This window comes from Squalius cephalus (genome assembly GCF_949319135.1).
Source record: "Squalius cephalus genome assembly, chromosome: 15".
Taxonomy (NCBI): domain Eukaryota; kingdom Metazoa; phylum Chordata; class Actinopteri; order Cypriniformes; family Leuciscidae; genus Squalius; species Squalius cephalus.
In genome coordinates, this window is record NC_137136.1 from 16,776,299 (window position 1) to 17,294,024 (window position 517,726).

At 37.8% G+C, this 517,726-nt stretch overlaps 22 protein-coding genes and 2 long non-coding RNA genes across 43 annotated transcripts; 14 read left to right on the forward strand and 10 right to left on the reverse strand.

The window, feature by feature from the left end:
* Positions 1 to 2,964: 2,964 nt before the first annotated feature.
* Positions 2,965 to 5,274, forward strand: LOC307173095. Its single transcript, XR_013823806.1, has 2 exons — positions 2,965 to 4,718; positions 4,785 to 5,274. It is a non-coding gene; the product is annotated as an uncharacterized lncRNA (long non-coding RNA).
* A 571-nt stretch (positions 5,275 to 5,845) lies between these two features.
* Positions 5,846 to 9,043, reverse strand: LOC307173094 (uncharacterized protein; the record flags this gene model as incomplete). The annotated part of the gene is made up of 1 exon (XM_079895900.1): positions 5,846 to 9,043. The coding sequence occupies one exon, from the start codon at positions 9,041 to 9,043 to the stop codon at positions 7,310 to 7,312; it is 1,734 nt and encodes a 577-aa protein (XP_079752026.1). The 3' UTR covers positions 5,846 to 7,309.
* A 19,706-nt stretch (positions 9,044 to 28,749) lies between these two features.
* fpr1 (formyl peptide receptor 1) lies at positions 28,750 to 31,405 on the reverse strand. The gene is made up of 2 exons (XM_079893797.1): positions 31,290 to 31,405; positions 28,750 to 30,452 (listed from the first exon to the last, which is right to left on the reverse strand). The coding sequence occupies exon 2, from the start codon at positions 30,437 to 30,439 to the stop codon at positions 29,321 to 29,323; it is 1,119 nt and encodes a 372-aa protein (XP_079749923.1). The 5' UTR covers positions 30,440 to 30,452; positions 31,290 to 31,405; the 3' UTR covers positions 28,750 to 29,320.
* Positions 31,406 to 60,461: 29,056 nt separating this feature from the next.
* has1 (hyaluronan synthase 1) lies at positions 60,462 to 63,746 on the forward strand. Its single transcript, XM_079893827.1, has 4 exons — positions 60,462 to 61,154; positions 61,278 to 61,503; positions 61,940 to 62,072; positions 62,248 to 63,746. Exons 1-4 carry the CDS (start codon positions 60,471 to 60,473, stop codon positions 62,921 to 62,923), a joined length of 1,719 nt encoding a protein of 572 aa, XP_079749953.1. The 5' UTR covers positions 60,462 to 60,470; the 3' UTR covers positions 62,924 to 63,746.
* Positions 63,747 to 79,162: 15,416 nt separating this feature from the next.
* Positions 79,163 to 125,043, reverse strand: spaca6 (sperm acrosome associated 6). 4 transcript variants are annotated; one of them, XM_079893922.1, is made up of 14 exons: positions 124,940 to 125,043; positions 124,742 to 124,838; positions 121,366 to 122,312; positions 111,859 to 111,962; positions 109,241 to 109,454; positions 106,355 to 106,464; positions 88,823 to 88,909; positions 88,077 to 88,148; positions 87,763 to 87,786; positions 82,803 to 82,880; positions 82,188 to 82,288; positions 81,468 to 81,624; positions 81,189 to 81,369; positions 79,163 to 79,715 (listed from the first exon to the last, which is right to left on the reverse strand). In XM_079893922.1, the coding sequence occupies exons 5-14, from the start codon at positions 109,363 to 109,365 to the stop codon at positions 79,616 to 79,618; spliced, it is 1,035 nt and encodes a 344-aa protein (XP_079750048.1). In that variant the 5' UTR covers positions 109,366 to 109,454; positions 111,859 to 111,962; positions 121,366 to 122,312; positions 124,742 to 124,838; positions 124,940 to 125,043; the 3' UTR covers positions 79,163 to 79,615. The 4 variants fall into 4 exon arrangements, with proteins under 4 accessions (XP_079750048.1, XP_079750049.1, XP_079750051.1 ...); XM_079893923.1 differs by having other exon boundaries at positions 121,366 to 121,678; positions 122,190 to 122,312; positions 124,742 to 125,043; XM_079893925.1 differs by lacking the exons at positions 106,355 to 106,464; positions 109,241 to 109,454; positions 111,859 to 111,962; positions 124,742 to 124,838; positions 124,940 to 125,043 and having other exon boundaries at positions 121,366 to 121,372.
* Positions 125,044 to 129,098: 4,055 nt separating this feature from the next.
* LOC307172931 (maternal B9.15 protein) lies at positions 129,099 to 135,606 on the forward strand. Its single transcript, XM_079895692.1, has 5 exons — positions 129,099 to 129,219; positions 132,513 to 132,693; positions 133,519 to 133,656; positions 134,388 to 134,670; positions 134,918 to 135,606. The coding sequence occupies exons 2-5, from the start codon at positions 132,521 to 132,523 to the stop codon at positions 135,110 to 135,112; spliced, it is 789 nt and encodes a 262-aa protein (XP_079751818.1). The 5' UTR covers positions 129,099 to 129,219; positions 132,513 to 132,520; the 3' UTR covers positions 135,113 to 135,606.
* A 3,890-nt stretch (positions 135,607 to 139,496) lies between these two features.
* kcnn4 (potassium intermediate/small conductance calcium-activated channel, subfamily N, member 4) lies at positions 139,497 to 163,505 on the forward strand. Its single transcript, XM_079894619.1, has 9 exons — positions 139,497 to 140,039; positions 143,459 to 143,554; positions 147,547 to 148,001; positions 148,343 to 148,478; positions 152,954 to 153,064; positions 155,285 to 155,406; positions 159,355 to 159,424; positions 159,767 to 159,933; positions 161,883 to 163,505. The coding sequence occupies exons 1-9, from the start codon at positions 139,755 to 139,757 to the stop codon at positions 161,884 to 161,886; spliced, it is 1,446 nt and encodes a 481-aa protein (XP_079750745.1). The 5' UTR covers positions 139,497 to 139,754; the 3' UTR covers positions 161,887 to 163,505.
* On the reverse strand, positions 163,492 to 167,757 carry LOC307172322 (uncharacterized protein). Of its 3 annotated transcripts, none has more exons than XM_079894615.1 (4): positions 167,684 to 167,742; positions 167,336 to 167,544; positions 167,126 to 167,241; positions 163,492 to 166,117 (listed from the first exon to the last, which is right to left on the reverse strand). In XM_079894615.1, the coding sequence occupies exons 3-4, from the start codon at positions 167,213 to 167,215 to the stop codon at positions 163,763 to 163,765; spliced, it is 2,445 nt and encodes an 814-aa protein (XP_079750741.1). In that variant the 5' UTR covers positions 167,216 to 167,241; positions 167,336 to 167,544; positions 167,684 to 167,742; the 3' UTR covers positions 163,492 to 163,762. The 3 variants fall into 3 exon arrangements, with proteins under 3 accessions (XP_079750741.1, XP_079750742.1, XP_079750743.1); XM_079894616.1 differs by having other exon boundaries at positions 167,668 to 167,739; XM_079894617.1 differs by lacking the exon at positions 167,336 to 167,544 and having other exon boundaries at positions 167,684 to 167,757.
* Positions 167,758 to 167,847: 90 nt separating this feature from the next.
* On the reverse strand, positions 167,848 to 174,565 carry smg9 (SMG9 nonsense mediated mRNA decay factor). Its single transcript, XM_079894618.1, has 13 exons — positions 174,113 to 174,565; positions 173,657 to 173,737; positions 173,325 to 173,553; positions 171,999 to 172,096; positions 171,766 to 171,878; positions 171,548 to 171,659; positions 171,381 to 171,476; positions 171,038 to 171,123; positions 170,347 to 170,453; positions 170,096 to 170,203; positions 169,882 to 170,007; positions 168,765 to 168,906; positions 167,848 to 168,622 (listed from the first exon to the last, which is right to left on the reverse strand). Exons 1-13 carry the CDS (start codon positions 174,254 to 174,256, stop codon positions 168,544 to 168,546), a joined length of 1,521 nt encoding a protein of 506 aa, XP_079750744.1. The 5' UTR covers positions 174,257 to 174,565; the 3' UTR covers positions 167,848 to 168,543.
* Positions 174,566 to 176,842: 2,277 nt separating this feature from the next.
* On the forward strand, positions 176,843 to 177,575 carry LOC307172681 (uncharacterized protein; the record flags this gene model as incomplete). The annotated part of the gene is made up of 3 exons (XM_079895231.1): positions 176,843 to 176,963; positions 177,134 to 177,244; positions 177,364 to 177,575. 3 exons carry the CDS (start codon positions 176,843 to 176,845, stop codon positions 177,573 to 177,575), a joined length of 444 nt encoding a protein of 147 aa, XP_079751357.1.
* Positions 177,576 to 179,232: 1,657 nt separating this feature from the next.
* On the forward strand, positions 179,233 to 181,611 carry negaly6 (neuromast-expressed gpi-anchored lymphocyte antigen 6). The gene is made up of 5 exons (XM_079895855.1): positions 179,233 to 179,320; positions 179,572 to 179,685; positions 179,774 to 179,926; positions 180,047 to 180,157; positions 181,249 to 181,611. The coding sequence occupies exons 1-5, from the start codon at positions 179,272 to 179,274 to the stop codon at positions 181,461 to 181,463; spliced, it is 642 nt and encodes a 213-aa protein (XP_079751981.1). The 5' UTR covers positions 179,233 to 179,271; the 3' UTR covers positions 181,464 to 181,611.
* A 967-nt stretch (positions 181,612 to 182,578) lies between these two features.
* ywhabl (tyrosine 3-monooxygenase/tryptophan 5-monooxygenase activation protein, beta polypeptide like) lies at positions 182,579 to 196,589 on the reverse strand. The gene is made up of 6 exons (XM_079893624.1): positions 196,082 to 196,589; positions 193,816 to 194,121; positions 188,277 to 188,400; positions 184,618 to 184,781; positions 184,395 to 184,490; positions 182,579 to 183,662 (listed from the first exon to the last, which is right to left on the reverse strand). The coding sequence occupies exons 2-6, from the start codon at positions 194,107 to 194,109 to the stop codon at positions 183,603 to 183,605; spliced, it is 738 nt and encodes a 245-aa protein (XP_079749750.1). The 5' UTR covers positions 194,110 to 194,121; positions 196,082 to 196,589; the 3' UTR covers positions 182,579 to 183,602.
* On the forward strand, positions 192,391 to 428,799 carry rps19 (ribosomal protein S19). 2 transcript variants are annotated; one of them, XM_079893626.1, is made up of 6 exons: positions 192,391 to 192,395; positions 424,847 to 424,925; positions 425,055 to 425,155; positions 427,339 to 427,522; positions 427,885 to 427,939; positions 428,742 to 428,799. In XM_079893626.1, the coding sequence occupies exons 2-6, from the start codon at positions 424,849 to 424,851 to the stop codon at positions 428,766 to 428,768; spliced, it is 444 nt and encodes a 147-aa protein (XP_079749752.1). In that variant the 5' UTR covers positions 192,391 to 192,395; positions 424,847 to 424,848; the 3' UTR covers positions 428,769 to 428,799. The 2 variants fall into 2 exon arrangements, with proteins under 2 accessions (XP_079749752.1, XP_079749751.1); XM_079893625.1 differs by lacking the exon at positions 192,391 to 192,395 and adding an exon at positions 424,109 to 424,179 and having other exon boundaries at positions 424,849 to 424,925.
* Positions 203,582 to 207,913, forward strand: LOC307173002 (serum paraoxonase/arylesterase 2-like). The gene is made up of 9 exons (XM_079895789.1): positions 203,582 to 203,724; positions 203,921 to 203,991; positions 204,226 to 204,281; positions 204,489 to 204,654; positions 205,628 to 205,754; positions 205,841 to 206,041; positions 206,145 to 206,226; positions 206,398 to 206,526; positions 206,648 to 207,913. Exons 1-9 carry the CDS (start codon positions 203,648 to 203,650, stop codon positions 206,807 to 206,809), a joined length of 1,071 nt encoding a protein of 356 aa, XP_079751915.1. The 5' UTR covers positions 203,582 to 203,647; the 3' UTR covers positions 206,810 to 207,913.
* On the reverse strand, positions 207,796 to 214,818 carry LOC307173003 (engulfment and cell motility protein 1). Of its 3 annotated transcripts, XM_079895791.1 has the most exons (9): positions 214,680 to 214,815; positions 214,010 to 214,080; positions 213,689 to 213,727; positions 210,921 to 211,057; positions 210,645 to 210,757; positions 209,993 to 210,100; positions 209,704 to 209,783; positions 208,565 to 208,642; positions 207,796 to 208,340 (listed from the first exon to the last, which is right to left on the reverse strand). In XM_079895791.1, the coding sequence occupies exons 3-9, from the start codon at positions 213,692 to 213,694 to the stop codon at positions 208,128 to 208,130; spliced, it is 735 nt and encodes a 244-aa protein (XP_079751917.1). In that variant the 5' UTR covers positions 213,695 to 213,727; positions 214,010 to 214,080; positions 214,680 to 214,815; the 3' UTR covers positions 207,796 to 208,127. The 3 variants fall into 3 exon arrangements, with proteins under 3 accessions (XP_079751917.1, XP_079751918.1, XP_079751916.1); XM_079895792.1 differs by lacking the exon at positions 214,010 to 214,080 and having other exon boundaries at positions 214,680 to 214,818; XM_079895790.1 differs by lacking the exons at positions 213,689 to 213,727; positions 214,010 to 214,080; positions 214,680 to 214,815 and adding an exon at positions 212,679 to 212,903.
* Positions 209,570 to 229,841, forward strand: fxyd6l (FXYD domain containing ion transport regulator 6 like). Of its 6 annotated transcripts, none has more exons than XM_079895794.1 (10): positions 209,570 to 209,651; positions 223,820 to 223,876; positions 224,105 to 224,131; positions 225,651 to 225,674; positions 226,120 to 226,143; positions 227,919 to 227,993; positions 228,593 to 228,626; positions 229,115 to 229,146; positions 229,220 to 229,256; positions 229,352 to 229,841. In XM_079895794.1, the coding sequence occupies exons 2-9, from the start codon at positions 223,825 to 223,827 to the stop codon at positions 229,228 to 229,230; spliced, it is 279 nt and encodes a 92-aa protein (XP_079751920.1). In that variant the 5' UTR covers positions 209,570 to 209,651; positions 223,820 to 223,824; the 3' UTR covers positions 229,231 to 229,256; positions 229,352 to 229,841. The 6 variants fall into 6 exon arrangements, with proteins under 6 accessions (XP_079751920.1, XP_079751923.1, XP_079751919.1 ...); XM_079895793.1 differs by lacking the exon at positions 209,570 to 209,651 and adding an exon at positions 222,097 to 222,555; XM_079895797.1 differs by lacking the exon at positions 224,105 to 224,131 and having other exon boundaries at positions 229,352 to 229,824.
* Positions 230,567 to 234,370, forward strand: fxyd7 (FXYD domain containing ion transport regulator 7). Of its 2 annotated transcripts, XM_079895800.1 has the most exons (7): positions 230,567 to 230,922; positions 231,004 to 231,066; positions 232,249 to 232,287; positions 232,604 to 232,678; positions 233,039 to 233,066; positions 233,642 to 233,682; positions 233,776 to 234,370. In XM_079895800.1, exons 2-7 carry the CDS (start codon positions 231,051 to 231,053, stop codon positions 233,793 to 233,795), a joined length of 219 nt encoding a protein of 72 aa, XP_079751926.1. In that variant the 5' UTR covers positions 230,567 to 230,922; positions 231,004 to 231,050; the 3' UTR covers positions 233,796 to 234,370. The 2 variants fall into 2 exon arrangements, with proteins under 2 accessions (XP_079751926.1, XP_079751925.1); XM_079895799.1 differs by having other exon boundaries at positions 230,567 to 231,066.
* nfkbid (nuclear factor of kappa light polypeptide gene enhancer in B-cells inhibitor, delta) lies at positions 235,034 to 247,334 on the reverse strand. Of its 2 annotated transcripts, none has more exons than XM_079895285.1 (12): positions 247,188 to 247,334; positions 243,014 to 243,150; positions 242,896 to 242,926; positions 242,574 to 242,797; positions 242,236 to 242,468; positions 241,004 to 241,109; positions 240,077 to 240,223; positions 239,953 to 240,004; positions 239,723 to 239,871; positions 238,898 to 239,014; positions 236,791 to 236,955; positions 235,034 to 236,603 (listed from the first exon to the last, which is right to left on the reverse strand). In XM_079895285.1, the coding sequence occupies exons 1-12, from the start codon at positions 247,201 to 247,203 to the stop codon at positions 236,532 to 236,534; spliced, it is 1,449 nt and encodes a 482-aa protein (XP_079751411.1). In that variant the 5' UTR covers positions 247,204 to 247,334; the 3' UTR covers positions 235,034 to 236,531. The 2 variants fall into 2 exon arrangements, with proteins under 2 accessions (XP_079751411.1, XP_079751412.1); XM_079895286.1 differs by lacking the exon at positions 247,188 to 247,334 and adding an exon at positions 244,805 to 244,968.
* On the forward strand, positions 251,662 to 257,124 carry LOC307171962 (uncharacterized protein). Its single transcript, XM_079893926.1, has 3 exons — positions 251,662 to 251,868; positions 252,337 to 252,580; positions 253,382 to 257,124. Exons 1-3 carry the CDS (start codon positions 251,848 to 251,850, stop codon positions 254,755 to 254,757), a joined length of 1,641 nt encoding a protein of 546 aa, XP_079750052.1. The 5' UTR covers positions 251,662 to 251,847; the 3' UTR covers positions 254,758 to 257,124.
* Positions 258,063 to 267,482, forward strand: LOC307171785 (vascular endothelial growth factor receptor 3). The gene is made up of 7 exons (XM_079893623.1): positions 258,063 to 258,392; positions 260,033 to 260,154; positions 261,716 to 261,926; positions 262,865 to 263,019; positions 265,066 to 265,210; positions 266,312 to 266,453; positions 266,746 to 267,482. Exons 1-7 carry the CDS (start codon positions 258,335 to 258,337, stop codon positions 266,831 to 266,833), a joined length of 921 nt encoding a protein of 306 aa, XP_079749749.1. The 5' UTR covers positions 258,063 to 258,334; the 3' UTR covers positions 266,834 to 267,482.
* cadm4 (cell adhesion molecule 4) lies at positions 271,997 to 414,232 on the forward strand. Of its 4 annotated transcripts, none has more exons than XM_079893619.1 (9): positions 271,997 to 272,259; positions 381,240 to 381,386; positions 385,543 to 385,830; positions 388,573 to 388,734; positions 389,977 to 390,067; positions 397,577 to 397,749; positions 402,768 to 402,845; positions 408,281 to 408,409; positions 412,693 to 414,232. In XM_079893619.1, the coding sequence occupies exons 1-9, from the start codon at positions 272,184 to 272,186 to the stop codon at positions 412,800 to 412,802; spliced, it is 1,254 nt and encodes a 417-aa protein (XP_079749745.1). In that variant the 5' UTR covers positions 271,997 to 272,183; the 3' UTR covers positions 412,803 to 414,232. The 4 variants fall into 4 exon arrangements, with proteins under 4 accessions (XP_079749745.1, XP_079749747.1, XP_079749746.1 ...); XM_079893618.1 differs by lacking the exon at positions 271,997 to 272,259 and adding an exon at positions 370,840 to 371,050; XM_079893621.1 differs by lacking the exon at positions 402,768 to 402,845 and having other exon boundaries at positions 271,999 to 272,259.
* Positions 417,333 to 418,669, reverse strand: LOC307172682 (adenosine receptor A1; the record flags this gene model as incomplete). The annotated part of the gene is made up of 2 exons (XM_079895232.1): positions 417,333 to 418,140; positions 418,329 to 418,669. 2 exons carry the CDS (start codon positions 418,667 to 418,669, stop codon positions 417,333 to 417,335), a joined length of 1,149 nt encoding a protein of 382 aa, XP_079751358.1.
* A 4,739-nt stretch (positions 428,800 to 433,538) lies between the features above and the next one.
* LOC307172843 lies at positions 433,539 to 435,592 on the reverse strand. Its single transcript, XR_013823774.1, has 3 exons — positions 435,419 to 435,592; positions 435,259 to 435,326; positions 433,539 to 433,599 (listed from the first exon to the last, which is right to left on the reverse strand). It is a non-coding gene; the product is annotated as an uncharacterized lncRNA (long non-coding RNA).
* A 14,189-nt stretch (positions 435,593 to 449,781) lies between these two features.
* Positions 449,782 to 503,903, forward strand: bcam (basal cell adhesion molecule (Lutheran blood group)). 2 transcript variants are annotated; one of them, XM_079893616.1, is made up of 17 exons: positions 449,782 to 450,078; positions 489,470 to 489,597; positions 490,116 to 490,329; positions 492,763 to 492,839; positions 492,997 to 493,093; positions 493,750 to 493,932; positions 494,021 to 494,145; positions 494,228 to 494,372; positions 495,397 to 495,512; positions 497,747 to 497,888; positions 500,044 to 500,168; positions 500,281 to 500,422; positions 501,430 to 501,468; positions 501,977 to 501,997; positions 502,272 to 502,413; positions 502,502 to 502,601; positions 502,705 to 503,864. In XM_079893616.1, the coding sequence occupies exons 1-16, from the start codon at positions 450,015 to 450,017 to the stop codon at positions 502,596 to 502,598; spliced, it is 1,857 nt and encodes a 618-aa protein (XP_079749742.1). In that variant the 5' UTR covers positions 449,782 to 450,014; the 3' UTR covers positions 502,599 to 502,601; positions 502,705 to 503,864. The 2 variants fall into 2 exon arrangements, with proteins under 2 accessions (XP_079749742.1, XP_079749743.1); XM_079893617.1 differs by lacking the exon at positions 501,977 to 501,997 and having other exon boundaries at positions 502,705 to 503,903.
* Positions 503,904 to 517,726: the final 13,823 nt, after the last annotated feature.

A 517,726-nucleotide genomic window follows, 5' to 3' on the forward strand; every position in this document is an offset into this window, starting at 1 on the left:
TGGTTGGTTAATCTACATTAGGAGCTCTTTTTTCCTAACAAGTTTTTCCAGAAACTTAAGAACCAGGGCTTAGGCAATTCTGTCTCCAGTTGGATACTGGAATTCCTAACAAGCAGATCCTCTCTATCTTAATGTTTTAGCCCTGGTCTATACTTATATGCCTCCTTGTACACCTGTACAGCTACCCTGGAAATCCAGAGTTCTCACGAGAGCACAATTTGAATTTGCTCAGCGAGTCACTCTGGCATTGAGTAATGATGCTCATTAACTATGCCATTGTAGCCTAGCTGCACCAATCACGTCATCGGTGTATCTGATATAGGCGGGCCAGAGGCGAGCTAAACAGATGAGACAGCACTGCGACGTGTGAATGACATGTATTTTTGTGATTGGTCGTAATGTTATCCAATTGCGTGCAGTGAGATTTTCAAATGCATGCTTGGTGCCGCCCCTCGATCAGATGGTTCAGGATGCTCTACTTGAATCTTACTTATCTGATCTGCCCCCAGAAAACTGTAGCCATTCTAAAACATGTACACCAATTCCTGCACTTTCTAAAGAGTCTGAAAGAAATATGTCATGATAAAGGAGTTCCTCATGAACCACAGCACCATATAAAATATCCTCACTTGAAGTATGACTTTGTTACAATAGAAAAAACACAACTTGGTATTGTCTGATGAACTATGTCTATGGTATCATATGGTCATATCTAGTGTTTTATCTATTATCACCAATCTCTCTCAGACTACTCAATGGACAAGATAAGCTAGTAATATTGTCAGCAATGGACACTGTTGTTTTCTAAACTGCTTCAAGTCTCTAATTCCAATTACACCTGGAATTAAGGTTTTGGTCAACCTGATCACAAGTGGACAGCATTATATGTTTTGAGATTGTCCACTTTCAACTACATTTGGAGGACAAAAATGCATTTGACCAAACTGCTGACCAAAGTGGACATGGCAACACTGAAATAGAGTGCTCTGCGACGAAGCCTTCCAAACATAAAACATGACACCTCTGTCAAATTGTAGAACACAAGTCTTTGGTCACCTATATTACTTTGGTCAAAAATAGCAGGTACCAAACAAATGAGAAGCTAGAACATTGCTACGGTTACCAAGGTGTCGATCAACGTTTGTTTTCTCCTTAGGTATACCCTTACATCAAAGAGTTTATGCAACCAGGCCCAGGTATAAATGACCAGCAGCCATATCACCCTGTAGCCCAAGACTGGTTGCCCACTGAAGCTAAGCAGGGCTGAGCCTGGTTAGTACCTGGATGGGAGACCTCCTGAGAAAAACCAGGTTGCTGCTGGAAGAGGTGTTAGTGAGGCCAGCAGGGGGTGCTCACCCTGTGGTCTGTGTGGGTCCTAATGCCCCAGTGTAGTGACGGGGACACTATACTGCCAAAAGAGCACCGTGCTTCGGATGAGACGTTAAACCGAGGTCCTGACTCTCTGTGGTCATTAAAAATCCCAGGATGTCCTTCGAAAAAGAGTAGGGGTGTAACCCCGGCATCCTGGCCAAATTTGCCCCTTGGCCCCTGTCCATCATGGCCTCCTAATCATCCCCATATACTGATTGGCTTCATCACTGTCTCCTCTCCACCAGTAAGCTGGTGTGTGGTGGGCGTTCTGGCGCAATATGGCTGCCGTCGCATCATCCAAGTGGATGCTGCACATTGGTGGTGGTTGAGGAGATTCCCCCATCTATGTAAAGCGCTTTGAGGTCTCAGAAAAAGCGCTATATAAATGTAACGAATTATTATTATTATTATTATAAATGGTAATGTGTCTTATTTGAAAACTTGTCATCAGATTGACAAAAATCCATATTAATACCAAGTGTAAACGGGGCCTCTGATTTCAAAGTGTGGCACTCATTGCTTGCCACCTCAGGACAGTCCAGCCTTTTAAATAATTTCTGGGTGTTTCATCTTTGTAAACATGGTAGCAGGTGTGTCAGATGAAATGGGTCATTTACCCATGACCATTAGCTTATTTCTGCTTAAAATGTAGCATTTCTAATTGCCCATTACAATGCTGGTGTCATGTATAGACACAGTATGCCAGCATTTTTATTTCTGTGGTAGTTCCAACATATCATCTGCCATAGTTTCATAGTTTAAAAACATGGATTGAGACCTGTATTCTGTTCTTATGTGAATGCCCCCAAACACATCTGATTAGTGTATGGTAGACATAAACCTAAATTGAACCCACACCACTGGCTGAACTGAGATTTGACAACAAAGCAAGATTGAAGGACCACATGTAACAGGAGTAATATTTAGTTGTGTAAAACAGAATCTGTAGCATGCTGTTGATTACCACAGAAAAAAAAATATTTTGGCTTCTTTTTTAGTTAATAAAAACAAATGCAAAATCCATATACAATTTAAAATATTAGTTTACATTTTTTGTAGTCAAAATTCAAATGGTATAAATTACATTACATAATATCATGTTATACAAGCAAACATAAGCAGTTTTTTAATTTTGATGTTGTGCTGGCCAAATGACAGTCGAGTCAGACTTGACATCTTGCGTTGTGAATGTAGCATCAACGGTTCTCAGTTGTATAATGGTTTAAGCCATGGTTTAAAACTTATTCCACGGGCAAACATGTTTGTAAGAGTAATAACAGGGATTACAAGACAAAGCGTGTAGTATTCCACTGTTCATAGAACCACAACATTTTTATTTACTTTTATTAAGAGATGTAAACAAATTTTTAAAAAGTACTACTCATTTTTCAAACAATGAATACTGAGTGCATCTTTAACTCTTCATGATAATTTAAATTAATTTTAAATTGTAACAAAATTTAAGATCTTTAAGGGCAAGCAGAATTTGTGTATTTAGCATAACCAAAGTCAAAGAAAGGAACAATATTTGTATGCATAAAAACAATGAATAATTTTGATATATGAAAAATAAATTCAACAATTACAAGGCCTTAGAGGGGGGAAACATAATTATCTTTATTTAAACAAGTGAAACTAAACTTGCAGAAAATTGGTTACTGATGTATGAGAATAGTAAAAATGTTATACAAAAAAAATTATATTTAAGGTTTCCTCTTGTGTAGAGACTTGGGCTGTTTCTCAATATACGTTCTTAAGAGGTCTTGCGTCCTTGTGTTCCCGTATTACATCAACAACCACCGTCGAAGTCCCATTTTTAAGAACGCAAGTACAGAGAACACATGAAAGTACCCGGATGTGTTCTTGATATCTAGGATGCATTAAAAGCAGACTTGAGAGAATCTAACCGTTAGAAATCCCAGAAGACACTGCAGGCAGTCGTCGTACGGAAACCTGTAAGCTTTAAACTTCTCGTTCTCACTGAAGAGATTCCCACAGCAAACTCACAAATACGTGACAGCTTGTGAAAGTTAACATTTGTTTGTTTCTTTTTAATTTTAATAATGTGATAAAGACCTGAAGAAAGCCGACAGAATTTTTATTGGCATATTAAAAAAATATCTTAACATTGACAAAGGATTGGTAAAATTAAACACACATTTATTTTCACAAATACACGCGGGTAAATGTCTATAATAATATGAAATAAATGTTTTAATAGGTTATGACACTCTTCTGTGATGTTATGTTGTATTTTTGTGCATTGGCTGCTACTTATAATATGCTGGGACAGTCAGTTGAGCAACAAGATCACAGCACATCTCAATTCTCACAAATATGCGTTCTCTGTCCTCGCGTCCTTCAGAGTTCGTTCTTTCAAGGTCGCCTGGCAAGATCAGTCTCTCCATGAGAACGCAAGTCCGTTCTTTGCTTTCTTGGAATTGAGAAACAGCCTTTGACTCCAGTGTGGTGTGGGGTGGCTTGGCTTGGCTTATTAAAATCTAGACTATTAATTATAAAAAGTATAGCTAAAATACATATTTCCCTAACTGCACCAGAAGTATGCTCTTAAAAAAAACTATTAGCAAAGACTGTTTGAATGACATGAGTAATTCCAGATTTAAAAACTTCTGCTTTGTTCTAAATGTTCAAAGTATTTTTTTTTAATTCAGACACCATGGGTTCTTATACAGGTCCCTTTGGTTCATGCATGCACATAGCGTCAATGCCCATTTTGAAAAAGAATTCAAAGAGCACATCCAAAAATTGGAAAAAGCAAAAGAGAATTTGATGACATTTTTATAAACAACAAATGCAACATACAAAGAAAAAAGTATTCAGTACATCCGAGAAGTCTATAGAATGCTTCTAACCCTATAAAAGTACAACACACGAAGACTAAAAAAAAGTGTAAATTACCATTTAAGTATGAGCATTCTGACAATGCTGACATACATTATATATCTTCATTATTGACACACTTTTAATGAACAGGTTTGGCATTTCTCCGGGTATTCCAGTGTCTTAAAGTGCCCCTATTATGCTATTTTAAAGTTTCCTAATGTTGTTTTGGAGTCTCATTCAACAGGTTTACAACAGGTCAAAAAACTGTTTCATTTTCTCATAATATACATTTGCACATCAACACATTTTCAATGATTCTCAAACGACTCGTGAGATGAATCAATCTCTCTAAATCCATCCCTTTTCGCGAGCTACTCTGCTCTGATTGGCCAGACAGCTCAGTCTGTTGTGATTGGTTTATCGCGTACAGCGCGCGTCGAAAACAAAAACGCCCATTGCCATAACGTCAGCTCTACTTGCCCTGAGGCTTCTTACCATAGACAGTAAAAGAAATAGACACAGCGACTCCATTGGATTCAACAGAGAAAAATGAAGTCAATTACATACAGTAAAAGAAATGGACACAGCGACCACATTGGATTCAACGGAGAAAAGTGAAGTCAATTAGAAGCACTCGCTTCCTGATGGCTAACCGTACTGCGCAGACTCAAACTGAGCTTGACGACGTAGATGTGACGTGAGCAACCTGTCTGTCTTCTAGTAGCTGAGCCAAGAGAAATGTGAATCATTCCCTTCCGAAACGTGCAGAGACGGAGAGTGTGAGTAGGAGGTGTCCATGAGCTAGGAGCAGGAGAAACTTTTGCAAAGTATTCTGATTAATTATTTTGTCATTTTGCCTCCACGTCCCCCCGATTGCCCGCGAGCTTCTCCTCCTGTCCATACGGTAATTTCTCTACTGTGCGACAGAGTCGCGTGGTTATGACGCAATCGTTCGCCTATTTTTACAAAAACTGCTTCTACGGGGCCATAACGTAAGATACAGGGTAATGGAGCCTTTTATACATTTTCGTGTTTCTTTAGAAATAAATAATGGACAAATGGAGTCTTTAAACGCCTCAGATGTAAAGTTATTCGCTGTCAAAATGACGCTAAAATGAATGGGAGTCAATGGAATGCTAACAGCAGGTGATGGTCTGCTAATCAATGGCGTCCCCCGGGGAAGCTTCAGTTTTTTCTGAAAGATTACCCCCTTGCTTCTTACACCGTAAACTAATCACAGTTAAGAACAATGACGTCGATTTGACCATATCAATCCGACCGCGAGTGAATTGATGTAACATTGAAAGAACTAGTCATTCAACCCAAACCTCCATCGCAGGGACGACTCGAGCAGGACGTTTCTCAGTGATACACTACTCAGTTTGAGGGACATTATGAGATGTTTAAACTGTTTAGGCTGATTTATACTTCTGCATCGGACCTACGCCGGAGCCTCTACGCTGTAGGCTACGCGTTAATTTTCATTTATAGTTTTGTGTCTTTGTTCGCGTTGACCCAAGGGAGGGGTTCTAGCAGACCAATCACAGCGCTTGTGTCCGTGTGGAACTGACGCGTTGTTACATTTTTGCAGAGGTGCACGTCAGGGTACGCGTGCTACACAGCCTATGACATAGCTATAACGTGAGTTCGACGCAGAAGAATAAATTGGGCTTTATTCCTCACCATCAACAAACCAATTATTTTACTCCTACTTATTTATTTACCGAGTATGTTTCTAATTTATTGCGGTGAACATGTAGAAACTGTATAAATAACAGTGCATACATTTGCCGAGCTCTACGTTGGTAAAACAAATCTTGCTCCTTGCTTAATCTTTCCTCAAAGTAGTGAGAACGACAGACAATCTGCATTAATAGAGTTTTAGGTAATAGTGGCCCAGTTAGCAGGAGATATAAATATAATATATATTTATGCACAATATAAAACTCAAAACTAAGTATTTTGAACACCATCTTTCAAGAGCAAGCGGTTTACGAATCCTACACTGAACTCCGAGATTTGAGAAGCAGTCGTCAGTAAAATAAAGGGAACAAAGCAACAGTTTAGGATTATACTGCTGTGGTATTGTGGTAAAGATGAATTTTGACCACTGATTCTTCACATGCTCATCCTTAGGCAGTGAAAAGAACTGGCTTAACCTTCACATTGTAGAGCACAGCATCTTCTCAACATGCTATCCCGTATTCACTGGAATCAGCTGCAGGTTTGAGGGGGTTCAAGTTTTCCCTGGTGTCTGCGCACGCTCAATATGCTAATGTTTCGTCTTGACATCACAACGAAATGGCTTATGACTCGTTTGAAAAACTATTCATTTCATTGACTCAAGAGTCGACTCTTACTTTTGAAAGACAACTTTATATATGGTGCACTTTCAGATTTAAAACTTTGCAGGATGTTTTCATTCACTTAGAGCTATGTTACACACTACATGAAAGGTCATTTTCAAAAATCCATAATAGGGGCACTTTAATATCAGAATCTTAATACCATACTATTCAATGCTTTTCTACAGAATGCTGTGCTTCCAACTTTTCCAGAAGTACAGTGCCGGCTTGCATGAAGACCGTAATGCCTTTGTGGTAAATCAGAACAGAAAGACATCTTCCAGCATCAGTCCCTTACCTCTGATGCTCATTCATTTAATTTCAAAAGCATGACAAAAAACATTAATCTCTGCTTTTGGTGCTGTATCAGCCTCCACACTCTTTTGGGAGGGAACATTGCTGAAGAGACTTGCTCCAGAAACAAGAGCATCAAGGAGGTCAGCCAATGACATTAAACAAAAGGGTTCTAAATCCATTTCAGGTGTTCGGGGTTAGGTCTGAGATTTGTGCATGTCATTCACATTCTTCAACACCTGAATCAGTAGACCAACGCTTTGTGCAGAGTCATTGCCCTGCTGGAATAGAAAAGAGTCCTCGCTATTGAAACAAAACTGAAAGCACACAATACTCTACTATAGAATATCACTTTATAGTTGAGAATTAAGATGTCTACACTGATGTTACTGGAATAGCCAAACCTGTTAATTAAGAAGAGGGTGTCCATATACTTTTGACCATTTTGTACATCTCTAAGTCTGAGAACATTCAGTAGACTCATTCATTATTTCCGATGACATAACATTATCAGCATTTTTATCAGGCTTTTCAGCATCAGCATCTTCCTGTTGATTTTCGGAATCAACTACATTGGTCTCTGGAGCTTTTGTGCCATCATTCTCAGAGTCTCCTTTATGATGATTCTCAAGATGGCTATGTAAAGCAGAGAGGAATGTGAAGCGGCTTGGACAGAGAGGGCAACTGAGCAATACCTTGCAGGGACTTCGCTTGTGGAAATACACATGCCGCTTATAAACACTAAGTAGCCCAAAGACTCTACAACATTCTTTGCATTTGTACTTCATCCTTGGTGTGTAAGTTCTCGTATATCGAGAACCAAATAACCGGTCATCTGCCTTGGACTCGGGCTGATTTTCTTCTTCAAGATCCTCTTGTTCACTATCACTTTTTGTTTGTGTTAAAGCTTTTGCAGGTTCCTGTTCACCGCTTTTAACCTCATGTTCTGTCTTTGACTCCCCAGGAGCCTTAGGTTGAAGCGCTGAACTATGGTACATGGCCACATGCCTTGTGACATCACATCTTTGTGGAAAGTGTCTTCCACAATAAACACAGGCATGCAGAGTACCCTTATGGTACCGCATATGACGAGAGAGACTGCTTGAGTGCACAAACACACGATGGCAAAGTTTACAGGAGAATATTTTACCACTAAAATTGGCTCTGCTCATTCCTCTATGTCTTCCTCTCAAGCTTGGTCTTAGCGGCTGCTTTTGCTGTTTTGCAACCATTTGTTGCATTACACCATGGTACTGCGGTTTCGTTTTAGCTGGTAAATCTGAGTCCTTCAGCTCAACCTCATCTGGATGCTGTATTTTATGATGTTCTCTTAAATCTGAAATTTGGTTGAAATGTTCTCCACACAGGCCACAACGACATGGCTCATTAACAGAATCACTGCCATTTTTCTTACTTTCTTCTTCCCCAAGTGATTCCTGTTTTTGCGTTGCTTCAGTGGTTGGCTTGTTGACACGAGAATGACCGTTTAGGTGGCTTTGCAAGTCAGACAGCCAAAAGAAGCGTAAGCCACAGATTTTGCACGGATAAGACCTGTCCATGCTATTTTCTTGATCTTCCTCTGATCTACTAGTCTTGGAACCAATAGATCCATGCCACTGTTTTTGGTGTGACAGTAAAGTCTCTTGTCTTAAGAATCGCTTTCCACAGTGTCCACAGCTGTAAAAGCGTTCATGAGCATGGTTTTGAAGATGGCTCTGCAAACTCTCCCTGTCATTAAACACCTTGCAGCACAGGGTGCATTTGAGCCCCTGCTCAAGAGCACGGTACTGCTGATGCAGTTGTAAGCTTTTGGGGGTTTTGAACACTTGTCCACATCTTTCACATTTAAACTGAGCATACTGCTTCTCTGGCATCTTGGATGAAGTCAAGGCTTCTTGATTAGGGGGTTGGCACCATAATGACTTGGTTGAAGGTTTTCCAAACAAGAAAGTGAAGTTAGATAACACAGATCGATCAACCACAGTAAGCATTCCGTTTTCATGGAGAGCAACCTCAATGGATGCGTTGATACAACTACCATTACTTATGCTTAAACCATCAGAGGAAAATAAGCCATTAAGTCCATGAATGGCCATGTGTTCAACTAGTTTAGGGTACTGACTAAACCCTTCGCCACACTCTGTGCAGATGAAGGCATCTCCTCCACCAAAGTCCATTGAGTACGCCATCCTGACAAAGCCAAATGTAGATTCTTTTGACTAATAAATTTCAATGGTTTACGAAACTGGGAACATGATTATGCGAGATGTTTAAAAAATATAACTTGGACTATTGGAAATATATTCCAGGAAATAAAATTAGTTAAACATCCAATCAAAAAACAAACAAACAAAAAAAAAAAACTTCACAGCATCTCTAAAATGGCAACTCTGACTTCATTAAAACAGAAAATTGCATAAAGGATTCAAAATCAATCCTTAAAAGTCTTTGTCATATCAATCATCATCAATTCCCAAATTCTGTAGGAAAATGTGGTCTTTGAGCATAATGCAATGATGTAAACCTCATTAGATATGGCCTGCCTTGTTTCAGGTGCTGGCGAGCAATTCAGATATTGCCATCTGGAAAAAAAGAAAAGAGAGGAAAAGTAAGACAAATAAATGTAGTTGCAATTGATGTTTCTTTAAGATATTGAAATAGTGAAAATGTAAAAAAATCAAATAAAATAAAAATTCCAACTTTTAAATAATCCATTGAGACTTAACACCTACATGCCCTAAATCAGGGTTCACCAATCTCGGTCCTGGAGGGCCGCTGTCCTGCAGAGTTTAGCTCCAACCCCAATTAAACACACCTGAACCAGCCAATCAAGGTCTCACTAGGCATACTAGAAACTTTCAAACAGGTGTGTTGGAGCTGGTTGGAGCTAAACTCTGCAGGACAGCGGCCCTCCAGGACCGAGATTGGTGAACCCTGCCCTAAATGAACCATATGTACAACCATTGTGGTATTTGTGTTGGGGATTGGTATGGAAATAGATTTCCCAAATTGTTGTGAATCTAGACTCTCAATTAAGATTACTTTTAGTACATTTCAGTTATAATTAGGGATGTCCCGATCCGATCACGTGATCGGAAATCGGGCCCGATCACGTGTTTTCAGACTCGATCGGAATCGGACGTTACCTTCCGATCAGGACTCGGATATATATGTATATATATTCTCATTATTTTTTAACACATCTATAGTTATGCGGTGGCACAGAGTTACGCCGGTTTCACACTGCACGCGTTAGCAGACTGTAAGCAGCGCAGGAGCAGTTCATATGGTGAGCAGGGCAGGGGCAGGACACGCGCGTTTTGCTTTCACACTGGCAGCTTTTGTCACGCGCGGCTGAACCGCGGGTTGTGTAGGGCAGGCTACAGACAGAGTAGGCTACTCTATAATGGATAAGTTGGCATTGCTTTTTTCGTTTTCAAATACATTTAAGAATAAAGACTTGTCAAGAAGCTTATTTTATTAATAATTTCATATAACTTTTTGTTCATCTTTGTTTTTATTGTCATGGCAACAAGTTTGTTTTTGGACATTTGTTTTCTTTTTAAATTGCTGTTGGTCATTTGATTGACTGTTTAAAACACAATAGATATCATCAATGCACTTTTTGGATAAAACTGCGGTGTATTTTGGCCATGATCAATGTATTGTCACTTTAATTCAGCAAAAGCGGCGCAGCAAAAATAGACTCGGCGCCGAAACGATAGCGGCACTCCTGCTCTGCTCTGCTACGCACTGCCGCGCCGCCTCTGCGTGCGGTGTGAATGCTCTAAAGCCTGGTTTAATCTGTTAACATGGGCGGCGAAAAAAATACGCACTGCACGCTCTGCTAACAGTGCAGTGTGAAACCGGTGTAAGAGTTAGGAGTGCAGTTCCTAAAAGCACATTACTGGCTTTGCAAACACTGTAGCACTTTTATTTTTTATTTGTTTACATGCCTGCCGGGTATTTTAAGTTGAGGTGCTATTTGTTTATATATTAGACTTTTTTATATTTACTGTTGCACTAAAGTCCAAAAGTGAAGAATTTATGTATTACTTGATTGTTCAAGCTACCTCACAGAAGTGCTCTGTTTGTTAACAGAGTTGTTGAATGTTAAAATAAGGTGAATTAAATAAAAAATAAGGAACATCCTGGATCTGTTTTTTCGCTCTTCTTTATTCTTTTTTTTTTTTAATGTATTAAGTATCGGATCGGGACTCGGTATCGGCAGATACTCAAAATCAAATGACTCGGACTCGGACTCGAGGGCAAAAAAACCTGATCGGGACATCCCTAGTTATAATATTCATTTTACTTACGAAAGAAACTCTCTCTCAGATAATACTGTAAATTATGCAGATAAACTTTTAACTTGGCACATTACAAAATGTTAATTTTATAAATGAATAACAGGGCCCAAAGTGTTCCATTGCCATTTATATAACAAATAATATATATTAACACTAACAATCAAAAACCAAGGCTCCTTAAACACTTCATGTATTCCCCTGAAAAAGTAAACTGTTTCTTTCAAAATAGTGAAAGTAACAATTTCTATAAGAACAGAGAGCAGGAGAAGTTCAACAATTATTTTAGCAATACAAATATGAAACAGAAGTGTCGTTTCAACTAAAGTCATTTGTTTATATGGTTGAATTTGATCATAAAGTTAAGCAGCAAAAACAGTGGTAAATAAAGAGATTAAATTTGTATTGTTTAAAGGAACACCACCGTTTTTTCATATTAAACTGTGTTATTCCCTTAACTAAGACGAGTTGATACATACCTCTCTCATCTCAGTACGTGCACTCAATCGCTCTGGCGTGCGGCGACACTTTGATAGCACTTAGCTTAGCCCAGTTCATTCATTAGGATCCAAACAGAGATGAAGCTAGAAGCGACCAACACTTCCACATTTTCCCTATTTAAATACAGTTAGCCTACACGACCAAGTATGGTGACACAAAATAAAACGTGGCGCTTTTCTAAGCGGGTAAAAAGGATAACTATAATGTATGGCGGAATAGCACTTGGGAGCACTTTGACTTGGCGCAGTAATATCATCACTCCTGAAAAATCCTCTCCCACTCACTTCTGTCATTAGAAACAACGTGACTTTTTACTGCGCCAAGTCGAAGTGCTCCCAAGTGCTATTCCGCCATACATTATAGTTATCCTTTTTACCCGCTTAGAAAAGCGCCACGTTTTATTTTGTCTCACCATACTTGGTCGTGTAACTACTCGTGTAACTGTATTTAAATAGGGAAAACGTGGAGGTGTTTGGTCGCTTCTAGCTTCATCTCTGTTTGGATCCTAATGAATGAACTGGGCTAAGCTAAGTGCTATCAAAGTGTCGCCGCACGCCAGAGCGATTGAGTGCACGCACTGAGACGAGAGAGGTATGTATCAACTCGTCTTAGTTAAGGGAATAACAGTTTAATATGAAAAAACGGTGGAGTGTTCCTTTAACATTTAAATATCACAGATTTGCATAGTTATACACTATTTTTTTTAAATAGGGCTTATTCACCTTCTTTCCTACATTTAGATAGGTGGGCAAATGCTTAATGAATGGAATCCTTTGTTGCCAGCTAGCATGTCCTGAGTAAAAGTGATACATTTTAAAAAAAACACCTAATTACTTCTTGTGGCCTGCGTATTCACAACGAGTACAAATAGCGATTCAGATTAACACTAGGCGATTTCCTAGGCAGATATTGACTTGGGACTATATTAGGGTGAAGCACAGGCGAAGCACTGCTACTTGGACGCAGAGATACAGTGAGGAAAATAAGTATTTGAACACCCTGCTATTTTGCAAGTTCTCCCACTTAGAAATCATGGAGGGGTCTGAAATTGTCATCGTAGGTGCATGTCCACTGTGAGAGACAATCAAAAAAAAAAAATCCAGAAATCACAATGTATGATTTTTTAACTATTTATTTGTATGATACAGCTGCAAATAAGTATTTGAACACCTGAGAAAATCAATGTTAATATTTGGTACAGTAGCCTTTGTTTGCAGTTACAGAGGTCAAACGTTTCCTTTAGTTTTTCACCAGGTTTGCACACACTGCAGGAGGGATTTTGGCCCACTCCTCCACACAGATCTTCTCTAGATCAGTCAGGTTTCTGGGCTGTCGCTGAGAAACATGGAGTTTGAGCTCCCTCCAAAGATTCTCTATTGGGTTTAGGTCTGGAGACTGGCTAGGCCACGCCAGAACCTTGATATGCTTCTTACAGAGCCACTCCTTGGTTATCCTGGCTGTGTGCTTCGGGTCATTGTCATGTTGGAAGACCCAGCCTCGACCCATCTTCAATGCTCTAACTGAGGGAAGGAGGTTGTTCCCCAAAATCTCGCAATACATGGCCCCGGTCATCCTCTCCTTAATACAGTGCAGTCGCCCTGTCCCATGTGCAGAAAAACACCCCCAAAGCATGATGCTACCACCCCCATGCTTCACAGTAGGGATGGTGTTCTAGGGATGGTACTCATCATTCTTCTTCCTCCAAACACGTTTAGTGGAATTATGACCAAAAAGTTCTATTTTGGTCTCATCTGACCACATGACTTTCTCCCATGACTCCTCTGGATCATCCAAATGGTCATTGGCAAACTTAAGACGGGCCTTGACGTGCTGGTTTAAGCAGGGGAACCTTCCGTGCCATGCATGATTTTAAACCATGACGTCTTAGTGTATTACCAACAGTAACCTTGGAAACGGTGGTTCCAGCTCTTTTCAGGTCATTGACCAGCTCCTCCCGTGTAGTTCTGGGCTGATTTCTCACCTTTCTTAGGATCATTGAGACCCCACGAGGTGAGATCTTGCATGGAGCCCGAGGGAGAATGACAGTCATGTTTAGCTTCTTCCATTTTCTAATGATTGCTCCAACAGTGGACCTTTTTTCACCAAGCTGCTTGGCAATTTCCCCGTAGCCCTTTCCAGCCTTGTGGAGGTGTACAATTTTGTCTCTAGTGTCTTTGGACAGCTCTTTGGTCTTGGCCATGTTAGTAGTTGGATTCTTACTGATTGTATGGGGTGGACAGGTGTCTTTATGCAGCTAACGACCTCAAACAGGTGCATCTAATTTAGGATAATAAATGGAGTGGCGGTGGACATTTTAAAGGCAGACTAACAGGTCTTTGAGGGTCAGAATTCTAGCTGATAGACAGGTGTTCAAATACTTATTTGGAGCTGTATCATACAAATAAATAGTTAAATCATATATTGTGATTTCTGGATTTTTTTTTTTTTTAGATTATGTCTCTCACAGTAGATATGCACCTACGATGACAATTTCAGACCCCTCCATGATTTCCAAGTGGGAGAACTTGCAAAATAGCAGGGTGTTCAAATACTTATTTTCCTCACTGTATCACGCAACACATGAAATCCCACGACTTCCGTCAACATACCGGCATGAATAGTAGCTGGCTATTTTTCCTACAGTACATGAATGGCGATGAACATGGCTGATTTTGTGAGAGACGAAGAGGGTGACTTCTCAGACAGTCAAGATCCAGAACCATACCTCTATGAACCAGAGTTTTCAGAAGATCAGCTGCTTGCTTTGGAAATAGAATGACAGGAGGAGGAGGAGGAGGTTGCGATTGCTCAACAGCCTGAGGACGTGAGGATGAGAGCCAACACGAACTGGTGGTGTGAATGTGGGGGAATATGCCAATCTATGCCGACTGAAATAGAGTGTCTGTGCTGTGGCGAGTGGGACAAGGTACTGCCATCGATGACCAGGCTCAACGCGTCAGATCAAGATGAGCGTGCCCGCAGTTGTGTCACAGCTACCGAGGATTTCACGGCGTTGATCCATCCTGCAGTACTCGATTTTCTTTTCCGGTGTGATAAAGTGAACTGGAAAAAACACCCCACGCCGATTGGACCAAATGGACAGCTGTCCACAGAGTAAGTGATTATTTTAAACATGACGCATGTATAGATCAACCCATATTATACCTGTATTCACAAGTTGTGGGATTTCATGTGTTGCGTGATATCTCTGCGCCCAAGTAGCAGTGCTTCGCCTGTGCTTCCCCCTAATATAAGCCGCTTTCCGACCGGAGGAACCTTTTCACAGTTCCTAGAACTATTGGCTAAAGTACCCGGATGTTGGCGTGTTCGCACCGCAGGAACTAGGAACGATTTTAGTTCTAGGAACTCCATTTGTAGGAACTAATTTAGGTCCTACTTCAGAGTAGGGTCTAAACCAGCACTATAGGAACTACCCGTGACGTTAGTGTACGCTGATTGACCGAACGCACGCGGAACACCAGCACCCGCCATTTTTAAAACAGCTAGAATGTAAACACACAGATTATAGCCTATATATTTACTCCATAAACTAACTATACAAAGTTTAAACATGGAAAACAGTGATAGATGGGTCTCTAAACCTTTATGCTGAAGAGAAAATCCAACGCAACTTTGAGGGGACCAAGCCAAACATGATTATGTTTATCTGCCCAGATAGCAACACTGGACATCAACCACACGGCATAGGCTAATAACCTTTTTTCATATACTGTCTACTTTCTATAACAGTTCTATCTGATAGAAGTCGGCTATAGTCCCAAGTCAATATCTGCCTAGGAAATCGCCTAGTGTTAATCTGCATCGCTGTTTGTACTCGTTGTGAATACGTAGGCCACAAGAAGTAATTAGGTGGGGTAATTTTTTTTTTTTTTTTGATCACTTTTACTCAGGACATGCTAGCTGGCAACAAAGGATTCCATTCATTAAGCTAAGCTCGCGCCGACCCTGTCAAACTAAAACAATCCATGGACTGAGACAAAAATGCATTTGCCCACCTATCTAAATGTAGGAAAGAAGGTGAATAAGCCCTATTTCAAAAAAACGGTGGAGTGTTCCTTTAAGGAATATTGATTCTGTTACTTGCAAATGAGATCAGTAAACAGCAGAAATTAGTTGCAGAAATCAACTAATGTCTATGTTTATGAAATATATTCAGTATATTTCACAAAGATTGTAATATAAATATATTGTAATATAAATTGTTGAATCAAACTCTTACATACTGTGCAATTAATATATAATAAAACAAAACTTTAAATTAATCACGATTGTGTTAATCTTTTAACCTTATTTTTTCATTTACTAAGGAATTTAATGCAAATTCAACAAGATGTAAAAGATGATAAATGCTTAAGCAAAACGTGTAACGCGATTTATAAAACTATATTTTCATTAAAAAGCGCGCGCATCACCCGTAGATCTTAAACAGCCTATCGGATGTTTTGATAAATCAGCATGCTACCATTGACAAGCAAACAACCAATGAGATCTAAACAGCCAGATTGCGTTGCCACATTGACATCCCAATATCTCTTGCAGTTTATGTTTATCTGCCCAGATAGCAACACTGGACATCAACCACACGGCATAGGCTAATAACCTTTTTTCATATACTGTCTACTTTCTATAACAGTTCTATCTGATAAGATATTAAACAGTTCTGTTAGACAGATCGCTAACTAATAAACACAGAGAATGCGAGCATTGTTTGCTCTGGCACTCTCAGCGCCGCCAAAATAAAGGTCCGTCGCGCAGTCAAAATAAACGTCACCGTGCTTGCGTCACTCCCTTACCCCTCCTACCAGTTCCTATGGCCACTTGGCCAGTGCGAACGCAAACAGCAAAACCGAGTTTGGGCGAGAGTAGTTCTTAGAACTGTTTAGAAGTGGACAGTTCCTAGAACTAAGTTCCTGTAACTACTTGGTCGGAAAGCGGCTTTAGGCTACTCAAAGCCTCATAAAAAATAACTAGTAACTTACATACAACTTCTGCACCAGTCTACTGATTTTTGTTGAGAAAGATAAGCATGTTATGATCTGGGGTCAGACGCGAGCACAACCTGATGACCATCAGTCCAGCCGCCGAAAACACCCGGTCTGAGGGGACTGACGTTGCTGTGATGCACAGGTACCTCCGCGCTGAACGAAGTTGTTTTTTTAAATCAAAATGGTCCCACGCCACACTTCGCCGTGACCTCTTCCTGATTCTTCTTTTGAAATTAAAACAGAAACTCGCAGGTAACTGAGTATTGCGTCAAATATTGCCCCTGGGTGGTAAAATGTTTAATTGCTGCCACACAGTGAAATTCATTTAATTGCTTCAAGACTCACACTACGCTACGCAACTTGCATTAGTTTAATTGATAATAAATTAACGTGATCGACGAAATTCTTAATGATCAATTATCGATCATTGATTAATCATGCCCATCCCTAGTTTGTATTGTCTTAGGGGTGTAACGATACACGTATTCGTATAGAACCGTTCGGTACGAGGCTTTCGGTTCAGTATGCATTACAAACCGGTGCGACCAAAATTGCCGTTGCCCAAATGTAATGAAAGCGGAACGAAACTGCGCTACTCATTATTTTGTGCTTCACAGACCATTTATCAGTTTGGACCAATGCCAGAGCAGCGTGTGCCGATCTTGATCAAGCGCCACTGTTACTTCACAGCGCTAAGAGATCCAGTAAAGAATGCATTTGAATTTGCCACTGAAGTAATAACATCGCTGCGAGATCTAGTGAGAATTTCTCTGTTATTAACGGATCAAACAGCGCTGATGTGGAAACCAGGGCCCGTATCCCTAAAGAATTTTTGTGCAAAAAGTGGCTCCTAGCGGCCAAATTCTAAGAAAATTCTCAGAGTCATGACGTTTTCTTAGAATTTCCCCTAAAAGTGACACGAAAATCCCAGTTAATATAAAAGCTATTCCTCAAGATTCCTAGCGCTTAAAAGGGCTCCTAAGGCGAGATCTGCTAAGAGCAGGGAAGAGGACTTTTAGTGGCTTAGGAGTTCCCCTAAGCAGCTGCACAAAATGGCCAACAGAGGAGGCAGGAGAGATGTCCTGCAAACACTGGATGACAGGGAATTATTGAGATGCTACAGATTGGATCGTGCAGGAATCATGTTTGTTATTTTATTTTTTAACAAGCCTTCATAAATAGACCAGCCAGCAATCACAGACATTGATAAAAGCTGAGCCGTGTTACCCTCGTTAAGACCACACTGAGTTGTAACGTTGCAATTTCTACTTCATTAAGGACAGCCCCTTGAGATAGGCCATCTTGTTTTCAATGGGGTCCATATGGGAGTGAAAGTACAAAATATGCCAGCTAGGATATTAATATGAGCAAATAAGACACGAATCATTATTTGAACAGGGTGTAATGAGCTTAAGTTTTCACATATTTTAGATTCTAATGTTAGGCTATAACCCCTACAGCTTACTATTCATTTTCCAGATATTTTCTTGAATGTGAAATATTATTTACAATTACAGTCTGCATAAGATTAGAGTGTATAATTATGTTTATTGATTTGAGGGTACATCCTTTGCTCATTATCACCAAAAGTTCATTTTCATCAAACTTGTAGGATCAACCAATCACGGCTTTTGAAATGATGACTCATACCTAGCAACGGGGTCAACCACACCTCCTCACTAAGATAGGATTTTCCATCCATTCCTTGCTCAGAGTTCACTGAAAATGTTCTGGAATCACTTCTAAGCTAAAACTCCTGGCAAGGAATTTTTAGGTTAAGTTAGGAGCTCTCTGAGAGGATTCTCAGAATCTTTAGGGATACGGGCCCAGGAGAAACATTGTGCCATGAATGAACCAGTTGTAGGCTTTAAGTCCACAGATCAGCAACATTCACTAGGGTTGTGCCGGTAAACTTGGCAACCGCACCACCGCGGTTGTAAAGCGCCATCGTGGTGGCCAAGTATCACTGGCGGTGGTACGCCAAAACACATTTTTTGTATGTGAATGCTGTTTTACATGAATATTATGACACTAGTGAAGCACAAAGCTTTGTTTACAAAATAAATAGGTTAGCAATTAAATGTTACATCACAGCCATGGAAACATTTGGATTCATTGAGAGAGTTGTGCGTGAGCCCATAAATTTAAGCTTTGTCAGCTTTGTATTCTGGTTTGCGATCTGGTTACCCGATTATCAGCTAATTTAACAATATTCCATTTGTTATTCCAATGGACATGGAATCTCTTGTTTCTTTTGCCAAATCTTCACTCACGTCTCACCCATTTTCGAAGGGGATTATAAACATTACTTCCTTGGTTCACGTTTAATTAAGTCTATTATATTCATATTCTTTATTGTCGTAAAGTAGAAAAACGCTGTAGGACAGATGGTCTACCTTTTTACTTGCACATCAAATTCTTTTTAAAGGGGTGGTATAATGCACCTTTTTACAATATGTAAAATAAGTCTCTGTTGTCCCCAGTGTGTGTGTATGTGAACTTTTAGCTCAAAATGCATGTTAAAATTATCCCTTTTTGAGGGTCAGTAAAAACTTGTTTCGTGTGTCCCTTTAAATGCAAATGAGCTGCTGCTCCCAGCACAAAGGGCGGAGCTTCAAGAGCTTGTGTTAGCAGCTCCGATTACCTCAAACAGACAAGCACTAAAATGTCAGAAACTGCCTTTTATGTTTAAACTGGAGTCTGACAATGATGGAGAGGCTGACATGTAGAATGCAATGGGACATTTCTCAATGGTTAGTTGAATTATGTTGCTGATGTGTAGTTAACTATCTTCAATCTATAAAATCACTTGTGTGGGAACTGTTGTAAGATGCCTACAGAGTGACATGCTATGGCTTTTGTGTTACGTACTGTATTGCATGTGTTACGTACTGTATTTGAATGTGAAAAGACGGATGCGACAGCTTGAGCAGACTCACAAATGTTTTCTACTACAACTACTCTTCCTCTTCTCAACATGGACTGCATGTTCCCAGGGGGTGGGGTTTATGTAAATTTGAGGGTTAGTGACGTTACTAACCTGGGAGGAATGTCGTGTACTCCTACCAGCCGTTTGTTGTAGTTCTTAAAAAACGTTTTCTTTAAAAGCAAATATCTTCCTTTGCTTTGAACGTTGTAACTTTGCAGATGTTGTTTATGCTCGAACAGCAACATTACACACCAACTAAAAGTTAGAAAAGTGAAATAATAAATCAACCACCCTTTTAACACAGTTTGTGCTTGTTATTAGATATGGTAAGGCACATTAAGTTTATTCGTAAACCGCGTTTCACACACGCGCATGATTTTAGTTTCGCTTTCTCTGGCAGCGCAAAATCAAACATACCCTAAATGCCTTGCCCTTGTGGGAGATAAAATTCGTTCTTCAGATCTTTTACAACAAGTAGAAAACATGAAGATATCAGAAGATTGATGGTCTCTTTCCTGCTTGTGTCCCACCTCCCTCTTAAAGCGCAGAGTGGTAGGCTTATAGGCTATATGTGACCCTGGACCACAAAACCAGTCACATGGGTACATTTTCTGAAATTGAGATTTATACATTTTATGAAAGCTGAATAAATAGGCTTTCCATTGATGTATGGTTTGTTAGGATAGGACAATATTTGGTCGAGATACAACTATTTGAAAATCTGGAATGTGAGGGTGCAGAAAAATCGAAACATTGAGAAAATCGCCTTTAAAGTTGTCCATTTGTGTTTGTGATTGTGCTGCATTCACTCACAAAAATAAATGCTTTATATATTTACGGTAGGAAATGTACAAAATATCTTCATGGAACATGATCTTTACTTAATATCCTAATGATTTTTGGCATAAAAGAAAAATCCATAATTTTGACTCGTACAATGTATTGTTGGCTATTGCCACAAATATACCAGTGCGACATGTGACTGGTTTTGTGATCCAGGGTCACATATGACTCATCTTTGTGTGGAAATATAAAACAATTTTTTATTTATATTTAACTTTATATTATTTAAGTTACCATTATTTACTGATATTTTTTCAATGCTTTACAGGCAAACTGTCTGTTTCTTTGACGAAAATGCTCAAATAAACACATATGTCTGTTACGAAATAGATGTTTAAGCCTTGTTCATTAGGCTATTATATTTTTATTTCAAAACAACCCCCCAAACATCACGGGTAGTTGGTCTATTACCACCGCGGTGGTAAAAAACTGCCACCATCACAGCCCTAACATTCACCATAAATTTCATGTAGTAATAATAACTGTAACCATGGAAGTTTGGCAGGAATAGTAAAATGCTTTCAAGTATGTCACATATCTTTTTCCAGCACTTCAAAACTCTAATATTATCATATCATATTTAAATGTTATTTTTAATGTGATGACCAAAACATTATTCATCCTTCAAAGATAAAACTAAAAGTTTCAAGACGTAGGAAAATGCACAGACACGCATTTAAAAATTATTTTTCATTTAATAAATATATATTTTTTAAAAAATAAAGGAACTTTCTCTGGCATTTCTTTCTTTGTGCTGTATCGAAAACGTACCGAACTGTGACACCACTGTGTCGTATCGAACCGAACCGTGAATTTTGTAAACCATTACACCCCTACTTATTACAGATGTTGATCTACTGTACCTCAAAGTTTGCCTTGATTGTTCTTCGTTTACACTTTTACATTGAACACATTTTGTAACATTTTAAGTTCAAGAGTTTAACACTTACTTTTTTATCTTAATAAGACCAAGATATTTTTGTTTACATTTTATTTTTGACTGCTAAAACTAATATAATTTGTTATTTGCCTTAATGTAGACAAAAAAACAACAGTGGTTTAAATTCAAACTTTTCTTTAAAAAAAGAAAAAAAAATGATTATAAAAAAATGTCATTATCAATACCGAACGATTTGAAATGTTATATTGTGATACATTTTTTAGCTATATCGCACAGCTCTATGTGAGATACAATTTATCTCCAATATTCTTGTCACAATTCTGCACTACACTTACATAAATCAAATGGTGAAACACTCTTTAGACACATCCTTTGAAATGTTTTGTTTTTATAAAATTAAAATTAGGACTGTCACAAGATTGAGAAAGTAATTTAATGACTTAATTTAAGATAAGGACAAAATGGAGAAAACTAATTTGAACTAGCAGTACAATATATGCAAAGGCAGATTTCAATGGTGCTCTTTACAATTCTCACAAAAAACATACTATATTCCTCAAAATTAATCAAAACGCAAAAGGAAATATAAATGCTGAAATATAAAATAACTTTAGGATAATCATTTTGCTCTTGGTGTGAATGGATCATTTGTCTGCAATTCAGTTATCTTTTTCACATCACAATTGCTGTGAAAGGGCCTTAAATGCCCTGTTCACACCTGAAAGAAGCATTTTCGTCAATACAATCCCAAGTGGACACCACTTATACAGGTGTAAATGGGGTCTAAAAATGATTTGAGCTTGTCCAAGTTATACTACTTCCAGAGGTATTCAAAAACTAATTTGACCGGATTGCTTTCGTATAGACGTTCATGTTGTAGAATGCTTTCGAACAACCACAAAAGACTGCTTCTCCACCTACTGACCTAATGCAAAAACATTTTGGGAAGCACGCTAGCCAGACGGATTTGAACTTTGTCAGCTGAAGATTTAAGTTTGGTTTGAAGGCGAAAAACGTACCAAGCACAATGTTCTCTCACCATTCCTGATTTCTAACATGCACTTCAAGGCATATCAGAGCAAAAACAAAAGTTGATGCTCTCCGTATGTTTTTCCGTCGACTTCTTTCACATTCATATATAAATTGTGCAAGCTTACTTCGTCCATTAGATCAAAAGATCAAAGAAATCCCATACATTTACCCACCCATAAACCCTCCTCTCAAAGAAATCAGGACAGAAGTGGTTAAAAGTGGACAAAAGAGACAGATTAAAACACCAGGTGTAAACAGGAATGTGTCTTCCTCGCCTACTTTTGATACGATCGTCCAAAACACATCTCAATACCAGGTTTAAACAAAGAAAACTATCAGGGATCATGCTACACAATTGCTTCCTCCAGGGTTTTTGCAGTGAGCAGAATTCAGAAGTTTCTGAACCATCATATTAACGAAAAAACTGTTTTCCTTACACTGTTTAAGAGACTAAGATAAATCAGTTTAACAAACCACGGGCCATATTCACAAAAAAAAAGGCTAAAAGTTGCTCATAATTTTAGGTCCCAAACATTTTTAATCTAAAAGTAATTCACAAAGCATTTTACAGTAAAAGCAGGGTATCTGCATTTATTTTAATATCAAAATTAAGGCTTTTTAAGACCTGCACAAAAAAATGTATATTGTATGAGAAGGGTAGGGTAATGTATATGGTAACATTAAACAGTAAAATGACAAACTGATTTAAAGTAAATGTTTTATAAATAGATTAACCTCACATGTTAGGCTTTAAACAATTTCCTAAGAAAATGATACTTGATGGCTTGGCATAAGTCGACTTGCGTAGGCCGTCTGCCGGAAGCTAGTTATTGGGGTCGCTTTGCTTCAGAAGGCCTTCTACCAATGTTTTCCACTTTCGTAGAGTTAGTTTGTGGAGTAAATATGAAGGCTATAATCTGTGTGCGTACGTACACAACTTTTTTTTAAATGGCAGGTGCTGGTGTTTCGCATGCGTTCGGTCAGTATACACTAACGTCACTGATAGTTCCTATTGTGCTGGGTTAGACCCTACTCTGAAGTAGGAGCTAATTTAGTTCCCCCAAAGGAGCTCCTAGAACTAAAATCGTGATAGAGGTTTTTTTCCATATCTCACAGCCCTAATGTACATGCGGAACAGGACTGTAAAATAAAGTGCAACTAACTTTTCTTGTACCATTTAAGATCAAACTAAATTTGATCAAACTTATTTTAAGACTTTAAGGACTCGCGGTGACCCTGTAGCTTCTATACTCAGAAGGACAACTTCGAAGCAGCACATTTATTTAAATAGTACTTTATAAAACAGATTGCTTAAAATCAACTTTACAGAATTAAATATGAAAAAAATTACAGAATTACAACTTCAGTTTCTACTATAAAGCAGTTCTCCAGTGCGTTCGTTTTTTTACTCGCGGACGTCTGACCTTAAAGGAGAACTCCGGTCAATTTTAACATTGAGCTCATTTTTTTGTACATTTGGAGTGCTGTCAATACAGAGAACAACGACAAAAATCGGTGTTGCCTACACCGAGTTATTCTATTTTAAAAATTTGCACCCTGTTGACTTCAATAGGGCAAGTAGTAAGCCTGCTTTTTAGCCTCTTAACATCCTTTAAGTGTCATTACAAGTGCACAGAAAATGTGAGTGATTCCTTCCGAGTGAACACGAGTGAATCTGACTGCAGTAGATGTTAGAGATATTAATAAAAACGAAGTTAATTCAGTCAGCGCTCATACCTTTGTTTACATCCGGTTTTCGGTGGAAGGCCATAGTAATCGATTGTCGAGTTCACGCGCATAGGTTTAGTTACCAATGATCACGCGCGTGAACTCGACAATCGATTACTATGGCTTTCCACCGAAAACCGGATGTAAACAAAGGTATGAGCGCTGACTGAATTAACTTCGTTTTTATTAATATCTCTAACATCTACTGCAGTCAGATTCACTCGTGTTCACTCGGAAGGAATCACTCACATTTTCTGTGCACTTGTAATGACACTTAAAGGATGTTAAGAGGCTAAAAAGCAGGCTTACTACTTGCCCTATTGAAGTCAACAGGGTGCAAATTTTAAAAATAGAATAACTCGGTGTAGGCAACACCGTTTTTTGTCGTTGTTCTCTGTATTGACAGCACTCCAAATGTACAAAAAAATGAGCTCAATGTTAAAATTGACCGGAGTTCTCCTTTAACGGAGTGAACTAGGAATGCACCGATAGGATTTTTTTTGGCCGATACGATAACGATTTTAACAAGCAATTATTGTCCGATTCCGATATTTGTCACTTGCTCTTTTTTGAAAAAATACTATTATAAATTAGGTGAGTGGATGATTCAGCAGCAAAAGTTTATCTAGAAAAATCATAAGTGCACAGTAAATTTATAGAAACTGAACATTTAGTGAAAAAAATAATTTAGCGGGGAACAAATAAAAGGTAAAATGTTCCATATCGATCTCTGTATTATAAAATACATTGATGAAAAACAAGTAAATACTATTTATATATACTATAAAATGAAAAGACATTTCTTTTAAATGTACAGCGCAGCTTTTTAATGAGGCAACAACATATGATAGCCTATCTTGTTCTGCCCTGTTAATAATCTTTTATTGCGCAAAAGTATTATAATACGAGACAAAGGCACTGATAGACTGGCAAAGCGCTTATGCACATCCCATGCGCAGAATAATGCGCTTGAAGAATCATGGAGTCACAGCACGCAGCACTTCGCACTGGAAAGTTCAAAGCACAAAGGGATGCTTAGAGTATTATATCTATGCAACAGTTTATAGAGCCTTTTCTTTTAACAGTTTTAAATTTCAGTTACGTTTTCAGTTTCTCGCGTGAAGAAAAATACATTGTGCTCTGCTCTCTACTCCAGCAATGTGATCTAACAGACACCCCGTAGAAAGATGACATGGTTTAGAAACAGCAATAAACTCTAGCAAGATAAAACTCTGAATTCTTGATGAATGATGATACACAAGTTGCTGGGGTGTGACCTTGAAAGGGGCATGCCAATTTGTAACATTGCAGAAACACTATTCTATAATATAGATAGATAATGCAATATATAGCCTAATTTTTATAGATTCAGCAAGCAGAAAGCAAGTCTGTAGTGAATGATGCAAAGTTAATTACTAAACTTTTACAGTTTGCTTTATTTTAAAAAAAAAGATGGTTGTGATACCATGCATAAATAAGAGATAGAAATGAATAACTTTCATCATTTTAAATTCAAATGTTATTTGGGTTTATAATGATTTTGTTTTGTTTAGGCTACTTCCTTGTTACATTTCTGATTTGAATGAGTGATGAATGAGATTTCAACCAGGTGCACTGTAATGCAGAATTTCTTCAAATAAAAATAGTTTTTAGTACATAGTACATAGTACTCAGTTCAACTTTTACTTACTGCAATCCTGATGTTTTAAAAGCGATCACTCCCTCTTTTTTACAGCCAGGGCGAACACCAAAAACAACACAGTACTTCTAAAGAAAAAAAGACAAAACACAAAAATGGTATTAAAGCTGGTATCTAACACAACTTTGTACAGGTTTATGATAGAACACAGAACAAGGGTCTGGCAAATGACCTATTTAGAAAACGTTTTAAAAAATTGTGACTTCTTACATGATGATTTAAAGAATTTCATGCACAGACGAGAAACACAACATAGCAGTACAGATATAACCTCATAAAGAGCTAAAAAACAATGATAGTTACACAACACAGACAGATGATGAAAATTACATTAACCTTACATTTATTTAACAGGCTCTTTTATTCAAAGCAACTTCATAAGCATGTTTACCATGGTACATTTAAATTTAAACAAATATTACCAATGAGAGAGTGAGAGAAAATATTCACAAGATGGTTTCTGTAAATACTCGTGGCAAGTGAATCTACTGACCTCGGCTGTCCTACCAAAGTAAAATATATATTTTATCTAGAACACATAAAAATAAAACACTTCAAAGTCTTTAACATTGTATTTTTTTCCTAATTTGAGCATAGTTGAGCTAAACCCTTCCGTCACAGCTGGAGAGACCAGACACAACTTCGGTCATCACTAAATTTTGACCAAACGTGTAGTTACTTCGTTTCGACTTTATATTTTGCAGGTAATTACATTATTTGAGCAGCAACAAGTTATTTCTGATGTATTTTATGTTCATTTCATTTAAGGAGGGCATTGTGGGCTCTAAATGAGTAAAGCGACCAGCAGCCAGCTTATCGATCTCAAAATGAAAACATGTAACTTAACGTTCATTTTCTCTTAATAAAAGTGATTTGGCGGTAAATGTACACATCTATAAGAACAGGGAGATTATGGGAACATTCACGTCTCAAACCAAATAAAAACAGCAACGATTTAACGTTACAGACGCAACACCGTCACATTACAAGCCTAAACAACACGCTACGTTAGCAAAGTTGATTTAATTGAAGGTATATGCTACCTAAGTAAAACCAAAACTGTTATTTATGCGTAATTTAGAAAAACAATTCCATGCTTTCATAACACAGTATCTACAAATGAAAAAAAAACACGTGTTTCCGCGAATTACCTCGTCGAGTAACGTTAATAGATGTCACTCTGAAGACGTTCAAACGCGAGTAGCAACTTTCCGTTTCCTTTTTGTTTTGTGCGAAGTGAGCTCCTTTGTGAATTTAATGTTTATCGTACATTTGTTTCGTTTTTTGAGCAGTCCACAAGATTATTTGCTTGTATATCCCAAAGAGATCTAAATCCTTGAGAAAGAGGCAACAGAAGCGGGTGGGAAAGAATAAACGAAAGCTTCCTTTTAGCCTTCTTCTTCGCGTGAGGTTGGCTTCGCTGCATTACCGCCCCCTACAGGACTGGAGCATAGAGCGCGACTGGGAGCACTTTATGGGAAATCTATAAATCATTGTTGTTGCATATTGGGTGCATGCATGTAATAGGCCTATTTAAATCATGTTATCTAAACCAGTTTTTTTCAGATAACTTGGCTCTGCATTATGGACTGTATAGTATATATGTTTGTCTGTCCTGGAGCACTTTAAGATGATTTTGTAACATGAGGCTAACTAGAATGCACAGCTTTTATTTTCTGTGAAAGCTCAAATCTTTATCTTGCATGTGCTGTCCAGTGTAGGAGGGTAGTTGTCATGAAATAGGCTACTTTGGGAAACTGGTATGTGATGCAGTGTGACATTTGTAGCGTGCAGTAAATTATTTTTGATATATAATTATGCAGCTTTATGACTTTGTGTGACTAAATTACATATATGTGCTTAAATCGTTTTCAATACAACAGAATCATTTGAAATGAAGACAGAAGAATCATGCATTCTTCTAAAAAAAAAAAAAAAAAAAAAAAAAAAAAACACTGCCAAATGGATTACTGGACATGTAGTACAGAACAGCTTTTAGCGGTGAGATAGTCTAATATCTTGATCAAAGTGTAATTCATGATGATCTTGAGGGTCCGTTTAATTGGTAGGCCCAGGGCCATCAACTTCAGATTGGAATGATAAAAAAGACATGAATGCATTTTTATATTATGTACCACCTTAAATTCTGGAAACGTAATCCTGAGGGATAATTTAGTTTTGGGCATACAAAAAGAACAAGTCATGTACAGGTGGAGAGAACAAAGAATACACTACCATTAAAGCAAGTAAATATCCAGTTAAATAATACATTTCATAAAATCAAATATCTTATTAAATATATAATATGAGATATTTCACACTATTCAGATAATGGATTGCCTTCAGTGTGAGTGTTCTCATTGCACTCTGTATTAGTTCATCATTTTTCTTCTTACTATGTGTTTAAAACAAGCAAACAAGTGTTGTGACAGTCTAGACATTGTGTCATAAATTCTCATTTCTCTCATTGTACCTGAATAGTAAAATAGTCAGAGGTAAATTAGAACCTCTTAGTGCTCATTTCAAAAACGGAAATTTAACAGACCATAATCTTTCATGAATCTCTTGTGAGAGTTAAGATTTCAGCTAAAAAAAAACTTACACTTACAGAAATGTTAACAACAGTTTAAGTGATAGCACTTACTTTCTCTTTCTTGGAAATTGAAACAGCAGTATCTCCCATTCTTAAAAAGTATTGTTGCATTTAAATGTTTTGCCTGCAGTTTACTTTTTCATTTTCATTTTATTTTATACTGACCTGCTCTATAATCGAGTTGAACAGAAACAGCATGCATGCGATTACAGCTTTCCATCTAAAATGACAAAATGAGTCCTAATATTCAAAATCTCAATATTTAATTGCATTAATGTTTAGTTTTTGATTATATTGTATATACAGTATATATTATACTGTCATGTTATGGAGATCCAGAACTTCAGTGTAAGCTGTTTCAGTGTAAGAAGTTTATTCATCTTCAGCTTTATTTAATCTTTGAAATACATCAATAAACTTAATACTATTTTTTAATATGAAATAAAAGATGCTTTATAAAAAAATATGTGCAGACAATACAGTAAAGAAATAACAAAAAAGCGACTTGCATCACATGCATAATTCATGAAAAACTTTTTAAATTGCTCATATATGGCATACAATACCAAGTTCAATTTATGTGTGTCAAATACTTCATGGGTATACTTCATGCTGGAAACCTATTGTATTTAAAAGGAGGTTTTGGGGGTTTCTGTCAGATTTAACTCACGTCTGGGTACAAATTTGTCTCCAAAATATGGTTAAGTAGGTACACACACAAATGTAAATAATAATTCTGCATTAAATAATTATTTCCCCATAACAGCAATTAAGGCAGTGTTTTGATTTTAAGCTTCAAACTAACTGAATTTCTTTTGTTCCAGTTTCTTCAGGTTAATGTGTCTCACTTTTATTTATGATGACGCTAAATCCGCATGAGACACTCTGTAAAGTCCTTCTTTAGAAAAAGTGCTTCATGTTATGCGGTTATACTTCCGCATCAGAGAAGGACTTGCTCCCGTTCTCTTTGTTACGAATGGTGGGCATTGAATTTGTGCAGGTATTTGTGCGTGAAACTTCCTCTGTGAAAGCCGTTTCCAAAACCTTCAGGATAGACTTGCGCACCTTGTCTTTAAAGTCTTGTCCCATGAAAACATACAACAATGGGTTCAGGCAGCTGTTTAGGAAAGCCAAACTGGTCGCAATGGGAATTCCAACAGTGGTGACATATTGCAGGCTGTAGCTGAATTCAGCTCTCATGTGGTGTACCATCTCAATAAGCACCAGGATATGGTACGGAGCCCAGCACAGGAAGAAGGCAGTGATCACAGCAGCAATGATCTTGAAGGGACGTCCAGTTCGGCCAGACATTGAGCGGTTTCTTCTGAGACGATGGATGATGACCGCATAGCAGGAAACAATGATCACAAAAGGCAGCACAAAGCCTATGAGGAAACGGGTTATGATCATGGCTCTATGCCGTAGAGTACGGAGCGCCACCACCTCTGGTTTCTCATAGTCATCGGAAAATGCAAAGTTGTTGAAGCAGTTAATTTTGTTTGGGCTGTCGTGGTCGGGTGCGGTGTCCTTGAAGACGAAGTAGGGTGAGCTCAACACCAGGGCGAATAACCAAACTCCAAAGCTCACCACAGAAGCACGGCTCACATTCCGATGATTCTGCGCCCATATCGGACGCACCACAGATACACAGCGGTCAACACTGATCACGACCAAGATGTACACACTGGCAAACATGTTGAGGAAACTGAGAGTGCTGTTGAATTTACACATGAACTGGCCAAAAGGCCAGTGGAAGCCCATAGCCGTGTAAGCCACGCTGAGTGGGAGGAAGGCAGTGAAGAGGAAATCTGCTACAGCAAGGTTCAAAAACCAGACCGTGTTGACTGTCCTTTTCATTTTGAATCCAGTTACCCAAATTACAATGCCGTTTCCCACCACTCCAAGTACAAAAGCCAGACTGTAGACTATGAGTGACATGATGTTAAGAGATTTTGCGAGCGGCGTATCCTCATAATCATAGTCATATTCATCCTCAGATAAGTTGTAATCGGGTGAGGTCTCTGTAAAATTGGATTGATTCATCATTGTACCTTCAAACCTGGAATGACAGAATGAATATGGTATTTAGTAAATAATTATAAGCCATCAGATATAGATAGACTGCATCTAGTAAAAGGAATATACAACTAACATGTAATTCTGATTTGGTCCACTGGAGGCCAGAGTTTGAGTAGTAAAGTAATGCTTTGCCATTCGGAACATCATCTGAAAGCACTTTCTCTATTCTGCCTTCTCAGATGTAACATTTTACATGGGAATTCTCCATCAATAAAAATCTAAAGTATATTAAAATATGTCTGCATTTTAGTGTTGTATGGCGAAGATGTGGCAGTGAATTAAACTGAGCTCATTCAAAAAGGTCAATACAAATTTTTCTGTTTGCAAATTAGCTCATTCTTTGGCCAGTATAACAGACATCAAGGGGGTGTCATTTTTGCATAACACAGTTTTCCTTTAAGAATATGAACAAAATCAAATTGTGTAGGCCTAATAGGCTATATGAAAAACAAAACAAAACGTAAAACTGTAATTCATGAAACAATTATTCGTTGCTTAGCTGTCTACAAAATGCTACTGTATGTAGACCAGATTTATTCGTCATATAAAAGCACAATAGACCATTTACTTTTAAAACATATACCCTAGACCTAAACGGTTAGGCTATATGAACAATGCAAACGATAGACCAACACATAACTTAAGTTTTGCTCTGATCTCTGTTGTAACAGACATCTCAGTTGATAACTACAAAAAGGTGCTCAAATGACTAAAATATTCATACATTTGAGATTTAAAGACATTCAAAAATTTGATTTAATGACTCCTAAAAGTTGCATTTAACAATAAGATGATCATATGAAAGCGTGATGCTTACCTATGTTGCCTAATAAATGGCTTCCACAAACTTAGAAAGAAAATAGCTCACACCTGTGTGACTCGCGAGAGAGCAAAACTGCAATAATCTCTCTTGTTTGTTGTCGGGAAAATCATTGAGAAGGTCCTGGCTGCAGCCTGCAGATCGGGGCGGGGCTGCACTTGGGGAGGGGCTGCACGTGTCGCCCCGCCCCATACATACTCTGATTGGTTCCATCGTCTTTCATAGGCATAAATGATAGAAAATGTGTTCGTAGTTGGTGTAGGAAGGAGTAGGCTATATGTCATTTAAAAAACTAGAAAAGCTGTGCAGTTTCACAAGGCCTTAATTATAATGCACAGAAGGGGAAAAAATAATTAGCCTATTACTTGCAATGTGCATGCCTGAAATGACTGTTTTGCTAAATTAAGCTGGTTTTTAGGCTAACGCACGAACAACCCCATAACATTTAAAAAAATGAATTGGTTTATTATAGCAAAAGGGTCAAGTCTTCAGGTAGAGGAATGAATTATGAATTAAATGACTTATGATATTTTGATTATTTCAAATCACCATAGTATGAGAAACGAAATGAATCAGTAACTTGACAAGACACTTATAGTTAGAGGAAGTGTAGACCGGGGATGAATGCAAAACTTTTTGCATTTCTCTCAGTTACTCAGAGACTATTTGGACTATTATTAGACCAACCAAATTTGTATATATTAAACTTGCATCTGTCTGCTAATTACCCATACCATTTAAAGATGTTTACATATGACATGTCATTCACAGTATTTATTTGAATGGAAGGAGCCAGATGTTGCAACTGACGCCAAACCAGGGGACAGTTGCAACACAACCATGGGACGGTTGCAACATGTTAAAAATACCTTAAATTTAATTAATTCACTTTAGCTTTTTGTCTCAATGAGCATAGAATTCTGAAAATATTAACTGTTTTAGGCCTACTATATAGAATTATTTATTTATACAATAATATTATTGTAGCCTATTATTTATTTATTTAGTCATATTTATCAAATAAAAGTTATTGAGTTTTGTTTGTTTATGTGTAGAACATAGGCCTACATAGATTCAGTGTGCAGGTGTTACAGATGCTATTCAATCTCTCCATATTTCAGTGTCAGACAGGAAGAATTGAACAATTTGCAATGCAACAAACTTTTATTAAGCATGCAATTTTTAACTTGTTGCAACCGTCCCCAAACCTATCAGCCATGACAGAACATCATATGCCTGCTAGACACACTGACTTTGACACATGCTAACCATGTCACTTAGAAGTCAACAAACAATAATTGAAAATAAGTAAGAATTGATTAATTCATACAAAATGTCAGGACAGTATGACAAAAATACATCTCAAGAAAAAATTTACTTTCATACCTCCAAAACGAGTTTTGTTCAATAAATGCAGCAGCAGATGTTGAATATGTCTTCTCTGTCTTCTTGGTGGGGGGAGGGTCTGTGCAGTACAATATTAACCAACTGCAGAACCGAAGAACCATACGTCATAGCAGTGTGAGGATGACAGCGCCAGCCTAATAGTCTGATGCCGGAAGTGGGCTGGGTAAAAGCATCTAAGGGGTGGAGATGGGTAGGTTTAGCGGTGGGTTTAGGGATCAGGGGGTGGAGATGGGTAGGTTTAGGGGTGGGTTTAGGGGTCAGGGGGTGGAGATGGGTAGGTTTAGGGGTCAGGGGGTGGAGATGGGTAGGTTTAGGGGTGGGTTTAGGGATCAGGGGGTAGAGATGGGTAGGTTTAGGGGTGGGTTTAGGGATCAGGGGGTAGAGATGGGTAGGTTTAGGGGTGGGTTTAGGGGTCAGGGGGTGGAGATGGGTAGGTTTAGGTATGGTATATGTAAGGTGGATATGTATGGTATGCGGTTCCGGCATCAGACTGTTAGGCTGGCGCTGTCGTCCTCACACTGCTATGACGTATGGTTCTGCGGTTCTGCAGTGAGACCTATCTCGTGCAGTATGAGTGTCATCACTCTAGCTTGTTTCTGATTGGAGAAAAATGTTGCAACCATCGCCTGTTGCAACTGTCCCCGGTCTCCCCTAGTTAAGTTGGCAAACACACCTGAAATTGTCTCATATTCTCAGAATAAGTGTGCTCAGTCTAGAATCTTGTGTGGCATTAGACACCTCTCTTTTACAGTTTTGTAACTGGATTGATGACATTCGCTTATCAATCCATGCATTACTCTGACCTACACCAACTAAGAACACATATTCTATCAATATGCCTATTAAAGATGAATGAGCCAATCGGAGTAAGTGTGGGGCAGGATGACAAGTGCAGCCCCGCCCCGATCTGCATGCTGCAGCCAGGTGTATTTATTTTTTAATTTTTTTATCATTGAAAAAAATGGAAGGCTCAACACAAAAAGAAATAAACAATAATAAAATTAAACAATAATAGTAAAAATAAAATAAAAATAAATAATATATATATATATATATAATGTATTTTTTTACTATTATTATATATTTATATATAGGCCTATACATAAACTACAACAGATTGTATATTACAAACAAATTATACACTTTTATTGCATTTTTTTTTTTTTATTACTGAGGGCATCTGAGAAGTATGAGCCAAGTGTACTCTTTTTTTATTTATTTATTATTTTTTTTCTGCAAAGTGCACTTTTTTATTTTTATTGAATTTTCAAAATTACAGAATTAAATATCAAGTTTTTGTCACATTTCTTTTACACATTTTGTAAGTATAACTTGAAACACAACAATAATTTAAATAAAAAGGAACAAAACAAAAAAACTTAAAAATAAAGGGCATCACAAACATATGTTAAATTCATTTAGGAGAGATATAGATCTTTGGGCTTTTCGATTTTTTAAAAACTTTACAGCCATTTGAAGGCTGCTTTAAAATGAGCAAGCATGGGTTTTGAGTTAGGTCTACTCCATTTAGTTGAATATGAAATTTTCCTAATAACAAAAACAAATCGATAACATATATTTTTCTTTTGGAAAAGTATTCATTTGTATGAAGTAAAACAGATGACAAATCTAAGTGTAGGCTACTTGAACTCAATCCCCGTTTGGGGTGACGTCACACCACCACCTCCTCGTTTTATTCAGTTGTTGTTGTTGTTGTTGCTGCTGCTGCTCCTTGATTTAGGCTATCACAGTTTTATACTATTTTTCTCGTTGGTTTCTCCAAAGCGGTGTGTTAATGTCCACAGATTTGATCATGTCAGGCTAATCATTGGAGATGACAAGTTTCTTCTACGGGTTATAACTTGCCGAATATTTCCAGCATTTGAGAGCCATGGAATGAGTGCGGTTTCCCGAATGTGGTAACGCAAGCTGCCATTCCTTGACACAACAGCATGTTTGGAGTAACGAGTGAGGCGAGCTCTCATGTCTATGGAAGCTTATGTGTAGCATGTGAAATATCGAGCCACGCGACGATCTTCAACAATTTTAACGGCTTAGAATAGATCTTTTAGATCTATACACACAGGCAATTGTATTTACAGTGGCTATACAAAATATGCACATTCAAAATAAATGGATAATGTCGATATATTTATATAGAGTAACAGAGTGGTCAATGTGCATTTACTTTACCTTAGGAACAATGTGCCTTTAGGCATACTTTTAAATTGTAATATATGTAGGCTAGATATAAGTTTAGCATTATGATGCATCAGCCATGCCATGCCAATGTATTATTATGAAATAAATAGACACATTTGCTTAGTAGTTGTTATAGAACAAAATGTAAAATGATTCAAAGAGGCCATCACTTCTGGGGTAAGTTGACCCCCTACCTGGGGCAAGAAGCCCCTACAACTAAACGTTTACAGAATGTATAAATTACTTTTGATATAATTCTTATTATTATTTTTAAGTGCCATTAATGTAAACTAGTATTTGACATAATAGTAAATCAACTATTCTATTTAAAATACATATAGTAAATCAACTATTCTATTTAAAATACAATTTTGACAGTTTAGTTGAACATTTGAATAACTGATGTCAGACAAAGCATACCAGTAAAAGATATCTCTGAGAAGTAAAATTATTCTATGACATATATACAGGCATAAAAATATTTACATATCTAATTGTCCATATTTTAACTGAAGAAATGTCATAGTAGCAACACTCTGAATGCAAATGTAATGATTTCACTCAACTAAATCTCTGAAATGTACATCTAATTCATGGAAATACTGAATAATAACAGCATTAATAACAATAATTATTAAATTTAAAAATAATAACACTAGTAACAACATGTCATTCTAGGCCTTCTGTGCCAATTCTGGGGGAACTTCTAAGCAAGCTGCCATGTAGGCTATTTAAATTATGCAGTAGCCTATAATGAGCTTAATCTTAAATATACATGGACAGTAAAGGGGTTGTTGTCTTAAACAAACCATAATATCACATAAACTTACATAAACAGTCAAGACAAGGGATGTTTATGGAACTCAAACCTCAACACTTGGGCTGCATTCCACTCTTTTGCATTCTGCATTCCAAATTTTTATGACATTCACTTGCTAACTTCTCTCTGTCCCGTTCACTCGGATGTGCACCATTGCTTATTGCACGAGTGCCCACGACTGGCGGAACTCGTGCATAAGGTTTAAACGGGATGCACTAAGCCCTCGATCACTTGGAATTCACAATAGAGCTGATTTATTATTTAAACCCCTTTTTACTTATGAATTTGTTTTATGCACCATTCTATATGCATGTAAGTTGTTGGAGAATATATGTAAATATGAGCTGTTGGACAAAAATAAAATTATACAAACGAAAAAAAAAAGTCAATAGCATAAACTTTGACTGTGAACATAAGGTAGCTACAAGTAACATGCGATTAAATCTCAGCATAATTAATACATTATACACTGTTATGAGATTAATTCTCAAAATAATGAATATATCATACACTTTACAGTTAAGCGCGATCTGCTGTGACATCACAATCAAGTTGAATTGAGCTGCTTGAAGTGTACATCGGAGTAGACTCTCTCCCTCTGCCATAATCGAGGGGACGAGGGCCTATCCACATAAACGTCCCTCACCCATTTGACAAAGTGGAACTCACTTCAAAATGGCGGCGATGATTCCCCCGAGGGAAAGTGCTTAGGGAAGTTCACGAGTGTATGTCTAAAAGCGAAGTGGAACGCACACTTGGTACATGAAACATGACAACGGTAACCAGATTCAGATTCAGATAACTTTATTAGTCCCCAAGGGGGCCATCAACAGACCAACAGACTAATTAACAAATTAATTAGGCCACTATGAATTCCCCCATGCATGCTGGGAAGAGTGTGAATGGGACTGAACCACAAAACCATTTTTGTTTCATAAAGGTTGCATTAAGATGCACATTGCTCTCTGTTCCTGAAAGCAGTAAGTTGATTGAAACTTCTAGAATAGTAAGTAATCACAAAAAAAATACAATAATCAATTAAATAATTTTAGCATATTTTACTTTTCTAATATGCTTCAGGTGATCTAGTGACATATGACAAAGTTCAAATGCAGACCTATTGACTGGTTAATGAGTGAATATTGTGCACGTGTCTATTTTATTCTTCTCAACAGGACATATGACAAGTCAGTCGCTGCATCTGTTGGCGATTTACTGTGGTCACAGCTGCCCTGTGTCATGGTGTCTCCCTTTATTTGTCATATTGTATTCAAGGCAAAACATGACCAGCAGCTTGTAAGTATCTTTTTTTTTTTTTTTTTTTTTTTTTTTGAGTGGACATGGTTCCCAAGAGGCTTGAGATTATTTATATGACAGATACATTAAACATATAATTTTTGGTAATCATGTCAAGATAAATGCTAAATCAGATCCACATAATCCAGGCCAAATATTTACGTATTTTCAAAGAGGTTCTGGAAACAGCCAATGCTGACACAACCTACAATAGGGTTTCTGTCAAAACTGGTCCTTTTGGCCAAACTAAACACTGAGATGAGCAGACAGTTTTGTGTTCTGCTTATTTTGGAATACAAACAATATGTTTATGTCATATCCCAAAGAGTATTAAGTGAATATGTGAAAATATTATTTAAATGTACTTGTCAAATAGGCTACAAGCTTAATAAATAGCTACATTTATGCTCTTATGCCCAAAGTTTAAAAGAGGTTGTTTTACCTTTTCGTTTTTGTAACTATGAAAGTGTTAAAGTTCCCTTTCGAAGTGGAACTTCAAAGCTGCATCATGGAGTTGATGCTATGGGAAACACCCTCAGTGTGTCCGGTGTCAGAATACGTGTAACTGATGACAATTTATTGGCCGACGGCAGTCCATGACGTCACAAGATTAGAGCCTGCATGACGATAAGAGGGCGCCTGCAAGACACGTCATCAGCTTTTTTGTCTTCAGGAGCCACTTTGTTTGCACGTGTAAGAGAATCTGTTGAAGCATGTTTGAATTTTAAGAGAGCTGGATGCGCTCATTGTGATGCTTTCGCAGTAGGAAGCTCTGTTCTTGCTTTATTCTCTTATACCCCTTTTCCATCAAGGCAGTGCTGATGCTGGTTCGGAGCCAGAGCCTAGTTTAAAATCGGTTCTTTGTTTTTCGAGACCCAAAGCACCAGCTCTGAACCAGGAAAAGTGGTTCTTAAGTAGCACCAAAACATTGCTGGTCTAGAAGTAAGAACTGCTTGCTTTAGCGGCTGGGGGCGGGGTTACCGTGACCAACAAGACAAACATAAACTTGTGATTGCCATTTTTTTAAATAGCAGCTAATCAAGCTAATAGCAGCTTGATTGTAATCTACGTCTATGCAAGTTACGGCGAGCAGCACGAACGCGTTGGATTCGCCGTGTTTGGATGCCGATGTAGGTTCGCAAAGCCATGAACATCAGTAGTAACACAATGACCGCCATTGTTGATGGAAGGCTTGTTCGAGATGCATCGGAGCGGCACGGACCGATCGGAGCTGGGGGAGTGTTTGGAGAGCATATGACTCCTTGTGCTTTTGGATCGCTTTCGCAGTGCTTTGATGTCATGCGCCGATCGCTCTGCGAGAAGCTGAACCATCTCGAACAAGCCAGGTGTGTTTCTGTTTGGCGATGCAGCGCTAGCGTTGCTGTTCAACATGAGATGTATACAGTGACGTAAGATCTGGCTCTGTGGTGGCTCTCTGGCCTGTGGAAAGGCAAACCGGTTCTTAGAAAGCTTGTCAGTCGAACCAACTCTGAACTGGCAATAGCTCTGGCCCTGAACTAGCACCCGGTTCTTGCTGGTGGAAGAGGGGTATTAGAGAATCAAGTGTTTGCACAGAGCTTGTTTGGCTCTCGAGGGAGCTGAATACATTCACTGTGATTTGTTCGCTGTGGGAAGCTCCACCTATGTTTAACTCTCTATTGAGAGATGAGAGTTGAGCGTCTGTACCACGCGGTTTGTGTCCCGCTTCTACCGAGGCGGCAAGGCGGGAACGATCGTGGTGGAGCTTGGAAGTCTGACTTTTTTTCCCCTTTTGGGCTTCTCTTGATAGCTCCATTGTTCTCAAATCCCATTTTGTGGTTTTGGAAGCTTGCTGTAAAAATAGAGCGAATTTTCCCAATCCAAATGGAAATTTATAAACACTATTGGTCTCATGTCAGTTTAGGATGCTGCTCTATGGCCGCTTCCGACCTGGCTGAGCGCATATTCAGGTGCCATGTCTAGTTCTGAATAATTAGATATGGAGAGAGAGTTGAGGCGGGTGTTATTTATAATCTGCCTCCTTCCGCTGCCCTTGATTTAAGTCTGTGAGCCTTTAATTTCTCCTTGATCTCCACATTGAGGTGTCAAGGTCATGTGGGTGGTCGTGTCTAGTGTCTCCCATGTAGCGAACTATTCGCGTGTGGAGAGGCTGTGTGAACAGCAATTTGCAAGTATGCACCAATTGATGAGCTGCATCGGCTGTTCAATGGTTGCTATAGTTGCTTTGGTATGGGATCTGTGATAAGGAGAAAACCTTTCCATGGTTCTCACACTCTGGCTTCTTCAGACTCAGCTTATGCTGAGGTTGGGGTCTGCTGTCATAAACCTGTGGTGTTCTTCTATGAAGAAGTGGCAAGAGGCAGACAGAGTGAAATACATCCAGCTCGGTTGCCCTCTCCAGCTTGGAGATTAAAGTGAACTAGTGAGTCACCATTTCTCAAGCTGGTAATTGCTGAGGGACAACTGTTTTTATAAGGAGCCTTCTTGTTTTGGCTTCCTTCCGATTTGACCGGAGGTGTTAGCAGTGAACTGCTGAGGCAGCAGCATTCAAGGAGTGGTCGTGAAGCCTACCCCTACAATTTAGTCTGCACTTCTTCTAGCTCAGCTGGTTAAACTGCTAAGAGACATCCATTTTAGAAGGCTGGTCAAGGTATGATGATGTGACCCCCTCACTTTCGGTTACTCTCTCTCCATTTTCTGGAGGTGTTAGCAGTAAACTGTTGAGGCAGCAGCTTACTGAAGGTCACAGTGAGATGACGCAATCCCTTAACTCTTTAACCTTTTGAGGATTCTTATTTCTGTGCCCCTGAGAGTACGGTCCCACATATGGGATTTAGAATGAACAGTGATTCGACATAACTGCCAGATTCAAACTGTGCTTTCGCACTTTAGCTGGCGCTGAGCCAGAGACGGATGCACTCAGCACTTGTCATAAATCACAACTATTTGCAGTGTTTTCAAACACATAAAGTTTAATTTAGGTTTCAGACATTTAAATACACATAAGCACTAGTAAAACAGTACATTTGGAGTTTGTAAAATACACACTGATGTCTATGGAAGCAGCAATAAAAATCTATTAAAATATAATTTGCCGATGTGTGTTATTGTGTTATCAGATACACATAGTGTAAGTACTATAAAGTTTACTCTCTTCTTCGCCCAGTTCACCGGCCACTTTCGTACATGTATTTCGGGATGAATTTTCATGCTGTAAATACCACTGACAGGACTCTCTGAACTATGGCGCAAACAAACATGGTGGTGGCTCACGTTATACATCAAGATCAAATATATTTATAAAGGTTTTTAAACGACAAAAAACACTCACACATATTTGAGAATCGGAATATTAGGTAGGCCTAGTTGTAGACATGGTAAGCAAGTTTGTGAATATTTTGAAAAAAAAGGAAAAACAATATAAAAGTGATAGGCCTACATCTATCATACAGTGTTATTGTGGCTGCGGTATATCATGTGCCAAGCTTGACGCGTCGCCATGGAAACATTAAGGGTGAAAGTTCTAAAATAACGGTCAGCATGAAAAAACTCACTCTGGTCAGTTAGAATATTTTAAACTTACACGTGAAAGGGTTAACTGCTCTGCTGAGGTAAAACCACTTTTCAGAACGTGGTGAAAAGTGGAAGATTGATGACACTGAAGGTTGTTGCCTGTAATGCTGAAATAAGAAAGTTAGCATTTTGCATGCTCCTTTTGGAAAGCTGCTCAAGTAGCCCTAGGGTAGAGCAAGGTAGACAGAATTATGATGGTACTTACAATACTCGCTCTTCTTCATTTACCTCCCTCCCCAATTATTGTTGTGTCTTAAAATAGGGGTATCACTACCCTTTGGATTGGTGCTCTACTAAAGACAAACCGCTAGCTATAGCAGGTTTTACAGTAACTTTACTCTAGACAGGTTATGAGCTGCTCTCAGCCAATGACATTGGGGTCTGTAAGTAGGGCCTGTGCTCCCCTGCAGTTCCCTTGGAGTTAGAGCCTGAATGAAGAGAGTTACTGGGCACACTGCGTTATGCCCTGCTTTCATTTTCCTCTCCTTTAAGGGCAAAATTAGGTATGTAGACTTCCCCTTGGAGGAGCAGCAACATCGAAGGAGCCTGAAGGGCTAATTACTGTAGGTTTTTAGCACCTTGCTTTCTCCCTGTGATAAGTTGCTCAAGTAGCCCATAGGGTAGAGCAGGGTGAATGAAACTATGTTGGGCAACTCATAACTCCCTTTGTCACGTCAGTCAAGTTCTTGTGGTAGATTTTTCCCTAAACCTAACTACGTCCTTTAATATTTATACTCTAGCGCGTCTACACATCAACGACGGCCGAGTCTAACCCTATACCCTAGCGCGTCTACACATCGACGTCGGCTGGATGCTAATCCTATATACTCTAGTGCGTCTACACATCGACGGAGGCTGAGTCTAATACTATAGCCTAGCGCGTCTACACATCGACGTTGGCTGGGTGCTAATACCTGTTCCCTGAACTAGCTTACTTCCTGCGCAGGAATAATCGACAAACAGACATGTCAATTTATCGGCCAATAAATTGACATGTTTGTTACTCGTATTCAGACACCGGTCACGCGTTTACGCTGAGGGCGTTCCCCATAATGTCAACTCCATGATGCAGGGTGTTGGTTGGGTGTTACGAAATAAGTAGGGGTCTTAACAAAATCCAATCACAAGGAGTCCCAGGCAATGCATGTTAATACTAGGTGGAAATGACACATCTCATCAGATCACAGAAAACGCAACTAATACCATGGCCTAAGCTTGTGTAAAGAATAATTATAAATAATCAGTGACAATCAAAGAATGATTAATGAATTATATACATTCATAATAATAAACGTAGCTTTAAACACTAAACGCAACTTGGTAGACCTGTTATTATGACAGTTTTCCAGTTAAATCTGTTCTTGTCACCTGGAATGGATATAAATTCGTCCGATGGTTTATAGAACTTTTTAACATTACAAACTCACAAAATCTAGTGGTTTTCTAGCTGTCTTTAATGCACAATATACATCTGCAATAACTTAAAATAATGTGTAACAATGGTTAATCTAAAAAAAAAATTAAAAAAACTTGTTTGGACAATATATTCACATTGGTCAAAAACTGCAAACACAGCTGACTGTGTAACATGAGAAAATCATAATCAGTCCAAGCTGTAGAAGGGTACTGTGTAGGTGGATGAGTGCTATGAGATTACAGTTCCCCTTCCACCCCTGCTTCCCATGGAGGTTACAGAAACCGGACGGCTTCTTCTAAGACACACCCAACCTACAGAGATGAGGACGGGCCCTGGAACCCCCTACGTGCCTTCATTTATTATACGCCCTCGTAGCAGAGACATACATGTTGCTGTGTGGGTGTTTTGTGAATATTGGCAGTAAGTGTGTGAACCTTTTTCTGTGTTTAGAGTTCTCTGGGGTTCAGGATGAAGTGTTTGACCTGGACAGCTGTGAAAATTAAGCAATGGTAGGAAATCATTATTACCAGCGGTCACGAACCCTTTGGAATATGGTTTGAAATATTTCTGTATTTAATTATAAATGTGAACCCACAAAGAACCTATAGATTGGACAATACATATGTTGCAAGAGGCATGTTTGAATGTTTAGGTTATAGGCTATAAATCTAAACTTCAAGAAAATGCACACTGAATAATGGGGAATAGGAAAAGATAATATTTTTAACATGCATACTGTCCAAGGGCTCTAACAATAGTTAAAATTCTGCCCTAAAACCTTTTAAGACAACATATACCAATGACCTCCTTAATCCTTGTTGTATAATATCATAGGCCTACTAAATGTATTATTATTATTAATTTAGCCTATTTACTTTATTGGGAAATAATTCTTTATAAAATATCGTCTCTCATGGGGAGCTCTCAAGGCACCCGTTTGCATAAAGATTTCCAATTCACAATCTGTCTTGCAAATGGCTTATTATAAGGTGCACAAAAGACGGTCAATTTGATCCCACAACCTAAATGACATGAATCAGAGACAGGGATTGAGCAATAGTCTATTCAAAGCTGGCTTTGTATACAAACATGCACAAGTAAAGTTGTCAGTTGCAAACTCGCAATAAACCCCTTAAGTTACCTTAGTTATAATTTGAAGTGTATTATCACTAACACCCTGTTATAGCCTACCGGACGTGACCATCGCATTGCGTCAAATAAACACAATAATTGATGTTGTCTACAGTGGATGCATAGTGCCGACAGTAGACTGATGTCCTGTTCTATTTCTGATGTAATACACACACTTGTCCTACTTCTAAAATCAAGACAAATAGTAAAAGGAAAGACATTGAGCTGATCATGTTGGGACGCTCACTTTGTAGACAGTGTAGATAGCTGTGCCAATGGACACACCCGGTTCAGACAGTGTGTAAGGATTTTCTTAACCTTCCCACTTTGGGGTTTACTGCAACCGGCTGCAGAACATTACTGATGAACACTTTTTTCCTTCACAGAAGTTTTAAATTCCTCTGACTTTAAAATTGATTGCACCCGTCTAGTCCTGAAAGAGCATAAGCAACCAATTTAAAAGGCATGTAGGCTACAATGCCAATATGTGCGGAGGAAGATGAAGTTATTGAACAAAAAAAAAAGACAGGAAGAGGGGAGAGGAGGAATGGGGTTAGAAGGGCGTGGAAGCTTAAGTGATTAAATGCATCATTCGTTTTGCAATAGTGAAGAGCACCACCCAAACACTAATAAAACTAAATGTAAATTTTCCTTATCATGTTATTTCTATCGTGACTAATGCTGAGTGTTTTCATATTGGACGACAGGGAAAACATGTGTTGAGAATGAATCTTTTACAATCTCCAAGTGAGATTAGGAGACTGCACAATCTTTCCTATTTCATCTATGCTTTTATTTTACAATAGGTTTAAGTATTTTAAATGTTGCTGATTCATATTTTTATAGTTATGAAATCCGAGCATGAATATATTAATTCCTGTTTTTGTACTTAAAAATGTTGATAAGTTTTGCTTTTTTAATTGATTGTCCCAAGTTTTCCCATAAAGTTGTTATGAGTCATTCATAATGATGGTGTCTGCATGGGATATTAATAGATCCTATAGTTTGCGGGCACCCAGGTCTCTCAAACGTGCAATTTGGTCAGCCAACATAAATACCAATTTGGGTGTGTAAAACAACTAGTGGGACTACGGGGCAGAGAGTAGGTTTGTGCCTGGGCTGGGGGCTTGGTTGGAGTAGATTGTTTTGCGCAGATGAAGCTAGGGTGTGGTCATGAAATAAACAGAGCCAAAGGGTTGAAAATGAACTTGCTTTGCTCTCATTTTGTGGCAGTGAAAAATCTAATGAGGCACTGTACAGACTTCCACCCTGTGTTTATGTAGCTGTTAGGGGAAAATCCTCACAACCCTATTCTAGTTCCAGCCCTCATTTTAGAAAACATTCATTCTGAAATGAGAACAGAAACGATTTTGAAACTTTATGTTTTTGCTGCAACCAACTGGATTTATTTTGGAAAGTAACACTGACCAGAAACCTCTTTTCCCGCTTTCTTTCTAAAATGAACACAGTTGTGCACTCACATTTATTACTCGTTACACATACATGCTCCATTTTACTATTTGATTCTTAGGTCCTTATTTCTAAATACTTTTTTTACTTACTGTTTTACTAATTTTACTAAGTGCATCAAATAAACAGTCAGTTGTATGCATTGGATCAACTAAATCGATCAATCAATGTATTGAATGAGAGAGTTGCAGGATGCAGTTGCTGTTGAAACTGTAACCACCAAAAGCCCTGTGCATTTCCCATTCATGTCAACTTCAGGATTTTGTGTGGATGGGGAAGGCAGTGTGGGAGTGAAAACTGTGGTGCATTACAGCTGAGAGGTCAGGAATTTTGTTATTGAGTCAAAGATTTTCTCCCCACTTTTGCTTTGCCTGTCCGACCAAAAATCAACAGAAAGGGAATGGTGGAGCTCCCCTGCCAGACCCACATCCTATTACTTGTTTCAACTCCCAACCACAGTGTTTGTAACCAGCGACACAAATATATAAGACTTCACCACAATGGCAGCAAACCGGCAGACCGGTGTATATATACAACACTCTGTAAGAAAATCTGAAAGGCTTTCTGTCTAAAACATTTGGATGTACATAGATAGTGTCCCTAAGTGATAATAAAGACTGAATGAAGAATAAAGGCTCTTTGTTTTACACATGAACACAACCACAAGAAACCACACGAGAAATGCACATATGCATTTTAGGGAGTGGAAAATCTGAACCAGGCAACTGGCATATGGACAAAGTCAATAAACTTTGCCGTATACACACAAGAGAGGACAGTGAAATTTTGTCTTCCCACTTTTTTTTTTTTAACATCCTCCATTGACCACATTCAGCAAACACTGTTTAATCATCTGAAAGAGGCATCTGTTGGGCACATGCTGCTTTTTTGTGGGAGCACTGAGCCATATTCCAATTTCAGTTTCACATCTGTGACACACAGTGTGGATATTAAAAAAATGTCACTGGAGAGAGAAATGTTGAAGCTTCTTCTTTTACACAACATGAGGTTTAGAATATCAGCAACTTTAAAATGTCCCAACATATGCCCTGTAATGTGAACTTTTGTTGCGGTTTTCATGTGCATCTGTCCTGTTGCCTATAGTTCTTGTTTTCTGCCACTTAATTTTCCTACTTGTTATTATTTGGTATAAAAAATTAACTTTTTTGAGTTTACTCAACTTCTGGGTGAATTAACTTTTAAAATTTCAGTTGATCTAGTGTCAGTGAACACAGTACATAAATACAATGAATTATTTTTTTTTCTTCATAATTGTTACATGCAGATTCAAGCTCAACAAGCTTAATTTTAAAATTTAGCAAAATACTATTTCTGATATAAAACAGGACTTTCACCTCCACTAAACTTCACCAAAGCCAACCCTGCTTTTTGTAACAAAACATTATTAAAAAAATAAATAAAACACTTAATAGATATCAAACATAATATTCATTAATAACTATTATTTTCACACCATAAGTCCTCATGCTTTGACCAAACACATTTTTCAAATGCAGGGGCTTATGGGTATTCCCCTGTGTTTTTCCATGCTATAGCAGATGCAAAGGTATGAATTTCACTTTTGCCTCAATAGCTTTATAGCTTAATAGCTTGTTTGTGTTGTTTGTTGTATTTTGTTTTGGTTCTGTTCTGTTTCTGTTTCTGTTTCCCTGCCATGTGTATCCTGACCTAGTTTCCTAGTTTCCTGTTAGTCGGTTCATCTGTTGATCATTGAGTTTCTTCGTTTACCTCTGTGTATTTAAGTCCTCAGTTTCCCTTGTTCATTTGTCCATTCTATGTCTATATTCACTCTCAGAAAAAAAGGTATAAAAGCTGTCACTGTGGCGGTACCTTTTCAAAAGGTACACCTTTGTACCTAAAGAGTACATATTAGTACCTAAATGGTACATATTAGTACCCTTTTGAAGGGTACTGTCCCAGTGACAGCTTTTGTACCTTTTTTCTGAGAGTGTTGGTTAGTTGTTCTGTTCCTGCGTGCTAATAATCTCCTTTGATTTATTAGGGCCCGAGCACCTATGGTGTGAGGACCCTCTTGGAATTGCTCCGTTTATTGTTTATTAAAGTTTCACTGCTGCAACTTGATCCTGCATCTACTCATCCTTGTCAAATGTCAAAAGTTTAATGTTCATTGGTTTTGATGATTTATGAATTTATGAAACCACTTCCTCATGCCATCATGAGCAATATTTCCTCTTCCCATTTTCTGTTACTCACAGTGTTGAGAGTAGCCTAAGGCATTACAAAAGTAATTATACTACAGTAATATATTACTTTGTGCTGTAACGCAGTAATATAATGCATTAGGCCCGTTACAACAATGCATTTTAACCCAAGAGGAAGTGGTTAGTTTTATGTATATTTTTTTTAAAGAATTTACCAACACCACGAGACATTCAAACAACAGAGAAAAAATTCAGCGGGTAAAATACGTCTATATGCTTTAGCTGGAATTCGATGGTTGAGATGACTGCAGAGACACATTCTACATTTATGAGATGGACATATTCCCATTATTTTCAGTTCGTCGGAGAAAAGGACAAGACTGTAGTCAATTGCAATCTATGTGTGACATCGAGGGAACTTACATTGAAAATTATAAAGCACGAGTAACTTGAATATGTAACACAGAACAGATAACGTCAAAGACGTCATTTCAACTTTAATTTTTGAACTATTTTTCAACCATGCTTCCATCTCCTTTTCTCTCGCCTTGTCTGTCTTACCCCCAGGTGCTGCGGCCACCGTGATCGTCGCTAAAAGGAGGAGCGACGACAGTGAAGGCCAAGAGAGGACAAAGCCTGGGACATTAGTGTGTTGCAGTCGTCTGTGAGGGGCTGCCACTTGACTTTCTTTTTCTGTTTGTTTATTTTATGATTATTAACGTTTTGTTGAAAGTTCGCCGGTTCCCACCTCCTTCTTCCCTGAACTACTAACTTTTTTACACGAGCATTGTTAGCCGTTGGTTGTGCCGAACCCTGTCAAATGCTTTGGTGAAATCAATGAAGCATAAATACAGTGGCTGGTTTCTTTCCTTCGCTTTTTCAAGGATGATCCGCAGATTCTGATCTCACGTGCCTCTTCTTAGTCTAAAGCCAGCTTGTTCAGGAGAAATTTCAATTTATTAAATTCAACTAATTTAGATTGTATTTGGTTCAAAATTACTTGTGACAGGACCTTGCTAGCATGTGTAACCAGTGCAATAGTTTGATAATAGGTTGTTTGACATGACATCACTGCAGTGGCATGAATTGCAGATGGAGGGCATGAAGCGATTTTCTACATAGTAAGTACTATCACAAAATTTTAAATGCCTATGTTTTGCATCGTTTATGGCTGCTTCAGCCGTCATATGGTAGAAATGTCCAAATAAAAAAATGTGACAGAAGTCGATACATTTCTTTGTTGGAAAGGTGAAATGTAACTGAAGGTTAGTTGTTGTCATTGTAAATATTCACTGTCCCATAGGACCACGGAGGAGAATCGGACAGCCACTGACACACTGTATCTTATTTCAACAAATGACAACCAAAATCGAATCCATAGAAGCTTGTGAACAGTTTTGAAGTGGCTGCGTGCAAGTTAATTCACAAGCAAAGTGAGAGTCATACTTGCAAATGTAATGTTAATTTTATTAAAACAGACAAAATACAAAACATTCAAAAACACTCAGCAATGTGATTATTTTATTGAGTGATAAGGTGACATTATTACTAGATTTGCTATTGAGGGTCTTCCCGTCACCTCCTCAACCGGCTTCCCTTAGTGTTTTTACCCGTAGACAAGGCGAAAATTGTATTACTCTGTCCAGTTTTCTCCCTGAACGATGATGTGAGTTCCTATGGCAATTCTCGATTCAGCATGCATGAATGACCTACAATGGCGCCATTTTTCACAATCACGACAGAAAATCAAAATACTACCCTAAACTCACTAGCAGAAAGGCAGCGCGATATAAACAAACCAGACCAGAACTCAACACAGCGTGGCGGTTATCTTAGTCTGCACTAAGATATGTACGTGCATTGTTAACTCAATGTTTCCACTGTTCACTGATCAAAATGAAGTCAATCTGGGCGCTGGTGACCCTAGCTGGACTTCTCAATGTGTGTCTTTGTTTATAATGTAGACAGAAAAGGGTGTTGGTGATCATTGGACGGTGCTCAGCACAGAAGTTAATGCAATACCTGACCCCGTTCATTTTTGTCGCCATGCCCATTCTTTCCTAGAACACACTTTCTTCATTTTCTCCGACTCTGGCATTGAAGTCACCTGTAATTACCAATAAATTCTGTTTGGGAGCCTCTGCAAGTAATTTCTCGATCTTATTATGAAACTGTTCATCAGGTTTGTCAGCTGATGGAGCATAGCACTGTATTGCTGTTACATTTCTTGGTTTTGAGGCAAATGTAGCAGAGATTAATCTGCTACTCACTGTCAAACACCGGGTAGTGGCATTATTGACCCATATGGCAACCTAACATGTGATTTGTGTTTTTTATTTTTTACAACAGGCCTCACACACAAAAAAACTTTCCACTAAAGTTTACACATTTTTGAACAGTAAATGACCATGCAGTTAGGGACCACTAAAGAAAAAGAAAACGCATTTATTTTCATCATTATTCCAGTGCCCAGAACTTCTTACCATGTCCTTTGAAGTTCAACAAATAAAAGCAAGTCAGCTGTGACTTAAAGAGCGAAGAGAAGAGAAATTGCTCATTCTGGATGGGAATGCGTTATATTTAAAAGTTAAGTACATATAATCATGGGGTTAGTGAAATGTAACCTTACATCTATTTTTCTGTCTGCCACTGATAAACACCTTGGCACATGTTTATATAGAGTGCCTGACAATCTGCTGCCTGAAATCTACAGCCATTACTTAATACATGAATTAACAATTGTACACACAAGACTGACTAACTAAATGTATTAGTGTTACATTAAGGCAAACTGTCTAATAAATATTGCACTGTTGCACTTGAGTTGAACTACATGGTTCTCAGCTTGTTAAGGATTTAACATTTCATGAAAGTTCTCAAGAGCGCCATGTGGTCTGTTTTTTTATAGAAATTAAGTGAATTTGAAAAAATAATTAGTTTCTGAGAGCTCTTGAAGTGTTGTACATCCACATTTGTCCTACACTAATAACCACCTGCTGTATTCATAAGCTATACAATTATTGTAATTTGCCACAAATTAGTGTTTTGAAAGATATATTATGACATATCTGAGATCACATTTAGAAAAAAGAGGCATGATTTACCATGTGTCACGCTATACCAGGACAGGAGACCAGAATACAATTTAAACTCAAAACTTTATTTATACACATGTGCAACCCCAAGAATCCCTGGAGGCAACTGAAGGTCAAACTCAAAAGGTAATGAGCTTAGAGTATCTTGGAATACTCAAACTCGGGAAATGTCTTTGAATACTCAAACTCAGGAATTGTCTTTGAATACTCGGACTCAGGAATTGTCTTTGAATACTCGAACTCAGGAGATAATGGATTCCATAGATGACAGTCTCCATAGAACCTTGAAACTTAGATGTAGACTCGTAGACACACTGAACTTGAATGCAGACTCAGATGCAGGGAACATAGATGTAGACTTGTAGATACACAGACTTGTAGATACACTGAACTTGAATGCAGACTTATAGATGCATGGACACCGCAGACACTGGAATCATCTTGAGAGAGGAAACATGGAATCACTCACCGATGATCTTTGGAACCAGTGTCAGATCACCAAACTAAACCCAGAACATAATATCAAGTCACATTAATACCCGGCAGCTAGTGCATGTGAGGGAACTGAATATAAAGACTGGTGATGAGGTAATGATGAGGAGATGGGATTCAGCTGCGGTGATGAGGGAAGTGAGTGCAGGTGTGGATCCAGGGGGATGCTGGGAAATGTAGTACGTGACAGGGCCAGGGAAAACCAGGGAAACCGTGACATTACTCCCCCCTCCCGGAAGGCGCGTCCTCGCGCCTTTTTGCATGAGAGGGGGGGAAGCCAGGGCGGGATCGGGACGGAACCAGAGTGGAGCCAGAGCGGGGTCAGGGTGGAACCAGGGTGGAGCAGGCAGAATAGGGAGCCAGGGCGGAGCAGGCTGTGCAGGCGGCCAGGGCGGAGACGAACCCTCAGGTGGCCACGGCGGTGAAGACCCTTCAGGTGGCCACGGCGGTGAAGACCCTTCGGGTGGCCACGGTGGTGAGGACCCCTCGGGTGGCCACGGCGCAAGAACAGACACCGGCTCAGGAACTGGAACAGACACCGGCTCAGGAACTGGAACAGACACCGGCTCAGGAACTGGAACAGACACCGGCTCAGGAACTGGAACAGACACCGGCTCAGGAACTGGAACAGACACCGGCTCAGGAACTGCCATCTTGTCAGGGGACACAGGCTCGGCAGCGGCTATCTGGTTTGGAAACGCTGGCTCGGCAGATGTGACCTGAACAGTCTCTGGCTCGGCAGATGTGACCTGAACAGTCTCTGGATCGACAGGCGTGACGTGCACAGTCTCTGGATCAGCAGAAGCGACGTGAACAATCTCTGGCTCACTAGAAGTGACGTGAGCAGGTTCTGGCTCTGGATCGGCAGACTTGACGTGCAGCGGCTATCTGGTTTGGAAACGCTGGCTCGGCAGATGTGACCTGAACAGTCTCTGGCTCGGCAGATGTGACCTGAACAGTCTCTGGATCGACAGGCGTGACGTGCACAGTCTCTGGATCAGCAGAAGCGACGTGAACAATCTCTGGCTCACTAGAAGTGACGTGAGCAGGTTCTGGCTCTGGATCGGCAGACTTGACGTGCACAGGCTCTGGATCGGCAGACGTGACGTGCACAGGCTCTGGATCGGCAGACGTGACGTGAACAGGCTCTGGATCGGAAGACGTGACGTGAACAGGCTCTGGCTGGGCAGACGTGGACCGTGAAGAGGGCTCGGTGCTGGGCAGATCCAGCGATGAGGGCTCTGTGCTGGGCAGATCCAGCGATGAGGGCTCTGTGCTGGGCAGGACCAGCGGTAAAGGCTTTGTGCTGGGCAGGACCAGCGGTGCAGGCTTTGTGCTGGGCAGGACCAGCGGTGCAGGCTTTGTGCTGGGCAGGACCAGCGGTGAAGGCTCTGAGCTGGGCGGAACCAGCGGCGAAGAGGGCTCTGAGCTGGGCAGGACCAGCGGCGAAGAGGGCTCTGAGCTGGGCAGGACCAGCGGCGAAGAGGGCTCTGAGCTGGGCAGGACCAGCGGCGAAGAGGGCTCTGAGCTGGGCAGGACCAGCGGCGAAGAGGGCTCTGAGCTGGGCAGGACCAGCGGCGAAGAGGGCTCTGAGCTGGGCAGGACCAGCGGCGAAGAGGGCTCTGAGCTGGGCAGGACCAGCGGCGAAGAGGGCTCTGAGCTGGGCAGGACCAGCGGCGAAGAGGGCTCTGAGCTGGGCAGGACCAGCGGCGAAGAGGGCTCTGAGCTGGGCAGGACCAGCGGCGAAGAGGGCTCTGAGCTGGGCAGGACCAGCGGCGAAGAGGGCTCTGAGCTGGGCAGGACCAGCGGCGAAGAGGGCTCTGAGCTGGGCGGAACCAGCGGCGAAGAGGGCTCTGAGCTGGGCAGAACCAGCGGCGAAGAGGGCTCTGAGCTGGGCGGAACCAGCGGCGAAGAGGGCTCTGAGCTGGGCAGGACCAGCGGCGAAGAGGGCTCTGAGCTGGGCAGGACCAGCGGCGAAGAGGGCTCTGAGCTGGGCAGGACCAGCGGCGAAGAGGGCTCTGAGCTGGGCAGGACCAGCGATGAAGAGGGCTTTGAGCTGGACGGGACCAGCGACAAAGGAAGCTCTGAAAACAGGTCAATTAAGTCCTTCTCGTCCGGACTCTGGCTGAGGACAGGAACAGGAGATACTGGGCGGAAAGTCTCTGGCTTGACGGGCACGACGCTGTCAGTCACAGGTGCAGCGGGCATAACGCTCAGTCTCAGGGGCGGCGGGCACGACGCATACTGCCTTGGTCTCGGCAGCACTGACGTGAAGTGCGGGCTCGGCTGGACTGGCGTGAAGTGCAGGCTCGGCTGGACTGGCGCGAAGTGCAGGTTCGGCTGGACTGGCATGAAGTGCAGGCTCAGCTGGACAGACGTGAAGTGCAGGCTCTGGCTCGGCTGGGCAGACGACTTCTTTACCATGTACTAGACTCGGAACTTGACTTGAATCAAACTTGACTAGGCTGGTGGGATGTGGAGCATACCGGCGAGTTCCCCGAACGGACATCAAAGGGGGGGGGGGTCGATCAACTTGGATGCCAGATTGGCACTGTTGGAAACCAGCTTGCGTGCTCTGGGCCAAACAATCCCCGCAACAGATGCCAGGTGGACACTGAGCGCCTGCTCGGTGGGTTTAACTGGTTTGCCGAGATGAGTGATTGTGGTGGGAAACGCACACTCAGGGAAAAAGCTGTCCCAGCAGACAGATATTGCCTCTCTCCAGTTTAGCCCTGAAAGATCGGGGAGTGGTCGAGGGTCGATGTATCTGGCCCCGATCTTGTAACAAGCTTTTATGGTCTCATCACTCAGGTCACAGTCAACAGCCAGTGAGCAAAACTTATTAGTGAACTCAAAAAGATCACAGCTTTCCTGAGCTAGCGCCGCAATCCGATCCCAGCACATTCTGAAGGAAAACGTGAAATGTTGCGATGAGGAGGGAGGTGACCTTCAGTGCCGTTGGAGCTTGCACGGTGTGTGGCCGGGTATTCTGTCACACTATACCAGGACAGGAGACCAGAATACAATTTAAACTCAAAACTTTATTTATACACATGTGCAACCCCAAGAATCCCTGGAGGCAACTGAAGGTCAAACTCAAAAGGTAATGAGCTTAGAGTATCTTGGAATACTCAAACTCGGGAAATGTCTTTGAATACTCGAACTCAGGAATTGTCTTTGAATACTCGAACTCAGGAGATAATGGATTCCATAGATGACAGTCTCCATAGAACCTTGAAACTTAGATGTAGACTCATAGACACACTGAACTTGAATGCAGACTCAGATGCAGGGAACATAGATGTAGACTTGTAGATACACAGACTTGTAGATACACTGAACTTGAATGCAGACTCATATGCAGGGAACATAGTAGTAGACTTGTAGATACACAGACTTGTAGATACACTGAACTTGAATGCAGACTTATAGATGCATGGACACCGCAGACACTGGAATCATCTTGAGAGAGGAAACATGGAATCACTCACCGATGATCTTTGGAACCAGTGTCAGATCACCAAACTAAACCCAGAACATAACATCAAGTCACATTAATACCCGGCAGCTAGTGCATGTGAGGGAACTGAATATAAAGGCTGGTGATGAGGTAATGATGAGGAGATGGGATTCAGCTGCGGTGATGAGGGAAGTGAGTGCAGGTGTGGATCCAGGGGGATGCTGGGAAATGTAGTACGTGACAGGGCCAGGGAAAACCAGGGAAACCGTGACACCATGAAGATGAAAAGATTGACACTTCCTCAGTTCCCATATATATTTTTTTCATGCTGACAAAAACATCTGGAAACCACTTTTGGCTTTCATATGACTTTCAACCATCTGTGAAACTGCTGTATGTCAGTGAGCTGTCTTTACCACGTGGATTTGACAGTGAAGTGTTTTGCAACATATAAAAACCACAATTTTTAACCTTAAACATTTGAGGCTGCAGTGTATATAAAAAGCTATAGTTTACTTCATGCTAAAATCACCAACCTTAAAACATAAGTACAGACAACACCAAATAAAAAACAGCTCCTTAAGGTAACAATTGCAGGTTACCATTTTTTTATACACAGACATTATCATTATCCATCTGATTTCTGTTAATAATTTGCCCTAAAATATTACATAAATAGCACAATGCTGTTGTTTCATCGTATCAAACCTTACATAGACATGCATTCAAAAACCTGAATATTGACTCAACTTTTTATCATTTATCAATTATCTTTAACATTCATTTATTCTCTTTAACAACTTCCTTTTCTTAGAACATGTCACGTTATAGTTTTCACAATCTTATTGCTACTTCCTCATACAGTTTAAGTCAGCCTTAACTATTAACATTATTTGTATGCATACAACTATTTATACTTATTAACCCCCAATATCTTACACAACACAAGCACAAACATTGCAAAATATTATCTTAGTGAGTGGCTTTTATTTTAAAATAACATATCTTGCATATTCCTTGGAATAGAACAGCATGTTTTGAAATAGTTTTTACAATCTGTGCATGATCACTCCTGATCAAAAACCACATCTTGGTCTGGGTGCCTTTTAGATCCTATGGTACAAGCACTTTCTATTATTATACCTTATGTTGAGGAACAAGCCTGCAATGTTTCATTTTCTTTATACATAGTCTTGTTTGTTCATTTACACGAATAGAAAAGCAATCAGAAATAGAACGATAGGGGGCGACGGAGTCAACGAGAAAACAAGATGATGTGGTGCTGCCCTCTGCTGGTATAATATGGTGATGAGAAAAACGGGATTATTCTAAAACAATTTTTAAGACCATTTGTATAAACTTAAACCGACATCTTTCATACCTAACCATCTGAAAAAAGTCATCTTTGGAACTTCAAAAACCAAAATTAGGGTTGTCCAGATAAACCATAGTCTATATAAAGCTTTTAATCTCTGACACTCAGAACTCTAACGCCAATGGTCAATTCAACTGAGCAAGATTTCTCCTGCCTCTTAGGCTGTTTCGCTTCGGGGAACATCCCAGAAAGTAACAATGGTAGTTAATGAGTACACAGGCCTAACATTATTGAATAATGTGGCAGAAACCCTGTGCACATGTAGGCCTATGACTTGCTCGATTAATTAAAACTACGTTCATAAAATATAACCTGTGCTAGTCAAGAACATCAGTAGGCTAGACATTCACATTGATCTCAGGAGATCACAACACTGTAGGCTACAGAGGTCGGTATTCTGTTTTCTTAAATAGAAATACATTCAGGGGAGTCGTGGGATAAAAGATCAAGCTGTGAAGCTATATTATGCTCTTTACGACTATTTTATTTACAAAACAAACTAAACAGAAAAAGCCCTAATTATCTCAGATAAATGGACAGTAGGCTAGGGGTGAGCAGGGCACACACTTATGTGGGCTAGTTTTAGCACACTTGTTTAAAATACTTCCACACATGCTAGCATGACGAAACTTAGTGTATTTAGGCTAGTTGCCATATCAACACTTTAAGAGAAAAAATTGCGCCACAATTCAGAAATCTTTGGAAGATATCACTGAACATTTATTTAGGCTACTTATAGCAAAAGTAAATTTCTTACTTATGTAAATATTTCATCTCTATTTGTTGTGTTTATTTAAAATGAGAGAAATCTGATATTATTTTAATATTATAGGCTATCTGATATTTAACAGTTGACATGGTTCTTTAATGCTAATCTAACCAGCAGAAGACAGGCTGGGGAACGTTGTAACACTGCGTGAGAAATGATTAATTATTATGTTTTACTAGCTGTATAGTCGTGTTTCGCTGTGTGTTTGTTGTCAAACTCAAATATTAGTTTATTTTTAATTATTATATGAAAAAGTTAATAATTGTATTTTTTTGAGAAAACATTTTAGTTTGTCTTGTATGTTTTTTGTATTAGATCAGATAACATTTTAATCTGTCTTATGGTCATGTTACAATGTGCCCCTCACATGTTACAATGTAGCCTAACCATGGGGCATGTTGTCACAATTGACTTCCATTCTTTCCTGGGAAATCAAGAACAAAAGCATACACTGTATTAATGAAACAAAACCACATAATTGTTCTACACTCTAAAAAAAGATGGTTCTTTAAAGGTTCTTCACGTAGTAACAGTTCTATTTAGTTCTGTATCGTCCTGAAGAACCCTTTATTTGCTGAAAATGGTTCTTCCTGTTAGTTTAGGGTTCTTTATTCCCGCCTTTTTGCTTTTCAAATCTGTAACTGTCAAAGCCCCCTCATTACTGATTTTCTGGAGCTCAGCTATACAACTACAGTTACTACACAGACTGTCAACATATTCTCAACAGGTAGTGATTTCTTTCTTAAAATGTCTATAAATTATATTGTATAAATTAAATAACTTAAAAATTGTAACAATCATTTCGTCATGTCTTTTTCTCTTTTTAATTTAACAGAACATGTAAGTGTGAGCAGCTCTGTTCAGTTAAGGATAGGCTACTCATCTTCTCTTCTCCACAAAGTAACAGAGATATGGAATTTATGATGCATATTGTTCGATTTTTTTTTTAATGATGATCTTATGCCTAAACATATCCAGTCACAAAAAAAACATTAAAGCTATACCATGACTTTATATCACTTTTTCCTTTTCTTCCCATTTTTGCTAATTGTGGCCTTCATCAACATAATTGTTTTTACATAATCAAATGGAAGAGACACAATGTAACTCTAAACTCAATTGTGTATTTCAGATGCTGTCACGTCCCATAAACTCATCATCTGCAGAAAGAAACTGCCCACTCAGAATACACACAAAATGAAGGAAGTAAAGACATCATAGAGGATTGTGAAGATATTTCACTGTAACTTGGTCTTCATCACATCTATATCGTGTTCAATGTCAATGGTTATTTATTATTTATTTATGTATTCAGCTAACCTCTGTTGTTAGAGCACTGTCATTTTTGCTACAATCTGCCATGTCAAAAAAAATATATAAGTACTTAATTGACACAACATGCAGTTTTTAAAACCCAAACAGAGGCAACAAGATATAAGAGCAGACAGATAGAGGGCTAAAAAAAAAAAATATCGTTGAAAAGGTTATTTATAACACCATTAAGGTTCTATATAAAGCATGGTTCTTTATGGAACCTTATAAAAAAAGGGTTCTATTTAGCACCAAAAAGGGTTCTGCTATTGTTACAAGCTGAAGAACCCTAATTTGGTACTGTTTAGAACCATTTTTCTTAAGATGTAGACATGTGTGAAATTAATGCGGGGGAAAAAAAATAATACTCTGAACCATAAGTAGGTTTACACACACCGAGAAAGTCAAAAAGCGTTAGGTTGTTTCTATGGAAAAACTTATCTAATGAGGAGAAGGGGTAGCTTTTCTTTCTTATTATAGCCTACACCCTCTTGTTTCCTTGATAAGATACCACAACACTGAACAATTACATCACTGACAGGTCCAGAAAGCATTCATTGTGTCCAAAATACGAACATTTAGAAGAAAAAAGAAAAGAAAAAAATATGGAAGAAGAAGAAAAGAGAAACTTTGAAATCTGTTAGGGAAAACAGTTCACACAAGTCTTTTGCATAACTCCAATGATTCAGATAAAAACATCTATGTTGAAAGCATCAACTTGAACATAGGCCTAGCCTACTGTATATTGAACACACACACACACACACACACACACACACACACACACACACACACACACACACACACACACACACACACACACACACACACACACACACACACACACACACACACACACACACATTTATATAGATACATATACTCTTGCATTGTCAAAACAAGATCTTGACCAAAAATGTATCTACACTCTAAAAAGAGATGTGTTAAAATCTACACAACATGTGTTGTCCCTGAGCACAGACACTACATGTGTTAAAATCTACACAACATGTAATTTTTAACATCTCTTTTTACAGGTTGTGTTGTTTTCAACACATAATTTTATAAGAGTGCGCCAACACTCACCATCAATGTGCATGCAGTGTTTGCTATGTTCTCAAACAAACAGGCCAGTATAATTAAAAGTTATTTATATACAATATTTTGTCAGTTGCTACATTTTAATTTAATTCAAAGTGCAAACTCGGTTAACTGTTATCTCTTCATGAACTTTTAAGCAGCATTATCAATTAGGGGTTGAAGCGTGAATAACTGAATAATGTACAGTGAGTCTGTCCAGTCATTGAGCATGGCCTCGTACTTTGTGTGCACATTTTGTACTTGACTACTGATAAAATGATTAATATTTTTTAGGGCTGTCAAAAGATTAATCGCGATTAATTGCATCCAAAATAAAAGTTTGTGTTTACATAATATATGTGTGTGTACTGTGTATAATTATTTTGTATATAAAAATACACACACATGCATGTATATATTTAAGAAATATTTGCATACATATACTGTATATATATTTATATAGTTTATATTATATATAAATATAATTTTTTTATATATAAATAACACATTTTTCTTAAATATATACATGCATGTGTGTGTATTTATATATACAAATTTAATTATACACAGTACACACACATATATTATTAAAAACAAACTTTTATTTTGGATGCGATTAATCACGATTAATCTTTTGACAGCCCTAATATTTTTACATCTGCCCCTTTCGCTTTATTTTTAAAATTACATCTGAGTTTCTAATTACCTGACACAATAAATGTGTAAGTCATTTTAACACACAAATTGTGTTAAATTTGACACAACATGTGTTGTCCCTGAGCACACTCACTACATATGTTTAAACTGACACAACATGTGTCAAATTTAACACATCACTTTTTAGAGTGTACCAATAAATGTTGTAATGTTATTTTTGGTCAAGATCTTTTATTGACAATGTAAGAGTCGAGCACTCTGTAAAGTCTACTCCAAAACATCCCAAAGACTTTTAAGGTCTGGACTCAGATGTGCCAATTCATGTTTGAAATTGATACTTTATGCTCCCTCCCAGCCATTCTTTCAGAATTTGAGTCTGATAAATCTTGGCTTTTTCATCCTGGAATATGGCCATGATGTGTCTTCCTACATAGATGTTTAAGAAATGAAAAGCTACACATTCCATCAATTAGGATTAGAAGAACTATTGTCAAACATAAAACATGCTAGAAACATGCTGCAATAATGATCCAGTCACAGACTCGAAGCATTTGCCTATTTAAATCCAAACATATATATTCCTAACCCTAAACCTATCACAGAAATCTTTCTGCATTTTTAGATTTTCAAAAAACATAATTTAGAGTGATTTATAAGCTGTTTTCCTCATGGGACCAAAAAATGTCCGCACAACGATTACAGATATTGCCATCTTTGTTGGGACATTTTGTCCCCATAATGTAGGGTTTACCTTAACCACGCACACACACACACACACACACACACGCACACACACACACACACACACACACACACACACACACACACACACTGTATATTTTGTATATTCTATCCCCTATATAAATGTAAACCTAAAAGGGAAAATAGTGCAAACAATAGTGTGATGACTATCCCCTAAGATACTTTGAACCTTAACCAAGATATTAAAACCTTAAATTGATGACGATCGTCCATCTTCTGTAAGCCTTACATACCCAACAGTAAATGCAATAAGAAGAGTACTGAGTTGTGACGTATATTTTGTGTGAGTCATGGATGGAATCCTGTGAGTGAGGCGTGCTCTGACCACATCTGGGTGTTCCCTGAGCTCAGAGACAGCCTATAAGTTTGAGGTCCTGAATGAACAGTTAGATCTGGAGGAGAGCAGGTTAAGGAAAGGGTGAATAAACCTGGGTAAAGATTTGTCCGAATAGGTATGTTAAAAACAGCTTATTAATTTTAATTCTATACTATTTATTATATGTGTAATTTTACCCATTATATTATGTGTAATTAAAAAAAAATTTGCATTCGAGTAACTTTACTTGTTATGTTTTTTAAGTACCAATTTTTTATGTTGATGATTACTAAAATTATGTTTCCTTCAAAAGTAAATCTTTTTCATACTTTTTTCATTATTTCTAGCAATTTGATAATAAAATGGACATCAAGCCAGTATTAAGGAGTTTTGGCTCTCTGATCCGAGCCATTCTTACATTTCTTTTTGCTCTCCTGGTCCTTGGGGTGATGTTATGGGCGTACATTTATGGTTTTGAGATAGCTACATCTCCATATAACATCATCTCATTTGGTTTCTATGGACTGCTGCTAAGCTTCCACGTCCTGATTCAGAGCCTTTTTGCCTTTGTGGAGCATCGGCGCATGCATGCAAGACGCAAACCTTGCTCTTACACAAAATCCATTGGCTTTACTATATCAGCCTTTCAGGAGGACCCTGCCTATCTCCGTGAGTGCCTTCTGTCAGTACGGGCTCTGCAGTACCCAACTGAGCTCCTACGCATTGTCATGGTGGTGGACGGAAACTCTGAAGATGACCGCTACATGATGGAGATGTTCCGGGAGGTCTTTGCAGACCAGGATCCTGGCTGTTATATATGGCAAAACAACTACCACTCTTGGAACCCCACTGGCCAAGTAAAAGATGCTGAAGCTGATGGTACAGATGACAATGATGGGGTGATGTTTGAAGACCCCCAGCGCTTGGAGGTTGAAGAACTCATTAGGACCAAGAAGTGTGTTTGCATCATGCAAAAATGGGGAGGAAAGAGGGAAGTGATGTATACAGCATTCAAGGCACTAGGATCCTCTGTGGATTATATACAGGTTAGTGATATTTACAAGCACTTATACTAAGAACAAATGAAGCATTGAATTTTAGGGTAACAAATATGTAAGAAATACTCCATCACTCTTACATTTTCTTCATATTCTACTTTTTGTAATCAGGTATGTGACTCGGACACAAAATTAGACCCTCTGGCCACAGTGGAGCTCTGCAAGGTGCTGGAAAGTAACCAGAAATACGGTGCCGTGGGAGGCGACGTGATGATCCTTAACCTTAAAGACTCCTATATCAGCTTCATGAGCAGCCTGCGCTACTGGATGGCGTTTAACATTGAGAGGTCCTGCCAGTCCTTCTTTGACTGTGTCTCCTGTATCAGTGGTCCCTTAGGTATGTAATACAAAACCTTTTTAAACCAAAGTGTATATGAAACCAAATTGACCCTATGTACTATAAATGCATGTTCTTATACTGAATGAGTCATCGGTGCAGCTTATTTCAAATAAAAAAGTTTGTCTTCATAATTTGTCTTCATAACATTATAAGAAAAAAAGTGTCTATTTTAAAAACTGTTCACTGACAGACGTGACAGGTTCTTTGGGGAACCAAAAATGGTTCTTATATGGCATCTCTGCGAAAACCTCCTTTTGGAACCTTTGTTTTCAAGAGTGTAGCATGAATAAAATATGTTTTTTAAATAAGTATTTAAACTATCTTTGGTCCACTCAGAGCACTGATTACTCAGTTCTAATCTGATCTAACCAAGTAGGCATATTTTTGTTACTCTGATCTAAGTTTTAAACGCGTTTGATTATCTTCGCTTCAGGTCTTTATAGGAATGACCTCCTCCAGCAGTTTTTGGAATCCTGGTACAACCAGACGTTTCTTGGTACCCACTGCACTTTTGGGGATGACCGCCATCTCACCAATCGAATGCTAAGCATGGGCTATGCTACAAAGTAAGTAGTTACTGTATGGCCAAATATGATTCACCATTGATGATTTAGAAGTAAAATTGCTAAGTGCATGATCGTCCTCTACAATGAGCATAACATTCTTCTCCTGTCAAATACTTTTAAACTGTATTTAATTTCAAACAGACATGTTTTAACTGTGTGTTTCTGTCCCTATAAGGTATACTGCCCGTTCTAAGTGCTATACCGAGACTCCCGCCCAGTTTCTGCGCTGGCTCAATCAGCAGACGCGTTGGACCAAATCCTACTTTCGTGAATGGCTCTATAATGCTATGTGGTGGCACAAGCATAACCTGTGGATGACCTACGAATCCATTGTCTCAGGCATCTTTCCTTTTTTTGTCACTGCCACCATTATCAAGCTCTTCTGGACAGGCACTCTATGGGACATTTTGTGGGTTTTGTGCTGCATCCAGTTGATTGGTCTGATAAAGGCAGCCTATGCCTGCATCCTACGACAAAATGCAGTGATGCTCTTCATGTCCTTATACTCTGCCCTCTACATGACCAGCCTCCTGCCCGCCAAATATTTTGCCATTATCACCATGAATAAAAGCAGCTGGGGGACATCGGGTCGTCGTAAGATGGTGGGGAACTATATTCCCCTAGCACCCCTTTCAGTGTGGGCAGCCATCTTGTTGGGAGGCCTGGGGTACACGATCTACAGGGAATGCAATGAGAAGTGGACAACAGATGGAAAAAAAGAAGAGATCAAGTTTTTGATATTTGGATCTGCAGCTTATGTGTGCTACTGGCTTGTAATGATCTGCCTCTATTGGATGTGGTTTCGGAGATTATTACGAAAACGCTCACAGAGTTACACTGTGAATGTATAAGACAATTATTTGGGCACATTTTTATTTATTTAAGAAAACTTGAACTTTTTCATGGTCTTCATGCAATTTTATTTATAGATTGTTTTTAAACTTGCAATTTTATTTGTGATTGTTTTTATGTATATATTAGTATTGCACATGATATGATGTCCATTAATACCATGAATTTAGAAATTAGAAATGATGTGGAAACTACTTGTCTTTATGAAATACAATGACTGTATTAAATGTGCAGAAAGCAGTAGTCAACATTTGATGCTGTAAGGTTTTAAATTAAACAAATATAGCCTAGAAGTGAACCTCAATATTACAGATGTTATTTTTATTGAGGGAATTGTAACATAGCACTTTACATCATTGAGCTTACTGAAGTGATATTGATTGATTGTTGAGATAACTGAGGAAACACTAAGACATGCTGTTACAACACTTGTTAACACATTATTTAAAGAATGCTGATAAAAAGATACATACCTGACACAGTGAACAGCAATGATCACGTGCTGCTGAAGATGTATTAGCATTTGTTATTATCAGAATGACTACTTGCACAAATATGACGAGTTATTTATCAATAAATGTATTAATTATTAACACAAATATTTCATGAGAAGCAATTGTGATGTGTGCTGATTGCTGATGTGTGCTGATTTACAATGCTTGTAATTCTTTCTGATGTAATGTGACAGGGCATTTTGTTGTCTTTAGCTCTTGAAGAGAGTATGTTGAGTCAGTATATTTATTGCCAGCAATATTTTGTAAATGTGAACTCAAAAATATTTGTTATTTAAACAACACAAGAGAATAAATTATTTTTTAAAGGAAACTTATTTCAACCATTGCTTTGACATTTGTTGAAAATTTGTTTTGTTATACTTTGATGGACAAAAAATATAAAAGTATAGCTGCAAGCAGCAATTAATAGAGTTCAAGTGCTTTAATACCTTTAAGCATCTGCATAAAAAGGTATTATGTTTTATTTAGCAAGCCTGTAACCACCTAGATCATAGATGGAAAACACCATTTATAGCCAAAACAGGCAATTTACTAAGGAAAGATATGCTTTAAAGTTTTTTAATAGTTATCGAGGTTGAGCCAAAAACCTGTTACTAGTTTGTGAAAGTAGGTTTTTTAAATAATCTCCGATATTTAATTCGATTGACAGCTGTGGTCCTATGGGCAAAGTTGCTCAGAAAGAGGAGTTCCCTTTCAGTCAGTCATGTTCGAAGTTACGTCAGAACAACTGACGAATTGGGATCTCGTCTGAGAGCCCAATCACCTTCGAGTATAAACTAAACGAGCCAATGCACATTGGCATGCGAGATTTGCATCGTGCACCCCGCCCCGCAAAAAGGTATATATATGCACAACAGTGGCGGCTGCTGGTCTTTCAAAGAGGGGAAGCTCATTTTCGGCCTACATCATAAAAATTATTCATTTATTTATATGTAAATTCTACGTTCCTTTTCAAGAAAATGCTCTGTGAAAAATGAATGTAATAATATAATAAAGGTATAAATAATAATATAATAAAGTATAATAATAATGCTAATAATAATAAGATATTTTTAAAATTATTTTAATAATTATTTCTGAATTATTACTAATAATAATAATATAAAAAATATAATAAGTAATAATATAATAAAGGTATAAATGTATAATTGTGTGAAATGTATTATAAAAATTGGCTAGCAATTTCGACAAGCAAATACCAAGAAATAGGTTGCATCAGTTTGTCTTTAAAATCCGCGATGGGACTGAGCTCGAACAGCTTCAACATCAGCGACTTTTTATTGTATGAAATCGCTGTCAATCAAAAGGAGACACAGCCTTTCGACAGACCCTCCAATCATCACGCGGAAGCCCGGAGTCCAGGCCAGCCCACTCCCCGTTGACCCCCAGAGAAGCTGAGCTTCCATGGGCGGGACATAATCGCAGCATTTATCCAATGACCGTCTAGTTTCGAAGCGCTGAAAAAAACTGTTCGAAGCAGCCCCATTGAAGTCAATGGAAGCTGGGCTTCAACAGGGAAATGCGCTGTGACGCTTCGGGAATGTATGAGAAGCAAATCGAGTCAGCCGACCTGCTGTATGTAACTGATTCTGAACGAACTCGTCTTTGAGACGAACGTTTTCTAACGCATTTTAGTCAGTAAAATGTTAATACAATAGTACATATTTGACCATTCATTTTTTGACATTATAGGGGAAGTCGAGCTTCCCTTGCAGTCTTAAACAAATCGCCACTGATGCACAATGAGCACGTGCAATCGTACATTCAAGCTTTCACGTCAGCAGTGGTCACTATTTAAAGGGACATGCACTCTAAAAGAGCATTTTCTCTTTGAATGCTTATTGCAGTTGAACTAAAAGAGTTCCTGTGCACTCTGCATGCATCCAACAGTCTGCAAGTCGTGCTGTGACCAGCACAATAAAAGAGCTATTTCCCTAAAAGAGCAAGCACGGTTGTGACACTGTGTCTTTTTAAAGATGTTAATCCACCCGTGTGTTTCTGGATGCAGTCATTTCTTGACTCCGTCTTCACTTGTCTGGGCTTAAAGCACGCTGACCCAGAGCTGACTGCTATGCTTTCCCAGGCCGCTGTTAGTGTTGGGCTCAAGTGTAGGCCTCCACAGTGCCCCGAACGTTCAAGGCTGGGCGATTGGTATCTCGGGGTGGTTCACGCTGATCAACAGCCTTTGCGATGCAATTGCAGGCTGCCGTCTGGCGGGGTAATCCGTGTCTCCCATCCAAGGCCTGATAGATCTCGTCCGTGCTTACTGCCAAGGCTTACAGATCCCTAGCTTTGCTCTGTCCCCTTCTTGCTTTGTGCTTATATGCGGACCGAACACAGAGCTTCAGGACCTCAGAACAGCTGAGACAGACAGCAGAATGGAAAGGCTTTGTCCAAGCAGAGGCTGGCGCTCTGGATAGTGGTCGCCATAGTCTTGGCATTCCAAGCCCAAGATCAGCCATGCCCCCTGGGGTTGAGTGCTTATTCCACTCGGAGTGTTGCTCCCTCCTGGGTGTTGGCACACGGTGCCTCGCTAGCAGATATTTGTAGAGCTGCGGGCTGGGCAACACCCAACACATTCGTGAGGTTTTACAATACGTGCACTTATTTGCACCACAGGTGAGTTCCCCAACTGGCGAACCCTGTATGGAGTTCCTCCAGCACCCTCGGCAGTCAGACGTAGCGGAGACGTCCGATGCTAGGCCTGGCACTTGTGAGTATGCCCAGTTGGTTAGCCCCTGTGCTAGGCTAGGTTTGTGATTCCTACGGCGATCCCATATGTGTATTCTTTCATGGTATGGCTTCTCTGTCGGCGAGCCCCGTGTCTTACCCTGGCAGAGCTCACTCTGCCGTCTCTCCCGATATTGACTCCCCCCTAACTAGACTGGAGCTACCCCAGACACCTTCCATATGTACTACTGCCCTGTTGGCCAGTTTATATGTGTAATCCCCACATGATAACTCCCTACTGACAGGATGTGGTCTCCGTAGCGTCCCTTTCCATAGGTACGCTTCCCCAGTGATATCCAATAGTCTCACTGAGTGGGTCAGAAGGAACAGCAGTGATTGACCTTCTCTGAGTAAGGCCCTGTCCCTGTGAATCAAAATTTTGACTTTTTTGTGATAATTATTGACAATCAGACTCCAGATAATCTTTCTGCACTGGTTTGGTTCTGATCAGGCAAAAAACCTAGGACTAGTTCGCAAAAGTGGGTTTTTCGAAAAAGCCAAAATACCCGAAAATTTCGTAAAACCCAAAACGTGCGTTTTGTTTGTTGATTCCAACGATATAAGACACTTGAGCCTGCGACGAACGGTTTAGGTTATTTTAGGTTATGAGCCATTACGTACTTTTGATCGCTGTAGCGCCACCATCAAGCCGATTGGGGTGAGCTTTGCTGACGTTGTAGACGGGTGGGTACTACCATCCCTCAAAGTTTCAAGTCTCTACGACTTACGGTTTGGTCTGCCCTGTCACTTTTGGGGGAGAATGCTGATCCTTGGAAATTCTAACAATTACAATAGGGTTTCAGCGCTATGTGCTTGAACTCCTAATTAAACAAAACTGATTTGAATTTGACTACATTTTTAAACACAACATTTCCAGCAATGTAGGATGTGGACGGTGGTGCACCTCTAAATACAGTTTTGCAATATATCTGAACAAAATACAGTATAAGGGAGGATTCCCTGACATTTGTACATCCAGACCAGAGCTGACATAAATCAGTTTGAGTGTCATTTACAGCAAAATCAATAACACTGTAGGATAACATGATATGCATGATCAATTCAAAGCAAATGATTTACCCTTTTGTGTGATTTAAGGCATAGTCACACAAGAACACAGGGTGAATCAGAGTAGGGTGGGTGCCATTTGGGGGTAATTGTTTCATGGAAAACATTTTATGAAGAACATTTGAGTGTTATAGCATGTTTAGACTGTTACCAAAGGCAACCAAGGTGGATCACAATAATAGGAAGTAAAAATTTTTAATTTGTTTTAAATACAACCATAAACAAAAAACATAAATTACCTCCAAAGCTTTGAAGATAAGGAAGTTACATTTACAGTAACAACAGGGTGTCAAAAATGATTACAATGCAATTTTCATTGCTGTCATGTTCATGACTTGAAAACAAATATGACAAAAAACGACACTTACACTCCACTGATGACATCAGCATTTTGCTTTAAAATGGGTGGAGCTACTCAGACATGTCACAATGCATGAAAGAATGATGTAACTGGTGACAATGACCCCCTAATGTCGTAATTATCATGGGAGAGTTTGGTAAATAATTATCAAAGTCATTTGATAAACCATTTATCATTGTAAGAAAAATACCTGCAAATATACAAGTTAACCATGTATGTGTTTTAGGTCATACAGTATGTTTAAACATGCAAGGTATTTGTAGTTTTTAAACAGCCTATAAAAAAAGATTAAAGGACAGTTAAAATACTTGGAAGCAAATGGTCTTGACTGAGAAGGTCTAAATATAATAAACCATTTATCATTGTAAGAAAATTACCTGAAAATATACAAGTTGACCACATATGTGTTTTAGGTCATATATGTTTAAACATGCAAGGTATTGTAGTTCTCTTACGAGAGGTTCTCTCGTACTGCGTAATATCTTACGCTATGGGGAAATCTCTTTTCCGCGAGATACTGAAGCCAAAAATTATCCTTAATTTTGGAATAATGTAAAACGCGTTGCGGCAGCATGCAGACATAGGCGAGACAGCTTGCGGGCTATAAATATAGCTTCGACAGGCTGGTTTAGCTGATTTTTCATCTCTTCAGCGGAGCTCACGCATCGCTGGATCCAGAGAGAAGAAGCCGCGCCGTCAGAGAAAGCCTTTCAGCGGGACGAGCCTTGCATCGAAGCCGCTGGCCGAGCCGCCTTCTGCCGCCGTTCCTGCTGCGCTATCCGGCGCACTATATCCTTTCATTACTAGTGTGTGTTCGCCGCCGCGACTCACACTCTCTCTCTAAAAGAGCCGAGCGTCTTTTTTAAGATGTCTCGCATCCTCTGTGGCTCGTGCCGAGCCCCACTCAGCGACGGGTAGGGGTGCACGATTCAGAAAATGTCACGATTCGATTCGATATCGATTTTTAGGCTCAAGATTCGATTCAAAATCGATTTTCGATTCAAAAACGATTCTCGGTTCAAAAAAACGATTCACAGTATGTAAATGACATTTACAAATTTTAAAAAAATAATTAAAACAGTTGTATGTTAAGAATTTTAAACTAATATAACTTCAAAACATACAAGTAAGTAGCAAATAATAAAGAGGAGCATAGAAACATAACAAACAAACAAATAGTGCTTTCAGTAGCCTAAGATTATCTGAACGTTTTCCATTCAAGAACTGTGAGTGATTTTTCTTCATCTTTACTGTTGTTTTTTACTATGACATCATAGACTGCGGGAGATCTGCATTCACGCACAGATCTCTTCTGAAATATAAGTAGTAAAGTGGTTTGTCCTGTCCGTTTAATCCCTTAAGACATAACTGGCTGTGTTTACGTTAATTTTGCACAAGTATATTAAACCACTTACACGGAGTCGCACAGCCTCATGCGCGAGCAGTCTACAAAGCGCGCGTCAGCATTTGAAATTGAAAGCAGCCTTCTGTTAGTGAGGTTCATATTTTAAATATACAAGTCCACTACATTCCAAACCACATAAATGATGACTTCGTAGAGCATTTGTAAGGAAAATACAGAAAGGCGAGACAGCACGCTTCAAGTGTAACGTAACATCAACCAAAGCGCGCGTCTCTCACAGCGCATCCTGTGCAATGAAGCCTGTGAATGTCCTTGTAATTCGCTTCAACCTTTACGAACTTATTAAAGATTATTTTACGGAAAGTTTGATTGGTGTATATATGTGTGTGAGGAATTGGAAGAAAACAGATTACGGGTGTTTCTGAAGTAAACTCAGCGTCATTGCATATCTGGTAAAAAACTAAGCTCAGATCCAGAATCGTTGGAGAGAGAATCGCGATGCATCGATGGATCTATTTTTTCTCCCACCCCTAGCGACGGGGACTGCCATGTCATCTGCGTTTCCTGCCTGGGTGAGGATCATGCAGCTCTCGCGCTTGCTGACGGCGGATGCCCTCATTGCGAGCTAATGCCCATGGTGACTCTGAGGACTCGCCTGGCATCCTTCAATGAGACTGCACCCCCGCCCGCTGCGGTGCCGCGCCGTAAAAAGCGTCGTGCTCAGCGGGTCCCGGACACAAGCTCGCCGGTTCACCCGCCAGCTTCGCCGACTGCTTCACCTGAGTCTATCACTCCAGGACAACGGCCGCCGTCTGCCGCCGCTTCCGTTGTGGATGACGTCGAAGAAGTGGCAGTTGTAGAGGAGGGCAGCTGCTCTATCCAGGCATCGGGCAGTGAGGATTGGTCGAGCTCTGTGGATCTCGCCCCCTCTGCTCGCGAGTCTTCCAGGAAAAGGGCAAGCATTGAAGCAGAGCTGACGCGCCTGCTCACACAGGCCGTGGAGAGCCTCGGCCTCGAGTGGTCGACGCCCGCGGAGCCTGCGCACAACCGGCTGGATGGTTGTTTCCTGCAAGGGGACCGCGTTTCGCTGCCTTCAAGACGCGCCGTTTCTTCCTGAGCTTCATAAAGAACTCGCAAAGTCCTGGTGTGCCCCTTTCTCAGCCAGGGTGCGTACCTCTGCCTCAGCAGCATTCTCCGTGGTGGACGGTGCTAGAATCAGAGAATACCATTCTCTTCCCCCGGTGGAAGAAGCTGTAGCAGCCCATCTTTGCCCGCCCTCTGCTGGACGGCGCGCTAAGACGGCGCTGCCATCAAAAGCTTGCCGCACGACTTCAGCCATGCACAGTCGCGCTTACACCGCCGCTGGACACTGGACAGGTTGCATCGGCGTTGCATACGATGGCCACCTTGCAGATCTTCCAGGCCAACCTTTTCCAAAAACTGGATGAGGAAGGACCGGAAGCTATCAGAGTGCCAGATTTAAGAAGCGCCAAGGATCTTGCACTCCGCGCCACTAAATCCGCTGCACAGGCCATAGGACGGAACATGGCCTCTCTCACCGTTGCTGAGAGACATCTATGGTTGATGCTCTCTGAGATGCCGGACTCGGAGTGCGCTGCGTTCCTCGACGCCCCCATCTCTTCTGCCGGTCTCTTTGGATCGTCCGTCAAAGACTTCGCGGACAGATTCGCTGAGGTGCAAAAAACGTCACAGGCCATGAAGCATTTTCTGCCGAAGCGCGCTAGCTTTGCAACAGGCCGCTCAAACAGCCGTCTGCCTCTGCCCGCCGCCGTCGCCTCACAGTGTCGACAGCCCCGAGACTGGAGACCGCGCTCTCGCTCTGCCGGCCGCCGCCCCTCACGTGGGCCCCGGCAGAAGATTGAGATAAAGCCCGAGGCCTCAAAGTCTTCCTAGCCCGCCTAGGAAAACGACGGTGTTCAAGTCCCGCTGCGGCCAGACTTCCACCAAAACTTCTCGCTCGTTCAGTTCCAGAAAATGCGACTGTTCCAGTGTATTCTGCAGTAAACAAGCCGGTACCACGGCCCGCTTGCCTGCACTCAAACGCTGTTTTTACGGCGACCCAGATGAATCTCTTTCAAAGAGTGTTTTTCCTGGTTTTCCGGCCACGGCCGATGGTGTTATGAGTGTAGTAAAAATGCCCACTGCCCAGTGCTCATTCCTACACACAGACACAGCCCGCCCCACAGGGCTCACGCACATAAAATCGACTCATGTCGATTGTGCATTAAATGTAGTGAATGTGCCCACGATCCAGTGCCCACAAACACTACACACTGCATGTCTCTCGGTTTCTGTAGAAACGAAACCAACACACTGACTGTCAGGCCGACGGTGTTTTCAGTGTAGTTCCCGCTGTTCCACGCCCATATTCACTCACAGACATGACAAGCCCCACGGGGTTCCCCCCGCTCTCTCTCTCTCAGCTATCCGCCATAAGAGAGTCGAGCGCGGGCAGGCTGCCCGCTGTGATCAGCGTGCCCCCCGCCTCGAACGCTGCAAGCACGGCGTCTATGTTACAGCATACCGAAGCTCTCCGGCCGCCACTATGTCACGGCCAGAGCCCAGATCTCATTCAACCCCTAGCTATTAATGCAAATGCGTGGGCAAAGCTTCCCGGGGTATCAGAATGGGTGCTGAACATTATAGAAAGAGGCTATTCGCTACAGTTCGCTCGACGCCCCCGCCGTTGCGCGGCGTGAATCGAAACCACGGTGGAAAAGGAAGTAGCATATCTACTTCGAACCGAAATTGCGAAACTGTTGAGCAAAGGGGCCATAGAGCCTTTATCTCAAGCTCAGACCGAAGGGGGTCTGTACAGCAGATATTTTCTGGTACCGAAAAAAGACGGGGGTCTCAGACCCATTCTAGATCTAAGACAGCTGAACAAAGCGCTTTCAAAATGCCAGTTCAGAATGCTCACAACCAGGAAAATCCTCTTGCAAATTCGCCAAGGGGACTGGTTTGTGTCAATAGATCTGAAGGACGCGTATTTCCAAATACAAATAGCGCCACGTCACAGGCGATTTTTTGAGATTCGCCTTCGAGGGCCAGGCATATCAATACACAGTCCTACCGTTTGGCCTGTCCCTAGCACCCCGTACATTCACGATGTGCATGGACACGGCTGAACTGGACTCGCTGTCTATGACAGCTCAGCTATCGCCACAGCGCAGACTGGATATTCAGCGCATGACGGAAACCTTCCGCTGCGGCGCTATAGTCCCGCTCAGAAAGTTTCAAAGGATGCTGGGTCTCATGGCCTCAGTATCATCAGTACTTCAGTTGGGTCTGCTTCGCATGCGCCCACTGCAGTTCTGGCTAAAAGCGCGAGTGCCGCGCCGAGCGTGGACCTCCGGTCTTTTTCGCCTCAAGGTCGATCAGAAATGCGTCTCAGCTCTGAAACCTTGGAGAGCGATCGACTGGTACCAGTCAGGTGTAAGCCTGGGGACTTCCTCGAGCGTGAAGGTGGTGTCTACAGATGCCTCCACCTCGGGATGGGGACCGCTGCTCGAGGGCAGACCGTTCTTTGGCCAGTGGTCAGAATGGGAAAAGCTTCTACACATAAACTGCTTGGAAATGATGGCAGTCGACAACACGCTGAGGCGTTCTTTCGTCCCCAGATAGCAGGACACCACGTCTTGGTCCGTTTGGACAACATGTCAGTGGTGGCCTATATAAATCACCAGGGAGGTATCAGGTCCCGAAACCTTTACAGGCTGATGGAACGCCTCCTGGTCTGGGCTCAGCACAATCTGCGCTCACTGAGAGCAGCGCACGTGCCTGGCCACCTGAATGTGGGACCAGACAGACTGTCCAGGAACAATGTTCCAGCAGGAGAATGGTCTCTACACCCGCAGACAGTCCAGCTGCTGTGGGAGACATTCGGCAGAGCGGAAGTAGACCTGTTTGCGTCTCAAGAAAACGCTCACTGTCCGAATTTTTTCTCCAAGAGCAAGGATGCGCTGGCCCACGTCTGGCCCCGCTGCCCGCTCTATGCTTTTCCCCCCGTCACGCTCCTGCCTCAGGTATTAGAGCGGATCAGGGAAAACGGATGCTCAGTGCTACTAGTGGCTCCGTTCTGGAAGAACCAGGCTTGGTTCCCAGTTCTGATGCAGCTGACAAGCACTGCCCCATGGCCGATACCAGTGAGGAGGGACCTCCTCTCTCAAGCCAAGGGCTCGATCTGGCATCCTCGCCTGGAGCTTTGGTCCCTACATGCGTGGGCCATCAACGGGTACCCGCTAACCTCCCGGAGGGAGTGTTAAACACGATCATGCAGACGAGGGCCCCCTCTACGAGACGGGTCTATTCCTCAAAATGGTCTGTGTTCTCTAGCTGGTGCACAGCCCGTGGCATATCACCCCCAAATTGTGGGGTGAAGGAGGTTCTCTCCTTCCTGCAAGAGCTACTGGATAAGGGCAGAACCCCATCCACGCTCAAGGGGTACGTGGTGGCTATAGCAGCGTTTACTAAATCAACGCTTGGCCAGTCACTTGGAAGGAACGATCTGGTCATTCGCTTCCTTAGAGGAGCTAAGAGGTTAAATCCTCCCAGACCTCCCTCAGTTCCCATATGGGACCTTTCTATGGTCTTGGAGGCCATGAAAGGTGCCCCATTCGAGCCGATCCGATCAATAGATATCAAGCACTTGTCTTTCAAGACAGTGTCCAAATAGCGCTGACTTACGCCTCTAAGGGCTTGCAGTGCCCGTTAGGTGTTAGAGCGCACTCCACAAGAGGCATGGCCTCGTCGTGGGCTTGGTCTAGTGGGATTGCCTTACAAGGAAAATTGCTTTATAACCTAGAGGTTCCCGCTTTGCAGGCTAAGCTGCTTTCGGTCTAATAAATCGGTATCGTCTGCCCCGATGCTTTCGGCCCAGAATACTGAAACTGCTTGAGCAAACGCTCGCTGATCGATCACGCAGCTCTATGGGCAGTGTGTAAGACCCATAATATTCATCAGACCAGGCCGAGTTTGTTCGCCCTGGCTGTATGGAACACTTTCAACAATAAATGCTCCTTATAGGATGCTGTTTATTACAGGAATGATGCTATTATAGCCCCTCTTCCTGGACTCTCTGTGAGTCCCTGATGATCATGTACTATATGAGCCCCGGGCACTTGCCCTTGGGACTTTGGTATTGGATCTCAGCATGCACGGCGTTTTACACTGTGTTCCCCATAGCGTAAGATATTACGCAGTACGAGAGAACCTCTCATAAGAGAACGTACTCGGTTACTAACGTAACCTCGGTTCTCTCTAGAAGAGGGAACGAGTACTGCGTATCTTGCCGTGCCTGCAACACGCTCTGGTTTGCTCCGGCGATGAAAAACCAGCTAAACAAGCCTGTCGAAGCTATATTTATAGCCCAAGGCCACGCCCGTTTCGGCAGGACGTGACGCAGTGGGCGCAAAGCACCCCCGATGGGGCCTTTCGATAGGCTGCTGCAGTTGCCGCAGGGCAGCCAATAGGTGCGCAAGCTGTCTCGCCTATGTCTGCATGCTGCCGCAACGCGTTTTACATTATTCCAAAATTAAGGATAATTTTTGGCTTCAGTATCTCGCAGAAAAGAGATTTCCCCATAGCGTAAGATATTACGCAGTACTCGTTCCTTCTTCTAGAGAGTACCGAGGTTATGTTAGTAACCGAGTACGTTTTCAAACAGCCTATAAAAATAGATTAAAGGACATAAAACGTGGAAGCAAATGGTCTTGACTGAGTAGGTCTACATTTTAAACATCCAACTTCACTACAGCAAGAACTCTTTGCTGGCAAAAAAATGTCCATTGTCCACTGTCAATAGTGTAGTGATACATGAAGCACAGGAGTCACTTTCAAACTAAGCAGCATTCTTTTGGTCAGTGCTCCAAATTCGTGTGGAAAACTTGAACCCAGTGTGAACTGTGCATGGGGAAATGTTTCATCCTTAAGCAAAATCTGAAGCAAAAGCAAATAATCTGAGTGGGGAACTTTTTTGCTCTCACACGGAACTCCCAATCCCACTGAATAAGCTGTTCAAACTAGATTTTGAGGATGTAAAATGGCCTATTTTTTAAAAACATACGTTTACATTTTTTTTTTTTTAAATCATCAAAAATACTCAAAATAGACGCGGAGCAGCAGAGAGCAGCAAAACACGACATCAGATAGCCTCGAGGAACAAGCCTCTGACAATGAAGACTCACATCTTACAGCATTTGACTGTACAAGCTCTGGCCCTTCTCTCTTCCCGCCAAACACTAGCGGATCATACCATCTGTAGGGGTCGATTAACTCCCATGACAACGGAAACACATTTAGTTCAATGTCAGTGCTATTACATATGCATTTGAACCGATAACATGATCACAAATAATATCATTAATCAAAGGTAAACAATATGAAAACATACTCATAACATATTTAACAATAAATCAATGTATACAATAACACTGTGAACTGATGTTCATGTGATGATAACCCCCAGGTTGATCATCACAGCTACAAATCCAGCAGATTTAAAGTTTGTGTTCTTTTAATTAAGCTAAGAGGTCACGCTGTGGGATATAAATCTTCTACTGGTCGCATCCCTTCTTGTGATACCAATTCACAGGTGTGAATTTGAACTTTGGAACGTAGCAAAATGCGAAACTTCTTCGCTTGAGCTTCCTGTCTCCCACATTCGCAAACGTATAAATGGAAGTCAATGGAACGAAAAGTGTAGTGTGACCGCCCCCTTTAGTATTGAAATTACTTTAAATGTTCAGCGTTATATGTGACCGCATCTTTAGGCATTTAAAACACATATTCTATGTGGAGTGACTCAGATGAACTTGCGCTTTTCAGTAATGCAATGAAGTTCTTCCGATATTCTTTGTTTAAATAGAGAAATTCCAGTAATAGCCCTGCCCTGTATCATTCTTACTCATTCAACTTTATCAAGAGGTTGATAAAGCGGTTATACTGACATCAACCAGCGTTTTTCCAACCGGTGGTTTCCGTTATGTTTAGTCATGTTTTATTTGGCCAGATATACAGATTGAAGCTGATATAAAGATGGAATGACCTAAACACACAACACTCATCGTGATTACGCTTGAGAAAAATGAAGAAACCTCGGTCTGTTACTGGCAGTCAAGCCATGGTAGAAATGATGCTTCACCCTCAACAAATGTTTGCAATTATTACGATCCTGCCCACCCTGTCTCTTCTTCCCTCCTTGCGACAGAGGGTCTACAGACCCAGACTGCACATCTGGGAATGATTAAAAGAGAAAACAGAGTTCTCTGAGTAAGAGTATATGTAGGCCTCAAACAGCATGCTCATGCGCCTGTCATTTCAGTTTTGTTCTCACACACTACACTCGCCACACCAAAGCTACACCACAACAGCAACCACAAATGAATCAGCTTCATTGATAAAAAAAAATGCCTGTAACGGCCACCATTCACTGTACTGATATTCATATGCTACAACTATACAACAAATAATGATAACACTTTATTTTGAAGGTCCCCTTTGTACATTCTGTTGAGGATAAGTAACTTTGCCACTGTATACATGTCAACTAACTCTCAGTTTTAGTAAACTGTCTGCCTAATATCTGCTAACTCTTTATTGTGTTGGTCCTCCAACAGACATTCTGGGCCCTATTTTAACGATCTGAAACGCAAGTATCAAGCGCAAAACGGAAGTAACTTTGTGGGCGGGTCTTGGGCGCTGTTGCTATTATACCGGCGGGATAAATGACTCTTCAAAATAGAATGAGGGAACGTTTGAGCTGGAACACGCCTCGTGTTCCAGCTCAAACGTTCCCTCATTCTATTTTGAAGAGTCATTTATCCCGCCGGTATTTGCGCTGTTTGCGGTATTTGCTCTTTGCGCTGAACCGCCCCGGGGAGCGCAAGTGTATTTCTCACCCCTAATTTCCACCAACTGCGGAATGGCTGCGGATCCGCTCCGGAACAGCGGCGGAGTCAATAGGTTTCCATTAAAGTCAATGTGTGTATTTTCACTGACTGCGGAACGGCTGCGTTCCGACTCCGGCGATCCACAGCCCTCCGGAGCAGATACGCAGAGCTTCTATTTTTGCCGGATGCCGGAGAGCTCCGCAGCAATTCAGCACTTATATCGCGCGATCATATGTGAATTCGCGAGATCTCGTGGGTCCTCCTGATTTCAGCTGTTAGTCATGGCCGCAGCCGTTCCGCAACAAATCCGGACCTGGTAGGTATTGAAGGACAGCGGAGCACGGAGCCGACACGCAGCGGAGCCGACACGCAGCCATTCCGCAGTTGGTGGAAATCCGGGGTTAGTTAACCGACGTGCGTCTGTGGAGGGAAAAGTCCGCTTTGCGCGGGTGCAAAATAGGAATGATAGCCTACATGCGTCGGTGTACAAAGTCAATTGCGCTGGGTGCAAGATAGGGCCCTCTACCTATAAGTAACTTTGCAAGTACATGCAAACTTATTCTAACCCTAACCCTACCAGTCTACTAATACTCTAGTAACATTGGACATGTAGGTGCAATGTTACTTATAGACAACAGAATATGTTAAAGGGACCATCAAAATAAAGTGAAACCCAAATAATTAATAATGTGTGATCTTGTATTTAGGTTTTGCAGTTGGTTGTTTGGTTTTTGCTTAATTCAAAACTTAAATCCTCACGTTGTTCCAAACCTGAATGACCTTTTTCTTCCATAAAGAAGACATTTAGCCAAATACCTAATTGTTTTTTGTCCATATGTGGGGTCCAATGTTTTGGCCAATTGACTTTCATTGTATGGACAAAACAGCTGAAACATTGTTCAAAATATCTTCTTTTTTATTTCACAAAAGAAAGTAAGTTATACAAGTTTGGAACAATATGAAGGTGATTGATGAGTTTTGAATCCTTTCTTTTTATCAGTTTACAATAGACAACCTTAAATAGATCTCCCTAAATAAGTCTTTTTAGTCTACAGTTTAGAGTATATAATAATTTTGTCCTGAATGTAATAAATACATTGTTAAATTAAACATGGAGAAAAATATTTACATATTATTTCCAAATACTGATGAAGTGGCGTGATGATCAACAATTACTTGCATGTATGGCCATTTAAACCCCTTTTTACAAGGCAAATTCAAATTCAAATTCACATTACTTTTCAAACACCATTGTAAAAAATGAAATATGCTCAGAAAATATGATCAGAATATGGGATACATATACGCAAACTAGCAAAGCAAGATCAAAAACTTCTTAGGTGGTGTCAAGTGTTTATATTATCTACTTAATGCCAAATAATTGTTTAAATCCTATGTTTGTCCATTTTTATCAATATGCTCTTGATATTGCTGCCTATAGTTGGCAGATAGTTTGTTTTCAGAGGATTGGCAGTTTATATCGATTACATTTTTTCTTCAATTGACATCCAATTACAGACACATTCTACTGGACTCCAACAGTGTTTTATAAAAAAAAAAAAAAAAAAAAAAGATAAAAAAAACGAAAAAAGTTTGTAACCAGTCATTTCATGTTGATTGTCATCAAACATTTAGCAGTTTTTTAAACTTTGGAAAGAACCGATATCAGCAACATCTTGAAGAATCATTTCATGTTGATTGTCATCAAACATTTAGCAGTTTTTTAAACTTTGGAAAGAACCGATATCAGCAACATCTTGAAGACATGTTAGTCAAGTTTCAAAAACAAGTTTTAAAGTCCCATCTGATATCTGATAGTTATGATAGTTAGTTCTTTCAGGGAAACTCTTTGTGAGAGAGTAATTCCAAATCGGACATATTTATTTATTTAGCACTTTCATAACTTTGTAACGGTTCCATCAAGGGCAAGATAATAAAAGCTAAACAGCCAGTGAATAGAAAAGCATTTCATGTTCCGAGTTCCGAGTTCCATGTTCCGAGTTCCATGTCTTTGTTTTATGTTTGATCATATTTTGAATAAAGCTGCACTTTGGTTCTCCAAGCTTGCCTCCAGTGGATGTTGATTACAGATTGCATTCTTTGAAATAAAATAAACTATTTTCCACTTTACGTTTACTCTATGCAGTCTTCTATTTTGGGTGGTTTCTCTGTCATGACCTCAGCATTGAGTTGGCGGACATCTTATCTCAGAGAAGATTAGGAAGTGCCAAAGGAGATGAGAAGCAGAAATATGACCAGTGGTAATGATGATAATCAACAAGCAGGGTTTTAGGGATGACTTTTATTTAAATATATTTGTAATTTATGAAAAAAGGTATTTAAATCTGAAGAACTGCAATAAAATCCAGACATTGTAATAAAATTTGCAGCTCTAAAATACACTGTCCTAACAAACATTATGGAAAATTGTAGTGCTGTACAAAGAAGTATTCCCCAGTTTGGACTTAATTGGTTGTTGGGACAACAGCAGCAAAACACAGAGTAAAGACTGTAAAAGGAGTAACGCCTTGAGTCACGTCTGGCTATATTTAGTAGCATAAAGTAGACTTTATAACATGAGGTAGTGGTACAGCCTCACTCATATGCTCAGATTTACTGCCTCGCCTATGTTCTCCCAGTCATTTTCAAAAACTCACTTCTATATAATATTTAAAGTATGTTGTTCTCAAATAATTTGGTCCTAAATCATTTGGGAATTGCTTTATTTATTGTTTTTCTCATGTTTAACAGTGAATCAAATATTTCTTATTTTCTGTGGATTTTGTTTCTTGGGTTGGATCAGAATGATTGGTCCCAATCTGATTGGATAACCAATACAGCACCCTATGGACAAAGAGAGATAAAATCAAACAAGAAGTGAAAAATTAGATTAAACATAGGCTAAATGAATCACATTGTGCATAAAGATATTTAGATGTCTAATGTTAGGACCACTAAGATTTTTTTGCATAGTGACATACATTTCATGACAATATCACAGGCACATTTTCATTACTGTAATGCATGGGTTTCCCAAACTGAGGTTTGTGATTGAACTGCAGGGGGTTCCTGAGTTGGAGAAAAGCTAATAACTGATTAAAGAATAAAAAGTCAAATTAAAATACTTTTTTAAAATAAAAACAACAGTAGTAGAACACACACAAACACGATGATGAAGGGAAACAGGTCGTTTTTAAAGGGTAACTCTCGCCAAAATGCAACCTAGGCTCTTTTTGTTAATCTACCCGAGGCAAACTTTCGTTTAAAAGCATAATTACAATGGAAACGCCACTTGTAAGTTTGACCATATTTTCGTTTTAGGTTAAAATGCCTTGTGAATGGGGCACTTTTATGATAGCATCAAAAATCTATATTTTTAAAACACTAAGAAGGCTCGACACAACATGAAACTTTGCTCGAAGTATCACCAGGGGCTCTACACATGAACTTGAGCATTGAGAACATTGTTTGTGTACACAGAGTTTACTAAAAAGAAAGATTTTTGTTTTGTTCTAGAATTAATGTGAACATTCAGTATTCCTCAAAATTAATCAAAACAGTGAAACGCAAAAAAATATTATGCAAACCTGCAATTAAATGTTAAATAACTAATTAATCTCACTTTGCTGCTGACATTCGATGATCCAATTCAATCATACCAATAAGCAAAAATGACTTCCCATAACCAAACATCACATTTGTGTTTTATTTTTTGATCTTCCTATTCTTCTGCAATCCAGATTCCAGAATGGCAGCACAGCTGAAAGGTTTGTTTGACTTGCGCCCTCTACTGCACAAGCGTGAATTTGCGTTTCTTCATTTCATTTTTGGTGTGAAGGGCCTTTACATTTGCCAAAAATTTAACTTTTTGTGGGTTTTGTTATTAAAAAACAAACATGCAAATCCAGCCCAGGTGAGAATGCAAAAGCAACCTAACACATTACTTTCCGTAAAAAGTAATCAAGTAATGCAATTAGCTACGTTTTTATGGAGTAATGTAATATTTGAACACATTGATTTTAAAAGTAACTTTCCCCATAACTAATCGATATATGAGAACCGTGAACAAGCGAATGTGTTATAATCTTTGAAATATTAACTTACAGGGTATACTTCAAGGAAATATTTTAGGGGTTCAGCTGACAAAAAATAAGTTTGGGAATCCCTGCTGTAAGAATGCTCTAATGTTTTACTTTACTTTTTAATCAAATGAAATATAAAAAAATAAATAATAATAATAATAATAAATAAATAAATAAATAATCAAATTAAATAATTATAGGAATTGCACTGAATAATTATTGTGAAAATTATTACCCTAGCATAAGGAAGACCAGCAGAAACATTGCAGTCAGACAGGTGGTGAGAAGGGTGGGACTGGGCACCCACAAGGTGAATGGATCCTTAGGGAACAGGGGAGGGAACTGGCCTCCTGGGAGGAGAGCCTGTTCAAATACATCCTGTAGTTCTGCATGGCCTAACTGTGCCAGAGGGACCACTGAGGTGGAAACCACAGACATTTGGTATATAGGAAGTGAGATCAGCAAGAGCAACAGTACAGGAATGTCATTCTTTTTTTCATACGTGCTTGGTTACCTGTGAGGTAGTAGTAGATCCGGACGAGAGAGTGCTCCTGAGAGAATATTTCACACTGGTAGGTGCCTGAGTGCTCTGGCCGGGCAGAGGAGATAAAGTAAAGTGGATCCACTCCAACCGTGACCTCATCAAATCGATCCATCAACATAGTTATCTCCTGAAGGTCAAGTTCAGCGTTTGTAAGTGCAAAAAAGAATAAGAAGGAAAGGTTTAAAAATCCTGATCCTTAAAGTACTGTAACATTTAGCAAGTGGGACTATATAAAAAATACAAAATTATAATTACAGTATGTTTCCTTCAGAATTTACCAAAATTAGAGGGGGCTATATTATTTATATATATTGGTTAATTCTGCAGGAAACATATTGCAATTTTGTCTGCATTTGAATAAAAAAAAATAAAAAAAACCAAGATGAATTAATTAATTTATGAAATACTGTAATTTTGTCTGCATACATTTTTTTTATTATTATTGTTACATTCCACTAAAATGTTGGTAAATTCTACAGCAAACATACTACACTTTTGTCTGCATTTGAATATAAAAAAAAAAAAAATTGGAATGGATGGATAGCCAGCCAGCAAGAAACTTACAATAATTTTGTCTGGATAAAAAAACAAAAAAAAACAAGGGGAATGAATGAATGCATGAATTAATATTCGTTTTGCTCATTGGTCATTTTAAACTTTGTCAGCTATTCATGGTGATCAACTCCTCACCATTGCATATCTCCAGATAATCTCTGCCCCTGTGGGCAGCGGGAAAGGGACCTTACACCACATCTGAGTCCTGTTGTTCTCCTGTACAGTGATTTCCTTCACTGTAAAAGCATGCATACACACAAAGAAATACATTGGACACAGATCTGTATCACTTCACCTTGCAACTGAATGCCTTTTGTCAACTGAAGGACAGAGGCAGCACAGTCTGCCCACCATTCACCTAATTATAATATTTAAACAGAGCCTCTGGTGAGAGCAGCTAAGGAAAAGATACGTTGAGCAGTAATTGTAGCTGTACTGAGTGGAAATGAATACCACAGTGTGTGGGAGAAGGCCTGCCATCTTAGGTGACCCACATGTGTGAAAATGTGTCAAGGCCCAAGGTTTCGTTTAACAACTTCGCTGTGCACTTAAGTAGAGATAAAAGCTATAGATGTCTGCTCTGTGTAAATGCCGTTACATAATTACAGAGGTGGTTCTGTCAGGTTGAGTTATAACATATCCATCATGTCAAGTGTGGAGAGAGTGGGTGGGTGGGGGGCTGCATAGAATTACATATCATCGTCGATTGAACAGAAAACTGTGCAGATGTAAAGGAGCCTGTCAACTCACCGGGGCAATCCAGTGGGAACTCACAGGAGTCGTACTGACAGGTCACGCAGTTATAAACAGCACCTTGAGCCTGGAAACCTAAACAACACATTTTATCCCATTTATTAGGGCCCAAGCCCTGAAAGGGCGAAGGCCCTATTGTTTCCGTAAGGATTATTTTTTTTCTTTTTCTTCATTATTTTTTTTTTTGCCTTTTTGCCACTTTTGGGGCCCTTAACATGCTCAAAAACTCTTGAAATTTTGCACACACGTCAGAACCTGCGGCCATCAGGGCCGGGCTGAAGCTGGTACCGGGGCGTGGCAGGGGGGCTCGACAGCTCCCCCTGGAATGGGGTCCGAAAACTTGGTCCATAAATCAAACACGCTTGCATGTATTAATATGAAACTCAGTACACATATAGATCTCATCGGGCCGAACAACTTTCGTGCTCTAAGTTTTACAAAAGCCCAACAGGAAGTCGGTTATTATACGTTGTTTGGAAAACGCATACAATGGAATGTGAAATACTCCTCCTAGGGATTTCATCCGATCGCCACCAAACTCGGTGAGAATAAAGTCAAGACATTGAGGATGAATTCTTGCGAACGGATTTTTGATATCTCGAACGGTTTGGCCGTGGCGAGGAAACGAATTTATGGTGAATAATGGGACACAGGAAGTGTGTTATAACTTCTGCATACATTAACTGATCTTGATGAAACTTCAGCAGTGTGTTCGTTGTAAGAGGCCGATCACATGGATGTGACTATTGTGAGTCAAAGTTATAGCGCCACCAACTGGCAGCAGGAAGTGTGTCACTTTCAAAATGCTTTGAAATCACCCTCTTATTTTTACCCGATTTGCTTCAACCTTTATGTGTATAATGTAGACACACGGCAGATGTAGACCTGTGAAAGGATTTTTCATATCTTTAATACGGTTGCCGTGGCAACGCTTCAAACTTTAATATTCTTTTTTGATGCTTTTGAGACTCTTAACATACTTGAAATTGCATGAAACTCAACAGACACATTACATTTATTAGCCAGTAGACATGTGCAAAGTTTCAGAAACGGGCGTGGTGGAATGGCTCAGTAGCGCCACCTTTAGTCAAAAATGGGGGCTTAGTTTTTCCTAGAATCACAAAACTTGGTATGTATATTGTTCTCATCAAGCCGGAAAACTTTCTAATTTACAGTCATATTCTCAGACCAAGAGGAAGGCAGATATTTTGGTTTGAATGTGATTTTTTGGGAGAATTTTCTCTCTCTCTCTCTCTGACTCTGTGTGTGTGAGGGGTGGGAGGGATTTGTCTGTTGGGTGAGATTTGCTTTTTTGTTTTTCAAGGTTTCAGGGCTTTTGGGGCCCTTAACGTGCTCAAAAACTCTTGAAACTTTGCACACAGGTCAGAACCAACGCCCATCAGGGCCGGGCTGAAGCTGGTACCCGGACGTGGCAGGGGGGCTCGACAGCGCCCCCTGGAACGGGATCCGAACACGTGTCCATAAATCAAACACACTTGCATGTAATAATATGAAACTCGGTACACACATAGATCTCCTCAGGCCGAACAACTTTCGTGCTCTAAGTTTTACGCCAGCTCAACAGGAAGTCTGCTATTTAGCGTTGTTTGGAAACGCATGCTGTTGAATTTAATGTACTCCTCCTAGGAAATTCATCGATTCGCCTCCAAACTTGGTCAGCATGAAGTCAAGACATTGAGGATGCTAAATTGCGGACGGATTTTGAATATCTCGGAACGGTTTGGCCGTGGCGAGGAAACGAATTTATGGCGAAAAAATGAAACAGGAAGTGTGTTATAACTTCAGCATACATTAACTGATCTTGATGAAACTTCACCAGTGTGTTCGTTGTAAGAGGCCGATCACATGGATGTGACTATTGTGAGTCAAAGTTATAGCGCCACCAACTGGCAGCAGGAAGTGTGTCACTTTCAACATGCTTTTGACAAAAGTGGGGGGGTTAGTTTTAACTAGAGTAAAAAAAAATAGTTTGTATATTGTTCTCATCAAGCCGGACAACTTTCTAATTTACATTCATTAGCTCCTCCCATCAGGAAGTGAGATATTTTCATGTGAATGTGGATTTTTTTGCAAAATCAGCCTCTGAATTTTTAGCCACTCCTCTTAAACTATTTATTTTATTCCCACCAAACTTTTTCAACATGATGAAAATACATTAAAGATGCTAAATTGTGAACGGATATTGAATATCTCTAACGGTTTTGCTATGGCGAGGGATTAAATTAATGTCAAAAAGGAAGCAGGAAACATCTCATAACTTCTAAAAATGTAATTATACACCATTTATTTTTATATAAAATTATACAAATATTAGAACTAAACCTATTTTATTCTTTTTTTGCAATTCAAGAAGTATGAAAAAGTTAAAAACAGGCTATTTAGTGCTATTTGGTTCAACAAAAAAGCAAACATAGGGCTATACTGCCCTCTTGTGTCCAAAAGGATATCCAAATAGTATATAAAACGTTTTACTAGGTAGGCCTATTGTATTTAAATATAAATTTATTAGGTATATGACGGTGAGGATATTGTCCCATTGGTTAATCGATGTGTGACACGAGCGGGTGCTTTTAAATCGCTAATATAAAAGTGAAAGTAAAGACGTCCGCACAGACATTGATAATGGTGCACACACGTTGGAAAGAAAGATACTTTTAAACATAACACTAAACCGCCATTAGGTGTCGCCAGGCGACCGTCTTAATGAGCGAGTCATTAATTCATTCGTTCAAACGATTCGTTCGAATGACTGAGTCATTCATGATTGAGACAGATGTTTATGGATTGGTCATTGAATCTTTGAGTCAACCGATTCATTCAAAATGCTGAATCATTCAGAAATGAGAAAACAAGTTGCTGTGAGATGTGCAATGGTTCTGCTGTGATCTTGGTTTAACTATTTTTGCTGCTGAAACAGAACAAAAACAGTCAATATTGCATCTTAAATGTAAGTGACTTAATTGTAACTGTTTATTAACCTGTTGATGAAATCAACGTCGCAGTTTCAATCGTGATTGTATTCAGGAAACACAGCCTACTCGTCAAGTGAGGTTGCTCTTATCATGTTATAAAATATATAAAAACTCCATATTTGTAATTTTTATAGTCAGTATGTTGTTAACTGGGTTTCTTTTTTGTGTGCTGCGCTCAGTTGTTTACGTTTCTCCTGGAGAAGCTGCACGAGCCTCAGCAGCGCAACCTTGTTACCATTGATCAGTAATACATTTATTATCAACTGTTGATTGCAACTTAAAATTAATGTAATATAATTAGAATAATCTCTCGTTTTAGTGATTCCCAAGTTATTTTTTTGTCATTGACGTTCTAATCAGGCTACTATGGTTGGGCAAGCTAAACTCTCTTTCAGGTAGGCGGCCTATACTAGGTATGTGACAGTGAGAATATAAGCACCGGTTAATCGACGTGTGACACCCATAGACTGTAAAAAAATAGGTGACACCGCTGGGGGCTTTTGAATCGCTAACTTAAAAACGAAAGTAAAATATGTTCGTCCGCACTGACATTGATTATGGTTGGGAGCAGAGCGAGCATTTTCAATTAATTCCTATGGAAGTAGGAATGAATGCCCGTGCAGCCGTGAGCATTTTATTTCAATTTTAAAGTTAGCACCATAAAGTATATTTTTATGTCTCCACTGTTCAATCACGCCCACGCCACACACACACACACACACACACTCCAGCATTGCAATCTTGACATCGCAGCCTGTTCATTATAGCCCTAATAAAATATAATTATAAAATAGTCAACCTAACGTATTAAAATTACACTGCTCTGTTTAAGTAGTTAGTAGTACAATTTGTACCATTTTTTTTGTGAAGTGACAAGACAGAGAATATTACTTGTCTGATATATATATAATGTATATATCTTTTGTTATATATATATGTATATATATATATATATATATATATATAAATATAGCTGCGAGCAGCGATGGAGGGCCCAAGCCGGCAGCATCGCCACCCTGCGGTCTTTAGTGTAACTAAAGGCACCAGGGTGGCGGTGCCACCGGCTTGGGCCCGCAATCGCTGCTCGCAGCTATATTATTATAATTATACTCTCTCTATATAATTCTTTTTTAAACTATATTTGAAAATCAAAAGGCATGTATGTTAGGAGAAGAAGTGTATGGTAGAGCTTGAACATTGCTATCAATGAAAAGATCACCACAGTGGTGGGACCCTTTGGTGCCATGCCACCTTAAACGCCTAAAGATTCTCCAAAGGTTCCTGACAGTCTAGCAGTCTGAGGCCTTGTTTTTGTTTGAAAAGCATCTTTTCTTTTCTTTCACATTTTGGCCTTCCGTCCACACTGAGATGGCATTTTTAGCAACGAAAACAAAGCCTTTTGAAAATGGCGTTTTCGTGTTGTAGTGTGGACTGTGAAAACGGAGATATTTGAAAACAATGATGCAAGTATAGTCATGTGACACATATTGAACCCATAGATATTAATGTTTATACCGGTATATGTTACTTTGCACACTCTTGATATCACAGTCCTGCAAAGATGACAGAAAATTCACTCGCATTTGCTGTCCTGCGGCAAAAAATGAGAGCAGTTGCATTTTAGACAAAACGGTGAGTGAGAGCGACCATGCATCAGTGAATGGTGAGATATTTTGCTAAATAAAATGATCCTGCTAGAAGAAATGCGTGATAACTTTATGTCTTGTTCTGTCTGTATCATCTCAGTGAGCTTTTATGAGGGTTTACGCGTGCGCTGTAGGGTGATTTTAGCGTTTTTCGACGTTTCAAACATTTGGAAAACGGTAGTGTGGACGGAGAGCGTTTTGAAACGAAAACTCAGTTTTCAAATCTATCCGGATTAATGTAGACGTAGCCTGAGAGTCCACAAAATACATCACAAGAAATGTTTTCATCAGGAGAATCATCATATAGATGTAACTCACCACAAGGGGGAAAACATCCAGAGGCTGCGAGAAATGAAAAAAAAAAAAAAAAAAATGTTTAGATACTGCATCCATGTGCAAGGAATGTACAGTTTAATAGTTATTAATACTGAGATGGCTGAGTGAATCAAGTTTTAAGACTGGAGAAATTATGAAGATAAGAGAGAAATAAGAGGAAATTGTGATGAAACTTATAGCAAAAAGTAAGAGCTGCAGGTTTGAAGATGAAGGCTCAGGCCCAGTTTTTCATGGTTTAGGTCCAGTTTTTCATGGTTTAGCAAGCAAAAGAAATGAAGTGATAATGTAAGTCTCACCTCTGGGCAGCCTTGAGGCTGCTTCAATGAAATTGTTTGCTGCTGCCTGTAACCTGAACTCATACACTGTATCTGAAAAAAGGGAGGAGAAGGGAGAAGGACAGAACCATTTATCTCAATTTCACTTGAAGTGTGCATGTCAATGATTATCTGTCTGTTCTATCAGGCTCTCTCACTGATATTTCATGTCAGTCTCTGTCTGTCTTTTCTCCTTTCTGCTGTGTGAAAGAAAGATGGGCTCTCTGATGCTGCATCAACAACTTAATATTTGAACAATTAGAAATCACTTAAAGCAAACAATTATTTTTGAAAAGTTTGACTGAAAAAAAAAATCTGTATTTTCTCTCTATTTTGTCCTTGTATTAGGTAAAATTTGTAATCAAACCAATGGAACTGACAGGTTTACAGTTTTACAACATCCAAATTCTCATAAAATGCACTGCGTTTCTGGGTGCGGAAAGTGCAAGCAATCACTTCACATTTGTACACATCAGCTTTCAGAATACGTTATGTAAGAAACTGAGACTCGCCTGTTTATCCTCTGTAATCTAGTTACTGTTGGAGTGCACTGATAAGAGTACACACATTTGCCATTTCAAATGAATCATGTCTGAAAGTAAATATTTACTCTGTTACCAAGTAAATCCTACAGGTTGTTGGTTATAGCCTAATTAATTGTCACAGGTCTGGGCTCAAACAAACAGTTATCACTTTGCTGGGTATATTTAGATGAATTAATCTGTTACCATTATTTGTCTGCTCGTCAAATTCCTCCACTATAGGCATAATTTCAGCCATCAAGATATTATTCAGCATCACGTCATAGCCTCTCCCTGAGAACCAAATACAAAACAATATGTACAAGAACATGAACTGTAAAAAAACAACAACAACAACAAAAAAAAAACAAACAAAGTGGACCAAAGTTACTTTTGCACTTTTTTACCCCCATGTTGAATTTAATTTGGCAACTCAACTGATAAAGAAAACCTCTATCTGAAATTCATAAAACAGAGTAAAAATGACAAAGTTAAATAGGACCCATTTTAATCTTATGAAGAAAACAATGTACAGAGTGGAAAAACGTAAATGTGACCACTTCTTCGATCCAAACGATGCACATCTATGACATTTTTCTTCAACATTTATTATTTTATCTATAGCTTTGTTTTACGTTAGGAACTAACAGGCCTAGCATACGTAACGTTAAACCAGCGGAAGGATATCATTTATTTATTTACTTAGTAAAACATCTTAATAAAACAACATTTAATAATAATAATTCGGTTGTTAATATTTTCATTATAAAAATAACCGTTTTTTTTAAACGCAAAAAGCGTCGCGATCACATCACGCTACGGTATTTTTTTTAGTCTATGGTCGGTACCCACATAACGTTAGCTTTGTGACTACAATAACGTATAGCACAACACCTCGTACGGTTTGGCAATGCTTAGTAGTAATACTAAAATGTGATTTCTTAATTCTTACCTACTTTCCCTGCATCAATTACCCTTGGTTCATTGTTGAATATGCGATCCAGTGTTTTGAAACAAGAGTCTGCATTCCTGACATTGTATTGTGTAAGAATATGGCCCCAACACATACGAAGACTGTCATCGACATCGATAAAGCACTGATAACAATTCAAAGCTGTGCTAATAATCGAGCTGAAAAACAATAGCTTCACAATCAACACAAACATTTCTGTAATTAGGCTACTAGAACTGTTATTTTGTTATTTTGCTTGAGAAGATAATATGAAACTAAACATCTTTAGAATATTCAGTTGAATGATTACATCATCATGATGAAATAGCCAGAGCCGTTGAAAAACGGTTTCCAACGGCTCTGCGTTACAGATACAGCCCAGCAATACAGATATGATGGTGATTATTTGTTACAATTAAAAAATAGTTAAAAATACCTAAATAAATAGAAAAAGAAAAAAAAACTCAAAAACCCTTGATTATAGGCTTCTGTAGCTTTCTTAGAGGGATAGGCTAGTCCACCCAAAATGGAAAATCCTGTCATCATACTCACTACTAGGCCTACCTTCCAATCTTGTGCGGCATTCAAGTCTATGGAAGCCGAAAACTGTTTGGTTACCAACATTCTTAAAAATTATCTCCTTTTGTGTTCCACATAAAAAAAGAAAGTCATTAATGATATGAATGACATGAGAGTGAGCAAATAATGGCAAAATTCAGTCTCCAGACAAAAGCAATATATGCATGTTCATGGTGGTCTTGTGTAGCTAGTGTTTCCCCTCTAATTCTTCTTCATAATTTTCTCCATTGTCTTTTCAACCCTCTTCCTGCTCCCATTATGCACCATTTTGCTGCAAAGTGAAGAGATTGGGAGTGTGTGTGTGTGTGTGTGTGAAAGAGAGAGGGAGAGAGAGAAGGAAAAAGGGAGGGAGAGGGTGATGCCTGTGTGCCTGTTGATGATAGTGGTGGGGTGCCGTGATATTGCAAATGATCCAAATTGACCAGAACAACGGGAAAAGAGCAGCAGACATCTGAGCAGCAAACGAAAGAAATGAAAAAGACAAAACATAAAATTACAATAATGAGACATATACATGAGACATAATTGCCATTTAAAATAGATCAATATAAATGTTGAAACATACACATATAAAAAACAAAACAAAAAAACAATATGGTAGGATGGACTCCCAACATAGTCAATGTGTGTGTGTCTGAGAAATAGAGAGGCTACCAATCAAGCCCACAAGCTCATTGCATTCCATATCCCACACCCCTCCCCCCCATTCCATCACCCCCAAACACCCTCTCCTCCCTCCACCCCATCTTTTCCAAAGTGTCGCCATGGTAACGAGACAGGGTGCCTAATACATGAAGTTAATATATTTCCAGTGGCAGGAGCGACTTGGGTACTAATGCATTCATCTGTCTCTGCAAAGACAAGGCAATCAATAGTGAGCAGGAGCCCCACCGCAGGCCTGCCAGAAAAAAGACGTTGTAGTCAGTCAGTCGGGCTATAAGCAATGATCAGAAGACAGGTAGCATTGCGCCGCACTGTCCTGAGATGCTTATTCTACAGCTGGCCCTCCAACAGGAGGCCAGCAAGTCACAGAGGGTGTGCTGAAAAATTAACATATCATGGAGTGCCGGTGTCTTTTTTTCCAGGGTTCATTTTTCATTTGTGATTTCGAATGTGCATCACATGTGGGACAGTGACATTTTTCTACAATTTGAAATGTTATATTTTGGATTTATTGGCAGCCACGATAGAAACCTTTGCGTCTAACGTGTTCCGATGACGCTTTGTGGGGTTTAATTTGGATTCAATTCACGTTTTATTTGTATAATGCTTTTCACAATACATATTGTTTTACAGCAGCTTTACAGAAAATGCTTGTTTCAATATAAAAATTAGTTTGCCAAAGAAATGTCCATATGACAGTAGCATACATACATCTATAATATAATACATGAATTCAGCCATGTATTCGTTTAAGTAGACACCACAAACACGTTAAGCAGCAATTACAACTTGTGCTTGGAATGATTACATTATGAGGATTATATTTGAGTTTTATATGTTGTTTCAAAGTTGGCATCATCTGAAATCCCCGCAAATCTCTTCTGCATCAATTTAAAAGAGGACCATTGATAAATATTACAAATTATACCTGAAAAAAAGGAGGTTGGACTGCATTGCGCTGCTCAGATTCAGTTCAATTTTCATGCTCACTTCATTCAAGCTGTCAGTAAACACGTAATAATTGCACCAAACAACACAACATTCTCCAGCGATACTTTGTGGAATATTAAATTTCTCTTTAATTAATGGATTTATTTTTGAATAGCTCCATTGATAAGTATCAACAAATTATGCACACATTAATGTAGGAAAACTCACCGATATTTAGAAACAAGGTACTATGAGAGAATCAGACATAGGGGAGAAGAGATCTGTATTGACATATGAATCAACAACTCTGTACAGTATGTCCATAAATATATCTGTCTTGTCTTGTATGTACTGAATGATAGCATGAGTGTTGATAATATTATGGGGTCACCACCCTTGGCTGTCTTCTCATTGGATCATTTCTTTGTGTAGAACACAAAGCCAGCCAATAGGGTGTGTCCCCAATAGTAACTACCTCAACTGGAGTACAATCTAATAGTAATATACAGTATAAAAACTCTAAATCTAAACATACAACTGCTCTTTTTCATCATGTGTTTAAACTGGATCTGTAAATACAACTAAGACTGATTTAAAGACACAATAAAAAGCCAAATGTTTCTCCTTTGTTTGACTTTTTGGGATGACGGCGCATGCAGCCCTGTTCCTGAGGACCTCACCTGTGACCTAGTTTGACCTCACAGGTTAAGGGTCTCAGGGACAAAGAGACATACTGTGAAAAAAACAGGACCATGTTGCTGGAATTAATGAACAATTACGTCGCTTTCTTTTTACTGATGTCTTCAAAACCTCAAACATTTGAAGCACCTGGAAAAAGGGTCTCCGACTGCATTGCGCTGTTCAGATTTTCATCCTCACTTTGTTCAGACAGTGAGGGCACATAGAGAGCAGTAAACACATAATGTTTGCACCAAACTGTGTTGTGTCAGTCATAATAAAACCATGGGGTGTTGTTGATGGGTACTTTTACTGCAATATGTTTCACCGCAGAGGCTGTAAGCAGTGGCATCATCCTCTGCACGATTCTACCAGGAGCATTAGTAAAACCTCATCTGCTTGAAAAAAACAACAAAAAGGTACATTCGCCGACTCCTGAGACAAAGATAGGGGATTTCTCCGCAATATTACATAACAACCAGGAGAAAAACCATGATCAAATAAAATGAACTTACAGTGTAAAGTAATTCTTAGTAAATCATTAAACAAAAAGCCATAAATCATCAACAAAAACAGCCAGAACCATGTTAATACTTGAACGGGACCTTCAGCTGAAGTCACCAGGTAACCTGAGGACAGGGCTAAATGGAATACCTACAGCAACAGTATGGGGAGGTAATCCAATTTCCCCCAAATGTCCAGGTGTTTGGATGAAACCTGTTAAGATAAAAATAATGCAAATATGAATATATACAATGTAATCATTTTAGGAGGCTAAACAAGTGCTTAACTTAATATTAGATGTATTCATGTTACACAGTGCACAAACTACAAACGGGGACCGAAGAAGGTAAAATGGTGCAATAGTGCCCCTTCTAGGCAGACAGCTGGTACAACTGACACAGTGACTGAGTGAGTAGACACCAAACTGTTCTTCAAATTCTTCATCCTGACTACCACCAAATGGGGAAAGATTATCAATAATACAAATGATTCTTGTGCGAGTTGACAAACTGATTGAGACTAGACGGTTGTAGACATGCAATACTACAGACTGTGGACAGACTCGAAAATAGTATGACGATAAAAGATTTCTCAAACATCAGTGTCATGAATTATGAAAACGACTGCAGCAGTAGTTAGACCCACAGTCTTTTTAAAACATACCAAAAAACACACTTTTAATAAACCAAACAGGCGTACTTCAAAGCATCACTCCATCTCGCCGTTAGAGAAACATCATCTGTCTTGCATAAATGCATGTGCACAGGTGTGTCAATCACAAGCGCTACAATAAACCGTCTACGACAAATACAAGCCTCTGCTGTGCCAAAAAGAAACGCATGATGATGTAGCAGGGCGAATGGTAAAAATCCAAAAGGAGATATACTACCTTATCGCGGCATCTGGAACACGCAGACTTTGACAATGTCAACCTTTGCGGCGACAAAAAAGTCTGTCGAAAACTAAGCAAATAAGACGAAAAACCAGCTTACGTGCAGCATGAAGGATGCGGAAATGTGTCTGACTCGGAAAAGTTAAACCTGATGAGACAAAGACAAAGTGAAAGAAAACGGAAAACGAGAAAACGTCCATCCTTTCCACTCTCTATAGGTCCAATCTAAGTGTCTGGTCATCTCTCCCTCTTTCTCTGGAAAGAGAAAAAACAGTCAGGCAGCCAGTCAGACACACACACAGACAATGAGCTCACAGGCAGGTAGAGCAAAGACAATCACACCGATCCCATAGGTAGCACACAACCTACCTCCCCTACAGCAATCCTATAGTCTACAGCACCATGAGCCCCTCAGACTGTGTCCTCCCTGTCAGACAGACACTCTCTCACACACACACACACACACACACTTTCTGCCTTTGAGTCTTCCATCACTCTGTCTCTCTTCTCAGCATCTCAAGCACTCACATCCCTTGTCCCGAATCTCAAACTCTCGCTTTTTTCCTCTCAATCCCTCTAGCCTACAACATCCCTATTCTCTTTCTCTCTCTCTCTTTCTCTCTCTCTCTCGCTTTCCCTCGCTCACGTTTTTTCAGGCATCGTGTCTCCGTTACTACCCCTGCCCCCCCTTCTTTCGCAGTCTGTGCGCTCGTGTATGCATGCGTCTGAGAGAGGAAATGTGTGTGAGAGACAGAGGGAGCAGGGAGGGGGCAAAGGGGAGAGGAGAAGAGAGTCGAGAGTAGGAAGGAATGGGAAACGAAGGGGGAGGGTCAGAATCTCAAACAGGGTGAAAAGCCACAGAGCATCAGGCTAGCAAAATGATAAAGCGCTGGAAAATATTACTCCCTGCGTTTGCCGCAATCTTGTGTTAATCAATCTGCGGGTACGCCTCATCAGATTACGCTCCGTCTCCCTGACGTGCCGCACGGCTACATCAGCAAGTCGGCTATAGCTACTTGTGCACTGATGTGTTCACACAGTACTACATATATTTTTCAGCACCCAAAGCATCACATTTGGTGCGTTTGAATCCACTCATAGCAGGTTAAAAGGACAGTTCATGCAAAAAAAATATAATTCTGTCCTCATTTCCAAACCTGTATGACTTTCTTTCTTCTGCGGAACACAAAAAAGAAGATACTTGAAGAATAGAAAAATGCCTTTTGTTCATTTATTGAAAGTCAATGGGGTCCAATGCTGTAGGGTCCAACAACACTGAACCCCAGTGACTTTCAACGCATATACAAAACATGCTTCAAAATATCGATTTTTTTGCATGTTTGCAGAAGTCAAAAAGGGTGAGTAAAAATGACAGAATTAAATTTTTTGGGTAAACTATCCTTTTAAAAAACAAACAGAAGAATATTTTCAGGGATTTTGTGCCTAAAACTGTATTATCCTACACTTAATGTGGCATGCAATATGTAAGATTGGTAACCTTTGGAAAATACTACTACTGTATATTCTTTTCATGTGTCACAGTGTATATGTGTTTAAATTTCTTTATAATCTCACATTTATAGATATACACACTCTCATGCACGAGAGCATGATGGCAAAATCATACCACATCAACAGTTAGCTGTAAAAAAATCAAGTTAGAAGCAATTTGATCTGATTAAAACACTAATTTCTACGACTAAATGCTGCATTGTCCTCTCATGGCCTCTTTAGCCAGCCACACTCCAGTCCCACAGCCTTAGTGGAGGTGTAGCGTTTAAATATGATTTATGACATGCTGGTACAGTGAGTGGGGGTGGCTACTCATTTTGCTTTGAGAGCGAACAGTAACAAAGACAAAGATAGGCGCAAATAGCTAAGAGGGAATAACCCCTTTCTCGTGCCATCGCAACCAGCGAGTACGAAAGCCCCTTGTTCTGGAGCCAAAATGTCAGCTGAAGACATCATTATCAGTACAGTCTGGGATAAAGACGTTCAGACATTGATGCCCTGGAACATGAAAGGGCCAACTAGTATGGATCGGCTGTACATTAGCTTTACAGCAGCTTATTCAAAGGGAATGCTTAATAACCTCCATTTCCACCACACCGAGGGATGGCAACAGCTGTTATTAGTGTTGCTGACTGCAGGCAGTCTAGGAGATATTTGCAAAAGCTTGTGCTTTATCTGGTTTTCTTTCTTGTTCATTTCTATGCATATCTCCTCTCCTCTTTATTTTCTTACCCCTCCGTCTCCTTTCTCCTTTATATTTTCAAATGTTTTCCCCGTGCTTCTATTGTATTGTTTTACGTCTCTTCTTTTACTTTGGACTGCTTTCTGTCTGAGTGTGCACGGATGCTCCAATGCTGACCAGTGTACTGCATGCCTGCAGTAAGGGAGCACAATGAGACAAAGCGCTGAGGTTCTTGCTGGAGGAATGACGTCACCGTGCTCGGTGCAGGTCTCCCCATTTCAGGGCCCGGATGGCCACACTTTAAAGTCACTCTCTCTCAACTGAACCGCTCATCACGTGGCAAGACATCTGCTTCCTCGAGTCACCAGACAAATGTCAGGAAAATTTCCACTCAGGTTTAAGTTGGAGGAGGATGATTGTGCTATAGTATAGGAAAGAATGGGGCTAGTTAGGACTCTAGGTAACATTAACATTTTCAAGGTAGGTTCATAAATTAATAGGTTTATTATATATACACACTAGCAAGTTTATACGTTTGTGGTCGGTAAGATTTCTCTTATGCTCACCAAGGTTGAATTTAATTGATAAAGACAACAGTAAAAAGCGTAATATTGTATAAAATCATAACAATTTAAAATAAAAAAATATTTTTAACACATTTAAAAATGTAATTTATTCCTGTGATGGCAAAGCTGAATTTTCAGCATCATTACTCCAGTCTTCAGTGTCCATTTGAATGATCCTGCAGAAATCATTCTGATTTGCTGCACAAGAAACATTTCTTATTATCAATGTTGAAAAAAGCCCTGCTGCTAAATATATATTTTTTCAGGATTCTTTGATAGGTAGAAAGTTCAAAGAACAACATTTATTTGAAATATAAATCTTTTGTAACATTATAAATGTTTTATTGTCACTTTTGATGTCCTTGCTGAATAAAAGTACTTTTTATAATAACTCAACCCAAACTTTTGAAAGGTAGTGCATAAAAAAAAGTGATGAATATATAGCCTAGAAATAAAATGTTAAATGCACCATTTAAAAACATCAGCAATTATTTGAATATTGTCTAAAACAAAAATGAATGAATAAATTGGGTATAAAAGTAGAACATTTAAAATATGAGACAACCAGCTCCAATAAAACGTTTTAAAAACAAAACAAAAAACATTGTGCTAAAAACAGTTCAAATCTACCTTAAAATTATAAATTAAATGCATACAAATTATAAAATAAAAATAATTTAAGACTAACAAGTTTGAAACAAACATACAAAACCACTGCTGGAAAAACACATTTCAGAAACTGGATTTTGGACTCAAACAATATAGTTAAAGATATATCCATTGAGACAACTTCCTGGTGTGAAAACTTGCTCTGGTTTCCCCTGGCCCATACCATTCATTTTACGAGTGCAGCTGATCTGAGCAGCAGTAATAGAGCAGTGAAAGTGGGTGAAGGATAGGAAAATTAAAGCAGAATATGAAGGCAGAACTGGTCCAGTCTGTGTCGCAGGCGCACAGCAATGGAGAACAGACAACTGAAACATATCATTTTAACACATACCATTATGGTGTGTGAACTGAACACTGAATCCTCAATATACAACAGAAACTATCGACATCTGACCACAGAACAACCTCTCAGCACACCTCCAGAAGGAGAAATGCTGATACATGCCCTTTTTCCCACCCTATAGAGGTGAAAGAGGGAGAAAGAGAATAAAAAGAAAGAGAGAGAGACAGAGGGGGAGTAAAAGAGAGCTACAACGCAATGCGGATGCTGGCTGTCTGAGCCACCAGCCAGACACACAGGGGGAGATGGGGAGGAGGAGGAGGAGGAGGAGGAGGAGGATGGGGGTGACTTGGATGGTGATGCAGAGATAGGAGGCACAAACAAATAAACACACAAACAAGCAGCAAAAGCTTTCTGCTTTGTTAAATGTTTCTGCAGTTTCTGAGTGAGAAAAAAAAAAAAGTTCACTCATAATTTCATATCAGTATTCTTCAGTTAGAAATTACTTGGTTAATTTAGAAAACACATTAGAGAAAATAAATCATCCGTCTGATATAAAATATGTAATCTAATAAACGTTTAATTATAAAAGATTAAAAAAAGCACGATCTGGAAGGCTTGGGTATCAGACATATTTTATATAATTGGATGCCAGTGGCAATAAATCAGAACTAAAATGTCCTCAGCATTGCTATAGAGCTGATACATACGCAACGCCGCATACCATTGGTGTGAGAAAAATTATTTTTTATGAATGTGTTGCTTTTTATCATCTAAATATGATACAGAAGGGCTGCTGCTTTTGTGTCGTTTACATTCCTCAGCCACCACCAGACAAAATAATGACTTTGACTTCACAACATGCATTGCTACTACCTTAAAATCCCTGCTGCTGAAGTTTCCAATATGTGATAAAAAAGTGCAGTTCTAGAGATTTGAGTGTCATATGATGCATGATGTACAGTGGGATCCAGGAGTTGGAGACCATTTCAAATTTGAAATGTAAAATGAACATTCCACAAGTAAAACCTGATGATCATGTTCTCGTGCATGATTTGACAATGATCCAAAGAAGACCATCTTGAGCTTCAACAGAACAACATCTGACTGGCTGTACAAAAGAGTTCATATTTATGACCTAAAAATAGTGCAGATTCTTTAAAGTTTCTGATTCATTCTAGATCACATTGTTTTGTTGTATTCCATTTTTCAACATCCTACGACTTGTTTACTTCCAGATTTTAAATGAGAGTTTGAATCCCTGATGCTCAATCTGGGACTCCCAGCAGGTCTTTAACAAGTCACATATCCACTACATAAGCCTAAGCATTGCTCCTGGCTGTCCACATGAGCTCATCCCATGCTGCTTCTGCCGTCATAGTGGGTTCAGATAGCCGTAAGCGTGCAGCCGCAGGGAAAGCTAGAAGGTTGTACAGTTATCTCCGGGCTGTTTATTATGCGAAACCATACAACCAACTACCTCACACCGCAACGCACATGCAGGGCCACATACTTCTCCGCGAAAAGCCCAGTAGAGATTGCAGAGGACCTTATTACTCCGTTGCCAGATAAACTGGTGCATCTTTTTCTGTTACCATCTTTACCATTACCAATTTACCCCCCACAGTCATCTCTTCAATTTCGATGTTTCCAAGGCATTTATATGCATAACAATCCTCAAAATGGTTTCTGCCAGAGTATGCAGTATGTATGACCAGTGGTGCTAATTAGAAACATGAGAGGTAAAACTTATAATTCAAAAAGTATTCAAGTGGTTAAAGATAAAAAGACTAAAAAAAAAAAAAATCAGGCTCAAATCATTCAAATTGATTTTAAAGGTACACTAGTATAAAAAATTCTTCCGCAAACATTGTTTTGGTTGTTCTTAGGCTTGTGTGGATGAATTTGATCCTTCACAATAGACAATAATGCTTTGCAATCAACTCGGTTACATATGGCAATTTCTCTGTTCAGTAAAATATTCTACTCACCTCATTCAAATCCTTCAGATCATTCCATTTCCCAAAAAGCAAATCCAATGTTGATTCTGGTTTTATTACGAGCTCTGTCGCAATCTCTTTTTGTCTGCTGACTGTAAGGCCCGTGAAATTGGTCCAATGGAGGTTTTCCAATAACACAGGGAAGGTCTCACGTGCTCTGTCCTCACTCATGCGAAGTATTGGTTGGTTAAATTTACAATACATTTAGTTATGTATTCTCTCGTTAATTCATCTGACTCCATAAATGAAAGGTTTTAATAATATCTGTGCCTCACTAAAAGTGAGTGAACGTTTGACTATTCTGTTTAACTCTTCAATGAAAATAATATCAAAGTCAGTTAGAATAATCAACAATGTAACAATTTATTCTGTCAGGTAAATGTATCATGCCAATTCCATAATCAATTCAAAGATAATCGATACAAAACATCAAATGCTCTGGAATAGAGATAAGATGCAAACCCAACATTTTAAGAAATACGTTAGGCTGAGAGATCTACATCTCCCAGCCTAACGGACCCATCTGAAATACAGAAAAAGGCCCCGATCTCCCTGCTGTACTCCCTTAAATAGCCAGACCTCTTTCACATGTAAACATGTGCTAACAATAGTAAATTTGCATTCTGAGGTACACTGTAGCACCTCTTGGGGGGTGTGACCATTTGCTTGAGAGATCAACCCCTCCTTGTATGCTAGTTATCCATAAACCATCAAAAAACCTTATTACCTTGTGTTTTACTTATTCTGAGATGAGAGAATTGTACCAGTCGCACTGTGACATTTTAAACGATACCAAACATGAATATACCCTGTGATAATCATTCACATTAAACTATACATTTTCTTGGGTGAAATCAGGTAGTCACCTGAGCATGAGAGAGAGGGGGTGAGGGGAGAGGGAAGGAGATGTAGATTAGATGACTCGGAGGTGAGACTTTCGTCTCGATGGTGCATGAGAGCCAGTTCAAATGCTAATCTCCAGAGAGGTCCTTTTGTTCTCTCAGGGCCTGGTCACCCCCAAAACAGACCATCTGGAATTTCCTAATTTATCAATTCTTACATGACACTCCTCTGTTCAGCGTTTTAAAATGGGTGATTCCCTGGAGGTTTGAGATTTAGCGCGCTCTATGTCAACCTTTCTTGCTTGTTGTGACTGCTAACCTATAGAGTGGTGCAGATATGACATCACTTTGTAGGCCAAAACGCGGAAACGAGTTAGCATTTTAGCACTTCCGGTTCCCTTGTCCCGAAGGGATTTTGGTTAAATGGCTGAAATAAGGTCTTTTTTAAAGCTGTTACGTGTCTTGAAAAAGGCGGTTGCTAACAGTGGCTAAATAGGACCACAGAGGCTGTCGAGGAGATTTAACGTCATCACGCCGAACAGGTAAACTCAGTCTGCGTTTACAGCATCGTTATTACAATTGTGCTCTTATATACTATTCTAATTCGAACGTTCTCGGGAAAAAGTCTTTAGATAAAAAGTAAAAGAGTTGTCGGAAGCTTAAAATCGACGTTAAAATCGTGGGACCGTGGTGTAGTAGTAAAGCCTACCGTTAACTTTTTACTTCTGGTGACTGCATTTAGTCTTCAAAATTCATAAAAGTAGTGTTCATCTGTGAAAATGATCTTGATGGACAAAGCGTAAAAGTATCATAACCTTTTGTTAATCTCAGAGCTTGTTTTTTGCGATGATCCAAAAGCCTATAGGAAAATCCTATTGGGGTTTTGTCGAGGGAACCAGTGTGATGCTAACTGGCCTACACAGAAGGGCTGGGTATTGACACAAATTTCACAATTCGATTCGATTTCGATTCACAAGCTTGCAATTCGCTTCGATTTCGATTACGATTCGATTCGATTCAATATTGATTATTTTGGATATCAGGTACAATACATTGCAAATTTTCTCAAGGAAAACAAATCTCTTAACTATTATTGTAAACTATGGGAGTCAGTTGTAGCCTATAGGTAACTGATTTGTATACAAACACTTAAAATACATTTTTATCTATTTTTATAATAAATGTATATGAAATTATATAAACATTTAAATGGTGGCTGTCATAAAAAAACTTTCCAGCTTTATTGTAATATGTAATATGGTGCATATATTTAACAAAATTCTCCTCTCTAGAGTCTAGAGTTAATTTTTCTAGTTGACTAACGAGTTTATGGTCACTGGATATGTTTTTTCTGAGGTAAATGTGATGTTACATGACATTGTTTACTAACGTCTTTTCACGGTTGAAACACTGATTGAGTGATTCCATGTGACATGATACGGATTTCGATAAGTTGTACTCTATCTTTTAACACACTTTCAGATGCTCATTCATGTTTATTTCGCGCTGTAACTGGCATTATTAAGGCGGAAGAGAAGGTCATGTGCGCTCCGCGCTGCTGCTGCTCTTAAGCGATCTCACGCCACAGCGCCAAAACGGTATTTATGTTTTTGAATTTCGTAAGAAAATGGACATAATTTGAAATCTGAGACTTTGTTTCATATCAATAATAACAAAGCATAAAGATTATTGCGATTTACTGGATGGGATGCGCACAACAATGTTCCATTCATTCATCAACTGAAAACAGGATGACTAATCGATTCTTGGGATTTAAGAATCGATATTGTTTCGTAAAAATGAGAAACGATTAAAATCGAGAAATCGATATTTTTTACCCAGCCCTACTACACAGTGACATCATACCTGCACCACTCTATTTCACTCCCACAAATACACGCGTCAAAGTAGCCGGAGCAACTTTTCCCCATTTACAGATATGACGAGACACACGGTTGAGTGGCGTATATGTGATTTCAGGCAAAAACCATCCCGTCGGGTCTAAAATATAAACGCTTATAATAGGCTTACATAATGAATCAGGCTAAGACAAAAACATGTTTTGGAAAAGGGATTTATTATGACGCATTGACATGATTTTTTTTTTTTACAATTTTGAACAAAAACAAAAAAGTTATTTAGGCTCGATTTAGTAAATGTTTTTTTCGTAAAACCACTTGAATTCATTGGAATTTTCTAGTTTTCTCCTAATATATGTCTGTCCAGTAAAATGGTCACACTTTACACCTAACCTAAAATTCTCTATTTAATAGTAATGTTTGGGTACACAATACATACAGGCAGACAACACAAACACCAAAAGCACCATCAACAAACTCTCTAGCATATTTAGCAAACTCTATAAGCAGAAAACCCTCATCTAAAGCACTTTGCCAATCATTGTTGTGGCATTGTTGCCCTCTGCTGGTGATATTGCGCACTGAACCAACTCAGCCCTGCCTCCTGCATTGTCTCTGCTCATTAGTGGCTTCACATATAATACACACGAACTCACGCAGAAAACACACACACACACACACACACACACACACACACACACACACACACACACACACACACACACACACACACACACACACACACACACACACAGACAGACACACACACACGCACACACACGCACATAGTCTGACCTCCTTGGTGAAACCACCCACTCTCTGCAACTACTAAAATATTTATGCTGCCCTAATAATATGTTTTCTTTTATCATCATCAACCCCTCATAAACTAATTTCTCTCTCGCGCACACACACTGTTCAAGAAAAATCTACTTATTAATTTTATTTAATGACAATGAAATGCTACAAAATCACTAAATTAACACATAAAAGTGTGTGTGTGTGTGTGTGTGTGTGTGTGTGTGTGTGTGTGTGTGTGTGTGTGTGTGTGTGTGTGTGTGTGTGTATGTATGTATGTGTGAAGAGTGCTGGGTAAATCACGCTCGTATTCCATCAGTCTAGACTGATTCTGCAGTCCTGGCAATATAGAGGCAGGAGTCTGTCTGCTAACAGAGAAGCTAGTGCTTATTCAGCAGGAAAGCAGTGGTGTAGCGCTCCTCTGAGACCTCTCATTTTCACACACAGACACCATAGGACTACGAGAGCCATAGGTTAAAGCCGTATCACTTTGCATGCCGACGTTTCACAGATGGCATACATGCAAAGGAATGCAAATGTGTTTATCTACACTAGCATAAGCTGCTCTGTCTACAGGCTGGCTTCTTTGTGTTTGTTCTCCACATTTGTTTACAGTGGTGTGAATTCATCCAAGAGGTTTTAGCTTAATGAGTGTATAGGTTCAGCTAATGATTTTACGACTTTCTGTGTGGTTACAGATATGAATTCTGGTTGAAAAACCAGGCCTAGCAAGATTTCTTTGCTCTTTCATTAGAAGCAAGAAATTATTTTATTTTAGAAAATGTATGTGTGGGTCTCTCTCTGTGTTATATGTGAATGTGATAGTTTGTGTGGTTTAAAGCTGAAATGTATAATTTCTGCACCACTAGTGTTACCAAACAGGTACCATTGATATACTATTTTAGTTTTGTTAATATTTTTCAATAGATTTTATTTTTATATTTTGTTTTCTTTTTAAATTTTGTTAAAATGTAATTAATTTTGTTCTTTATTCTTATTTTTTTAATATTATTTTTTCTTTTTTTTAAATGTGTTTTAGATTTTAGTTTATTTATTTTTGTACTTCAGCTAGCTATAAAAATAACAATAAACAATAAAAAATGTTTATACTTTATTTTTTTCAGTTAATGTTTATTTTATTTCAAGTAATGAAAATGTTGTTTTTAATGGTTTTAGTTTTAGTTAACAATAATAACCCAGGTGCGATTGTTTTTAAAGAAAGCAAAACATTTCCAGCTAAATTTTGCAAAAATAATTTTATAAAACTACATATGTATATATTTTCTGGTTGTTTTATATTAGTGGAACATGTTTATAGTAATTTTGAAAAAAAAACAACAACAAAAACCTGTGGTTAATCTGCTGTCAACTGTGTTATATATTGGTGTGAAAGCTGAAATGTGCAATTTCTGTGGCGTTTTCAAACCAATATCCCTGAATAATCTCCCTGTCTGCCATTGGATAATAATCAGCTGGTTGCTCTGCATATTAAGGAGGTTTAGGAGGAAGTAATTTAAAGGGATAGTTCACTCAAACATAAAAATTCTGTCATCATTTCTGTCATCATCCTCATGTCGTCACAAAACCTCTATGACTCTATGGAACTCTATTCCAACTCATGGAACATAAAATAATATATTCGGAATATTTTGTCCATACGATAAAACCCAGTTTGGTTACCAACATTTTTCAAAATATCTTTTTGTGTGTGTTTCAGAGAGCAGGTCAAACTACACAAAATCCATAATTTGTCAACACCTGGATGTGCTCTTGCGATTATGTATTTTTGCACAGAATAGAAAAAGATGAGCGACGCGTCAAAAACCTGTGACAATCCTGTGGCAAGTTACCATGGCAATACCTGGGCCTCCTTTAGCGTGTTGCCAGGTAGATTATTTGGTCCTGTCCTTTTCGTCTCCAGACTCCTGCCCTTTTTAACTTTCCTCTCACACCACCATGAATGTCATCAAGTTCTCTCCCAATTTCCTCCCCCAGCCCAATGTCCCTCTTTCTGTCCCACTACTTTTGGACCACCTATCCGGTTCTCATTCTTAACACCCTGCCTTTCTTCATTCATCCAATCGCTTTATTTTCCCTTCCTCTGTTGACCTCTGCACCCCCTTGTTCTCTTTAAAATCAAAACGTCAAAAATTCAGCATCCTCCTCTCAAGATGCGTTCCTGCTTTAATAACATCCCCTCTTCCAGTTTGTATTTTTTAAAATCATCTCTCCCCATCCATCTTTTCCTTCCTTCCTTCTTTCCCTGCACTCTCACTCATGCTTTCCAGAACCCTTACGGACACTTTTCATATAAAACTGGATGCAGAAACCTGAACACATTTGTGTTCTCTGAAGTCTCTGAGTTTTAATGTGTAACTGTGCGACTCAAACGCATATGTATGAGTTTGAACTTGATAAACTAAATGATAAACCATAAAATTAACAGGAATATTAAAGCTGGGAGTTTAATATTGATCTCTGATTTTAAATCAGTTTTTTATACTTTTGTATGCACTGTTCGACTAAATGTAAGCCAGTAATGGGCTCTTTCTCCACCATAAAGGCAAAATTAGATTTAGTTAAATCTACTTAGTCTTACAAAAACAACAACAACAACAAATCCTTTGGCACTAGCAGCACAGCTCCACAAAAACTTTAAAAACAAATATAAAAATTAAATACAATTCTCAAAAATCAAATCACCTTTCCACACATTTTCTTCCACGGCAAATTTCAGCAGTAATCCCTTTCTGCCTCTTTGTAAAACCTTCGCTACATTTCAAGGTGGCAAATAAAGCGGTTAAACGTGTTGCTATGGGAACACATTCCCTGGCAACCCTGGGCAGCCCGGCAACGGTTGCTAGGGCAGAGTTGTCAATCACGTCAGAGGGGTTAGTGTGTATGCCAGGCATGTTGGTGGGATTGAGAAAACAGAGAGATATACACACGTAGCTCTGGTCAGCTGCAAAATATTGAAGGTCAGCTGGCATTGTAAGTGCACAATGGAATGCCAATGACATTCAGGAACAATCCGAAATATTCAGAGCAACTTGACGTCAAATGAAGCTGCTTCGCCCGACAATGTAAGAAACGAGCGAGAAGCAAAAGACGAATGTGAGGTGGTTCAAAAAATATTTCTATGATAAAAGCTGATTCATAAAGAGACCTACAATCCATGGCAGAAATATGAGAGATATGCAGAGGAACATGCAATAGTCATAAAGGAACTGATAATAAACAATAACAAAAAGAACTATTTGGAGCCGCCACACAAAAGGCTGAGAACAGCACTGTAGGTTTAGATAACAAGGGCGGAGAGAAAAGTGTGGTTACCTGATCTCTGACCAGCTGGTCTGCTTTGAGCTGTATATGTCGCATGAGGAGTGAACACCTGAAGTCCCAGAGGAGGACCAGAGCGGATCTCAGGTGATGCCTCCCCGCTTCTGAAAAGACAATTGAGCGAAGGTTCAAAAGATATAACAAATACACAAATTAATAGCATTGTACATACAGTGGCCACAAAAACTCCAAAATGTTGAATTCGATTTCAAAACAATAACCCAACTGTTCATTTTCATAACTTTTTTCTCAGAACTACACAACCATTCAGAAGCTAGGGGCTATTCAAATTTTGGTAACACTTTAGTTTAGGGTCCAATTCTCACTATTAACTAGTTGCCCAGGATATTGGTTGTTTATTAGTACTTATAAAGCACATATTAATGCCTTATTCTGCATGACCATATTCTACATCCCTTACATAAATTTAACAACTACCTTACTAACTATTAATAAGCAGTAATTAGGAGTTTATTGAGGCAAAAGTCATAGTTAACAGTTAGTTAATAGTGAGAATAAAAAAAAAAAAAAGAAGAAATTAATACTTTTATTCAGTAAGGAAGCAATAAATTGGTCAAAATTACATTTATAATGTTACAAAAGATTTCTATATAAAATAAATGCTGTTCTTTTGAACTTGATCCATTCACCAAAGAATCCTGAAAAAAGTCTCACGGTTTACACAAAAAGTTTCACAACTTTCATAACAATAAGAAATGTTTCTTGAGCAGCAAATCATCATATTAGAATGATTTCTGAAGGATCAAGTGACACTGAAGACTAGAGTAATGATGCTGAAAATTCAGCTTTGCCATCACATAAATAAGTTATAAAGTAAAATCACGTGAATTTTTTTTTGTGGAAAGTCTTTCTTTAAAAACAATCCTACTTTGTTTTATAATTCAAAGGCATTGATATATATATATATATTTTTACATGTGGTCGGGTCCATCCAAATTAATTTTGGAACCACAGTAAATTTGAATGATTAAATAATTCTTATGCAACAAAATCAGCTTGAAGTTATTTTCTGCTCTTTTGCTTGCACGCTTGTGTTCTCATTTTTCATTTTTATCCAGACACCCAGGGTTTTCCCCTGACGCATCATCTTACCCAGATAATTGTGACATCATGCCAAGAATGCACATAAGTGTTTAAATATAGACAAACTCCAGCCCCAGATCTCTGGTATGTAATTCATATTTTATGTCTGTTTTGACAGGCTTCTGTGTTCATCTGCATGAGAAAAAAAATGAACCCTTCCGCCTGGCAATAATCTTATCTGCACACAGCATATTAAACAGGTCACATACAGGTCAACGCTCACGACGGAAATAAACTGAAATGAAAGGAGCCGTCAGAAACCAAAGTAAGTTCGTTTTCATCACCCATTATCTTCATTTATGCGGCTATCAGGGAGAGAAAACCAAACAAATTCTCTGTTCCAGGCCAATTTCATAGTCTGAAGCATAACATATCTAACGCCATTAAACAGAGCAACATAAATTCCCATGAGCTGTTATTCTGTTCCACATACTGTGTGTCCTAGGGTGAGAACAGAACCCACGCTAATCTTATCAGTCCTGACGAGGACTCACAGCGAGTCACAACAATTCTCCGAGGAGAGGAGGAATCATGCTGCAGTTCTGGCTAGAAAGGATTAATTTCAAAGGCTTGTCAGGCCTTAGTTCACTGGAGTCAAGTGAAAATAGGACTTATGTTATGCTTGATAGTCCTTTTACTAACCATGATTGCCAAAGTGGTCCTTCTATACACATATTTATATGATTATGTTAATAGGTTTGGTGGTATCTTTAGGGATCAGACGGCAGATCGCAGTTGCACTGTCAAAATAAACCACTGAGACGAGATGGTCTGTAATCACTTTTCCTGCCTTTTGATTGGTGGAATATTATTCTGTTTTTCTCTATTATTAAAACTTTACCAAAACTGAAATCTACTAAAAATTACAACTACCTTCTAAAACTAGAAATAATATCCATTGATCAGTGCTTTACTCATCTGCCACAATAATTCAATGTCTTTAAATTATCTTCATTTGCAGGCTTTTCTCAACAAATACTGATATAAAGTTAAAAACAATTAATAATCATTAAAGTTTTTATACTTTAATTCAAAAAGGATGCATTAAATTGATCAAAAGTGACAGCAAAGACATTTATAATATTACAAAAGATTTATATTTCCAATAATAAATGCTTTTCTTTTGAACTTTCAAATCATTAGAAAATCTTGAAAAAAAAAATGTATCAATGCATCAATGAAAATATTAAGCAGCACAACTGTTTTCAACATTGATAATAAGAAATGTTTCTTGAGCAGCAAATCAGCATATTAGAATGATTTCTGAAGGATCATGTGACACTGAAGCCTGGAGTAACGATGCTGAAAATTCAGCTTTGATCACAGGAGTAAATTACATTTTAAAATACATTAAAATAGAAATGTTTTTTTAATGGTATTTTTAAAATGATTTTTTTAATTAAATTAAATAAATTATATATTTTTTATCCAATTACATTTTAATCAATTAGCATCAATAATTTAAAGCCAAGTAAAATAAAGTGCTTTAATTTTCTCTAAAAGCCCATTTTTAAGCGGCTATTCTTATAATCAAATTGTGCAGTTCTATTCTTTCCACTAAGCATTCATCTGAAAATCTGCTGGTAGCTGCTCTTATCACGAGCACAAGACCCGTATACACAAGGGACCTCATAGATCCTTTCATTTTTTTTCCAAGGCAGAACTGTGCCACGGATATATTCATCTGTGCCTTTTGTTTGTGTGTGTGCGCGCCTGTGCCTCCCCATAACTGTGCCGGTACCCCAGCATACAACGGATGTATAGAACCTTTTGTACCTCATTTTTAGAGAGGAAATGTCGCTCCATCTTTCCCCCCTCGGTTGGCCCCTCACGGGTAATGCCTGATTGACCAAAGCACCTCTTAAAGGGGTCAAAGGGCAGACAAAACAGTCTGGTGTCATGGCAACCTGACTCTCGGCAACCAGAATGATAGGGTAGGCAGGGAGGGCTTTGAACAGGCTGTCCGTCAAATTATTCTCAAATCCCTCTGCTGGTTTTCAGATAGGAACACACAGACAAACAGCCACACACAAACAGTAAAGTGTGATGATTGACAAGCATTTTTTAAAGCATTAAGAGTAAAGAGAATGAAGACTCTAAATAAACAAATAAATATAGTAAATATAATATTTAAAAATCATACATCGAAAGTATATAAGTTAGTCACAATGCACAGATTTCTGAAAATAATATCAGCTCATTTCACTTTATGTAAAGAAAGTGCAAAACGGTCAGATTTTCAGTATATGTTTGTTTGGTATACCATTTTTCCAGCATCAAATATTGTGCATGTGGCTCCTTTAACTCACACAGCCAATTGCATCATTTAATTAATTTTTTCTCTCTCACACTCACCACTGCATGATATCCAGATTTCCCATTTCCTGAATGTTAATATCTTATGCTTGAATATTGACTTTTATGATCTAATTTATGTTTCTCTGCTGGTGTGCAGTAATTTGTAATTTTGTATCATGCTGCCAAATAATGTGACCTCACAACACATGACCAACAGTATGCGAGATGTTGTCAATTAATTCGGGGGAAAAAAGCAGGAAAAAAGAAAAACAGGCTAAAGCTGTTGCGGAGTACATTTCCATTGACTAACGCTTACCCTAAACCTATTTATGCATGTCTATGGCAAGCAAGTGATCCCTCCCTAGATGGATTTGGGCACAGTACCGGGTGAGTTCACAGTTCTTTGTGTTCAGTGGATAAATGGAAGGCAAATGCATTCAGATCAATACTATGCCATGAGAGGGGCCCATGAGTGTGTGAGAGAGGAGGGGGAATTGGTGGAATTGGACAATGGAGCCACTGATTAATCATTCCTGTGCTGTTATTGACTTTCTGTTGGTGGGGTGAGTCAGAACCGAATTTATGTGAATGCGTGTGTGTGTGTGTGTGTGTTTACTTTCCAATACTTTAAGTACAAATTTGTTTGCAGTGTGCGAAATCTGATAAAACCTTTAAGGATGCCCTCAGAAAAAAATATCCATACATATAGTAAATAATATACAGTATATACACACAAACTACCATCAAAAGTTTAGGGTCGGTAAGATTTTGTACAGTAATATTGGGAAATATTATTACAATTTAAAATAACTTTTATATTATAATATGTCGTTTATTCCTATAATATCAAAGCTGAATATTCAACATCATTGCACAGTCTTCGGTGTCACATGATCCTTCAGAAATCATTTTAATATGCTGATGTGCTGCTCAAGAATTTTTTTTATTATTATTATCAATGTTGAAAACAGTTGTGCTGCTTAATATTTTTGTGGACACATTGATAAAAAGAAATTCCAAGAATTTTTGATGAATTGAAAGTTCAAAAGCATTTATTATTGGAAATATAAATATTTGTAATATCTTTTGTAATATTATAAATAATGTCTTAACAGTCACTTTTGATCAAATCAATGCATCCTTTCTGAATTAAAGTAAGACTTTCAAATGATAGTCTATTTTAAAAATAAGAATATAAACATTATATATGCTGAATTATTAATTGTTTTTAAGTGCATATCAGTATTTGTTGAGAAATGCCTGCAAATGAAGATAATTTAAAGACATTGAATTATTGTGGCAGATGAGTAAAGCACTGATCAGTGGATACTATTTCTAGTTTTAGAAGGTAGTTGTAATTTTTTAATAGATTTCAGTTTTGGTAAATTTTTAATAATAGAGAAAAACAGAATAATATTCCACCAATCAAAAGGCAGGAAAAGTGATTACAGACCATCTCATCTCAGTGGTTTATTTTGATAGTGCAACTGCGATCTGCCGTCTGATCCCTAAAGATACCACCAAATATATTAACATAATCATATAAATATGTGTATAGAAGGACCACTTTGGCAATCATGGATAGTAAAAGGACTATCAAACATTACACAAGTCCTATTTTCACTTGACTCCAGTGAACTAACCACTGATTTGCTGTTCAAGAAACATTTCTTACTATTATCAATTTTGAGAACATTTGTGATGCATTATTACTTCTTTTTTTTTTTTGTGGAACTATGATTTTTTTTCAGGATTCTTTGCTGAAAATGAAAAAGGAACAGCATTTATTTGATTTTTTGTTGTTGTAATATTATAAATGTCTTCACTGTGACTCCTTGCTGAATAGAACTATTAACTTCTTTAAAAAAACTTTTGAATGGTAGTGTGTATATATCATTTTTATGTAAATTAAAAAAAATAAAATATATATATATAAATAAAATATATAATTAATTTCCCCACAAATAATGTAATTTTTATGTGATATTTTGGAAGGTGTCTGAATGGTTTTCACACAGGATGAAGAGTTTGTGTGTTAACAGCACATGATAATGGGCATCCCATGAGGGGTTAAATACAGACACATATCAGCCTACCAGACACAACACAGGAGGTCGTCGGTCAAGAGTTGGGGGGAAGGGACGTGTCACATTTCCCTGGCTTTGACATCTGACCTTCCGGCTGTGACCTTGAACATTGTCTGAAAGGGCAGAGGGAGCACAGCTGAGCACAAAAAAAATATATCTATGAAAAAGTTAAAATTACAATTGAATTACTTCTAGCTTCTGGCCAAGGCTGCATCTCAATACTAGTTTTACTTGATCTTAGTGATGCGTTTGACACTATTGATACTATGGATCATGACATACTCATATATCGATTGCAAAATTACACCGGTATTCAGGGACAGGCATTAGGATGGTAAAAATCTTATCTATCTGACGTTACCATTTTGTTTAGTCAAACGTGGAATCATCCAAGTTAACATCTGTAAATTCTGGAGTGCCGCAAGGGTCTGTTCTAGGCCCTCTGCTATTTTCAATATACATACTGCCTCTGTAATATTATTATAAAACATGGAATGAGTTTCCACTGTTATGCCGATGATACTCAATTTAGAGATTTCATCTAGTCGTGATGAAATATATAACTATCCAAGTTGAGTGTGATATAAAATAGTGGATGACCAGTAATTTTCTTCTGTTAAATTCGGATAAGACTGAGGTATTTATTGGACCAAAATCCTCTACACAGAATCTCTTAAAATACATTTTGCATCTAAGGATGTAACGTTACTGTTACTTCATTCTATACAGTTAAAGACCTGGGTGTTATGGCGCTTTTCCGCTACACAGTACAGGCTCGCCTCGCCTCGACTCGACTCGGCTTTGTTTGGTTTTCCACTGTGTAAAAGTTGTACCTGTACCTGCTTCCAGGTACTTTTTTTCATACCACCTCCGGCGAGGTTCTAAGCGAGCTGAGGCCATACTAAAATGTGACGTGAAAACACGGCAGACTGCTGATTGGTCAGAGAGAATCGTCACTATTCACTGCGTCATCATTGCACGCGCCAGACGGAGTATCCTGAATAAAAAACAGCAAAAACAAAAACATCCAAAAACAGCATACACTCGATTTCCTCCATTGTCCTGTGTGTGTGGGTAGCGGGTGTGTCTCGTGCATAGACAGTAAAATAAAGGTCTCGCGTAGAAGATTAAGTCACGGCAGTTTCCTGCGGCGTCGCTATGACGACCAGGTACTATTGTTGAGGTACTATCTGCAATGGAAAACGGAGCGAAAAGCGAGCCGAGCCGAGCCGAGACGAGGTGAGTCGAGTCGAGCTGGTACTGGTAATGGAAAAGCGCCATTATATTAGACAGCAACTTTCATTAATCATATTTCAAATGTTACAAAAACAGCCTTCTTCCACCTCAAAAACATTGCTAAGCTATGGAACATGCTATTGGTTTCTGATGCAGAAAAGACAGTTCATGCATTCACTGGATTAGTGCAATGCTCTAGGTGGTTGACCTGCATGCATCCTCAATAAACAAACTACAGTTAGTCCAAAATGCAGCTGCTAGACTTCTTACCAGGTCAAGAAAATATGATCATATAACTCCAATTTTATAATCTCTACATTGGCTACCTATTAAGTTTTGTAATCGATTACAAAGTATTGGTACTGACCTAAGGCCCTAAATGGTTTAGCTACTGTGTATTTAACCAATCTTCTATCGCCCTACAATCCATCATGCTCAAGGTCAAAAAACTCTGGACTTTTGGTAGTACCTAGAATATCTGGTAACACTTTATTTTGATGGTCCCTTTTGTACATTCTGTTCACTATAAGTAACTTAGCAACTACATGTGAACTAACTCTCATTGAAGTATTAGTAGACTGTCTGCTTAATATCTGCTAACACTTTATTGTGTTGGTCCTCCAACAGACATTCTACTGACTATAGGTAACTTTGCAAGTACATGTCAACTTATTCTATCCCTAACCCTACCAGTCTACTAATACTCTACTAACACTCTAATGAGAGTTAGTAGACATGTACAGTAGGTGCAATATTACTTATAAGCCCTAGTCAATAGAATGTGTTACACGGACCACCAAAATAAAGTGAAACTGGATATCTAAGTCCACTAAAGGAGGGAGAGCGTTTTCGCATTTGGCTCCTAAACTCCTGACTAGACTTTCTGATTATGTTCGAGGCTCAGACACACTCTACCAGTTTAAATCTAGATTAAAGACACATCTCTTTAGCCAAGTATTAACATAATGCTCCTCATAACATTGTACTCCAGTTATATCATATGAAATCTTTTGCTTGAAATGTTATTAACAGTAGCTATGCTAATTATTTTCCACTTGCTTTTCTGTTTCTACCTCGGGATGCCAAGGTAACTAGAGAGTACGCCAGCTCCAGTTTGAATCCAGCCTCTTACAAAGATTTCAGATGCCCCACCACCTGTGAAGTGAAGACGGCAACCCCTGTGAGGATTTCAGATGATGCCAACTCTGAATCAACATGCACCCGTGCCAGATTTTCTATATATTGTAATCATGATGATCACAACTTGTAATAATTGCTTTAATGAGATCATTTTTTCTGCCTAAATTAATACATATTAGCTAACTGCATGATTTGTATTATTTAATCTGTATGTTTGACATATGGACACTACTTTGACATAGTCACCTCTGATAACAGATCACTCTAAATTGTAATGTAGAAACATGCATTTTTCTGTAAAGCTGCTTTGAAACAATATGTATGAAAAGCGCTATACAAATAAATGTATTGTTCTCTGTTTTTCTAATAAACATCAATCATGTCAACATTAACCGGTTAACTTTACATAACCATTCGAATCCACTGGCAGAAAGGGTCAGGCTGAAATCTACAGCTTGGTATAAAGCCAAAAAGCTAAGTTCACAGAGTAACTCTTTCTCCAGTATTCAAGTCATTAATGCACAAAAATTGTCATCATATTAATTAGGAAACAGCTGAAGTGCAATCGAAAATAATTTAAGAGCCAAACATGCTCTCACTGTGACTAAACCAAACAGTGAAACTGAATATATCATGCTACAGCGCAAATCTACTCATCTTATACAATTTTTACTACCATGTTTTCTATTAAACTTCTCCTTGAACTTGAACAATGCACAAGTGTTTGCGCTTGATCTGTTTCCTGACCTCTCTTTGCTAAAAGCAAACATCTTGAGGAGGGGAACCATGGTTACGGCTTTCATCTTAAAGTGTAGTTCCTCAACACTCCATGTACTCAAAAGCCACAGCTGCTTTTTCACCAACCATCTCTTTTATTGACACCGGACCAGTCAAAAATAATCATTTTCCTTATCTATTCCTCCATAAAAAGGCAAATGCAAACCCCCCAATTACTGTCCCTCAAAGGTTTTTCTAACTTTTCTTTTTTTTTTTTTTTTAAAGAAATACTTTTATTTAGCAAGGATGCATTAAAATGTTCAAAAATGAGCAGTAAAAACTTTTACATTGTAAAACAAATTCTATTTTTAAAAAATGCTGTTCATTTGAACTTTCTATTCATCAAAGAATCCTGACAAAAAATGTATCAAGGTTCCCAGCAAAATATTCAGTATAGCACAACTGTTTTCAAAATTTATTTAATAAGAAATTTCTCTTGAGCACCAAATCAGCATGATGTAATGATGCTGAAAATTCAGCTATGCCATCGCTGGAATATATTACATTTCAAATATTAGTAATAATATTTCAAAATATTATTGTTTTACTGTTTTTTTTTATTCACCAATCCCAAACTTTTTAACGGTACAGTGAAATAAGAAAAATACTTGAGACCCTCTTTTTTAATTTATTCCATCTCATTTAAAAAAAAAAAAAAACACTCATGCAGTCCATTTGCTATGTTAACAGCAAACAAAAATGTATAATAACCCCAAGACGGAAGACACAAGCGATTACAATTTAACTTATGACAATATGAAGGTCTAATAAAACTTGGTTTTACAAGAATGAAATGTATTGGACTAGCTGTCTAAGCTGTAAGTTCTCCAAGAAGGAAACAGCATAAATCTCAATAATTTCAAACATTTTAAAACCATTAAGGAAACTGTTAAGAGTGTCTTCTCATGTAATTAAGCTCAAATCTTCAGTCCTAGATTTTGATATTGCAGCAATAAATGCAATGTAGTTGATAAGACAAATCTAAATATAACAATTTATCATTAATTCAGATGTCAAAATAAACCTAGTTTCTCATTTGTTTCATTTTTTCTAAATTGACTAAAATATCATTCAAATCCTTTAAAACTCTGCCTCTCTTTTCCCTTATTCCAAGAAGAGCATAAAGACACATATTGAGCTTTGGGGACAGAGTGTGACATAAATACAATTTTCTGGATGCACGCGCGCACACGCACACGCACACACACACACACACACACACACACACACACAACAAGAAATAAGAGCAGGATAACAGCCTGGACAGTGTAGGATCAGAGGATAAGATAGCAGAGACAGGCAGGAGATAGGGATGCAGACATGAACAAGGAGCAGACACAGATGGGAGAGAGAGGTAGAAAAGAGAAAGGTATCTCCACAAGAAAGACAGGGATATAACACAAATAAAAGAGCACTGAGGACGCAGGAACAAAGGTACAATTGAAAAGCGGGTCGACCCTGAAGCTGCAGGCCATATGTTCAACTGAATTTCTAAAGTTAAAACCAAATATCGCCCTGCTTTCGCTGGTGAATGTGTACATAATACCCCAGTTTGTATATCTGCACGCTTTTGAATCAGTGCACGTTAATGAGTGCACATGTTGTGCGTGGCTTATGTCGTTGCCGCCTAGGTTATGTTTCCCTATTTTACTTAAGAAATCCTAAGAGAATAGTTCACTCAAAAAAAAAACAATCATAAAGTTTTAAAAAAGACATAATGACGAGTGAGTACATTTTTCATTTTTGGGTGCTAGATACTTTTGAATGAGTAGAGCACATTTGGGGTCGATAAGATGTTTAATGTTTTTGAAACAACGCCTACAAAGGATACATGTATTTGATCAAAAATACAGTGTAAACAGTAATATTGTGAAATATTGTTACAATTTAAAATAACTATTTTCTATTTGAATACATTTTAAAATGTAATTTATTCCTGTGATGCAAAGCTGAATTTTCAGCATCATTACGCCAATCTTCAGTGTCACATGATCCTTCAGAAATGTGATTTGGTGATCAAGAAACATTTCTTATTATTGTCAATGTTGAAAACAGTTGTGCCTGCTTTGATGAATAAAAAGTTAAAGGAGCAGCATTTATCAGTTTATAACTGTGTTTACGGACACATCCTTGCTAAATAAAATAATAAATCTTACTGACCTCAAATGGTAATGTATAGGTACTCCCTCTTTACTTTATCAGAGCTGAGTGAAATGGGCATCTGGTAATAAGAAAGATCTTCAACATAAATCCTACACAAACACAAGCACCAGACGGCAAGAGTGAATAGTGCATGTGGCTAGATTTATATAACACAAACACACACATACAGCTTTTCCTCATTTTCACCCAACCCCCTACACCTCAGTCGTCTTAGCAGGAGAGAGGGGAAACAAAGAAAGAATGAGAGGATGCGAAACAATTTCATGTCGGAAAAGTGAAGGTTGAAAAATGAAAATCAGACCTAGCTAAAGGAAAAGAAGGGAAGTGGAGAAGGTGAGAAAACAAGAGAGAAGTCTGCCAGTGAGGGAGTTTGCTGAGGCAAGCAGCAGCGCTGTGACCTACTAATGCAGAACTGAGGAATTCTCATTGCTGACCCGAAACACATTCCTCTGGACTGCAGATATTAACCCCCACGCGACCACTGTACGCACACACACCCGCGATCGCTTTACACACACTAGCAAACCTCACGTGCAATTATACAGTCACTCAAGACTTAATATAATTGTACCTTGGTCATGCATATTAACACTTCTATGTCACCTTGTGTAAAAAAGCATAGCGCACACTCACTGAACACACAATAGCCACGGTACCACTTCTTCTCCAGCAATTTGTAAGTCAGCACTCCAGGTAAAAACACAGTATTACAGCAGTCAGGCAACTGTTAATTAGCCCCATATTGTCAGCACATTTGATTATGCAGGTGCAGAATATCACATGAAAAACAGCTCCACAGGAAATACTGCCTCTGAAATAAAATATATATTATTCTTAAAGGGATAGTTCTCACAAAAAAACAAAACAAAAAAAACAACAACTAAAACTCTGTCATCTTTTACTCATCCTCAAAAGAAGATATTTTGAAAATTGTCTTAGTGTAGTTTTGGCCACACAAAGGAAGTAAGTAGGGTCCAATGTTTTGTTTTGGACCCCATTTACTTTCATTGTGTTAGCAAAAATAGCTAAAACGTTCTTAAAGAAAGTCATACAGATTGGAATGATATCAGTATTATTTATTATAGTATTCATTCATTTTTCAATCCTCATTTAAATTTTGTCACTTTTATTACATTATTATTATTATTATTATTATTATTATTAAATTTTAGTATTATATTTTTTAATACATTTTAGTACTTCAACTGAAATTAATTTATTTAAAAAGGGTTTGCAGTTATGATCAGCATCTCAGGAATCAAATTAATTAGATGAGAGCTGTAGCACTGAATACTTTTTTCCAAGCAAGAATACAAATGTTTGCTTGCCAGACTCTCTTTAATACAACTGAACGTTAGACCGGATAATATTTCAGAAATGTTATATAGATGCATTTTTTGCTCAATTTAACTTACTGCACATTCACCTGTCATTTTAAAAAAGCATCAGCTCTCCAACAAATGTCTTAATTCAGTCTAATTTGGATGGTGAAGTGGGTTGAGATTTGATGAAAGAGCTATTTAGATATGAGTCACATAAGGTTACCTAAAATGTGTACACAATATCTAGTCACCACTACAATTTAGGCCAATTAGAAGTGTTTGCAGACACATTTGATACCAGAAGAACGAGGCAAATTGTCATTTATGTTCCATTATGTAGACATGATATATTTATACAGAGAGGAATATAGTTTTTTCTTCACAATAACAAATGCACATGGTAATATATCAGTCATGAAAACATGAGCAGTGGAGGTTCACTATGTCTCTGTTAGTATTGTTTTTTTGTATTCAGAGCTAAATTAATTTTCCACATTCTATTCCACAGCCAGAAATTGTAAGAGAGGAGGCAGCGCTGATGTTCAACCTATTGATTTCCTGAGCACTTCAGTAAGGGCAGGCTCAAGCAATCTGAGACACTTGAACATATGGAGAGTCAATGGCCATTATACTGTTTTGTACTGGTAGTGGTATTCAAGACTGGAGGCTCAAGTGTATATGTAGTGTATAAATGCAGTTGTGGGCCAATGAAGAAAAATAAGGAAAACAGAGATGGAATAGAGATTTCAAAACACAAAATAATAAAGAAATAAAACAGGCTACAGTACATTATTATTTAAACAAAAAAATTAAACAAAAAGCATATTTGGTATTTAACTAACTCTCTCCCATTACTTAGTTAGTTTTTATGGACTTATATATAAAATATATATACAGTATATATAAGTCCATAAAAAGTAACTAAATAATGGGAGAGAGTTAGTATACATGTGTATATATATATTCCCAAATTGGAACATTCATTGCTTCGAGGTTTGCTTGACTCAGAGCATGAGAACGTGAGTGAATCAGGGATGGTCAAATATAATCCATATTCGGTATGAAACTATAACCTATAACAGACAGTTGAACAAATATCCCTAAATGTCAATTTCCCCCCTTACTGGTGCCTAGCTAACTCCCTTTGTGATGCTGTACATAACTGACAGACATTTGACCAGTGGTTCTCAACATTTTTGACTCAACAGTTTTCAAAGGCCAGTTGTCTTCAAGTTGTTCATGATGGATTAAGGATAAGGACATTTTAAAATATTTTAGAGCTTAGCATAAATAGAAAAAAAAATGCATATTCAATATAAAAATGGCCATGGCATAGCAAGATTTTATTTCTTTACATTTTCCAGGTCTAGAAATCACACTTTTAAAATGAGGCTTCCTCATATATTCAGCTTTTCCATAACCATTAGAATCCTGGTTCTTCAAAGACAAAGATTGAATTAAAATAAGAAATATCTTGTTTTTTATTTGTATATTCTTATTTTAATTTATCCTTATAACTTATCTTGAGGCTCCCCTAGAAGGTTGCTGAGGCCCCCTAGTGGGCCCTGGACCCCAAGTAGACAATTGGACTTCGTTCACTCAGAAAGTTTTTTACATTCTCTCATTTCTTACATGGATTTATGGTGCAGATTGAGGAATAAAATGTAAGCATCTGTTCAAGCATCTTTCACATTATTTTCTACCTCTATCACTAAACCGAATTGTCATCTGTGATTTTAAAGCTTTAATGCAGTAAAAGCAATGCACATTTGCGATTAAATGATACACTGTAAAAAGTTAAAGAAAATCTCATAGTACTTACAAAAATACACCATTTTTAAGAACATAAAACAAACAAAAAAAAAGTCACTGGACAGGGAACTAAAAATAAGAGTGCCAAAACGTAAAAGCTCTTAAATTCATCTCCATAGATTTATGTTGAAAGCAAACATCATTTTAGGGCTGTTTTTGACTGCTAAACTGCCATTACGCTTTTATGTGTCGGCCGGTTAGCAGGAACCATCAGGTTAAGGGCAGTAGAGGATAATCACCGTGGAGACAGGTATGCAGTCAGACATGAGATATAAAACACATTGGACAGACAGAGGATAGGATAGCATGCTGTTACAAAATTATAAGAGCAGAGGATTTACAAAGAAAGAGAGAAACTGTTCACTTTTGTATTCATTGGTTTGATAAACAAGCGTTACAGCGGTAAACCTTCTCGCAAAGGGCGCAGACGGAGGAAGACAGACAGCGGGGATGAGGGGTGATGGGAGGAGCGTGGTATGGAGAGAGAAGAGGGGACACCCCAATAAAGGGATTACGCTACATTTCAAACCGATTCAGATGAAACAAAAGTGCCACAAACCGAGAAGGCCAGGATTGACTTTGCATAAAGATCGCACTCTCTACAAGTGCATCAGTGCAGAACTAATTTGACTGATGCAAACTGTGAGTACTAAACCTTTTATGCGATCAACTTGACCGGGCCTCATTTTAGCCTTTTGGAGAAGTAATGGATATTAGTCTATGATGCTAACAATAAAGTCTCGAACAGACATACACAACCAAAGCTAATACGTGTCGCACGAGAAAACAGAGTGAACATGATCGCTGCAGGGATGAAAATGTGATGGAAGAGGAAGGAAAAGTACTTAAAGTCTCCAAACAAACACATGGTTAATTTTGCACACAAAGAAGCAGAAAGGGCAGTTATAAGCTAACAAAACACCCGGGAAAGATATTGGAACATATTAGCATGGGAAAAAAAATTTATTTTAGAAGAAGATTTTAGATAAATTAGAAGAAGCAGAATAAGACAGATGAAAAATGAAGGCAAGAAATGACCAAAAGTGAAAAGTGAAAAGCAAAATACCAGCAAGTGTTGGAAAAGAACGGTGGCTTCCTTTCCCCCGATTTTGCCCACTTCCAGGTCAGCCATCCCTCATTTCTCCTCTTACAGGTTCCTCTCCTACTTTACTCTTCTCCCTCTCGTATTTCACGTTTCTGCCAGTCCACTCTCCTCAGTCCTGCTCTCTTCGTTTACCCCCTCCTTCCTTCTCTCTTTCTCTCTCTCTCTCTCTCTCTCTCTCTGCCTTTTCATCATTCCTCCTCACAGACACCACTCTCTTCCGCTTCCTTCCTTTCTTTACGGATAAGTGTAGAGAAGAGGGAAGGGGGAGGGAAACCTGCACCGTAAAGAGAGCAAGACTCGTGTGTTACAAGTAAAAAAAGGGCCTCTCAATGAGAAACAGGCTATCTCAGTGTGTGAGACACAGCTGAGAGAGAGAGAGAGAGAGAGAGAGAGAGAGAGAGAGCGAGAGAGCCGCATTGAGCCGGTTTCTCCACCCGTTGGGAGAAACAGAAATACTAGATGCTCTTAAAGCGGTGCGTTAAAAGAAGACCTGATGAGAGACGAGCTAAGAAAAAAAGAACAGTGGTGTTTAATAGTATGTGCATGTGCAGGAGAGAGTGAAGGATAGGAATACAGGACAGAGCGAGATGGAGCGAGAGAGAAAGGGGGGTGGCTTCAGACAGAATATCTTAGTGGGAGGGAAAGAGGAGGAGAGTAGCAGTGAAGAAAAATCAAAGGAGTGGATTTTACTCCCCGTCTTCTCTTGTTCACTTTTTCTCTCATTCGGAATCAATGTGCTGTTAAGGATACAGCAGCATACAGATGACTCCTCTCGGCTTAGTTACCGCACATTTTTTTCTCAGCTCTTCCACTTGGTCAGGAACATGTAATCTTGCACATGAACTTGAAACTCTCTCCCTGGTCTGCAAGCTGCAATCTCATCCTGGCCTCTCCCTGCCTGAGAACTCCTGCAGGAGAAACACACTGAACTGAGTCTGGGGGACAAGAAAAGGAAAGTGAACATTGATATGCAGAGCAGCAAGGTGCAGGACAGCCAGAACAATATCCTGACATGGCAGGTTCCATTGTGACAAAATACCTCATATACTGTGACAACATGACCCGCTTTTGGTTTACATTTTTTTGTTATAGCCTATTTGCCAACATACAGTATGAGAAACATTTACTGGAGTAAAAAGTGAGACAACCAGCCCCGATCTTCACTATATATATGATTATACTCCTTCCTCACCGCTTCGTTTTGTGCAGAAAGGTCACATGCGTAAATAGAGTGGTTCATAGGTGACGCGGTCTGGCCGTCATTCCAACACAATTGAATAAAACATTCAGTTGTTTCGCGGTTTGATTGTTTTTTAAAGTTTTGATTTGATGTAGGATCTTGAAAACGATGCGATTGTGGCTCAAAGCTGAAAAATTATGCACGTCGCAAGTCAACAATTTAAACAGATCAAATAATTAGCCAAGCGAATTCTTCATGGTGGTTGTAAAGATGTAAACAAGATGTAAATGGGGTTTATTAACATAAAATGACCAAGTAAAGGTAGGGTAGGCAATTTTTTAAATACTGATTGAAAACACATCCTCTCTTCACATCCTGATAGCAATAAATAACAGAAGTAGTCTAAAAATTCTAGGCTAAATATTAAAACAAGTAGCCTAGCCTATATCTTCTGTGGAAGTCCCAGGACCAATAAATATTTGTCCAATCATTGCATTCGGCCCAAATGCAATGATATGATGTCCTTCCTGCATGCCTGTCAACATTCCGCACACCCTGCTCGTGCAGACATCATATGTCATCAGCAAGTTCCATAATGCCTGGTACACATTCTACGATTTTGAGCTGTCCCAGACGAAAGATGACCAATTGTGGTATAGCTAATAAAAATGCAACATGAAATGGCATATTGATCAATGTGACATGGCGCTAAAAATACAACCTCAAGTTCCATTTGCTAAATTGGCATGCCAACTTGGCTTCTTTTTCCCTAGCCAGGACCGCATCCATATTCCCCTCTTTCGCTTCCTCCTCTTTTTTTCAGCGCACACAATTGCCAAAGTGCAGTTTGATTTGTAATGATCTTATAGGATTGCCGAAATCGTACAGTCTGTAGCAGACATGAGGCTGTGCAGAGTTGTGTGCAGAGCTGTAGACAGACAGTCACTGAGCGACACAAACAGCAGCCGCCTTTTACAGTTCCTCCTGAACCAAAACAAGGAGCTTATGCTGGTTCACACCCTGTCATAACCGTAATTACGAGATGGCAACACGTGACATTCTAACGTTACCCAGAGCTTTACATCCTTAGACTCGGATTTTTGCATTTCTATGTTAAAGGACAAGTTCGGTATTTTACACTTAAAGCCCTGTTTACAGATCGTTTCTGATGAAATAGAACGGTTAAGATTAAAATTTTGACACATGCTGCTGTCCCGAGAATTTTAGGTTTATTTCGCTTTCCCCAAAACCTCCAGAATGGGTGTATAGGTGCACTGGAACAATCCTTCATAAAACGCATTAAACTTTCGTTTACAAAGACGTGAAACTCACCGAGTGGTCAGGGGTGTTCACTGATATGCTCACACAAAAATCGCTGCAAAAGATGCTTTCCAACAGGTTTTATCGTAGTTTTTGTCCAACTCCATTGACTTGTATTGAATGTGCTGTGTGAGGTACGGTATTACTCCGCCGCTTCTTCTTCTGCTTCTTCTGTGTATTCAATGAAATGCCAGCAGTTTGCTTGCAATTGGCAAAGGTGCATTATCGCCACCAACTGGGCTGGAGTGTCTATTATTCAAGCTCTCAACGGAAGAATCTACGGGTGTGAGACGTTTGGAAAAATAGATCCACAGTTTTACAACGAATGGTAAAACACCTGTTGGAAAGCATCTTTTGCAGCAATTTTTGTGTGAGCACATCAGTGAACACCCCTGACCACTCGGTGAGTTTCAGGTCTTTGTAAAAGAAAGTTTAATGCGTTTTATGAAGTATTGTTCCAGTGCACCTATACACCCATTCTAGAGGTTTTGGGGAAAGCGAAATAAACCTAAAATTCTCGGGACAGCAGCATGTGTCCAAATTTTAATCTTAACCGTTCTATTTCACCAGAAACGATCTGTAAACAGGGCTTTAAGTGTAAAATACCGAACTTACAGTTTAACAATATCAAAGCCGAAATGAATATGCATCATTCAGTTGGTACAAGCAATAGCTCTATAAGTTGTTTACTCTGTGCGCGTTCATGTGTTTTGAAGGAGGCGTGGCTTCCAAATTTTCCAACCCTATCTTTAACTGAAATTGCATGCATGTGTAGTTAAAAACAAAGTAAACCATTACATCATGTCAAAATAACTCATTTGAATCTCTTACACTTACCTAGATGACAATGTCAAATAAATGGGTACTTCTCATTTCTTATAAATCCGTTTCCTTTCCTCGCGTCTCTCCACCTCCGATGAGAGGGAGCTCGAGGCTACAACCGAAATCGCATACTTCCATTATTAGTACAACATTGTGTGACGAAAGAAGTATGTCTGAATTCACATCACTCATAAAATAGTAGGCTAAAAGTACCCGGATGACTTCCAGCGAGATTCTGTAGTGTAAATACGATCGACAGTTTACTATCCATGAAGCCACGGAAGAGGATTATGAATTTGAATGGCAGTGAAGCAACGCAACTGCTGGTAGGTCACATGATGATAATGACAACATGGCGGATGTTGTTCATCCGGATTACTTTTTTTCATACTAAAAAAAACATTGAGTAATTATTTGTTCAAAACACATTGCATTAAAATTCCATTTTACATATGTGGACTGCACACAAATTACATTCAATAATCGTTTTGTATCTAATTTTAATTAAGTAAATTGAACAACTCAAAATCATTTTGCGAGAAATCTGCTCTTTTCCATACAATGAAATGCATGGTGATCAATGGCTGTCATGTCAGTTTGTGAATGAAGCACCTCGCTTTGGGTGGTCTTCTCTCAATTATTTTGGTTTTCTATAGAGGACTAGGTGCTTGATGGTTCGGTGCACAATTAACTGATTATGCTGTTCTGTCATTTAAACTTTTGCCGAAATGCCCAACCCATCACAACTGGAACTGATTTGACTGGCCAAAATAACAATTATGACAAGCAATTTCATAAAATACTTGCATTTCAGCACATGTAGTAGTATTATTCAGTACTTACACAATGTATAGACCAACAGAGCTTTGCACTGTTGATGACATTGAGCAACCATTCAAAAGTAATCAAAATCACAGTCTCACCTCTTTTGATTGCCCTCACCCAGAGTAACAAGGACAGATCACACCAAACATTATCTCCACACAACCAACGAGGCAGATCTTTGAGCACACTGCAAACCTAAACAACTATCGATCTGCTTCAGAATTGGTGAGAGGTGGGATCACTGGGATGGAAGAAAGGGGGAGAAAAGACAGGGTAGATAACAGAGGTCAAAGAGAAGTGTGCTGCAATCTCTTTCCCCTTCATTATTGAAAGTAAACTGGCCCTTCATACATAACATCATTACCAGAGTGGGAGAACAATCCCATTAGGAACACTTCACTCCTAATGCAGACAAACTGTTCTTTTGCCCAAGGACAATCATTACCTGGGGGTGTGAGGGGGATACAGAGGGAGTGTGTGTGTGTGTGTGTGTGTGTGTGTGTGTGTGTGTGTGTGTGTGTGTGTGTGTGTGTGTGTGGCTGTGTAGAGGTAACTGTGCATGAGAGGATGGTATGCTTATACTGATGCTGATCTTGAAAGGCCATCGCTATCGATTGCATTAAGCTTGCTGGGAGCCCGGGAAATCAATACATTTTTAAAGGTGAAGCAACTAGCAGACAGCATTTGTGTTTGAGGACTTCAATGATACAAAATGGATTCTGAAGTGGTTATTTTCAAGATATAAAAATACACAATCAAATAAATTATGAAAATGATACATTTTAAAATATTATTATTAAAATATACTACAATAAATTCAGCTCTAATTATATTGCAAAAAAAAATCAATATATTGTGCAATTTACAATGCAAATCTTTATTTTAATATTTGTTGAATATTTATTTAGTTTTTATATTTTTATACACTACCTTCAGATATTATGTGCCGGTGTAGGAGTCATTTATTGCTGCAAAGCTCAAGCTGGGCAACAAAGAATAGCCTTGATAATTTCCCATGGCTACGAACGAAGCACCTGTGGTTTCTAATATGAGTAATATGATCCATTTTGCCTTGGTAGCAATATGTGAAAGAAATAACCATCAAGCTACTTTTCAACCTCTGTTATTGTTGTAGATAATTATGGAGTAACTTTGTATCAATTTGTGTCTTTTTTATGCAATCAAATATACTGTGTTTGAGAGCAAAAATCTATTATATTGTAATTTAAAAAAATAAAAGATTGCAAATAATATGTCTTCTTAAGACTGTTTTTTAATGACAAAAATAAAGTAATTGATAACAAAACTCTTTGCATTTCAAATAAATATTCTCTTTCCTTAATGCAGTTCCTGGGCTTTTCTATGTACCCATACATTTTGCTCTCTGTTCTGGTGTCATTTTTTTTTTTTTTTTTTTTTTTGCAAGTCTAATATCTTTGCTTGCGAGTATAACAGTTTTGCTTGCAAATGAATTTTTTTTTTTATTGTAATATAATTAGTTTTGCTCTAAAATGCAGTATGTTTGATTGCATAAAAAAGAAGACACAAAAGTAAATCCATAGATAATAAGCCAAGTACTTTTGGGCATCTGGGAAAACACGGGACTAAAACAAAAAAGTACTTTCAGAAATTAAAGGTGAAGTGTGTAACTTCCACGGCATTTTAGTCAAACAGGCACAAATTCTTACCAAACTAAATAATTATTTCCTAAAATGGCACAAAAAAAAAAAAACAATATGACAGAACACTCCTCGCTTCTGCAATTGGTCAATCAAACAGATTGCCCTGCCCCAAACTCACGCCATTGGTTGAGCCACTGTTGCTGGGCTGTTTGGGGTGCACAAACAAATACAATATTTTGATAAGAGACACAATGTTTGTGGAAATCATCAATCGAATGGCTAAAATGTCACATTCAAGACGTAGTTCATATTGGAAAAAAATATGAATCATATGCAAATGAACCAAGTATGATTTCCTTCCTTATAATTCACATAACACCAACCTCTCAAGGGCTGATCGAGGTGCCAGGTCAAAGGAATGCATCACACTCTTAATTCAAGTGGGATGCCAAATCATCCATGGCTCTTTGACCAAAGTAATTGCTTGTTTAAATGCATCCAGGAAAAATCCAATCAGTCCACCAGCTGAGGAATCACCCACTGACAAGGATTCTGGAGCCAAGAATGTATGCAGGAAAAGACAATGGAAGAAGGTGAAAATGAGGAGAAATCACACTGTTTTCCCATTTTGTTCTTGAATTCCAGTTACAGCATAGAGGCAGATTGATTATTCCCCTAACTGCACTGCCAGTAAAACAAAAACTTATTGAATATTGGTTATGACCATCTGATCCTCTTTCTCTTTTTAAATCGTTGTCCACCTCCCTTTCTTTTAGTTATAATTTCCTCATCATTTAGCATCTGGTACATTCTGTATTTTCCGACTGTGTAAAAGTGACTGATTGTGACTAGGAAGCAATGATATCGATGATACCATTTATCCCATGCTGTTTTCTATAGGCTGTTTGAGCAAGTTGATCTAACATGTAGTCTGATGAACCCGCTCTAACATAATATCCTTACCCAGAGGGCAATAGAAGAGAAATCAGCAGAAGTGAGAGAAAAAAGAAGGGATCAATTCTGCCATCTGCTGCACATCAGGAGAAGTTCAAGCTCCATCAACAGTTGATCAGTCCTGAAGTCATGCAATTCTATTCCAAACCGATATTGCTTTTTATATAGTGCCGGTTCAATGGCACTATATAATGGTTAGGCCTAGTACTATATTATTGAAGAGACTCTTTACTTACACACCTCACTTTCTTTTTATTAACTAGTTTAATGAACTTGATTATTTATTAGGCTAATTTCATCATAATTTATTAATCGCATTATAACTTCTACATATGTTTTTTTTTTTTTATTAACTGTATATTTTTCTGGTTTTGATGATTGGTGTAGCCATATGTTTATTTTGTTTTTGTGTTTGGTATGTATACTTATCTATATTATTTTAAGCCTTTCTTACAATTCTTATGTACAAATCATAATTTAACACATTTCAAAAATCAGGTTTAGCAATAATAATAAAAATATAGATATATTATTAAACTAATCTAAACTATTAGGCAACAGACATACTCAACACACACAATAGAAAAAAAAACCTATACACTTAATAGATCATATTTTACAATGTCTTCTTAAAATCATCATAAGCCCTTTTTTTTTCATTTATTTTTTATTAAACACCAAGAACAAAAACAAAATGTGCATCTACAATGGCATTGATAAATACAGATTAAAAGTCATCATAAACCTTAATCTTACTTCCTAGTACACTAGCAATGACCATATTTGGGTTTGAGGTGAATCAGCGCCATAATAACAGACATGACTGCTGGTAGTAAAAAAGTGAGTAAAGCTGTATTGTATGGACAAGGAAGTGAGTCATATGCTAATCACTGACGGTAAAATGACGTGTTTGTTGGTCGACCGACCCCAACACGAATGAAGAAACGTGGAACACTGGTGTACTACAATAACCGACTACAACAAGGAAGCAACGTGCTTACTCAGGCTATCAACCTATTTGGACATAACAGTTTTGAGGAAGTAGAACTAAAAGAACGAAACATCGAGTCATTTTGGATTCATCTTATATCGGTAAGGAATTGCCTTAAGAATCATATTATTAAAATACTTGTTGACGTTTTTCTTTCTTATTTGTTCTTAAGAGATCGAGTTAAGGGATCAAGTTGTAAAATGGATCAAGTTGTAAAATTGCCCAAACATAAATGATGTAGGCTATGTAAAATGTTAAACTCCGATTATCTTGATCGTAGGCTAGCCTACTACTTGTTACAGCAATTGTTTAGCACCATTATTATCATTATATTAATATATAAAAAAAAGTCTGGAAATGATAATTACACTATGACTATTATTACACTATAGCCTATATAGGCTGTATATAATATACATACACACGCACGCATATGATTGTGGGGTTTTTCGTTGGGAATTTCCGATGATGCACTTTCCCAGCCGCTTGCTTGAACATCTTTAGTATTGCATGTGGTGCGTGTAGCACGTGACTGATGAGTAGTTCTTTGGTGCGCTGCTTTTTTTTAGTCCTTTATACAGTAATGGGCTCATAACCTTACTTTTTAATAGACATATCAGTTTTAATAGACTGTAATAATAAAGTAGAATTTGATTATTGTAAACAACACCCCGCGTCACTACATAGGACAAGTGGTTTGGAAAATGGATGGATGGAGATAGATAGGGGAGAGAAGGGCTCAACCGAACGCTTTTTGACTTTCTCAGTTTGTGTAAATCTGCTTTTGGTTCAGAGTATTATTATTATTTTTCCTCATTAATTTCACACATGTCTAGTACAATTATGTGGTTTTGTTTTATTAATACAGTGCATACTTTGTTCTTATACAACGCCGAAAGAATGGAAGTGAAATGTGACAACAAGGCCCATAGGTTGGGGTAGCCTAGGCCAGTGGTTCCCAAACCTGTCCTGCCGGCACCCCAACACTGCACGTTTTCTTTGTCTCCCTAATCAAACACACCTGATTCAACTCATCAGCTCATTATCACACGGGTTAATGAACTGATGAGTTGAATCAGGTGTGTTTGATTAGGGAGACAAAGAAAACGTGCAGTGTTGGGGTGCCGGCAGGACAGGTTTGGGAACCACTGGCCTAGGCTACATTGTAACATGTGAGGGGCACATTGTAATGTAACATGACCATATGACAGCATAAAATGCTATCTGAACTACTCAGAAAATATACAAGACAAACTAAAATATTTTCTCAATAAAATATAATTATTAACTTTTTCATATTAATTAATTAATATGATATTTAATTAATTATATATAATATTAATTAATTAATATAAAACGTATTAATTATACGTTTATTTCTGTAAAGCTGCTTTGAAACAATCTACATTGTTAAAAGCGCTATATAAATGAAGATGACTTGACTTGACTCATATAAAATAATGGCATTTTTTAAATAATTAAAAATACAATAATTTTTGAGTTTGACAACGAACACAAGAAAACAGCTATACAACATGGTTCAAAACATAATGATAATTAATAATTACTGAACATTGACTCTCAGTCTTTATTCACCCTTTTCTCAATAGAATTCATAAAAGTATAGAAAATAATAGCATAGTTCTAATAGGGGCACATTGTAATGCAGTGTTACAACATGCCCCACCTGCACAACTGGGATTTAAACCCTGCTAGTGTCTTCTGCTAGTTAGCGAAGTATTTAAGAACCATGTGCTGTTATAACATACAGATTTGTCTAATTTAAAATACACCAAAAATACAGATGAAAAATTAACATAAGTAAGAAATTTACTTTTGCTATGGTTAAGTAAATGTTCAGTGATATCTTCCAAAGATTTCTGATTTTTTTTTTCTCATATAGTGTTGATATGGCAAGTTGGCAACTATTAAATACACTAAGTTTCATCATGCTAGCATGTGTGGAAGTATTTAAAACAAGTGTGTTACAACTAGCCCCACGTTAATTTGTGCCCCGCTCTCCCTATTGTCTGGAACTTTGCCTATTGAGAACACATGCCTAAAATGATCTACACTGAGTTTGTAAAGTGCGATTCACAATTTCTCCTTACATTTGACTGTTACTGGATTATAAACTTTAATATAGCCTAGACAACTTTCAGAACCTGTTAACCTGCTCACGACTCACCCATCTAAACCCATGCACATGACTTTAAGGCATTCTGCTTTACTTGAGTTTGCAGATTCCGTCACAAGTAGCCCAAGAGTTTGAGGTGTAGGTTGAAAATAGAATTAATCTTAGCTCTATGAGCCTCTTGTGCAGACTTACTCTTGAATGACTTATTATTGTGTAACTTAAATCAGCATTCTGACTAATGTCTGAGTAGACTCATAGCGTGTTCCTCAAAGGTTGCATAATCCAACAACCTAAGTCAGCATGTTTAGAGTGGCAGATATTTGTTCATTTGGTTTAATTAGTGTGATATAAATATTATATGTAAATCCGATTTTTTTCTTTCTTTCTTGGAATTAACAAAGACTTATGAATTGTCATAAGTAGGCCAGCATGTTTCACAAAGTAAACTGTGAATTGAATAATAAAAAGTTTAATAATTTAAACATAACTTATACATGGTTTAATCTCCTAAGAAAGAAGTTAAAATATTTACACATTTTATTTTTTTTAGTGAGAGTTTAGGTTAAAGAACATTATATGACCGCATATGAATGTCTTGGAGCATGAATGTCTAGCACGATGATAACACTAATTTGCATTGTGAGTCCAAAGGATGCATGTTTATTTGCACTTTTCTTTATCTTAATTTGCAACTGTAAACCTTATTTAGCAATATTCTGTTGGAAGAAGAGCAACTCTATTTCCTTATTTGCATCTTTTTTGCCTTTAATGCAAATTATGGCGGTGGCATTCTGTCAGTATAACAAGTCTTCTGACAGCTGACACAGTTGCAGCAGGTGTCAGAGGAAAGAGAAACCCTTGCTTAGGGAAGTTCCCCTATCAGAGATGCTTATAGAGATGACCTATACAAATGGGTAGATGTTTCAGGTGGTGGTTAAACATGGGAATTTATTAATTTGACAAGACATGTTTTTTTGGCTAGTGACTGAAAACTAATATGCTTTTATTATAACCTTAAAAAAGCCAAGAAGAACGTGCTTTTTTCAGGCCTGCATATTTGCTTTATATGTCTAGTTTTTTTTGCGTAGTTCACTTTTACACTGAATACACTATTCTTAATAAGAATGCTAGAATTTTTCACTTAACTAACGGATGTCAATCAGAGATTATTATGTCCTAACTTCGTGGTTTCTGAATATAATAGTCCAAAAGAGGAATTTCAGCTTTTCATGTTTTTGTTCTTCCATTTTTTTTCAGTGGCGAGAATGAAGAGAGAAGTAAGTGCTGGAGTAAACTTTCTGAAAGGTTTGGCAGTGGAGCGTGGAGGTGTGGATCAAATTAAAGCCAAACTTTTCGCTACTAAATTACAAGAGCTTCTGCTTGAAAAGTTCTCAGACCACTGGTACCCAGACAACCCCAGCAAAGGACAGGCGTACAGGTAACCCTAGCCATGTCTTAATTGCCATGCATTGTTATTCTTAATTCAAAATAAAAGTTAATTTTTTTGATAATCTCCATAATGCCAGGTTGTTCTGGCAAGTTTGTTTAAGCATTAAAGTCACGGCCATGACAAAACTAAGTGACCCGAACATGTCCCTTCCTTTTAATCGTAGTAATGCACTGATCAAAGGATTATTAAATAAATACGATTTAAAATAGCTTTGTCAGCATTATCTCAATATACACTATAATTCAAAATTTGGGGTTGGTAAGATTTTTTTCATGTTTTTATGCTCTTATGCTTAATAAGGCTGCATTTATTGGATCAACAATACAGTAATATTGTGAAATATTATTACAATTTAAAATAAATGTTTTCTTTTTTAATAGCCTATATTTTAAAATGTAATTTATTCTGTGCTGGCAATTTTCAGCATCATTACTCCAGTCTTCAGTGTCACATGATCATTTTAATATGCTGATTTGATGCTCAAGAAACATTTCTAATTATTATCAATGTTGAAAACAGCTGTGCTGCTTAATATTTGTCTGGAAACAGTGATTTTTTTCAGGATTCTTTAATTATTAGAAAGTTCAAAGAAGCATTTATTTGCAATAGAAATTTCCTTTAAAAAAATCTTACTGGCCACAAACTTTTGCATGCTCATGCCTGCTTTCAGTCAAAAAAGTGAAGAAATCATTTAATTTGTGGTCAAAGTGGAAATTATTAATACTCTACATAAGGTAATATCTGAAAGACCAACAAACCTACATAGCAACCATTTACAATATGAACTTATTTACCCTCTCCTGGATTTCTCAGATGCATCAGAATAAATGGCACAATTCCCTGGGATGAATCAGTATCACAAGCATGCATGGAGAGCGGCTTAAAGCCAAGTGAGTTGGGCTTTCCTCGGGAGATCACAATTTGGATCGACCCATTGGAGGTTTGTGTGCGGTAAGTTGAATGATATTTTAATGAAATACTTGTTGTTTGATAAATTAAAGAAGAACTGTTTCTATAGGCCTTTTTATGAATATGATATTTTTTGTGAAGAGTGATCTAAGGGTGTGTTCACACTTGTAGTTCGGTTCGCTTGGCGTGGACATTTAGTCCTGGTCCGCTTAGCGTCCAAAACGATCTGTGTGCTGGGATAAATGCACTCGTTATATGTGCGTAGCCTACATATTTTGACCAGCTGAGAACTCGTGAAGAGCTTATAAAATGTGTAAAGGAGTTCAAATAACGGCAGGAATCCCGCTGTCACACACACACACGATCTGCTGCGAAGAGATGCAGTTCTGATGCCTGCACCAAACTGATGGACAACATCGCGACTACGACGGGAAAAAACGGGTATGCTTGAGCATTCTGTCCTTTTTAGGGTCGGATCTTGTGACATCATGTCCCGTTTTTGGTTCGTTTACATGTCTTTGGTCCGTGTTGCGTTCATATTTCATTCGAACTGTGCCAGAGTTGGTTTGGAAGCGGATCGAGACCCATCTTTCAGCGGGCTCTGTCCGCTTGTTTGGTGAGCACCAGGGTTCGGATAGCAGCGTTCACACTTATTCAAATGAACCGCACTAACAGAGCAATCGCATTAGGGTTCGTTTTAATGGAATCAAGTGTGAACACACCCTAATACTAGTTATATTAAAGTAACGGTTTACATTAATATGTTCCCACAGGTCTGGGGAGAACGGCAGATATTTTACAGTGGCTCAGTTTGCTAAAGTCGAGGATGAGGTAAAGCACTCGAATAAGGATGACACTTTTAGCCAAGTGGATACATCAGACTACCACTCAGCGACCTCATCTGACTGCGGCTCAGCAGTCTCAAGTGATACAGAAGAGGAGGTGAAAGAGGACAAAACGAAAAAAGTGGAGAAGAGAACAGTGGGGAACAGAGTTTACACAACGAGATTTAAAGCAAGGGAGCCAAAAGGGCAACACAAGTTTCCCACAGCTCAGGTAAATAGATGCATTGTTACAAGCTCACTTCAGCAAACTACACTCAAGTTGAGTGAGGAAGGCTGAAATGTTGGAATTACTAGCACCACCTCTGCCTCTATTTTAGAAACCAACTGTTTTTTTGTTTACTTCTTGCTAGATTTGTTTTCTCTGCACTTTTTGAACACGAACTACGATACCTTTGAATAAAAGGCCTAAGACAAGTCTTAAAACTGACATTGTCAAATATTTTCTCTGTCATTAACAGATCCCTGGCCCGCAGTACTTTTACAACCCTGCACCGATGTGGCCTCAGTACAAGAAAAAGAGAGGCATGTTCTTCACGACCGTATGCCCACCGGCACCTTCTCCTTTGTTCGCATACTATGTTGTACCCAAAGCCCCCCCTCACTTCATTGTGCCTCACGCTACCCTACAAACCTGGGGGACAGTGAAAGGGTGAAGAGCTCGAAACCAATTAGCACATACACCTGGTCCGTTAGACTATATTTATAACGTATCTGCCATTCTGCAGGGAACTTTATAGCTTATCATAATGAAATCGTAAGCATGAGACATAGTGACAAGCATGCCAACTATTTAACTTTTTATTGATATTAGTCTAATATTTTTTAAACCTTTTCTCTTTTTACCTATTTCATAGTTATTCATAGTCAATGTATTCAAACTGCTCTTGCACAAAACACTCAATCTGTTATTACTTGATCAAAAACTTTACAGGAATTTGCTGCATACTTGAAATTTTTTATTCATTGAAATGGAAATCACAGCTTTACCACCCACTTCTGTATTGGACGTTTAGATGTTTTGGGAACTTTTTAATCAAAGAATATTTGAGAGGTATTTCATGTAATAGAAAATCTTGAGCGATTGAAGAAAGATTGATGAAATCAATTTGAATTCAATGAGTATTCAATGAATATTCACTAAATATTACCAGCAGTCCAGCTCAGGACTGATAGTTGATAGACGGACAGTTGTTTATAGAGTCAGCAATACCTCTGAAAACACCAAGCATCCCTTTTTTATTAAAAAAAAAGGGGGAAAAAAATCAACTCATACTGAAGCCAAATAGTGCTGTGTGGATGAGGTTTAAAATTTGCTGCATTTAGATACAATTCCTGACTACTGTGAATGAACATTTTTCACTTTCACTAAGAATAATCATATCTGCTCAGGACGTAGAGAGGACTGCATTAATAATAATAATAATAATAATAAATGTTATTTAATTAATTATAGTAGATTCGGTGCACAATTTTACGTTTGTTAATGGTAATGATAATGTTATTGTAATTTATTCCAATACCACTAGGGGGTAGTATACATTGCCTTAAGCCATATTTCCACATTTCATTATCTTTTATTTGCTGCAGTTTTGATTGTAAATAATTGATTTTCTTCTGGTGCTGTTTTGTAAAACTGCATGTAAAAGTGTACAGTGTCCTCATCTCACCAGTGCTGTTATACGTTTCAAAAGAAATTATTTCAAAATGTTTTGTTTTTATAATCTACCTTTTTACGTAGGTTTTTTAAGTTTTCGAACTATGATTAATTGAGACTATTATAACATATACATGTCTTTCAACACTGGAATTGTACTTTTGCTTTGTTTATTATTTTGTATAAATGAATCGTGTGCAGTTTTGTATGTTAAACTTATAACACCTTTACTACTTTTACAAACTTTTGCCTGTTTTCTTTGTTCAGTCTTCAAATGCATATTTATTTGTGATTTCTTTTTCTGTATTCTTTTAAATAATGTTTTGTTGCTATGCAATCAATGTAAATATTGCTTCTGTTTAAACAAAAAAGTAATGAGATCTGTTTTAAAGCGGTCTCCAACTGATTTGTTACAAATATATATTTTATTATTTAAACAGTTACAAGAGTTGTCTATTTTTATTTGTTTATGGTAAAGTATAAATATTTACATGAATTATAATTTACATTAAATGTTTTTCAACTTTTTGTTGAAACTTTCCATAAATTTCCATAAAGTACTCTTGATGGGCTAGTTGATTAATTTGGAGTTAGGGGAGTCTTAAGTCAAATCAAGTCACCTGTATTTACATAGTGCTTTATACAAAACAAATAGTTTCAAAGTAGCTTTACAGTGATAACAGGAAAATGATTCAACGATGCATTTCGACTGTACAGCAGCTCTTTAAGAAAATAGTCATTATTCAGCTGTGTTGATTCAGGTTGTAAAGATTGTCATTAAATTAGTTCATTTAATCTATAAAGCAGTTCTGCAGAAAACATGATCCCATCTCAGTTCAGTTCTCAAACAATAGTGTCAGTGCAGTTAAATCAACAATATTGTTGAATATTAAGTAGCCTACTGTGGTGGCTAAATGTTGGATCTCTGTAACCTCTCTTAAGACCTTCTAACCTCTGAAATCAGGCCAAATATGGTAAAAACTTCCTAGAAATGTATTGTAACTCTTCATGGGCTCCTAGAGTGAGTTGGACTAAACACTTATTGGGATTGTTGTTGTAAGTTCTGTGCTACAGGATGCCCTGGCGGAAGGATCCACATAGGGTGAGTGCGTCACATGGCCCAAGGTCATAACGTCATTCCTAAAGGAAGACAGGCAAGGACTTGAGCATAGAAATAGAATCTGCTTCAGTTCATTGCGTTTGAAGGAGTGGGATTGTAAACGAAGAGGAGAGGCCAACAAACTTTGTGACCATGCTTGTCTAGTTTCTGAGTTCCTGTCCCTCCTTTGTTCATATTGGAAGTGGCAGTTTAATATTTCATCTTCCAAATGGTCTATCTGCTCATTTCAGGACAAGGGAATCTCATTTCATCTCATCTCAAATGCTTTAAATCAGCTGTCTGACTTAAAATTGTTTACCTTTTTTTTTAATATATATAAATCTCAGGCTATGAGAACTCAGCGTGGAACTGCATCAACTGTTGTGGGCAGTAGTTGGATAAAGGGATAGTTCACGCAAAAAGTAAAATTCTGCCATCATTTACTTGTTTGTTCCAAACCTGTTTTAATTTCTTTCTTCTTCTGAATACAAAAGAAGATATTTTGAAGAATGTCAGAAAACAAACAGATGTTGGACCCCATTGACTTCCATTGTATTTTTTTCTACCTGCAAGCAAATTATGGGGGTCTGACCTCGATTTTGAGGCTTGTCCCCCAACAGGAACTCAAGTATATAATTTAGGTCAAATGTTGCAACTTGGTAACCATTAGTCTTACGCTACTTTACGCTTTCCGTTACAATCACTATTGGACGGCACACTAACAAACATGTCAAATGCTGTAAGTATTAGTGTTAGCGTTGGTTGCAGTTGCAGCAGAGATGAAACAGGATCTAAGTGCAGCAGTCTTAATTTAAAAAGTAAACTCAAAACAAATCAGAATCACAGGAACAAGGATCAGGAACTGAACTACCAACATAAAACTAAGTAGAACTGGCCGAGAAGTTCTTTTTCTTACTTGAATAGGGTACAAATTTTAACCTTTAGATATCACCATGAAAATTAGTGAGTTGATTACTAACAACAAGACAAACAAAAAATGTATTACAAGTTTTTTGAAATTGTTTGTTAACATGGACAAACGGTGCATAATCTAATTACTTATGTGCTAATTTACATAAATACCACAACAGGTCTAAACATTGGGTCTTGCCAGGTGAAAATGTCTTGTTGAATCTTGTTGACACATAACAGTAAAATACTTAACATTAAGGTCTGAATGGAACCCATTACAGCTACCCATGAGCATTAATGCATAGAGGGAGGAAGAAGTACTTTAGAAACCAGCCTTAATCTAAATTAAGGAGGGAGGAAGAAGTACTTTAGAAACCAGCCTTAATCTAAATAGGCTGATATAATAGGTGATATCTAAAGGGTAAAATTTTTACCCTATTCACGTAAGAAAAATAATGAATAGACGTATAGGCTATATTTGGGTCTTTTTCAAAACTTTCCCCTAATGGGATTCTTCGGGACTTTTTTTTCCTTACTCAGGACATATTGAGGATACAAAATCAGTTGAGTTTGCTTCTGTTGCAATTTGTTCAAGGTTGACCCCCATTTTGGCTTAAAATGACTGGACTATTAAATAGACAGCAAACGAGAGGGGCTAATGAAACACACTTGAACAGTGACCATGGTGACAAACAGGCTGGGAAAGTGAGAGTTAACTGAACTACTTAACAAACTGAAAACCAACATAGAAACACAGAAATGAGCAAAACAGATCAAAAACAAACTCTAAACTTGAACAAACAAACACAAAACGCTACAATTAGCTATGACTTCGTTACAAACTTACCTAACAAAAATATATTTTGTTAACAGAAAAAGCACCAAATGACAATTTGCGTCACGCGGGAATAGTTTGCGACCCCAAAACAAATACCTTTAAAATAATTTTTAAAACGTCTGGCATGGTGTAATTAGAGCACTAGGCAGTTAAAGAAACATTTAGTCTTGCACTACTACAAGTCTCCCACTAGAGGTACCCAGTGGCTATGTTGAATGTATTTATAGCTTTGCTGAGAGAACAAATATGAGATTCAAAAATTAATTCTAACACTTGACAGTGACTTGATGGTGATTTGTTTGGAGCTTCATATAATTCCCATAACTTCCTTTTAGTCGCATGTTGCCATGATCTTGAACTGTAGCTAACTCTTAGCCTAATGTAGGCCTATATAAAACTTTGCCAAACGTGAGAACGACAGATTTTTTGAGGGGAAAACATTACAATTGCAACAAACAAAGAATAAATGTATGTCACAACAATCATCATATGAGGCAACACTACTTCAAGATGAAGTTGCTGTTGTCCATCCACAGCATACGTAAGAGCGCTACTTCATAGTGAAGAGTTTCAGAGCGCCTACCCACAGACCCGTGTGGCTGCAGTCAAATGTTGAGGCGCGTACAGTGTGAGTGAAAGATCGCAGGTAGGAGCGCGCACTTCACTTTGTGCTTCTTAATACTGCTCGAGTCCAACGTGCTATGCCTTCCGAAATTTTGGTTGGAGAGGGGGAAGGATAGGATGGAGAACAAGGCGACTGAGGTCTGTGTGGACTGAAGACAAGAGCGCGCTATGGAGATGACCGCTCGCCTCGCGCACTTGGACACCAAGGTGGATGGCAGAAACTGTGATGGGCTTGTCAACCATAACGGAGAGACGACGGAGATAAGAGTACCGCTCTCTCACACGGGGAAAAGACTCAGTCCGATCGAGGGGGGAAATCTTTACAGACTGCGTGACAGAAAGTTCCTTTTGGAGGACAAGAAGCGCCTCTGCGCGTGGGCACTGGGAACCGCGTTGTTAGGCATTCTGCTGATGGTATTACATGCTGAGCTGTGCCCAGTAGTGTATCAACCAGTAAGTATACAGCTATAATTAAATACTGGTAACGGTAGCGCGCTTGAGACAAGTGGTGCAATTTATGGATGGGCGACTTTGAAGGGTAAAATTATATTTAATAAGAGGAAATATCACCCAGATTTAAAAAGAAAATTATTTTCTTAGTTATTTAGAGTAATTTATATAGGCGTACAAGAAGAAGAAAAAAAAAAAAAAAAAAAAAACAGGTCTAAAAAGTTCCAAAATTACGCATGGCTGGAATATTCAACTTTAGTTGCAGTAGGGAACTAAAATGTCGTTGCTCAAATAATATCTTAAAGAGAAATGGTTTTATGTAAAAAGTGGATAAATGTTGTTACCGCAATGCACTATTCCAACCTGGGTTGATTTAGTGATATACCTATTAAATCTGGTTTTGACTTTTAACAATTTAAATGTTAGCACATGATGGACATTTTTAAGATACTTGACAAGTCATATTCCCAGGGTAGCAGATTGATCAAAAGAGGAAACATCTCTAAATGATAATCTTTACTTTTATATAGCAGGTCTGTTTGGTCATATATGTTTATATCTTCACAAGAAAGAGATTAATAATAGCATTAATAATGTTAAGTTGAAAACAGAAAATACAGATAAAGCACAATGCAACAAGAGTTCCCATGTAAAACCGCCCCTGTTAAATTCAGAGCCGATGTCTTTATCAAAACACATCCCCAAATAGTCCATCTCAACTTTGGCACACATAATGACCTGTTGGTCAGTGAGGTCCAATTAACACAGGGAATCAGTTAGTCTGTGCTCTGCAGTCACTTATTACCTGTTGTGTCCCTGTTGTCTGACATTTAGCAGGAAATTTTAGCCAAAGCAAATTACAGTGCATTCAGAGTTTGCATTGAATCCGTTCATGCATTCCTTGAGATTTGAACCTATGACCTTGGCGTCGCTGGCATCATGCTCTAATACTGTCTGAGCTACAGAAATGCATGATTATGAAGTTTTTATATACGATATAGACACATATATTTTGGATTTTTAAAAATGCATTTAAAAAATGAATTACTATATCTTGTCGTGATTTCTTTTTGATAAACGTATGAAAACACTGATTTGAAGAATTCATTAAATGTACTTTATATTATTGTGAGAAAAAAACCTTATTTTAAAAACAACTCTTTACTCATATTTACAGTGTAACGTGTGTCCAATAGAAAATTAAAACAAAAGTAATTTATGATTGATAACATTATAAAGCTTCTACATGTTCTACATTTAAACCTTTAAACATTAATTTTTTTTTTTTTTTAAATGATAAAACAATGTTGATTACACAACACATAATCTATTAATCTATTTGCAGTCTCACCCTGAAATTGGTCAACATGAGTGACTGAAGAGTTTTTACTTCCTGACTGACAACTAATCAGTGTTTTCATCATTGTTTTCTGGATTTGCTGTAGGAAGTTTCCTACAATTATTTTTTGGTCATACTCCCTAAAACATAGGCTATATATATTTTAGACAATTTAGAGAAAGAATTAATTTGCACCTCCAAAGCATAGCCTACTTCTGCAACCGTGACGACTTACCATTCTCATGGAAACCAAATTATACAGGAAAAGCAGCTATTTATGCAAGTTTTTCCACATTTTGTCCCCCCTCCCTTTGTGCTGCTCAGACTGCCTATTGCATCTTTCCACACCATTTAGTGCATAATTAGCGCCTGTTTGAATAATGGATTTAAGTGTTGACCTCAAACGGGACATAAGCACTATGCTGATTTTCACGTGTTATCCTGTTCACATACCGTGGTGGTTGGAGCGGTCAAAACAAACTTCAACTCTACCCCCGTAAGCTTTACCTACTGTTTCCTCAATGTTGCTGTTGCATTCATACACATTAACATGAACACTACACAAAGAAATCATTCTTTTTTTCTTCAAAAAACAATATTTGTGAATAGCTTTTAGAACACTATGTGTGCAATCCATAGCAACTTTATCTATTCAGTATCTATAAATTGTTTCTATAGATGCTTATCACGGTTATGTAGGTTTAGACTTTGTATTTAAGACAAATTGAGCTGAACTGTGTTCAAGAAGTTGCCAAGTCTTTATACAACCAAAAGCATTCATTGATTGGTGATATTATAAGCTACAATGAAAGTTTCCACTTGAGTTATATACCTGATCTATGCTAAGATTTTTCCCTATGAAATCTGTTTTCTCGTATTGTTAAATTCACAGTTGATATCTTTATCAATATATGCGGTAAACTGGCTCAACTTTAGTGGAAAACATGATCTGTTGGCCACAGAGATGACTCACAGAATTACACCTAAAGCAGGACATCAGATATCCTGTTGGTCATTTAGCAGATGCTTTTCTTCCAAAGAAATCTGAAGTACAACAGGCTCCTCCGAGTTGTCTGAAGTTAACTTCCTTGCTCAACTTAACACAGCACAACACAAAAGTGGTTGGATTCTCTTCGGTTTTTAGGTCACCCCCTATCTGTGATTTAAAGGTATCTCTTTAGTATTTAAGTGGCTGCTACCTTAAGGAGCTTTTTCTACCTGACCAAACTCTGAAATGTAGTTTTGTTGATGTAACACAATGTATTTAAGTTTTTTACAGTAACCACATTTTTCAGGGTAATATGTTTGTAAATGCAGTATTTTTGAACTGCTCAGAAAACTGACAAGAAACCCGATCACACTATCATTTTTTTTCAGAATGGGAATAATGATGTAATTTTTGCCCATTTTCTTCTGGAAATGTAATGACATTTGTTCTTGAATTTGCATAGCAATATTTGTTTTATGGCATTTTAGTGGCATTTGTATGGAGAAGGACCACATGCTAACAGAACGATCTTCCAGGCACGATCATTTATTTAAGCCCACCATTCTCTTGGAAAACAGGTTATGCAGGAAAATTGGCTATTTATGCAAGTTTTTCCACATTTTGTCTCCCTCCCTTTTGTGTTGCTCACACTGCCTAAGGTCATATTGCATCTTTCCACATCATTTAGTGCATAATTAGCACCAGTTTGCATAATGGATTTGAGTTTTGACCTCTAATGGCATATAAGCTTGATGCCGATTTTCACATCTTATCCTCCCCACGTAACAAACAAAACAAAGCAAAACTATCTTCCTTTTGCTGTCAAAAAAACATCCGATCTTGAATAAGATTAGAAAAATGTTAAATTGTTTATCGTGTTCTACAAAGAAAGCACCTGCATCATACGGGACATGTAATGATTAAACAGCAGAAATTACAGTGAAATACTTTAACTTTAGGATAGTGTAGTTATTAAATGTATATCTTTTGTATTTAAGTAAAAATGTTCAGTTCTCACATTGACAAATAGTACCACACTGTAACCTGTATAGCATAATTCACTGTCATTCTCTGTGTTTTGTCTGTTCTCTCCAGGGATCCATTTATGCCCTCTCCATAAACGGTCTCATCAGTTTCTCCACTGGGTGTCTGCTCATTCTCATCATCGCCTTCCATTATAAAGACATCAGAGTGAGTGTTTTTGTCCAATCTGAATCCGTTGAATTGCCTCTTCTTAATCTCTTAATGTCTGAAGATATTACTCTTAAAGGGACAGTCTCCCAAAAATGACAGTTCTATCATGATTTACACACCCAAGATCCAAACGCGTATGACTCATTTGTGGAAAACAAAAGATCATTTTTTGTCCATACAATGAACGTTGACTTTCATAAACAATTTGAATTTTCAGTCAGAATTTTCATTTTTGCGTGAACTTTCAACCTCATTTATTGTCAGCTCCGTTTCTACTAGTTTCTTTTATCGCGGTGTCACTTATTTGAATAAAATGCCTCTTGATGTTATCTTGACTGCTTCAAAAGAAACCATATGAGCACACACATATGGCATAAAATTCTTGCTAGCAATAAGATACAGATGAGACTTCACACAGATGGGATATGTTTATCTTATGATATGTAATGTCATATCCCAATGAGAGTTGTTAAAGTACAGGATTAAATAGTGTAACCCAATACATTCAAAGATTCCTACCCTTAATCAGTGGCGGATCCTGGCATTGGCAAAGGGTGGCAAAGCGCTTAGAGGCGTCATGGGGCACCGCTCGCGTACGCAGCATTTAGACACGACTTTCTACTCGTCTTTATAGTTCATTTGAGGCAGTTTCTAAACGACTGTGTTGAGAGCACATTATTGTAACGCAAGAACACATCCATGTAATGCACGAGCACAAATTTCTCCGCTTGCAGGCAGATTCACTTGAGCACAAAACTGGGCGCACACTTTCAATATACAGTGGTCTCATGGCTATGCGTTCGCTCAGATATTGCATGTGCAATATCTATCGTATTTTTTTGAAAGTCAGGGTTTGAAAGTCAGGGTGAGTAAATGATGACAGAATTTTCATTTTGACGTGAACTATTCCTTTAACCATTACTAATTCAACTTTATACTGGAAAATACTCATTTGGTTGTGTGACTACAGTTCCTAACTGTGGTGTATGTCACATTGGGTTAAACAAGAAATAACATTTATGGAGTCCAGTTAAAGAAACCTGAGTAAATTTGAACAGTGTCAAATTCAGAAAACGTTTCACAGCATCTACAAGTGCAGTGTAGAGATAAGAAGGGAAGTGTGAGGAGCAGGTGGGGCTTATCTGAACTCCTCACACTGAGTCGGCAATATGGGGGCCAAAGGGACCTCATACCAAAAAAATTGGTACAGACAAGTCAGTTACACTTCACTATGTGTTTCTTTGTGTGAGTCATTTGGTTAAAGGAACTTAAATGAAAGCAAAAAAAGAAGAGGAACAGAAGAATTGAGGAAGATAAAACAGGAGAAATGAGAAAGTAAAAAAAAAGGGGTGATTTAGGGTCTTCAACAATTGTGTGTCAAATAAACGTCTGTGTCAAATAAACAAAATCTGATGTACTTTGAGAAAGCATGTCATTTGGCTAAAAGCCCCCTGCTAGTCTTAAGTACCTCAGCACATGTCTCCATCAGCCCACTCTGCCAAGACATCACCTGCTTTTACATGATCTCACATCTCCCTCAATTCACCCCAACCCCCACCCCCACCCTATTCGCTGTGCCTGGCAAACCCTTAACTGTGTTCCCATGGAACTCATATCGCACCCCTCATCGTCGCTGTAAAGGCCTCATTCAAGGGACAAAATCTCTGTCTGTAGCAAAAAATATACAGGATTTCATATGGGCTAATCTATTTAATATCATAAAATAAAAAATGTTCCATATTAAGGTCAATGGTTTTCAAAGAAAGGCTACTCAAAGTCACTGATGAGTATTGTTAATTCTTTCAGTTGCGATTCCTATCAAAGCAGGAACTTATGCAACCATGTGTTGCATGTGTTATCAGTAGTGTGCAAAAGGCAAAACATATCCTTTAAGCCGCAGTCCGTAACTTTTTATTGTGTTCAAAATTTGTATAAATTTCTGTATAAGCGAATCTCTTTTAATATAAGCGAGTACATCATGAATCTATTTTCCAAATCGTGTTTTTGTCTCATCCTGAATCACTACGATACACCTACAATAAGTTTTTTTATTTTAAGTTTATTTTATGCATTTATTTAACTTGAGCTGTGTAAGGCTGGAAGCTTACGCTGCTATTTTGAACCAGTAACCGCAACAAAAGGCAGTTGAAGGACGACGTGTATAATTCAAATATTTATCTGACTCCAATATAATTAATCTGACTCCATTAAAGTTGTTGTTATTCGTTAACCTTTTATTCTTTAAAGGTAAAGGTCTTTCTTAGAACTGATAGGAAAACGTAGGATTTAACCTGAACGTTTATATAACGAAAGTTATAATCACTTTAGCTTTAAGCATCATCAGTGATAAAAGGAAAGATTCTCAAAGCCTTTAAGGCAGGCAGAGTTATTTATGAAGTTACGTTTAAATATGGAACAGTAGAATGGAACAACATACTGTATAGAAAACTTAGTTGTAACAAATAAAGCACTGTCGTGCAGAAGAGGCCGTAAAAGCCTTTCTCATAGTATGAGGTTACGCACCGGTGCGCGAGAGTGGCGGGGTTAAAGCCTTTCTCCTAGATCAGGGTTCACCAATCTCGGTCCTGGAGGGCCGCTGTCCTGCAGAGTTTAGCTCCAACCCCAATTAAACACACCTGAACCAGCTAATCAAGGTCTCACTAGGCATACTAGAAACTTTCAAACAGGTGTGTTGGAGCTGGTTGGAGCTAAACTCTGCAGGACAGCGGCCCTCCAGGACCGAGATTGGTGAACCCTGTCCTAGATCAACAGTTACCTTTCCTTCTTATACCCTGAGCAAAGCATTGTTAAACATGAGTGGAATACCAACACCGAAACCGACCGATAGGAAACCAAAAGATGAGGCAAATGGGTTGTGATCAAGAGGGGGAGAAGAACATTAACATCATTTATTCTCCTCAATGCACGTTTAACCAATAGATTGTACATTAGGAAACTTTAATATCTCTATTAAGTTCACCACCATTAATTTCAGTTTATAAGCTGTCAGATGAGACCAAACATGACATATTGCCTGGAGTGTCCCAACAGTCCTCAATCAGCAAATCCCTTGCACTAGATAGGCATTAGCATACTGTGATGATGAAGGCCATTGTGCCATGTTTAATTCACATGTATACCTTTAAAAGGCTTTTTGAAGCACTAGGGCAGTAAAGAGTTCTGCCCATATTTGCTCAGCCCTACAGCTGTGATAAAGTATCCAAGCGTCACAACGGGAAGCAGAAAGTGTCCGACTTCACGTCTCCGTGTTCACCTCCTCCCCGACTCTCGCCGATCGATTACATCCAGTCACAGCCGAAGTCGAACGCGCCTGAACTGAAAACTAGGACACTAAACGTGAAAACCCACCCAAACATACAAAGAACATAGAAACACTGACTATCCTTTACACTATTGTGATTACATACTATTTATGTTACAGTTAATTATGCTGCATATTTGGTGCAGTTCAAGTAGGCCTATTATGAATTTTCCTTTTTTTTGTACCATTTTTTATTATTATTTACTTTAAAATGGTTTAAAATTGTTCAGATTTTACAGCAGCTGGAACTGGTCAAATAAGTGTAGCGGTTGTACACTTACAACCAAATTCTGGTGTACTTTTCAAACTGTCTGATGTAATCAAGACGGCTGTTGATTAATAATGGTGTTACTCATTTTCAGCTCTAAGTCATGTTTGATATTTTTTGTGTCATGTAATTAATGAGGCATTCACTTGTGATTTATGGTTTTGAGTAGTTTCACTGACACACTTGTCCTTCACAAGTAAAACAGTTTACAGCTGGACGTCCTATCAGGGAGGGCAGGGCTGTGTTTATTTTGGCACTGTTCTCACAGTGAATCAAGAACGTCTTGCTCATTTTCTCGTCTTTGCCATACTTTGTTAATCATTGCTTCCTTATGAGATCAATCAAGTGATTCTCTTGTTGATACACATCCTGCCTCTGTTTTTCTTTCCTTTCTTCAAGCTTTTCATCATTGACCACAACCAGGTGGACTGGCGGATTGCCATGACCAGTAACCGAGTGCTTGGCATCTCCCTGGAACTCATTGTCTGTGCTATCCATCCTGTGGCCATCTACCTGAGGCCAGATATGGGGGGCAGACTTGGGGGGAAACCGGAGCAAAATTCCTCTACCCCCCTCTGCTTGTCCTCCAGTCACAAAGAAGTCATGCTCGATGTGGAGCTGCTGCTGTCGGCCCTCATGTTCCTGAGACTGTATCTCGTGCACAGAGCCGTCCTGTTACACAGCAAGGTGCTCCTCAGCGCCTCTTACAGGAGCATCGGCTCCCTCAACAACATCAACTTCAGCTTCCGCTTTGTGCTCAAGGTGTTAATGAACAAGTATCCGGCCCGAACGCTGCTGGTCTTCATTATGTTCTTCTGGCTCTCCGCTGCTTGGATGCTGCGGCTGTGTGAAAGGTATACAGAACGTGCAATTACTAGTAAAGAAAAACACATATGCAACAGGATTTATTATAGTTTTTTCATTGACTCGTTACAGCTCATCAAGTGTTATCATGCTGATTCTGATGTTGATGGTCAATTTGAGTTGTGGTCATTTGTTACAAATAGATTTAATTCAGGAACAAACATGTTGTTCTTCTGCACTCAGAAGTCATTTTTCAATGTCAAATTTCAAACAAAACATTCAAACATTCTTTCATTAACAGTGTTGTCTTTTCGTTCAGTTTAAGTAGATGTTCTGAGTTTTTCTTTTGTTCTGAGTTATTTACACAGCTGCTCTCTGTCTCCACCTATAGGCAGAAGCAGGTCGAGACAGGTGGCATGGACACAGCACTGTGGCTCATAGCTATCACCTTCCTCACAGTGGGCTATGGAGATGTGTCCCCTCACACCAGCTGTGGGAAGTTGGTGTGTCTCTTCACAGGCGTCATGGTAAATATAATTCATTTTGAGACAAATGCAAAAAATGCAACATAATTTGCTTTTGTTTTATTTATGAAAGTGCGGTATTTGTTAGAGCATTAAACTAAGTTCAGTAAAAGATGTTTGCTCATAAAAGACAAAGAGTACTAATTATTCATTGAGCTCCATATCTTTGGTTTAATAAAGTAATATGTTTAGTACTATCATATGACTTTGTAACCACATGCATTGTTAGCTGAACACATTATAGGTCTCCCGACTACGGCTAGTCGTAAATGCGACAATAAATTGTGTGTCTATATGTGGTTTAGTCAGCTATATCTGCATACCATGAATATGATATATTGTCACAGCAACAAACACAGCACGAGCCGTGATGTCGTGAAAAACGACTCTTATGCACTGGTTCATTTTAATGACCGAGTCAAAAAGATTCACGAACTCCCTCGTGAACCATGAGTCATTTTTGGTTATGTCCTATTCAAAACAAACCAGAAACTGTGTTACTTCAGATTCATTACATTTACATATTCACTTAATCATTGTTCATGTGAACATGAATAATGTGAACATTACAGTTATTCAATAAATGAATTACGGTTTTCTTAAAAACAAGCAAGCGGGGATGTTGTTTGTAAGTCGTTTGCCCCCTAAATGGCACACACCTCTTTTTTTAAATGTAAATAAGTGTCTGTAGTTGTCGCAGCTTCTGCTTCATCACACATAAAGCGTTGTGACTGAGTTATGAGATCCACGTCCAACTTGACACATTTTTTTACAGTTACAGCTGTTCTTCCACCCTTCCTGACAGAGACACTGGGGTCTGACTATGATGCTGTGCTGACAGTTTATAATTTTAAATAGAATCATGGTCTGTGACATCTCACATAAAGAGGCATGTTCAATCATGATTAAAGGGATGGTTCGGAGTAATTTCAACCTAGGGTCCTTTGCACCATGTCCTTGAGCCGAACACCCCCAAAGAAGCTTTTTTTCCCCGTAAAAGTCCTTTGCAAAGCTCACAAGTGTAAGGAAAAGTGGAAAACTTTTCCGATGTGTTGACAACTTAGTGTTAACTAATAATTGTTGCAAACTGCTACTACCAACAAAATATTAGGGCATACCTGGAACTGGGCATCGTTACACTACATCTTTATGCATCACTTTCTGCCAGGACTTTTACGGGCTTTTCTCAAATCACGGAAGTGACCTTGACGTCCGGGTTAGCGGTAGCATAAGCCATCAAGCAAGTGTTATTTAAATAAACTCCTGATGTACTTACAAACTTTCCAACGCCTCGTTTTATGAGTACAGAACCTATTTGTACTACTGTAGAAGTTTAGTACCATTCCGGGCATTATTAGTGGGGTAATTTACGAGATACAACCTTGGATCCGTTAGCGCCTGCACTTAGCCATTCGCCTGATATCTCTAAATAAGCTCTAACTTTAATAATGTTCGACCAAGGGAAAAAAAGCTTCTGGGGGGGTGTTTGGCTCGAGGTCATGGTGCAAAGGACCCTAGGTTGAAATTACTCCGAATCATCCCTTTAACAAACAAGTATTGAGAGTTGCATTTTAACAAATATCCAATAATATATATATATTTTTTAATTTGTCTTATGTTGGATAATGTTGAAATCATATCTTTAAGACATTATGAAGGTTTTAAAAAATGGATTAAATATAAACTCTCAGGGTTTGTGTGCATCGGGGTGTATCTGAACATAGGGTTCAGTAAGTGAAGGAGGGAGGGAACAATTTAGCAATACGATACACAGATTGTTTTGTCTGTAAACCAAGTACTTTGGTTACACCCGTACGAGATCATTTCAGACCGAATGACTGAAAATATAGACGATACATATGAATTTCATGTCAAAAGTTTACAACAAGAAGCTTATTATATAATATTATTATTTTTTAAATATTAATATAAGTTTTTATTACATAATTAAAATTGAAGTAGTTTAAAAATAAGGTCATTTTGGTTAAGGTAACATTAATTAGTGCATTTACTAACATTAATTAAGAATGAGAAATACATTTGTTACAGTATTAATTAATCATTGTTAATGTTAGTAAATACAAATACAACTGTCTTTGTTAGTTCATGTTAGCTTAGGTCCATTAAATAATATCAACCGATGTTGATTTTAATAATGTATTACCAAATTTTGAAATGAACATTAACCGAGATTAATAATGCTTTAGAAGTATTCTTCAGTATTAATCAATGTTAACAAAAGGAACCTTATTGTAACGTTTTAGCGAATGTTTACAGTGACGTAAGAGCCTGTGCCAGTATGTGTTGGGAATTTGTGGTGTATGTTCCTGAGTGTTGGGTTTCCAGCCATACTCTGACTCAGGCAGCTGCATCTGCACCGGACTGTCCGCCCTTCTCTTCTCTCCATCCCTCATTTCCGATCAGGGCAGATAAGCCGGCAGGATAGGAGCATGGGGCTCACACGACAGGAGCATGGGGCTAAAGCCAAACCCAGACACCTCCCTGACACAGTGGAAAATAATCCTTCACTCTTCTTTCTCTCCCTCGCTCAGTGTTTTTATAAGCTTTCCCCTTTTTTTAGGGAAAACTTTCCACCATTGCCATTTTTAGGTGGTTTATAGCATTTGGCGCCACTAGATCAGGAGGGTGTGCCAACCTGTGCCTAAGACTTGGAAAACCAGAAAAAAAAGTTTCCTAATCCAGTTGGAACAGTATACCAACAGTTCATTAGGGATTGCCTCTCACCTGTAGTTCATTCAAGCGTAGTGTTCAACATGACTGGTTGCCTCATGTAAAAGCCTCCTATCACTTTCTCCACATAAAGACGAGACTTTAACGACTTTCCAATGGCATGATCAGCTTCCATCATCACCTGTTACCCATTAACTGGAAGTATGAAGGAGCGTCTGTGTGTTTGTCTTGCATACCTGCACTGCACTGCACTGCAAAAAAAAAAAAAAATTATATATGTAAAAATTGTTTTTTATATATATATATATATATATATATATATATATATATATATATATATATATATATATATATATATATTAATCAGTATTTTTCTTATTTCCCAAAAAGATAAATATAATTACGCAATTTAGTATTTTTTATTTTTTATTTGCTCTGGTTATAAATTACTAATTGTTTTTTTTTTACCTTGCTTTAAGCTTAAACCTCATTAATTCTAATGAGCTAGAAAACAATAACAAACAATAAGAAAACAGCCAATTGTATAAGAAACTTAATTCAAGATATATTCTCTGAAAACATTTCTTAAAATCTTATGCCGTTTTGTTTCCCAAAAAGTAATCTTGCTTTAAATATGTAAACTTTTGTTGTTTTTTTGTTGTTGAAAAAAACAAGAAAAAAATACTAATAAAGAAATTATAGTGTATCTTTTTGCATCTTGCATGAATTCCAGACAATTCTGCTTATAGGGTGGGGACAGTTCAAAAGATTAATGTGTATCTCCATATTTTAGTTTATAACACTTAGGAATCCACATCGTCTGCCAGCAGAGTAAAGAGCATTAAGGGAGAAACTCTTGTGAAAAAATACGGTTGTATTAAAGATTTTGCTCGTTGAATTGATTAATTCTGGCTTACTGAGATGATTGACTAAGGGGAGTTCTGTGATTATACTTTACCATATTACTTGACTGCTGTGAATAATCAACTATGGAAAAACTGTAGGCCTTTGTGTTTTCAACCCTTTTAGTAAATACCGTGAAGCAACCTTAAAGCGAACTGATTAAATTATTGCTAGCTAACTATTATTTCTTTCCATGACAACTAACTGGCTCTCTCTCTGTCTCCCTTTCTTTATCTCTCAATTATTTTTTTCTCTAATGCAACAAATTAAGGAGCTCAGGTAAATGAACTGTTTAGTGTAAAATTACATGGAAACATTCTATGGAGTCTCATTTCCGTCACAGAATAAAACATTTTTAAAGTTAATTGCGACTTTTCACAATTACGAGTTCACATCTCACAATTCTAACTTTATTTTGCGAGATGTAAAGTCAGAATTGCGTGATATAAAGTCACACTTGCAATTGCGAGTTTATATCTCACAATTTTATATCACGCAGTTGTGACTTTATAACTCGCAATTGTGACTCTGTATCATGCAATTGTGAGATAAAAGTCGCAATTACCTTTTTTATTTTTTATTCTGTGGCGGAAACAAGCTTCCATACATTCCTCATAGAGACACTCACTTTTTTATAATGTTCTTCCATGTAATACTTTTGTTTATGTTTTGTTTTATTCATTTATTTTGGAAAATCTTTCTAAATTTTGAAACTGATTTGAATAAAATAAACACCATTATATTCCACCCCGCCAACAATTATTTATACACTTGTTACAAAGAATATCTGAATATCATTAAGTCTGCATATTTTATGTCTGAGTATATGTTTGGGATAATGAGACAGATGGTAACCATGCTCATGTCTGTGTGTTTGTTGTCAGGGTGTGGCATGTACTGCTATGTTGGTAGCAGTCATGACTAAGAAATTGGCACTTAACAAAGGGGAGAAACATGTGCATTTCTTCATGATGGACATTCAGATCTCCAAGCGGGTGAGCACACAGACCACCACATACAAAACATGTTAATGATAATTAGACTTAGCTTAGCCATTTGGGAATGCTTAACTTAATCTTTAAATACATATCTCTGTTGCGGATGAGAAACATAAAAAGCAGTGACCCGGAGGATGCAGAGGCATGGATGGAAGCAGCATTATTTTCCGCACTGAACGTGTGTTGTGATTTCTGAGGCTTTTTATAATATTATTTTTTCCTTAAATAGGGAATTCCAAACAGCAGCACAGTGTGGGAAAATGCTTAGGACGGCCAGGCAGAGACGGCCGCTGAGCTCTTAATAGCCGACAAAAGGCGTCAAAGGGAGGAAACAATCAGGTCCCTGTCAGGAAAAGAACTTGTGTTAGTCCATGAGAAGTTTAACTGCAGACAGGAAATAAGATGCACTGATGTGTGTCCTGTGAGTGAGCCTTAGCGTATGCACTGGGAAAGAGTGGAGGAGAGAAAGTCTTGATGCTCAGGGTGGCTTGCACTCCTCTAACAGGATCCATCTGTTTGCTTATCAGAGGAAGGAGGAGAGACCCCAAAATAAACGCATTGAGGAAGATGGTAAATGGTTAGAGTTTCAACAAAAGGGGGGCAAGAACTGACAGGTGTTTCTGAAAATTACATTAGATCGTTTCCCACCGCTGAAAGCAAGTTCTTAAAGGAATATTCTGGGGTTTAAGCTTAATCGACAGTCATAATATTGATTACAATTTTTTTTTATTTTAACTTGTCCCTCATTTTCAAAATGATCTTAGGATCTATATGGGAAGCTGACACAAAATACTTTTGGACAATTGAAAAAGTTAACATTTATAAGCAAAAAAAAAAAAAAATATTATTTTGGTTTCTAATAAATAACTTCAAATTATATATATAATATATATTATATACATTTCACCCAAATGTCACTTATGCCCCTCTGCATGGTTCTCACCCCTTGATATACTAATTATGTTCCTTTTTTTTCTTTTTCTTTTTCCTTTGGGTAGCTGACACAAAATACTTAAATTATTTAAATATATATATATATATATATATATATATAATTATTATTATTTTTATTTTTTATTTTATTTTTTTTTATATCATTATGATTATATATCATTATATTATCATTATATATCGAGTGGTGAGAACCAGAGAAGTGTAAGTGACATTTTGGTGATTTTTATATATAAGTTCATTATAAGTTCATTTCATATATATATATACAGTAGTCAACATTTGAAGTGGATCAAAACCTTTGATCAAAGTTATACATGAATTTTGAACAATACCCGTTCTTGTCTTAGGACAACTTTGATGAACCTTTTTGATCCACTTCAAATGTTGACTATATATAGTATTTTAACGTTTATATATTGGCCACATTCATTTCTAGCATAATTGCCTCACTTTAAACCAATTTTAATTAAAAAATATGAACAAAAGGAGGGACAAGTGGACATTATTCAACTGCTAAATTCAGTCCAGAATATTCCTTCAACATATTCATAAAGGTCTGGACCTGTGCTTTCAACTTGGCAAAAGCCATATCCTGTCACAGGGTGTTTTGTTGTGTTGACCCGCGCGCGCGTGTGTGTGTGTGTGGCGTGCCATAGGTCCAACTCATCAGATCCTGCAATGATTTACCTTGATGATAAGTTAAAGGAAGACATCTGGACACTAATAATAACCACAAATGCACAAAATTGCCAGGGAGGTTGTGACATCATCATGAGCAGGTCTTCAACAGGAAGACACAGAGACAATAATAGAATCAAAGAAAGTAGAGAAATGTGTGATTAAAAAAGAAAGCCCTTGACCGCCCATAACCCATATATAACTTTAAGATAGCTATTCTCATCCTCAAATCACCCTCAAAATAACCAATACTTATCCGTCCGTTCCCATCTTTCCATGTTTGTTTCCATCAAGGCCACTTCTTTAATAAACCGCACCAGTTTCCTTATATCCTGTCCAAATTTTCTAGTAATTCTCTGATGTGTTGTATTTTGTCATTTCCACATCACAATCATCATATTACTGTTACCGGGTGTAATTTAATGGCCAGCAATGTTTACAGTATTTTCAGTATTTTATCTGCTGAACAATTTAAACATGCAACTGTTTACTTAAGGAATGGCCTGCAGACTGTCAATAGAGTATCATTGTATAGTTATGATGGATGGATTACTTATTATTGAAATCATACTCTCTGTGGCGCAGATCCGGCACGCAGCAGCCGATGTGCTGAGAGAATGTTGGCTACTGCATCGCACCACCCAGACAAAGGACAACAGCGGAGAGCATCGACATCATCAGAGATGCCTTCTGGAGGCTATCCGTGTGTGAGTGATCCACTACAGTGTGCATTCAACCATTAGACATCATGGGAGAGATTCACTGTAGACATTTTCATTTTCATTTTTTGCTATCTGCTATTTGCTATTTGCTATCCATAGGCTTTACCTACAATACAGTGCAGTTACGCCCTTTTGGCACTAACTGGCTTAGTATGTTCAATGTTAAGTATTTTGGTTTCTAATAAATAACTTCAAATTATATATATAATATATATTATATACATTTCACCCAAATGTCACTTATGCCCCTCTGCATGGTTCTCACCCCTTGATATACTAATTATGTTCCTTTTTTTTTTATTTTAACCTTTTTATTTAAATTATATAATTATGATTTTTTCATATACTGTATATATATATATATATATATATATATATATAATTATTATTATTATTATTTTATTTTATTTTTATATCATTATGATTATATATCATTATATTATCATTGTATATCGAGTGGTGAGAACCAGAGAAGTGTAAGTGACTTTACAGGCGGGCCAAACCAAAACAAATTACCATAGTTTGATCTGACTTTGTGTACTGATGTCAATCTTTGGATGACAGTACACTTATTAAACACTATTTTAACTTTTTTTTTTTTTTTTTTTTTTTTTTAAGAAAAAAAAGTCACATGCGTCTTTTTGGCACCATTGTTTCATTCCATTTCGTATATATGGGCACATTTGATGACAATATGAACAAAGCATTACATTAATGAGTTTAAAAGAAATAACAATCTATTGTGATAAAATAAAATATCACATAAAATGTCCTTACATCAAATTAGTTCATTGAAAGTGATACATTTGATAAAAATAGTAATCCCAGCCACTTAATTTGGCCAAATGGGCAATTGAAAAGCCTTTACAGATACCTTTGTAATAATAAAACAATATGATAGCAAATACCATTAACTTAATAATACTGAAGTAATGAATTGCATAAATAATTATTATTAACAACTAATTAATAACATTTTGCAATACCAACTGAAAGTATAGGTTCCAGAACAGTGAACATATGAAATAGGTTACTGAATATTGAGGACATGACAACAAAACAAAAACAATCTGTCTTAAAGAACATTTGAGATGGATTTGTATATGAGATAGTAGCCTACTCTGACTGGCTGACTTGTAATGCCTGGTAGATGTCCATATAAGACTGCGGGATACTGCCATTTGTGCGCAGTGTTCTTTTTCACAGCAGTGATCCCATGGTGGACATCTGTATAACTATTTAGGTTCCATTCCATGATAACCTCTAGTCTCCTGTTTTCCAACTTCAAGCTTTTTAAATGCTTGGTCAGATAGTTCATATTTGAACTGAATACCTTTTGAATCGTCTTTTGTGCGGCGCAGCCACTTGATTTTCTGCCAACCAAACATAATTGATTTGTAATAAAATCATGTAACATTATAAATGTATTTAATATTAATAATAATAAAGACATTTAGAATGTTACAAAGGACTTCTATTAGAATACTCTATTATTATATTCTAATTTGTAATTCGCTAGAACAAAAGCTTCTGCTAAATGAATATATGTTAATTCATTACACAAAAGTCTTTGATTTGACATTTAAAATGAAAAAGATGAAATTGATGAAAATGATTAAATCAGCTATTTGTAGCAACAAATTGGCTATTTTTTTCAATCTGATAATGTAATAATAATAATAATAATAATAATAGGAGACGTCTGGATATTTGCATTTACTCCATCATCCAGCTTTTTGTCATGAAATAAGCTAATAATACATCTTCAGCAGTTAAAAACAGTTTTCTTCTCATGGTTGACCTACCGGGCTTACACATGGTGTCAGACGTTTTGACCCATGTGCTATCCATAGGCGTTACCCACAATACAGTGCAGTTACGCCCTTTGCACTAACTGGCTTATGTTCTATGTTAAGTGTTTTGGCTTCTAATAAATAACTTCAAATTATATATATATTTCACCCAAATATCACTTACGCCCCTCTGGTTCTCACCCCTCGATATACGAATTATGTTCATTTTTATAAAATAAACAAAATTGCTATACAAAATGATTAATATATATATATATATATATATATATATATACACGCTAGTTCTTTATAAAGAACCTAGTTATACACTTCAATATGTATGCTAGAATATGCTTACTGTAACTCAGACAATTCATCAAAGCCATTTCCTGCACATGATGAAATGTATAATATATGTTTAATGAATTAAACATAAGATATGAAAATGCTTATATAAAAATAATCATGCAATAGTTCACCAATCTGGACCATCACCTGGACTATTTTACTATTTAAACTCTATGGACACTGGGGTAGGACATTGCTTCATTGCTTTGAGGGAACTGCTCATATTCCACTTGGTCATTTTCTATAAAATCATACAAGTCAGTTCTACAAAGATCGCGTTATGCAGTGTAAAGCATACTATGTGTTCTTGCGGTTGTTTATTTTGTGGTCATTACAAGAATTGCAGTTCCCCATCTCTCAGCTGGTTGTTGACCACTTGTTTACAGTATGTCCTCACATCTTCCTGCAGATAAGGGCTGGTTTTGGGGAGAGCTGCTCTTTGGCTGCATTTCCCTTATGACCAGTGCATGGGAAGCTGTGATGTGTGAATCTACACCAGAGTTTAGCATTGTTAATGACTACAGGATTCAGGCTCTTAGAATGTTCCATGTGTGAGATCTGTGGCTGTAAGGGGTGGAAGGATTTCTGACTTCCTGTTTTACAGTTAGCAGAATCACCAAGAATATTCGGGAAAGAAAGTGGGTGCTGCAGTGACAGCTAAAACCGTATGCTAGCAAGCAGACCGCTAAATAGTTCTGAGGTTATTTTGGTTTGTGCTTTTTGGTGTGTTTCCTTTTTGCTTCCATGACACACGGTCGCTGGTCATGTCTGCATGCTTTGGTAGTTGCTGATGTTTCCCCTACAATAACTGGTTTCCGTTTTGCTTTTTTGGGACACAACATATTCAGAGACATCTGCCAGTTAGCCTGTTAGCAAAACCTGACATCAACAAATGTCAGGAAATACACAAACTTTCATTACTAGAGGTTACAAAAGAAGATCTTGAATTTAACCATAAAGGGGATTAAAATGACTTGTTTTATCTTCATTATACAGAAATGTTTAAATGTTTCAATTATTCATTTGTTCGCTTAACATGTACAGTACATACAATGAAAAATTACATTAAGTGCAATTAATTCTAAATATAACTAACGTATGTATGTCTATGTGAGAAATTTAATTTAAACTTTTTTGACTACACTACACTACACTGACCCTTTTACAAATATAGATTTGTCTTTTTTAACACAAAATATGAAAAGGTGGTCACAAAATTTTGACAAATCCAGGGTGTCAATAAATTAAATATTATTGACAAAACTTACAGTAAAAAAAGTACCAGTCAAGATTCTGTAAGAAATGCATACAGGTCTATAATAAAAATGAATTAAAGCATAAAAAAAGAAAAACTAAAAAAAAGAGAGAAAATCTATAAAATTAAAATATAAAAAATGAAAGCTAATTCAAATTTAATATATTCTATAATAATATACTATATACTAATATCAATAGTATATACATAATACAAAAATAACACTATTTTGACCCCTTTTACAAACACTTTTATACAAAAATTGTATTATATTTTTTATGAACCTATGACCAGCACATGTAAATGACATTACTTAGGCTCACATGCAAGATTTATGAAGAATACATGGAATATTAAGCAATTAAAGGATTATTGAAGAAACACCACACCCTTGGTCATTTTGTCCCCTTTTTGCATTCTATGGTTATTAGAGGATTGAGATCTCCAACACAGAGAAACCCAGCTAACTAGAGTTCCTCTAAAACCATTGTACCAGGCGTTGAATGTAAGTGAACGCATGTCTTTGTCTACAACTAGATTCCGTCACTTGCGGTTGAAGCAGAGGAAGATAAGGGACTATGCCAGTGAGATGGTGGATCTTTCGAAGGTAAGTCAAGACATACATCGGACTGGTGTCTAGGTCTGTTTGCCCTAATAAAGAGGCATTCACCTAACCCAGACATATAAATGTTCTGTGAAACTATAAAAATCTCTTTAAAAACTACCTTAATGTCTGACAGTGTCTGGTGTGTTACTTATGGCTGTGCACATAAAAAGAAAAACAAGACTTTGACTGTCATCTTCCTCCCAATTTTTTTGTGAGAAATGAGTAAGAAAATGACCAAATGTCCAGTGTCTTATTATACCTATGTGCTTACACTCGTGAAATACAGCTGTAGCAAATCTAAGAAAAGGATATTGTCTGGAAATGGACTTTGTCCTCAAACAGATGCAGATGATCATGTGTGATCTGAGTGCAAACTGGAACAGCTCATATCATGAGCTTGAACAGCGAATCATCTCCATGGAGCAGAAGCTAGACGAGCTGGGACGCTCCTTCCAAAGCACCTCTGAGCTGCTCACACAGGCGCTTCATCGCCGTAGACTGGACCACAGGTACACTGTACAACTTTTTTTTTTCCCAAGTTGTTTAAAAACAGATTATTAGAGTACGTTTTACAAGAAAAACTATTTAAATCTTTCTGCTTCAAAATTATGTTTACAATTCAGTGTTGCTTACCATTTCTTTGTAACTATCGGTGAAATTTACTCGCAATTTCAATTACAGAAACGCACTGCAATTACTCACAACGCAACAAAATTCAGAAACGCACTCCAAAAACTCACAACACAACTAAATATAGAAGCGCACTGCAAATACTTACAACACAACTAAATATAGAAACGTGCTGCAAATACTCACAACGCAGCTAAATATAGAAATGCGCTGCAAATACTCACAACACAACTAAATACAGAAAATTGCTGCAAATACTCACAGCGCTACAAAATTCAGAAACGCACTGCAAATACTCACAACACAACTAAATATAAACGTGATGTGAATACTCACAACACAACTTAATATAGAAACGCGCTGCAAATACTCACAACACAACTAAATACAGAAGCATGCTGCAAATACTCACAACACAACTAAATACAGAAACATACTGCAAATACTCACAACACAACTAAATACAGAAACATACTGCAAATACTCACAACACAACTAAATACAGAAACGTGCTGCGAATACTCACAACACAACTAAATACAGAAATGCGCTGCAAATAGCACAAAGCTTAATGCGATTCAACTGAAGAAAACACATGCAAATAGAAAACAACACCAGCCAATTAAGATAACATCTTCATCAGTTTGACAACACATGCGCTACAAATACTCACAATGCATCCAATTAATAAACACGCTGCAATACTCACCAAATACAGAAACTTGCTGCAAATACTCACAACGCTACAAAATTCAGAAACGCACTGCAAACTCCCTAACAACTAAATATAAACATGCTGCAAATACTCACAACACAACTAAATACAGAAATGCGCTGCGAATACTCACAACACAACTAAATACAGAAACGCGCTGCAAATACTCACAACACAACTAAATACAGAAACTTGCTGCAAATACTCACAACGCTACAAAATTCAGAAACGCACTGCAAACTCCCTAACAACTAAATATAAACATGCTGCAAATACTCACAACACAACTAAATACAGAAACGCGCTGCGGATACTCACAACACAACTAAATACAGAAATGCGCTGCAAATACTCACAACACAACTAAATACAGAAATGCGCTGCAAATACTCACAACACAACTAAATACAGAAATGCGCTGCAAATACTCACAACACAACTAAATACAGAAATGCACTGCAAATAGCACAAAGCTTAATGCGATTCAACTGAAGAAAACACATGCAAATAGAAAACAACACCAGCCAATTAAGATAACATCTTCATCAGTTTGACAACACATGCGCTACAAATACTCAGAACGCATCCAAATAAGAAACACACACAACTAAATACAGAAACATGCTGCAAATACTCATCACACAACCAAATACAGAAACGCGCTGCAAATACTCACAACACAACTAAATACAGAAACGCACATTAAATACTCAACACAACCAAATACAGAAACGCGCTGCAAATACTCACAACGAGTGACAAACCTGGCCGTGACATTTTTATTGTTCAATGTCTACTCGTCACTATGTCACACTCGTCGATGACCTGAAAGGTGAGGGGTTTTTTTTGTTTATTTTAACATCCTGATCGTATGTGCGTTGTAAGTATTTGCAGCGCGTTTCTGTATTTAGTTGTATTGTGAGTATTTGTTGTGCATCTCTGTATTTTGTTGTGTTGCAGTATTTGCAGCACATGTGTTGGTTTTCTTTATTTGCTGGTGTTTTTCCATTTGCATGTGTTTTCTTCAGTTGCAGCATGTTGAGCTCTCTTGGCCACCGTATGTAGCTTATCCTTAACAAGTACGGAGTAAAGTCTGGCTTTGTTTCTACACAGGTGAGCTGTGACATCTCTTTTGGAAGGCTATCCTCTGAGTGTTCTTCAAGCAAACCACTTGAACCGAAGGAGGATTAACCACCACCGCAGACATCTTGTTTTATTTAGAACACAAGTTCTGCTATGCGTATTTATGAACATTTCCTCAATTCTACAAACATGAACTTGAGAAAAGACCATTTTTTGTTACTTTAAACTTTTGACCTTTGATTTAGAGTTCAGCTCATAATTGATACAAAAACTAAGAGATGGAAATTCTGGTGTTACATGAAGAAACAAATTCAGATTTCTTGTAAAACAATAGCACAGGTCTCAGAGTGGTTTATATCAGTGTGAAAGGCACAGAAAGGATGTGAATTCTTCTATTATTATTCTTTTTCCAAACTGTCAGTCTCTCTATAGACTGACAGTTTGGTCTATCTAGGTGATACTGGGGAAGTTCACCTGAAGCTCAGAATTTGGAAGTATGAATCAAGCAGAGTAGCTTGATTATAATTTGATGTCTCTAATTTGATACACTCTTTTCCAGTTACATTTAAACTTGTATACAACCTGGGTGTATACAACACATTGATGAAGGTCTCTGTATCTTAAGCCAGTTATAGTTAGGTGCCAAGGATAAGCCAGACTTCCTCACTGACTGTTGCCCTTGTACACTGTTATTTTAAAACAACCCTCATTTAGGCAGAACCACCTGCACCCACACACATAAAAAATCTGGGAATGACTTGAATTTCCATCAGCCCTTTAACCTGACAGGGCATCTGTTGAATGATGGTATGTGGCGGCTCTAATTACACCATGAAAAGGTTTTGTACATTATGGTCTTCAGAATATTGGTGTAACGGAAAAATCTTTATTGCTTGAGCCTGTTCATTAAGAAAGTCCTCTCTGATAACTCCTCCTGGTGGACAAAAGTGTGTGCTGCACAGCATTTGGCCATCATTCCAATGAAGACCATGCTTGTCCTTTACTGTTTAGGATAAATCATTTTCAGAACAGACTGAATACCTAGATGTATATGCAGCATAGTGACTACATGAGGGCAATGGGAATAAAAAGAGAGGTAAGATCTGTTTTATGTATTTCTTTTCCAAAAAACAGGAACTTCATCTTAGTTGTACTGTCTTCAACCATTTGAAACTGCTGATATGATGAAAGCATATGAATGGCACCTGACTCATTATTTGACCAATCATTAACCGTTGCTGCTTTTACTATGTTTGTTTGTTAAAAACAAACATAGAGAAGCAAACCAGAACATTTTTATTGCCTTAGATTCAAGATAAGTTGATCAAGAATTCAGTTTTGCATGTTGTATTGTGAAATCGACATAAAAAATGCCAGGAGAAAATGACTGAAACAACGTTTACAGCATTATTTTTGCACATTTTAATAAAGCCATCTCATGTTAACACAACTTTGTGTTTTCCCAACTATATTATGATGAGTAAGTCTAAAAAACACAGCAAGAGATTCATTTCTCTGTGTATTTATGTACAGTTTTATTACAAATGGGTTAGAATCAATCATTGACGTATGACACAAAAAACATATAAAAAAGAAAAAAAAAAAGAAAAAGTGTTGTGTTTCTTTGGTCATTAATAAATGAGAGCTTGCTTGAAAAATTCTCTCAATTAGTGAGTATTCTTTTAGTAGTCGCATCCACTCAACTTATGAAAGAAATCTATATACGCCGATTTACCAAATCTACCAAATTATACCAATGTTCACATCACATTACATGACACATAAATCTTATCACTGGGGATAAAGTGTCACTATTTATTTACCATATTATGGATTTGGCCGTCAAAGTCTTCAGTCTAAAAAACAACCACAAAAAATCAAAGCAGACGAGTTTTAGTCTTACTTGTGTCTCATTTACAAACAATTCCAAGAGAGACAGAGTGTGAGATTTTTCTAGTGCGTTTCGAAAGTTTCGAGTTTTTAAGCATATGCCACAACAGTGCAGACGGCCTTGCAAACATCTGTCCACAGCTACAGTCGAAAGCCGCCTTGCATTTCTTTTTTGCTTGCTTGCCTTTTTTATGCTTCCGTTTGTGCCAGGTTAATTTATGCGCCCCTTCGAACGTGTTTCCACACCGTGCGCAAACAAATCGGACCGACTCCGCATGCTGGACCTGGTGCCTCAGCAAATGCAGCTGTTGCTGGAACGACCTTCCGCACTGACATCTGTACAACCTTGATCCGCGGTGTAAGTAGCGATGACGCACCCTCAGCGATGGTTGTCTCGATACGGCACCGCAGTGACGGCAGGGGAAGATGGTCTTGGAGCGCCAGCTCTCCTCGCGTCGCTTCTGAAGAGCCAAATCCCTGCTTTGATTCATAAACATGGCCACTACTTTTAACGGAGCCTGAACCTGGGCAGGAGGAACCTGAGGATGGTTGTTCCCGGTAAGAGCACTCACCAGGGTGGGAAAGGTGACTGAGGTCATCGGCAGAACATTTACAGGTAGAGGTCTAATATTAGCCACTGATGTTTGTCTCAGAACAGGTTTGTTGGATGACACAAAAGTGGGTGCAGAGACGTTCACAGTGGGTGAGAAGGATACGATGACTGAAGTTGGAAAAGGTGGATTGGAAAGGGTAGGGATACGAAGAGTCATCCTGGCCGGATTTGACAGCAAGGGACGCACTACCGAAGGTGTATGGATGGGAAATTTCGGGCGAGCAACACAAGAACTTGGAAGGAAATTGGGCCTAACAAGAGTTTGTGGCATAGCCACAACTTGTGGAACCAAATTGGTCACCTTAGCAGTGCCCAGGGGAGTTGTTTGAAGCAGGTGTTGCAGCGTCAGAACTTCGGTTGATCCCAATGTGGCCACCGCAGGTGGAGGATCAGGTTCCGCTGAAACTTTGTTCGCTGTCTGAGTTATTTTGATAACTTTAATGGTATTCTGATTGGCAGATGGTCTTCCTTGACCGCTGCTATTAGATAAAGGCACTGTGGGTAAATGGGATACCGAGGTGGCCGGCAAGTTCGTTTCTCCTGTAGGTCTTTTCTTACAGATGTGATTTTTGAAATTGTCCTGTCTAGGGAAAACATTGTGGCAGAACGCACAGATATACCCAGCTGCTGGGTGTTTTGCGATCATGTGCTTCATCAGCAACTCTTCAGTCTCACATGCCACACTGCACAGACAACAAGCAAACATCAGCTTGTTCCTGCAATCATCCATGTGCTTCTTCAAATTAGCGAATTTGCCGTAGCAGCAAAAGGGAGAGTCAGACTGAAACCCAAATTTCTCCGCAATGTTGATTGACTCTAGATTTATATTTGCAGATCTTTTCCTGTTGGGCACCTGTTGCTTCCCTCTCTTTGTCTTTCGGTGACGCCTGTGGGAGATGCATTTTGAGTTCATGTCGTCGGAATCTGAGCTGAGGTCCTCGTCTGGGTTGTACGCTGTGTCACCAGGGGGTAGTGAATCAGGGTTTGCCTCGTCATCGGTGTCAGTACCTTCTTGATCTTCTGCCAGGCAAATTTCCTCCTCTGCAGCCACCTCGTAAACTACAGTTCCTCCAAGCCCATCCTCATTGTCATTCTCTTCCTTCACCCTAAAACTAAGATGATCTGGCTCTGATTGGTTCAAGGGGAATGAGGAAAAGCTGAAGGTATCAATTGGTTCATCTTTAATAAGAGGCAATCTTTCAGTTTCTGTTTTGATGCGTGAGGCTTGATTTGTGGAGTTTGTATCATTGTCAATGCGTTTCTGGATGTCACTGCAAGTGTTATTCGTAGCTGCTTGTTCTGAGACACAATATGAATGATCACTCAAGATCATTCTTTTCAAATCAATGCAGCTTATGGTCTCTTTGATGCTAATTTCTTCTTTCTCTTCCATTTTAACCACAGCTTTTACCTCCATTGCGGCTTTCCGGTGCTTTCCCATATGTCCGTTTAGATGCCACGTGCAACTAAAGACTGATCCGCAGATTTCACACAAGAGACTGTGCTTTGGGTGGGCATTTTTTAAGTGTAACGCCAGCGAAATTACACGTCCAAACTTTGCTCGACACAGGTGACAATGCACCTCAACTGTGTGCGTCTTAAAGTGCTCTATCATGTTACCCAGGAACGGGATGCTGTCTCCACAAACACAGCACATAGAGCTTTCCTCACTTGTAACTGCCAGTGGTGCTTTGTAGTCGTCCTCATCACTGGAGTCGTCTGAGAAGCCGTAATATGTAGAGATGATGGTTTTGTAATACTCCTAAAAACAAAGAAAACAATTCAGTGAAAAAACTAGTAGTTTCTGCATTGTGCATTTAATAAAAGAGGGTGGACAGGGTCTCATGTTTCACTTCAGCACAAGTTGTTTGGATGGCCTGGAGATGGAGTGAGTGAAACATCAAAAATACAGAAAAATATTAAGGTTTGCTTGCATTTATAATTTAAAATATGTTTTCTATTTTAATATATATTTTAAAATGTAATTTATTCTTGTGATGGCAAATCTGAATTTTTAGCATCATCACCCCAGTCTTCAGTGTCACATGATCCTTCAGAAATCATTCCAACATGCTGATTTGGTGCTCAAGAAAAATGTCTTATCATCATCAACGTTGAAAACAGTTGTATGGCTTAATAACCGCGCTGCCTTTTTAAGGCTTCTTTGATGAATACAAAGTTTAAAAGAAAGGCATTTAGTTGAAATAGAAATCTTTTGTTAACAATGTAAAAGTCTTTTTCGTTGACTTAATGCAAAGTTTCTGAATAAAAGTATTAATAAAAAAAATCTTACTGACCTCAAATTTTTGAAAGGTACAGTATATATCAGCAACAACATTTGTATTTCTTGTCAACTAATCTTCCTAGTGAAAATGATACTTATGTAACAGAATAGACCGGTTTTCATGATCTAAACATTTAGTTTAAGGGCACAATGGCACTAAGTGCAAGACTGGAACTACAGCAACTATCTTTTTGACTATGCATTCCACCAGAAGTTTTAGAACAGATCCCTAAAGTAATACTTATGCCATACCACTACCAAAGGAACCGATCCAAAAACTGCTTCAGAACAAGCCGCGTAAATGTCAGGCCTATTTCTCATGCTTTATTGCTCATGTGCGTGACTGCGATGGTCAACAGATGGAAAGCATCTAATTCGGAACGTTTCTGCCCCAATCCAGAATGTGTTTATTTCACAGCAAATTCACTGAAAGACACGAGTCTTGAGATGTTTTCACGTGTAGGGGGAATTATTTGCACGACTTACAGACTGTTGAGAGCAAGTGTCACCACCTTGCTGCAAAGGTATTTTGGCACCAGTAACACGCTCCACCTCCTCACATGGTAAGATTTCCATGCCAACTCTTATGCAGCTACTTTATGCTGAAAAAGGAAGAAAACTTATAAGTAACCAGCACACAAAAAGGTCTAACATTATTACAATCTACATATTACACATAAACCTGCATTGACGTACCTTACAGTATCTCAGCGACCAGCAATACAATACAACTTTTCCTTCAGTATAAAATCAGTTTGAATCTTGTTCCAGGAACTTTTGAGGGTGTGGTCTGTGTTTATGCACTTATAGGTTTTTATTTATTTTTCTGTCAACTCATGACTATGACTTTATGTCAGGTACGGCGGATATCACACTTTATTAAATAATTGATAACATCTCTTATCCTGTATAAGCAAACAGACATTTAAAAGAACAAGATGTAAGTTAGTGGCAGACCTTTCATTGTAGTAAATTTCTCACATATTTTATAGTATGTAAAATGAGTTGAAAACGGGAGTCTTTCTTACCAACGCGTATACTTACAATATAACGATTTCATTAATAATTTTCGTGTTTTGGTTCTAGCTCCTCCCCCAGACAATGTACGCACGCGCGAGTCCGTCTCCTAAATTCGTCCGGACAACCAGTCTATGTATTGCGCATGCGCAACATTTTTTTTCTTCTTCATATTGATTTTTTTTTCTTTTCAGATAGCTTCCTGATTACAGGTGTATTTTATACATGTACATATGTACTGATGTTATGTTGCTAAGACATTTAATAAACAAACAATACATGTATTAAAACAAACAATATTCACAAACCATAAACCATTTGTCCTATATATTGTAAATATCATACACAGGATTGTATACAGTATTGATTGAATGTTGTCTTGTAATTATTATAGCTTTGAGTAGCTATATGATTTGATGATTTAGCAATTTTCCCAAAAAAATAAATAAATAAATAAATAGCAGGTGCAAATGGAATATTGATTGATGACTGATAAAATTAAATTTAACTACCTAGAAATTAAAGATGAAACAAATAACATTTTTATTTTCAATCTCATGAAACATTTATACAGAAAAATCGTTGTTTTTTTTTAACATCACTGAATCTCTGCACCTCTTGCAATAACAATGAGTTTAGCACATGACTGAATGGTCCTTGTCAGGCACCTGCTAGTTTTTGTAAAATAAACAACTCAGAATGCAACTCCTCCCGAACTGCAAAGCACTCCACTGTTGTGATCCAGGCCTCACAGAAGACGCTGGTTAAACCTCATTCAGCGCCACTGCACTTCTTTTCTCCGAGAACTGCCTCCTGTCTGAAATCATCTGAGAAGAGGCCCAGTCCTCTTTAACAATGAACTCACAGGTTTCTTGACACCATCATGACTATGACAGCAGCCGGCTATACTCAGAGAGTGCAGATGACTTCTTAACTCCATCCCAAATTCTAGCAGCATAGTGAAACCTGTAAAAACACATGCAGCCATCCATTGTCTTGATGTGAATTCAAATGTACATGCATGAATGGAAATACTATTATTTATACTAGTATAAAATGTACATTTAAAAATAGAATACAGTTCCAAAAGGAAGAACAGAAGCATTACCAGTTTTTCTCAGTGAGGATTGTGTGTGAGAGCTGACTGCGGGACATAGCCAGGATCTGACTGCGGAATTTAGAAACCAGTGAAGAAAAGCTGGGATGACCTCTGTAACCAGGCAGCAGAGAGAAAAGAGGGGGGCCTGAACCTGGTGCACAAAATATACAGACCAAATGCAACTGAAGTTAGCAGGTTCATCAAGGACAATGGAGAATCATGCTTGCTATTAATGAAAATATCTATCCATTATAGTATTCATGAGAAAGATATAGAGAACTGTTGTGTCATTTTAAAGGCCTACTTGCATGAGATCTCTGACAATACGAGCTATATATAGTACACTGGTTAGTTATAGGAACTAGCCACCAGGGCAGTCTCCCAAGATCTAAATGTTCCCATAGGTCCATTTTCCTGGTACCATTCGCACAGCCAGTAGGAACTCTGAAGTTACGTAAACCGGCCGACAGTGACGTCTTTTAAGTGTGGCATTCAACAACGCCAACTACTCCGTAGCGGTTGAGAAGTGCCTGGACTTCGACGTCAGTCCATCTATCGCTGTTTTCCATGTTTGTGGGGTTAGTTCGTGGAGTAAGTACTGAATGTTTACACTACTTTTTAAAAATGGCGGGTACCGGTGTCTCGTATGGCATGTGTTCAGCTGTACTATTGTGCTGGGTTAGACCCTACTCTGAAGGAGGAGCTAATTTAGTCCCCCCAAAAAGAGTTTCTTTTACTAAAATTATTACGAAAAAAAAAGTGTGTACTTCCGCTAATAGTTATTAGGAACTATGAAAAAAGTTTATCGATTATGAAAGTTTCATAAGTAATAAAACATCTAATTTATTATTTTCTGTGATATAAAAATTGCATTATATTTTTTAATAAAAATGTTATTTATTATAAATGTTATCAAAAACAAAGCAATGAACAGCAGTATTTCGCACTAAAAAATGTATTTAACTAAAAAGACAAAAAGAACAAAATTACAGAAAATGCCTCTTGACTTCCGGAAACACTTTTGGTTATGACACACAAAATGATTTCTTTGGACTTGTTCCATGAAATGATGCTACAATTCTGATATTTAGCTTAACATTTAGCTAAACAACAAATCTTTTCTGACCTGCTCTTGTCAAAGCATCTTCCCCATCATTCTCCATCATAGGTAAGAGGAAAAGATTGACTTCTGCCTCCAAGTAATCGCGACTCAGTCCAGGGAATATGTTACAATCCAGCATGGATAATGTGCCTTCAACAGGAAGCAAAAAAAAAGGGTCAATCAGCCAAACACCAAATCTGTTAATGAATGCGTTTACACTCACGTAAAGGGAACTGACCTTTATATTTTAAGTGGGAATGGGCCATAAGCTTGTCAACTGCCATATGCATCTTCTTCAGGTTTCTTGGACAGAACTCCTCCCTCCTCGCTTTGTTCTGCAAGAAAACTATGAAAATAGAAAGAAAGGATATGCGTTAAACCTTTATACACAACTAAATCGGTGAGCATTTGCCAGCAGCATCAGATAATACAAATGTTAAAGTACAATTTATTATAGCCCATATAACAGAACATTTATAGTTTTCTTACCTATGTGGGGGTAATACTCAGAGCCATCATCTGCCCCTGAGGAGCCGGTGCTGTCATGACTGGCAGATGGAGTCGAGGGTTTCAGCATCTCAGCAGTCTGCAGAAACCTGGTTACGGACACGGCTGTTAGTTTTATGCAACATAGATTCTCCAGATCCAGAGTGATGACGCCAATATTTTTATGTATGGGGATGAATAGGAGGCCATGATGACGAATAGGAGGCCATGATGACAGACAAAGGCCAGAGGGAAAATTTGGCCAGGATGCCGGGGTAACACCTTATTCTTTGTGTGTGTCTGTGCGAGTGTGTGTGTGTGTGTGTGTGTGTGTATGTGTGTATATATATGCATACAACTGTTCAAGAATTTAGTATTTAAAGTATAAAAAATGTAGGACACATTAAATGGACCAAAAGTGATAGTAAAGAAATGTATAGATACAATTTCTATTTAAAATAAATGCTGTTTTTTGAAGTTTCTATTAATCAAAGAATCGTTAAAAATGTCCATTTTAAAATATATTCAAATTTAAGTTATTTTAAATTGTAATAATTAAAAATATTACTGTTTTAAATGCCTTAAGAGACTCAAAAAACATTTTGAACAGTAGTGTATATACAGTACATATAAATTTTGTTAAATTATTTAATTGTCATTGTAATTGAAGCATACGTGCAATGAAGTAGCGTACCTATATAAGTTGATATCAGTGAACCAGTCCTGAATCACAATCACAACATGACATACGGTAAAGAGGAAGGCCGTGATCTGCAGAGACTAAACCAAACAGTTGGAAATGGGGAAAAGAAAAAGGGAGAATTTCAGTTTACAATTTTTTTGTAAAGTAGTATTATTTGCATATTGCAACATGGTACATGACATTTAATCTATAGAATACTATTTGTAAAAGTCTGACATCATTAATAATATTAAAACATGGCATACTGTAGTAATTATTAATATATATTTTTATATTATTGTACAAAATTATTTGTAAAATGGTACATGACATATAGTGTCCTTAAACAACTCACCTGCATCTCCACATACGTGTGTGGGAGGTTGTATTCGGGCGGAAGCTTGCGGTCATTGTTAATGAGATGATCCAAAATAGAAGGGCTCAAAATTGGCTGAAGATGACAAAAAGCATTATTTTATCAAGTAGCTGCCTGCATTCTGAAAACACTGACTCTAGTCTGACCTGCGTGTCCAGAAAGATGACCCTCTCCTGAGTGATGTAGAAATCGATTCCACTGCTCTGGTTCCCAGCTCTCTCCTTGATCTCCTGCGTCTGAGCTCTGAATACATACGCCCTGTTTAACAAAGAATCAATGGGTGAAACCCAATAACAATGAAGTGGAATACAAGGCGAATAAATTGGTAAGAAACACACAATCATGATGTTAATGAAGGACTAACCTCTGGTCCTCCTCAGGGCTGTTTGCAGACAGGAGAGACATGATTGTGGACTTGCCTGTGCCTTGTAGCCCAATGACTCCAACTACTAACATATCCGTCTGATCTCGCAGATACTGAGATACACAGTAAACACACATTCAGCATACATTCACCAGACTATTATGCACTTACATAGTGTACAAGATACAAAACACAACTTTATTAATTTATTAACAGAATAAACATGCCCTTGCCTCCATAGCGCTGTCACACCAATTCATTTGGTCATCCACCAGCTTAATGCTGTGCTTCATCTTCTCAGGGGGGAGGAGCTTAGTCTGGCCAATCACAGCTGAAAATCACATGATGAAAGATGATGATTAGTTTATCACAGAAAAAAATCACAAACTAAAACAGACACATAATAAACAGTGTAAATATCTGCGTTGAAAACACCACTGTTATTATAAAGATGAGTTAAAGTCCCCATGAAATCAAAAACGACAATTCTTGCAGTATTTATTATGATTTATCTGACTGTAACAGGTTGTCCCACTCTTGTGGCGAAAAAACTCCATCAAAAATAAGAAAACACCCAAAGCTATAAATCTACTGGAACAGTGTTTTTCTGATATTTTCCAGACTAATGCAAAAGCCTATTGATTTAGAAGCCTTGATGGTGGGTCTACATAAGTTATTTCATTCGTCAATCTACTAAATCTATTCGTCAATCTATTCGTCTTAAATCTGATTAGGGGGATGCAATGAAGCATTTGGAGCTAGAGAAAATTTGATTCTCTTTGAAAAAGAAAGTTTATTTTCTTCACGGATACACAGGATATATATCGCATAACCTGTATTATCTGATCTCAAATAATACCAACCAGAGATGGAGACTGAGGTTCAAATGATTGAGCCTGCATTGTAAAATGCCTTCAGATAGACTTTGGAATAAGCTGGTCAAGCATATGTAAATTCAGCCGTTTATGTTGGACAAGCTCTTGAAAATGCATAATTGTAATATTGAACAACTTCAAAAAAGTCTATAAGAGACACTGAAAGTTGATATTTATGGCATTTTAAAAAGGCAGGTCTATATTTTTTTTGTGTTATTGTTGGATGTTGTGGGAGTTATTTTGTGTTTGATGTGTGAATGGGTATGTGTAGGTTTATGTGTACAGTGTGGTTTTTCTATGTTTAACAAAAATCCAATAAATACATTTAAAAAAAAAAGAAGATGATTAGTCAATTTTGATTTCGAGGTGACTTTTGAGGCCCCGATATACTTCAAGTGAAATTGAAGAACCAACCGGTAACAAAATCAAGTTTTTTTGGTATCTATAAAGTGGTATATAAATAAACGTTTATTTTGTTATTGAAGGGAAAGCACGCAGCACATATTAATAAAACATTGATTTAAACGCACTCTCAGCAGTGTGGGCAGCGTCGGGATGTTCACTAACATTATATCGCTGCTCACGTGTTTCAAATTTCTTTTTCCCCCAAGTGAAGACTGAAAAACAACTTCGCTGTGAGTATATCGGGGGCCTTAAGGAGAAAAATGTGAGAAAACTACTGACGATCCACAGCTCCACCGGACGCAGCTGAGCCCATGCCTCTGTTCTGGATCTGATACACAGGTTGAGTTGGCCGCTGACCTTCCCTCTCCAGTTTGACAGTTCCTGCACCTGAGGCTGAAGGAGGCACATCAGGAGCGTTCCCAGGTTTCCCCCCTTCATCTCTGGTCTTAATGAGCATGATCGGCTTTTCCAAAGACGCGGCTCCACTCGCTGGAGCACTTGGTTTGGACTGAAACCGAACCAAGACAATATTATACATCAGTAGGTCTATATATAGAACTATTCACTTATATTGTTTGCTTGTGTAGGATAAACATAAATTATATTTATACACTTATTCGCTCTCCTGGAGGTTTAGCAAGAATAATGGGGGTCTTCTGTAGAAGAGGTCCTGTAGCTTCCTCACTGCCATCCTGAGAGTACATGATAATAATATCATACAAATCAACATTTTAGCAAGTTATTAAAAACGCAAAGGGGGGAACAATGGAAAAATATGAATAAATGTATAAAAATAAACAAAGAATAAAAAATAAGATTAAAATAAATAGTTTTGAATAAAATAAGCAAGTATTTAATTATTTAAATCAATATTAAAAACAGATTAAAGTATAGAACAAAATACACAAATATTTTAAATAAATAATACATCTGAAAATGCATTATTATAGTGAGTAGGAAAAAAAACAATCTACATTTTTCACATTTATAATATTAATTATACATTTAATTATACATTCAAAAATCATGTTTAGGTAGACAGCTCCTGTTCTGGCACAGAATCTCACCCTGCGCTCACGGGGAACATAGTCTCGATCCCGACTGGGGCCGGAGAGGTTTTGTCCAGGCGGTCCTGGGTCTCGGTCTCGCCGTCGTCTCCTCCTCCTCCCCTGTCCGTACATACCGGGCTGACTGTGACCGGACTCAGACATGCTTGCTTGCTGGATAATAACGTTACTATTGAGTGCAGGACTTCTCACTATTATGACTATTCTTGCAAAGCTTAATGTTCAACTCGAGTATTTGCCATTCTAACTTTTATAGTGTTTAATGAGGCAGGACATTACATATCAAAACATAATAACTAATAGCTCATAAATTCGGACTGTCGACAGCCATTGCTTACTAATAAATGACTAATGGCTCATTTATATTTCTTCTACAATATTGTAGTATTTAAAATGAAGATGTCAGCGTCCACAGGTACCAGACTGTTGCCGGTACGAACCTGAAAATAGGCCGATGAGGAAACGCAATGTCGGCTTTTGGTTCCGATCATTCCGATCATATCATCAGTCAGACTCTATAAAATAGGATTGTATAGCCTAATAAAATTGTATTCATTTATTTGTTTGTTTGATTGCCCAGCAAAGCTCTATTAGACTGTTAAGCATACAAAATAATTATATATTTTTTTAATTTTTTAAATAATACGTTTTTTTTTTTTGACGCATTCATGATTCAAACTTGCAATTTTATGATTCAATGGCCATTTTATTTTTTACAGAAATAAAGATGAAATGAAAACAAACCATATTGCGACAATAGAAAGAATTCAGTCTCACCATCAGTCACTTATGTCGTTGTGCACACACGCATCATCAGTCATCATCAGTCACTCATGTCGTTGTGCACACACGCATCATTACAAAAATTTGTTTTAAAAAGGTCAGCGTCACAGAAAAATGCAAAAATAGGGAAAAACTACACATGTCATGTAAAAATGACATTTGCATTCTTATAAAAATGCGTAGTTGTAGATTAGGACAAACCATTTGTGATAAATGTATGAGTATGACACATTTCATGTATTTATGAAATACATCCAATTTATTTAAAAAATGTCTCACTTCATATTAAGTGTCTTTGACTATGTACTAGTATTTACATTCATCATTTGATACAATGCACTTATTGTGTAGGCCCACATACGTGTTTTACACTGTACATGTATTTGAAAATCTGTAATTAATTTCTGTAATCATATCTATAATTACACTGTTGACCCTTCCCTTACACCTTAACCCACCCTTAAAGGCCCGTTCACACCAAGGACGATAACTATAATGATAACGATAAAGATAGAATTCTAAAAATCGTTCTCCATATTAAAGAATAACAGAGTTCACACCACAACTATAACGATAAAGATATGAGGAACGATATCGTTGGGATCACTTTCAGAACGATTTTTTTCCAGCTGTCGAACGATAAAACACTGACAGCCAATCAGAATCCACTCTAATTTAAAGGTCTAGCGCATTTAAAATGGATATGGATCATCCGGACGCGCGCGTGCTTAGAATAAAAAGACCGTTATCGGTCGTTGGTGTGGACGCATATATAGTTATCTTTATCGTTATCTTTATCGTTATCTTTATAGTTATCGTGCTTGGTGTGAACGGGCCTTAAACCTAACCACCACACCAGTCCTAACCTTACCCGTATCTCACCATAATAGAAGCAAAACATTTTTGCAATATAAACAAGAACACAATAAGTACATTGTACCTTATAAAACATTATGTAAACACATAAAGATACCTCTATAAAGTGTGATAAAAAAAATATTTCTACAAGTCTGAATTATCTGTAAATGCAATAATAAAATACATTTTAGACTTAGTTTTCATTTGTAAGTGCACTGACGTTTTAAAGGGAAAGGGTGATGAATGCGTTATTTTCTTTATATGTAATGAATATTTTCTTCAGGGGAACAAAAAAGTAGATATTTTGAAGTATGTATCAGCGATTTGTTCATATAGTGAAAGTCAGTGGGGCCCAAGACAACACTGGACCTCACTGACCTTCCTTTCATTATATCCCTTTCACAATATATAAACACTTCACAATAAGGTTCAATTTGTTAACATAATCCATAGGTTTCATGACAATGAAAAATACTTTCACATTGATCATTTATTAATTTGTGATAATATCTTTCACTAAAACAAAAACATTCCAAGTGAAAAAGTGAATGTATTAAAAAATCAAATCCAATGCAAATCAAGCCAGTGGAAATACATATATAAGAACTCATCCCGGCAAGCTGACATCCTTCACTCAGTCCAACTATGGCACTGCACATCCCTCTGCTTCTCACCTGTGTTTTTTTCTCCAAAGGTAAAGTGTGCACAGTCTATTTTAAATGTGTACTATTTGTTTCTGCTCAACAATATACAAACTTATTCTGCATGTTTGTTTATTTAAGTATATAAGATACAAATAGGCATTAAGATTGGTGCTTCCTTTTGTAAACAAATTCACACTGTATTATTTCAATGATTTATTTATCTAATTTTTCAGCACTGTCACTGAGGTGTAATGGATGTCCAGGCCTATCAGGAACATGCATACAAAGTTCAATAACCTGTCCATCTCGTTGTGGCTCCAAGACCACAAACGTATACGCATGTAAGAATAACACGATTCTGAAAAATGTGTAAGTTAGGGTTTTTGTTACTGAAGGGGTTTTAATGTTGGTCTTTGTAGATGGCAGAAAAATAGACAGTATCAGCATGAAGACCTGCGGAGATTTAAATGTGTGTGTCAATGGGAGCATGAATTCTGGACAAAGCAAAGTGACCCTCAACTCCCAATGCTGTAATGCAGATTTATGCAACTCTCTAAATGCACCAGGTTAGTGAGTATAGGTCTTTTTTTCTTTTGACATTATTTTATATTATCAGTAGTTTTTATTTATTTATATTAATTTATACTATTTATAATTCATATATCACGACAAGAGGTTGAGGTAAATTTGATTTATTTCATCATCATTTATTTATTTATTTATGTAACCTGTACAGACTTGCCACAACAGTCTCTCAACGGGAAGCGATGTTTCACCTGCAATGGCACTGACTGCTCAAAACCGTTGGCTTGTGAGGGCGATGAGACTCAGTGCTTTATTACATCAGGTGAAGCAAGTTTTGTTTTTGTTTTATTGAATATATGCATAGACAGAATACCACTGAAAATGATTGGTAATTTTTATTTAGGACATCAAACTTTACACCAGCTCTTCTTTTTCTCTCAGTTGACATCAGTGGCAAGAACGTGATCATGAAAGGATGTTCAAGCAAGTTGTTCTGTGGGCTCAACGCAACACAATCTCTGGGATTACCCGTTCAGGGCTATGGCTTTGGCGTTTACATGAAATGCTGTGAGGGAAACCTGTGTAACGCTGCTCACAGCTTGAGAGTTTATTTTGTGATGCTGGTACCTCTTCTCTCTCTATTTGTGTTCTGATACATGCTGAAACAACCAACGATTTCTTTTGCAAAACATTTGTAATCTAATGCAATTACTTCAATACATTTTAACGTTTGGTTTGGTTTTGGGACCAGTTTCTTGTGTTTGGAAGTTGGCTGTCTGAATGAGACTCAGGTGATTCACAACAGTTTTTTTTTGTTTTTTTAAAACTTGTCAATAGACAGGAGGAGATGGAGACCTCTGGTGGTGGAGGAATTTGTATAAGAAATAATTATTTTAATTAAGAATGCTTTATTTACTCTCCAGACTGTTCAAAATGTTCTTGTTTTTCATGTCTTTATGTATATCTTTTGTAAACAGTTTCATAGCATTGTACACTGTAAAAAAGAAAGAAAGTTGCAGCTACCTTAAATTTTTAAGTACAGTCAACTTGGATGTTTAAGTCATTTAAACTTACATCACATTAAACTGACTTAAATGAGTTGAATCTTGTATAACTTATAAAAAAGTTGAAAATTGCTTAACTTATTTTGATGAGTTAAAGCAATGTAAAATCATATGTTGTCATAACTTATTGATCATATCGTTTTTACAGTGTACCGTTAGCAATATAGCTAAAAGGCTTATGGGAAACTACTAAGCCAACCTATAGTTTCATACAAATTCTGGAACTTTATGGGGCTAAAATAAATGATTGTAAAAATTATTTTAAAGGGGTTGTATCATCATGACAAACTACTGTTTTCCTTGAATGTTTGAAGAAGAAGAAAACAATACTGAAAAAAGCTCCAGGACCTAAAACCGGTCACACAGAAACACAACAGTGCAACCATTTCCATAAGAAAAAATGCTAAATAATATCTGTAGAGACGCGAAGCTTATGGATTTGACTCTGCCAATGTTGGTCCTTTGTATAGACCGATGGTTAAATTACAGTCATTACCATAAACTGCTATTATTTGTAGCATTAAAGAAAGATTAAAATGCAGGCCTGCAACATAAAAGTAAAAGAGAAGATAAATATTTCATATTTTTTTTAGTTCTGGTTCAAAAACAAACACGTGTAAGGGAGGGAGAGATGAAGAATTCATGTTATTTTACGTTTTTATTGTATAGAACAGAGATAAACAGGAACGAAGTGGGAGAAAAGGAGGGAATATGATCATGATGTGACCTCATCCTGTGCTACATGTGTATATATATTAAATACAAAGCAATCCTGTACAGAATTGTGTTTGTGATGATTACTTTGCTTTCATGTTTTGTTTTATAGCAAAACATTTAACAATAATCTACTTTTTTTTTTGTCTACACAACATTTCCCCCCTTGTAATTCAGTCATTTTCTGTTAATACCTAGTCATACAACACACAGGCCATACAATGGATGAGGTCACATCATGATCATATTCCCTCCTTTTCTCCCACTTCTTTCCTGTTTATCTCTGTTCTATACAATAAAAACGTAAAATAACATGAATTCTCCATCTCTCCCTCCCTCACACGCGTACTATATTCTCATACCAGTATCAATCAATAAACCAACAAGTTTCAAGTCTTCAGATTCACTGTAAAAACTAGAAAATTATAATTGTGACACGTTGGCAACTTTTTTTTTTTTTTTTTTTTTTTTTTTTTTTGAGGGAACAATATTAGTTTCAGCATGTTTCATGTTTCTGAGGGATGTAGTCTCCTGTCCCTCCCTTCTCATCTCAGTCTGAGCTCAAATCAAAATGGCACAGTTTATCCTCTTTATTCTTATGAGTACACTTTGCTACAAAGGTAATTGTTAGTTTTTATTATTATTTAGTACTAAGTGTAAATTATTTTGTTGGCTTTGCTGTCCTGTTATAGTATCAATGTAGTAGGCCTAGACATTAACATCAATAATGTATTTCCTTAAGATTTACTTTGCATTATGCCATATTTTCTGAAATGATATGCTTTGACCATACTTTTCTAAAAGAGCAATTTATTTTTAAATGTTTCAAATTGCAGTGCTTAAAGATTTATTTAGACTTGTTCAATTTCAGCAAATTCCCTAACTTGCTATCAGTGCATTCCTGAGACGTCAACTAAATGCGTTGAAACTAAAGTAGAGTGTCCTGTCGGTCAGTGTGGGACCATGAAAACCACATCTTATACAGGCAAGTTTTGTGGCAGACTCAATATCTGAACTGAAATTCACTCTGTCTTATGTTTTAAAAACGTGTCCAATGTAAATTTCTACTGTAGGAAACAACAAATTGGCTGACATGATTATGAAGAACTGCTCCGTGACTCAACAATGCGTGACTGCATCTGTAAACTTTGGAATTACAAATATAGTTATGAACAATGAGTGCTGCGGCACTAACCTGTGCAATAATAATAACCAAAGCATACCAGGTACGTTTAACACAAGAGATTATAATATATACATAAGAGTCAAGCATTTGATGCTTTAATTATGAGAGTAGGCTAGCCTACACAGCATATGTTGTTGCTTTAATTATGCATATTTCATAGAATCGCCCAGTAGGATCCCAAATGGAATAGATTGCTACACCTGCAATGGAGAAGACTGCTCATCAACTTTACCTTGTGTTGAAGACGAAGATCATTGTATCAAGGCAACAGGTAGGATAAAACACAAGACGAGTAGTGAGATAAAAATGGTCAGTCTGAGTAAACAAAGCTCTATTGAATTATTAATATTATTATTTCCGAACCACACGTAAAGTGCAGAAAAGGGACTGAACGCATTTCACTGTTTTAAGGGAATCTTAATTAGCCTAGATTAGATTTTTACATTCAATAGTGTGTGTGTTTGTGTCACACACACACACGCACACACACGCACACACACACACACACACACACACACACACACACACACACACACACACACACACACACACACACACACACACACATAGGCTATATATTATTCTTCTAATAATATATTAAATATTTTCTATAAATAATAAAATATATTCTTATATATTCTTATAAAAATACTTTTTAATGCTGTTCTTTTGAAACTCCAATTCATCAAAGAATCCTGAAAGGAAAAACAATCATGGTTTACACACACACACACACACACACACACACACACACACACACACACACACACACACACACACACACACACACACACACACACACACACACACACACACACACACAATTAGCACAACTGTTTTCAAAAATGTTTCTTGAGCACCAAATCAGCAAAGATTTCTGAATGATCATGTGACACTGAAAGCTCCTGAAAATTCAGCTTTGCCTTCACAGAAACAAATAACTTTTTAAAAAAATCTAAATACTAAAATCGAAAACAGCTATTTTAAATTGTATTAAATAAATTGAGAATTCTTAAAAAATATATATCTTAACAACACCCAAAATGTTGAAAGGTATTGTAGGCTACATTAGATTGCATTAGAAAACTGAGGTTAGATTGGTTTTAAAAAGGTTGGTTAAATATAGGAGATATAATGTGAGCTTAAGGGAATTTCTGACATAACATGTCATAGGAGAATGCTCTGCGGGCGATGGAACGGCTCACTGCCCCAAATAATATTTTTTGTGCCATTGTTATTGACATCAACAACAGTCATCATCAGTTGTTTGATCACATTTCTTCTTGCTTTCTTCTTAAAATAACAGAATGACTGTGTGATCCTTTTCATTCCCCTGAATTTATCCTACCATTTAATCAACAGTGAATACTGATGGACAGAAGATGATAATGAGAGGATGTGCAACCCGAAGTTTCTGTAGTGGTGACCTGTCCACCCAGATCGGCCAGTCCAGCACATCATCAGTGGACCTGACCTGCTGTGAAGGACCTCTCTGTAACAGCGCTCAAACCGTCACTCCGGGACGCTGCTTTCAGCTGGGGCTTCTGATGCATGCCATCGTACAGATGTCACTCTGAGCTTCCAGTTATGTCATGATGCTCTTTGAGGCTTCAATTCTACTAATAAATAAATAAAATCCAACCAACATTCTTATATGTTGGTTGTATTAATTACAAATGCTAATAAAGTATGCTGTTAAAGCCTGATCCTGCTTATGAAAGTATAGAGCGTGTGAGCATCGGTGTTACAGAATTTTTGTCAAGCTGAAATTTTCATTTAGACAATTTTGCTTCTAGCAATATTCACAAAAATAGCTATAAAAAATCTGCAAGCAATGGTCAGTAACTTTATTGCTTTGGTTAGAACCTGTTCTTCAGAAACTGGTGTGTAACAGAATACTTGTTTGCTGATATTTTCCTTTTAAGAGGGTGTAGATTTTCTAAATGGAATTAAGTTTCAATACACTAATATATTGTTGCACAAATCTTTTATGCCTTGGGTCTCTGAATTGTCTTGGACAAAGGAAATGAAATCTGATGATCTCAAAGCATCTTGTTTCACCTCTTTTTTTTGGTGCTTTTGCTTACTTTATTATATATGCGCACACATACCTTTCAAAACTTTGGGGTGGGTGAGAAGATTTTCAAGAAAGCCACATTTATTTGATCAAAAATACAGTAATATTGTTCATTATTATAATTTAAAATAAGTTTTCTATTATATATTCATATATTTCGATATATATCTTAAAATGTCATTTATTCATGTGATGCAAAGCATATGAATTTTCAGCATCATTTCTCCAGTCTTCAGTGTCACATGATCATTCAGAAATCATTCTAATATGCTGATTTCTTATTATTATCAGTGTTGGAAATAATTGTGCTCATTTATATTTTTGTGAAACCATCATTTCCATCGTTATTTCCCACCAGGATTTAAGTAAAAGACAATTTTTTGATCAATTTAATGCATCCTTGCTGAATCAAAATGTTATTTAAAATTAAAATCTTGCGGACCCCAAACTTTTAAACAACAGTATGGCAAGTAACTGCATTTCTTAAACCATTTGGCCTGATTATTTTTAGGTTAAATTTTGATTTTAGCATGCCAAAAAAGCATTCCTCTGAATTTACACGATTTTACAAATCAGAATATGACCAGAAAAAAAAAAAACACCAGAGTAAAAACATTGTGTTAAATTATTTTTTTTATCCACTTACATGAAATTACATATTTTCCCTCCAAATAACATTTATGCTTGGGTGTTCTGTATGAAAATTCCAGAGACATGACACAAAGCTAGCCAGCCCAACAGTACTCCCTTTCCTCCCCACATTAACTACTTCATAGCCACATGCAAATTAGGCAAGTATCAAAAGAAATGAATGGAAAAAGGAAAAACAAAAACCATTATTGGAAAATTTAAATCACACTAGTATTTCCTACTGCGCTGCTTGAACAGTCATACAGTAACAGTATCAAGCTTATGTGCTCTTTGTTCTTAGGGTCCTCTATACCTCGTAATTAACAGGGAATAATAAGTAAATGCCATTTGCCGGGCACCAAATGCCTGGAATAAGAAACTTGAAAGTGACAATAAATGGAATGTAACCTTTTTTTTTTGCCCATCATTTTACATGACGCGCGAGCGAGCAGCTCACTATTTGACGTGTGACGCTGCCGTTGCTTCTTTCCTAGCTAAAGACTAGCACTGCTATCCCCACCTCTACTCGAAGACAAGGGCTGTTTATAATGCAGATGCTAAATCGCAGGTGTACATAATGACCATGACAAATACACACTCCTTGACGGAGATTTACATACAGTATACGAATAACAAAAGGGTTTGACTTGCAACTTTGCATGAGCTGAGAACTTGCCCTCACCCACATTCTTCCACGCTAATGCGAAAACCTAGAGCTCACCAAGGAGAAAACAAGGTTAACAGCAGACGAAACTCATCCCCCTCCCAGCCCCCTGCCCCAACCGCATCCCGACGCCCACCCGCCCCCTATTTAACCCATCCCACCCACCTCCCATTACACAAATCCTTAGAAAAAACCCCCACAATGGCATGGAAGGAAGAAAGCAAGGAAGGCGCGAGAGTAAAAGAACTAAAAGAGACAGAAGTCGACGATGAGGTGGTCTCAGTGTTGATGGTGAGCTGGAACGATGGCAGGTGAATAACAGGGGAAGGACGGACAGAGTGAGACTCAGTTTTCCCGGCCCTCCTCGGTGTCTTCGCCGTCGCCCTGGTTATCTGAAGTCCACAGCTGAAAAATAAGAGGAGACTAGTTAGTCATGAACACCTAAAAACCTGCTTCTATTAAGAGTGTTATGTCAAAAAAGGCTGAATGCCAAAACACTTACATATAAACTGAGTTGTCAATAAAAAAATATTAAATGAATGATATAAAATAAAATTAATAATGATTTTAGCAACTTGCTACAATAATAAATTCATATCTAGTGCAAACATGTATAACATGTACAAATGAGTAAATGTGTACTTTGTCATCAAATATTTATTATTTTTTACATTTATTTATTATCTTAAGCTAAACTTGTTCTCACATTTTTTTACAGTCTTATTTTAAGTCTTAAGCTAAATTTGTTTTTATACTATCCCTTTAAAATAAAATAGCAAATATTGATGCGATTTAATTTTTTTTTTTTTTTTTTTTTTTTTAAACTAATAAACATAAGAGACATTTACATTATTGTGGCAGCTAAGTATATGTACTTTACATAACACACACCCACATATAAATAAAATTGTACAGCCCTAATATATATACAGAAGTGAAACATCTGTATAAATATATCAGATATTTAATATATATATATAAAACCTCTGATATATTTAAACACACATTTTACTTCTGTAAAATATATATATATATATATATATATGTATGTGTGTGTATATGTATTAGGGCTGCACGATTAATCGCAATTAACATGAAATATTTTTTCTTTAACCTGCTACTAAAAATAAAACTCACTGTCAAGTTGTCCCGCAGTAGCTGCATGATCAATGTGCTGTCTTTGTATGATTCTTCATTCAGTGAATCGAGCTCTGCAATGGCCTCATCAAAAGCCTAGGAGAAAAAGATCAACCAGAAACAAGATGAGTAATATATGAGTATATTATGTATTCATAATATAATTGTGGGTAACACTAATATTTGGCTCATTCGCCTGCATGCGTGTGGGTGTTAACCTTACCGTTTTGGCAAGCTTACAGGCCTGCTCGGGCGAGTTGAGAATCTCGTAGTAAAATACGGAGAAATTGAGCGCAAGGCCCAGACGAATGGGGTGTGTGGGCTGCATCTCTGCCTTGCTGATTTCAAAGGCATCCCTGTAGGCCTCCTGTGAATTGGCAATGATAGCTGGAGATACAAAGAGGAAAAATATATTTATGTAATTGCATGCATTCAGGATTTGATCATTAAAAAACAATTAGTTTAAGCTTAAAGAATAAACAGCTTAACTGGCAATATTGTGTCTGCAATGTTAGTATCTAAAAAAAATTTTTATTTGCAATCATGCAGATTTAATAAATGTTTGATTTTGGAAAATTGTTGTGATATTGTTTAATTAATAGATAAATAATTAATATAATAATTATATTGTAATTTTATAATGTTATATTGCAACAGGAGAAAAACAGTATTTCAATCATAGTCCTGTTTGGTGAACCCGGCCCGCACTCGCAGTACAGAACGTCCAACCCGTTATCTGACAGCAGCATTTAACGTGCATCCATCGTGTAAACAATACAAAACTTTTGCCAAGGCCTACATGTGAACAATCTGCCCATATTGCCACTTTTGAACAAATCACACAATAGGCTATACAGACGCATATAGCCAAATATGAGCCTTTACTGTCATATAAGGGATATTTTAGAGGATTAACTGCATTTAAATGTGGTTGTCTCTCCTGAAATTACCAGCACGAAAAATAAAACTTTTTATTAAAATTGTGAATAGATTATATAGCCTACAGCAGGGCTATTCAATTAGCTTTAACCGAGGGCCGGATTACTAAATCGAAAAGTTGAGGAGGGCCGGTGGGTTTAGCTTATTTATTGAAACATAACAGTATCAATAAATAAGCTAAAGTAAACCTAAAGAAAAAGTATTGTATTTACTTGGAAATGTGGAATGGCAGATTTATAAGACCATAATAAATAACTTATTTACAGCTTTGTACAAATAAATGAATTATACAAGATCATGGCTATTGGCAAGTATTATTTTATTTATAATTATTATAGGCTTAAATGAAAATATTCTGACAGTGAGACTTGGTAACCACAAGTAAAACCATGCATGGCTACTCACTCACTACAACTGTATAAAAAAATGCCTAAACACAGGTAAAAACTACACACAATGAATTATATATTCCTACCCACCTAATAAATCTAATGCAATATAAATTACTATAAATATTCCAAATTTCTGCACAAACCATGGTAAATTACTACAGTACATTCATGGTCTGTTTTCCTCATCAGTCATGTTGGGGATGTTGAGGCTGTTTCATCTGACTTTAAACCAGTTAAATCATTGAGTGATTCGTGGTTTGTAACAGAGAGGTGTGTCGAATTGAACCGCTTCTCACTGGATGTCACAATGCTGTTTAATAATGTTGTCAGTCTGCGACCGGGAGTAAACGCAACTCCTTTAAATATTATTCCACCCGTTTCATCAAATATTAGCAGTTCACCTGAGCAGGACTCTGTTTTCAGACAACATTGACAACACTTTCTGCCCTAATCCAGTGAAATGACATTTTACATTAACATTTTCCACTAGGGGGCGTTAAAGCACAAACTTTGAAGTTATTATGATTAAAAGTACAGTAGGCATGGTTTCACAGACAGGGCTTAGACTAACCCAGGATTAGGCTTTAGTTTAATTAGGACATTTAAGTAGTTTTTATAAACGTGCCTTAGAAAAAAAACATGCATTTTGAGACAAAACAATGGCACTGACTTAAGACATGTCAGAGCAAGTTGCTTTCAATTCAAACATGCATTTTAGTCCGGAACTAAGCTTAAACCGTGTCTGTTAAACTGGGGGATAGTGTTTTACAAAGCTTGCACTAAGGACTTTTAAAATTAAAAAATAAAAAGATGCAATATTCTAACAGTCATTTGTTAGCTATTCCGATCATCCAACCAGGGATACCGTTTAAAATTAATTTATTATTTACCTTATTTAAATCATACCAGAAATAATTTTGCAATCTGCCAACTTTCAGTTAATCTCACTCAAAACTTTTAATTAGTGTTAACTTTATGTTATTGGTGAGTACTAAGGATCTGTATTAGATGGTGTCACTGAGACTTCTAAACAACCGATTCAAAAAAGGGAATTATATTCCTTTGCCTTCTTCAGATGGAACAGGAATGTGACAAGCTGTGAAGCAGCGCTGGAGCTCCACCCACCCACACATGGGCTCGCATTCATTCAGTAAGGTGGGTGGATTCACATGTCTGCACCTGTTCCAATGAAGGAAGGAAATCAGACTGCTAACCATTTCCCTCGTAGACCTAAAGACCCTCCTTTTATTTTATTTTCTCTCTCTCTCTTTCCCATAAGTGAATCCTACGCTCTGAGAGTTTGTCAACCTCCTGGCACAGGAAGGCAGCAGCAAGAGTCTTCCTGTTATGCACACTGCAGGCCTGTTCCTTTCTGACTCTACCAAGACAGACAATGGCGAGCAAACCATTTTAAGGTTTATATAGAATCTCCTCTAAATAGAACCAGCCTGTGAACATAGTAAGATAACTCTATGTCTGGTAATTACTGTACAACTATCAAAAAAAATTGGGGTCAGTAAGATTAACCAACACTACCATTCAAAAGTTTGAGGTCAGTACCTTTTAAACATTTTTTTTAATTTAGTCTCTTTCTCACCAAGGCTGCATTTACTTGATCAGTACAGTAAAATAGTAATATTGTTAAATATATATACAATTTATATAACTAATATATATATATTTTTTGCATCATTACTACTGTCTTCAGAGTCACATGATCCTTCAAAATCTAATATGCTGATTTGGTGCTCAAGAAACATTTCTTCTTATTATTATTGTTATATTAAAATAATACATTGAAAACAGTTGTGACGCTTAATATTTTTGTCAAAAATGGGATACATTTTTTTCAGGTATCATGGATAATAAGAAAGTTCAAAAGAACAGCATTTAATTAAAATACTATATTTTGTAACAAAGTAAAACACTTTACTTTCATTTTGAGGCTAAATTTGTTACATTTACTACTGAATTATTCACTGTGGGAGCCAAAGTTTATGAATGGCCCCCAAAAACAGATCCTCTTCAGAGATTTCCACCCCCTTACTTCCTCTCCAGCTTGGCTTCGTGTCAACAGTTTGCGGAAACGCTACATTTTTAGCAGAAGTTAGTATGTACATTGGCATGTGGTGGAGACTAGTCACTACCGCAGCTTTGAGAGCCATGCAGCATATTGTTCAAATGCCTACATGACTAACTAGCTAACATAATCTTGCATTGTTCACAGGGTTTAAAGATATAAGGGGTGCTTTCCCACCTAGTAATTTAAATAGACTAAATTCACTGCAGAACTTCAATTTTAAAAGACAATTTAAGGACACAAAATAATATATTTGTTTTTGCCCATTCAACGAAAGTCAATTAAGTCCACATCCACTGGACCCCATTGACTTTCACTGTATGGATTAAAAAATATCTCTCAAGATATTTTTTGTGTTCCACAGAAAAAAGTCAGTCATTAAGATTTGAAACGGAATCTAGGTAAGCAAATAATGACTTTTTGGTGAACTATCCTTGCAAAATTAAGGACAGACTTAACAGAATGGCTTACAGTTTTTCTCCTCTCCCAGAGCCACCTCCGCTAAGTAGCGAAAGTAATCGCCTTTCATTTTCAGATAGAAGACTTTACTTTCAGCTGGGGTCGCCTTGGGGATGAGATACTTGTCCAGAAGAACCTATGACACACAGACAAAGGAGAAAAACTATATTAGCGGTTTGTCAAACGGTTTCACGTCCTGTTATCAGTGTGTATGAAGGAAAGGGGGAAGTTGTCCTGAGTAGAACAAAAGTCAACAGTAGTAAAGAAATGAACTGATAAGATAAGAGTTCTGCAAAACTCGTTTGACGACACGCTGTTGCAAAAAGAGGCCCAGGTGCCCAGAGGCCCTCTCGTCGCAAAATGTGTCCAGCACCGGGATGCCATTTTCAGTAAATTATCATGTAGTCCCAATAATGTGGTTTCTAGAAAATCTGCATTCTAAGCCTTTTAAAACAACAAACTTGGATAGATTTCAGGAGTGACAGACGCCTGACGGCTTGTGGCAGGACTGCAGTTTCACAGATGCTTCTGAGACTTTCTATTGCAGGGAGGGGGGGAAGGGGAGAATGGGAAAATTGACTACACCATGTGAGCTAGTGCTTGTGGAACTAGGTCATTGAGCTTGCTGGGCTTGTTTGCAGCACGACTGGCCTGATTGTTGCCACCCTGAACAGAACCACAGGGTCAACACTGCAATACATAAACTCCATAAACTCTCCAATGGTGCCCTAACAAACCACCTTAATGATGAAGGGAGTCTTATTGGATTCGATTGATTCTGTCAAGGTCATTCTTATGAATACTGTTCAGAGAGGCATATGGTTAAGGATCTCAGTGTTCTGTGACCTTGTTTGCATCAAATGTCAAAACGACAGGACTCTTTAGGTGCAAAAGAACCAAAAGAACCGTTCAGACATTCCAACTCAAATTAATCATTTAACCTTAAGTCACATGTCACTGATGAACCAATGACCTACTTGTGCTTTCAATGGTGGGGAGCAATGCATAGCATCGTTGTATTATGTAGCTCTTTATCCTGACACATACCCAGTTGAGGGTTTGAATAACCACTAACCCATAATCTTTTTCAAGCCGAGACATAAGGATGGGAGATCACAGTGGCTTGTGTCAGGAGAGCGGTTTCATTTTTTTATTTGATGTGTAGACACTAAACAGTGATGAAGTGATTAGTCTTCCAACTGCCACTCACATCCTCCACCATATTAAATGACACAAATGTAAATCTTTCGAAGGTGTGCTCACATTGGCGTCATTTCAGCAATATTTTGAAGGCAAAAGGGTCCACTGTCAATAGAGTAGTGATGTATAAAGCACAGCTCACACAGAAGTCACTTAACCAAGTAGCTTTCTGAATCCGCATGTTGTCCCGTGTCTCATGTTGAGAAATCTGCAAGTGGAAATATTTCACAGTCGAAATTCCCAATTGCATGGATTCCTATTGAACTGACCGGAGTTCGCCCACTAAAATTCGCTGAACAATGATAAATGTAACTGCACCTAAACTATGTCAGACAAGAGCAAATAATTTCCTAATGTACTACACAAAATGCAAAAGAACAGACCAACAGTTCCTGAAAGGAGATAAAGAAGGAGCTGAAGATGCATGCTATGATGGGAAAATTTCTGATTTCACAGATTGATTTTAAAAATTTCACACACATAAAAAAAAAAATCATAATAATAATAATATACATTGTTTATTTTTGTAATAAAAACATTTTAGTTTTTACTATTACTATATGGCTATTTATTAATGCCATGTGTCCACCAAAGCATTTTTTCCCGCATCTAGCGTATCTTTCCAATTATATTCAATGGGAGCGCCGCGTTTTTAAAAACGGCAGGAGGTGCTGAGCGTCTATATCACGATGAAGCGCTGAGACAGGGGGGTTTTAACGGTAGTCAAAAGTTGAAGAATGTTCAACTAATTTGGTAAAACTCAGCACTCATCAAGGTCAGTTTTTACCCAGCCGTCCAGAGTGGAGGAGGGGCGGGACAAATACCACATCAACCAACCGCCACATTCTGCTTGTACAACGTCAGATGACAACAACAAGCATAATTATTACTGAACTAAATAATTTAAAACAAAAGCCAGAGCAAATACTTTACATTGTATCAACATTTTTATATAGAAACAATACAGAAACAAACCATCTGTGAAATGAGATACTAGTAGCACTTCCGTGGATATTCCGTATCATAGCATGCAAAGCGTCTCAACTGAAAAAAAGCGTTGCGCTGCCAAAACGCTCAAGCGCCTAACGTTTTCAGCTGGCTAAAAACACTTTGGTGGACAAGCGGCCTAAGTATTCATTTCTTATTTGCAAACATTAAACTATAATTTTTTTATTTTGACTGAAAACAAAAGGGTGCTTGACACGCATTCCATTCTCAAATGCATGCTAAAGTGACCCAAACTCAGAACACATGCAAAGATGGAGTTTGTGTGAAGCAGCATTTCCTGCGAACCAAGCCGCTCTGAGATGCTGCAAACACTGGCAGATCATGAGCTGTTCGCAAGTAAGAACACAGTGCCGCGCTTCACCCTGAAACATGCAGCGCATGTACTACTTAATTAAGAAGAGAAGACTAGAAGACTTTGCGACTTGGTAATCACTCTAAGCCATATTGTGATTTTGGTTTTATTTTGATTAATTGTGTAGCTCTAGCTGAAGAGCAATAATTAAACAATTTGAACAATTTAGCCCTCACAACTAGAAGTCGACAGATAGTGGATTTTACAGATAACTAGGTAGCCACAGAAATTTCGGCTGCCAAAAATTGCATGAAAATGGCCGAAAATAATATGAGCCAAAAATAAATTGCGCCCCGCAAGTAATTTTTTATTTCGGCTTTGAAACAGTGCATCCCTACCGATAACGATAATCGACTGATAGTTTTTAAAATGGATACTATATGAAAACAAACATTACATTCCAAATAAAATAGTGTTGAACTTTATAACAAAAAAAACTTTTAATGTTACAAATGGACTATGTGTTACAAAGTGTTACCAGTTCATACAAATCTAAACAGTCATGCTTAATGATGGCCATCTTCAAAACAAACTCAAACTCACCTGTAGAAACGGCTCTTGTACTGTATAATGACAGTGGACCCTTCTCGACCAGTCCAACAGAAACTATGGGCATGGATTTTTGCCGATAACTAATTGTTCCAGCAATTGGTTATCGGTGCCAATTAATCGGCAAAACCTATCAATCGGTCAACCTCTACTCGTTACATCTGCACATGCAATAGCAACTTCTCTGAAATGCTCAAGATGGATTCAGGAGACCTAATCAGGAGTGCGTTTCCCAAAAGCATCGTTAGCCAACTATGGTCGCACGTTCAGCTGAATTACGTGAATTGATGTGCGACACAAAGAGACTACATTTTGTCAGTCACTTCGTTTCTATTGGATCAAAAAGTAGCCTATATTAAACATGGAAACAAAGGACTGAATGAGTATATTCAGAAACATTGAACATTATATAACAAATTCCTCATTCCACATAAAAACGGTCATCTTGAGAAAACTCATGGAAGAAGTCATGTGGTGTGCACTGTAAGTGTGAAACAGAGGTACACGTTCATGTACTTTTCTGATTGGCTTTGCATTGTACAGCATGCTTTTAGCGTGAAAAAACAACCACACCATTTGGCACTTAAATCTTGTCCCATCATGCTTGGTTAGGACATGGTGTAAAATGCAACATTAGGTTACATAATACGCAGGAATTCACATGACATCATAGTCTCGTTTCATTCTCCTAAATGCAAAAACAGTGAAGGTAAAGTCCATTTGGCTGTAACGTGGAGAGCTATGGGTCAGTGGCCCAAAAACAAGAGCTCAGCTGTTGTCATTATGGGATTAGAGGTGACTCAACCTGTATGGTAACACAGAGCCCTGTGGCCTTCAGCCACTTTCAAGCTATGTCCACACAAAGTTAATTCATTCTCTCCCTTCAGCTCTAACACATCAGGTAGCTTGGCCAAAACCCTTATTCTCCTTTGATTTTCTCTCATCTTCACCAAGAACTGGTGATGAAGAAAGATTAAGAAAACAAATATTGTCCAAACAAAAAGTCCATACATCTACAAGCAGCTGTAGTCAAGCATCCACTGTGCCCATGTTTGGTCCACAGCCACACTGCAGAGTTCAGCCGTCCTCATGTTCTCTGGAGGCCTCTTCACTTCCCACATCTCATTACATAGCCTCGTCTCTCCCACCCAAGCAGCTGCTAAAGTAAATTAGCTGCCTCTCTCACTTTGGCCGAATCCTTAGAATTAGTATGTTACTCAGGGGACTTGTCTTATGGCTTACTGAGCTGAAGTGGACTTTAAAAGTATGTCTTCTGTAATGTACTAGTAACAAATTCTTTCACAACTCACTGCTTTGTCACTGGTTCAATTGGTACTACTGCCAAAAAAAACAGGTGAGCTATAAATATATAGCCTATATATTAGTTACTATTGTTTTACTAACCTTTTTATGGCATTTATATTTTAATGTATTATTTATGAGTAATATTTTAGTTATACAAAGCTGTTTTCTTTTAGAGGTGAATCAAACCATATCCGTATGTAAATTCTTCAAAAAAAAAATCTTAAAAATGTAACAACTAGTTAATACCTCTGAAACGACTTTCATCACGTAGGATGTGGGCTATTTATTAAAGTTAACCCACTGATCAATAGATATTTAGCCACTTCCCTACTCAATTCATCAAGTCTGGCTCCATTTTGGGATGAAAATTACAACTTTTCATAATCAATTTCTTAATATACATTTTGTTCACATTGAACATAAGTGTTTTACTCTGAAATCCACTGCATTACAGAAAATGGACTGTCAACAAGGATTCACAATGACAAAATTTAGAGAAACATTTCACCCAAAATTCTAACATTACAGCTTTTTTTGTGAGCTTGCTATCTGTGAAGGACATCCAATTAAAAGTATACTGGTTTACAGGCATTGGACCAGCTAGAGCCTGTATCAAGGAAAACACACTAGCTTTTTTTGACCGCTACTTTTTCTTAAATGACACAAGGATACATTCCGGATAAAAAAAAGTGTTGTTTTTAAGTAAAACTAAAACTGAAATACATTCCGCACAATGTAAGGCAAGGATACAGAAACCTCATGCAATGTTAATTCTGTAGAGTCAAATTTATATTAAACTACAGGCTGAAGACTGAAACTGAGGTTAAATAGACTCTGACCCCTTAAATCTGTCATCATCCAAGGAGGGCTACAATAACTATCCCAGGGAAAGGACACCTGTGCATGCGCTAGAACAAATGAGATCAGGCCTGGACTAATAGGCTTGGCTGAAATAGGGCCTTGCTCATGATGAGTAATTAACACAAGCAGGATTATCAACCTATATTACCCACCAACACTTACTTGGAATAAAGAAACGAGGACAAGAGCAAAGGCGTGTATAGTGTGTATCCCTGGGTTAGAATGCAAGATATGCAATCCAAAAGATTGGGATTATCCCAGTTGTAAGATTCTTACCAGTACGTCATTGCAGATCTCCTTCAACTCCTTCTCGATCTTTTCCCGATATTCCTTGACCATTTGCTGCTTTTTATCGCTGCCCTCCGTCTTCTGCTCGATGCTGGAGACCACCCTCCAAGAGGAACGGCGGGCACCCACCACATTCTTGTAAGCCACCGATAGCAGGTTGCGTTCCTCGTTGGACAGTTCAATGTCACCCTCAGTGACAGCCTTCATAGCGGCTGCCATGTCATCATATCGCTCTGCCTGCTCGGCCAGCTTGGCTTTTTGCACTAGCTCGCTCTTGTCCATGGCTGCTCAGTGCTGAAGAGAAATAGTTACAGAGTTCAATCAGACACCCAATCTGAATTATTTTAGGTAAATTACAACTCCACCCCAAAGGTTTAGAGTTACACAAAAACAAGAGACATGTGACTAAATGCTGCTTTTAACTAAATCAATTCTACTGTACTAAATTAACTTAAACATCTTAATAATAATCAATAAGAATAATCCAAAAGAACATTAATCTATGCACTGTAATATTTAAACTCTTTGCTTGATTAGCCTTCTTTTGGATGCTTAAGTGGTGTCCTCTGACCGATTATTGGTTAGATGCTAAATCCACTGAAAATAGAAACTAAATAATCTGGACAAGCGGACTAGTATCACCCTTGCGGAAGTGCTGAAAAAATCAACAGCAGTGTGAATCAATTAGTTTGGCACAGGCAACACAGGACACCCAAAGGCTGCTGATGCTACTACTGACCATGCGTGCATATATTTAATCAATTGCTGATGTTGTATAACACAATACGTTTCATTCATTATACAACATGTCAAACCTACAATACATTTGTAGCTTTTAGACTTGAACCACAAAGCATTTTGCTAACATTCAAAGACAAATAAGTGGCATTCTTGTACACAGCTTTAAAAAAAAAAGTTAGGCCATAAGTATTTGCCCTCCAGGGTCGCATTACACTGCGAAGAAATATGCGGATGTGCTGATCTCGACAACCACGCCCAGTTCCCATAGTTACCCATTCATGCGCTTTACATATTGTGTCTTAAAGGGATAAATCACCCCCAAAACATGAACATTCTGTCATCATTTACTACACATCATACCGTGCCAAACCCATACGACTTCCATTATTCCCTGAAACACAGAAAAGAGATGCTTGGCAGAAAGACAGCCCCATGCGATGTTCGTCAATGGCGACTGAAGCTGTCATTCTGTCACATTCTGACTAATGTTCCACGAAAAGAAAAGGAAACAGTTTTGAAACAAAGTTAAATGTATAATGACAATTTAGGGTTAACTATCCCTTTCGAAGTTGCGAAGGACCGAAATATACGTCGCTGACCACACAAAGCTTTACCAGCAACACCATACTAGAGGTTCGCGACTTTATTACGTCTATATCATTGTGAAATGCACACAAGCAACACCAATTCCCCATTCAAGTGCCCAGTATGGCAAATGTATCAAGCTAATGTGTCATAGTAACATCAATTATCGCTGCCTTCATGATAAAACCAAGCTAGCTTGTTGGCTAAGCCATATGATGAAGGCAAGTCTGATCTGCCCTGCCCATTTCCATGGCCGACTAAACTCACAGCAGAAACCCGCTACTATTTCTAATGTCAAGAAACAGCCAATGCGTTTTAATGATTTGAACAATCTATATATGGAGGTAAGACTGATAAAGCAAATGGACGGCGCTGTTTGTCAGGCGGGTCTCTCGATTACCAATGCATGCTAAGAAAGCTCGCCTGATATTATCAACCAAATTACCCGAAATAGTCGAAGATAAATCAGTATACTTTTTGAATACATTACATGTGTTAACATGACAGGACCAAGTACAGCCGACTGAATTAATAATGTCAGAATAACGTTAGATATCTCAGACACGTGAAAGGCTTCGGCTTGTTTCAGCATAAAAAATGCACCGAAACAGTATTTTACACAAGGACGCACAAAGCAAACTGTTACTGATGATCGCATTAGGATATCAAACATAAAACGTGTGATTTTAGCGATGAATTGTAACTGTAAGCTCGACCACACCAAGAGGAAGAAACAAAAAGGGGCGGCCTAGATCTGCCAAGCGAAGGCTTATTGTTCATCTTCAGCACGTTAGCATCCTCAGCTACACAGTCCGGTGTATTGCATCGTCCATCGCCATTTAAATGTAATTTCTCATCGCGAATAATAAAACAATAAAACCAGAACTAACATGCCTGGCATGTATGCCGATCTAGCATATTCTCTTACCTGAGTGTCGGGGAATAACGATGGTCCTGTCGGAGCTAAGCTAACCGCGGCTCACAGCTGATTCTCACGGGCGCTCGGGCTAATCCACGGGGTTTCCCTCCAATCAGACCAGCCCCAGGAGCCGAGACAAGGCTGGGCCATGTGACGTCAAAGGTAACCAAGGCGACGGCTGACTTCAAGTTGTCTGTGATTGCACGAGAGCCAGTTCGTGATTCTGTGGTGCACCATTTTCCCTCCACTTTTCCTTCCCTCGCTCGCCTCATCACATGTCCTCAGCCTTTCCCTTTCTATCAATTATACCACCCAAGATCTGTCAGTCTAGGTTATGTTCCGTCATTATAATGTGACGTGTAACTCCCAAAAGAACGTAAAATATATTATTCTAGCGGCGTTGTATCGCGATGTGTCAGTTTTACCCCTGTTTACAAGTGTGCACTTGAATAAGATGGTTGGTTGGCTTATGAATGGCAAATATGATCGTTGCTTTGCATCTGCCATTTTGTGTTATGAGAGCACTCACATAATTCAGTGCTTTAAAGGGATGGTTCACCCAAAAATAAAAATGTTGTCATAATCTACTGACCCGCAGGTTGTTGCAAACCTGAATGAATTTCTTTCGTTTGCTGAACACAAAAGAAGATATTTTGGTAACATTAGTTAACTACCTTGGTTAACATGAACTAAGAATGAACTGCACTTCTACAGAATTTATTAATCTTAGATAATATGAATTTCAATATACTAATATATTATTAAAATCAAAGGTTGTATCTGTTAACATTAATGAATGCACCATGAACTAACATGAACATAAAATGAACTGCTGTATTTTTATTAACTAACATTAACAAAGATGAATAAATACAGTAACAAATGTATTGCTCATTGTTTGTTCATGTTAGTTAATGCATTAACTAATGTTAACTAATGAACCTTATTGTAAAGTGTAACCGATAGTTTGAAGAATGTCGGCATACCAAACAGTTGTGGGGGCACAATTGACTTATGGAATATTACTAAAACATGCTATGGAAGTCAATGGTGCGCCACAACTGTTTGGTTGCAGTCATACATATGTTTGGTTGGTTCCACATAACAAAGAAATTCATACAGTTGAGGGTGAGTAAATGATGGCAGAATGTTCATTTTTGGGTGAACAATCCCTTTAAGTTGTGTTAATAAAAATGTAGAGAGAATATTAAAAAAATCCTCCATTGTTTTCGCTTAAGAAGCAATTTCACTCAGATAAATGTCACAATTGGGGGAAAAATGCTATTGCAACTTCCGTTTCATACAAACTTTATAATTTTGTGTTGTGGCATTAACTGAACTATGCATATATCTGTATTTGCAACTAGGCAGTTGAATTGAATTTATTTTCTTGTGGAAAAACATGAAATCGGGACTGTGTGGAGCCTATCACAAGCAAAATTAGAACACAGGTCATACACAGCTTGCTTGGTAGAAGAGGAGCTATTTTTGCACCACTCCAGTTTGTTTCCATTGGGAATGAGTCTATTTTCTACATTGTCACATGTCCTCCCATCAGATATGCATTCAGTAACCTATTTCAGGGCAAAATTCTGTATTATTGGTGCAAGTTAAGTCCACGGTGAGAGCGAAGCATTGTGCAACCAGTGTATGCATGTGTGCTACTGTAAATGCAACCGCAGTTTCACTCGAATGTGAACAGTGATTACAGATTTTGTTGTGTGACAAGTAGGGCAGGTTTTTCAGTTTACTTAAAGTCACACCCAGTACAGCACTCAGAGCATGACAGTTCAAAATAATGCGATTGTCACTCACTTAGGCTTCGTTTGATGCTATCGTTCGTACACTCCTGTGTGGTTATGTCAGTGCACTAAAAAGAGAAAACTATGCAGAGAACAATGTGAGTGAGTCAGACAAAATGCCAAAGTCTTTGGAAAGGGTGCAGATGTCTTTTCCAAGAACAATAGGCTCATCTCCCTGCTACTTGCCATTATCAAACACTTAAAAGTATTATATGCTCATGATATATAACATCTCGATGACAGGAATACAAAGGCACTTGACACCATAGAACAAAACATTTAAGTATTTAAGTAAACTGTAACCAAAGATCATTCTTAGATTTAAACATAAAATGTGTCATTTTAAAGATGAATTTTACCTGTAAGTTTGACCACACCAGATAACAAACTAAGAGGAATAAGGCGCAACCTAGATCTCTAGATATTGCATTTTGATGACAGGAATACAAAGGCACTTGTCTGACACCACAGAACAAAACATTTAAGTTTGCTGCTTTGCATGTTATAAGATTCACAACTGGCGAGATCTTATCTTTTCTTTTGCTGCAGTAAAGAGTCAGTCAGCTATTCGAGGGTTTTCAGGCTAAGGCAAAACAACCAAATTATTTCTCCAAACCAGTTGACATTTTTTAATTTTTATTTAATTAAAACGTACCAAACAATAAAGAATCGTGTTATTATTGTCTCTGCAACAGACATCTCAGTTACTGTCCAATGTAAATGCTTTGGGTAGTTGACATAAAAGTGTGATTTGCAACACTTCATCTAAAATGTTTATATAACCTCATAGTAATTGTGATGCTATATTTAATCTAAAATTAATTTAAAAAAATGAAAATAGTTTTTTAGAATTATTATGCATGCTGTTAGATCAGACCTCTTATTAACTAAATGACTACATTCAATATTTGCACTTTTTTATTTATTTATTTATTTGTTACACTGCAGGACTAGTGAACTGTCTGAAATTTACAAGGATTAAAAAATGGTGACCAGTTATATAACCTAAACTATACACTTTTACACATACATTTTAACCTATTGAAATTCTGTATGAAAATAAGTATTACTACATATTTAAAGCAGTTCCATCATGTTGCTAAATGGCACCATCAGGCAAAGAGGCTTCTAGTACACCACTGAAATCAATAAAAGAATGTGGTGTATTGGTCCAAAGAAATTCATCATTCTATATTCCTTTACTAGGATTTCTAAACCAGCCGAACTTACTGGCCAATGTCTATTTTATCAACAATGACGTTTTGCAACATTTTCATGCTTGAATTCAAAGACTACTCTGTATAGACAGCAACAAATGACACCACTTAGGCTACTTATTTAGAACAGAATGAAAATGATTAATTTATTAATTATTATATGCTCCATATAAGCATGCAAATATGCATTTCTAGGATAAATAAAGCACTGCTTGTGCACTATTAACTGGTCAGACTGACTGCTTTCCAAATTATTTTGTATCTCTTTTCGAACAGACAGAATCTGCTTTACAGGTTCTGTCATAACCTGACATTCCATGAATATTGCTGTAAACCTGTTAAGGGATAGTTATAAAAGGTTCTACATGTATGTAAGCTTTTTTAAGCGAATTGGGCAGGTCTAATAGTGCCGACTACTGACCTATACATGCTACTACAATTGAAATCATAGATAAAGTGCACATTATTGCTTCGCCAATGTCCTTTTATGAAGAACATAATTCACTGGCCCTGACTGGATCTTTGTGTCAATAAACACGAACGGACTGCATAATTTTGAGTAATATATCACGTGATCTATTGGCTTATTATTATGCAAGCCTCCCTGGGCTCATATATCAGCTGTCCTAAAGAAGAAAGGGAGCACAAAGTTCATGTTAATGAATAAAACGCATCTGGGTCAACTGTGGTAATTAAGTAAAGTAGATTTTTAGAATAAAGTAAGTATTTTAAAACAAAGAGCACTAGAGAGGGTGAGTTTTACAGAAACGTGTGTTATCAGCGTGTTGCCAGATATATTCACAAGCAAAATAAGCGAATATTAGCAAAAATGTCATTGATCTTTATAGAAAAAAAAAATTGATTACATAAAACATAGATGAAGCAAGGACAAAACTGCAACAGTGCAACTTATAAATAATACATTTTCAATATTTGTTTAATATTGTTTAATTAGGCCTATTGGTTCATTAAAAAAATATTTTACATATATTGTACCTGTCAAAAGATTGAAAACATTAAATTTTTTGGAAAGAAGTCTCTTATACTCACCAAGGCTACAATTTGTGATGGCAAAGCCTATAGTGAAATACCCATTTGTCAATTGATAACACAATAAAGTTAAAAACTTGTTTTCACTGAGGTCCTAGTTTTAAAATGACATAATGTAATATCCACAAGACTTTACCTAGTATTATAATAATGTTTCTCACTTACCCTAGAGACATATTAAAATATGTAGGAGCTCTTTTATTGATTATTGATTATTATAGGCCTACCATTTTTAGTTTTACTCTGCTTTTTATATCGAGATGTCTAAAATGGGATACATCAACATTATGTAAAACAAATAAAACCTAAAACCTTCCGTATCAATTTATTTTGAGATTTTTGTAAGTTATCCAACTATACATGAGACAAATCAGACATCCAATAAAATGACTGCACTAAACATGATGCAAGTACTTTGAAATTTTGTTTATTCAGAAAAGTATACAAATATGGCAAGACATTTTTTATAGTATTAACCTAAAGTTTTCATAGCCATACTTGCACCACTAAAATCATTATCAAGGACACATCTAAGATCACTAACAATATAGTTGATATTACACAGAGACCTTGTTCAATTTACTTTTAGACCCAAATAATATAGATATTTATATTCAGCATCATTACTTCAGCATCATTACTCCAGTCTTCAGTGTCACATGATCCTTCAGAAATCATTCTAATATGCTGATTTGATTCTCAAGAAACATTTCTTCTTATTATTATTATTATCAATGTTTGTTGAAAACATTTGTGCTTCTTAACATTTTTTGTGGAAATGCTGATACCTTTTTCAGGATTATGATAAATAAAGTTCAATGAACAGAATTTATTTGCATTTATTAAATGTATTTATTACATTTATTAAAGCATTTGTTAAATAGAAATCTTTTGTAACATTATAAAAATCTTCACTGTCACTGATCAATTTAAAGCATCCTTGATCATGATAGGCTATTCATTTATCTCTTTTATTTTTACCACAAATGTTTGAATGGTATCATTGTTTCCACAAAAATGTTAAGCAGGTGTTAGGGGGTAACAGTTTAGGACCCAAGGACCAGATGTTTGAAAGAAGACCCGGAGTCAGAATTACAATAAATTGAAGAAAAGTTTTACTGAAGATCAGCAGAAGTCAGCTTCAAGACTCACACAGGAGTTCGTAGGCCGCCCCGCTCACAGTTACAAAGATCACAGCAGTTATACCCTACACCAGGGGTGTCAAACTCATTTTCATTGAGGGCCACTTCAGCATTATGGCTGCCCTCAAAGGGCCAGTTGTAACTGTAAGACTTTTAATTTTTTTTATATATTGTCTCTTTATTTGATTATTACTTATTTAAGTTATAATATTGTATATGCATTTGCAGGGGTGTTTCTAGGTTTTAAAAACATCAGGGGATGAGCCCGAAACATCAGGAGCTGGGTAATAATGATTTGATACAGAGAATAATTTATATTGTATATATGCAGGGGCAAACTGGCTAAAAAATTCAGCCCTGGCACTGTAACCAGCACACATTACCACACAGTCATGCGTATTCAAATGTGAGGTATAGGGGATCGGGGACATGCTCCCCCGATAAAATTTGGATTTCTCTGACCTACATATGTGCATTTTAAGGTGTTTAAAGGCCAAAAAATTTGGATAACAATAGCTTTAAAAGCATGTCAGTGGGCAGTAGCATAAATTATGTCAAGATAACAGATTCTTAAAAATGAGAATGAGGATAAATGTTGCAATGAATTATCCACACTACAAAATGGAAATGCAGAATGTTTCTGCTTATTGTTGACAATATACAATCACATATTCCAAACAGGAACGGCCTTAAATGAGAAATCTTTCAAGGACTATTTTGCATAGATGTTACATTTCAATCAAAAACCAGTGCAATCTTTGTGTGTCCAGAGGCAAATGAGCAATTTATATTAGCATTAAAGATAGGTTTCAGCAACTTGTTTCTTTCCTGAGTTAATCAATGTTTTTGGCACTAATCAGTTTAAAGTTCAATTGTTCACTCATAAAAACAGTCACTTGTCGCCACCTACTGGCTTAATGATGCAAGTGGCGCAAACACAGACAAGCGGAGTGATACAAATGGTGAAAAGGCTAATACTGGTACCTATATTAAAATAATATAAAATATCAATATATTATTCTTCAATCAGTTCTATGCAGCAGAATCAGATTTAACAGGTTTATTTTTTGACCAATTGTCAAAATAAAGTATCCTACAAAGCTATTTTTATCAGAGCATGAGCAGAGCAGGGAGAGGACCAGTGAACGAGAGGATCGTGATTCGTGTAATTTTACCAGTGTTGCCTAGCACGGCTATAGGCCTACACACCATGTTACAGCACAGTAGTGCTATTGCAAAAAGAAACAAGTCCAGAGAAATTTCATGTCGGCACGTTTTTTTTAGCGGACTTTGCCTTTCCGGTGAGCGTGAGCAGAGCTCGCAACTCAAACACACACACACAGACACACACACGGAGGTTGCTTGCGGGACATTGAGCAGAACGCGCTGTGAACACGGAGCGGAGAGCACAGCGCGCACACACAGCGGAACTGCATCTTCGGAAGCGGACTCGCACGCAAAGTCATAAAACACGCTGAGCCAGAGTCAAACCATATATTATTATAATATTCTTTCTCTCAAGGAGAGCAACACTTTAGTCTAACTGGAAAGCTTTAACAAAGAAATGGTCCCTTAGACTATTGGCTTCAATGACCTCTATATGTTTAACATGTTGACCTTTCTCAAACACAAAACAAGTCCCTGTTTCATTTCTGGAAGCCGGGCTAAATAAACATGCACTGTTACTGTATTCGGATATCAAATACAGACATTAGAGAATACATGAAAAGAACATTTCAGTAATCACACTGGTAACTTCTATAACAAAGTAAAATCTCACAAGCCTAGAGAAGTCATTCAACTCATGTGATATTTAGAGGGAAAAATATTGATTAATAACTTAATTATAATCACTCATTATAATCATTAATAAATAAAATTATTTTTCAAATGTATTAAAATGATTTTAAATTGTAATGATATTTCACAATATTACAGTTTTTACTGTATTTTTGATTAAATAATGTAGCCTTGGTGAGCATATGAGACTGCTATCAAAAACATTTAAAAGTTGTATTGTTTCCAAACTTTTGACAAGTAGCCTATCCTACTGTACATTATGCCTATATTAAATACATTTAATATTAAACCAATAAATATATATTTTTAAATAAAATAAAATAAATCTCTTTTTACAAGCACACCTAAAAAAGGGCACATTACGCATCAATAGCTGTAGGGAGGTGGCTGGAAAAGCCCAAACCACGGACCAAAGAAGAAACAAACAACTGGGATGACAATATTGTAGTGTGTGGTTCGAACAGTAGGTGGGGATATTTGGCAGCTGTGATTAGTATTTGGCAAGGGTTAATAATGTTTGTGCACTGACTAGAACGAGGAAGGGACAGCGCATGCGTTTCAGACATGGGCAAGTTAGCAGTTCTCTCGCTCGCTGTCGTTGCTCTTGCAGTTTTGATCGGAGAAAGGCTCAGTTCATTAAGGTTGGTCGATGTGTCCGATCATATTAAAGCAAACTATTTAACTATTGCAATAAACGTTTTCTTTGACCACATGTTGTTCTGATCTTTGTTGTTACTTATTGACATAGGCCTATTCATTTATAGTTTTACATAATTATTGCACATGACAGTAATCATAGCAATAACTTTTACACGTGTCGTTTTATTTTCACCACAGGCATTTAACACTTTCCTACAGAGAACTAACTCAGAACTACCTTCCTAACTGTCACCTAATTGATGGCATAGGTAAGCAAACACCTTTGGGTTGGTCGCCTTCTTTTCTGGTCACGTGTCTTTAGCTAACCAGTCTGGACCTAATGCCATGTTACTTATATAAATTTTAAACCTTGAGGTTCATGAAAAATAATGTCTTATTGGTACAATGTAATTTTTTTGTGTATATTTGAAGAAGCAAACGTTTCTGACACTGTGAATGTGGATGTTGTTGTAATCTTTGGTGTTATTTTTATGTTATATCAGATTTCGGGGCTGAAGATATCACCATACTTGAAGATGGATTGGCTTTTCTAAGCACCGTATGTCATACTCATAACCTCAAAATTATTACTGAGTATTTTGATTAGTTATTCAGATATAAATTGTTCCCATCCATTTAATGTTAGCAACAGTCGTTTTCACTAAAAGCACATATGTCTATTGATATACTCATCTGCTAAACTGAGTTTATTTGACAATTTAAATGCAACAAAATTTTTTAATATGTTCAAATTAATTGCACATAGGGCTTGAAGTATCCAGGCACACCATCCTATTCAGACGATCCTGGAAAGATCTATACCCTGAATCTGTTGGATTCTAAACTGAAACTTGAAGCACTGAGCATCAAGGGTCAGTTTGACAAAGACTCTTTTAATCCACATGGAATCAGCGTGTACACAGATGACAAAGGTTTGGCATTTTCATTAAATGAATATATACATAAACAAGAAAAGTTGCATTCCATGTTGAATTCTGTCTATGCTTGCATTGATATTGTTTAATTTATAATGCCCTACACACAGGTGAGGTAGTAGAAATGTTAAAAAGTTAAATCGGAGTTATATTAAAAAATGTCCTGGCTCTTCCAAGCTTTATAATGGGAGTGAATAAAAACTGATATTTTGAAGCCCAAAAAAAGCGCATCCATCCATCATAAAAGTAATCATTATGGTAAATATAAGCCTTTTGAAGCGAAGCGATGTGTTTTTGTAAGAAAATATCCAGAATTATAACTTTATAAACTGTAATCGCTAGCTTCCGGTAACGTCCGTCTGCACGTTCAGAGAGTGACCTCTGACCTGACGTATGATGTAGGAGTAGCGTAAGCTTAGGTGAGGGTAGATGCCTCTCGCGGTTCAAACAAATATCTCGTTTTAGGCTTCTAGTTCATGACTGGTGTTGTTGTTTTTTTGCTCTATTCTCTGCGCTTTCACGTTCGTCGATACATCATGCGTCGGGTCAGAGGTCACTCTTCGTCCAAAACTTGACTCTCGTACAGAAGCCAGTGATTCTAGTTTAAAAAGTTATAAATATGAATATTTTTCTTACAAAGACACATTGCTTTGCTTTAGAGGGCCTTTATTAACCCCCTGCAGCCATATGGATTACTTTTATGATGTATGGATGCGCTTTTTTTGGGCATCAAAATCTAAGGCACCATTCACTCCCATTATAAATCTTGGAAGAGCCAGGATATTTTTTTTATATAACTCTGATTGTGTTTGGCTGAAAGAAGAAAGTCATATACACCTAGGATGGCTTGAGGCTGAGAAAATTATGGGATAAGTTTTATTTTTGGTTGAACTAACCCTTAAAAACTACTGTAAATGGATGAGTTTGATAGAAGTCTAATATTGCATGAATTCTTCTTCTCTCACTACAGATGGTGCCATATATGTGTTTGTTGTTAATCATCCTCAAGGCAAAAGCCAAGTGGAGATTTTCAGATTTGTTGAGAAGGAAAATGCTCTTCAACACATCAAGACCATCAAGCATGAACTTCTGCACAAGTATATGCTTCTTCAAAACACAGTATTTCAATAACCCCAAACCTAATCAAAGTATAAATTCCAGTTTATGTATGTGCATTTGTTAGTGTGAATGACATAGTAGCTGTGGGGGCCGAAAGTTTTTATGCCACCAATGATCATTACTTCACTAATGAGATTCTCAAGTCTGTGGAGCCGTTACTCTCTTTGCCCTGGTGTGACGTCGTCTACTACAGCCCTGAGACCGTGCAGGTTGTGGCGGGTGGTTTCCTATCTGCCAACGGTATTAATATCTCACCCAACAAAAGGCAAGTTGCAGAAAAAAGCCATGATTTGCATTCATTAATGCACAGCATAATGTAATATTTTCCCTCTTTATATGTTATTAATACAAATAACATGTAATTTCAGGCATTTGTACGTGTCAAATATTCTGAAGCACACAATTGTTGTCCTGGAAATAAAGAAAATCACTGTATTATCTCATGTGAAGGTAAACGCCAAACTACATGAAATGTTCACACCTTCTTTTATCCCAAATTGGATATGTATTTTTATAGATTTATGCATAGAATTCTGACTTTATTTATTAATTTAAAAATCCGACCATTCTTGACTTCTGTTGTTAATTTTAGGCTACTGCATGTTCATTTATCTTACCCAGGAGGTTGATGTGAACTCACTCTGTGACAACATTGAGGTGGACCGTGAATCTGGTGATCTGTGGCTGGGCTGCCACCCAAATGGTTTCAAATTTGCATTTCATGATCCGAATGATCCACCTGGTTCTGAGGTGTGTAAATGCTTGAGCCTTTATATGTTGAGCTGTCATGTTTATCTTGAATGATCTTCCCATCCCTTTCTCCTTTCTCTTCGTACTATTTCCTGTCCTAAAAATATATGTTCTCCTGTAGGTTATCAGGATCGAGAACATCCTCTCTGAAAAGCCCCAGGTGACTCAGGTGTATGCAGATGACGGCAGTGTGATCGTGGCTTCTTCAGTGGCAACCCCATATAGAGGAAAGCTGCTCATTGGAACTGTTTATCAAAAAGCTCTGATCTGTGACCTTAAATAGTGAATATATTCACTTGCAGCAAACAATGAATAAAGATTTGATTTGGATAGTGCATGTGTATATTTTTTAGAAATTGTCTAAACTAGTTTTTTTCTTATCATATACTCATTATACTCCATTTGTGTGGAGTGGAACTTAGTTTTGAGTTGGCTTATGTTGAGGCTTTTTGACTCTCTAACAAGAAATATTTTAGTAGTATGCTCTAAAAAATAAAGGTTTATTGCATCTATGGTGCCATGAATAACCTTTAACATTAACTGAACCTTTACGTTCCATCAAAGGTTCTTTAGATTTTTAAAAATGTTCTTCACATTAATGATCTAAAGTTATTTTAAGAACTGTTTATGGAAAGATTCTTTGGGGAACCAAAAATGGTTCTTTGACATTGCTTAAAAAATCCCCTTTGGAACCTTTATTTTTAAGAGAGTTTATTATGTCAATAAAACTAATCAATTATGATTATCTGAGCTAACTGCGCAATGATCTCTCAGAGTGGATACAATGACGTGTTCAAAGTGTTTGGGATGGCACTTCAAAAGTCCAAATGGTCCATCCAGACTTTGCCGGTATGAATGAAACTAGAGTGGTAATGATTAAACAACTCAAAATTTATTGTAATGCAAACTGTATATTGATGAACAGGAAGGCAGTGTGGATGTCACATGTTTTTGGAAGAGAAAATGTGTACAACTTAATCAAAGGCCTTTTTATCTTAAATGCTAAAATAATCTATTTTCAAAACACCTGCTGCTATAATAATTCCAGCTTAATGTGTGTGTGTGTGTGTATACAGTATATCTTAAATGTAGACGCCAAATGGGGACATTTTTGACATTGGAAATAATCTTTTAACTTTAATGTTCAGTGTCATTTAGTAACAGTTGACTTGATTACTCTGGAATCATTCTTCAGTCCAATGACTTGCACAATAATTGAACTGTCCTGTGAGTGATTTGTATGTGGTTATGATTTAATGTAGCTTCTGATTGTTTATGATTGTGAAACAAATCAATTCTCAGTGTTTTATGTACAGTATATACTTACACAAAATGTTGTGAATGATACCCCAAGCTGAGTTCATTAAAACTGATGACTGAGAAGAAATGTTACTGTGAGTTTTTCTCTTTGCAGAAGTCATGAGAGGCATTTAAAGGAAAAAGAATACTAAAGCATCACATCATAGTCACAATCTAGAGGAAAATGTATGATCTGAACATGATTCTGTCCATATAAGAGGAATGAGGAAACAGATAGCAAAAAGGTGAGTACTCCTTACTTACAGCTGATTTTCAGCTTGAGTAAGGACTTTATTCCAGTCTCAAGTGTGCTGCTGGGTAAAGTCGTAAACAAAGTCGTAAGTGCTGGGCTCTTTGGGAACAGGAGGAGGGACGTCAGGAATCTGAATGTTTTCAAGGTCCAAGAGGCGAAGTTTCAGCTCCATAGTAACCAGAGTGTCCATATCTGATTTTGTGAGCTCACTTGTCATCTCTTTTCCCAAAAGAGCATTCAAGCCATCAGTCCAAATACAGAACTAGTGAATAAAAAAAGAAAGGAATTTATAAATATTATTGTTAAGGATGATGCATTTATTCAAGCAGCTCATAAGTGATAATACAACTTAGGCCTACTTTTAATGGCTCTGATGTCCACGACATGAGGTGATATTGTTATCTTATAAAGAACAAAGGTTCTTTATCTTTCCATGAGACAAGTATACATTTTATTACTGTCCTGGCTTTGTATGTTGATACTCACCTCATGCTTGTCTGGAGCAATGAAGTTCAGGTACTCATCCGAGTTATGGAGAATGGAAAAAGCCAGCTCCAGCAGCTCCTGAAAAGCAGAGGAAGAGTCATAATCTCCAACCCTGCAGCGCACCTGGCCTCACTTACTGTCCCACAATTCCCACTTGCACTTTACTACAAGTGCCTTTGCAAAACAGATGGCTTCTGTCGTCATTACACCCTCCTCCCAAAGTCACACAGCTGGAGTGCTGAATTTCCAACAAGGTCAATTTAAAACTAAAGAGATTCAGTTCATAAAATTAGGTTTGAGAGATGAATATCCCAGATAGATATTCCTCTCAAACCTCATATACGCTCTCTCACACACAAACAATGCTATTCATTGAACGTCTATCCCTCACATCCTCGTTTTCATTCCTGACAAAATCAAATATGGCGGTACCCTAAGGGGGGAGTAAGTTGAGTTATTATATTATTTTTATTATTATTATTATTGAGCCTTTTCACATTTCCGGGTTTCTCAGAATGAGAGACTACAATAAGTATATTTTTTGTGTTCCCATTAGCTCAAATAGCAAGACAAATGCCACAAAAGTCTTTTCACAACTTTCAAAAAGAAGAAAAAAATATAGAGAGAGATTGATAATGGCAGTCAGAACACAGAAATACACAAATTTTACCATCACTCCCACAGATAGCCGCTTAGAAACACCCTCCTCACAGCGGCGTTAACTATTTTTTGTTGTTGTTGTTGTTATATAATAAAAATATAATAGTTGTAATATAATATAATAAAAAGTATAGTGTATAAATGTACATACATAAAAAAAAATGAAAATATAAAAAACTTTGCAGGATTTACGATGCTGATGACCGTTAAAACGCGTCATCACAGTGTGTAAAAAGAGTCATCTAAACACTAGATGGCGTCATTTGGACTTAATTGACATTAGCCTACTAGATTAATTGCTAATTGTATTCAGCAGTTGACAAGCCTGTTTGTGTTCAACGGTTGTTTTTACTAGTTATTATTGAGTTAAGGACTTGATGTATTTTGTCTGCCCTGAGTTTGGATCCACAACACCTAATCCTGCCTGGTGAGTTTACCAACTTGTCAAGTTTCTTATTACAATAATTAATACTTCTTACCTTATTCTTAAGTGCTCCTTTTTCCCTCATGTGTGGGCAGTCTTTACCTGTTACCACAGCTTTGATATCTGCTACTGTCACTGAATGTAGAGAAGATGGAATGTTATGGAGAGCTGACCAATTAAAAATTTTGTAGAAATTATATTCAACCAAATTCATTAAAAACATTTAGCTCTAGTTTGCTTCAAGCTTGTGGATCAATATGGTATTAACAATCAATGTGATAAATATAAGCCATGATATTTCAAAAGACCGCAGTTTTCATTTATAATCAAAAAGTGTTTCTCACCTTTCTCCTGGAGAGAGTCGTGTGATATTTGTCCTTGTGAGAACTCCTCTATGTCTCCATAGTGTAACACTTTGTGGTTTGGTGATAGACGGCAATACCAGAACTTGTCTAGGGGAAATATGCATATTTTTATATAAATACGTTATACCGTGCAAGTCATTGTTTGGCTGTTTTCTTCTCTCTATCAATAGATTTAGAAATAAACATGATTTTAAATAAAGAGGGCACAATAATAATGGTATAGTTTAGATCATTTTTTATACAATGGAGTATTTGCATATAGGCTGTTTTGTGCCCCAAATACAGAATGAGATTATACATTTAATATATCCTTGTTTAATATAATGCAACATCAAACAGACCAAGCGTTAGGGTAAGGTGGTCGAGGGATCCTAAGCCTGCGATGCCCTATATTTGAGTAGATTATTAAAAAAAAGCTTGAATACAGTGTCTCCCTTCAACTTATGTATATCCAATATGATTGTCAATCAATCTGGTGTACAATATGATGTTGTTGTTTTTTTTGTTAGTGGCATACATTGCATCTATTAAACTGCAATCAAATCCATCAAATGGCTTTTCTGTATTTGGAGCTGAATCCATGAATTGAATCACATGTAATTGTAATCTGGTTTTTGGATGAGTAACTGACCTTGTCTGCGACGAGCACTGATCTTCCTAAAGCAGGTCCCCTCACACAGGTGGTTCAACCTCTGTCTTTTGATCAGCTCGGTCACCTCTGGCTGGAGTTTCTCTCGTAGTTCTCTAAACACACACAGACGTGTTACCTCGAAGCAGCAACAAACCAGTGGCTCGTCGTACCATCGTTAAGCAGGGCTTGTTAAGAAAGTTGTCACTCAGATATAGGGCTGCATGATTTGGGAAATAAGATTTGTCTTCAGAATTAGCAGTGAATTGCTTCACTTACAGCATTGGGCGTGATTTGGGGTCTTCCTGGCTCAACATTTCTGATTTCAGCAAGGGTCTGTGTGGCCTGCCACTGCCCACCGTGTTAAATCGCAATGTGACACTTTGGGTGGCGTACCATTTCTGTTTTTTCTCCACCTACAGAAATAGAGACAGTCGTTCAAATAAATGCAGCGCATCTTTTGCTTTGTTCATGACGTGATTTCCTTTTGCTTGATGGCCTGGAGGCTTCACCAGCTGTTAATGTAGTTGAAGTTGAAGAGCATTTTGTGTCTTAACAGTGATTTGCTGATGCCTATACTGCAGTTTTAGTCTGAGTCTTTATCTGTGTGGCTTAATGGAGTTTTTCTTTATCTCAGACCTTGCATCCCTTTGTGTGGCCGTTGGGTACATGGCTGGCACAGTGCTGGGGTCTGGCAGGGGGAACTGAGGAGCTCAATGGGATTAAGGCCCTGTCAGTCTAATCTCTAACAGTGCTGTGACAGTCAGAGCCTGGGGAGAAACATGCTGACACAGTGCACTAAAGTGAGTTGGCCAGCCAATGTCTGGAGAGAGGACACATCAGTTATGGTTCGTTTCGGTTGCCATGCGTTTTGTCTTTTTGCATTGTACAAAATATTTCCATTATTTGACAGGCAGCATCTTTTTAAATTGTCACAATTTCTACTCAGTTTATGAGATTATAAGTAAATTCATAAGTGCAATGACATTTTCATTTTAAAAAGACACTTTTTTTTTTTTAAATGGTGTATAAGACTTGTGTACTTAAGCATGTTGATGATTCTGGGAAAATGCATTTTAGTGACTCAATGAAACTTGAATTCCCTAAATAACAGTTTATTCTTGTAATGTAGACTAAAAAGTGTGTATAAAAGATTTAAAGTTTTTATAAACTGCTTTTTATAGCTGCTATTTAAAAAAAAAAAAAACTTTGCTGGGAATAAAACAATTGAGTAAATTAAATGAAGTAATTGCCCAAATTGCATGTGTAATTTATTATTATTTATTATTATTATTTAAATAAATACAAAATATATAATTGTATTCCTTTGAGTTCAAGTCAAATCAGGAATTCATGTTTCTATTGCAAGATCATATAAGTTGATCATAAGGATAGAGGAAGGCACTTATTATTTGTAGCCATATATTAAAATTGTATATATTCTGATTACTTTTTCACCATGCTTCCAGTACGTTTCATTACATAGCCTGTCCAGACAAACTGTTGATTCCTCCAGATAGTAAAAAAAAATGTGTATAGCAGCACTATCAATCACCAGTATAAATAAAATGAGAATGAAGCCTCTAATATCAAGCCATAAGCAATAACGCATCCCACCCCCTCCCCACAGTGACAAACAAAGCAAAAGGATATTGAAGTGATGAGCTATAATTAGATCCCTTGATCAAAAATAGCGAGTCCTAAAACATGAATAATAACTAGAAGTTGCAAAAAATGGAAAAATTAAAAACCGATATAATTGTATGGTTTTGCATAGTAAAGCTCTGACCTTCCCCTGTAAATCATTGCAATGAATGCATGTTTTTTTGTAATATTTCAAAATAAATATTTGAAATGGATCTGCCAGCCGACTCTGTTCTAATGTATTCTATCTGATCATGCAATGTGGACAGTAACAAAACAATAACAAAGCATCACCCAGTCATTCAGTTATTCCACTATTATGATTCTCAGGTTACTCTGTGAGTAAAGTCAATTAAGGTTAAGTATGGTCATTTAAAGGCTTGCTGTACTTACATGTACACAGTGTGTATTAAAGGAATGAACCATAAACCCTGTTATCTGGTCACAGTGGCATTGGGGCGAGAGAAGTGATGCAGGCGACAGCAGATGGTCCTACAGCAAGAATAGATCCTGTATGCGTGCGGGTACGAGAAAGGGGGCCAACCAAACAAAATAGTAGAACCCAAAGTAGTATTTCTCTTTGACTCCTCACTGAAAGAAAGACTCAGTTCTGAATCCTTAGAATGCTGCTTTGCTTGTTTATATGAGTGATCTACACCGATTGGGCTGATGCCTTCGTGGTGCCAGCCAATGAACAGCTGGCTACGGTCACATGGGTAGATCACAGAGGGAGAGCGTGAGCAAGTTGGATGGAGGGATGGGGGATGGGGGGAGGACAGGACCAAAATATAATGATTTAAGAGATCTTCTGTCTAGCTAAATCGCATTGAACTTGATGTTTTTCAGGAGCACTGTGAGATGCAAATGGCCCTGACAAGAGTCTGACATTTATTGTGAAAGGGAAAAGGTGTGAGAAAGTGTGGAAACGTGGAGATCCTAGCATCGTTCTCCATCAAAGCAGAAACCAGGGGTGTAGTCATTAGAATTCTGTTGTCATGGAAACCGGTTCAGTGTGGCCTGTCGGGCTGGTGGCGGGACTCTGCTTACCCCAGTCTTACACAATAAGAGCCTTGCAGACTCTTCCTTTTTACTTGCTCTTTCACTCCACTCTCATCCTTTGGTTTGTTAAATGTATGTACTGCACATCGGATAGGAGAGATGTACTTCATTCATCCCATGAATCAAAGAAAACATGTTGGTATGGGGACAGGCTAGACTAGAATCTTAGTTGTTTTTGGTTATGATAGAGGTTAGTCATCAGGTAAGGGATGAGCCAGAGTGTTCAGTGTTGAATTCATCTGTGTATTATGATGCTCCCTGGTTTGATTGAGTGAAATATTACAGATGATGATACCAGGGACTTTCTAGCAGGTCACCCAAAAATGAAATTGTCATGTACTCACCCTCATGTTGTTCTATGGCCATATGAATTTTTCTTTCTTCTGTGGAATACAACATGAGATGTTAAGTAGTATATTCACTGCTTTTTCCCCCCCATACAATGAAAACATATGATCAAGAAAATGCCAAAAAGCCCTCTTAAAACTATGCAAACCGCATGTTCTTTTTAAAATGTTTTCTGAAAGGCTTGGTTCACCCAAAAATTCTGTCATTTAGAGTGATTAATTGAGTAATTAATGACTTAGCACTTGGGGTATAAAGCCCTTTGTTATTTTTAGGGCTTGATCATTTGTTTAGAAGAGACCATCAATTGATATACTGACCGCAGTTGATGTGACTGTTCCCCTTGAGCAGGGAATAATTCCTCTGTGTGCTGAAAGCGGCAATTATTAAACTGAAAAAGGAAATGGCGGACAATGTGAGTTCTTTTTAAAGTGTAAAAAGGAAATAGGTTTTTTTTTCTTCTTTTTTTTTTTTGTGGAGCATAAAAGGGTTAAATTCTCACATGACCAAATATATACACAACCATTCAAAAGTTTGGGGTCGGTAAGATTTTTGTTTTTGTCAAAAAAAGTCTCATGCTCCTTAAGTCTGCATTTATTTCATCAAAAAAAAAATACTATTGTCAAGTATTATTAAATTTAAGTAACTGTTTTGTATTTTATTATATATTTTAAAATGTACGTTATTCCTGTGTTGGAAAAGCTGAATTTTCAGCATCTCATTAAAGATACTCATTAATCTTCATTGTCACATGATCCTTCAGAAAGCAGCATTTATTTAAATGTCTTAAATTTTGATCAATTTAATGCATTCTTGATGAATAAAAGTAATTTCTTAAAAAAAAAAACTTCCTGATCACGTTTTAATAGTAATGTATACATACATTTTAAATTTTCTCTGTCTAGCAAGAGGAAGTATCACATAAAACTTCAGTCTTAATGATGAAATGCTTCTTGCAGTCCAAGAAAAAAAAAAAAAAAAAAAACTCACCAATTTGCAGTGTGCTATACTGATGTATCTTCCATAATGTCAGACGTTTCTTTGCAGCATCATCATGTTTAATGTCCAGAATCCTCCTGAGCAACTGTTTTTCCTTCCTTTGCTTCAATAAATGTTATAACAGTGCAACACAGGTGGTAGATTCAGTTCCTCAAGGCCACAATTTTGTGTTCATGAGAACTTCTCCATATAGAGACCTATTATAAACTTGTCAGTAAGGTTTTGGAATGGGGCCACAAATTACCACAGAGGTTCTGAGATGCACCTGACCTAACATCAGAGCTCCACAGATTTGTGGACACAAAGTCAGTTTTTTAAACATACAAGTATGCACAACATGAAAATACTATTCCTAACCCCTAACCCTGAAGCAGTTCCAGTGCTTCTGTATGTACCAGTACCATTAAAAGGCTTCCAACATGCCTGACCAGACTAATCTTAAATGTGTTCTGAAAGATGTCACCTCTAATTTGATTCATGTAGGATGCAGAAACACCATTGCTACAGCATTAATCAACTCGCCCTCCTAATGAGTTAGTCTCAAGGCTCATAATAGGAACAATGCTGAGGATTTATGTAAGGTGGGTTATGTAAGAATGCTGACATCTGCCAAACAGCACAGCTGACCACCTCCATATCACATCTGTAAATTCCTCTAATTATCCTTCAGATTATACAAACCTCACTCACCCACCCACACACACACAGAAATCTAAAGTTTATCTAAGTTTTGTTTGCTTCATTAACCCTGAAAACTGTGTACGCAGTGCTTTTGATATCAAAACAATCAATCAATCAATCTATATATATATATATATATATATTTCAGAATGAGGGAGATTTTACACATCTGCTGTGTTGTTCCATCTTGTCATATAAAGTGTTGATGGGATTGGTTCATGTTGGTTTCAGAGGTCAGTGAAATATTCATTCTGTTCTTTGGCTTCTCTGCTGTCTCATGTCACTTTAAGGTCTTGTGGATTTGTTCAATAATTCAGACATTTAGCAAGGATGCAGGCATATATTTTCCCAGTAGAGGCTCTAAGAATACTATACAGATTTGAGTGTTACACCATCTAGAGCCCTAAAAAAATCGTGTTTAGGGTTGACCACAAATTACTGTACTTATGAAAGCCAAAAAAAAAAAAAAAAAGTCAGCAAATTTCATGTGGAATGCATCTCAAATGACCGATTTTATATTTGGTTACAGTTTTTGGGTCACTTTTTCAGAACGCTTTACACAGTTCTCCTTTCCAACTTTCAGCTTGGCACAGCTGTTGATTTCACATTCAGAATGCACTAAAAACTTCCAAAACATTTTATGTCTCAAATCAACTCATTCCTCCATAACAATAGAAAAGTTTGTCACCCAACAAACACACTTTGTCATTCATCAAACAATGACCTAAAAACACTAACAAAGGCTAGCATTACACTATTTATTTTGTACAATTTCTTCACTGCAGTTTGTTACATTATTCATGTTTACATTACAGTATTATTCCTATTTCCCCTTTTGTCTAGATGATGATGATGATGATGAAATACTAACACCTGTATAGATGTTCAGCTACATGTATTCGTTTGGTAGTTTTTAGTTTCTTTTAGATTCTGAGTATATTTCAATATAGAAATGTGGACTGTAGAAATGTAGCAAATTGCTGTCTGATTCAGTTTTGTATTAGGTTTTGAACTTAAGTTTAACAGTTTTGAGTGTGTAAAATCTGTAAATTGGCCCATATAGTTTTGTTGGTAGTTGTGTCTGAGTGAGAAAAGAATTCAAGTAATTTGAAAGTAGTCGTCATTGAATGCATTTTGTGCCAAACTAGCAATGATCAGTGATCCACAGTTTAGCTCACAGACTGCTGTTGTGCTCACTGTACGAAGAGTTTTGAAAAGGTCACCCAAGTATTGAGAAATGTGTCCAAGCAATTGTAAAAAAATAAAAAAAATAAATTGTAACATTATTAAATTCAAATTGTTATATTGTTCATTGTTTCAATGATCACATGGTTTTGGTATAAAATATAGACTAGTAGTTAAGATTTATATTTGCTGTAAATGTTTGACTTTTTTGACTGTGTGTGTACAGGGAAGAATGTTCTTAATGTTAAATGGGTGAACTAACATGCCTTTGTGTGGGCTTGAGGATGAAGTGGGTGGTGGTGTTTTTTTTTGTTTTGTTTTTTACATTCATGGGTTCTTCAGTGGCAAAACATTGTTTTCATGTGGGAAAAGTCCATGGGTTTTATAATATTTGTTCACAGTATATGTAAATACAGATTTATCACTGTCTGCTCAGTGGCATGGAAAACGGAAAAGGTTTTTAGGGAATTTATCCATGAAGCGGTAATGCATCTGCTCTGCATCTCAGAGTTGGGTTACATAAGTGCTTGCTTCTGGTCACTGCTCATATGTATCCCAGTCCCTCTGCTGCTTTTGCTTAAACTGAAGCATTACATCAGTCTACACTCCATCAGTCTTCTTGCTGCAGGACAGAGAGTGACTGGAATTTATATCTCATAAGATCATTGTATGATGTCTGCTTCTCATTTCAGTTTTCAATTGAACCATAAGTGTCAGTTGAAATCGGAGTAGTTTGTTGTATGTCCCCCATCCCTTTGTGATAGTTAAGCAGTAAATTGTAAATGCCAATAGATTTGCTATTATTTTGCCCTCAATCTCACTCCAGTGGACCTTGTTATTGGGAAGAGATAGAAAGTCATTCTCTGCAGCCTCACCTGTGACACATTATCAAACACATGCGCACTTAAACAAGGCTGCTATAACAATGACCCAGCATCTGACAAGGGCACACCTGCTCGTTTCACAATCTGACGTCACAGCCTATTTCTGGAGAGAGACGCTGTCGACGGTGACCTCCTCCTGCATTCTGGTAACAAAACTGATGTGTGGAACTTGTTTCAAAGCTCCTATATTACAATGTGTATTCACTGTGAGAAGACCGTGCAGTACTATACACTAAAACTAAAACAGGATTTAAGTTTAACGCTATAAATTACTATCTTGTCTCGGTACAATATTTTATACATCAATGATGAATAGTACTTGATTTTTAAAATGCTGTCCAGTCATGAGATGAATACTTCAGTCATATTTTTAAGAATAATAAAAACTGATTTATTTTGCATGGAACAGGGCACTTTTGGGGTATAAAATTTATTTATCTTTTATTACCCCGTTTTTGAAATTTTTTATTTTTACCTTACTGAATACCTTGTGAATATCTATCTGATACCTATTGTGAATATCTATTGGTTAATACAATGGCATACTCTTAAAAGTATAGGTTCTTTATTGGCATCAATGGTTCCATGAAGAATCTTTAACATCTATTGTCGCACAAAAGGTTATTTTTAGTGGTAAAAGGTTCTTTAGATTATTAAAATGTTCTTCACACTAAGAAAAAATGGTTCTTTTAAGAACCGTTCACTGAAAAGTTCTTTAGGGAATCAAAATTGGTTCTTCTATGGAATCACTGTGAACAATTATTTTGGAACCACCTTTTTTATTCTTTTTCTTTAAGTCTATAGCTGAACAGTTGCTTTGGTGTGATGCTGCATCTCGCTGCTGGATGTCAATGCACTGTAAGTTGAAGACTATACTGTCATATTTGCCAGTGCAATGCGCACACTATTACTGTGAAATATACAAAAATATCCTACAGACATAATCAACTTTAGGGAAGAAGGGTTTTAAAATTGTATCTTTTTAGTGGTCATCCTTTTTCAGTTTACTGTGAACTTCGGCAGGAGCTGCGTAGAGATTATTTGGTGAAAGACAAACATATTTCTGCTTGTAACACACCTGCTAGGCTGTACTTAAAAAGGGAAGACATCCTGTTGGGTGTTTTGCTGCAGCTCAGCGTTGAACAAGTGTAAGAACATTCATTACTTTCTGCCCAGTTCTGTCACAGACTCACACTAGTTAAAGGGCGCCACCATGAGCATCACCATCTAACAACAGACTAATCATGCACATGTAAAAAACAGAGCATTGGTCCTTTAAAAAATAATAACATTATCAGCAGTCTTGATGAAACAAATGCAGTGGCTTTATTGGGATAAGTTACTGTAAAGATGGGGAGTGTAAACACTACTCTTGTTTAATCAAAAGGAGAGACATGCATGACACAGTACAAACATACTCCCTACAGAAAGAGAAGTTTCAAGCACTCCCTTTATTTTGTGTAAGCCCCTGGGTATTGTGAGAAAATGCTATCTCTGGAATTTGTGGAATTCTGGGAGAGGCTCGAAAACAGCCAATAGACACTCATTATCATAATTTGTCTCCCATGGAGGCTTCAGACCACTAGGCCTACTCCTCAAGATCTAGTCCTCCAGCACACAAAATCCATGACTTGTTATATTTTTGCCTTCTGAATATGATTACATGAATCTGCTTGTTAAGTTGTGACAAATGGGATACTGTTTCCAGGACCAAGCATTTACTCGATTCAATTGAGAATACGATCTTAACAGCCGTTTAAGAGCACAATTTATTCACATCACACATTTAAGATAAGCTTTTAAAGTCACCGTCAATTTTTTTTAATGTAATATTTACTATAAATGATTTATCCCTAATTCACTATTTTTATTTTATTATTAATTCATGTGCCTTTGTAATCTAATCACAATTATATTGGGGTTTTTACCCTCTCACACCTGCATTGACATCTCTTCTCTAATGACGTGTTTGAGCATGAGAGCGAGACAACTTGTCACTCACATTAGATCACTGCAACAGGCACTGTTTTATGTTTCTGCCGGTGGATGCCCACACGCCATAACATGTCATTACATAAAAGTTATTTGTGTCTCACAAAGAGAAACACACGGACTGCGAATACAACCAATCTAAAACAATTATTCTTTCCACGAGAGTCGCTCGTTTTCTTGTACCATATATATATATATATATATATATATATATATATAAAATACAAAGGTAAAGAGAATATATTCCATTCTTTTTCAACAGCATGGAAGTGCATTAAAGGGAATGTCGTATGCATCGATTTACGCCAAAAGAGTAACACTTGAACTTGACGCACAACGTAATGACGCCAATTGACACCACTCGCGGTTCAAACAAACAGGGCTGGGCAACGGCATTCATACGTTGTGCGTCAAGTTCAAGGAAGCACTTTTATCATGGATGGATGCGCTTTGATGGACTTCCAAAAAAATATACCCATTCACTGCCATTATAAAGCTTGGAAGAGCCAGGACATTTTTTTAATATAACTGATTTTATTCGTCTAAAAGATGAACGTCATATACACCTAGGATGGCTTCAGGGTGAGTAAATCATGGGCTAATTTTCATTTTTGGGTGAACTATCCCTTTAAAAGATTTTTTTTTTGAGAGAGAATCATTGTGTAAATATGTAATCAACCAAAAGTAACTGTTTTCTGATTGAGTGTTTTAAAATGTAATCTAATTACAAGTAGGCCTACTTAATTTTTGGAATCTGATTATATTATCCAGATTACATGTTACCAGTCACACAGCACTGGTTATGTCACAATAGGGAACTTCATGTCTACTGTAAAAATTCACGTTGTACACTACAGTCCCTGAGCTCACGGCATCCCAGAAAACAACACTTCATAAAAGATTAATCATATTTGTTGGGCCATCTGAAATTTTGGTATGGAGAAAAAGATCATCATTTTTCAGTATGAGTGTATATTTGTCAGGATAAACCAGACTCCCGGTCAGATTAGCGAACCCAAACAGTAGTTTAATGCTCAGATGAAATAATGGGACAATGCAGGTGAGTAATGGCAGATAGAGTTAAGAGAGTGATAGCTGGTGGAGTTTGCACGGTGAGTTTACAGGTAACAGTTTTCCACAAAAATACATGCACGAAGACGGAGTTCACATGAGTTTGAGACGCAGGGCATCAACGAGGGAGAAATTCAAGATTTACAAGCAGGACTCACCAACAAGTAAGTAGAGCAGGTAAGGAGTGCTCTTATACTGGTGCTGAGTGCGTGCAGTGATGAGGAACAGGTGCCAGTGAACTCAGGGGAAAATGAGCACTGTGTTAGTGTGATGGTGGAGCCTGGGGTGTATTCCAGAAAGCAAGGTTAATTTACCCTCACATATACCCTGAACTCCTCTGTTGATTAAACTAAACTTTGCTTACTCGAGTTATGCTGGTTCCAAAAAAGCGTTCGGGAGTAAGTTCAACCAACCCAGAGTATGTTCATGGTTAACACACCAGACATTCTCAATAGAGCGACGAATCAATGAGTCACCATGGAAACATAAGCTAAGAAAAAGCACGTCATCCTATTACTTTCTTCTTCTTTTGTTAAATGCTGATTTACAGCATATCGCCACCTATTTGGTGATTGTGCAATGATTTTTGCACAAAACTTAGTTACCTCTGTTTTTTGGAACTGAAAGTTGTGGTTATCCACTTACTTACCCTTAAACGTAGTATGCCACATAACCTGCTTTCTGGACTGGCATGTCCGTGACAATATTAACATAGTTTGTTGTTTGCTTTTGAGATCTGAGAGTGTGTGGACCTGAAAATAGTGACACGTGACGTCACACTTAAGCGGATATTGAAATATGTGGGATCTCTCCAGGAATGGCTGCATTCAGTTGTGGGCTTTTACCACAAGATTTGAACCCCCTCCCCAAAAAGAAACTCATGACTTAAGGTCAAACCCAAAGCAAAAGGGTAAACGGTTGATGGGTTTTTAAAGTATGTTTTGTTTTATATAGGCTTTATTATACATTTATATAGCTTATTACCACAATAGTTAATTACATGAATCAGAACACATGTTTTCATATAAAGTAAGAAATTGCAATCAAAGGAGGTAAAACAGTAGTTTACCCCTTTGTGTCAGGATCGTTATTGGACAAAAGAGAAATCTATACATGGCTAATTTTCGATGGCACATGTAGAACTACATATCCAAGACATCTGAGCGCGTAATTTGAAAACCCATCTTAAAGCAGTTTTATATGCATTCAATTTCCAAATAATAAAGTTGCGATAGTCTTTTCTTCTCTATATTGTGACGGCTTCTCGAACAAGAAAAAATGTAGGGCGAGACTTTTTGTTCATCTGGAATGGATTGGATCATTTTGGTAAGCTATTGCTGTGATTGAGTGACAGGCTGTCCCGCCCTCGCGCCAATGTAATCAGAAGAGATGTTGCAAACGGGAGGGGGAAGTTATTTTGATTAAAGGTTACGAGGGCACATTAATAAAAACAAATGTGCCTGGATAAATAATTTATAATAAATAATGTAATATTGCATGGTAACTTTAAGAACATGTTCTAAATGTCAGATGTTAAATAGACAGGCAACGTTCTGGAGACATGCTTGTGCAAACGCCCTCAATAAATAGCCTACATCTTCCAGACGTCTATGTGATGTTTGCGCGAGGCAACCCTCAGGAGATTGCGCCCTAAATATGTCCCATAAAATCCTTTAAAGGTCGATCACCCGCCTGCCTCAACCCAGGTCAGAGCAGAGGTCTATGGTATGAACTATGAAGCAATGATGAGCTCCGTGAGAGCCGGGGAGGAGTCTAGCTCCACTACAGTCAGGCGCGCGTTCGAACATTACAAAATATTTACATGTAACGTTACATGTCATGTCCACTACTAAGATTACGGGCAGCTCACAGTTTAAGAAATAGCTTTTTGAAACTCGGATGAGAAGAAATTAGACTTCTGATAGAATTTGGAATCACCTTCTCACTCATCTATAGACATTTTACCGAATATACTTTCGTCGAGAGTTTTCTTCTAATTTGCCTCAGGGATTCGATAAAACCGGATTTTTTTCTTGTTGAGCAGTAACGAGCAGGTAAGACTTTCACGCGCTTTGCATTTAAAAAAAAAGAAGTTTGTTCAACTATTACTACTTTTAACGCAATATTTTTTGCACAACTACCACATGGTTCTTTGTAAATGCTTTTTGCAAATGTGTGATCTGTTGTTCCAATCGATCTGTTCAAAAACAGGTGATTGTATTACGTGCCGTTTATATACATGCAGCATCGAAAGCATTTTTTAATTTTTTTTTAATTTGTTGTTTGCTCTCTCTTTGTTTTACATTTACAAGAATGCAGTCTTGATTAAATCGGCAGCTGGAGCACGTGACCATCTATATCACATTACTGCTCCTTGAGAGTTGTTTTGCAGACCACGTTGTAAATCACGTACTGTTAAGAAGTTTTACTGTTCTATAGGATTAGTTATGTTTATGGAGAGAAGGCTTTCCTGCGACCACCAAGCAATTCAGTAAAACCCCACAAATGTAGGTTAAATGGGGGAGGGGGATTCTTTCTGTGTCTTAGTGCCAGAATTGTATATGGGACTCCTCCTCCTCAATATTTATCCTGTGTAGAAAGGTTTTAGTGACGCATCTGTACAATAACTGTACTTTACTGTGGTCTTTCTGTACACAAATGAATTAGGTTTAATCTAAGATGTTCAGAGACCACTGAAGTCTCAGCAATCAATTGCTGATTAGACGGTGTAGGTTTTGAGATGGGCATTATCTGGTGTGTGTTTTGGAGTTACAGCTGAAACGAACACTTATGTCTGTAAGGCTTAAGCCACTCACCAAATATCATCTGAAATGCCACACCCTACAGGCATGTTCCTTGGGCTCCTTATACCACCGTTTTGAGGTGGTCCTCCAAAAATAGAGCCTTTTTGCCATTCTTGGCAACAGGAGACAAACATGCTGGGAAGTGGGAACTGATCTTTTTTGTGCAGGGCATTTTCAGCTTTTAGACGCAGTGTCTGAAATGCTCCATCTATTAATCACATTTATTATTTTCTGTGGAAGTTCTATTGCTTAAACATAATACAAAAGAAAACATTTGTCACTCATCCAACAAACAAAGTCACCCACAACTGCCAGGATTTCAATTCAGGCTAAGTGATTTCTTAAATGGTCAAAATAACTTCATTTTATACTTGTTTTCAAGTAAAATGAGGGAAGTGAATCATCTTTAGTCAGGTTTTTGCTTCCCACAAGAACTGAAGCATGAGTGTGAAATTTTGCAGGGATTCAAGACAGCCCAGTGTCTCACACTCACTTGTTTTTTTTTTTGTTTCAGACAAGATGGAACTTTGTGTTGCTGCAGTGTTTTTGTCCTACTTCGCTCCAGCTCTGGGTGAGTGCTGTTACTTTTGTTCTTTATTTGCTCTACTGTTTATTTAATTGTTTTATGGGCTTTTTACAGACACCTTCTCTACTCTGATAAATCAGTGTTTTTATATAAACTAGAAAGTCTTCCTCAGAAATGTTCAAGAATGTAATTAGACCGAACAATATATTAAAAGCATTATTGTCCTGCGCAGACTTCCCCTTAGAGATTAACGGTATGTGTGTATGTGTGCAGGATCAGCTTTTGGCAGGGAAATGCCAGGTAAGTGTGTAGACTAGAGGGTTAGTGACGCACTGCGATGTGAGTGATCAACAAAGATGAATTTCAAGTTTTTCTGTGCTTCTGTTTTGTATCGAGGCTTTTTCTGTTTATTTTTGTTTCATAAAACTTGACTGCAGCTGTTGCACTTAACTGTTTTTCTGATACTGGCGCAGGTTTGCAGTTTTGGCGTAACATATTTTTGGCACGGTTCCACCGTGTCTTGTTTCTGCTTATTACACCTTTCCCTGAAGGGTTTTTCTGAAAAGCCCATGAAGTAACACTCTCGCACTACAAGGCTTGAGACTTTTTCATGTGTGCCAATGCAGCTCATGTTGTACCCAACCTTGAGTAAATGCAGTTTTGCTACTTCTTAAGATTGTTTGACCATGCAACATTTTAAGTATTGCTGTTGGAATGTTTTCTATTGAGATTTGTCCACTTTTAGCAGTTTCAGGACTGTGAATAAGGCTAATCCTTTGGATTTCTGCGAGAATTGTTGCATTCTCAGACACTTATTTTGGGTTGTTGCCAAAACCAACATTTGAATACACCATTTAAGCACGATTTAAGTCAGACTGGCCAGTGTGTGTACTCATGTAAATACTGCACACATAATCATGCATGTGTAATGGTTTTTGTCCACGAAGTATTTGCATCAATGCTTTGTCCATTGTTTTTGAAAGGGAAGGAGGGAGAGAGAGAAGGAGAGATCATTATGGATAACCAAAGTCTTAGTCAGACCATTCATAATGTTTAATGGGAGATTTGGAGCGATGCCTTCAACATTTTTGCTTACAAAAGCAGCTCCTCTGAAAAGACTCTTTAAAAAACATGTTGCTCTATTATTACTCCACTGATAAATTTGTGACATAAAATGGGGACATATAATCCTAAAGTATCTTTTCAGGCAAATGCTCGAGAAGAACTTAATAAACATGTCAAATATTAGAGAATTAGGCTATTTTTTCATTCTCTAGTTAACTCTTGGAGAGATTTTTGTCTTGTTTCATTGAAAAATATAGCAATTATTATAATTTTTTTCAGAGATGAGTTCTTAAAATAGCCTTCCTGTTTAATAAGTCTCATAGTTAATTTTTTTTTTTTCTTTTTTTTTTATCTGGCATAATAAAATGAAGTGTTTCAGATTGGCTGTCACAGTGTGAGCATTTTTCTTGTCTACCATGCTTGTACACATGCTTTTTGAAGATATTGCCATATTTTAGACTGTTTTATGGCTGTATGTGTGTCTGTCCAAACATCTTTACTGTTGAAATGTAGTGTGCAACCATAATGTTAACACTGTAGTGCACTGGAATGTTTAGCCGCCAGTTTTATAAAGCAGTTTTAGAATCACTAAGTCCTATATTAATTTAAATTGCACTAATTAAATAGTTTTTTTTTCCTCTAAATGCACTTAGAATAAGAAGAGAACCTAATTGTTTTGTTCATAATAGTTTGCCTGGCATAAACAACATTTTTGCTCGGTTAGATTTTAATTGAAACTTATTCTCTCCATCAGCTTCCAAAATGGATGAAGTTCACGGTAAGTGTCCTCTAGTCTACAATAGATTTTACATTAACCAAATGTCTTATTGGCTTATTAACATTGTTTTTAGCCAGGCTAGACCAGGTTTATTTATTGTGTGCCTTGAAACAAACCTTGTGTGTTTGGCACTATAAGCTTTTAGTTAACAATGGGTGCAAAAATTATGGAGTCACCAGTCAGAAAGCTTTTATCCTCTTACAGTAAATTCCATACAGTTTCAATTTGTCTACAGCATTCTGATATTTGAGAAATGGCTTGCAGATACGTAGATAATTATTATTAATATATTTTTTTTGGCTCTAGAATGCTGTCATTTATCATCTTAAATTCTCCTAATATTTTACATTTTGAATGCTACCAGTATCTGATTTTTTTTTTTTTTTTTTTTTACACCTTTACTGAGTTTTGACTCTAGTTATTTTCATTTTTTTTCTCCCACCAGAGTACGACAAGCCATTTCATTATGGTGAGTATAGATGGATTGTAGCTGCTAAGCCAGTTTACATTATATGGATTAAGGAAATCTCTTGGTTGACTTCATAAAGCTGATAGGGAAAAATGCTAGTAGGGTACAACGGGGCTAAAGGCACATCTTAAGAAGAATGTGCTTTTCACTAATCCCATAGTGTATGATTTCAGAAAAAATATATATGTTTGTAGTGAACATTGATGGAGCAACAGATTTTGTGAAAATAAATCATAAAAGTGGTTTATTTTGTTTAATAATCTTATCAGTGTATGAGGTGACAGGGTGGGCATTTTACCCCACACATGGGATAAAAGGCTCACCGGCATGGGGCAACAAGGCACACTTTATTTATACAAATACTTAATCTAAAATAATAAGTTAACATGAACTTAAAATAGACATGAACATAAAATATAAGTTAACAAAAATAATGTTTGAACAATATACTTGTTCAAACAATCACTTTAGCAAAGTTTGTACTATTTTCTGTTTATTTTGATAAATAAAATCTATTTTTTCTCCAAAAAATAGTCATTAAAATGTTCATATGAAATATATTTAAAAAATACAGAAACAAAATTATTTTAAAAAGTAAAGATTCTGAAAGAATTGAATGAGATCCCATATTAATTTAATATAGATTTACAGTAGTAACAATAAATTATATTTTATTAATATATTTTTTTTTAAATATGATGGTTTCATTGTAAATACGGTCATTATCTCTAAGGTCGACACCAAACATAGGCTAATATATGATATTTGCCATCTGAATCTAACCATTTGTTTATTATCATGTTAATTATTGTGCCTTTAGCTCTGACAGCATGGGCGCCTTTTACCCCAAATACCATATTTTTTATCACCTAGTGGTTTAGAGGAAAATCCTTTTATCCTGGTGCGCCTTTATCCCAGTTGTACCCTACATATTGAGGCATTTGTGTTTTTCAATGTATTGTATTTTGAATTTATTTTTGTCATTTTATTATGGGAGTTACTGATGCTTCCCATACTGTGCTGAGTACTGTTGTATTAGCAAGGGCTTTTGGGGCCAAAGTGCATCACCCTGCTCAGGAAACATCTGGGAAGTCAGCGAGATTTGCGTTTCCCCTTCTGTTTTTCCAAAATAGATGGAAACTACTCACCCCGGGACTAAGCTTCTGTAAAGCACATCAGTCAAAATCTGATATCTACCCCAGAATTTTCAGTTGATTGTCCATACTTGAATATATACATGATCTGTCCCATTTACAATAATAAAGAACAATGAAGAGCCCTACTTAGAAAGCAAACTACAGTTTTTAAAAGTGGTTCCAGACTGTCTCGGGAAAAGTCATTCTTCAGTTTCTTCATTATGCTCAGGAGATTATTGTTTGTGCGTATTGTGTTTGCCTTAACACTGGTAAGCAGGCCCAAATGGAATCTGCAGACCTTTTTCACATTTTCTGTTTATTTTAGGGGAAATTTAGTTGAATATAGTTTTTTAATTTTTGTTCAAATTTGAAATATGAAACTAAAGTAGTGGTAGACACTAAACAGGAACATGTTCTGCAGGCTCAGATTCCGTGTGCGCCTGCCTCCTACAAAAGGGCTGATTTCTGAACGAATCTTAACTTGTGTATTGTTTTGCCATAGTGCAACTTTTTTATTTACAATATATTTTAAGCTTGTGTGGAATGTTTCTAATTTAACTGGTGTATCATTCATATTTTCAAAATGTAAACATGTGTAATTAGTGCATTTGTACATGGTCTTCTGAATCCTCCTTCCAGATTATGAATCTCTGAGGATCGGTGGTATGGTCTTTGCCGTGATACTCTTCTTGATGGGCATCTTCCTCATTGTCAGTGAGTGCCAAACTATCTGCGTAGCATGCATGGAGTTGGAGTTGGTGAAAATGTAGCTTTTTTTTTGCATTTCGTACAAAAACATACTGCATGGCATCACATAGATACTCCATACATTATAGATAAAGCAACCTTTCAACAGTTTCTGTATATTTTTATCGATATTGGTCTAAAAAGTGTATCCGTGCACACAGATAAACAAATATCGGTTACTGAGGGTAGACTGGTTTCAGGCCAGGATGTCTTTCATAACCTCTAAGTTTAAACCTCTCTACGATACCCAACACCACACCATGCCTTAGGCCGTTCCTTCAGTGCAGGGACAAGCAGACTGTCTAACCCTTGACTCTCTTACTCTGAAACCCCCACCAGCCCACATAAATTACTACTGAGAAGCTGTCTGTTATACAGACCATATGAGTTGTTTATCAGGACAGTAATCTGGCTCTTTACCCATGTGAAATTTCTCATGTTACAAAGCAACGTGTTGCAGGAAAATGCTATGTGCTACATCTAAGACACCATGTGAATGTATTTCTCTTGTATGTTATAATAAACCACCATTTGTTTGGGTCTGATTTCTGGTTTGTTTCCTATAGGTCGGAAATGCCGCTGCAAAGGGAAGAAGTCAAAGTAAGGGGCAAAGAAAACTATAATGAATCTTCTTCTACCAGAATGTTCAGGCTAAAGCCGCGGTCACATTTACCGTTGTTCGGCCAACAGAAAGCTAATTGCTTTGACACTGACTTCTGTGAGACACTATTCACTATTGACCATGGACCCTTTTGCCACCGAAATGTCCTTAATGAGACCACATCTTTAAAGTCAGCATGAAACGGAAATTGTAATAGTGTTTTCCTCCATATTTTCACACAAACCGCTTCTCGAACAGGAAATATCGCAATACTCCTTAAAAACAAGAATTGATCATTTTGTTTTCATGCTGACTTTAATAAAGGTTCCAATGGTGAAACCTGGTTTTGTAATCTTAAGTAGATCATAGAACCATTTGCGATCAACTTTGAGATTATAGATTTCTGTATAATCTCCATTTATTTCTCTGCTGTTCAGAATAGATCTTTTAACTTGTCGCTCTTGTTGTCTCTGTATCTTCTTCACAGGCCAGTGGGAATTGACACAGAGGCAGCCAGAGGTGAGAATGTTCTGTTTTATTTGGATTCGGGACACTTAAAAAGAAACAGACATTTACTGTATTTTTATTGCAGGTGCAAAATAAAGTTAACCGAGGGAACAGAGAAACAGGTGACACTGCCTCTACTTTTGGATTTATTGTGATGTTATATATCCTGCATAAATGTTTAAGACCATCTCTGCTGTCCTTTGGTTCCTTTTGACAGAAAGCATGGCTTCTTAAGGAGAATCTTAATCAAAACTGTGGCCATTTGGATGAAAATGTCCCTTGAGGATTTAGTTCTAGTGTTCACCGCAGTCTTTTTAAATTTGTATTGCAATATTTCTTTGTCTCTTGAATGCATGACAGTACGAGTGCTCCTTTTTAAAAATTGAAAAGTAAAAAAAAAGGTTTCAATAAAACTGTTAATTCTCAGCTAAAACTACTTTGCCATAATGTTTAATTGAGCACCAATATCTGATATCTGTGAGATTTGTGCCAAGTTTTTGTCATGTGCTTTTCAGCTTTCAGTGGAGTTTGTGAAATGCGTAACATAGTATGTGTAAGTGCTCAGTAGCTAAAGGAAATAGTAGGCATTTTATACATTTTGTAAATTGTCCTTCCAGTTTTGTCACTTTGCCGAATTGACAATAAAGCTGTACACTGTAGTTGAAAATAAAGTGATTTCTATGGAATTTCTTTTAAGTGTCATCGAGAAAATGATGCAACGTTTATGTAACATTTGTGCTTGGCATCTGCCCTGGTCTGTCTCTCCTATTCAGTGTGTTATAAATAGTTGACCCTGTTATTAGTCATATTAGTGCAACCAGTTTGATCTTTTAGCTGTGTAGAAGATGATTTTGCAATAGTATTTAGATTCTGTAAAAAAAAAAAAAAAAAAATCTGCATGTTGAATATTATACACGGTTCTCTGATATTTAATTCTAATTGGTCATTGTGCGAGTAGATATTTCTGTAGAATGAATGTTGGATAGCAACATAACGGCGTGTCGTATTAATTTTTTTTTCTCCCCAAATCGCCACAACTTGGGGTAGCTCATTGGCGCCATCTTGCGACTCAAACTGATTACTACGACAACAAATGCTAAGAAAAATGGCATTTTACGGGAGGACTCCTAAAAGGCGAAAATATCAGCCTGAGGAACAATGAACCGAAGAGATACACGAGAGAACACTTTAAAAACTAAATTAATAAATTAATCAATATCTAGTCAAAAGGGAATCTTGATTGCAGATTTATAAAGATAAATTAATATTGTATTTAATTTATTGCAGTGTTCGTGTTGGCAGATCATATACTGTGCTGTAATTTTCTTACACAACGGCGTTTCAATCACATGTACGTTATTTTATAAGCAACCGTGAAATAAGATCGAGGTCGGAGTTTATTTTCGATAGTAATCGCTTATTAGACAGAATGGTTTAAGCGCATATACAACCTTTCAATCTAGGATTTTATCGGCGTTGCACTTTGAAGAATTCTTGATAATCATTTGAATACTGGCTTTTGTTTGAGTGCGTACAAAATGCATCCCGAGGCGCACAATCCACGCCCAAATCTTTCTGAGGTTATCCTCCTGCAGACCCCGGTCCTGTTGCTGCATAGGTGGGGTTCTGTGTGTCGCATGTATTCACTGGGGGGTGTTGGGGGGGAGGTGTTTGGCTCAGGATCCTCACCGCATTGGACAGCGTGCATTTTATCTACCCAACGCCAGACCCGGGAGCTTCCCCTACCGAATTAAAGGGAACACCGACAGATCTGCACCGCTAGGGGGCGTAAGTATAACTCCCGAAGCCCAGCATCGACGCAGTGCTCCACCAAGCTCTCTTCTCTTCATTCATTGTGCTCAATTTCAGCCTGTAGCAAGATCAAGGAAGCCTTGTCTAGAAAGAGCACTGCAGTCATGGCAGTTTCAACAGGTTTGTCTATTTATTGCATTTGTATGCTTTTAAAGATGAAACTGCATGGTGTGGCATAATGAATAATCAAACTCATTTTAGAACGTGCACTGTTAAATAAGTGAGACTTTAGCTGTTAATCGTGAGTATGGCTATATGAAGTTGTCCTATGCATATTCGGGAATTGCAGTCTGATTTATTTTATAAATTTTTTGGAGTAGGCTACTACTGCTGATAGGCTACTTCTATGGTATTGTTTTAAAACTATTTTAATACATTTAAAATGAGAGCAATGCATTCTTTGAGAGCGCCGTTATTGAACGATGGATTCGATTAATTATTCACGATTTTTTTTTGTGAAAATAGTCAAACCCGTATGACTGTTCCCTTGAACACAAAATGTTGAAGAATGGCAGTCTCATTCACTCACCTTTTTTTTTCTATACAATGAGAATGAAGAGTGGAATAACATAAGGGTGAGTAAATGAATTAAGGGTGGACTATCCCTTTAAGAGTGAATGGGGTGCTGAAAATCGCCAATTAAGCAGTTGCAAACCCCTGAAGTTCAGTACCGCATCATTGCGATAGAGCCAGTTCACTAGACAAAACCTGTTTAATCCAAAGATATTACAAATATGTCTATATTACATGTTAGTTTGTGGGTTGCTTTCCCTCCCTCTCCATATAGGTAATAAAAGCTCTGACTATTGGCAGTTTGAACAGCTTTCTATTGATTCTCATTAGATGAAGGTCCACTCGCCTGTGGAGACTGCAGGTTCTCAGAGCGCGTGCACAGCCAACCGGCTTGTCGCTGAGCTTGCAGTCTCGTTATGCAGATAATCAATCACCCGAATTACCGACGCTTTCTGCTGAAAACACTTGAGTTTGCAACATGCCTTGTACCTCGTCCATGCTCAAAAGCTAACTGAAATCACTGTTTATGTGATTAATAATTCAATCGATTGCAGTCTGAATGTGTCTCAGCGTTATTTTAGAGCTCATAGACTGTCAGTCCAGTCTACTATTGCCATATTTATAGATTAAATAAACCAGCATCTGTCCATGGTGCTGAACTCTATCCCCTGCATTGTTTTCCTTACTTCACTCCACGTCTTCACTGGCATCACATTGCTGCTAGGTCCATAAATCTCTCGATGTTTCTATTGTTTCAGCGTTGTTAAAAATATTTCAATGTATTTACAGAGTCATACATGAATTTGGACCAGAGTGCCTTTCATTATGGTAAGCAGTTGAGTATTGCATGGCCTTATTTATTTATTTAAAACGTATAGGCCCGGTTTCACAGACAGGGCTTAGATTAAGCCAGGCCTTAGTTCAATTAGGACATTTAAGTAGCTTTTATAAACGTGCTTTAGAAAAAAACAATACTGGTGTGCATCTAGAGACAAAACAACGACACTGGCATATTTTCAGATATATGAATGCAAGTTGCTTCCAAACATGCATGTTAGTCTGGGACTAGATTAAGCCTTGTCTGTGAAACTGAGGGAAAGTCAGTAAAACAGAGTATGTCACCACTCTTGATTTCTGAGCTCAGATTACGAGACGTTGCGGACCACGGGTGTCATCCTAGCTGTGATTATGTTCGTTGGTGGAATTCTTATTGCTATGAGTAAGTCACTGACATAATAATCATAGACATTTTGTAATATAGGATGTGCTGAATGAGTGCAAATAATAGTAAATGGCTGTGATGTTAGATTGAAAATATTTTCTGGTCACGAAGGATCATCAAGAGTGGCATTCACCTGACAATGATTGTAGTCAATCCCATTTTACTTCAATCAGTGCAGTGAACACAATCAATTCACCAAAGCATTTGTCTGAGTACTGCAATATGAAGATTTTGGTTCATTTGAATGAGACTGAATTCATTCCTTTCAAACTGGTTGAACTGAAACTGAATTGACCCCAATCAAAGTCCCTTTCAATGACATATTTCACCATCTCTAAATGTTTTTTGCCCCAACAGGTAAAAAGTGCAAATGTACGAAATCCAAGTAAGCGGTTTTCACACGAATGTGCAGCCTTGACTGTGCATGTGGAATGAGCCCGTATAAAGGATGAGGAAACGTCTTGACCGAAAAAAGATGTACATGGAATTGATGGTGCCATGAGTGTTCTCTGTAAAGCTCCTTTACTGTTTGAATGCAGCCCCTGGTTTCTAAATCGATTGGTTTTCGAACTGACCAGCTTCTTCTTTCAGCTCACCTACACTGTCTATTCATTCAAACAACAGCACGTTTAACATACACGACCTCATGTACGCCTGTCGTGCTTATAAACACTGAAGTTATGGTTAAAATAAGACGGCAGAAAGTTTGTTGTTTTTGTGCTTCCCAAATTAAGAACTGAACTATGTGCTCTTTGTGTGGGTAGGCAGTGTGTATCAAGACTGATAAAATGCTCCGCATGTCGTCCTGAGAGGATCTGAATCGTCAGGCCCTTGCACACAAATCAACCGACAATACTTACATTTGATTAATGCGGATGAGCATGCTTGCTAAATATGGATTGCTTAGATGGACCAGCGTGGCTTATTGGCATAAATTGTATGATTTTTTCCCCACTACAGATCTAGTCCAGTGGAAGGCCCTCAGCCACCAAAGACAGAAGGTACAGCACATCAACATTAATTAATGTTCTACTCAAAAATACCGTCAGAATTTATTGAACGCCTGATTGATTTCGCCTTTTTTTCCTTTAAAGTTCCCCCTCAAACGGTGTAAAGCGGATGGTGCAACGGGGCGGCTCATTATAGTGAGAGAGGAAATGCTCAGACTCACAAAGTTACTTACAAGAATGTGGAGGAGAGTAGAACCCGCTTGACCTCTTTTTGTAACCTCAGCCTAAATGCTGATCTGTGGCTGTATTTTTAGGTCTCTCAGTAGAACTTGTGCTTCATTATGTCGTTTTGTGTTTATATAGTGCTAATGATACCATTCATGATGCACCTCATATGACTGCAGTTATTTGACTTATGCATGAATCATTTGCTTTCATTTTGATTTATTATATGAGGGCTAGATCTAAAGGCATTTTTTTGGAAATACTTGCAGATGAATAATGATTAGCAGACTGATTGAATGACAGATGTTTCATCTAATAGATTTCAATCCTTTAGACAGATATAATGAAATTGAATTGAACACTCGTTTACATTTTAATAAAGAATAAACGACTTCTTAGCAGCTCTCCAGCATGGAACTATGCACAATGTGTCGCCCTGTGTAATTTGTGCATGGCAGGTGTCAACAAAATGTAAGACAATTGTAAAATTTTAGCATTTATGTCTTGTATTATATTTATTATTTTAGTTCCTGCATATTTATTATTTGTGTAATGAATTATACTATTGGATCCATTCCATCCAATTACAGTTTTGACAACAACCGTATAAGATAATCTAAACATGCAACATCTTTTCCTTTACAAATTGTAAGGCCGTTTATTGGATCAGTTAAGTCAGACATCATTAGGAGCGCATTACTTTATGGAGGGCATAGAAACTAAGAAAGTCTTGCCTTAAGAACTTATGGTGCAACAATCAAATACAGAGTTGCAAACTAACTAGTTACTAACTTAACATTTAAGTAAAACCTCACGGGCAGCTGGTGGAACCTTACCTTGGAGTTAAACATGATCTTATGTTCATTGTCACAGCATGAATATTTGTGTACTGTTTTCCAGTAAACAAAGCACTTTAGAGTTTAATACTTTACTCCTAAACTAAGTGTTACTAAAAGCAACTGATTTAATTGCAACTGAATGTATTTATGTCTCATGTACTAATAAATGAAAAGCATCCATATAACTTTTAGAATAATGAATCACTGTGCTTTTTTTGGAGGAATGCTTATGAATGCCATTATACTGCAGAGGTTTTTTTGTGTGTGTGTATTATGCTTTGCAATGACGTTATTGAGTATGACTAAGCAGCAGTCATAATGATGAGTTCGATACGGTTATATGAAAATGCGTTTTTATTATTCATCCAAATATTAGTCACATACCAAAGACATTTGTCTCAAAAAAAAGATCCTGAGTTATAGAGGTTCATTCTTGGTTTTTACTTTGATTAGCTTTACTTAGTTTGGCTTGGTCAGTTGACATAATGCAAAACACACAAACACATTAATAAAACAATAATAATTTGCAAAAATACATGAATAAGTTGATCATAATGATATCACTCTTCATAAACAATATTGTAAAAGATTGTACATTCAATCAAGCAGATTTTAATGCTACTTCATATTCTCACAGAATTCGGTTTTGTCAGATGGTTTCATTCATTAAGTGTTTGCGATATTTATTAAAACATTGAGAAAAGTTTCATAAATGAATGCACTTTGTTTTCAAACTAATTCTCATAAATCCCCAGTCCTCTCTTTGTTTTACAAGAAAGTGACATTAGCGTGTGTTTTCCCTCATTTGAATTTCCATAGGGACATCATGGTGAATCATGCATGTCTCTGACTCAACAACAACAACAACAACAACCTCCAATATTTGAAATCTTGATACAAGATGGACACGATCCCCACATACAAAAACCCTTCCTTACTATTCCACTGAATTAACATTGTTAAATCATATTAATGATTATGACTTGATTCTGAAAGGTCTTGAAGACAAAACTACTGTACCTTTCTACCTCAGAACTCCCTGACATTTCACCCCGTCGTATATGACTCATGAAAATAACGCATTCACATTCATGGCCGGGTGACACATCTCCTGTAAGGACAACTATGACATCAAGTGTGCTGCTGAGAAAAGTGCATTACACAGAGAACTGCTGTCATTCACATCAAACAATGAAATAAATAACTGACCTTTCCCCCTGAGTGAAAGTAACATGAACAAGAGCACAGAGAATAATATGCAACACACACTAACCAAAAGCCATATAAATACTTCTGAAAACAAATACAAATATCCCACTGATACAGTGGTTTAAAAAGTTCATGTAAGCAAACCAATATGGTTTATAATTGAAGGTGGAAACTTGACTGGTACACTGACAGTCATCCTGATGATTTCATTGAAATCTCTATTCAGGAACATAGAAAAATGCTGATGTTCAGCCATTAAAATATACTGGGAAGCAGCTTTATGGTACAGAATCGATGAATGATCCTTCAAAAAAAGATATACTGTCATGCTAAAATGATGCAATAGGTGAAAATCCTCATAAAAGGATACTGAAGATAAACCCATCCCTCTCCAGAGATGATCTAGATTCATTCCAGTCTAGGACGACTGTGTTTGGGTTCATTTTAAAAGCTCTTTTTGGTATAAATTATTTGACAAAGGTCCATTCAATCCATAATTGTTCTTATCTACATCTTGATGGTGAACAGTTAATCGTATTATCAAGACTGATGTTTCATGTGCGTACTGTTATTTGCTCTAGACCTCTATTGGAGAAGGTGGGGAACGCTGGGACTGATCAGTCCTAGTCATTCTTGGTCCTGTAAGGATGTAAAACGCCGCCTAGAGGAGGCACTTTTCTTCTTCAAGATGAGCTTGAGCTGAGGGAGAGAAAGAGCGAGAGGAAATTGGAGTGAGCTAGTGTGTTTTCTGTTCTTCTCATTCCATGGCGTTACAAAACAATGGAGCCACGATCAAACTGTACAAGAGAATGTTTTTTTATGGTTTGCACTGCACTGTACACATGATTCCTTGCAGACCGGTTGTTATTAAATAAAAGCCTCTCACTTTCTCTCCTTTGTCTCCGCTCTGCAGTAAGTGAGCGGGCTGGTCGTTCTCCAGGTTGCGGATGCTGGGATCAGCACCACGACTCAGCAGAAGCCGGATCAGTTCCTCCTGATAGGGGCTTCCGTGCAGCCCTGCGGCCATGTGTAGGGCAGTGTGTCCGTGAGCCTGAGAGGAAACAGACAATATATAGATAATGAGGTCACACTGTTGTACGCACTAGAATTCATTATAGTATGGGATAAATGCTTAAATCACATTATAGTCCATGAATTTTATTGGCAGAGCGACTTGTCACTGAGCTTGCCTTGTCTATGTTTGCGTGCTCTAGACAGGTGGTGGTTATTTTTCAGTGACTCTTTCTGAAAGTTGCACAGTTACTACAGTCGTCCCGTCAGGGGTCACCCCAGCAGTGTTATCCACAAAGCTTTTTACATCGTATGCCCTTTCTGACGCAACCCAACACTGAGACTCACACACTTTGGACTGTGGGGGAAACCGGAGCACCCAGAGAAAATAGGGAGTACATGCAAATTCCACACAGCTCAGCCAGGGCTCAAAGCGAGGACCTTCTGCTGTGAGGCAAACAGTGCTACCCACTGACCCACCATGCCACCCTAAATCATCCATTCAATCAAACATACGAATTATTTCAGGAACAAAAAAGCATCTGTCTTTGTTTGCTAGTAGATTCATTGAAAAAACATGGAATCATTCAGGTACTAAACAAATAAAGTATTTATAAGTGAGTCACTGGGTCGCTCACTCAACCGATTCATTAAAAAAAAAACTCTGAATCATTTAGGAACGGGTTGTTTTTATGTGATTCCTTGAATCATTCCACTGATTCGTTCAAAAACTAGGGAATCATACAGGATCTATAATCATTCAGGAACGAAACACTTGTTATTGTATTTATAAGTGATTCAGTGAATAATTCCACTGATTAGTCCAAAAACAGGGAATCATACAGGAACTATATGAATTACTGTATGAGTGAGTCACTGGGTAGTTCACACAACTGATTCATAAAAAAGAACTCTGAATCATTCAGGAAGGAAACAGGTGTTTTTTATGAGTGATTCAGTCAATCATTCAACCGATTTGTTCAAAAACATGGAATCATTCAGGAACAAAACAAATTACTGTAGCCTATTTATGAGTGGGTCACTCAGACGATTTGTTAAAAACTCCACTGATTCATTCGGGAACTTAACAGGTGACTTCATTGATTCAATTCATTCGATTTACCGATTGGATCAAAAATATTCATTTAGTAATGAAACGTCACTACATCTTGTTGTTAAACTGAGACGAGCAGCAATTAAAGAGATACTTCACCGATTAGCATTAAGCTTTGTATCAGTAGAAACCTGGTAGTATTTTTGAATGTCTCCCTGAGAAGAGAGATTTCTGTATTGTGTGTCTGAAAAAAACAGAATTTTGCTTTTTTTGACAAAAAAACAGAAAAAAAATCGTAATTTTGCGTCATCTGAGGCTTTTTTGGCCAGAGGCTAGAGACTACAGCCAGTAGGAGGAGCTAGTTCCGCATGTTTTCAACCCACCCATAGGGGGTGGGATCTCACGATAAAACGGCGTCTTTTCAGTTTCGAGTCAACTAGTAGCCTAGTTGTATCATTTCTTTCGATACTGCCCTCTGTAGGCGTGGCTTGGGAGTGGCCTCGTAGGGCAGCGAAGCAAGTGCATTCTGGGAGTTGTTGTCTTTCATCCACATGAGCCAAAAATACATTTTCTGGCTTTTCTCAGTATAGAAGGCACCAACTTCTAAAATAATTTCACATTTCTACTACATAAATGACCCAATTTAAATACACATTCATCTTTCCAGCGGTGAAGTATCCCTTTAAATATGCTTTGGTTTGTTCAAAACTAATTCTGCTGGCAGAACAAAAACAGACAAAATAACTAGCAATATTTTGTCTGAAATGCTAGTTACTCAACTTTAATTTCTTGTTTACACCTACAATAGTTCTATTGGTCTAAATTTCACAGAGGCTTTGATTAATGCGACACGAGGAGTGTGGATAAACCTACGTATGATTTCGTAGGTAAATGAAAGTCAATACAATATCGTCATCATGTTTCTCACTTTCATGTTGATGAATGCTTGCATATTGGAGAGTTGGAGGTTCAGAAGGAAGCGCACGAGATGGATATTCCCCTCCTTCACTGCCAGGTGAAGAACGGTCTTGTTGCTTTTGATTTCCTGAAAAAGACAGAGGCATAGTCTGTCAACAAAGTGAAACTGAAGCGACATCAAAGCTGGCGTGGCATGAATGAGGTTTCTTCCTCTTGCGGCATTCTCAGAACGAAACCACGCTATATGGAACAATGACAAAATCAATTGTTTGTCTGTCTGTTAGAAAGGAACATTTGGGAAATATATCTTGTCTTTTCCTATACCTATAAATATCTACTATAATTTGTAAATGTCAGTAACTGTAATTTGTGTGTTTGCTGTTGCTAACTTAGCAATATTACTCCATGTAAGGAAAAAACAACAACAACAGCAACAGTTCCTTCAACAGGTGCCCACCAATTATATATTGATTTAAAAAGAAGTTTTGAGGGAAAACAAAAACATTTGTTTATTTTAAAATATTTATTATTATAAAATAGCAAGTAAGCAAAAGCTAAACAAGTTTATTTGATATTTCACTGTCCCTTCCACATTATGTAGAAGCCTAATTAAATTAGGAAAATATGTTTGATATAGTATACCATTCAAAAGTTTTGTGTCAGTTAGATATTTAATAAATTAACACTTTTATTCAACAATGATGCATTCAATTGATCAAAGTGACATAAGACATATATACTGTTACTACTTCAAATAAAAGCTGTTCTTTTGTGCTTTATATTCTTCAAATAATCCTAAAAAAGGTATAGATTAAAAAGCGATTAAATTGAGTACCTGACTGAGAACTGAAGCCCCAGCATTTATAAGAAGCTGCAAACACATCAGTTGAGTCTGACCGCCATCGACTAGCCATGTTGAGGATGAGGAGGAGGCCTTCATCGTGGCACAGTGAGAGATCACTGCACAGTGCAGAGGAGTCAGACCTAAAGTTAGCAGAAGCAAGAGCTGTATATTATTGTTTCCTCAGATGTAACTGTGATGCTTAATAGAGAAAAGGTTTATACCTTCAAAATTACGAGCCTCCAGGTCCACTGGCAGTCCAGCAAAGAGAAGAACCTATAAAATCATAGTGGTTTTGATGCGTGCTTTTGTTATTTTGAATGATTTGACATATGGGTGGTCACTCACCTCCATGACACGAGGGAAACCGTAGGTGGCAGTCAGATGGAGCGCAGTTTGACCGTTGACGTCACAGATGCCGATGTCCGCACCGAGAGAGAGAAGATCCTGGACTATATCTGGTTGATTAGCAGTTACGGCCACCAGCAAAGCAGTCTTGAATACAAAGGAACAAAAAGTCAGTGAGTGCATTAATAATAATACAAATTCCCTGGGGCATCATAAATGTGTCCTACAATAGGTTTACATGCACCCAAGGTCAGAAAAAGCAGTGTAACATCACTTCTTTTCTCACAGCACTTGAAATGGCTCAATTAAAGGAGGATTCAGTCTCTCTAAACCCCTCCTCTCTGAAAGCCTACTTTGCTCTGATTGGTCAGATGGCTCAGTCTGTTGTGATTGGTTTACCGCTTAAAGAGCATGTCTATTACCATATTTGAATTTCAGCTCTGGAGGCTTCCTCAGCTCTAGCACACACACTGATACGAACTTTAATGATGGCATTGGTTTTACCTTATCAATCTCATTCTTTGGAAGTATTGCAAAGTGGATTTGCTTTCGCAGCTCAGAAAACACTGTATTCTCAACACAAGACAAACCAAACACTTCCAGGCATCAGTTATAACTAGTGTTTGAGTGCGGGTCAAAGTAGACGTTATTCGCAGGCAGCCAGTAAAGACTATAGGCTGGTATTATGCAATTTGTTACAAACCTACATAGGTTTATTCAGGAAGTAAGACTGGAATTACTGACAACTTGTTTTAGGCAGTTCAGAATCTGTTCATACAGAATAACTATTTATTGTGCACTTTGAACTTTTCAGACCTTTTACATTCACAAACAGTTCTATTACACACTACATGAAAAGTATAATGAAAATAAATGAAACACACTATTATGAGGGGCCCTTTAACAGTATTTTGTTGTGATATTCACCTTGCCCTTGTGTTCTTTAGAGTCCAGCTTCCCCAGTCCACGAAGTTTCTCCGCAGCAGCAAAAGCATATTCCCTCAGGCCTTTCGCAGTGTAGATATGTAAAATCCTAAAAGAGAGGAAGAACAAAGTTTCAGTTTTCATTTACAGTCTAACAACCTTTCTATTTTCAGTTAGAGTCACTTTTCTATAGGACTTGCGCTTATGCTGTGGTTTCATTAGTTGAGAAACTCACAAGGCCTTAGAAGACCCCTCTGGTGAAACACCTAATGCGAATACATTAACCGAGCAATTTACATAATGACAGTATGTGTACATGACTGGAAGGTATCTAAATAAGACTGCAAATTCTATTTAGCATACAAAATTGCTACATTAAAAATGACTTCCCTGTATTTATTTTGGTTTCATTTGGTTTTTCAAGAAAATTTTAAAGAAAAAGTCGCAAATTTTAGTAACTTTTTTTGTGTACACATATTAATCCTTTAAAAACTCTTTTATGGAAATATTAGGAATTATTCGTTCATAAATATCATCACGTTTTTGGGCAGTCACTCCACATGTCTCACATCCTGTGACAAAAGTTTTTTTTTTAAGAAATACTAATAAACGATAATGCCAAACTACTTAATTTTACTAAAATCATTGACCCATTTTCATAAAAAAATAAAATAAAATAAAGGGCTACGCATTTAAACAGCCCTAAATTTATGGGGGTTACTAGAAGAGATTATATGCGTGACCATCAATTTAGGGTCAGCAAGGTTTTTTTTGTTTTGTTTTTTTAAATAAATAAACACTTTTGCTCAGCAAGGATGCAATAGATCGAAAAGTGACAGTTAAGACTCTTACAAAGTTACAAAAGATTTATTTTTCAAATAAATGCTTGAACTTTACAGTTCATCAAACAATCCTGAAAAATCTATCACGGTTTGCACAACATTGATTAAAAAAAGATCTTTTAAAAGCTTTTGCCATCACGAATAAATTAAGTTTTAACATTTATTAAAATAGAAAACAGTTATTTTAAATTGTCGTAATATTTCACAATATCACTGTTTTTACTGTATTTTTGCAGCCTTGGTGAGCATAATATAATTAGATTTTGAACAGTAGTGTACTCATTTGAAGTCTACAGAGCTACAGATCATTCTTCCAACTGACCCCCTGTTACCGAATCCGTGGAAGTATATCTCCACCCTAAACAACATGCAGAAAATGTTCCTTTGACTTACGTGTCCCCATCATCATCCTGCCAGGTGGTTCTACTGTAATCCATGTTCTGCAGGAAGACTCGAGCCTCCTGCAGCTTCGCCATATCCATTTGGGGCCTGAACTCTTGGAGAACGTATTGGCTTGTGTGATCCTCTGCTCTGGATTCAGATGGCCAACACAAGCCTGAGCTCTGAACGGGGACCGTCCCAGTCATATCAGTCCCGGCTGCAGTTACAGGGCACTCTGTTATAGACTGTGAGAAATGACAGAGAATGGGATTAAAACTTGACCGAATGAACATGATTATGTAAGAAGCCTTCAATTATTATGCTACCCCAAATACTTTTAGAGCTCTTACATATTGCTGTGTTGTCTGGGCGTCCTGGCAGTCTTGCATGTGCTGAGGGCTGTAGCCAGTGGCAAGCGTTTGTCCAGTCTGGGTAAAGTTTGCTGCGGTGGAGGGACTGGGCATGAACGAGAAAGGGTTGCACTGCTGTAGGGAGGAATGTGCCTGATGAATGCTGGAAACTTCCCATCGGTCGTATCTAACTGCGCCCATGTCTGTGTAGCTTGCACTGGTTCCTGCAAAGGAAAGGGAATTGAAATCTTTAGAATTGAAATGTCATTGGAGTCCCATTTTAAAAGCAAAATCCTCATTTAGCAGAGATGCTCAGACTCACCGACAGTGGGAGATTGTACTGATGCCAACACCTGTTGGAAACATTTTGGAGGATGATTAAAGCCGTTTATATCAGCCTCAAGACATTCATACTTAGAGGTATAATAGCTTTGACTGACTGGGACAGATGCAGCGCCACCAGAAGTATAAGATGCTGTAGAGCAGGAGGGGGGTGCTGAGGAGGTCTCTCTCTTTCTCTTCTGCTCCAGGAGTTTCTTCACTGTGGGCAGAGGGTAACACGCCTTTTCCTTCGGTGCTGCGGACACAGGAATAAACCATTTTTATATTAATCATGATGTTTTTTTCTTTGAAAAGTCTAAGTAAAGATAAATGCTGTTTAAGAATCACAGAAAACGTATCACAGCAGCACAACTGTTTTCAACATTTATCATTATAAGAAATATTTCTTGAGCAGTAAATCAGCATATTAGAATGATTTCTGAAGGAACATGGGACACTGAAGACTGGAGTAATGATGCTGAAAATTCTGCTTTTTCATCACAGGAATAATTTATAGTTTTAAAAATATTACAATAGAAAGTAGTTTTTTTAAAGGGGTGGTAAATTATGATTTCACTTTTCTAACTTTAGTTAGTGTGTAATGTTGCAGTTTGAAGTTACAAAGTTACGACGCTCAAAGTTCAAAGGAAAGGGCGATCATTTCTTTTAAAGAAATGGCTTTTTAAGGACTACAACAAACGACTGGTTGGGACTACACGACATTTCTCCTGGGTTAGTGACATCACCAACCCTAGAATTTACATAAACCCCGCCCCCGAGAGCGCGATTTATAGATTTTCATGACAGAATATGCTAATCAATGACTAGAGGATACTACACATAAACTACATAAATTCATCAATTAACCATTCAGAAATATCTTGTTGCATTCTACATGTTGTCACTTCTTCTTGAGTCTCTCCATCATTGTCTGACTTTAAACATAAAAGGCTAAAAGTTTTTGAAATTTTAAGGACACAAGAAGGACTTTTTTTAAGGACTTGAAGCTCCGCCCTCTGTGCCGGGAGCAGCAACTCATTTGCATTTAAAGGGACAGACACAAAAACAATGCGTTTTTGCTCACCCTCACAAAGTGACAATATTAACATGCTATATAAAAATATCTGTGGGGTATTTTGAGTTAAAACTTTACATACACTCAAAAACTGCTTTCAAAAACATAAAAAAATCTTACCAACCCCTAACCTTTGAACGGTAGTCTCATTAAATCTCTAAACTGATATTGATTTATCAAGCGAGAGTCCATGCACCCTTGCCTATTATCAAGTTTATATTCTTTATGAAGATTTCTTAATAAAGTATGTCATTTATTTTACAATAATATAATTGTGGAACTTTATTAACTAGATGCAGTTATACAAATAATCATATGTATACCTCAGAATGAAAATAAATGCTATTAAATATTTGTAGTTTTTAAATGAACAACAGTTAATCAATTCAGGAAAGGTGAGATTTTTTTATTATTATTATTATTATTATTATTAATCTTTCTATTAAATCCCAGACATGTGTTTTACAATGCCACAGCAAATGTAAGAGATTTGTTTAAGCAAGTAAATGAGCATTTACTTCTTGCTAAATATCTATCTTACTTCATTTATTGTTGTAGTATTTTTCTCAAGTGAAACTGATTGATTTCTACAGTAATGTGATTTCCCCAAGGCCGTTTTTAATAGCAGGTGTCGGTATGACATACAAATGTATTTTCTTCGTGTTAGTCACTAAAAGAAACTGAAAAAGACAAGAATGCAAATATTGGAGGTTTCCAGTGGGCTTCAGTTACGTATTCTAGAGCAGAAAGAAGGAAAGTTTCTTCAAACTCTTGACCCCAAACGTGAGATAAGAAAGATATTTCCACCGAAGGAGCGTAATGCTCATCCTCTCACCCGTGAGGAAGGTATTCCATTTGGAAAAGAGGTGGTGAGGTCACGTCTACCTGTCTTCTTCATCAGAAACCCTGCGTCTATGGAGACGGTTATCACAAGCACATTCTCTGTAACTATTTCCTTTTCTCCGTTACGCTCTTCGTGGCAAACCACATCTTCTTCCTGCATCTGACGTATATACGTCCTTTGAGGGGGCCCAGCAGAGGTGTATGAACAGATGATGTCAAACAGTGGCAGTACTGAGCCGAAATCAGCTGCATAGATCACAGTTTAAGCTGCAATACTTAATCTAGCCACCAGGAATAAACAAGGAAGATCTCGTTTAAATATTAATCAAATTACTGCTTCACTCACAGATATTTCTTTCCCAAAATGCAGTGTGAGAGAAACACTTCTAACTTATTTTACTATATTTTATGGGCTAGTTAGAGTATATATTATGTACCTCCATGATAATCAGATATAATAGTTTTACCTATATAGCTTAACTATAATAATAGTGTTTCGTTTGATTCATCTATATATAGCTCAGACACAAGAATTGCTTTCTGTGAGATATTCATTTACAGGAAAAGTAACTGGTTTCACCAAAACATTAAGTAATTCTTATGGCAAAGGGGATTCAGAAGAGGAAGGTGGCTTTGATGTAATCAGCATGGAAATTCCACTGGGCATAACCTCGAGAGGATCATTCCTTTTCTTATCTGTCTTCTTTTTTTGTTTTGTTCTCCATTCCAGTTTAATTACTCCACTTCTCAGCCTGTTACTTTTAAAGCTCACCATCTCAAAATGTACTGCTTGACAGTGTACATTACGTACAGTGGCATGTATAGCAGAGTCAAATGAAAGAAATACTAAAAGAAAAATTTGCTACATTTCTGAAAGTTTAAGAAAAAACGTTAGAATACCATTGGTCAAACACTGAATGAGCTAAAACAATAATGGAGTTTAAAAAATGTTTTGACAGATACACAAATTCTTAAGGTTATATCACCATGTCTCAATATGTAGCATAAAATTGTGATTTATTTACATTGTGTAGGAGGGGGTGAAATCATTATCATGACTAGTTGACTAGTTATAAGGCATTTATATATTGTACAAAATAGTTAAATTAAAGTATAGGTTTACAGTGAGAGTTGAATATCACATAGTTGTTTTTAAAATCGCAAGCCTATGTTTCATGTAGGCTATGTCTGTTTTTTTTTTTTTTTTTTTTCTAATTTTATTTTATTTAAAATAAAACGAAATTAGGAAAAAGTGGTCATGGGATTTGACCCTAATTGATTTTTAAGCAAAGTTCATAAATAAGTAGTGGGGTATGCCGTAACAACAGAATTCTTAACTAGTTTAAGTTATATTAGTTTCATGTAGGAATGTTATATCGAAGTTTGACAGACGCTTAGAATGTGTTACAAACGCTAGGCTACTCATGAAACACTTGACAGGCTATTCATATACTCTAGCATAGCTAGGCTATATAAAATATAACAGTGGTTTTGCTATCTGTCGCAACAGTTTTAAAGGTCACACGAAGTCTTCACAAGTCTACAGAACATTGATGTTCATGCCTAAAATGTCCGAAAGCGTGGGCATCAGCGGCTGGGATAGCCTCGCACCTCTATCTTGTAAATTCAAAGTCGGAAACCCCTGGCCAATGAGTCACGCGCGCGGGTGTCCTCGCGGGGATTCCGCACCCCTCACTACACATAGCTACATATATTTACTCATTAAAAAAATCTTAGTTTGCCGTTTATTCCTAGACACTTGGTTTATCCCACGAGACATTTGTACTTGTATAATAAATCCTTCCTTTATAGTTTTATTATACAGTTCCTTATACAGTTTTCTTTTCGCTATCATTTTTTTTCACAAGCTTTTCTTTATAAAAATGAGACCCACGCCCATTAATAACGGGAACTGAAAGTCTAAAAGGGAGGAGTAATTTATCAAGGGGTTTGTCCAAATAGCCGTAAAATGAACTCAGTGACTGACAGTATCTCTACGTTGTTGGGGGATCCTTTATTCAAATTAGATGTCTATTTTTAAACGGTCATACACCACTGAACTTACGTCATAAAATAAATCATACAAACAGAAAGAGAAAAAGTAGTATTCCATACGTTGTTTCCAGCTAAATAGTTGTATTTAACAGGGTATGTGTATTTTAATAAATGACTTGGTAAACGCTTATGTCAGTGTTTAATTGTTTAATAGGAACCCGAACACTTTAACGTAAGCTATCATAGGCTAGACTAGTCTACTTTTTTGTCCCTTTTACTCCATCAAATCAAAAATCACGAATCGTATATTCTTCAATTCCTTCTGCTGTAGCTATAAATGCTATAAATAAAAAATATTAATAAAAAGTCTTCGTACTCACATTTCTGAAAGTGCATGTCAGAATCCCTTTAGCTGTCTTTAATTCTCGGCTCCCACGCCAGGTGAAATGAATGATGTCAGTCGCAGAGGAGCCTCTGATAAATGTCAACTCCTCGAGTCACTGCCTGTTATTAACTGACTTCGGCACGTTCCACTATGTATACAGAGAACACGTTGTTTCCCCCATACCCCGCCCATCGGTAGCTCCGCCCTCTCCATGATGACAAGATGTGAAACACAATGGAGGAAAGTGTATCAGCTTGAGCTTGACAGAGGCAGCACGGGGTGCTTTCTTTGCGTGACAATAACAAATATAAGGATGTGCGAGATAGATATTTAAAGTAGCCTACTAAAACAATTTGCTAACACCTTTAATACAACCTCGTAATGTTTAGGTGGTTATTAATACATTAGGCTACATGTAATTACATGTAATCATGTATTTAATATTATTTCTATGTAAAGTGAAATATTTTCATGATTATTTTGAGTCAAGAGTCAAAATTACTGATTCAAAATTTGAAAATGTTTCAGCATCATTATGGATGAGGTGTATTTAAGTTATTGTTGTGGATTCTAATGTTGGAATAGTTTCTGTTGCATTTGAGAAATATAGCCTAATTAAAGGGATAGTTCACCCACAAATGAAAATTAGCCCATGATTTACTCACGCTTAAGTCATCAGGTGTATATGACATTCTTCTTTCAGACGAAGACAATCGGAGTTATATTAAAAAATCCAAGGAAGCTAGTTATTTTAGTGGATAAAGTTTTAAATTGATATTTTTCTTACACGAACGCTTCATTTCAGAAGGCCTTTATTAACCCCCCAGAGCTGTGTGGAGCACTTTTATCATGGATGGATGCTCATAACTCTGATTGTATTCGTCTAAAAGAAGAATGTCATATACACCTAGGATGACTTGAGGGTGAGTAAATCATGGGCTAATTTTTATTTTTGGGTGAACTATCCCTTGTGTGGTGTTCATATTTTTGTTACTCAGCCAGTGTTCGTGGGTCTGGTGGACCCGCTGCATTTCTGGGTTTTTAATTCAACATAATCAAACAATTTATGTTAAAATACTCAACAGATGTTTACTTCATCCCAAGTACAAGCAATATAAACAGCATATATGGTTAATATTTTCCCTTTATCTTTGTTAGATCACATTTAAGAATTGCAACCTTGTGCGGGAACGGCAGGGGTAGTTCACTCTCTCACACTTACACACAATCTCTCTCTCACATGCACGCACACACTCACGCACGCACACACACACACACACACACACACACACACACACACATGCACACACACACACACACACACACACACACACACACACACACACACACACACACACACACACACACACACACACACACACACACACACACACACACACACACACACACACACACACACACACACACACACACACGTCTGGTTCACTATCTTTGTGGGGACTCTCCATAGACGTAATGGTTTTTATACCGTACAAACTGTACATTCTATCCCCTTACACTAACCCTACCCCTAAACCTACCCATCACAGGAAACATTCTGCATTTTTACTTTCTCAAAACAACTCATCCTGTGTGATTTATAAGCCTTTTGAAAAGTGGGGACCGCTGGCTCAGGTTTTACTATTCTTATGGGGACATTTGGTCCCCACAATGTAATATAAACAAGGGCACACATACACACTCACGCACACTAATGCACACACACACACACACACACACACACACACACACACACACACACACACACACACACACACGGATATGTGGTTTGCGGGGACTCTCCATAGGCGTAATGGTTTTTCTAATGTACAAACTGTATAATCTATCCCCCTACACTTACCCTACCCCTAAACCTACCAATCACAGACAACTTTTGGCCTTTTTTGAATTTCAAAAAACACCATTTAGTATGTTTTTTAGCCGTTTGGTTTATGAGGACACAGATGTCCTCATAAACCATGTTTATGTTGTAATACCGCTGCGGTAATGTCATTACACACATTTGTGTCCTCATAAACCATATACAAGAACACACACACACACACACACACACACACACACACACACACACACACACACACACACAATAGCAGCAGGCCCTGACAGGAGGAGGACAGAGTAACACAGGACCTAAAATTTCCACACTTTTATTAGCTCCGGGTCCAGTGGACCCGAACATCCTGTGTGTAATGTAAATGTGTAGGGGGGGGGGGGGGGGGGTGTACAGTGTGTGGTCATTGAAAATGTGTTCTGATATATATTCTTCACAGAAAATGAGCCAAGGCCAATGAGTCTGAGGTTGAAAAAATAATTAATCGTATCAATTTTCTTTTGACAAAAAGTGAAAACGGGTCCTACAGACCCGAACACCATACAAGGGTTAATATATTAATTTAATTAACATTAATTTAACATAGAATACAGTTAATCTGTGTAAAGTTAGTTTTGTTACACCATTTTTGTTATACTTCCTTTTCCACAATCAACTTTGATCTGCTTATTTGCCTCAGAAATTAAGCATCATGTCCATTTCCTCCATTCTCACCACAACGCCAAAATGGTCTTCTGCTACTTCACGCCTCCTCCACCCACTCATCCTCCCCCAGCTGCAAAAAAAGTGGAGAACTTTAAATGCTTATGCAGCTCAACTGCTGTGCACTTGCGAATAAGCACACAAGCGAATAAGCACACTTATTCGCTTTAAATAAACATCCTGATAGGCATTAGTGCACACTTAGTTTATTCTGAAGTAGCACTTTAAAAATCTGGAGAGATGTGCAAATTTCAAATGCTGCAAGGCCACTCTTCATTAGCTTGTTCCTGTAGTAGGCTATGTAATTTGACTAGCCTCAGTGTGAAACAACTGTAGAACTTCAAGTGTACGATTGAGAGCCCCTCCATGGGCCCTTTAAGTAAACAACATCAAGGTGTTATGGCTATTACAGCTCAATTTTTTTAAATTGCTTTTTTCTAAAAGAGGACTGGAATTCAAGTAGGCTATATTTAGACCAGTCTGCTGGGCTGTGAAGAGACTAAATAACTTCTGTCTTCATGGAAAATTGCCCCATCTAGTGACCAAGCATATTATCTACATGCATGCCTTGAAATAATTGAGTTAAATTTAGGTGCACCATAATGTGGCATAAACAACATTTCATTACATCATGTTATAAAGAAACTAAATCCTATGAATGCACTGTTGAATATGAATAAAGTCTAACAGCTTTTCAGAAAATATGTGAATTGAAAATAAGAATAATGTTCTAAATTCAATGTTTTAAATCGATCATATAAAAATATATTCAACTGAAACACAAATCATAGAATATGCAGATTAACATGAGCATCATATTCTTGTTGATGTCCATTCACATGTGAATGCCAGAACTTCTTTTGTGACTATTAGAGAGCAGTTAAGGCCCCATAATTCAGTCTCCTTATAGCTCTTTATTGTTCTTCTTTATTTAGTTTTTCTTACTATCATAGTGCCATGCAGTTCAGTCATAAGGGACAATGTTACAGAGTAGAGTGGCACTGTCAACATCACTCTTCTGCATCACTTGTTCTCGACAATGATACAAGAGGTTTGGGTGTTCATTGTACTGGAAATGGAAATTAACAGTTTCCAGGGTACATTATTTGCCCATTAATGACTAAGTCACACCATTCATTACAAAATGTAGCTACTATAACAGGAAATCAGAGATATATGCCTATGTCTGATGAAAGAGGCGGCAAGTCTGGCACCTTCGTTCTTACTATTCGTGAGTGTGACAGACCTCTGACAGAAAAGGGTGTGTGATATCATCAAAAACAATTGTGTGACAACCTGACCAAAATAGAATTGTTCTGTGTTGGCTAGTGGGACGCATGCGCTATGAGATCTGTAGAGCTTGTCAGACCTCTGTAACAGACACCAAAATCTTTATAGCATTCAAGATACTGTATTGGACTGCTAGCTTATATATTATATTAATCACAGAATATTAATAATAAATAGCAATTTTCAGGCTTGTATTTGCACTGGACAAAAGTGTTCATTTATTTAACACAGAGATGTTTACAAGAAACGATAACAGATAGGCTTTTGTTTCTTAACTAAAACTGTGATAGATATACCACAGTCCTTATAAACTAAATCAGAACAAAATAAGACACTTTTTTGGTGTATTTTAAGGTGTCATATATTTGAGTAATAATAATTAGCAATATGTACTTACTATAGGGTTATGGTAGGATTAGGATTTGGTTGAGGGTTAGTTATAATTTACTGTTACTACTATGGTAAGTAACAAATGTAACAAGGACACTGTAAAATAAAGTGTTATCCACTTTTTTTTTTAAATCTCATTTTAATATATAGGTTATTGTGGTAGGCTATGACCACGGTACAGAGTATGGGTAAAGAAACTAGGAATGTAGTCACATGATTCATATCCCGGAAATACACTGCCGTCGATGGAAAAATGGCGTTATGAGCAGCTCTAGACTGTAACAAAAAGTAGGGCAGTAGAGTCAAGAGACAACTATGATTAACCTGCGTTTGTCGGTTCACTTAAGTACAGAAAACTGCCATTAATCATAAATGTATATGAATACAGTTGCACACTCGACTATGTAAAGGCGCGCCACAGATGGACAAAGACAGACTCGCAGTGAGTATGCCAAAATAAACACGAGGAAGTAGCCTTAAAAGGGGCGTGTAATGTGTTTCATGGCTTGGAGAAATACTAATGAAAAAAAAAAAACGCAGACGGAAGCATTTTATTGGCGTGCATAATAGCATGCGATACGGATCAATGCAAATGTTTTGTTATAAAGTACAATGTATCGCTTGATATTGTACGCTTAACGCTTGTGGCATATCTTGTTACGCGTACCTAAAGGTGTCCTTTTCTCATGATGTGATTTGTTTTATGACCCCGTTATGCCTATGCTTGTTGGATATATTTCTTATTTATTTGCTCTTTAATCCAGTATGCATTGTGCATATGCAGCAATTTGACACACTGATTTAGGTCCTATTATAGTATAAATTTATTGTAATCATATATTAAAATATACTGCAGTTATAGTATTTACGACTAATATTATTTATTTACTACTAATATTATTTAATGCAGGCTGGTGCATGCTCATGGCTGGATATGCATCACTTCATTGGTGACCTTATGGCAGCAAGTGCTTCGGTCTCTGGTCATCAACTGAGAGAGCAACGTACTGAGGAGACACTGAGTTCTGCTTGGCCCAAAGTCTCTCATCCCCCCCAGTCTACTTCATCCAGACAGAGCCAGGTGAAAAGTGCTGTCCGGTTTGGTCTGCATTCTGAGGAAAGGGAAAAAGAGCCCAGAGACCATGAAAGCCATGGTGAGGAAATATTACAATAGACTGTACAGTACAATTGTGTTATAATTAAATGGCAATTCACTTATCCTCTTGAAGTAGGATTGCGAAACATGCAGAATTGATTTATTCCGGCTACTTTAGAGGCACTTACTTATTGAATTTACTGGCCTCTGCAGCTGTGGCCAAATGATGAGATCATTGCCTGATTCAACCAGGACAGACACAGCAAATAATAAATGTAATTAATCATTTAATATATATTAAAAATACTTAATATATTATTATTGCTACAAAAATTCTCAGACTTTCTAATGCAGATCAGAGGCAGCATAAATGCAATCCAATAATTTGTAAAAAGAAAGTAAATCCAGACATGGTGATTAGGACCATGATTATCTGATATGAGGCTCATCCATTTTTGTGAAACCAATATTTCATATAATATGAAACATTTCCCAAATATGGATGAGCAGTCAGTTATACAGCGTTTCTCTGGACAACAGTCATTATTCAGAAACATTTGACAGTAATAACACTAAAAAACAGAATCAAATATTCCAGAGAGCGGTGTAATAAATAAAGATACTAAAATACTTCATTTATTTGTATAAAATACTACTTTATGTAGCTCTAACTACTTCCTGTAACCAATCAGTGAAGTACATATTCTTCTGAATAACAACTGGTTCTCAGTTCCTAACCATACAAGGAAATAGTTTCATATTTAGTTTAATCATGTTTGCCTCTTCTTTTTTTTTAAACTCGTCACTCGGTTGATTTATGCTTAATAATTTTGTGCATTCTCATCTCCCTCTTTTGTAGTTCAACATCGTTCCTGCACATGTCCTGGCTGCCCTCTTTCCTCATCTACTTCTAGTTCCTCAATCCAGACCCTGAAACCCAGAACCAGCCCGGCCTCACAGATCCAGCCACCTTTGCCCCTACAATCCACCCCGCAACAGCAGGCCAAAGAGCCCAGCCCTGTCGGCCTGGGATTGTGTCTAGGTTTGGGTCTCTCTCTGGAAGAGGAAAACAGAGAGCCCAGCAGCACATCTAATCACCCGCAACAGGAAGACAAAGGCACTAGCACACACAGCCCAATCCCTCAGGCAAATCCCGAGTCCACAAGTGTCCCACCTGTTCAGGCCTTTGCATGTCTATGCTGCCACCGTGGCTTGCAAACCTGTAGCCAACTTCTAAGTCAACAAAAGGACCCAGATGCACATGTTGCCCACCATCACTTCCATCACCACCACCATCACTGCCCGATCACCACCTGCACATCATGTACGTTCCCTTGCCTGTCCTGCCAGCGCTCCTTCCCCACTTGCGCCGAGCTCCTGCGGCATCAGCAGGGTCACGCTCAGCAGGAGGGCCTGCAGCAGCTCCCGTGCATGCACTGCAATGCCTCTTTTCCGCGGCCGTCTCAACTACTGCAGCACCAGCGAACTCAGCACGCATCCAAAGCAGGCGGCTTCCTGTGCGCAGAGTGCGGACGCGCGTTCAACTCACACAGCAATCTGCGCATCCACCTCAACGTGCACACTGGCGCCCGACCGTACATCTGCACCGACTGCGGCAAGAGTTTCAGCCAGTCAGGGGCACTTAAGATTCACCGCCGCATTCACACCGGAGAGAGGCCGTACACCTGTTCTTATTGCGGGAGGGGTTTCCCTCACCTGGCTGGGGTAAGAGCGCATCAGCGAATTCACACGGGGGAGAAACCGTACCGCTGCGGTCAATGTGGAAAGTGCTTTACTCAGTCTGGGGCTTTGAAAATCCACACTCGCATCCACACCGGCGAGAGGCCTTTCGTGTGCGGCCTCTGTGGGAAGAGCTTTTCGAACCGCTCCGGCATCCGCTTTCATCACCGCACGGTTCACGGGATCGTGACGGAGCCCAACTCTGTTGGCAGGCCCAGTCTGGCTGCCTCTGCGTCGTCCACAGTTTCAGAATTCCAGAGAATTCAAGCCTCCAGTCTCAACCAGATTCATCTCCGGCAAATGGAAGGGAAGAGTCCAGCTAGTAAAGAGCAGTTGAGTGGGGATGGGGACAAATCCGCTCTTCCGTATGCCTGCGAGGACTGCGGACAACGCTTTCCAGATGCTCCGTCTAGAAACAGACACCAGACGTTGCAACACTACTCTTCGGAAGAGAGAGAGAAGGAAGAGAGCAGCTCGGATAAAATTAAAGATTAGACAACAACAGCAAACAATTCTGAATCTGAATTTTAAAAAGAGAGGGAAGAAAAAAGGCAACTTTAATATGTAATGTATTAAGCTAGGTATTGAGCCTGAAACATAAACAACGCCAAGAGCTGATGTCAGTCCCCTCACATTGACTATCCGCTTGTTAAGTCATGACTCGTGACACAAGAAACACTGTTTCTTGGTCCAAGGAACTATACATTTCAATTGAGTACTATCTCAACAGACATTTATGAGCAATATTTATTCAAATTAAGCTAAGTTAAAAACTTGTGGCGAACACTACTATCTCTGGACTCACAGTGTCCCAGGCACCAATATTTTAACGATTCATAAAAGATGAATCACTGTCTGGCCATCTGAGATTTCGGTACAGAGATAAAGGTTAGGATTGTGATTGTTCAGTAGTATAACCACACACAGTGAGCTAGCATTGTTTGTTGTTTGCTTTTGCCATTTGATGAGCATTTGGATCCAGAAATGGTGATGCGTGGTGTCCGACTTAACAAGCGAAATCTTGTTTTGGTAATGTACGATTCTTTTTCTTGTTATTTGTGCCTCTAAAAGCTAAATTGAGACAACCTGTAACTGCACCTTAAACATTAAATCAGAAGCGTTGCCTATCAGTGTAAAGGTATTTACATTTTAAGTATTAAGGCCCGTTCACACCAAGCACGATAACTATAAAGATAACGATAAAGATATACTATGTATATGCGTCCACACCAACGACCGATAACGGTCTTTTTATTCTAAGCACGCGCGCGCCCGGATGATCCAGATCCATTTTAAATGCGCGAGACCTTTAAATTAGAGTGGATTCTGATTGGCTGTCAGTGTTTTATCGTTCGACAGCTGGAAAAAAATCGTTCTGAAAGTGATCCCAACGATATCGTTCCTCATATCTTTATCGTTATAGTTGTGGTGTGAACTCTGTTATTCTTTAATATGGAGAACGATTTTTAGAATTATATCTTTATCGTTATCTTTATAGTTATCGTCCTTGGTGTGAACGGGCCTTTAGGGTATTTACGTATATATACGTTACAAAACCTGGGGCCAGCTGCATAAACATTATGTTAAGACAGTGTCTTATGGTCTAGTATGACCCACTAGCAGTTAGTCTTACTTTTCGGTATCAAATTAGGCCAATCTACCTTAAATTTAAAAAATAATTTAGTAATTTTTGACTTTTAATCATTTAAAAAGTCTTCAAGAAAAACATTTGATGACTAACTTGTAAGACTAGTCTTAGCGGTTCATGCAACCGCCGGCCCCAGTACTAGTTTTTCCACCATCAGGCTGAAAGGTTACCAGAAAGCAAAGGGAAGGATGCTAGGTTTACTGACAAGCGACCAGTCGTAAGTCTCATGCCAATAAAACCGTTCCACCAGCATGATTCTCCTGTCCTGAGTACGGTTAGCTAAATGTAGTGAGAAATCCAAGTGTAGGAACAGATTATAATCATACTGTATCAAACTGTCTGAAATGCTTACAACCATTTGGCATGATGGTGGAAAAGTGTTTTATTTGACTTTTTAGCACTTTTTTATGCATGTATGTGCAAAAATTTTGTAGTTTTGCTAGTTTTTGTTGTTGCTTTTAATATTTCTTTTTAGTGTCCAAATTAACTTCGAATGCTGTCTTGATGATGAATTGGATAATTAAAAAAAAAATCTGGTTGGATAATTTCTTAGGTTTTAACATAAGGGAAAAAGTAGGCCTAAAATAGACAGAGTAAGTTCTCTGTTGTGCATCGGCTGATGTAATAGTGCCTTTCTTAATGGGAATCTCGCAAAGCACATGCAAACCAAGACAAATATTTAGATTCTGGCCATAGCAGTCAAAAATCAAATATGGCCATCAATTGCTACAACTGTTCTATAAATGTGTATTTAAATGAAATGAATCTCTTGCCATATTTAAATGCATTTCAGCTTGTTGTGTGGGGATGAATATTATGACATCATTTGGACATGTGATTTACCTGCTGTTACTTACTGTATGCAGGGACTGACAGTACGCAAGACTGCAAGAGTCAAGGGGCTGCCATTTTCACAGTTGGTCAAAGGTTTGTTGTCAAAGATATCTTTAGATATCTCTGTATTATTACTCAGAATTAAAGTTTGGCAAAACTGTAATGGGAAAAATGTTGTCCATTTTGTATCTTTAGCATTACTACACCATTTATATATGAACCCTCCTTATGTGGTATTGTGAATGTGGTTGGTCGATCATAAAGATCAATGATTGTAACCTCTCAACCCAAGAACATCAGATCATTTTTGTACATCTGTCAGTTCAGCTCATGTCTACATTGTGTACACATACCAACAAAAATAAATGTTGATGGACCTTATTTGAACTTTACATTTGTGACCCTAGTGATATCAGTATAGTTTACTGATGTATTCTGTTTTGTTGAATATCTTTTAACATCTGTGGTGCCTTTCAGAGCAGAACCCTTGAACCATGTCTTGGTATGATGCATTACATTTCCAATATGAGACATGAATCGTTGTCTACAACAAACAAACAAATAAGCTACTTCTGACACATTTCAAAACTAAAATTGTAGTTACTTGTACTTCCTGAAGAAGTCACCATTGCTGAGTCACCTACAGTCACCTGAAATTCCTTTAAGGCCAATGAACTTGAGACAAGTGAATTTACATTGTGCCCTAGCTGCTGTTCTGCCCTCTTCAAATTCCCTAGGCTATTTATTATTTAATAGACAACTATTTAAGTAGGTTCTAAACTACATTTATTATTATTTCTCTGCACTTCAGTTCAGTGCTACTTAGGTAAGAGAAGGTAGGCCTAATATTAAACTCGCCCCAGATCTTTTTCTATCTTGTTCAAATTCTCAAACGTTTAGGCTATCGACTTCAGCTTCATGAAAGGAAAGGTAAAGAAAACCCATGAAACTTTTCCATATAAAATTAAATATTAAATAGGTCTAGGCTCAGCAGTAATTTGTCTCAGCAGCTGAAATATCACTACAAATTTGTTTTGAAATAAAGGAATAAGCGTCTAGGGGGCCGGTAATTATATGACCTTAACCTTTGAGACTTACCTAAAAAAGAATTGAAGGATGTCATGTCATAACAAATTGTTACTAAGCAACTGCCGTAACTTAATCGCGTCGTGAAGTATTTGTAGCCAAGGCCTAATGTCATTTTTTTAATCTCTTTATTACAGATTCACATATCAAACGTCTATCACACAAAAACCTAAACAAAACTTTAACCGCCAGATGACACTGTGCCTTACACCCTTTGAGCATAGATTATGCTAGATACAAGTGATGCTGAAGCTTGATTTGCATGAAGAGTTTGTGTTTTGAGACCATTGCACAAGTAACCTTGTATTTTTGCATTTTTAAAATATAGAAGAAATTAATGCTAACATTATATTAATGCATCGTTGAATCTTTGTAACAAAAACAAAATAAACAATTGCACGTTAGCTTAAGCTCCACCCTCTTCTTCCGCGCTCATAAATTGTGTTTACAAACTTTCGTTTTGGCAGAAGCTGTTTTCAAACGCAGAAGTCAAGATCCTTCAATATGAAAGCCTATATTCTCCTCACTGTTCTGGCGTTCACCTTTCTCCAAGGATACAATGGTAAATAACATTTTGCTTATGTCTTTGCAAAACCATTATTTTTTAATGCCTTACTGTTTCAACCTAAAATCTCTTACCAAACGCAATATGTTAGTATAGGCCTATCTATACAAGTTAATTAATAATCCAGTGAGACTGAGGAGCGAAATTTAAAATAATAAATAAAGTTTTTATAGTTATTATTTTATTTTTCTTATTTTTTCACTTTTTTATTTTTTTTGCTGGCTGATTGGCTGCACAAAAGAAAATCTACCTAAACGTTCAGAATTGCATAGCCTACCTTAAAATTGAATTCGTCTGAACTAGCCTACCAACAATTTTCCGGGGAAATGCAGGGATTCTTTGCAATAATCATGTGAAAACGAAAGTTTTCCTGTTTTTGTAAGGTCGTAGCCTAATATAACGACATTATCTTATCTATATTATATAAAAGCCCCATAAAGACTGCATTGTGACAGCCCAAAATACAATTTTACACAGGAGGTATTTCAGGATATGTCAAGTCGCCTACAGCAAGTAAGACAAGGAATTTGCCACCTTTAATGCTCACCATCTTGACCCAACCAGTTAGACGACATTTTAAGGAAATTGTATTTGTTTGAAAGCACGTTCACATTTGTTTGACAATATTTGAGAATACCCTTTTCAATGACATAATAAACAAATAAATGACATAACAAATAAATGACTAAATGATGTAAGTGACTAAAAATATGCTTGCATTTCTGTATTTATAGCGTTTGCTTCAGTTTAACAACACTGCACATCAGATAGCATGTTCCTGTTGTTGTCATGGCTGCTATGCAAATTACACAGACCAGGAAGTTTAGAAAGAATATAGAATATTCTGGCAACTATAAAGTGGAAATAAAAAGTCTGTACAAAACAGCTGGTTTTTGTGACGTAAAAAAGATAAATCATATCAGAACGTTTGGACCGTTAATGTAAAAATTGCAATGCTGCTGTAAACCAAAGTAACACATTTCAGAGGAAAAAAGTGTTATAACTTCATGAGTGTGTACTAACACACCATTTGATAATACTCTGTCTGTCTCTCAGTCTGTCTTCTGTCTGTATTGATACTTTGCAGTCACGTGATATCTGGCGGGCAACAAACGCGGTTAGTGCATCCAATCGCACAACAACTATCTGGCATGTCGTGTACAGTTCAAAACACCAACTTTTGTATATTAAAACTGTCAACGTCCTGGCAAGATCCTTGATTATTTACTGGTTTTCATTGCTAGAGAATGACGTTCTTGCCCGCCAGCCAGTACAACTGACGTCACGTGCAAAGTATCAATATATTAGCGATCTTGGCTTGGCAATATACTCTTCTTGCAAATACATGCCAGATCTGTTCAATTTCATAGGTTGTAATTTTTCCATTAAATGTGCAAAAGTATGAATTTACATCACAAACAACAGCTGTTTTAACAGGGATGTGTAGAATTCCCATATAATTACATACACTGATGTATGCTATCAGATCAGAGTGACAAAAAGCAACAAGAACTGCATCCATATGAGATACTAAACAAATTATGTTGTTTAGTATCCCATATGGATGCAATTGTTGCTTTATTCTATAAAATTAGCTAATTCATTATTGCTTTGTTTTATTACTTTTTGTTTTACAGCTGTTTTGGAGGTAAAAGGTCCATCTGAGCCGGTTCTGGAAGGACAGGATGTGACATTGGAGTGTGTGGATACAGAGTCTGAGCTGAACATGAGCACAGTGCATTTTCAGAGGTTCTCTAAGGTAAGGTCATTTACACAATAGCAAGGAAATGTCTGGTACACAATGCTCTTTGATGTGCACTTGTCTGTAAATGTCAAGAAAACAGCAGATTGAAACTGAAATGGCACCTCGTTTCTCATGGGAAATGAGAAGGATTTATGTTATTGCTGCTGTCTGTACACGATTACTGAAAAAACAGAAAGTGAGAGATCTAAAATTACAAACATATCTGTCAGGGACACTTACTCTCAAATATTAACACAAATGCTCCTGTGATTTTGTAAACAATCTCATTGGGCAATCGCAAATAAAGAACAATATTATTTTGAATTTATTTGTCTGGAGATCAAGGCTGCAATTGGTATTTAAAGCGCAGGAGGCAGTGTGTGTTTAAGTGAGTTTCTGAGAGCTGTTATTCTGGGTTTAATTAGTATCTGGCAGTGAGGGGCCTTTGGAGGATTCACAACATCTGCTGCTTCTGTCAGTGTAGAGTCTGTTTGTCACATTTTCCAGCTATCTAAATGCATTCGAGCAAAAATGGATCTCCATACCACCAATCACAAAGACAGATGTTTTGTTTTGCAAACTCTCATTAACCTGTGTTAGTGAGACCCAAGTGTCATTGCCCTGAATAGTCTAATTCCTCCAAGTGTAGCATATTTAATCAAATTTGGCAAGTGTTCCCTACATTAGCAAGATTTTCTTAACCCTGTAAAGCCTACTGGATCATATTTGATACGCAATTTTCTGAGGCCTCTAAATGATCAAAACCTTGATGAAAAACCTGTTGGACACAATATACTACATGCTTTCTGTTGTCTGATTAGTAGTTTTACTTTTTTAGAAAGTAAAGGGCATTTTAGTATAATTCTAAATGTCCACCCACAGGCCGTGAAATTGTTCCTGATTTTTATAAAGTAAACCTAAGTACAACTTTTATATTGGTAGTAATATTTCAAGATTAACACTTACTGGACTGATAAGTGATCATTAGGTTTACTTGACTATACATACATTTTTTTTTTTAATCATGTTAATTTGTATCAAATATGATACAACAGGCTTTTGAGTAACATTTATATGTACAACTCTCAAACATCATTGTATCGCTTTGCATTGTATGTTTCGTCCCCCACAGTAAAAACTACAGAGCTTTGATCATAAAACTAAGCACTTAACCCTTAAAATGCTTGAATGTTTCGCCAATCATTACATATTCGGGTCTTTATCGACCCGGATCTTCTATATCTAACACAGATGGATCTCTACCTGCCGTGATAATATAAAACTCTCCTGCTATTAGAGTAACAATTACAGAAGAATAAAATAAAGCATTTTTTTTCTTGTTATATTGTTTATAATGAATTGACTGAGGAATACTAAGAAGGTTGATGTCTAACTTTAAAAAATGAATGTGGAGGAGGTTAGTGAATGACGTTCCGGGTCACTATGCGTTTAAGGGTTAAATATCCTCTTACTAAGACATATTGTTGGGAGATACAGAGTGACAACTGCTATTTCTATGCATATTATGTAAGTAGTCTGTTGGAGTGAAATATTTCTTCCTTTTTCTTCCCAACAGTACATGAAGAAGTGGTATCGGCTAGAGACAGATCAGGAGTATTTCTACCGCCGGTGTTTTCTGTATGATGTGGATGTGAGAAGGGAGGAGGACAGACTGCTCCTCTTCATCGCCAGTATCCAGTCCTGGTCTGAGGGTCCATACCGCTGTGTCTCTGAGAACAGTTCTGCACCAGACAACTCCTCCCAGTCCCTCACCATCCCCATCCACTGTGAGTTGTTTGTGATGCAAATCCCCATTGATTTGATCCATATATGTCTAGATTGTCCAGATGCTTCAATCTTTCCATCGTTGTGTGTGAGGCCAGTTGCATCTGACATTTGTCGCAAGGAATTTTTATATTTGGGATTTAAAGAATCGATGATAAATAAAACTCTTTATCTCCCAAGATGACAAAATCAATATTGATATTGATTGGGGGTTTTGCAGTGCCCAGGGATGAGTTGACAGTGGTGATTTATTGGAAAAACTGAGTGAAAAAAAAAACATAAAAACCCAGATGGAGCTATACAGAGATGTTCAGTATGAATAATCAGATGGAGACAAGATGATCCATTGCGTTATTACAGTCAACCTGGACTTAATATGCTATAATCATTGATAATAATCCACTGCTGTCACCAACAAGTTAAACTGCCAGTTAAAAGTTTGGTGTTGGCAAGGTTTTTTAAAATGTTTTTTAAGTCTCTAAAGCTCACTAAGGCTGCATTTATTTGAGCAAAAGCACAGTAAAGCTGATTTGGTGCTCAGGAATATTTGTGTGAAAACTGAAAATATTCAAGATTCTTTTAAGTAAATAAAAGAACCATTCATTTGTTTTGTGTTTATTTTTATTTTTCCATTTTTCTGTCTAAAATTCTTTACTGCACTTTTGCTCAATTTAAAGCATCCTTGCTTAATAAAAGTATTAAGAAATAAAAAATCTTACTATTTCTACATGTATATTGTATGAATGTATACAAATATTATGTATGTATAAAAGATATAATATTAAATGTATACTGTATATATTCATTGTGAGTGATGAAGACATGCTCAAAATTTCCATGACCTACTTCCTTGTTTTTATGCTATGCGACTGTATCCAGGAGCAGAGCTGTTTTGACTAATCCTTTCTATCCTCATATGTTCTCTCTCTTTCTATCGCAGATATGCGGGAGCTGGCAGTGCACAGGGCTGGTTTGGGATACTTGACACGTTATTTCAACTCGGTGCAGGACCTTAAAGTACAATTAGGCGATGATGTGGAGCTGGAATGTACTACTTCAGCTTCCGAGGCACCTGAATACTTCTGGGCTAAAGAGGTGACAGATTAATATATCTAATGCATTTTTTTCTCACAGCAGTTTTTTAACATGATGCATTACTCTATATTTGGGACTGCAGTTGCCCTTTTTCATGTAATAGACATGTTGGGTTCTTAGACATCTGAGAGAAAGGCCTGGAAGGCCAGCTTGCCTAATAAAGTCCTGTTCAAGTGAAAATAAGCTTGTTCACTCAGGTCTGGGGAAAAGGCTGTGAAAGTTGTCAACTCAGTTAATTAGAACAGGAAAGCCAGGATAAGTGTATGGTAGATCTGCACTAAGGAGTGTCCAGAGGTTATGTCTAGTCTACACTCCCCTGATCAATTCGGAATTATTGTAAAAGTTTATTTATGAGCTTTGTTCAACGGGCATTGCAGCCAAATGTGAGCAAATATTGGCTTTGGCGAGAAAATAAAACTCACCAGGGCCCAGTTACTTTCCAGTGGCTGGTTATTTAATGTTTTTGTTCAAGTTGAAGTTTCGAACTGTGAGAAAGATAATCAAGCCCTCACTGATATCATATAACTGACACAAGCGATTCAAATCAAAGGAATAAGCCACACGAGTCATGACAGATGTTTGCTAAAGAAAACATCTGTCGCGACTCAGATGTCTTCTTCCTTAGTAGACAATTTGCTTACATTTGTTTATCTAGGAGGTCTTTTTACCATGTGGAAATATTCCTCTAATTGAGCCACTAAAATGAATATATTTTAGGAACAAAATATATTCATTTTATACCAGGGAGAGATGTTTCATTTTATATAATGTGATATATCTTTTTTTCACTGATATGAAAGGAAACTGTAATTAAGAAATTATTTAAAAATTAATTGATATCATCTTATTGTCATGGTCGGTTGCAGTAAAGAGGTGAGAGGAAGGATCTAGACGTAGATTTATAAAACTTTAACATACAAAACAAAAACCATCTGGGCAGAAAACAGGAACAGAAAAACCGAGTATTACGTAACGTGAACTGACAAATGAACAGAACAAAATATTATTGATATAATCAATGAAAATCATTTCAGGGACAGTGCCAAATGTATTCTGGTAAGGCCAGTAAAACTTAATTCACTCACCTTGGGCTTATGAGACAAAAAGTTAATTTTGTATCTGTGTTTAACTGTTGAACATACTAATCTTGACTATTGTACATGTAACCTGCTGTAGAACGCACAGTGCATGACCTTATGCAAAAAAACAAAACAAAAAAGTCCCTCTAAATGTCATAGCGTGGGTGATCGATGACCATAGAATTTCATGAGATAGAAGTCCAGAATGAGTCATTCCTGTTACACAGGATGACAGTCTGTCCTCCACCACATCAAAAAAGTGCACTATCATTCTCTTACAGTAGAAACTCCCTCAAATATATACTGTATTATGCAAGATGTTTTCGCTTAGTCAATATGGCTTCGAATCTGCACTTCAAATAGTTACCCAAGGCCTGAGTCAATAAAAGCAGATTCATATAAATAGAGTAAACTAGAAAAACAAGCTTCCTTAGATTGCAGAACACGTTCTGGTGTAGCAGCTATACCTGTTTATAGTGCTCTGTGTCTGCACCCCAGCGGAGGAAACAGGAAGATGTTCGGAGCCAATGGATTAGCTCAAACAATGGTGCTTTGGCCAGAACTTGGCTTGACTGGGAATCCTCTTAATTCACTTTCATTTAAATTGAAATGGACTTTGTTGGCAGGCTGCAGAAGATTCTCTAGTGCCAAAAGCATCTGCATGGTTATGATTTGCTCCGAGTGGTTTTTGCACAGGCATTTGTTTCCTTGAATTGTATGGTGTTATGTTTTATTTTCATACTCACTAACGTTATTTATTGTAAATGGCACAGGGATTCTTAGGGAACTTTATTTCTGTTGTATTTTCGATTCAAAAAGTCAAAAAAGTGGGAATTCACCCTCTTGCATGATTTCCATTCCTAAGAATTATTACTTCTGCCTTATCTTTCTTACGTCACATATTTCACATAGTTCCTGCTTTGCTTTTCACTTCTCTGTAACCTCTGTGTGTCTATTTCATATCAAGGGAGATGACTGGATTTTGCCCTCTAATAAGTTGAAGTTGGAGAAGGTGAGTGATCAGAATGGAGGGAGATACACCTGTTCGGCTCAGTCGCCCACTGTGCGGTCCCTCATGAAGAAACGTACAATCAGCATCACTGTTCTACCAGGTCAGAGCTGCCAAAAGTGTGTGACTTTTGTGTGAATAACTTCAGTTGATATACACCAGGGCTTCTCAACTCTGGTCCACTTTCCTGCAGCGTTTAGCTCCAATCTTGATCAAACTCACCTGCATGTAACTTTTTAGTAATGCTGAAGATTAGCTTGTTTAGGTGTGTTTGATTAGGGTTGGAACTAAACTCTGCAGGAGAGTGGATTTCGAGGGCCAGAGTAGAGAACCCCTGATGTACAGTATGTTCATAATTTGAACGTTTCATTTTATATCTAATGGCACTTGCAGCAATTCAGCTATCAATATCCCTTTTGATCTATTTGTCCAATTTTCAGTTTTAGAGTATAAAGGCGCCCGTGTAAGACAATAATATTGACCTTGAGAACTCATTTAACTTCAATAAAATGACACATTTCGTAACTTCCTTATGATTACCGATGGACAGTTTTCTTTAAGTCAAGAAAATATCTACTGTATGTCTGCACAACATGGATAATATCTGCCATGCTATTATAACTGAATCAAATTTAAAAATCTCTCAAGTTATTGTTATCGATAGTGCACTTTTCACAATCCATGTGATTTCAAAGCAGCTTTACATATGATTGTGTAATGCCTTAATGTCTTACAATATTTTTCTGCCTTTTAACAATGTTCAGTATGTATAACGATGTTGTAATTTTGGTCAGAGGAACTATCATTTATATCAGCCACTGTTATCAAGTAGGTCTAAAGTGCAAAAAAGCCGTGGAATCAAATTGATGTCAGCAGAAAATGGGAGTCGTTTCAGAGAAAGAGCAAGTTATTACATTTTGATTTGAAGACCAAGAAGTCAACAGTTATTTTATTTGCACTAATGTGCACCAATGAATCATTCACAATAAGAACTGAATTAAGGAAGTACATTGGGTTGAATTTGATTTAATGTTGACAATTACCCTCAATTAGATCACCTGCTCAAGGCCGAACAACTAATACCAATGTTAATCAGGTTGAAATGTTTGATTAGGTTTTTTACTTGTTTTTCTTTTTTCTATTTCATAACATTTAAAGTCAGTTTGACAGACGTATAATATGTGATTTTGTCTTTGTCTCTTAGAGGATGCAGCATGGTATGAGTCAACCACCGGTCGTATTGGTCTCATGGTAGCTGGTGCTGGATTGGTCCTTCTGGTGGTTGTGATATCCATGACCGCTTACCTCTGGCGCCGAGCCAATCAGAGGAATCGCAAGGGACCCATGTAAGTCCTCCAAATCGCCCTAGTCATGTTGTCTGGAAATGTGTGCAGTGATTCATGTGGGTGTTTGACCTCCAACCCTCCTCTATCATGTCGAGTGGAGTCTGAGTATTACTGTGAGGCTGAGCATCAGTAGACGCTGATGGTCCACTTCTCTCACTGCCTCAAAGCTGTCGAGGCAGGCTAGTATGTGCAAATAACCGTCTCAATAACCACATCCTTCAGGTCCACATCTTTTCTTATTCTGCTAGATAAAACACTCACTCTGTCATATTTCCTTCTCTCATCCTCTCAGTGATGACCGTTCCCAGAAGAAACCCATCTACAGATCCAGCGTGGAGTCCCTGCCCTCCACCGCTGGTGACAAGCAGCCGCTGGTGTAAAGAGTGAGATTGATGGAGGACTGGAGAGGAGAGCAGAGAAAAGAAGACAAGAGAAAAAGATGAGGGAGTATTGGGTATTCAGAGTAGAAGGGAGTTAATGAGAGCTTTGCCCATAGATTTTGTTTTGCTCTTGGGTCTTTTATTCAGATATATAATTTGGAGACTGTCTATGCAGGAAATCGAAAAAGTATACAAAGACGGGACAAATTATGGTTTTACCTTGGTTCCTTTCCAGTGTGGATGGCAGCAATGCTATTCAACAAAAGGTGTGCAATTTTCTCTGTATTGATTCACCGACCCTGCAAAATTGAGAAATGCTGAAAAGATGTTTTTGTGAGGTGACATTGAACGCTTCTTTCTTCCCAACAGTCTTATGCTGGCTTATGTCTTTAAACTGATTAACATTTCTTTTTAGGAAAACCACTGTCTGCAAGCTGTACAATCATTTAGTCAGAGGTAGAAATGTTGGGGTTATTGCTTTGCATAAGTATATAATATTCTGCTTTACTTGAAAGACAGTAGATAAGATCCAGATTAACACTGAACCAATTTCTCTAGAAGCACTTTGAAATTGTTGCACTTTTTTTACACAAGTTTGATTTTTCCATATCTTTGAATTTAAAGCTATTAAAATGACTTTACAACATAATCAGCCTCCAGTGTTGTTACTGATCTAATTAAGATAGACATTCATGTATGCTCAACTAGCCAAGAAATCTCAAGAGAGTTCATCTCTATGTAAATGGCATTGCCGCTGTTTATAAAAAGATATTTCCATTTCAAACTTCTGAAGTATTAATAAATACCTGTAAGTTCTCAAACAAGAGTTTTGATACACACTTAGCAGGTTGATTGGTTGACCATTGCAAAATACAATTCAAGGGATAGTCCACCAAAAAATTTAAATTCTTTCATTAATTGCTCACCCTCATGTCGTTCCGAACCCGTAAGACTTTTGTTCGTCTTCGGAACACAAATGAAGATCTTTTTGATGAAGTCTGAGAGCTTTTTGTCCCTCCATTGATAGTCTATGCAACTACCACTTTGACGCTTCATAATATTTATAAAGAGATCGTAAAAACAAAGCTATATGAATTGAGTTGTTTGTTCCAAATTTTCTGAAGAGACTATTGCTTTATATGATGAACAGATTTAATTTAGGCTTTTATTCACATAAACATTGATCAGCAAACATAAACAGAAGCTTAACCAAACCAAAGCAATTTGTAGTGGTGTCCAACACCATTGTGGACATTATCAAGTGCACTTATTCAATTCCATAAATCTCAATAATGAGTGTACAACCGATGTCCACTCAATGGCTAGCTGCTAGAGAATAACCACGCATAATAAGCACCAAATTGAATGATTTCCCGCGTCTTGCCAGTAGATGGCGTCTGCAGCACTTCACTCTTTACATGTATTCCCTCATTCAGTGGACTACATTAGTGGAGTGATGTAGGCAACAGTGACTGATGGTATAGGGGGCTATACTTCAGATAAAACTATTTTGATCCTGAACGAATCAGTGTTTTTGAACAAATAGTTTTAATAAATGATTCAATGATTGAAAATCAATAAATTCCAAGGTCTTACAAATAACCATAAATTTTCTGAACAGACTATTGCTTTATATGATGAACAGATTTAATTTAGGCTTTTATTCACATATAAACATTGATCAGCAAACATAAACAGAAGCTTAACCGAACCTGCTTGACATGCGAGAACAAAACTCGTGCAGAAGCTCAAACATGCTGCGTTACTAGACTGAACATCATTGGTTCTTGTGGAAGCTCAAACTTGCTGCGTAACACGTGAGACTGAACCTCATTGGTTCTTGCATGTCAAGCGCACATGCTTGAGCTTCCGTTTACCACAACTGATGTGTAATTGATTAATGTTTATATGTGAATAAAAGTCTAAATTAAATCTGTTTGTGTTCTGAAGATTAACGAAAGTCTTGCGGGTTTGGAACAACATGAAGGTGAGCAATTAATGACAGAATTTTTATTTTTGGGTGAACTAACCCTTTAAGCAAAATCACAGAAGCAAGACTGTTGTCTTGAGTAGGTTTTCATGTGATTCGACAGCCAGTTTGCATATTGCTCATATACGACAGCTCAAAAACAAGTTAATATCGAATAACTTACATTTCAGACAAAATATTGCCAGTTACTTTGCCTATTTTCCAACCAAACCAATTCAAAAGTGAAATCAAAGAAGTCACCTGTTGCCGTCTCGCAGCACTTATGATGTATGAACCACAATTTTGCGCGATTTGGTTGAATTAATAATTCAATGACTCACTCATAAAAACTTGGGCTTATCCAAAATCGCCCCTATTCCCGAATATAGTGCACTATTTTGAAGGGACAGCAATTTGTAGTGGTGTCCAACACCATAGTGGACATTATCAAGTGCACTTATTCAATTCCTAATGCACCTCAATAATGAGTGTACAACCAATGTCCACTCAATGGCTAGCTGCTAGAGAATAACCACGCACTATAAGCGCGCCACATTGAATGATTTCCCGCCTCTTGCCAATAGATGGCGTCTGCAGCACTTCCAATGCACACAGTGTCCGAATTCAATTTACATGTATTCCCTCATTCAGTGGACTACATTAGTAGAGTGATGTAGGCAACAGTGACTGAGGGTATAGGGGGCTATACTTAAGATAAAACTATTTTGATCCTGAACGAATCAGTGTTTTTGAACAAATAGTTTTAATAAACGATTCAATGACTGAAAAGGTCTTACAAATAACCAGAATCATCAATACCGTCGTACAGTGTATGGAATAATACTATGTTTTTATTCTGAACCAGAATTTTATAGAAGCCTCTTAATGGGTGGTAAGTATATTTCTGTCCAGTCCATGAATAAGAACCAGAAATGTGTCAGAAAACTTTAAAAACATATCAAAAAATGCCTCGAGGCAGTCCTGAGGTATTCTTTCAGAATGTGACATATCTTATCTTTACATGCTGCCACAAGCCCAACTTTTTCACAAACAACATGAACTGGAATTGCCTGGACTATACAGTCACCACATAACCACAACTGTGTTTATTAATTTTACCCTCCAATGCTTTAACTTTAGCAGTTCATCACTGTAAACATTATCATAGCTTCTCATTTAATTGAATTTCTTCTGTCTGCAATATTTGTGTTTCTTTTTGTGTAGTTTTATTACCAGTGTGTGGCTGACCAAGCCACCATTAATAACTGTGTTATGTGTGCTAAAACAATGACAGTTCATTAACGAAGGTACATGGCATGGAGTGCAACAAAAACAATATTATTACACAAATTATTCAAGATCTCTCTTTCTCTCCCGCGGTTCTTCACAAAGTCCTTGAACAAGAGAATATATTAGCATGGGAAGCGCTTTGGAGTAGCAAAACTTGAAATGGCTACAGGCCCAAAAGAAAATCCCATTTTTAAAATGTTGCTTTCTCCAGGGGCTCTTTAAAATAAATGGCCTGCAGCAGGAAAATCTCCAAAAGGGTCACGCATTTCACATTTATATCATCTAGGTAATAGACTTTCATAAGAGAGAGAATAATAAAAGCTCTAAATGCCTTGCAGTTTTTCAGTGCTGTAGGATGAGCCCTACACCTAATTCACACAAACAACCTTTCCCACCGGCATTGTTTACTTACAAATGATCCCAAACATCAAAAACTGTTAATTTGCTGCATAAATATTTTAGTTCAAAATGCCATGAGCTGCAATTTATAATAAAAAACATTGATGTGTGAAAATAATATTTCACGTCTCAAGGTTCTCATCTACTAAGGTGCTTGTCAACAGTCATGGTTATTTTCTCATTTAAATGGCTTTCACTTTCCTTTTGTATACATGTTTCCGCTTTCAAATTATTTATGCTCTGACCAAACACTTCCAAAAGGTTTGATGTTTGCTGGCCAATTATAAACTACTCTGGCATGCGGCACAGCTACACTTGGAAAGAATGACAGCAAACAAATGTTTTGGATCCTGCACGGGTGAACATGACTTTCTGGCTGTTGATTTCTTTCTTGTCTGTGACCATAATCTTCTAGAAGTGTTTCTCATGAATGTCTATAATTGAACAAAAAGAGTAATGTCTATATTGGGCAGCTGTAAACAAGGCAATTTGAAGCAGCCAGTTTTGTTCTTATTTTCTTTTTGTGTTCTTCAGCTGACTGTTATTGCATAATTTAACATGAGAGATTTCTTCATGTGGTTTTACAATATTCGTTGGCCAGAACAATGGTTTGATATATTTTTGTTATCTTTTTTATTTTGTTTGTTAATTTTATTTTGTTATCTTTATTATTATTTTGTTTCATTTTGTTATCTTTGTTATTTTTATTAATATTTGTTTTTATTTATTTAAAAATTTTGAGCTTTATAACTATTCTTTACATTTTACTTTCAATGTAGGCTACTACTGAATGTGAAAACAATATTCCTGCATGGGCAATTCAAGTTTTCTGTATTCAAGATTTTATAGTAATATTTAGAAATATTAAAATTGTGACAGGTAACAGTCTCCTCTGACTTGAAATTTTTTTCAAAACCACATCGTTATTCCTCCAAATCATCACATGATGTCGCTAAATGCAAACTATAAAATTGGCTATAAATTCATAGCGGTTTTAATTCGGCTACGCCAGTGAAGTGAGTTTGAGGATGAGGAAGATATTGAAGTCTTGCTCGGGCTAGTTTCATGCCAGTTTGGTTTCTAATGATCGTGTTGATTGTTTTCGTCGTATGTCATAGTTGAATGAATCACATTCTAATTCCTTGTTCTGAATTGGTCCAGTCACTGAATCTGTCATTTATCTCTGCGGAATCCACATTACACGCTAGAGATTCATTAAAAAGCCCAGTGTTCCAGTAAATTCGAATTATTTATATAGGCTACAGCGGGTTCAAAACTTTATTGATCGCCACTGTAATTCATCACGTTATAGAGCGGTTAATTGGAAGGCTGCTCATTCCAATAACTGCAGTGGTATATAGCACATTGTCTTTTTGATCAAAACAAACGGTCATTTGTCTTTTAATATTACACTTACCCCGCCTATTGGGTGTGCGCTGATCATTGTCAAATCCGATTGGTTGAAGCTGAGCCCAAGAAAAACCGGCCCTGCTACATTTCCACCTTTCATTCAGAGTATTGTATCAGATTGAGTGTGCATGTGAGTACTAGTAGGCTATGTAACACACAACGATTCCATCAAACACTGGAGTTGAGAAAAGACATAACTCGTAGGTGAGAGCCTGCGCGCTCATGTTATTCTAGTTCCTATCTAAGGAAGAGGAACTAACAGAGAGGTCGGGAATAACACACATGATGGCATTTTCTTCTCTTTGGAAGTATTGCGCTCCCCTTTCTCTCCTACTGCTCCTGTCTTATTCGCATACAGGTAAGAATTATTTATTCAGTCTATGAACACTTTGAAAGTTTACTTGCCAGATGTTTCACTAAAGAGAACTATTTATCCAATGCTGCCATCGCGAGACATGTAAACACATCGGCATATGCATCACCTACAAGCACATCGACTGCATTAAATCTGGTAGAAATCATGTTAGATTCCGTTGTATTGCATTAATACGAAAGTGAAATTAAAACGGTTCTTCTAAAGTTCCTGCTCCCGTTTCACGTTTTCTGCTATGTCTTGCAGGCTAATTATCGTTTATTATTTTGGTCAGTAGTTTGCGTCACTCACCTGCACCTCTGCTGACTCCGTTTGCTCTAGTAATAAAGTGGGTTCGCTCAATAACTGCACGTACAGTAGCACACATATGTGCTTGATGATTCATTTTTAGATGCTTTTCTATGTGCATTAATTCTTCGTTTACGCTCGCGCGCATTATTGTTCAGATATTGTGCACTATGCTTTGTTCTTTCATTTATCGATGTCCTTTGAGACCTCGAGCAGTGTACGTATTGCCATTGCGTCAGTCAGTAGAAAAGCGCAGATACCTTATATGTCATATGTCATAGCCGAATGCGCTGTTCGGAGGTCCCGCTCTGAGCTCCTCTGCGCAGGGGTTACTGTCCCATATCAGTCTCAAATACAAGACTGTCAGAGCAAATCCCAACACGGGCCGCGTATTTCACGCTTGCCATCGCATGATAAGTGCATCTGCTGTGTCTTGGGATTTGGATTACAAGAGCATCTTGAAGATACTAGCTGGTCGTTTAATTTCTCTCTCCTAGCTGTGCCATCTGTTTGTAAGATGAGGCTCAAATTAATAATTATTAAGCAAGAGCGAAGTAAGCATGGGAAGAAAAGAAAATGCGTTTGCACTTTATGAGGTGTCTTTAACATTTGCCTATGGGGCCGAAAATCACTTCTGATAATAAGTCCAACAGCACGATTGTGAGGTTTATATGACAACCATTTAATAACTTACCTTGCAGATAAAAAAAAAAAAAAAATGCTAGTTCTGATTCGCCAACGAACATAGTTAAAAAGAACAAGACAAACCATGCATCCACCAAGCAACGCAAAAACGAAATAAATGCAGGTCTGGAATATCACTCTGTTCCAGATCCACTCCAGGTTTTCCATTTCCTGCTCACTGAGGAGACGAGAGAAACCCACTCCAAGCGATCATGGAGAAAAGTGGAAACAAAAACCCTCTGCACTTTTAAAACATAATTTTCTAGAATTCATACAAAAGCATAATACATGTTTCCATATCGATTACGACATAAGCTCAATATGCAAAGACAGTAAATCTGGGCCAAAAAACAACAACAACAAAGAGACAGTCCCTCATTTGAGTTCCACTTCATGTTTTCAATTTTATGGAAACAAAAATGTATCAATTTGAAATTCAAAAGCATTCCTTTGTTGAAATTCAGTTGCAATTTGTGGTCCGAGGCATGTGTGTTATGTGCATCATTGCTTAAATGAAAGGGTGTCTTCTCATTTGAGCCTTGGAGGTCAAGAAGGAGCTGTGGAGATGACTGTCATTAATCTCTCCTGTGACAAGAGGTAAAAGAGGAGAGAGAAAAGGGGGTTGCGGAGGGAAAGAAGGAGGGATAAATCTGATTATCACACCCCTTCATCATGTTAATCAATAGAGACTTTTGACACCATGTTGACATATCCTGTTTCCAAACACGGAACAGTTCGTTTCTTAGAGATATATAGCAAGATGGAAAGGGAAGAGAGAAAAGGAAGCAAAAAGAAGGAAAGTGTTTGAAATGATATGATCTTTGTTCCTACTGAATCAGACTGAAAGAGACAGAAATACAAAATGAAGACAACGTAAAGATGTAAACAGGATGGAAAAGTAGAAGACAGCCGGGGAAACAGATGGAGTGGCAGGGATAATGGGAAGAAAGAACCTTGAACCTGTAGGAAACCAGTCTAGGCAGAGAGAACGAGAGATGTAGAAACAGGAGCATAGAAAAATATAGAATTGTGTGTGTGTGTGTGTGTATGTGTGAAATTGCCCCTTCCCCCGGCCGGCACAAAAAATACAGAATGTACTAGGCTCAGTGACTGTGTGTGTCCCTTGGGCACAGGCTTGCAGACTCATGTTGTGTTCTCCATCTGAGCCCCTCTTTCTGTTTTTACCACTCTCTCATTGTCTCTCCCCCCCCCCCCCCTCTCTCTGCATGCCCTTTTTTGCAGTGCTGTGAGACTGAGACACACACACACACACACACACACACACACACACACACACACACACACACACACACACACACACACACACACACAAAATAAACGGCCACAACTGCGCCAGTTGCATTCTGCATGCTGCATTCCTCGCCCGTCCCCTCTCATCACTAGCCCTGCACAGTTAATCATCTCTATTTGTTTATTCGATGGCAAGCAATATGAGAGTCATTCGTTTGAATCTGTTTTCATCATTTTTTGGGACTCTGTCAATGTTGCTTCTGCTGGATGGGCAAATTGCCTCCTAATTGGAAAAAAGTATAAAAATAGCAGCACAGTTTAAGAGAATTTGTATGGATTTTTCTTTTTTCTTCAAGTAAAATGCAATTACATATCGCAGTTATAATAGTTGCCTTATTATATAGTTTGGCATGATTAGTCATGTGAATAAAAGTTGAAAAACAGCCATAGTTTTACAATATAAGGGGTCCATACTGCAGCTAAAGTGGTTTAAAAATGGGCAAATAAGTACTACAAACTAAAATCGAATTGCTAGTGGCAACAGTTTAGAAAACACTGTTGAAAAACATATGCGTGTTCTGGCATGCAACAATGACATGATGTTCAATTTGTGACCAAAGTACTCTTAAACTGTTTCTTTTTAATGAGTCTGTCAAAAAGATTCAGAGAACTTGCTCGTGAGTTAGTGATTTGAATCAGACCCAGTGAATCGTTTACAGAGTTACAGATTACAGAGTTTTCGGCTCCCTCACTAAACCGTGATTCATTGTCTGATTGGAAATTCATGGAGAACCAAAGTAAACTGTGTTGTGATAAATGTTATTTTAAAAAAATGTTCAAATATTTCACAAAATTATTCGTCATTGTTTGCCACAGTGAAGAAGTCCAATACTAATGTTGAATTGACTGTAAGGAAAACTTTGGAGTAAAACTGTAATGTGGGTGACATGTTGCCACAATAAAGCACAATATCTGACTTTTTATCAACTGGTTGGGCATTCATATTCTTATAAAAACAGAAGGCACAAATACAGTCAGGTAGGGATGCACCGATATGAAGCCGATAACCGATATATTGGCCGATAAATCTAAATCCAGATTTTTGGATTTCATTTTTGAGAGCCTGATTACTAAAACAAAAGTTTCCCCATTAAAAGCCATGTCCCAAGCACACAATTATAATGTTCTCATTATAATTTTATGTAGCCTATGACAGCACATAACTGTATTTTCCTTTTTTGAAGGGATTCAAAAACATCACATCACATGAACAGAGCGCATCTGAAGTGTCTCGGCTGAAGGAAATAATCCATTATTTATCGGCTTGAATATATCAGCCAAATTTTCTTATCGGGGCGATAACGACAACATTAAAAATGAACATATATCAGCCAATACCAGTATGGTGGCCGATATATAGTGCATAGTAGATATAGAAATTGGATTTTATCGAGCCATTTTGTAAACTAAAAAAGTCATTTGTTCTTTTTTTAGTCTGGGGCCCTATATATATGGGGCATGGAAATTAAGTAGCCTATGTCTTTTGTTTCAAAGTTTTGATTTCCTAGTCTTATTCAGATGCAAAATTGGTGTATTTTGCAGGGTAGGCTTTATAGGATTAGCTGCACATGTAGGGCAGAAATTGGTATTTTCTCTTGACACTTTGTTCTGTAATGCTATGAGGAAGCCTTTATCTTGAGCCAAGGTTTATCCTTTGATTCCAGTGTATGGTTGTGTAATTCCCCCAGTAAAAACATGTTGACATTTAATTACAGTGGAACCCCTCCCACCAGTATGTTAAAAACAGACATATAGTAAAGCCTTCAGGTACACGCTTTCTATTTTTACTTTGATTTCACAGTAAACACTGAACCCAGGTAGACAAAAAAAGACAACATAAACATAGAGAGCTGGTGAAGAGTGTTATAGCTACCCAGCTTTCTCTTATCACTGTAAAAGATTACACATTTTACAGCCCAATATAAACAGATGTTTAGGGATCATACTGTTACTTAACACAGAAGATAGAAAAGCGAATAAGAGTCATAGGTGTACTGAAACTCGTGAACACCTTCAATTTGAAGACGAAGAGATAAAAACTGGGAGGAATAGACCTATTTCAAACCGTTTCAATGGAGGGCTGGATTCATCATTGTGTTTTATGGAGTCGTTACACAGGTTGGGTTTGTCGGTAACTTTATTTGACCGTAATTATCTTCAATCTGATTCGACTGATTAGACTCTCCTTTAATTTTCTCATTCGCTCTCATCGTCTGCCTGCGGTCACTCATATTAGACTCGATACTTTGTCTCATTTCAGAGCTTACATGCCGAAGAGGAGGTTATTGGAAGACTGTGCGGTTTTTAAATGACAGAAATGATGAATCAGACGCTTGTGGGTCAAGTTGACTACAAACATTATTGAGCAAGGCCAGCACACCGCTGTAATGAAGCCGAAACTCTTCCATCTCTCCCTAAAGAACATCTCGAATATTATTCTAATGAAACACTCTCAGAAAGGTGTGCCCATTATGCAAGCTTATTTTTCAGGGTTATCACTCTCAAGCTGTTTCTGCGGCTCGCTTGGATTGAATTCAGGCACATTCATTGTGGGAATTTAAGTGCTTGCTCTCTGATAAGTGTGTGAATTATTGAAATGTGTCTGTTCGTACTGGACCAGATTCTGTCTGTGTCACTTGTGAGAAGGCAAAAAGCTTGCCAGACACGAGTTGTCAATAATTCAGACTTGGGTTGAACTTGTGAAGATCTAATTTTTCTTCCTCTTGTCCTGAGAGATGTCTGAGTGGCAGTGAATGTCTTTCTCAGCACTATGAATAAGACTTCAGAACAGCAATGTTTCTCTGTGTCTTTATCCCACAGCTTGAAATGTAGAACCAGATAGAAATGTATCAGTCTGAAATTACCTTTTTTCCCGAATGAGTACTAAGATAAATTGAGCTTTATTAGTGTTTTGGCTAGAGATGGGTCACTATGGTTTACTCAGGGGTTTTCAAACCTTACGAGCGACCCCTTTCCCAAAGTAAAATAAAAAATAGACTGAAAAATGTATACTATGAAATTTGTATGTGAGAAAAACAGGATATTATATTATATTAAAGACAGAATGAAATAATTGCCTTTTATATCGACATTTTACTAAAGCCAAAACAAATTATTCAAATATTGCCTAGAAAAGATATACTTAAACTTTGGATTCAGGGACCCCTAAGGGTCAGAAAAGTGAACGTTTTATTTAGGGCTGTCAAAGTTAAAAATGTTAATTAAATATGTTAACGATTATCACTTTAAACTCATTTATTGAAATCATTATATTAATTGTGATTTATTTAAAAAATAATTTATCACAAATAGCCCTATTTTTTTTTTTTTAACACAAAAGCATCTTCATATTTTAAATTCAATTTAAGATACATAAAAAAGACATCATTTTTTACATCTAACATTACTTCAACAAAGTGAGTCTGAATAGAAAGAAAACCCTTTTCATATAATATTTCAAATGTTTGTTTTGGCCTTAGTATACTAAAACATATACGTTAGAGGCAATTATTTAATTTTGGAAACATGTCGTCTAACATAAAACAATTAATTTTTTCAGCATAAAAAAGTGTGTGTGTGTATATATATATATATATATATATATATATATATATATATATATATATATATATATATACATATATATACTTTTTATGCGTAAAAAATAAATTGTTGTATTACACACACACACACACACACACACACACACACACACACACACACACACACACACACACACACACACACACAATGGGCTCATATACATCCTTAGTATTAAAAGATTAAAAAACCCTTGGTTTAGACAACCAGCTGACTAGTCCGTTTTGAAAATATGTATTTACTCATCTCTCACTCTGGAAATACCCCGAAATCACGAGTGCTTTCAGTTCTGCTCTCTTTACACCAAGAATATCTCTATTTGGATTTTTTTCTAGAGAGAGACATGAGAGAGAGAGAGAGAGAGAGAGAAAGAGCGAGAGAGAGAGAGAGGGGGGGGGGGGGGGGGAATCAAAGACACTGCTCTGAGACATGAAAAGAGAGGTGGAGGAGAGAGAGAGCCAGACTTAAGTGGATGTTGTGGTTGATTGCCACAGAGGTGAACATTCCTCCATATAGGGGACAGTGTTGCCATGACTTTACAAACTCTGCCCTGTGCTTGTTTAACAGCCCTCTAACCTCTGTCTTTTGTTTTGCTCCTGCTTTCATTTCTTTGCCTCATCCTTCCACCTGTTTCCAAGACTCCCGTCAAGTCTCTGTTCCATACCCACATGAGGTAAAAAGGTCCCAGGCTTTTGCAGCAATTACAGGAGTATGAGTGGCACTAAAGCCCTCACAAGGCTTGATTAGATGAAGGGCCCATTAGAACTAAAATGGGCCCCTGTTCCAGATGGAGTGTGTGTGAAAGGATAGCTTCTTGAGAGGGAGACTAATGCACCGATTACATAATGTGGAGAGGGTGGAGGTATTAATGAAGCTCGAGATGAGCGCTGAGGGCTGGGGGGAGCAGTCCTTACTTGGGACAGGAGTGTGTGACATGAGTTGATCTGACCACTGCACATTCTCATGCAGGGAGGAAAGGACATTTTTTCACTTATTTTCTCATTAATATTGTTTTTAGATGTTTAAATACCTTCTTCAATCCCAGTTTAATATTCAGAGACACTTTTAAATAAGCTGAAAACACACTGTGGCAAAATGGCAAAACATTGCTCTGTCTGTTTAAGCATCCTGACCAGATCAATATAGCAACAATGGCTCAGCCAATGGTGTTAGTTTAGGGGCGGGGCTATATGTTTGGAAAACCTGTCTGAAAGCAGTCAGTTTTATAAACTTTACTGCCTTACTAACTATTAATAAGCAGTAATTAGGAGTTTATTGATGCAAAAGTCAATAGTTAGAATTGGACCCTCATCTAAAGTGTGACCCAACTTGGTTATCCTGTATTTATCTATGCTTGAAATGAATGTATTTGTTCTTATTTTTTTACTGACTGGTCACTTATCTTTAATAATGTTTGCTGATCTGAAAAATGATCTGATCCGTGACTCAAAAAATGATCTGAATGGTGAGTTTTGTTATCCGTTGCACCAATACTCCATGCATGGTCTCCTTAATTATATGGTTAAAGCACATGGACTTGCTGGAAGAGCATATTGATTACTTTTTTTTTTTAAACAGTCAATTTTGCCATTTAGTTTGGTGATGCTAGTGGCACAGAAATTACACACTTCACCTTGAATATTTATTTTTTTAGAATGGCTAAGGGTCAGAAAAGCTGAAGAATTGAATAGGATCCTAACAAAATCTTAACCATGGGTTTCACCAAAATACAAAATATATATATATATAATTTAATTTAGGCACTTTTACTGATAAACGCATTAAGAGGTAGGGCAGGAAATCCTGTGTAGAAGATGAAGGAAAATGATTGGGAAATGACCAAAATACCATAGCTGGGTGTTTCTTTAACTGCGGGCACTTTTATGTCCCAGGGGTTGACTGTTATTAAAACAACAGAGTTACATTTTGTCTTTTTGTTATATGAAGGCCAACTGTCCTGGAGACATTTTACTATGCCTTCATCATTTTTTTATCCTTTCATGTAGAACTATACTGTCAGTATTAAAGTATGAAAATCCATTCTAAAAAATATGATAGATTACGCATCTCAGATGATCTAAACAAAGACTTAAGCAAAAGCTAATATACCTGTTAGGGACAACAGTCTCAGTGAATAGTTTGAAATGGAATGTGAAGGAAACTCACTTGAAAAGAATATTTTGATTGTGTGTCATTTCAATTCAAGCTCTGATTTATAATTGAAATTATTTAATTGTGTATTGATTGGAATTTTTCTTATATCTTCAGGGGAAAAAAATACAAAAGCGACAGTATTCTTCTGGGATGTATGTATGTCCACTGTTGGACATTGTTTGTAGACAAATAACTAGTGAGTGTGAAAAGTGTTTAAAAGATTATATTTTCTAAATGTCCAGTATATTTTGTATATTTTCTAAGGTTGAAGAAATGCTCAGTTACCATGGTACAGTTCTGTAAGGCCAGAAAAAAAGGAGGAAGAACAGGCTGAAGGGTTAAAGGAGAACAGCGTGAAGGTCTCAGCACCTACACTACACAGTTCAATGGTGTGTGAAACAGTGGAGAATGGGAAGTTAAAGAGGCTAGTGTGCACAGCGGAGGACTCGGCTGAGGAGAGTGGAGAGCGAGAGACGGAGGGAAGAATTACAAACAACTGAGGTAGTCGAAGAATCAAGAAAGAGCAGCACATCAGAGTGGAGGTTAAGATATCCTGCCTCCAGTGAGAAGATTAAAGAAAGAGAGAGAGCATAAAGAGGACAAACTAAGTGGCAACTAGTTGTGTAGGTGACTGAAGCAAACAGCAAAAACATGGCACCTTCACAAAGTGAGAACAGATGATCAATGAGGACATTTTACTGCCGACCACCCACCCGTCTGGAGCTGAGTGGCAGGTCAGGGGTGAAGCACACACACACACACACACACACACACACACACACACACACACACACACACACACACACACACACACACACACACACACACACACACACACACACACACACACACACACACACACACACACACACACACACACACACACACACACACACACACACACACACACACACACACACACACACACACACACACACACACACACACACACACACAATCACATTTCCCTCCCAGTCTTCTGTTCTCTCAGATATGCCCACTGAAGCGCTCAGCAGTGGCCTGGTAAATGAGAATTGCAGGGTTGTGCAACATTCAGAACTAAAGAATTGTCAATTTGAACAGAATTATCACACACACACCAAAGGAAATCAGTGCTTTAGTATTATTTATGTAGTAGTAGTTTTTATTTATATTTAGAAATTAGTTTTTATTTTTGTTTTTACTAACCTACTTTTGTTATTTGCTTTTGTCATTTTTACTATTATTATGTTTTATATTTTACGATTTTTACTATTTAGGTTTCATTTATTTCAGTTTTAGTTTTAGTTCAGTTTCAGTTTTTATTTATTAGTTCCATTAAGTAATTTTAGAGCTTCAACTTTAACTTATTTCAGTTAGTTTCCAGGGTAGGTAGCATTTCCATCCATCCATCCATCCATCCATCCATCCATACCTTCAAAGCTTTTTCAACATTTCCAAAACTTTAAAACAAGGTTTTGTCAAGGCAAACAAACTATGCTTTTCTAGTTAGCAAGTTACAGTCAATGAAAATTGTATGTCTATAGCTTACATTCAAATTCAAATAGCAACTCTGCATTTGTGTTTGCTGCTTCAATTCAAATGATGAAATTGAAAAGGCAGAGGATTACTGCTTGAATATAAATAGAGGACCTGACTGAAAACCTGCAGTTAACTGGGAAGGAACGGCACATTATCGAGGTTTGATTACTTTCCTTTAAACTCTCAAAAAGCGATCGGCACTACTGCGGGTCAAGGGCCACACGGAGGGGAACATATACATGGTCAAGTATCCCTCACAGAAAACACCAAACACTGAATGATAGATGCTCTCAGCGATAATGATTACCTGGAGATTACTTTGAAAACAAATTGAGGTGATGTGAGATGCGGGATTGAGAAGCACTTCAAACGTGGATCAGAGCCAGAGAGTACAGCAAGATCCAACACTGCAGCATCAGCACAATGCTGTCCCCCTTCCAACCCTATAACAATGAATTCAGGCTTGGAAGTGAACCTTTGATCTTGGATAATTAGTAGGCGGTAAATAAATCTTCATTAGCTGTAATGAATTACACCACAAAACAAAAAAACATCAAAGTTGCTGGTAATTCCACAATTAAAGTCTCAATGTATGCATCGAGGACAAGGGCAGCACTTGCGGGTACGTGCTTTCGGTGTTGTTTAGACTCTGTATAGTAAAAAACACAGTATAGCAAGCACGAGGTCATCTTGTTGTTGTTGTTCTGGCGATGCGGAGAGTTTGTCCTTCCAGGGCTGGCAGGCAGAATTGGCCCGAGGCTCCAATAGCAGGAGATTACTTACTCTAACAATGGATTACGTTTCCGAGATTGTCTCAGTTCGAGGGGCGTGCGTGAGGTGCTGAGACATCCCGGGATTGTGACCTTGACCATGGATGATTGCGGGAACTCAGCTCCAGGGAGCTCTTAGCGAGAATAGGAAAATGCATAATAAGACAGGAAGGGTTTTAGTATGAATGAATGCAGGCATGACTGTGGTTGTGCAGGAGATTTGGAAGTCTTGTTTCTTGCACCCCTCAGACCAAACCTGGAGGGCTCGACAATCTCGCAACTCATCTGAAAAAGAAATAATGTTATCATCTCTCGCACACACGGGTGGGATGACTCACGTCCCCCTCTGCCTCGCCGGCAAATCGCATTGCTGTGCAAGCTGTTATATTAACAGTAATTTCTGATGCAAACACACAAATGTGCGTGATTCAGTTTTTGAGGTGAATATCAGCCTCTAGCGCCCCGGGGAAGAGTGGAATCCTTCAGTATACAGCTTTAATTACCCATGATTCTCCTTTACCTTATCTTTGTTCAACTAATGAAGCTCAGAGGAACGCAACTGGCTGCTACAGGAAATTGTGTAATTAAAAAAAGATTGCCTATATTGTGGAAGATGGATGGCAGCGGAAGACTCTCAGAGTGACTTTTATGTGCATACATGGATATTAAGACAGTTGGAGTTAACATAATCGGTTGGTCTGGTTGTAGATGCAGGCAGGTGGTTGCTTAAGGGTTAAAGAAGTTTACCCAGAAATGACAATGTTGTCATCTTTTATACACTCTCATGTCTATCCAAACCTGTATGACTTTGTATCTTCTGTGGAAAACAAAAGAAGACATTTTGAAGGATTGTTTTTCGCAATAAATCAGTTGGGTCCGAAACAAAACTGGATTCCATTGTCATTCTGTGGACTAAAAAACTCTGAGACAAAATATCATCTTTTATGTTCCACAGAAGAAACAAGTTTGGAATGACATGAAGGTGAGCAAATGATGACAGATTTTAACTATCCTTTGAAGAAAGACCTTATTTTCAGGAAAATATCTCTTAGCTTGCTGGAAATGGCTGTTTAAAAAATTGTCCTGGAGGTAAACTCGGGCTGCAGATCTGACATCCGTATGGATTTTTTTCATATTAAGCTTTTCAACAATATTCGTTCCCCTCCTCTCTCTCTCACTCTCTGTTGGCTTCTGACCTCTTCTGCTTTATTTGTAACACACACACTCCGGCTCTATACATACAGTAGATATTCCTCCTGGTAGGTTATGCTGTGGTGTCTGTGATGTAGGGGAAAGTGATTTTCATGGCAGTGGCTGTGGGCTATGTTTTGTAAGGGAAGTTGTGTGTGTGTTCGCCAGGTGCTCTGTTGCAGGGCACTCAGTCCTGGTGTCCAGATTTGATGCTTGTGGCGGTTTTGTGCTAATTTACATACAGAGAGTCTGTTGTGATTTTACTTCTACCTCCGGCAGACTCACCACCCCCTTTTAGTCCCTCTTGTATTTTTTAGGACTGCAACTAACAGTGTTTTTTTTATAACCGTTTAATCCGTGAATCATTTCTTAGGTTAATCATATTAATTATGCAGATATGCTTTGATTTAATCACTTAATCAGATGTCTCTTACTAAATTCTCTTCAAATTTACGAAGGAGGTCGACTGTTCTGCAGGAACACACATAGAATCTACCATTACTTTGGATGCATATAGGATTTCACCTTTCAGTTATGGTGCATTTAAAACCTAAATAAGATTTTTATCAAAATGAATGCGCTCAGTTTGATTGACATGCGTGCACACACTCTATGAAGTATTTGATGGTCAAACGACGACTGCAACATTTCGTTCACTTTCTGTTAGGAAGAGCTGTGAAGTAAAAATGTTTGCATTAAAAAAATGTAGTGATTTAATATTATGTCCTGATGAAAATCCACTTGAACAGCTCATTTGTAATCAACATAACAAAGCACTGATTAATTAGTCATTCATTTTTACTATAAATCCCCTGTATGACTTTCTTTCTTTTGTATAACATAAAAGAGGATACTCTAAACAATGCTGTTAATTAAGCACTTTCAGTTCCCATTGAATGCCATTGTATGGTCACAAAATATAATGGAAGTCAATAAGAACCAAAACTATTTGGTTACCCACATCTTTAAAATATTTAATATTGTGTTCCACAGAAAAAAAGAAAGTAATACAGGTTTGGAAGAAAAAAAGGGTAAGTAAATTATGACAGAATTTTCAGTTTTGGCTGACCTATCCCTTTAAATACTGGTGAAAATTTGGCATTATCAGCTGCTTCTTTAAAAGATGTGATGGTCTCAGCAGTTCGGGTGAAGTTTGGCAGCTCATTCACCAGAGGTTTTAGAGAGGGACTTTCTGAGTTGTGAAGAAATAATGTGGTGTCACTCATTCAGTGACCTTTAGCTCGAGGGAGGAAGCATAAACTTGTATGAGTGTATTGAGGTAGGGAGGTGCTGTTCTGTAATACTTTATATTGTACATTGCAGTTTAATGTATGTAGCCTACTACTACAATAAAACCTCTCTAAACTTGAATTTTCTTGCAGATTCACTTACCAGGTGGTCCCTAAATGGCCAGTCCATCTATGGTTGGAGCCCTAATTTCTTTGCTTAATAGTCTCCCTCTTTGGCTCTTTCTTTAAATTCCCTTGTTTCTATCTTGGTCTGCTGAAGTGTGCACTTTGGATCTGTGCTGTACTGCATTTTTCTTATAGTAGATCTTTCTCACGTTTGTATTTCAGCCCACCAAAATTTCCTGTTCCCCCTCATTTCCCCTTCCGCTCACCCTTCATACTTTCCCTCAATCACTCCCTCCACCACTGAAGTTCTTTCACTTTCAGAAGTTTCACCTTTCTACTCACCCTTCTGTTGTCTGTCATTCTCTTTGAATTTAAAGTCATCGCTCATTTTGGGTGACATCCAGCGGGAGCTTTTCAGTACAGCAATGGGGCGTTTAAAACTATTTACTCGCATCAATTTTTAATTTTCTCATCTCTCTGCATTATTGTCATGCTGAGGAATGTAAAGCGGACACCTCTCTCTCTCTCCATCTCTCTTCCCTTCTCTTTTCCCTCAATTTCCTTCTTTTCCCTCAAGCCCAGTTTATCTCTTTATCCATTATACATTGCTCTTTATGTCTCTCTGCCAAGCAATATAGCATAAGGTTTATGTGCATATCAGGGAATAGCAGGGGACTGACTGGGTCTGTATGAGTGCGTGTGTGCGTAATATGCACTTGGGGACACTAGCGGTCATTGGATCAGAAGTGTGCAGCTCTCACACACACACACACACGCATTATTGTGCTTGTGTCATTATTATGCAGAATGCATTTCCCAGCATGGCCTGGTCACTTGCATTTACACACACACACACACACACACACACACACACACACACACACACACACACACACACACACACACACACACGTGACAGGAGAAACATTGAGCCATAATGATAGAAGGCTTTTCAATCAACAAGTCGCCAACATTTACCATGATTTACTGTGGTAATACTAACTGAAACCATGGGAGGATTGCGGCAGAAATGTGGGATATTCATAGCGAATTTTATTATATTATTAATGTAGACATAAAAGGAGTAATGTAATATAATTCCAGTATTTTTTGTTATTAATCTATAGCCGTTTTTGTGCATTTTTTTTACTAAATGTCTTTAGGCTATACTGTTTTCACAACAAAAAACATAATTTACTTTTCACCATGTGAAAGTGATGTTTTACCTGTGGTTAACATGATCCAAATACTATGGAAGACTACTATTGCAAAACGCTAAACAGTTCTCTACATTAGACATCATTCAAAACGAACAGCTCTTTTGTTTCATTTAAAAAAAACTGCCATTTAAATGGCACATTAATTTACCGATTACCTAAAAAAAAATCTGTTAAATTTACGGAAAGAAACTGGCAGCTGTGGTTACCAGAAATTTCCCGTAAAAAATACAGTAGCAACATTTTAGGTTTTACAGATTTAACTTAAAATTTACAATAATACACCGTATTTCATTATCTGATATAATGATAATTTACCGGCCTATTGAAGTATTAATATCTGTTTTGTACCATAGTAATACACTGACAACCAACAATCACAGCAGTAATGAGAGTCACATGATTAATCAAAGCTCATCACAAGTAGTTCTTCCATAAGAAAGTTAATATTAATATATATAGAAGGTGCACAGTGTCATTCACACAAACATTAAACACCATCATGGTAACACACATGAAATTTAAAAAAAACAATAAACATTAATTTAACAACATTAAATGTAACATAAAACCCTAATGTACATACACTGATTATAAAAAAACTAAGAAAACCATGACGAAACAGTTATTTCAACAAAAATGTTGTTCGTTTTTACTTCCAAAAACTGTAAATTTAACGGTATTTTACTGTAAAATGACATTACATGTTAGATCTATCACAGTTATTTACCGTATATAATAAGGAAACTTTCTGTTAACCAATTAACAGTTTTTCACTGTAGAATTTTTACAGTCTTTTACTGTTAAAATCACAATGATTTTTTACAGTGATACACAATGATCATGTGTGAAAACACTAATAATTTCATCTCTTAGACATCAAATCTTAAATTTACATTTATTTTGTAAATACAGATTGTTTCAAAGCAGCTTCACAATAGAAACAAATTTAAATTCTGCTGTAAAGCAGCTCTAGCAAGCCAATAGTTTTATTATACAGCTCAAATCAGTTCAGTTCAATAACTGTAAAGTTCATCAATTGTGCACACATACTGTAAATACAGTGTATTCGTGCTCATAGGCCTACATTAGGGTGGTCCTTATCAAGTCCAATTTTTTTTGTTGCAAAATGTTAGTGTCTTAACCTTTTAAACTGTTCCTTTTAACTTCAAAATTAGAAATATGCAAAAATGTTGACAAAAAAATTATATTTAGAGGTAGCTCAATCATGTGGAAGATTGCCTATGTTAAGATGTGCGGCGTTATTGTGATATGCAAGTAATATTAAAAGTTGCTGCAAATGAACTACATTTTATTGAAATCAGAGCAACATTGACATGACAACGACGACGACAACAATCTCAAAAAAGCACAAAGTTTTCAACAATCCCTCATTTCTGATGCTCAGCAGCCAGTGTTGACTTTTTGCAGTCTGGATAGATCCGTCGGTGATCTTCCACCACATGAAGGAGAAACTGCAGTTGTTCTTCAGAGTGTGTGAGATAGCCACTGTATTCTTGAATCAGAGCCACTCCTCGGCGTGATCACTGACTAATACTTTCATTGGTTGCCTGTGCCTCCTGATAATCTGCTTGATTCGGCCAAAGTTCCAGGTCAATTTCAAGGAACGTAATGTAATTTTTTAAACCAAAAAATGTGCTCTAAACCCAAACAATAACCAAGGTGATCATCAATAGAAATATGTATTGATTCCACCAGGAAAGGTAAATCTGCTAAACCGGGTCATGGATGGATTAATTTGGATTTAGTTTCTACAATAAGTAAACTGAGATATGTATCTAAAATACATATTTAGGAATATATGGTGCATTAGATGCTTTTATGGAGATTTTTTTGGAATTTTACTAGCCAGGTACAATACCAAATCAAATGATCTGTTTTTAAGAAAATCATCAAAATCTCATTAAGTTTAAAGCTATTGAGCTACCAGTAATTATTATGTTACTGCCATAAAAAAAACATAAAAAAAACCACCCTATAGCCTACATGTAAGTGTGAGTGCTATGACAAACTCCTTTGCACTCCAGTGAACAAGCATAAGACACAAGATAGTAAATCACACCCTCATTTCCAACACAGAACGCTATTAAGAACAATACATCATTTGAGATGTGGAAATTTTCATTACATTCAAAAATATATGACAGAGTTATCCTGCTGTGCATATATTTCGGATTTGGACATTGTTAGTAGTCAAATTAAATAAACTAGGGAGAGTATGAAAAGTGTATTTTAAGACAGATTACTTTCTAAAAGTCCACAAGGCCAGAAGTGCTCATAGTCGAAGAACACTCTTACACAACTGCCATTGTGCTGGACATGAAGCACCATGGGATGAATATATTAAATATATTTGCATCTTGCCAAGGAATGATTTGGAACTGCAGTTTGACACGAATTCTCCAGAAGATTCCTCAACAGATTTATTTATATGCATTTTAGCAGTTCAGTCTTGTTATGCACCATCTAAGAAAGCAAAAAAAAAATAAAGTTAATTTATATGTATATGTCACAAGGATCTCTATGAGAGGATAAAAAGAAGTAAATAAACCACAGTCCTCCAGTGAAACAGGCTGTAGTCTGGAAATAAAAGGGCTAGCTGAGCCCTCATCTACTCGTAAAATATATCCCAACTGAGCTGTACCATCCAGATTTTCAGCCAACTATACAGCTGCGGTGGGAACGATGACAAGCATACGCATACAAATGCACTCACACACACTTACTTAGGTAATCTGAGCAGGCTCGGACTAGCTGGCGCACACTCTAATTTTCAGGAAAGGAGTGGACAGAGTGACCTAAGCTAACCCAGAGTTACATTTTACATGTCTACACTAAAGGACACGGGAGTCTAGTGAATGAATGCTGGCAGTGGATTCGACTCCCTATTGTTTTATAATGTTTTATGGAGTCATCTGCTAGTTTAAATTAGCTAGCTCTCATACAAAAACTTATACTCAAAACTCCCATGGTGCCTTATGTGGTATGTTACTCTAATAAAGTCCTCGAGGCCTGAAGTTTAAGAACATCACACACTCCCACGGTTCACATGCTGTTCGCACACACACAAACACACACACACTGTTATGCTGTCACACTGTGGGATATGGTAAGTCTTGGCTCTGCTGGGAGGTTTAACAGCAGCTGGAGGGGCATTTGTCCTTCACTCTCACTCCCACTCCTACTTTCATCCCTCCATCTTTAATTCAGCATCCCGACCCCCAAGTCCCAGCATCCACCTCTGCTCTCTGCCATTTGTTTTGTTCTCAAGTAGACCCAGCATCCCTCTCTCTCCCTGTCTAGGGGCTAAATCGCATCCTTTTATACTTCACCACCCCCTTTCAGATGAGAAAGTTGGCAGAAACCGAAAAACAGAAAGAAGATGTGAGTGCATGTGCGTGTGAATGAGGATCCAAAAAGAAAGCTGCGAAAGCAGGCGGAAACACACGTCTTTTGGCTTTGAATTAATCCCGTTGATTATACTGCCGAAATCTGGGTTGTGACACAGTTGTTATTGCTTTACGATATTAATAAAAGAGTGAGATGAAGAAAGGAGGCGGAAGGGAGGGGGGCGGGAGGAAAGATGGAGGAAAAGAATCAATGCAGAGGCTCGCAAGGTAATTAAAAGCAGCAATGGACAGGCCTTGAAAGCCATTATTAGTAGCTCTTGGTAAAATTACTATGATTACAGAAACAGCTCCACCAACACAGGCTTTTGTGTATAGGCAATAATTGCCCCTGCAATGGATTCAGATTCTCAACAATGTTGTTTTTCGTGATAGATGGGAAACAAAGCGAAGGGAGGAAGGCAAAGGCCAACACTCCTCGATGCCCCAGACGTCAATATAAGAATTAATCGCTTAATCGCTATCCACAGAGCAAATGTACTTTCATGTTCTCAATTACCTGTTGTGGACTAATGTGCTGTATTTATCATCAAGATCAGCTTCTTGGAGCTGCAGTGTAGTGTTTAGCATACAGGACACATTGAGATTCAAACTAGTTTGAGTTGATATCATGATATGGTGATGGCTTTACTCATGAATATTAATTTGTTCGTTCTGTGTGTTAATTAATAGCAGGATTCTGACATTATTAAAGATGTTGTTCAAATATTTTTGAATGTTTTCAAACGTTTTGTAAGCAGGCATGTCCTTACATACTTCAATATGTATTGATCTTGAGTTTAGGTTCAGTGGAGCATCTATTTAACATCAAATTACCATTAAAAATATTTTTGATCAGTTCAAGTGTATGTCATCTTCTAAACACTATAAAATGTTCCTTTCCAGACAAGCATGATAAAATGAAAGACATTTTGTATGTCAGCTTATGCTCGGATCAGATGTCTTTTTTCATTCTTAATGTGGGGCAAAAAGTTTAGTTTTAAGCTGTTTTATATCATATTAAAATGCTAATGTGAGTAACAGTTAAAGCCCAATGTAATTTTTTTCCTCATCATTTCCCATCATTAATTTTTTTTTTTTATAACAGCTCAAGCAGTAGAGCATGGCACTAGCAACACCAAGGTCATGGGGTCGATTCCCCAGGGAAAGCAAGAACTGATAAAATGTATACTTTGAATGCACTTTAAGTTGCTTTGGATAAAAGCGTCTGCCGAATACATTAATGCAAATGTTTCTTTTAGTAACAGAGATGCAATCAGAGCAGAAGGTTAGATCTCAGTTGATGTTGTGTATCTCTACAGAATGTATAAGCATGTCAAGGCTACACCACCGCTTTTCATTTTCCACATCCTAGAAAAGTCTCAGAAGTAATACACTGTTTGTGAATGCATTTAATTAATGGTAAAAGACACATTTCAAGCAAAACGTCATAAAATATTTTTAAATGCACAATTTTATGGTTGTCAAATGTTAGCATAACATGTTCATCTCACATGTGATATACTTCAACTGTGGTAACTCTTCTACGATACCTGACTTATGCATCGCACTAAAAATCATCTTGACACCAGGTCATAGGTCACTCTTTCACCGGAAAAAGAATTGCGCGCGGCCCTTACCGGAAGCCAGTGATTATAGTTTGTAAAGTTATAAATATGAATATTTTTCTTACAAAAACGGATTGCTTCACTTCAGAAGGCCGTTATTAACACACTGGAGGCGGATTACTTTTATGATTGATGGATGTGCTTTGTTTGGCCTTTGAAATCTAAGGTACTGTAACTGTTCACTACCATTATAAAGCTTGGAAGAGCCAGGATATTTTTTCATATAACTCTGATTGTGTTTGGCTGAAAGAAGAAAGACATATACAGGATGGCTTGAGGGTGAGTAAATTATGGGATCATTTTATTTTTCTTGTGAACTAACCCTTCAATCTACAGGTGGACTTCTAAAAGTGCCATATAGTGCACCTGCAGAAACACAAATTTGACTCCAGAGTGCATCATTTCCCAATCCCATGTCTTTTTTCACTGTCCTGTCTAAACAAGGCTTATGACAAGACAATGAAGATATCTTAACGAGACAACCTGAAAAATAGGCCAAAAAAATACATCAGTACTCTGTATTACTCCATGAGAATGAGTCATCAGCACTTCCTGTTCCTGTCTGATCTACACACACCCTAATGCAAATACTTACTCATTGGCACTCCTACATAAGCACTTCAAATGGTTGAAGCGCGGCACACACACACCCCGGCGCTTCCTCCGCCGTCCTCGTTAAGTAAAACAGAGAGGCTAATGCATTTGGATTTGGCACTGTGCAAATTCATCGCAGCTCCTCAGACATGACCCACTTTATCTGAAGTGGAGCCACATCCGTTATGCTGAGAATCTATCACCATTAGAGCTTAGCTCTCCAGTCCCACTGCCTAGTGGTGTTAAAGAGACCCATACACAAATGCACATGCTGTGTTCCGGCCCAGAGGGCGGCAATCATGTTCCTCCGCAGGGGATGGAGAAGTGACAAAGAGAGGGACACAGATGTGCATCTCTCCGGAAGAGCATGTGTGTGTGTTTGCGCACGTTCATGCCAGCTACTGCATCAGGGGATTGAGGTTCTCTTGATAAATGGAGGATGTACTGAAATACTGTGTGCAAAAAGTAGTTTGTTTAAATGAAGAGCTTCTGTATGAGCAGCGGAAATGGTTTATCCTGGTTCTGTGTGTATGTTTAGGACTATGCGGCGGATTATGTATATGAAAAGACAGGATAAACAGATTTAGGAGATGGAAAAACATGAGTGGAAGATCAGACGAGGAGAGAGATTTAGGATGAAGGAAACTGGGAAAAGAGAGGGAAAGTTAAAAATGATTTGCTGTGAGCAGAGGATAGGTACTTTGCCACATATTAAAATATCTTCTGACTTTGTAGTAATTACAGATAAAGAGAAATAGAAAGGAAAAGAGTGAAGGAGACACCCAGAGGGAATGGGTGTCGGAGGACATGTGAGTATATTTTCTAAAAAATGGGTTGGCAGTGGAAATAAAAAAGATCATTTTGATATAAAGCCAGGGGTTTGTGAGAAAATGAAGAGGTAGGGGTAACAGCAGGCATGGAGATATAGTCTATATATAGAAAAGAAAGCATGAAGAGAGAAAGGGAAGAGAGGAATAGATTAATGAGATGAAATCCAGGTGGTAATATCAGCATTACAGGTAATTCTGGAGGTAAGAGAGATTATCAAACTAATAATGATTCTTTATTATAAAAGCTGCATTGTCTGGGCAGCCATGGTGCTATCTTTTTGGGGCGCTGATTTACTAAGTCGATTTCAGTATGTGTTTAATAAATGTCACAAGCTCCACTAAAGGTTAACTGATAAAAACTCGGCTGAAATTGAAGATTATGCCTCAGCCTGACTGAAAAACATTTCCCTTGACAGGTTTTCGGCAATTAAATCGTGCTGTATTTTCTGCCAGCTCTTTAGAATCTGAGTTCGATTCACAATCGAATCTCTACTTTGCGGCGGTTCTTTTCAGCGCGAACTGTCTGAATCGGTTCGTGGTTCATTCTGAGTGATTCGTACAGCTCCATCGCGCTCTGACTCGTTTGGAGCGCCGGATTAATGAATATTTACTTGCAATTGATTAAATCAAACCCGCAAAAGCGCCCTGTCGTTTCTTAGCGAAGAAGAAGTCTTTGTTGAGTTCGACAACACCTGCACGAGCGGCTTACGACGACTTCACAGGTAGGCTAAATGAACTGAGTGTCAAAGCACACAAATATTAGGCCTAAATGTGTACCATTACAAATTTGACAGGTTCCTATCATGGCGCGTGAATAGGTCTACAGTGGTTGCTTTTATTATAGCCTATTCAGGGGCAGACTTATGAATTTGGGGGCCCTAGCAAATTCCAGATGGTTTGTAACCCTTGCTGTTGCAAAGTTTGGAGTTTATTTACCCCTTCACAACTTGTCTATTGAATTGTGTTGTGCAAATTCAGCAATTAATTAGTCAACCTGATGTTGTTCAAAAGCCGTATTACCTTATTTTTTAGATTACAAAAGAAGACATAAATATTATGTCTGCACTTGCCCATTTAATAGCAGTAAATGTGGCCTTCTTCAATCTTTACAAAAAACAAACACAGGATTTAAACCCTATGCAACTCGCTCATTAATCTAAGTGTATCCATATTCCGTACGTGAATGCATATGGTAGGGTTTGGCGAGAAACAAATCGAAAATGTTAAAGCCCCCATGTAGTCAATAATATTGTATCCCTTAAAATGTATCTTTGATCACCAAAATGACATATTCAAATGTTTTTTTCCTGTGAAAAAAATGTCTTCATGACTTAAAATAGCTTGAATATAATTCTACGCCCTTGCTACATTTAGTAGACACGGATCAATGAATATGTAAATTAGCCCCGCCTCCACCCACTCACACCAGCTCAGAGAGCCACTCGATCAACTTTACATTAGTAAATGCTGCACAATGACAAGCGCAAAATACTGGTTTATTCCAGGCATGTTTGAACCAGAAACTGATTCATAAGAAGTGAATTATGCGTTTTATGTATCGCTCTTTACAACGTCAGACACATAATGGTAATTAATATGATTAGCCTTTTGCTTGACTATGTTATCAAACAGCTAATAATGTGTTAACAATAATGCTAATGTTACACAAACCATGTTCCCATTCCAGCAGCAACTTTGAACAACTTAGAACGTGGAGAAAGTCTTAGTCATATATTTAATTATAACGTCGTAATATACATCATATACATAATTCACCCGCTATATTGCTAAATGTACACAATCTTTCATTTTAACGGAAAAATATACTGGGATAATATGGCTTCTCTTGAAACACCCTTGCTTTGCAGCATAGTTAATGATATGCTAATGCCATCATACTGCGTTTTTGATACTGTCTTTAGATCACTGCAGTTTTAAGGAGAAAATACTCATCAATGGTGTTGACTTACGAATTTGCACATGGTTTGTCTTAAAGCATATTAAAAACAGCACATAGACATATAAACAACATTAAAAACTTGATTTTCACCACAGGGGGACTTTAAGTGAAAATCTTCGGTCGTGGCACTCCTGTGTACATTCATGCGAGTACGCAGCAGTTCATGTCTGCACGCACAGGAAAAGCAAATCAAGCTAATCATTTAGAGAAATCAAGACATAAAATCATGACAGGAAACACAAGGCCTATGAAACTAAAAAGGCAAGCATGTGTATATACTTCTCTGCGGTGAGTGTCTCTGTTGTGAGACAGTCAGATTGTCACATGAACAAATAATATGTAGGCTATACCTAACACAATCAATTGTGACCCTGGACCACAAAACCAGTCACATGGGTACATTTTTTGAAATTGAGATTTATACATCATCTGAATAAATAAGCTTTCCATTGCTGTGTGGTTTGTTAGGATAGGACAATATTTGGTCGAGAGACAACTATTTGAAAATCTGGAAACAAAGGGTACAAAAAAATCGAAACTTTGAGAAAATCGCCTTTAAAGTTGTCATTTTCATTCATTTAATTTCATTTTATTGTTTATGTTTACAGGGACAATGCACAATTAAAAGTAATTGCACCAGAATTAGCTAATAGCTAATTTACATCTGCTGTCCCTTGGCAGGTAAACAAATAAAATACCACCAATAACACCTCTGATTGGCCATTGCATTGAACAGATATGTCTGTGATTGGCTACATTGCTCAACACTGCTAAAGGTTAGAAATAGAAACCCTCGATGCAAACAGAAATACACACTGGAGCGTTTGGCAAATATGTTTCGCCAAATCGGATGGGGCCCCTTGATTCCCTGGGGGTCCTAAGCGACCGCTTACCTTGCTTAGTGTTTAAGTCCACCACTATCTGATTCCATACCATCAAATATTCCACTGCTCCCTGATGTCACTAGAACTGAACTATTTGTTATGACTTTGTTTACTTCTGTGTGTGGTTCTGTTTATGGCCTATTTATGAATCCATTTTCATTTGCATATTTTTGTTACATTTGCATACTTTGTTGTTAATGTAGATTAGATCCACTAGCAATAATCAGGGTCAGCATTTTATTCTTTTATTTTACTGCATTGCATTGCATGCACTTAAATCATTGCACAGATTTCCCCCCAAAATCAGTGTTGAAGTTTGGAGAACAGTGTGTCCTGCTCTTTTAATGATTCTAGATTGCATTTAATCATTTTATAGTGAGGAGTAATAGAGTTTGCGAGAGGAGGTGGAAGGTGAATGGTTAGAGAGGGGAACAGCAGGTGTTACGGAGCTCTCAGATGGGAGATCTGATTATTATGATCATGTTGATGATGCTGCTGATGAGCGAGAAGCAGCAGACAGGAAGAGAGAGAGAGAGAAAAGACTGATTAGAATTTGAAAGGCAACTTGATGGCCACTTCTTTTCCTCATGAGAGTGAAGCTATGCCGACCTTTCCTGGCTCCCTCTTCCTCCTCTCTCTCTCTCTCTCTCTCTCTCTCTCTCTCACTCTCTCTCTCTCTCTCTCTCTCTCTCTCTCTCTCACTCACTCACTCACTCACTCACTCACTCACTCACTCACTCACTCACTCACTCACTCACTCACTCACTCACTCACTCACTCACTCACTCACTCACTCACTCACTCACACACACACACACACACACACACACACACACACACACACACACACACACACACACACACACACACACACACACACACACACACACACACACACACACACACACACACACACACACACACACACACACACACACACACACACACACACACACACACACACACACACACACAGACAGGTGTTTACTAAATCTGAACCTGTGTGCCGAACGTCAAATGCAAGACATTCTGTGACCTTTCGTTGTTGTGTCTCAGAGTGTGAAATGCATAAGCGCAGGAAGCACTCTATGAATGCTGATGGGCACACTTCCTCGCTCACTATGCGGCGATATGTTTATTCAGCATCTGAATGCTCATGCATAATAATATTGTGATGCTCTGGAGATATATGTCATTATAAAACAGAAATAGCGTGTGTGAGTGTAGCTTGTTTGTCATTTGATTCTGATTCACATTCAGAGTTTGTTTCCTAGTCTGATGAGGTGATGCAGTAAATACACTGTGGAAATGTAGGATATTTTTTTAAAAAGTGGAATTTGGAATTAATTGGGTAACTATTTATGGAAGAAACGTGCAATCACGATCAAGTTGGTGACCTGAACAGTGTGCGAAATGGCAATTGATCATTGTTAGTGACTGATCCTTTTGCAAAGTGTGTATGTAGTAGCTATTGATATAGTGAGGATGATATTAATTTTCTCTGGAACACTTGTTTGCGGTCTTGAATGTTTGCAAAGTTCATAAGACCATTGCAGAAAAGGAGAGGGCAAGATGATTTTGTTTTTTAAATGCCTCTCAGAATCTATTTCCCACATCTGTTGTGTGTAACAAAATTGGGGGAAAAAATCTTTTAACAAAAATGGGGACAATGATTTCTCAGATTTTCTGCTAAATTCCCACCCCGTTATTTGTCCCCCACATTGGGATGCTCATAACCACATGTAAAAAACAAACAAACATACACAGAGGGTGTATGTATACACATACATACACACAGGGCTTGCTTTAATTTTGGCGTGGGATTGCGTGTATTGCGCATAAAAAGTGCACGCGCATAAAGCCGCCTCTCAGTACTAAATTTAGTTCTTTTTCGCTGCTTATTGCATTTAAACAGTCAAATACACACAAAATAATGTCAAAATGCCTGCCTTGGGCGAGTATTCATGTAAACACAATCAGTTATGTTTTAAGTGAATGTAAACAGTTGAGAAAGAACTTGAAACAGTCTAATGGATCAGTGCGTCAGGTCCTAATGTGACAGCAGCCTAATATACCTGCTGCCAAATTATGAGATAATATTAAAAATATCCATATGACAGTTTTCCCTCTCGGTATCGATGTGAAAATTGTGGCCTGTGATAATGCTGAGTGGCTGGTAACTTTGGAAAATCACTAGCCACAGTGGCTGTTGAGCAAAAAAGTTAATATCAAGCCCTATATAAACATTTTCTGCATTTTTCTCCCACAGTTGCAATTAGGATGCAATGCAACTTCATACAATTTACGTTGCATCCTTATTGCAACTGTGGGAGAAAAATGCAGAAAATACAGAAAATCTTTTTTGGTTTCCTTAACATAGGGCAGGGGTTTCCCAAATTGGGGCTGGTGCGGTTATTGGGTTTGTGAATTGGTAAAAAGCTGGTCATTAAATCAAAAACATTTCAAAATGGAATAAATGTGATCATTAATCAAACCCTGAGAACCGTGAACATGTGAATATGTTGTTAATTTAGTGAAATATTAACTTAATATCTCAGTACTTCAAGTAAATATTTTGGGTCACAGGGATTTGGCTAACAAAAAAAGTTTAGGAATCTCTGCCATAGGGTGTTCTATTTGTCATTTAAGGAGCCTTTGATGCACCCTTCTCTGATGTGGACTAGAGCTCAGCCCATAAATCTACTCTAGACTCATAGGGCGACTGTTAGGTTGACATTTTGGAAAGAACATATGACTGATAACTTTTAGACCTGTTGTGTTTTCAGCAAAACCTGAATATAGCCCTCTTCACACATACATTCTTTACTGGTAAATTACCTTTAAGAGGTCTTAAAAATACCAGTAAATCAGTTCTGGCAATCTGCCAGCATGAGATACTGGTATGATGCTGTGTGAAGTGAACTAAGAATGACAATTACCAGTTTGAGCATGTACGAGGTCAGAACGTGCTGACAAGAAGTCTGCTTTGGGTCAATCATAAAGCTCTGACAGAGCTGTTTATGGTAAATTCTGCTGCTTTTAATTGTTTTTGTAACCATGCGCTAGACAAGCGCATTTGTGTAGGCTGTTTACAGTTAAAGTCGTTCTGCTAATTTTACGGTAATGTAGTGGAACTGCTCTGTGAAAGGGGCTTATGTCTCTCTCACACACCTACACCCTTTAATAGTATATTATAGTTTTGGGCCTGTTAATATTCCAAGAGAAAATGTGCAAAAAACAGAGGCTCTGTTTAATTCAACTTTCATTTAATTGCAGTTACGATCTCTAGGCTACACCATGACGGATTTATTAGATGGTCTGACAAATAAAATTCTGTCTCATATCATTTTATGTCAAAGCAACTAATTAGAATTCCTCTGTATACTGTACTAATGCACATTTGATTAACAATATAAACATATTTTAAGACAGCCTCCAATCTAAATGTGAAAGGTAAAACAGCGTGTCATATCAATCACTTTGATGCAGGCTTTCACTTCCACTTTCTCTTTGAAAGACTTTTCTGCCCTCTCTTTCGATTCTATTCATGCTTTCTCTCTTTAGCCTTAATGGCATCATTCCAGTCTCCTTTCTCCTTTATATTCATTTTCATTCTCTTCATCTCTTTAAAGTCTTTTCTGGAGAAAATAGCCATGACCTGAGAGATGTGGTTATGAAAGAGTGTGACCGCTCATAGCAGTACAAGTGTTTCCTGTGTAGGAGGCCATGGAAAGTCCTGTGAAATTGGGGAAAATGAAAGTCGGACACATTTTGCTCAGTGATTGGCTCATTTTGAGACCACTTTTGCTTTTAGTGTGACAGAGAAAGTCCCCATGTTACCGCCTCCTCCATTGACCGAAGATAAGAATGAGAGCGTTAGTGGTGAAGTAATGGTGACATTAGTTTTTCATCATCTTTCACCCCTCCTTCTGTTGTCAAGAGCTCTTTCATGACGTAAGGGTGTGAAATGTTTGGCAGGATTGTGTGTTTTATCAGAGGCTGGTACAGTTGGGACGGCTGCCGCAAATGTTCAGATGTGTATGATATGGCAACTGGTGCAACCACAAAACATACAGCCTAAGGCCTGACAGAGGGAGAGAAGAAAGTTTTTTTTTCCTTTCTTTTTTTCTTCTTTTCAGCCGGAGGTCTTTAAAAAGCACCTCATGCCTGGCAGGCGACTGACTGAAGATCTGAAAGCAGTTAGTCTTCCGATTTCTCCCTCAGAATTGATGGGGTCTAATTAACCAAAGTTATTCCACTTCCAGGATGGTTTTTGTGCTGTGTGAATACTTATCTTAAAATAATCAGTTAAGTCGGCGTTACGAAACCAACCCCCTGTCAGTGCTTTTTGGAGTTGTCTTGAGTGCTAATTTTACCGATCTCAAATCCTCACAGTTCAGCATAGTGAACTTTGAAAACTATCTTTTGAATACATTGTTTTGCAAGCATACAGCCAAGCTTAGTTATTGGTTATTAGTTATTTTAAAGTGCATTGGAAACTTTTTCATATAAAAATGTGTCATTGACCAATTTTGAGCTTTAGGGCTTTTAAATAAAAATATTAGCCTACAGAAAATAGGTTGTGCTGTCGGGGCTGAAAATCTGAGGCCACTTTGAGAATCTGGGATCTTTCTGGGATCTTGGGCCTTTGCCCAATCGCATGCGGTTTCATTGCGATTAATTGTGCAACTCTAACTTATATACAATTAAAGTGATAGTTCACCCAAAAATGTAATTTCGCCTTCAAGGCTGCATTTATTTATATTGTGAAACTATCTATATGTTTCTGTTTCACAGATTACGTGTGTATATATATATATATATATATATATATATATATATATATATATATATATATATATATATATACAGTTTTATATTGTAATATATTTTAAATTGTGTGTGTGTGCATATATATATATATATATATATATATATACAGTTTTATATTGTAATATATTTTAAAATGTGTGTGTGTGCATATATATATATATATATGTATTTATATAATATATATATGAAGAGTTCAGATGCAAAAGCCTCTAAGTGCCATCTGAAATTTTCTTCTAGAATGATCATTTTTATCAAGCTTGTATATTTAAGTTCAGTAATTTCACTTAAATGACAATGAAAATAGGTAATTTTCATTGCCATTTAAGTGAAATTACTGAATTTAAATATACAAGCTTGATAAAAAAGATCATTCTAGAAGAAAATTTCAGATACATATATATATATATATATACACACATACATATACACATATACATTTTATATTGTAATATTTTTTAAAATGTAATTTATATCTGTGATGGCAAAGCTGAATTTTCAGCATCATCGCTCTAGTCTTCAGTGTCACATGATCCTTTAGAAATCATTCTATCATCATTGGTGCTCAAGAAACATGTCTTATTCTTGTCTTACATGTCTTAATTGTATTAAGTAATATTTTTATGGAAATTGTGATGTATTTTTTTCAGAATTCTTTGATTAAAAAAAAATAAAAAAAATAACAGCATTTATTTCAAATAGAAAGCTTTTGTGATAGAAGTGTCTTTACTGTCACTTTTGATCAATTTAATACATTCTCGCTGAATAAAATTATTAATTTCTTTAAAAAAAAAGCACTGACAAATACTAAGAAATAATGTTACTTTAACATTTAACATTTCAGTCAAATTGTTATGCTGATGATATAATTTATAAAAAAAATGTTTTCTCTCAGATTTTTGATCTATTGTATGTCGATTTGTTATTCAGAACAAATGTCCATTATGCATATTACTGCATACTTTACACTTGACAATATCAGTATCGAAAAGGGCGAGGAATTAGTCTGTGCAGGATTTCCTCTTACCGCCATTTCCCAGCAGATGAATGTTCAGGCATGGGAGCGAGAGTAGACTTTAACTCGGACAGTTTTGCATTTAAATAAGGTGTCTGCACCTTAATGATCTCAAATGACTCTGAGGCTAACCACAGACTCCCACATAGATAACAGAAAGTGCTTTTCACTCGGCCTCCCCGTTTCCTCAGCTAATCGCTTAACAACATCACAGAACACACACATGAGTAGTAGTGGATCAAGGCTAGGTGAAATTGCATTTCTTTTTCCTCTGAGGCGCTGATAGTGAAGTGTGTTCAGACACCCTCGGGCAGAAGAAACCATGGCTACTGTAACACAGCTTCTCACTTAAACAGAGAACCAACTGTCATGTTCCACAATTAAACTGCATGTCAGGACTCACTGTGGGTGGCAAGTGTAAGATTGTTTCATAGCACTGTGGAATTAGCAATTTGCAATCATACTACAATCATCCAACCTTTCTGTTCCCATCACATGTGAGTGCTCTGTTTCTCTCTCTTTGTTGCCTCTTCCACTTCCTTGCTGTTACTTTTGGGCTTTTGCTGCTTTTATTGCTTGGAAAGTTGAGAAAGGACAGGAAATTATGAGTCAAAGAGAGGGGAATATGATTGGAAAACAACAAACTCAAACTCACATTCACATGAACACACCAGTTCATTACTCGTCAGCAACACAGTTATACTTGAAGGCAAGTCAGTTCACTCGGTGGCCATCCTTGTAACACCCTTATACAGTTATTTTCTGTGCATGTAATCAGCTGCTATCTACTAGAATGGAGAAACTCTCCTAAATTGATTGTCAACATATTTTGAATCAGCACTAAAATCTGACAATAATATTATCATAGCTATTGTTTCTTTGGGTCACACTATTATATTGTCTTTCAGGTGAAAATTAAGTTAACAAACTATCAAAATATCTTTGACTCTTTTAACTAGTGGTTGACCGATAAATAGCTGTGCATTACAGTGGTTGCTTTTTATCTATATTTATCTATATTTATCTATTTTTTTTATAAAGTTCAAATTATTTTTTTCAGATAGAATTTTCAAATGAATTTAACAAATTAAGTAATATATATTTTTGGCCAGGCCCAAAATGACGAAATATTTAGTGGTCTTTTAATGATTATAACCATTTTAATTACCAATCACCAGTCAGGAAATTAGCAAGAATTACACACATTTTGTAGATAAAGTAACTTTAGGCTCCCCACACAATGACACCTCTTCCTCCATGCTTCAATGTGGTAGAGATGCATTTATTATATTTCTCTCCAGATTTTCAAAGACACTGCTCTGGAGCATCATCATGTTTTATTGTGATTCATCACTCCACACACAGCTACCCATATTCTGCCAAAAACTTAATTCTATCCTTGATTTGTTTCTGAGACAACAATCATTTGTGTTAAGGCAATTTATTTATAGGCAATTAGCATTTTTTTTTGTCTATGTACAGATGTCAACATTTGAAGTGGATCAAAAAAGTTTAGCAAAGTTGTCCTAAGACAAGAACAGGTATTGTCCAAAATTCATGTATAACGTTGATGAAAGGTTTTGATCCTCTTCAAATGTTGACTACTGTATATTTATTGCAACAGTGTTGTATTTCAGCAAGATTTCTATTTAAAAAAAAATGCTGTTCTTTTGAACTTTCTATTCATCAACTAGTCCTGAAAAAATGCATTACAGTTTCCACTAGCACATCTGTTTTCAACATGAACAATAATAAATGTTTCTTGAGCAGCAAATCAGCATATTCTAATGAGTTCTGAAGGATCATGTGACACTGGAGTAATGGCTGCTGAATATCCAGCTTTTCCATCACAGGATTAAATTACATTTGAAAAAATATTAAAATAGAAAACAGATATTTTATTATTTCACATTTTTGTTTTTACTGTGTTTTTGGTCAAATATGCAGTCTTGGTGAGCATAAGAGACTTCTTTCAAAAAGGTAAAAATGACTTGCAGACTCCAGAGGTGGGCGATATGGCAAAAATGTCATATCACGATTTTTTTAGGGAAAATCACGATTCACGATTTTATCACGATTCTTTTCCATGTTGGTTTTACTATTTTGCAAGTGACTGAGCATTACAGCAAAACTAATGTCCCTATTTTAAAAACAGAGCCTTACAAGGAAACAAAATATAAAATAAAAAAGAATGGCAGACATTTAGGCCAAAGTGGCGAAGATAAATTTTTTAAATCTTTGTCATTAATGTCTTTGTAATTAAAAAAATAAGAACAAAGATACAAAGATAACTTAAAGGGCACCTATTATGCAAAATTCACTTTTACATGGTGTTTGAACATAAATGTGTGTTGGCAGTGTGTGAGCAAAACCACCCTAGAATGATAAACATCCACCCAGTAGTTTTTTTACTATCTCAATAAATCATAAGCACTGTCTCAGAACACCCTGTTCTAGATTTTCCTCACTGTGACGTAGAAATGAGCTAAGCCCCGCCGACGTGATTTGATTGACATCTGGTTTTGGCATAGACCCCGCCCTCGGTGATCTGCATCCTCCATTGTTTCAACGACAGCCGGTAATGTCTCCTAAGAAGTGTGTTGTGGGATGTAAGAATGGACATACTAGTCTTCACTGACATCAGAGCCACTGAAAACGCAGCGGATGGATTTTATTTATGAAGAAAAGGCACCACTTAAACGTCCTAAATACGAGATTCATTTTCTGACTGACTGTTAACGAGGGTCAAAGTTAATCCTAGAGTGTGGATCGTTGCCTACTGTTCGCGATCCAACTTCACCTCCAGAAAAAGTAAGTGTATTTTATGTTTTTTGAGCAAATAGTCATTTCAATTGATGTCAGCCAGTTCAACAACAAATGCGTCTAAAGCTATTTATTGTCGTCGTCATAGGATGTCTCAACAAACAAGGTCAGACAGTTTTATGTCACGTATCATTTTTTTTGCAGCAATAACAAATGTAAATAAATTCCAGTATCCTGTATAAGGGGTAGTGATGGCGCAGTGGATAAGACACATGCCTTTGGTGTGAGAGACCCGGGTTCGAATCCACTGTGAGACACCAATGTGTCCCTGAGCAAGACACTTAACCCCTAGTTGCTCCAGAGGCGTGCGACCTCTGACATGTATAGCAACTGTAAGTCGCTTTGGATAAAAGCGTCAGCTAAATGAATAAATGTAAATGTAAGGTCTGCTCTATCTCCATAGACAGTAGGCTATATAAACGTCTATCTCCCTCCCCTTAAGAAATAAATAAAAAAAATCGTTTGTACTTCACAGTAGTGTGTGTGTGTGTGTGTGTGTGTGTGTGTGTGTGTGTGTGTGTGTAGTTTCAAAAAATTGCGCGAACGTTATCACAGTTCGTATGTGTGTGTGTGTGTGTGTTGCACATCCATAATGGCAAAAGGGACGCGATTAAAACTTTGTAAGTACATAAATGTATCAAATAACCATTCCGAGACGTTTAGTCCATTCTCATTCGTGTTTATTCTGTGCCGGAGTCCCTTCATCATCTAGGTCCAGCAGCAGGGCGGGGATATGCAGCTCATTTACATTTAAAGTGGTAGACGCCAAAACAGCTCTTTTTAAAACAGGCCCCAAAAATGACATTTTCAAATGGTTATAATAAATTAACTGTGGGGTATTTTGTGCTGAAACTTCACAAATACATTCTGGGGACACCCAAGACTAATATTACATCTTCTAAAAAGGGGCATAATAGGTGCCCTTTAATATACAAATGAAATAAACAGTGCTTTATTTTTTTCAGCTACATAAGGTGTATTTAACAGTAGCATTCAAGAAAGAAATTAAATGAACAAATATAAAAATAAAACACTGCATATACTTCGCTGTATAAAGTACACATTGATTCTAATTAAAGCTTAAAGTTCTCAGTCAAGAGCACTGAGGGATTTTCTCTTTGTGTTTTGTTGTTTTATTAACATTACAAGGATAGTTCCCCACAAATGAAAACGGTCATCATTTATACTCACAAGTTGTTTTAAACCCGGATTTCTTTCTATCTTTTATTGAAAATAAAAGTTATTTTGAAGAATGTGGCTAACAGTTGCTGGTCCCCAGTGACTTCCGTATAGTTTTTCCTACTATGGAAGTCAATGGGGACAAGCAACTGTTTGGTTAGCCACATTCTTCAAAAGAGCTTCTTTTGTGTTCAGCACAAGAAAGAAATTAATACAGGTTTGGAACAACATTAGAGTGAGTAAATAATGACATAATTTTTGGTTGAACTATCCCTTTAAGCACAAGCGGCAGCATGTTAACTATAGGCTGTCACTTTAAGACCAGCACGCATCTAAAATACACTCATATGACAAGCACGCACCTGATTTTCCCTCAAATGTTTTCTTTTACTTTAGACATAACCAACTGTGTTTATGTAAACCTTGAGTGTATTTGACAGTATTAGCGCAATAAGACACGAAATATAACTTAGTCCAGTAACCAGGCGCTGTTTGACATACTTTTAGATGTGCGCTTTGGGTGTACGCACTCAGAAAAACACACTCAGAATAGCACATGCACATGATCAACTTTTGTGAATTCCAGTATCCTGTAAGTGTACGTCGTGTTGTAGGCCTACTGTATGTTGAGATGGAGGCGCCAGAACTGCAACTAATAGAATGCACTGTAACACGATACTACAATATTTCTTCAAAAGCAGATCGTGGAGGCATTTTTTAATCGTCCACAATCAAAAATCGTGATATCGCACACCCCTACCCCAAACGTTTGAACAGTAGTGTATATCTTGGCATACAGTCAGTCATAGGACACCCTGCTCTCTAAAATATCAGCTTTGGCCCTCAGAACTTCCATTCTCACAGCTGCCATATTACGTTTTCTCCTTTTTATCTTTTTGCAAGTGGTCCATATCCTTCCTGTTTTACTGTCTCTGACTGAGTTAATGAGGAGATCAATCTACTAGCTACATCTCACAACTTCTTTTTCACACTCGACGACCGCCTCTCTTAAGATGACACATGTTTCCCCTCTCTTTCCTCTCACTGTCCTCCATTGCCTTCTCGCTTTCTTTGATTCCATTTTTCACTCTGGTTGTTCATCCGTCACACACTCTTTCTCTGGCGGTGCTGTAGTTCTTTAGTGTATTGCTGCTGTGTGTTGTAGGGAGATAAATCCTGATGGCCAGCAGTGCAGATCACTGGGGCTGATAGTTCAGGCGGATTGGCCCGTTAATTGGTGCTCTGAGCCGGAGCTCCACTGGGAAGAGTTGAGATTTTGAACCGGTCTTTCACTCTTCTGCTTTGTCTGTGCGGTGAGGGGATAAAGTCAAGGTGGTCTGCTCACGCAGAGAACAACCAAACCCCCTTTAAAGTTCTTGTTTATGTATGTGGTACCATTGCCTTTTCTGTTATCAAAATTGCAGGCTCACTGCAAAATGAATGTTCAGAAAGATAAGAAAGAAATATCAGCACTAAAATGCATAAAAATATATATTTCTTGAGCAACAGTGGACAGACATCTAATGAGCATTCGCAAGAGGAAAGGAACATTTCAAAAGACTTCCAGCAAAGCTATTATTGGTGACATTAAATACGTTTCAAGGCACCGTTATACTCAAGTTTAAGTACATGTTAATACATGTAAATACATTGAGTAAATCTATGTACTCAAGGTTAAATACATGTCGCACATCACCGTGGAGGCAAATGCCGAGGCAATGCGAAGGCAAAATAGTCTGATTCATTTGAATACAAGCTGGATGAAGCCAAGCTGTTCAGTCATTTTTCTAGAACTGTCTGAAGAAAAAATCCAGCTTTAATTTCAGTCAGACTAAAGCTTATAAAAAGACAAATTATAGTCCGACTGGAATCAGACTTTAAAGTACATGCAAGGTAAATGTATAGTACTTACTGACAGTGTTCCTGCAGCTCATACCGTAGAGCATGCTGCTCGCGACATCAAGGTCATGGGTTTGATTCCCATCTATTTAAAGATGCAGAAATACAAATGCTTTTCTACTTGAGCCCACATAATATGATTGTCACTACACCTTAATTCTTATTACAAAACTTACTACTAACTTAGTACTAAAAACTTTTCATGCAACCCGGTCACACGGTTTTTAGTTGAAGAGACCTGTTTTCTTACAGTATGTTTTTGAGGGACAGAGAGAGAAAGACAGGAGTGTTTGTTGTCTTATTTCAGTAGTGAATCAAGAGGACTCTGCTCTGTAGGAGTTTCTGCTCTTTCGGAGCGCTGTGATTGGCACAGCAGGGAGGAATGAGCGAGAGGCCAACGAAGCAGAAATGAAATAAACTCAACCTCACATTTAAACATATATACTTTTTCCCAGGCATTCACTCATAGACACGTTTGTAACTTCCCTGTAACTGTTCAATCCATGAAGCTTATTGGTTTGGAAATAAAAGTCAAGTTGGGCTAGTGATGCGATGCTGAATGATTGGACGATCAAGCTACTCCTGATCCGGGAGAAGATCTCTGTAAACATTTGGGCTTGTAACCTCAAGAATGTGGTTCTAAACCCTGCTGGGCTATCCAACCACAGTCCATTTTGGTCAGACAATTTTCCAAGTCTGGCTCAGTGAGATTTGTAGCGATCCATGATCATCATTGATTACTATTATGGTCTTGAGTGAGGCATAACCCTTGGTTGCCCTATAGGGGATTGTTCCTTTTCATACTGTAAGTGTGTTGTACTTGTAGGATAAAAGTGTCAGTTGATTGCTAGGGAAAATGACTAAGGCTGAAACTAATGATAATTATTGATTCATCTATATTTTTCTAATTAGTCAATTAATCCTTTGGTTAACTTGCCAATTAAAAATAACATCTGCCATTATCTTTCAACTTGTTATTCCAAGATTTTCTCATAAAAATATTTTAAAACCCAACATAAAAAAATGAAGTGTGTTCAATTAAAAGGGGTCTATCAGTAATACAAATGTCCATGAGTATGATTTATTTCAGTGGCTACTACTAGTAATGAACATAAACAGAGTGACACATTCCATGAAAATCAATGTATTTACCTAATCAACATCATTGATTACGTTGAAGATTAATTTCTTATCTAAACATTAATGTTTAGTCAAGTCACATTTACTGTGTGTCTTCGTGTTTGGTGGGCTTCTCAAACTAGGGTCCCTTACCCTTAATTAAATGAAAGTCCATTCTGAAATACCACTTTAATATGCCTCTCATATGGCTCTAATATCAGTGTTTTTATCACAACTCAGAGCACCTGAGCTAAAACAACTAATGGGCAGGTTCAATATCTTCAATCATTACACCTCTTTAAATCAACATTGAAACTTTTTGTCATTTTTGGTTCATGCACAGTCCTGGGGGTCTTTATTAAGAGCCAATTTAGTATGCCTTCACTAAAGTTTGAACCAAGTTCAGTCATGCTCCCTACGGCCGCAGTCAAGTAGTGTGTGTCTTTAAACTCAGTCACCTTCAAACAATCGAAGCCTGTATTGGACTTCTCCTCCCTTTGGGGCATTTAGACAGGAGAGGAGGAATGGAGGAGATGGAAGAGAGCGGAAGTTCTGGTGAGCAGATTTAAAGAAGCAATGTTTGCCCTAGCTAGAGTTAAAAATCATTGGTTAACATCTTTGGTAATGGTTTGATTTGGTTGTTCTTAGCTGCAGTGATCGTGCCAGTAAACTATCTTGAAATAACTTGTATAGAAGTGTCACACACATTCAGGCTTTGATTTATGAGCCAAGTGGAAAAAAAACTATTATTTGATTCTCTATTTTTAAATATTCAGATTATTGTAGTTATCTAACACTGAGATTGCTGACACTAGACGTACATTTTTAAAAACACTAATAATTTAGTAATGTTTAGTTATTATTTAAAGACTATTATAGTATTAATATTTTGAATAATTTATTATTTTCATTTTATGTTTAGTTTGTTGTAGAAATGGTTGTCATAACTATTTGTTTTTTTTCCAGTTTAAGTTTTAAGTACCAAGGCAACATTTTCATCTAAAAGTTTTTATACATTACATTATTACATTTGATCCCAGTTAATACAAACGGAAATAGTTAATAGTTAACAATTATTAACAAAGTTATTAGTTAACTATAACACTGAATTGGATACAATATTAATATTTATTGGTTATATCGGCAATAACATGAAAGTAATGATCAGCTTATTTGGTATTTGGACAGAATTTTAATATCAGTGCATATCCCTCATCTAAGTGCAGTCTGTGTCCTCTAAGACACAGGATACAGTTGTCGACCACACTTCCAGAAGGCTTGTGTGAGCTAGATGAATGAGGAAAATGTGTGCAAGAGATTTGAAACTGTAACAATGAGACTCTATTAATCTTTCAGGAAGAAAGTCACGGGCCACGTCCTCTACTCTTGCCTGCTGCGTTTCATTGATGTCCTCCTACTGAGCGGCACAGTGAGATGATGTAATGCTCAATCTGTCCATAAATATTGCTTGATTGAATTGATTTCGGATGGCATGGTACCTTGTGGTTTTGTGTGCGGCTGCAGGGCATTGCAGTGAGCATGATACACATGGCCTGCAGTAAATTACTCTCTGACAGGTAATCATTGCATACACCACTGTTCCATTTGAGGAGCTGATCACTTTATTTAAATCTCCATGAATTGTAGCATCTGTTTAACTGTGGGTGAGTAAATGAGTTCTTAGACACATAACATGAAAGGTTTTGAGCGAGACACATGTCCATTATGGGGTTGGCGACTACCAGGATCATGATAGGTGTAATTTAATATCTCAATATCTCAGTAGTATGAATATGGAACTTAATGAACACAACTATTATTATTTTACAGACAATTGTAGTCCAATATACAAAAACTATTTTTTTCTGACACAGTGACATGAAAATTTTAGTTATAGTATGTTATCATAAAAATCTTCATTATGCATTAAGAATATTAAGCTTAAGTCAAGATATCACGCTTGAATAGCTTATGCATACAACACAATAAATTCTATTTATGATATTACTATTTTATTATTTTATTTGTGCACTCTAATGCCGAAGCCTTTTATCGTTAGACCTGATATTAAAAAAGAAAACTGATTAAGTGGAAAGAGTGAATGCCGGTGTAAAAACATTGGCCGGTCGAGAATAATCTTAAAGGTATACACATATTTATGTCAATAGGCATTTTATACTATATGCCATTCAGCCTTAGTCCAGGTATGGAAATGGTATGGGCGTGATTGTACTTTGACAGTCATAAAGAGTGGCGGCAGCAACAGCGAATCAATAACGGCCCTCAGCAGGCCCTGACAGACAGATGGCAAATTGAAGTGTAGTGTGGCTGCAAGACAAATCGACACAATCAGATCTGCAGGAGAAGAATGGCTGTTAGGAACAAATGCACACACACATCCAGTTTCACAGAAGATGGGTCCAAGACAAATAATGTAATTCATTCAGTGGCAGGGAGATGGAAAGCAACACAGGAGCCATGACGGGGGAAACTGAGAGAAAGTCATTATAGGAGAGAGATGGTGGATGAGATACAGTCAGTATTAAAACTATACTTTTATTCGTTCTTGGATCACACTTTCTTCTCGAACTGTCGCCCCACTGTTTCCTCTCACGGTCTGCCATTAATTTTTTACAGCCAATCTGCCTCTTGGACCTGATGCTTCTGTCCCCATCCCTCCCGACAGTTCTGCTTTCTTTGTCTAAAAGTGCGTCTGTTCTTTCGTCTGATGTGGTTGCATTGTTTATTGTGCGTCATGGATCTACTTTGCTTCTACATAGTGTGCGAAATGCGATTTGTCCAAATACATTATCATGAAAAATGCACCCAAATAGCTGAGAAGGACTGGCATTGCAATGAAAAGAAGAAATCCTATTAATCTATTGCGTAGGTTGTTGTACGTATCGCTACAGTTCAGAAATGAAATGTTTGGAGAGTAGTGCTGAAAGGGTTAATACTGACGTTTACACTAAAACCTACCCTCAACCTAACCGATAGTGTAAACCAAAGCAAATGTGAAATGAAAACGCATTTGCTGAAGCAACCATGCATTTTTAGCTTTCTTCAATGTTTTTGAGCTCTTTTATCAAAGACGTAGAGAATGTTTTATCGTGTTTCACAGTACCCTAGCGCTCCGCTCTACTGAGCTACTGAGTTTGCTATGTCAGAGCTGTTATGATGCAAACTTCAAAATATATCCGTTTGCAAATCATGCACTTTGGTCATAGTATCACTATGTATTATTAGTAAATACACTTTGTATTGTGTAAAAAAACTGTGTAAAAAGTCTTAATTTATTGATAATTTTCCCTTTAATCATAATTTCTGTGAAAAGGAATGAAAGTTTTTGGCGTTTTAATTATAGCATAGGTACATTTTTGGAGTTTTTCAAAAATGTATAGAGTTTTTCCAATGACTACATTCCTAAAATGGCCATCGAGTGGAGTGAACTGACTTGAAAGGGACAAGACAAGAGAATACCCAGATGACCTTCTGTGCAGCCAATGGACACTTTACTATCCCATGAGGCCATGGGAGTGGAGAAATCAATAGTGGAGAGCCGCAATGTGTCTGAAATCATAAGTCATGGCGGATGTACTAGGTATAGTGGACCACCGAAATAGATTTTTTTGATGGCTGATGCTGACATCTTAGAGAACAGTGACCGATATATCATATCAAACTCTTTCATTGAATAAATAACAAATGCTGAATTTAAATGTATGCATTTGGCAAATGCTTTTATCCAAAGTGACTTAAAATTGCATTTCAAGGTACACATTTACATTCTTATCAGTTTTTGCTTTCCTTGGGAATCGAACCCATGACCTTGGCGTTGCAAGTGCCAACACTCTACTGTTTGAGATATTAGATTTATTCATTAGAAAGCAACTTTAATTAAAATTAAAGTCCTGATGCTCTCAATATAAAAGTCTTTATTCCAACACTTTATTGCCCAAACAGAACTTATCAGGCGATGCTGATAATTAAAAATTGTCAAATATTGCCTTATATATATATATAGGTCTAGCGGTCGACCACTAGTAGTATGCCATACTACACAGATGCAGTATATACTTATAAAACATGCTTTTTGACAGTATCAAGAAGTAATTTCTTTTGGATAAAGCTTATGTTTGTCGCTTCTGCTTGTTTTAGGAGACAAATGAAAACATGTCCATCTCTATCTCCTCCACTCCCTCTTTCTGTCTCGTTGGCCCTTATGGGCTTTTCCATCCATCTTTTGCTCTCTCATTCATTGTGGCCCTCTTGTTTTTCTGCCACGTTTCCCTCGATGTTTCTCATTTGCGGAGGGAAAGTTGCTGTTTGAATAATCATGTTTGTACTGCTTAATGGTAGTCTCTCTCTTATTCTGTGATTCAGCCAGAGCTTATCTTTTATAAACACTCTGCTCGTCTCTCTATCTACCCCCTTAGCACACACACACACACACACACACACACACACACACACACACACACACACACACACACACACACACACACACACACACACACACACACACACACACACACACACACAGAGAGAGAGGCACACTCTTTCACTTTTCAATCCCCTTGCTTGATTTATGTTGACCCCCTCAAGCTAATGAAAAATACAGAAAAACAAGCACAGCACAACATTAAATCAGCCCAGACTTCAGCTGTCACGGTGGAACCGCCACATTTGTTTGACTTCTTGTGTCTCGACAGTTGATGTTAATGACAAACCTCAAGTGCTTTGCAGCTCCACTGCTATTATATTCATCTCTGTCCGTCATCTTTGTGGAAATTGCATTGACTCCTAAAATGCATGTTACTTGGGGAGATTTTGATGTGGCCCGTCCCCCGATGTCAATTCAGCCTGGACTGGTTGGCGTGGTGTGTGTTTTCAAGCTGTCATTACCAGGCCAATCTGCTAAGGTTGAGAAATAGCTATGACAAATGAACGGTTTGGGGTCAGAGCACACTTAACTTCACAGCGCAATGACGAGCCCCTTATTCCCCCACGAGGATGAATCGAGATGAAAGCAAAGAGGGAGGGATGCGATCTGAAAAGCTTTAAATGAGATCGCTATGCTCCCTTCAAGCAGACAGAATTAAATGAAAGAGGGAGAAATTTCGTCATTATATAATCTTGGAAGCCATGCGATTATAACAGTTAATGCTGGGATTTTATTTCTCTCAATTTCTTGATTCGTTGCATGTGTTTGGTCACAAACAGTGATTCTTGTAATTAAAAGTTGAGTCTGGTAACATTGTGTAATCGGTGTGCCTTTATGCCCTGTTGAGTAGCTTGTGTATGAGTATTTATATCTGTCACAGGTACAGATTGACAATTTTCACTCAAAGACTCTTAGATCTTAGATCAGATTTAGGATAATCTATTTGTGTCAACGACAAATAAGAGTTTAAGTGTTAAAATATTTTAAGAAACTAATTTTAAACTTGCCCCTTTTTGTTGAAAAGTACTATTTGTATTCATGTTGGTTTCATTTGGTTTTGATACAATTTCATTTTCAATAAGTTTAAATCTAATGAATCTAAAAATGTCATATGGAATAACTATCTAGAAAAAGAAATACATTTTCTTTCTTACACCTTGAAAACATGTGTATACATCTTAATCATTATTTTCAAAAAAGCTATTAAATGTTTTTAACCCTAGAATGCAAGAAGCAAAAAACCTACACAAATACATAAGGGGGTCAAAATGACCTGTATTGGAATAAATGGTTTTCTTAAAAACAAATTTGGTGTCCTATTTATGAAATAATTAAAATAATTGATGATACACAAATGTTTTAATATATCAGACATGTTTATTTGTCCACTTTCCTTGTGTATATGCATTACAAATGTATTCTTTTGAAAATGCAGTTGTACAGTCGTGCACCCTTGGTAAATATGATCAAAGAAGGCTGGAGATAAATCTGCATTGTTTATCCTTTTGATCTTTCATTAAAAAATAAAATCACAAAAATCTAACCTTTCAATTGAAGTAAACCTAATGAATGTGTGTGTGTGTGTGTGTGTGTGTGTGTGTTTGGGGTGTTATCTGAAGTATATTCCCCTTCATATTTACACTTTTTTTTTTTTGCACACCAGAGTGACTAGGAACATGAAATTATCCAGCCATGACTTCCTGTTTCTCAGGAGTATAAATATGAGGAAACACAAAGGGCAATATTCTCTTAATCATCCATCACAATAAGTAAAACCAAAGAATATAGTTCTGATGTGCAGCAAAAGTTGTTGAGCTTCACATAATAGAAAGTGGCCGTAAGAAAATAGCTAAAGTATTGAATATTCCCATGGGATGAAGTTCCATTTAAGAAGTTCCAATCAAAAGGAAATGTTACCAATCTGCCTGGAAGAGGACACGACACGTGTCTATATTGTCTTAATGCACAGTGAGGAGGATAGTTCGAGTGGTCAAAGACTCTCCTTGGATCACAGCTGGAGAATTGCAAAAAATAGCTGAGTCTTGGGGTCAGAAAACCTTAAAAAAAAAAAAAAAAAAAACATCAGCACCTACTGTACATCACAAGTTGTTTAGGAGGGTTTCAAGAAAATTCCTCTAATCTCATCCAAAAACAAACTCCAGCACACAGGGATAAAAAGTACCCCATCTGTATGATTAAATAAACTGCTGGATTTTTTAAATTAAGAGGCTTTTTTCTGCTGGATGTCCTGGACATCTTGTTCAGAGACATGGCGTCATGGATTCTATCAAATACCAACAGATAAAAATCAAAACCTGACCACCTCTGCTAGAAATCTTTTAATGGGCCGTGGTTGGATCTTCCATCAGGGCAATGATCCAAAACAAAAATCTAAATCAACACAAAAATGGCTCACTGAGCAAAAAATTAAGGTTCTGCCATGGTTATTCCAATCCTATGGAAAACCGAAGAGGAGAGTGTATCAACATGGACATGGGAATTTAGAGATTCTGTATGGATAAATGGTCTTTGATCTCTTTGTCAGGTCTTCTTCAAACTCATTAGGCATTATAGGAGAAAACTCTATTATCTCCGCAAAAGGAGGTTGCAAAAAAGTAATGAATAAAAGGGTGCCATTCACTGTGGCCAATGTATATTAGGGACAAAATTACGTCATAATGAGACCCCTCCCCCCCATTTTCAATTGTTTTCATTCAATGAAAGGTGTTTTTTTTATTTTATTTTTTTTATAAAAGATCAAAAGGATAATGGAGATTTATTTTCACAGGCTTCTTTGTTCATACTTACCAAAGGTGCCAATAATTCTGACCAGGACTGTACTTTTTCTTAGCAAACTAAACTAATTTAGATCCACTGCAGAGTAGATTTGAGTCTTAACCTTTACTTCTCACATTTATCACAGACCATGCGAAAATTATATTTTCAGACAGAGACATAACCTTTCACATAAGATAAAGAATAACTTTTCTAAGAAGAACTTTTGGGCAGAGAGTTGTTTGCTACTTGAGTAGTTTTACACTGGATACTTTTTTACTCTTACTCAAGTAACTAAGATTATTACTTTTACTTTGAGTAAATATTTCTATAAGTACTTGTACTTTTACTTGAGTACAGTTTGTGGATACTCTACCCACCTCTGCGTGTGTGTACTTACATTTGTGCACTGAGCCATCCCGCGGGTGAAGTTTATAGACCGAACAGAATCTATTATCTTGTCAGGGTGGGAATGTGTTTGTGTACTAAAGCCTGACTGTGAAATGTCCTAGTGGGAGTTTACTGACGTGGTCATTTGTTTTTGTGCTTGTTTTTGTTTGTATGATGAAATGGAGTTTATACATTTGTAAGCCCGTTGTCTTTGATACAGTCTGAGTCTGTCTACATGCACACATTTGTTTCTGATGCAAAATAAAAGCGCATGTATCTATATAGTGTCCCCACAGGCACAGCAAATATGTACGAGCAAGCGACTGCAAATCTAATTAAAATGTGCATTTGTGTCAGTTCAAGTTAACTGGCCTGAGGATGTGTGTGAGTATCACTTACTGTATGTAAACGAGCCATTTATGAACTGGTTTTATTGGTGTCGCATCTTTTTATCGTATTTCCATCAGGTGGCATGGGGAAGCACACTTGTGTGCGTGCACCTGTGGCTTTGTTTGTGCTCCTTTGAACACTGTAAGAAAAGATATTGAATAGATCATTTCGTCTTTCTATAGATGAAAACAGCTTGTTTACTGAACAAATTCACCATTGAGCAACAGAATCCGCACTCACTTTGAGAGCGTTGCTTGTCAGAGAAATAAAGCTGAGGGCAAATTATCACCCGCTTCAGTCTTTGCTCTCAGCAGGGTTAGGCCTAGTCTTTGCACTTTGTACAAAGCACCGCTGGAGGACGTTCAAACGTATTAGCTGTGTGCACCGGTTCTTCTCTTAATATTTAATGTAAGCGTGCGTTCTGAGAGCCAGCCGTAATTACCGCTCTGCCTCGCGCTATAACTCAGTCATCTTTCTGAGTGCCAGTGTTATTTTTAGATTTTATTAATGATAATTTCCTCCGACACAAACAGTGCCTTTTCTCCATCTCATTTCCTCTACTCCTCCTCGTTTTTTTTAGCCCTTTTCTTTAAAGAGAAGTGGTGACATTTAAATTCCTGGCCATTTTCTCTGGGATTTTGACGCAGATCGGGGAAATTGAAGTGCTTAGGTACAAACAAGAGTAAGGTGAAAAGATGTCAAGTGTTGTGCAACTCTCTCTCTCTCTCTCTCTCTCTCTCTCTCTCTCTCTCTCTCTCTCTCTCTCTCTCTCGCACACACACACACACACACACACACACACACACACACACACACACACACACACACACACACACACACACACACTCGGTTTTGCTATCTTTGTGGGGACTCTCCATAGGTGTAATGATTTTTATACTGAATAAACGGTATATTATAACCCCTAATTCTACCCTAAACCTACCCATCACAGAAAACTTTATGAATTTTTATATTTTGAAAAAAACAACAACCATAATTTAGTATGTTTATCTATTTTCCACCAATGCAGGTGATTTCAGGTTTTACTATCCTTTGGGGACGTTTGGTCCCCACAATGTAATACACACACACATACACACAAACAAACACACACACACACACTAAGTGAGCGAGCTGCAGCCTCAGAGAAGCATTATTGGCGTGACATTTATGACAGGATCTCTCTTCTCTGGTCCAGTACAGCACCTTTCACTCCTTATTTTGGTCAACTTCTGTCTTGTTCTCTTTCGTTCCAGGGGGAAAAAAAACCCCTCAATTGTTTCTCCTTGACAGCTATAAGATCAAATTGAAAGCAAATTGAGACTATTTTTATTTAGGTCACCTTATGAGATGTTTCTAGCGAGAAAGATCACTGTAATCTGACAAGTTTAAAAACTGTGCTGAGATACTTCGGTATGAACTCAAACATATCTTCTCAGATTCTTCCAAGAGCAAATCATATGAGCTTTGCTATCCATATGAATTTGAATCGTTATACTCTTACATTTGCGTCAATCTTCAGCAGCTTTCATACATTAAACCCAATACACTAAATATACCATCAATGCTGTTCACACAAGCAACGATGTTCCTTTTTTTATTGCGGTAAGATACGATTCAAACATATGAACCAAAATTCCACTAAACTCTTTACTGTCAATCATCGGAAATGACTTTTAAACGCTGTTCGTTTACTTCATCCACCTGGATGAAAAGAAAGTGCTTTAGTTTCACTATCTGCCCAATTTTACAATTTTCTTTTGACTTCTGAGGGACAGGCCTGAGCGGATGATCACACAGAACATGTTTTTGCTCTTCAAAAACACAAGAGCATAGTAGTAACCGCAGAGTCGTAGTGCTGATTAATGGAAATGAAGGCAGGGTCTCGAGTGTGACACACTGAAAAAAGCTGGAGACGTTGCCACAGTTCTTCTGGATTTAGTCTGTTTCTTCATGTAATCACAGACAGACTCAATGATGGTGAGATCAAATCTGGAGCAAACCGGCTGTTGTCAGACTCCTTATGCATAAAAATCTCACTGGATTATTACAATTGATGGCAAAAGGAATGTTTGGAAATGTATACTGACACACTACAGAAAAGATATAAATAACTGGCTTAAATAGTTTTTTTTGTGAAAATACTAACCTGCCTAAGACTTTTTAAAGACAGTTAATACTAGTTCATTATACCCTATTTACACTTTTTACATGGTGTATAATGAATTGCAATAATTATGAGATATTGTAAGAAATAGTTCAGCAACAAAACTGATATTTAGCAATGATTATTGAGGAGGACACAGAGTCAAGATGGATAATGAAAAGAAACAGCTTGAGCTATTAGCAATTAAATTGGACTATCTTGCCTTTCTGTTATGTGGGTAAATATATGAGATCCTGTATTAGATGCAAGATCCAGAACATGGATGAATGAGGATCAAATGGATACAAAGAGGAAACTAATTATTTATTACATATTGTATGTATGCATTTCTTTATTTAAAAACTATTATTCATTCAGTAATATCATTTGGCCTATATATTCCAAAGTCTTGTTTGTAGAGCAGCCATTGAAGTTTAACACTTTAAAACACGCCTCAGTTCTTTGTATGCTCGAACCAAGTCTTCACCTGACCTGCTTGTTCTTTTATTTCAGCAACCACCACCCATCTGTCTGTTTAGTCTTATTTTGTCGTATCTCTCTATTCTCCATTTCTGAACCTCTTTTCTTCTCTACATCTAGTCTCTTTATTTTCTCTTCCCATGTGGTGGAGAGCTCAGGTGGCTTTGGGAACATTATTTGAATAAAGGTTGACCGTGAGAGCGTGAGTGAATGGAAGGACGTGAAGGGAGATAAAGGGCAGAAATAAATGTGTGTAACTAGAGGAGAGCAAAGAGTTCCTTTATTTCTTCCCCTCTTTCTTCCTCTTTCTCTCATTCCTTCTCTCAGGAGACAGGGCTTTAGAACTGTGTGAAAATCAATCACTTTACTCTTTCAGTCTGCTCTCCTTTCTCCTCTTTCATCTTCCCCTCTCTCGTGCTTGTTTTTGTATGTGCTTGCATCTTTCTTCTCAATACATCACTTCAACACATCCATGCTCTTTTAAAGTGGAGTATTTATGAAGTTGGGGAAGCATTAAGTGTACAGGACAAAGTGTTAAATAAACCCCAGTGTTTTCTGTTTAAATAACATGGATGGTATTCTAAGATGGGACAATTCTTTGTGGGTTTAACCAGTGTGTGGTCAGAAGTTCAGTCATTTTAATGGTTGATTTAACCCATCAGCGTGCGCGTAATCTTTTGTTTGACTTTATGGGTTATTTTAACCCCAGGCTTTGTTCTTCACAGAGCTCTCTGCGTGTGTTGCCTGAAGGCATAGTCAGTCAGACACTTAGCAGAGAACATGAGATACTAAACGCTGTACATGCTTGAACAGCTAAGACTCATGATATAATTCATGCATGCTCAAAAGTTTGGGTTGGTAAGATTTTTTTTTTTTTTTAAAGACGTCTCTCGTGCTCACCAGAACTGCAATTATGTGATCAAAAATACAGTAAACACAGTAATATTGTGAAATATTATTATTTAAAATAACTGGTTTCTTTTTTAATGTTTTATATACGTAATATAAATGTAATTTATTCATGCGATGGCAAAGCTGAATTTCCACACTCAAAAAAATAAGCTGTTGAATGAACTTGATTAAATTAAGGAAAACTTTTCCACGAAAATGAATGACATTTTTCCAACTAAATCTAATTTGTTTGAAATAATCTTGTTGTATGAACTTAAACTCATTTAGTCATTCCTGCTAGATAAAGTTTTGTCAGGTTGGCTACATTTAATTTTTGCCCTGCCTAAAATCGCCAACATTATAATTTGAGATAATTTGACTCTACAGTTATTTCCAATGTAAAAAGTGGTTTTAATTAAACTGAACACTAGAAGCTTCTACCAGAGTAATATTGAAAATTACTTATGCAGGTCTGCGAATGAGGTTTAATGCATGTATAGAGTATACTAAGTGCCCACAGCCCTAAACTAAACACAGTCGCCACTCTTCTGCATAATGGTAACCACAAAATTCAAAAACATTACAGAAAGTCCTCTAAGTTTCTAACATAACTGAATATTAAACACTAACATTAACTAACAACAGCTTTCCATTTACAGAAAAACACATAGCCTAAAATAACACTTTAATCCCTAAATTTACCCTCCTAATGCAGTCCCTTGCAAAGCATGCTGGGAACTACAGATCCACTGCCCAGTTAGTTGTCAACAAAAATGATTCATGTAGTTTTCACACATATTAAGTAAACTTCAGTTTTAAATATATTAGGTTGATTGAACACAATTAAATTAAGTTGTGACAAAATATTAATCAATTGTGTTACTTTTGCTTATTTTAATTAATTAAATTTAAGAGGCAAAAATTATTTTTTTTGAGTGCAGCTCATTACTCCAGTCTTCAGTGTCACATGACCCTTTGGAAATCACTCTAATATGCTGATTTGTTGTTCAAAAAACATTTCTTATTATAATCAATGTTGAAAACAGTTGTGCTGATTAATGTTTTTTTAATGGAAACTGTTCAAAAGAGCACCATTGATTTGAAATAGAAATCTTTTGTAACAGTGTGAAAGTCTTTACTGTCACTTTTGATCAATTTAAAGCATCTTTGCTGAATAAAAGTTTCAAATTCTTACTGATAATTTATGCGCTTGGTATGTTTAAACATATTTTGTATATATTTTTATACAAATATATTAATAACTAGGCAGGTTGTGGGCCACAAAATGATGTCTCTATGTCTCTTAGTGGTGGGAAACGAATAAAAAAAAAATCTCTTATTCTGATATTTTACCTCACAATGTCAATATTCTCATGTAAAGAATCAATCGTTGCAGTTAAGAATTTGACGTTCTTGGGATTAAAGTTTTTATTTTTATTTTTTTTATTTACAATTTAGAAATTCAGCAAGATTCCTACTCCTAATGTAGCTTCTGTATTTCTAATGTACTGTGCTTTATTTTTAGGCCATGTTTCCTGTTCTGAAAGGTCTGTTGTAGTCTATCAAGGGTTGATATATTGTGTGCAATAAGTGTGTTATGGAATCCATGCGCTGAGGAATGCAGTATGTTCTTCTGCTTTGAACTTTACCACATTGAGTGTCTTCCATTTCTATTTTGAGCGTTTTAGTCTATATACATTGGCTCCTTTTTTCTTTATGCTCTCCCTCTCAACATTTTGCTTTCTGTTACCTTTTTGCACTACTCAAGTGGTAGCGCACATTTCTTTCTTTCAGGTTCAGCTTATTTTCTGCATCCTTCTCCTCCCTGTCACTCTATACCTCTCTTTCTCTCTCTCTCTCACCGCCTCCTCCTCGTTGCTAATGTTTTCTAAACACGTGATGTTGTTCTTCTCAATGCTATCAGCTCGCCTTCTCCAACAGTGAACGTTCAGTTGTCGTCCTCTCCAAGTCTCCATCTGTGTGATCTCTCATCCTTGTTTCCACCATTTCTCTTCCTTCTTTCATCATTCTCCTCTCACGATCTTCTGGTGTTCTTTCTCCCTCCATACATCATGAAATGTCCCAGTTCTGACGGGGGCCCTCGAGGGCCAGTCCTTTAATGAATGTGAGCGCCACATGAATATTTCATACGCCTTGTTTCCTGTTTGCTTAATGACAGCGCTAATTCAAAGGCCCATTGATTAAAATTTCATTTTATTTTGTTAGATGTTTTCTTGTTTTTCTTATTTGCTCAAGATGGGGTTTGTTTGTCTGTTTAAGCAGCTTGTTTACGAGAGAACGAGCGAAAGATTACGAAGAGCCGATGCTGTATTTCAACTTTGATGCATGGATCGTGTTGTGCGAATGTTTGTGTGTTAGTTTAGTGATAGTTTATTGTACTGTATTTCAGCTTGTCCTCATTTTTTCTGTTGGTTTGTTCTTTGTCTGTTTTCTCCCGCTGTTCTTCTCTCCAGAGACACAGATACACCGCTGCAACATTTCCTTTATCAAAGAGACAGAGAGAGCGAGTGCAGACGCACCTCAGCACGATTGTTCTGCTTGTTCTTTCTGACACACTCTAGTTTCCTCCAAGATCTTTCATTCTCCTTATTGCCTCTTAGAGTCTTGTTTTTGCTGTCTCTCTGTTTTTGATTTACTTGCTTTCTTGTGGTCAGCGGCTAGTGGTTGTAACCCTGTCTGTCTAGCCTCTTCAGAAGGTTTTGAAGTAGCTATTTGTGTGCCGCGTATCCACCTGGAGCCCATGTGCATGGTTTAAAGACAACCACTGAATCCGATCAGCGGCCCTCTGTGTTTTCGTTCGTCTTTGATTCCAAGTCTCTATTTCCATCTGTTCTCCACTGATCTCTGAATCTGTTTTTCCTCCTCTCTGATCTCATCCTCCCTCTATCATTTACAGCATCCATCTCTCTCGCCTTTACATCTTCTACCTGCAGTCATTCCTTCAGATATTCCTTCATTTCTCACTCCATCCCAGCTCTGTGTCCCCTGATAGCCTCAGCGTGTAAAAATTAAAGCAAGAGTAAGAAAAAAGGATGACATCTCTCACTCCTCGTTTCTTGCATTAGGTATAGCCGGAGGACAGTTTTGTAGCATTTCTTATAAAGAGTAAGTATTTTAAAGGATTGTTCTCCCATAAATGAAAATACTATCATTAATTCTTCTTATTGTCGTTCCAAACCCGTCTGTCTTCTGTAGAGCATAAAAGGTGAAATTTTGATGAATGTTAATTCTCTTTTAGTTCTCATGGTGTCTTTCAGGCTTTGAAAAGGACAGATGTAAACCATAAAATTATCTTAAAAGTGGTCTGTATGGCTAATAAGCTATATTCCAAGTCAAACCATAGCTTTACTTGAAGAACAGGCCATCATTTAAGTCGTTATTTAGTAAAAACTGACTCAAGTTAGTCAGTTCGATTTGAGAATGAATCTTTCAGACTCAACCGATTCATTCAAATGATGGCTCAAAAATTATTTGTTCACAAATCATAGGCTACGTATTCCGAAAGCACGACTTTTACACGAAAATCTGAACAGATTTTTAAAAACTGGACATCATAAACTAAACGACTAGACTAAACCTTATACTTTCAAGACATTCCAAACGCGCTCAGAAACATGCACCTCGTTGCTGTGCATGAATGAACTGAAATCAGCTCAAAATGTCAAACATGTTTGATGTACTCAGACTGGATGGAATCAAAGTCATTGCCCATCAAACACTACACCATTTTCTGTGAAATCTGTCGCCTAAAGAATCACAAAATCTGCTGACTGGCTCTGACTTTCAGCATCTAGCGTTGAACAATCTGGGAAAAAAGTCATTTAGTGCGTTCGAATCTTTAAATTTGGGTTTGTTTGTCACACAAATCTGTCATATGGCTTTGAAAGATAGTGTTCAAATCGTACCGTCCACTTATTTGATAATTGTGTGATCTTTCTTGTCCTGTTTGAAGCCCGAAAGCTCTAATAATTGAAAGCTCATTGTAATTGCACAGAAAACGGCAACACATATGTTGCCTTTTTTGTTGTGAAAGTAAGTTATACAAATGAAATAAGGGTGAGCAAATCATGACAGAAATACATTTTCAGGTGAATTATTCCTTTAAGGAAGTGAAAGTGATTTGAATACTTACCAGTGCTTTGCTGTGGAGAGGAATGGACAGAGAACAGAGAGATGATAGGGTGTCAGACTCACTTCACTCAAAAGCAATTGATGGTTGTTTACCCACTAACAACCCCGATGAAGTATTCTCACATCTTCTCTTTCTCTTTATTTCTTTCATTTTCTCTCCATCCTTCCAGTCACTCCATCCCTCAAGACTAAAGTTCATCCAATATTTTATCATCTCTCCATCTCTCCCTCCCGCTGAATTTGTTTGCCTTTGTGTCGTATCAACTCTAAATTGAATTCTTTTCTTTTTGCCCATCCTATCTTCGCCTGCCACCCTTTGAAGTGTTTTTATGCTGTCACTGCTTTTCCTTCGGAATATGTTTTGAATGAAAGTAGCTTAAAATTGAGGGTGTGTGTGTTTGTTTGTGAAAATGTGTGTGAGTGATAACAGTTGGTATACCCATTTACACAAAGTTGTTCTGAAGTTCAGAGAACTTTGAAGCCCTTGACTAGCTCCAGTCCAGAGCACTACTCGCACTCACAATCAGCCTTCTGTCTGCGTGTGTGAAGTAAGAGAGCTGGTAATACTGGGGTGTGTGAGCCCATGCTGCGTTAGTGTCACACTGGTGAGCAGTTTGTTGCCAAGCAACTCTGCTGTGTACTTTCTTGGGTATATAGCTAATGCCTGTTGAAATGACCATCTTAGATAATCTCAGCCCTCTGACTGTTCAAGCTCCGTCTCATGCATACTGCAATGAAACCGGTGAAACAGTGAGATCCAATCAGGCCCTGTTTACACTTGGTATTAAGATGCGCTTTGGTCGATCGAATCACAAGTGGACGACGCTAAATACAGGTCTACAGTAGGGTTGCCAACTGTCCCGAATTAGCCAGGACCTCCCTTGTCTCAATTAAATAGACTGCTACGCTGATCTAACCACTGACTGATACAACAGCAACACGACACTTGAGAATGATCACGACACCGCATCATCCAATCCAAATCAGACCATACGAATAACAAACTCTAAATTGAGATTTAATTATTCTTTTGGGACAAAGTATTGTTTGATTTGCGAACAGAATCCTGCTGTCTGGTCGCTCCCGGTTCGATCCGGACTCGCGCTGCATATCATTTGCATATGATTATTCATCCACGTGATAACGTTTAACGGTAAAAGACACATTACATTAATAAAAATCAAGTAGTTGCCTATCCTTGCCTTGTTTTTGAATACATAAATCAAATAGTGTAAAATACATTTCAGAGAAAGTTTTTCTCAATCTTTTCCACTGGCATTTTAATTGATTTATATTTTTAATGGAAACAGATAGGCCTTGGGCATTATTTGCACGAAACTATTTTCTCAGACAATCTGGTATTATCATGATAAGCAATTATCTCTGTGGTTAAAACAAGGAAAAGTGTTCAAAAACATCGCATCCACAACAAATATTTCTATTGACTGAATTTGAATATAAAAATGTTGTAACTTCTCAGTAATGATTTCATGTTTAAGTGCTTAACTCCATTAATTTGAATGGCATATTTAATCTAAATGTTTATATCAGAAGTAAAACATAGTTTAAATCATTATTTTATTTATTTACACTGTTATTTGCGTCAGTTTCACTAAACGGCCCAACGCGCTCGCTGGCGCGGACATTTAAGAAGGGATGGATATTTGCTTCAAGTGACAGGCTTGGTGAGTGAAATAATATTTGTATTATCTTTCTGTATATGTTTAATTTTCTTTAGATTTTCTGTCTAAAAGTGACCAAAAAGACACTTAACTCCAGTTCACCATCGGTGTCGCCAATTCCCTTTGTCTCCAGAATGTGCGTACGCACGGCTCAAAGTTTGCTTAAAGGTGCGCACATTCTCCCGTCAAGTTTGTTTTTTATAGATCACAACCTTTGCGTGGGAACTGGCGTACGTACGTTTCCAGCCCCGTTTTGTGCGTACGCACGCTTTATAAATGAGACCCCTGGTCACTCTTTTATACGCCCTAATGCAACCCTGAGAATGAAACGAGCGGTTTTCTCCCTTTTATCATGAATATTTAGATGAGCTGCACGCTGATTGGTTGGTTTACAACAAGGAATCATCAAAGCAAAGACAACATGCCTAATGAAGATTGGCAGCACTCACTGGGTATCTAAACTACTATCGAATAAATATTTCAATTAAACCAAACCGGCTAGATAGCAATAGCTACAGGGTGTCTACAGAAATGAACAAGTTAAATTTAAGCCTTTTTAATAGCAAACCTGCAATGGAAATACACACACACATATATATATATATATATATATATATATATATATATATATATATATATATATATATATATCATCACAAATCACAAAATATCATTGCTGTCACAAATGCTATTTATTATTACAATATACAGTGAGCTTTTCATATCAGCAGAGCAGACAATATCCAAGGGGCTGTTTACACCTGGCCACTTTATGCATTTTCTCAGATCGGATAGCTATCGGATTTATCAAAACGATTCCATTTACACCTGGTCACATAAATATAGTTTGCACGTTAGCTTAATGAATAGATGCTCAGCTTCTCATCTGCGGCAATGTGTGTTACAGTAGTGTCGTCATATCTGGCTATAACATTACATATAGCCTATAACACGCTCTCACACGTTTATTTTTTTTAGCATTTTTGGGAGGAGGGTCTTACTGGGGGTCTTACTTTGGGGTCTTACTGACCCCAAAACTTGTCAATCATAGTGTGTATATTATTGCATTGTAATTACATATATAAAAGGTCAATCTTAATACAAAGTGAATATTTTCAAGATATTTACATTTTTGAAACTAGAATCCTTGTTCTTGAGAGTCCTTGGCATCAAAAAATTTGAAAACCCTTCTATTGAAGTTCTCAAAGTGCAACAAATAAGTGTTTCTTATGTCTGGACGAACGTAAAGGTCTTTGTATGTGCTGACTGTCCAATCTAGACAGTGACAACAGTGGTGACCTCACTTAAAAGCTCACAACGTCTCATTTACATATTTACATATGTACAATTTACATATTTGGTTTCAACAACCAGATGCATATTACACTTGTCTAGTTTCGTCTGGAATGCGGCCCAGACCACCTCCTGAAGTGGTTTGAGCGATCGGATTCGTTTTTGGGTCCCAATGACTTCCATAGTATATTTTTTTCCTACTATGGAAGTCATTGGGACCCAAAAACTGTCTGGTTACTGATATTCTTCTAAATATCTTCCTTTCTGTTCAGCATAAGAAAGAAATTCATACAGCTTTGAAACAACATGAGGGTGAGTATATGATGACAGAATTTTCATTTTAAAAGTGAACTTCTCCTTTAATCGGTTGCATCATTTGTACTAAAGGCAGAATGTAGCTAATAGGTTATAAGCTCTCCGTAAATTAATGCGTAGTTGCAAAATATGACATTTACCTGTTTATGACGGGTTTGTGCTGAAGAGCCGTTAACAAAGTAATCTATTCGCATAATGTTCTCGCTCTTGTAAATGTAAGTAAGTGTCAATGTTATCATACATGTCTAAAGAATTGTGAAAGATTTCCCCACACAGATTTCACAACAAGTTCAAATTGTTCACTCGGATTCACCGAATTGACCAACAAAAGCTGCTTGGTTTGAAAGGGAATTTTGTTTGACGTGCTTCTTACATCACTAGACCATTGACCTTTTTGCTAATGCAACCATACTTTTAGCCAAAATCAGAGCAAATTAATTTGGGTGTGTGTTCATTTCTATTTCAATCAGGTTTGATGTGATTCTGGTTCCATTCTGATTCCATTCTCATTTTGGAATATTTCAGTCATAATGCATTATTTTTTTTAGTTATGATTGACATTCTCTGCTAATGCCGTACATTTGTGTTTCAGACTGATTCAAACCAATGATTCATCTTTTTGAACTTTTCACTAAAAGTACTGTCTCGTAAAAGTCATTCCTTTTAGGAATCGGGCTGCACTGGTCATTGTGGTTTTTTGCGTGCACGTGCAGTTGAGGACAACTCAAAAATAAGATGCTTTTTGTTCCCATTATTTGTGGTACACTGTGCTTTTATTGCATCACATTGAATACAGACTGCAAACTCACATTCAGTACTCAGGTAAAGTATGATTTCACATTTTTCTTTTGCTATGGCGCTGACTATTCAGAAGAACTTGGGTTAAAATGCAGGAACACAGTTATACACAGTTATACACAGTATGTGTATATAATATAATGTGTAATACAAACATGAATTGAATTGAATTGAATAATATACACACATAATTCAGTATTTTATTAATATCAATAATAATGATATCAAGTTACCAAGGAGAAATGTGTTTCTATGTCTATGTGTGATGAACACAAGGAGAAGCTTCACAGAAGAGAGAGAACTTTTTTGACCCTTGTCAGTATGTTGTCCCCCAAGGGCTTTTATTTGAGGATTGGTTCTGACACTAACATTCAAACACACAACCACATACACGCAAGCATGGTGTCGGTCAGTTAGACTTCAATCCCTTTGATCCTCACAGACACCTCACACACACACACACACAAACAAAAAAAAACAAGACTGGTGTTTCTATAAAAAGATGTCCTCAGCAAGAGAGTGAATGAGAGAGAGACAGAAAGACCATAGATGTAATTGGGCTTGTTACTGGCTGCTTGTGATGCAGGATCATATAAAGCTGAAATCCAGGTCCATTAGAGCTCAGTTTAAGCTTCTTAATCCATCCCGTTCCAGCACTGCTCATCTATTAGCACTCCAAGCATCATAATTACAGCTGCTCGCTGGGCCTGGATATGTGGACATGTGCCCTGCTCCTTCTCACACATTCTCCATCGTTTGCCGTCCCTTAGAGCCTCAGGTTTTCAGACAGTGTGATCACACAAACACAAATTATTTTCTCTGGTCTTGTTGCATTTAATCCATTTGCGGAAAATGTTCAAATCATACACAAGTAGCTGTCAATATAGTCAGTCAGTAGTATGACATCTTCCATAATAACGTGCAATGCAAAATTGATTCAATTCTTTTTTTGTGACAATGTGAAAATATTTGTCACTTTTGATAAATTGAATGCATCCTTGCTGAAAAATCTTACTGACCCCAAAACTTGTCAATCATAGTGTGTATATTATTGCATTGTAATTACATATATAAAAGGTCAATCTTAATACAAAGTGAATATTTTCAAGATATTTACATTTTTGAAACTAGAATCCTTGTACTTGAGAGTCCTTGGCATCAAAAAATTTGAAAACCCTTCTATTGAAGTTCTCAAAGTGTTTCGGGGTAACCTTGGTAAAGCCCCCATGAAAGTCCCTGAAGTCATTTCTGTGCTGCAGTACTATAAATGCAAATCTAGTCTATAGAAGCAATGAATAGACATGTATTTTTTCCCCCTTAAATGTTGCTATTGTTATTAGAGATATTACATAACGATATGAGACCGATTTGAGCTCTGTGGAGTGAAAAAAAAAAAAAAACTGCAATTTTTTTTTGCCACTAAAGAAAAGTAACGTTTCCATGATGTAAAAGCTCAAACTGTCCATCAGTTTGAAACAGACTGCAGCAATATAAGTTTTTACATTAGAAACACACTATCTAAATATGCTGAAGGCCATTAGGGTATTTAGAATGATGAGTCTCTCTCAACTACAGTAATTCATTTCTTTTTGGCACCGCACAAATTACAAAAGCAGATTTGCCCCCTTCGGCTAAATAAAACTAAATATCAATGTGCTCTCGCTGCGGAGCCTCTTTGCAGTCTGTTAAATAGCTGAGCAGACATGCGATTCAATGTGCTGATTTGTTCTCTACACCTCACTGGAGTGCTTTCTGAAAGCTGCATCTGGTACGGCTGAATCCTATAGCTGCTCCGGATTAAAGGTATTTAGGAGATAGATTGATGCCTGTGATGCTGCGATACACCGGAGCTGAGGTCTCCTCGGCACTAAGGCCCACCCATCTATAGATGGGATAACTGGTTTGGATGGCAGCACTTGCCGGGGAGGTCCCTCTTTGATCTGCTTCCCCGGGCTTTTGATTTGAGGCCAGGCGAATCTAAACTACCTGGCACCAGCATCAGCGCTGAGATCTCTCGGATCTTTTGTTCCGCTGTTGTTATCGCCGTTCGATTTTTTTTTTTCTTTTTCTTTTTTTCTTTCTTTCCCGTAAGTAACCACCTGTGTTGTTGTAAACAAAGTGGTTAATGATGGCAGCCTCTGAAACAAATGCTTAAATGAACCCTTTTCTTTAACTATGCTTCTGCCTCAGCCCTCAGTATTTTGTGAATGAAATTGAAATCCGTCCAGTGAATGTTCCCGCAACAATCCGGGAGGAAAAAGATGAGGAAAGGCAGTGTAGTGTCAAACCAAGACAATATCAGCAGATGTTCTGGCACAGGACGTTAAAGCCTCATAGAATATGAACTCATTTCATACTGGTGAGTAATTTTAACATGCTGTTCATGTGCTGGGTTTAACACAGACTCGAGTCCTCAAAAGGACCAGATCATTTTAACCGAGCCTTGTTTAAAAAGTGAATGAGTTATTGCCGCATCAAATTACTAGAATACACTAAATTTGGCTCAACGGGCAAATAAATTGAACATGCTTTTTCAGATGAAACCAATTATGTGAACTTAATAGTGAAAGAGGGGCACATCTTTTAGCTGGCCTTGTCAGACTATTGTCTGAAAACCAAAAAAGATTGTTCTGGCTTAAAGAATAGTATTGATGAGTCACATTTAAAGCTGAAAACAGCAAATATCTGACTACACATTAATTCAGCTACTGTATAATATATTAAACTTTAATGTGATTTCCAAGTTGCTTAGAGGAAATTAGCATTTGCAATTAAATATTTAATATCAACAGATACCGATAAATAAAAAAGTGCTAATATTGGCTGATATGGTGCTGATATGGATCTCTACACTGCACTGTGCCAAACAACACCCCCTACAGTCACTATAACAGCTTTTCAATGACTGCAATTCAACCTCACAACTGAATCAAACTTTTAGCATTGATTATACAGGACTCTGAATAGAGAATTATGTCAGTAATGGTTATAGATGTTCGTTTAAATCTTCTCTGACAATGAAATGTATGAATCTTTACTGGTGCATTGTGGTCTATTTCACAGATGGCCAATCACAGACGCTCTCACCTAAGCTTTCAGTCGTAATGTATTCAAAGAAAGCTTTGCTGACGTGAGATTTTCACACTGAAAATGAAATAGACTGACAAAGGTATCCGTCTATCCATCTATCTATAAATCTCATTCAATCTTTCTATCACTGTCTGGCCGATTCTTGCTGTCTGTATCCCTTCTGATAAAAATCTTTAATTAATCTACGCCTGTACTGCTGCAGACCCCGTGCGTCTGTCTCCGCTCGGCACAATAGTTTTCGTCAGTTCTTTCCGTCATCATTCTCCTGGGGCGGACAGTGTTTCTTATGTCTGGACGAACGTAAAGGTCTTTGTATGTGCTGACTGTCCAATCTAGACAGTGACAACAGTGGTGACCTCACTTAAAAGCTCACAACGTCTCATTCTCCTGGGCTTGTACCCTTGCCCTCTTGTTCGATCCCGAGTGGCGGCGACTCCTAGCTCTATGTTTTCTCGTCTCCCTTCATCTGTGTGAAGCATGTCCTTGTGTGTGCGGATCACAGCTTGGTGGTTGTGGTGTGTCTGTGAGATTTAAGATGAATGTGTTTCTGTGCTGTGGTCAGTGTCACTGCCCCAACAGTAACGGCTAAAGGCAGTCAAGCACTCTTTAAATGAAACAAGCTTGTTTTTGCGTTACCCTCTGGAGAGAGAAGCATGTGTGTGTGTCATCAAAATGCCTGGCAGCAATATGATCGTGAAAATGGCAGAAAAAGCAAAAGCAAGTGAGTGAGTCAGTTGAAGGGTTTGAGTGTTTGTTTGTTGGACTGTGACAGGCTTTCCTCGACTCTAGACTTACCCTGAGTGCAATAGTGAGAGTGGCTTGTTCCAGAGAGGGTGAAAGGTAACAATGTTTTTTTTTTAAATGCATTTAGAAGTGAGAGGCTTTTATTTTGTGATTTTTCTTTGTCAGAGGCAGTTATTTTAATATTATTTATGTACTGCTATAGTATTTATTAATATTCTGAATTAGCTTTTTTATATTTTCAGTTTTCATGTTAATTAAATTTTTTGTAATTTTGTCATAATTATAAATATACATGTTTACAATTTTTTTTTACAGATTTATTTCAAATAACAAAAATGTTTTAAATAGTTTTATTTTTAGAAATCAAAATTGATAATTTTTTAATTGAATATTGCAGTTTTTATAATAAAAGATTTACCTGTGCACATCATTATTTCTTTCAAATTCATATGCACGTATAATTTTTTTTATCTTTAATCAAAATAACTTCCTCTTCTCTTCTCTTCTCTTCTCTTCTCTTCTCTTCTCTTCTCTTCTCTTCTCTTCTCTTCTCTTCTCTTCTCTTCTCTTCTCTTCTCTTCTCTTCTCTTCTCTTCTCTTCTCTTCTCTTCTCTTCTCTTCTCTTCTCTTCTCTGATGATGTTTACTGGCTCGAGGGCGGGACAACCTGTCACTCACATGACATCACAGCAATAGCAAATCATAACCACCTGATCAATTCCCAAAGGACAAAATCAAGACATTTCTTTTTTGTCCATTTCACTCGGATATGTCTCAGGGAAGAAAAGACTATCGCAACTTCTGTTTCATGCCGACTTTAACAATAATAACCCTGGTCAGAAGAGAGAAGTTATGTCTTCTGAACATCCTGTTGGGGAGAAAAAATCTGTTTAAACCAGCCTATGATGGTTTTCTAGTCTTATAGCTGGTTTACGCTGGTTGAGCTTGTTACATTGATAAGTGCTTAAAAGCCTTTTAATATCAGCAGCCCAGCCTGGACTGACTAGCTAAGACCAGTTTAGGCTGGTTTAAGCCAGCTCTAGAAACATGACATTTAACCATTTTTGTCTTGTGGAGTTTGTGAATGTTTTATTCCTACTTCAGCTATTGTGTGTTTGGAGGTGGGTGAGAGTCTAAAAGGGTTTGTTTGCTTCTCTTTCTCTCTCTCTCTCAAGGCAAAGCTGGGCTGGTCATGTGACTAGATGTCATTGCCATGACGGACACTAATTTAAATGAAAGTTGTCATGAGAACTGGGCCAGTCATGCGCTTGTATATCTGTATACAGACTTTCTAGTAAAAAACAGCACTAGATTTCGAACACCACCAATTCCATATCAAAATATTGAATATCTCACATTTATGCATGTTTTTATGCACATTTCCTGTTCTATTGACATCACACTCTGTGGGAGCAACTGAATAATGTTTACTGAATGGCTAATATGCATTATTTTAGCAAATTCCCATTCAGTTTGACTTTATTCTGGCATTTAACAACCTCTTTTAACAAGCGAATCAATTCTCAATAGATCAAAAGATCTACTCCTGATCTACATTTGTTTCTCTTACTGAATATTCTATTTCTCTTGCAAATACATCAAATCATACAAGTAAAATGTATTTCAAATGTCACATTTGGCATTAATATTCATAATGTCAAATCTTACATGTTATCAATTTAAAAATCTCTGTACACACAGAGAAAGAGAGAGAGAGAGAGAGAGAGAGAAAGTGTCTTGAAAGAGCATGACATCACACATGTAAATGCTCATGAAGAATGTGAAAATCATTAGAGCACTGAAAGAGAGTAATAAAAAGAGCAAATGACTTTATGTCAGCTATTTTATGTTGGAGGAGAGGGAGAGAGGGATGCAGCCATAAAAATGAGTGAGAGATAGATAGAGCTGCAAGGGATGAAAGAAATGTATAGAAAGGAAGGGATGAACGGGGGGAAAGAGAGAGAGGAGGATAGAAGTCAAACTGCACATTTAATCTTCTCCACTCTCTGGCATGCTGTAAATCAACCACAAAACACCTACTAGAGCTTGACCAGCCACACACACACACACACACACACACACACACACACACACACACACACACACACACACACATACAGCACTTCTGTGATATACCGTGCCAGGAAGTACTTACAGTATAGTGCCACAGTGTTACCATGTTTTATGTACAAACCAAATGCAAAAGGGTGTGCTTTGAAGTAACTTGTAAGACAGGGAATACATATAAATAAAATGCATAAAAAAATTTAATAAAATAAAATTTATATATATATATAACATTAACAACCTCATTCTGTATAAAAAATTAAAACACTTTTTGCTCCTTTGCAGCTTGTATTCAAAGAAACAAATACATTTTATAAATATGTCAAAAGTGTTTTAACCTCATTTATATACAGTGAGGTCCAAGACTGAAAATTGGATTGAGTCCATGGTGAAAATCTGAGATTGAAAATCTAATTTTAAACCTGGAAATAAACAAATTTTGATTTTGAATAAAAAAAGAAAAAGAAATAGTATGGCATAAAATCATTAAGAAATAAGATTCAGCACTATTTCTAATCAAATAAGCAGATTTGTGACATCGATAAAGTGACTTTTATTAAACCTTTCACTCAACGTTACTTAAAATTAAAAATTTAAATATAAAATTATAATAAAAAAAAAAGAATAGTGGTCTCAGACTTTTAAGACCCCACTTTATATGATACTCTTATGGTATACTTCAAAAAATGCTATAATGTTAACACAATAGGGTTCAACCATGTTATTCCCATGGAATATGGCTGTGGTAACAGCACCATGATACTTGATTGTAAGTGTGCTCTGGGATGAGTGAAAGAATGGTCTCTGCGAGGGGCCGGTAGGTCCAAAGGCCTGGCATCAGGTGGTCATTGATTAAGTGGCTGTCTGACTGTGTTGTGTTCCTGCTGACCTCAAAGACATCTCATGCATGCACATTCAGCATAGGTGAGACGACAGGATGCTGGATTTATGGGTCCGGTGACAAAGCCTTATTAATTCCCCCTCCCGGTGTGAACCCAGACCGTCACACTGCAATAAACATTAAGTCTGGATAGAAATCACACATGCAGGTATACGACTTAGTAATGAAGATCTGATCAAGTAATAAAACATGTTTTAATGAGCTTTTACACTAATACAAACCCTCGGCTTGTCCTCTTGGATGACCGCCCCACTCCGGCAGCGCTTTCTGTCCCGAGGCCATGAGAAACAGACGTCTCACTGAAACCACGGGCTGAAGTTGCGTGTGTGAGTGGGTGGGAGTTTTGTGGTAATTAAATGGACAGTTTATGCAAATGTGTGCGTGTTCGTGTGTGTAATTTTTGCTGTATGTTGCTGATGGGGATGAGCTGGCTTTTAAATGGGTCGGAAATGAGGCAATTTGCTCCACGGAGAATAATGCTTTCATCTGCGTGAGCTGCAACACATGTGCTTGATAATTCACAACCCTCATGTTCACACACACACATTCGGCATTGCTGTGCAATTACTGTGTCCTTGTTCTGTCCCTTTTAAATGTCACCATGTGTGCATTGGAGCAAAGGCTTGTCAAGAGGGAGAAGGGACTGTTGCTGAGAGTTTACATGCACATGATGGTTTTTGCGTTTAGTGTGGATGTGTTTAGGGGATGTCTGCAGGATTTCACTTTGAGTGAAAAGAATGTACTCTTGATTTAATAGTATATTATCAGGACCCACAAATATTCCCCCATTGCATTATTACACATTATACTCAACATTACATAGTTTAAAGGCACACTATGCAAGATTTGTACCTTAATATAACAGCTTCGAAATAATTTCGATGATAAACAAACTCGTAGTAGGGACGGACGGACGGACGCCGCTGGCAAAACCAGCAATGCAAGTTTGAGAGGTGGCGCCCCGCCAAATCTCACGAGAATCACGACTTGCTATACGTCACGACGTCACATACATCAACAACATATGAAGCAGCCTCTATGGAAGACACTAGCACGTATTTCAGACGTGAATCATGGCTACGTGAGTGGTATTTACGACAGTAACGTTACATACAAGTACTCCACAGCGACTCTAGGGGTCGCTGTTTGAGAAAAACGGAAACTGCATAGTGTGCCTTTAATGTAGTACTGTTACTAAAACTCTGTAAACTTGAATTTTTTTTTCGCACAGTAATTTTCATTTTGGGTGAACCCAACTATACAATACATATTGGCACTATCCACGATACATATTGTTGCATTTTTGTATTGCGATATATTGTGACATGATATATTGTTACACCCCTAATCTGCAGTATGTTATTCTATTGGTGGGTGTTATCATAATCATTTTATTTTAAATTGTATTTTTTATTTGTTTCGTTTTGCTTGTTTTTTTCTTCTTTTTTTTAATTTAAATTTTATTTTGAGAACTTAATTGATGCAAACCGAAAAGTACTATTTTATTAAATAAATGATAACTCTGGTATCAGTAAAAACCAGCTTCACATTATGTAACACTTCAAGTTGAAACCTATACTAATGCAGCAAGTTCCAACATTGCTTGGCAGCCGTAAACAACCTACAGTTACTTTGAGCACAATGCGTGCAGCTCAGCACAATGTGTCAAAACTCAATCGCTCCTGTTGTAATCTAGAAAGCTGTCTGAACTGGAAGTGCCCATTTGTGACACAGTTTGGTGAGTAAACTATTTTTTAAATTACGCTGCTAGTATACCACAATATAAATGGTATATAGCAGAACCCATTACTTCTTGACAATTTCTTTCAATCACTTGTACCTGTCAGGTGATTTTATGGGAGATGTTGTCTTGAAAACATTCAACAGAGGACGTGGACACTCGCGCAGTTAGTACACACTGTATGCACCATGCTCTTTTACATTTACAAGTTTAGTATATTCCTTTTCAGCTGAGCTGCTGTCAATGCAAACTAGCTTATTATGGGACGGTCATTTTTAATCATTTGGGAAAGGAAGCGGCACACTTGAAAAGATACAGTTCAACGGTTCTATCAACACATACGCCTCTCTCTTTTTCTCTCTCCACCCGCTCTCTTTTTATTTAAATCAGGAGTGAACTTGAAGGCCAAGAATTATATAATAATAATAATATAATCAATAAGCAAGCGCTCAGGTTACGTACAGCTGCAGGCGCAGATGTTTGTATGTATAAGGCCGCCTACACACTAGAATAGCTTTGGAGCGTTTGACGGATATGAATGTCTAAAATTTCATCAGTTTGAAATCAAGCTGGAATAAAGTGATTTGGATTTCCTTGGCCCGTCTTTCGAAAATGCCCATTGATTAACGAAATGCAAATTGACGTTTCTCCACATTTGGTCACTTGACAGAGCATAATTTTTTTTTTTATCCGCCCTTGCACCATTCCTAATGAAATCAATGTTTTTGCAGCATTATCTGACATGGCATACACTCCAGCATGCAGGTGCCCTACGGGGTTGCACCAGTTGCATTTTCACTGTGTTTGTTTGAATAAAAAGGTCACAGTCATACGAGAGCATTGAGAGTACAGTGTGCTTGTATAGAGGGGAGAGAGAAACAGAAGGTGGTCAGTGTGTACATGCTTACTTTAATGTGAGCCCAGTGTAGGGTATTGATTTTGCTACACAAAGCGGGTGTACTTACGTGTGCATAGCCGGTGACTGCATTACTTAGGCTTGATTGGAGCAGCGAGAAAAGAATGTGAAGAAAGACTGAACAATGTTTGAGATGGACGGAGGGGGAAGGAGTGTGACCAGGGGTCGGAATGAATGACAGTGAAGGATAGAGTAACAGACGAAACATCACTGAGTCCTTCCTAATGAAGACAAATCGAGGTCCAAGCCCGATGGTGATTGCGATTGGATCGCTGTGGTAACAGGGTGGCAAATGCATAATTTTTTCAAGCATCTCCCATAAGAGCAGCAATAATAGCCCCCTGAGTCTGAGGTAACCGGGCCATCACATCATCGCCTCGCATTGCATTGCTACGACAACCACTCTTTTCCGGCTGTTGCCAGGCACCGGTCACCATGGAGATGCAATATAGGCTGGGGTTAAGAGTTAGGGTAACGGACGGGTGGGGGCGGGGCTCTTGACTATTGAGGGTTCTGTATGTTTATGTTGCAAAGGTGCCAGCATTTCAAGGTCAGGTTGTGGCAGTGGTTGTTTTAATATGCATTAGAGAACGCTAATGGAAGACAATTATAGGAATGGCCATGGGATATTATTAGTAATATTGCACATTTCACCTGACAGCCAGTGAGAGAGAGAAAATGTGAAATACAAGAATAAGATAAAAGGTAATGACCAAGATAGGCGGTAAATGTGAAGTGAGAGAAACAGAGCGAGAAAGAGCTGGAAAGAGTGGTGACCCTATCTGACACTAATGGCTGGTCCACAGAAGAGTGACACATACCCTTTTCCCCACCCATCTCTCTAATGATACCAGTCATGACAAAGATGACACATACGGAGTCTATCGAAGCGGAGCTTGGTCATTCCTCTTATGAGTGATTATTAACAGATGAATATGCCTTGTTTATATATCTTGTTTTTTAAGATTTTTTTTTTTTATTAAAGTTGGCAGGAAATTAAATTTCACCTTATCTATTTTCTAAATGCATATTATTGTTCTTGTGAACGATTCATCCATGCATAAGGTTTAATAAATAAAAAAAATATCTCAAAATATCTTCTTTTATGTTCCACAGAAGAAAGTAAGTCATACAGGTTTGGAACAACAACAGGGTGAGGAAATAATGAGTTTCATTTTTGGTGTTTTTAATTTTTATTCCTTTTTATATGATGGGGACATAAAAATGCATGATGGGAATGACCCAGCTGCATTTTTCCTCACCCATTTCCACTTTTCTCCAACTCTCCTCCATCTCCCTGGCTGCCTCGCTTAAGAGTTGAGTAATAAACAGGGCTGCCAACTTTTGAGTTTAGCTTTGAGTGAGAATTATGGGGGGGTTGTAAAAAAAAAAAAAACTTGCATCACAATAAGTGTATTTAGATTGTCAAAACATTCAGTAACTAAACAGAATTGACTACATGTTACAATGTTTACATGGGACAAAGACTGGTAGGTTACTGTTTTTATTAGTGCTTGATGCATATTTCCTGATTTCAATTCATAAGCTTGTGATTTGATTCTGATCTTGATTCAATATCGATTCATTTGAATAAATATCAGGTAAAGTAGGAACAAATCTCCCAACTAAGGGGCCATTCACACTAACGCGTTTTTCCATTCCAATGCGCTACTTTTTAGTTTTTCTATGTAAACATGCGTCTTGCATCTTTTGGAGCGTCTCGTGCATGACACTGCATTCCAAAAATGTGGCACTCAAGTTAAAATCAGTTTAACTTTTAAAAAACGCTTCTTGAAACCTTGCGTTTTTTCCTCATTCCACTGCCCGCGTCTCGCGTTTTTGCTTTGCTTTGTTCTGTGTGAACGAGCCCTAATGCTGTAAACATACAGGGGGCCCTGTCAGCTGGTATTATTATTAAAGGGGGGGTGAAATGCTCATTTTCACTCAATCTCCTGTTAATCTTGAGTACCTATAGAGTAGTATTGCATCCTTCATATCTCCAAAAAGTCTTTAGTTTTATTATATTTATAAAAGAAAGATAGGCTGTACCGAGTCTTTCCGGAAAAAACCGAGCGGCTGGAGGCGGGCCCTGTGGGCGAAGCTAAAGCTGTGCTAACACGCCGAGCTAGTAACAACACACAGAGACAATAGAAGCAGTTTTACTCACCGAACCTTTATCATTGTGACTGCTCGATCCTTAAGCATTAGACGATCTGCAAATCCGTCGATCTGGGCTTTGTTTATAAAACAATCATCGTCGAAATGCAGGGAACAAACAGTCTACACAACTCCGTTTATGCTCAGGAAAAACAAACTCCATCCACTGGTGCCTTAATGCCGGGTTCTTTGGGAATCTGTGCAGGGTTGTCTTGCCCTGGCAACCAAAAACACACTTCTTTGGTGACATTGGCTTCCCAAAAGCCGGGCAGGGCGCTTTGATGGCGAACTGCTTTCGCTCTCTTCTCTCTCTGGTCTACGAGTGCGCGCGCGCCCGCGATCTTACCGGAGAAGTGCCCTTAGGACCCATATAAGGAAATTCCGTTACATCTGACGTCACACATGCCCATACTCGAAAAAAACTTTCCGAAACTTGTGACAAACCGGAAGGACAATTTTTGGCACAGAAATACTCCTTCAAACGTACAATTTAATTTTTGAAACTTTGTCCATGTTTAGCATGGGAATCCAACTCTTTAACAGTGTAAAAAACTCAGTATGCATGAAATAGCATTTCACCCCCCCTTTAAAGGTTAAAAATTAACAACTCAAATTAATATAATGCTGTTTTTATAATAATAATAACGTTATAACTTTTTTAATGATATGAGTAAAAATGTAATAAATATGTAATATAGTGTATATATTTAGCAAAATACTGTTCATTTTTCTAGCTAACTAAAATGATATGGTTATTAAATGGCTTTCCTGAGGTAAATGTAACGTTACGTGACATTGTTTACAAGCCTTATTATTGACCTCTTTCCGCTGTTTGAACACTGATTGAGCGATGATACATTTCGATAAGTTGTACTGTATCTTTCAACATACCTTCTGATGTTCATTCGTGTTTATTTACTATTAAATAGTAGTAAAGAGAAATAGATTATCATTTCACATGCCGCTTGAACTGAGCCGCTACAGCGATCTGTCACATCACATTGCAGCGTGTCAAAACGGCATTTATTGTTTGAATTTGAATGCTAAGACTTTGTTTCTTCTTTGCTTTTCACGATTTTTCACTGTGTGAGAAAATGGATGTGTGTTATTTAAGTGAGCCTCGCACTGAATGCTTGAGAGTTGGCAGCCCTGGTAATAAAGCACTTTGTATGTCTCACTGCTAAACAGTACATCTAAGTTAGCCTAACATTCATTAAGCAATGCTGCAAATCTTTGGTAGCACAGCTAATAGTGGCCTTTTCTCATTCCACATCTCTAGCTTAGCAATTTTTGAAGCGCTGCCCCTGCTGTGCCTCCACACCTGCCTCTGACAGAGGATTTATAAGGGACCATCATGCTGTTTTATTAAAGTCCATTAAAGGAAAATGGTGCTGGATCTACTGGGGTCATTTACTGGAGCTCCCTGCACTTCGTTAGTTTAGCTATTATTTAGGAAGAGCTCCGAGCCGAGTTTAGATCGCCTAATGCCATTAATATCTCTCTAGCTCTGGTTCACTGATGCAAAATCATGAATATCAAAATGGCCGCCAGTGCAAAGGTGCCCCCGGGTCTTTGTGGTCCTCAGGTGCTGAAGAAAACATGTATTTTGAGATTGATTCTAATGTTTTAGTGGTTATAATAGAAGCACAAAACTGATCACAGCTCATTGGCGTGTTGCCGTGGGTGTTTTGTGAGTCCCGTGGCATTAGCATTAGCGCTGTGAGTTATGTACACTTGTCAGTTTAGTTTGTCCTATTTATTCATAGCGGAAAAGGTAATGTCTCCCTAAGCTTCATGATAATTAGCATCCTTCCTCAGCCTCGACTAAATTAACCACTAATGTACACTGAACACAGACCTGTTAGTGTTATGTTAGGTAGTAGCGCTAGTCTATATTAAAATATGTTTGTTTAGGGCTGTTTTAGTGTGTGCCGTTAGAGGCATTTAGCTACCTGCTCTGTCTCAGTCTAGCATTGTTTATTAAGAGCTTTTTCTTCCAACGCACATTTGTTTTCCTGCAGAAGCTTTTATACAAGTGTTTAAGTGGGACGTTTGTTCCCTTGGGTAGAGAGAGGCGGCGTGCACAGGTTACACTACACAGGTGTGGTGATTTACTTCAGGCTCCCGCTGTGCTTCAGCAACAACTTTACCTTGCCCCAGTCTGTGTGTGTGTGTGTGTGTGAGTGAGTGTAGGAAGCTGTTGTAGTGTCCCTCTGTCCATGTGTCTGAGCACTGCACCAAGGATTAGCATTTATTTAGCTCCCTTCCCCTCATTTATTTATTTATTCATTCGTGGGAGTTTTTTAAGCTAATTAGTTTGTATCCAGGGGAAAACTTTAATTGTGTCCTGGGGGATCAAGGGATGGAGGGGGTTGTATATGAGACATATCCAGAAATGTGGGCGCAGAAAATGGAGAGAGATTTTGGGAGTAGACTGTGACAGATAAATCTCAGATTTTATTCTCAGAAATATTTTTATTCTCACGTTTCTACCAAAGAAAAGGCAGTTCCAGGTCGGGAAAAACTGGTTCTGTGCCAGTTTTGTGCACGATTTGATCCCTTATCATCAATGCCTGATCAAAAACAAAGTTCATTATCATAGTTTAATCTTAGAGCTTTTTTAACCAGTTAGCTACACTAGTTAGCTAAGCTGTGCACACTAGAAAGTTTCATCTTTGTCCAGTGTCTGCTTTATTTCTCTGTACTGTATGAATAATAAAATTGTTGTTTTACTCATTTAAACTAGAATTGTGTGAATCTTATTACCCCTTCACACAAACTGTTGTCAACGTGGGCATCTATTGTTTCTCGTATTTCTTTGTTTTTGTTGTTCCGTCTCTTCCATAAATTTTTTTACAGTAAAACAACAGTCCAGGCCAGTGTTGTCAGTTTGTGGAACAGCTTATTAGTGAAAAAATATCAATGCGAATGTGCCCTAGTGTACATCTAAAAACCAAAATATACTTTGGTGCTATACTGTATGGTCTTCTGTGGATATCCGGGAGAAATTAGAGAGTTTGCCAGGAATACAAAATGCGGACATGGTTGCTTTAGGCTTGCCTCAGATTTTCTCACACACTTTCTTTCCATTTTGGTGGAAAAAGGGTATGAGAAAAAGATAGCGATTGAAATATAGAGTTGTGGAAATTGTTTAGATGGGGAAGATGAGACTATGTTGAGGCATTACAGTACAGCTTTGGGTACGGTGTGTTTCAGGTGATTTGTTTCTGCAGAGCTACTTGTGTTGAGATTGAAATGTTTGTCAGAGATGTCAACCTTCAGTGTGAGTTTAGCTAACGGTGCGCTTTCACAGACAGCATTCTTACATCATTTACTTTCACATTCAGTTTGTGTAAGCGCACTAGAGAGAGAGCGAGAGCGAAGGATGATGGCAGTGGAGTGATAGAGTGCTTTGGCAGTCACAGATAGGGGAGAATTACAGTGGAATGAAATTGAATAGCGAGAGGGGTGATGAATATTATTCTTCTACTGGGGAGTTCTTACCTCCTGTCAATCACTGTATTAATCTTAAGACTTCCCTCCTCTCTCACATCCCACTCACTCGTAAGCGTTTTGTCCATCACTCAAAATATCTCTTTCATGCCCTTAATTCCCCATTCTCAAATATCATTCCAATCCCAGCAAACCAGGCATTTAGGAAGACGTCATTTCTGTTCTTAATTTGAGATGCTTTAGAATATAAAACATAGTGTTTAGTCTCTGAAAGAAATACTTTAAGCTGTGATATCGCCAATATGTGCTCACACACAATAGCTAAATTCTGTCGCTAAGTCCAAAATTTAATGTTTTCAAGGTATTAACTGCATTCAAAAAGATGAAAGTCGAGAACTTTAAGTGTGTGCATTCTTTAAATATGCAGGTCTTAGTATATATTTTCTTCAAATAATTGTATTACTATGTATATATTAGAAAAATTATATAACAATCCTCTACAATGCGAGTAAATCACTTGCATATGTGACAATTTCAGGCTAGGTGAAAATGTCTGTAATTACCCAATGGCTTGTATATTGTACAGTTTCAGTAGCTCAGATATAATTTCATTGTCTGATGAGCTTTACACATGCCATGTAAATAGAATTGACTTGCTAGATTTAAATGCCGGGCTCAGCAGGACTGCTCGATGGCCAAGATTTGACAGAACTGTCACTGTCCCGATCGGGTCAGTGCTGCAGCATCATCAAAGTTTATCACAGGATTTTTTAGCGTTGCCAATTTAAACATTCAAGCGCAAGAACATGCGAAAGATATCTTGCGCACTTCTGACAGAAAGCCCAGAAAGTCGCATCTGGACGCGAATACTGAATTATGCTCTTTCACGTTGTCTTGCGCTTGAACGCACAATTTACATTTTTTTTTTTCAAAAATGCTCAATCTTGGAGAGTATCCCAGTAAACATAGTCGGTTATGTCATAAGTGAACGTAAACAGCTGAGAGAAAATTTATGTGTAACAGTATATTGGATCCGTGCATTGTCTTAAATTGACAGCAGCCTAATATACATTCTGCTGTCTGTTTTAATGTAAATCAAACAACAAAAGACTCACTGCAAAAAATCACTTACTGGTCTTGACTGAATAACTTTTATAACTTTAATAAGGATTCATCTATGTTTGTGACCCGTGCTGGCAAAATGAGTCGGAATGCGCACAGGCTAATTTCGAGCTACAGGCAAAACAACTGAAAAATGTCAATTTTGGTCGATTTTGGTTTTTCACAAAAATTTGTTCATTAAGCCCTCGTCTAGCGATCCAAATAGCGATTAAACATCTAAAAGTATCTTTACTTGTGCGTTTTCTGAGAGGAGTACTGTTCCTTTGTCTATGAGAAATGCTGTTTTTCGCTTCTGCGCTTCCTCTCAGCACAGGTTTGGTATTGTTGTAAAGCGCAGTATTCCAACTTTGTGAATATTCATAGCGAATTCTCAATGGCATGTGTCTGAACCAATGAAATGTGATTTTCAAACTCATGCTGATGTAAGCAAAACAGTCTTACTCCCACTGATTGACAGAGCTAACAATCAGACCCACATCAAGATGTTGGGTCTGGGAACACACCATTGGCAGGGCTCAATCCGAGGGGCGGGATAAACAGTTGTCTTTCAAATTCCCTCTGCACGCAATAGGATAGCGCTACAACCAACCAGAGCGTTTTCCCACCAGCCGGAGCTAGTTGATAGATTCAACTTTTGCTGTATCCGGTCGGCAAAACTCCGAACACATTTTCCTTTTTTAAGAATGACTTAATGTCCTCCAGAGTCGCGGCCAAAGCCGATTCGAAAGACCGCTGTTTGCCAGCAGCAGCAGCAATCTTCTTTGTTTTCAAGTAGCAGGGAATTCACGCGGAACCGTCACAACTCCGCCGTCATTATATTAAGCCCGCCCACCGACTCTATACACGATGTGATTGGCCTGACTAGAGTTTGGTTTTTCCAGCTCGCAAGCCAACAGAGAGTTGCTAGACGACCCTGGCTGCAAAATAAAATTTGCTGCCGCTAGGGTGCGTCTAGATTTCTAGGCTATGACAGAGCCGAAGTGTGTGCACAAAGACGCCTCAGACATACAGTATATACACAGAATTACAGCATTTCAAAATATCTGTCTTGGCGAGTATTCAGGCAAACATCTTCTGTTATAAACATTATCTACCTAATCTGTATCCAACTACTGTTAGATCTACCTGAAAATCCTGAAAAGCACTGTTTATTTAATTTGTATCTTTGTTCTATTGTTTATTTGTGCTATTTCTTGTAGTTTGATCATTTTTTCTTATTTTATTACAGACTGTTCACTTGTCTTTAATAGTGTTTGAAAATTATATTTTAAATGTATGCTTATATTTATGTAGAATGTTTTCATTTGCATTGTTCTAGCATTCCATGTAAAAAGTCTGGCGAGTAAAATAAAAAAAAAATTGCTAGCCAATGGTGACTCGAGCTTCAGTGTGTCCATAGAGGGTTGCAGTTTAATTCATTTAAAAAACTACAACAACAGTGGTATTATAAGGCTTATATTTAGATATGGGTTCTGTTCGTCTGCCAAGTTGCTTAGCAACCATAGGCTAAATAAGCTTTGTTTAGGCTAATGAATTGAAATGTAGGCTATTACTCAGCAGAAGATATTTTTATTCCAATTATTATTGTTAATAAATGTAATAATTATTGAACATACTGCTATTGTGATGTTTTAATGTTTTATAAAAGTAATAAGCCAGTAATTTCAGTAATTTTTTCATAGTTAAAAATGTCTGTCATGCCTAACTACGCCTAAGTCTAAGTGTAAATTGATTCACTGCAGTGCGTCACCTCACATGGCTTATTGATATATATTTTCCTTTAGCATCCCTCTTTAAGTTCCTCCATTACCCTCATTCTTCTTGTAGTTCACGGTTCACGTTTATGCTTCTATATTTTATGGTCGGTACTGCTATTCAGTGTTGTGACAGTGGGGACTGTCCATTCAGAAGCTTTATTGAAGCATAAGGATGAGCAGAATTGAACAGTTGAATCGCTCTGCCTTTTTCATGTTCAGTTTCCAAAGAGCGAGAGCTCTATTTTCCACTAAACCTGCAACCCCATGTAGAATGAACATGTTATGGATTTCTATTGTTGTGTTCACAGGGGCTTCTGTATTAAGTGTCTACAAGGACAGTTCTGTATTCATGTATTTATTTCACAGCAAATCTCACTGTCTACTTCAACATCTTTCCTTTCATTTGTCTTATTTAATATCCACTTCGGCTAGACATCCTCTCACACATGAACAAGGACTCTTAAGTCCTGTTCAAACTAACCACGCACTGACAGGCTTGACTAAATGACAAAAGGTTTGGTCCACACATTACAGATTATTCTGACCAAGAACCATTCACTTATACAGGAAGAGACCGCCTGATTGTAGCTAAAACAGTAGCACATGGTGCTAGGCCATGGATTTGATTCCCAGGGAATATAGGATAATGCTGATAATATGCACTGTATGCTTATTTTTAAAAGAAAATGTAATCGTTTTGAAATATTTTATTTTATCCTACTTGATTCCGCATATAAGTCGGCCAATGAGATTGGAGTTTGCTATGTCGAGTAAGTCGACATGAAGTCAGCTTCAAGACTCACATGGAGTTCGTAGGTCTAAGCTACGTCCTTGCTTCAGGTTGAATGCTTCTGATTGGCTAATAAATAGATAAACAGTAATTTTCCACACAGATAGACTGAAGCATATCTCCATGGATTAGGAAGCTGACACTCGGACCCTGAATTTAGGCACGTTGTTACCTTCCAGGTCACAGATTTGGGTTGCTGGGCACCAGCCTGTCCAGAACAACGACTCAGTCAATCACCAATAATGCAGTTGTTCCTTAACCTGTAACCAAAAAGACTAACACACACACAGCTTAACTAACTATAAACTTAGTGAGTATTCTCAAAACATCAAGATTATACGTTCTTTCTCTCAAGGAGAGGACACTTTAGTCTAAATGGAAAATAAGGCTTTAACTGAGAAATGGTCCCTTAAACTATAGACTTCAATGACCCCGTGACCATAGTTGTCAGGGTACCCCAGAAAAACAGATGTATGTATTGACACATGTTGAAACAAAACAAGTCCATATTTCATTTCTGGAAGCCGGGCTAAATAAACAAGCACTGTTACTGTATTCAGATATCAAATACAGACATTAGAGAATACATGAAAAGAACATTTCTGTAATCACACTGGTAACTTCTTTAACAAAGTAAAATCTCATAAGCCTAGAGAAGTCATTCAACTCATGTGATGTTTAGAAGGAATAATATTGATTAATACCTTGATTATAGTCACTCATTAGATATACATTGAAGCAGCATTGGATTCCAGAATCCACCCCCTTCAATACCCAATTTTCCCATATTGTGGGTGTCGGCCATTTTGAATTTTGTCCTAAAATGTTTTATTTTAAGAATGCATTTGCATATTGTTACGAAACTGTATGTGTCATCAGGACCATGCCCTGAACGTACTCAAAAAGGTTTGAGACAGCGCCACCTTGTGGTCAAAAGTTATATAGAGTTGATAGATTCCTTGGGTTCTGCTATATTTGCTCGAACTTGCTGTCCGCTATTTTGAATTTCTTTGAAAACCTACTTTTTCGAATTCCTTGTAGACCGTTTCACCAAAATTGGCTCAGATCATCTTCAGACCATGCTGGCAAAAAGTTATCAAAAGCTTTTCGATAGACCAAACTGTTCTTGATTAACACATCAACGAATTTGTTGGCATGATGCCAAGCTAATTCTGAGGCTGTAATTCTGCAACAATTTGGCATATTGACACCAAACTTTGCATTTGTGATTGTAAACTCACACTGACCACACCATAATAACTTATAACAGCTATTAACATCATAATCATAATAACAGCACCACCTGGTCAAAAGTGACAAGCAAGTTAATCATATTACAGTGATTGTGATTTGTGATTTATCAGCCATTTTGACTAAAATGATCTAAAACCATCTTTAATTACTTATTGATGCAGTTTTTCTGAAGCTCCCAGCCATGCTTTCATGTCACATTGTTTCTTTTTGTACTTGGCCCTGATAATTGCTGCTTACAGCTATTTTACTTTTTTTTTAATTTTAGCTTAAATTTATTTTCATTTAATGTTTTCTTCAACTTATTTTAATTCACTTAGTTGGCAAGGTAACATATCTATTTTTCATTTAAGTTTTAATTAGTTATTTATTTATATTTGTTTTATTTTATATTTATTTCAATTAACAAAACAGTTTTGTAATAGTTTTCGATTAACAATACCAATACTGAACAGGTGGCGGATCACTGTCTACACTCCCATTTGTGGTCGCCACATTGCATCACTGCTCATTTGCATAAAGCTTAACTTTGCTGTATGGCTTGTTGTTTTTGCCAGAAATCGCTAACTTCCAGCTTTGCCAGCTTGAGCGATCCTTTACTGTCTGAATTTCTCCTTGTGTCCACTCTTTCAGTGCAGACACCTGTCTGTTTTCATAAAGCTCTCTCTGTCTCCAGATAGCCTCTGTCTCTCTCCCCCTCTTTCTAAATAATTTTCTTCCTCTTTTGCTCTTTCTTCCTCTCTCCATTATTTGGAGTCATAGAGAAAGAAATACAATCATTGCGTGCAGATGTAAACTCTCAAACAAATACATGCAAGCACTTAGAGAGCTGAAAACGTACATCCCTTCAGCATAATAAGTAAGTAGTTGTAGGCTGAGCAAGGGCTGCTTTGCATTCCGCATGTGCTACTCATTTCAGTAGTGCTTGATGTGAAGCCTTGTTTATACTTTAGCCTGGCTCCGCAGCGCAGGCACCTCCCCAAATGGACAAGGCGTTTATACTCGACGTGCTCACCGTTGTACTATTCTGTGAAACTACTGGGGGCGACTCAAGTAATTGTCCTCTTAACCATCAGGAATCTACAGTGAGAAGAAAGGTCCACACTTGACTGTTTATTTTAGTACATCACCACCAATACCACACTACAAAAAGAATCATGTAAAATCTAGTAAACCCTGAGGTTATTACTTGTGACTTTAGAACAAAATATGTGGATATTTAAACAGGCTATACAACTAAATTAACAATCTCTTAAATATTTTCTAATTTCACTAAACATTTCATTAAGTTTAGTGGACATTTTATAAAACATGGACCTTTATTTTTTATTAAAGTGGCTTATGTCTGCTATAGGCTCATTTTGTAAATGTAAGCAACTAATTTAAGATGCACAAACTGGGTGCCGGTATGGTGAGACGTATACATGCTCGGCCAGATTTGGCTTGAAGTCGTGCATCTGCGGATGCGCGCGGGAAAAATGATGTCATTGCAGTGTGGGTGGTCGTGCCCGTTGGGTGCGCAAGACACCATTTCGCTTGGCGGTGTGCACGGCTTTTTTTATAACAACGCGTGCGGCTCCGCATCCGAAGATGCACGACTTCGAGCCAAATCTGACCGAGCTACATCTCACCGCACCGGCACCCAGTTTGTGCGTCTTAAATTAGTTGGGCCTATGCGTATAGTATAATTTGGCCTTAAAGCTGTGCACACCGCCAAGTGAAATGGTGTCTTGCGCACGACCGCCCACACCGCAATGACATAATTTTGCGCACTCGAGCGGACGCGGCGAGTATAAACCTAGCTTGAGGCTGTTCTGTAAACTTCCGTGTTGAAGATTACAAAATACTCGGCCTCCTTCAGCGGTCCCGTTTGAACACCTGAAGTGTTCAGCAACTTGATAGCATAGCTGCTTCCTGTTTGTAAACACATTTAAAGACGCATTAGTCAGCCCTCGCATGCGTCTGCCCGCATTTATCGGCAAGGGGGGCTTAACTGAAATCTTTGTCTCAAAAAAACAGCCGGCATTTCATTAGTCACCTAAATGCACACAAAATATTTCAAAATGACAAATTCAAAACGTGTAACTAATTTCACAGCTGCTTGAGGTAGTCTCTGGAGTGATATGACAGCGTGCGCACGCCCCGTGTGTGTTTGTGTCCCTGTGGAGCTGGAATGCAAATGACAGAATTGGCTCTGTATCTCCTGTAGAAGGGAAGTAAGTCATTTTGTAGCAGCTGGGTTTGGATCTGCGGGGGGAAAAGGGACAGACTACCTCAGTGCAGGACAAAAAGCGAGGGTTTGTACTTGTAACTTTGAGACAAAAGGAGAAATAAAGGGAGAATTAGTAAAAAGAGTTGTGGCGTGACCAGAAGTGTTAAGCAGAAGCAGGTTAAAAAGCCTATCATTTGGGTTGACGGGAAATAAATGATTCAGCCAACTTTTGATTGATTTTTCATGAGCTAAACGCTTCAAAAAAAAAATGAAAGAGAAAATGACTTAAGAGAAAGGCTCCAGAAAGAGTGTATGACAGGAATTAAAAATAAATAGCGTGTCATGCTGGGCGAGAGAATAGAAAAGCTGGGGGTCAGGGTAAAGAGTGATGGCAGGGGTTACATGAACCCCTTTATTGTCAAAGTCAAATGTGGCTAGTTGCTGTGACAACATGCAAATGAGATGCAAACGAGTGGAACATTTGGGAGGAGGGTTGGTTGTCTGGGTGATGTTGTCATGGCGACCCCCAGTGATGCACAACGGAAGAACACAAACAGGCAGGAGGGCTGCGCAGTGAACGGCCAGAGTCATATTAAAAGAAAACGTTATAGATGAAGAGATTATGGAGCAAAGCACTGGACGGGGCATATTGGAGGGTGGGATGTAATGGGATAAGAATATAACATTAGGGAATTGAGAGGGGGGTAAGGGCAGGGAGAGAATGACCATCTCTTCCAAAGCTTTCCCTCCTTCACTCTTTCTTTTACACTGTTTTAGTTCAACGTCTGATGAAAGAGAGAAAAGGGCTTTACTTTGCTGGGTGAGAGAAATTGAGCTGTGAAACGAATGTGTTAGGATTACAGCAGATGAGAAAGAAAACTTTCTGAGAGTTTGTCACAATGCCAAAATTTCAGCAGCCGATACTAAATAGATAAAAAAAATTCTACGATTTGAAATTTGGTTTCCTTAGTTTCCACTTGGTTTCCATTTTTTTTTACAGCATTAATCCTTGTTAGGCAGAGTAATGAATGATATCATAATGCTACTTTACAAGTTTCTCATTGGGCTGCACAATTAATCATATTTTAGTCGCAATCTTTGTTTTTTCTATTGATTTATCAAGCTTAATCATCTGTGCTATTTTCCCGCTAGCTATTTATCCTGAAAGTGCTTCTTTTTTTTCTTCATTTGACATTTCCGTTATCTTTCATTGGTAACAAGCCTTCACAAGCTTTAAGTTAATGCTTTGGGTTGCTGGGTGCCAAGAGCTTAAATCCCCCGGTCATTGCTTTTCTCTTAAATGGATAAATTAAAGAGAATAACATATCCAAACAAATATATTGACTATATTGTTTGCAACTGCGGTCGATGAATAAATGCACTTTAGGAACATTTGTTAATGCATTGTCTTTTTGTTGTTGGTTTTATAGAAAAACGATAACATAATTTGGAATTATTATTAGGAACTTCACTGTTTTAGCTTTTGAGATGAGCCTCTTAGGATTTTGCTAGTTTTCTTATGATTAATTTACAGTATATGATAATAAATCAGAAAATACGAGGAAAAATAAACCCTGAATAGGAGTTGACATTCTTTTGATTCGTGCTTACGTGAAAGTGCAATAATTCTGATGAAATGTAAAAAGAACATTCTCAAATGAAAATAGTTGATTTATTAATCGCAAAAATAATCATCATTATCAGTTTATCTCCCGTTATGCAGCCCTACTTGCTTGTCATTTCGACTTTTCAAAGTTCAGTTTCATAATATTGTCACTTTTTTAAATTATAAAAAAAAAATGTATTTTAAAAATGGCACTAAACCGTAGTTGTAATTTCTATGTGAAGATAAATATTGTTTTTATTGCAATTATTCAAGTTAAATATTCAGAAAAAAAATAGATAAATTAACTGTTCTAATCTAATCTAGATCTGATATTTAGACTCGGGTCCATTATTATTATTATTATTATTATTATTATTATTATTTTTCATTTCTGACATTTACTGACCTAACGTGTTTATATTAGTGCCTTCTGACTTGAGTTGGTACATTGTATTAGCGATACTACAAAAAGATCATCAACTTGGTACTGCTGCGTTTGCCATTCTTAGAGAGGAGATTTGCAGATACAGAATGAGCAGCTATGTGACGGGGGCACATGTGAACCAGTCATGCAGAGAGGCACTGTGGGATGGTGGAGAGGTGACTGGAGGTCCGTGTTTTACAAATTGCTTCTAAAACTGAAGCAGGCAAAGGTTGAGTGAGAGATGTACAAACGAGAGAGAAAGCATCGGAGAGAGTACAGATTGCTTGCGCAGCAAGAGATGTTCTCTTTGTACTCCAGATCGCAGCTACTGAGTGTGTAGCTGCCTCTCCGTCGGGCATCCCGCTGCCCGGTCCATCCCCGACGCCACGCGTGGGCAACAACACTTTATCACCAGCACGCACACGTGCTCGCGGAGTCTCAGCTTCCTGATGGTTTTCGTTCCAGCCCCCCTGCTATCTCTCTGCAACCGAAAAACCCATCTAGTGGTATTGGCAGTGCGCAACTCTATTCATTAAACAAAACAACTCAGACACTGGGAGAGAATGAATCACAGCCTAACTACAGTGAGAGGTGAGGTATCGCACTGTAAACGAAGCGTGCTCCCGCTCCCGCTGAACGCCTTTGTGTCAGAGATGGGCTGAAGCCCCACTGTGGTGTCTGACAGGTCACAGAGGCCACACATCACTCGACACTAACTACCAGCCAGGTTAAACAAAGACTTGAATGCAGCAAGTTCCCCCTGACGACATGAAAACACACCAGCAGTACCTCCCACCCCGTGTGCGCTGTCTTTTTCATCTCTCTCTCTGTTTGTCACCATCTTTTCCCTTTTGCTTTTGTCTTTTGAGCCCATTTCCTCTTCTTGGCTCCTGTAGTTTCATTTGTTCCCACTAGAACGGATCTGGAGAGCTGACCGGGGGGCTTGGCGAACCGGCAGAGGAACCGCTGGCTCTCTAAACACTCTTCACACTTGCTGAGATTAGAAGGCTAATCAGGAAGCCCTTTCTCAGGCACCTGCGAGCCCCCTCCGGTAGATTGGGTTGTTTGTTGTTAGTTAGCTCCACATTAGGGGAAGTTAACTGCAATTACATTCGGCTGCCTGCGGGGGTCAGCCAGGTTGCTCCTTATTAACTCCAAGTTTTTCAGTTGTTGTTTTTCCTCTCTCCTGCCTCCTTTTCACTCTTTTCCCTTTCTAGGTCGCATCAGAGACAACAATTAGGGGGAAAGAATAGGAGAAGGATGGGAGGAGAGGAGAAACATCTTTTGTGTGGCATATTGCGGGCGAACACAATGGCATCAGTGTGCTCGAGACCGGAGAAGGGCTTTCACGGCACACCAGCCACCCGAGCGCGGGGCAACGCGCTTATTCATCTTCGCTCTGGCGGTCGAGGGCTTTTGAATGGATGGAAAGAATGTGGGAGGGCGGTTACAAAGGAGAAATATGTCGAAAATTTCAAGCTTTATTTTTTTTATGAGTCTGCGTCGGCTTGTCTATGTATGTGGGTGTATGTGTGATGTATAATTGTATGTGTGAATGCATGGAAGGACAGAGAACAATGTGAACAATTTGGGCCTGACATCTTCAGCAAGCTGCTTGTCAGAATAATCAAGACGCTTCAGATGCAAAGAGTATGAGCCAACAAACATAGACACTCACTGTGCTTGCAACATAAATGCAAATATCGTTGATCACAGAGTCACGGAGAAAGAAGCTAGAGACACAAACACACTTGATTATTCATCTCCCTCATCACTGGATGGTGACTCAACAATTACTCATCGGTGAGACACCGGTGCTCCCTGATGTTGTTCATTCAAGACAAATCCTCTCGGTCAAGCTACTGACCACCTTCAATGACCAGTTGAAGCCGTCGTAGTGCTGTCTTTTGAAGTATCCTGGTTTACTTTTACTTGTAACAGACCAGCATCATCTATCTGAAAACAGCTGAGATGGTTGAATTGAATCTTTTCTATGTTTTTTGTGCTCTGACTTTCTTCACCAGCTGTGAGCACTCGTGATGGCATGAAAAATGATAAATACACAGTTCAGCAACTCTTCATTGAGCCGAGTAGTAAAGCTCAAGATGGCCTCTACCCAGCCTTCTCTAATGAAAAAAACAAAACAAAAACATATCTAGTCACAAGCATCTGTTGTGGTTTGTATTCTGGACCCCAGAATCAGATCCTGGTATGTTGGATACTAGTGATTTTTGGCCCTTGTAGGACTACCAGAATTGGTCCTTCTGCCTAATGTAATTTCCAAAATCTACTGACAACCTTGCCAATGGGTAATGATTTTTATTTTATTTTAAATCAAATTTAAATATTGTGTAAATTTGAGATATTGTGTGTGCGTGTATATCTTATAACATTAATAAACATTAATAAATAACATTTAACATGTTAATGATAAATGTTAGTTTATTTTATAAGAAAGTTATTAATACTATTAAAACGAATTAATTCTGTATTATTATTATTATTATTATTATTACATTCATAAAAAAATATAGCATGTAAATTTGAGTATAATTTTCAAATAATGTAACGACGAAGGAGATACTTAAAATAAATCTTAAATCCACATTCTGAACATAATACAGGAATCAATCAGAAAGCATAGTGACAAACTGGCAGGGAACGGAGGACAACTGAACTAATTTGCAAACTGGAAAGCTAACTCAGAGAAACAGACATGAACAGAACAGGAGAAACCGTGCAAAGACAAACTCAAAACGTGACTAACTCTGTATAATATTCAATTTAACAACATTTATGTATATGAATCAATATTAATTATATAATTATATTTCATTTGGAAATAAAAATGTACACTATAAAAATGATAATAATGTTGCTAAATGCAAATTTATTAAAGAAATTGCTTTCCGTCATTACAAAACCCTAATAGATGTTCTTAACTAGTTTAATCAGCAAGACTAAACTTCAAAACTTCACCACAAACCAACCAGGAGTCAACCAACTTCACCACAAAGGCTATACACTGGTCGACTAGCATTTCCATTTCAGCTTTGCAGGTGAACGCCATGGATATCCAGCATATAGTCAACCAAACTGACACTAACCAGCAAGGAGATTCATTCTGGTCTGAGTTTGTCTTGTCAGAAGTATTCATACACAGTGCCTCATTTCTCCTTGGCTTAATATCACTCTCCCTCTATTCCTAATGGATGTCCCCTTCTCACATCCATCTCTTTCTCTTGAATGCAGCATCATTACTGGAGCTCCGTATGAGTTTTCATTGACAGTCGGCTGCTGGGTTCAGCAATAACAGTGGTAACAGTTCAGGGCTCCTGAGGGCCCCAGTCTGAGTTTGAGAATGTGTGCTAAGCAGTATTGATTGTGCACAGAGACGAGCGAGCGTATTTCTCATCCTGCTGTGATTTCTCTGCCCCTGGTGCTCTTTGTCGTAGATATATGAGATCCTGTAAAGGTGCTGATGTGAAGCCTGACACGTAATTCAAATTTTCTCTGTGGCTCTGTGCGCTGTCTGCTGTTCAAGAAATCTATATATATGTATCGGATCGGGTCATGAGATAAAAAGTTGGTGTGGGTGAGCATGTGCGTTTGTGTGTTTCTACCTTGTCACCTCCTACCAGCTGCTGTCTTTCTATTTTTCTTTCGCTGTCCTCTGCCTGAACTCGTCGCTCGACATGGCCACTGCCTGACACCTCAGCCATACTAATGACAGCGAGGTGATGGAGACAGCGATAGAGGGGGTAGAGATGGGGTGAGGAGAAAACCGGAAGAAGACAGTGCACATTAGTGTGAAATTATGTTATGAAATTATGAAATTAGAGATAAGCTAGGATTGGACTGAACTTTTATGTATGGAAACCGGTGCTAGTTGTCACATTTGTCATAAGCGCTTGTAACATAAGTGTGTTTTCTCTACCAGTTGTTTTGTATGATGGTTTCATACATTTAGTATGATTTTGCAGTTGATGTTGGATAAACATTTAGATTTAACTTGGAAGATGACTTCTAGTGTTAGAATATGGCAAAGGTTTAATCATAAATATAATCTAGCAGATCTCAAAAGGACTATCTATTTTATATACTGCACATTATGATGCCTAAATGTGCTTTATTGAATAGAATTTGATTTTTTTTTATACATTTTTTGACAAGTTACAAGAGACAAAATAGAGTAGAATAGCATTACTGACCATACATTTTCTACATGTGTTAATTGACTGGTTCCATTGTGACGTCTAACCTTATAAACACTACTGTATATAAGGGAATTGATCAGAAAAGTTAAATTCAAGGCAACATGATGTATTCAGATTTTCAGAAGTTCTATTGTTAAAACTACGGTTAGCACTTGTTAGAGCAATTATTGTTAATAGACCTTACAGCAGTGCCATCTTTGATTTTACAAAAAGACATTAAATAGCAGAAGAACCCACGCTTTCATTCCCGTTTAAAATCAAAGATGGCACTGCTGTGGTGAGATAAACATCAACGATGCTTTCCCACAAGCATCATTGATGTTTATCTCACCACAGCAGTGCCATCTTTGATTTTAAACGGGAATGAAAGCGAGTCTGTGAGAGATGGATATACATATCTTCAGGGGGTACTACTGTTATTTAATGTGTTTTTGGATTGTTCTGCTGACAAATTATTGCAAAAATATCTTTCTGAGAAATTTCAGTAGACAAACAACCCCGGACAGTATGAGAATATATATATTGTTTATTGGATACTTGATGTTTAAAGTGTATTTTGATAACTTTTGTGAAGGATCAATCATATATATGATTGATAATCATATCAATCATAAATTCAAATATATCTTGGATATAGTTTTAAAAAGTTTGTACATAGACCTCAACACTTGATACCCAAACCTCAAGAATGTAAGCAAATTAAAAAAGATAATATAACAACATAACATATAATAATGACAAAACAACAACAAAAGTGTAAATGAAGTCAGCAAACAGTGAAATAATGTTCTTGTAACAGTAACCACATAATTTATTCATGCTGTAATACATGCTGAGACCTCACAACCACTTAACATTTCAGCAATATTCCTCAATATGAAATTCTTTGTTCAGACAAAGACAACCCTGTTTGACTAGTTAAGACAACATTTGCCAGTTGCTCTAACGTGGGTTTAATGTAAAGTAGTAGAAGTAATTCACATTTATTATTTGCGACTCAAAGGGCCAGTCAACTGGAAAATATGTAGTTATTTTTTTTTTACAGTGCAGTGCAAAAGTTCAATGCATGTTCAGTGATCTGAATCTTTTTCCTGGACAATATTGGCAGAAATGTTCAACAGTTATTCGGTTGCCAAGGTATTAATGTATGTGCCTTTACATACACTGATCTTCAAATCTAAACCTATCATGAGAAATATCCACTAGAGTTAATGGGTGTGACACCAAGCCCCAGTGTCCCCAATGTCTCTCTCTTCTCTCTGTACTTGGAAAAAATAACCCCAAAAAAAGAATAAGGAATGAAAATGTGTTGTAGATTATGCCCAGAGCCCTTGTATTTTCTGATCACAGTGGAACGACTCAGGGGACCGACTCACCTGATTGGCCGAGAGTGCTGGTGTGTGGCCGGAGCGCAGAGGCGTGTGTGCCTGCTGATAGGCAGTTGCTTGGCGACTGTGTGCTTTATGCTAAATGACATTACAGTCAGTGATTGATGTAGCCAGTGCCCAGCTGTGCATGAAGAAAGGAGAGAAAGAGGGATAGAGAAATGAGCAGACAAATGAGGAGAGAGAGAGAAAGTGAGAAGGGATTTGTCCGCCTGGCTCATGCTATAGAAGAGGTGTAATAACTATAATTACAGCACATTTTAACACATTAAACTAAGAGATTGATGCAACCTACAGCTAGGAGCTTGATTGATTCTGCAAGTGAGTATACATATAAATGTATGCGTGTGGTAATTTAATAATAAAAACATAATGAAAGCATCTAAAAATAAGATGTGTTTGTGAGTTTAAATTTGCACGTAGGCCCTTTATATACATATTTTTATTGATTTTTTTGTCAAATGGGACAAACATATTTTAGTGCGTGTTAGTGTGTGTAGTAATAGTTTGGAGCTCTATATGTAGAAGCAAGCTAATGAGGCTTGTGATTAATACACGCAAACGCAGACACAAAAATAGAAGTCTTTGGTGCAGAGAGATGCACACAGCCAAGATGTTGGGATAGTAGAGCAGAAGGAGAGATTGTGTGTGTGTGTGTGTGTGTGTGTGTGTGTGTGTGTGTGTGTGTGTTTGGAGGTGGGAGATAATAATGCTTTTGAACAGCCAAGATGGTCTGTGTTCTTGGCTGCTGACTATCTGATAGCAACAGCTTGAGTTTGACATGAAGCTCTGTAGTAAAAAATACGAGTGCATTATTTATCAGAGCACCTGTATGCTGAGGTCACCTTGCTAAGAAACTGTCCATCCTCTTAATGATGAAGTGAAGATTGGAATGAAATGGGTGGAGAGGAAAATAATCAAGTTGATGAAACTGAAGTTAAAGTCAGAATTGTTTAGTTCTGTGTTTATTTTGAGTGATGTTTTTTAAGTACTTTTTGTTGTTTAATGTGCGAGGCCAGAAATGTCCAAGTGTGTGGACATCATCTCTGTGCCATCAATTATTTCCTTAGCTTTTTTTTAACAATAAAAATAACTGTACAAATGTACTTTAATGCAGGTCTGTTGTGATGTCTGCTGTGCTGGAGGCTGTGGTTGTCAGCGCTCATCTCTCCATGAATAAATCATGAGAATTACTGCTTCATTACAAATTGTTTTACTGTTTATGGTGTTTTTTGTGTTGGTGGTGTTCTTTTGAGTTATACGTCGTTTTGTGATGTTGGCGTAGACCACATCTCTGTCCTTAAATATGTGTTTGAATGTCACCTTGATTGTGCTTTGTGTACATTATTGCTCTGCAGAGTTTTCATCTCTCAAAATATTATCTGCGTGACAAATATGTTGCCAATAATTTAACTTCTGGTGTGAGAGAGTAGTTCACTCAAAAAGCGTGACCAGAGATATCTGCGTTATGTAGAGTGAATACACTACTTTTCAGTATTAATGCATAAACAAGTGACAGTAAAGACACTTATAATGTTACAAAAGATTTCTATTTCAAATAAATGCTGTCCTTTTGAACTTTCTATTCATTAAAAAAATCCTGAAATCAAATCAAAGTTTCCACAAAAATATTATCCAGAACAACTGTTTTCAACATTGATAGATAGGAGCTACTTCCATTTGGGTATTACAATATGGCCGCCAAACTAAGCCATGTCAGGGCTTCAGACTAACATCTGAGAGCAGTAGCACTGTTGTCACTTAGTTCTACAGATGGTGGCGTGAGCACCTGATTTGGTAGCGCTGGGGTGATTTTTAGTCATAAAGTTAATTTAATCATGAAATTACTATTGTTTTGCATTAATAAGTGCAGTTACTAATAATATTACATGTTTGTTTATTGGAAATTTGACTGTAAAGAACTGAGCTTGAATTGAGATGCAGATAAAATTAACTTTTCTTTACAAGAGTAACATGAAAAAAAAAAAAAGATTATAGGAAAATTGAAATATTCTTCTCTTTTTAAATGTGCCATTGTTCTATAGTATCATACGGAACTGAACTGACCGACAGCTTCAGTGATTATAAAAGGAGTGCACTTTACTTGCTTTCTGTGCAATTCAGTCCAAATTTGAAGAGAAGTTTTTGTTTTTCATGAGACCTTTTGACTTCCTACCCTTTTCATATATTAGCAAGTGGAAATGGCTACGTCAATAAGTGCTCCTCTGCTGCCATCTACTGATATAGTGATAATGTCATGTCTTTTTTTTTTTAAGTGTTTGTTTGCATCGAAGTGTTAGTTATCCTACATCTTTAAATTTTTTGTTTTACAAATCATCACATAAAATTGGATAATGTTTCGAGTTTTGAAGTGCTGGAAAAAGTGTAAAGCACTTGAAAAGTGCTTGAATTTCACACTCAAATGGTTGAATGAACCCAGAGATGAATAATGTAAAAAACAAAACAAACATTTGACTATTTCTGCCACAATACCATGGTTACAGTTAGCATTGCTATATTAATTCCATAGAGAATGTTTTGTGGATTGAAAAGCCTTCCATAGGCTAACTTGTTTGTTTATGGCACAACATTTCTCCTGGTTTCCATGAGTGCTAGGTGGGTGAAGTTAAGGTGTCTTAGGATATGTGAACATGAGGAAAGGCACTACCTACACAATTCAAATAAAGCATTGCAGCAGGAGTATGAGAGCAAGAGCATCCTTCACAAATTCTACCAAATTCTGCCACAAAGGATTTGCAGCTTGGCCAAAAGAAGCACTTCATTACACGGCAAAATGTCTTGACTTGAGACAAATCATAAATAGGCTTCCACTTCCGAATTGGTGTACAGTTATCGGCATGCGAGTATCTGTTCTCGAGCTCGCATTGCGCTGTCTGTTATTGTTCCGAGCTGATAAATTGCAGCACGGCTCAAACGAGTAGCGCAGTTTCGTTCTGTTTTCGCTTCTTATATGCAGCAGAAATGGCAGCTCTTATCAGTTGGCCAATGTGGTTGTGGCACCAGTGACCTCTAACAATATTTAGTTGCACCAGCAGGAAAAATGCAACCATTTGGTTGCAATCTGGAGCCCTTTATGTGTATATGAACTACAAACACAGTGACCCTGTAGCACTATCAAATAATTACTATCTAATTGAACATCCTGACATGGCAACACAGTTTAACCATTGGCTCTTGGGTATGGAACTAATTGTTTGTCTAACCAAAAGCATAAGGAAGAGTAAACCTGTTTGCAAACAGTCATTATTTTCATGTTTTCATTTGGTGCCACAGAAATGACACCTTTGAGGAAGGCAGCTTCCTATCTCTATGGTTTCTCTCTTGATCTGTAATCTACATAGACATCTGTCTCTCTCTCCCTCCGCCTCGCTCTTACACATCCAGTTCACACAAACACACACGATCTCATCTATTTTCATTACCAAATATGTTTCACCTGAATGCACACTGAGAGACTGATTAAAACTCTCACGTTTGAGCTTTTTAAAACAATGATTCAGGCATAACAGTTTTCATAAACATCTTATCACCCAGACACCCGCTCTCTGTCTCTCTCTTTCTCATATATACACACACCGTCTTTGCCCATGGGCAGTACAGAACCATGGTAATTGAACTGACATACCTACAGTGTATTAATAAAAGTTTAATGTGGCTGGTGTGAATGAGAGAAGAGCTGGAGACATAAAGAAGACGAGAGAGAGAGAGAGAGAGAGAGAGAGAAAGAGAGAGAGAAAGAGAGAGAGAGAGAGAGTGAGAGAGAGTGAGAGAGGCAAGTTAGAAATGGGAGCAGCAGAGCAAATCAAAGCAAAATTAAATGGATTTGCATATTTCAATGAACGCCGTAGGTAGGCCTTTTAATTATTTCATTTTCCCTCAGCTCTCATTTCCTCACGTTTTCCTTTCAGTCATCAGTTGGCTTGGACTGTTAAATATATGTACTTTAGCTCCAGACTTATTTTTCTGACTGTTTCAGTGTCCCGCAGTTTTGCTAATTATGCATTTGCTGTTGTACTTCCTGTCCCACTGTCCCCAGCATCACTTGCGTTTCTTTTCATTTTGCTTTTGGGTCTCAGCCCACCTTTGTTCAGGTAATTTGTTTTTGGAAATTTTCCTCTTTCATTGAAACCTTCCCCTGAGTCTGTTGCCCATAATTTCATTTAATTCCGTTCTCAGTCTGTGGCCATGACTGCTCACACTGTTGACAAATCAATGAAGTGATGGTTATGTTATTCAATTTTCTACAAAGAAACAGCAAGGAGTATATAAAAATAAGTTTTAAATAATGTTGCACAAACCACATTCTAATTTGCCGTTTAATAGGTTTAGATGTGCTGGACACAATGGGATTGTAATGCTGTGTGTGATTTGAGTGTGTTTTTGTTTTTGCATATTACTGGCGAATATTTTGCACCAATAATGTGCCAAATATAATATGCCAATATCTCAGGTTCCAGATTCACTAAGCAAGGAAGAAAGCTTTGGTTGAAATTGTGCAATAATACATGGTTATCATCACTAGTTCTGGGTAAAAAATATACATTTTTATTCAAGCATTCCCAATATCAATTCCTAAAATTCAAAAAAATATATAGATTTTTGATAATTTGGGATTTTTATTTTATTTATAATTTGGGTAATTTTGTTTTAGTAGTTTTCTTTTTACGTTCCCAAAACTGATTGTTTACCTGAATTCTCACTGAGACAGTCATTTTGACTTGATTTTGAGTGTATGTGGCTGTTTAAGCGCAATAAGCCGCAAACAATAACTCAAATTAGGTACTCGCGAACAGTTTGAGAGGCAGTTTTTTGAGTGAGAGGTGTGCGTCAGCTAGTGGTCGGAGAGATCAATGTATCGATACTGCAGAAAATGAGTACTGGTTCAGATATTTCAGTATCGGAAAATGTATATTTATGACAATTTACTGCGACTTAGTTTCAGGGAGTGAAAGTGTAGGCCTACTTGTACAGAATACACAAAACTCACTCAACTGCATAGTTTGAGCTGTATTGTTTTGTTTTTAAATGTATATTTTTTATAATATATTGCGTTAGAATGTTCCAGTACACCACTTTTCATCAGCAGTGAGCGACCTGCTGAATCTTAAGTGGCAGGGGGGTGGGGGGAATCATATTTTAACTACAGCAGTGAATGTATGTTTGCAGTCTGTATTGAGTCTGGTTCAATAAAAAGACTAAGGTATGTACCAAAATAATGGCAAGAAACATCAAGATGTCTTTGCAGGCTGCATGTAAAACAATAAAACAAACATTCAACCAGTATTATCTAACGACGAAGCAAATGACTCTTATGAACTGGTTCTTATACAGCAGGGGTGCCCAACTATGCTCCTGCCGATCGACTGTCCTGCACTTCATCTCCAACCCTAATCAAACACACCTGCCTTTAATTTTCAAGTGATCCTGAAGACGCTAATTGGTTGCTTCAGGTGTGTTTGATTAGGGTTGGAGATAAACTGTGCAGGACAGTCGATCGGCAGGACCAGGGTTGGGCACCCCTGTTATACAGCATAGTTCATTGGTTAGATATGTTAGTGGTTTACATCAGCCTGAAACACTATGGACAGTATAACTGAAATAAACCCAACTGATTTAGAATCATATCCAGGCAAATTGAATTGAATCAGAAAATCTGTATCGATACCCAGTTGTACTATAGTTATTTCTAGTGTAAACATATCTAAGAGAGACAAAAGGTCTATTAAAAATAGCTCAGTGACAATCACACTTTTTCTTTAATTCAATACAGTGTTTACAGAAGCCTTATTCTTACAGTGCTGTCTGTATTTCTGTATCTCTGAGAATGGAGAGATATTCTGTGCATCTGTCATACGTCTCTGACAGTTAGCTTGCATTAAGTAAAACGGTATTCAGTGTCTCTGACAGTGACGACATATTCAGCCATTTCATAATCTCATTGAAGATTAATGCCATTGAAGCCCAGTGGCACTGCAACCTGTATCATGGTTTGGTTTTATTCTGTCAGTGTTCCAAGGCCATTTATATTTTGTGTTTGTAATTTGATTTGCTTTGATTTGTATTGGGTCAGAGGATATGTTACTGATGTGCTTTTGACATTATATATGGGTTTCAGAACCCAAAAGAAGAAATTAGATTTAAGACACAGCTCTACCAGAACATTTCACCACATTTAGATTCACATCATATTTATTCTGGACGGTGTACATCTAAATAGTTGTTCTATTTTTATATTGGCTATTCAGTCTGGTTTTGTCTGCATGAATTTGACTATGGGTAATATCACAAAATAAACAAGATGACCACAGTCCAGATGCAAAACTGGAGTTTTGATTTATCCTGAAGCGATTTATTTATTTATTTTCCTACTTATTTATTTTCTTTTGTTCATTTTTTGATTTCCAGTGGCTTATTTTTTATGTATTGATTCATTTATTTATTTAAAAATACTGTGAAAAGGGTTTTTGAAGGTGCCTGTCCATAACATATGACCCTTTTACTGAACGGATCTCTCATTTTAGATTCATAGTGCACATTCACAATAGCAATAAGATCCCTCTCCATTATTTTTCTTCGTAATTTAATTGGAATTGGAATTTAATTATGCAAGTTGAATAATGAACTCATTTTAATCACTCTAATACTCTCAAGTATGGATAGGTCTAGAAGAACAACTCTTGATTAATTTTGATTACAGTTACTTCCCATGATTCCTCATCCCACTCCTCTGTCTCGTTTTAACACGATCATGTGCTCCGTCTCTCGCTATTCTCTTCCAGACACCTCCGTCATCTCCATCCTCACCGCATAAATGTCAAATTAAACAGCTTCTTTTTCGCATTGCACTCTCTTTCTCACTCTGTTGCCCTCTCTCCTACTTTTCCCAGCATGCTGGCTTGTGTAAAAGGTTGTTATGTGAGTTAGGTGTTAATTGGTTGCTGAAGTCCATTAATATTCTCCTTGCGACTTTGCTCGTCAAGAGCCAAGCGGGGAAAACTGATGAGTGTGTGATTTTCCTCTAGAGAGAGTGCGCGAGGAAGAGAATGAGAGAGTGATGGAGAGTGAGGAAGAAAGAGCAAGGTTCAAAGCCCTGCTGTAAGGTCACTGGCACAGAAGGGGGAAAAAAGGAGAGTTATTTAGAAAGAAAGAGACAGAGCGACAGCCTAAGAAGTCGAAGAGAGAAAGAGAGTGAGATAGAGAGAGAAACACTGTGTTGATAAAGAGCCACTAAAGGGCACTATTCAGAGAGGAACAGAAAAGGAAGATTATGTTATCATATGGAAAAAAAAATAGTTCCTTTGTGGGCTGATAGATAACTGGCAGAATGGGGACGAGACGAGAAGGGATGAGGAAAACAGAGATGATCACGTTCCCGCTCTCCTGTTTCTTTTGATAAACAACATACAGCACTGCTCAATAGACTCTGATCCCGGTGAGAAACAGCACATGACGACGCTCTTAGAACCTGCAAGAACACGATTCCTGTGGACCAACTTTATTCGAGTGTGTTTGTATCTCTGCACGTGTGTGTACTTGCCATTGTTTGGTAAGTTACTAGGTGAAAGGAGCAATGCTAACTTGACTGTTCTTTGAAAGGAGCAATGCTAACTTGACCGTTCTTTGAAAGGAGCAATGCTAACTTGACCGTTCTTTGAATAGACAAATGTTATAAACCAAATCAAGTCTCTTAGACTTTGATTTGGCTTTGATGTGACAACTAATATCAAATATCAACTGAATATGTATCAAAATGATCAAAATTCAATTAGTTTTAGTATTGGTGTGGATACCGTGTTTTGATGTCGCAAAGCAGAGTAGCTTATATTTACAGTACATTTAGTCATTTAGCAGATGTTTTTATCTGAACAAACTTACAAATGAGCAACATCACAAGCAATTTATCATATTAATAATGTCGCTTTTCCAGTAACAAGCTGCTGGGGAATAAGTAGCGGCGTAGCGTGTCAGAACAGCTATATCATATTTGTCACACTGAATCGCACATGCAGCTTTACAGCCTAGTGAGCTGAGGCAATGATCAAATGATAATCAATCCGATTCGTTTTATTGAATCATTTGGGCGGTTCATGCAAATGAATTGGTTGGAACAGAAATGAGTCACTGATTTGTGTCTCTGTGCAGCACTTTGCACGTTGTATATGTTTGTATTTATTTATTATTTATTACCGTTTTTAAAGAAATTAATATTAACCAAGGATGCATTCAATTGATCAAAAGTTACAGTAAAGATTTTTACAGTATCCACAAAAATATTAAGCAGCACAACTGCTTTCAACATTGATAATAATAAGAAATGTTTCTTGAGCACCAAATCAGCATATTAGAATGATTTCTGAAGGATCATGTGACACTGAAGACTAAAAAATATCAAATACGTTCAAATAGAAAACGGTTGTTTCAAATGGTAATATTTCACAGTATTAAAAGCAGCCGTAGTGAGCGTAAGAGATTTCCTTCAAAAACATTCAAATATCTCAGACTCCAAACTTTTAAATGGTAAAATATTTATTTATTTTAAAGTGCTATTCATGACGATGTGCATCAAGCATCAAGTTGGATTTGATATTATGGTCAGAACGTACATTAGTAATACAATTTCTATAAAAATATTCACACGCACACACACACATGATATTATTTGCAAGAAAATGTATTTTATTTCTGAAAAAATAATAGTAGCTCTGCAAGCACATCAGATTTTTTTCAGTAAAAGCTTTAGCTTCATTATAATGGATACGATTTGGAACGTTTGGTTCAGAATGGGTGTTATAGTGTTGTTGCCCTTAGTGGAGCATTTTAGCTGTTCAGTGCTGTAAACAGCCTGTGTGGAGGGTGACTGGGGTTAGTTAGTCTCTAAGTGCCTTAATAGCGTTCCACAAACTGAGACTTTTGGCAGGACTTGGATTTCTGTTTCGCCTGTGTTTTCGTTGCGAGTCGACTGTGTGCGTGTGCCTCCGGGTTTGCGCGTGTGTTTGTATAAAGGGTGATAATTGTGCTCATAGGTTTAGAGTCCGTGTGAGGTTTTAATGAGAAGAGCTCACAGGAAGCTGTCTGATTGAGTAATGGCTGCCGGCTTGGCATAAAAGCCTGGCACTGACAAACAACAAGACTCAGAAGGAAAGAGAGAACGAAAGAGGGCCAAGAAAGTCTTCCATACACACACACACACACACTCAGGGCCATGCACACTCACTTCACTCTCTCTCGCTCTTACTCTACGCCCTCCTTCTCCTCCAAGAGACTTGAATTCACCACCCCCCCCCACCCACACGCATTATTACATAGCCTGAAGGACAAAACGCAAATTTAATCGGTGATAAGCAGAACATAGGATCAGCGCATCAAAAATATCCTGCACCTTTTCTGCTGATGCACCAGGATTCTTGCACCCACGGACTCCCACCTTCCCACCTGCAGCCTAAGGCTTTCCTGGACTGAACCGTTTGTGCTGGATTAAGTTTTAAGTGCTTTAATGTCTACGGTATCACAAGCAGTCAGAGTGTGTATGAATCATGCGTGAGTTTTAAACATTACCCTCATGCAACTGTTAACTCGTGTCCCATAAGTGCTTTGGCAACATTTGGTCTGCTGTGGTGCCAATGGATAAAAAAATGATTGGGATGCAAATGAGGATAGAGGAACAGGAAGATGTCTTGCGCTGCCATACAACTGTAATGAATACACACACGGCCGCATCAGCAGCAATAGAGCGTAATAATAAGGGTGAGAAGATGAAATTAAATGACATCTTTGCTTCAGCAAAAGTGACTTTTTTATACAGATGGACTTGACTGTGCAGAGATGTAGTAGTCATCCAGAAAAGTAGTAAACTAGTTAGCGTTTTCCAGGGGTGTGCAGCGAAAACATGTTTTATATCAAGTTAAAAATGCCTTTAGATTTCAAACTGTTTAGGGAGATGGATGGATGGATGGATGGATGGATGGATGGATAGGTAGATAGGTAGGTGGATATGTAGGTGGATGGTGGATCGGAGGGTGGATGGATTGATGATCGATTGGTCAGTAGGTGGGAAGGTTGATGGATGGTGCTCTTGCCCAACGAAAGACAACATTTAATAAAGTTTTTACTCCAAACTCACTTTATAACGGCAGTTGAGCATCTTTCTGTGAGATGATGTGGCTTCTTACACAGAAATAAGGCACACGTCATATTATTTCATAGTATTCTGTACAGTAGGAAAGGCTATGTCAATTAGCATTGAAGTATAAATATACTTTATTATCATGAAAATTACTAGAGATGGCTTAAAAAACTCGGATAAACCAAATATTGTCGTAGTCGTGTGTTTATTAATCATGTTTAATCAATTAAAGCGTTTCAATCTTCTGTTTATTTAGGAACAGCGAATAAACTGGAATGACGTGCATTAAGGCCCGGATATACTCACGGCGAAGTTCTTCTTCATTCTTCGTTTTTGTATAAAACGAAGTTCGAAATAACAGTGATATACTGTTATCGAACATCTCACCTACCTATTATGTAATCACCACGGACCAATGGTAGTAAAAAGGTGTTTACCAGCCGATGCAAACTTTTCCGGAAAGTTCGCTTTGACAAGCTGTTGCGAACTCCCAAAACGAACTTCGTTTTGGCCTGATTTTGTTCGAAATGACGTCACATCGATTTCGCTTGAAGTATATTGGGGCCTTTATAGTACTGCTGCGGGGCATATTTGGAGTTTCTGCACGAGAGCGCCCTCTGGCCTTCAGATGGAGCAGCATTTACTTCTGTTCACAGAGCCGTGCTGCACTGACAAGCTCTGCATAAAATAATCACAGCCTTTGCCAAATCGCGTGTGGTTTAGTTTAGTTTAGGTTGATGAACGGAGGCATGGGTAGGTTGGTAGGTAAGTAGATGAATGGATGTGTGGGAGGATAGGTGGATAGTTGGATGGTGGGTGGATGGATGGATAGGCGGATTGATTGATAGATAGGCTGATAGCTGGATGGATATATTTTTTTTATTTTGTGGACCAAGGTGGAATAACTAAGAATGCAGAACCTGAGTTGAATTTCTTTGAATGAATCTACTAATTGACTAGTCTGTACACATTATTCACACAATCTTACTTTCCTCTCCCACAGTCCCCTGTGCACACACTGGATACTGTTCATACATGAATACACACAGACTCACGCATTTATGCGCACATTGCGTAGTATAATACAGAATGTACAGCACATTACAAAATAAGCCTCATTCATTTAGAATGGCCCCTCGTGACCTGGTGAACACTCTCTGTGTGCCAGACAGATAAAGACTGATCAGAAAGAAGCTGATGACCCAGAGAGCTTAGCAAGAAAAAACAAACTGTAGAAGAAAGACTGAAAGACAGTGAAGCTCACTGACTGACTGCCTGACTGTTTTGCTTTCTGAATGAGTTCTATTGTGGACTCATACCCTCCCCTGCCCTTTACCAAAATAACGATATGTGGGATATGCATCTGCCAGTACGCACACACTCAAGTATAAAAGGGTCCTCCCAAATTTTGTCTTTGCAGTTTCAAGAGAGGTTATACAAACATCAAGCAGATAACTCAATGAGTTTTGGACTACAAGTAGAAGATGTGAAAGCAAAGAAACTAAGTTTGAAGGAATTAAAGGACCATCCACAAAAGGACAGATCAAGAAAGGAGAGGAGAGATGGATTAACTTTGACCCGTAGGAAGTAGGAAAGTTGCGTGACGACTTTTGGGGAAAATCGAATGGAATCAGGCAGTTACCTGAGGCTCAGATCTGGAGTTGTGCTCCCACACAGAGAATATCAGCCTTGCCAATCACTGTGTGTGTGTTAGTGAGGATCCTGGCTGTGCTCAGTATCACGGTGTTCTTGGAACACTAGTATGAACTGCTGTTCTTGGCTTTAAGACACCTGTGCAGAGGCACATGGTGTGATAACGCGTAGCTCTTTGTTAAGGATCAAGCTGGACTTCTGAACTTCTGCTTTTCAGTGTTATAGAGCAGAACCTTTTAATATTTCGGTCTCAACTTCAATTCCATGTTGGATTGGTTATAGAGTTGCTTATAGAACACACAACACATCGTTTGGCGCCTACAACCGTTGCTGAGCATAGCCCTTTCTTAAGTTGCGTAAATGTGGTTGTTTCATTTCTTGCAGTTTAAATACTCCGTGAGAATCTGGTGAAAACAGTTGGCAGACTAGATAGCGCATTGATTTATGATTGTTTCAACGAACCAGACTGTGTTTGCCGTATCACAGTGTCTTTCTGGCACGAGGTGCGTAAAATGACGAGGTGAATTTCAGCAGGCTCTGCCTCATCACGAATGAGAAAAACAAACTTAGGTGTGAGGAGAAAAACAAGATTAGCAAAAGCTTTTGTGGGATTCAAATCTGTGATGTGGTTAGCCGGATACCGTTTCAGATATAAACACAACAGCCTTCTGCATAACAAGTATGATATCTAAAAATGAATTCTCAATAAGTGTTTTGTAACATTTAAGCTTGAGTGCTAATAAGTGGCTTGACGGTAAAGTTAAGTGTGGAAATTGCCACACGATACGAGTTTCTTTTTATTCTTGAACGTGGAGATCAGATTGTTTTAATTAGCCGCCTTCGGTTGGTTATTAGCGGATGCGATATTAGTTGCTTGAGGATTAAAACGCAGCCGCTGAAGTGATTCCGTTAACACTGCACTTAAGGAGCACTGGTGTTTAGTGTAGTAATTTCGCTGCGGTTTCAGCTGTCTGCTGTGTAGCGTGTGCTGAATTGTGCAGTCATCAGCCACAGAGGACTCATTGATCAGCTACCGAGTCTCAATACACAATGACACCAGGCCAGCGATCTCTCCTCCTCTCCTCCGCTCCATCCCTCCTGCTGCGGTCACTCGTCCTGCTCTCCCTCTGCCGTGAGTCGTCACATTTCTTGCTTTACTTCTCCATCGGTCTCGTTTCTCTCTGTAATTTCTCAGCACACCTTGAAATGAATCTTTCTCCTTCTGTCTGTAACCTTATGAAACTCGAAGCTATACTTTCATTTCTCTTCATCTTTCTCATCTCTGTGTCGGCCTCTCCCTCTCTCTTTATTTTCGACAGTCCCCATCTCCTCAGACACTTCTCTCTGTCCTTCTCTCTCACTACGCCTTAGAGGAAGATAATTTATGAGAGGGAGGGAAGAGATGTGCATGTGAAGAGAAAAGAGGATATGGGGAGAAGAGAATGGAGGAAGAGACAGCTGGCAGATTTATGATTGAAGGATCAGAGAGGAGTGTGGACCAAAGGCAAAAAGATAGAAAATAGTGGTGTCATGCATCTTTTCCCTTCTCTTTTTTAAATGGGCACTAGTGGAAGTCTTGACTCACTTGATGCCCCAGGCGAGAAAATACATTAAACAAGTTTTTTTTTTTTTTTTTACAAATTACCAGTTGAATATGTAAATGCTAGATACAATAGATTGTTTAGCATGCATAGCATTTCAAATCCCGACCTTACAAGCTCTTGAAATAAAGCGTGCAAAATTGCAGCAGGACTTGACAGCTAGTGATCAACTTGCATTTACATTGTATGGGAAAGATTTGACATTTCGATAATGACAAAAACTTTTCGATAATGAAAGTTTTTGTTCCAGCAGAAAAAAAGGCATATGAGTTTGGAGCGACGTGAGGGTGGGTAGATGATGATAGAATTTGCTGTACTTGATTTGAATTTAAACTGCTGCAAAGTTTTAGTCAAACACTTTGCTTCTTAATTATCAATTAACCAAATAATGTTTTTGAAAGTTTAATTGTAAACATGTTAATTTGTCCTGTTTTTACATTTAGATTATCCTTAGCATCATCTAATGCTCACTAAAACACCAATAATTTAATAACACTATTACATGTAATCTTTATCCAATCTCAATATTGTTATGAAGTCAAATTTGCTTGCATTTATAACAATTTATTTATTTATTTATTTTAGACAAAATAGTATATAGTTTTAAAATTGGCCATTTATTGTTAATCTTCCATAACATTAATCATTATATTCTTATGGTAATTATCATCTTTTTGATGTCACAATTTTCAATTTCGTTGGCATGTGAACTCCTTTATACAGAAAGTCAGATGTTCTTGAATTGACCAGATTTAGACTAAAGCCCTATTTGGACAGTAGATGTTTCTGATGGGGACATCTGTTCAAATAAATTTTCCATGGCTCCTCAGTGATAAAACACATGCATTTGGATGACAATTTATTCACCATGAAGGAGTGAGTTCTCATGTGTTCAGTCACAGTTTAATAATTGGAAAAATAATTTCCTATTTATTTATTTGTTATTTATTTAAATGTCCCATTTAGTAATAGGAAAATTGATGCACTATATGGATTAAATTGTTTTCTTGCATTTTATCTGGAAAATGTTGGATATCATTTTAAGAAATGTGGAAATTAGAAAAAAATACTTTAATGCTACCTCTTTATGTAAGGCAAACATTTGACTACTTGATCGACTAGTAAAATTATTATTCGTGCAAGCCCTCACTTATATAAATATAACTTGTGTAACAAATTAGATGAAGGTCGGCAGAGAGGAAGGCGGAACATGAAGTAAAGAAGAGTAGTGGCATGTGGAAAACTCGAGCAGAGAACAGACGGTCTTGTAGAAAGATACGAAGAGAGGAGAGTGGTAAAACAAGAGCCTGAATTTAGAGGGAATTGTTAATAGAACCATTAAAATGAGCAGAACACTGGGGAGGAAGGAAACTGCAGTGTAACAAGGGGGGAGAACAGGATGAAACGACCAAGAATACAGGCTCTGTAGGGACACAGAAAGGCAAGAATGAAAGAAGGAGATATGACACTGGATTTATGGAGGATAACCTCAAATTCACTCTGGGACTTTTGCAGTTAAAGAGAACACGCATTCAAGAGAAACCTCAAGGAAAGCTGAGATTGGCCATTTTATGGTGTAATTGCTGTTTTTCCCTGAGTATTTGCTCAGCAAGGTCATTGTTGTTCCATTTCTCGGTGACTCACTACCTCAGGTTGAGATGACAGTCTGTCTATACTTCAGACTTCCTTCTGTGTTTTCCTCTGCCTTTTAATAACATCACATCTGGGGCGCTGGGCCTCATTGTCAGCAGGAGCAAAAGTCTACAGTCCATGCTGAAAGTCTAATTCAAACATGAAATAAAGATGTAAAATTAATCAAGGAAAACATATTTTAGCACTGCTTGCTGGAAGTACATGATCATTAGGTTTAACACAAACTTGTGGAGTTCATGCAGCCCGAGTTCATGCTGTCATTGAAGCAAAAGTGGGTCATAACAATACTAAGTCATTCTGAAAGTCATTAAATTAATTTTTCAGTTCAACATTTCACTCAAACCGTTATGCTGTTAATATAATTTGTAGTGGAGAAAAAAGTATTAAATTAGAAAAATGCTAAATAGAAGCAATTTCAGTGGTCTCAGGCATTTTAATCCTGCTGTATATTCATAATCTCAGCAACAAAAAGCCATTCTTTGCAACTGTGTGTGTGAGAGAGAGAGAGAGAGAGAGAGAGAGAGAGAGAGAGAGAGAGAGAGAGAGAGAGAATGGGTCTTTAGCCTTGGCAGAATATGCTGTTATGTAATTCTCGCCAATAAAGCATTTTTTTTTCTTTTGCAGTTGAATGTGAGATGCTGCTGGGGATGTGAGCCAGCATGACAGGATGAGTGTGTGTATGTGAGGAATTGTGAAGGTCTGGATTTCTGCGCTGACTGTAGGCTAACTCTCCCAGGCTAGCCTGGTGTAATTGCCCTGTAAATTTCCCGTAAACCCCCATTGTTATGCCCGACTGTAAATGTCTCTGCAGCGCCTCGAAACAGAATGTCAGGAACACGCGGGGGTCTCCACACTGCTCTGAAAACGCAGAAATGTCCACACGCACATAAAGAAACCGAGGATATCTGGGACAGAATAAATGGATGGTTTGAGGGAGAAAGAGAGGGATGAAATGGAGTGAGGAAAGAGTGATATGTCTGAAATATGGTGATGGAACAGAGGAGTGTAAAACATGAAGGTCAAAAGAAAGAGAGTGCAGCGGTTACGGCTCGAGGAAGAGATAAGGGTGGACATGAGCGAGATATCACTGATGGAACAGGGAATGAAAGAATAAACATCATATACAGACAATGAAATTTTGAATGGAAGAAAATGTCTGGAGCTTGAGGACACTTTAAAAGTTAATAATTAATTAAAATAACCAAAGATTTTCTTGTTTTCCCAAAAATGAAAATGATGTCATTATTACTCACCCTCATGTTGTTTCAAACCATTATGACTTGCTGTGCAACAGTAGAAGACATTTTGAAGAATGTTGGGGTCCAAGCAACATTAGACCCCATTGACTTGTATTGTATGGACCAAAAAAAAAAAAAACAGTTCTGTTGATCAGTTGGTTAGCTCTTTACTCTTTGTGACGTGCATTTCTCATAGAAGACATGATGAAGCACTTCATATTGAACAGATTAAAGAAAATGAAGGAAACAATTGTACAATATAGTTAATAGTAAAATGTGCATATTTACTCTGATTCTCTTCACTGTATGTACATGTATAATAGAATAAAATTACACAACCCGGTCTCTTTTTGTTAAATGTCAGTTTTAATGATCAATAATAGCCATTATAAAAGAACAAGTAGCCTAAAAGGTATAAGAGGCTGTGCAATAAGAAATAAAGCAAACGATTCAATCAAACACATAAGTCAGCTCTCTATTAGGCTACAACGTTAAAGTTAAATAGCCTGAACATATAAAGTTATGAAACTTCACTTTGCCCTCGGCCAAAACGATTTGCCAGGGAACAAAGATTAATGAGACCAAAGATCTCTGTTAGATATACACATGAACAAATTATATCTCATGTTTTACCAATAGACTATAGACATCAGAGCCAACGGTCAGAAGGACTAGCCGAGGGAAGGTTGTTCCAGGCGGGGTACATGAGCACTGAGCACCCGGTGATCGCCTGGATCTCACAACTCCGAAAACGTCAGATCAAATTGTCTAATAGGCGCTATCTCAAGTCCGCACAAGTCACCTCTCGATGCATCCTCGATAAAAGGGGCGGATCAAGACCACATCTGGGGATTTGAACTGTTCTTAGCTAGATGTGAACTTTGCATTGGAACAGTTCTTGGCCAGTGACTGATGATGTTTCACATGTCCACAGAACACAAGTACTGACAAGAACACATACTGAGAAACGGCCAGTAACTTTTTACTAATGTTGTCATTTTGGGCTTATTTTGACACCTAGTGGTGTGGATGAAGCGGATTAGATTTCACAAGTAAAAGTGTCCAGTAACAGAGGTTGCAGGACTAAATTGAGTATTATTCAGCTGGTCATGTGATCTCAAAATGGCGGCCCTCAGGTAAACCTACTCCATATAAATAAAACGACAACTAAAATGTCTGAAGTATTTTTCTCTGTCTGTGTAGTTCTTTGTGTAAAACTATTTAATGAGGGAAAATTACTGTGTGAACTTTCGATCTAATTAGCCAATTATTACAATGATGGCAGATTTTTAGTCACAGCAGTTTGACATTTCCAGTTCAGTCAAGACGTTTACTTAAAATAATTAGGTATAATATTTTAGTAAATGCATTCAAGAAAGCCATTTGCATGTCCTTCATTATTTTTTAAGTTCAACGAACTGCTCATTTTGTACAGTTCCGCTTTAGAATAAGGATACAGACAAGAGAGAGAATATAGAAAAGCAAGAACATGGATGTAATTAGACGAGTGGAACAAAGAGACAAGAGATGGATGTTCAGTCCATTTTCTCCTCTGTTCGCTTTTTGCGTGTCCTTTTCACTCCCGCCTTCCCTTTTTTCCCCCGCTCCTTCTCTCTCTCGCCCGCCTGGACAAAGCTGGATGATTATACTGCGAGCCTGAGCTGCAGAACAAATCACATTTCTGAAGGGGAGAGATGGAAATAAACAGGCCTCTTGCTGGAGAGATAGCACAGAGAGAGTGAGAGAAACACGAAAGAGATGATGAGGAATTCATGGTGGGAAGATAAAGAGGAGGAAAGTTAAGGAAATGTAAAGTAGGGGAGAGACGCAGAGGAAAAGTTAGGGAAGGTAACGAAAAAAAACCCCAGAGGAAACAAGTGACGGATGAAGCAAGTTACAGAGGAAAAGGGAGCATAGTGTGAGGGTTATGGGGCTGAAGACAAGAAAAGCGAGGGGAAAATGAAGGAAAGAGACGGGTTTGATGTTAAAGAGAAGGTGGGGGAGCCTGTGTAGGTGTGAAAGCGAAAGGGAATGAGATTAGTGAGGAAAAGCAGGCGGTATGAGAGGGAATTATGAGTTTTAGAGAGGAGCAGAAAGCGACGAAAAGAAAAGAACAGAGAAAAGAAGGGCAGGGGATAGAAATATGCCGGATTGGAGAAGAGACAAGGTGCTGAGGGAAACGGAACTGCATGGGGAAGACCAGGAATAAGCGAGTGACAGATTGAGATAAAAAAAGAAGAGAGAGGATTTGCAAGGGATTATATATTATTTATGGTGCAAACGTTTTTTTAACCGCATATGATTGGCAGAGAGAGAGATTCTTCCGAGAGATAGTTTTAATTTTAGACCACGAAGTGAAAGAAAGAGATTTACTGTATAAAGATAGAAGCATAGAATCTCAGTCCGTCAGCTTTTCCACCAAAGCTGCTTGCTTACAGATTACCTGAAGCATCACAGTCACAGTTTGGGTGACTTCTGGGTTCTGGCTTCATGTTGTACAGAATTATGCCTGAAAAAATAAAACGCAGTGATGAGTGACTCATGAGTTACGAAGATATCAGGTGCTCCCAGAGCGAGACTGAAAGACTGAAGCGTAATTGGATTAAAGGACAGAATCAAAGGACGTCTTAACATCTCGACAGTGCTAGTATTGTTCAACTTTGACGTGGATCTCTCAGGACGTCCTCATCCTCTGCCTGGTTGTCTGCTAATTCAGTAATAAATGTGTTATGTATGACTACTGTGTGTGTGTGAGGCTGGTGGCTCCACTGTATGCTGTAATTCAGCTAGCTAGTTAATCTCGAGCAGGGTAGTAGCTTATACGCCAGCTCTGTATCTGGCCTTCTACCAAGTCACTAAATTCAACTCACCTCCATAATTTACTGCTGCTTTCTTAGTAGGAGAAGATGGGGAAAGATGGCCTGCCTTAAAGGGACAATTCATCCAAAAATGATTTTACATAAAATGAGATCATTTTACTCAACTTCAACTAACCTGTATGACTACACAAAAACACAAAAATGATATTTTGAAGAATTGCTGTTTTTGACCCAACTGACTTTCATTGAAGAGACAAAATATTTCAGACTTCAGAATATCTTCTTTTGTGTTCTCCAGAAGAAAGCAAGTCATACAGGTTTGGGTAAAATTACCCCCTAATTATTGTAAACTTATTGAACCCCCAAGGATTGTAACCTAATTTCAAATAATGGTACAAATTTAATGAATTAATGTGTTCCCATATTCTCAGTTAACAAATAGATAAAATAACATATTTAAAGTCCCCCTGTGGTGAAAATCAAGCTTTTATTGTTGTTTAAATTATGTCTATGTGGTGTTTTTAATATGTTTTAAGACAAATCATGTGCAAATTCGTAAGTCAACACCATTGATGAGTATTTTCTCCTTTAAACTGCAGTGAACCAAAGACGGTTTAAAGTCGCTGGTGTTTCTGACGTCAAAAAAACTAACTTGTAACCTATCACGTCAACGTGTGATCATCAACAAGTGGATCTCTGAGCTGGTGTGAGTGAGTGGAGGTGTGGCTAATTTGCATATTCATAGAACTGTGTATACTAAATGAGGCAATGGTGTACATTCAAGCTATTGAATAGCATGAATATTTTTTAGGAAAAAACGTTTAAATATGTCATTTTGGTGATCAAAGATGAGTTTTAATGGATAAAATTGTTGACTACAGGGGGACTTTAACCTAAAACTTTTCAGAATTTTTTTAATAAATCTTAAATTTTTTAATAATAATCAATACTAAAAAAGTCATGTAAAGGTGGAGTTTATAATATTTATATTTCAGATTTATATTATATATTATTAATATTGCAACTCATTTATTTAATAAATTATTTATTTGCTCATCCTACCTTTTTCCTTGAGGACAACAATTTCTGCAGTTTGTGTGCATTGATACGTCGCCCTCATCTGGCCAAATCATGAAGTTCTCCTCCACATCCCACAACCCCACTCCACCCCCAACCTCCTTTATTTGTTTGCTTCTCACAGCATCAGTACGCCTGCCTGCAATTGATCACTTCACTTTCACACTTAATCCAATTGTGAGCATGTTGTGTATTTTATTATGGTTTGATTCTAATGGGGTCAAGATGAATCCATCTGTAGTTTCTTGTTGTTTTTCGCCTGGCTCATAAACTTGCGTGCCCACAATGCAGATAAGACCGTAAACAACTCCCACGCAAGTTGTAATGCTCAAGCTTGTGTAATGGACTCGACCGCCCCTCCGCAATGTTCCTGGCAGCTGCGAATGTGTCCAAAATCCGCAGCTGTCTTTCTCCTGCCCTGTGCCTCCCTCTCCATCTCGCTTGATGTCTTTCCACCTCCATCAGCGAGTTGGCGAGTTTCTCGAATGCCGTATTGGCCTCACGGCACGCTGCCCTCCCTCCGTGCCATTTGTTTCTCCGTTTGCGTCCCTTCATTTCGGTCATTTACATGAAGAGGAGACAGCTGGCGTGCGTCAGAGTGCATTTAACGGCTGCTCAATTAGCCGTGTTTTGTTTGACTTCTCAATCAAACACATTTAGATACTTTTGTTGGGAATTTGGCCACACTTGTTTGAGTTCTGTTAGGTTTGAATTAGGTTTTTAATTGCCTCCTATGCATTCAGAGACCTTCTCTTGATGTATAGTGCTGTTGGAACAATTAGGAGCCATTAAAACAATGGCGGCCAAGTCTGCGGACGCCCGAATGCTGAGTAATAACAGTCATTAGAATAATAATTGGGATAGCAATGGCAGTGCCGATTGTCGTGATATGAATCACAATATTGATGCAGAAGACAGAAATAATAATGGCTACAATTACAATGGCAATTGTGCAAAATTTCAGGACGTCCTCAGTCACTGTCTCTCATTTTCTTCTCTGTTCTTGCCTCTTGATTTCGCCTCAATACCTCACCTGTCAATGTTTTATTAACCCGCTCTCCCTCCACGCTGAATTCAAGACAAGGGTACTCTGAGATGGATAGAGCCCGGCAGAATTAAATTTAAATGAAGCCAGATGAGCAGGGCAACGGGTGACGGAGGATGCCGTCTCACACCTTTCTCCTTTATTTCCCTTCTGAACTTTGTCTTTTGTCTCTTTTCGCTCTCATCGAGCACGCCACATATCCTAATCCTAATTGCTTCTCTCTGAGACGTCCTCTATAACCACGAGGTCCTGATGAAATGTTTGAAAGCAATCTTAACATTATTGTGTGGGAGAGCTTTGAGCACTTTTGACCTTGAGGGGGAAAAAAATCGTCACTATAGTTAGTTTTTACCAATGGTACAACATTACAGAATAACACTTTTTTGAAAGTCATGAACTAATATTTTCACACTTTTACATAATTTGGCAAAATTGCAGCTTGATTGTAAATTGGGCCTATGCATAATAAATGTATTGTTCACACTGAGAATAGTGACAAGCTTGAGATAAAACATAAGTACACTAACATTTCTAGTGGTAAAATTGTTGGTTATGGTGGAAATTATCTTAAGGGACAGTTGAAAGAGAGTTGCATTCTTTTTTTAAATTAACACTTGAATGTGGGTAAGAGAAAAACACGTTTTTGTCAAAGACCACGTCTGGATCGGATTCAGAATGATGATCAAAACATAGATGGAGGAGATTGAGTCCATCAACACCCCCAAAGCTTCACAGTCCTATACCTCAACCTCCTTCTTCACGTCTTTAGAAAAGTAGCTTGATAAAATAAATGGAAAAACAAATGAGAAATTCATTGGAAAAAAGTATCCAAGGCAGTTTTAATGTGACATTTATATAAATAAATATAGAAAAATGTTAGTTTGAATAAAAATCAATCCCTGGAACAGAAGCGTCTATAGTTAATGAAACGCCCTTCACCTTCTCCACATTATAATTATTTTTTTATGGTGTGAAATGACTCATCTGCACAATACTCGAGTAACTGTTGGTTCTAAGCTCAAGTTATATACAGACTTCTTGTCATACGGCAAGTCTGTAACATGTCAGTCTGAGCATGTCAGACATCCTGTCCTAGCTAGGTGAGTGGAGAGATGGAGGAGACAGGTCTCAGCGAATCAGCCGATGTCATCATATGGAGTCTGTTCTGGGGATGAACGTGGTGTCAGGGTTGCGAATCATTACAGATCACCAGAGACAGGCTCTCTATGAAGAACACTGCTAATGATGTGCTGTGGTGGGTTCCAGCAACATGCTCACACAGCCCAGCGGTGATGACCTCATGTTCAACCTACCCTACTCCATACTGCTAAAATAAACATCAACAATACACGAGCGCCACCCAGAACATGCACCAGACATTACCTTCAACTAAGATGTGTTCGTTTTAGCAGCGAAAGTGCCATTAGTTGTTCTGTGTTGCTTGCGTCTGACTGAACCGAGTTCATTCTCTGAAAAGAGCCGTCATTACCGACGCTTTCACAAGCTGGATGTTAGATCGAGCAGATGGAAGAGAGAAGTGTGTCAGCTCGCAGTAATGGATAAAGATAACGATGCTATTGGTCTTACCAGCACTTAATTAGGACCCCTTTCTTTCTTTTTCTCCCTCTCGCTGTCTCTGACTATCTGTCAGTCTCTCATTATTTTCTTTTTTCACTCGTCTGTCTCTCCTCTTCTGCATAGTTCACACTTCTAAGCACAAAGGTAGTTACGTGAGAGAGTTGTTAATTGGTCACTGAGGTATTTCTTTCTTCAAAATTGCTCCATGTGCCATCTTGTCTCCTTCTGTCCATCAGAAATACCTTTTATAAATGATTAATTTCACCAAATGAGAGTTCTGCATTAAGTCTGTTACCTCTCTGTCTTTCAGCGCGGGGTCAGGCCGTGCAGGCTGAGAACGTGACCGTGCTGGAGGGGGGGACGGCACATATCTCTTGCCGTCTTCAGAACTACGACGGCTCGATCGTGGTCATCCAGAACCCACGCAGACAAACGCTCTTCTTCAATGGAACACGAGGTGAGCGCAGCTAAAACTTCATCGGCCATCGCTAGCAGATCTTTTTAAATCCCCATGAAAATAACATCTCTTAAAGTGTTCGAACAAAAGTGTTTTGGCATAATTATTTGAATATGCCTGCTCCCATTACTTTATGTTAGCTAGAAGATTATGCTGAGATACTCAGGACCAATTAGTGGGATATTGTTTATTTTGAGAGAATAAACAACAAAGAAACAAATTTTAAATTTTAAAAGTCTAAAATTTGACTTTATTCTCACAATTGTGACTTCATTTCTCACAATGTGGCTTTATATTTCATGATTGCAAATGTATTCTCGTAATTGTCACTACTTCTCAAACTTTGACTGTTTTAACTTTGATTTAAATGTTTTTATATAACAAGGAAACAAATATGTGATTATATTTTACAATGTGACTGTGAATTTTTCCTCATAATTGCGACTTTATATCTCACAATTTTAACCTTTTTTCTAGAAATTGTGACTTAATATCTTATAGTGGGACTCACAGTGGGACATTATTTTATATCAAAGTTTTATTGCATAAAAATAACTTTTACTATTGCATTATATACAGTAATGCTTTCTCAAATTGCAAATGCAAATCTCACAATTAGATTTTTTTCACCTAGAAATTGTAATTGTAATTTCTCATATGCATTTTTTTCCCCTTTTTATGAACAATATCATAATTGCTTTTTTCAAACTTTGAGGCAGAAATGGTTTTCAATAATAACATGAATAAACTTGATTGCATTATATCATGCAAAACAGATGATTAGTTAATCATATAGTTATCAATATGGGATCTTTGATTTATATGTATTATATATTTGTATGTATTATATTTAAAATACACATCCACATTGCTGGTCTGTTAAACCTCATGTAAAGTTTGTCATTGATTTTATTCAAGTTTTTTTATCATGTACCAAAATGAACTTATTGAGCACTCCTTCTCTGACACTGACTTCATCAGACACATTCCTTTTCAATTAATGGTTCTCTTTTAGTGCTGGTAAGTGGTAAATATGTTAAACACAACCTTGGAGTTCGTGCTAGCAGTGGAGCAGTCTCTTTTCATGCTAGTTAGCTTTTATCATCTTTGGAATATATTTATACTGGCGCCATCAGTCTTTCTGAAATCCTTTTTAACTGATTACACCTTATTTCAATTTCTTTTTAAGGTCCTTTTATGTAATAACCTTTGTTTTTTCCATCACAGCCATCACTATCACTCAAATTTGAAATCTCTTTAAGTGATGACTTTCTGTCACCCTCGTTTTGCATGATATGTAATGTGTTTTTATCCTTGCCTTTGTAACCCTTGCCTCAGAGAAGGACTCAGAAAGCATACGTAATTCTGTGAGAAAAGAGAATGGAGAGAAAGAATGAAATTGGTAGAAACAGAAAGGACCACAAAAGCTAAAAGCTGAATTAGTATCTGTGATCTCTGCCTTTATAAGTGCACATAATTGGGCCATTTTGTTGGAGCTAAATCACACCTCTTCTGAACCATTCACACTACTCTTTTTTTAGACTCACTTTTTACTAACATTCTTTATGCTTTTAATATCGGTGGATTCTACAGTGTGATCATGACAGCTCCAAGCTGCCCTTACTGCTTGAGTGCCCTGGTCTAAATGTACAGAGAAACGCAAATAAAAACTCCGCTTGCTAACTAATGAATCCCGATAACAGTCTTTTAGCGGGCAACAGAGCGTAAATATCCCTCAGCGGTCATGAATACAATAACCTATCAGCATGCGCCCTTTCCATGAGATTCTTTCATATTGGCCAGATCTGTGAGGTATGTAAATGAAGCGTGACTAAAGGTGACAGCGGCCTGGACAATGCATTGACATTTCCCTGCCATTTAGCCTGAGCAAAGGCATTTATCTCCTTTAGTGAGGCTCTTTTACTCCCGTTGTGTGAAACACGGATCGAGTGAGTAGGTACACATGTCACAAAAGAGCACCCACTCACTTATTTAGTTTATCACTCATTCATTCACTATCTCTCTCATTCGTTCAATGTATCACTTTTTCATTTGCTCCGTATATAACTCACTCGAGGCTACAGAACTTTTGTTCTCAATTTGAGTCAACGATAGTTTGCCGAAAGTGTGCACCAGTTTGCAGATTGAGCAGTCAGGGTTGAAAGATTTCACAGAAAATAATTAGTGCATGATGGGCTCAGACTACAATTTTTTTTTTTTTTTTAGCTTTTTACCATGTCTGTTCAGATTTTAAAATTCGTGTAGTGTATTCCAGCCCTCATTTGCTTGCTCACCTACTATTCATTAGTGATTCAATTACTTAGTGCATCACTCACTCACTCACTCCCTCCCTCGTTTGCTCACTAATTTACTTGTTCTCTCTCACATTCATTCATATTTCCCAGCAAGAAACACAGACAGATGCAGCCAGTTGTTGAAAAATGTCTAGAGCAGTAATCATCTTATGGATCCAGCGCATTGGGCTGCTATCTTTTGAGTGTGCTGATGGCAGAGTGTCACATCTCCAGAGCACAGTTGGCCACAGACAAAAAGCTTTAAATGGAAGTAGGGAGAAAAGGAGTATTTAGCACCAGTCAATACAAAATGGGTTTGTGTGTGTGTGGGTTTTTTTTTTTTTTATCCCAAAAAGGCCCATCCAGCCCCTGCAATTGGCATCATTATTTGTTATTATTATTATTATTTTCTGACAATTGATTTTTCTCTCACCTTGGTTTCAAATCATTTTCAACACCAGTTCTCGATTCCTCTGTTTTCTGCTTCCCCTCTGTATTTATGTGTTATTCTGTGTCAGCTGTTCTGTGAGAGATGCTAGTTAAAACACTCGTCTGTTGTTGTTTTCTTCCCCTTTTCATCTTCTCCTTTTTATGTTGCTCTATTCTTTTGATCTTTATTGTGTGATTCTCTATCAGAGTTGGAGAAGTTCATTTAAAAACGTAGATTGCAAACATCAAACTAATACTAATTAAAAGTAGAAAAGCTACAAGCCTTAATTTTGATAAAGTAGCTAGGAACACTAAAAGCTACTACACTAACTGCTTTGAAGCTACATAAAAGGTAATACTTCTTTATTTCACTGTCAAATTATTTACAACACTTATAAGACAAAGTGGTATTTATGTATCTTACACAATCAGGATCTGCACAACGGTTTTGCTGAAAACAAGCAATTGAATAGCAGTCAAAAAGTAATTGAAAACATAGTGATAAACAGCAGTTTTTATCCATGAAATACGGACATGTAAAATGCACACTACTGGTAATAAATTTGGGACTGGTGATTTTTTTTTTTAATGTTTTTTTAATGTTTCTTATGCTCACCAAAGCTGCATTCATTTTATGCAAAATTCAGTAAAAACAGTAATGTTGTGAAATATTATTACGATTTCAAATGTTTTCTATTACAGTATATTTAATACATTTTTAAGTGTTATTTATTCCTGTGATTCCTGTGGTGTCACATGATTCTTCAGAAATCATTCTAATATTCTCATTTGCTGCTCCAGAAACATTTAGCCTATTATTATTATTAATTTTGAAAATAGTTGTGCTGCTTAATATTTTTGTGGAAACAGTGATGAATAGAAAGTAAAAAAAAAAAAGGATTTATTTAAAATAGAAATCTTTTGTAACATTAATGTCTTAACTGTCACTGTTGGATTTCATGCATTCTTGCTTGAATAAAAGTATTCATTAAAAAAACAAAAAAACATTTGAATAATAATTTAGTAACATTAGTAGCATTTGTACTGCTTCATTTTCTCTTCACACAACTATTTTATTACTTAACTCAGTGCGAATTGCCAGCCGCAACACATTTTCCTTATGTAATAGGCTTGACTTGATATTAACCATTGTGAAAAGAAGGCATTATAAACCAGAATAAAGTAAAACCTGAAATAAGACTGCTTAAACAATGCCTAAATGCCTGTTTTGACGTCAGCAGAAAAGGAAAGTCATTTGAGAGGAGGAGAAAGTCGCTCCTTTTTGATTAAAAATTAAAAAACACATTTTCTTCTTTGCAATAACATGCATCACTGAAATGGCTCACAGAAAGATGCATTTAGAAAGTGAATAGGTTCAATTTTGAAATAATCCTGCATTTGCTTTATCCTTGCTCATCCTCTCTCTCTTCCAGCACTGAAAGACGACCGTTTTCAGATGGTTCTTTTCTCACAGCGGCTGGTGCGGATCACGTTGACTAATGTAAGTGTGTCTGATGAGGGCGGCTACTTCTGCCAGCTCTACACCGATGACACACACCACCAGGTGGCGACGCTGTCGGTGGTGGTGCCCCCGGAGGTGCCTACCGTGGAGGTGAAGACGGAGGCAGTGGAGGGTGGAGAGGTGGAACTCACATGCTTGTCCCCACGGAGCAAACCACCAGCCACCCTGCGCTGGGTTCGGGACCGGCGAGAGATCCCCGGTGAGTTCAATTTAAATGTGACAAAGTAATTTCAGATTCAATGCAGCCACATTTATATACTATACATGCACTTACAAACATGAAAAAGCATATAAGCACATATACAAACACAAAAGAGTCTACTTTTATAAAAAAAAATCCCTCACATGTGTGCATATTTGCTCTGTCTCTTTGTCAGACTCTCTGTGTTCATGGTAAATGTCATGCATTTTGACTAATCTCTCTGGCAGCCAGGAAGATACGCTTTGCTCCTCTCCCCCATGTGTTTGCTCATTGGCACATTTTCCCCTCTATTGCTTTGTCACTCTATCGAATTTCAAATGCATCTGTCCATCTGGGTCTCTTCGGATGTGTGCAGAGGAAGGTTTTTTTTTTTTTTTTTTTTTTTTTTGTCAAACACACCCCCACACAGAACTGGATCCAGGTGGGGCCTCAATCTGTGCCTTCCTTTCATTTCTGTTGACTTTATCTCTCGTTTTCTTGCTTTCTCTCCCCCTTCTTTTCCTCAATGCCATCACATTTGCTCTATCTTTTTGTTTCAGCTTTCCTTTTTTTGGCTCCAAAAAGAGAATGACAAAGAGACAGAGAAACAGAGGCAGGGAAAGTGTAGGCTGAGATTGTAGGCTTTGTGCACTATCAATGTTGTTCGAATATAAAGTTGTGAGCGGAGAGGGTCTTTCGACAGATTTAATAAGACAGGACTCAGCTTGAATTTGGATTTCTGAGCCCATCGCTGTTCCGCTTCAGTGAAAATAATTTAAATGTCTGCCCGATCAAGGTTATTTAAGTGATATCACACGAGTAAGAGTTCTATAAACAAGTCAAGTGACTTATGTTTCAGACAAAATTTGCTGTTAATTCGCCAAGTAGCGCACAGACTGGCAGCCTGTCTAAAAACAGCCTCATGCAAAACCACACAACTCCTCAAACTGCTCACATACTCTGGTCTGGAACGCCACAATCATAGACAAGTGGAGTGACACAAACATTGAAACAGCCCTGTTTTATACAATGCTGCGTTCATGTCATGTTATTATGAGGTGGTAACTCTGAGATTGGGTAACACTTTACAACAGGGTTCCTTAAATCGGGCCCCGGAGTTTAGCTCAAATCCTGATTAAACTCACCTACCTGTAACTCTGAAGACCTTGATTAGCTTGTTCAAGTGTCTTTGATTAGGGTTGGAGCTAAATGCTGCGTTCACACCATGTCGTAATTACCGTAATTACCGTAATTATGAGATGACAACACGTGTATTTTTGTAGGCCGAGCCAGAAGTTAGCATCACCCTGGTTCCCCTGACAAAAACCCAATTTGACTTTTGGATTATTTCAGAAAATACGCTCTGTGACCAAAAGTTTATTTCTTACACGTTTTGTTCATCATGCTAATCTTCACAAATCAACACAACTTTTATGAATTTTGAAGCCTAAATACAATTGGCAGAAGTAAAAAGCTAAATGTAGGCTATAAACAAAATACATCTCTGTTGCATGATTTCAGCGCCACCATCACTAAGCTTCCACAAATGCATAGTTAGAATAGTTTGCAAGAGTGTGATTATAAACACAAAGAGGCTGTGAAAGTGGACTAGCGGACTGTTTAATGCACCCAACAACCTCTGTTGTCCCATTTAGCCATTTTGTACCGACAACCATTTTCAAGACAAGTCAAATCTTTGAAAAATTCACAAGGTGTAGTAGTAGGGATGCTGGATATATCGGCCACCATATCAGTACTGGCCGATATATGTTAATTTTTAATGTTATCGGCCTGATAAGAAAATATGGCCGATATATTAAAGCCGATAAATAATGGATTATTTCCTTCAGCCGAGACACTTCAGTTTTGAATTGCTTTAAATATGATTGGAATAATAGTTATATTATAAAAGAAAAAATACAGTTAAGTGCAGCACAAGTCTGTCACATAGGCTACATAAAATTATAATGAGAATTATATAAAAATTCAGATTTAGATTTATCGGCCAATATATCTGTTATCGGCTTTCAAATATAAACAATTATTGGTTATCGGTATCGGCTAAAATTTTCATATTGGTGCATCCATAGGTAGTAGTGATGTATTTTATGGTGTTAACCATAGACCGTATTACAGGCATTTAACCAAAAACCCATTTAAAAAACGTAGACTTCAGGACGATCGAACTTGGAAGTGCAAAAAATTCTGGGTTTAAGGGTTTTGGCCTCCAAAAATGTGTCATCTTTGTGTTGTTGTTTATTTTTTAGTTCATGATGCATAACACATTAACTACTGTCGATAAATTAGCCTTTTCTAACTGGTTCATATGATTTGCACAGATTTAAATCTGAATTTTACAAGTTAGAAACCTGTAATTACGGTAATCTTGACATATCCTTCATAATTCTGTAAACTCTTTTTGACCCCACTCTCTATCGACCTACGCTTCCCCTTCTCTGTCATTGCCACTTTTCTGCCCTTCACGCGCCCCTTGTCATTTCGTTTTTCATCATCAAATTAAAACTTAATAGTCTCACAGGGATAATAGAGCCTGTTCTGTGGTTGTGAAATCAATGTGTGTAAGGTATATTGCTCAGCGCATCGAATTCGTACTCTTTGAAGTAACCAGAGAGAGCGTGCAATCCTTTGAATGAAAGGTATGCAAAAATTGTCTGGCTGAAATGTGAACATTGTTCAAATTTGGGCAAACTGACTTCTATAAACCCCTCAATTTCTTTCCATCCCTCTCTTTTCGTTCAGGTGTGATCTCTCAGCAGGAGAACGGCAAGACTGTGAGTGTTTCCAACACTATCCGTATCCCCGTGGAGAGGAAAGATAACGGAGCGGCGCTGAGCTGTGAGGCGTCTCACCCGGTACTCGTGGGGCAGAAACGAGTTCGTCACTACAGCCTGGACGTTCACTGTGAGCCAACAATGCCGTCACGTTTCCATGGCTACCACCATGTTAGACTGATTAACGTTATTAGCTCGCAGAAGCCCCATCTGTTTAAACATGTTCACTTGGCAAGCCTCTAACAAGGTTTGTTTGTTTGTGTTACATCTTGCCTGCTATGATAAAGGACTAGAAGACAACAGTATCCCATTACACACCACACCACAGTGTTAACAGAAACACTTGAAATATGATACTGTGGAAAGATTTCAACCAATTAAAATGTCTAATATCTAATAATATACTTTACACAAGGACTCCTCTCATAAAGTTTCTGTAAAAAACGAAAGGGCTTTGCTCTATAAAAAAGACAATTGAGTTCAAATAATCTTTAGTGTATTGCTGTTGTTACCCACAGTGAGTTTGTATCGGACACCCGCTAGAGATGTGTTGAGACACTTGCTCTGTTCTAAAGCCTAGTGAGCTGCATTTTAAGAGCAAATTTTGATTTTAAATCTAGTTAATTCAATACCAAACAGTATTTATGCCACCATTTAAAAGTCTCACCCAAGCTGCATTTATTTGATCAAAAATAGAGTAAAAATAATAATAATTAATAAATAATTAATATTTTAAAATGTATTTTTTTTCTCCTGTGATGCAAAGCTGAATTTTCAGCATCATTTCTCCAGTCTTCAGTGTCACATGATCCTTTAGAATTATTCTAATATACTCGTTTGATGCTCATGAAACATTTCTTATTATTGTTTCTCATTATTTATTATTCAATGTTGAAAACAGTTTGGAAACTAATTTTTTTTTTTCTTTACAGAATTCTTTGATGAAAGTTCAAATGAACAGCATTTATTTGAAACAGAAATCTTTTGTAACATTATATTAATTATATATACATTATTAATTATGTTAATCATTTAATGCATCCTTGCTGAATACATTTCTTTCAAAAAATTAATTTTACTTATCCCAATCTTTTTAATGATAGTGTATAAAAAAAATGTAAAATAAGAAAATAGATGAATCTCATATGTGTTTATTATAATTATTATTCCTTTCACATTGGCCAAATTGAAATCCATTGAAATTCCAGAGGAACATTCAGTTGTGAGTGAGTGATTTGTTCCAATCCAGTCACTTATGTGGTTCCGTCTTAGTCACAATACTTCCATTAAAGGCAGTAGGTGCTCTCTGGGCTTTGTGACAAAGCTTTCTTTTTTTTATTCCCTCTCTCTATCTTTCTCTTTATCTCTGCAGTTGCTCCTACGGTGAAAATCATTCCCCCTCAGGGCATCCTCCGAGAGGGAGACTCCCTCAGTCTCACCTGCTCTGTTACCGGCAACCCACTGTGAGTGTACAAGATCATTTATGTGTTTTTCTTTCTAAATGTATCTGTCAGTTTGTGTGTGGGAGATTTTGATGGATGTGAAAGCGTGTGTGGAGTTCTGTTTCTACATGTGCTTTAAAACTAATCATCTGAACTGGTCCCACAGGAACAGCTTTTATCTTCTAACAATCCAAAATGCTTAAAGAGGATCATCTGAATCCAGCTCCAATAAAGTATAATGACTCCGAACAAAGACAGTCTGTGCATGAGGGAGAACAGCCTTGACTCTGTCCTCTATTCTTCCACCCATACCTCTCTCTCTTATTATTTCCCCTTCAATTTCAGTTTCAAAGAACACAATAAAAACAGTGACTGGAAAAAATGTAATAAAATGTGTATTATATTATTATTTTATAACAATTACTGTCACATTATTTTTTATAAAAAATATATTTTTTAATAAATTATTTATTTATTATTTATTTATAAATTATAAAAAATATTTTATTTTATTTTAATAAATGTAGCAGTAAAGATGGAAGTAATAAAACATAATAACAATATGCAATACAATTAAACAGGATCAAATACAATTTTATAGTGAACGTTAAAGTCCCCCTGTGGTGAAAATCAAGCTTTTAATGTTGTTTATATTATGTTTATGTGGTGTTTTTAATATGCTTTAAAACAAACCATATGCAAATTCATAAGTCAACACCATTGATGAGTATTTTCTCCTTAAAACTGCAGTGAACCAAAGACAGTATCAAAAACACAGTTTGAAATCGCTGGTGTTTCTGACGTCACAAACTACCTTGTTAACGAGTGGATCTCTGAGCTGAGGCTAATTTGCATATTCATAGAACCGCATATACTAAATGAGGCAATGGTGTAGAGTTACAGTCAAGCTATTTTAAGGCAAGAAAAAAATCAAGGAATTTGACACTATGCAGTGTCCTTCACCAGCATTTGAATTTTTTTTTTTACCAATTTTGGTAGTTTTTCAGAGATATTTATTTCTTACATCACTAAATGGCTTATTTTGAAGGAGAAAGTTCACCTCTGTCAACCTCACCGCTGTCACTGTGAGCACAGACACTTTCTGTCTTAAGAAGACATTAGTCTCTGTTTTTCTCTTTTTCTGTGGCTCAACCGTGGTCACTGAGCCTCTTTTCCCTAAGAGGCTGTGAGCAGAAAGCCATTAAAGCCTCTCCAGAGCCTCGTAAGGAACCGCTACACAAATGAAAGATGGAGAAATAGAGAGGATGCTTGAGCTGCCACTCATTTTACGCTGAAATGCGGGAATGAATGAATGAGTGAGGGAAGGAAAGAAAGATAGGCTCAGAGGGGTTTTAGCTGGGAAAGAGAAATGAAAGGCTATGTGATTTATGCGATGGGGAGTAAGAGAGTGTGAAACGTGTTAATGTTTAATTGTAGGGGCATGTTTGAAGATTACAGAATGCAGTGATGAGAAATGAGAATAGACTGCCCACCCACAGAGAGAAAGCTCTCTGGATAGGTTGAGATAAATGAGTGTATTGATGGGAGGGATGAGAGATGGATCCAGATGCTGCTCTACGGTAACTGAACTCACAGTACACTGCGTCGTGCTGCTTGGTTATAAAGCCATTGCGATCATGTTCATCCGACATTAATCACCAATTAAACACAGTCTGCATTTGTTGGATGGGTGTGTTTATTATTCCTCAGTGCTTTGGCTGGCTCATGCATGTATGTGAGAATGTGTGTGTGGTACTGTATCCTGAATCCTGTGAGGGCTGTAATTAAAAGTGTCCCGTGGGATTACGGTGTGATGACGTAGACTTGTATCCCAGCCAGGGTGGATGAGGGATGAGGCGTTTCACAAGCGGTGGGCTCAGAACAGAAGCCTCAGGCTTTTTGCCCTACATTTTCCGTGTATCTCCAGCTATTGTGGATCACCTCGCAGCTGTTTTGTGTGTGTGTGTGTGTGTGTTTTCAGTAATCTCCTCCTTTCATGCTCTTTTGTCTCTGTCTGCCTGGTATTATCTTCTAGGACTATACTCCTCTCTCCTCTCTTCTCTGCAAAATATTGAGTATATAATATATAAACTTTCCAGTAAAAACAAAATCCACTATCCTCAAATAAGATATGAATCTTAAGTGGCTTATTTACGGTGGCTGAGAGAGCTCAACGTGCTGCAATTGAAAAAACACCCGCAAATTAAGAAAACATCTTCATCAGTTTTACAACACAAGTGTGCTCAACCAAATACAGAAACGCGCTGCAAATAGCACAGACCACAACGGAAATGTTTCCAGGGGACCCCAATAAGTGATGAACCCGGCAGGGGACATGCTTATAGCTCGGAAGTGAGCATCCCTATGCCCTACTCCCTTCGAAGGGCAGAGCCCTTGAAGTGGGGACTTTGGAGTGAGCAGGGCACTTGTGTGCCATTATGTAGCCATTTGGAACGCACTTGGCGAAGGGAGCAGCGAAAGACAACATAATTTCCCATGACAACGCAGCACGGTGTCCATCAGCTGAACAGCTGTTCTTATGACAATTAGAAATTTCTATTATTGCTGTTAACATAACTGTTGCAAATTAATATACATTTTATACAAAAAAAGTTTTTAAAATATGCGTTATATATCTGTGTGAGTGTATGAACTTTAAAACTTGCCGTCTGATCTTTGGACCCATGCATTACCTAACATTTCTTATGAAACTTATTTAAACATAACATGACAACATTTGTGACATTGGACCACAAAATCAGTCACATGGGTCAATTTTTTGAAATTGAGATGTATACATCATCTGAAAGCTGAATACATAAGCTTTCCATTGATGTATTGTTTGTTAGGATAGGACAATATTTGGCCTAGATACAACTATTCTGGAATCTGGAATCTGAGGGTGCAAAAATTCGAAACATTGAGAAAATCGGCTTTAGGTTGTTCATTTATTTTCGCGATTGTGTTGCATTTACTCACAAAAATAAATGTTTTATATATTTACGGTAGGAAATGCACTAAATATCTTCATAGAACATGATCTTTACTTAATATCCTAATGATTTTTGGCATAAAAGAAAAATCGATCATTTTGACCCATGCAATGTATGTTGGTTGCCACAAATATACCTGTGCGACTTATGACTGGTTTTGTGATCCAGGGTCACATTTGTGCAATGTAACTGATGCATAGATTAATATCTTACCCTCATGTTCTTTTTCTCTATCTATTTTGTTTTGTTTTTTAGTTTTCAGCTCTTTGTTAACTCTTCTTTTCTCATTTGTATTCTGATGACATTGAACATTTTAAGTTCAAGGGAACTGGTGGTGGAAAAAAAATTAGGATGGGAGAATTTTTGTTGTTCCCCCGAGAAACTTTGCGTTCCCTCGCAAAACGTTTGCGTTCCCTCGCTAAGATATTTGCGTTCCCACGCACAACCTGTTTTGAGCTCGGACAGACACTTCCTGTTTAATGTCCCGCTGGCAGTATGTCAGAGCTCCGTACGTTAATCGAGCGTTTCATAGTGTTTGAACTTGGACTCAAATATAAAGAAATTTGGTCAGTGCAACTCAAGGAGTTCAGTGAAGTTGACAATATTCACATAGGCTATTCGACCTTCCCTATTCTTGAGCTAAACGTTGTTAAAACACAAACGACACCTTTACATCACAGTAACCTAGACAACGAGCTACAACCCAATTCTCCTCAAAACGAGCTTTAAGTTTACAATATAAATTTGTCTCTAACCAGCCGAATGAGAGACAAGTCCAAATAAGGGGCCGTCGGCAAAGTGCAAATCTGCGATTGTAAAGGTGTCGTTTGTGTTTTCCTAAATCCCATCCTAATTTTTTTCCACCACCACGTCCCTTTAGGGGCTCCGTACATCTCTGTATGTTTTGCAAGAAAAAAAAGTGAAAAAAAATAATAAGGAAAAAAGTAGTCCCAGCCGGGTTCTTCACTGGGGTCCCCTGGAAACATTTCCGTTGTGGGGTGTGCTATTTGCAGCGAGTTGTGAGTATTTGGAGCACACGTGTGTTGTAAAACTGATGAAGATGTTTTCTTAATTTTGCGGCTGTTTTTTCTATTTGCATGTGTTTTCTTCAGTTGCATCGCGTTGAGCTCTCTCGGCCACCATAATTATTGCATTTGTAAAATGAAGACAATAATGTTTAGTAAAGATAATAAAGGTGTATGTGTGTGTGTATATATATATATATATATATATATATATATATATATATATATATATACACACTCACCTAAAGGATTATTAGGAACACCTGTTCAATTTCTCATTAATGCAATTATCTAATCAACCAATCACATGGCAGTTGCTTCAATGCATTTAGGGGATGTGGTCCTGGTCAAGACAATCTCCTGAACTCCAAACTGAATGTCAGAATGGGAAAGAAAGGTGATTTAAGCAATTTTGAGCGTGGCATGGTTGTTGGTGCCAGACGGGCCGGTCTGAGTATTTCACAATCTGCTCAGTTACTGGGATTTTCACGCACAACCATTTCTAGGGTTTACAAAGAATGGTGTGAAAAGGGAAAAACATCCAGTATGCGGCAGTCCTGTGGGCGAAAATGCCTTGTTGATGCTAGAGGTCAGAGGAGAATGGGCCGACTGATTCAAGCTGATAGAAGAGCAACTTTGACTGAAATAACCACTCGTTACAACCGAGGTATGCAGCAAAGCATTTGTGAAGCCACGCACAACCTTGAGGCGGAAGGGCTACAACAGCAGAAGACCCCACCGGGTACCACTCATCTCCACTACAAATAGGAAAAAGAGGCTACAATTTGCACAAGCTCACCAAAATTGGACAGTTGAAGACTGGAAAAATGTTGCCTGGTCTGATGAGTCTCGATTTCTGTTGAGACATTCAGATGGTAGAGTCAGAATTTGGCGTAAACAGAATGAGAACATGGATCCATCATGCCTTGTTACCACTGTGCAGGCTGGTGGTGGTGGTGTAATGGTGTGGGGGATGTTTTCTTGGCACACTTTAGGCCCCTTAGTGCCAATTGGGCATCGTTTAAATGCCACGGCCTACCTGAGCATTGTTTCTGACCATGTCCATCCCTTTATGACCACCATGTACCCATCCTCTGATGGCTACTTCCAGCAGGATAATGCACCATGTCACAAAGCTCGAATCATTTCAAATTGGTTTCTTGAACATGACAATGAGTTCACTGTACTAAAATGGCCCCCACAGTCACCAGATCTCAACCCAATAGAGCATCTTTGGGATGTGGTGGAACGGGAGCTTCGTGCCCTGGATGTGCATCCCACAAATCTCCATCAACTGCAAGATGCTATCCTATCAATATGGGCCAACATTTCTAAAGAATGCTTTTAGCACCTTGTTGAATCAATGCCACGTCGAATTAAGGCAGTTCTGAAGGCGAAAGGGGGTCAAACACAGTATTAGTATGGTGTTCCTAATAATCCTTTAGATGAGTGTGTATATATATATATATATATATATATACAGTGAGGAAAATAAGTATTTGAACACCCTGCTATTTTGCAAGTTCTCCCACTTGGAAATCATGGAGGGGTCTGAAATTGTCATCGTAGGTGCATGCCCACTGTGAGAGACATAATCTTAAAAAAAAAAAAAATCCAGAAATCACAATATATGATTTTTTAACTATTTATTTGTATGATACAGCTGCAAATAAGTATTTGAACACCTGTCTATCAGCTAGAATTCTGACCCTCAAAGACCTGTTAGTCTGCCTTTAAAATGTCCACCTCCACTCCATTTATTATCCTAAATTAGATGCACCTGTTTGAGGTCGTTAGCTGCATAAAGACACCTGTCCACCCCATACAATCAGTAAGAATCCAACTACTAACATGGCCAAGACCAAAGAGCTGTCCAAAGACACTAGAGACAAAATTGTACACCTCCACAAGGCTGGAAAGGGCTACGGGGAAATTGCCAAGCAGCTTGGTGAAAAAAGGTCCACTGTTGGAGCAATCATTAGAAAATGGAAGAAGCTAAACATGACTGTCAATCTCCCTCGGACTGGGGCTCCATGCAAGATCTCACCTCGTGGGGTCTCAATGATCCTAAGAAAGGTGAGAAATCAGCCCAGAACTACACGGGAGGAGCTGGTCAATGACCTGAAAAGAGCTGGGACCACCGTTTCCAAGGTTACTGTTGGTAATACACTAAGACGTCATGGTTTGAAATCATGTATGGCATGGAAGGTTCCCCTGCTTAAACCAGCACATGTCAAGGCCCGTCTTAAGTTTGCCAATGACCATTTGGATGATCCAGAGGAGTCATGGGAGAAAGTCATGTGGTCAGATGAGACCAAAATAGAACTTTTTGGTCATAATTCCACTAAACGTGTTTGGAGGAAGAAGAATGATGAGTACCATCCCAAGAACATCATCCCTACTGTGAAGCATGGGGGTGGTAGCATCATGCTTTGGGGGTGTTTTTCTGCACATGGGACAGGGCGACTGCACTGTATTAAGGAGAGGATGACCGGGGCCATGTATTGCGAGATTTTGGGGAACAACCTCCTTCCCTCAGTTAGAGCATTGAAGATGGGTCGAGGCTGGGTCTTCCAACATGACAATGACCCGAAGCACACAGCCAGGATAACCAAGGAGTGGCTCTGTAAGAAGCATATCAAGGTTCTGGCGTGGCCTAGCCAGTCTCCAGACCTAAACCCAATAGAGAATCTTTGGAGGGAGCTCAAACTCCGTGTTTCTCAGCGACAGCCCAGAAACCTGACTGATCTAGAGAAGATCTGTGTGGAGGAGTGGGCCAAAATCCCTCCTGCAGTGTGTGCAAACCTGGTGAAAAACTACAGGAAACGTTTGACCTCTGTAACTGCAAACAAAGGCTACTGTACCACATATTAACATTGATTTTCTCAGGTGTTCAAATACTTATTTGCAGCTGTATCATACAAATAAATAGTTAAAAAATCATATATTGTGATTTCTGGATTTTTTTTTTTAGATTATGTCTCTCACAGTGGACATGCACCTACGATGGCAATTTCAGATCCCTCCATGATTTCTAAGTGGGAGAACTTGCAAAATAGCAGGGTGTTCAAATACTTATTTTCCTCACTGTATATATATTCACACACATACTACTGTGTGAGAGAGAGACTGTGTTTGATCAGTGAGTCATTGAATGATTCCTTTAACTGCGTAATTCAGAAACAAATTCAGAGTGAAACAAATAAATGTCAGAATTCAAAACTGCATACTTTTTGAGTAGGTACTTCTTTTGATTAAATGGATAGAACATACTTGGCCAAAAAATTATGTATGGATGTGTAACATGAATGTAATCTGGAATCACAATTACATTTATCATGGACATACTACTCTTTTGATGTCTTGAGATTTCTGTTCTCTTTCCTCCCTGGTGCCTCATTAGATTTGTTTTTCCAGCTTTTCTTTGAATGCCTTGTTCCTCCTTTGATAAATACTTGATTATTTCTTTCAAATATTGTCTTTTTTACAGTCTGTCTTTTCTTCTTTTCCAGACCACGTGACATCCAGTGGTCACGAGTGAACGACACTCTTCCTGAGAGGGCGGAGAAAACAGCCAACATTCTCCAGGTGTCTCGCCTCAGCCAATCACACAACGGCACTTACCTCTGTCAGGCGCATAATAATTATGGCCGTGCAGCTGACCACTACACACTGCTGGTGTATGGTAAGATAACAAGTGTCCCTGGTCACATGATATTAACACTTACCCCTTCTAAACTACAATACAGCCCACAAAGTCTTAAGGCTTTTATATGAAGCCTGTTTCCACACCGCTCAGAATTACAAAACAATTCCAAATGTATAGACGTAAACACCTACACTTTCTTTGCCGCTCGAGAACAGCGTGGGTTCTTCGTAGCTACAGAGGTGATTTACTGTGTCTTTGGATGTGACAAACTCGTGTTGTGCTCCCAATATGGTGTTTTTTTTTTAGTCCTCCCCCTCTTGCCCAGGTCTGCCCCTTGTGGCTGTTCAGTGAACTGAGCCCTTCTGCTGTGTCTGTAGACCTGCAGGATGTGTGAAACATTTTGAAATAGTCTAAGAAATGAGATCCCCAGAGGTCTCCCTCCTTTCTTTCTCTTTTTTCCTTTTTTTTTTCTCCGCATGGTAACGACAGCCATCAAATACGCACGTTAACGAGGCAGCTCGGAGAGCGCAGGTGGGTGGGAATGTCGTCTTTCATCCCGCTTCTATTCCTCGCTCCCTCTCTCTTCTGCTCATTCTGTGTAGGTGAGCCTCTTAGCTTTGAAACACCTCTGCACTTTAGAGAATGTCCCAGGAATCCTGTTTATTCTCCTTTCCTTTCTTCCTTTATTCCTTCCATGGTTCTTACTCCCTTCATTTGTTTCTTCCTTGATTCCTTCTTTACTTTCTTCCTCCCTTCATTTGTTCCTTCCTTCCATTCTTCTTTCATGCTTTCTTAATTTCTTCCTCACTTTGTTCCCCTTTTTATCTTTACTCTTCCTTAATTATTTCTTTCTTTCCTTACTTTATTCCTTGCTTTGTTCCTACTACCTTCCTCTGTTCCTCTGTTTCTTCCTTTCGTTCCTTACATCATTCCTTCCTTTCTTCCTCAATTTCTTCCTTCTTTTCTTTCACCTTTCCTTCTATCCTTTCTTCCTTCCCTTCTCCCTATCTTCCTCTCTGCCTTCTTTCATTTCTTTGTTTGCCATGTTCTTTCCTTCCTTCATTTCTTTATTTCTTACCCCTTCATTTCTTCCTCCTTTTTTTCATTATTTCACCCCTTAATTTCTTCTTTTCATTCCTTTCACTCCTTTATTCCTCTCTTTGTCCCTTCTTTTCATTCTTCCTTTCTTCCTTCCTTCATTTCCTCCTCCTTCTCTTTCCTCCCTTCCATTCATCCTTCCCTCCTTCCTTCTTTCCTTCCATATTTTTCTTTCTCTTTTTCTTCTCTCATTTTGTTGTTTTCTTTGCCCCTTCCTTGTTCCTTCCTTGTTTTTTCCTTCTGTCCGTCCTTCCATCCATCCTGTTCTTCCTTCACCCCTGCCTCTCCTCCCTAGCTGTTTCACCTTTACTATGTTCCTTCCTTCCTTTGTTTCTTACTTCCTTCTTTCCTTCATTCCTTTGTTGCTTCCTTCCTTTGTTTCTTCCTTCCTTCCTTCCTTCCTTCCTGCCTTCTTGTCTTCCCTTCATCATATTTTCCTTCCTTCATCCATCCATCATCCATCCTGTTCTTCCTTCACCCATTCCTTTCCTACCTTACTTCCTTCCTTCTTTCACCATTCCTATGTTCCTTTCTTCCTTTTTTTCCCTTCATCCTATCTTCTTTCCATCCATCCATCCATCCTGTTCCCCCTTCACTCCTCCCTCTCATTCCTTGCTTCCTTCCTATTTTTCTATCACCATTTCTGTTCCTTCCTTCCCTTCATCATGTCTCCAATCCTTCTTTCTTCATTCCTTCCTTCCTTCCTTCCTTCCTTTGTCTGGTTGCCTCTCCTACACAGAACACATGCATCCCCATTTAATGTGTTTGTGTGGGAGTAAATGAACAAGATTTGTTGTTAACTCTCAGCGGTATCAGCGTATTTAGGTTTCATCCGCTGGAAATCCTATGCTCAGTGCAACTAAAAAGAGAGAAATGTCTGACTTCTGAAGGCTGATAGAGGATGAGGGAGAGCTATTAAGATGATGAGTCAGCAGTCACAGTGACACGAGAGGGTGGAGGAGGGCTGATCTAAATATCTTGCTGCTTCGCACTGACAAACTTTTTCCCACTGATTTATTTTATGTCTAAAGTGACCATGAAGTGCAAAATGAGGAGCAACCAGCCAATATGAACAGGATGATGATTATAAACTGAAGGTAGATGAGAGAAAGACAGAATGAATCAGGCAACAGAGAGCAATGGAGAGAGGTGACACAGATAATGAGGAAATGAGGAAGACAAAAGGACAGAGGAGGAGGAGACTTTGTTTTTTCAGGAATTTTGCAATTTACTCTGACTGATATGCAAGTGTTTATTTACCACATGGCTCAACAGGTACGCCTGTCTGTGCTGCTTTATCTCTCACTTTTACATTTGCATATATATTTGGTGCATACTTTTTTTTTTTTTTACTAAAACAACTTTTTTTGTGTGTTGCTACGTTTTTAGATTTATTTAAATGTATCTGTGTGCTTCAGGTTTTGCCTACACAAGAACTGTTAAACCTTAAATCACTTACATTGAAGGGAGCAGCCAAAAGTCTCCATGAGGAAAATTTCTTAAACATGCTAAATGTTTTAATGAAAATCTAAAAATGTTTCTGTGAGTGTTATATTTAAGGTGAGAGGATAGAAAATTGCATTAACTCACTGTAAAAACAATAGTCAATAGAAAGTCCTCACCACAGAAAAGCAAATGTGTGTGTGCGTGTGTGTACTCACTTCCACATATGATGCTTGTTCAGTGGTCAAATGGTCAGAGGACAGTCCCCTGGAGACATGCCTATGTACTTAGCCATGATGGACCTTGCTGCCGATAAATGCCATTACAATCGAATGGCCTCAGAGAGCCACTGAGATTGAAATGAGAGAAGAGAGAAGAGAAAAGGAGGGATGGACAAAAAGAGATGGAGGGAGAACCAACAATGCTCGCAGGAGAGAGAAAAAGATGTAGCGCAGTAATGAGCTGTGGCTCTAATTGGGAGAAATAACATGGGCACTTTATTAATGAAGTAAAACTTTGGAAAAAGAGAAGGAAGCATGAGCAAGAGGGGATATAGTAATTGAAAATGTCATTTTTTACCTTTGGATAGTCATGACAGGAATATTAAGCAAGGCGAATCAAGGAGTGTGTCGAGTTGACGACAGAGACTTGGCCTTTGATCGGAGAGGTGAGAGGTGAGAGGTGAGAGAGTGTGGGATTTACGGACTCCGTAAATGGAGGATTAGAACACAACTTGAAGATCTGCCACCCTTTCTTTCTTTGGTGGTATAATGTGGCACAAAACCCATTGTCCCAAAAACGCAGAGAACATTGCTGACTTGACTCACCCAAACAATTGTGTGATGAAATGTTTATCAGCTTTCAGCCTGATCCATAATGATGTGCAGGAGGAAGTAAAGAAGAAAAGCCTTTTAAATTATTGGTTTTGAAGAAAAGTGCAGGAAAACAGAAATGTAAGGAACGAGAAAGTGTGAGCAAATGGAAAGAGGGATAGGAAATGTAATGAGGAAAAAAAGGATCTGAAAGATGGAATAGGGGAACCAAAAACAAAAATGTGGTCATTATTTACTCACCCTCATGTCATTCCAAACCTGTATGACTTTCTTCTGAGCACAAAAGAAAAGATTTTGAAGACTGCGTTTCATGCAATTACAATGAATTGGGACTGAAGCTTTCAAGCCTAAAAAGGATGCAAAAGCACCATAAAATAACATAAAAGTGATCCACATGATTTGTCTTTGAAAGCGGTATGCACAATTTTTGTTTGAGAAACAGACCAAACCAAAGTCATCATTCACTGTAAGTGTTTTTTTTCTCTCTCTTTTTTTTGTGGTCATGAGAGTAGCGGTTTTTGATTTGTGAAAGTATAATTTATTTGATCAGTGGATTTGGGATCTTTTCAATGAATATGCTGCAGTTTCACAAAACATTCTGAATGGCTTCCAAATTGAACTGATTCAATTCTCAAGATCAACTCACTGATCAGGTTGCAGCGGTTCTGTTAGTGATATCAATGAATCACAATGTTAATTTTAGTTAGTTTCTTACACAAATCAATTTTAAGAATACAGAAGACTTGGAAATGGACATATTGACAACATTTATTCAACTTTTCTGGAGCTTCTGTGTCATGTCTGCCTGTCCTTGTGTATGGCCTAAAACTTTTCTCTATTTATGTTCTAAAGAATAATAAAGTCATACAGGTTTGGAATGACATTAGGGTGAGTAAATGACAGAATTCACATTTTGGGGTTAACAATGCCTTAAAGAATCATTTTTAGGAGAACTATACCTTTATGATGTTGGGGGATCTGTCCCTTTAACAATCTGAAATGTTTTAAAATGTCAGAAGTTTTGCCACAGTCGAAGACAAGAGGATTTGAGAGGAGAGGAACGAGAGAGATGATTAGCTGAAGAGTCAGGGTGGTCTCGGGATATTGATCTGTGTCTGGCTATTGATCAGTCTGGTACCATGCTGTTAATCCCTCTGAGTTTTGAAGGCCACACACATACGCAACCCGAAAACTTGCTGCTCTTTGTTGCATAAAAAGGATAGGCCCATATGCAGAGAGAGTAGCTGCGAGCCAGCAACAGGAACGAGATGGGTCGAGAGAGAGCGATGAGGCTAGTGCCTATATTAGAAGGTGTGGAGGATGGTGAGCAGAGCAGCAAGATTGATGATCTTTGGGATGGAGGGATTGAAGATTACAGTGAGAGAGAGAGAGTGCTGAGCCCGGGGTGCACGGTAACTGCAGTATTTTGCAGCGGTGAGAGATGAAAGGGTGGAACAGGAAGCTGCTGCACCCTGCTGGCTGGAGATGTTATCCGCATAGAGACCCTTGACCCTGGCAGAGGGGTGCAATTCATGAACAACACTGTTGATCTCTTGCTTACACACTTGTTCACTCACATACACAATCACAGGCCTCATTTTGCTTGTTTCCTCTTGCATGTGCTTGTATGTAGCTGCAGTAGATTGTTAATAACCCTGTTGTAATGCCATTCCCTTGTAGTGTCTGTCCCTCCCAACCCTCATCCTGCCATCGCTCACCCCACCCTTCCATCCTCCAGTTTTACAAAGGAATACAAAGGTAACCCTTCTTCCATCACCTTACCTTACCTGTACTCATCATTCATTTCCCTTCACTTTTTTCCCCCGAAGTGTTTATTCCACCATAAACAATCATGCTTTAGGTTTATATGATTTAACATTTTTTTCTTTCCCTTAGAATAAAACAGGCTGTTTCTCCACTGCAGCTTTTAAAAAGATGTAAACAACCTCTTTTGTTATTGGCTAACCTCTTCACATGTGTAATAATGAGTGACAGTTTTATTACAGTGCTTGCACAATGAGCAATGCAATACATTTGTTCTTTATCTTATTCTTTGACTTCTACACACATTTCTGCATCCATCATTTGATTTGTAAATAATTTTCTTCATAATTTATGCTGCATTTTCACTGGTTTTGACAGACTATAAAACAAATGAAAGTCATACTGCAGCTGTGTGGAGTTATGATCTTCTGTGAAACCAGAATTTTCAGATCCGATTTGACAGTATGTGACATGATCCAACCGGATATGATATATTAGAGTCCAAACTTTTCAGTAATTTTTGTGACTTTATCCAAAACACACTCTACTTTAAATGGATGCTTAGAAATTGGGGGGGGGGGGGGGGGGTTATAAATGTTTACGTTGTTAAACACTGCCTTGGGCAACTCATATTATGTTTTCTATGTTTTGGTTATTGCAAAGTTTATATTTGTTTAAAAATTGTATGTCCTCAAACTCGGAATTATGTGTTTTCTTGGCAACTCTTTAATAGTTTAATTTGAGCAATCAATAGACAAAACCAAAATAAAACAAGTAACAGTCCTTATGCAAATGCATTATTAATAAACTAGATTATTTAGCAGTTCATTAAATAGTAGTTATTCAACTCTGTGCTAGCTACATTAAACTGTATTGTGTCTTTCATTTATTTTCAGATTAATCTTGCATTATTAAGACATTTACAATAGTCAATTATTGAAATTATTGGTTGCATTTTATTTTACAGTACATGCACTTCTGTGTACTTGCAGTGTTTTTACCTAAGAAAGTACTGGGTAATATAGGGTACCTACATGGGTTAAGGTTAGGTCTAGGGGAAGGTTCAAGGTTAGTACCTAGTTATTACCCAGTTACTATAATAAGTAAATAGTATATACATGGGGAACAGGACTGTAAAATAAAGTGCTACTGAATTATTAAACAGAAATATTTTTTTATTATACAGATAAATATTAAACAGAAACTACTTTACCACATTTTAATGCTAAAGTCACAGCAATTTTGCAAATTTATGAGTAAGTTGCAATTTCAAGTTTTACAAGGATGTGAATGCTTTTTACGTGTCGGAATCTTAATCACATTAATTCCGATATTTGAAAGCATCTTTACGATGATTGAAATTTAACTGACTGCGGTGACATAACTGATTTTTACATACTGAACTGCAGTTGGTCTTTTTAACATGCAAATATTTACAATCTACTTTGTGATTGTTCTGTTCTGTCTGTACGTGTCTTCAAGCTACAAAGACAGGACACCAGGCACAGAAGCTACCTTATTTATCCATCTATATTGCATATTACTGTCAATCTCTTTCTCTCTCTGTCTTTGGTTTCACAACTTTTCAATCGCTTTATCTAAAACTTTAATATTTCCTTGTTTGCTACCATGCAAGCACTGTTATTTCCTTCAGGAAATGCAAATCCAGTTTTCTTTAATTGTCTTCCACCTCAACATATGCAAATTCTTCCCTGACGGCTCTGCTCCGATGCTTGCCTTAAAACCGGTTTTGTTCCATATGTTTTCTCCTGCTAAATCGCCTAATTTCTCATCTTCTCATTCATGTTTTCTGTTTATTAATGTTCCCTAAGATGTATGTGCACACACTTCTATTGTCTTCCAAGTGCCCTTGTCATCTGAAGCACTAGCGCTGCTCTCCAGAGGATCTACTCAGCTGCTGTGCCATGTTTTTCATTACAATTTAAGAGTCTGCGAACAGATGAAGAAGCACATGCTGAAAGAGAGTGAGAAAGAGAGCACAATGACCCCTTAAAAGAGGCCCAGCTCGACAGCAGCATTGCTTGTCATTCATGATGTTGTGGGATGTGAGGTCGGGTCAGAAGAAAGCCCTTGATCATCCCACCTGACAGAACTACTGAGAGACTTCACTGTACTGCAAGACATTGACATCACGCAACACTGCACAAACCTCACACCTCAACACACTGACCTGCAGAGGAAGATATTAGATGCGTTTTCATTTTGTGCACTTCAAAGTGCACAGTCATTGCATCTATGACTTTTTGCTTTTCTTTTCTTCACGCTCTCTCACACAAACATTTTCCATCAGTCTCCATTTCTTTTTCTCTGTCTTGCTCCTCTTCTTTCTGAATTGTATTGTTTGCTGTCTCCAATATCCAGCAAGAATTGAGGGGGTAAAGACTATGTTTTCCAGAACAGACTGGGAGAGAAAGACTATTTCAAGTGAGGCTGTGGTCTCTTTAATGTCACATTCTCAGCGCCAGGTGGCTGGTTCCCTGAAAAGTGCATGTGAGGCGGGCAGCAGCGTTAATTTTTCATCGTCTCTGAAACGAATCTTAATGAAATGTTACTCGACAGCCTGTTCAAAGGCAACCTCCCTTTCTCTATATCTCCCGCTGTTTCTCTAGCATTTGCGGTGAAGGTGAAGTGTGTAATTCTTTTGATGTTTAAATACTAAATCTTAAATACTTTTACTTTTTCTTTTTCTCTGCCCATCTTAATGTGCAGAGACAACTGTAAGTAAGCCATTTGTAGGTTTATTTTCCCCTGAAAAGTGTAAACACTGAGGCTTTGTGGTGTAAACATCGTTCTGTTTGTATGAGAATCCTAACCAAGTCAAGTCAAGTCATCTTCATTTATATAGCGCTTTTAACAATGTAGATTGTTTCAAAGCAGCTTTACAGAGATAAGCGTATAATTTAAGGTAACAGAGATTGTTTCGGCTTTACAGCAGAGTTAAGTTATTTCCATCTAAAGTTAGTTTTGATTGATTTGCTTCCGTCGCAATGATCATTTGTTATTAAATTAGGGGCCGCTAAGACGACACCATTCCCTCTACACAGACTTTAAACGCGAACCTGTGAGAAACACTGATGGCGTTCACATGAGCATTTAGAATGGGTTCTATAGTTATGTGCGTTTGAATATATGCAGGTTTGGAATTCCCTACAAGCCAAGCCTAAACAAAGTACTTGTCTTTCCCTATAAATTTTGATAAAGAATTTTATTTTATTTTGTTGCTTTGGGGTAGGAACGCGAAACGGATTTTCCCGACAACGCCTTATCTGTAGAGTGGTAGTGGGCAACCAGCCCCAATGGCAACATCAGCTTATCCAATGGTGTGATTTTGGGGGCGGGGCTATCAGTTTGGCTTACCAATGGAAAAACAGGGGAAGTTCTTTTGAAACCAAACATTATTACACACTTTACCTTTAAACTAACAGTTTTCAAAAATGTTGTTTCATTCAAGTGGTCCAAAAGCTATATGCTATTCTGTATAACACAAAATAATCCTCACACCGCTCCAATGAGGGTTCAGTGAACATGTTACTCATGAACTCTTGTCATTGTTTGAATGTTTCAGTCTTGTACAACATGTCGATTTTGCTACACACTCAAAAGGTCACACACTGGATCTTGTCGAGTGGATATTCACTGGTCTGCACTGCTGGTCTACATAATGTTTCCATGCTTGGTTCTCAGATTGGACTGTCTGATCACCTCCTCATTGAACTAAACTGAAATGCCTCTTCCCTGCCTCAGGGTGAAATCTACTATAACCTACCATAACCTCAATTCTGTTAATCCGTTACTGTTTTCTGAATCTGTACAAACTCATATCTCTGATATTACTAAACACACTAGCTCCCTCGATATCCTTACCAAATATAATGCCTGTATTTCCACTGCTCTTGATATACAGGCCCCTCTTAAAAGTAGATTTGTACCTTCTACACACATGTCTCCCTGGTAACCCCTGCACTTCTTCACTTCAAATCTAATAACAGTTGGTCGTTGTCTTGAACGCCTTTACAGGAAAACTGGTTTGACTGTTCACCTTACTGCTTACACTGACCATATTCAGTTATACAAATCTGCTATAAATACTGCATGCTCTAGTTACTACTCTACTATTATTATTAATGCATCCTCTCGACCTAAAACACTGTTTTCTGTAGTCAATGAACTCACCAACGCTACTGCACCTGTCATAAGTAACCTCTGTGAGTCATTCCTGCATTTCTTTCAAAATAAAATTGATAGCATTCATAATCTTTTCCCATCCATGATCTCTCCTGTCTCCACACACGACTTCCCCACTGCTTTTACACCTGGTACTCTCACTGATTTTGCCCCCCCCCATCCCCTGCTTATATCTCTGAGCTAATCAACAAAGCAAACACATCTTCCTGTCATCTTGATCCCGCTCCTACTGCTTTAGTTAAAAAATGTGCACCTGTCATTTCACTGCCGATTTCACTTCTCATCTCCCAACTACTAAGTACTGGTGCTGTTCCTCTGGAATTAAAAACTGCTGCTGTCACTCCTGTCCTAAAGAAACCTGGCCTCGACCCCTCTTACATGGCCAACTACAGAGTACAGAGTTACAGAGTTATTAACTGATAATCTTCCTCTCCAGAGAGCTGTTAACTCAATAACCACTGCAACCTGATCATTGAGTAAGTGAATTATTAAATTATTTTCAATTAACTTATTGATCTATTTCATAAATTGGACTGAATTATTTGTTCAAATGACAGTTCAACTTACTAACAGCTCACTGATGATATACGATCAGTGAATAATAACTAAAATGTCAGTTTGTTCAAATCTCATTTTGCTCATAGCAAAAGCTGCTCATAGCATGCTCATAGCAAAAGCATGATCTAATGTTAAAAAATAAGACCTTATTGTAAAATGTTACCTTTTTATAGCTTTCAGAGTTTAACAGCCATGGCCAAGAACTATCATTGTAGTTTTGTTCCATAGAAATAAAGTCATTCAGGTTAGGTTCTCATTTTGTGCCACTTTCTCTCTTCTGCTCTTTATCTATGTGTTTTCTGTATTTCTCTTTCTCCATGCCTCCCATTTTCTTTTCTACCCACCGCTGTGTGGTGAAAACAGCTTGTTAAATATTTAAGGAGTCCAGGCTCATGTGTTGATGGTTCAGAGTGTCTGTCTGCCTCTCACTGTTTCCTATCTTGTCAGAAAAAAATGTATGGTATACTTCACACACACACCCATCTTACCTCTGCTGTCAGTCTTTTTTTACTAAAAAAACAAAACAAAACAATTCCAAGCAATAAAATAACAGGATACTTTAATCACTTTTCTGTCTCTTTCTTTGTTTTCACAAGTCACTTTGAATTGTTTTTAGTCCAAATGCTAAAGCTAAATCGTTCTATTTGTGTTTGTGTGTATCTTAGACCCTGGAGCAGTGGTGGAAACCCACAGTGCTGTTCCGTATGCAGTGATCGGGGGCATCCTGGCTCTGCTGGTCTTCACTGTCATCTGTGTGCTCATCGTCACCATCTGGTGCTCCGTCCGACAGAAAGGTGACCTCCTCTCTCCACACACTTAACCTGTGGTGACACAATGACATGATGCGCCTCACCTTCTAAGGAGAGGGAGAAAGTAAAAAATAACTAAGCAGTAGAGAAAGAGAGTGTGTGTGAGGGAAGATATAGGCTGGTTCACACTGCACCAATTAGCATCAACCAGGTTAAAATATTTATCCAGTTTGTTGGTGTTTGCTGGTGAAGTGAGAGCCAGCATTAATAGGAAATGGAAACAGAACTGTTGTAGATGGTGATTTAAGTTTGGGCTGTAAAATATACCAAGTGATGGTAGAAATGTCTCCATGTAGAGATTATGCAATACTGTTTATTCTGCAGTGAGCAGAACTGCCCTATGTTATTTTCATGTGACGGCCATGAAGAAACATGGAGTAATATGAAAACACAGAGCAAGATGTTAGGATGAACTTATCAAATGGTGTTTGTTACAGGCAAGAAATGCAAAGCAGAGTTTTTTTGTTTACAGTTTCTGAGCCAGGACACATTAAATTTGTGTTTTTGCAGGTGTTTTGTATATCTGCTATTTTACATTCGTCCAATCAGAATTCAGAGTATTTGGTTAAATAATATTAGTTAAACACTACCATTCAAACATTTTTGGGGTAAGATTGGGTAGAGGATACACTTAATTGATCAAAAGTGACAGTAAAGACGATTATAATGTTATCAAAGATTTCTATTTCAAATAAATTGTGTTCTTTAAGCAGCAAATTGGCATATTAGGATGATTTCTGAAGAATCATGTGACACTGAAGAGTAATGGCTGCTGAACAATCAGCTTTGATACACAGGAATAAATTAGATTTTAAAATCTATTAATGAGGACTTATTATGCAAAATTTACTTTTACATGGTGTTTGAACATAAATGTGTCAGCAGTGTGTACACAACCACCCTATAATGTTAAAAATCCACCCTCTCCTTTTTTAATCCCCATAAATCATAAGTAGTGTCTCAGAACAAGCAGTTTCTATTCAATGTGACGTCACAAATGCTTAGGCCCTGTCCACGACTGCTGACAGCCTCCGCCCTATTAGCATAGACCCCGCCCTGAGTGAACTGTACACAGTCCGCCATGGTTATCTCCTCGCCAGAGCATTTAACAGCAGCATTCAAGTAAGAAATGTATTCTTAATAAAGCTACTAAAGTTATTCAATCAAGACCAGCGAGTGATTTCCTGATTTCCTGATTTCCTTTTGTTGTTTGATTCATATTAACAGCATATATAGCAGTAGGTACTGTATATTGCGCTGCTTTCACTTTTTATACAGAGTATCCAAGGCACGAGCTGTAATGGCTCTGCCCTCTTCTGGAAAGCGGGTTGGGGAACAGCAGCTCATTTCCATTTAGAGATATATGCACGAAAATAGCATGGTTTTCACTCAAAAATGGCCATTTACAACATGGTATAATAAATGATCTGAGAGGTATTTTGAGCTGAAACTTCACAGACACATTCTGGGGACACCTGAGTCTTATTTTAGATCTTGTAAAAAGGGGCATAATAGCTTCACTTTAAAGAAAACAGTTATTTTACATTGTAATAATATATCACAATATTGCTGTTTTTATTATATTTTGAATCAAATAAATGCAGTCTTGGTAAGCATAAGCGATTTCCTTCAGAAACATTATAAAATCTGATCAATCCCAAATTTTTGAACGGAAGTGTATAATATATTAGTTAAAATATTACTTTTACTATTTTACTGGTACTTTGTTCCTGAATGGCATTTAATCTTTTGACTATTGAAAATGTGCCCTTTGGTGGCAAAAACTGGTAAAATTTATTATGAAATGTTGGTTACTTGACATTATGTTTTTGGTTATGGACTTAAATAAAACCAATATCACACTAGCGATCCTGCTGAAGATTTTGATCATGCCGCCCACCCTAATGGTGATGAAATGGATTAGTAAAAAATCAGGAGGAGATAATAGTTGGTGTGAGGAGGGTTTTTTTTGTGTGTGTGTGTGTGTGTGTGTGTGTGTGTTTCTGAGGGCACACAGAAAGTTTACATGTAAATATGTTCAGAGGAAAGACGGGAGAAAGAAAGAACATCATTTGCAAAGGACTGTGCCAGACCTGTGATATAAAAATAGCCTGTGGAAAAGTAGCTACGGCCTCGTGTTTAATTGCCTTTTTTCGTCTACCGTATCGTGTTTTATCTATAAAGAAAACTTAATTACCTCTTTAAGAACTTCTGGTCATATCAGTGTGTCACAGTTTCCAATAAAGATCACGGCACCCGCAAATTAGGGCGGAGGCAAAGGGCTGCGACGAACCCGACCCCACCTGCCAATCAAAGTCAGAAACAGTTAGTTCACCCATCGGCGCAGAGACAGAGAGCATTAGGGTTGATCCTGTCTAACCTTGGGGTGCCTGGAAAAGGCAGAATGGAAGTGATTAATCTTAGGGAAGAGGAACATTACAGCTCTGATGCATTGTCTTTGTCCCGCGCGGTCCACGACATCACTGCTTTTAATGACCCCATCAGCCTCTGCTGTACGCTTGCATTTTAAGAAAGTAAAATTGCACGTACATAAGATCGATTTTTTTAATTAAACTGTGTCGTGCCGGTGCCATAGAGTCAATTCTGCCTTAGTTATTTCAGTTATTTGTCCCTGAGCCACAGAGGCAAAACCATTGTGTCATATAATGATGTGAATAAAAAGTGTTTCACTGTACCATATCGCTGACTGTGCAGTAAAATGTCAGAGGTGATTATGCCTAATGAGTTTTGTGATTAATTAAAAGTTGATCTGCATAAGTTCCCCCAATTATAGTAGATGACTTTGGCTGGCCCTGCAAACTTGATTCCAGAGAAAAAGGTTTAGATCCATGGAAGGTTGATGCCATCCAACACGACAGCATCAATCCCCAAGAGCCAGTTTAGTTTGAGACATACTGATTGAGGATATGGAGAAAGGTGAAGACACAAGGGAAAAAATATGGAGAGGTATCAGGGCTAGGCTTCATGTGGTGCTATTGTTATTGCCAACTAAAACTGAAAGTATAAAAAAATCATAAAGCTGAAATAACATATAAATATTAAATGAAAACTTATTTGATGAAAAAAAAATAAAAATGAGAAATACTGCCTTGGCAACCAAAGCCGCGTTTCCACCGCAGGAACTTTCCCCAAGAACTAGGAACTTTTGGGGTGTTTCGACCGCAGGAACCAGGGTCTAAATGAAGGTAAAGATTTCCCCCTCAGAAAGTCCCTGCTTGCGAGGTAGTACTTTTTCAAAGTTCAGGAACTTTCCGGGGTGGGACTTGGACGCTGAACGTGCTGATTTGTTGAGTTCATGTCGCATTTTGATTGGTTGACTCCACGCAGCATTTCATTTCAACCACCATTTTTAAATATCTGTTGCGGTGCTTGCAGTCATACGTCACCGGACTAATTTGCCTAATCTTCACGGTATCGCGGTGGAAACGCAGAAAGCAACAGGGAAAAAATGTTCCTGGGACAAATTGTTCCGGGTAATTTCGGTGGAAACGCTGCTTAACTAAGAAAATAAGTTTATAAATATAAATTAAAGCTAAATAGAAATAACTAATATAACTAATAAAAAAAGAACAGATAAAGAAAAGAACAAAATTAGAAAAATATATAAATAATAGTAAAATAAGACTAATGTAGGGAAGTTTTCACAAGACTTGTATCTCAGTAAGGTTTTTAAAGTCCAATTACAAATGTGTTTTCTCTAGCAGTGGTTTTGTTTGGTGGTTGCAAACAACTAGTTCAAAAACCTCTTAAATTATTATTATTATTTTTTTGTGAATTCTGCTGTTAATGAATGTTGTTGTATACAGAAGTGAACATAATAAAACCTCACTAATATGCTTGGTTAGTTTATCACATTTGTTTTAAATGTTAATTAAATATTCGGTTAATTAAATATTATTTAATTTATTCATTTGTATTTAATTTATTATTTTTAAATCAAACAATGGTTTGATATTTATTTGACATTTTTGCTGTTACATTAATAGTTTTTTTTTTTGTGTGTGTTGTTTCATAATTGTTTTACTTGTTTTAATGTTGCTGAAACACCTCAACTAGCCCTGGTCCCCCATTGGATGAAAGTCAATAGAGGAATCAAGACAAAAAAAAAAAAAAGGCACAAGCTCTTCATCGTGTCCTGCTTCAGTAAAAATACATTAAATTGGACTCAGCAAGCGATTTAATGTGTTTAAGGTTTTCTTTTAATCCCTGCAATGAAGTATGATTAAATTGTGTCTTTCTCTCTCTAGGTTCATATTTGACTCATGAGGCCAGTGGGTTGGATGAACACGGCGAGGTTCAGGAGGCGTTCCTCAACGGTAATGATGCCAGCCAGGGCAAGAAGGAGTACCTACTGTAGCGCCGCCCTAGTGGAGCTCTTCAGAAACACTGGACCGCTGCAGAGTGCACACAACAACACACACTGTTCCCAAACAGACACACCACCACAACGACAACCAGAGGGAATCACAATCGTGCCATATGAAGTTGGAGTGGGAAGGAAAGGATGGAGACATGCAGGGTGGAGGGGAAGAGAGCCGATAGGAGAGGATAATTATTATGATTGAAAGAGACCATCACACATACTTTTTCGTATACAATAGACAACTAGCCGTAATTGTAGGTCCAGGAGAGAAAAGTGTCCATTCAAAACAAGCCGATCCATTACCGGCCAAGACGGCATTGCTACCGGAACCCGCATAGCGCTTATGAGCTATTGAATGTCCCAGTGTGAGCAAATTGAAATCCCTTGCATTTGCCAAAGTGGCTGGGCCTCAGAGACCGAGTTGGTAGAGAATAACTCCACCAATGACAGCGCTGCAAGCTCAGAGCCGTCCTCATAAAGTATTCATCTGCGCTTTTCATCCGGCAACTCCATTATCTGCTCATGTTGGCCAAAACCTGTTGACTTGTGAAGAAAAGTTCCTCTCGTTTTGATCCTCTCTCGGTGACTCTGTTTCCCGCTCTCTAATGCTCCTTCCTCTCCTTCCTTTATCTCTCCACTATTGTTTGTTAATAATTAAGGGATTAGACATGTTCTCTTTTATGAGCAGAATGAATTGGAGCGGCCCGCTCGCTCTGACTGTAAAAAGGGGCTTAATTATCGCAAAGAGTCATTGAGAACGTGGAAACGCAAGGAGTTTGACGTGGGGGAGAAAAAACAGGAAGGGAGTTTGTAGAGAACATGTCAGGAATTTCGATATTTTTTTGATTGCTCAACACGAAAACACTTACACAATGAAACATATCTCTAAAGTCATTATTTGTATGGAAAAAGTCTACAAAGTAAATTAAATGACTCTTTTAAGAAAAAAAAAAAACTTTTGCGCGCATTACCACGCGATGCTATCGTACTAACAGAATATTAGCTTAGAGGTGCAAAACTGAACAAACTACTGTTACGTCATCTTAAAAAAAAAAGCAAAATTCACAAAAATATATATTTCGTTTGTCTTTAAAAGATATCCGAGGTCTTAATTGTTTTTATTAATTATTATTTGGACTACTATGATTGTTGTTATTGTTATTATTATTATTATTATTACTGTTATTATAATTGTAAATGTTATAAATTGTATACTTCCCATGCTTTAGTAGAAACAGCTGTGTACCCACTTTTCTCTCTCCTCTTTTATTCTCTTCCTTCCTTCTTGATCCTCTTTGTGTCTTTCTCCCTATTTGTCTTTCACGTCTCCTCCTCGTCTTTCACTTCCTGTTTATTTTATAGTCTTCGCGTCGCTGTTGATATAGCTAACTGTACATCTTTATAGGGGAAAGATACCAAGCACGAAAAAAATAAAAAATACTTAAAGAATCTCGCGAGAATGACTGATTTTCTGACTTCGAGAAGCCGACACAATCAAGTTTCACCAGCGGCAATAAAGAAAAGCAGCGAGGAAAAAGGGGAGGATATTTTAATTAGCAGAAGCAGCCAGCAGAGATGAAAGCTGTGTGACTGAGAATGATGAATCATAAGACTCTTATGACAAAAGAGCAGAGACACCGAAGAGAGAGAGAGAGAGCAGGTGCATTAAAATAGTACTCCTCCATTATTCCACTGCAATCAATATATGAATGTGTCAGAAGTCACTTGCTGAGCGCTCCGGGAGGGGTGGGATTAAATTTAAATGCTAGGGGAGGATGATTGATCGATGTGTTTGTCCTCTATTGATGGAAAGGCTCTGCAGAAACCTGTCATAAACAGTAACTGTCACATGGAAATCAAAGCGTACCCTGCGTTACCTGCTGTTCTGCTCGCTTTTAGCAGCTCCTTAGATAAAGAAGGACATATGCTAGCAATTTCCGTTTGGTAGCCGATGAGTTAATGCTTCACAAAGCATGATCAGATGAGATAAGTTGCTAATTTTGGGGCTTCTGAGAAGCAAGTTATGCTTCAGTGAGCTGACAAACTCCAAACGCAGAGTTCAAATGAAAAATGACAGCCGTAGACTTTATCTGAACTTCATCAATCTCTTGTAATTTTGTTTACTGGACCTCGGCTGACATCTCAAAGGCAGATCCATGGGTAATAAACCAAATGCCGGTCAAACAGCGCATCAAACTTTACTTCGGCTTTATCCAAGGACGATGAACGTTACATTCTGTGCGTGACGGATTTGAAGCTTCCTTGCTCCTTGCAGTGACCCCATTCAAGAGGATGTGGACTAGAGCAGGTGCGATGAATTGACTGAAGCCGCTTTTAGTGATGAAAGATTGTCATTTCGGCAGGAAGTTAAAGGCTCTCGAGCGAAGAGAACAATCGAATGAGCTCTCGGTTAGGGAAAGCTTTTACTTGTTTTCCAACTTCACTCAATAATTCACCTCACATTGGAGGTTAGTGCACACTTTAATGAGAGAGAAAAGCATTTGTAAGAAAAATGAGTGAGACAATGATCAAGAAACAAAAAGCACCAGACAAATCAAAGGCAGGGCTATACAAAGACAAAGTGAGTGAAAGTAATGTTAGATGGAGGATTTCATGCTTGAAACTTGGATGAATAATGAGTGGATTGGGCGAGTGAGATGGCGAGGAGGGAGAAGAAGAAATGAAAATCATAACACAAATATTCAGATACAAAAGGAGTCATTTCTTACACTAGGCCTGCCACGAGTGAGCAAAAAGAATAATCCAATTAGTATGAAACAGGGCTTTTATTCGAGCTGCACATAAGAAGTACGCGTTTAATCAAAACAGCTATGGAATCCTGTTTTCCCTGGGAGTTATTGAGTGGTTAATTATCTTGATGCATTTAAGTGGTCTCTCCCACTTGATATGCTTTTATAGTTGTTATAATTAAACATTCAGATTAAAAGCTTGCATTGGTTTTATACATTGATGGGACACACTTTGATATACTATATTTAATTATGCATAAGAATGCAAACTTATTGATGTATTCAAATAAAACTCTTCTGAGATTGTTGGTTAAATCATTTTACCATTTAATCCTGGAGTATCACTGGGATTAAACATGGCTGCAATGCAATATTTATTGGACCATTTTTGCAACATAACAGGAATTTACAAAGTGCTTTCTAATGACTCATTACATGTCCAAACAGAAAAGGCTGTTTTGTTCGTTGCTTGCTTATTTGTTGTTAGTGACATAAAACTAAGATCTGACTAATTTTTCTTGCTTATTGCAACAACTTTTTTTTTCAGCCCCCTGAAGTATTCATTATTTCCAAGCCAAAAAAACTCTTATCTGGGAAGTCATGTTTAGGGTATGATAACTCAAGAATTACGATTACTGGCTTCATGGGAATTGGTAGAAACATAGACAAACTTATTTCCTTCAATTTCAAATGTTTCAGAGTCCCCACTGAGTTCAAATATCTTCATAATTGGCCCCTAAAGTAAAAAAAACAAAACACACACACACAAAAAAAATTGGGGCCTTAATCATAAAAACAAAACCAAGGGTACAAATAAATGTGTTTTCATATTAGAACCAGACTTGACTGACTGTCAAATGTGCATAAACAGTCCATAAGTCCATAAACAGAATGTTTAATGTTAACATTTTATCAGGTTAACATTTGGCCAAGTCCGAATGAAAATGTCTCATGTAATACCGCCAATTAGAATAAACTGACCAAATTTAATTTGGATTGAAATGGCTGGTGTAAAACTTTGATAATATTAGACATGTAAAGGCTCCATCAGATTGCTTCCTGTATTGGGACTTTCTGCACTGTACTACATAGATTGAAAAGAACAACAACAAATATATTTTACCTTTGATCATTATGTTCCACAAATGAAAATTTTCTGCAAATTTATAACCTTTTTGCAGACTTCCCTGTTTTGATTTCAAAATGTAATTTACATGATTAAATGCCAGTGTTATGTAAAATGTGCTTGAGAATCTGTCTCACAGGAGAGGCTAATTTTTTTTTTAAAGGAAATAAATAGGTAAGATGCAGTTTACATTTGTGGTGTACAGAACTGATGGTTTAAATCTATTCGTCACACAAGACACAAAATGCGTAGATCCCACTATCTATCCAGGACTTTCAAAAGTTGTCGAATAGCATATAAAAAAAAACAATAGAGTTTGGAACCATCAACCGGAATGGAATTCTTTGCGAACAAAAAAAAACTTTGCCCATTTAAATGTAATTGGCCATTTAATGACTACCTAAGATAAACGTGGTATGTAGGTCTACAATAAATTCATAAAAGTTCATGGTCTCAAATAACACAAAGTATGAACAAAATAGTAATTCCATCTGAAAGGACATGGACTGATCCTAATACAAATAAAGCCTGGCATCTGAGATCAGCTAATATTGGATTAGTTTTACTCAACTGCTGAATATAATTACATATAACCCATGCAAGGACTCTACAGACAACTTTAGGTGTAAGTGCCTTCTTCACATGACATCACATCCCTGGAGGTCCTTTCCGTGTCGGCCCAGGGTGACGGTAATCTTCCACTGAACGGAAAGCACTCCCCACAGATTTGACTCGAGAGATGATGACCCTTGAGGTCAGGTTGGGCGCGGATAACAAGGAGCTCTCGATGCCTAGCTGCTGAGAGGTGTTGGTGAAGAGGAGTGGGGGCACTAGGCTATACGTCTGGAAAAGAACAGAGGCTGTCAGAGAGCTCCAGTCGGGTCTAGTGGCACTCGGGGCGAAGAGTAACAAAGCGTGGGTGATGTGCAGGGGCAGGCAAAGCATTACCAGCAGAGAGACAGAGAGAGCCAAGGAGCGAGACCACACTGAGCTTCGTTTCTGCTGTGGCATGAAGCACATCAAGTCCAGATACACGGCCAACAGAACCAACAAAGGAACAACAAACACGGTGACGGCATAAACACACACAAGAAAAACCGGACTGAGCATGGTGTCGGTGGCACAGATGCCCCAGTGACTGCCGTGGATCTCTGCATACGTGAAGTTCTCATTGTCCTCCACCAGAAACTTGGATAGAAAACCTCCATAAGGCAAGAACTGGCCGATTACAGAGCGATCCTGGGGGTAGGGCCGTTTGGGAGGGAGGGCAGGGGTGGTGTAATTTGGTTCAGGCCATTCTTCCACCCCGAGTCCAGCTTTACGGTCATCCTCAGCAGCTCCCCAAGTATCGGAAGAGCTGGAAACGATGAACTGGCTGAAGGCGGTGATCACTGAAATGACCCAGCAGAGCAGCACCGAGCACAAAACCCGCCTACGAGTCACTAAGCCTGCATATCTGAAAGAAACATAAGCTCCGTCCTGAATTTTAAGCATATTCAGCACAATTTAATACTCTGATTTTATAGTCAGCACAAACTGAGTCTTTAATGTGATTTCACATATGCAAGAATCAAAATAGCTGAGAACTAGCTGAACTTTTCGAGCATAAACACTGCAAAACAAGGTCGGGATGTTCACACTCACCTGTTCCCCAGGCGGCACTGCAGGTGTGTGTTAAGTGTGAGTAGAAGCAGAAGGCACATAGTGAACTGCCTGACAAGTATGGGGCAAGAGACCATGGCGATACAGGTGTACAGACACTGGGAACTCCTCAGGTTCAACAGCACAGACACAGGAGCGACCACAATACTGCCCGCTGACCCAACCACACCGAGGCAAAGTTTCAGGCATGCAGATGTGCTCCAGCTTCTAGTTCCTGCCCCAGCTGCAACAGAACCAGCAGCCAAGCACAACCTCACACACACTCCGACCACCAGCACCGCTATTACACACTGAATCAGGGAATATAGCCACACAGCATACATGACCCCTAAGAGAGAAAGGGAGATGATAATGATTATTCAATAATTAAATACGAACTAATTCAAGAGTGGCTTACCAATTTAATTTAAACATGCTGGATGCAAGACATTAAAAGATGAGAAGATATTCCTGGCATTTAAAGTTTACACTCCATTGAAAAGGTCTGCAGTGATTGTTGTGGCAGATGCCTCCACACGGCGGATGTGATCACATTCTAAACTGTGAAAATCCTGAAAAGTCACAAGCAGCTACAGCCGCTGTGACAACCCAATCACGTAGCCTGCCACTCTGCTCTGACAGACAGGTTATTTCATTTTGTGCCCAGACAATGGGAAATACATATTTGCATCATAAAATAGCTGTTAAAATATCCCCCGAAATGCTTCAATATGCCACCTGTCTTTTTATCATAATGAGTTTGACCTTTTCAACAGCCACTGACAGTAATCAGTCGGAGAATGCCTGTGAGTGCTTCATAGTAATGAAAAATTATTGCGGGCGTATAATACACACGCACCCCACACCACTAATCCTAATCAAACGTATAATAGGCTACATACGTACCCCACACCACTACTGAACCTACCCATGCGTATCATATGCACATTTTTGCGTATAAATTGCACTCTAAAGTGCTATAGAGACGCGTTTAGTGTGACCGAGTTGTTCTCCTCACATGTGTGGGCTGGGTCTGCTGTTCTTTCATTGTTTTCCTCACTCAAACAAATTGATTGAACTGAAATAATTAATCGTGTAAAAGTTAGAAGTCGTCTCATTGTGCCGCTCTCATTGTAATGCTTCTTCACTTCACTCTCCACACAATTAATTTCTCCAGCTTATCAACTACGAGCCCAACGATAGGCTACAACAAGCACGCGGGTTCACGGTCCTCCTCTGGCGAAAGGAACAGGAAATGTGTTAATTAATAAACCAACACATTTACAATTGAATTAAAGATGAGAGAAAAGAGTTGTTGTAATTACCGTTATTAGGCACGAAGATAAATATGAATCTGTCAGCTCTTTTTTTGTCTGTCAACCAATGCTAATTCCTCTTTGTGGGTGAAATGCGCTGATGGATGGAGTGAACGCATAACCATAAACCATTTTTACCACAACTCCTCCGTTCAATACAGTGTGTGCAGGCTTATCAATCCATTCAAGTGTGTGAGCAGAACTGCCCATTCCATTTGGCCAGTACAAAGGGCAGCATCGCCACCATAAACAAACATCAATCTCATTCAGGAACACATAAAGACCCCAGCTCACATATACACACTTAGAAATGCACAGTCTGCGACTGACATGCACCAGCACCGATTTACGCACGCCATGGCTCTATCTTAAGTAAACAGAAATGCCAGGAATGATTGGGCAGAAAGAAGAATGAAGGGGAGAGGAAGCGCTTATCTGTTTGGGAGTTTAGGTGTCGATGCACATGAACTAATTCAGTTCTCAGCAGGGTATGAAATGATAGATTTCTAACATGGCTCAATAAGGCTGCATCATTGCCTTTCTTTGAGGAAAAAAACAGGCTGTACTAATATACAAGATGTCTGTTGAACTTCACAAGACAGTCTTAAGGTTAGAAAAGTATTCTGGCCCTCCTGTTGTGTTGAAAAAAAATGGGTATGCCTTTTGTGTTAGGGGTCAACATGACCCCCATTGTGTTCCATGCAATTTGCCAATATAAATTTTTCTATACTTGGGCTATAATGAGAAATGATGAACTCCTATTGTTAAAAAGACCCCTTACCTTTTGTTATGTATGGGTCTCATACATTTGTGAGGTTAAAAAGGGTTTCTCACACTTATTTTAAGTGTTTCAAAAGTCTAATTAAGATCTAAAAACTAACATCTGGTCAAATAATTTATTTTTACTGAGACTTAAATATGAAGGATTCTCCTTGGATGATTCAGAGGACGAGTCTTCAATTTTGAGTAAACTTAAGTCACACTTTGTATGTTATTTTTATTCTTTGACATGATATAAAGGTTTTCTGTTTTTACCTGACTCTTTGCTGTTTTTCAAAGGGTTGATTTTTGGACAATTGCATGGAGACCCTAAATTAAGAAAAAGTCACAACATTTTAATAAGAAATAAATAGTTTTACCTGTGTTTCAAGCAGTTTAGATGACCATTTGTGGTTAAAAAGTATATAATTTTTTTATATATATATTTTTTAGAAAATGGCAGATTGTTTTGCTAGATAAGACCCTTATTCCTTGGCTGGGATCGTGTAGCCCTTTGAAGCTGCACTGAAACTGCAATTTGGAACTTCAACCCGTTGATAACCATTGAAGTCCACTATATGGAGAAAAATCCTGGAATATTTTCCTCAAAAACCTTAATTTCTTTTTGACTGAAGAAAGAAAGACATGAATATCTTGGATGACGTGAGTAAATTATCAGGAAATTTTAATTCTGAAATGAACTAATCCTTTAAGTCCAACCCTAATTAAACATGACCTAATCCTTTAAGTCCAGCCCTAATTAAACACACATGAACCAGCTAATCAAGGTATTCAGACTCACTAGAACCTTCCAGGCAGGTGTATTGGAGCTAAACTCTGCAGGACGTGGACCCTCCAGGAGCAGCATTGAACAGGTCTAGGCCCTGGTCTAGAGAGATGGACGGATGCAGTGGTGGGCATGCTGGATTGATCAAGTTTATCATAAACTTACAATCAAATACACATGTACTACGACTAGTATTCAGCCCAGTTAAGTGATGTTGTGTGGCTTTTCAAAAAGTCAGAGAACGGAGGGACAGTATCATCACGACCTGTGTCTGGATGGAGAGTGAACTGTACTGATCCCAGCAAACGTTCCCCTGACCTTAGTTCATGTTTCCTGTTTGGCTATTCTTTTTGATAACCTTTTCCTCAGGAACTGTTGTAAATCACAGGGTTAGTTTGATAGGAAAGAATATCACAAAACCGATTATGGCCTTTTAAGATAAATTATTAGTGTCTTTAGTATTTTCTATGTTTGATAAGGAGGATCAATGAAGTTAATGACAAACTAATCCTGTGCCTTTCAGTAATGTTTATGAAGCTGCTGATAGTTTAAATGTATTTCAAAGTCAAAATATTTCGTATTCATTCTTATGGAGCCTGATTTATTTAGTTTACCCCTAAACGTTAATAAATGCATTAACTATCACACATGTATAACATGTTTAAGGCTGGTGTTATTCATGCATGAATCATTATGACTCCTGTCATAGTTAAGGATTGTTTATTTTTTCTTTATTCACAAATCAATTTTTAGGTTTCAATCTTTTTTTGATCCAAACTTGGAATAAAGATGATTCACAACCATGTTATGAAATACATAATGAATTATTTGATTTACCATTTAACTTTATGCTATATGCTTGTAAACATGGCCATCATGGCATATCAGGCATTTTAGAGACACAACAAGAAAATAGGGAAATAAATTATAAATCAATATTCTTGTGAAAATATTCCCAATTATTACTCCCATTATTACACACCTTTTTCCATAACATGTTGCCCCAAGAATACATTAATATGCAAATTAGTTACAGTGTATTGATGCATTGCATAGAATGGGAATGGCATTTATGACCATGTTGGCCATGTTTACACGCAGATAGCATAAAGTTAAATGGTAAATCAAATAATTCATTATGTATTTCATAACATGGTTGTGAATCATCTTTATTCAAAGTTTGGATCAAAAAAAAGCTTGAAACCTAAAAATTGATTGGTGAATAAAGAAAAAAATAAACACACTGTTTTTGCCTGTTCATGTCGTTTCATTTTCTTAATAAATGGATCCTGATGGTGTCCTCCACAGAGGACATAGCATAACATAGGAATAAAATATTTTTTTTCAAAAATGTCTTTATTCAGTTTCTTATGCTCCAAACAATCTAATGACCTGAAAAAAGAAGAAGAAAAAAAAAATCACAAAAAATAAATAATAAATGGTTCTTTTACACCCTTTTTGAGCACTTGAGCATTTGTAGACATTTAAGATTTTGTTGTGTCAACCTTGATTTATTGCAATTTTCAGGTGTTCATTTTTTTTTTTTTTTTTGAAAATAAACATGGTTGCGCTCCTCACAAATCAACTGTTTCTTCAGTTCTTCACTGGCATGTCTCTTAGGTGTTGGGGACTAGTGCATCTTTGAATATACATTCAGCAAAATACTTAAGTATACTGTTCAAATCAGAATCACAAAGACTTTTACTTAAATCGTATTGGAATTGGTAACTTATGAGTTGTCATAAAGTCATTTTCCTTGTAAGGTATCAGTACTTTTAATGAAATATGGTTTTCAGCTACTCTTTACACCTCTGTTCTATATATGGCATTGCTGTGAAAACCCCTTTTTGAATGAGCATTGTTAGCTTCTATTTCACTGCATGAAATGTGTAAAAAAAAAACTTTAACTGGTCTGTTGAAAATCAAAGTTATGTTATGCTATGTTCAGCTCTCACTACCGAAATGTCAAAGAAAGTCAGTTTGTTTATAAACAGCTGAAAAAGACAAATAACCTATGCATTCACATGTATTTTAATAATAAAAACGGATTGCTTATACCTGATACACTTCAACTCATGTTAGTTTGTTAAAAAAATAGCTAAAAAGTCACATTTGTTAATTTGCTTTGGTCATAATCACTACACACGTATCAAGCATTTTTGAATGTGGCTGAGTATTAAGATAGATTTAGCACAATGATGGATTCATAAAGAACAGAAATAAAAATAAATTCAAATTTGGATCAAATTTGTGGACAGTAGCGAATTTCATCACTTCATAAGTTTAAGATGGTGAAAAACGGTCTATGTATTTTTTTCTTTCCTTGAAGGTTTTAATAAGGGAAAGTTGAGATGAATTTTCTGACTGCATGACTGACCTTATAGAAATAAATAGGTGTTTTTTTAAGCAAAATGACCAGGGTTTCTCAAAAGCATCGTAAGCCTAAGTTGATCGTAAAACAATTGCCACCAGTGGTCTCTTCAACCAACTTAGGCTTATGATGCTTTTGGGAAACGCAGCCCTGATAAGTTATCCCTAAAAATGATTCTGTGGGTCCTGCTTCAACGGTTACTGACAGGCCTCTACTGTTTTCCCCCCTTGACTAATATAATACTTGCCATCCCAATGTGACTCTCTCTGTTATAGAACATTTATGTCGATTTTTTATTAAATGTTTTGACAAAATGTTTTTCTCAAATTTAAGTGTACTTTGTAAATGGAAACCAAAAGCTTTTAAACACTTATGTTTCTGTATGTGTGCCCACTGAACACATAGCCTATTATACTATATTGCACTAAAATGTTATACTTAAATATACGTTTTTTTGTTTGTTTACAAAACATTCTTACTAGACCCCAAAATTTGCACAGGCCCTGACTGACTCTCTCACTGCACCATGTTCAAATCTCGCGACAACAAACGCGACCAGCCCCTGTTAACACGCCTAGGAAACCCTGCACGTCCCTCTTCGTTTTGCTGTCCACAAGCAAGGTAACTCATACTCCGTATCTTTCTAGGTTATAAAGTGACTTTTACCCATTTGTGTCACTAGTTTGACCCTATATCCAACTTGTAATGTAGCAGTAATCATATTAACACCGAATCTCAATAAAATGACGCTGAAACGAGACTCGTAGTTTAAAAAAAAATTGAAATTAGATCGCATGCTAAGAATCCCCGGTGTTCCAATGGCTGCGCCCATGCAGTCGTATTGAGGCCTGGTCTACTCGGTGTGCATTACTGTACTTAACTGCGTGAAAAATACCGTGGGTTAATAGTAATAAAAGCATAGTCGTTACATGGTCTAAAACACTGGTCGTATAATTTATTTGCTAGTCAATAGAGCTTGTTTGTGTACATTTTTTTCCCTCTTCGGTGTTAACGTGGTCGTTAGCCGTATTGCTAACGCCGTTTCAAACACCCAACTACACTCAAAACCGAACAATTAAGCTTACAATTATATTTAAGCTATTATTAATAATGAGTAGTGTTCTCTCTCTGCAATAGACCCCACTATCCGTAGACTTTCTTACATGTGTAGCTCATATTAGCGTTAGCTAATAGCTAGCTAATCGTTTTACATGTGACTTGCTCTTGTTAAAGGAAACTGTAAATAAGGCCTATATGTGACTTAAATTTAGTATTGATTATGATTTTCAGATGCCAGGCGGTGGTGTAACAGTGAAAGACGTCAACCAGCAGGAGTTTGTCCGTGCGCTGGCAGCCTTCCTCAAGAAGTCAGTTTAACTGTTTGTGTTCAGTGTTGATTGTAACGTTAGTCATGTCCATACGTTTTTGTTCGAGACTCCCTTTTGGGGTTGTGTAAGTTATACTGTAGTTTATTTTGTAGCCTATTGTTTTGACAGGTCGGGGAAGCTGAAGGTGCCAGACTGGGTTGATATTGTTAAGCTGGCCAAGCATAAAGAGCTAGCTCCCTGCGATGAGAACTGGTTCTACGTCAGAGCTGGTGAGTGTGCCATTTCTTTTACAAGAGCTCTTGGACATGCATAAAATTTAAAAAGACTCAGATACTGGAGAACAAGTATGTTGGCTTTGCCTTTGTTAACTTCAGCCATGTACCACACTTAACCTTTCTTCAATATATATTTTTTATTAAAAGTCATGTAAGTATCTTCATTTGTCAAGTCAGTGTAATTTTAGCTTTTATATTCAGTTATTCTGTACCAAGTATCATTATTGCCAATAGACATATGATTGGTATGCATGTGTTGTCAATACCAATAAAGTTCAATGTTTATCATTTTAATATGCTATTGAATACTTGGGCTCCGTTCAGACTGTCCAAATCCGATTTTTGTTCATATCCGATCAGATTTAGCAGTGTGAACAGCAAAAAAATCAAATTAAATCCGTTCCAAGCTACATTCATATGTGGTTTGAAATCCTATTCAAATCGCATTTCTGGAAATCTGTTTCTGTCTGATTTCGCATGGTTTTTGTGACCCTCACACCACATAAAACGTAAATGTCAGACGTTGTTATAGGAACAAGCTGAAAGTCGCTGCTGAAACTAGTCTGTATTCCAAAGTGCCAGATGAGCAGAAAATGACAATATAAGGGAGGCATGTTTGTAAACCGACGGAGACTACAGTCCGGGAAAAAAGCCGTTGCATACCAGCCTACATTTCTGCCGCTGCATCATACGACATAGTAGATTAGCGATGTGGCTACACATTGTCATGTTGTAAAATTTAAATAAAGACATCTCTTTTGCAAACCCCTCCATGTTGTTGTATTTGCCGTATTCCTAGCAACGCAATGTCGTTGCAATAGAAACCAATGCATATATCCTGTAAAACGAAAGCTGCATGGACACACAAATCGGATCTGAACAGTTGTGATACACAGTGTGGACATCAATAATTTTACATCAGATTCCAATCGGATTTGGACTGACAAGTGTGTACGTAGCCTTAGAAATGTTAAATATGAACCAATTGCTTAAATACAGTGGAAAGTGTTTCTAAACTAGCCTATACATTGTTTCAAGTTCTTGGTGTGATGTGAATGGTTCAGAAATAAATGGCAAGCAGTGGTGTGTATAAAACCAGACAGACAGATAGAAATATAGGTCTGTCGTGATTGGTTAATCATCTGATTGTGCTTATTCGATCCAATTGCAATTATTTGAGATGACCGCAAGAATTGTGCAGTTTAAACTTCAATCACGTTTTGCCAAAGATTATAAAAACTGTTGTAAAATATAATCAAATGCTTGCCTTCATATCAAATAAAGGTTTGTGGTTTAATCAGACTAATATTGTATTATATAAATATTTTCACAGCATTAATGCTACTCGGCACATAAGTTGCAGGTTTACATTTATATGTTAAGATGTGTGTTTTGAGCAATGAAGGCATTGAACTGCTTGTCCAGCTTTTCGGTATGCAAATTTTAGCAGTAACAGAACACTTTTTTTTTTTTTTTTTAATTGTTTATCTAGAGAATTTGCATGGAAATCATTTATGCTGTTATGGCTTGCATTGTGTGAGAGGAATTGTGAGCAGAGTACGTTATTATCAGAGTACTGATAATTTTCAAACGTTTATAAAGATTCGCTGTGCAGTACAGTCGTACTGTGTTCTAGCTGCTTTGACGCGACTAATGTTAAGCTCACGACCTCCCGAGTATCTGAACTCACACCGTGTACGTTCGTCTTTAGTGTGGTTAACTTTGTTTTGCTGTTTTGTGGTCGATGATCCATTTGAATGCTTTGTGCTGTAAGCACAAGTGTCATGTTTTTCAAATGATGACAAAGTTTAGTGGCTTTTTAATGTCTACTCTGAGAATCTGGTGGAAAACAATGGATGGTAAAAGCAAGCAATTGTGTCAGGATTGGGCTCTATTATTAATGACCTTGTCCTGTTAATGTGTCAGCAGTTTCTGGTGTGTGCTGAGAAACTGATTAGACTTTCTGAAACAAGCAAAGATCCCACTTGACTCGCTGTGTATATTTAAGAGCTGAGTTTGAGTTGTTAGGTACTGATATTAGAGATTTTATGCTGTGCAGCGCTGCATTTTTGCTGTGAGTTTGAATTGACTTGCATTTGGTGGTTTCTTGGCATGTTGCCTTCTATTGTCCTTCACTGCCCTGAAGAAATCTCTCCTGACCCTCTGTCCTCTCTCAGCCTCTACAGTGCGTCACCTGTACCTTCGTGGAGGTGTTGGCGTGGGCTCTATGACCAAGATCTACGGTGGGCGTAAGAGGAATGGCGTGTGCCCCTCTCACTTCAGCGTGGGTTCTAAGAACGTGGCCCGTAAAGTGCTCCAGGCCCTTGAGGGCCTTAAGATGGTGGAGAAAGACCCCAATGGGTGAGTAGACTGCAGACTTGCCTTTGATTATATATGATCTATATGTACACTAAGCCCAAGCCAAATTTTCCTAACGGGGCAATGGAGTATATTGTATATCAGTGGTGTCCAGTCCTGCTCCTTGAGTGCCACTGTCCTGCAGAGTTTGGCTCCAACCCCAATTAAACATCTGTACCAGCTAATCATTACTAGGCATACTAGAAACTTCTAGGCAGGTGTGTTGAGGCAAATTGGACCCAAACTGAGGCACAGTGGCCCTCAAAGAATGTTCTGACACCCCTGATCTATGTTGTTACTGTGATAAAAATCCATGGTTATATTGTGGTTTTTCCAACTAATTCTCAATTGTTTCCATTTCCCAGTGGGCGTAGACTGACCCCTCAGGGGACCAGAGACCTGGACAGAATTGCTGGGCAGGTAAGAAGCTGCTTATTGTATTACTGTATTTGTCAACTTGAACATTTGTTAAAAAAATAAAAATAAAAAATTCTAAAATCACTATTGATTTAGTCAAGTCAGGCTTCTGAAATTAGTTAGATACTGTACAACAGATGGTGGTTCTCAGAATTCACATGAATTAAAGGAATTAAAAAATGTTACTTTTAAATTTAAAAATTAAAATGTTACAGGTACAGATTAACCTATTTTCACTTAAAAGGCCTTACAATTAAGTTTTGACTGCAGTAGCTTTGATTTAATGTGGACACAGTACTATCTTCAGAAAGGAAATGCATGCACATCCCCTCCAAAGCCTTCGCTTGCGTTTCACCACTCTGTTGGTCCTCCGCTTTCCCTGCGAGCTACCGCTGTGCGCCAATCCGATGCTGGAGGAAGTAAACAAGCCGATTGAATTTCATGCTCGCTGGGCTGCCGTATGGCTGCATTTTATTCTGCCTGATCCCCTTAATGAGCTGAATTCAGATGAGTTAACGTGATTTTCTTGTGTTGTGCTTGCCTTGGCTGTGTTTTCTGCACTCTGACTCTTTCCAGGGCACTGTTGATATGCTTGGCTTCTCATTGGTGTTATGAGCAAAAACAATGTCAGTATAGATCCCAATGTTTTTCTTAATCTCCTGGCAACCAGAACCTGAATGGCTCCTAAATCTTTCTCCACTGTTGATTTGTTTCTCACGGATTTTGGTTCGACGGTGCAGGAAATAACCAGACTGATGTGACGATGTCTCTTAATCTTGATCTCTTTCTTCTTTATCTGTTGCAGGTTGCTACTGCAAGCAAGAAATCTTGAAGTGTAAAATAAACTTTTTTGAGAAACCAAACACTGTGTCTAGTGTCTTGTTTTGTTTTTCCTTAAGGGACAAAAGCTGAAAAATGTAATAAAGACATTGTCTTAATGTTGTGTAAAAAAATCATTCCTCCCCTCCATCCATTGGTTAACTTGATGTTCTTTTTGCTTTCTGTTTTTGTCATATTTTGCATTAATTCAGTCTCAGGTGCTTCAGGCAAATTGATTGCATCATCTTCCTAGAGTCTGATGAACAGTAAGGCTGGATTTGTGTAACTTGGCATGGATGCTGATTGATTTACTCATTAAGACGAGTGTCTTTATTTCCCTTCTGCTGGTTTTGGCAGAGGAATTTGGAGCAGTTAATGGATAAATGCATGGCAGTGGAACCGCTGTGTGTTGAGCTGAACTGTGTGGTTGCTGTATGGTTACAGTGCCATCATGTGGGCTTGTATGATATGAAGTCCATTTGGTTTGTGTTGGCAGCCAGAGTTCTCTCCACTACCTGGATCATGTTTTGTTTCCATTTTTCAAATGATGAAACCTGTTGTATGAACTCGTTCTTTGAATATTAAACCAATGATCTTTAATTTCACCAATCAAGAAAATCTCAAATTATTGACTTCCATAATATGGAGAGAAAAAAAATGATGGAAGTCAATGGGGTCCATCAACTGTTTGATTACTGACATTCTTCATAATATCTTGTGTTCAGCAGAAGAAAGAAATTCATACAGGTTTGGAACAACTTGAGGGTTGAACTTGGGTGAACTATCCCTTTTAAGTTTGTTTGTTTAGGTTATCTAACACAATGGTTCTCAACGGGTTTGGCCATGGGACCTACATTCGCTTATATAGTCTTTAAGCCGTGAACCCAAATTTATTTCATTATTTATTCTTGATTCAATATCAATTCACGTGTGTATATAGCCTACTGTACATATAAAGACTATTTTGTTGAATGCAGTTTGCCTTTTTAGCGCTATTTTTTACTTGAGTTAAATTCAGTATTTCTTGCATTTATTAATATGCACTTGTGTGTGCCTAGAAGAGTATTGTTAAACTTTTAAGTATAATATCTGAAATATTTAGTGTTTGATCATGTCTACATGCAAAACCTAAAAATAAGTAAGCAGTTATGACCTGTGATACTCTTGAGCAACTAGACTAGTAGATACATGTATATTTATTAAAGATACAGGCACCTACTGTGTAAACCATGGCATTACAAATGAAAATGATTTTTCTGGCCACAAAATCCTCTGCATTGGAATTTAAAATCCTTTTCTCCATTTTAACCTTAAATACTACTCTATTGTAATCGAAGTAATAAAAAAAATATTATTTTAAGCTGTCATTAATGGGCCATAATTATTGCACAAATTGAATTTAGTAGCCTACCAAAAGATCTCAAAATATGAAATATTATTTAACTAAAATATAGAACATTTAATAAAAAAATAAAAAAAGTGTATGGTCACATTTGACCACCTATGAGTGTGATCAATAAGGAAGGAATACCTGAGGGTTATATACAAGAAAAACATTAACATTAATGTTGCTTCTCCATCACTCTCCAGAATAAAGTGATAGGTCTACTGTAAATGTCTTCGACGTAATAATCAATGCACACTATGATGCAATGTTTACCAAAAATTGCTGCATATACCTGTATCCTGCTTAAAGCCATTAAAATGTATTTACAGCGCTGGTTTGTTTGGAACTAATGAGAGCTCCATGAACCACGTGACCGTGTGTCGACGACGCCGGCGAGATCAGAGCATGTTTTTTTCAATGGCTCTGGCTTCAACTGAGGCGCTACAGCGATCTGTCATGCCACATTAAGTGTGCCAAAACGGTATTTATTGTTTGAATTTCGTATCAAAACGTACAAAATTTGAAAGCTGAGACTTTGTTTCATACCAAAAGCAGGGTTGGCAACTTGGCGTGAGATTTACTTGGGCAGAACCTGAAAGCGCGTGTCTCACGCCACATGCGTGAGAGTTGTGAACCCTGCATTTTGTAACTGGATCGAGCAGCTATCCTGCTCCTGCCGATCCACTGTCCTCCACAGTTCATCTCCAACCCCAATCAAACACACCTGCCTTTAATTTTCAAGTGATCCTGAAGACCTTAATTGGTTGCTTCAGGTGTGTTTGATTAGGGTTGGAGATGAACTGTGCAGGACAGTCGATCGGCAGGAGCAGGATTGGGCACCCCTGGCTTAATGTAGGCTATTGTAAACAAATTGCTGTTCTAACCCAGCGACCTTTGTTTTTTTTTAATCGTACTAGCCTGGCTAGATGACAATTATGTGTGCGTCTCTGCTAAAGCAGTTATGCTATTTTGAATTAAGCTAACGACATATGTAGCGGAAAAGACTCTTTGATGGGGACAACATATCGCCAATAAAGTAATATTGTACAGTTAGTGGCTCATGGCTGGATAAGAACGGCAAATATAAATTCACCAGTGGCAAAAACATGGGTTGGACTATAGTTTTAGGCTAATTACGGTTAATGAACGCCAGAGGGCAGCAAATATCAAGATTTGTATGGAGCGCGAAGCTGAGCTGCATCAAAATAAAATCTACTCATGATGCAGATGCACCATTTACTTTCGTTAAGGAAAAACATGAAAGAAGTAGAAAATAGTTTCTTACATAATAAATAACATAGGCTACCGTCAAAACGTAGGCTACGATTATATCAACACATTTTGTTCACGTCGGTGTCACTGCAGACAGTTGAAATGTCCCGGGTGATTTGTGTTTGAGTGCCGATTTGTGTTGTTTACTGTTCTGTGTTTGCTTGACACAATGTTTGTTCAGATGTTCCCTGGGAAGATGTTTCATTCTCTGTGTCCACTGCTCCGCCTCAGTTTATCAATGGTCGTGTAAATAGGCCTACAGAATCTCTTTTTTACAAAATCAGTCATCAACATAATTGGCGTTTCTGCGTTTGTCCTTCATCTCTCAAGAGATAGCCTGACTCATTTCATAACATTTTCATATCCCCCACTCAACTCGCCAGCTGTTTGGGAGCACCTGAACCACTCCTCTCTCTGTCTCTACCCTGTAATTTGGAAGCAAGAGAGAAAGATAAACATGTCTTTGAGTGATAGAGGAGAATGTCAAGAATGCTGGTTTAGAAGGTGTTGCTGTTTGTTCACTTGCTACTGTCTGAGTGCGGCTTGGCCTCCAACGATGCCGCCGCCGCCGACAACTCCGAGCCCTGCAGCCATCACGTCTATTATCTCGCAGGGCATTGTTTTCATAATGGAGTCTGTGGGTGTGTATAGAGGAGATTAAAACAGTAATTACTACATTTAAAATTACAACATTAGATAATTAAGTTATTGTGCTCATGCACGCCTGTTTAAAGTCACCATAGAATCAAAATGGACAATTAGATTTTTTATGGAATATTGTATTTATTATAAATGATTTATCTGTGCACATAATAATCTTTTTTTTAAATATTTTTTTTATTCATGTGCCCTCGTAATTTTTAATCAAAATAATTCCCCCTCCCTTTGACATCTCAGATGACGTGTTTACTGGCCTGAGGGCGGGACAATCTGACAATCTTATGAGATTGCACAACCCCATCTCATGGCAATTCTTATGAATTTTACGAGATGGCTAATTTGTACGAATTCATAGCCTACAACCTCACTCATACGAATTTGTTCGTTTTTTGCTAAATTGTACATATTTTGAGTTGCCCAATTCATATGAATTCGTAGACCCCGCCCCTAAACCTAACTGTCACTAGGGTTTAGACAAATCGTACGAATTTGTACGAGTGAGGTCGTACGAATTCATACGAATTAGTCACATTTTACTTACTCGTACGAATTGGTCGTGAGATAGCGCTGGATTGCAGCAATAGGGCCGGTTCACACAGAGCGCGTTTTTGCTGTTTAAAATGCAAGATGCAGGTCAGTGGAATGAAAAAAAGCTCAAGGTCTATGCGTTTTTTAAAAGTTGAACTTTTAACTTGAACGCATGCGCAAGACGCTGCTGAAGACGTGAGATCTGAGCGCAATGGTTAAAGACGTCCATCTATTTGTGTTTACATTGAAAAACAATGGAATGCAAAAACTCTTTCTGTGTGAACGGCCCCATAGAGTGCAACAGTGCCTGCCCCCATTTTTCAGTGCAAGTCTTCCTTTCATAAGCCATTAAGGATTCAGATAGCAGAACTGACAACCATATTCTGCTGCTGTGTGAACGTAATATTCTTCAAATCATTTAAGAAAGAAAGGATAGGCTAGATAAACACTTATTAAATAAATAAAAATTCTTTCAAAAAACTATGAAGAGTTGTTTTTATTACTAGGGCTGAAAGTAGAATAATCAATCGATTATTTCTAACAAAACAAAAGAGTACTACTGTGAAATTGGTACTTCAAGCTTCAATTGCTCTGATGGTTGGAAAATGCCTTATTATTAAATATAAATATGGGTATTAAATATGTCAAATTGCAATGAAATGATAACTTTAATAAAAGTATCAACGCAATATGTCTATGTATATGAGTACAAATTAATATTAATATGTTAATATTTGTATTTTTTGACTAATCATACCAAATTGGCATGTTAAATTACCAGCCCTAATTTGTATCTTCCTAATAGTTTTTCTTCCTTTAAACTTGACTCTGCTTTGGTCCATCCTTTGACAGGTGTTTGACTATGTCTAGCAATACGAACCCAGATCAAGTGCCAAACAGACACACTCAAACACAGTGTTTCTAACCCGCATCTGTTAGCTTGCCTTTTGCCCTCAAAACAGGTGTTATGTCCAAGGGAGCAGGCCATGCCATGTGCCTGTTGAGTAAAGACAACACAGGCTTGTCTGGCCTGAGGCTGTGCCACACACACAGGGAGACATCACACAGCCACACAGAAGATTAATACACAAAAGCACCAGGACTTACTACACCACCTGCCCCAAACACATACAGAGCATGATGGGTAGATTAACAAAGACGCCACGCAGAAGCTGAGTGTCAGCGACAGTCGGAGAGAAAGACAGTCTCAGGGACCATTCACAAAGGACGCGCTCGTTTAAAAAGTGAGATGCCACGCTGTCGAATGGAAAAGAATGCTGAATCTCAACAGAAAGTTGTGCTTCCTGTAAAGGCGCCAATATATTTAACATTGCTCGACTCATTTTCACTGGCATTTCAATAGACCCCAGTGGAAACTACCCACTGCAAGTGTTTTACTTTTACATAATATGTTTTGTGAGTGTTCCTACACAAATCGGTTTGCTTTTCTTTTTTTCAGAAAGACATTCAACACCAATAACAATGGCTGTTTACTTCAGCTAGTGGACGGTAAGATTAGATTAGCCATGGCCAGGACAGAGGAAAAATATTATTTACCCACACTTCAACAGTGAAATGAAAGAGCTCTGTATAAATGGAGAACAGTTCAAACACAACCAAACAAAAGCTTTGTTTAACAGGAACATTCGATTATATCTTAATATTTTTATGGATTCTATCCATGCGTTTACCCACCCTGTCATCCTGACCCGCTGTCACAAATTTATCCTTGCAGAAAAACAGAAGAAGGGTGTTGAGTGGCTTTGAGACTTCACTGATAATACAGTTATTTTTGAGGAAGCAGCGCACGGCCCAGAAATCCTCCAATCAACACAACACATTACAGACAGCAGACATTCTGTTAGCGCATATGCAGCAAGGATTTAGATGATGAGCTGTCGTGATGGGTGATTCAGAAACATGCTTTGTGAAGCTTCGAAACCTTTGTGAAATCATTTGTTTCGAACCACACGATTTCAAAAAACGAGGCTTTGTTACGTCATAACTTTTCGATGGTTCAGTGGTGGACACATTTGTATAGGCTAATAAAAAGGAAGAGTTTTAGTTAATAGTCTCTTGTTGGCCTGATTAACCAAGCTCTCTATAAAACAAGCCCCACAATAAAAAAATAACACATTACAGACACTTCATTTTTAATGCTATGATTCGTTAATTGATTCAATGTTTAGGAAAGCTTTGTTTCTCCCATCACTACTTTTAACATTTAGCTGCAATTACGGAAGTTCGGATAATCTTTTCTTCCCTGTTGTATCATATTCAGGTGAAAATGTTTGGATTGTGGTTTGTTTGTTTGCTTGAGTTTGCTAGAGCTAGGGTTTTAAGGCACTATTCTCTGTTTTGGAACAAATATATATATATATATATATATATATATATATATATATATATATATAGAGAGAGAGCTATATATAAAGCTAAACAAATAAAATTGAATTGAAAATGTTTCTTTTCAGGTGTGTACATCTAAAATGACAGTGAATATTTTACAGGTAATGTTAATTTTTTTATTATATACAGATATATATTCATCATATTTAATATAAACTGAAAATCCATTTAATTTTGCATATACTGTTGCTTTTGATATCACACTTTTTGTCTCACACATGGAACATAAATATAGCCTACACCTTACTTTGTTTCAGCAAGGGGGTCCATTGCAAAGAGATTGTAATATTCGAGGGTCTTCAGGTTTTAAATCTCCTGAGAAAGAAAACAGACACACATTCATTAAGGTGAGATTGACTAAGATAAGTAGGCTGTGTACAAAAATATGTATAGATGCCACATTTGACCTCTTCAGACACGTTGGCGCGCCCGCCATCTTAGAAGGTTCAGCGTGTCATCACTCACAGTAAGAATCGATGATGACACAACATTGCGCAGCTTCTGGTTGTGAAACCGCCGAGATTAAATGTGCAGCATTATTCAATGTGTCTTCCACGGAAACAGGAAGACAGGGCAGGACATCAGCTCACCTCCCTTTTTTAAAATAGCCAATGGTGTTTTGTTTATATTACAGCTCGGCTAGAGCTGTTGAGCTCGGTAAAGCCGCAGTTTTCTCCTAATCTCTAACTGTTTCTCCTCCTAAACTCCTCTATCACTGTAAAATATCTGTGCAGACTTCAAATGGGTCCGATACGTTTTCTGGTATGCGCCGACTGGCACAAATGATCCGCTCCGTGCTATCGTATCTCTGGAACGGACTGTGTGCGCTGCGGCGGTTCACGTGACACTAACGTTAAACCAGACTCCATTCGCCCCAAAGGAAAGTATTTTTACAATGTCTGAATCCCCTATGTAGTGTACTATGTCCCATTCACCATGTTAATTATTATTATTTTTTTAACAATTCACCGATTTCAGTCACAGCTTCAGTGTCTATTTTAACTTAATATTACAGGTTTTTACCATGGTACTTTTGAATGTTTTTACTTTTACTATGGTAACTTTTAAATGTTGTGTTAGCTGACGCCTTTGTCTTGTTTGTATTGTGTTAGTTTAGCAAAATCATCTGCTGAAGTCTATTGCAGATATAGATATTCATATGCGTCTAATACAGTTGCAGACGCTCAGTCAACTTGCTTCCGAATGTTCACAGACATTTGACCAGCTTTGGCGCTCCAATATGGCAGACGGCTTATGTATAGTGGCCCATAGAAACAGCCACTAATGAGACATCTATGTATCTATGAGTAAACATCTGGTAAATCCAGAAGATCCGTCTAATCCAAAGTGAATTATATAGTAAAGTGTGAAATGACACTTAGTATGTGTTCTTGAAACATGATATTATCAGAAACATCTACATTCTGAAGGATAATCTGTTCCCACCCATCCAAATAGCCAACAGTCACATACAAGCTTGTTTGGGTTTTGTAAGGGGTTGTGTTGTCTCTGTCTTTGCTCTTAAACAAGTCCTTCTTATCTAATCACAAAAAAAGATAACCAGAAAACTCTCCTATTTCTGTTGTATTTCTCTCACCTGTGCCACCCCCCTCAGTGGCTACCATCACTTCACCTCTCTTTCAACTCAATGCACTGTTCACTATAAGCTCTCAGCTGTTCTGATCCCCCTAAGTATGTGTGGTCTTATCTTAACAGCTTCTGACCCAGAGTCCTGCTCGCGGTTACTCCTATCATCCCATTCCTCTCCCATTCACTTATGCAGACAATGCACATCCACCATCCCACTCCTCCGTGCAGGAATATGAATTTTGCAACACCTTGGTATTAAATATTTACTTCGGACAGTGTCCAGAGGAATGTGAACATAAGCCATGCACATACCTGCAGTTATTTATTAAGTCTCGTGTAACAGTCCAGATCCCTGCAGTTGGTTAGAGCAGCCCGAACAGACACGTATGAGTAGGGTTATTAGAGTGGCTGAACTCTCTAGAAAGACAGGAATGGATTATTTATGGCTGGTCAGTGCTGATGGTATGATAATTCTTCTCCAGTTTTAGGGATGTGTTGAACAGAATAATATATAGATTTTACTTTGGGCAAAGTTCTCCCACTTTTCTCTATACCCTCATTCCTTTCAGAGTTCTGGCATGCTGTGTGTAAATAGTGCCTGATAATTGGGTGGATGCAATAGTGAAATGTGTGTGTGACAGAGTGTATTTCTCTTGCCAGATTATGCATGAATTTGGGAAACATAGGCCGGTTTCACAGACAGATCTTAGACTAAGCCAGGATTAGGCTTGAACCTTAGCTCAATAAGGGCATTTAAGTAGCTTTTATAAGCATGCAAGTTGCTTTCAGTTAAAAAAGCTCAAACATATCATTTTAGTCCGGGACTAGGTTAAACCTTGTCTGTTAAACCGTGGGATAGGATAGTAGGGGAGACTGCAACCCGAGTGATCCCTACACCAAAGGCTCATTGCTACTCCTACCTCCAGTCATATTCATACTTGCTGTCTGGCTTGCTGTTTCGCTGATTAATCAGGTATAGCTTTCATTATGAATATAAAGTAAAGTAGTAAATAAAGATTTACAGTATAAAGACCTTTACACTGGTATGATTCTGAAGAAAATAAAACTGTCTATACATCAACAAATCCTGAAAAATCTATTTGGTTTCCTCAAAAATACTGAGCAGCTCAACAGTATTCAACATTAATAATCTTGAGTACCAAATTAGTATTTCTGAAGGATCAAGTTACACTAGAGACTGGAGTAATGATGCTGAAAATTCAGCTTTACCATCACAGGAATAAATGACATTTTAAAACATATTAAAATAGAAAAGTTATTTTAATTATAATTACATTTAAAATTTTTACTGTATTTTTGGTCAAATAAATGCAGCCTTGTTGAGAATAAAAGACTATTTTCAAAAACAACAACATAAAACATCTTGCTGAACCCAAACCTTTGAATGGTATATGGCAAGTCTCAGTGATAGTCTTTTCAATGAATTTTTCTCCATCATTCCATTTCTCAATCTTTTTCCTGTTATTTCTTACAGTCTGCATGTTCGTGCAGTTGAGCTGTATCAGAACTGGGAGAGAGAACTGGTGAGCTGGAGAGAGAGTTACCAGGTCTGAGATCTTTTATCTTCCAGTCTTAGAGCTTGTCCATCAGGTAGTGCGGAGCCACTGGGAGACATTGAGACCACTGTCTACAGAACACTGACTGTCCCCTTGCCTTTGAAGGAGAAAGCTCAGGAGAGAGCTCACATGGAATGCTAATGCTACAGTCAAAGTCAGGACAGTGAAATTTTGGGACAGTGTTCCAGAAAGGAGACATTGTGTCATTGCTCTGAGATCCATTAGCATGCCAGGCTGTATTGCATTCCCTATCGTCGTCTTTTCAAAGGGACAGAAGAGACTTTGAAACTTGTGAAATGAAAGTGAGGTGTCTGCTACACTACAGGTTAATTAGGAAAATGACTAACAGAGCAGAAATGGAAATATGTGGGTTAAAAGTACTTGAATAATTTCTGCGAAACTGTGTTAGCGATTATAACTTTTCATCTCACTTTTTCTCATTCAGAAAGTCATCTGCATACTCAGAAGCAGATGAAAGTCCTGAACCTGCTTTAAGGCTGCGCAAATGTAACAGACAGACATTTAGTGTTACATTATGCGTTTGCCTGAGGCTCTTCTCCTCTACAGTAATGGGGAGTCGTGCTTCCCTCTCTTTTGATATATGAATGACCCTCTTTTTCATTTTTCATCACGACCATGGTGCTTCTGTTACAGCTGTGTCTCATGTCTGGCTGTGTTTTAAATCTGTAGCACAGCACACACAGCATTTCATGAATAACAATGCACTGCTACTATTCCTTGCCCTATGGGAGTAATGGTTGGGTGAGTACAAAGACTCTTGCCCATTAAAGTGGCCTGCAACCTGCAAGCATGACTGTCACTCTGCTCTTGCTTCCTGATTTAAAAAAAAAAAAAAAAGATCCAATAGCATGTTTTATTCCGTTTGTTGACCCATTGTGTCATTTCCAGCCCTGACTTTATTGCAGAATGAGTTTCTTTGGCTGTTCGGCATATACAACTGTATGATTGGTTTCTTAAGGCAACAGAATATGTACACTTGTTCCTTACCTCTATTAGATTTAATACTCCTTCAAGACCTTACAGTTGCCTTCAAACTACCATTTGAACTTCATTTTAATGCCATTCATTCTTTAATTTTCACCCTGTGCTCTTAGCAGCTTAAGTACACAAATATTGCCCTTGTTAGTGCCCTTCTATCCTGCATTGTACAGCCTAAGTAGTCCAGTTCTGACCTGAATTAAATACCCTTTCTTTCCTTCCACCTTTTCTTCTGACCCTTCTCCCCAATTTCTCCAACCAAGAGGCAGAACGTGTGCTGGAGGAGTGTAATCTGCTCTTCTGCTCTCCTTTATTTCCATTTCAATCCCTTGTTCACAGCTGGAACCCAACCGCTTTGCATGCTGATGAAGAGTGGATCAGCCCGATGTGGGGGAAAAGGCGCAAACAGACAGGAGGAGGGAACGAGGGATTATGTGGTGGAGTAAAAGAGAAGAAAGGGTGAGAGAACTGAGCAAAGAAAGAGAAAAAGTGCATTTGTTTGTACGCTTTTAAAAGGCACTCAGAGAAAATCTATTATTTCCACTTATAAACCAATCGATTGTTCTTGCATTTTCCCCCTTTCTTTTATATTCCTGCCAGTGGTAGCGCTCGTTCTGTTGACTGCAGTGTGAAGTCATCACTGTCGGGAAGAGTGAGAGATGCTGAGTCAGATTACTCATAACTTAGAGTATTAAGCAGCATTATTCCACCAGGAAGTGGTGAGCAGCGTTCTCTATGACAGAATAATTGATCTATTGTGTATAATGTTAGAGAGATGTTGAAGTTGAGGGTGTAAGAACGTGAGTCATTGTGAAGAGATGAAGTGTTGAAGTGTGTGTGTGTGTATGTATGTGTATACATTATGTACTATGCATAGTGTTGAAGAACTGCACCATTTCAGAAACACCATTACCACCATTAACATCATTAATATAGGCCTACAGTTGCCCAAAAAAGTATTTGGACACTTAAGGCAGACTTAACAGAAATTTTCTTAGAACTTCTTTCTGAGTGATTTTTGCTGTTACTTTTAATTATCTGATCCCAAGGTGATTCAGCTCCTCTCACGTATACACAGGTGTCCATGCATGTATATCATCACATCTATAAAACATATTGCAATGTTAACAGAAAGTGTCCGGAATTTATTTCAGGTTTGAAAAGTATCTATTGTTTTATTTGAATTCATTTAAATGGTAACAAACTTCTTTTTAAAATTTCCCTCATTCCCTGTGCTTTCTTTCTTTAAAAAAACCCCAAAAAACATCTTGGTTATATTATTTGTTTATAATGCCCCCTTACTTTTCTTTTTTTATCATTTAAAGTCACCATGAAATTAAAATCTACTTTATAAAGGCACCCTTTACTTGATTTTCAGGTGAAACGCTAAACTTGGTCTAGTGACTTATTCAGGTCTGCCTCTAGCAAATGGATAACCGATGGATAGAACCAAGTCCTGCCCTGCAATTTTTTAAATAGTTGTTTCACTCAGATGTACATCACAGATGCAAGAAATAATTTGTTGCTATTCTACTGATAATGCTGAAATGAAAGAAAAAAACCCCCAAAACAAAACAGTTATTACCCTGGGCATTAGCTGTTGTTTTGATCTGTATATCGTGGAGTTTTACTACTACCCTAGTAAGTACCATCCTTACTTGAAAGTAACATCTGGTTATTTTAATAATTGGTATCTTTGACATGTTGAACTATATATACAAAAACTTCAGATTGCTGGATTAGGAAAAAAGGAGGACTATATTGTCAGATATCTTGTTTATCCTCAGTGAACTCTTGTACAAATAGACATTTTACTATTGACCTGTCGATATGCTCAGTATTAACAGATTCTCTATCTGTATAATGGATCCTGTCATGATGATCTAACATGATATGCCTCTGTTGAATGATTGAGTCTGATTGTCTGACAGATGTTTTAAGGTGTTAATTATTACTAGCATGGCCATATGAAGTACTTCCAGATCTTGACTGAATTGAATTATTTGTTATTTCCTTACAAATAAATATGATAATCAGTAGGATTATTTCTATTTATTTCAAAATGAATTTATAAATAAAAAAATAATAATTTTAAATAAAGCACCACTCTGATAACAAGATTTCGGGCTGTTTCTAAACAAGATGCTAAATCAATGATGTAAGAGAGAAGTTCTCCCCACAAGATGTGTTTATGTGCTTACTACGGTGTAAGCAGAATAATCGGCTGTTGAATTATTGATAATTAATGCACACCCAAGCTGTGACTTTGCTTCACATTGTGGCTGCATTAGCACCATGCGCATTAACTTTTAATAATTCGTCATCCACCATCATCCCTTAATGCTTTATAACTGTAAATCCAAATAAAGCGTTTGAAATGTGTGTGTGAGTGAGAGAGAGAGAGAGAGACTGAGTGAGTGTGAGTTTTTGCAGGGGGGCTGACAGAGACCCGCTTGCTTGATCAAAGGGACAGAAGCAGCTCAAGCCAACCGAGCCTGAAGAACACACTCACAATCACACACTCTCTCCCGTGGGATGCTGCGCCTCACCATATGCTGAGTATTGATTATGATTCCTATTGATTTATGCTCCCGTGCCTAAGCAGTAAATGAAGCCTCAACCCTTTTCAAAAAATTACTGCATTGAGCGTACAGTACATTACGCTGCCCTTGGCTTGTGAAAACGGCTGAGTTTCCTTTTAACCTGAATAATGTCATGTTTTTGCAGATCTCTGCAATCTATTTCCGCCAGCAGACGTGAGTGAATCATCTAGTAATTTGATTAAAGGAGCACATGGCCATTCCGCTGCCCTGCCACACTCGCCCTGATGAGCGGGTATGCTGGGAGCTTGGCAGCAGAGATCACAGTGCTAAATCATGGCGGTAAGGAGCTTGCTTGCACTGACTGCTTTAGGCTGGGATTTCCAGCTCTCTCTCTTCGATCTCAGCATAAAACTGGCATTGGTGCCAGCGCTCCGTCATTGTGCCGGAGCGTGTGTCATAGGTTCTCTTTCCTGAATGCACCGTCATTGGCGGCTAATAAGATAATGACCATCATCATGAGTAATAGAGGGTGAGAGTGAGACGAACAGATATGGAATTATAAAGAAAGGGCTTTTTGAGCGACCGAGGAAGCAGAAACAAGGATAAATGGAATGAGGCGGAACATGGAAGGAGATTAGGTTAAGGAAATGTGGAAGAAAATAAGATTGTGAGAAGAAAACTAGGCGATGGGCAAGGATTAGTGCAGTGGTTGGGTCGATAAAGAGCAGAAGTTTGTGTGTGCGCTGGTTTGGGTTAGTCTGGGGGTCCCCTCAAAGGAGGAGGCCACTCAGGGGAGGTGACATCACTGGGGTTTGGCACTGAAACAGGCACTCACTGCACACAGATGGGGCCCCGATAAACCAGCTAACACACACGGACAAGCACAGTTTAATGGATGCACAGGTGGACAAACACTGCCATGATCTGACTCTAGAGACAAGAAATCTGAGCTCAGAGAGCTCTTAGACGTAAAAATGCTCTTGTTTTCGGCTCCATACTGCACTGGTTTAATCATCATGTGCAATTGTGGGAACTTGAGCTGTATTGTAGGTGTAAATATGTTTTGATGTGCCCACAGATCAGAGAGCAGTCTTTGTGTTTGGGATTATGCAATGTTTTGTAGCTGGCATGACTTATTGACACACACACTGGCTGCTTCATTAGTATGCTTCATACATAAACAGTCAAGCTTTGGTTCATCCATATTTACCACTTAATTCATTCCGTGGAACTTTTATTATTTATCTTTAAAGCGAGTCGAGGAATTTTTCCACTGAAAAAATCCTCACTCTGCCTTAAGCTCCAACACCCCCATCTCTACTCAAGCTCACATACACTTTTTCTCGACTCTGTGCGGAAATGGACCTCAGGCGTGTTACAGGCGTATATGTGTGGAAACAGAGAGTGCTAAAAGTGGATAAAGGTTTAAATTCTCCAGGCATGTTGTTTCAGCGTATGAATATTTCAATTTTTTTTTTTCCAGAGAGAAATTATTTCATTTATGGAACTGAATGTGTGGTAAGTTTGTTGTATAGTTTTAATTAAGTACTATGTTTCAAGTATATTTCATCTGCTTTTCAGCATCATTACTCCAGTCTTCAGCAGAGGTGGGTAGTAACGAAGTACATTTACTTCGTTACATTAGCCTACTTGAGTACTTTTTTTTAGAAAAATTGTACTTTTAAGAGTAGATTTGAATGTGGGTACTTTTTACTTTAACTCGAGTACATTTCTAATGAAAAAACTGTACTTTTACTTCGTTACATTGGGCGACGTTCCTCTCGTTACTTTATTTTAATGCAATATGTGTTGTTAAATGCGTAGTTTTTTCCAAGCGCGCTGTATCTTTTTTCTGGACTTGAGCGATGCTCAATTCACAAATGAATCACTCTTTTGAGTCGATTCTGTTCAAAGACTTCATCAAACAAGTTGGCAGATCTGTCTAAGTCGGTTCGCGAATCAGTTTGAATGATTCAGTTCCTGATTCTGTTCAGTTCCCTGCACGCACTGAATCATCTGTAGCGATTTCAATTCACACATAGACTCGGAGTCGTAACAGGAAGATTTAAGCACATCAAGAGCGTTAGATGAAGTGGCAGTGGACCTACAGTACAGTCAAGTGAGAGCAAATCTTCAAATGCATCATATTTTTGCCAGCGATGAAGATCTTTATTAGTTGAACATCTTCGTAAGCTGTCTGTAAATGAATACAGGAGTCAGGACGATATATTCGATTTCATTTCACTCAGGTAATACATTTTACAACCAAACAGATTATTACACCAGATACTAGAAAGTATGACATTACCCGTTTTTTGGACATATACATTAATTTACATTAAATAAAGCTACCATTGTTCACAGTTTATGAACACCCGCCATCCCGCGGTATTGTGTGTATTCACGAGTTCACACTTACATATAATTTGAAGGGGTAAAGTTTAATGCGTATTTGGCGTGCTGTCCGGAGGGAGGGCTCCGAGCTCGGAGTTCGGCCCGAACCCAGAGTACTCCCCCCGTATGTAAGTGTTTAGGATTAGAAGCGTGGAGAAGGGGTGGTGGAGGGATGCTGCAAAACTGTCAATGGAATGAGGTGAGACTGCTGAGTATATTATATACACACCTCTTACCATTGATTGCTGAGTGCTCTCCACTTGTGTTAATTATCTGAACGTGTTCCTCCCGAACCTTGTTAATAAAACATCATTTGTTGCGCAGTGGCGTGCAAACTCGACTTGAAAACGAATGCCTTTGCCTGCCGTAGACAGTTAACCAGTTTAAACATGCTTGCAGAAATATACATTTGATTATATTTTGGAGAACAGTCAGAAGAAGATCCGTCGATGTACTTTTTTTTGTGTGTGTGTGTTCAGATGTTCAGCAGTCATGAACGCGAGCACATGTGAAGAGTTTTTAACTCTTCTCTGTCAATACATGCCTTTGAATGCAACACTGCAGATTCACTTTATTTCGACATTGTCTAATAATCTAATGTAGTTGTATAAGTTACTATTATACAAACCAGAGGACAGGCAATGATTTTCGAGCTATACAGATGGCAGAAATAATGCTTACGTCTCTCTTCTGTTTTTTGTTGCAAAGATAGCTGATAATAATAGTCATTTAAATAAACAAAATCTAAATAATATCATTTTATATATATATGACGACTTCAGAGGCAAAAGCCTCTAAGTACCATCTGAAATTTTCTTCTAAAAGAGCATTTTTATCAAGCTTGTATGTTTATGTTCACACTTAAATGGCAATGAAAAGTAGCCTACCTATTAATTGTCATTAAAGTGAAATTACTGAACTTAAATATACAAGCTTGATAAAAATGATTGTTTTAGAAGAAAATTTCAGATGGCACTCAGAGGCTTTTGCATCATGAAGTCTTCATATATATAGGCCTATATGATCCGAAGAATGATATGAAGTAACTAGTTACTCGCTACTTGAGTAGTTTTTTCATTGGATACTTTTTTACTCTTACTCAAGTAACTATTAAGATTATTACTTTTACTTTTACTTTGAGTAAATATTTCTATAAGTACTTGTACTTTTACTTGAGTACAGTTTTTGGATACTCTACCCACCTCTGGTCTTCAGTGTCACATGATCCTTCAGAAATCATTCTAATATACTGGTTTTGTGCTCAACAAAACATTTCTTATTATTTTCAATTATGAAAACAGTTGTTCTGCTAAATATTTGTATGGAAAGCATAACATTTATGCAAACAATTATTTTCAGGATGCAAAAAATCTATTTGAAACAAATCTTTTGTAATAATGTAAGTCTTTACCTTTAATGTCTCTTTAAATATGTGTGTGTTAGTGCATGTGTGTATGTGTATACAGTAATAAAACCAGTAAAATCATTATTAATGCAATGAAAATAATCCATATATGCTCATTTTAACCCCTCTAGTATGTGTGTATTGTGTGTATGTCGTATGTGAGTATTAAACAAAGGCTTTTATTAGGTGCATTGTTTCACAGGCAGTGAATTTGAAACCCACAGTTCTTTTGAGTGAGTCATCTCATGAGTTTACAGTAAACGTAAGTGTCATTGTGCACAGAGCTATGAATCCAGTTCTGTACACTGACTGTGTTTAATGAAGACCATGTCTTCCTCAGTTTCTCTTTTGACCTCTGGCATGAGTTAAGGTCAGTTCACCCACATTGAGCTCTGATCTGTGTGGTCTGTAGTTTATGATAATTTGCTCTGTGTGTAAAGAAAGATGTTCAGTCAGGCTGTGAGGGGAAGGAATGATAGGCTCTATTGTTCTACTGAAAGCCCTCATGAGGATGAACCCTGCAGCCGAAATGTCAGCACATCCGCCCACGTGCCACGCCAAAATGACTGGTACAAATATGCAAACTTTTTGGGTTGGATCCCGACACTGTGCCGCCATGATGACAGACTGTTATGGCTAGATCTAAAGGATAAATGTAGCTTGTGGGTTTAGTGTTGTGATGGTTATTCCTGGGAAATAGAGCAGAATATGGATCTGTCCTTGACTTATGCCGGGGACACACTTGAAGACTAGCTGAAACATTCTAAGACTGAACTGAACACACTTACAGACTTTTCAATGACTGGAGCGGATTTTAAACACCGACTGTGAACACCTACTGAACACAACTGTCTCCGGCTCGGCACGTTTGGCCACGATCAGTCGTAAGAATCAAATTACATTCATAATCGGCCTTACAGTCGTTAAGTGTGTCCCCGGCTAAAACCCTCAGTTGCAGGAAAACCCTCTTGTGCAGTATCTCCCAACAAGAATTTAGCATTACCTGTCATTTTTGGTTGTTGTAATTTTAACAGAAAAGAATGTAAAAACGCTATGGTAAGAAACAAACAAAAAAATGGTTAATTGGTGGACATTCCTCTCATAGAATGAAAGGTCCAGTGGGGTTCTATATAGAACCGTAGGGTTCTTGACTCAATTTTAAAGACTATGTTATGCCAAACCGCCAATCCATTATTCACCAGCACCCACTCCACAAATGTGTTGAAATCTCCCTTAGGACCAGTACTGATAAGCGTGACTTGCACCGCTTGCTCAGGCTGGAGAAATATAAAACACAAAGAGCGAAATCAGGTAAGTTGTTGTGGCACGCCATGTCGAAAAAGTTCCTTGTGTGGTCCTCGAGGCTTTGCTTCTTTTGCTCAAGACAGAGCAGCTGGATGGCCAGCAAGTCTATAACAAAAGGATCAAAAAATATATTCTGTAACGGATTATAACGCAAGATGAAGATCCGTTTAATGAACACAGGAGAAACAAACGCTACACAATCGTTACAGTGTCTTAATTATTGATTGTATTTAAAATGACCTCGGAGGACTTTTTCGGAGGAATATTGATTATATTGATATATAATAAATGTTTATCTTGTTTGTGGGTCTGGTTTGCGGGTAAAATAAAGCCTGACAGGGTGATCAGGACCTTGACGTGTATTTCTGATGTGAAATATACCGTGCATCTTTCAGTGACAATTTAGGTTTTGGTTACACTTTATCTTACACTTTTAACTTTTTCTTTGTTGACGTTCAATTATACATTTAATTAATGAGTAATATTAATTAAGTACAGTATAAGGTTAAGGTTAGGATTAGGGTTAGTTGCATGTAATTGTTATTTGTAACGTGTAACAAAGACTGTGAAATAGTGTTACCGTAAAAAAAAAAAAAGCATTTTTGCACTGGTTTATTTAGGCAATTATTTCCCCTGCTTCTATACTAAATTTGTCTATTAAAAGAACATCTGTGGTTACAAGATTTTTCATCCCTGTGTGTCTTGTGTATTCAGCATTTATCAAAAAAAAAAACCTAAATTGCAGGAATACCATTATAATAAAATTGATTTCGAGGGTAAACAAATACGCGACTGAAAAGATGTAGGCAAATACAAAATAGAGAGAGCAGTTTACATAACCTATAATTGCGAAAATAATGTAAAAAGTGCATCAAATTCAATTCTGCGGTCCATGCTCTTTTTGGTCTGTCCTTACTCATTCTCTGATTTACTTGGCTGGTGTGCAGTCCTCTTTCCTTTCCCTTAAGCCCCAATTTATCATTCTGTTTCTCTCTTCTCCGCTCCTCTGTTCTGTATCCCCGTTGTTCCCCCAGGCCCCATGCTAGTCACACCCTGACACAAGAATCAAAGAGTTCTTCTAACCTCTTCGCTCCCTTTTCATCATTTTATCATTACATCCCTCTGTCATCCAGCCATGCAGAGTACTTCTGATGGTATTGTTCCCAAAGAAAATGACACTTTTGGTGAAAATCACGCATACACACACACTTTGGATCACTACAACATTCGGGGTCAACATGAGGCTCTGATGTTTTCAAAGAGCAGAGTCTGGACAGTGGAAAGGTCACAGAGTCGGTTTCAGTTACGCTCTCCTGTCCTATAGCTGAGACAGGAAAACTCACAACTCTGTGCCATACAGCAGCTTTTACAGGAGTAATTCCTAAAGGAACCTCTTGTTGTTCCAAACCTGTTTTTTTTTTTTTCAATGGATTTTAAAGAATCTTCATGCTGCTCTTTTTTTTGGAACATGAGATTTTAAATTCCGTTTTAGATTTCCGTTTAAATCTCATTTTCCATTATGTTTGTCAGACAAAGTATGGCTTGTGCACTACTTTAATGGTGCTCAGTTAGTTTTGTCTATTTGCGTTTTCTCAGTGGCCAGGGAGGCAGTTCCTCTCCATCAATAAATCAATTAATCAATCAATTAATTCATCAATCAATTCATCTAAGAATAATAATAAAAAAAACTAAATAATCTATAAAGGTGGTCTCTATTACCTATTTGACTATTAAATATAATAGTTGACCAACATTTCAGTAGTAAATTATACATCAAAAATGACTGCCGATTTATTGTAATAAACATTCAAAAACAAATGAACAAATATGATTTTTTATTTTTAAAAATCAGTCATTTGAGCATGGGATCAGGAAAGGTTTACCTTATTTCGGAAAACCACATGTCACTGATTTAGCCCTTTTGGAGATTGACTATTGTGAACAATCTCTACTATCAAATTACTAACTGCTGTGCTACATGAAAATTAATAATTTTCCATTTCCACAGAAAATAACATCATACATGTTTGTATCAACATGACGGGGAGTAAATGATTACAGATTTTTCATTTCTGGTTGAACTATTCCTTTTACAGCCATGCTTTTCATATCAGTCTGCCTCATCTCTGATGTTATTGTTACTGGAAAATACATATTTCTTTAAGAAATTTACCAAAGCAAGGCCTTATCTGTATTTTTCCCAGAGGACCCTTTGAATGTTCCATAACTTCTGGATTTTAGGCGTTAGAGTATAGCTAAAGCAATGCTTGTGCATACCCGGTGTCTATGTGAACTTTGAAGTGCAAAGAGTCACTTCAGGCGTCATGAGAAAGGCAGTTTAATACATTGCTGTGCTGTCATGACCCAAGAATAGCGCAAAATAACAGTAATGAATGACACAGCTGAATATATCACACTGCATCCTCTCCCTCCAACACAAAAGCTCCACCTCCTGTCTTCTCTCTCATATTCTTTCATCTCTTTGCCATACTCCATTTCCCAAGCCCCTCTCCTCTCATCGGGTTCGATAACGCACTCTCTCTCCCGCGCACCCAACTCTTGCCCTGAGAAAAGTGAAGCAGCTGTTTTGCTCCAGCTATCCCAGGAATGCCTGTTTGAAACCAAGTGTGGGCTTAGAGACTATTTCCAAAGGGACACACAAATACATTGTCTAAACCGATGGAAGAGCTAGAAACAAGTAGCCTACATGTCAATCACACAAAACCTGTAATCTATAGCCAACAACACGTCATATATGTTTACCCCCCACGTTTTGTGCAAGAGTAAGTTAGACTACTACATATTTATAGAGCATCAAAACAGCCCTGTGACAGATAAATCTTATTCTTAAACTAATCTCGCATATTTTTTTATTCAAAGTAGGCTATCACCTTTTTTTATAATTAGCCGTTGGTATACCGTGTAAAAGTCTTACTGGCTGTGTGTGTTCACTCCAGTAGCACTTAACTCGTTTGGGAAGAGAGAGGAGAGGGGAGGGGCGCACGGTCACCTTTTGTGCAAATATATCAGCCAAGTCACTGCCATCCGCATCAGATTTCTTGCGCCAAGAAGGACGGGGGAGCGCACTAGACTGCTGCGTGTGAGCGCGAAGGAGCTGTACCGAGACGAGACGCTGCAGAGAAATACAACGACGCGACGCGAAACAAAGCCGCCAAGTTAAGACGCAACTATGGAGAGAACGATGTTGGGACGGTTCGGGGTTTGCTGCACCTTGCTTGCTGTAGCGCTGCAAGGTAAGGAGGCTACAAATGAGAATAGGCTACTTAGAAAATTTGCGATTTTACTTATAGGCTAATTAAAAGCATAAATTATTGTTTTGTTTAACCAATCACAAGCCTTACTTAATAACTTTCAGTGAATAAACGTAAATGGTTTGTTTGAATATGGAGTAAATTAAGAGCAGGTTACTTTTCTGTTGGTTCTTGGAACAACCTGTTACCGTGAGCGCAAGTTGAAGTGTCAAAGGAACTTTAGGGGGGACGTATTATAGAGGTTATTTTGTGGCTGTCGGCGTCTATGAGGGTATGTTGCTCATGTTAAGTCAGGAATGGTTCAAGGGTTAACCTGGACTGGTTTTGGTCTTTGAGGAGGGGAGGGTCGCTCATGCTCCGCGCGCGCTGTCGCCGGATAGACGCGCTTGCTTTCATCCGAGTTCAAGTGTGCGGCTGCCAGACTCCAAATTCATATTATGTCAGTATGATTATTAGTACGCGTTATTGATATTTGGATTTACAACCTCATTCTTAGATTTTTTTTAAATCAGATAATATATTCTTAAATAATGGCTCAAATGAAATCTTTGTTAACTCGTCACCTTGTGTTTACAATGCGGTTAACAATTTTCGACATTTAATTAAACTATTTATTGAATTTATTACAGAAATCTTGTGTTGATGTAAAACTACCAGAATTGTGTGCTTCTGTGCCATTATTATGTAGCCTACAATACAAATACCAGAGTTAAAATATGGGTATATGCATGAACATTTTTTTTTTTTCTGTGACAATACACTGCAAAATCAATTTCTGATGAACGCAACTATCAATTTTTTCCTTTGTTAAATTATCTTTTTTTTTTCTTCAATTAACAATTTTATTAAGAGCCTGATAGAAGTCAAATAATATCTGTTAGTATTCTGTCAGAATATATGAACCTGCTTTGTGCTACCAAGGTCATTGGGCCGTAACTGTCTGCACCCTGCGGTTCAGTTAGTAGTTTTGTTCTGCTTTGAAGTGTTTGGCAGCCTATGACCAATAATGTTTCAGCACAGGGGCAACGTGGCCCCTCCTCTAGCTCCACCTCAGACTGACCATCTTTACCACCTCTCTCGCATATGTTGATGTATTACCACTTTTAAAATGAAGCCTATAAATGCAAAGTAGCACACTGTTTGACTTGTGGATAAGATTTCATTTTGATACCAAATTTACATTTATGACAGTCAATTTGACTTCAGTCAGTATTGAGAATCTATATGTTTTCCACTTTAACATGACTGTGAGTAAAAACACTCATATAAAGATGCTCCCTCTATAAAAACGAAAAACAAAAAAAACCCTCCCAGGCATACATTCTTCTCCATCCCAGAGGTACTTGTGTTTTATCTTTCTGTCTGCTCTTAAGGCTCTCTCTCGCTCCCCTCCCTTACTGTGTATCTGGTTCTTCCAGTGTTCTCACCTTCTTTCAGTTCTGCGGCTATCGGAAGTCCTTTTTTTTTTATATATACCTATCTTATCCCTCTGCACCATTCCATTGTTTGAGACTCCTCTCATGTCCAGAGTTTGAAAATACGCGTGGAGCAACAGACAGATGAAGTGTTTCTTCTGATGAGCTCAGTCAAGTCTCCAGGCTGCTGCGTTGGTGTTGAATGCACTGATCAGTGATGCTTCTGTTGCTCTGAAAGCAGGTCCTGTGAGATCTTCTCTTCTGTAGCTGTTTTCTCTCTCTCTCTCTCTCTTTAACTCAAACGTCATTAAGAATTCACTTTTTTTTTTTGCATGTCCTTTAATTGGGCTGATCATGGGATCCGCAGTTACTTTCTTTTGATGCCAATATCTGTCAGATCTGATGCTCATACCTGTCCCACATGATCCGTGACTTCTCAGGCTCAGTGGGTTTGAATATCGCTACACTTCCACAAACACTGCAGCATCTTCATGCATCCTTTGTGCGTGTCCTCAAGAAAACCTGTTTTGATGACTTTATCCTCTTTCCGGGCATAAATTTCAATTGATCTGTAGCGTTTAACTGCCAAATGACAGCCGCTGGAACTCTGCCCGTTCATTTCAATTTGTTGCCTACCTCTCCCAGAGGTGTGCTAGCCTCTGCTAGAGCTTTCATACAATTTGCCTCATAATGGAAGTCTCAGTGATTAGCATTTAAAATGGTTCCCGTCCAGCCTCATATCGGAGCCACATGACCTTGTTACTGTAACCACCAGCACTGATACCAAAGCAATAACCTCTCAGGTGATATTTCAACAATATCATTTGCGTTTTCAGTCCCTAGTTGAGTATCCTGAGGCGCTATCGGTGCAGCACCTTGGTGGCTGCTCATTTGATCGTGGTGGGATGTCAGTAGGTGGCGTAAAAAATTGTTGAGACAGCTTGTCAGCTGAGTTTTAAGGAGCCGTGCAGAAACAACACGCTTCCCTTCTTTGTCTATTTCCCCCAGTCATTTCCTTGCTTAAATTTTCTCCTCAGCAGAACCTCCCCAACCGCAGCGGCATCAAACGTGAGCACGCACACACACATCACCCCCTGCAGCCGGCAGTAATTATTATGGAATTAGGAGGCTTCAAATTAAAACCTGCTCTTTGTGCTGGGCCAGCAGATAAAAGCCAATCTTATGTCTGAGGTTGCTTCTGCGAGCTCAAAGCTCCTATAGATATCCATCCACACACACCTGGCATAAAGCTAGTCACGCACACCTGTGTGTGCAGTGTCAACCCACACGTTGTGTAACTGTTCAAACCAAGGTGCTAATTTGGCCGGTGATGATGATAGCGGTGGAAAGAGGCGGTAGAGTGTGTGATTTGGCTCTCTGCTGTGGGCCCCAGTCTCTCGGATCAGCTTTGTGATTCATGCCCGTGAGGAGGGGGGAGTCACTGCTTGGAATGAGAAGCATTCAGCAGGGGACAGGTTACATCTCGCCCCCTGACTCTTCAACCCCCCAGATTCTCTCTCTCTCTATCCCGTCTCTATTTCTCTGCCTCTCTTTCTTTCGGCACAGATGGACGCGCAGGCTGCCAGTGAAAGCAAGTCACGCAACCACAACACACATGGTTTTGATCCAAGATCACAATATGGCACTTTGGTGTTAGACCATAGATACTTTTTTACACATAGGTCACATTTTAGTGGTTTAACAGCCTCATGACCCTGTAGAATGTGGAAATTAGACTTAATTATCAAAAAATGCCATTTACAGATTGACAAAACTGTAGCTGCACCTGAAATTGCATACTATTTGATGAGGTACAGCATTTGAAGAACTCGCATGAAGAACTCACTTTGTGGTTAAAAAAAAAAAAAAAAAAAAAAAAAAGAATATAGAAAATGAAAAGTTTTTTATTTAATGTTTTAAATTGAGGAAATTAAGACATCTCATCACGTGACCTACAGCATCAATTGCGTTGCTTCTCTGATTCACAACTTCTCTCCTGTGGCATCATGGGATAGTAAAGTGTCCACAGTTTGCACAGTTCACAATCTCGGCAGAAGTATAGGGTCATTTTTGCCTATTCTTATATATTGTGAATTCAGATATATTTCTCTTTTTATGTACTGTTTTTCACTTATGTAGGAGGGAAGTTTTTCACTTAGGGAAGTAGGCACATTCGGACACAGGGTGTTACTTAGAAGAAAGTCTAAATGATTCATAACACCTTAAATTATAATCAAGAGTGTTTGGGCTTGTTTTAATTGTTCTGAGACCCATCATGAAAGCTTGTTTTTGGATTGGCAGCAGTTATTTTGGCAGCTGGTTTGAGGAAAGCTCACTGCTTGCTGGCACAAAGCAGCAGCAACCACATGGTCACTCTGAATGAGAGATACTAAGCAGCCCATCTTTCATCTTAATATCATCTAAACCAGTATTTCTTGATCTTTTTTGTCTTGGGTATCCCCACAACTATATCAGGAAAGCGCAAATACCCTTTTATCAACACCAAACCATAAATGTGTTACTTTTTTCACTTTTATAATATATACAGTACATTGGATATCATGTAGCATTATTTTTAATGTTATGAAGGTTGTCACTATTAAAGTATTTCACTTTTAAACTAAAACAATTGATTATGTAGCTTCCTCTATCTTTAATGATACATCTGAGCTTGCTTGTGTTTGATTTTTAACAATTCTGATGGCAATCGTGGATAAGCTTTATAATCATTTATAATCATTTTGTATAGTATGTTTTATATGTTTAATAATACAAAATCATTTTTTTTTTAGCGTAAGTACCTGGTTTTATGTGTTGGGAATTATTAAAGGGATAGTTGTGGCCCAAAAAATTTAAATTCTGTTATTTACTCCCTCATGTTGTTCCAAACCTGTATGACGTTCTTTCTTCTTTGGAACACAACATATTTTCAGAAATGGCTCCAGTTCTTTTTCCATGCCGTGATAGTCGATGTTGTTTTGGACCTGATTGTCTTTCGTTAAAATGAACAAAATTCTCTCAAATATCTTATTTTCTGTTCAACAGAAGAAACAGTCATACAGGTTGGAAACAAAAAAGATGAGTAAATGATGACAGAATTGTAATTTTTGGCTGAACTAAATTTTTAACTTTTGAAGTGAATGTTAAACGTATTGACTGATCTGATGCTGCTGCAGATGTTACACTACCAGACACACAACACACACTGAGAGTTTTAATGCTGTGGATTAGCTCTGTCTGGCTTGCTTCTGTGTATGTTAGTCTCTCTCTTTGTTTTCAGTAATGGCGGTGGTGTTTGCGATCAGTGGGTGACCATTGATGTTTTCTGTGATTTACGGTTGGTATTGTGCGTGCTCCGGCATAGATAACTGCCTCGTACACACACAGAGGTTGACCAAAGGACAGCATGTCTATATAGAATCTGTAATGCCAGGAAATAATTTATTCACGCAGACCTGCTGAGCTCTTTCACTCAGAATTTATAACCAGTTCTGATTGAGTCATTCTTTCATAAAAAAGCAGCATCTCTCTATATCTCCTCCCCTCTTCTTCTCTGTCTGCACTCAAGCCCCCCACCAATCCTCCCATCTTTCATGAAATCTGGGTCCTGCCCAGTCCTTCAGCATTCAAACACTCTGCCCACACTACAAAGCATCCTGGCACGGCAGAAACAGAGCTAGAGGAAGTTCGGTAGCCTGATGCCCTTTGATTTCTCCAAGGCTGCAGCTTCAAGGCTGTTATTAGTGGCATACAGGAAACAGTATGTGGAAGATATGGTGTGTGTGTGAGTGCGATGGCTGTTTTCTGTGAAGGATGTTGAAGTGGTCTGATACTAAAGTGGGGAGCCGAAGGATATGAGGCACAGTGAAAAGCTGCATCTGTGTGCTGGGGCATAGTGCTTTGAAGAATTGGTGCTTCAGAGGCTCTTTGGGGAGACGAGGTTAAGAGCGGCTGATCCATTTAGCTGTGGAGATTGTAAGGGCGATTGGCCGACGCAAATCCTGAGGCCTCTCACAGGCATTCTTAATGGATTCAGGGCTGATGGGTTTCCTTTTGGGGAAAATATCGTTTTTTAGCGAGGAACTTAGGTCATGCAATACTATCGGCCATCTTGTAGTACATTGCCGCATCTCCCTAAGCTCTATTATAGCAGTATCGATTTAGAGATGGACATTAGTTGTTCTGCATTGATTTGTTTCTCGTAGCAGTGTTTTGGGATTTGGTTTACAAGAAATGCTTCATCTTGGCGCACTTCTACAGCTTGTCTTCTGTCATCGGTGATCTGTGGCTTAATTACATACAGGGCTGGGCAATAATAGCTTAAAAAATGATATTTTACACAAACTATTTAATATTTCAATAAATATAAAAATATTTGAAAATACATATATCCATAAATATAATTTAGTAATATTATATAATATATATATATATATATATATATATATATATATATATATATATATATATATATATATATATATATATATATATATATATATATATATATATATATATATAATATTTTAAATATGAGGATTAGAACAAAACACTTAGCATGGTTAAGGTGTTTATCTGACAAAATAATTTGGCAAAAACAAAATCTCATAGGAAGACCCATACATTAACTGCAACATAATCAGTTATTAATTTTGGTTCTTGTTTCTTGTTTTTGCATAATTTCTTTGTATGACAGCCTGGCCAAAAATTATGTCTGAAGAATTTGGCATGTTTCATTGCGTTATCACAAATAAAACAACTGACTCCAAGCAAAGCTATACACAATATGCTTAAACAATCTTTAACACCTTTTTAATAAGATTTGAATAAAGAGTGAAGATGTCAATTTTCCTAGGTCATTTTTGTCCAGTACCGTATAATAATTTTTTAAAATTTTATTTACATTTTTTTAAAACATATTTAACATATTAAAATTTTCACATGTATTTGGTTCTAGAATCTGATTGGAACTAACGAAATGTAGTTTTAAGAGTTTTTTTTAAGGCAAGAATGTAGTTATTTAGACCTCAAATATGTGTCTAATATATAATCACAGTGCCTATTTTACAATCTGTTTAGACGCTTTCGCAGATGGGAGCTCCAGAACGTCAGCGGACGTTCAGCGCTCATGTACCGGCAGAGAACAGGGTCATCCCAGCCAGTCCTTTGGGAATTTGCCGCTGGCTCTTATGTAGATAGTGGTTAAACATGAGATATAATTCATCTGGGGTATATCAATGGGCAATCTTTGGTTTAATTAATCTATAACTTGTTCCAGAAAATTAAGTTTCATAACTTTATATTTAGGCTATATTTCACTTAAAATCCTGCTGCTTATTGTAAATTTGACTGAATTGTTTGCTTGTGTTTATTTCCTATTGTCTTTTATATGGCTATTGTTAATTTAGATATTGTTGTTCAATAAATATTATTTTAAATAAAATGCCGTATTTGGCATTGAGAAAGGACAGTGACATGGACTTTATTATTACGCCATTAGGGCGGCAAAGACTGTCTTTACGAGTAACCTAAGTCAGAACACGGAAGTTGTTTTAGCGCTGCTGAAAGACAAAGACGAACAAATCGCTTTCCTCAGCGGACATTCAAACTGATTTTTTGATATAATATTATGGACATCGACCTGAAGAATGAATTCTAAATCAGATGCAGATAATACACTCGTTTAGTTGATCACCATAAACTAGGCTACAGTAGGCCACCATACAGTAGTAGGCTACTCTAATACAACAAGCTTCAACAAAGCAACTCAATGTTCCTTCGTTTACTCTAAAGTGAGGTTTTAGAATTAGTAAAGGAGGCTTGGGCTCAACTGTTTCTGTGCAAAAGAGGGGTTTTAAAGACACTCCGTTGTTGTTTCTTATATATTTACTCATGTTTGCCGTCAAACTGATATAGGCCTACAGCCATTTCGCACTGCTATGAGTGTGATATTGCATATTGCTCATATGTATGTATAATATTTTATATAAAATTTAAAATGTTTTAAAAGCCGCATATTATGAAATGTTAATATCTTTTCTTTAATTTATTTGCTTTTAAATAGTGATTTTGCAACCATTGTTGCATTTCAAAATGTTAATGTTAAAAAAAGTTCAAAGTTAAATATAATCAAGTCATTATTTTATTAAATGATTCACAGAATTTATTCACACTTATTAACTTATTAACTTATTAAGTTTGCGAGTCTTAACACTTTCATATTTGCAGGTTGTGAAACTAGGGAAAATGGAGACTATTGGTCCATCGGTCATTTGGTCACATGTCAGTTGGACCTCCATCGCACCTGGTTTAAACTGTGCCAGCTTTACCTGATGTGACTGAAAACAAAGACATGTTGAAACAGTGCTGGTTTAAGAGCTCTTTAAACATCCTTTTCCTCACACAGACTGTGGCCATTGTCTTCATACTATCAGCTGGCAAACATTCCCTGGAAACTCTTCTGACGCAAGGGAGAGAAAAGCCTTTATAGCCCTCAGCTTACGGCTGTTTGGTTTGTCGAGCGCACCCCCAGGCTGAGCTATTCACTGCCCCGCACTCGACAGACCCTTCAAGATGTGGTCTTGCTGAAGATTGCACACACACAAACACTATTTGTAATCCTGATCTTTTGTTTGCACTCACACCACCTGAAAAATATACACACAGATCGTTTAGTTACGAGAAATGTAAAAAGTTTGGTTCTTGTTTGATGTTCACTTACACGTTACAATTTTGCTTATCACTGTTTAAATATTGAATCATAGTTCAGTGGGTGAAACTAGACATCCATGTTGCGCGTTTCCGACTGTGATTTATCATCAGCAATCTACTTCACAATCATTCTTTCTCCATTTTGCACAGTGTGGGCCTTTAACATGAAGGACACTTTTTTTCCTTGAGACACTATTTTTATTTAAATCTGGTTAATGGTTAGCCGAGCATTGTTAACCTCTTCAACGAAAATGGACACTGTTTGACGAGCCGCATTGTTGATTTAATAGTGCTTGACCCGTGAAGCACCACAAGGCCCTCTGGTGAATTTAAAATAAATGAAGTGCATTTGGGAGTATGTTTGTGTCTGAGGTACATTATATTACATGATTGAAAAATGCTGCAAAATAGCAAGGTGGTTTCTGGCCATTCAAATGTGTGAAAAAAACATTTATAATATTTGCACATTACGTGGCCTGAGGGATTGTGTGCGAGTCAGACATTTGGGGAGGGTCTGACTGTCTGAGTTTGGGGCTTCCCCGTTCACACGCTGAGATTGGGTGACCGATCACATTTCATTCAGGAGACACATGTTCAGGTGATTACCTGCGGGAGAAGAGTGTATCTCGCTTTACTCAACCTCCCCCACAGACTGCTCTGTCTCTGTAACACACACTTCGTTGTCCTGTATGCTGTAAAACCTGTGTGAACATGTGTTTAAATATGACCAGCACTAGAAGAAGTTATATAGTAAGGAGCTGAAGACTTATATTACCAACGTCTTGCTCTTGCTCTATAAAAAATTCACTTTCTTGATCAGTATTTTTGTCTCGTTTTCCACTGAGAATATGTAAACAAGATTAAAACAACATGATAAATGTACTTCATTAGCAAAACTACAAACGACTTCATAAGACTTCAGAGTGTATATATATATATATATATATATATATATATATATATATATATATATATATATAAACTTTATAAATGTCTTAGCTATCACTTTTGATCAATTTAACACACCCGCTTGCTAATATATAGCCTTTTTTTTTTTTTGAAAATAAAGAAAAATAAAATAAACTTAATTGCTTATCTTATGCAATAGTATGCAATTTTGCTTCTTAAATACATTTATCTGATTTTAAAGATGTTTATACATTTTCACTGCAAACATGACTTATGATTTATTTTGGGATTGCTCTTATTCTCTCTCCTTCGAAACCCTTCATCCCTGTAGATTAGCAAGCACTCTGCTTTAGTTTGTGGTTAATGAGTGTCCCTGGCTGATAGCTAATCAGGAAGGTGGTCTGATGGACCCCAAGGACCGCAGTGCCAGCTCTAATTCTGTTGCCTTTCTGATTGACACACAGCTTGATAATCATATTCAGGCCTGCGGGGCTCCAGCATTGGTTCCCCCCCTTGCATAATCTCAACCAATCAGTGATTTCCCTCTACGGTATACCAGCATGACTGGCAGCTAGCATGGCTACATTTCCAATTGAGTTTCAGGTTTCATACCTTGCCATTTCTTAAAGGTTGTAGCCATCCATTTGCTCTCAATTGAAATCTTATTAATGGACAGTAATTGGTTTTGGATTTAATTTTCATTTGCAGAGAACACAGATGAAATTTGTAAGATTCACATTATGCTTCAACTCTTTTGGGAAGGATATTTCTTTATCAGCGCCAGGATCTCAGAAGATCATAATATACTGGTTTATTGAGTTTTGAGAACTAAAATGTTGCGCAAATGAAAATCTTGTTATGTATTATCAAAGGATATGGACTTTGTGCGATCAAATTAAGCTTTCATGAGGGCCAGTAATTCTTTGTTTGCTGTCTATTCCTCACAGAGTCCAGAATCTCTTAAAATACAATTAAACAGACAATGGTGGCATTTGGCTTACGATGGATTAGTTCAGTTCGTTAAAAACACAGAAGCTCATGAAATGGTTCTGCACTAAGACACACAGGGCTTTGACTCTTTAAGACAGACTTAATTAGACTGTTATTTTGGGAAGATGTCGACACGCACTGGAAGATAGAATCTGTTGGGCATATGTTTGAGGGACTTTGTTGGTGTCGTTGGTGTCATTGGTCCTCCTTGTGTCTCATATGGGGTGTGGAACGCCCGCTGACAGTGGCGGCTGTGACTCCACACCTTGGCTGAATATTTTTGGGACAGCGGTCAGTCTAACCCCTCCGTTCCCTGCCAAGTAATCATGGTGACAGGCACGTGGAATTCCCTAGTCAATTAACAGTTGGAGTGGGAGTAGGTGTGGGCGTGTGGGCGCATATTGACTGGTGCAGTGGGGAGGGCTGATGGAGCGAGAACAGAGGACACATGTTCATTAAAATCATCCATCCTGGATCAGATGGTAGATCTGGAGATTTTTCCCTCCCTCCCCGTCTCTTTGAAATGCTCGTGTTGCCCGTTTGTGAGTGTGATACTGTACCTCATTGGGCTGAAGGCAACTTTCTCACACTGCTCTGCCCTTTCCTTTGTCCTTCATTCATTCTCACTCGCTTTGTTAACGTCTCTCTTTTTTCCTTTGGGGGAAGCCCCTTTCCTTTTCTCTCTTTTTGTTTTTTCTCTTTTTAGCTGCTGTCACTATATTCTGAAAATGGTGACATCGTGTAAGTCATACAAGTCGTACATACAAGCCAGTATAATCAGAACAGAAAATAAAATCCAATACGAGTAATTTTCAAAATGCAGCTTATGGCCGTGGAATTCAGTTGCAGTTTTGCTTTGACATATATAACCTTGTATATGAAGATATTTTGAAGAATATGGGTAACCAAACAGTTGACACCATTGACTTCTATGTAAAAGAAAAATCTATGAAAGTCAATTGGCATATTATTCAGCTTTGTCATCACAGGAATGCATTACATTTTAAAATATATTTAAATAACAGTTCTTTTAAATTGTAATAATATTTCACAATATTACTGTTTTACTGTAGCTTTGATTAAAGTAGCCTTGGTGAGCATTTTTTAAAAGTTTTTGAAAGAGACTGCTATCAAAAACTTTTTTTAAATTTAATTTTTTTAAAATCTTTTTATTTTATTTTTTAATTTTGTACCGACCCCAAAAGTTTGAATGATAGTATTTTTATTTTATTTTTAATTTAGGCTATTTATTGGTCATGTGGGCCCAGGGCATTTAAATCCATTTATGTCTTCCCACCTTCTGTATACATGTGACCACAAACACACACACACATACACATGCTCTTGTACCTGCGCAGCAGTTAAAGGACAAGGCTACATTGTTAAGACATTCCTGGGGCTGCCGGAATGCAGGTATTAATGCGGAGTGATTAGACACAGCGAGAGAACAAGCGCAGAGAGGGCTGGGAGGGGGAAATGATAGAAAGGAAAAAAGAAGGACAGAGGGGCTGGATTGGGGGGAAACGAGGGGAGAAGGGAGTGATGGAGTTGGACAGATTGAGGTACAGAAAGGGAACATATTGCAGAATGAGACCTTGATTTGAGGAGAGGATTCTGTGTTAGTGAAGGTCAAAGGTCACTTTGTTTTCGGAGGTTTGGGACAATTCACCCAAAATTGAACATTGTGTCATGACTGACTGTGTTTTCAATGCTTTTTGGCATGCAGTTCTTGTACAATGAACGGGAAATGAAACTTTCAAGCTTCAAAAGGGACCAAAAGCAATTAAAAGTATCAAACAAGTGGCCCATGTGACTCGTGCATTTTATTTCAAATCTTCTGAAGCTGTACAATAGCTTTGTATGAGAAATAGACTAAAATTTAAGTTATGCACTAAAAGTCTTGACATATGCCCTAGCTCTCCTTTTTACGTTCATGAGAGTTAATGAGAAGTGGTGATTTCTAACTTGTGAATGAATTATTTGACTAGAATGTGTTGATCTGATTCACGAAACCTGTCTCAATGATTTGTTCAGTCTGACTGGCTGAGTTCAAATCACAGACTCAATGATCCAGTTGAGTTGCATTTTGCATCAGTTTTGGTTTGCTTCTCACATTTTAAAGGACTTATATAGTGCATCAATCGAATTGACCGCTTTTATTATACGTTCATGGTCTTTTTTGGAGCTTGAAGGCCCCAGTATCCATAGACTGTAACTGCAGAAAAAAGTCTTCAGAAATTATTTTGTGTTCCCCAGAAGTCACAGGTTTGGAATGATACGTGGGTGAGTAAATGATGGCAGAATGTTCATTTTGGGGGGAACCATCCCTTTAAGTGTGTTGACAGTGTTTGTGTTTCAGGAATGTGCTTTGACATAAATAATATTACAGTATGTATATGCATGTGTTGATATTAGAGGTGGAAATATGCATGTGTTGATATTAGAGGTGCGCTCCAAAACAGGAGTGTGTGAAAATTGTCTTTTTTCATTCCAGAGAAGAGTTTGGATTTAACTGTATTTAAAAATAGGAAGTGGAATGCCTGGGAGGTCCCAACATAACGATAGCAGTACCAGCTGGTGATCGGATCTGCCATGGATCTGTGAGAAAGGGAGGACGAGAGCGGGCAGGGGAAGGCGGGGGTTGCCTGTTGGTGCTTCCATGGTGAGGGCAGCATTGCCAACCAATGTCAGTCGTGCCATCTCTGCTATATGGCCAGGTGGCATCAACCAGCAACATGTCCTGGCATTAACTACTACACACCCCTTCCAACACACAAGGTGGTGTAATCAATGTCAAAGTCAACCTCCTCTACCCCATGATCTGCCCTCACCCCTCCTAGAATCCCCACCCATCTCTCCATCTGCTTCCTGTATGTGCTGGACAAATGGATTGAGGGTCCATCTAACATTTGTGGGTGTCCCATATAAAAAATTAGAAGCTTGCTGTTCAGAAAACTTTCCTTACCATAGCCCTTAGTCAGAATATATGCCACATTTAACACCAAACCCTTAATTTTTATGGTTGATTTAAAGCTAAAGTTTGTAATTACTTTGCCATTTTCAAATGTAATTGCAAAAATAATAATCTTTTCCCCTCGTCTGTCATTTGTTAAACAGATAATCCAGCCCAACTCACAACTATTATTTTATTTTACTTAAAAATGTTGTCATCTGTATGACATTTTTTGTTTTCATGTATTTAAGATATGTATGTATGTTACATATGACATCTACTAAGGTCTATGATTAGAACACTAATTAATGAACAGGCAAGATTGTATACTCTTTTTTTCTGTTGCGCTCCCTCTTCTTTTCACTCTCTCTTGATCTTTCCATCTTTCTGTCTCTGGGAATGATAGTTTACAGTGTTGTGTAGAACTCTAGATGGAGTGACAGAGAGGGAGTGAGACAGCTGGACACTCATGGCTCCAAAGATCAGCTTACACAAACTCACTGGCATGTCTGGCGGCAGTCTCCCTCTCTTTCTCTCCCAACGTCTCTTTCGTTCCACTTCTCTTATTTGCTTGGATCATTGCTCTGTTTCAGTCAAACAAACTCCCTACACACAAAGTGCTATGTGCTACGGTAGAGTTGGCATCTTGTGTTGGTTTGTCTGGAGTGGAGCTCAAGCCTGACATCAAACACACAACTAAACAATGAAGTCATGAAAACAGGATGAAACTGCTCTGGGGCAGTAACCGTGAGCCCTCTCAAACACACACATTCATAAAAACACGTTTTAAAGGCATGACTCCTCAAGCCCCTGCCGTGTCATTCATTTATAAAGAATGGAGCGGATCGCACATGGAAAAATCTAGAGGGTGCAGATTGAGTGACAGACAGGCAGAAACTGCCCCAACACCCTGCCCCCTTCGCTCCCTCTGCACCCCCTGTTTTTAAGGCGACAGATGGCTGTTTTCTACTCTTTTCTTCTGTCACTCTGTTCTCTCTTCCTCATACCTGCTTGAACATGGACACCCCCCTCCAGCCTTGTAAACCCCTACCTTCAGCAAACATCCTAAAATCCACACTTTATCCAAGAGTTAGGACACAGCCTGGGGTGGTGCAATTTTCTCCAGGTGTGTTCCCTGTCGGAAAAGCCTAAGATGGAAGCTTTGTTTTGGAACATGCTACACAGTAGCTAGTTTCTAGTCAAAGTTGATTCAAGCTAGTTATTTGCTGGATGACCGGGTACTATGTATAACAAAACGGCAAAACAAAATTGCTAAAACTATAATGAAATCTCAAAATATAAAACTAAATGCTAATTCAAAATATTAATAAATACTATAATATACTATAAATAGACTAAAATAACACTAATGACTACAGCTTTGACTACTTTGACTACTTCTCCAGTAGAGATTTTGTACTGATGTATGAAAGAGATATGCTGCATCCACGTATGCTTACTATAATAGTATATAATATGTGAAAATAGAATGTAGAAATCACAGTGTTAAAAAAAAGAAGAAGAAAAAACCCCGGATGACATACTACTTCCAGAAAGATTCTGGAGTGCACATTCAATGGACACTTTACTATCTAATGAGGCCACGGGAGTGGAGTAGTGAAAGGCATAGCGACGCAACTGACGCTGGTAGATCACATGACACTGACAATATGGCGGATGTAGTACATCTGAATTTCATTAATACATCAGAATATGTGACTTCAGACTCAGCTACAGTCTGCCTGTTGAATTGATTAAAAATCATACTAAATATCTTTATGATGTATGGCCATTATGATCATTAATGTCTTTTAAATTGTTACAATTAATAGTATATAATCAAAGTATTTGCAAGCTTACTGCTCAGCTTACTATCTAGCACACTGCTAGCCTATTAGCCTGCTAGCTTAGCCTTTTCTGCACACAAATTTTCAGTTAAACATTTTGTGTTCAGGCAATACAAACAGCTACTCCCTGGGGTCCTAGACAAATTGTTCATGACACAGTAGCTCTTTAGGGATTTAGTTACAGGTCTAATAGAGCAGAGAAAGACTAGTTTCCATGACTGACACTTTCCTCTCCTTCTTTCACACACTGTGCACAGCTCCAGTCACACTGTTTGTGTGATGTTTAGTGGATAAACTTTGACATGCCTTTTCATGTAAGATGTGTGCGTATTCTCCTACCTCACCAGTCAGACAATGAATCACAGCACAGAAGAAAGACCGAGATTACATCACGCTCCTTTAATGTTTGTTTTTGTCATGTTTTTCAAATACTTCTTATATCTGAGCTCTGCGTCACACTTTTACTTGTTATCATGTATGCGTTTGTGGAAGGTTCTCACTTCTCCATATTTTCTCTGGAAATTAATTTCAGTAAGAAGGATTTGCACCCACTGATAGTGTTGTTTATTTGCATGCGCTGTCTTCATCATAGTAGCACTCTTCAGGATTGTGCAAATCTGGTAACATGGCACAATAATTTTTTTTGAGTTGAAATACTGAGTGTGAAAGTGGCTGTTTAGCGACTTTACTATTCCGATTTTTCTTGTTTCTGTATTGCAAAAGAAACAATGGGACACAGAGGAGACAGCAGTAGCCTCTGTTCTTATCGCTCTCTTTCACCCAAGGTTCCAGCTCACTGCCCTCCTCTACAGCTCTCTCCGACTATCCTTATCTGCACATGCCCAAGGTTCTGTCCGTCCTGCCAGAACAGTTGAAGCTGAGCAGCCTGTTCAATTTTATTCATTTTTTTTTTTATAGCTTTTCTCCTTATTGTTTTCCTTCTAGAATCAGTTATCACTACCTCTGTTGCTAGAAGCCATAGTTTTAACATGGCTGCATTACACAATGACTTTCAAGGAGGGTTTGCTTTGGGGGTTGGAGGGCTGATGTTTCGGATGGCTGCCCCTAAACATAAAAACAACTTGCTTTCTCTGTTTAAGCTTTTACTCTTCTGAACAGATCTGTATATTTACATCTGTATTATTTTATTTAAGTCTGGTTTGTGGTCTTACATTTGTGGGTTTTTTTCAGCATTTCAGCATAGTATTTTTTCAGTATTTGAAAAATACAAAGCTTCAATTCAGAAACACTCAAGATAATCTTCATGAGTCAGCTGTGTTATGCATTTATTTATGATATACAATTCAATTTAACTTACAAAAAGATTTTTTTTTTTTTTTAAACTTTTGGTCCAGACTGGATTTTATGCTATAATTTAAGACAACCCCAACCTCTCAGTTTTGATGCTAATTCAAAAGAAAAGTGTTGGGAAATATTCCCTCCGGTCTGATAATTGTTTTACTCTCTCTGTTCCATTTGTAATAACTGAACTGGGAAAAAGGGCTTTTATGTACGCAGCTCCATTTGAATGGAATTTACTCCAAACAAAATTGAAATTACAAACTCTGGTGCCTATGAAACATTTTAAATCTATTATTCGGTCACTCGAAGAAGACTCATTGATTTGCAATTGTTTTTAAGTGTTTTAATTGTATATTTGTTGTTTCAATCTGTAAGTTGTGACTGTAGCCTAACTGCTGTCCATTCTTGGCCAGGACTCTCCTGTGAAAGAGATTTTTAATCTCAGAGAGATTTTCCTGGTTAAATAAAGGTAAAAACAACAACAACAACAAAAAATGTCCATTGAGGGATTTAAGCTTTATTTTCTGGAGTCAAGTTTGCAAAGTCTCTTTCTCTCTTTCTCTATCTTGTTCTCTTCTTCTCTCGCTGTCCAACTGGAATTCTGATTAAATCGATAATTTGTCACTTGCCGCCCTAATGATATTTCTGGCAATGCTGGTTCTTCCTTCATGTCTTTGTTTTCTCTTTACTCTTTGTCTTTAAACTTATCTGCTCCTCAGCAGACCATGAACTCCCCGGCCTGTCTCCTCCCCTCCGTCCTCTTCATGCCCGTGTTTATAAGTCTGCTTTGAGAAATTAGGCGCGTGGATGTATCGTCAGTTCTATCGGTGTGACGAGCAGTATTGTATCTGTATTGTATATGTTTGTGTATTTATTGAGGAAGTAATGAATTAGTATTCCAGCTGACCTTGATCTGATTATTTACTCTGCCCTTGTCTGTCATTGTCTTTGGTATGGACAGAAAAGACGTACATTTAATTATTACATGCCACTCTGGAATACTTGATTCTGTTTGAACAATTGTCAAAAAAAGTCGAATGTGTGTGTATTTTGACATTAAACTGTACATTTGACCATTGTATGTGACAAAACAAAGTCTTTACACTGTGTCTTTTTATGTAACCTCAATATTAAGTCAAAGACCTTAAGGTTACAAGATACCAGCCGTGATGAATCATTATTATTTTAAAGGGAAGTAAGGTAAATCAAGGAATGTTTTCTGTAGGTGGTGGAATGTCGGGAGTCAGAACTGAGGGGCGGATACGGAGATAAAGATGTGTTTACTGGCAACAGCATTAATGGAAGGTGGCGTGAGCAACAAGCAGGGTGCCAGAGATAGAGAAACCCTTTTGTATGATCATAAAAAGAGAGAAAGATGCAATAATATGTACATCCGATCCTTATATCCTACCCACAGCCTTAAGGAACCCTTGTCTCCACATCCGACATTGAATGACAGATTTTAAACAGCCATGAGAGAATGTGTGTGTGATTATCTCAATCTGGGATGGTGTCATGGATTCCATGTGTGGTCCTCAGCATGATGTTTTATTCCAACTCCCTCATTTTGTGTGTGTGTGTACTGACACTCCATTTTCGTGTTTACAGACTTTTCTGGCTCTTCTCATTAATTCTAGCGCTCTATCCCTGACGCCCCCCCCCCCCCCCCACCCCACCCCATCCACACTATCTCTCATCTCTTTAGTTCCTGGCTCCTGCAGGTTGAGACATGTTATGTCTAATGCAGATAATGACCATTCTTCAGTTCACACTGCAGATCTCAATCTGTACCGCAGCTCGCACAGGCTGAGCTCTGCTCTGTTGTTAAACTTTTAATGTGCTTTTACTATTATTCACTAAAAAGTAGGTCTTTTAATGCTAGCTTTGGAGGGGAAATCTTTGAAATTCCATAGAATGGATTTAAACCCTTGCTCTTCATTAAGCTTCCTATGTTGCTAATTTGAACTAGTTTTATTAGACTGTTTTTCTTATCCTAAATATAAGTCAACATGAAACTTTGTTCAGCACCCAGCGCATTTCTGAGTGGGATGGGATATTAGAACAATTAATTTTTTCCTGATTCTTGTAGCACTCCATGGTCTCCGTCGTCTCACGTAATAAAGTAATTTAAACACCCATTTGATTTTTATATTCAGATGTATTTCAGAGCGAGGCAGAATATCCAGAGAAAAATTAATTAACTAGAATTAATTTGGACTTGATTACGCCATATACCATTTCATATACCAAATTAGAGCCAAATGGTTGGAGTGGAGAAGTAAAAAATTAAGCAAGAAATTTGTCGTTAGGGAAAATGTGAAGCCAGTTTAATCGTTTGTATTAATGCACACTGCAGAAATGTCTAATAATAAATTAAATCGGGTCAAATTTGATTTCATGCTGACTTTAATGAGGGTTTTTATGTGGGGTGTTTTGTCTCTTCTGTGATGACTTAACTCTGATCTCTGCTTTATAACTTTATAATTATGCAATCAATAAAGACAGACCTGTGCATGACCTGACCTGACCCCACCCTAGACCCCGCCACCCATCTCAGTCCTCCATCCCGCCTCAGTCCATCTTAGGGGACACACCCTCCCCATATATCTCTGTCCCCTTAGTGACTGTCCTACAAAGACAATTACCGCCTGCTTGTAAACTTGTTGACAGTCCATTGTTGTCCTCTCCGCCCTTAAAATTTAGGGCTTTTCCCAGTGGATACAAAGCAGGAAGGATTTATTTTTTTCTGATTTGGTATGTATGTATAGTTATAAGCGACCCCTTTTTGCGACAGGGTGGAGAGGGCAAGTGGACGTGCTGTTTGAGTGTGTGTGTGTTAACAGACTGATATATTCCAGGTGTCTCATAATTGGACAGATTAGGTTTGAATATCCCATACAGATACACAGTGGAAATGCTTTGGTGAGCAACTCATGTGTCTACACTCGTCTATCCAATCTGTTCATCTGTGTCTCAGTACTATCGTCCTATCCGTTACATCAATATGAATGGAATTCATACTTCTTTGCATTTATGTGTGCGGTTTGTGGAATGTTGCTGCTCACATGACACATAACTCAGAACTGACGCAGGTAATGAAAGCATGATACAAACACATATTGTCCCAGTGCAGATAATGCAAAAACACACTGTAGAGAAAATGTTTAACATGTGAGTGTGTTATCTCATGTGTGCGTATTACATATGAGGCAAGATGTTAAAACAATAGGCCTTTCCCGGCACTCAACACGTACAAAAGCACTAAGTAGTTTTTGTGTATACTTTTTGTGCTTTTTGTTTTTGTGTGTACTTCTCCACTACAAAAACACAAAGTAGTTTTTGTGTTGTGTTGGTAATCAGACTATATTAGTGGAGTGAATCGACAATTTCCCTTAAAGTCCACTAAAAGCATTCTGTAATCAGTTCACTTCCTCATCGCTCCAGGTTTTCCATTTCCTCTTCCTCGCTCACTTTGGGTTTATTCCTCTGTAAAGTTCTTTCAGGATGATTTTTTGTTTGTTTTATCAAATATCATGAGCACCAGACATATTAACTAAAATCATCTTTGTGCAATTTCCGTACATTTTTGAGAGTGATGCGTTAATATGGTTATGAAACTGCTCCATTAACTCTATTTAACCTGTAGTGAATTTTTGCAATTGCATTATAGGCTGTTAACGTGTCAAGCATATGATGGAGAGGTAACAAAATGGTTTTAGAGTGAGATAAAACACAGGCATCTACATTTCATCGTTATATGGCACTCTGGAATACTTGATTCTGATTAGTCAATTGCAGCATCCTGCAGTAAAATATTGTTGTAAATGGCTATTAAACTGTATATTTGAATGTTATATATTTTTTTCCAAATATTTTACTAAATAATTGGGCCATTCTACAGAATTGGTGCAAAGTCAGAGTTGGAAACATCTTGAAATTTTTTTGTTTTTTCCCACAAATTTTGCATGTATGCAAATTGTATAATATCCAAGGTACGCTTTTCTAGTAATTGTGCAGTTAATTCTCATATTGTATTTTCAGAAAATGCTGGAATATTTTCCTTCTCCCCAAATTTGTCACTACCGAAACACAATATTAAATAATTTATTAAGAAGGCTTATAATGACCTATTAATATTTTGTTTACATCTACCTTATAAATATATATTTTTTCTATTTTTAAAAAATATTTTTACTGGTTAAATCAATAAAGATTATAATTTTAATAATATTTTAAGTGTGATTTATGAGATTTGTTGTATTTTGAACCCAATCTTTCTTTGTAGAAGGCATAAAGTTTATCGTACTGATTTCAAAGTTAAGGATTCATTAGTTTGAATATGCATTGAACCAAACACTATCATAACATCTTAGTTGATAATTCAATATACTTTATTTTTGACAAAACATCCCATGTTACGGTAGTGACTGCACATTTTTGGTAGTGACAGTAATGTTTTGGTAGTGACCACAATAATTAGTTTGCCATGGCTGAATCAGACTGTCCACATTTTATGTTAATATAAATAAATAACTATGATGCACATATGCAGTCAGTACATATAGCAGACACACATCTGACAGTAAATATCTTATAAGAACACCTAGAGCTATTCTATACTTTGGGTCTTGAGGTGCAAGTGAGAAGAGGTATGCTCCTAGATTTTTCTTCCCAAAAAAACAACAACTTACAATGTAGACTCAGAACCACTTTGTTTTATTTGCACATTTTCAACATTTTGTTTATGAGTCATTCAGATAAATCTCCAGAACCACTGAACTGTGTGTGTGTGTGTGTGTGTGTGTGTGTGTGTGTGTGTGTGTACATAAAACATTAATTTCAGAATAATTTTCCTCATTCAGATAAATCTCCAGAACCACTGAACTGTGTGTGTGTGTGTGTGTGTGTGTGTGTGTGTGTGTGTGTGTGTGTGTGTGTGTGTGTGTACTGGTGTCTGATCACCCTCACTGGAAGTGCTAGGTGGTGTGGAAGCCCTGCAAAATGTCTCCACCTCTTTTTGTCTTTTCACCATCATCCTGTGTCTTTTCCTCCATGCTTTTCTGACATCTCTTTGCTCCCTGTCAGGTAATTCACTGATACTCTTCAACTTTCCTTCTTCCCTTCGTTTCTTATTTCTTTCTCTTTCTTTCCTTAAGTATTCCTCGTACTTCACTGGGTCTTCCCTCAACCTTTGTTTGTATTCTCTCTGTCTCTCTGTTGTAGTTTTTCTATTTTTTTTAGGCATGTTGGTGTTTTATGTCATTCTCCCTGTCAAGTTAATCATATAAATTAACATTACTGACAACAACCTTACATCTAAGCTAGTATCATGGACTGCAACCTTAAGTAATTGTAACCTCATTACATTACAGAATTTTAACAGAATATTGCATACTAAAACACTACTAAAACATACTACAGTAGTAATTATTTGCATAACTGTACTAAAATGTAGTTTATTCCTCCAAATAAAGGATTATGTGTTCCCTTTTGTCACTACCAAAACAATGTCACAACCGAAACTTCAAGAAAATGTTTCGGTTGTGACTGTTTTGGTAGTGACAATTTTAGATACTTTTGAGCCTAGCTCGAAGATGCTAATCAGCACATGGTTAGCAATCACTGGTCAGAACAGTTGAACACATATAACAACTAAATTTTATGGAATAACATCCAAAAAAAAATTCTCAATAGCAGAAAAAATGAGTTTGGTAGTGACATTCCTTAAAGTTACACACAGATTTTTAGACTTTAGAACACATTTACCTCAAAATGATGGGATCAATCTACTCACCATATAGCACATGAGAGAGAGGGACACAGGAATATTTCCTGATCAAAAATGTAGGAGTGTGGTTAAAATCAGTCTCAGCCAATGGACTACAACATTCACTGTTTTGGTAGTGACATGAAAATGCGGGACATGTTTTTTTTGATAAAGTTTCATGATTTAAAAATAAAATATAAAATAAATATTTTTTTTAACTTCTTTTTTTTTTTAAAAACAAAAATATTTTTTTTAAAACAAGAATGGAAATTTTTTTTTCAATATCATTTTCACAAGTTGAAATTTAGGGGTTAGGGTTTGGGACAGCCACCTCCTAATTGAAAGTAGCCCATAAATTATGATTTTATATATATAAAGCTTACTGATATCTTAAATATTATTGTGGGTTTCAATAGATAATTGAAGGATCTTAGTAAACATCTAAGATTTTAATAATTAAATGCTTTTCAAATGTGTTTTTTGGATGAGGGACAGCAGTTTGCACCAATTCTGTAGAATGGCCCAATTACAAATAATAGTTATATAACATTTAATATTGTTTTTAATTTGTATTTTAATATTGCATTTATTTGCTCAGTTTGGTGGTAGCACCCTGTGGTCTCTTCTCGCATAAGCAAATCATATAGTGTAAACTCATACTATGAGTTATTTTGTGTCTATTTATATATTTATTTGGTAAGTTGTCATCTAATTTACAGCATAATGTACTGTCAAACAGTCATTATTACTTCGACTTAAAAAAAAAACACTAGCACAACCCTGCCTTCACTGCTCACATGCTCTGTTGCTAATATTTTGCATAATTAAGTTCAGTTCCCAACAAATTGAATTTCCTGCCAAAATGAATAAAGGTCTGCAAGTGCCCCTCCGTGTCTGTGGTTGTGTGTTTTAGCATCCTCTGTGCTAGGTGACCCTCTGTTTTAATCAATCAAAGTGGCTCACAAGACCTTGACAGCTTGACACGGAGAGGATGAAAAGAAGAAAGTAGAAAGATGAGGAATGATGTGAATCTGTGCTGTAATTGCACAGGAGAGAAGTGGAATCATTAAAGATAGAGTGAGCTGCGCTAACGGGGATAAGATGGATAAGCTAGCCATGAGCTGCATCGATCCCTCTGTCATACTCTCTGACTTGTTTACACGCTCAATGCCCTGAGTTACAGAGCTAGAGACACAAACCCCAAGCGCCTGTAAGACCGTGACTCGTTACCCTCCACTTACTCACGGTCATTCAAGCATTATAAAGCTAATCCGCCCTAATAGGCAAAAGAGAGAGAGAGTGAAACAGAGGGCTTGGTATAGTAGTGAAGGAGAGCAAGCAAAATGGAGGGATAAAATGGAAGAGTGGTTTTATACTAGAGGCTTAGCTCTGTGTTTTTGCTTCGAGACACTGATAACCTGTACAGACAGTCCCGGGTGGTGATGGCATGTCATGTTTTGTCCCGCCAGTTTAAACCCAGCCATAATCATACATAAATCCCCTCCAAACACTGAAATACACTGATACAAATCGTTTGGGAAAGGAGAATAACAAGGAAATTTGCAATAAAGTGAAATGGTTTGGTATTATCATGTTTTTTGAGATACTGGTACCATAATATCATGGATGGTATTCCATGGAATATTAAAATAATGTAATATAATTTAATATATAATATTTATTTTGGCAGATACGACAGTCATGTTATGTTACTAAACAATAACCAATATGGATTCTTCTCACAAACTGTAATGACACGGTTGCACAGTTACTAAAATTGTAAAACTAGCAAAGTTTTTAATATTTTCATTTAAAAAATGTAACGTACATTTATAACACTATGCTTTGTTTGTGGTCCATGCTTTAAAAAAAGTGACTACCCAACATAGTACCAAACCTGTAATCCGTATTTAAATTAGTTCATCTCATTTGCATAATAGACATGACAACTTTTTAAATTGAGGAGATAATACTTATTTTGCAATCCTAAATGCACATACAATGAACAGCTTTATTTTTATTCAACATTAACAAAGATTAAGAAATACAGTAACAAATGTATTGCTCATTGTTAGTTCATGTTAGTTAATACATTAACTAATGTTAACTAATGAACCTTATTGTAAAGTGGGTAACACTTTATTTTACAGTGTCCTTGTTACATGTGTTACATGTTCTTAACGTTGTAATAACAGTAAATAATGCATAATTACATGCAATTAACCCTCAACCAAAACCTAATCCCACCCTAACCCTGTAGTAAGTACATGCTGTTAATCATTATTACTCAGTACCTATATTTATAATTACACTGTAACAATGAAACCTTAAAACAAAGACTAATGGCAATAAAAAATGCCAGTGCAAAAATACAGTAATATTATGATTTTGATATGGTCCCCAATATATTGTACATTTATACTGAAGTCCCTTGGTTTTACCATCTGATGTTATCACTGTGCCATAGTACCTTTTTTGCAAAGGGAATAGAAAAACTCTTTCTATAGAATAGGAAAATTCTGACCTGCAACTGAACAGTGAGTGAAACAGTGGAGAGGAAAGATGAAATGGTGTGTTGAAAGTTTGTGTATGTGTGTGAATCTGACCTTTAGCCTTCAGTTTGCTGTTAGCACTGTCAACATTGTAAACAGACTCACTTTATACTGGAGACAGGCTCCGAGAAAAAAAAGAAGCAGAAGCAGCGGGAAGAAAATAAATTCTGGAGGGAGAGACGTGAGGCTGAGAAAAAGTGAAGAGAGAGAGAGAGAGAGATTGGAAGGGAGGGGAGAGGAGGCAGGCAGGTGCAGGACTGACTGTAATAGCATTGTGCAGAAAACAGCAGGACACAAGCAAACCCTGACCTGCTCCTCTCCTCTCGCTCTGTCCTTCACCCTCTCATCCCCCTTATCAGCCCTCAGTCCTCCCTTCTTCCACTCAGACTCTTAAAACTCTCTCTCAGATTCCGATTTACTCCATCAGAGCTGAGATTTACACGGCCCAGTGGGTCTCGCTATCTTTTCCTGACACACACACACAGACTGCGGTCACTACAGCGGCGGGGCCTCCGGTAAGTGGACCTCATGAGATCTTCCCCGGTGTTCGCTTTCCCTGTTTTCACGGGACCGGTTCGACAAGACTCCACTTATTGTATTTCACCATGGAGACGTGCAATGTTATGATAACAGTCTCCTTTAATCCTATCGGATTAACACCGTATCATTTGATTAAATTTTCGCTCATGGGGGAAGCTGTCAATATACGCATTGCAGATGTAATTATGCATAGTCATTTGGCGTTTATCACTCGGCCCACAACAGATGCTCATTTTCTTATATCCTGCCCTCATTTCCTTCTCTTCCCATTCTCACCAACCTGGAAACGGGAAAGGAAAACGACACCAGTTTAACTATATGCCGGTTGACAGGAAAGCAGGCCCGGGGATGTACAGTCAAACATCAGCAGCCTCAGGGTTTGGAGTCACTATCCCTCCCTCCCTCCCTCTTCTCCTCTCTGCTGCCAAACTGAAGCTCATTAGAGGAAAAGGGATTCCTGACTAAATAGAATGGGGCTCCTGCCAGACTGGGTGAAAGATGAGGGAGAGAGGAAAAAAAGAGAAAAGTGAGTAGAAGTGAGTAAATATATTAATTAAAATGATCATATATATATATATATATATATATATATATATATATAAACTTCACTAGTAATTAATTGTGCGCAGTCTGTTAGATTTAGAATTTGAAATTTTACACTGTAAACCCTGGGTTAAGATTCTTATTTGCATGTTTATGAGGTTTAATAACATAGATGGCAACTATGCCATGCAACAAGCACATAACCCGTTTTAATATCTGCTTCATTTATGGAAATGTCATCACTTCAGTTAATATGTGTTGACATTTTTTACAGGTTCCCTCAGACACTGAGCATGAAAGTTTCTGTGCAGAGCTCATGAATATTTAATGAGACAGGCATTGTATCGTTTATGATTGGCTGTCTAACATTCTAGTACCGCATTGTTTCACACTGTACTTTTTGGCACAGCAGGGCTTCATACCCCAGGGTTAGATATGGTGCCAACCCCCTTTCAAAATGACAAATGTGAAGCGTTACTGAACCCAGTGTTAAAACTGGCCTGGTGAAAAACGTAACTGTGAGCTAGGTGTACTGCATAGCCTAATCATCTCCTTAAATCTTTAAATTTACTGAAAAATTATTCCTGCTCTAATTAGATTCATTTTCAGTTCTTCCTGTTATAAAAGCCAAAGAAAATAGTGAAATGTGGGCTGAAAGTTTTTTTGTTTTTTTAGGATCCTGTTACTTCCTCAGTTTACAGTAAAGCTACAGTAAAGTTTACTTGACAGTTGCGTGTATATATTATGAAGTTTGTGTCCCAGCCACCCGCAAAGTCCCCGCCTCATAGCCCCTCCCTTCAAAAGTCACCCGCACCATTGTCCAACTAATAAAGCACCTGAGTGTGAGAAATGTGGAGCTTAAGGAGGGTGAAAGAAACAGTGAAAGAGCAGACAAAAGGAGAAGTGTTAACTGAAGTCAGGAGACTAGCATTAAAACTGACATGAGCAGCAGAGGGCTGGAGGAGGGAAGCATGTATTTGTGTGTGGCCTGGCTGAAAGCAGACCTTCGTTTGAACTTAAGTTCATAATGACCAGTAAGAAAACATGGAGAGAGGAACTAGTATAACATGAGATCTCAGTTCTCAGTCTCAATTTTTCTCTTAGACATGGAGATTAAAATGAGGTCAAGCATTGTGATTGATGTAATTGGTTCAGTTTTCCTACTCTCTCAAACTACTTATAGTCAAGTCAAGCCTATACAGATTGTTTCAAGCAGCTTTACAATGATAACAGGAAAATGATTCAATTGTGAAAATAGTGTCATTGTTCAGCAATAAACATAAAATATATTGTTACTTTACTTACACTACCATTCAAAAGTTTGGGATCAATGAGATCTTGTTATTTTTGCAATAACATTTCACATTTTTTATATATAAATGTGAAATGAAAAACATAAAAAATCGTACCATGCCCAAACTGTTGAACAGTAGTGTGCAATCAACAACTTTAAATCAATAGTTGTGTGTTTTTCATCGGATTATCTCATTTTACAATGCTTTATACACAATTGCAGTTTACTCCCTCATTAAGAATGTGAAGTACACTCAGTATTTTTTCTTTTTTCTTTCCTAAATTTTATTTTCGGTCAGCTCGAAACACTTTTTTTTTTTAAATTTCCAATGAAAAAAATGACAATGAATTTCAGCAATTTTCGCATCTATTTCTATATGTTTTTAATTTGTGAGCAATTGTATAAAAATACACAATTAGCCAAACATCAGTCATTTTAATAAATAAAATAATTAAATAATTTCAATTATTTTTATATGAAGGGATTTCAGGAGAAATGAATACTTCAATGAGAGATATAATTGACATTTCAGTGGACAGATTTGCAGTGTTATGGGTTCATGTTTATTTTTATTCCGTGGAAACATATTTCCTGCTGGAACAAAGCTCTGTTGATTGAGTCAGGATAACCCCTTTTCCTTCTGGTTATCTACACCCTAAACACACCGCTCTGTCTCTGTCAATATTTATAGATACAACTTACTATCATTCCTCGAAGAAAACCATGCTGCACAAAATGTTGGGACGCAGCAAGAGAGAGATGGAGTAGAGAAGTGAAGTGGCTCTGGATGGAGAGAAAGCGAGCGAGTGAGTGTGTGTGTGTGTGTGTGTGTGTGTGTGTGTGTGTGTGTGAGAGAGAGAGAGAGAGAGAGAGAGAGAGAGAGAGAGAGAGAGAGGGGGGCAGCGCTCGCTGTCCTAACCCTTTTAGCGAGATTAACTCGAGCCGTAATGTCTCTCTCACATGGCCCTACTATTTATCTTCTGACTCAGCTCTCTCTCTCTCTCTTTCTTTTTTCCTTATCCTTCTATCTCAGTAATAAGGTTGGGTGGTACAGCAGAGCCTGCATTGTGGATGCGGCAGCTGTAGGATTAAAACACACCAGCAGCATGGCAGCTCTCATGCAGTAACTGTCAGCACTAATACACCCCACACAACCCCTTCATCCACTCCCACCCCACTGCTGTCAATCAAGTTATTTTTTTTACTGCTGCCTGCCTCCATTTTCAGTTTTTATTCCACCTCTTTCTCTCTTAGAGCTCTCCTATTTAATTCACTTCATTTTAGATGTCCATTACTGGCTGTTCCACCATTAACTGCCATCTAGCCCGACTGATTGTTTGCTCTGCCAAACAATGCATATATCTGGCTCCTGCTATAAATGCTCATTTTTTGCTCAAATAAATGGGTGAGTGCAGACATGCACTCAATTGGAGCATTTAGACTCCTTCCATTTAGACATCTCTGTCTCTTTTTATATTTCCCCATTTGCATCCATCCATCTTTGGGGTTTTTGCACTCTCTGCTCTCAAATGTAACCGCCCAACCCCCAAAGAGTACCCCATCTCCCTCCCCAGATTTCATTCTCACATTGGTCTCTGCTCTGGGAGCCGAAGTTAGGAATACGGGGCTGTAATTGCACCGCCTGGGGGCCGGTGAGGTGATCGGGAGAGCGGGAGTTGTCCCTCAGCATTAAATATTAACTCTTTTTTTCATATCTGCCTCTTTGCTGACATGCCCTAATAAGAATCCCATCTCTTCAGTTTTGTCAATGTCATGTGAGGTTCATTCCAGTTCCTTAGAGGCGATTTCAAATCGAGTTTCCTGAAACAGGTCATTTGAAACTTTCGAGACGGGCCCTAATATTGCGCTCCGTCCCTTCTTGCTGACCGCATAACGAACTATGATCAGTTTAAGTGACATACATCATGTATTCTGATATAATTTGTGTCATTTTAGCAAACAGATATGCTTCTATATATAGTCTTGCAGTGCAAGCTTACATATCTAAGATTTGGATATTTTCCTCATTTAAATTTTAAGTTACTTAGTAAAAAAAGAATAAAACATCAGCTGTGTTGGCTGCAGAGGATATATTTTGTCTGAATTATTAATTCTGGATTTGCGGCATAACCTTCTTAGACAAAATGCACCAGCCTAACTAACCAGACTATAAATTATAGATGCAGAACAGTGTATTGGATAGCTTTTAATATATCCCCTACATAGATTTAGCATTTGATGATGAAGTGCATGCTTAATAACACCCATCTTTTATTAATTTATCATACAGATCATCGTAATGTGATCTTCACATTGCTCCATTTTATTTGTGTAAATGTAGTTTCCGATGTTTCTTTCCTCTTTCTCTCAAGTTATGTGTTGTTGTTAGGGCTGGCCCTCAGATTGAATGCGTTTGACTCGTGGTGCCATTGTCAGGGCGACAGCAGTAGCGGGGTGGAATGCCAGCAGCACAAAAGACCAAGCGTGAACTGACCTTGTAGCCCACTTCCCACTGTTCATCCTCAGACATCAAGATACTGAGACTATTTACCTATTTATAGAAAAACTAGAGTGTCCTGGGTTTACTTTATCATCGAGAGAGAAAGGGCCTGGAAAATAAGCATTTTGGTTGACTTAGTCAATACGAAATCATGTTTTTACTTTTCTAATGTGCTTCAAGTCTTCAAGACTGTTTATGTTCTATATCAGGTGTGATCTAGGTGCATGTGTTATGTGTTTTGGTTGTGTGGGGCTTTAAGGTGTGTGTGCAGTTATGTGTGGGCGGGGTCTGGGGGAAAAAGTTTGAGGTTCGCTGAGAAACATTTAGAGAAACATGGTGGGTCACATCGTTTCAACATGGCGATACATTGAGGGGAATGACCCACATCATACATAATTTGAAAACTTTTGAAAGGAAACCATTTTAGTACAGTCTTATGTGACTGTACACCACTCAGATCGCTCTTCACTAAAACACAATTTATTTTTAATTTGCAACCAAATTTTAATTGGCACCAAACTACTGAATGCTCTTTTAATTTGGAAATATACCACTTCACAGATGTAAAAATGGGTTTCAAACTGCAATTGACAGCAACTTTAACCTAGCAAAGGTGAGAAAGAGGAACAGAGAAGGAAGGAGTCTGCTAAGATTTGTGTACCAGAGTCACTAAAGTGCAGAGAAATCTGTAAGGCTAGTCAATGATGTAAAGTATGGCTGAATGTTTAACAACCAATAGCATGCAATCATAACAGCATGACTGTAAATATATACTATAACGTCATTTGTCACAGGTCCACGGTCCCAAAAGGAAAACAGAGAGATGCATGAGGCGGAGGAATTTAGCACTTGGCTGGAGCCAAAAGATTAAATGCTCTTTTGATGTTCTGTTTTAGTAGAAGACTCTGACCACACACACAGACAGTCTTTAAATCTCAGTCAGTTAAGCCTTAACGCTTAAAGTAAATATTCAAGCCTTAGTCTTATGTCAGTGAAAGTGTAAGTGCAGTCTAACCAGGGAAAGATGTGCTTCAGATGTGACCACTTTCTGGTTTATGGCAGTCATGTGCTTAACTCAAACGGGAATTATCAAATAAGTTGAGTAAAGTGTATTGATAATGAGGAATGTCTTCGTTTGATGACTGGCTCACACATGAACTTTACAAAACGTACCGAAATGCAAAACAAATGCTCAGAGGGTCTGACGAGGGTGACTCAATTCACATGGTTTCAATTTGTCTCAGTTTGTTGGTGTAATAGGTGACTGTAGGATAAATGTCTGGCTATTCTAAGTGTAGCTCAACCTATGGACTAAAAGTTTAGTTCTTTAATTTTCCTGTCTTTTTGCTTTTGGCAATTTCCTGCTACTCATCCCCAGTTTCACTTCTCATTCTTTCTCTCACTTATGTCTCTTTTTCTCTCCTGCTCCAGTACGTGTCTGTCTTTTTCTGCTCACCCTGATCTCTTCTCTTTGCCTTGTGACTGAGGGTTTGTGTGCCAGTGTGTGTGTGTGTGTGTGTGTGTGTGTGTGTGTGTGTGTGTGTGTGTGTGTGTGTGTGTCAAAGTCAACGAGAGAGCCAGCAGCTGCTGTTGGTGCTAGTGCACCTGTTCTTGTCTCATCATGGCAGTGATGATGGATGTCAGGCCTTACATGGACCCATCATGCCCCTCTCCACCCTCCACATCCATTAAACACACACATACTCACAGATACTCTTTATCTGCAGTTTACTCTGTTTGTATTTGGCAGCTTATTGGAAGATGTCAGGAAGGAAGTTTCCCACCCACTTCCTGTTCTTAAGAAGCTGTTTTCTTAGTGTTTTGTAATTAGCTTTCACAGGTCTTTTTGAGGTCTTGTGAGTCTTTAGTCTGCATGCTGTTGTTTTTTTTAAATCTGCATGGTTTCTTGAATTGTTGAAGAAACTACTGGCCACTGTAGTTAAAGTGTCAAGCTCTAAAGATACCACCAAAAAGAAAAGCAGAAGTGTTCATTTAGTATTATCTATGTACTGTTATGTTTATTAATATTTTGAATAAGCGTTTTTATTTTCAATTTTCAATTCAATTTTAGTTTAAGTTTTCTGATTTGCTTGTCATTTTGACTATTTTTAACTCTATTTTTATTTCAGTTTTAGTCATTTTAGTAGCCTACTTGAAATGATTTATTTTAGTTAGTTGCCAAGGCATTTAAAAGTGGAAGTTTTTTCCATCAAATAGTTATATTTTATTTTAATCAGCTTTATTTCAATGAACAAAAACAATGTCATATTTTTAGTTTAATAAATCTCCCTAAAAGTGGGCCATATGACTTTTACACTATATTCTAAGTCTAATAAATGCATACAATAACTTTGTGTGTCAAAAGGATTGAAATTTAAGTCTTGACATCTGCTGTCAGCATCGGCAGTAGTGAACGTCATCCAGCTGTAACTACTGACATTGAGGTAGCACTGATACTTTCCCTTCCCACTCACTGCTGTTTCCCCATCGGCAGTTCTGCTACCCTGTTGCCATAGCAATAATGTTCAGCACAACATAATCGCTGAAAATTACAGCTCTCCATAAAAATCAGCAAGGTTAACACTTTTTCTGTTTGTGTACTGTACACATGTGTGGGTGGATATTTTCTCATGAATATTCATGTTGTTTGTGTCTGAATGCATTTCTGTTTATATAATTTAAATATAAGAATCTCTTTGCTTGGGTTAGTATGCAGAATCCATACTTGAGGGTCTAGAAAAAAATTCTTAAAGAGGTTAAAGTTAATTCAAATTCTATATGTGCCTATAAGCAATTATTACTGCAGTTTTAAGTTAGACCAGAACTTATTTGAGAATTTAAAAGCATGAATCTCAGTACATTTTGAACAAGAAAAACCAACAAGAAAAACTCTTGTCCAGTGGTCTGAGAAAAATAAAACGCGTTTAAATCATAATAAATTCTCTGAAGTATGACAATCTCTTATGCAGTTTCTCAAGTGAATTTATCCTATGTTATGTTCACCAAAACAAAAAAACGAGTTGCCCCCAGTGATTGATTTCAGCTGTGTTCGCTGGTTGTGTCAGATGCACAGGCAGTTTTCATACAGATCCTTCTGAATAAATGAAACCTTTCAGCTGTGCTCACCCACTGTCACATGCAGTTAGACATTTTCTATCCATTCAGACTGTTCTGAACAGGATTTGGTTCAGGAGGTTATTTTACGGACTGGATATAATAAAGGTAGTCAGAATAAAATGAGAAGCGTGAAAGGTCAAGTTTTATTTTAATAATAAATGTAAACTGAAAGTGGCCAAGCAGATATAGAAATGCAGAGTGAAGATACTTTCAGAGCACTGTTAGATTATCATCGTTTGTGGGCAGCAACGGTTAAAATGACTTTTTACAGTCACTAAGATCAGCCACAGGGCTCCTTAGAAGGTTTTTGTGTTTCCAGCCACAAACACACACACCACATCTCAAACCACTCCCATGAGACACTCTCTCACAGTTTATAACCTCTGTGTGCAGCATCCAAACACATAATTCAGTTTCAGTTTTTCAGTGAACAACAATTAACTATAGCTTTAAGGAGTGAGATGTTTTTTGACCTAAGGTCATTTTGAAATGAAGGAATAAGATTTGCGAGGCAACTGTTGCAAGCCGGACTCAAACATGTGAGCACCAATTGAAACACATACAGTTAGTGCTGCTCCTGTTGCTTGAGCCCTCAGAGAAGAGACAGATGATGTACCCGTGACAGGGTGTTAATGGAAAATTGAGTTTACATTTGAAACTGTTGGCCATGAGGGAGCGATCACCTTTCCACATATCAAACCATATGTGTGTGCAGGCCTGCAAAAGTGTACAGTATGTCCGCCCAGTGGAAAAGTACTGTATACACATCATTCATTTGTATAATACATCAGTCCCTCTGTGTGTGCATGTGTTGGCACCAGCCAGAACATTAAAAAATGAGGTTATAAAATAGAGGGGAGGGCATATTGTTAGATTAAAAATGGCACTGAGTCTGCCCACTGTTACTTACACAATTTATCGTACTTAAATTTGCTCTTTTTGTGAATGGCATATTGCTATTTGCACTTGGTGTAAACAGATTATATTTGTTGCTTTTGTACACTTGGTAGAAACTTCACAATTTACACTGTAAATAGCCTCTGCCTTGAAATATATTATGAAAGAATATTTAAAACATATTACACAAATAATATCATTTTGTCGACATGAAAGTCGACATGAAAAAGAAATTGCGATTGAGGGGGGGGGGTGTTAATGTTTTATATTAAAGATTAGAAGGCACGTTAATTTAGAAAATAATGATGTGCATGTATTAATCATTTATAATAAATACTGTAACATTCCATTAAACAAATAAAAATAGCCAATTTCGATTTCATGGTGAATTTAAATAATAACGATTGACTGAATGATTCAACGATTCACTCATAAGTCACTTCTTTCGTTCCTGAATGCGTAGCGATGTAACCTGTGGAAACAGAAACCTAAAATTTAACCACAACTAAAATACAGACTGACAGTCTTGTCTGGAACGTGCAAACACAGACAAGCAGACTGATAGAAGCAGTGAAAAGTCAGTGCTGTTGTACTGTTTGTCAGCTCACTGAACCAATCAAATTTGAGGACAAGAACTGTTATATAAGAGAGGTATAAGATTAGTAAAAAGAGGACAAAAATAAAAAGACAGACATTGGAAGTTGAAGTGGAGAGGCAGCTGGCTCTTATCACAGCAGCGTCTGTTCTCCTACTGTGTGTGCGCGTGTGTGAGGGATAGTATTCAGCTAAAACTTTGGGGTAGAACTTCAGGGGTATAACAGAAGTCTTTTACAGTGGCAGCTCTCTGTCTCTCTGAAGTTGACTGGCCCGCTTCTGTCTGTAACTGTCTCGCCAGCAATTGCCAGTACTGAAATGATCCATCTGTCTCAAAACTGCCTTGAGTTTTCAGAATGCAGTGTGCCGACCTGATGCGCTTCATAAATACTGAATGTGAGGGTGTGTGTGTGTGTATGTACGGTCTCCTCTCAGTGTGAGTGTCTGTCGATGTGTCTGCTGCTCACAGTCAGAAAGTCTCCTGTCCATCTGCTTCTTTCGCCGCCGATCACGCATGCTGTCTTTCTTTCTTTAAATCCGATTATCTTTACCACTTGCTATGACTCGCACCCACCCGCACGTGCCCTTGACCGCACCCCATCCCGCCCCTGCTGAGGGGGAGATTGAACAGAGGAGGCACTAATTGCCCCTTAATTGCCCCTCAGTCTGTCCAGCTGCTCCCCTAGGCAGAAAAGAAGTAGTATTGATCAGAATGGGGTGAGTTTTAAACAGATATATTAAAGGGATAATTCACATAAAACTGAATTTCTTTCAACATTTACTCGCCTTCATGTCATTCCAAACCTGTATGACTTTCTTTCTTCTGTGTAACTAAAAAAAGGTAATACGAAAGTTAGGACAACCAAAAAAAAAAAAAATGTTTTGAAGAATGAAAACACAGGTTTCCAAAGCATTCCTACCAACCCGTCCATGGGTCGTCTGCTGCTTTAAATGCTCAACCTCTTTAACCCTCTGAGGTCTGAGCTGTTTTCTGGGCCCTGGAGGTGTTCTGACATGCTCTGACATTTCTGGTTATTTCTGTTACTTGTGACATTTTCATGGCTAAAGTCTAATTAAACTGTATTCAGCACAAACTCTGCTACAACAATATATCAACAGCATGTATGTAAAAGTTTGTAGTTTTGAGATAATGACATTTATGCGTGGTTTGTGAAAATACAAAAAAAAATTCTCACTGAAATAAGGCCATGAAACCCATACTGATTATTTCTTCACAAGACTTTTGAAAATTGTATCACGTAGCCTAGAATATTTGCTCCAAAACAATGTGAAAATCACCCTGACTGCTCATTCAGAGAAGACAATATATTGATTTAAAAATTTTACGACGTGTTTTGTGTTAGAAAGCCTTATGCGGCAGCTCATTAATATGTAAGCTTTTCTCACCTGAGAAAGACAAAGAACCTCCCCAACGGCCCTATTAGGAGCTATCCTAATATAGCTCCTAATAGCCCTGTCATTCTGAGCAACCTTGCACAATACTGTAAATGAGGAGATTTAAAAAAGAATGGCTTTTAAATTGTTTGGATTTATTTACAACACAACATAACCCAAAGATACACAACAAATGCCAAAAAAAACACTTCAAAGACAGACCTTTGTGCCATTCCTAAAAACATTATACATACCTTTAATTTCCAAGGTGTTTGATTTTCACTTTACCATGTTCATGTTCCAGAGACTCATGTGAATGTTGAAGTCGGCAGGACTCAGTGGCATCTGGGCCCTGAAAAAAAAGTGAACATACTGATATCAAGAGAAAGGCCTGCACGATTTTGGAAATAAATATTAGATTTTTCTGGTTAAAATTGCTTTTTAAAGTTCACAAAATACACACACACACACACACAAATGTTTCCAACAATATATAATATAATGAACACAAGGTTTGTTGTGCCTTGTAGGCATAAGCTATGCGCAGTGCTGGGTAAAATAATAATAACAATAGATAGCAGTATAAATCTTCCAAAATATTTCAGTAACAACCAAGCTAGAGAAAAATATATTGATTATCATGTTACTTCAAATGTTTCCATTCGTTATGATGATATGAAATGAGATAATAGTAAAAACATGAAGCCGTTTGGTGCGTACATGAAGCCGTTTGGTGCGTTTTGCTTTTCAAATGTTCAAATGATACATTCAAACGCGATCGCGCTGCAAAATCTGATACATTCAAACGCGATCGCGCTCAAATATAAAACATTATGGTTACCATACATATCTACGTTTGACCAGATATCCACAAACACAGTAGGCTTAACAGTAAACACGGGTCTAAATATTATAATATTCCCCATATATCTAGCAACAGTTCAACTGCAATGTGACATTTATGCAACAATAACAAACTAATATGTAAAAATGTCTTACCTTAAATCTTTATTGTCTTCAAATCGCGTTCTTCTTCTTCTGAGGTAGCCTAAATCCAATGTAAGCTCTGGCGCGTCTTTCAAACACAGTAAGGAGTAAGTTACGAAGTCTCTGCTTCTTTGTTTTGAGGTGATGAGGGCGTTTACAGGTCTGCGTTTCTCCGCATGGATCATTTGCATGTCAATCGCTCGTGCGCTCGTAGGCGTGTTCAAATTAAATTTAATGAGGACGCGTTTGAGAAACTGTACATGCCGCTGCTTTCGTATGGATTACTTAAAAATAGAATATTTGTTTTTTATATTATTTACATACTTTAAAAATAGAGATTCCAAGCGTTGTATAGACATGCGTTTCAAGTCTGTGTGACAAACATTCGCTGAGTTACAGGTCATTTTCTGTCGCGTTTCAGAATGAGTTTCACATTGAGAGAGACGGCAGAACGCGCATCATGTTTATTTTCTTTGTTTTACGGAAAACACAACATTTTGTTTTTATTATGAGTGTACACAAATAAAAGAAGACATTTAACAGCTTTGAATGATGTACAACACAAGTATGTAAAATCAAAATCAACAGAGTATTTTGCACTGATAAAAAAAAAAAACGAGTAGATCACGCCGGCGTGATTGCCGACCTCAGGGGGTTAAAGCAGGATGGATCCTGATTGGCTGTAAGTGTTTTAACGTTCAGCTGGTAAAAATCATTCTGAAAGTGATTCCAATGATATCGTTTCTGTGTAGTAATCATTATAATGTTGGTGCGAACTTCCATATCCTCAAAGAATAATAACGATTATTAAAAATGTATAGTTGTTATTGTAGTTATTGTCTTTGGTGTGAACAGTTCTTTAATGTGCACTTGTGACCTTGCGATGACCTTTGGATCACTATTGGATCACTATACTCTCAGTGGATATTACAAAACAGTCGGTGATGAACTACATCACTGCAAAGGCTGGCATTTGGGACAGGGCCAGATAGTAAGTGATGGAGATGTAGGAGGGAGTTAAATCAAGGGAGACAGTTAATATGAGAAAGGATATGAACAAGGAGTATTGTTTTTGAATGTCACATAGACTACAGAGGAAAACGTAAGGGAGACCCCACTATAACATACTGAGATCTGTCAAGCGTTCTGTCAATCACAAGAGGAATGTCACACACACACACACACACACACACACACACACACACACACACACACACACACACACACACACACACACACACACACACACACACACACACACACACAATTGTAAGGCTCTCTGAACTTTATTCACGCATATAGCTACTACAAGCTTCTAGCGAATATACACAAATCATTTGTATTATGACATTAGATGACTTGTGTTGTGTTGTCCATATCAGCCCATTTCAGTGTTAATTGAGTGCTAATGCAGAACTCTTCAACTTCTGGACCTGACTGCTGTGCTTTGGTTCATCTGTTGTGCTGATTTATTTTTAAAGGGAAAGTACAGACTCTCTTTGTTTCACTGTTTCTGTAGAGCTCAGTATGTGAAGTTGCTCTCTTCTGAACTGTTTTTAACCCTTCAGACAGCGTGCACTGTATAAGAGTGATCATGAGCTGGTTGTTTGGGTTCTGTGCTCCTGGTGGGAGTCATGAGAATATGCTGGTGGGTGTGTTTATGTGTTTTGTCTATCAGCCTGAGGGATCTAGGGAAGAGGGAGGATCTTAGAAGAGATTATTGTCTGTCTGGATGCCATACTACTCCTGAGATATTTCTAAACAAAGCAACTCCATGGCCATTTTACATATACACAAAATTACTCTTAATCTGGGTTTCGGAGTGTTTTGAAAAATCTAGTTATCTATTCTACAGTTTTTGTTTGTTTGTTTGTTTGTTTTTCACAAAGAAAAATTATATTTAATCATTTATATATAAAGGAAAATTATTAAACATAAATATTAAATATAGGTCTAGCTATGCACCAATATACTGTTTAAAATGTCAATAAGATTTTTTTGTTTTTGTTTTAAAGAAATGTATTCATCAAGGATGCATTAATTTGATCAAAAGTCTTAATGTTAAGCAGCAAAACTGTTTTCAACATTGATTATAATAATTGTTTCTTGAGCAGCAAATCAGCATATTAGAATGATTTCTGAAGGATCATGTGACACTGATGACAGGAGTAATGATGCTGAAAATTCAGCTTTGCCATCACAGGAATAAATTACATTTTAAAATATATTCAAATAGAAAACAGTTATTTTAATGTTTTCAATTTTTTTTTTACCCCAAAAAATTGATTAATAAATAAAATCAAATAAATTGTACCAATAAATTCAGCCTTGCTGAGATTTATTTTTTTTTTTTACTTGTAAACCGAACCCCAATCTTTTGAACAGCTGTGAAACAATAAACAGCAATTAGAAATGTTATAAGATTAAATGGAGATTATGGGATTCATAATTTAAAACGGACAATTTGGAAAGATTCACTAAAATGAATAGAATTTCTACACCATTTTTGCTAATGAAGCTATTGAATTAAAATGGACACATTTAAAATATCTTTCACAGCCATCTCAAGCTGCATAACATTTTTTTTTAAAGACAACTTAATGGAGAAATTAAAAACGCATTAAAATATTTAAATATTCATGATGTTGCTCAGTTTTCATATTGCCTTCAAAATCATTGCAAATATATTATGGATTATAAAATATATCACCCAGCCCTACTGTGGACTCCTACTACCCGATTTCACGAGAGCAAAGGGTTATCAGCAGTCTTTTTTCTTGCTCTCTCTTGCACCTGGTTCTCTGCAGCTGGGCTTCATGTTTGGAGGCAGCGGGAACACAATGGCTGTTTCAGTCTCACAGCGTGTGGATCATTTCTCACTGCGTGTGACTCCGAGACTGCTGCAGTGAAAAGCCGTCTGGCAAATTATTATGAGTGTTGTTCACTGCCGCCCATCCAGCCCTCGATCCTTCCCGCCAAAACAATCCCAATTCTCAATTAAAATAGACATCATTGCTATCACACAAGTAATTTTTGGTCTCTTTTTCCTTCTCTTTACAGTATGTTTGGCTTCTGTAAAGGTCACTGTGACCCCAGAGGTGGAAGTGATTAAAGGAGAGACCGCCATTCTGCCCTGCAGATACAACATCTCTAAGCAAACCTCTAAAATTGTGGTCCAGTGGTACATTGTGAGTACATGAATCACTTTTTTCATTTAATCTCTCACTTGTTTTGCTTTTCTTATTTTATATACGGATCATGTAAAATGTTGGGTCCCACTTTATATTAAGTGTCTTTAACTACTATGTACTAACATTTAAATGAATCATTTGATACAATGCACTTACTCTGCACATACTTTACATTGTAACCTGCATGTAATTTCAGCTGTAATTATTTTTTTGTTTCTGTTTTTTATTTTTGTTTAAATAAACCATTTTAAATTTATAAATGTAATCTATAATTACACTGTTGACCCTTTCCTTACCCCTTAACCCACCCTTAAACCTAACCATACCACCAAACCCGTCCTTAACCTTACCCCTTAACCCACCTCAACTAATTTGCAATACAACATACAAGTACATTGTACAATTATTTATTTTTTGATTTAAGTACATAGTATACTATATATAAATATAGTTAAAGAATCCTAATGACTAAATTCTTTACTTCATTGATGAATTTGTGTTTCCATCATCCTCAGGAAGTCGCAGGTGCAAGAATGCAAATCGCTTACAAGTCTCTGCAAGGTTTTGGTGTTGACGCTGGCACACCGTTGACAGAACGCTTAAACATGGGAGAGGACTTGTCCCTCTCCATCTCCCCAGTCATGGTGGAGGATGATAGAAGCTTCTTCTGCCAAGTGACCGCAGGGCCTCTTGGGGTGTCTGACGCTGAGACCCAGCTCAAGGTTTTCTGTAAGTCTGACTGAAAATGAATGCATGTCATATTTCTTACGTCTTTATTAGCTTAGCCTATACTTGGTTTGAGTGCTTGTATCCACTCCTCTCACAATTTCCATAAACTCAATGGGACATATGGCCAGCAATTTTTACCCCTATTCATTAGTCTTGGGTGTTGTTTTAAGTTGGCCCGGGGTCAATTATGGCCGTACAGATTGCATTTGACACTATTGATTAATAGAGTGATTGCGCTTGTCATGTTTGATGGATGTCATTTTAAGAATTATGAGAGCCAAAGAGCTCTATGTGCATTGAGCACTGTGTTAATGACCACTGACCTGAGAGCAGAGCTGCTTGTCCTTGCCTCGCTGATCCCAGAAATGCTGAGAGATCTTATACTGAGAAAACACAAACATCTAATCAGTGATGGGTTGAGGTGTGTTTTCTGTAGAGTCTTCATGATTGGCTGACTAGCACAAATGTAAAATGTAGAGCTAGATATTATAATCATGTTTCTTGTGTGCCAAATAATACATAAACTAAAATAGATGTTAGAATAAACAGACTTTTTTGTCAGAACTGCAACTGTCAGAATTTGACAACTGTAAAATTCACAGTAAAAAGATGAGCTTGTTTTTCCTGTAAAAATATTGAAACATTCGTAAAACAACAAGATACACTAACTTGAAACAAGAACAAGAAAAATGACGTTTAATACGCTACTATTCAAAAGTTTGGAATATTTCAACAAAGATGCATTAAAATGTTAAATTGTAAACACGTTTATAATGTTAAAAAATAATTATTATTAGTTATTTTGAACTTTCCATTCTTAAAAGAATTCTGAATGGATTTCATGGTTTCTGAAAAACAAAATATTGACTAATGAGTTGTTAATTATATTAAAATTTATGTAAATATTTTAATAGGATTAACAAATAAATCTTCTCAAATGGTTAGATGAATGATAAGATATTATACTGAAAAAAGATTTTTAAACATATATTTATATTTAATCACTGAGATGGCACCCATTTCATAGAATGAACTTTGAGTTTACTGTAAAAGGTGGTGTAACACTGTATGTATATTATATATTATAGACCTCAGTCAGGGTACATGGCATATTTATCACAATTGATGGTATATTGAACTTTCAGCCCCCTGCTCAGCAATTCATTATTTCTTTAGAGACCCCCCCCCCCCCCCCCCCAGCTGTGTGTGATAGGGTCACTTTATGGAAAACTAGACAATTGTTTGTGTGTAGGAGGCGTATGCTGCGTAGTATTGTGTGTGTGTGTGTGTGTGTGTGTGTGTGTGTGTGTGAGACACAGATCAGAGAAAACAGCAGAACAGACTCTTTGTTCATTTTCCATCCCAGACTGCATGGAGCGAGAGAGGCAGTAATGGCTGTAATAATTGTGAATGAGAGCAGTGGGACTGGAAAACAATGGCATCTCCTCCCAGGAGACGAATGCTGCTGCCTGCTTCATGGCTAATGGCTGCACCAGAGGGACATGTCCTTATGTAGAGGGAGAAAGAGACATCTATCTCCATGCAAACTCACACATGTTCTCTGTGCTGGGTCTTTATTTTAAGTGTCTTTTTAAAATATTTTTGAGAAAGATGCTTTGGTGACTGAGAGACCGACCGAATCTAAGTGCTCTGGGAAGAATGGCATGACTGTTAATGTTATTAAAAATGATTCAGTTTATTTTTGAACCAGATGACAGCTGGGAGCAGTGATATGGTGACCTTGCGTGTGAATTGGTGGGTAGGGGAGTGGCTGCAGTGTAATTTGGAAATGGAGCTGGAAGTGTCATAGTGTTAATGCATTTGCTTTTTAACATATTTAGCTAATTTTACAGGTTTCCATGGGCAAAATTAAGCAGCAAATTCACAAAAGTTTTTGCACAAGGTATTTAAGTGCAAAAACCTTATTCTTATTCACCCACTAGCTCCAATCCAGTTATACCTGGCAAAACCATTTTAAACTGAGTGAATGTCATTCTTTTCGACACAATCGTGCCTTTGCATGCAAATTAGGCTCGTTATATTGTGCCATATTCACAAAACTCAGCACAATTTGACTGACACATTTAACGTTACGGTATTACCGCGCATAGAAAGCAGGTGGTAAACTGAATTTTATTTAAAAGAGATGTTTGTGTATGTTTCTTTTGATCATGGCAGCAGTTATTCATTAAAATAATGATAAAAAGTTGAAGAAGAAAATTATAAATGGGTATCCTGGGTATATATGGTTTAGTGCACATTTTAAAGAGCCAGTTATCAGCTGTCATGATTCTTTCATTGAGTTCCCCCTCAATGTGTTGGTACTTATATGGCCAATTGCAGTGGCTATTTGCATGTAATTGGTTTAGGAAACCATATCTCAGACTTGATTTAAGTTATTAATGAAAATGATCTTCCCTTTTCCTCTCACAGTTGCTCCAGAGAAGCCAGTGATAACAGACAATAATCAGGCCATCCCTGTCAGTCATGACACTACTTCCTCCTCTGAGGTGAATCTTGTGTAGATGTTTTAGCTATATATGATAGCTATGAGTCTTGAAATGTATATTTCATTTGTGCAGCCTTACAATGACTTAATGAAAAGCTTGTCAAAAATCTTATAACAACATCTAGGATGTCAAATTTCTGTGTGGTATGTTTGTTTAGGTGGGCAAGTGCACCAGCAGGAATGCTTACCCTCAGCCTCGTATTATCTGGTTTAAAGACGACAATCCGCTGCCTGAAGAAAAGAGCCAAAAGGAAAGTAAGTGCAGAATCTGAAAAGTGGTCAGAATAAGTCAGCTCTTTAAAGTCCTTTAAATGTTCTTTCCCAACCATTGCAGTATTACTGGGATCATAGTGGGGTCCAAAAATTTAGGATTCAAATGGGGGACTTATATTCAGTACCGTTCAAAAGTTAGGGGCCATTTGTTTAAAAATAATTATACTTTTATTCAGCAAAGATGCATTAAATTGATCAAAATTGACACCCCCCCCCCCCCCCCCCCCAAAAAAAAAACAAAAAAACAAAAACCAAAACAATTACATTGTAACAAAAAATGAATTGTTGAAAATTAAAAATGTTTCTTGAGCTCCAAATCAGCACATTAGAATTATTTTTGAAGGATCATGCAACTCATGACTGGAGTAATGATGCTGAAAATTACATTTTTCAAATATTATTTAACAATTTTACTGTTTATACTGTATTTTTATCAAATAAATGTCAGCCTTGGTGAGCATTAGAGACTTCTTTCCAAAACATCCAAAAATTACTGACCCTAAACTTGTGAGCAGTAATATATTATATTAAAGAATATATACATATATAATGTATCTGTTAAATTAGCATTCTGCGACTCCTCCCACACTTTTAGATCTCTTACTGTAAATTTAATCTTGTTCCTCTCTTTTTCTCAGAAACGTATATGATACTTAGTTCGGTGAAGGAAGCCTCAGGCCTGTACACCATCACCAGCACGCTGTACATGCAGCCGGTTAAAGCCGATGCTAAATCAGTCTTCCACTGCACGGTGGAATACCGCATGCCTGGAAAACCCCCCCTTCATGACAACTCTGATAAATTCAACCTCTCATTGCTCTGTGAGTCAGACACACACATACTACAAAGAAACAGTAACCCGTGCCTCATGCATCTCAAACTCCTCATCCTGTGCTCTCCTCCAATCAGATTCGACAGAAAATGTTTACTTCAAAGTGAAGAATCAGGGGCCAATCAAAGAGGGGGATGATGTGGAGATGGTGTGTGAGACCGATGGAAACCCTCAGCCAGAGTTTTATTTTACTAAAATTCAGGTGAGAGGACATGTAATATGTAAATCACAACCAAATGATCTAGTATATTATTTTCACTCCATTATTTACTCTCACTTGTAAGGGCTCAACACTGACAGGACAGCAAGGCACATTACATATGAAGAGTGTCACTCGAAATGATACTGGAGACTATCAGTGTGAAGCTCAGGACTTTGATGCCTTAGATGATGTCGAACTTATCAAAAATCTACACTTAAGCGTGCACTGTAAGTATTCCAAACTCTATGATAAATACAAATGTGGGCAAGTTATTAAATGACACGCATAACTGATTCTTTGTTAAACATTCTTCATTACCATCGCTAATTCAGACAAGATTTACAGAACAGTAAAAAAGAGATTTCCAAGAATAGTGTGATTATCAGTAAAATGTGCTTATGATGTGTTAAAAATTGGCTGGATATTATTCTTACATGGTCTGGAATGAATCGTGACATTTTATATGTTAATTAAAAGTTCATTTAAAGCTGTCATGGCAATCAAGGCAAACACTTATCATTATTATTTTTGTTTATGTTTGTTGTTATTTTTGTATTATTTTATACAGGCTACTATTAGAGTATTTTTTTTTTCTTTTGTTTAATTTTAATTTTAGCTTAAGTTTTAGTAATTTTGTTAAGTGCTTTTCAGTTTGTATATAATTCCATTTAGCTTTAATTTGATTTCAGTTCTAGTTTAAGTAATTTTAGTACTTGAACTTAAACTTATTTCAGTTCACTTGCCAAAGTAATATTTCTGTTTCTCTTTTTCATTTGTTATGTTTTCATCTTATATTTATTTTATTTTATTTCAGCTTTATTTTAATTAATTAAAATATTTTTTTAATAGCTTTAGATTTAGTTTACAATAACATCACTGCTTCTCAACATCAACTGAAAAGAGCATCATTTGAAAGCGATCACAAGGGAACACAACTGTTCCTAATGTTTATACAACACATTCATTATGCTGCTGTGAACACTTGAGTTGCTTTCAACACAAATACATTTTTTTTTCATCCATGACAATACAATATCTTTTTACAAAGATACTGAAACACCCAGATCCTCTCTATGTTAGATACATTAGAAAAGAGCAAAAGCTTGTCTGAGAAAATGGCAAATGGCAGTTGTTAAGGTTTGTCAGTAATGTTTGAGGGTGGGGCTTAAAAAAGGATCAGTTGCTAAGTTCACGTTTAGTTGAATTTTCCATCACCTCATAGCTACATTCATTCTTGTGTCACTCTGTCAGATATTGACCCTGTGGAAGTGACTCCCAAAGGCCCCTTGATTGTTTCTAAAAGTGATACTGTGGAGCTTCAGTGTAAGACCAAGTCATCTGATGCCTACACCGTGCACTGGGTAAAGGCAAGTATAAACTTCAACAAGCTTCCATCCCCTCTCCAGTTGTTCCTAGAGTGGAACACTTTGATCATTTGCTACCCTTCATATTGGTCCAAACCCTTAAGAGTTTGGTAAATCTTTGAAACACAAATTAAAATAGTTTTAATGAAACATGAGATGTTTTTGGTCCTCCATTGAAAGTACAGGTAACCTAAACATAAAAGATCCAAAACGTTAATCAAGGTGTTAATCCAAGTCTTGTGGAGAGAAACTTTTGCTTTATATAATGAACAGATTTATTTTAAGCTTTTATTCGCATATAAAAACACACATACGCATCACATATGGTAAACACGAAAGGTCGTATAGAAAGCGATCGCATATTCAATTTAAGACACCTGGACTTTCAATGGAGGGACAGAAGCCTCTGATTTAATTAAAAATATCTTAATTTTTGTTTCAAAGAAGAATCAAAGTCTGTAACACTTTATTTTGAAGGTCCCCTTTGTACATTCTGTTCACTATAAGCAGGGCCTGAAGTTAACTTTTTTGACCACCAGCCACTGTGGCAGGTGGATTTAAAAATCCACCCGCCACAGTGACTTTTTACCAGCCAGTTTTTTTTTTTTTTTTTTTTTTTTTGGCCTCATAAAAGGTGAAAAAAAGGAATTGCACAAACATTTGTTCTTTAACTTGTAAGAATACACATTTAAGTGCTGTCAAGTTATTAACGAGATCCATACAAGTAATAATAACTCTTAGAATACATATATAGACCTAGTGCAGCTCGTATGTAAACAAATCACACGCGGCTGTGTTGATGGCTGGGCAGCTGTTAGTTACAGCGTTCAGGAACCGTTAAGCAGAACTAAATTAATATTGTTATTACTGGTAAAGTTACCGGGTAGGCTACCGGACATTTTCTCACCAGTTCCCAACTCCCAACATCTGTGCAACTGTCATTGTACTGTAGCCTATGTCAGCGTTGCATTATCTCATCTCATCTCACCAACAGTTTAATACTTAACTCACACATTCAAACGTAGTCAGAGAAGGGCCTCATCTTTCTCTCCGATCACATGCGTTCCGAAACACTCAAACTGCGCTGCTTTCACAGATGCTTTCTTTACTCCAGTAATGTGCCACCACATTTTTTAGCTAAAAACCAACGAAATGGCTGACTTCGTTTAAATGTCAAAGAACAACAGTTGCAAAAAAAAAAAAAAAAAAAAACCTTCGCAAAGACCCGGCCCCTTTAGTTACTGTTGCTATGTCCGACAAGCTACACCGCGCTCACGCCAAACCATGATCTCACGCAATGAAAAACACATCGCGCAGCAGAGAGGACACTGACAACACGCTGACAGACAAGACAGTCCTGGTTACTTTTGATATTAAACAAAGTCTCAACGTTAAAATTTGGTAATTTTTAAAGAAATTTAGACAATACCGTTTTGTGACTCTGTAGCCTTATGTGTCTTGACAGATCGCTGTGGTGCCTCAGTTAAAGCTGCTCGTGAACCGATCGTCTCTTCCTTCTAGTTAATTTATAGCATCAAATAAACATGAATTAACATAAGTAGGAATGTGGTTAGTTTTAACTGCGTAAAGATGTCAGTAGGCCTACTCAGTATACTCCGTTTTCAATGTGGCAGGTAGATTGACAGTGTTACCCGCCAATTGCAGAATTCACCCGCATTTGGCGTGTGGTCGGGTGTTAATTTCAGGCCCTGACTATAAGTAATGTTGCACCTATGTGTCAACTAACTCTCATTAGAGTATTAGTTGAATGTCTGCTTAATATCTGCTAACCCTTTACTGTGATGGTCCTCCAACAGACATTCTATAAGTAACTTTGCAACTACATGTGAACTAACTCTCATTGAAGTATTAGTAGACTGTCTGCCTAGTATCTGCTAACACTTTATTGTGTTGGTCCTCCAACAGACATTCTACTGAATAAGTACCTTTGCAAGTACATGCCAACTTATTCTAACCCTAACCCTACCAGTCTACTAATACTCTACTAACACATAATGAGAGTTAGTAGACATGTGGTGCAATGTCACTTGTAGTCAACAGAATGTGAAAAAGGGACCATCAAAATAAAGTCTTGTGGGTTTGGAATGACATAAGGTTGAGAAAATAAAAAATTCGTTCATATTATATGGATGTACACTTTTTGGCTAATAGAAATAGTGGGTTATACTAGATCTCATTTGAATCAACATCTCATTTCATCTCACTGTATTTCATAGGACTCAAAGATGTTGGTGAACTCGGGTGCATTTACTATACAGGAAGTGACTCTGGCTCATGCTGGTGTGTATATATGTGTCGGAGCTGTACCTTCAGTGCCAGGTCTCCAAAAACAAGCCAATGTCACCCTTAACGTCAGAGGTACTAAGTGCATACACGGACACATACAGCTTTATTGTGGTTGATCAGTGCAAAGTGTCAATATAAGCTGTCATCAATGACAAAGCAGGTTGTATTGAAGAGATAGAACATGAGTTGTCAACAAACAGTTGATACTTGTTATACCAGCTGGTTTCTGTTGTGGGAACATTGTTTAGATGCAGGTAGGAGTTCAATGTCAGAAGGAAAGCGTGTTTGTTTGAAAATGCTGTTTAATCTAGAGTAACTTTTAACAGCGTATTAAGAATATTAAGTTTACAATAACATCACTGCTTCTCAACATCAACTGAAAGTAACAGCGATTGTAAGAATATTAAAATGTTGGTCAGGCCAGTGTCATGGCTGACCAGTCGAGCTCAATAGTAAGTAAAACACCATTCAAATCTCCTTATCAAAAATTAAATGAAAAAACATTATGAAACATTTAAAGACAAAACTACAATGGCTCTTATTGTCAATGGGAAATGGGAACAAATGCTGTGTTCACGTCCTCACAAGTTCGTTCTTACGTGTTTGTAAATCATTTACAATATGATGTGCGCTTAAGTGATTTGGAGTAATTTTTCGTTATTTCATATTTATCTTCTCCCCCCCAAATGTCAAAAAGCCATTTACCGCTAATGCTCTGTAATGAAGAGTAAAGAAAGCACATTAGGTGTGTAATTGATGCTGATCTGTGTGTTTTATCATTCTTGTGCTGCCATGAAGGATGATGGGAAATGTTTGTCTCTTCATAAACCAGCTAAATGATTCAGGTTTTCTGGCAGTAAACAAAATGCTTACAAACTAAATGGCACTGTCAACATTCACATTTACAGCTAATTATGATCCATGACAATTTGCTTCAGCTATACAAATTAAATTTTTACACCCCGAACTCAGGGTGTAAAGAAAGTAACAAATTTCCCAGACTTTAATTAAGCTGCTCATTTGCGTTTTTGTAAATACTTTTATTCTGATAAGAATTCCTGAATGTTTAAAGAGTCCAAACTTGCTTAGCTAGATAATATGGAAAGTTGCATTAAAGCAGTAGAGTTGTTTTAGAAGAAAAAAACTCATACGTTTTCTGATCCTCGTAGACCTTTTGCTCGGTGCACTTTAATTTGGTTCAAGGCAACTTCCTGAAATGCCTCTGGTGAAAATGAATGGGAGATATATTTCCAAGGCCGCTTAACAATGTGAGCAGTTACTGTTGAACTAATTCCTATAATAAAACTCTAACATGAGTTAAACACTTTGTCGTCCTGCAGTATGTGACATATACAATAACACTAGGCAGTGTGCCATCTATCTTATCTGTGCAATCAGGGAAACTTTCATTCTACAGTTGATTTCCTGGTTTTGTTCTTTACGCCTTCATGGCATTTATAGTATTCATGGGTGCAGTTCACACCTTCCTGGTTTCCACAAAAGGATGGTGAGGAATTTACAGTGTGGTCCATAAATTCTCCACTGTTACCTAGCACATGGAATATGATGTCATGGCTATTGTGTAGGATGCAGCCACTGTTTTCAGAGCCATATGGATAGCGTTTGTAAGCCCTAGTGTCGGAGTCGACTCCAGCACAGTAATTGACTGGTTGTCGACTCCGTTGCTGTGTCTGGAATCGCTCACTCATGCGTAAGAGAGCTGAAGCTGTTGCAGAAACAACATCACAGTCACATGGTTTTATCTTACTTATATACAATAAAAATAGCAGCCAAATATGTCGTAATTATAAACAAACCTCCATGCCAGGTTTTGTGGTTTCATCGGTTTTATATAATTTGGTTTGCCATGGTATCCTAATTTGTCTTCATAATCATTAAAAAAAAACTGTCAAAAAGAATAAACACATTAATGTACATTATTCTATTTATTTAGACTAGATATTATTTTTTAGTTTCTTGATATCTCCTGTCCAAACAGCTTTTTTTGTGCTATTAAAAGAGATTACGTGTTTAGCGTCCTTACCCAAACATTTGGATGCATTAGATGAAAAGTAGATTTGTTAGGATGAACATGTGGAAGTTTTAATTGAATGCCTCTTTGAACGGCTGACAAATATATCAAGGAATTTACAACTCAAAGACAGGCTTAAAGCAAATGAACTCAAAGATTGGCGACTTATAATAAACACATGCTTTTGTTTTGAAGGTGAACCTGAGATTGATGGTTCAGTGAATGGTTTGGTTGCTAAGGTGGGAGAGATGGTCACTCTCAACTGCTCTGCTCTTGGCTATCCTTCTCCACAATTCATCTGGAAGCCTTCTGGCAAAGAGGTGCATTTGTGTGCTCCAAATAGATTCGGTTTGAACTTGATATTTACATCAGAGAAAACTCTATTCATTGTATTTTGTAATGTTATCCATCTGTCTGTTTGTCTGTGTGTAGTCAGTGACAGTAGTGGGGAATAGGGTGATCAGCACGGTCACTCTTGAGGCCACAGCTGCGGTTCTGGCGAATGGTGTCATGTGTGAAGCATACAATGAGCATGGAAAAAACAGCAGGAACTTAAAGGTGTCCATCAAATCAGGTTAGTGCTTCCTACTCAAAACTGAGGCAATGTTAGGATTGGAATACTACACTCTAAAAATGACTGGGTTAAAAATAACCCCACTCGTAATCCAGCAATGGGTAAATATCAGACAGAAACTTCCAGTTTTAGCTAGTTTAGTATTTATCTTTCAGACAGTACTTTGGGACACAGTCACATGACCTTATTGTTGTCTGGTTAATTTAGCCTGTAGCAACCATATATCTCAGCTAAATATGAATACTGTTATTATGAAGTTTTTTTTAATCAAATTTTGTGTAAGAATGTGAGAATTTTGGAATCTGCTTAAGATTAAGATCTAAAAAATCATGGATGTTGCTTCTAGTTCATTTAATACACTTGTGAAGGACAAGTGCACAGTGGATTGTGGGATATCGTATCTTACCCAGTGTGCTCTGGCTGTATACTGCACTTTTTCGGAAAATGTTATTGGTCATCCTGAACTGATATATAATTTTTAGAGGGTGGGATTATGGGCAAAGTGCAACATCACTGTATAAAAAGACCATGTTCGTGAATATTAAACAGCGTGCATTAATGTTGCTCTGTCAAATCTCAAGCCATGCACAGATGTGCTTGAGTTGCATGGCCTTGAATACTCTTCAGAGTAATTTCATTATTCTTTATATTTTATCAATATTTATATTTTTTTAGAAATGATCCCAGACTTTTGAACAGTATTGTATTTATACTCAGATATTTTTTTACATCATAAATCCAGATGAATTCTGTAGACCTCTGAAATTTCAACAATTTAACTTTAAAGTAAAGTATGATTATGAAGACATGTCATATCTCTATTTAAACAATTCAAACTATCAGTCCGCAGTTTAATTGGGCATGAGGCTTCTGCATTAATGCAAATCATTTTAATAAATAGTATTTAGTATACAATTCCGAACATACCTTGTGTCTTAACAGACCCAGATTTATGTGTAAAATGTTAGCTGTTCTCCAAACCTCATTCTTTTATTTCATCTGTGCAGATCCAGTAAACGGCTCAGATTCCAATGCCACTAACCGAGGTAGACACTTGTCCCAGCTCTCTCTGCTCCTCCTCTCCCTCTCAGGATTCTTTCTTGTACATACTCCATAATCTAACTCTTCAACTCTTTACACTGTATATTATGTATGGTTTCCAAACACTGTGTATATTGTATATTGTATTACGTATGTGACCTTTGTATGATGTCTGTCCTCTATTTTGTTGATGGTGCACCTTTAACTTTTCCCTTATTTGGGACAATAAAGGATTCTGTTCTATTTTACCTTCCTCTCTTTCCTTCCGCTCTGTGTCTGGGGTGTTTGTCGCTTAATACTGATGTCCTTTCCTTTCATACTTGAGCGTGCTGTCAAATGTTTAGCTTGTGCAGTCACTTTAGAGTGTGTGTGTGTGTTCGTCTTCATCTCATTGATGGGCCTCGTTATGTGTGTGTTTGTGGGTTAATGCTGGAGTGTTTTTATTTTTTATTTTTTTTTACGTGTGCTGTTCAATGGTACTCAACTTTCTCTTTCCCATAATGCTGCTCGAAGGAAACCCCATGTTTAAAACAGGTCTGTATAACCCCTGCTTCTTTTCTGTATGTGTGTGTTTGCATATAATTTCTGAAACTGTGACCGTATCACTGATTACTTTATGGGTCTTGCATTTACTGTCAACAAAAGAACAATTGGTAATTGTTCTGGTTTACTTCCTCCCCACCCTCCTCAACACACACATTCTCCCTCTGTGTCCCCCTTTCTCTTCCTCTCCCACCCACAAGTATTACTTCTTCACACTCACCATTAACCATCAACTTCCAACTCTTTTCTCGGTCGCTCTTCTCAGCGGAGAAACAGCAGGGGGGTTCGAGCGCGGTCGTGATCGCCGTGGTGGTGTGCGTTCTGCTGCTTCTCATCCTGGTGGCTCTGCTCTTCTTCCTCAGTAAGAAGGGCAAGCTGAGCTGTGGGAAAAAGGACAAGAAGGATGTGTAAGTAAACCATTATAACCAATACTTGCAAACCACATGTCCACATATTCATTCTCATCTCTTCTTTACTTGTACTTCCTCCTTGCAGGGCATCTGAGGAGGTGAAAGGTGATATAGTGGTGGAGATGAAGTCCAGTGAGAAAGGCAATGAAGAGGCCGGTCTGTTAAACAAACCTCATGCATAACAGGTGAGAGGTCAAAGATAGGTTTAGCACAGTGGTTCTGGTTTTGATTCAGCCCTCTGGAATAACAATAGCATGCGTTCATTAACAACCTTTCCCTTTTTCACAGTGTTAAAAACGAAGAAGATAAGAGACAAATAAGAACAAGATCTCCAGAGACATAGAGGATGACGTGGTGGAAATAAGAGTGCTCTGATGGAGGAGAGGAGAGAAGATGGAGGACAAAGAATATGTGGAGGATAAGAGAGAAGATGGAGGACAAACAATATGAATTTGTTTTTGCTGTACAGTTTTTTTTGGGGGGTGGGGTGGGGCTTTGTAGGACGGGCTATGATGTTGAACTGGGCTATGATGTTGAACTGAGGGTGGGTTTCAGTTTAGAAGTGGGAGGGGCAATAAATGTAAATCTGCCACTACTGTGTCCTGATTGCTTAATCAAGGCAATCTTTGTCCAATCAGAAATTTACTGGGAATAAAGCATGACTTAATGCAGCTCAGTGTTCATCTACTCAAAACAATTCAGAAAAGTCACTGTGGACACTGGATGTTGCTCTTCATACTGTGCTGCACCCTGGTTATGTTGATTTGTCCATGTTGTTGAATAGTGCAGTACGGCCACTTTTTGCATTACACACTGCACTTACTGTGTACGTTTTTGATTGAGAATTGCACACATGCCATTATCCCAAGTCGTAGACCCTACAGACCACTATACATTTTGGTCATGATCTGCATGAAGCATTTGGATGTGCCATTACATACACTGTCCGGCTGTACATTTAACACTGCTGAAATGTTCAAACTCTGCTATCCTTTGTATAGTCAAACATTTATGTTTTTGCCCATATTTAAGACCATGTCCTAAATTCCACACTCTATTGTCTTACACCTATGTTTTGAGCTGAAACCAAAAGCCAGAGGTGACACAAAGAATGAAAGTGTGTGTGAATCTCTCTCAGAGCATATATCTGAATGCACAGACCCATTTAGCTCAAGTCTGAGAGTTGTGGAAGTGGTTCAGAATTACAGAACTAACTCAATCATCTCATTTCCTCTGTACTGCACTGAATTTAACTCGACAAGCTTGAACATGTTCAAAGACTTTAACCCTACTCTTTAATTATTAAACATGGGTTAGTAATGGGACAGGTCAGGCCTATCTTCTGGGTTTTTGTATTTTAGAATGGCTCCTAGTGGGATTAAGCGTTCATTAGTTTATATATTCTCACCTGAACTTTTCTTTTTGAATGATTAAAGTGCTAAAAAGTGATTGGAAAATATCTACTTAATGAGCACAAATCTAAATGCACATGCTGTCTCAATATACTTTTCTTCAATTTATTTCACCAACGCTATTAATATCACTAGGCTGGCATTATTTATACATTTAGAGAAACATATAAAATTAAACACCTTCAGACTTTTTTTTTTTTAAACTTAAAAGTTGTTGCTCTGGGTTTAGTTGTTAAAGGCATAGTTCACCCAAAAAATGAATTCTGTCATCATTTATTCATCCTCATGTCATTCCAAATCTAAATGCCTGTCTTCCATGGAACACAGAAGAAGATATTTTGAAGAGTTTCAACTCTCCATAATTAAAGTTAGTGGAGTCCGAACAACGCTGGATCTCACTAATTTTCATTGTATGAACAGATTTTTTTTTTTTATATATATATATATATATATATATATATATATATATATTTTTTTTTTTATTCTAATATAGGTATGACATGAGGGTGAGTACATGATGACAATTTTCATTTTTGGGTGAACTATACCTTTCAATTCTGAGAGTAAGGAACAGTTGAGGGACAGAGAATTTTTCCACTGTTGTTACAGAGTAATAATCTTTTTTGTTATTTATCAATATTGATATTCATTGCAGCTTTCATTTTGTTTTGTTTTTTAAACCAAAATATGAACATAAAAAGCGATTTCTTTAAGCTCGTATGTGATGTTCCAGGGTTTTGTGTTTTGCAAATATATGTATTTTGTATCTTTCTCAGTAATAATAGCACACTGTTGTTCAGATGGCACAGCTGGAACATTCTAGAATCACTATGTTGTTGGAACACCCTGTCATTTTTTTCCCAGGCCCTAATGTTTAACAAAGCCATGAGCCTTGTTATTTGCTTCAAATAACAGATTCACAATCTGCTGTTCTTTGAGTCGGGTCTTCTGCATGTCAGAGCAACACCCAGAGACAGTTTTTCAAACACTACGCAATTTCTCAATAAGGCCATATACACATATGCACATACATGCAGTGGTTTTCTGTACCAACAAAACAGTGATTCTAGATTGTCTATGCAGCAGGTTAAGTACAATTTAATGAGGTTAAAGAGGGGACTGAGGAGAAATTAGATTGGTAGAGGGTGGGAAAGGGTTTTGTTTGGATATAACATTATTTTTCTTTACCTACTGAGTCGTTGTATGTAGTTGAGTGTTAATGAATCCGTATGCTTTAATTTTCCACTAGACACATGGAACATGAGCTAATACACCTATGAACATCTCAAACACTGGAAAAAGTATGATGGCCAGTTTGTAAAGGCCTCTGTCTCAGACTCCTCATGGAATTATTGTACTTTTTATTTTAATGCTATTTTTCACATTTATTGATAGAATTTTGCAAAATGTACTCATATGTTCTGTCAGTGCGATGTATGATTTAGAGTTATGGTCAATATTTGCATACCAAGATATTTGAACACCAACTTTTTTTTTTTTATATTGTAAAAGGAAAAATAAGTTTTTCTTAAAGAGGATAGGCTACATGTCTTAACTACTGAATGTTTTTGCAAATTTAGCTGGTATTGCAAGAAAGAAGATCGCTGTTTTGAAAAAGGTGTCCTACTTTATGGATGTCTGTATGTATGCTTATGCCCTCCAGGTCTACTGTATATTTTGTGGTACGCATTTGTGAACTTTGTAGCTTGTCTTCTTCTGATTGGAACCGTGTAGAGTTTATACTGCCAAAAAAACAACAACAAATCCCAAACTGTCTCATGTTTTTGTGTCCAAAAAGTTTGAAGTAACACTTTAAATGGCTGAATCAATTGAGAATGTTAAACGTTGTTTCTCACCTTAACATTCATCTCGAGTTTCCCTTTGGAGTTTCAGTTTTTGTTCTTTACCTGTAATGACAGTTCATATTTAACAGGCTTTTATCTTTGTAACAGTCAGGTAAGTATATCATGCATGATCTTGTTAATCATTAAATTAACCCCCTCAAGGGATTTCTACATGTAAAGACAGCCATGTAAAGATACACGCTTCCGTAATTGAATGACATTTAACTACGATCATTACATTATGTAATCTGATAGGCGTGGGGTTTGGTTATTTCATCTTTGTGAGAATAAACTGTCGTATTTATTGATATGCAGCTATAGGAACCTTGCTGAGGATTGTGTTCACTTGCAATAGATTGTGGAGTGACATGATTGGAATGCTGATAATCCTTGCTTCGTTTATAGTGCTAAAACAGATTTTATCTTGATCTCTTTGATTTGAGAATATGAAATTCAAGTTGTAGAACAAATCATGAAAATCTCAAATTGCAGAAATGTCCACCACAGAGATTATTGTAAAGCAAAAACCTAAACTAAACTCCCGAGAGAACACAGACTTTGGAAAGGCCCAAACATTTTCGTCATGATACGTTTAGACTCTCCGCACATATTTTTTTATTTATTTATTAAGCTACATCAAATAATTCAAACTCAAGATAATGTTTTATTTAATCATTCATTTTGTAAGCCGCCATGAAATATGTTTGATAATGTACAGTGAGACAGTCATTAGCCTATAGAAAAATATTGAGCAGTAATGACTGGCTGGCTGTATTATCACTTAAGATATGATCACATTAATGAAATTTTGCAGGCAAAAAAAAGTACATTTCCTGTTGTTAATAGTGATATTTAGTGCTGCTCACAGAATTCGGTGTCAGACTAAGCAGCAATTTGATGGTCAACGCGTGACCAACTTGTTGAACCCATTGTGAAATCTGTGTTGGGAAATATGTTGTAGCCTACTCATGCAAAATTCACAATAAAGAGGATTCCTTTTGAAATGACTTGATTTCGCCCACGGAAATGTACAGAACAATGGTAAATGTGACAGCACCTTTACTTGAGCTGCCAGAATGGTGGTAGTCTCATGTCTTTATTTTACAATGTTTGTCCCATTTTGCGTATTATGCAATATTATGCCATTTTGTAGAAGTGTGAGTAGTTTATTCACACTGAAAAAGGCAGGTGTAGTGCACTAAAAGTTCCTTGATGATGTACTAGATGAATTGTGAATACACACCCTCAAGATAGTTATGTTTTAAAATAGTGAGCTTCCTATACTAGACAGAGTATGGACAGCTGACACAGCCAATATGTGTCAAACCTTCACCTACAGCCTTGTTCATCCTTGTCTTGGCAAGATACTGAAATTCCTCCTGTGTTGAAATTTGCATGTAAGGGGATCATTTCTAAATAGTAGTCCTACATACTAGACAGCCAGACCCTTAGGTGTGATTAACTTTATTTGCCTGTGCTGTCCACTTGAGTTTGAGGAATGAGACAGATATACGAAGCATCTACGGATCCCTCTTAAATCCCTCATCATTGATTCTGACAGCTCATTCACCCGTCAAACCATCAGCATAAACAAATGCATGTTAATGCAGTTTGATATTGAGATGAAAATAAGGACGGAAAATTGTCTGCAGATAAGAAAAGATGTTTCATATAAAAAGAAAAGACATGTTCCAACAGGCTGCAGTTGAAAAAGCTTCTCCAGTCATTTTAGATCTGTAGATATTCTAATGGATAGAATTAGGAAGGATGCTTGGAGAATTATGTGAATCATAAAAGAGAGAGAGGATGTGAGTGAGTCAGCTATATCAGATGCTCTCAAGCATATTGCTGTGCATTTCATTTAGTGAATGGAGACACTGATGTCTGAATCTATTCCATTGATTTAAGGATGATTCTCCCTCATCAAAGCAAGTGCCTCTCCATCTTCTGCCAATACCAATCCACTCTGTACTGCTTGGTAGTATGTGAGTGAGTAATTAAAGGTGCACTATATAACTTTTGGCCCTCTAGCGGTTAAAAAAAAAATAAACCATGCATTTTGCGGAAGAACATTGCTTTGGTTGTGCTTTGACTCTGTGTGACTGTGTGGATAGTTGGGTTCTTTCTCATAATTAAAAAATCCTACTGCTCATAAAAAATAAATAAATTCCAGCACAGCACTACAACAACCTAATGAAGTGACCCTTCACTTTAAAATGAACTCTGTTAGTGAGCTAAGCCAATGTTGATTCTCGTTTTTTCACGAGCTCTGTCATGTTCTCTTTTTGCCAGCTGACTCTCCTCTGTTGGGCATTTAAAAATGTATTTATTTATTATAAAAAAAAAAAAAAAAAAAAAAAAAAAGTTACTTAGTGTGCCCAGAGAAAACGATACAGCCCCTTTTTTGTTGTTTTCTTGGTCCAAAACCCCTGCTTAAAACCAGTATAGTTTTTGTAACATTATAATATTTATTTTTAATTAGCTTTTATTTATACTGTAACAATCCCTGTTTCAAAGTTAGTCTAGGGGATTGTAACAAGATGAAAGTCACTTGTTTCACTTCCTTGACTCCATAACTTTCCCAAAACCAGGAGAAAAAGGATTAGCAAAAGAAAATGGCACCCTCCTCCCTACGAGTTACAAATGAAATCTTCAGTTTAACAAAAGAATAAGAAAAACGATCAAGTAGCTCAAAAATTGGAAAAAGTTGGGGATTAACACTCAGGCAGGAGCAAAACAACAATACTGACTGGAATACTACATGTTTCACAATGTAACACTAAGTATCAGTTAGTTAACACCAAAACTAGCAACAATAGTGGCTGCAGAGAAGGTCCATGTGGCGAAAGAAATTTCTCTGTCTCTCTCTCTTCCTCTGTGCCTTCTTGATGGCTTTTATAGCAGGTTTCCTCAGAGATGGTCTTATGGGGAGATGAGAGGGTCTGTATCTCTTACCATTGGAGAAAGCGTAACGGCTAACTTGGATCACATGAGGCACCTCAGCCTATCGTGTAATGGCAGTGACGTCAGTGCATGCGGTTCAAAATTTTATGACAGTCAGTTTCAGCTTACGTTAATCAGTTTCATGTGGATTATTAGCGTGTTTGTCTTGTGAATAAATGTTCTATATTTGGTATTATATCTCTAGTAAAGGTATAGTAGGACTGCATTGTTTGTGGAATTTGCTTTATTGCAAAAAAGCGTGAATATGTCTATTAGCTTCAAAGTACTAGTCACTGCAGGGCGCAAAAAACCAAATTTACCAGTACACTATGAACTTAATTGTAATTTAATACATATTTAATTCACTAAAATGATATGTATTTTTTTACCATCATTCATTAAAAAGTGTATATCATCATCATTAGGCACACAGTAGTTAACACAACACTTCATGTTTAATTTGAATTGAACATCATACAATATAATAAAATATTTATAATTAAATTAATCATTTTGTCTTTATTCATTAAAGTGCATAATATTAGCGTCATATTATATGCATACATGCAGTTATAATAGTCATTGCAATTCAAGTCTTATCATAACTGGTAAAACCTGAAAGCCAAAGAAAGAAAATCAGTGTTTTTTACTTTCTTTAGACAATATCACTTAATATTACTATTAAATAATATGGTGATACCATAAATGAGTCCTGCCTGTCGCGACAAAAAAGCGGCCTCTGCTCTCCTTCCCTGGTCACAGGCGTTAGCATTAGCCATTACGCTTTTTTGGCTAAAGGTTGCAGGCTTGTCATCTAACGGCTTTGGTTTCCTCCCTGGAGGAGCCAATGAGTGAAGTGCTAGTTGGCTATCAGCAAATGGGTAGCAGGTGCTAGCAATCAGGCATTCAGCTCCTGTTAGAGCAGCAGCATGGAAGAGGAAAAAAAAGGAAAAATAAACTAAAACACGACTGCCCCCAGAACAGTACAAACTACGTCACGGGACATAACAATATTTTCAGTTTTTTTATTTAAGTTCAGAAATGTCTTATGTGCTTTTGTCATTTTTATTAGTTTCTTTCTAAATGTATCTATTTAGCTTTAATTTTTATTTTAGTTTTAGTCAAGCAGCAGAAGTCGCCAGCAGTGTGTAAGTGTATTTGTATCTTGTCTCACTTTTTCCCACACTCTTCACCTGACTAGGAGGGGTGGGGGTACTGGTCTGCTCATCTCCAATGACTGGAAATGTAATCCTTTACCATCTTTGTGTGACAATAGCTCTTTTGAATTGCAAGCATTACTACCACCCACCCCATTAAAGTGCATTTTGTAGTTGTTTAGGTCAGCTAGGTAACTTCTTGGAGGAGTTGTGTGTTACTCTCATCCTTTCCTAAGGATGGCACTCCTTTGGTAGTACTTGGAAACTTCAACATCCACCTAGAAAAACCTCAGGCTGCTGACATCCACATTCTGCTTACCTCGCTTGACCACAAGCGAGTGTTTACTGTGGCTACTCACAAATCAGGTAACTAACTGGACCTTATTTACTCACGCTACTGCTCCATTGATCATATGCTGGTTACTCCACTGCACACTTCAGATCACTGCCTCCTCACTCTTAACCTCAGCCTGGCTACTGACACAACACACACTCCTCAACAGGTCACCCTTTGGCGTAACCTGCGCTCATTCTCAGCCTCCCACCTGCCTCCCACCTATCCTTTATGGTCTCATCCTCACTTGCCCTGCTCTCAGTTATCAAAGTAATGAGACTGGAAAGATCAGCTTCCAAATCATCAGTACTCATCTTGCTGGATCTGTATGACGCTTTGAAATTAACCACCAGATCGTCCTGCCAACCCTCATGACAACGGGCATCACAGGAACCGCACTCCAGTGGTTCAAGTCGTACCTCTCAGGTAGGTCCTTCAGGGTGTCATGAAGGGGTGAGGTGTCCAAGTCACAACATCTAGCTACTGGGGTGCCTCAGGGCTCAGTGCTTGGGCCACTTCTCTTCTCCATACATGTCATCACTGGAGTCTGTCATTCAAAAACATGGCTTTTCCTATCAATGCTATGCTAATGATACGCAACTCTACCTCTCAATCCAGCCAGATGATCCAAGGGTAGCTGCTCGCATCTCAGCCTGCCATTTCTGGCTGGATGAAGGACCACCACCTTCAACTCAACCTTACAAAGACAGAACTGCTTGTGGTCTCGGCAAACCCAACACTTTATAACAACTTCTCCATTTAGCTAGGTTTGTCAACCATAACTCCACAGGGACAGCCAGTAACCTTGGAGTTGTGATTGATGATCAATTACACTTCACAGACCACATTGCAAGAAATGCCCCGTCCCGCAGATTTGCCTTATACAACATTAGGAACATTAGGCCATTCAGAGCATGCAACACAACTCCTTGTCCAAGCGCTTGTTCTATCCAGGCTGGACTATTGTAATGTTCTTTTGGCAGACCTTCCAGTACTGTCAAACCTCTTTAACTGATCTAGAATACAACAGCGAAAGTGGTCTTTAACACCCTTTCCACACCTCTCTTCATCAATTTGCACTGGTTGCCAGCCGCTCGCTTCAAATTCATGGCACTGACGTTTGCCTACAGAACAACCACTGGCTCTGCACCTCTATACCTAAACTTACTACTCCTAGCTTGCATTCTGAAAATGAATAGCGCCTTGTGCTGCCATCCCAAATAGACACAAATCACTTTCATAGACCTTTACCTTGACTGTTCCTGGTGGAATGACCCATTCAAGAAATAGCTAAAGACACATATTTTTCGTCAACACATGACCCATTAATACTAACACTTAATATTATATTCTTTTTTATTTCTGTTCCATCTGTTTATTTTTTTATTTAACAAAAAACCTTGCTACGTGTACTGTGCAAGACTAACTGGGACTTGTCAGCACTTACATATTTTTTGGACTATTGTTGATCTGATTGCTTCTATTGTTTTCATCATTTGTAAGTTGGTTTGGATAAAAGTGTCTGCTAAATGATTAAATGTAAATGATAAATGTAGTTTTAGTACTTCAACTTCAACTTATATGTTTTAATTAGTTGCCGAGACAACATAACGAGACAATAATTTAAGTTTTTCTTGTAATATACATATTTTTTAATATCAGTTTTAATTCAATACCAAAACCGTTTTAATAGTTTTAGTTTTAGCTAACTATAACAACACTGTACCTTTAAGTGGCATAATTCAGTTTCAGGCACTTAGTAATTTTTACCTCATTAAAAAAAATGAATCCTTATGATGATGAGTACTTATGATAAAAATAGTTGATGATTAGATCACATGACCAGCTGAATACTACTGACTTTATTCTGATTAACAGTCCTGTTACTTGAAACTGCATTCCACTGGACTGCTTTTCCATTGTTTTTCTATGTAAACATGCACAAGACGGACACGTTTGACCGTTGCGCTCATGTCTCTTTTGCAGCATCTTGTGCATTACACAACGCTCTAAACATGCAGCTCTCAAGTTAAAAGAAGTAAAATAAATAAAAAGACCATGTGGGATTTATTATTTTTTTTCCCACTGACTTGCTTCTTGTGTTAACCGCAAAACGTGTTCTGTGTGAATTAAAGTGTTTCTGTGGAACTGAGGCCGTGCGATCTGCCTGGACATGCCGTCAGTCTGTGTTGTACTGCTGTTATATCAATCAGCACAAGTGTCTTAGAGAGTACTGTCTCACATGTAAAATAGTGCTTGGTATGACAGAGAAAAAAAACTGCTTACACATTTGTATTTTTGGATAAGGTAATATTCTGTAAACATTCTGTCCTTTTAGACAAAGAACATCAAGATGCAAATATCAAGATATGACTAAATTACTGTTATGTCTTTACAGTTCTTCTCACAAAGGGCTGTGTTATAAGGAGCTTTCATACTCTTTCCACTGACTCATATTTTCTTACCCATAATCCCTTTCTGTCATCGAAGAGAGTTTAGTGGCTTGATTTAATCGCGATTTCTCCTAAACTGCTAATTGTACATCTGCGCGTGTGTGCTCATATTATATGTTGTTGCACGTACACTTAATTTGCTCTTTAATGACGCAGTGAGCGAGACCTCCTCCATTTGTCGCTATCCTCGGCCCTCCATTACATCCCCTGCTGTGTTCGGGTTCAGAGCAGAATGTTATCAAACCAGCCTTGAAGATTAGCGAAATTATCTCGCTTTGCCACTTCAAGTGAGACATTTTTTTAATTAGCTGCTTTTGTGATGAGTTTATTCTTTTTTAATTAGATTCTGTGACTGATAGAAGATATTTCAGTGACACGCGAACCAGCAGGCGAAATGTGGGTGTATTATGGTTGTCAGTATTTGGGAGGGAATTTCTCATGCTTTAAAGGAGAGATAGCAGAAAAGCCTTGACATTACTCACATAACTGAGCCCTTTCTGTTTATCAGTACAACTCAGGCTTTAGTCCACCGCCAAGCACTCTTGATGACCTGTCTAGCTTTCAAGAGTGTATGTGAATGTGTTCCTTCCATATTTCTTCCTGAAAGACAAGTACATTAAAGGGAGATTTGTTTTAGGATATCTTTACTTCCTAAAAGAATGTGTAGGATACTTTTATGCACATATGAGATAATTTTTATACAATGGGAGTGTAAATGAATTAATCTGTGAGTGATTTTCTATATCCCCTTGTTTAGTTTGCACACGCTGATAGTGCCTGGTTACAACTCTGGTTAGTTTCTTCTCCTCACTCATTGAGAGTAATGGTAAACCTTTGAATAGTGTCTGTGAATAGTTTTACTAAAACAAGGAACAGGATAGCAATGTCGACATTCGTTTTGTCTTGTGGGTTTACATTGTGCATTGCAAAGACAATTTGAAATTTGCAGTTACTCCCTCTGGAGTAACCTGTGGTTAAGTGGTTTACTTTAGAGCCTAATAATGATATCTCATCAGTCTCAGGTCAACCAACCATTGTTATTAACATCCATCCCACTGTTCATGGTATTAAAATGCTTCTCAAATGTGTTTCCAGGGGCCACATATATAACTCGCAAAGATTCAAAAATCTTAGTACAAAAATCCAAACTGATCACACTTGTAACACAGCTAGTCATTCTTTCAAAACCTGCATGCTTTCATTACAGTTGTACACATTTCAGTCCACATAATCATTTTTCAAACACAAGATTATTGTAATATGTAATGAGAACATTTGGTTTAATCACCCAAACACAACAGTAATATCTGCAGTACTTTTAACAGGCAGTTCATTTAATAGCAAACAATGCAAGATACCGTACGTGTTTCAAATCACCCTTGTTGCTGAAATAATTACAGTAACACCAGCTACAGATTCCACATTAGAAAATACACTTATATAACATAACTTATAACATAAACTCCATAATGTTTGTAATAGTATTTATAGTGTAGCACAATTGAAAACATACTGAAATGTTGGAAAAACTTTTGATAATCTGTTGTGATATTATAAGAGTTTTGAAAATGCACACCTTACTTGTGAAAATAGTACCAAAGCGAATAAAAGAAACTGTAAAGACATCTGAATAACTTTGTTCATGAAAAGTAAAGCCTGTTCTCTGTCACTGTAGGCTGTGTTCCGCCTCAGGGTTCTGTTTGCAATGCCGAGAAAAGTGCTTTTAAGATGTGAATTCCTGTAAGTGCCATTATAAAAAGCTGATGACAGGTATTGTCAGTTCTTTTCACAATTTCATGTACTGTTTGTGCGCACGTGTGTGACCTGTGGAGTATATGTAATCGCTCCTGCCTTTTTCTTGAACATACGTTTTGTTATGTTAAGTCTCTTGAAAATATTCTTGGTATTTTATGTTGGCATTTAAAAGTGTGTGACAGTTTTGTATGTCCTCAGGCTACAAGTTCCCTTCAGCATTCTTTTATGGTGTGTATTAGACAAACACACAAGTGTTGTTAAAAGGAAATTCTGAGTCTTTTGAACACACTGGATGTGTGTGCACACGTCTGTTTCTATAGTATGCACGCAGTCATGCCTTTTAGCAATGTATTCTCATTTCTCAGACACACACACACACACACACACACACACACACACACACACACACACACACACACACACACACACACACACACACACACACACAATATGCAGCTTGTTCTATACTATTCTCTGTCATTTTGTCTCATCAGAAGTTGCCTCAGCTTAAGTAAACATGCTATTTAAACCACAGTGGCAAAATATGGTTTCCTGGCAGTGGTTCAAATAAATTGAAAAAGAAAATAGTTTAAAACAAGAAAGAAGGAGAGTTTTATTTGTATTCAAAATTTGCTTTGTAGACAACATTTGTCTACTGCTATTGGTATGCGATAAAATGGTTTATAGGTGGTAGATAAATATGTGTGGCAGCAGGAAATACAGTGCTACTATCACAGTCGATTTGAGATGTGAGGCCGCTGTTTTCATTACAGGTCCTCTTCAGCTACATTTACTGTAAAACCGTTTGATCTCTCTGGATAAAAAAGCCAATTGAATGCAAAAACAGCAAGATTGAGTAGTTTAAAATTCCACTCAATCCAGAGGTGAACCTCCATTTTCCATTAGATTGCTCATGCAGTTTTGTGATATTGTACATTTTTTATGTCTGACAAAAATAATCATAATTAGGCCACATGTAAATATTAAGTTACATTTTTGGTTTAATTTGACCAAATAAGTGGTTTTAATAAGCTATGTATTAACTGTTTCTATTATTATTATTATTATTATTATTATTATTATTATTATTATTATTATTATTATTATTTATCTTTTTAAAGTCACTGAAATATTTTTTTGTCTTGTCTGCTAATTGTGTTCTGGGAGTCAGTGTTATTTTAGTATTATTTGAATTAGCTTTTATTTTACACATTTAAATGTTTAGTAAAATACACATTTATATTTATAGTAATTTGTATGTGTTTTTGTAATTTAAAAAAATATATATTTCTATTTTGCTTTCAGTTTTAGTAGCTAATTTTAGTACTTTAGTAGGCTTACATTAGTTGCAATGCTTTTCATGTAATATTTCTGTTTTATTTAATTTAAATGATTTATGTTTTAATTTATTTAATATTTTATGTTTTATTTCAATTAACGAAAATGATTTTACAGTTTTTTTCAATTGCTTAAGCACAATTTTGAAAACAGGGCCCGGTTTTTCAAACCCCTTCACACAATTAGCACAACACTACACCAAAGTAACACAACACCTCAGATCATTTGCAAAATGGAACACTTTCATCAAAACTATACAATGTCTTATAAAACCTTATTTTGTTGTCATAACATAAATACAACCATCATATGGTCTAATTCTGTTTGAATCAGTTAAACACTCCTGTGCTCAACCTAAAACACTTTTAGCATTTACACAGAGAGAGTGTAAACACCACATGACACCAATTTATTTATTTCTTTTCATGTACTCAAGTCAGCCAATACTGAACATTTCAACAAAACATTCATAACAAAACATTTTCATACAGTATTACCGAACATACCCTTGTACTGTAAGCTTACAGTAATACTGTTACATAAAAATACAAATCCAGTTCGAATAAAAAAATAAAAAAAAACCTAAACATCTTTCCGCCTAGCTGGATCTGGCCACAGGGCCTTGTCAACATCACAGGCTATATTTTCATTTGCAAGGCAACGTTGGAAGAATCTTTTGGAGTGACAAATTCACCTCCCTCAGTATTAGTCCGTGGTTTATTACATGGTCCACAATTTTTTCCAAAAACGAAAACGAATTTCGTTACACGGATTTGGTTGTCCTCCCTCTTCCTCTTCCTCTTCCTCTCCCTCTCCCTCTTCCTTTTCCTCTTCCTCTTCCTCTTCCTCCACCTTGTTTTCTCCGGATTCCCCCTCTCATCCGCACTCTCCCTCTTCCTCTGACACCGTCCATTTTTGTTGAAGACAGTTGAACTTACCTGTTGCCTTTTTATAGTGCGTAAACCTGATTTGTGTGTATACAATTAAGCACCAGTGTGTGTGCACTCCTGGTGGCTGTGCTTAACCAATTGGTTCATGGGTGTGTTCATTTGAAAGCCTTTTCTTTGAAATTGCAAGGAAATTACATCATGATAAATTGCTGTGTCAAATGTATATATACAAGTGTGTTTAGTGTTTTGCAAATCACTGTGTGTAATGTTTTGCAAAAAGTGTGAAGCTGACCATGTGCTTACAATCGTGCAAATCTAGGCCGGTGTTTTGCTCCATGAGTGTAAGGTTTTGCTAATTGTGGGAAAGTTTTAATTTTAGTGTGTAAGCAATTGAAAAAAACTGTAACAGTTAGGGCGTGGCCATATGATCTCCGGAAAAATCTGGAGTGGAATACAGCCGAGTGATTAATAACTATTTTCGTTAGCGAATTTAAAGTACTTTAATCCTAATTACTTTTACTTTAAACGTTGTATTAAAATATCTCACTCGCAAATGGTGCTCTATAATCTGAAATATTCATAAAGGTAGACAAGAGTTTTATTTAGCCAATTAACTTTTAGCAAAAACAAAAAGCCATTTCAGTGTGTGTGGATTATTATTAGCATAACAAACAAACGAGCATGATGCATTATCCACTTATCACCAAACATATTATTATGTTGGTAAACCTTGAGCTTGAATGAATGCTGTTATTATGAAACACAGGTGTCCCTTTATCTCAACACACTTGAGATCAATATGGTGGCTGTTGAAGACTCTAGATCACTCAGTCTGTATTAAAAGCCCTTCAATGAAACCATTACAACAGAGAATCAGCACTCACTTAGCGGCCTGGGGAAACAATGGAGGAAGGAGGGGTGGCATGGAGCAAATGACCACAGAGAGTTTACACAGCCACATAAACAGAGGTGGGTGGACAGTCTATCTATGCTATGCAAAAGAGTTGCTGAATGAGGCACATGTAATTAGGAATCCAAATACAATGTTGTAGCTGATTTAGGGGAAATGAGAAGAGAGCAGATGGGGAGAGAAGATAAAGTGAGATGAAAAAGCACTTACTGAGATACAGAAGAATGTTTTATGGAGAGTATTTACACACTCCTTTAGTTTGAGATGGCAAAGA

Coding starts and splice junctions, on each gene's coding strand:
- kcnn4 (XM_079894619.1), top strand. CDS start 139,755: ATGGAGATGACCGCTCGCCTCGCGCACTTGGACACCAAGGTGGATGGC. Junction 140,040..143,458: donor GCCCAGTAGTGTATCAACCA/GTAAGTATACAG, acceptor TGTTCTCTCCAG/GGATCCATTTATGCCCTCTC. Junction 148,479..152,953: donor GTCTCTTCACAGGCGTCATG/GTAAATATAATT, acceptor GTTTGTTGTCAG/GGTGTGGCATGTACTGCTAT.
- LOC307171962 (XM_079893926.1), top strand. CDS start 251,848: ATGGACAAAGACAGACTCGCA. Junction 251,869..252,336: donor TGGACAAAGACAGACTCGCA/GTGAGTATGCCA, acceptor TATTTAATGCAG/GCTGGTGCATGCTCATGGCT. Junction 252,581..253,381: donor CAGAGACCATGAAAGCCATG/GTGAGGAAATAT, acceptor CCTCTTTTGTAG/TTCAACATCGTTCCTGCACA.
- fpr1 (XM_079893797.1), bottom strand. CDS start 30,439: ATGATGAATCAATCCAATTTTACAGAGACCTCACCCGATTACAACTTA.
- ywhabl (XM_079893624.1), bottom strand. CDS start 194,109: ATGGACAAGAGCGAGCTAGTGCAAAAAGCCAAGCTGGCCGAGCAGGCA. Junction 188,401..193,815: donor AGATCTGCAATGACGTACTG/GTAAGAATCTTA, acceptor TGTGTGTCATAG/GTTCTTCTGGACAAGTATCT. Junction 183,663..184,394: donor TACTGCGGGACAACTTGACA/GTGAGTTTTATT, acceptor CTTATTTTTCAG/CTGTGGACTTCAGATAACCA.
- smg9 (XM_079894618.1), bottom strand. CDS start 174,256: ATGTCTGAGTCCGGTCACAGTCAGCCCGGTATGTACGGACAGGGGAGG. Junction 171,879..171,998: donor GGTGTGACAGCGCTATGGAG/GCAAGGGCATGT, acceptor TGTGTATCTCAG/TATCTGCGAGATCAGACGGA. Junction 168,907..169,881: donor AGATGCTTTGACAAGAGCAG/GTCAGAAAAGAT, acceptor TTTGTGCACCAG/GTTCAGGCCCCCCTCTTTTC.
- LOC307172931 (XM_079895692.1), top strand. CDS start 132,521: ATGAAGAGAGAAGTAAGTGCTGGAGTAAACTTTCTGAAAGGTTTGGCA. Junction 132,694..133,518: donor AGCAAAGGACAGGCGTACAG/GTAACCCTAGCC, acceptor TGGATTTCTCAG/ATGCATCAGAATAAATGGCA. Junction 134,671..134,917: donor ACAAGTTTCCCACAGCTCAG/GTAAATAGATGC, acceptor TGTCATTAACAG/ATCCCTGGCCCGCAGTACTT.
- cadm4 (XM_079893618.1), top strand. CDS start 370,969: ATGACACCAGGCCAGCGATCTCTCCTCCTCTCCTCCGCTCCATCCCTC. Junction 388,735..389,976: donor CTACAGCCTGGACGTTCACT/GTGAGCCAACAA, acceptor TTATCTCTGCAG/TTGCTCCTACGGTGAAAATC. Junction 397,750..402,767: donor CTACACACTGCTGGTGTATG/GTAAGATAACAA, acceptor ATTCCCTTGTAG/TGTCTGTCCCTCCCAACCCT.
- rps19 (XM_079893626.1), top strand. CDS start 424,849: ATGCCAGGCGGTGGTGTAACAGTGAAAGACGTCAACCAGCAGGAGTTT. Junction 425,156..427,338: donor CTGGTTCTACGTCAGAGCTG/GTGAGTGTGCCA, acceptor GTCCTCTCTCAG/CCTCTACAGTGCGTCACCTG. Junction 427,523..427,884: donor GTGGAGAAAGACCCCAATGG/GTGAGTAGACTG, acceptor TCCATTTCCCAG/TGGGCGTAGACTGACCCCTC.
- negaly6 (XM_079895855.1), top strand. CDS start 179,272: ATGGCACAGTTTATCCTCTTTATTCTTATGAGTACACTTTGCTACAAA. Junction 179,321..179,571: donor GAGTACACTTTGCTACAAAG/GTAATTGTTAGT, acceptor GTTCAATTTCAG/CAAATTCCCTAACTTGCTAT. Junction 180,158..181,248: donor TCATTGTATCAAGGCAACAG/GTAGGATAAAAC, acceptor TTTAATCAACAG/TGAATACTGATGGACAGAAG.
- LOC307173002 (XM_079895789.1), top strand. CDS start 203,648: ATGGGCAAGTTAGCAGTTCTCTCGCTCGCTGTCGTTGCTCTTGCAGTT. Junction 203,725..203,920: donor GAAAGGCTCAGTTCATTAAG/GTTGGTCGATGT, acceptor TTTTCACCACAG/GCATTTAACACTTTCCTACA. Junction 204,282..204,488: donor GATTGGCTTTTCTAAGCACC/GTATGTCATACT, acceptor AATTGCACATAG/GGCTTGAAGTATCCAGGCAC.
- LOC307171785 (XM_079893623.1), top strand. CDS start 258,335: ATGAAAGCCTATATTCTCCTCACTGTTCTGGCGTTCACCTTTCTCCAA. Junction 261,927..262,864: donor CCTCACCATCCCCATCCACT/GTGAGTTGTTTG, acceptor TTTCTATCGCAG/ATATGCGGGAGCTGGCAGTG. Junction 265,211..266,311: donor CAGCATCACTGTTCTACCAG/GTCAGAGCTGCC, acceptor TTTGTCTCTTAG/AGGATGCAGCATGGTATGAG.
- LOC307172322 (XM_079894617.1), bottom strand. CDS start 167,215: ATGGAAATCTTACCATGTGAGGAGGTGGAGCGTGTTACTGGTGCCAAA. Junction 166,118..167,125: donor ACACTTGCTCTCAACAGTCT/GTAAGTCGTGCA, acceptor CTTTGTTTTTAG/GAGTATTACAAAACCATCAT.
- LOC307173003 (XM_079895790.1), bottom strand. CDS start 212,711: ATGGTTCATTCCTTTAATACACACTGTGTACAT. Junction 211,058..212,678: donor TTAATACACACTGTGTACAT/GTAAGTACAGCA, acceptor CTATTTCTGTAG/GTGGAGAAAAAACAGAAATG. Junction 210,758..210,920: donor CCCAAATCACGCCCAATGCT/GTAAGTGAAGCA, acceptor GTGTGTGTTTAG/AGAACTACGAGAGAAACTCC.
- fxyd6l (XM_079895794.1), top strand. CDS start 223,825: ATGGAACTTTGTGTTGCTGCAGTGTTTTTGTCCTACTTCGCTCCAGCT. Junction 225,675..226,119: donor CAAAATGGATGAAGTTCACG/GTAAGTGTCCTC, acceptor TTCTCCCACCAG/AGTACGACAAGCCATTTCAT. Junction 226,144..227,918: donor CGACAAGCCATTTCATTATG/GTGAGTATAGAT, acceptor TCCTCCTTCCAG/ATTATGAATCTCTGAGGATC.
- has1 (XM_079893827.1), top strand. CDS start 60,471: ATGGACATCAAGCCAGTATTAAGGAGTTTTGGCTCTCTGATCCGAGCC. Junction 61,504..61,939: donor CTGTATCAGTGGTCCCTTAG/GTATGTAATACA, acceptor TCTTCGCTTCAG/GTCTTTATAGGAATGACCTC. Junction 62,073..62,247: donor AGCATGGGCTATGCTACAAA/GTAAGTAGTTAC, acceptor TGTCCCTATAAG/GTATACTGCCCGTTCTAAGT.
- bcam (XM_079893616.1), top strand. CDS start 450,015: ATGGAGAGAACGATGTTGGGACGGTTCGGGGTTTGCTGCACCTTGCTT. Junction 495,513..497,746: donor ACACCGTGCACTGGGTAAAG/GCAAGTATAAAC, acceptor TGTATTTCATAG/GACTCAAAGATGTTGGTGAA. Junction 501,998..502,271: donor AAACCCCATGTTTAAAACAG/GTCTGTATAACC, acceptor CGCTCTTCTCAG/CGGAGAAACAGCAGGGGGGT.
- nfkbid (XM_079895285.1), bottom strand. Junction 242,469..242,573: donor CCCAGACAACACAGCAATAT/GTAAGAGCTCTA, acceptor CATTTCTCACAG/TCTATAACAGAGTGCCCTGT. Junction 240,224..241,003: donor CTAAAGAACACAAGGGCAAG/GTGAATATCACA, acceptor TTTGTATTCAAG/ACTGCTTTGCTGGTGGCCGT.
- spaca6 (XM_079893922.1), bottom strand. CDS start 109,365: ATGACACCAGACTGTTTTGTCTGCCCTTTGACCCCTTTAAGAGGTGCT. Junction 82,289..82,802: donor GTTCCCACTGGATTGCCCCG/GTGAGTTGACAG, acceptor ATGCTTTTACAG/TGAAGGAAATCACTGTACAG. Junction 81,625..82,187: donor TTATCTGGAGATATGCAATG/GTGAGGAGTTGA, acceptor CTTGACCTTCAG/GAGATAACTATGTTGATGGA.
- fxyd7 (XM_079895799.1), top strand. Junction 232,288..232,603: donor CCAGAGTGCCTTTCATTATG/GTAAGCAGTTGA, acceptor TTCTGAGCTCAG/ATTACGAGACGTTGCGGACC. Junction 233,683..233,775: donor TCAGCCACCAAAGACAGAAG/GTACAGCACATC, acceptor TTTCCTTTAAAG/TTCCCCCTCAAACGGTGTAA.